General features: G+C 38.9%; 1 protein-coding gene and 2 pseudogenes across 7 annotated transcripts; 2 read left to right on the plus strand and 1 right to left on the minus strand.

The window, feature by feature from the left end:
• Window positions 1-8,586: 8,586 nt before the first annotated feature.
• LOC149159517 (uncharacterized) lies at window positions 8,587-358,965 on the minus strand. Of its 7 annotated transcripts, none has more exons than XM_089436495.1 (20): window positions 358,263-358,962; window positions 328,534-328,605; window positions 327,069-327,112; window positions 290,184-290,295; window positions 289,902-289,973; window positions 287,390-287,452; window positions 242,165-242,245; window positions 232,304-232,396; window positions 232,015-232,134; window positions 186,249-186,338; window positions 179,178-179,399; window positions 178,868-178,915; window positions 171,263-171,508; window positions 148,088-148,194; window positions 94,419-94,663; window positions 63,974-64,042; window positions 63,785-63,849; window positions 48,244-48,413; window positions 21,560-21,638; window positions 8,587-8,865 (listed from the first exon to the last, which is right to left on the minus strand). In XM_089436495.1, exons 1-20 carry the CDS (start codon window positions 358,602-358,604, stop codon window positions 8,587-8,589), a joined length of 2,619 nt encoding a protein of 872 aa, XP_089292621.1. In that variant the 5' UTR covers window positions 358,605-358,962. The 7 variants fall into 7 exon arrangements, with proteins under 7 accessions (XP_089292621.1, XP_089292623.1, XP_089292622.1 ...); XM_089436497.1 differs by having other exon boundaries at window positions 242,165-242,242; window positions 358,263-358,961; XM_089436496.1 differs by having other exon boundaries at window positions 186,249-186,335; window positions 358,263-358,960.
• On the plus strand, window positions 84,358-88,634 carry LOC149159518 (putative trehalose-phosphate phosphatase C pseudogene; annotated as a pseudogene).
• Window positions 358,966-363,928: 4,963 nt separating the features above from the next.
• On the plus strand, window positions 363,929-421,509 carry LOC149159519 (peptidyl serine alpha-galactosyltransferase pseudogene; annotated as a pseudogene).
• Window positions 421,510-576,716: the final 155,207 nt, after the last annotated feature.

A 576,716-nucleotide genomic window follows, 5' to 3' on the forward strand; every position in this document is an offset into this window, starting at 1 on the left:
TTGTGGTTATATATGTGCTAGTATTTTCCTTGTATTTATTTTCCGCATAGTTTTATTTGTGAAGGCCGCAGTGTATGTATTTCGATATTTTCTGCAAAAAACTGCAAATAATTTGTTTAAGTAATTTAACAAACAAGAGAAATATTATTAGTTGATGCAGTAGGATTCGGGATCACCGAACTTTCACACAAGGTCGATGGGGTTGGAGAGGGATAGGAAGACATGATACACAGAGGGAGGAAATGCAAATTAGCTGGTTGCATAAAGCAGGGCGTAGTTCTAGCCAAAGAGAGTCAGTAACGTGGTTTTCAATAGTGACAATTTTGAGAGAAATTCTCAGGAGGTTTTCAGTATTCTAGTGACAGGAAAGGAGGCTAGCATTTCCAGCAAAGGAGGTCAAAACCACTAGTGCGAGTAGCTAGTTTCCCCAATACATGTAGCAAGAGCAGTATTTCACTTCTAGTTGTCGGAAGAATTGACGGAGGAGGTGAAAGTAGCTTCAGGAGGTAGAGGGCAGCAAATTGACTTTTAGGGAGAGGTTCTAGGAGGCTGTGCAAATTAATTTGAGCAGGTAGTGTGTATTCCACGAAGGCAGTACGAGTGCCAAAGAGGAGTGCGAGTAGCTTGGAGGAGGCCAAATCAACTACTAGAGGGGAAAGTAATTTCCCATATATTTTTCCAGTGAGATAAAATTGTATGTTGGAGCTTTGCCAATGAATGGGCAAGCAACTATAATTCTCTATTTTGCTGAAGAATAATATAAAGCCTTATCTGCTGCACTAGTTTTTCCTTAGGGGTTTTTCTAGGGACGATTGTCCAGAAACAACGATGTCAACGTTATTGTTTGTGTGCATTATTTTTTCAGTTTCACTATTGTATATTTTGCAATGTATTATTTATTTGTGAACAATTGCAGTGTGAGTTATTCAATATTTATCATTAATAATTAACATAAGACAAATAAATTGCATATGCTAGGAGAATAATTTCTAGTTGTTGTAGTTTGTGGAAATTTCATAGCTAGATGGGTGAGAACATTGACGGGAGCAATAGGTGGAGAACTTTGGCATAATGTAATTTGTTGACCATCATAGGGATGTTGGTTGGCTAGTTGTCAAATGAGAAAATTTTCTCCCATGATTTACCTACCTTTGCAGGGTAACAGTGACTTGGGCTACGCTCGCTTCATTATCCCATCTTTTAAGATCAAGGGGCACAAGGGTTGGAGCTCTCAGAGACAAAGGTTTGGTTCCATTGGTCTCTGCACCTGCGTACAACTCCATTTCTATCTCACTGTCTCATTCTTTGACTCCATATGCCCCAAAAAATATATTGGCAAGCTAAGGCATTGATCATTTACCCTTCATCACCCATTTTTCTTGTAAAATCATCTAAACCATTTGTTTTCTTATAAAATCATCTAAACCATTTGTTATGATTTTACTCTCCTGGTGATTCTTGAGTCATGTATGTTTGGGGATTTTCCCTTTGAACTTAAACCTTAAAATTTCCCTAAAGCCCTTGCAATCCTATCCATCCTAAACCCTAATTGCTTTATCCATTGGTTGGTGGAAGTACAAGTAGAAGCCTTAGGGAGCTCTTCACTTGGCTTGTCTTGCACTGATTGATCCCTAAGTGCTAAATTTGGCAACTATGGCCAAACTTCACCTTGGACAGCTCATATGAGGTAGCTCATATTTGTATTGGATTCCTCTCTCTGAGAGGTGTAGGATTGATCGAAAGATCATTCCATTCTGACATGTACAAATGGAATTATGAATTTATTTTGATTATGGACAAATTGTAAAGGTCGGCCAGCTATCTAATTTGCACCCTCAAGCTCACAACGTTGCATATAAATACAAGGAGCCTCCTCCTCATTTTGGCATCTCATCTCACACTCATTCTTCTCTCTCCTTCATTGATTGGGTACGAATTTCAGAGGCAGCTCTCCACACGTGCGAAGAAGGACTGTACTTTTCTGTTCTAGCCGTTGACCAGCATTGACCGAAATTGCAGGAGGTTGTTTTGACTTGCGTTGACCAGCGTTGACCTGTTTTGACTACGGTTTTGTGTGAGGGATCTCTGTTTGGGTAGGCTGCATTTCTGGGCACAGAAATTGAGGCTGTTTGACCAGCATTGACTGCAGAAGGGTTTGCTGCAGCATTGACTTTTGTTGACTAGATTTGACTGGACTTTTTCAGACTGTTTTTGGGCTGATTTGACTAGTTGTTGCTGGTTGAGTTGACTGAGTTAGACCGAGCTGTTTTGGAGGTCAAAATCTTCCCTGTTGACCAGAGTTGACTTTCCTGTTAGGGCTTTCTGTTACTGCTGTTTGACTGGTCAGATTTCACTTTGATTGGGCAAGTGAAAATTGTATATTGTACTCTCTATCTCTGCTGAACCTTTGAAGAATTATAAGAAGAACTGATCAAGGGTTTCCCCACATTGGGGTTTGTCCCTGGCTGGTGCCATATCTTGTGTCCTCTTGTCTTGGCTTGTCTTCTACTATTATTGTTTATGTTCTATCTGCATTTTACTATCATGTTGATGTTATTGCTAGACTGGATATTGATATTGGGCTAATATGAAAATTGAAGTAAAATTGCTCTTAAGCATAGAACAGACCATTGTTATCCAAAATTAACACTAAGATATGCCAAGTAGAACTTCCCTTGAGTTGGAGCGGAGCTAGCCAAAAGCAAGAAGAGGATTGGTGAGGTGACAGTGGCCCCCTTTGAGGTGTAGTGTGTCTCCAACTTGAGCTTTTGGACGTTATCTCAAGAAGTGCAAGATTTTGCTATAACAGTTCCATGCCACTTTTTTAGCAAGCCCAATGTCTTATTCATTATGGTTAAAACCCATGAATACCAATGTATTCATGTATCTGTTGTGTAGTTGTCAGCTTCCATTTCACATCAGTTATAAGACACCTTTCACGGCTTTCCTACAATATTAAAACACTTGGGGCTCAGCGCATCTACCATGGTGCTTTGGGTTTGACAAAAGCTTTAAAATATTACATTTCCTCCATAGCCTTCACTGTAGCAAACACACAAAATATGATTCCCATTTATTTTTTCTCCAATTATGAAAGAAATGTGCACGCATCACTGAAGAGTTTGAATTGATTATTTCTTTAAGATATTAACTTCATGTCCACAGTCCAATATTCAATGCATACATAGACAGGGAAAATTTTAAGAACCCCCACTAAATTTATATGTATAATAAATGGGCGAATCTCCATGGTATATAGGAAAAATGGAAGGTGATTTTATCAATAATATAATATGTATATATAATTTTTTGGCGAATATTTTACTCAATTATAAAATCTTGTAAGATCTTGGCGAGTCTTTCACTAAATAATAAAACTTTGTAAAGTCCTAGTGAATCTTAGCATTGTGAACTCTTAGAGAATTTTTTGAAAAAGTATAAAACCATATATGACAAGAGCCACATGGTGGAAATATCGCTGTTTTTTTTTCACATTTCCACGACATGGAACATGTTTATAAAATTATAAAAAAGCCAATCAAGTCCCTTATAATATGCAGGTAAGTTTATAACAGAGTCTGATACCTCTACTATGCTTGTCTTCATTCAAGTGTCATAGCTGCTATACTTAACACTGTGAATCACAACTCTCTCATAATTCAACTCTATAGTGTAATTAAAACCTTTGGAAATTGAATCTGAAAACTCTATAAAAAGGATTAGTGAAATAGAAGCTTTTGTGAATGAGCCCACTAACTATCACTGCTAAACAATCAATCTAGACTATGAAGTCTTCCATCTTGATCACAATCGTGCTCACGATCAAGGGAGTGCGACCACCTGGCCTGACATAATGGCCATCATAGCTTCCAATAATCAACAACCACCTTGCAAGGACATCCTAGCTCATGTCTCATGAATTTTATTCATCAATCTTAACTGATATAAATCTTATAAAGATAATATTAGAATCCTCTCCAGATTCACTGTTAATACAAGGGTAAAGGAAATTTTCTAGCTCAAGGCACTAGCCAATACCAACTTTGGTATTTGTAACCCCTTTGTGGGGATGCACCTACCCTGCCCCGTTGGGTTTCTGCCTTGTAACATAGTTCAAGGATCACAAGACTTTCCAATCTTCCTACTCCATTAGACACACTTTATATGCTATACATAGTGAATGGAAAAGAAGCATTATAGAACACACAATTTCACAGAAGGAAGAAAAATCTTAACCAGTTCAATATCAAAATCTTAACCACTGATTAATAAAGAATAACAAGTAGTGTAATGAATTGTTCCGAGTTATTTATTTACAAGCTGTAAAGAATGTAGTGGAATGGAAAATATTACTTAGGCAACCCTTCAATATTTTCTACTAATATGTCTGTGCATGTACATATGAAATTAAGAGCATTGTTGAATACAAAGTTTCCTTTTCTCTTGCCTCCATTTTGACAAATCAGTGTGAAATCAGTGTCACTTTGAATCTCCTTTCCTATGTGGATGTTTTGACAAATCAATGTGAAATCAAAGTCACTTTGAATTTCCTTTCCTGTGAGGGATCACATCCATAGTTGATTAGTAAAAGATAATCTACTATATATTATGTTCAAGAAACTGACTGCAATCTACAGTGGAAACGAGACCTCAATTCTTATTCTGAATTTGAATATCTCAGGACAACATAAGAGATAAAAATGCATATGGCCTTAGTAGCTAGAAAACAATCACTCCATCATTACAAGACCACCTAGATTTCAGCACTTAATCTAAATAATGGCACTAGTTGCAGTGCTTATTTGCATTAACACCATGGAAAAGCAACAACAATGTTTCAAAGCACACTTACTGGAAAAGTTGTAACGTTCCGAGAATATTTAATGATAGCATCTGAACCTCGTAGCTATGGTGGGGAAACTAGGGAACCCAAATCTTGGAAGATATCTCATACCAAATCTGAGAAAAAATAAAAAAGGGAAAAAATCAAAATCTATAAATCAAGCAATGAATTGTTTACAAATCAAATACAATTCCTTTAACTAACAGTTAAATTGTGGTGATATATTTAAATATTTAGTAAGAGGGGAACTTCAAACCATGGAATATTACCTTTGTCATTACTGTCATCCCTCAGTGACTGAGATTACAAATCAATACTTATGGAAAGATTGTAAGAAATTCTGTGAAATAGTAAAGCATAACCTCTATTTTCAAGCAACAAAATCAAGACATTGTTACATCAAGAGCCATAATTGATACATAATCAATGAATCAAGTCCTTGTATGGCACAGGCTTGTTTCACAACCTCTATTTTCTCAATAACAAAATCAAGACATTGTATGTGGTTATTGCCAAAAGGAAACTGTGTTCTAATTTGGAAGAGGATCTTATCAAAAGACATGGATTTATTCAAAGCTACAAAGCCTAATGGGTTATTGAAAAATAAGTTGGAATATGGGATCATGATACTTAAATTGAAAAAATATCCTTTCCTTTTAGAAACATTATAGTTATACAAAGTTTTTTGAAAGCATTAGAATTTGAAATTGGACCTTTCTCTCAAGACAAATTTTCATTAACAGAATGTACTTTCCTACTTGAAACGTTGTAGATATCCAAGAAAAACTTGAAAAGCATAAGAGAACTTAGCATAATGTACTTTCATTCCTTCCTTAACATTCTTAAAGAGTTGAGGTTCCCCAAATCATCAGGTAAATTTCGAAGGAAATGACAGTTAGTAATAGTCCAATTCACAACTGAAGATGTGTCACAAATACGAGGGGCATCTCCTCCAAATCACAAAAGTGCTCCAGGTTGAAATCTAGCATTATTGCAAGCTTAATTCTCGACTGGGTGTTATTGAACCCAGACATTTTTCCAATCTTCACTAAAAGCTTAAAGATAGCTTCTCTAAGTTCTACATGACTTTACTATGCTGTTGAAGTGGGGGCACATGCAGCCTCTCCAAGTGAATAGTCTTAAACTAAGTGAAGATAAGGTCGATAGATCATTCAGTGTGGATCTCTTTAACCCATAATTGAATACTATGTCTCTCTTGAACCCATAATTGAATACTATTACGACTTTCAAATTTTTCATCGAACTCAAAAATGTTGGAAGAAAGTATTTGCTTCCAGAAAAGAGTAAAACTAAAGCCTCTTCTTGAGGACAATTGATGTCACACCACTAATACTTCTCCATGGAATCTGTATAGGTAAACCACAAATGCAAATTCCATTAGAATATTGTGTTTATTGAATACACAAATGAAATCATTCCATTTCTTTAAAATATCTTTTGAAATCAAAATTACCGAAATTACATATCGATAACCTAGTGGGTGTAGGATAAAATTCACCTGTGTCATTCACAGAAAGCATGAGAAAAAACCTAATACTATATATAAAACCAAGAAAAATTCAAATTCGTCACTTCTAGGGACCTCGTAACCACCCGGCCAATACAAAAGTATGTTCTTGTTTGCAGTTAGAAAAATTACCCAAATTACAATCTGTTTACTCCAGCCTATGTTGGAAAGTTATAGAAGGATGACTAGTGCAATCAATCCATTCCTTTTAGCCCTGGATTTGTTTCAGTTTAAAACAAAAGTATACAAATATACTTGTCCAATGTCTATGCTTTAACCATTCACCTTAAGATGTTCTTACAATATAATTTCCTAAGTCTATTTAATATCTTCATTATCATAAAAACCAACCTATATCCATCTTAACTCCACATCTACCACTCTTAGGGGGATGAAATCTATTTATCCCTCTGAGCACTTGGTAGACCCAGAATTAAGATGGATCTAAGATGATAGAATTTCCCCTTTAAATAGTCTATGCTCACATGAATACCATGGTATTACCATGGGTCAATACCATGGGTTATCATAAACCTGGAGCTTAAAAATTACTATTAGTAATTTATAAAAATTAATAAAATTAATAGTTGATTTTTATTTTATTTTTTATTTTAACCAAGCTAAAATGTTTAACATACATTAAATTACAACATCCATTTTTACTCTTGATCCACCAAGCCCTGAGAGGGATCAAATATTTTTTCACTCTATGCTAGTTTGCATATCATGATATTTGATACCTCTCGGGGGTTAGTAGATCCAGAGTAAAGATGGATCTATGCTGGTTTAATTCCCCCATTTAAATAGGCTACATTCCAGGTGAATACCATGGGTCAATACCATGTGCCATTTTTATTTTTATTAATACTAATATTAGGGTTAATAATGTTTTTTTGCATGGTATTAATAATAATCTAGCCCATGGTATTTGTCCCATAGTATTTTGCCCATAGGTTTCACCTAAATATAACGCATTTTTTGAGTGTTCGTAAATATAAGGTGACTTATGGAGTAAATATAAAAAAATGTTTTATTTGTTTACCATACCTCTCGTTTATTTATATTTTTATTAATTTACCATACCTCTTTTACAAATATGGTATTTGGCCCATAGGATTCACTTAAATAAAACCTCTTTTTTGAGCCTTCATAAATAGAACGAGGGTTATGGACTAAATATAAAAAGAGGTTTTATTTATTTACCATACGTCTAGTTTATTTATATTTTTATTTATTTACCATACCTTTTGAGTAAGTATAAAAAGACATTTTATTTATTTACCATACCTCCACTTTACTTATATTTTTATTTGTTTACACCCTTGCATGTATATAAGGTGACTTATGGAGTAAATATAAAAAATGTTTTATTTATTACCATACCTCTCATTTATTTATATTTTTATTAATTTACCATACCTCTTTTATAAATATGGTATTTGGCCCATAGGATTCACCTCAATAAAACCTATTCTTGAAAATTAGGGCGAATGGAAGGTTGTAACTCCTAATTTCAAGGGCTAAATTTACCTTTTTTTACCCTCTCCCTTAAAATAAGGTGGGCTATTTGAGGTGATTTGTAAAAATGTACTATGATACAAAATATTCGCCCACTAAAAATTTAAAACCCCTTAATTTCGCCAAAGGGCGAACATTCGCTCCTAAAATTTTCCATGTACATAGAATGATTAAAAGCAGCATTCTATGTAGAATGATTAATATGCATTAGACTGTTCAATGTACATAGACATATCAGTCTTTAATCACAGTTCCAAAGCATAGCTTCGACCGACATCACAAATGCACAAGAAAATCATGTAATGACTCATTTCAATATAGACATTAAATCCCCAGATTTATCCTCATATTTTCTTTCATTAATGCGTAGATACATTTGTCATTCAACACAAATACTTCATAGCTCAGTTCATTTGAGCCTTTCTGCTAAGGATGATGCTCAAGGAAGCCAGAGGATCAATTCCCACCAAGTCCCACAGGATTACCAACTAATGTGGTTTGCAGTTAAAGCTTACTGTTATCCATGTAGAAAGGCAGGGAAGAGGGGGGTAGGGGGTACTCCACAAGGTGCTGGCTAGGCACTAGCTTCCTTAATTCGAATGATTTATATGTGCGTGAGTGAGGAAAACTTCGTTATTTTGGTAAATAAAATATAACAGACTAAAAGAAATTAAAAAAGACAATTGAGGATTCGGATTTAAGAAATGCAAAATATAGAGTACCTTGAAATTTCCTCAAGTGACAGAATGTCACCACCTTCCTTGACAGTAATGCTAGGATTGAAAGAATGCATTTCACCTTTAGTACCCATAACCCCAACAGTTACTTCAACCCATCTATTCACTCCATTCCATAAAAGTCCGGACTGTGTAGACCCACCATGTTTAGATACGACAAGAATATCGTCGGTCTCAATAAAAGTCTCGAAAATGAACTTTTCTGCAGGTGGATCCGGCATCATAATCATACCATGCACCTGGAAGGATTCAGCTTATTCAGTTTTACAGAAATCATCTAGGGTCTAATATGTAATCAACATGAATCAAGTCAAAGAAAGTTCATTTTATTACTTTATCCCAAAGTAAGTTTTTAGTAAAAACAAGTTACAAACATAATATTGTTTTCAGTTATTATAGCCAGCAACTAATTTTGTTATTTCTGAAAGGTTCTTTACTCAGAGTCACATACATAATTATTTAATAAACATTGTCAGCCCAAAATTTGATGTTATTATCTGACTTTTCCTTTTAGTCTATTTTTTCAATTTAATGTCTTTGGTATTATTGCCTATGTAAATAAATCACCATAACCTACATGGTTATAATTTTCACAAAGTACTAAGTTGTTTGAAAAGATCTGTCATGATGATGTATTAGAAAATCATGATCATTAGTGGGCCCTAATTAGGAGGTCATGATTAATTGAATTTGTTTAGTTGTCACCAACCATCTTTGTACAAAAGATTTTCATGGGTATACCAAGTGTCCTCTTTCTCAAATAAGGGTATCACCATGCATGTTAGGCATTGTGCCTCCATTCCAGTGATTACCGATGTAAATATGTAAATTATTCTTCTCTATCAGTTTCCAGCCCATTCTTCACACTCTTTAAAATGTTATTTATGTACTTCCCTGTCCATTTAACCTATATGCACAAACATAATTTCTCTACTCTCACACCTTTATCCCAAACTATATTAGAGGGGAACATTTTGTTGATTTGGGGTAGCATTGGATGTGCTCTAGCCACGAAAATTGGTGGAAAGGCTAAAGCACATGAGATCTCCAATACCCAGAAAGGGTTTGGGTAGATTCTAAACAGTTTGGGAGATATTAAAATAATTAATATTTTTAATAGAATCCCTAATTCTAAACTTAGGGAAAATAAAATATTAATGTGTATTAATATAAAACTGTGTTAGAATGGTCCAAAAGTCATGGATCAAGCCAAATCTAATCTTAGCTGTTGATTATGGACTTAATCTCGATCGTTGATTTGTCAACAAGAAAAATATAAGAGGAGGCTTGAGGGTCACTTGGAGAATACACTGAGGGAGACCAGTCAGTTCAATTTCTAGAGCGGGGTTAGCTGAGAAATTGAACCAGTGGTCTGGAGAGCAGTCAGGAGGCAGCAAGTACGGAACAGAGAGACGAGAGATTAACACAGAGGCAGAAAAGGCAGACACAGGGCCAAAGGGAGCCACGCAGAGGCAACAGAGACTGCGCAGAGCCAGCAGGGCCTGCGTCATCCAAGCAGAGGCTGCAAGAGTGATGCAGAAGGCCAGAGAGGTTGCACAGAGTCTCAATAAGCTGGCGCAGAGGGTTTCAGGTCACGCAGAGGTCAGTAGGGCTGACACTGGGTTCAAAAGAAGTGCTGGAAAATTTGTCTATTTGTGGGTAAACCAGTTTGGCACCCTGTTGTACTAGAAAATTGCTGAATAATAAAATCCTCCCTTGCTACACCGGTTCTCCCACATTGGGTTTTTCCGGGGACATTAGTCCAAAATAACTGTGTCAATGTGTTGATTCTTGTGCATATGTTTGTTTTTGTATTATGGTGTGATATCTGCAGCAATAGTTATTTTAATGTTTATTGAAGTAATTTCATGAATAACTTATGGTGAAATAAGTAGGAAAAGTAAATCAGTTGCTGCAGCGATAGAATTTTCACATGGTATTAGAGCAAGTAATCAGAGACAAAAAAGGAAAATCAGTTATGGGTCGAGACCACGATGTAGAGGCATCCATCTCAGGGGACTCACACAGATTTTTCAGAAGATTGCACAAGAGAAAGAGATTTCGATTGCTCTATGTTGGCTTCCAGGTTGAAGAAGAAGTGGCATGCATGACTAGCGCTGCATCATCAGAAGTATGCTATATAGACAATGGAGCCTCGTGGCATATGACGGGAATCAGGGAGTGTTTCTCAGAATATCGAGAAGAGAAGATGAACTTTTAGATCACCACGGGGAACAAGGCAAAGTGTACTCTAATAGGGAAGGGTACCATAGTTTTTTAGACAGAATTAGGAGGGCAGTTCTGTGCCACAAATGTGCTGCATGTACCAGGATGGGGATGAACTTAGTTTCTGTGCCACAACTACAATGCAAGGGCTATGACGTCTACTTCATCAAGGAAAAGTTATACGTCAAACACTCGAGCTGGAAAAAGAAAGTGCAGATCAGGATCAAAAGTAATCGGTTGTATAGATTACAACTAGAATCACCAATGGCACTAATAGGCAGTCATGGGGACAAGGACTTGAACAAATTATGGCACAGAAGGATGGGTCACTTGCACCATGGAGCTCTGAGAATTCTCAGGACCATTGTAACAGGAGTTCCGGATCTGAGTACGGAACGAGATGATGTATGCAGGCGATGCGCTCTAAGAAAGTATGCCAAGGCAGCGTTTTCTAGGAGCAAAGGCAGGGCCAAGAGTGTACTAGGATTGATACACTCAGATATCTGCGGACCTATGTTCGTCAAAGCTCTCAGTGGTGCCGAGTATTTCCTTACCTTCATTGATGACCACTCGAGGAAAACTTGGATTTATTTTCTGAAAAACAAGGATGAGGTTTTCTGTCGATTCAAGGAGTTCAAGGCTCTGGTGGAGAATCTGACTGGGAGAAAATAAAAGTTTTGCACTCAGATAATGGTGGAGAGTATGTCGATAAGGACTTCACTGATTATTGCACTAAGGAGGGCATCAGAAGAGAGTGGACAACTCCCTACAATCCAGAGCAGAATGGGGTGGCAGAAAGGAAAAATAGGACTATTGTAGAAGCAGCTAGGGCCATGCTGTATGATCAGGATATGCCAGAATTCCTGTGGGCGGAAGCATGCAACACAGCTGTCTATGTTCAGAATAGGACTCCTCATCAGGCATTGGGCAAGATTATTCCAGAGAAAGTCTTCATTGGGAAGACGCCTGAAGTCAGTCATTTCAGGATATTTGGGAGTTTAGCACATTGCCACATACCCGAAGAAAAGAGGAAGAAGCTGGATCAGACTGTAGAAAAGGGATATCTGGTGGGATATAGCGAGAACGCTAAGGCAGACAAAATCTATCTTTCAGGGAGTAGGAAGGTAGTAGTATGACGAGATGTAAAGTTCATGGAGGACAAAGCTTTCAGAAGATCTCGCTAAATGCCTTCCGAGGAGCAGCCGAAAGAGGATTCGTTGGTCATGCCTCTTCAACCAACAGTAGTGAAGAATTCTTCCTTAGGACAGGAAGATTCTTAAGATGAGGAGGAGGAGCGAACAGAAGCACCTGCTGGCAGAGGAAGAACTAGCAAGCAACTTCGTCAGAGTCTGCGAGATGCAGAGGACTTCATCGGTGTGCCAAGAAACAATAAGAGGGAGCAAAAACAGCCAGATAAATATCAGGCATTAGTAGCTCAGGATGGAGAGCCTGCCAGTTTCAAGGAGGCATCTCAACATCAGGTTTGGCTAGATGTGATGGTAGAGGAATACAACTCCATAATGGTAAATGATGTCTGGGAGGTGGTGCCAAGACCTCAAGACACATCAGTGGTAGGTTCAAGATGGATCTACAAGATCAAATACGCTACAGACGGTAGCGTTGAGAAATACAAGGCCAGGTTTGTGGCTAAGGGGTATGCTCAAAAGGAAGGGATTGACTATGAGGAAACTTTCGCCCTGGTAGCCAAGTATACATCTGTTAGGACCATGATATCTCTTGCATCTCAGATGGGATGGGAGATCCATCAGATGGATTTCAAGACGACATTTCTTAGCGGGGTAATAGAAGAAGAGGTATACATTGAACAACCATAGGGCTTTGAAACTCATGAGAAGAAGTCTCATGTATGCAGATTGAAGAAAGCCTTGTATGGGTTGAAGCAGGCACCGAGAGCATGGTATGGTCGAATAGATGGCTACTTGCAGAAGATGGGTTTGTCAAGAGTGACGCGGATCTGAATCTCTACTATCTGGTCGTAGAGAATGAGCCACTTATCTTAGTATTATATGTGGATGATCTCTTTCTGACAGGATCATCCAGACTCATTGAGGACTGCAAGAAGAATCTAGCCACAGAGTTCGATATGAAGGATCTGGGACAAATGCACTACTTCCTAGGGTTGGAAGTTTGGCAGCAGAAAGGAGAAATCTTCCTTGGGCAAGGGAGGTATGCTACAGAAATCCTGAAAAGATTCGGGATGGGAGACTGTAGACTTATGGCTATGCCAATGATCACCAACTGGAAGAAGATTGATGCATCAAAAGACAAGGATGTCGATCCCACCCTATACCGGCAGCTCATAGGGTCCCTGATGTATCTGGTCAATACCAGGCCAGATATTTGCTACGCTGTCAACACCCTCAGTCAGTTCATGGTGGAACCAAAGAGGGCACACTGGGCAGTAGCCAAACATGTTCTTAGGTATTTACAAGGAACAATTGATTATGGGCTCTTATACACCAAGGGGAAGGATATCAGGTTGGGTGGATTTACTGATGCAGGTTGGGCAGGAAGTTCAGTGGATTGGAAAAGTACCTCTGGGTACTGTTTCAACATTGGATCAGGAATGACCTCCTGGTGCAGTAGGAAACATAAGTCTATGGCTCTGAGCTCATATGAGGCAGAATATATGGCAGCAAGCACAACTTCGTGTGAGGCAATATTGCTTAGAAAACTATTGGTGAACCTATTCAAAAGAAATATGGAGGCGACTAGGATCATGTGCGATAATCAGAGTTGCATCAAACTCTCTGAGAATCCAGTGTTTCATGATAGGTCGAAGCATATTGATATCCGGTGTCACTTTGTCAGAGACTATGTCCAATGAGGAGCTGTACAGTTGAGCTACACTCCTACAGGAGAATAGGTGGCAGATATCCTCACCAAGGCCCTTGGAAAGTCAAAATTTGACTACTTCAGGAAAAGATGGGGATGGTAAAGAACCGCTTTCAGAAGTAGAAATGAGTGTGTTAGTAGTACGAATAAAGAGGGAGTTGTAGTGCAGATGCAGTGTTGGGAGAAAGGACCAGCAACACTGCAGATGCTGAGGGAGTTGTCGTATGGATGCAACAGTGGCAGTAGCAGTGGCAGAGCCTGTTAATTTGGGGTAGCATAGGATGTGCTCTAGCCACGAAATTTGGTGGAGAAGTTGGGGCACATGAGATCTCCAATACCCAGAAAGTGTTTGGGCAGATTCTAAACAGATCAGGAGATTTTAAAATAATTAATATTTTTAATGGAGTTCCTAAGTCTAAACTTACGGAAAATAAAATATTAATGTGTATTAATATGAATCTGTGTTAGAGTGGTCCAAAAGACATGGATCAAGCCAGATCTAATCTTAGCTGTTGATTAGGGACTTAATCTCGGCCGTTGGGATGTCAACAGGAAAAGTATAAGAGGAGACTTGAGGGTCACTTGGAGAACGCACACCAAATGATCAGTTATTCTATTCTCTAGAGCGGGGTTTGCTAAGAGAGATAGAATCAGTGATCGGGAGAGAAGATGAGGGGCATTGAGTACATAGAAACAGAGAAGGCAGAGATTGTGTCGGGAGAACAACGCAGCAACCAAGGAGGGTGACGCAGAGCCAGCAAGGGCTCACGCAAGACCACGTAGAGGCAGCCAAGTAATACGCAGAGCACCGGAGGGGCCAATGTAGCTGACGCAGAGGCTCCCAGAGCTGACGTAGGGCCTCCTGGGGTTGGCACAGGCCAAGGAAGGCTGACGCAGGGCTAGCGCTGGGCTAGGAGAGGCTGATGCAGTCCAGATTGGGCAGACACTGGGTTGCAGAGCAGTTTTATGTTGAGGAACCGCCGAAAGGATTTTTTGGGGTTTCAGCCAGGAGATTTCTCTCAAACTGTGAGGTATAGCTGCTAAGGAAATTCTCTGTTGGGTAGGCCAGTTTCGACACCCAGATTGTACTCTGATATTGCTTAATAAGAAAACCCTCAGATAGCTGCACCGGTTTTCCTGCATTGGGTTTTTCCGGGGACATTGGTCCAAAAATAATGGTTTCATGTGGTGTGTTTGTTCTTGTTTCTTTTAGTTGCTGATCTGTAATGTGTTGAGCATGCACTGGTGTTTATTTTCAGTATTTACTTTGTAAATAACTTGTTAAAGGAAAAATAACAGGTAGGTAGGAATAAATCAGAAAAAGTGCATGAAGGGTTTCTAAACTAAGTAAATTTAGAAACTTCAACATGGTATTAGAGGGTGATTGCAGATCACAGGAGGACTAAAAGACATCAGCCGAGTGGAGCAATAACAACAGAAAACAACTGTTCCGAGGTGACAAAAGTTGTTTCTAGTAGCACAGAAGCCAAGGAAGTGTGACACAAAGCCAGCCAGAGCCACGCAAAAGAAGTCGGGAACTGCGCAGAGCCTCAGAGAGGCCAGCATTGCTGACGCAGAGAGCCAGAGGGCTGATGCAGGGCATCCCAGGGCTGACGCAAACCCATCCGGGGTGATACAGAGCCAGCGTGAGGCAGAGAGGGGTTGACGCAGTTCACAAAGAGGCAGTTATTGGGGTCTAGAAGGTTGCAGGAATATTACAGAGTGGAGCTAGTGAGGTACTATAGTCAGAACAGTACCTGACAAAGCAAGGTTAGAGGAGTAGTTACCGAGGGTTTCTAGCCGAGGAATTCGGATCAGCAGTGCGGTTGCACAAGACGATTAGAGTAGGGGGCATCTCGAAAAGCGGCATAAATATTTCCAGGAGGGAAAACAGGACTCAGAGGGAGTCCAAAAGAGAACTTCCAGAGAGAAGTAGAGACTCAGAGGAGTCGAACAAAGAACTTCCAAGAGGGAAGAGAGGAGCGTCATGGCACTATATGGGGTAAGAGACTAGGATAAACTGGACGGAGCATCGAACTTCGCAGTCTGAAAGGCCAGAATCTTATCAGTGGTTGACAGGAATCGTGTCAAGAACTTCGCCTTAAAGGTAGTAACTATCCCAGTTGACCCCAATGATATTGACAGGTACGAAGAGGCGATGGCGAGGGCCAAGTGCATTATCCTTGACGGGGTCAAGGATCATGTGGTACCACATATAGCCGAGAAGGAAACGACAGTTGAGATGTGGGAGTCTCTCAAGAACCTGTACCAGCATACTTCTGTGCAGAGAAGAATGCTGCTCGAGAACCAGATGAGATCGTATCAGATGAAGAAGGGTCAATCGATTGACACCTTCCTCGGAGGACTGAATGAGATTCGAGACCAGTTGATTGCCATAGGAGCGACATCGGATCAGCAGCTTATGGTGAGGATAGCTCTGAATGCTGTCTTAGAAGAGTGGGAAGTGTTTGCCTAGAGCATCCTGGGCAGAGGGACTCTCCTACCTTGGGACGAGATGTGGGAAACTCTTCGCCAGGAAGACATTCGACGACATTCGAAGACAAGTAGTAGCAGCAAAGGGATCAAGGTCAAGCAGGAGGAGGAGGATGTGGCCCTAGCATCTGAGGGAAAGCAGGAGAAGCGGAAGAAGGAAGAGCTATAGTCAGGCGGACTACAGGTGATGAGGGGCAGGATCCTTGAGGTACCCAACCTCTTGGATTAGACCTTGCTACGAGATCCCTGACGAGGAGTAGCAGGACTGGTTGGGTGGGTAGAGGGGGATGCAAATGGAGCTACAGAGGGAGCTACAGTGCAGGAGTCCCAAGACAACGCAGAGCTAGTAGGCTGCAGCAGTGCGAGAGGCACAGGAGTGTTGCACTAGCGTAGGAAGGCACAGAGAGGTATGCAATGATGCGATATGCAGGGAGTCGTTGCAGCAGCACATAGGTCAGAGAGAGGGAGCACTTGTCAGCGACGGAGGGAGCTTCAGCATCAGTGGGTGTTTCTAGCCCAACAGGGAGGTCAGTTGGGAGATCAGTTACTTACTTCTCAGTAACTGAGTTGCAGTGCAGTAGTTGGCAGAACGACGCAACATGATGAGAGGAGATGCAGTGCTGGGAGAAAGGACCAACAACAACACGGATGTAGAGGGAGCTATCGTATAGATGCAGTAGTGGCAGAACCATGGGCAGTAGTGTAGAGGATGTTGGCCAGTTAGGCCTAGCATCAACACAGGTATCGATGCTAGATGATCAGAGTAATATTCAGTGAGGAGTATTGCTAGAGCACAGTCCTCGCTAAGAGGGAGTGTTAATTTGGGGTAGCATCGAATGTGCTCTAGCCACGAAATTTGGTGGAGAGGTTGGGGCACATGAGATCTCCAATACCCAGAGAGTATTTGGGCTGATTCTAAACAGATCAGGAGATATTAAAATAATTAATATTTTTAATGAAGTCCCTAAGTCTAAACTTAGGGAAAATAAAATATTAATGTGTATTAATATGAATCTGTGTTAGAGTGGTCCAAAAGACATGGATCCAGCCAGACCTAATCTTAGCCATTGATTAGGGACTTAATCTCAGCCGTTGAGATGTCAACAGGAAAAGTATAAGAGGAGGCTTGAGGGTCACATGGAGAACACACACCAGATGATTAGTCATTCTATTCTCTAGAGCAGGGTTTGCTAAGAGAGATAGAATCAATGATCGGGAGAGCAGCTGAGAGGCATTGAGTACATAGAAACAAAGAAGGCAGAGATTGTGTCCAGAGAGCAGCGCAACAGCCAAGGAGGGTGATGCAGAGCCAGCAAGGGCTCACGCAGGGCCATGCAGAGGTAGCAAAGTGTTGCGTAGAGCACTAGAGGGGCCAGTGTAGCTGACCTAGAAGCTCCCAGAGTTGACGCAGGGTCTCTTGGGGCTGGCGCAGGCCAGGGAAGGCTGACGCAAGGCCAACGTTGGGCTAGGAGAGGTTGACACATTCCAGATTGGGCAGACACTGGGGTTGCAGAGCAGTTTTGTGCTGAGGAACTGCTGGAAGGATATTTCGGGGTTTCAGCCAGGATATTTCTCTCAAACTGTGAGGTATAGCTACTAAGGAAATTCTCTGTTGTGTAGGCCAGTTTCGACACCAAGATTGTACTATGATATTGCTTAATAAGAAAACCCTCAGATAGCTGCACCGATTTTCCCGCATTGGGTTTTTCGGGGACATTGGTCCAAAAATAATGGTGTCATGTGGTGTGTTTGTTCTTGTTTCTTTTAGTTGCTGATCTGTAATGTGTTGAGCATTCACTGGTGTTTATTTTCAGTATTTACTTTGTAAATAACTTGTTAAAGGAAAAATAACAAGTAGGTAGGAATAAATCAAAAAAAGTGCATGAAGGGTTTCTAAACTAAGTAAATTTAGAAACTTCAACAGAGCCATAGAAAGCAGTACAGGATACAACAGTGTAAAGGGTGTTGGGCAGGAAGGCTTAGCATCAGCACAAGAACCGATGCCAAATGATCAGGGTGATGCTCAGTGAGGAGTATTACCAGAGCACAGTCCTCGCTAAGAGGGAGTGTTGATTTGGGGTAGCATGGGATGTGCTCTAGCCACGAAATTTGGTGGAGAGGCTAAGGCACATAAGATCTCCAATACCCAAAAAGGGTTTGGGCAGATTCTAAATAGTTTGGGAGATATTAATGTGAATTAATATGAAACTGTGTTAGAATGGTCCAAAAGTCATGGATCAAGCCAGATCTAATCTTAGTCGTTGAATAGGGACTTAATCTCGACTGTTGATTTGTCAACAAGAAAGGTATAAGAGGAGGCTTGAGGGTCACTTGGAGAACACACTGAGGGAGACCAGTCAGTTCAATTTTTGGAGCGGGGTTAGCTAAGAAATTGAGCCAGTGGTCTGGTGAGCAGTCAGGAGATAGCAAGTATGGAACAGAGAGACGAGATCAGTGCAGAGGTAGAAAAGGCAAACGCAGGGCCAGAGGGAGCCACGCTGAGGTAGTAGAGACTGCGCAGAGCCAGCAAGGCCTGTGTCATCCACGTAGAAGGCCAGAGAGGCTGTGTAGAGTCTCAATAGGCTGACACAGAGGGTTTCAGGCCTCGCAGAGGTTAGCAGGCTGACACTGGGTTCAAAAGAAGTGCTGGAGAATTTGTCTATGTGGGTAAGCCAGTTTGGCACCTTGTTGTACTAGAAAATTGCTGAATAATAAAATCCTCCCTTGCTACACCGGTTTTCCCACATTGGGTTTTTCCGGGGACATTAGTTCAAAAATATTTGTGTCAATGTGTTGATTCTTGTGCATATGTTTGTTTCTGTATTACAATGTGATACTGCAACAATATTTATTTTAATGTTTATTGAAGTTATTTCATGAATAACTTATGGTGGAATAAGTAGGAAAACTAAATCAGTTACTACAGTGATAGAATTTTCACATTAACTAGACCTTCAACAGATCCCTGAGGACCTCAGCCCTCTTAGTGCATCCTGCAGTCAATACCAAACACACTGCAACCCTCAGACTAGGGCTTAGACCTCTTTTCCACCTCAAAAAGACCTTTGTCCAATGCTCTTGTTGTAGCTATGTCCCTTGTAGCCTCCCCAACCTTCTCAAAACTCAGCCTCTCTCTAGCAGTCTAGTCTAAGTCCTTTTCACCTCTCACAAAAGTGAAGTCCTTCTCACTTATGACTTCAGCCTTTCCTTTGGCTTGTATTTATATTTCCCTAGGTGACTTAGAAGACTTCTTGATACTTCAAGAGACCCACAACACCACTCAGCAATTAATTAGAATATAAAATTCATATCCTTGGGTTCCAAGCCACTCCTTTGGGTCAAAACCCCAAACCTTGGGTGTCTTGCCCACAAGCTCTCTTTTTGTGGATTTTCTCCACTTGGAAATACCTTCTAAGCTACCCAAATTTCAACATTGTTATTTTGAAGTTTAAGAGTTTGACTTTCATCTGCTAAGGTTTATTACATTGGGACATTTATGTAAATAATTAATAAAGGCGTCATGTAAAGATATAACTTTACATGAAAGGTCCCCATAAAGCCCATAAATGCCGAGCCCATTTGACATTGTAATTCTCATTCAAAGATTCATCTCCTTTTTTATTCTATTCTAACTTGGAACTTTTCAATTATACCTCGTGTTTATACACTTCAAATGCATATAGATGGATTATTTAGAATAACTGCATGCAATACCCACAGGGTAATCACAAGGGTAGATCTACAATCTTGATTATTACAATTTCTTAATATAATATTTTATGTTGAAAAAATGGCATAGACAACATTTCATTGGGTCAGATGAGCAGGTTGTAGATATTTTGACCAATACCTTCCTCGCTAAGAGGAAGGGTTGAAGTTTAGTAGCAGATATATGATTCTGCATAGACAGGGTGTTAAGCATACAGGCATCATCCCAAGTCTCAGTTAGAAAACTTGCTTAATTAACCTCAATTAATTCAGTAAGTTGTTTTTTATAATTTTCCTAAGTCTAACTTAAGGAAAGCACATTAATTGAAGCCAATTAATTAATGTTGGATATTGAACTAGGAATGTCTAAAGAAATATAAGTCAATTAAATTAGTGACCTAGATTTAATCTCAACCACTGATCTTAAGTGAGGTGAGATCTAATCTCAATCATCAATCACTTTGGTGATCAGGGTTAGGGATTTAGCTAAATAAAGAATTATAAAAGACAACCTAAGGAAAGAAGCCATAGCTTTGAGAAAAGAATTTTTCAGTTAGTATGAGACACAGTGATTGTGAAAACACATCCTGAGGAGAAGAGGAAAAGAAACAGGAGTAGAGGAAAATAAGAGCCCATCATCTAAAGATAGATCTCAGTGGAGACTGAGTGAATTTTCCTGCACAAAATCACAGAGGTAGCAAAAGCGGCTATGGCACAGCTTGAGGCTAGCCCAGGGTGAGTTCAGGAGGTCGGGAACTACAACCAGGGCTTGTGTGAGGATTGTATAGGCCACGTGGGTGGAAGCTACTACGAGTTGACCATTGTACAAGCCATACGGTTGAGTCCATCTTCTGTCCAGAATTCATACAATGGCGTGCAGGAGTGATTTTCTACAGTTTGGCATTGGGGAGTTTTTTTTGGGGCAAGTTCAGCAAAGTTTATTTGCTGTAAATTCCAGCTTTGCTCTGTGGGACATTTTCCCAATTAGGGGGCCCTCACTATTATAAAGTCAAGTTCAGTTAGAAGGAAAATTTCTGTGTGAGAATTATTTCCTGTGTTTGCTTCCATTGAAATTTTCTGAGCTAAAATTCCACTGTATCAATAGATTTGGATTTAGAGTTTTCTAGGTTAATAATTTACTAGAAATATTACATCAGATCAGGAATTAGAAGTTTAACATTCTTGAAAACATATGTTCAAATATTCAATAGCTATACAGTATATTATTGAGCCGAATGTTTATCTTTGATTTTTCTCAATTCAAATCTAAGTTATCCCTAAAACAATGAAATCTTCCCATTAATTCTATAGCTCTTAAACATACAATAGCTCTCTCTCCTTTGTCTACCTAGTTGCGTAGCATGATCACTGCCATCACCCACCTCATTTCTCTGAAAATAGTGCACCTAATCTTGCATTTCTTTGAACGCACTACCTTGTAGTACAAGGATTAAGGTTTGCATGTACAATAATTAGCTTTTGGTGTGAGATTGAATTGAAAAAGGTTAATACTTCAAAGTAAAAATTCCTCTATGAAGAGGCTTCTTAATACATCATATACTTCATATAATATAAGTGCTTCCTATAACATGCTGGCCTTGTTTAAATATATGTTCATATAAGTATTTTGTTTTGGTAGGAGAAAGAAACCTTAGACAGAGTATTGGGAAGGATATGTGGATGATTTTCTTGCAAGACCAGCACATATTTCTCCAAGTCTTCCTTGCAACTGCATTTATTTCACATAATATAAAAACAAATTTGTCAAGTCCATAATTGAAATTGATAGCTTATAAAAAGATGAAATAATAGCTAACTACGGATATGCAATAAAGGTACAAGGAAATATGAGATAGAAATTTTTGCTTGCTACAAGTAAACAATGTACATATTTCTGTTGAAAATATTCTAAACACTCAATACAAATGTAGTTGAGCTCCAATCCTTTTGAGTTACCAATCTTGTTAAATACATAGAAATGTGCGTAAGGCAGTTAATGTGCATGTTTTAACAACACACATCTCTAACACATCAAAAGATAGTCTCATTATGGAAAACAGGGAAATTTTTTTTATTAAAAGGAAAGAAATATATAAACTTATTAACAATATAGTCTGAATATTTAAAGCACCCATGCCTATCGAAATGTAGTTGATCCACATCTCTCTGACAACTAGAATGTTCAATTAATGCTGGAAATTTCAAGCATTATCGAAGTCACCCTCTATTAATAAGGAGTCAACCTAAATTGAGTTACACACAAAAAGCTATCTATCTTTCCCTCTTTAGATATGGTGACCATTTCCCATCACCAACATATCTTTCCCTCTCATAATAACTTAATTTCTGCATACTGCAATGAATTCATCCTTGAATGAAGTGCAGATATTGTCATAAATTTTGTTATTTTAGCACATATCCTCACACACAAGTTTTTCTCATTTTTCAAATATGCTATTAGTTTAGGACAGTAACTCAGCTCTAAAGATTAAAAACAAAATGCATCCTTCTTGTAATCACCATTTGAAAATCTCGACCACCTTGGTATACAGAGACAGTCATACTATAGACAATGGGCAAAGTTTAAATTTATGGTCTGCATATAGATATTGTTGCCACTCAATCTAGCAGGGGCCCTAGGAGGGGTACCTAAGAGACAACTACTAAACCAAATGACAACAATGGGACAAAGACTCATTGTTACCTCAATTAGTGTCCCCTGCTTTTTACGGACTTTCATCGATTCCCAAGGCCCATTCAAAGGACAGGATCAAATAAGGGCTCAATGCTTCAAGAGAAGCTTATGGCTCTCTGAGAAAGACATATGAGGAAGACCAAGACATAAGGTTAGGGATATTCAAATAACAATGAGTATGCCTAGGATCAAGGCTTCCAAGATGAGGGAAGCCCTCTCTAGGGCCTTTGTAAGATAATCCTTCTTCAAATAGGGTTTTCGCTCCACTAAAGTGATCTAGAAAGAAGCCCAAATGAGACCTAGGGTTTTTGAGTAATCGTGGGAGTAAGAACTCCAATATGATCACTAGGTCAAGAAAAGGCAGCGAAAGGGTTAAGAAATATTAGCTTCCTTTGATTTTTATCTGCAAATGACCCTCAAAGAGACCACCAACCTTAGACGTTGAAGGTAGCTTCCAAAGATGTAGCTAGGGCATGAGTTTTTAACAAACCGACCATAGGAATTGCCTTAAATTTGGAGGATCACTAGAGGACACATCAACGCAATAGCCTAGCCAAACGGTTTTGCAAGATCACCAGCCCAAAGCAGTTCGCACGCAACCCTAGCTAGACATCTAAGGTAGGGGCCAAAATTTTGGAAAAAGAAGAAAAAGATATGTAAAGAAGGGTAACACCAAATTTACTTGGACTAGTGCCTTACCCTTGGGCTATGGAGTCTATGTCATTCGATATCCGACAAAACTGTCTTAAAGGAGGTCAAATGTGAAAATTTGGATGCCCAAATTTCTATTGCAACAACTGATTATGTTTCTTCTATTTGTTAATTATTGAACAAAATTATTTACTGTTTCCTATAGTAGACATCGAAACTAATACACTGCAGCCTTCACCATTTCAATAAAAGGCGGAAACAAGAAATTGAACAAGAAAGAAATACACAACACATCTACACAGTTATTTTTGGACAAATGTCTCCGAAAAAACACAGTGTGGGAAAACCGGTGCAGCAATTGACCATTTTATTATTATGCAGTAGTAATTCCGAATACAATCTCTTGGATGCCCTGTTGGCTATCCAATACAGAGAATATCATTGACAGAGAGATAAGTGATATTGCCTCACACTATCACTGGAAATCCTGGCTGATCCAGCAATGGACTGCCCCTGGCTGCCTCTGCACAGTCACTGCATCAACCGAGTGTCATAGCCCCTTGGGACAATGTCACCCCTTTAGGAGATCGATTAACTACCCAAGAACTTCGATCTCCATCTCCTAGTCTCACACCCCGGCTTTCGGCTTGTGATATCGATTCCCCTAACAAATTTCTGTACTTCCTCAAGGCTCAGCACTGCCTCTGCGTTAGCCTATGCTTCCTCTGCGTGGCCCTTCATCAGCCTCTTCTAGCTTAGAGATGCGTTTGTGTCAGCCTACGCTGCCTCTACGTGGCCCTGCATCAACCTCTTCTGGCTCTGCGCTACCTCTCCCAGATCTCTCTCTGCCTCCTCTGTTGAGTCTTCCCGGATCAAGAGAAATCTCCAACCGGAACTATCCCCGCCCCTCACTACAAAAGATCACTTTGAAATTCTTTCCAGCAGCTGCTCTGCTTCAGAAAATCGATCTTCTGATCTTCACTTGATGTGTTCTCTAAGTGCCCATCGACGTCTTCTTATAGAAGTTTCAGCTACAGTTAGATTAATACCTGTTGACCACTACCGATCAACTGCCCATAGCAGTACACCCCCCTTTTTTCTTTGCAAAAAGGGTAGCACTTGATCGACATGTCCGTGCCATTCTACAGTCATCGACAGCTTGATCAATTTATGTTGTAAACCCAATCTGCATGTATAAATTGTAAATAATCTTAGCAGATATGAGTCATGTCTGTAAATTGCCTAGGTGGACCTAATTTTCTAAGTGATAATCTACGTTCCGGAAGGTTTTTCGTCTCACCGATCCATGATCGGCAGAGTTTTCCTTCAGCCTAACCCCAAAGCTGGGATGGATTTTGTCATTAGAATCTTAGGAGAATCCTAGTGTGTTAATCTGCTAGATTATAGTTGTGTCGCAGAACTGGGTGATTTATGAGGGTCTATGTCAAATGGGCTTTCCCCTTGGGATGTAAAGTTGTAAAAGTCATGATGTAAAGCAGTGTTGATAATATCGGTATCGGGAAAATATCGGCGAGGGTCTGGAAAATATCTTATCGGAAATATCGGTGAAAATATCGGCAAAATATCGGCAAATATCGGCAAGCATAAAAAATGCATAATATATTCATTTTTTTTCAGATTTCTAAACATATAAAGCAATAACAACATGAACTAAACACATTGGCACATAAATATGAAGAAAACACTGATATATTTGATGTCAAATAGAAATGATACATCAAACTTCAAAGGCGATACCAAATCCTGCTGATCCCTGATAGTGATAAATTGATAATTGTCCAATCAAGGACTCAAACAAAAATTAAAATAACATCACACATCCTGCTGATCCCTGATAGTGATAATTGTCCAATCAAGGACTCAAACAAAACAACATCACATATATAAAACTTTAAAAGTATTTCATCATCATGAGTTATAAACTTATATGTAGCAAAAGTTGCAAAACAAATAAAACTAGCAGCTATCTATCTGAGACCATTGGCCTCTCCCTAGCAGCTTTCTTTCTGTCTTGTTCAGCAATTGCTTCACGAGCTTTTTGTATAACCTCTGCACTAGAAACCATACAAGGCATGACATCTGCATCATATGCAGAGAGTTTAGCCAGATGGTATTTCAATCGTGTAATCCCTCCTGACATCTTGGTCCCACACAAGTTGCATGATATATATGCCTGATTTGCCCCACCAACAGCCTCCCCATACTCCCAAAATGGGTCCAAAGCTTTTGGCATATTCGACATTTGTAGTGAACTAATTCAAACCTAGGGCACAAAAAAAACAAAAAATTGGCATTAAATGAGTATAACTATACAGTGCCCAGCAAACACTCATTTGTAAAGAACGTGATTCTTAGAAAATTAGTTGATTAACTCCTAGATAGTACATAATACATATGAAAAATCTCACTTGCTTCCGCTTGTCTAGGTCCCTAGGATTTGTAAATACTAATTTTCGATGGATCCAATGGAGTACAGGATCTCAGATACCTCTGAAATCTCGGTGGTGATTACAGTAAGTAATTACAAGCTAGTAACAGTCGATTAAGATCTGTTCTAGTGAGCTGGTCATTGTAATATCCAAGGTGGTTTAGAATTTAGATATTGGTTGCCTAATATAAAATGAAACCTTAAGTGAAAATCTACATGAAAATATGGAAGCAGTCTTGTTGCTTGTGTCAAAGTGACATAACCCAGCTCAGAAAAGGAAGGCATAGAATAACTCAATCTCATAATTAATACCAGTGTTGATAATATCGGTATCGGGAAAATATCGGCGAGGGTCCGGAAAATATCTTATCGGAAATATCGGCGAAAATATCGGCAAAATATCGGCAAATATCGGCAAGCATAAAAAATGCATAATATATTCATTTTTTTTTCAGATTTCTAAACATATAAAGCAATAACAACATGAACTAAACACATTGGCACATAAATATGAAGAAAACACTGATATATTTGATGTCAAATAGAAATGATACATCAAACTTCAAAGGCGATACCAAATCCTGCTGATCCCTGATAGTGATAAATTGATAATTGTCCAATCAAGGACTCAAACAAAAATTAAAATAACATCACACATCCTGCTGATCCCTGATAGTGATAATTGTCCAATCAAGGACTCAAACAAAACAACATCACATATATAAAACTTTAAAAGTATTTCATCATCATGAGTTATAAACTTATATGTAGCAAAAGTTGCAAAACAAATAAAACTAGCAGCTATCTATCTAAGACCATTGGCCTCTCCCTAGCAGCTTTCTTTCTGTCTTGTTCAGCAATTGCTTCACGAGCTTTTTGTATAACCTCTGCACTAGAAACCATACAAGGCATGACATCTGCATCATATGCAGAGAGTTTAGCCAGATGGTATTTCAATCGTGTAATCCCTCCTGACATCTTGGTCCCACACAAGTTGCATGATATATATGCCTGATTTGCCCCACCAACAGCCTCCCCATACTCCCAAAATGGGTCCAAAGCTTTTGGCATATTTGACATTTGTAGTGAACTAATTCAAACCTAGGGCACAAAAAAAACAAAAAATTGGCATTAAATGAGTATAACTATACAGTGCCCAGCAAACACTCATTTGTAAAGAACGTGATTCTTAGAAAATTAGTTGATTAACTCCTAGATAGTACATAATACATATGAAAAATCTCACTTGCTTCCGCTTGTCTAGGTCCCTAGGATTTGTAAATACTAATTTTCGATGGATCCAATGGAGTACAGGATCTCAGATACCTCTGAAATCTCGGTGGTGATTACAGTAAGTAATTACAAGCTAGTAACAGTCGATTAAGATCTGTTCTAGTGAGCTGGTCATTGTAATATCCAAGGTGGTTTAGAATTTAGATATTGGTTGCCTAATATAAAATGAAACCTTAAGTGAAAATCTACATGAAAATATGGAAGCAGTCTTGTTGCTTGTGTCAAAGTGACATAACCCAGCTCAGAAAAGGAAGGCATAGAATAACTCAATCTCATAATTAATACAATGTAACCTTCTCACTGTCTCAGTGGTAAGTTGGTAACAGTCTCGAGTCTCGACATAGCTGTGACAATGAAGCTCTTGGTACAAGGAGAACACAGTCACAGTCTCGGTGAAAATCTCAGTGTAGGAAGAAAACATAGTTCTAGTCTCGGTGATGAAGATGATTTCAGGGATCCCACAGTAGCACACACAGTCACGTTCTTGGCATAATTATGAGGATCTTTGTGATACACTCTCGACATGCTCTATAGACAGTCACAATCTAAGCATCATTGTGGTGAGAAGGATCTCGGTGATCCTATAGTAGCTCACTCTGTCTCGGCATACTTATAGTCTTAGAGTATTAGAGATATATGAACAAGAATAAATTATTGGTCTTTGTAACTCAAAAGATAAAGAAAACTCCACGCTATTTGTATGTTCTGGTTATGCTTCTCAATAGATATATCATATTACCAATATAATGTGTTGCAGGCTGCAGCGTTGCGTTGACGGTTGTATTATTGAACAGTGAAGACGTCGGGACTCGGACGATTGCACCGGGTAAACCCTCCTTCGCAGCACCGACCGCCACCGGTTCCGTCTCTCTCCAGCTCGCACGAAAACATTAACAAAGTGACGGGAAAAGCAAAACACTATAACCATTTTATAACCCGATTAAACCTAACCCGCGATATTTACAGTCGTAGCGCGATATTTATGAAAATATCGCCGAAATTTCGGAAATCTCGCGAGAATTTAAAAACATGAAAATATCGCGCTATTTTCCAGCCGAAATTTCGTTTTCACCAAAATCGCGCGATATTTACGAATATCGCCGAAATATCGGCGATATTATCAACACTGATGTAAAGTGTCTTGAGGGTTAAGAAATGTTTTAATCCCCTCATAAGTCCTAATCCTAGGTCCTAGGTAATTTTCCCAAAAGCTAAGTTCAAGGATCCATTTAAAAATAAATTAAAAAATAATAAATAAATAAAAATATAAAAATATAAAATATAAAAAATTAAAAAAAAAAAAATTAAAAAATATATATGATAAAGTAAAAAACCTAAAAATAATAAAATAATAATATTTTGAGTAAATAAATGCAGAATTTCAATTTTTTAATACACTAAAAATTCGATAGATGAGATCAAGAGATATCTTGATCCTCATCGACGGTCGAGATCATTTTGACATGGATCACTTGAACTAGCTGTTGGGATCTTTTCCTTTAAATAGGGTGCTAGGGGTCATTTGAGATCATTCGATCTTGGAGTCTTGTGCTGAAGAAGCTCTCTTGTAAACTTTTTTGGTGCTAATAAAGAAAGACTTTGGGGTTAAAATCTTGCTGGTGTTACTCTCTGGAAGTGCTGTGAGCTATTTTATTTTCTGCATACTTTGATTTTCAACCATTAGTAACAGCTTATTATAGAGTATTGTTGAGCACAGTTATCTTGTTCACTTGCTAGGGTTTGAATGATATTAGGCTTTCTGAAGTAATGGCAGGTATCTCCATTGCTTTTTGAGATCTGGTATTATTTTTTCTCTCTTTGTTGATGGTTGAAGTGAGCTGTGCAAGAAACCCTTACTAAAGAAGATCAGCGGGCGTTTTGGGAAGTTCTAGGCTAAACCAGCCAACTCCCGCAAGCATTTCTTTGCAGAGCCCAGCTAGTTTTTATCCTGGGTTAATCATTTAGTTTATTTTTCTGATTTGCATGAGAGATTTCCTAAGTATTTTCACTGTAAATCTGAAGTTCTGAAATACTATTGATGATAACTGACAGATCTGGCTGTTCTAGAGCTATAAATTTTGAAATTTATAGGGTTTTATTTTTAATCTTTGCATATATCTTTCCGGATTTTGGTTTTCCACCTGCAGGTCTGAGATAAAATTCTGGAGGAAAATTGAGTTTTGCAGGGTTTACTATTCTGCTCTCCAGAGGTTTCAGATATCATTTGTTTTTCAAGGCTGGGGTTCCATTATTTACAAGAAGAGAATTTTATTGTGCTCCCATCAAAATTTAACTCAGCCTAGTCTCAGCAACATAGCTCCGTCAAACCCCATCTGCTCTTCATCGATCAACCTGCAACTCATCCAAACGCTGCATAGCTCTCATTGGAACTGCGTTTTTTTTTTATTTATAAGGCTCTTCACACTGCTTAAATCTCCCACTTTTTGCAATCCTCCTCTCCACGCCATCGTCCAGCTCCATTTTTCAACGCAGTTTCATCCCCGCGTGCAACCCTGCAGTCTTATTAACCAGGCGAAATCCGATTTCTTGTCTCAGCACGTGAGTCTGCCTATGTTTTTGGTCTCAGCGTGAGATTACCTGCGTGAGGCCTCTCCCTCCACGCATCTGATCTTCGCTGCCGCCACCAAAGCTATCGTGGGCCTGCAAGCAGCTCTCGTTTCTGCTCCAGTTGCATCCGCAGGTCCATCGATCTCTCAGCCTACAACCCCTCACGCTGTGGGCAATCCTTCTAATCCGAAATCTTCTCACTGCATCGTTCCTTTTCTTCCGCCGACCTGCGCAAACTTGTTAAAACTCTCCTCCGCCGTCAGGGTTTGGACGTTCCACACGAGCCAGGTGCTTCACGTGTTTGGCGTGAGGTAATCTCTGTGGGATGTGCGTTAAATTGTTCCGCGCGGGCATCAGGTAAGTTTTTCTCAGCATCCAATACGATTTAAAAGTCTTTGTAAACGCTGGTAAGGATATCGATTTTCCTTTACGATTTCGGTTTAGGCTTTTTGAAATGCTATACATTAAACTAATCTCGTTTTAGTTTTGATTTGAATTGAAATATAAAAAAATAATAAAAAATCATAAAGAGTTTCAAAAAAGTTTCAGGACTTTGGCTTTAGATTAGATTTAGGTTTTATTTAAATTTTAGATTTAATTTAATAAAAATAAAAATAAAAATTTCATAAAAAAATAAAAAGGTTCCTTTTTATTTAGATTAGATTTTTTTTTAAAAATTTCAAGTTTTGTTTTAAAATTATAAGAAGGCAAAAAAAGGGGTTTCTTTTGTTTAGTTTTTTTGATTTTAAATTTTGTATTATTTGAAAAATATAAAAGTATTTTTGAAGATTTTTTGCCAGCTTAAATCTTGGCCCAGGAATCTGTTACTGAGGCTAAATTTGGGATATGGGGTAAATGTTTTTCATGTGGTTAAATATGCATGAATGATCATTTAAGGATTAGCTATATGAATGTAATCTCTGGTTGTTTAAGGCATTTATCTTTTGAAATTTTTTTAATCGCTGGAATATCGTTATTGAGCTTTAATCGCTAAATCATTATAAGGGCATTGTGGTTTTACTAGATATCTTGCATTGTCCAAGTTATTTGATGATAAATGATTGTTGTACATGGTTTACATTTCGACAACATCTAGTAAGTAATCGTTTGAGCATCAAACTCATAAGGCACTGGTCTGTTAACTCAATAAAATCTATTTAATGCTTGCTCCTTCGTGTCTCCCAACCCGACTGGTCCACAGTTGGTTTTCATCATTTCATAGGGTCTACCCACTTAGCCGCGGGAGACGGGCTTAAACGGAGGGACCGGGGATCAGGGTCACAGCCCCCGGTCTGAGCGTTGTCGTGACAACCTGTGCGACAACATTTTTTTGGCGCCGTTGCCGGGGACAGAGTTTTTCTGTCCTTGGTTCTTTCATCTCGAGCTTTTTTGTGTTTCACTTCTTGTTCAGGTGGCGACTCCACTTCATATATTATCTTCAAGAGTGTATACTAGAAGACATCCAAGCAGTCTGTGCAATCCTACTCCTGATCCTCAAAAGGTCCTCAGGGTACGATTACACAAACTCTCTTCTCGTACACTTCTTGTAAACCTTGGACAAGAAGCCCTCTCTGATATTCATTTGCTTTTTAAAGGTCAAGTTAGGCACAACATCATGGATATGTATGCCCCTTGTGACTTTTCTAACATTCCAGGATATCCCAATGATATTCCATCTATTGGGATCGATAAATTGCCTAACTTTCAAGGAGATAATGCGATTAGTGCTAACTCTCATTTGCGAGATTTTAGCATATGGATGGCTAAGTACGCAAGATCTGTTGATTTCGATCATGAGGACATCAGAATGACTCTTTTCATCTTAACTCTAGGAGGCGATGCCTATGATTGGTTTGCAGAAAAACCTCAGAATTCATTTAACTCCTTACAGTCGATCATTAATGCATTTAAAGAAAAATATGGAGATAAGAGAGAAGGAAGACACCTCGTAAAAGCTATTAGCCTAATAAAAAAGAGAGAGGATGAAACTGTTGAAGAATTTAACAAAAGGTTTAATGGTATTGTTAGAGAATTACCTCAAGACTATAAACCTACAGATAAAACTCTCCAAGAATTTTACATTTATGCCTTTAGTCCTGAGCCATCTTATGAATTAAGGCGTATTAAACTTAATGATTATAGAGATTGCCAAGCCTTAGCTATAGAGCTTGAAAAGGACAAGGCCGCATCTGGGAAGTCTGAGATCCCAGGTTTCGATAGGGCTGCTACGAAACTAAAGGAACCTAAAGGAAAAGCAGTTCAAGAACCTGAAAGTGAGCTTGTTCTCAAATTGCTTCAAAAAATTGAAACTATGGAAATTAATCATAATAAGGAGATAACCACTTTGCAGAATAGGTTGATCCAAATGGAAAGATCGCAAACGCAGAATTTTCAACCTCGAAATAATAATAATAGAAATAACAATTGGCAAAGGAAGGGTCAATCTAGTGAGCAGAGACCTCCTAATCCGCTAAATAATTTGGTTGATAATGCTCCTCCTTACTGTCGGGTTTGTGATGCTCTTCATGAAGAGGCCACTTGTCCCATCGTTAGAAGAATTTTAGATAATGGAATGTTTGGAACGGGTGATCAAATAAATGTAGTAGGCAGCAAGTTTCCTTTGTCTATGGATGATTGGATAGAGGTCAAGGAAAGGAGTCGTGATGTTGTGAATCCTTCATCAGCTTTTAGTATAAATAACCTTGAAAATGAAGATGATATTTTGGCTAGGTTATATGGTGAAAAACCCTCTCCCGAGCAAATCTTGGAAATTGCTAGAGATAAGGGTTTGACCTATCAGAGAAGGGATAAAGATCAAAGCAGGAATCAAATTCCCCCTCGAACTTTTAACCCTGGTGTAAACTCTGGAATAGATGTCGATTTGGGAAGTTGGTTTAACAATGCAAAAATCTGGGTTCCTGTCTCCGAGATTGCTAAAATCCCTTCCCAAAGAGACAAGTTACTAAAAGCGATTCAAGGTCCTCAAGTCAATACTTCTCAACAGAAGACTCGGGAAGTTGACTATCATGATGCTCCCATATATCTGCAAAGCTTAGATGCTGATAACAAAGATCACCAGCCTTTCTTTATCACCTTATTATTTAATGGGTATAAATTGAATAATTGCATGTTGGATTCTGGTGCATCAGCTTGTGTTATGACTAAAAGGGTCATGGAACAGCTTAACTTAAGAGTTTCTAGACCCTACTATAACATATGCGCCATGGATTCTAAGAAAATCGAAGTACATGGTTTAATCAAAGATTTGCAAGTTCATCTTTCAGTTTACCTAGAAATCATGGTTTTCATGGATATTGTTGTTGTGGATGTGCCTGATGCCTGGGGTATGCTGTTATCTAGAAAGTGGGCCTCTGATCTAGGAGGAAGTATTCAAATGAATTGGTCATATGCTATGATTCCTTCTCCTAGGGGTGATGGTTTTGTAAGACTAAATAGAGAGCCCGAAAGAAAATTTCATGTTGAAGATCCTAAGAGACCTCACAACGAAATAATCAAAGAGCAATCTGACATTGGGAACTATGCTATCATGTCTAATTTTATAATTCCTCCCGATGATAAGATTAAGGATCTCAAGGGTAAAGTTTGGTATATGTACTTCGATGGTGCAGCGTCTAGGCATGGTAAAGGTGCTGGAATAGTGCTTAAATCTCCCCTTGGTCACATTTTCAAGTTTGCCTATCGATTAGAATTTGAAGCAAACAACAATGTCGCTAAATATGAGGCTATATTGTTGGGGCTTGAGTTGGCCAAGTCTTTGAAGGTTAAATTGCTTAGCATTAAGGGGGATTCTGATTTAGTTATCATGCAGCTTAAAAATAAATTCACATGCAAAAATCAAAGATTAAGAAATTATCGAAATGCTGTGTGGGATACTATGGAGCATTTTGATGCTCTTGACCTCGAAGCAATTTCAAGAGAGCAAAATAGTTTGGCAGATGAACTTGCCGTAGCTGCTACTACTTTCTAGTTATCTGATGAGTTAATTAAAGATAAGATCAAAATGGAAGTAATATTCAGACCATCTGTTCCAGATAACTCAGAGCATTGGCAGGTCTTCAATGATGAAAAGCAAGTCATTCGTTTTCTTAATAGTTTGGATGAGTTTGAGGATTTCCGGATAGTTTCTGAGGAGGATGGATCTTTAAATCATGAGCATATCATAAATCCTACTCCTAGGAATGTGGTTGCCTTAGAGCAACATTTTGATCGGCATGATGCCACGAAGCTGAGAGAAGAAAATAAGATGGACCCAGGCGAATATCTCGAGATAAACATTGGTACTTCTGAAAACCCAAAGATCGTTAAAATTGGTAGAGGTACTAGTGTGGAGGAAAGAAAAAGGTTAATTGATTTACTTCGCGAATATCGAGATATTTTAGCTTTTTCTTATGATGAATTAAAGGGCTATAGGGAAGATGTCATGGAACATACTATCCCCTTAAAAGATGAAAATGCTAAACCCTTTCGTCAGAAACTTAGGCAAATTAATCCTAAATTAGCCCCCTTGGTTCAGAAAGAACTTGTGAAAATGCTTGCAGCAGGGATTATCGCTCAAACAAGGCATTTGACATGGTGTTCGAATCTGGTGATTGTTAGGAAAAAGAATGGTACGATAAGGCTGTGTGTCGATTTTCGAAACCTCAATCTAGCATGCAAGAAAGATAATTACCCTTTGCCAAACATGGAGACTTTGTTGCAAAGAGTAACCGGTTCTGGAATGATGTCGCTGCTAGATGGTTTTTCTGGGTACAATCAGGTATGGGTTAAGAAGGAAGATCGTCATAAAACCACATTCACCACACCATGGGGTACCTTTGAATACATCAGAATGCCTTTTGGATTAACAAACGTTGGGGCTACATTTCAAAGGGCTATGGATTATGCCTTCAAAGGGTTAATCGGGAAATTTATTGAAATTTACCAAGATGATCTTACTGTTTTCTCTAAAGATGGGATCAGTCATGTAAATCATCTTAGGTAGGTTTTCGATAGATGTAGAGAATACGGGATTTCTTTGAATCCGGCTAAGTCTGTTTTTGGAGTAACGGAAGGGAAATTACTCGGCCATATCATTTCTAAGGAAGGAATCAAGATTGATCCTGAAAGAATTGAAGCAATCCAAAAGATTCCTCTCCCTCATAATCTTAAGTCCCTTCAGTCTTTCCTCGGAAAGATAAATTTTATTAGAAGGTTTATTCCAAATTATGCAGAAATAGCTAAGCCTATTCAAAATCTTCTAAAGAAAGATGCAAAATTTGTTTGGCAAGAAGACGGCAAAAAGGCTTTCCAAGAAATCAAATGTGCTATTGCAAGAGCTCCTGTCTTAGTTAGTCCCGATTATTCCAAGGACTTCATGATTTTTTCTTTCGCTTCCGAAGATACCATTGCTGGTGTCCTGCTTCAAAAGAATAAAGATGGTCACGAGCAGCCTATTGCTTTCATGAGTAAAGCACTTCAAAATTCCGAATTGAAGTACAATACCATGGAAAAGCAGGCTTATGCCCTGGTCAAGTCTCTTAAGCACTTTAAAACTTATGTGGGTTATTCTAAAATCATCGCTTTCGTCCCACATTCTGCTGTTAAGGATATATTAACTCAAACCGATTTCTTAGGGACTCGCGCTAGGTGGGTTACTAAAATACAAGAGTATGATTTAGAAATCAGACCCACCAAGCTGGTCAAAGGCCAAGGTTTAGCTCAGATGTTAACTGAAGGTAACGAAAAGACTCTTGGTTTGTTCTGTCTTAGCGATCTATTTTCGCCGGAATTGTAAAGATTAGCAGAGCATGAGTGGTACAAGGACATAGTTTATTACTTGATGAATCTTGCATGTCCTAACCATTTAGTTGCTCATAAGAGAAGGGCTCTTAGACTAAAAGCCACTAAGTATTGCCTTATGAAGGATGGCCTTGGGTGGAGAAATCCTGAGGGCATAGTGTTTAGGTGTGTTGATGATGTTGAGTCCAAGAAATTAATCTCTAAGTTTCATTCAGGATTTTGTGGTGGTCATTATGCTGCTAGAACTACCGCCCACAAAATCCTGAGAGCTAGCTATTATTGGCCGTCAATTTTTTCTGATGTGCACAAGTTTGTTAGAACCTGTCAAGCCTGTCAACTATTCACTGGGAAACAGAAGCTTGCTGCCCTGCCTCTACAACCTGTCATTGTAGAGGCACCTTTTCAGCATTGGGGTCTGGACTTCATAGGGAAGTTCCATGAAAATTCTAGCAATGGCTACTCATGGATTTTGACTGCCATGGATTATTTCACTAAATGGGTTGAAGCCATTCCTGCTAAGAATGCCACTGAAAAGGTTATTATGGATTTCATTGAAAATTATATCATTACTAGATTTGGTGTCCCCGCTAAGATCACTACTGACAATGCCAAAGCTTTTAGTTCTTTAGAGTTTTCATCTTTTTGTTTCAAGTATGGCATTGTCTTATCTCATTCGTCAAATTACTATCCTCAGGGTAATGGTCTCGCTGAATCAAGTAACAAGAATCTCATAACCATTATCAAGAACATAGTAGGAGATAATAAGAGATCATGGGACAGCAAGATCAAGTATGCTTTATGGGCAGATAGAATCACTAAGAAGAAAGCTACTGGTAAATCTCCCTTTGAATTAGTTTATGGCTTGGATGTAACTTTACCTGTGCACCTCAAATTGCCAGCTTATCAGCTCCTCCAGAATTTTTCTACTAATAAAGATGTTGTTCAGAATAGAATAGATCAGATTGTGGAGTTAGATGAAGCTCGTAGGACAGCTTTTGATGCCATATGTAAAAATCAATCTAACATTAAGAAAAGCTTTGATAAATTTTCTCGATCTAGATCTTTGCAGGTGGGAGATATGGTATTGCTTTGGGACCGCAAGAATGAGAAACCAGGAAAACATAAGAAGTTTGACAGTTTATGGGTGGGACCTTACATCATTCGAGATATAGCTGGACCAAACTCATTCCACTTGAGCAGACTGGATGGCGAACCACTTGATCTACCAGCGAATGGCCAAATGCTCAAGCTGTTCTTCAAAGATGATATCTGATGCCATAGGGCATCATTTGTATTGTATTTCTATCCCTACTCCTTGTCATTTCAGCATTTCATTTCTGTTTTAGATTAGATTTACTTTTCATAGTTAAAGAGCTTCTATCTTTTATGTGCTTAAATGTTATATGATGATTTTTGAATGGACGCTACTTATTTCTGTTGTGTGTTGCGTGGATGCAGATTCTGGATTCTCACATTCCTACAGTGCAGCAACGTGTCCCCAAGTAGAGCCAGATGTTGACCACTACCGGTCAACTGCCCATAGCAGTACACCCCCCTTTTTTCTTTGCAAAAAGGGTAGCGCTTGATCGACATGTCCGTGCCATTCTACAGTCATCGACAGCTTGATCAATTTATGTTGTAAACCCAGTCTGCATGTATAAATTGTAAATAATCTTAGCAGATATGAGTCATGTCTGTAAATTGTCTAGGTGGACCTAATTTTCTAAGTGATAATCTACGTTCCGGAAGGTTTTTCGTCTCACCGATCCATGATTGGCAGAGTTTTCCTTCAGCCTAACCCCAAAGCCGGGATGGATTTTGTCATTAGAATCTTAGGAGAATCCTAGTGTGTTAATCTGCTAGATTATAGTTGTGTCGCAGAACTGGGTGATTTATGAGGGTCTATGTCAAATGGGTTTTCCCCCTTGGGATGTAAAGTTGTAAAAGTCATGATGTAAAGTGTCTTGAGGGTTAAGAAATGTTTTAATCCCCTCATAAGTCCTAAGTCCTAGGTCCTAGGTAATTTTCCCAAAAGCTAAGTTCAAGGGTCCATTTAAAAATAAATTAAAAAATATAAAATATAAAAAATTAAAAATTTAAAAATAATAAAAAAAATTAAAAAATATATATGATAAAGTAAAAAACCTAAAAATAATAAAATAATAATATTTTGAGTAAATAAATGCAGAATTTCAATTTTTTAATACATTAAAAATTCGACAGATGAGATCAAGAGATATCTTGATCCTCATCGACGGTCGAGATCATTTTGACATGGATCACTTGAACTAGCTGTTGGGATCTTTTCCTTTAAATAGGGTGCTAGGGGTCATTTGAGATCATTCGATCTTGGAGTCTTGTGCTGAAGAAGCTCTCTTGTAAACTTTTCTGGTGCTAATAAAGAAAGACTTTGGGGTTAAAATCTTGCTGGTGTTACTCTCTGGAAGTGCTGTGAGCTATTTTATTTTCTGCATACTTTGATTTTCAACCATTAGTAACAACTTATTATAGAGTATTGTTGAGCACAGGTATCTTGTTCACTTGCTAGGGTTTGAATGGTATTAGGCTTTCTGAAGTAATGGCAGGTATCTCCATTGCTTTTTGAGATCTGGTATTATTTTTTCTCTCTTTATTGATGGTTGAAGTGAGTTGTGCAGGAAACCCTTATTGAAGAAGATCAGCGGGCGTTTGGGGAAGTTCTCGGCTGAACCAGCCAGCTCCCGCAAGCATTTTCTTGCAGAGCCCAGCTAGTTTTGATCCTGGGTTAATCATTTAGTTTGTTTTTTGATTTGCATGAGAGATTTCCTAAGTATTTTCACAGTAAATTTGAAGTTCTAAAATGTTATTGATGATAACTGACAAATCTGGCTGTTGAAGAGCTATAAATTTTGAAATTTGTAGGGTTTCATTTTAAATCTTTGCATATACTTTCCGGATTTTGGTTTTCCACTTGCAGGTCTGAGATAAAATTCTGGAGGAAAATTGAGTTTTGCAGGGTTTACTATTCTGTTGTCCAAGGGTTTCAGATATCAGTTGTTTTTCAAATCTGGGGTTCCATTATTTACAGGAAGAGAATTTTTATGTGCTCCCATCAAATTTCAACTCAGCCTGGTCTCAGCAACACAGCTCCATCAAACCCCATCTGCTCTTCATCGATCAACCTGCAACTCATCCAAACGCTGCATAGCTCTCATTGGAACTGCGTTTTTTTTTCATTTATAAGGCTCTTCACACTGCTTAAATCTCCCACTTTTTGCAATCCTCCTCTCCACGCCATCGTCCAGCTCCATTTTTCAACGCAGTTTCATCCCCGCGTGCAACCCTGTAGTCTTATTAACCAGGCGAAATCCGATTTCTTGTCTCAGCACGTGAGTCTGCCTACGTTTCTAGTCTCAGCGTGAGATTACCTGCATGAGGCCTTTCCTTCCACGCATCTGATCTTCGCTGCCGCCACCAAAGCTATCGTGGGCCTGCAAGCAGCTCTCGTTTCTGCTCCAGTTGCATCCGCAGGTCCGTCGATCTCTCAGCCTGCAGCCCCTCACGTTGTGGGCAATCCTTCTAATCCGAAATCTTCTCACTGCATCGTTCCTTTTCTTCCGCCGACCTGCGCAAACCTGTTAAAACTCTCCTCCGCCGTCAGGGTTTGGACGTTCCACACGGACAAGGTGCTTCACGTGTTTGGCGTGAGGTAATCTCTGTGGGATGTGCGTTAAATTGTTCCGTGCGGGCATCAGGTAAGTTTTTCTCAGCATCCAATACGATTTAAAAGTCTTTGTAAACGCTGGTAAGGATATCGATTTTCCTTTACGATTTCGGTTTAGGCTTTTTGAAATGCTATACATTAAACTAATCTCGTTTTAGTTTTGATTTGAATTGAAATATAAAAAAATATAAAAAATTCATAAAGAGTTTCAAAAAAGTTTTAGGACTTTGGCTTTAGATTAGATTTAGGTTTTATTTAAATTTTAGATTTAATTTAGTAAAAATAAAAATAAAAATTTCATAAAAAAATAAAAAGGTTCCTTTTTATTTAGATTAGATTTTTTTTTTTTAAATTTCAAGTTTTGTTTTAAAATTATAAAAAGGCAAAAAAAGGGGTTTCTTTTGTTTAGTTTTTTTTATTTTAAATTTTGTATTATTTGAAAAATATAAAAGTATTTTTGAAGATTTTTTGGCAGCTTAAATCTTGGCCCAGGAATCTGTTACTGAGGCTAAATTTGGGATATGGGGTAAATGTTTTTCATGTGGTTAAATATGCTTGAATGATCATTTAAGGATTAGCTATATGAATGTAATCTCTAGTTGTTTAAGGCATTTATCTTTTGAAATTTTTTTAATCGCTGGAATATCGTTATTGAGCTTTAATCGCTAAATCATTATAAGGGCATTGTGGTTTTACTGGATATCTTCAATTGTCCAAGTTATTTGATGATAAATGATTGCTGTACATGGTTTATATTTCGACAACATCTAGTAAGTAATCGTTTGAGCATCAAACTCATAAGGCACTGGTCTGTTAACTCAATAAAATCTATTTAGTGCTTGCTCCTTCGTGTCTCCCAACCCGACTGGTCCACAGTTGGTTTTCATCATTTCATAGGGTCTACCCCCCTTAGCCGCGGGAGACAGACTTAAACGGAGGGACCGGGGATCAAGGTGACAGCCCCCGGTCTGAGCGTTGTCGTGACAACTTGTGCGACAACAATACCCTTTAATTATTTTAACTTCCTAAGTTTAGACTTAGGGACCCATTAAAAATAATTAATTATTTTACTAAAACTGTCTTCGGGTGGAATTTCCCAAAATGATTTTTGGCTATTAGAGAATGCATGTGTCTAGGCCTCCCTGCAAATTTTGAGATTTCAACACTCCCTCTTAGTGAGGAATGTGCTCTAGCAATGCCACCTGTTGAAGCATCACTCTGTTCTGTAACATCTTTTGCACTACTGATGTCTGACATTCTGTGCACCAACTATTGCGCAAATGTTGCATCTGTACTGTTGCTGACCCTACCACTATCAACATTGCATCTACATTGCGACCTTCTCCAACTGCTGATGCTACTGCATTAGCAATGATAAACCATCCCAAATTACTGAATTGGTGTTTAGTATAATGCATCTCGTTGCTGGAGTTCTGACTGTTGCTAGTCTCTATGCTGACCCTCTAAAGCCTCTGCGTTGCTGTTGACCTCTGCTCTGTGCCAACTACACTACTGCCAACTCTACTCTGCGCTGCTCAGTCTCTGGCACTCATAGCCACTGCAACTGCCTCTCCTAGCACTCCCTTACATCGATTGACACTAGTCCATCATGCTACTTCTGATCTGGGCTCCCGTAACAAGGAATTGATCCGAGGGGTGGACTCCTCAACGATCCTTCCCATTTATAGTCCTTTCGAACTACAACTCTAAATCAGCCCACCTCCCTCCTCGTCTCCCAACAACAGGCTATGCGGGGTAGTCCCTATGGAAGTTGATAATACAAGATTTGTTGGCAACCAACAAGTATGGGAGACACGATTGAATGGCCTAGCCACTCGATTGGTTTTCGCAAGTTAATAGATTAGATTGGATTATTTTAGTGAGACCAATGCCTACTTGATTTATATCAATTAAGTACCAAACGACCAAATGAACAATCGTTGCTTAAGAGATGTTTAGCTATCATATAAGAAGTGCAAATCCTACAATCTAGGTGAGGAAAATGGAAAAAGAAAAGCTTCCGACAAGTTGCATATGAATAAGTAGCATCAGGATGATTGAAGACCTCAAAGGTTTGTGTTTACTTTTATATGTATATTTGAAAGTTTATTGTTGATTAGGGTTTGTGTTTGAACAGGTAAATCTCTCCATGAAGAAGGATGAACACTTGGGAAGCATGCTTGGACAAATGGATATATCTAGTTTATTAGGGAGAGATGAAGCATCTAATGGTGGATGCTTGGGAGGACATCTAGTCAGCCTATGTGTGTTTGATGTCTAGATCTCGAAGAGGGAGGGTGGCGTTGGTCTTGGAGCTCTGACCTTGGATACACACCTAGATCCCTGGGTTGATGGTTAGTTAGTAAGCCTAATGGTACCTAGACTGGCTAAAAGCTTTAGTCCATCTTAGTCCCACCTGGATAGATAACCCTAGTCAGGTATCTAGTCTGAGGCACTGAGTGTGCCAAAACTCTTCATAGTTCATTTTGGAGATCTTCCATGTACCTCTATAAATATAGATAATTATGAATACCTCCCTAGTTAAGAGGGAGTGTTGAAGAATGTAATTAGTGTCGGCCTTCATAATTATATTTAAAATGTATTTGTCAAAAGAAAGAAAAAGAAATTTTATTATTAAATAAATTAACTTATTAAAGCATGGGTTTCATGCTTGGGTCAATTGTTTTTAGGTCAAAGTCTCCATTGAAGACTTCTAGGGTTTATGTCAAGTGTCCTTGTCCATGTCATAATGTAAAGAACCCTTCTTGGGATTTATTTGTCAAGAAAGAAAATTTATTTTATTGTGAAATAGGTCAATTAGGCCTCCTCCACCAAGTCGGCCTCAAACTGGACAAGTCGGCCTAAACTAGGCAGCAAAATCACTATATAAAGGCAGCAACTCAACCTCATTTGTCACTCACTCACAACAAGTTCGATCTACAGTTTCTGGGCTAAGGAAAAGTGTGAATTTCAAGAGAAGAAGAGGAAAAAGGATAGTGAAGAAGAAGGAGGTCTCTCACAAGCATAAGAAGTCGAAATTCTCTCTCTTTCTCTCACACGTGTGAAGTTGTGAAGCTGTTGGAAGGGCCAAAATTCTACAGTTGCTGGGAAGGCTGCAATTCTGAAATTGTTGGTGAAGCTAGGGCCAAAATTTCTAGGTTGATGTTGGGCTATTACAGTTGTAGCTGTTAAACAAGAAGAGACTATTGAAGGTTGTAGTATCTCATTGGAAGGTTGACTCGGTGGAGGAGGAATGTTTGTTGATCTAGGGTCTTGGTTTATCTCATTTGAATTATTAAAGGAAGAGTTCTTGACTGGGTTTTTCCCTAGTTGTGTGCCTACATCTAGCGTCCTTGATCTTTGTGTTTTGGTTTTGGTAATTGCTTGATGAACTAAGATCAGTGTTTTCAGAAATGGCCGGCTCGGAACCGACTCGGCCGAGTTGGTCTGAGCAAGAGCCTCCCCGAGCAACCCGACCTATGAAACAGTTCGACTGGTTGGGTTAATACCGAGCCGGCCAGGTTGTCTAACAACTCGGTCGGCTTGGCCGAGTCCGAGCCTACTTGGCCGGGTTGGAAACTACAACCCATTAACATCAAGTGTTTCAGAGAGGCCAACATTTCTAATGGAAGAAAACAATTGTTGTAATGTATAAATGAACAATCGTCATACCATTCTTAAGTTTTAGCACAGACTGCATCTCTGTAATCTAAGGTCATATCTTGAGATCGCATGTCAAATCCTTGTACCACCCACGGATTATGTATGTTCTCAAATGAGATTATGTATGTTCTGATCAATAGAGGAATTATCTTCCTAAATATGGTCTTATTTCTGAGATTTATGAATTTATATGACTTATGTCAATGATTGTAGTAAAGACAGCAAGTCCTTCAGGTGGTCGTCTTTGCTTTTTGCATTTCATTACTTCTCCAAGTCCCAACTTAATGTGCTATTAGTTCATAATTCAATCTTCAACCAGAGTTTGACTCTTGTTCTCTTGAGTGAATATATGACCAGAATCCTCTGCATATGGAGCTTCAGTATGTTCCTTGATAGACTCATTACCTCATGCCAATAGATGTTATAGCTACCTCCATGTTTGGAAACATGAATGAAAATCTTTAAAATTATGTTTTTTTTATAAAAAATTAAATATTTAATGTATTTTTTACAACAACCGAGTCATTGAAATCAAGCCAATCGAGTCGATACCGAGTCAGAGTCGACCCTCGGCCGAGTCGAAGTCGGAGTCGGAGTTTTAAAACATTGACTAAGACAAAAGAAGAACATAAGAAAGATAATAATAGTTCAAAGAAATCCCAAGTAATTATCAATAAGGGAAAATATTTCTGCCTTTCTGATTTTCTAACAGAAATAACTTGTTCTTGTGAGCTTCTTATTCAAGGTTTGGGACTAATTTCATGGTGAAAGCAATCTGACCTAATTTATTTAAGTTTGAAGTAATAGCATTGCGAAGAATCACTAGGGAACTAAATGTATGAGTCTTGCATCTTGAGGATAGCTAGTTAGTTCATTAACTTGTCTCTTGCATTCTTGCATTTTCATTGCTAAGATAGTACCATTGCTTCTTTGCATTTTGCATCATTGCATGAACATCTCATTAGTAGTTGAATGCATTTGTTAGTCTTCTCTTGCATTGCATATCATTGTTAGCAATGTCATCTCTCCTTATGCTTATTGGTTTTGGTTAGATTTGCGCTTAAAAGGAAATTGCAATTGGTTCATAATCTAAGAGGTAAGAAGGTATTTTGCTCCAAATTGTTCTTGTTCCTAATTGCTAATAACATGAGAGAACTGAAATGAGATCTTATTAACACATTAGTAAGCTCTAATAAGCATCTTGGATGATTGATATTGCTATATTGTTTCATTAGAAATAAGTGTTCTTTCAAAGTTATTGTTCTTGTCATCTTGTGTTGAATATCATTGTAAGCATCTTGATTTCAAGTGATTTAATCCCGTTGAAGCATTTAACAGATAACAATCTCATTGAAGCAATCACTCATATCTTGCACCTTCATTCTAGGTTAGAATTGCATCTCTAAAATATACCTCTAAGCATAAGCTTGGTTGTAAGAAAGACTGTTGGGTCCCTATAATACTAGTGATTACCCCATTACTATTGTAGTTATACCCCTTATTTATATTGTTGTGCCCCTATTACCCCCATATTGTTATTTCTGTGCCCCATAGAATCCCTCTATTGTTATTTTTGTGGCTTTATATTATTACTGTTAGGTCGGCTGGATTACATGGTGACTCCTTAGACTCCTATATATAGAAAGGAGGTTTTGTCATTTGTATCATCCAAGAATTGTTCATTTATGTAATGTAAAGGAGGTTGCCCCCTCGAAGAGGCTGAATTCTAAGTCGTGGATCTCTCTTTTCTATCTTTTTGTGAGCTGGTTTCATAACAAAGACAAGACCACCTTCCCCACGTAATTTGAATAGTTTAGACCCTCATTTGCAATTAACATAGGTGACCTTGCAATTTTCTTGTGGTCAATCCCTTGTAGGAACAGAGGTACTTTAGTGGTTAGAACCCTACGGGAGGTATCATTAATGACACCTTGGTCTCCTTCCTTTAGGATTCTCTCTACAACTTGCGTTTAAAACTAGCTTCAAAAGAATTGAGAGGAAGGATTCACCTAGACAAGGCATCTAATTAAATTTAATCAAGCTCTTACATCACAAATTAGATCTAGGTCTTGCACTTCATTTAGGATAGAATTTGCATCCTGTTGCAACTATTCATCCGGTAACTTGGAGTATTAATCTATATTGTGCAAGTAATTAATTTAAAGGCACTAGTCTATTGTTTATAATCTTGAAGAATCTAATCTAATGGTGCTTAGTAATCTTACTTGCTACTTAATTTTCACTCAAGTTGCTAGGACATTGAGTCGTGTCTCCTACACTTGTTGGTTCCCAACAAGTTTCTCATCATCTCATCCATAGGAGCTATCCCCCTTAGCCTAAATTCAGGAGATAGATTAACAGAGTGGGTAGGAATCAGAGCGATAGCCCCTGCCTTGAGAATTGTCGCAATTTTGTGTACAATTTCAGCTAGAACATGGGGTTTTTGCTCTAACTTGGAGCCTATATCTTGTGTCTCTTGTTCTGTTATCTTCGTATTTTGTATTTTGCTATTTGCTTGATGAAAAGGAAAATACACATGTAATAATAATAGGCCAACAGTAACTTCACAAGTAATTATCAAGTAAGAGAAATCGTCACTTTTACCTGCCTTTTGATTTCTCAACATGGTATCAAAGCTAAAGATTAATGGAAGCCAGTTTGAATATCACATTCTATTGGCATTCTTAAAGAAGACTCTTCATCATTGTAGTAGTCATCATGTCTAAGATCTGAGGTTTGCAACTTCCAATTAAAAGGTTTACAAGTATAGCTCATATCATTGGCAAGTTATGTTTTTGTGGAATGAGTGCGACACGCATCATCTACAACGACTCGTGTTTGCAACGATTTTGTCACAAGTCCAAGGAAGCAATTGTGCAAATTTTCAAAATTCAAAATCATCAGCCAACACTTTGATGTATCATTGTATACCCAATTTCTACAAATTGTAATGTAAATGATTCTAGTACGACCACTAAATTATGTAACAACCTAGGTAAGCCTATGATTTTGGCGATGAATTTCATCCTAGAAGGTTTTTTAATCTCACTGCATTATCTATGTTTCTAAACACAGACATCAGCAAAGTTTTTCCTCTAGCTTAAACCCCAAAGCTAAGGTGGAATATATTAACAAGGTCTTAGGTGAGTCCTAGTGTTATAATGAGTATGTGTAAAAGTGGTTTAGGAATAATTTAAGCTATTTGGCTAAATTATTTTATTACAAATCACTTGGTCTACTAGATCATATTGTGTCGCAAAATTGTGTATTCCCCCTTTGAGGATTGAATTTGTAATAGCTAATGTAAAAAAATATTTTAATGCATGGTCCCTCGCAATCAGACACCATGGCTAAAGTATTTGAGGGTGGAAAAAATAATTGATCCCCTTTTGTGTCAATTAATTAATTTTTCTGGCAAAAATAAAATTAAATTCTATGCTAAAAAATTAAACAATTTAGAGTCAAAAAACTAATTTTAGAGAAATTAGTTTCTCCAAGTGGAAAATGTCCAAAAAATTCGTAGTTCGAAACAAAGTTAACTTTTGGAGGTCACCACAAAGGAAAAAATGGATTTTTTGAGAAAAATTAGAACCTTGGACCTTGGTGGTTAAGTCAAACTAAAAGTTTTTGAGGAAATTAATCCAAAAATTTATTTTTTGGATTAATAAAAAATGGATTTTATGAGAAATTCAAAATTTCTTCAAAAATAATTATTTTCAATGGCGGAAATTAAAAAATGATCAAATATTTATCAATGGTCAAGATTATTTTGATGGGGATCAAGCCAACTAGCCGTTATTTTCCATTTGGAAGATTTATCTATAAATTAGAAGCCATTTTGCTTCTCAAGTCATGTTGAGAACTTTGGTTCTAGACTGATGTAAAATCATAACGCTGATGTTGAGCCATTGTTCTGCTGGGAACGTTTGAATATCATAATAAAAGACTTTGCTAGTTATGTGTTAATCCTATATTGTGCTTCAATGCTATATAAATTGTTATTTCATTTGTCAATGATGGGAACATTCAATTGGTAAATTTGGGATTTATCTTAGGTGATCCAATTCATTCTATGATCTAACAATTTTTCTTGAGAAATATTATATAGATCTGCAGGTACACTACCAGTTGGGCTCCAAGTTCATAGACTATGGACATGGGCTGACCTTGTTTGGGCTCTGGGAAATTCATCTGCTTTTCTTACTTCGCTAAAGGTTGTGGTTAATACTCTATCTTTCGAAATACATTGAGCCATTTTCAATATTCAAAAAAATATTTTCTCAAAAATGTTTCATTTACAAGCATTGTATATTTTGTAATTATTTTGCTTTCTTTTTTTAAATATTTTTCTAACCCTTATTTTGCAGCAATTGGGGTTTTAATTTTAAATTTGTATATATTGGGGATTTTTCGAGAAAGTTTTATTTTCATTTGTGCTTCCTAGACTCTTTTATTATATAAAATACATTTCTTTGCTTTGATACATTAGCCCTCCAAGGGACTTTACATCATGACCTTGACTTTGACTCTTATACAAAACCCTAGAGCACTCAATGGGTGCTTTGACCCAGGACAAGAGACCAATGGGCAAGAAACCCATTTTAAAATATTTTTTCTTTTAGAAAATATATTTTCTTTTTCTTTCTTTTGACAAGTACAATAAATTGCATCAAGTCATGGTCCAAACACAATAATGAAAACCGAAACTAATTACAACTTTCAACATCCTTTAGCATCTACTCCCCTTGGCTTCATCTAGGAGAGAGCCTAGATTGAGGAGTTGGGATTTGGGTGACAGCCCCAACTCTTAGCTTGCCCCAAGGCCACAACAAGTGGAGTTAGAGACCAACAGGTGCCAACAAGGGCCATAGGGCTCATGCTATGTTGCCCCCCAAGTAGGAATTGTCAAGCTCATTCTTTTAGGGCCAGTCAGATGGAAGGTAAATCCCACAATAAGGACACAAAAATACATCCAAAAACTAGTCTTGCAATTCCCAAAGTTATTAAGCTTAGGTAAGCCATGTCCTTTTGTTCCCCTTCTACTGTATCATATATCTGATTAGCTATATTTTAACAAGCATCAAGCCTTTTTCATTTTAATATTTTATACTTTATGATTAACACTGTTAATGTCCAATCCATCTGAAACTAAAAGTTCCTTTGTATCAGCTACTGATATAAAACTACTTACCCATTGATACTAAGAGTATACATCTGTAACATGAAAATAGTATATATCTAAAGAAGATACAAAACCTATACACCGAGATTATGGTGGTTTAGTAACAATGATTCAAACCAAATTGATGTCTCTGGAGACATATCATGAAAATTTTGTGCTATATTATACATTGACATTACAACTTGGCAATTAACATAATCACCTATCAATAACTGAGTTTTGAACAAAATAGAAAACATATACATGAGACAAGGAATGCATACTTGAAAGTTGAAACAAATACTCTTCTTAAAAAATAAATATGCTGAAAATTATGTCAATATTTTAATACCATAATCTTGCAACACCAGTTGAGCAACCATCTCCTGTAGGCTTAATACATAGCGTTGGAGCATCGAGCATGCTTGTTAGACTATGCCAGAGATCTGACGTTGAACTTGCCAATAATTCTTCTCTGCTTCGTACCACCTTGCTTATAGTCAACACCCCTAAATTTGACAACTATGGAAAGCAAAGAGTCATACAAGTTAGATCTATGTTTTGTTCTACTGTTTGTAAATGCTTTTCCGTAAAAATAAGACACTTCAAAACGGCAAAAAAAATTATTATGCATTTAATTAGCACACTGACAAATTCTATTAACGATTTTCTTAAGCTCTATTACATCATAAATGTTGTTGGTAAATATAGTTTGAATGATTGAAAATTACACGTAATCTTTATTTTGAACCGTACAGGTTTACACAAGCATCACTGCAAGAAGCTTGAGAGTGAACAACCATGAAAAGATTTTAAAAGGTGGAACTAGAAGGTATGCTATATTCTGACAAAGTTCAAGAGGGCATGCTGAATGAAGCCTAAATATAAAGTATCAAAATAGGATCATAGCCAAACAGGCAAGGCACAACAAAATTTCTTCAACGCATGTTTAGGTAGTGCGCAAAGTATAAACCCTTTGAAACTTCAACTGCTTTTTCAAAGGCCAGAAAAGTGTTTAATCTTATGCTAGAGGACTTACAATGTATTAAGCCATACTGAAAAGGCTAGTTACAGAATGACTGTGTTCTTTGATTTACAAGCAGCAATACACATGTCAGTATATGGATGTCAAAAAAGTGAAGTTTGCTTTGCCGTAACTACTAGGTGTTGCCACTTCAAGGTAGCTACCTTAGACACACACTCTATCAAGTGCGATATTGCTGCATATACGAGGTTCCTGTTCCAGCTTCTGATATCCAGGACTGGTTTCTCCTACGTTTCATCACATGCTTCTAGGTGACTACTAGGCACGAAGGTAGGTAGCGTAATCATCTCACCCCCATACTTAATACTTTCCACAATTCCCTCACATCTCCATTTCATCCATATACATTTCCATTTCCCAAATTATGGATAGCTTGTCGAATGTCACCATAAAAAGTCTCAATGCAACAACAAAAAAATCATGAAAATCTCCATCAAATGAAACCAAAATTATATGCTGAGTGGTAAAGAGAAAATAAAAATAAAAAATAAAAACGTGCACTACTTCAATAAAAGGCCAACCCCTAAAATCCTAATGTTAAAAGCGTATCAAAAGAAGAAATGACTAAAAAATTAATGAAAAATAACAGAACAGGGAAGAAAATGGTGCTGAAGTAGCGAAAAGTTGAATAATAGGAACCAATGTTGCAGTTATCGTTATCGAGATATTATCAGCAAGGGAAAAAATCGGGAAAAAATCGTAAAAAACGGGAAATAATCGGGAAAAAATTGGGAAAAAATCGTAAAATACAAAAATATTCATTTTTTTTTCAATTTTTTTAATATCTAAAGAATCTACAACATAAAATAAAGACATTGACACATAAATATGATAAAAGAACTAATATATAAGATGTGTAATATCATTTCTAGTGCTACATCACACATAACAATGAATCATGTCCTGAATAGTAAGTCTTGACTCCTGAGTCCCAACTCAGCCTCAAAATATCAACAAAAAATATAATAATGTATCTCATATCATGAGTCATAATGTCATATGCCCTGAAATGAACCAAATAACTAAAGTCTAATACTACTGATTTCCTCTACCCCTCTTGCAAGAAAATGCAATAGCTTTCCCTTTCCTTCTAGATGTAGATGTCAATGGAGTTGGCAGTGGACTCTATTGTGCTCTAGAAGCTGAAGAACTAGGAGCTATGGGAGGTAGACCACGTCCTCTACTAGTGGCAGGGATAGCCTGGGTAGGTGGTGTCACCTCCTCCTCTTGTTGCTCCTCCTCCTCCTCCTCCTCCTCCTCCCCCTCTACGCCTTCCACTACCTCCTGCTCTAACCAATCATTGGTAGACTCCATGAGAGGCCTCTCGGCCTCAACCCTCCATGCAATAGTGGTGTCAATCCCATCCAATGAGATGGCCTCCATATCAAGTATCCTCTCAAGTTGCCTCACCCACAATTGAAGATTGTAGTAGACGTAGACCATGTCATTAAGTCGCTGGGACTCCAACCTGTACAAAGATATGAAATAATAATTATAAAAAAAATATTGCTTAATGAATTCAAAAAATTAATTGGAGATTTGCAATATTTTAAGTTTTAAGTTTAACCTATTGCGCTTCTTGTTGTGTATTTTTCAAATACACTCCAGTTGTGCTCGCATCCTGAGGAGCTACATGTTTGACTGAGGATTCAAATGGCAAGCTTTTGCAGATGGGGTACCCTGGCACCATACATTCTCCACCATGCATCTACAACAAAATTACAAATAAAATTTTAAATAAACATAAGAAAAAAATGAAATTTGAAAGTTGAAGCGAAGTATGAAGTTATGAACTTGAAGAGACAATAAAATTTGAAACAAACTAAAAAAAAAAATGGCATTTTAATCGTCCTATCAATCACAACCATCTCAAAGCCAAATGTGCCACCTACCATCCTATATGTCTCCATTTCTTTGGAGATTTCTATACATTCTACTGGAGATCGCACCATCCTCTGAACACAGGTTAAGAATCAATCCACGATCTCAGCATCAAATACGAACCCACATGGTTAAGAAAATGCTGGATTCAGGTAGATCCCTGTAGCATGAATGAGACGATGGAGTGTGTTGTTCCATCGTTCATCAATCACTTCCCATAGGAGGAGTTGTTTCTGAAACTCCTCATCTTCCTTATCATCATAGTATGCCCGAATGGATTCTTTGGCCCTGTCCATGGCCTCATACAAATAGCCCATTGCGGGCTTCTCACCATCAACTAATCGAAGAACCTTTACCAAAGGTTCAATAACGGTGCACACCTCTTGCAGTCTCGCCCATAAGTCTTCCTGGTATGAAACTAATCTGCATATGGCCTCTCCCTCTGGTTTGCAGCTCATTGTAAAAGCACGCCACTCCTCTGAAAGAAACATTCTCTTCACATCCCACATAGAATTCAAGAGGGATTGAAGAGATATGATACTGGTGGCAAACCGTGTAATGGCGGGGGTGAAATAGGTCCCTTCTTTGAACACAGTGGATGCTGCACACATAATGCTACATGCGAGTCAGAACGCACCAACTCCTTGTTGTTGGTGAATTTTCTCATCAAGCTAAGCACAGATGTATGATTATATATAAATTTTGTAATGCTTTTTGATAAGTCAACAATATCTTTGATAAAGGAAATTTTCCTATGTCCTCCAACATCAAATCAATAAAATGTGCAGCGCAAGGTGTCCAAAATAAAGTAGGATGCCTCTCCATAAGCATCTTGCCAGCAGCAACATAATTTGCAGCATTGTCCGTTATGACTTGGACAACATGTTCTGCACCCACCTCCAAAATAAACACATCCAACGAATCACATAAAGTTTTTGCATCTTTGATATGTGAAGATGCATCAACAGATTTCATAAACATTGTCCCCTTGGGACAACTAACCAAGAAGTTTATAAGAGTTCTCCACTTTTGGTCGGTCCAACCATCTGACATCACAGTGCATCCTGTTTGTGCCCATGATGCCCTAAACTCCTCCAATCTTTTGGTGTAGTCAACCTTTTCATTTTAAAGAATCCGGCCTCTAAAGTCATCATAAGAAGGGATTTTGTACCCTGGGCCAACAGTTGCAATAGCATCAACAACAGGCTAGAAAAATGGATTATTCCTTGCAACGCTGAAAGGAATATCACTCCAAAGGAGAAATTTGGCCAACAACTTGTCAGCTTGTTCTTTCTCAGTTTTTTTAAGCATTGAAGTGATAGATGATTGTGAACTAGGTGTGGTTCTAGGAACAGAAAATGATGAGACAGCTACCGGGTTGGTTGTAGATATTGATACTGAAGTAGAACCAATGCCACTTCCTTGTTCACCTGAGCCTAACACCCTCTTTGATAGTTGTTTCTTCATTTCTACTTGGGCCTCTCTCTCGTGTTCTAATTCTTCCAATGATCTCATGGCTCTTCAAATGATTTCCAAATTTGTATTTGTGCAAGGCCCTACATCAAATCCAGGGATTTGTGCAAGGTGATACTTCAATCTATAAACCCCCCCGACATATGATGCCCACACAACTTGCAACTCAAGTTTATTCTATTAAACCCTCCATCAGGTTCACCAAATTCCCACAAAGAGTCCAATTTTCTTGGCATGTTTGTAACTTGGTTGAACTCTTGACTCTTGAGTTTTAAATTTGTAAGATGAAGTTTGAACTTTGAACTTTGAAGTTGAATGGTGAACCTATGGCAAAATAAGGATTGCAAGTTACAAAAATTAAAAAAAATTACATACATGAGTAACATGACAAAACACATTGAATTTTTGACAATTTAACAAACAAAAACGCCATCAAATTAACTCAAAAATATTTGATAAACAATGGGTTATCCAAACCCAACCAAAAAAAAAAAAAAACCTCATAAATTTGGTGACAATACCGGTTTCCCAGAGAAAACTGATCCTCTCTTCCTCAGCTCTCAATCCACCAGGGTTTTTGAGTCGCTTTTCTCCTCCAATCAGCTCCCGATCGACCAAGGTTTTTCTCCTAGGTCACTCCCAATCCACGTCGTTGTCGTTGTCTGTCCAAATGAATAAAAAAAATCGTTTTTTGGTGTTATAAACCCGCTGTCTGCCGGCCCAGCAATAACAACCCTATCGAATCACGATTTTTTCGTTTTTATCACGATCTTTTGAAATTATCACAATTTTTTCGTTTTTATCGCGATCTTTCGAAATTATCGCGATCTTTTCCAAAAAAAATCAAGAAAAAAAAAATGTTTAAAAATCGTGCGATAATATCATTAAATTATAAAAATCGCGATAATTCGATAATATCGCGATTTTCGCATCACTGATAGGAACTCCCTCACCAAGGTTTGCAATGAATTATATCAAGATTCCTAGTCACAAAAAGACTAATGGGACTAGAAATAAACTTACTACCTCACTTTATGACTTTGAGAGTTATTTTATAAGTTTTCCCTGTGAAAATTACTCAAACCCGGGAATCCCTATTGCAGCAACTGATGGTATTTCTTCTACATGTTAGATTTACATGAACAAGTTATTTGCAGTTTCCTACCACAAACATCAAAATACATACACTGCAGCCTACACCATTTAAATAATATGCCGAAACAAGACACTGAACAATAGAGAAAATACAACACAAGTGACAATTTTTTTGGGACAAATGTCCCTGGAAAAACCTAATGCGGGAAAACTGAAGAAGCAGATCTGATGGTTTTTATTATTAAGCAGAATTTACTTCTAAATACAACCTCTAGATGCCTTGTAGGCAATCCAATACAGAGAATATCACTCGACAGAAGAAATTAGTGAGATTACCTCACTCTACACTGCAAGTCCTGGCTGATCCAGCAGCAGAACCAACAAGTCCCTGGCTACTTCTGTGCTGCCCCTCCGTGGGTCTGAGTCAGCCTCTAAGGCACTGCATCCTCTCTGATGGGAATCGATTGGCTATCTGAAGTTGATTCCAGCCCTCCCGGCTCAGAACGTCTAGCTCTCCAACAAATTTTGACCTCTGCGTAGGAGGCTTTGCGTGGACCCTGTGTGAGCCCTTCATGGCTCTGTGTCACCCTCTCTGCCAACTGCGTTGCCTCCTCTATGTGCTTCTCTGCCAACTGCATTGCCTCCTCTGTGTGCCTCTCTGCCAAGTATTCTTGGCTCCAGAGAAGATCCTCCAGCCAAAACTCTCTATGCCCCTCTCTGTGTAATCACTACAAAATCACTACGCTACCTCTAGCTTCAGTAATTCAATCTGACTAATCAACTCTCTGCGTGTGTTCCAAATGACCCTCAAGCCTCCATAAATAACCTTCTCGTTGACATTCAAAGGCCCAGATTAGAAGCTAGTCAATGGCTAAGATCATTTCTGCTTGATCCTCGTCTTCTTCTAGAAGTTACACCCACAGCTAGATTAATACCCATTAATTATTTTAATTTCCTAAGTTTAGACTTAGGGACCATTAAAAATAATCACTTATTTTAATAACACTGTCTCCGGGTGGAATTTCCCAAAACGCTTTCTGGGTTCTTTGGAATACATGTGCCCAAGCCTCCCTGCAAAATTTGAGACTTAGAGCACATCTGATACTACCAGAAATCAACACTCCCTCTTAGCGAGGAATGTGCTCTAGCAACGCCTCCCACTGAAGCATCACCTTGACTTCATAACATCGTCCTCTGCGTTGGTGATGTCTGACATATTGTCCACCAACTACTGCAATGCTGCCATATTGTACTATTGATAAAACTGCCACTGTCAACACTGCATGCGTACTACAGCTCCCTCAGAATTTTTTCATCCATGCTGCTACTGCCACTGCCAACTTCTCCTGCACTGCAAATTGTTGCTACTACTGCAACAGCAATGGAAAAACATCCCAAATTACTGAACAGGTGTTCAGCATAGATGCATCTCAATGCTGAAGATCTCACTGGTTCTAGGCTCATGATATCCCTCTAAGGCCACTGCGATGCTGCTGCTACTGCACTGCTATTACTTTGCACTACGCTGCTCAGACTTGGCGTTCTAGCCACTACATCTGTCACTCCAACACTCCACTACACTAATTGACATTGATCCATCTTGCTGCTTTTGATTTGGGCTCCCGTAGCAAGGAATTGATCTGAGAGATGGGCTTCTCAAGGATCTAGCCCGTCTGTAGCTCTTTCGAACTACAACTCTAAATCAGCCCACTTCCCTCCTGGAGATATCTCGGCTGTCATGGCAAATTCCTCCTGCTCAATCTTCGTGGGTGCAGCCTTCGGATCGTGCTTCTCATCTTTGTCCTTCTTCCTAAGAGGACAATGTGTTGCGTAGTGACTCATTTCACTACACCTGAAGCATTTGATCTTCGAGACATCCTTCTTCTGCCTCCGCTGCTCCTATTGACCCTTGGATGCAAGGGCTGCATTTTCTTCCTCCCCCTTGGGCTTCAACCCACTATTGTTGCTTCCGTCAAGTTTACACTTGACCAAGTCTCTCCTCAACTCCTCTTGCTTAAGGGCTACCCACATCTCATCCCAATTTGGAAAAGTCACCCTGCCTAGGATACTCTGCACAAAGACTTGCCAATCCTCAGAAACAAAATTGAGGGCTAGTCTTACCAAATCGAACCCTTGAAGTGTAGACCCCACAGTTGCTAACTCGTCTCGGGTCTCCTGAAACTTCGTGAGGAATGGAGCTATGCGCTCCCCCTTCTCCATCTGCACAGATCTTAGTTTATGCTCTAAGTACATCTTCCGCTGCTCGGAAGATCCCTGATACAGCGTTGCCAAGGCATCCCACATCTCCTTAGCAGTGCCTCTGCTAGTGACATGACAAACCATGTGACCCTTTACTCCATCAAGGATCATCCTCTTGGCCTTCGCCATTTCTGCTTGTTACTTCTTCAGCGGATCTGCACTTGCAGGCACAACCACCACGCAATTGACATAGGTGTTGAGAGAATGATGATCTAGAAGGAATGACATCCTTGCCTACCAAATGACATAGTTGGATGCCCCATCCAATTTGTCCTAATCTCTCAACCCACTGGTTTCCATCTCTTCCATGAAAATGTTGAACTGCTACTCTTTATTTCTTACTGCAGTTGCTCAGGCAATAAGAAAACAGACTTCTTGGGGAGAAGTCTACTTGACGAAAAATTCCCTCACTGTGCTCCTCCTCTCTCTTCTGATGTCTTTCAGCCTAGCAATCTACCTATCGAAAAATTGTGTCCCACTAGCTCTTCCTCACATTAAGGCTCAGCATTGCTCCCTCTGCCATGACAAGATTTCGATCTGGAAGCCCTTCCTCTCTGTCGACTCACTCAGAGAGAGACTTCCTTGAAAAGTTAGCCCTCCTGGCTTGGACGGCGCAATCCCTCTGGGATTCGAACTGCTGCCTCCTACAGCTATTTCGATCTCCTTTTCTGCTCAGCACTGGATTCTCTAGCACTGTTCTTCTTGCTCACCTACGCTCCCTGCACTCCTCTGATACCATATGAAAATTCCTCAAACCCGGGAAACCCTATTGCAACAACTGATGATATTTCTTTTACTTGTTAGATTTACATGAACAAGTTATTTGCAATTTCCTACACTGCATCCCACACCATTTAAATCAGTGTTGCACGAAGCGCCCCCCCCCGGTTCCAAGCCCCGAAGCGCGTCCTGTACGGAAGCGCCTAGGAAGCTTGGCCGGAAGCGCCGCTTCGGCATTTTTAGCCGCTTCTTGGAAATTTGGAAGCACTGTACGGAAGCGCTGAAGCGCGCTTCGTACAGTGCTTCGGGTGTCAGAAGCATGGCGCTTCGGAGGAGGAAGCATACGCTTCCCGTACGCTTCCGGAAAAGCTTCCGGAAAAGCGTTTAGAAAATCGTTTTTTTTTCAATTTTTTTTTAATTTTAGGTAAGTTTGCTTGTTGGGGGTGGGTCCACCTTGGGTTAGGGTGACGAATGAAGGCAAAAAAAAATATAAATATAGCAGATGCTCCCTCATGGTAATGTTAAATTCTTAAAGTAAAAGTGACATTCTCCTTTATTTTTCATTTTCATCCTTTTACTTAAATTTTTAACATTACCATGAAATGACTCAAGATGTTTGAGAGTGGTTCCAGCCTCATTGGACTTCATATGGAGAAAATAGAATTTCATATCCTATTCAAAATTCAGCAGACTTAACAGTTTTCAGAAATTCAAGATCAATGGGATTGTGGTATTTCATTAGATTATATCAAGTATGAAGGTATGCGATTAGCATTTAATCAAGAGCACCAAGCCCTATATGTACCCTAGTGTTGGTGGTGTTAATTGTTGAACTCCTTTGTCACGCGGCACGCCCTTAGCAAAAAATTACCTTTCAATCAAGTCAAAATCATCGATCAAACATGTTAAGCTTTTTCTACCACATTTTAAGTCTTGAATTAGGTAGTTCGATCAAAATTGGGCAATGTTGACTAATATCCCTAGACAATCAAGGTAGAGGCAAAGGCTAGACAAGAGGAGAAGAATCTAGATTCTAGATCATTAATGTACAATGGATGTTATATCTATCTTGATTTATGCAAAAATATGCATGTTTTCATGTCTTCTACAATTAATTTGGTATTTAGGATGTTTGTTTTGAGTATAAATGCAAAAAAATATAAATATATATATATATATATATATAGAAGACGCTTCCGCGGACGCTTCGCTTCTTAGATTTTTGGAAAATGACGCTTCGGTGTCCCCGCTTCAAAAAAATGCTTCCACTTCGTGCAACATTGATTTAAATAATATCCAGAAACAAGAAACTGAACAATAGAGAAAATACAACACAAGTGACATAGTTGTTGTTGGACAAATGTCCCCGTAAAAACCCAATGCAGGAAAATCGGTGCAACAAATCTAAGGATTTTTATTATTAAGCAGAAGTTATATCTGAATACAACCTTTGAATACCTTGCAGGCAATCCAGTATAGAGAATATCACTTAGCAGAATAAATTAGTGAGATTACCTCACTCTACACTGCAAGTCCCAGCTAATCCAACAACTGAACCAACGAGTCCCCGGCTACTTCTACGTTGCCCCTGCGTTGGCCTGCATCAGCCTCTAAGGCACTTCATCACCTCTGATGGGAATCGATTTTCTATCTGGAGTTGATTCCAGCGCTCCCAACTCAGAACGTTCAGCTCTCCACCAAATTCTGACCTCTGCGTAGGAGGCTCTACGTGGGCCTTGCGTGAGCCCTTCCTGCCTTTGCGTCACCCTCTCTGCCAACTGCATTGCCTTCTCTGTGTGTCTCTCTGACTCTCCGCTAAGTATTCTTGGCTTCGGAGAAGATCCTCCAGCCAAAACACTCTCTGCCCCTCTCTGCGTGATCACTACGAAATCACTGCGGTGCCTCTGGCTTCAGTGATTCGATTTGACTGATCAACTCTGTGTGTGTTCCAAATGACCCTCAATCAAATCGCGATTTTTTCGAAAAAAATAAAAAAAAAAAGGGACAAACAAAACTTTGTAAAAATCGGGAGATAATATCGGTTGGGTCAAAAAATCGCGATTTTCGCAACACTGCTTTAAACGTGACCCCCCAAAAATTTGGAAACAAGGAAACATGATGTGTGTATATATATATATATATTGAAACTTGGAAAACTCAAAAATTTATTCAAGCAAATAATATAGCTTTATAATGGTCGGAATATGCTCTAAATAGTTATCTAACAATGATATAAGCTTATAAAATAAATATGGAAATTATACAAGGGTTTATGTCATTGATACTCACTTGGCAGTGTTCCTTCTGCATCAAAAATTGTTGGATCTAGTGTATCGTTTGCTGTAAATTAATGCAGATCTATAAAACATTTCATATACCTTGTGAACTATGTGGATCCAGTATATCTTTCCCTTGGACAAAGTAAAGAATTTTAGCTCTAAACACCAATAATTAACTAGCTATCTTGAGAAACAAAAAATATACATATATATAGTAAAAAGAGCTAATAAGTATTTTTTTTTTTTTTTTATAAAAAGTAAAAGAAAAAATATTTTAAGCTTTTAGAAATAAGTTGGTTGATGTAAATGAGACGTACCTTGTGTTGGAGATTGCAGTAGGGCAGCTATTAATTCAAATTTTCCTTAACCTCAATAATTGCTTGTGAACTTTTAGTTATCTTCTTCTCTTTCTTTGTTAGATCTTTTCATCAAACAATTATCAAGAGCAAAATAATAAAGAAAATGGACACAAGATATATGCTCCAAGCCACAGCAAAACCCCTCCAATGGGAAACCCAGAAAAATCTCTTCTCTACTTATAGAATCTGCTTCAAATGAGAAAACCAAGACCCAAATCCTAGACCAAGTCCTTCTCCAAGCACCAAGTAGGCCCTCCAGAAAGCCCTTCCAATTAGGTCAGAGATCAACCAAGTCAACAAGGGTCAATCCTACTTCAACTAGCTTCTAGCTTCAACTTCGGCCCTTAGCTTCAACCTACAATTTCAACCTGCAATCTTTGGTCCTGTAGTAGCTATAGAAACCCTAGATCACTTCGCACGTGTGAGCAAAAAAGTCCAAATTTTAGTCTGTTTACTTCACTAGGGTTTCCTCCTCTGCTTCTAGTCTTCTTATGCTTCAAATCTTGACTTTCTTGCACAAACTTTCGGACCTGCAACTAGATCTGAAATCTCGGCCTTTGTAGCAACAACATAAACCCAAACATTCGCACATGTGAGAGAATAAGGCCCAAAATAGATCTTCTTGATTTCTTCTTGCTTCTTTGACCCTTGCTCTAGCTTCTTCCTTGTCCCTTGCCTCAAATTGAACTTCCTTCTTGAGATGATCGAATTATGCTAAATGAGGTCGAACCTGCTTGTATTTATAGCCTTTCCATGAGGTCGAATAGCCTCTTCTAGGCTGACCTGTCACTTCCAGGCTTGACTTGTGCTTGGAGGCTCTAGGAACTTTCCAAACTCAAATCAATATCTTTTACATGTTACAACTTGCCCAATAGGGTCTTATACAATTGACAAGGACTCTATTGACTCAAGAAAAATATTATTTTGACATGACAAACCCTAGAAGCATGAAGAACATGCTTGACCTAGATGACCATCAAAATGGAGCATGAAACCCATGCTTAAAATAATATTTTTCTTTCTTCTTTTTCTTGTAACATAAGATATACATAATGATTTGAGTACATTGACAATTATGAAGACCAAAACTAGTTACATTTTCCAACACCTTTGCCCAATACTACATTTTCAATTGTTGTTTCGTGAATCACAACTTCCTCTAAGTCAATCTTGCAATCTAGACAAGAAATGATCTTGGAATCAAGAAGACAACTCGCCCCCACTTTGTCTAAGACAGCTCCACAGTTTTCCAAGCTAATCTAGAAGCAATTCCAAGTAAAATGGCTCTGAAGTTTGGGTCGACAATGGGATTTCTTGAGATCTTCACCTTGTTGAAAATATCTTGGATAAGGATTTTTCCAACCACTTGGATCTAATAACACCAACCTCCAACAAAGAGTATAACAAAGACTAATGCCCTAGTTATCCCCTCCACATGAATATGTAGCCCATCAATTGATCAACCCTCCAATTGCTATGTAACTTGAATCTACCTATGTTTATATTATTAAGTACAATTTCCACAAATGCTAAGAAGATGAGGAATAAACAAAATTGAGCCACACAATACACAATGTTTGTAAATGGAAAAGTTTTATTATGGCAATAAATGATCTCATGATTCAACAACCACCAAAATGAGGGGTGGAGCTAGCCTTATAAAATTTCTTTTGGTAATGGCTAGTTGGACCTGACTCCCAAAAATAATATTTTACTTCTCATCCACAACTCAAAGACTAGTAAATCATGAGAAAATATTTTTTATTACATAGTTTGTCCACAATGAAGAATTTGACTTAGCTTTATTTGACAAATAAGAGGAAACATTCCCTTTAATTAGATCTTGGAGAAGCATGAAATGATGAATAGTAGCTAAAAGATGATCAACAACTTGCTCAAGATTACCCAATAGCTAGGTGAGTCGGCTCGATTTGCTTTACTTAGCTCGTTTTGATCCATAGGGGTCTCGACTTTGTCCAAGGAAGCTTGATTTGTTGGAAGGGGAATGACTTCACTTAGCAATAGCTACATTTTTGTCCACAAGATGTCCAGCATTCCCTTTGATCCTATAAACAACTCAATGTTTCTCTTGTTGACCTCAAACAACTTGTAATAGGGGGGTGAATTTCTTCATAGAAGTTTATCTCTGATGCCCTTGGACATTTTAACTTCATGCCTTTTCTATCCTTGCGATCTTTGACAATCTTCAATATTCCACTAGCTCCCAACGTCTAGTTTGACCCTTCCAACGTCCATCTTGAATTCCATGTGGCAACAAAGGAGGACATCACCTCACATGGAATGTATAACCCCAATGCCATAGAGAATTTGAGGATTATGCCACTTCGACTTTGTCCAGTCAATGTTTTAGATAACTTTGACATAAAGATTGTCTCTTCATGCCAAATTTGAACCCTGTTTTGCCACCTGGAAGCCCCACGTGCCAATTTTCTAGGTGATGCCTTCACCTTTTGGAAATATTTCTATGTTGCTTGTCATCAACATTTTATTCTGAGGAATCTCTGACCATGTTGACTTTTTAACCTTAGGACCAGATGCTTCGAGAAACATGCAATGACTTGGGAATGTGAACAACTAAGAATTGTGAGACTATCATGTTGAGAATTGTCTAAGAAATATTGCACCACGAACAAGGACACATATATACTTTGTAAAACATGCAAATGTGGTAAGAAATAGGTGTGCACAACATGGGCTACACTGGACCCCTTCATCTGTGATCAACCCTACATAATTAAAGACACCCATAAACCATGAGTCCCAATGTTATCAGTTGTTAGTCCTCCAATCCTATCCAGGACGAAAGGAGATAAGAGCAAGAACCAAAGGGAACAAGCATGGCCGACCACAATAGACCTAGGACACCTTAATCCAAAGCCTCACATGGCCTACAAGGCTTTAACTTGTATCCTTGGGCTTACAATAGTGTTATGAAAAAGGAATAAAAGACCATGTGTACCCCTATTAAAATGAGGAGTAACAGGAACCATAAGGAAAAAAAATCATGGCAACAAATAATCATTGAAACAACAAACGAAGAAGGAAAGAGAAACCCTAGAACATCTTCCTTCCAAGTGGTATACTTACCATCCAAATGGATCAATCTTGAAGGAATGTAGAAGACTTGAGCATTTCACCATTAATCTTGATGCAACAAATCAAAACCAAGACAGAGGAGGTTTAAGAATTGACAACAATCATCCATGAAGACAGAACACTTTACACAACATACACTTCAAGAAAGATATGTCAATTAAGCTACAATGATTGAGAGCTCCAAAAAAACCAACCATGAGTACAAATGAAGAAGTGCATCTCTTTACATAGAGTGATGCTATACTTCCTTCACAATAAAATACCATTATCTCAAGTGATTCCTTATATCTAGCCCTAAGAAAAGTAAAATAAAACTCTTTACGCTAAAACAACAATAAAATTGGGTCATCAAGCCACATATACAATGATTAAGGTGACATGAAACCCAAAGAGATGGGCATCCCCAAGAAACAAGGAATGAAATATCTCCATTGTTCAAAGTTGGGCTCCAAAGGCCCTCCCAAAGTGCACAAATGATCCATAAATGCCTCAGTCAAATCGATGACTCCTAGGCTTCCTTAGATGTGGATGTACAAGCCTCCTCGGTGTAAATGCCCTCAAATTCATGATATAAAACCCTCCAAAGGGAGTGGCTGCTCCAAAATAGCTTTATAAGTTGTCTGTGAAATCTTCAAGCGAGAATTTTACTCTCAAATGCATGGTATAAGCCCCAAACCATGGTGAAATGGTTCTTCAACCAAGAATCCAGCCAACGTCTAACCTTCAAAGGTGGGATGAGTTCATGGAAAGAGTGAGATAACCCCAAGAAGTGGACAGTTCTATAAATTAGTGTCATGAATCCTCAAAAGATGTCTACAAGGTGTGATCATGTCCAACCTCAAGCAAAGAACCTTCATAAAGCATGGAAAGAGCCCCTCCAAGTCAAATAAACTCTTAACATCACCTAATGGATATCATAAAGTCCATATGTGTAGGCCGGCCCTCACATCAAGCAATAAATTACTCACAAAGTGATGAAATGAGAGGGCATTATGCAATCTTCGATGTGACACCTCAAGAGGAGACCCATGCAAGCAAAACTAGCCCAAATATGCCTTGAAGGATGTTAACAGTGCCTCGGTAACCATGAGTTTCCTTGACAAGTGTGAACTACCTTCGGGACAGTGAAAATGCCAAAACGTTCCAATGAACTAGAACTATACATCATGAAATACTGCCAACAAATCCTCCATCAATGTCCATGAGAACAAGTAATTATCTTAACTGTAAAAGCTCAAAAATACAAGGTCTATTGAAGAAATTCACTAGGACTATCCCCTACCAAAATGAGGGGTAACAATACCAAAAACATTGGTTTTGATAGGAAAATTTAATACTTGCAATTTTACTAGTTTTTTTATATGTAAATACTTTCCTTTGAATTCAATGAGCTAATATGTAAACCTATACTATCTATTACCTTATCACCTATATTACAACACGGCTTTGTAAGGATGTGTTTAAACGATATATATGTATGCATGGTACTCGGTTGGTTTTACTGTTACATACATAGTATACATTAGGATTTTTGGTTTCAATGATATATTTTTTAAAATTATGTTTTATCCACATAGAAAAGCCATCGGTATCAACAGAATGGATCATCTTCACTTTCCTAGGATAAATTTTTCTATGATAATGCACATCATAAAACATTCTTACATGGTTAAGTGCAAGGGATGTAGCAACTTTATCCATACAAATCCTTGAAGCGGATACACCTGGACCTACATAAAATAGAAAAACACACATACAAGAAATCATTTTTGTGTTAATATCTGCAAGAAAACTACAAAACTACAAACAAAGAATATTTTGAAACAAGAAGACATGACTATCATAGATTATCACCAGTGTATGGCACTTCGGATGTTTCTAGCATCGATTGGAGTGTCCCGTCTTCACCAATACCACCATGCACTTGCAATCCAAAAAAAAGAAATTAAAAAACAGTTTTAGTTCAAATCAATCATGAAATTTTACAATTAGAATATCTAATGGACATGAATCTTTATAGTTAAATTATGGCACTGTCTGCTGTATGTCTTGCAATACTTATGGGGATCATCAAACAATGAATTGGAACGCTGCAAAAAGTTTTATGTACCCCTGCTGACATGAGGTGTAACCAGACCTTAGTATCATGTTAAAAGCAATCCAATTTGTGCATAAGCACAGTTTCCAAGCATATCTTGGCTTATCTAATAAAACCGAATCTGTTTTATGTAATTACACATGTTAAATTCTAGATTTTTAAGTAGAGATAAACCAACCACAGAAAGCAAATAAATACTTTAAACCAAGATGCCTAAGACTAGACTATTAATTAGAAACTTAAGATATTCAAGAAAGCAACATCCCAATAAGCTTGAAACAAGTCTACAATAATGAATATCAATGTTTAACAGAAAAGACTTGAATTAAAAGGTGAATCCGACTTATGCTTTAATGAGCGTATCTTGGATTTCCTGCATGTACCAAATATTTCCTTAAGTTATGATAAGCAAATGAAAATAAATCAAAGAAAATTCACAGCCAGAAATTAGAGACAAAACCTTGAAAATTAACCGCTAACTTGCAAATGATTTTAGAGTCTAAGTAGATATTCGATAATAAAATCAAACCAGCCTTGAATAGTCTGCTTTTTTATGAAATTTTATGTAATTTCCAAATTCACATATAGATTATAAACAGTCCAAAGAATAAAGCTAGGAATTACTAAAGCTAGGGATAATTTTGCAAGTGGGGTTTCAAGATGATGACCTTAAAATCAAACCCTAATTGAAATAAGTCCAGCAAATGAACATGTGCATAAACCACTAGACTTGAAAAGAAATCTAAACTAAAAAAAAAATCAATATTTTTCTTTAGTTTCCAATAAACAAAAAATGGGGGTAAAAGATTTTGGGTTTGTTACCCACCAGCGTTGCGGGGGAGCACCCCCCCCCCCCTTCTCGATCCTGCTCCCAATCCGCGCTCTGGGAGGGAGTGACTTGGGAGCGGGTCGGGAGCGCACTCCTGAAATCACTCCCGAAAGCACGCTCCCTTAAAAAAATTTCCGCTCCCTAGTTTTTTTCAAATCGATATAGGGAGCGTCGCTCCAGGAGTAATCGCTCCCGGCGGCGGTGAGCGGCACCAGGAAAAAAGTGCGGATAAAAAAAATCAGCAGAATTAAAAAAACAAAAACAAAAACCGATTCCTGTGGAAATAAAGTGAGGGAGGGAAGGAGGGAAGGTTAAATAGACCCTCCCTCATTCATTTCATTTCATCATTGTAATGAGAGTGAGAGTGAGTGTGAGAAAGAGGGTGAGAGTGAGAGTGAAAGAGAGTGAGAGTGAGAGCAAGAGAGTGAGGAGCAAGGAGAGAGCAAAAGAGAGCAAAAAGCAAGAGAGTGAGAGAGCAAGAGAAAGCAAGGAACAAGGGGAGATTGGACGCCAAAGAGGTAGGCTCTACAATATTGAATAGAGTGTCTAGCAATTTTTTTTTAATGTTCATTTCTAAATAAATAAATACATTTTTTTTCTCTATTTCCCATTCCCATTCCATTCTTTTAAATTTTGCAAATTCAAAACTTCAAATTGTTATATTTCTTGGCATTTCCTTCTTCTTGGTTCCTTTTTTGGTTATTATGGGGTTGGAGAGTAGAAAAAGGAGGGTTGAAAATGAAGAAGGGGATGAAGAAGGGGGTCATAGTGGATTTGATGAAAACCCCGATGGGGAGGAGCTGGAGGAGAGTGAACATGAGTCAGCTCAAAAAACTAAACAAGACCAAACTCCATTGTGGAAATATGTTAATAGTCCTGAAGCAGGGAAAGGGGGTGGAACCACTAAATTTCATTGCCCCCATTGCAACAATAATTACACAGGTTCAAACACCCGTGCTAGAAAGCACCTCTACGGCAAAAGGCCATGGGATGGAGATAAACAAATTGGAATCAAAACCTGTTTAGGTGTGTCAACAGCAGATAGAGCCAAATACTTAAGGGAAGAGGAGGAAGCCCAATACAAATCTAAAAAATCAAAGGGTTTCTTTGAACCAACCTCACAATCACATGCACAAAGAACTCCTTCAGCATCCTCCCAAGGCAGTGGATATGGAGGCACAAGGTCACCAGGTTTAAGGCGTAGAAGCATATCAGATTTCCTTGATGAAGGGTGTAGGAATGATGTGGATTCAAAAGTTTACAGGTTTCTCTATGCATGTAGGATACCATTCAATGTTCTTCGCTCACCTTATTGGCACAAAATGGTATCTGCCATAAATGATGCCCCTAAAGGATACAAGAGCCCTGGGTATGACAAGGCAAGAACTGTTGGACTTGATCATGAGAAAGCAAAAATATCACATTCTTTGAATAGAATGACAAGTTCTTGGACTGACCATGGGGTGTTCATTGTATCTCATGGATGGACAAATGTAAAAGGCAAGCCATTGATAAATGTTCTTGTTGTGTCTATTAATGGTGCCATCTTTCTTTCTGCATATGATTACTCAGACAAGTTCAAGACCGACATCAACATTGCAGACCATTACTTGAAACAATTGAGCGTATTGGGCCATACAATGTCATCCAAGTCATCACTAATAATGCTCCTAATTGTAAGGCAGCGGGAGCAATTATTGAGGATAAATACCCCAACATATTTTGGTTTGGGGGTTTGGTTCAGACAATGAACCTTTTGATGCATGATATTGTTAAGAACAAAAACGAGCAACACAAATGGATTGGTGATTTGTATAAGAGAGGCAAACCAATGATAAAATTTATTACAAATCATAGCAATTCCCATGGCCTTTTCCGCAGTCACTCAAGATTGGAGTTGTTGAAGATTGTGAGGAATAGATTTGGTAGCTATTACCTCACCTTCAGGCGCCTTTTGAAGGTAACAAAGTCATTGGCTAGCATGGTATCAAGTCCACACTAGCAGGTATTAAAGGAAAGAGCTACAAATGCAGCTAACAGGCAAGGTTTTGAACAGGTGAAGGAGGCCGCTCTTGATGGTATGTTTTGGGCATGTGTGAGGCAAGTATTGGATTTCACCAAGCCTATTTATCAGATGATTTGGTTTGCAAATACAGATAAACCAGTAATTGGCGAGGTGTATGAGTAGATGGATACCATGTTGGGGCAAATAAAAGATATTGTTCATAACAATGATCCCAACTTGTATAAATTGATTCACGATTGTGTGTGTATACGGTGGGATAAACTTAATGTTCCACTACATTGCTTGGCATATATCCTTATGCCAAAATACTACTCTACATCTTGGTTGGGCCAACCTGCACCAGGGGGTGGGGTTAGGGTCAAACCCCATATAGATGAAGAGGTATCTACAGGATATTTGCAAGCATTAGAAAAGTTGATACCTAACAGGGAGGAATGTGCTAGTGTGCGTCTTGAATTAGGCAGATACTTCAGTTGCACTGGTTTGTTTGGTACCTTTCATGCAATGGAAGATAGAGACAGATTTGATGCTCTCACATGGTGGGAATCATATGGCCGCCATGGACTTCTACCAAAATTGGCAAAAAAAGTTCTTTCACAGGTTGTAATACTTCTTCTGCAGAGAGGTGTTGGAGCACCTACAGCTTCATACATAATGTGAAAAGAAACAGACTCAATGAAAACCGAGCAGAAAGCTTGGTTTATGTGCACTACAACTTGAGGTTGTTGAGTCATCACTGTGATCGGGCTTATGAGGATCCAACATATAAAATTGGGGACAACCACCTAGAGGATGATAATTTGGAGGATGGCACTAGACATGTTGAAGAACTGGAAGCGAAACTTATGAGAGAGGAAGATGAAGCAACAACCATGCCACCTCCACCATCCAGTAGCAGTGCTCGAGTTCCGAGTTTTGCTCCTTTGTTGTCGCCGCCTCCATCTACACCCTCACGTGGAGGGCATGTGCCTTCTGGTTCTGGTCGTCGGTCTGTGTGGGAGAAGACTCCTAGAAGACCACCACGACCTGCTCATACATTAGACACTTCTCGTGGCAAGGGCCACATGAAGTAGTAGATAACTGATTTACAGTTTACTTGTCTTTTCTAGTTTCTATTACTTTTCATAACTGTTGAGTCTTGACTCTTTCATATCATAATGATATTTTTTGTAAACAATATATGACTGTGAAAATTTAAGTTTGAAGTTTGAAGTTGGCAATTATAACTCATTGGTAATGATTCTGAATTATCAATATGATGCTTCATGAAAGTTGTTTCATTTCATTTCATAATTCATTTTATAACATTTCATTTCATGTTAGATATTATTTCTTGTAATGGTTAAAGTTTAAACTTAGCTTACAAGTACAACTTTGGTGATCAATGATGATAAATGTTATATATTGAATTTTCAATTTTGAAAGCTTGAAGTTGAAACTTTAAGATTGATGAATCATGATTCACGAGACTCAATATGTTGTAAATTACTAACTTATGGATGTGGTTGATGAAGATTATAACTTCTAGATGATTGATGTTATATGGTTCAATGATCAATCTATGTTTTTTATATCTAATTCATCATTCTACATGTTTTTGTTGACATATATGTATCAAAATATAAAAAATATATATATTATATAAAAATCGCTCTGGGATTCGCTCCCAAACCGGGAGCTTTTGAAAATGTCACTCCCACACCCCTTTTCGGTCCTGCTCCCTGCTTTCGCTCCCGCTCCCAAGTAACACTATTACCCACCAAAAGTGGTTGACCCCATAGGAGAATTTTTTCTCCTAGTTATCTCTTCAGGCGGGAGCCAACAGCGCCTAGTAGCCACGGATGTAGTCAATATATTGTGCCATTTACTCTCCGCTCCTGACATCAGTCATATGTCCTCTCGTCCATCTATCAAGAGCATATGTCAGAAGGTGAGCAATCCAACCCAATGTTGCATGAATCAGGGACGTTGTTTGGAAGCGGGGATGTGGAAGCGTCATTTCCCAAAAATCTAGGAAGTGAAGCGTCTACTATATATATATATCATTTATATTAAAAAACAACATCCAAAATATGAAATTAGTTGTAGAAGATAAGGAAGCATACATATTTGTACATAAATCAAGATAGATATGGCATCCATTGTACATTAATAATTATTCGAGCATCAACCATTTAGATGCATCAACCATCTAGAATCTAGATTCTTCTCCTCTTATCCAGCCTTTGCCTCTACATCAATTGTCTAGGGATATTCGTCAACATTGCCCAATTTTGATCAAACTACCTAATCCAAGCCTTAAAATATGGTAGAAAAGCTTAACATGCTTGATCGATGATTATGACTAAAGGCATGACAAAGGAGTTCAACAATTAACACCACCAACACTAGGGTACACATAGGGCTTGGTCCTCTTGATTAAATGCTAATCACATACTCTCATACATGATATAATCTAATGAAATGCCACAATCCCATTATTCCTGAATTCTTGAAAACTGTGAAGTCTGTGCAATTTTGAATAGGATATGAAATTTTATTTTCTCCATACGAACTCCGATGAGGTTGGAACCACTCTCAAACATCCTGAGTCATTTCATGGTAATGTTAAAAATTTAAGTAAAAGGATGTTTCATTTTCATCCTTTTACTTTAAGAATTTAACATTACCATGAGGAAGGATCTAAGGAGCATCAAGAGAGCACCTTGGGAGTGTTCGAGAAGCCCCAAACCAACTTACATCAAACAAAAATAAAAATAAAAAATATTTAGAACCCTGTGGAACCACCCATCTCCCTTCGGATCTGCTTGGGATCCGTAAGGATCCGTTCCCAATCCACTGCAGATCCGGGGAGGATCCGTCATCGGATACACGGTTCAGAAATCTGGAATCACGGATTGGGCTGGCACGGTTCTGAATTTCCAGGAACCGTCTTCACCGACCCGATCCACAGTTCCGAAATTCTGAACCACGGATCTGACGGGAGATCCCCCACAGATTCGTACAGGACGCGATTCCTAGTTTGGATCCTTTGGGGGGTGGGGGTTGTTTTGTGCAACACTGATTCAACCCAAAAGGTATGTTTTTTCATTGTGCAATTGAGTCCTTATGCTTGTATTTCTTGGGCATCTTAGGCATGGATTATTCGGTGACTTGGAAGAAGGGCTTGACCATGGTTTTGCTCCCTCACCTTAAATGGGGGGTTAATCCTCAATCCTAATCTTGTGGGATCTCCCCTATTGACTTGTTTTAGGAAGGGCACTACTTGGGAAGCCCCATTTTTGGTAGTGTGGCCCCGTTTTCCCGTTCCACATTTTTCACCCCCCTTTGCACATTACAAGCCCTATTTCATCATTTTCCTTCTCTCGGTCCACATGACCACTGGGTCCACAAGGCACTGGTAGTCCCCCTTCCCTTTCCACATATATGGCTTAGGCCTAGAAACGTTACCTCGGAGGTCAATGAAGCTAAAAGAAAGTTAAAAGCATATCATGGCCACAACCAAGAAACAAAGGAAAAGAATATTATAAAATGCAAAAGATGGTTGTGACATTTAATATAGCATGTGGGAAAAAGCCAAACATGACCTTTACCCCCTTATCATTATGGCCACCACCCAGGTTCCTAGGGCCCATCAATGCCCCCACATCATTAAAGGAACACATGCACATCCCAACCCCTATTGGGCAATGAACTGCCCCACCTTAAGGGGGTAATAACTGCTTTACATCATACAAAGCATGCTATCATTTCCTGGAGCCCCAAGCAGTAATACAAAGAAAAAAATCAAGAAAAGGAAAAAGGAAAATAAAGAGGAGTGGAAAAACAAAGGTTGGGGTAAATCATGTATCCATGATGCTCCCTCCTACATCTGTATACCCAATATGTGGACATCCCTCATTATTAACATCCTTGTACCCATGGCATTTGGCCTTGAGACCCCTATGACCCCATCCATTTCATCATCATTCTTATGCCACCCATCAATTGAAGGATGTACCAAGGACCTGTCTTTCCTCTTAGGGGCTAGGAACACCTCATAGGGTCATCTATTAACCACTCCTACCTAGGGAGGTAACATTATTACGAGATCAGAGCCCCAAATATGATTAATGTGATTCTTCTTGTGTTGAAGAATCTAGGGCAAGTAGGATTAATGTGATTCTTCTAAGCTTGATAACTATTTGTGAGGTGTTTTTAACTTCTTAGCATAGTCTTCACTTGTTATTATTAGAGTGTGTCTTCATTAGTTCATCAAATAGCTACCAAAACAAAGAGACAAGAACACACGGTGTTGGCTTTCTGCCAAGGCAAAAATCTCTCCCTCTTAGAGAGAAAAACCCGCACAAAATTCTTCTTATAGAGTTTCCAATTGACGAATACCAAGACCATGACCCTTGACCTTCTAGGCCACTCCAAGACCAAGACACCAATCCTCTTCTTCATCAATGCTAAGATCATCATTACTATTGCTCCATCACTAAGGTCTTCATCAACAAGATCTTGATATTGAAATTTGTATAGGAGAGATGCATGTAGATTCACTGATAACATGATAGTCTCATCATGATTGTTCCTTCACTGAGATCATGACCTTTGTGACTATATCTTCATCAAGAACGAGATAGTGATTGCACCTTAATGTATGCAGAGACAGTGTCTTATTATGAGATCCTTCCATCATGCCGAGACAGGGCAAGTAGGATTAATGTGATTCTTCTTAGCTTGATAACTATTTGTGAGGTGTTTTTAACTTTTCTTCTTAGCATAGTCTTCTTAGCATAGTCTCTTTGTTTTGGTAGCTATTTGATGAACTAATGAAGACACACTCTAATAATAACAAGTGAAGTGAGGTGTTTTTAACTTCTTAGCATAGTCTTCACTTGTTATTATTAGAGTGTGTCTTCATTAGTTCATCAAATAGCTACCAAAACAAAGAGACAAGAACACACGGTGTTGGCTTTCTGCCAAGGCAAAAATCTCTCCCTCTTGGAGAGAAAAACCTGCACAAAATTCTTCTTATAGAGTTTCCAATTGACGAATACCAAGACCATGACCCTTGACCTTCTAGGCCACTCCAAGACCAAGACACCAATCCTCTTCTTCATCAATGCTAAGATCATCATTACTATTGCTCCATCACTAAGGTCTTCATCAACAAGATCTTGATATTGAAATTTGTATAGGAGAGATGCATGTAGATTCACTGATAACATGACAGTCTCATCATGATTGTTCCTTCACTGAGATCATGACCTTTGTGACTATATCTTCATCAAGAACGAGATAGTGATTGCACCTTAATGTATGCAGAGACAGTGTCTTATTATGAGATCCTTCCATCATGCCGAGACAGGGCAAGTAGAATTAATGTGATTCTTCTTAGCTTGATAACTATTTGTGAGGTGTTTTTAACTTTTCTTCTTAGCATAGTCTTCACTTGTTATTATTAGAGTGTGTCTTCATTAGTTCATCAAATAGCTACCAAAACAAAGAGACAAGAACACACGATGTTGTCTTTATGCCAGGGCCAAAACCTCTCCCTCTTGGAGAAGAAAACCCGCACAAAATTCTTCTTATAGAGTTTCCAATTGACGAATACCAAGACCGTGACCCTTGACCTTCTAGCCCACTCCAAGACCAAGACACCAATCCTCTTCTTCATCAATGTTGAGATCATCATTACTATTGCTCCATCACTAAGGTCTTCATCAACGAGATCTTCATACTGAAATTTGTATAGGAGAGATGCATGTAGATTCACTGATAACATGACAGTCTCATCATGATTGTTCCTTCACTGAGATCATGACCTTTGTGACTATATCTTCATCAAGAACGAGATAGTGAGTGCACCTTAATGTATGCAGAGATAGTGTCTTATTATGAGATCCTTCCATCATGCCAAGACAGTGTGTGGTATAGTAGGATTCCTAAGATCACCCTTATCACTACGGTTATGACAACACTGAGGTTTGTACCGAGAATGAGACTGTGTTTTCTTGACACTTAGTCATTCTTATGCCGAGAGTATCTCACTGAATTATCCATCCAAAATCACAGTGATACTTCTCTATCCAAGGTCCTGAACTGTTGTCTTAATCTGAGATTACTACACCTCATGTACCCATCTGAGATTGCAGAGAAGTCTGAGTTTTTTCCGAGATTCCTGTGGTGACTTTAGCCGCATATTTATAGTAGTTAGCCTTCCATATTTAGTCGACGTGTCAATGTGAACCGATGTGTCTCTTTTTTGAGCCGACATGACATTTATGTATACTTTGAGGCCGACATGACTGTCTTCTACATTGTTTTACTTGCAGACTTCTTTGTTCTTGTCTTGGAGGGTTGTTCTAGACTTGTATATATTTTACATAGCTTCATGAAGAGCTCCTTATTCATGACATTGACTCTTTGACCTTAAATATAAATCCTAAGGCTCTCAATGGGAGCCATCTATAAACCTCTTGCTCATGAAACCCATGCAGCAAGGAATAATAAATTCATTTTACAAAAATCATAATTACAATGTCATGAAGACCGAACCTAGTTACACTTTCTTCAACAATTTGGAAGGGAAAACCCCATATGAAGTCTCAAATTTTCCTTGATTAACAAGTTTGGTCCACTTAGATGCACTAATGAATTATTGTATTTGACGGTGAGGATGCAGAACTGGACATTATATGTGATTGGCAGGTGGTTTCATCATGGGCTAGGCAACTTAATTGGGACCCAAGTCCACCAGCGGATCATATTGACATCCACGGGTGAAGTTTTGAGAGCCACGGAACTCCCATCATGTGCAGAGCATCATTTCACATCATGGGCACCTTCAACACCTCCAGAAGCCTACTCATTGCCCCACATTATTCATGAGATGATGCACTTACACCAGTGTGCCCCCAAGTCGGCTTAGCATTTACCAGATCGTGTGGCAGTTGATCTAAGGCCCAAACGAGGTTTGTCTCACCTCTGGAGACATGGAAGGGCAAGCACCATCGTTAGAGCCCTCAACAATGGAGCATTTCAAGCTATTCTTCCACCAAGAGACCCATGAGAGCCAGTTTTTGTGCCCCAAACACAAAATTGGGGCCCACATGATGACTTGCATGGAGAGTTAGGGGTCATCCCCTAGTTCGACATTTATGTAGCTCTCTCGCACATTTTGGCACAAAGACGACTCAACATTGCCTTCCAACGACCCTACATTAGCATGATGTCATCATTCTGGCTTCAATTGGAGGCTAATTCATATTTTTGTAACCCTACTTGGTTGACTTGTGACCAAGGGATGTACCTAGCCCATTTTTATAACGTTGAGGGGCTTGTAGGCATAATTCAACTTAGTAGAACACATATAAATAGAAGATCATTTCATTTGGACTGGATCATCATCATCACTTAGGAGACTCGGCCTCTTAGGCTAATTCGCACTTGTTCTTGTATTGGCTATTAGAGAATCTGGGATACATTTCGATATTTGGAGCTGATTTTTTATCTTCTTTTGGAGCTATCTCTTGGACTATATTGCATGTCATCTTGTAAGTGCATTTTGATGAAATTTTGCTTTTGAAATATGTATAATGTATGGAATCGTTGCTACTAGATTAATGCTACATTGTGCCCAAATTTTGGTGAAGATAAATTTTGAAAGCTATTCGCTTGACAATTGGATATATTATTCATGTCATGACATGTGATGAATGTTCCAAGTCCTGAAATATTGATTTTCTCCATAAAACTCCATAATTCTTGAGTGAGAAATTGTTGAGGGTTGGTACTTAGGGCATCAATTCTTGACCTCCTCAAAGACAATTTTGGCCAATCTAAAGCATCTATGAGTCCATATGCCTAATGGACAAGGCACTAGTCCAAGCCTTTGGTGATCAAACTCAATTTCTCGCTATAAATTTCCTTTCCTAAATTTCAGTCCCTTAAAGTAGGACGGCTAGGCTAGGGCAAAGATCGAATTGCATTAGAGTGTCATTTGGTGGATTTCAAGGGCCTAGACACCAAGACTATGGTCTTATCCCCTTGACCTCAAAGTTGGTGGGCATCCAAATGGTTTTCATCCATAAAACCTCTTACCCTACGTGTGCCCTAAGAGGGAAACCCTAGCTTGTTATTGTATCAACTTCGAGACTTCTTTGAGGGTTGTATGAGCCTAGTACTTGCTGAAGTAAATCATAAGAATCTCTTTCTCCTCCTTACCTTGATGTTGGGAATGCCTCTATCCACGATTACCTATAAAACCCTAGGTCTTGCACAAGTCATTTTTAGGTCTCTTAGAGGGAGCGAAGTACCTTTAGAAGCATCATTTCATCACCTTAAGCTTCCCTTGAGAGGTCCCACCACATCACCTAGCACCATAAACCCTAGAATATATATTAAAGTTGATTATCATCTTATCGAGACTCCTCCCAACAATGAAATTCTGTAAAGGGGACATTGGTTGTGGTCACAGTTGCCCATTGTCCCATTGTTAGCGCTTAGTCTAGCTTTTTGTCTTGTAGGGTTTCTATTAATTTTTGGTATGTTCTATGCTTAAGAGCAATTTACTTCAATTTTCTTGTTAGCCCAATATCAATGTCTAGTTTAGCAATCACATTAGCATGTTAGTAAAATGCAGATAGAACATAAACATAAATAGTAGAAGACAAGACAAGAGGACACAAGATGTGGCACCAACCAAGGACAAACCCCAATGTGGGGAAACCATTGATCAATTCTTATTGTATTCTTCAATAGTTCAGCAGAGAGAGAGATAGAACAAATATACAAAACTGATATTTTATGACAACCACAGTAAAGCATTGACCAGAGAAGTCAATGCTGGTCAAACAGGACAAAATCTTTCTTTAAATGGCTTGGTCAAGCCCAGTCAACTTCAGCCTCCAACAGCTAGCTCAATCAGGCCAAAAACCACACTGTTGGTTTTGCTCCTAGGAAAATCCTTCAACTCCTCGGAAGGTCCTTCACATGGCAACAATAGGCTGCTACAATCACAATCCAATCTAGTCAACACTTTGATCCAACACTCCTCCACAAAATGTTGTTGTCCTCCACTGTTTTCTTACTCTTGCAATTCTGGTTAGGGCACAATATGCAACCCTTAACCCTCCATGTTGTCAACAAACTAAGCCCTTCTAGAGTTGTGGTCCACCTAGGAGAGTCTCCCCTTATGCCACGCTACCTCCTGCAAGCATTGTTCACCTCAACATTGCCTTGGAACAACCTTAGCTATTTGCTATGGCTTGCAGCCTAGCAAATCAGCTAGCTGTAACTGCGTATCCTCCAACAGGCCCAAACAGCCACTCTAGACATCAATATCTTGCCCTCTCCTAAACTTGGCCCTAGAAATAACTAACTTCGGACCTGCTTTGACCACAAAATAGTGCCTCAACCCAATCTTGACTGCTGTCCAGCACTCGGCCTCCAAACAGACTTGTCCACGCTTTCCAGAAGCTGACCTTCTTCCACGTTGTCCCTTGACCTCTCCTTGTTGCAGCTAGGGCTTGCTCTTTACTGCGGATCAGTTCTCTCTTTTTTGCAGATTAGGCCTACCCCTCGCTGTGGATTAGGGCTCCTTTGTGACCTTTCTTTCCACCACGTCCTCCTTGTGAGAGGACAAACCCAAACGAGTGGAGAGAGAGATCATGAGTGTTGTGATCCTCAAATGACATGAGGACTCCTCTATTTAAATGCAACGTTGAGGTTGAGTTGGGGGTAATTTGCTTGTTGGCCGACTTTGACAAATTGTCAATAATATAAATAAATTCATATCTCCATAAATACATGTCGGAATCAGATGATCTTTAGATCAATCCTACACCTCTCGAGAGAGGAATCCAAGAAAAATATCAGTTGTCATAAATAAGGTGACCCATATGGAGTTTGGCCCTAGTTGCCAATTTTAACACCCCCTCTCAACTAGGGAGAACTCCATCTACTAATCCATCCGTCAATCAGTACTATCTTTGCCATCAACGCGCTGCTCTGCTTTGCTGAACTATGAAGAAGAAGAAGTGATCAAGAATGTATCATACCATTTTCTACTAACCCAAAGTCAGTCCCAGATGAAAGAGAGTGTTTCGTACCACTCTTACTGACCCGAAGTCAGTTCCAGATAAAAGAGAGTGTCTCATACCACTCTTACTAACCCGAAGTCAATTCCAATTGATCCCAGATCAATATCGATCATCCTAGCATAGGGAGTATGGTACTACACGATGCATCCATCGGTAGTACTATGGTCCCTATCCTCATTTCCCTACTCATTGGCCAAGTGAGAGGTACTTCCCATGAGTCCCAGACTGCATGGGTAGGATGTCTCAGCAGGAGAAGGATGAACCACTCATCCTGCCTACATGTCGCCTGGGGTATTTCAGGCGAAGGCTGAACCACTCACCTTGTACACAACAAATCACTAAGGGAAGGTTGGATCACTCACCCTATGATTGTGTCTCAGCAAGAGAAGGATGAACCACTCATCCTGCCTACATAGCAAACCACTAGGGGAAGGTTGAACCAATCACCTTATGGTTGCTCATCGCTCCAAGAACTACCCCATTCGCCCTGGAGCTCCCAGAGCCCAATATTCATATCATACAGGACCCTCAAGAGAGGGCCTCTCCACGACTCCTAGTCGTTCCTGGAATGTCAAGAATTTGACCTTTCCTAGGGGCTTCGTCAGAATATCGACGACCTGCTCATCAGTTCCAATGTGATGGAGCCTTATTGCTCCTCGTTGTACCATATCCCGGATAAAGTGGTACCTGATGTCTATATGCTTTGAGCGATCATGAAATACAGGATTCTCTGATAATCAGATCCCACTTTGGTTGTTGCAAAGGATCATGGTGGTATCCAACACATGTCCAAACAGCTCACTGAACAACTTCCTCCACCAGACAGCTTCACGAGTGGCCATACTCGCCGCTATGTATTCAAACTTAGCGGTGCTCAAAGCAACCGAATTCTACTTCCTACTCATCTAGGATATCAAAGCAGAAACCAAATAGAAACAGCACCCAGAAGTGCTCTTGCAATCCACCACACTGCCTGCCCAATCAGCATCAGAATAACCAAGCAGCCTCACATCTCCGACAGTGTATCTCATTCCATGAGTGATTGTGCCCTGAAGATATCTCAGAAGATTCTTGGCACCAATCCAATGTGTGTGATAAGGCTCAACCATATATTAGCTCAACGTGTTAACTACAAAACATATATCCAGACGAGAGTTTACCAAGAACATCAATGCTCCTGTGAGTTGACGATACTCAAAAGCATTTCCCAATTCAGGTCTGGCAACACTACCACATAACTTCTTAAAATTAAGCTCCATTGGGGTAGTCACAGGCTTGCAGTCCACCATCCCAAATCTTTCCAATATCTTCACAACATAATTTCCTTGAGATAGGAAAATTTCTCCTGCCTTTTGCCAGACCTCCAACCCTAGGAAGTAATGCATCAGTACTAGGTCCTTCATCTCAAATTTGGAAGCCAACTCCCTCTTACATTTGTGAATGAGAGGGTATGCACCTGTCAAAAAGAGTTCATCCACATAAAGCACCAATATGAGAGGTCTATCATCTTCAACCTTAAAGTAAAGGCTCGGATCAGCTTCACTTCTAGTGAATTCAAGCTTCATCAGATAGCTATCGATCCTCTCATACCAAGCCCAGGGTGCTTGCTTCAACCCATAGAGAGCTTTCTTCAAGCTGCATACATGAGCTTCCCAGTCATGAACCTCAAACCCCTCGGGTTGTTCCACATAGACTTTGAAGTGACGAAACTAGGTGTATACTTCATCCTTCCAAGAGCTTATAGGCATCATACCAGATATGTCGGAGTAGACCAACTGCAGTATATTTGTGGTCTTGCTAGTACTTGAGGGGAATGGTCCCCTTGTAAGTTTTCCTTCGGCACATACACCTTCATGCTCTACTTTGAACTCAGACATCCCTGTTACCATCTGTCTCACATCAGGTTACAATGAAGATGCGCAAACCTTCGGTGCCATAGTTCAGATTGTAGAGATGTGTCACAAGACATGGCCCCCAATGGACTTCTTGCAACTTGATACAAAGTGCCAACCCTGAACCCAAGCGTAAAACCATCTTTAAAATTCTTTTTTCCAAATGTGTACCTTTCCATCGATGAATGCCACCTTTGTCTTCCATTGCCAAAATGGGCACCAAGTTCTTCTTGAGATTAGGTACATAAAGAACTTCTTGTAAATGAAATGTGTTACCCTGAGTCAATTGAAGAGTAACATTCCTTACACCCTTTACAGGATAGGTGGCATCGTCTCCAAGAATAATCTCCAAGTTTGTTTCCTTCTCTATCATGTTAGAGAGAGCTTTATTGTATCCGTGAAGTGCCTTGAAGCACCACTATCAATAAGCCAATTCCCCAAAGTGTCCGGAGGAGAGGTAGTTGAGAGGGCCGATATAAGATAGTAATCCCTTTGCTTATTGTTAACAACATTTGCTTCTTCATACCTGGAGTTCCTTGCCTTCTTGGAGGGTGGATCATTTCCTTGATGTCCCGCATTCCTTTTTCCTTCGCCATTGTACCCGTCATTCCTTTGATCGTTGTTGTTGAAGTTGCCCCTAGAATGATTTTGATCATCATCATGAGATGTGTCCCTTCTATTTGGACACTCCCTTGCATAGTGGCCAAACTTATTGCAAGCAAAGCACCTGCCTTTCCCTCCTCCCTTAGATCCAAGCTTTCCATGGAAATGACCTTTAGACCCTGCATTGTTTCTACTTTTGGCATGAGCGGAGAATGCAGTAGGTTTTCCTTTAGTAAAAGGAATTTCTTTGCTCCATCATTCTTGTTTCTTCTAATGTCAGATCAAGAGACATCTTCCATCCATGATAGTCAGACTTTTCACAGAGCTTGTCTTAAGTCGGGAAGTGGGATGAGGAACCCATTGAGCCTTTTGCCCTTGTTCAACTTTCTTCGATGATTGCTCTTTCACTCATGCTTGGGCTTTGTCTTCACCTCAGCTCTAATACCATGTTAATTTTTTGTATGTTCTATGCTTACAAGAAATTTACTTCAATTTTCTTGTTGTCCCAATATCAATTTCCAGTTTAGCAATCACATTAGCATGATAGTAAAATGCAGATAGAACATAAAAATAAACAATAGAAGACAAGACAAGACAAGAGGACACAAGATGTGGCACCAGCTAGGGACAAACCCCAATGTGGGGAAACCCTTGATCAATTATTCTTATGTTCTTCAATAGTTCAGCAGAGAGAGAGATAAAACAAATATACAAAATTGATATTTTATGACATCAGCAGTAAAGCATTGACCAGAGAAGTCAATGCTGGTCAAACAAGACAAAATCTTTCTCTAAATGGCTTGGTCAAGCCCAGTCAACTTCAGCCTCCAACAGCTAGCTCAACCAGCCCAAAAACTACACTATTGGTTTTGCTCCTAGGAGAATCATTCAAGTCCTCGGAAGATCCTTCACATGGCAACAACAGGCTGCTACAATCACGTTCCAATCCAGTCAACACTTTCACCCAACACTCCTCCAGAGAATGTTGTTGTCCTCCACTGTTTGCTTGCTCCTGCAATTCTGGTTAGGGCACAATATGCAGTCCTTAACCCTCCATGATATTAGCAAACTAAGCCCTTCTAGAGCCGCGGCCCACCTAGGAGAGTCTCCCCTTATGCCACGTTGCCTCCTGCAAACATTGTCCACCTCAATGCTACCTTGGAACAACCTTAGCTACTTGCTATGGCTTACAGCCTGGCAAAGCAGCTAGCTGTAATTGCAGTATCCTCCAACAGGCCCAAACAATCACCCCAAACAACAATATCTTGCCCTCTCCTAAACTCGACCTACTTCCCAGCAAACTCGGCCCTAGAAATAACTAACTTCGAACATGTTTTGACCACAAAATAGTCCCTCAACCCAATCTTGACTCCTGTCCAGCACTACGCCTCCAAACAACCTGTCCATGCTTTCCTGAAGCAGACCTTCTTCCACGTTGTCCATTGACCTCTCCTTGTTGCGGCTAGGGCTTGCTCTTTGCTGTGGATCAAGCCTCTCTTTGTTGTGGATTAGGCCTCCTGCTTGCTGCAGATTAGGGCTCCTTTGTGACCTTCCTTTCCACCACGTCCTCCTTGTGAGAGGACAAACCCAAACGAGTGGAGAGAGATATCATGAGTGATGTGCTCCTCAAATGACTTGAGGTCTCCTCTATTTAAATGCAGCGTTGAGGTTGAGCTCGGGGTAATTTGCTTGTTGGCCAACCTTGACAAATTGTCAATAATATATATAAATTCATATCTCCATAAACACATGTCAGAATCGGATGATCCTTGGATCAATCCTACACCTCTCGGAGAGAGGAATCCAAGAAAAATATCAATTATCATAAATAAGGTGACCCATATGGAGTTTGGCCCTAGTTGCAAATTTTAACAATTTCCCTCTCCAAGGCATACTAGATTTTCTGGCAACAAGGATTTTATATACTGTGGAAGTTAATGCGAGAAGACAAGTGCCTAATCCAATGACTTATCGAGTCATGAAAAATACTTCTTCTAATAGCTTATTTTCTTTAATGGATTAAAGAGAAGGATACTAATGTCAGGCACTTAATAGCCCCCTCTCTGATCTAGACGAAAATAAGACCAAGACTCTACAAAGAAGGGGTACTGAAAACATCACCTTCAACTAAAAATATCATCTACAACTAAGTAATTGAAACCAATACCCTTGCTATGGTTTCTACATGATAGACAAAACAAGGAATTAGCAGGCAACAACTAAACTAGCAAAGGAAGATAGCGGAGAAATTACTTCACTACAATATTCCTTCCAAATGGTAGAGTTTACTCTTCAAATTGATTAATTTTCTAGCTTTTGTAGGCAACTTGAAATGCACATTCCATTAATTTTTCTTACAACTAGATTGTTCTTTGCTTTAGATAATTGCATTTCATGGTTTACGTATTCAATTCACCCAACAATATCATAACATCATTACCAGCATATGCAATTATATAGAAAGAACAATACATCCCTAAGAAAAATTAACATGGTATCAGAGTTGGGCTCAGTGTTGTGGGGGAGCGCCCCCCCCCATCCCGCTCCCAATTCGTGCCCGAGCGGGAGCAACTCGGGAGTGGGTCGGGAGTGCGCTCCCTAAAAAAAAATTATGCTCCCTGCCTATTGCCAAATCGATTTAGGGAGCGTCTCTCCCGTCGCTCAGGGAGTGATTTTTATAGCCCGAGATCGATCGGGCAACAATCGCTCCCAACCGCTCCTGGGCTATAAAAATCGCTCCCGACAGCGATGAGCGACGCCCAAAAAAAATCGCACGCAAAAAAAAACAAAAAAACAAAATAAATTTCAAATGTATTTTCTTGATGAGATTGCTCTTGGATGTCACAACGATGTCTCACAAGGTCTTTATTTATATGTTGCATGTGGGGATCGAACAACCCTTCAAAGGGCACCTCTAACACAAGGTTGACTTGCCTTCATGTCCCTCCTTGCCCATCATAACACATAAAAATTAATATCTTCACTTGTAAACCTCGGAATTCAATGATTCTCATTGTGTTGGATTCATCTCAACGTCCTCTATCATCTCCATACATCACATGCCGAAATCTCGTCATGGTTTTGGCCCAACAACTTTGGGTGCAAAACCCCAGGCATGGGTTTCAAGCCCACAAGGCCACTTGTGGAGCTCCTTCCTCCAAACCCTCAATCCTCAAGGCTTTGAGTACCTCCCAAGCTACAAAAATCAACACTCCCTCTTAACGACGGAAGTACTTCCAAGACTAGGCAATAACCATCATCATCTGGAAACACTAGCCTATCTGGCGTCCATCACCGCACCAAACTTTGTAGAATGAACCCTGCAATCTTGGTAGTGCCTCTACCTCATCACATTTGAACCTGAAGATCCCAAACCTCCATAAAATTGCTCCATTTGAGGCTAGACTCCCTCTCAACCTACACGATCTCCATTGACTCAGTCCTGTAAGCACTCATCCTCCTCGATCAAATACCCCATGTGAAAATCCCTCCTATCTCAGATATGCAACATCACAATCCGATGAAGACTCTAGCCTACCAACCTGTAGTCCATCACATGAAGTCATCTCAATCAACCTGATCTCATCCAAGCTAAAGAAGTCCTCAAGTTGTCCCAACCATCCATGATAATACATATGAAGTCTGTTACGAATATAAATTACATGAAATCAAATAAAAATAAATAATGTAAATAATAAATAATCAAAATAATGATTATGTTAAATAGTCATTAGTTAAAGTGAAAAGGCATGTCTAAAATAAATGCCCAGTGACAAAAAAACACTTGCTTAGGTATATATGCAGGTCCTCATGAGTCATTGTAACATTCAACATCACTTGTACAGTTTATACATAATAAATTATTATTACAAATACTCTTGTGTATTTTAACATTAAATTCAACAAGCTATAAGTTTTGTTGCTTTAGTGGTATCAGAGCCATGCAAGACTTTGAACATTATCCACCGCACAATATAACCATGTGAGTCTTTGAACGTTGTTCGCCACACAATATGCCATTACGTTTACGTCCTGAATTCATTGAGCAGTTTAGTAAAATTCAAGAAAAACTTCAACAATGAGAAAAATCATATGCAATAGTTAAAGCATGTCTAAAGGAAATCGATAATAAGGAAGATGATTGCGACAGTGAAGAAACGAAACAAGGTGAAGCAGGAGAAGAAGAATTTGATCATGAACATGAAGATGTGATAGATAATAATGAATTTGAAAATGATATCGATCAAGATGAGGGTCCAGATGTGATGTGGATGAGGACTATCTTGAGACACAAGAAGATGAACAATATCATAACAATGAGGAAGATAACATATTTGAAAAAGAAAAAGTGGATTATGGGAAAGAGGAGGAAGAAAACCATGATCAAAATGATGTTGAACATGTTGAATTGGGATCTTCTCAAGGTGACATGAATGACAATCAAAATGGGCATATGAAAATTGAATATGAGATCGCTAGCAAAGGAAGCATCAAAGAAAATAATAAAGACATATAGAACAATGTGGGTATCTCAGAAGTCCGGGACAATGTAACCTCAACATTCATCTCTACCGGTAATGAAGTGTTCGAGAGCACCAGTGATAAGGAAACATGCACAAGCTCCATCATTCTGAAGGTCAAGGTCCAGTTCCATGTACATAAAGAGTTCGATGAAGTTTCTGTTGTCAAAGAGCAGAGTATGGACATAGACTTGTGTCTGGCTCAGTGGAGGAATGAGATGAACCTTGACAAGGTTGGAAGTCCATTATGGAAGTCCCCATTAGTAGTAAATGACGAAGAAGAGCTTAAATGGACATTTTTCGATGAACAATCGCAGGTCCAATTTCATGGATTTTATGCACAGACCACTAGGTCCCAAGTTGAGGTAGTGCATAAAGTATTTGATATGAGGGGTCCTCAAGTGAGGGTGCTGACAAATCTAGAAAACTTGGATGTTGAGAAGATGATGGGTGCAGCAAAAGGAAAGCATATTGTAGTCTTTCTAGATTATGATGGGACACGTTCTCCTATTGTAGAGGATCCTGAGCAGGCACATATGTCTGATACGATGTGTTCCACAGTACAGGTGTAGTATACCTAGGGGGGATAGTATGGGGTACAGAGGGAGGTACCCAAGGGAATAATGTAATAATGGGATGGCTAGATGCACGTTTATGTTACCAGTGGACTACTCTTTTAATTAGATCTTATTATTTGTGTTCTTCTTATGTTTCGGGGACGAAACATGTTTAAGGGGGGTGGAATGTAGCACACCTAGGGGGGATAGTATGGGGTACAGAGGGAGGTACTGAAGGGAATAATGTAATAATGGAATGGGCCATAGTAATAAATAAAGTGGTTAACTCGTATCATGTAAAGGATTACAAGTAGTTAGCAATAATGTAATAATCCCATTGTATTAGATAGATGGTATTGAGGGAACCATGGCAATGACCCATGGTATTGTATGTATGAGGCCTATATAGAGGCTAGAGACTCCCCATTGAGGGATGTCAAGTAATATTGTATGAACGAGCATATGGCTTGTGGAGTGTTCTCCTTCTTTAAGGAGTGAATGTATGGTGTTGCCCTACCCTAAGGGTTTGATCAATAAAGAAGCATTTCTATATTCAGATCTTATTATTTTATATTTGTATTCTCCTATATTTTTAGGTCAGATCTATTACAAGTGGTATCAAAGCACTTTCTTGGTCAAAGCAGCGATTTTTTTTAATTTTTTGCAGGAATTTTTGGGCAGTGACTTTGCAGATCAGATCTGTACGTCCCAATGCAAAATTTATAGAATCTAATTGCAGATTTGGGTTCTTTGCAAAAAAGTACCCAATTTGAAAAAAAAAAAAAAAATCGGCCGAATCGGAGTCCAGATGAGGGAGATCGCTGACTTAAAAATCAGCTGTGTTGCAGACATTTTTCGGGCGGCGAGTTTGCAGATCAGATCTGTGCATTCTGGGGAAACATTTGCAGAATCTAATTGCAGATCTGGGTTCTTTGCGAAAAAATACCCAAATTGAAAAAAAAATGGCTGAATCGGAGTTCGGATGAAGGAGATATTTCTGATTTAAAAATCAGCTGTGTTGTAGACATTTTTCGGGGCAACAAGTTTGCAGATCAGATCTGTACATTCCGGGGCAACCTTTGAAGAATCTAATTGCAAATTTGGGTTATTTGCCAAAAATACCAAATCTCAAACAAAAAAAATCAGTCGAATCGGAGTCTGAATGAGAGAGATCTTGCTGATTTAAAATCAACACTTTTTTTCAGAAATATTTGTGATGGCAGGACAGTAGCAGCGCGAATCTGAAATTCCAGTGCCTAGATCGGGATTTCTATCACATGCGAAGAAGCAGAATGGTTGTTCCACTTCAGAAAACAGGTCATAATAAGGATTCTGAGCAATATCGACTGAATTGTGGCCATTTCAAATTTTCGTCAAGTAAGCAATTTGTTTTCAAAACCCTCTTCATGGCTTATAATAGTAAGTTTTTTACAGGAAAAAATGATTGGTCTTCTATTGAAAATTTTATAGCATATCATAAGTTTGACTTCCCAAGGTGTTGTAAGGACAAAATAGGGTATTATTTGAAAAATGAGGCTACTATATGGTGGAAATCACTTGATAGTGAGATTCTAAAGTTATGTCCTGTTGACGAAATTGAAGAACTACTTTTGGACAAATGGTCTCATACTAAAAAGGAGGAAACCACAAACCCAGCAAAGATTTTATTTTTTCAAGAAAGAAGGAAACCAAGAAACCTAAAGGGTTATTTTCGGTTGGTATCTCCTTATTACAGGTTCATGGATTGATTTAGAAGGAGAAAATCATTGTGTCTATAAATCCTAGCTGCAAGCATAATTTTATCAATGTTAATTTGGAAAAAAAATTGCAAGTTCCAACAAAACACATTGAAAACATACAGGTTGATATTGAGAATGTTCAAGTTTATAAAGATTTGAAGCTTTCTATGGATAAGTATGTGTTGTATTGTGATTTTTATACTTCAGATATGGATAACATGGATATTGTTTTGGGATATCCTTGGATGGAATCTGTGGGTACTGTCAATATTAATGTGTAGAAGAAATTCATGAAGCTCTGGTATAAAAAGAAGAAAATTACATTGCAGGATATTTCCATTAAGACCCAAGCAGATACTATGGAGGCAGAAGCACAAAGCTCTAATGACACTGACACATCAGATGATGAGCCTTTGATGGTCGACAATCAAACACAAACATCAAACCAGGTACCAGAAAAACAAGTAGTGTCCAAGGAGGCTGAAGTAGAAAATGTTACAAGTACTAATACATCAGATGAGGACTCAGTGGTTGAAGTAATATTGGAAGATAAGAAACAACAGCAAGCACCACAACAGGTACCAGATACCAATCAGGCTCCATTAGGTGGTGAATTAAAGAAAGATACACCGTTGGTTAAAACTTCAGCATATCACCACCCATCACCGCGCAAGAAAATAACCAACAAGATGGCAACGAATTACCCACAAGGACAACAACCCTTGCATGACAGATAGAGAGGGGCGGCGATCCACCTACTACACATCAACACAGAAGAGCCGCCAGGGTCAACTTCTATCTCAAGCGAGCGAGGCACTAGCTAGATTGAGGGTTCACCTTTCTCTAAGATGGCTAGATGCACGTGCATGGTACCAGTGGACTACTCTTTTGAGTAGATCTTATTATTTGTGTTCTTTTTATGTTTCGGGGACGAAACATGTTTAAGGGGGTGGAATGTAGTATACCTAGGGGGGATAGTATGGGGTACAGAGGGAGGTACACAAGGGAATAATGTAATAATGGGATGGGCCATAGTAATAAATAAAGTGGTTAACCCGTATCATGTAAGCGACCACAACTAGTTAGCAATAATGTAATAAGCCCATTGTATTAGTTAGATGGTATTGAGGGAACCATGGTAATGACCCATGGTATTGTATGTATAAGGCCTATATAGAGGATAGAGACTCCCCATTGAGGGATGTCAAAGAATATTGTATGAACGAGCATATGACTTGTGGAGTGTTCTCCTTCCTTAAGGAGTGAATGTACGGTGTTGCCCTACCTTAAGGGTTTGATCAATAAAGAAGCATTTCTATATTCAGATCTTATTATTTCTTGGGTATATTTGTATTCTCCTATATTTTTAGGTCAAATCTATAACAACAGGAAGTTGTAAAATATTTTCCGACCGCAATAATTAGTGGACGGTAGAGAGATAAGGTATATGATTTTGTGCGACTAGTAGAAATATATTATGCTGGAAGCCATAGGATGGATATTGTAGCACCTGCTAGAGCTTTTAATGCCTCAAAGAATGGTTCTAAAAAAACTAGAGATAAAAAGGGTAATGAAGTTGTTCTCTTCCAGCCTGCCAAGGAGTTCTTGCCCATGATAGATGAGGTATCTAGGTTATTGAAAAAGAAACTAAAGAGAATACATGGTGCATTGGTGGAAAATAACAAATGTTGTGCTCCAGTGCATTTCCGCTGTGTAGAGGAGAAGAACTTGAGTTTACTCGCAGAAAAAGTAAAAAGTGTGCTCAAGGACTATCCTCTTTTACATCTAACCCTTGGGAAAAAGGTTTTAGAGATTCATCCATCAATTGAATGGCACAAGGGAAACGCCCTTGAGTTTTTACTAGATTCATTAGGCTTATCAGATTTAAATAAATTTATGTCTTTGTATATTAGAGATGACCGGACAGACGAAGAGGAGGGTTCTGGCGACTTTAATACTACAAAGAAAATGAAAATGTCGGAGGATGACACAGGGCATGTCACAACAATTGTAGTAAAAAAATTCGGTGATGAAACGGGCAAGTGTAAGGGATTCCATAGAAAAATCAACTCAACAATGGCTCAACACGAGATCAATGAGAAACACAACGAAGAATCCATTCTAATTCCCAAGAAAGAAGAAAATGAAATCCTAGAATAGAATGGCACCAATGGAGATCAAATCGCAATGTAGTCTACGCAGTTTTGGAGATCATCACAAGCAGTTTTGTTGAGAAGAAGGCAAGCATTACAGACGATAAGAAATTGCAGGGCATATCCCGGCCGTTGGCAAACACCAAGTTCCTACACTCAAATGCAACGTCCCACAAATGGGCATTCAGAGCGATAGTGGAGCTGATAGACAATGCAATAGACGAGATCCCAAACGGCACCACGCACATGGTCGTGGATAGAATAATGAACCCGCGAGAAAACGCCCCTGCGTTGCTCATCCAAGACAACAGAGGTGAAATGGACCCCAACGGTCTACTTCGCGACGTCAGCCTAGGCTTCTCCTCCAAAGACGCAGCCAAGTCGATAGAGCACTACAACAACGATTTCAAGACATCGACAATGAGGTTGGCCATGGACGCCATTGTTGCCATCATGCTCACGTCCCGACCACTGCTCCACTCAACCAGTGGTCAACCAACTGGCGTTACCCTGTATTGTGTCACCGAGCCACCTTGCCACTCGCGAATTGTCCGTCCGCACAACCTGTTGACGCTGCCCACAGCCCTGTTGACTTGTGGATAGTTGACAAGCCCACTCGATCCAGCCATAGAAACCTGATTCAGCCTCACCGTCAACAGGAGTTAACAAGCGGTAAAAGGACCAAGCCTGCTTAGTGTGTTGAAAAAAAACTATATGAAATATGGTCATAATTACATAATCGTGGTTATAAACCTTGCTCAATACACAATTATAAAATCATATTAACATAATTTAATTAATTAAATTATTTAATAAAAATAATATCTATATATATATATATATATATATTAATTAAATTATTTAAAAAAGGGGGGGGAAATAAAACAAAAAAATGGATATCACTAAAAACTATGCATGCCGAGATGACAAACACGAAGAAAATTGTTCGCGATTAGGTTGAAGAAAATTCTCAACAATAAGCTTTAAGGACAAAGCTTTTGAAGGAAAGGGCAATGTTATGAATATAAATTACATGAAATCAAATAAAAATAAATAATGTAAATATTAAATAATCAAAATAATGATTATGTTAAATAGTCATTAGTTAAAGTGAAAAGGCATGTCTAAAAGACATGCCTAGTCACAAAAAGACACCTGCTTAGGTATATATACGTGTCCTCATTGTAACATTCAACATCACTTGTATATTTTATATATATAATAAATTATTATTACAAATACTAGTGTATTTTTACATTAAAGTCAACATGTTATACATTTTGTTGCTTTAAAGTTCATGATCTGCGAACTGCCACACAACATACTGAAGTGCATCAGGTTCACCACTAATCCACCAAAACTCCCAGCCCATCTCGCCATGTAATTTGTCAAGACCACATCTCCATGTCTTCAACTAAACCCTCTACTCCATGATCTAGACACCCACAACTCTCTCTGAGTTGCTTCGTTGTGCACACTCCGATTCAATGTTCCTCAAAGTAGCCATGCTCTGATACCATGTTGAATTTCCACGACCCTGGTGTCTAGGATAGAATCTTAAAATCTCTGACGCTACCAAACCAAGAATCTCAACAAAGCTACTTTGCATAGCGGGATATAAATAGCAGTAAATCACACATGCACAAATATAAACAAGTTTTTACAAAGTATTGCACAAATATGTACAACAACCCAATCTTCCAACTGAATAATAAAACTTTCTAGGGCTCCCGTACAAGGGATAATGGCCCTCAAATATCCACAAGTACAAGATTACAAAACTGGGGCTTGTTGTCAATCCATTGACAACCAACCTACCCTCAACAAGATACTCTGGCCATCCAGTTGTTGCATGCTCTCTCAACTCCTCTCGGTTGTACCCTATACATGCCGAATCCTTCAGCTCCCAATCTACAGCACTACCACTATCAACGATCCAAGTCCATCTAGCCACTGAATCTCGGTTATCCAATCTTCTCACTAGTTGTGCCTTGGTCCATCAAGGGCACAACACATCGAGACTCATGTCGAGTTGTTCACAACTCCATTTTTGAACAACTCTCAATATGCCCATTATTGCTCCTCAGCTACTCAGGGACATTAACCCACTATAGTCTTCTTGCATTGCTCCAATGAAGACCAACATAGCGCAAAGAGGGTTGCTACCTATCACTGCAAGATGTCCGTCTCCCACAATGAACATGGGCTAGGAGGACTGCCTATCATCTGTTGTAGAAGTCCTTCTCCACACGCAAGTCTAGGGCTACTCAACGGCTCCTCTGACTGATCAAACCTTGAGCTCAACTACTACCACTCTAGCAACCATCTAAGTCCATGAAAATGGTGCACATCGGGCTCCAACTTGGGCATTATAACATTGTCCTCCACCAGACCATAAATGCCCAATCCACGTTCCCACTTGGTACACTCTCGCACTGCCCTCCGACAGACCACAAGTGACCAACCCTGTTGTAGCATCTACTCCTAGTTAGGGCATCCAAACATCTAGGAAACCCCTCCTCTTGGCTGCCAACAGACTTCTCAACATGTCCTCTCCTAGCACACCCATCCACCTACAAATCTCATCAAGAGAACGCAACCTCCAACATATTGTTGGTCTGCTATTGTCCTTGATATCTGTGCTACCTGAGCTCTAGTTAGGGCTGACGTCACACTGCTACAACACCTAAGAAATGCTCCAATCATTGTGTTTTCCCTTTCAACTGACTATCCTTCATTGTTGTTCCTTGTTAGGCCTATTCCACACACTATTTTGCCTTGGAATATTTTTCAAGGCACCCTACAGCTTGCGGTCAAGCTATAGCAAGAAGCCTGCTCATTATTCAAGGGTTAACACCCTCTGTTTAGGTTGCGGTGGCTACTTAGAGGTTGTAGCTAGGTGAGTGGACCCTTACTCAGCCTCTCGCCCCTTCAACAAGTTCCCATATATGTTGTTGTAGCTACATCCCACCTGCAGCCCAAACAGAAGTCCAATACACAATATAACAAGCACAGAAGTAGCCCTTACCTCTCCTCAAGCCTGCAGCTTAGTCCTGCAAGAAGTTCGCACCCTAAAACAGAGAGAAACTCCTCCCAAACTCGTCCTTCTTGCTCCACGCTAGCCTCAGATCTTCGTTGTAAATTTCAGAAGTATTTTCTTGGTGATATTTCTCTTGGATGCCACAATGAGGTCTCACAAGTCTCTATTTATATGTTGCATGTGGGGATCGAATAGCCCTTCAAAGGGCACCTCTAACACAAGGCTGACTTTCCTTCATGTCCCTCCTTGCCCACCATAACACATAGAAATTAATATCTTCACTTGTAGACCTTGGAATTTGATGATTTTCATTGTGCTGGATTCATCTCAACGTCCTCTATCATCGCATCCATCACATGCCGAAATCTCGTCATGGTTTTGGCCCAACAACTTTCGGTGCAAAACCCCATGCTTGGGTTTCAACCAGTGTTGCACACATCGCGATCGGGATTTAATCGGCGCCGGGAAAAAAGCGGAAAAAATCGTTAAAATCGGGAAAAAATCGGAAAAAAGCGGGAAAAAATCGTTTGGCACAAATTGAAAAAAAATTGAAAAAAAATGAATATTTTTGTGCCAAACGATTTTTTCCCGCTTTTTTCCGATTTTTTCCCGATTTTTCCGATTTTTTCCCGATTTTTCCGATTTTTTCCCGATTTTTTCAAAAAATCGCGATTTTTTCGATAAAAATCGCTATAAAAAAAAGGGGCGATTTTTTCGATAAAAATCGCGCTTTGAATCGGCAAAATTAAAAAATCGTGATTTTACGATTTTATCGCGATTTTATCGCGATGTGTGCAACACTGGTTTCAACCCCAGAAGGCCATTTGTGGAGCTCCTTCCTCCAAACCCTCGATCCTCAAGGCTTGGAGTACCTCCCAAGTTACCAAAATCAGCTTGATGGGAGTATAAACCTGGCTACAATTTTGGATTAATGTAGCCTGAAGATATCTTCAGCAATGATCTATAATACTCCGACACATATGTCTTCTTTGGCACCTCCAATATAAACACTTGAGCAATTTGCAAACGCTGGCAGGAACACTAGCTCTGATACCACTGTAATATCTCGTTTAATGAATTTTGATAAATTCGGGGAATTTTGCTTACAAATTTACTCCACAAATTTTTCCAATGAAATTAATAGCACAACAAATAAAATTTGTAGAGAAACCCCGAAATGCCACAATTACAAATAACACAAGAAATGGAGATTAACGCAACTTTATTTATTTACAGAAGCAATTAAATACAAAGCTCTCGATAAGAATAGTTGCAGTGATGGCCACAGTGGATCTACAACAATAACAAATCACGCCTCTGAAATAGCACTGGAAATTGGTAAGTTACACCTGTGAATTCTGGATGAATCTGCCAAGGGGAGAAATGGGTCCTCGCCCACTCTTACTGAATCACCCGAGGATTTACGTCCTAGGGCTACTAGAGTAGAGAACTAGGCTCTCAAACCTTACACACAAAGGCAATGCACAAATCCAAGATATCACAAATGGTTAGCTCCCCCTCCTTTTAAAGATTGGATGGAAATCTCTCCAACCTCTACGAGTATTTAATTGTATTATTTTATTCCTTTTGTAGAAGCCTCTCCCTTTTTCTTAATTTTAAGTCACTTTTTATTTTCTAAGTCACTTTTCCCCTTTTTAATTAATTAAGTGACTAACTAAAGTCACTTTTAATCCGGAAAAATGGCAAATTCGCCTTCACAATTTCTCCAATCACCGAGGGTGACATTCCACCATCCGATTTTGTAGATCTCCATATTCCAATTCCAACGAGCTATTACACTAAGGTATTTCTCCAAATACTCGACTCCCAACAACACCTTTAGAACATACAATTAAAATATACTGAAGATAAATCCATTTTACGGGATTCGTCATAATGCAATGAAACCACGAATGAACTGTGCAGATCTTCTCCCGATGGTGATATACAGTAGGCGAGCTCTAATTGACCCCATAAAACTCCTCCAAAATCCTTTGGGTCCTCGGACGATGCAATATTGCTCATGTAAACTAGTTATCACCAACTCCGGAAGTCCATTGTGACTGCATCATAAGGGAAACTAAAAATGGGGACATTACATCATGGATCCCTGATATTACATCATGGATCCTTGGGCTCTAACATCACCCCAAATATGCACAACATTGGCTCAGATGTTAGAACAAACCTAAGAAAGAAAATGAGGTAATCCTGACATGAAACTAAGGGGTAACAAAGCTCATAACCCTCTTTCGTGAGGGCATAGTCTATTTTTATTGTTATTTCTAACTATGACCATTTACGTGTTTATAATTAGAATGATGTTTTCATTTCCAAATTGATGTATTTTTTCTTCATGTCATTCTGAATTTCTCTACTTCAGGACATCATTTGACATTGTTGAGCATAGCATAAATAGAGCATGTCATTGTCGATTCAGAGCATAATATACATAATTTTATCATTTAATGTCCTCTATATTCTTTTGTAAAATGGCACAATACGATGTTGAATCCTAAATGCAACAAGTAAAAGAATTCATTGAAGCCCCTGCTCGAGCTCATCCATAAATCAGATTATATAAAAAATATATATAATAACCCCTTTTTCAAACATTGCATGTATAAAAATTTTGAAAACAAATACCTTTCAGTTTTTTTGGACATCCATCAAGAAAAATATATATCATCAAATATATCAGTTTATTATTTCTTGTTTGATTCCATGTCTGTCAAGGTTTGAATACAATACCTGCAATGAAAACCGTTGCCCCAACCTCTTTAGCTCTTATTATCCACTTTTCCAAAGTAATTATTTCAGGGGTTTCAAAAGAAATATCAAATCCACTAAACCAATTGCTTGAACTAATATGCTCATGAAGATCCGAAATAACTTGATCCCTCATGCTAGATGTCATTTTAGCCCTCCCAGGTTCTATATCTTCTCTGCATGCTCCAACGACCTCTTCTACCGTATGTCGTAAGACCACAGAATAGCTGTTGTGTTAAAGGAAGATCAGAACAATACCATGATTTGACATATCTTCCCATTATTTTGTAGATTGACCACTGAGAAGTAAACCAAACAAACACATAAAAAAATAAAGTTCAAATGATTTCAGCTGATTTTAACAAACTGTAAACGATTCACTGTTTCCTCTCAATTTTTTAAACATTTACAAGGAAATCAAAGTTTCCAATTACACTGCTGAAGAAATGGAAGTACATTGATATATTCATATTAAAAAGATAAAGCACTCAATGAAATAATTTCCCATCAGAACAAAGATCTGCCTTGCAGAGGTACATGCTCAGCCTAAAGTAGGATGAACAAACAACTCATTTCATCCTTTTCGTTGGAGTGTTTCAGAAGATAACTGACAATAAAGGATAATGGGTGTCCCATAAATTGTTTCTTGTTGACAAAAGAAATGTTCACAGCTTAGCTGTCGCTTAAAAATTCTATCACAAGAAATTTTCAGATACTGCAAAAATAATTATTGAAAAATAAACCATTTCCTGCAACATGGACTTCAACTCTCTCTTCAGCAATAGGCACCATAACATGTACATTGTTTTCAAAATGTTTCATATACCACTTCATGGAACCAATAAATACAAGGAACAGAGAATTACATCACAAACAAATGGGATCATTTTCGAACATGTAAAATAATTGAAAAGAATATACATTCATTGCAAGAAATATTTTAAAGTTGAAAACATACAAAGGAAATGCAGAGAAAAAAAGGGACTAACCAGTCGTACTATCCAACAGATGAATTCATAAATGCCTACATATTTCAGGAGTCTATGACTCAAGCATTTTAGAAAGCACACATAAGTAAAAAGGATATACAAGTATCATATTCATCCTATGTTCAAACGAAGATTTTTCTCAGTTAAATTAAAATTTAATATTCAATCATATCTTAAAGCAGAGACATGGAATCACACTTTTGCAGCAACAATATAATCACAACACCCAATTGCAGGTGTCACCCCAACCTGCAAACCTCATTCGCAAGTATATACCAACCTGCAATGTCAATATAAACCCTTTTTCAAGTCTCTATCTAAGGAACTTCTGTTGCAACTATTCACAAGTACCAAATGCAAGTCCTTGCCCTATACATAGCACTCCATCATGAGAGTTTAGCTATCCATAAAGCCTATTTGCAAGTGACATAACCAAGTTGACCACATGCAAAGTAGCCACGCCTGAATTGACAAGGCTTTTGACCTAGAGTCAAATCTTCACTTCGGAAATGACCTTTGTCTCAGAGCTAACTCAACAAAATTACACACACATATTCACAATTCAATTAGTGTGTGTGTATATATATATATAATTTGACAAAGCACTAGGAAACATCTCCTTGGTACCATTTCTCAACACTCCTTCTTACCAAGGAAGGTGTTTCTCACCACTCCCATATTGTCCCTAAAGTAGACATACTTGCCCCCTGGCAAGGACTTCGTCGAAATGTCTGCAACCTGCTCATCAATAGTTATGTATTCTAGCTTCACCGGTTCTCTCTGAACATGAACCCAATGAAGTGGTATTTGATGTCGGTATGCTTTGACCTGTCATGAAATTATGGATTCTCCGTGAGTTTAATACAACTATGATTATCATACTAGATCATTGTTGGTCTTAGTTGCTAACCAAACAAGCCATACATCTTGCAAAGCCAAATGGCCTAAATAGTTGCCATATACTCTGCCTCTGCAGAACTCAGTGCCACTGATCATTGTTTCCTGTTGAACCACAACACTATCATCAAACCAAACATGAAACAACATCCTGATGTATTCTTCATGTCACTGACACTGCCTGCCCAATCCGAGTCTAAGTATCCAATCAACCTAAATCCATCCCCCTAGACATAGTCCAATCTATAATCTACTATGCCCTATAGGTACGGCAACAAATGTTTAGAAGCCACCTAGTGCACCCTCCTGGGCTCCACCTAACTCACTCAATGTATTGATTGCGAAACAAATATCTGGTACGGTATTGACCAAATACATCAACGAACCAATCAACTGACGATATAAAGTTGGATCTACCAACTCAGAATCAAAAACATGCAACTTCTCCCAGTTGGTAATCATAGGTGTGGCCATGGGCCTGCAATCCTCCATATGAAATCTCCTCAATATGTCCACTACATACTTGCCCTGTCCCAAGAATATATGCCCATCGTCCTACTAAATCTCCAACCGCAAAAAATAGTGCATCAATCTTATAACGATCATCTTGAACTCTGAAGCAAGGTCTATCTTGCAGTGTCCAATGAGTCTCTCCTCTCCTCTAATAAACAAATCTTCTACATACAGTATGAGAATGAGTGGATCCTCGCCAACCACAATGTAATATAGGTTTGGATCCACATCACTATTCTTGAAAACCATTTGCTGCAAGTAAGAACCAATCCACGAATACCATGCTCTTGGTGCCTACTTTAGCACATATAAGACCACCTTCAGCCTGCATACAAGAGAATCTACCCCATGCACCTTAAAGCTCTGTGAAAGCTCAATATATACCGAGTCTTGTATCATCCCATTCAGAAAATCAATCTTCACATCCATCTGGTGAATCTTCCAACCCATCTCTACTACAATGGAGATCATTGCTCTAATCAAAGTGTAACAAGCCACTGGTGCAAAGGTCTCCTCATAGTCATAGTCAACTCCCTCTATCTATGAGAACCCCCATGCCAAAAATCAAGCTTTGAACTCCTCAATGTTGTCATCCACCGCATAATGATCTTATAGAGCCACCTAGAAGCCACCACTGACTTCCCCTCAGGTCTCGTCACTATCTCCCTCACATCATTCTTCATGATGAAAGCATGCTCTTCCACCATGGCATCCCTACAGACCTACTAGCCTATATCCTCCTCGTAGCTAGATTGCTTGGTCTCCACAATGCTACTTGTTGAGAAACCAAGCATAGGGTAGATAAGGCTTGATTCCTCTTACTTGATAATTACTTGTGAATGTTTAATGTCTTCTTATTACTTCTACATGTTCTTCGTCAAGCAATTATACAAAATTTAGTCTTTCAAGAAAAGAAAAGAAACAAGAGACACAAAAATTAGGCTCCAATCCAAGGCAAAATCCCACAAGGGGAAAACCCACAATCCTTCTCTTATAAAATTAGATAAAATTGAGATTTCCAAGACCAAGACCCAAAACTGCTACCAAAATGTCGAGTCCAACCCTCCTCCCAGTCTCCTCCAAAGCTGAACAACTCTTAGTCAAAGTCAATTATGGTCAAACTGTCTCAAATCTGGTCAAGTTTTTGAAATTACAGACCTACAATTAGGGACCAAAATTTGACCTGTGGCAACCTCAAAAATTCAGCCTTTGTCATAGAAATTGCAGTCACACATGCAAGCTACTTCAAGGTCGAAATTTCGATCAACTTTGAAAATTTTTCTTTGTATTGAACTTCATCTTTCTCTCCTTTGACTTGGTTCCCTTATATTCTTCTCTTGCTTCAGATGTTCTCTTGTTGGTCAAATAAATGATCTCCAAGAGGGTCAAACTAGCCTCTTATATATAGTTGTCCAAGAGGCCGAAAAGGTGACTCTTGGAGGCCCAGGCCGACTTGCCCCAACGAGAACTGACTTGACATTTTGAAGACTCTTTGATTCAACATAAAAACCAAATTTCTTTTCTCACAAAAGTCCAAATGGGAGTCGACTCAAATACGTCTTCCTTTTTACTCTTTTTAATCTATAATCATTGTTACCCAACACCTGTGGATAGTGCACATAGGAGAAAAAAATTCTCCTATGTGGTCCTCAGCTAGCAACCAGTAGCCTCTTGCAGCCACTAGATAGCTTGATGTGCCATTATCTCTACCACCTGAGCCAACCATGTGGTCCTTAGCCCACTTGTTATAATTTTATGTTTCAAGGTGGGCCTCCCAACCCCGAAGATATGGCTTTTCATTGGTATAATTGAGTAATTCTCACTTGTCATGGGCACTTTTGGGCATGGATTGATGGGGGGATTCTAAAGAAAGAGTGGGTTGGGTTTGTACTCTTGTGTCCACAGGTGAGGCAGAGAACTCAACATTTAACAGAATATATATATATATATATATATACTTCAATGGATGATTTACAATATGGGAGGCCCTGGCTTAAATACAACCATGGGTGCCTCTTGTTGAATGGGCATGGTCTTTTATCATGCCCTTTGCCTAACTAGTTATTAGTTATAGATTGATTTTTACATAACATTGCCTCCCTCTTGAAAAGATGTGTTTTCCTCAAAGCATACGTAACGATGGGTGTTGTTGACGAAATGCTTCTGTCTCCCAAGAAGCTTCTTCTTCTGGTAAGTCCTTCCACTTGATCAAGTATTCTTTGATTACTCGTGATCGCAACTTCTTTTCCTTGATGGAGAGGATACCTTTTGGCTCTAAAATAACCCACCCTTCATCATCTAAAATCGAAAGTGTTGTTTGCACTAATTGATGTTCACCAAGTGCTTTTTTAAGGCAGGAGACATGGAAAATGTTGTGAACATGACTTTTATCAGGAAGGCTTAAACTGTATGCTACTTGGCTTATCTTTTTGTTGATCTAGTAAGGTCCATAAAATTTTGGTGCCAATTTGTTTTTCCCCTTTTGTTTTAGGGACAATTGTTTGTAAGGTTGGAGTTTAACAAATACCCAATCTCCAACTTCAAGTTCTCTCTCGATTCTATTTCGGTCAGCTTGCTGCTTCATACGATTCCTTGCATTATTTAGATTTTCTTTTAGTGTTTGGACGACTTTTTGGGTTTCTTCTAACTGGTTTTTAACAATTGGAAGCTTTGTCTCGATGATAGCAAAGTCCTTCCATTTCGGAGATTCGTAACCGTACAGAGCTTGAAAAAGAGTCATTTTTGTTGACATGTGGTAAGTAGAATTGTACCACCATTCAGCAAGATGTGACCATTGAACCCACTTATTTTGTTTGTTCGTGGCCTAACAACATAAGTAGGCTTCTAAACATTTATTGACAACCTCTGTTTGGCCATCTCAGTGTTGCGAGGGAGTGCCCCCCCCCTCAAACCCGCTCCCAATCCGCGCTTCAGGCGGGAGCGGTTCGAGAGCGAGTTGGGAGCGCGCTCCCGGAAAAAAATTTGCGCTCCCTGCCAAAACAGGGAGTGACTTCGGGAGCGTCGCTCCCGGAGCGACACAGGTTGCCGCCAGGAGCGAAACGGGCAGGAAAAAAAATCCGCGTCAAAAAAAATGTTTTGAGAAATTTTTTTGTTATAAAAAGGCTTGGAGGGCATTTATTTGTCATTGTGACTTGAGAGAGTTGGAGGAGAGCCAAGGAGCTTGTGCCAAGGAGCGAGGAGGAGCGAGGAGCGAGCGCCGAGGAGCAAGGAGCAAGCCTGCAAGGAGTCTTGGATTTGAGGTAGGTTAGTAACTTAGTAATTTAGTAGGTTAGTAACTTAGTAACTTATTTCTAGAATGATGAATCTAAATAAATAAAATTAATAAATAGTAAATACATTTTTAATTTTCTCATTCCCATTCCCATTAAATTTTGCAGATTCAAAACTACAAATTTCAAACATCATGGACCTGGTTATATTTCTTGGCATTTTCTTCTTCTTGGTTCCTTTTCTGGTTATTATGGTGCTGGAGAGTAGGAAAAGGAGGGGTCAAAATGAAGAGGGGGATGAAGAAGGGGGACAAAGTGGATTTGATGAAAACCCCGGTGAGGAGGAGCTGGAGGAGGGTGAACATGATTCAACAACTGAAAAAACTAAACAAGACCAAACCCCATTGTGGAAATATGTTAACAGGCCTGAAGCAGGGAAAGGTGGTGAAACCACTAAATTTCATTGCCCCCATTGCAACAATAATTACATAGGTTCATACACTCATGCCAGAAAATACCTCTGCAGGAAAAGGCCATGGGATGGAGATAAACAAATAGGAATCAAAACTTGTGGAGTTGTGTCAGTAGCAGATAGAGCCAAATACTTTGAAGAGGAGGAAGCCCAATACAAATCTAAAAAATCAAGGGGTTTCTTTGAACCAAGTTCACAATCACAAGCACAAGGAACTCCTTCAGCATCCTCCCAAGGCAGTGGATATGGAGGCATAGGGTCACCAGCTTTAAGGAATAGAACCATATCAGATTTCCTTGATGAGGGGTGTAGGAATGATGTGGATTCAAAAGTTTACAGGTTTCTCTATGCATGTGGGATACCATTCAATGTTCTTCGCTCACCTTATTGGCACGAAATGGTTTCTGCCATAAATGATGCCCCTAAAGGATACAAGAGCCCTAGGTATGACAAGGCAAGAACCGTTGCACTTGATCATGAAAAAGCAAAAATATCACATTCTTTGAATAGAATGACAAGTTCTTGGATTGACCATGGGGTGTCCATTGTATCTGATTGATGGACAAATGTAAAAGGCAAGTCATTGATAAGTGTTCTTGTTGTGTCTGTTAGTGGTGCCATCTTTCTAAATGCATATGATTACTTAGAGAAGTTCAAGACCGGCATCAACGTTGCAGAAGCATTACTTGAAACAATTGAGCGTATTGGGCCATACAATGTCATCCAAGTCATCACTGATAATGCTCCTAATTGTAAGTCAGCGGAAGCAATTATTGAGGATAAATACCCCAACATATTTTGGTCTGGGTGTTTGGTTCACACATTGAACCTTTTGATGCATGATGTTGCTAAGATAAAAAATGAACAATACAAATGGATTGGTGATTTGTACAAGAAAGGCAAACAAATGATAAAATTTATTACAAATCATAGCAATACCCATGGCCTTTTCCGCAGTCACTCAAGATTGGAGTTGTTGAAGATTGCGAGGACTAGATTTGGTAGCTATTACGTCACCTTCAGGCGCCTTTTGAAGGTAAGAGAGTCATTGGCTAGCATGCTATCAAGTCCACACTGACAGGTATTAAAGGAAAGGGCTACAAATGCAGCTGACAGGCGAGGTTTTGAACTGGTGGAGGAGGCCGCACTTGATGGTATGTTTTGGGCAAGTGTGAGGAAGTATTGGATTTCACCAAGCCCATTTATCACATGATTCAGTTTGCAGATACAAATAAACCAGTGATTGGCGAGGTGTATGAGCAGATGGATACCATGTTGGGGCAAATAAAAGATATTGTTTATAACAATGATCCCGACTTGTACAAACTGATTCACAATTGTGTGTGTGTATGGTGGAATAAACTTAATCTTCCACTACATTGCTTGGTGTATATCCTTACGCCAAAATACTACTCTACATCTTGGTTGGGCCAACCTGCACCAGGGGGTGGGGTTAGGACCAAACCCCATTTAGATGAAGAGGTAACTAGAGGATATTTGGATGCATTAGAAAAGTTGATACCTGACAGGGAGGAATGCGCAGTTGTGCGCCTTGAAATAGGCAGATACTTCAGTGGCACTGGTTTGTTTGGTACCTTCCATGCAATGGAAGACAGAGACAGATTTGATTCTCTCACATGGTGGGAATCATATGGTGGCCAAGGACTTTTGCGAAAATTGGCAAAAAAAGTTCTATCACAACTTGTAAATACTTCTTCTGCAGAGAGGTGTTGGAGCACCTATAGCTTCATACATAATGTGAAAAGAAACAGACTCAATGAAAACCAGGCAGAAAGCTTGGTTTAGGTGCACTACAACTTGAGGTTGTTGAGTCATTATTGTGATCGGGCTTTTGAGGATCCAACATATAAAATTTGGGACAACCACCCAGAGGATGACAATTTGGAGGACGGCACTATACATCTTGAAGAACTGCAAGAGGAACTTATAAGGGATGAAGATGAAGCAGCTGCAGCAGCCATGCCACCTCCACCATCCAGTAGCAGTGCTCGAGTTCCGAGTCTTGTTCCTTTGTTGTCACCACTTCCATCTACACCCTCACGTGGAGGGCATGTGCCTTCTAGTTCGGGTCGTCTGTCTGTGCGGGAGACTCCTAGAAGACCACCACGACCTACTCATACAGTAGACTCTCATGGCAAGGGCCGCATGTAGTAGTGGATAATAGATTTATAGTTTACTTGTCTTTTCTAGTTTCTATTAGTTTTCATAATTGTTGAGTCTTGAGTCCTTGACTCTTGACTCTTGACTCTTTCATATCATAATGATATTTTTTGTAAACAATATATGACTGTCACAATGAAAGTTTGAAGTTTGAAGTTGGCAATTATAACTCATTGGTAATGATTGTGAATTATGAATATGATGCTTCGTGAAAGACTAAAGTTGTTTCATTTCATTTCATAATTCATTTTATAACATTTCATTTCATGTTAACAGTTAGAACTTAGAAATATCTAAGATATTATTTCTTGTAATGGTTAAACTTAGATTACAAGTACAACTTTGGTGATCAATGATGATAAATGTTATATATTGAATTTTCAATTTTGAAAGCTTGAAGTTGAAACTTTAAGATTGAATTTGATGAATCATGATTCACGAGACTCAATATGTTGCAGTTGTAATATGTATGTTACTAACTTGTGGACGTGGTTGATGAAGATTATAACTTCTAGATGATTGATGTGATATGGTTCAATGATCAATCTATGTATTTTTATATTTTTTATATCTAATTCATCATTCTACATGTTTTTGTTGACATATATGTATCAAAATATAAAAAATATATATATTTTTAAACAATTGCTCCGGGATTCGCTCTCAAACCAGGAGCTTCTAAAAATGTCGCTCCCGCTCCCACTCCCAAGTAACACTGGCCATCTGTTTGAGGATGATAAGCTAAACTCATGTTGAGGTAGGTTCCTATATGTTTGAAGAATTCCTTCCAAAAATTACCCTTAAATTTGGCATCTCTATCGCTCACAATGACCTTGGGAAATCCATGTAATTTGTAAACATCTTTGCAAAATATCTTAGCAATTTGTTTTTGTTGAGTCTAATTTTCTCATTGCAATAAAGTGAGCATACTTGGTGAGTTTGTCGACTACTACAAGAATTTTATCCTTACCATCAAACACAGGTAAACCTTCAATAAAGTCCATTGATATTTCCTCCCATTTCTGATTCGGAATGTTTAAGGGATGAAGTAGTCTGAGTGTCATAATATTTTCATTTTTATTTCTCTGGCATTTATCACATTCGGCTACATATTTTTGAATATCATTTCCCATTCCCTTCCAAAAGAATGATTAGCATGCGTTATAGAAGGTTCAAAGTATCCTACATGTCTGGCTCACAATGAATCATGCGACTCTTTGAGAACCCTGGCTTTAAATTTGGAATCTGCATTCAGATAAATTCTTCCCTTGTACCATAGAATATCATTCTTCCATTCAAATTTTGAATTTTGAGGAAGATTTTTTATTATAGCACTTGTTTTTGGATCTTTTGCATATTTACTTCGAATCGCATTATGCCATTCGGGAACAACCACTAACACTGCAAGTAATGATGGTTATTCGTCTTTCCTCAATAAGGCATTAGTTACTACATTATCTTTCCCTCTCTTGTGTAATCTATCCATGTCAAAGGTAGCGACTTTTTCTATCCATTTTTTTATTCTGTAGATAGCACTTTCTATTGGAGGAGATACTGAAGACAATTATTATCTGTTCGTATCAAGAACTTACTTCCCAAGAGATATTGTCTCCATTTGGCTAATGCATGCATAATAGCAAGCATTTCCTTGTTGTATATAGACTTGAGACGTTCTTGCTTATTGAGCTTTCTGCTTTCAAGCACGATCGGGTGACCATCCTACATTAGTATTGCTCCTATGCCAAAACTCAAAGCATCACATTCAATTACAAATGGTTTTGAGAAGTCTAGAGTTGCCAATACATGAGCATTAGACATAACTTCCTTCAAGTCTTCAAAACACTTTTTTGCTTCATCATTCCATCAAAATGAGTTCATCTTTAGAGGGTTCGATAAGGGTGTGGTTATATGGGCGTAGTTTTTAATAAATCTTCGATAATACTTGGAACACCCTAAGAATCCTCTTAGCTTGGAGATATTAACTGGTTTGGGCCATTCCCTTGTAGCCTTGATCTAGTTAGGATCTACTTTAACTCCTTCCTTGGATATTATATGTCCGAGAGATTCTACTTGTTCCTTCCCAAAAGTGCATTTGGACTTCTTGGCATAGAACTGATGCTCTCCAAACACAGTAAGAACTTTCTCCAAATGTTGTAGGTGTTCCTTCCAAGTTTTACTGTAAATTAAAATGTCATCAAAGAACACTAACACAAACTTCCTTAGATATGGACGAAATAGCTCTTTAGACTTTCATAGTAGCTTGGAATGTTGTTGGTGCATTGGTTAAACCGAAAGGCATTACTTTAAACTCGTAATGACCTTCATGTGTTCGGAACGTAGTTTTTGCTATATCTTCCAATCTTATTCTGATTTGGTAATATCCTGACCTTAGGTCCAATTTTGAGAAGTATTTATAGCCATGTAGTTCATCCAACATTTCATCGATAAAAGGAATTGGAAACTTGTTTTTAATTGCTATTTTCTTTAGTCCTCGATAATCCATGCATAATCTAAACGATCCATCTTTCTTTCGAACTAATACAACTAGAGCAGCATACGGACTTTTACTTTTTGAGATGATGCCAAACTTTAAAAGATCTTGGACTAATCTCTCAATCTCAGTTTTTTGATGATTTGGATATCGATATGGTTTGATGTTTATGGGATTTGATCCTTCTTTGACTTCTATTGTATGCTCGATTTCTCTTTTTGGCGGCATCTTCATCGGAAGGTCTTGGAATACTTTTCCGTGCTTTTGAATCAGCTCCTAGACTTCCAGTGATCCTTCATTGACCATATTTGAAGTTAACATTTCTAATTGATGACACTGTACTACATAAGCTGGTGCTCCCTTCCAAATCATTGCCATCATCTGGGATGATGATACAATTTGGTTCTCAGGTGGCTGGAACCCATATAATTTGTATTTCTGCCCTTCCCATTTAATTTTATAAATTGCTTTTGATGATTGGCAGAGCAAGTACCGAGGGTCTATAGCCATTGGATACCTAAAACCACATCCACTCCTCCTAATGGCACCGTGTAGAACGGAGATTCTAAATTAAAGTCTTAAATCTGCAATTTGACTTTATGGCATTTCCCTACCTTTTCAATTTTCTTACCGTTGGCTACCATAACCTTCATGTTCGGCATGGGAAATGAGAAAATGTTGAGTCTCTCCGTCATGGTTGAGTCCAAAAAATTGTGGGTGCTACCGATATTGATCAGAACCATTACATTGTTCTTCTTGATATGTCCTTCTAATTTTAATGTCTAGGGCCGTGATATACCTGTCATAGCGGATAATGATATTTGCGGAATGCTCTCGACATCTAGTTCTAGAGAGAATTACGAGGAGTTTTTTATTTCTTCTACGTCTAATTCATCATTGTCTGAATCATTAGTTGCTTCGTGTTTATACAGGTTCTTGGTCTCTATTCCTTTAGCACACCTATGTTTAGGGTCCCATTTTTCGCCACAATGTTTGCACTTGCCTTCTTTCATTCTTTGCATTTCCACATTAGTTTTTTCTCCTTCATGAAGATGTGGTGGAACATATTTTGTGTTATTCGTGTTCGAGGCTTGGGAAAATCTTCTTCTTCAATATACTCTTTCAACCTTTGACCACTACAATTTTTTGTGCTTCTTTTCAGCAGCTTTTGCCTTTTGTCTGGCTACCTCTATAGACGTGATGTCATGAAGCTCAAGTTCAGCCTGAATATAGGGTTTAAGTCCCGTGATGTATGACTAAATCAGACAAGTTTTTGATAACCCAAGTTGTGTGACCAAAGTTTCCCATTCTTGAGTGTATTAGTCCACATCTCCTTTTTGCTGCAATCTAGTGAGTGTTGAGAAGAACTCTTCTTCCTTGACACCTTGCAACCTGTTAAAGAACGCATTTTTGAATTTCCTCCAGCTGAGAGAAAGTGTCGTCTTTTTCCACCACATATACCAACTATATGCTTCGCCTTCCATTTTCGTGGAAGTATGCATGATCTTTCCATCATCATTATCAATACCATAAATCTTGAAATATTCTTCTGCTTTATTGAACCAAGCAACATAGCATTTCTCGTTACAGCCAAATTTGGATAGCTCAAGTTTTGCTCTTCATTGATATGTTGCTATCGACGAAGTGAAGAAAGGGTATTTATTGGAAAACGACATATTGGTGTATGGATTCTAGAGCTGCCTATTTTGAAAATTCGTGTTACTATTTTCTTGATTAGGTGTGGAAAATGTCTTTGGAGACTCAAGCTTCTCATGTGAGTTTGACGAGTATAACGAATCTGGAGAATTGAGATGTTGAGTAGCCTCATTATTCTAGGGTATTTGATCGGGTGTAATCTTCATATTGTTACAAATACAGGTCAACATCACCATCACTTGATCCACCTTACATGAAAGATCTGCCCGATCCTTTTTAAATTCATTCTTGTTCTCCTCGAGCTGACTCTCTATTCTCGTTGTTATGTCCTGCAGTGCCTTGATTTTGTCGCCATGTTCGGTCACCATAGCCTCAAGTTCTATCATTTTTTTATTGAAATCGGCCATCAACATTGATACAACCATTGATCTGGCATGCGGCGGAGTATACTTATCCAGTGTAACTCACTCTTTTTTTTTTCTTTTTTTCTTTTTTAGGTTAACCTATATTTTTTTTAAATAATTCTTTTTTAAATAATATATATATATATATATATATATATATATATTGTGAAGACACAACCGTGGTCAACAGAAGCGAGGGAGACAATGATGAGCGTACACGGTTTTAGATGAAGACAGTAGATGTTAACGACTACAGCAGCGGAAGGGTCAATGGAAGTCGAGGGCGGGGAAGACGACGACAGGAGTCAAGGCGGTGTTTTCAGCGTGTGGGCAGTGGAAGGGACGTCAACAGTCAAAACAAGGTTACTTGGGAGTGGGAGCAGGAGCGACATTTTTAGAAGCTCCCAGGTTGGGAGCGATTTTTTATATAATATATATTTTTTATATTTTGATGCATATATGTCAACAAAAGCATGTAGAATGATGAATTAGATATAAAAAACATAGATTGAACCATATAACAACAATCATCTAGAAGTTATAATCTTCATCAACCACATCCACAAGTTAGTAACATACAACATATTGAGTCTCATGATTCATCAATCTTAAAGTTTCAAGCTTTCAAAATTCAATATATAACATTGATCATAATTGATCACCAAAGTTGTACTTGTAAGTTAAGTGTAACCATTACAACAAAGAATATCTAACATGAAATGAAACAACTTTCAACTTTCACGAAGCATCATATTCATAATTCATTACCAATGAGTTATAATTGCCAACTTGAAACTTAAATTGTCATAATCATATATTGTTTACAAAAAATGTCATAATAAATATGAAAGATTTGATAGTTATTAAAACTACTAGAAACTAGAATATTCAATAGACAAGTCAATCCATTATCTACAGCTTCCTCTTGCCACCACGAGAAATGTCTAATTTCTGAGCAAGTCGTGATGGTCTTCTAGGAGTCTCCTCCTGCACATTCCCACAACCAGAACAAGAAGCCACGTGCCCTCCACATGAGGATGTCGATGGAGGAGGCAGCGACAGCAAAGGAACAATACTTGGAACTCGAGCACTGGCACTGCTACTGGATGGTGGGGGTGGCATGGTTGTTGTTCTTTCATCTTCATCTCTCATAAGCTCTTCTTCCAATTCTTCAAGATGTATAGTGCCATCCTCCAAATTATCGTCCTCTGGGTGGTTGTCCCAAATTTTATATGTTGGATCCTCATAAGCCTGATCACAGTAATGACTCAACAACCTGGCACATAAACCAAGCTTTCTGCTCAGTTTTCATTGAGTCTGTTTCTTCTCACATTATGTATGAAGCTATAGGTGATCCAACACCTCTCTGCTGAAGAAGTATTTACAACCTGCGAGAGAACTTTTTTGGCCAATTTTGGTAAAAGTCCCTTGCCGCAATATGCTTCCCAGCATGTGAGAGCATCAAATATGTCTCTATCTTCCATTGCATGCAAAGAACCAAACAAATCAATGCAACTAAAGTATCTGCCTAATTCAAGACGCACATTAGCACACTTCACCCGTCAGGTACCAACATGTCTAATGCTTCCAAATATCCTGCACATACCTCTTCATCTGTATGGGGTTTGACCCTAATCGCACCCCCAGGTGCAAGTTGGCCCAACCAAGATGGAGAGTAGTATTTTGGCATAAGGATATACGCCAAAGCATGTAGTGGAACATAAAGTTTATTCCACTGTGTACACACATAATCATGAATCAATGTATACAATTTGGGATCATCTTTCTGAAGAATATCTTTTATTTGCCCCACCATGGTATCCATCTGCTCATACACCTCCCCAATCGTTGGTTTATCTGTATCTGCAAAACGAATCATGTGATAAATGGGCTTGGTTAATTCCAATACTTGCCTCACACATTCCCAAAACAGACCATCAAGAGCGGTCTCCTCCACCTGTTCAAAACCTTGCTTGTCAGTTGCAATTAGAGCCATCTCCTTTAATACCTGTCAGTGTGGACTTGATACCATGCTAGCCAATGACTCTCTTACCTTCAAAAGGCGCCTGAAGGTGAGGTAATAGCTAGCAAATTTCGTCTTCACAATCTTCAACAACTCCGATCTTGAGTGACTGCGGAAAAGCCCATGGGTATTGCTATGATTTGCAATACATTTAATCATTTGTTTGCCTCTCTTGTACAAATCACCAATCCATTTGTATTGTTGGTTTTTGTTCTTAATAATATCATGCAGCAAAAGGTTCATTGTGTGAACCAAACACCCAGACCAAAATATGTTGGGGTATTTATCCCAATAATCGCTCCTGCTGCCTTACAATTAACAGCGTTATCAGTGATGACTTGGATGACATTGTATGGCCCAATACGTTCAATTGTTTCAAGTAATGGTTCTGCAATGTTGATGGTGGTCTTGAACTTATCTGAATAATCATATGCTGAAAGAAAGATGACACCACTAATAGACACAGCTAGAACACTTATCAATGGCTTGCCTTTTACATTTGTCCATCCATCAGATACAATGGACACCCCATGCTCAGTCCAAGAATTTGTAATTCTACCCAAAGTTTGTGCTATTTTTGCTTTTTCATGATCAAGTCCAACGGTGCTAGCCTTGTCATACCTAAGGCTCTTGTATCCTTTAGGGGCATCATTTATGGCAGAAACCATTTCATGCCAATAAGGTGATTGAAGAACATTGAATGGTATCCCACATGCATAGAGAAACCGCTAAACTTTTGAATCCATGTCATTCCTACACCCTTCATCAAGGAAATCTGATATGGTTCTACCCCTTAAAGAGACGTTTGGTGACCATGTGCCTCCATATCCGCTGCCATGGGAGGAGGATGTTGAAGGAGTTCTTCATGCATGTTAATGTGATTGTGAGCTATGTTCAAAGAAACCCTTTGATATGTTAGATTTGTATTGGGCTTCCTCCTCTTCCCTTATGTATTTGGCTCTATCTATTGTTGACACACTTGCACAAGTTTTGTTTCCTATTTGTTTATCTCCATCCCATGGCCTTTTCCCACAGAGGTGCCTTCTGGCACAGGTGCATGAACCTGTGTAAGTATTGTTGCAATGGGAACAGTGAAATTTAGTGGTTCCACCCCCTTTCCCTGTTTCAGGCCTAGAAACATATTTCCACAATTGGGTTTGGCCTTGTTTAGTTTTTTGGGTTCAATCATGTTCACTCTCTTCCTCCTCACCAAAGTACTCCTCTCTAAGGTTTTCATCAAATCCACTATAACCCACTTCTTCATCCTCTTCTTCATGTTCAACCCTCCTTTTTCTACTCTCCAAAACCTTAATAACCAAAAAAGGAACCAAGAAGAAGAAAATGCCAAGCCATATAACCATGATACTGGATGATTCCCTTGATCCCCTTGCAAGCTCCTCAAACTCCTCCAAGCTCCTCTCTCCAAGCTTCAAACTCTCTCTTGCTCCAAACTCTCTTGCTCTCTCAATGGATGAAGTGAATAATGGGAGGGGAGAGGGCCTGCTTATTCCCCCCCCCTCCTTCCCTCTCTCTTCTCCCCTTTTCCCTCCCTTTCCCCCTCTCTCTATGTCGTTGTCACCCTCACTCTCAGTCACGCGAGCTTCCTTTCCGCCGAACAAGAGTGATTTTTTCAATGGGGGAGCACTCGGGAGCGATCGCTCCCGAAGCGGCGAGAGCAACGCTCCCTAATTCGCTCTCGAAAAAACTAGGGAGCGATCTTTTCTTGTCAAGAGCATGCTCCCGACCCGCTCCCAAGTCACTCTCGCCCGGAGCACGATTTGGGAGCGGGATCGTGAGGGGGGGTGCTCCCCCGCAACACTAGGTCAGAAAAACCAAAATGAACATGGAGGATGGTAGTGGTTTGTTTGCACAACTGTGGAACACGAGCGCAGCCAAGGGGAAATGGAACGCGGAAGACGAGCGCAGCCACAACTGTCACAGTTGATTTGACGACAGTCGGAACGCGGAGGAGCGAACTGAGACAGTGTGCGACGAAGGAGTGAAGAACAACGGATTTGAATAGGAACGAAGACATGGATGCGAAAGAAGGGGACGGTTAACTAGGAACCAAGGATTGGAACCCGCTCTGATACCAAATGAGGCAAACAACTCAGCATTTAACAGAATATATATATATATATATATATATATATATATATATATATATATATATATATATATATATATATGCATTTTATTAATAAACTTCAATGGATGATTTATAATACAGGAGGCCCTTGCTTAAATACAGCCATGGGTGCCTCTTGGTGAATGGGCATGATCTTTGATCATGACCTTTGCCTAATTAATTATTACTTATAGATTGATTTTTACATAACAACAACACGATTTCGTGGTTAGCCTTGTATCTTAGTCACGTGGAAGCTCCATTACTGGATATTAGATTTAGGGTTGGCACTACTTGGGAAATCTCGATTTTGGCTGCGTGGTCCCGCTTCCCGACACCATATACATCACTGCCCTCCACTCATTTTAGCCCCATTCATCTCTTTTCCCGTCTGGGTCCATATACAGTTAGCCTGCCCTCCCCTTGTCCATACCTTGGGTCGAGCCTGGAACGATACCCCAGAGGTTGATGCAGTTAAAAACAAAAGAAAAAGCATAATTTGACCACTCTCAACAGCAAATGTACCACAAAATGCAAAAGATCGTCGAGACATACAAATTTAGCACGTGGGCAAAGGCCAACCCCTTATCCATGGCCATTACCCTAGTTCCTATGGGCCCTTGATGAGCCCCCTCCATTATTAAGGAACACATGATTGTCCCAACTCCTAGTGGGCAATGAACTGTCGCACCTTAAGGGGGTATCCACTGTTATATATTACACAACATTCTCTCATCCCCTGGAGCCCCGAGCAGTTATGATGAAAAATCAATCAAAGCCAAAATACATATGAAGAAGGGTGAAAAAACAAAGGTCGAGGTAACTCATGTACTAAGATTTGCTCCCTCCTACACTCATATACCCAAGTGTGGGCTTCCCTTATTATAGTTGCCCTTGTACCATGATACTAGATGATTCCCCTGATCCCCACTCCGCTCCATTAATATATCATTTGCCACCTACCATTTGAGGGATGTACCATGGACATGTCACGCCCTTTAGAGGTTGAAACTGCCTAATAGGGTCCTTAATTAACCCCCTATTGAGCTTGGAGACACTTGTACATGCTAAAGCCCACTATGGAAGGGCATGCCACCATGAAGTGCCCCATTGATCCCATGACTTGTACACTCTTTTACTTGATTATTCTAATGATTCAGATATTGGAGCGAAAGGGGACGCATTTGATCTTATGCAGGATTGCAAGTGGGTCTCCATTTGGGGCTTGGTCTCCCTATATGGGGTCCTAGTCCTCTAGAGGACCACATTGGCAGTTGTCGGGTGAGCGTTGAGAGCCATGGCCCGCCACCATAGCAAAGAGTACTTCGTGGATCCCCAACACCACTGGTTGATTGCCCGTGTTCCACCTTTTGGATGAGGATGATGCACCTAGTTCACCATGCCCAGTCGGCTCCACACATGCATCATACACTTGGCAAATGTTCCAGGGTCCAAAGGATGTCTCCCATTGCAGAGAGAGTGCTTATGTCATCATCCTAGCCCTTACAAATGGTCTATAGGCATTTTCACTCCACTTGGAAACCCATGAGAATGTCCTTGTGCCCCCACACCCACTTGGGAGCACCACAAGTTCTTACTTGGGAAATAAGGGGCCAACCCCTTGTCCACTATGTTTGGAGTCCAGTTCGACATCATGGCACCCCTTGGACTTCATTAGGCCTCCTCAAAGGCTCAAGGACTCGCTATATTGATCATTATGCCCTCTTGAGAGCCTTATTCTTATGTTATTGAGCTATTTTGGTGGGCTTGTCACCAAAAGTATTGTTATTATGCACATTATTTTATTTTAGGGGCATTATTAGTCCAAATTAGGCCATTTGAATCCCTTAGAGGATTGTATAAATAGATGAGAGGTGATTCATTCTCTCATCATCACTTGGATTGGATTAGTATCTCTTGAGAGATTTTTGCAGTTTTTGTTGGGTGATCATTTTGGAGCTTTCTTGATGCACTATGATGTTTGGATTTTCGCTAGTCTTTGGAGCTTCTTTCTAATGCAAAGTTGATGAATGCATGTTATTGTTATTATTATTCATGTATGGGTTGAAGTAAACGGGAAATTCTTCTAGGAACATTGAATAAGTGATTTAATGGATGTGTCGTACTTGAAGAGAGTGGGTGAACGTTCCTAGAGGCACCTAATAGGTTTTAAGCCTTGAAACATCATCTGTTTGGCAAATTTGAAGGATAAATCCCTATTGACCTAGTTGTTACTCTTGGAGACACTAGCAAAGACCAATTAGGGCTCCTTAGCTCACAAAAAATCTCGATATATGTGTATCATGACTCCATTAATCCCAAGCAATAAAGCACTAATCCTCGTATCCCTTTAATGGTCAAATTTTCCTCTCTTTTCTTCACTTTTCCAAATTCTAGGCGTAACCCTAGAGGATCACCTAGGGCATCAAGCAAAATTTTTTGTAGCCATCCAAACACCTTGAAAATTGGTCCACAATTGCATTGGGATCTTCCCAAGGGGTCCCCCAAATTTGAGCATAACCCAATTGTTGAATCCCAAGATATCGCAAGCCCTAGCTCGAGGACCATTTCTCTCCCTAGGTTGATTTGGATTAGTGTCCTCATTTGGATCATTGCAATCAAATTTCAAAAGAAGATTAGCCCCTTGATCCTATTCTCACCCCTAACTAGGTCAAGCCCCTCGATTGATCAACTCTCAAGGCATCTTTAAATTCACCTTGGCAACTCTTATATGATTGATATGTGTAACCTAATAGGATGTCCTACATTAATGAGATATACCCTGCTTTGGATATCCATACCATCCTGGGGTATCTAAATAGCCTTAACCAAAGAAAGAGATTTAGGGTACCCAAGTATGATGGTAATCCATCCTCGGCCCTTGATCATGTCAAGAAGTTTGCGCAATATATCTAAGAAAGTTGGTGTGTTACATCAAGATTCTCTTATTCGTATATTCATACATTCCCTTCAAGGACATGATTCATGGTTGCGTTATGGTTGTGAACCTAGAAGAATCCCATCTCTTGAAGTACTCATCAATAAATTTCTATACCATAAGGATCATAAATTCCCAGATGTTAAGGATCCTCCTCAAAGTGAGAAGTAGCCCAGCAAAGAGTGCCATGAGCAAAAGGGTCACAGTGCCATTGATTATCATGAACTCATTTCGTTCGAACCATTAAACTCTGATGAATTCCTTGGTACCCCCAACCAATTACCTGACAAATATCATGAGTGGTTGCCCAAGTTTGATGGAAGTGGTACTATTAGTGCAAGGGGGCATGTGGAGGATTTTCTATGGAAACTTTATTTTAAGATTCATAATGAAGACAAAGAAGATATAATCTTGATGCTCTTTGCAATAACATTTAAAGGAAAGGTTAGAGATGGGTATACTAACCTCCCTCCAGGAAGCATCATCGACTTTGAACAATTCAAATATGTCTTCAAGAAGGAATGGGCTAATGATCAAGATACGCAAAGTGGCTCTAATAATGATCAAGATGAGGAAGAGGAGCCCTTTCTAGATCAACCAGATGAGATCGATAATGAAGGTATTGATGATGATCTTGAAAAGGAACATGATGAGAATGTTGATAAGGAAGATCCCTCGGGGAACAAAGTTGCAGATAGCCTTATATTTTTCAAGGACGACACTAGTAGCAAAGCCCTAATTGAAATTCTTGAAGAAGGTTCCCCCATTGGCCCCTCAAGCATTAACATTGATGATTACTTGCATAATAGAAAGGGGAAGTGGGAGATCGCTACCCATCATTTTGATAAGGACCCAATCTATGATATCGATGATGACATCAATAGCGGCCTCGTCTTTCCCTACCTTCCTTATGATCTTGGGGATAGATTCAAGTCATTTGTGGACCCTTTCCTCACCCCTTTCTACATGATCACTAATGATGATGAGCCTTTCCCCCTCCTGAGTATGATCATAAGGAAAAACAACTCTTTGGTCATGATCCTTCATGCCAGCCGCCTCCTTTTCCTTCCCATCATGACTTTAAGGCAACCATGAAGCATGACATTACTAAGAAGGATCTTGATAGGGAGTTCAAGAGCTCGATTATCAAATCATCCATTATTTGTTTACAAGAAAGGATCTAATTCTGCAAATCAGTGTCCTTCCCTTCATCTATTACTCCTTTCTATGATGTATGGATCTCATATTTTCCCGCCTCCCACCCTTATGATCTTCCATATGATTGTCCCTATCTTTGCTTTTCGATTCATTGCATGAGTAATCATAAGCGCAAGTGTCTTTATATTGATCTAATGATATGTTGGTAGCATTGGCTCTATGATTACACTTAGCATTTGCATAATTTTATATGCATGTTAGAATAGGATGCATTGCATATTGAATTTTGCATACTTAACATCATAATGTTATGTTTCCATGCTAGAGTAGATGCATTTAGATTAAACTTGCATTTAGAATAGATTTATTTTCTATATGGTTTTATTATTTGATGAAAACATGGGTGATAAAAGTGCGCCCAGGATAGATGCTTTCAACAATTGTCTATGATGTGTAGGATAAGGTTCTATGGTCGTAGAGGATTGTTGAAGTTCTCATGACCTCCCCATTCGAGTACATGCTTTATGCACTCCACAGAGAGCTCATGTCCCAATTGGAGCCAAATCTTACCTGCCACTAGTGGGTGACCCTATAGAAAAAAATGTCTCCTAGATTTGTCTTCCGCTGGCAACAAGCAGCCCCGACAGCCACCAGTGTAGCTGATATTGTGCCAATTGATCTCCACTCCCTGAGCCAGTCATATGTCCTATTGCCCATCTATCGAGAGTGTCTGTTTGAAGGTGGGGCATCCAATCCTAAAGATATATCATTCATTGTGCAATCAAGTGCTTATGCTTGTTTTTGTTGACACCTAATCTTCATGATTGGGGAATTTGTGTAAATAAATAAATTAGGAATGTGAACAGTCATCGGGAGATGAACTGAACAATCACTCCTATTGTATATAACAATAACCTACCTATGGAATAATAGACGAATCAGTTTTACTGCCTTTGGAGAGTTACTGCCTGGCCTGACATGGTATCAGAGCCAGCTTCTGTTCTTTGTAACTCCCTCCTGCATAGTCTGCTCATATTCTGCCCATGTTCTGCAGGCTGACATGTCTGTCATATCCCTGCGAAATCTCAGTCATTGTTTAATAATTTCGTTGTGTGTGAGTTCCATTTTGCTATGCGTTATACGCATGGATTCGTTGTGAGTCTCAACCCAAGCCTGCGCCTGCCTGTTCTTCTGAATACATTAATCGCTCTCTGGCTGTCCTGACATGGTCTGACTGTTCAGTTCTCTGACTGTCATAAACGTTTCAAAAGGGCGTTATTGCACCTGCGCCTCCATTGCATGAATTGCTTCATGCTACGCCTCCATTGATTATACTCTGCGGAATCTCACATCTCACCTGCGCCTCCATTGATTATTCTGTGTGGATCTTGCAGGTTTGAGTCTTGGCCACTGTTTGAGCTCTTTTTGTATCTTCGTTACCCGTATGCCTTGGTCTTCTTCGTTGATCGAACTCGACATTTTTTTTTCTCTCTCTGGATTTAGTCGTAGCAATAAATTTGTGCAACTTGCGAGAACTGGAGCTCGATTTTCTGAGTCGAATGGTTAATGGTGTCTCCGTCTGCGGAATGGTGTCTCGATTTTTTGAGTCGAATGGTTAATGGTGTCTCCGTCTGCGGAATGCATACACAGTAAAGTTATATTAAATGACTTCGCATTAACATTATTGTTCATCGTTGAAACTCTGTTCAGACGTATTAACATATGTTTGTGGGTCTGTAAATTTTTTTAACAGTCTTCAACGGTTGAATCTGGAATAGTGTTTTTATAAATGATTCATACCACATAAGGATTTTGGTTGATTATACAATCACATCATGCGAACCTGATGCGTTTTGTACCTGTGCCATCAGCACGAGAGTCGTTGCAGAATATATTTGAAACTCTGGATTGAATTTTTTAAAAGAAATGTGATGAATGAACCAGCGCCTATAGAATATTTGAGAATATTTGCTCGTTTGTCTATGAACCAGCGCTCTGCGGTTTTATTTTTGTGAACGAGGTCTCAGTTCCCCAGAGAAGAGTCCACAACAGTCGCACAGTCACAGGGAGTCCAACAAAGTGTTGAAGAAGATCAATGCGTAGTTTTTTAAAATCATTTAAATCATTTGAATGGTAATGTTACCCTGCTGCGTTGTATAGTTAAAGCGTTGAAGTGATATGTAATATATAAATATATTACATTTTAAAACATTTGATACATAATATTTCAATGTAATGTTGGATGCTTTTATCAAACATTGGAGGGATTTGAAGAAAATATAGTGCATAAAGTTGTAGCGTAAGGAAGAGATTTGAAATCTTTTGAGAATGCCTTTTTGAGTGCAATTTCACTGTATATCAGCAGAAGTTTTTTTTTATCAGCAGAAGTATTTTTTACAGAATGCATTCAATCATCTCTATGGTAGGAATAGTTCTCACTGGCAAGGAGAACTATCCTGAATGGTCCCGGATGATAAAACACACCCTCATCTTCAATGAGTTGTGGAAAGGAGTGTGTGTCGGAGAAGCAGACAATGACCCAGTGCAGCCTACATCAAACAAAGAGCTCGTCATTTGGGAAAACAAGAACAGCAAAGCCTATGCATTAATCGCAGCATCTGTAAATGAAGAGGTGAGTCGCCATATTTCATCATATTCAACTGCCTTTGAAGCTTTACAAAAGCTTAAAGAACTCTATGACTCACATTCTGCACTTGAAGTTGTTCAGCTCATGATTAAACACTTCACTCTTGAACTGAAAAATAATGATCCTCTTGCTCTTGCATCTGAAGTAAAGTCTATAATGCATGATATCAAATCGACTAAGGTTGAACTCGATATCCCTCTTATTGCTTTTCTCAAGGCACTCTATCCTACCTACTCCAATTATCTTGAGTCTTTACAAGCAAATGGAAATCTTAAAGATATAACCTTTGACTCTCTTGTGAAAAAGTTTGTTGAAAGAGAGAAAGCCTTTGGAAAGAAGACAGCCCCTGAATCTTTTGAAGAGACTGTGTGCCTTGCTCATAAAGAAAAGCATCCTGCTCAAGATTCTACAAGAGGAAGAGGTGGACGAAGAGGAAGAGGAAGATACTTCAGAGGCAGGGGGGCAGACATTCTCAAGGAGAAAAGGCAGACTTACACTGCATTCGCTGCAAAAGAAATGGATCACATGATGCTTCTACATGCAAGCTACCATGGGACAAAATTGAGCAGAAAAGAAACCAACAGAAAGGTAAAACTGATGATACAAACAAAGGTAAAGCACCTGAATCCGCTCACTATATTGAGGCACAATGTAACAATGGAGTAAATGAAGATTTCTTTAATGCTTCACTTGCTTCTTCGAAAAATGATTGGTTGCTTGATTCAGGAGCAACCTGTCATATGACTCATAGAAAAGATTTTTTTGAAGATTTCACTGATAATGTTGATGGAGCAGTATACTTTGCAGATCAGTCAAAAATCAAGCCATCAGGACTTGGCACAATCAGGCTTAAACTGCCTGGTCTTCCAGACTTTCTTCTGGATCATGTTCTATATCTCCCACAGCTCAAAAGAAACTTGTTGTCCTTGGTTCACATCCACCAGCAAGGTCACTCCATTCATATGTTTGATGGCAAGCTTGAGGTAAGAAAAGCATCTGACCACTCACTTGTCATGAGGGGAATAGAAGAAGAAAGGCTTCTCAAACTGCAAGGAACCTCTGCTCATGCACAACATTTCTCATATATTTCTCATCATGAAGAAGGTACACTTCCATCAAGTTTATTATGGCATGCTAGATTTGGACATTTAAACTATGACAGTCTCCACTTATTGAGGAAAAATGGTGTTGCTGGTTTACCTACAATTCCTAGGAAACATAAGCAATGTGATGCTTGCATTCTAGGAAAGCATAGCAAACAGTCTTTTCATGATTCACATTCAACAGCACATAGGAAGCTTGAACTCATTCATTCAGATTTATGTGGTCCAATGCCTGTTCCTTCTGCAAATGGAAATAAATATATCATGACATTTATTGATGATTACACCAGAATGTGTTGGGTTTATTTATTGAAGAACAAATCTGATGCCTTTCAAACATTCAAGAATTTTCATAAATGGATTGAAAATGATGCACAATCTCATATTGGGTCTATTCGCACTGATAATGGAAAAGAATATACATCAAATGAATTTGAAAACTATCTTCGCCAACATGGGATCAAACATCAAACAACTGTGCCTTATAATCCCCAACAGAATGGTGTAGCTGAAAGAATGAATAGAACAATCTTGAATATGGTACGATCCATGCTTTTCTTCAAAAATGTAAAGATAATGTTTTGGGCTGATGTTGTTCTATGTGTTGCATATATAAAGAATAGATGTCCATCTAATGCTATAAGAAACAAGACTCCTTATGAATTGTGGTATGGACATGTTCCTTCGGTAAACATCTCAGGATCTTTGGTTCCACCTGTTATGCTTTGATACCAAAGGTACATAGAAACAAACTTGGTGCTAGAAGTCGTAAGTGTATCTTCCTGGGGTATTCAAACACCTCCAAAGCATACCGCCTCTATGATGAAGTAAATAAAAAGTTTGTTGTATCTAGAGATGTAATTTTTCTTGAATCATCCAAATCTGACAATGTTGTTGAGCGGCAACTTGATCGCTTGGATAGATTCGCAAAAACGAAATCATTTCAAGAATTTAATAATCAGATTCCACATCTTGAAGGGGGGATTCCTATACTAGATCAACATGTGGAATCTTCTTCTGAAGAACACTCTCCCCCGAATGAAACTCCAACAACGGAGGATGCTTTAAGTGATGTAATTGATAGAATTGGGAGACTCAATCTTGATTCAGTCCCAACTCAATCAACAGAGCAGCCTGGACCATCTCAGAAAGGTCCCCCAAAGTGGCTGACAAAGACACTTGAAAGTGTTCATCCTGATGAAATTGGAAAAACAGGAACCAGAAATTCAAACCGACAAAATGGAGGTGATGTAGATGACTCTAATTCACCTGTTGATATGGATGTTACTTATGAGTGTGAATTGAACTTGTCTACAGATTTTGAACCAACTTCCTTCAAAGAAGCTGCTTCTCATGATGAATGGAAAGAAGCAATGCAAAAGGAGTATGATGCCCTCATAAAGAATGGCACTTGGAAGCTGGTTGATCCTCCATTTGGAACCAAACCAATTGGCTGCAAGTGGGTCTACAAAAACAAGTACAAAGTTGATGGCTCACTTGACAAGCACAAAGCTAGGCTTGTGGCAAAAGGTTTTGCACAGAAGGAAGGGGTCGATTATGAGGAAACTTTTGCCCCCACAGCAAAATGGGCCACCATCCGGACACTCTTTGCACTAGCAGCTCAGAACGGTTGGAAAGTCCATCAAATGGATGTAAAAACTGCCTTCTTGAATGGAGATCTAAAAGAGAATGTTTTTATGTCCCAGCCTGAAGGATTTGTTGTGAAAGGACATGAACATAAAGTATGCAAACTTGTGAAGTCCTTGTATGGCCTCAAACAAGCACCGCGAGCCTGGTATGAAAAACTAACTGAGCATCTTCTGAAACTCAACTTCAATCATTTTGATCTTGATGATGCAACTTTATTTGTCAAGAAAGTTGGCAAAACAACTGTATATCTTGTGGTATATGTAGATGATCTTTTAATGATAGGGAACAATGAAAGCTACATTGCATCCATAAAGAAGGAATTGGGGAAAAGCTTTGAAATGACTGATTTGGGCTATGTTCATTACTATCTTGGCATTGAAGTAACTCAACATCCAAAATCCATATTTCTTTCTCAAAAGAAATACATTGGAGATTTGTTAAACAGATTTCGCATGACAGAGTGCAATCCTCTTTCTACTCCAATGGAACAAAACTTAAAGCTCACATCTATTGAAGGAAATGAATTTGAGGATGCAACAAAGTATAGACAACTTGTAGGAAGTCTCATCTACCTCACTACTACCAGACCAGACATTTCATTTGTTGTTTGAATCCTCTCCAGGTTTATGCAAAAGCCTTGTGAGGGACATTGGTCTGCTGCAAAAAGAGTTCTAAGGTACTTGAAGGGAACTCAAGACCTTGGAATCAAGTATACACAGGTGGACGACTTCAGCTTGATTGGATACTCTGATTCAGACTTCGATGGAGACAAAGCAACTGGGGTATCTACTTCAGGATATGCTATGAGTCTTGGATCAGGAGCTGTCTCTTGGAGATCACGCAAACAATCAGTTCCAGCAGATTCCACAACAGAAGCAGAATACGTGGCAGCAGTTGAAGCAACGAAAGAAATTGTGTGGCTCAGGAAAATTCTTGAAGATTTGCAGGTAAAACAAGTACAATCAACTCCACTCATGATTGAAAACACCTCTGCAATAAAGTTGGCCAAGAACCCAAAGTTCCATGATCGAACAAAGCATATCAATACTAAATATCATCTGATTCGACATCATGTTGAGGCCAAAACAATCCATCTCCGTCATTGTTCCACAAATGAGCAAATTGCAGACATCTTCACCAAAGCACTTGGAAAGGAAAAGCTTGAATGATTCAGAATGATGCTTGGACTCACCAACATCCCTTCAGATTAAGGGGGGGAATGTTGACACCTAATCTTCATGATTGGGGAATTTGTGTAAATAAATAAATTAGGAATGTGAATAGTCATCGGGGGATGAACTGAACAATCACTCCTATTGTATATAACAATAACCTATCTATGGAATAATAGACGAATTGGTTTTACTACCTTTGGAGAGTTACTGCCTGGCCTGACAGTTTTTTCTTGGGCACACTTGGCTATGGATTATTGGGTGACTTGGAAGGAGGAAGGGTTTTGACTGTAGTCTTGTTCCCTCACCTTAAATGGGGGGTTAATCCTCAACGCTAGTCTCGTGGGATCTCCCTTATTGCCTTATAGCTTTAGGATGGGCACTACTTGGGAAACCCTGATTTTGGTAGTGTGGTCCCATTTCCTTGCTTCATATTTTTCACTCCCCTTCGCACATTCCATGCCCTAATTCATCATTTTCCCTCTCTGGGTCCACATGACCACTACATCCACAAGGCTCTGGTACTCCTCCTCCCCTTGTCCACATGTCTAGGTCGAACTTGGAATGTTGCCCCAAGGGTTGATGCAACTAAAAAAAAGATAAAAGCATATCATGGTCACATACAAAAGAAAATGAAATCACAAAATGCAAAATATGGTCAAGACATTCTATTAGCACGTGCGCAAAAGCCAAACATGAACTTTACCCCTTATAATTATGGCCATCACCCTAGTTCCTAGGACCCCTTGAGTGCCCCCTGCATTATTAAGTAACCCATGCATGTCCCAACCCCCAGTGAACGATGAACTGCCCCATCTTAAGGGGGTAATCACTGCTTATATCATACAAAACTTGCTCTCAACCCTTGGAGACCCGAGTAGTATAATAAAAGAAAATTCAAGAAAAGACAAAGGCAAATGAAGAAAGGTGGAAAAATAAAGATCGAGGTAACCCATGTACCATGATTTCTCCCCCCTACATCTATACACCCATATATCTGGACATCCCTCATCATTACCACCCTTGACACCATGGCATTTGGCCCTAAGACCCCTGTGTCCCTAGTCCATCCCAGCGTTAACCACATGACCCCTATCACTTGAAGGATGTACCTTCGACATGTTTTTCCTTTTAGAACCTAGGAACACCTAATAGAGTTGTTTATTAGCCACTCCTACCTAGGGAGGTAACACCATTGCATGTTCTAAGCCCCAAATATGGAAGGGAAATGCATTATGAAGTGTAATTTGTGCCCTTGATAAACATGCTTGGTTCATTTAGATGCACTAATGAATTATTGTACCTGATGGTGAGGAGACGGATTGGATCTTATGCATAATTGGAAGGTGGTTTCATCATGGGTTGGGCAACTTATATGGTGCCCAAGCCCACCAAAGGATCATGTTGACACTTGTAGCGGAAGTATTAAGAGATATTGACCACTACGTGTCAACTACCCATAGCAGTACACCCCCTTTTCTCGAAGAAGGGATAGCACCTAATCAACGTGTCTGTGCCATTCGACTATCATCATTAGCCCGATCATGTTATGCTGTAAGCCCAGTCTCCATGTGTAAATTGCAAATAATCTTAGCAGATCTGTATCATGTATGTAATTGCCTAAGTAAACCTAATTTTCTAGTGACGCTCTACATTCCGGAAGGTTTTTTGTCTCACCGATCAATGATCGGCATAGTTTTCCTTCAGCCTAACCCCAAAGCCGGAATGGAATTTGTCATTAGAATCATAGGGGAGTCCTAGTGTGCTAAATCAAGTCTATGTAAAAGTGATTTGGAAATAATCCTAACTATTTGGCTAGGATATTACAAATCACTTGATCTGCTAGATTATATTTGTGTCGCAAAACTAGGTGGTCTATGAGGGTCTATGTCAAATGGGTTTTCCCCCCTTGAGATGCAAAAATGTAAAAATCATGATGTAAAGTGTCTTGAGGGTTAGAAAATGTTTTATTCCCTCATAAGTCCTAGGTCCTAGGTGTTCTTTCCAAAGGCTAAGTTCGAGGGTGCCTTTAAATAAATAAATATATATATATATATATATATATATATATATATAATAAAAATAATAAAAAAAAATAAAATAAAATGAAATAAAATAATAATAAGTCAAAATTTTGAGGAAATAAATCCAAAATTTTAATTTTTTAATATATTAAAATGCATTTAAAATTTCTAAGGATGAGATTAGAAGAGATTTTGATCCTCATCGATGATCGAAATCACTTTGACATGAATCACTCAAACTAGCCGTTGGGAAATTTTTCTTTAAATAGGGTGTCAGGGGTCATTTGAGATCATTCGATCTGGGAGTCTTGTGCTAAAGAAAGCTCTCTTGTAGTCATTTTTCATGTGCGATAAAGAAATACTTTGGGGTTAAAATCTTGCTGGTGTTACTCTTCCGGAAATGTTGTAAGATGTTTTATTTTTGTGCATGATTTTAATTTCAGCCATTGATGATAGCTTTATGAAGAGTGCTTTTAAACACAAGTATCTTGTTTAGTCGCTAAGGTTTGAATTCTAGTTAAATTTATGAATATGATGGCAGGCATCTCCATTAGATCTGGATTTTAGTATCGTTTTCTCCCTCTTTGTTGATAGTTGAATTAAGCTCTGCAGGATATCCTTGATTTTGAGTTTACGGGGCGTTCGGGGAAGTTCTCAGCTGAACCAACCAACTCCTGGATTGCATTTTCTGAAGAGCCCAGCTGGTTTTGATCCCAGGCTTATCATTAGAATTTCTACTGCGGATGCATGAAGGGTTTTCTGAAGCACCACATATCGAACTTAAAATTTTAAAAATATTTCTGTGGCATACTGACAAATCTGGCTATTTAGAGCTTTCAAACTGTGAATACTGTAATTATTTAGCTGGTTTTAGGGTTTTTAGTTTTGTTTCTTGCATATTTTGTTTCTGGGTGTTTGTTTTTGTCATTACAAGTTGCAAATCTGTAGAGGAGAATTTTGTTTGAAGCCAGATCTAGGCCTTGGTGGGTAAGATCTGGCCTCAGAGTCAGCTCTTGCAGGGGTATCTGTTTCAAGATCTGGAAAATTTTGTGAGTTTATTTTATTTGACAATCTTAAGCAGCTGATTCAAAATTTTAAATTAAGATTTCTGGAAAAGAGCTCTGGTGAATTTTAAAGGGTTCTCCAGTCATCTATTTTTTGATTAGTTTCTCCAGATCCGTTGCCTGGTGGGGTTTCATGTTGCATAAAAATTTCGAAATTTTTGAGGGTCCGTAGCTTTTTCCTATTGCATGGGTGTTGTCTCACCCATTACGCTCACTCCAAACCCTCTCCACGCAGTCATTTCTCTGTCCTTGTATCGAATCCACAGCTCCCTTACACCCCCAGCTGCCAAACTCTCCAGCGTTTCATCAATCCAGCGCATTGCCATTCTCGCAAGCCTCTACCATTCTTCTTCGAACTTCGTTGTTGTTTCCCTCACACAGCATTATCCCTATGTGTTCCCTCATCTCCAAGCAGCTCCACGCATTGTTGTACCTGCGTATCCTTCAACGCTGCCATCCAAAACCTGCAGGAAAGCCTTCCAAACCCTCACGCGGTCTAACCCTCGCTCCAAATCCGCACCCTCACACCCTTCCTTACGCAGCCTAGAGCATCCCAGTCTGTTGATTTCTCTCCCTCGCAGCATCACCATACCTCGGCTTTCATTCCACGCTCCTCCTTTCTCCTCACGCAGCCCTCACGCTGCCCCCCCCCCATCTGCGTGCTACCAGGTCCATCCAAATCTCTCCACGCAGTCAATACTCAATCCCTCTCTGCGTATTCATTCCAACTCCCACGCAACTCTGCCCACACATTCTTCCAAAACTCACGCAGCTTACTCCATTTATCTCTACGCTACCCCTCTGCCTTTCATTTCACCTCACGCTGCGACGATTCTCTGCAGCCTCCAACGCTGATCTCGTTGGCTATCCCCTTGCCTGCGTCCTCCATTCGTCGAGCCCCTCCTCATTCCACACAACTCTCTCCTCTTGTTGTCTATCTGCTCCACATCCTCACGCTGATCTGCAGTCATTCCTCTGTCCTAACAGCCATATCCACGCAGCTGATTCCACCTGCGTATTTTTTTTTTCTTTCCGCCATCACCTGCAAAGACAAATGTGATAATTCGATTTTCATTGATACGATTCGATTTTGATATTTAGTTTAGCTTAGGATTGCATCTAGTTATATTCGTTGGATGTATATTATCGTATTCAGGACTTAGGGTTAGTATATTTAGATTTAAGTTTTAGAAATTAAATTTTTGTTTTAGTTTAGATATATTTGATTTTAGTTTGGTTTGATTTATTTTTCTTTTTATTTAAAAAAATAAATAAAAAATAAAAAATCCTAAAAACTTTAGGTTTTATTTCATTTTAGTTTTATTTTATTTAGAACTATAAAAAATAAAAATAAAAAAATCATAAAAGGTTTTAGGGTTTTGGTTTTGATTTTAATCAAATAATAAAAATAAAAATTTATAAAAAATAAAATATTTAAAAGATTTTAAAAAATTTTGAAAGAAAGGTTTTTTGTGGTATAGCTAAAAGTGCTTAAAGATTTTATTTGAAGATTAGCTATTTGAAAGTGGGGATTCATTTTATGAACTGGTTACCATTTTGTGGTCGTCCAAAGTATTTTATCTTTCAATTGTTGGAGCTTTGCTAAGTCATTGAAATTGATCGTTATTGCTTTAATGTTTTAATGCTCATCGTATGTTAGACATTTGAGTAAATATTTTCAAGCAATTGTTGAAAGATTTGTTTATATTTATATTTCCTAAGCATCAAATCAATTATTTGATTTCCACTTCATCTAGCAAAGGCACTGGTCTTAAGTATTTAAAATCTAATCAAATTATCTCTAAGCTTTAATCAAGCGCTCAATTGCCTCATTGTGTCTCCCAACCCAGCTGGTTCCCAGTGGGTCTTCCTTTATCCCATAGGGATACCCCCCTTACTGCGGGGAGACGACTTAAACGGAGAGATCGGGGATCAGGATGACAGCCCCCGGTCTGAGCATTGTTACGGTGCCTAGACACTATGTGCGACAACATTTTTTGGCGCCGCTGCTGGGGATACTTTATTCTCAGTGTTTCAACGACCATTCATCATTCATCTTTCATCCTTTTCATTTCTCACATTTTCATTTGAATCGGCAATGACAACATTTTTTGGCGTCGTTGCCGGAGATAGAATTTTTCTGTCCTTGGTTTCCTCGACATTCATCTTTTCAATCATCTCATCTTTTCTGCCATTCATTAACCTGCCAAACGGCCAACATTTTTTAGCGTCATTTGATCTTTTCATCACCCTATCTTTCGTCATATCGTTTAATCGTACCTTTAGCACCTGGACTTCTCAGTTCGTTTCTTGTTTGGGTGGCGACTCCATTTCTTTTCATTTATTCTCAGACAAGGAGCCCTTCCCTTATATCTGGTTGTTTGTTGCTTTTTGGATCCTAGAGTTAGATTCATGTTCAATTGGCGACTCCACTTCTTTCATCTTTTGATTTTTTGAGCAGAGATCTCTCTCTATCATCCATTTGGTTCCTCATTGTTCATCATGGATTATTCGTTTACCCCGTGTCATTTTACTGATGTTCTCCATGATATTCCAGGAGTGGCCATTTCTAAATTGTCTTTGTTCTCAGGTGGTGATTCAGTCGCTGTTAGAAAGCATTTATGCAAATTTTCTCGTATAGTGTTCATATATTGTAGACTTACGAGAAATTCTTCGGCATAATTCCCCCTCCTTCTCATGGTAATAATAAATTTATTAACCTCTCTAGTTTCGTTTTCCCCCCTACGGTTTTTAAAGTCTTGGGGAAAGGTTTAAATTTCGCCTTAGCCCCTAAGAAGATTCCTGTTGACGATATCATCTGTGATGTTGAGTTTGGGATCAAAAGTTTACCTGATAAGATTAAGGACACTATCAAGCAAGATTGTGCGGTGGTCTTAAGAAAGGCTAAGCCCCCTCGGAAGAACCTCAGCAATGAGGAATTCATTGCCCTTAAATCCTTAAATCAGAACAATGATATTGTAGTTCTGAGGGCTGACACAGGAGGGGCTACAGTCATCCTTAACAAAGATGATTACCGCCAGAAGATGTTGGATCATCTTTACAATAGTGGCAGTTATAGAAAACTGTCCAAGAACCCTCTTAAGAAGATTTCCAAATCGGTGGCTCTTGCCATCAAATCTAGTAGCTCTACGAGTTCTCTTTACCATAAGCTCATTGAAAGCAGTCCAATTACCCCTAGGATTTATGGGCTACCTAAGATTCATAAAGAAGGGACCCCCCTGAGGCCTATTGTCAACACCATTGGTGGCCCGACCTACCTTCTAGCCAAGTTCCTTGCCCTTAAGCTCAAACCCCTGGTTGGCCGTACAGAGTCCTTCGTAAAAGACTCTGCTTCCTTCGTTAAAGAGCTTAAGGACATAAAGCTTGACCCAGAAGACATTCTCGTGAGCTTTGATGTGGTCTCCCTTTATACTTGTATCCCTATAAAGGAAGCCATGGCAGTGATCTATCGCCTAACAGATCCTGATACCGCACATCTTGTTGAGATCTGTCTCACTTCCACTTTCTTTTGTTTTGAGGGTGAGTTCTATGAACAAACCTGTGGTGTTGCCATGGGCTCACCCCTATCCCCTATTGTTGCGAATCTTTTTATGGAAGATTTCGAAGCCAGAGCTTTAGCCTCAGCTCGTCTCCTTCCCAAGCTGTGGAAAAGGTATGTAGATGACACTAATGTCATCTGGTCCCATGGCTCGAAGGAGTTAGATCTCTTCTTCAACCACCTCAACTGTCAGTCCTCTGCCATTAAGTTCACTATGGAAAAAGAGGTCAATGGTTGCCTCCCTTTCTTGGATATCCTTATATCGAATAATAATGATGGTTCTCTCTCACACTCAGTATTCCGGAAAAAACGCATACTGAGCAGTATCTTCATGCTGATTCCCATCATTTCCCTGCTCAAAAGTTGGGTGTTCTTAACACACTTGCTACTCAAGCCCTGAGGATTTCTGATAGGGAGAGCTTCGATAAAGAGAAATTCCATCTCCTTCATGTCTTTATGGAGAATGGCTATAGTAGGCGCCTAGGTCAGAAGGCATTCTTAAAAGCCTCTAAAAGCTCGTTAATCAAAAAAGAACCTAAAGAGCGCTGGCTAGGGGTCCATCTTCCCTATGTCCAAGGAACCACTGACAAGATTGCTCGGATTCTTAAGAAGTATGATATTCCCTCAACCTTCAGGCCCCTCAACACTATTCGCAAATCCCTCAGATCAGTGAAAGATCCCATTGATCCTAAAGATATGAAGGGTGTCTACTTGATCCCCTGTTCTTGTGGGACCCCCTATATTGGGGAAACAGGGCGCTCCATCCATCAAAGGATTAGCGAACATGCAACGACCTAAGACATGGAAGAACCAAGTCTTCAGCGTTAGCAGAGCATGCGGAAAAGACCAAGCATCAAGTGTGTATTGAGGAGGCCAAGGTTATTGCCAGGGTTGCTCAGTTCCATCACCGTAAATTCAGAGAAGCTATTGAAATTGAAAGAAGGCCGAGCAATCTCAATAGAGATGACGGCTGGAAGATCAGTAGCTGCTGGATCCCGGCCCTTTCTTCCTAGTCTTGCCCTTTCTTGCTTTCGTTGGTTCCCCTTTATTTCGCTGTTTTTCCTAGGCGCCTTGTTTTTTTCTTCCTCCTAGGGTTTCTCATTTTGACTCTGTTTTATTTAATTTTCATTTTTATTATTATTTATTTATTTATTTTTGTTATTATTATTATTATTATTTTTTTCCGTTCGCTTGTTTTATTTATTTTAATTAATTTATTCATTTATTTTAAAATTTATTCTATTTTATTTTTCGCTCGTTTAATTTATTTACTTTAATTAATTTATTTAATTTCCATTCTTATTATTATTATTATTACGTTTTTTTTTTTTAATAGTTATATTGATTTATTGAGTCATTTATCGATTTAGTGTTTTTTTTTTTTCTATCTATTTATTTATTTGTTTTTTTTTTTTTGAATTTTTTGAATTTTTTGAATTTTTTGAATTTATTTATTTATTTAAGATGAAATAAAATCTTTTTACCTTTTATAACTTTCGTAATTAAACTTTATTCATTATTATTTTTATGTATATTTCAATTTTATTATTCCAATAAGTTTCTAACTAACCTTTGTATATATTTCTCTTATATATATATATATACATATTATTTATACTTTAAGTCCCAAATTATAATTTTTTTAATAACTTTCTAACTAACCTTTAACAATTTTTAAATTATTTTATATTTTTATTTATTCACATAATTTAACTAATTTCCATTAAATCTTGACTCTGGTCCTAAAGTCAAAATTAGCCGTTGGAGTCTCTGCTCAGAGTATTTAACATGCTACGCTGGATCTGTTTCTTCAACTTGTCCTGACGATGAACCACACTTGTTGGTTCGAAACGCGTCGACAAATGATTTATCTTGTGATTTACGCCGAAGAAATTCTCGTAAACTTGATATGGATCACAGAAGCCTCAATTCAACATATTGTAGACTTCCTCAGTATAATCATGAAGATGTCAAAATGCGTCTATTTGTCTTTTCTTTAGAGGGTGATGCTTGGAATTGGTTTAATAATTGCACTGAACATTCTTTCACTTCTTTACAAGAAATCGTTCATGCTTTTAAAGATAGATATGGTTATCAAGATAGCTCGCCTTGTGCCCCTAAAATTGTGCAATAGAATGAAAGTAATTTTATGAAGGGTCCTGTCGATGAAAGATTTCAAGAGAATTCTTCATGTCAGAATGTGCCATCCACCTGTACTGTTGTAGATCATAGTGGAAAAGCAAGGACAAATTATCAAATCAGTGTCGACAATGAAAGGGAAAATCAGAAGCAAATTATAGAAGAACTAATGCAGCGAGTTAAAAATATGGAGATTAATCAAGAAAAGTTTGTAACTGATTATGCCAATGATATGAGAACTTTATACACCCACTTGGAAAAGCGAGAGAAGGAAATGGAAACAATGAAAGCTAATCATGATAGGGAAATTAATTCTATGCAAAACAAGTTATTAACTATGGATGAAGAAATGACTATCATGACATTCGATTATAATAATCAGTTGCCTACCATGCAAGCAAATCATAAGAAAGAGATAAACTCTATGCAACATTGCTTGATGACCATAAAGGAAAAGAACGATAAAGTAATAAAAGATATGGAAGAAGACCATGCCAGGGAAATCAGTGCTATGAAGCTTGAACACTCTAACCAGATGGATGCCATTATAATACAGGTACAAAAATTTCAACAACGGTCAGAGGATGAAAGAAACCAGGAAACGTCGACAGATCAGAAGCCTCCTTATCTGCTACAACAAGCTCCATCTTATTATGAAGAGGTCATTGGTTCGATTGAAAGGTGGTTAATTGAAGGAGATCCAGATAAAATTAAAAACGATAAAGATCAGATGCAAGATGAAGAAAGACATGCCACGCATATCTTACATACTTCATCTGAGAGCTTTGAAGAAGAAAGTTCCACGCCATCAGTGATACAACCTGCCACAAGGAAAAAACGCAAAAGAAAGAGAACGAGAAGGCGATTTGATACATTAGATGGCCGCGAGCAGCTGGATTTTCGGATAGGAAAAAGTCTTACCGTATGCAGAATTGGACATGGCACATCCGAGAAGCAGCCGACAGATTTGCCTAAAAGCAGGCAAATACTCAGTATAGACTATATTGAATGCATCTAATGCCATGGGGCATCATCTGTATTTCTAACCCTACTCCTTGTCTTTTCAGCATTTCATTTATGTTTTAGGATTAGATCTACCTTTTCATGTTACTAGATAGTTAATAAATGAAGAGCTTATATCTTTCCTATGCTTAATGTTATATAATGATTTTTGGATGGACGCTACTTATGTTTTGTTGTGTGTTGTGTGGACGTAGATTCTGGATTCTCACATTCCTACAGTGCAGCAACGTGTCCCCAAGTAGAGCCAGATGTTGACCACTATGTGTCAACTACCCATAGCAGTACACCCCCTTTTTTCGAAGAAGGGATAGCACCTGATCAACGTGTCTGTGCCATTCGACTATCATCATTAGCCCGATCATGTTATGTTGTAAGCCCAGTCTGCATGTGTAAATTGTAAATAATCTTAGCAGATTTCTATCATGTATGTATTGCGTAGGTAAACCTAATTTTCTAGTGATGATCTACATTCCGAAAGGTTTTTTGTCTCACCGATCCATGATCAGCAGAGTTTTCCTTCAGCCTAACCCCAAAGCCGGAATGGATTTTGTCATTAGAATCTTAGGGGAGTCCTGGTGCGCTAAATCGAGTCTATGTAAAAGTGATTTAGGAATAATCCTAACTATTTGGTTAAGTTATTACAAATCGCTTGATCTGCTAGATTATATTTGTGTCGCAAAACTAGGTGGTCTATGAGGGTCTATGTCAAATGGGTTTTCCGCCCTTGAGATGTAAAAATGTAAAAATCATGATGTAAAGTGTCTTGAGGGTTAGAAAATGTTTTATTCCCGCATAAGTCCTAGGTCCTAGGTGTTTTTTCCAAAGGCTAAGTTCGAGGGTCCCTTTAAATAAGTAAATAAATAAATAAGAAAAAATATATATATATAATAAAAAATAATAAAAAACAAAAAATAAAATAAAATGAAATAAAATAATAATAAGTCAAAATTTTGAGGAAATAAATGCAAAATTTTAATTTTTTTAAATATTAAAATGCATTTAAAATTTCGACGGATGAGATTAAAAGAGATTTTGATCCTCATCGACGGTCGAGATCACTTTGACATGGATCACTCGAACTAGCCGTTGGGAAATTTTTCTTTAAATAGGGTGTCAGGGGTCATTTGAGATCATTCGATCTGGGAGTCTTGTGCTAAAGAAAGCTCTCTTGTAGTCATTTTTCATGTGCAATAAAGAAAGACTTTGGGGTTGAAATCTTGTTGGTGTTACTCTTCCGGAAATGCTGTAAGATGTTTTATTTCTGTGCATGATTTTAATTTCAGCCATTGATGATAGCTTTATGAAGAGTGATTTTAAACACAGGTATCTTGTTTAGTCGCTAGGGTTTGAATGGTAGTTAAATTTCTGAATATGATGGTAGCTAACTCCATTAGATCTGGATTTCAGTATCGTTTTCTCCCTCTTTGTTAATGGTTGAATTAAGCTGTGCAGGATATCCTTGATTTTGAGTTTACCAGGCGTTCGGAGAAGTTCTCGGCTGAACCAGCCAACTCCCAGATTGCATTTTCTAAAGAGCCCGGCTGGTTTTGATCCCGGGCTTATCATTAGAATTTCTGTTGTGGATGCATGAAGGGTTTTCAGAAGCACCTCATATCGAACTTAAAATTTTGAAAATATTTCTATGGCATACTGACAAATCTGGCTATTTAGAGCTTTCAAACTGTGAATACTGTAATTATTTCGCTGGTTTAAGGGTTTTTAGTTTTGTTTCTTGCATATTTTGTTTCTGGGTGTTTGTTTTTGTCATTACAGGTTGCAGATCTGAAGAGGAGATGTTGACACCTAATCCTCATGATTGGGTGAATTTATGTAAATAGTTAAATTAGGAATATGAACAGTCATCAGGAGATGAACTGAGCAGTCACACCTTTTGTATATAACAATAGCATACCTAATGAAATATATCGAATCAGTTTTACTGCCTATTGGAGTTACTGCCTGGCCTGACATGGTATCAGAGCCAGTTCTCAAAATAAGTTGTAACTCCCTTCATTTTTGCTACTGTGGGCTGTACGCTGGTCTGAGCACTGTCCACTGAGTGTTGTTCTCTGTCGTTCTAACCTAAGCATTGTTCTGATTGACCCCTGTCCTCTGCGTTGTGTTTCATTGCCTTAACGCATGTGTCCATATTCCTTTCCACTGCACCAATGCGCGCTATCCATAACGCTCTCTATAACGCATTTGTCTCTCATAAGCCGCAGCGTGTCTCTGACCGCATCGGAAACTGAATAGTCGAGGTTCGAATCTCCATCAATGCTGCTTTGACATCAATGTTGGTTGAAACGCTGTGTTATGGTATTGGTATTGATGCGTTTAACTGTATTGCGTTTACTGCATTATTGTATGCGCTGAATTGAAATGAAAACACTGTTGGATTGACTGTGTATTCGTGTTGAGAATTTTCTCCTTTCCCAGTTGTTTCTACATTGGTTCTTTGCGGGTTTCTTACAGTTGTTGGTCGTGTGGGAGTTAACAGTCATGAATCATCCATTGTAGAGTTGTTTGAGAGACACACTCTCTATAACAGATATATAAATATCATCACTGCCTAGCATATACTAACAATGTAAATGGGCATCGCCTTGTTAGATATTTTGGAGACAGATGTAACATGGATTAGATGGTCATGGCATTTCTAGCCGCTCCTCGTAATTCGAGGGATATTTAAAAGGCGTATTCGTGTTGCGCTCAATGGTCTCAGCGAAATGGTGTGTGCGCCCTGGTCGCAGCGGAATAAGTTTTGAAGCTGCTATTAAAACTCGTTACTCAAAATACGATTATTCATTTCAAACTGCTAAAACGTCGATTGCAACATAACGACTTGGCACTACGACAGCGGGTGGATGTCCAATTAATGGTGTCCACGGACATGGTAGACATTTCATAAGGAGACAACGAGTGGATGTTCAATTAACGGTGCCCGGTGTATTTTCATGTCTGTCTCTATTAGTATTTTCGGTGCGCAGCAGAATTGGTATTTTCGGTGCACTGGAGGACTAAGTCTCTTTGGATTGAATAATATGTTGCCATACTTCTTTCTTTTAAAGTCTGGTCAATATATTGAATGACAGAGGTGTGAAATTGTTATATGATGAATGGTTTCAAATAAATTTTCAAATGCTGTTGTTTCATGTAAAAACATTGGTGCGGTGAGCGTGGAATGAAAATTTATTAAGTTTTTTTATGGCGATATGTTATATGGTTGAGAAGTGGAAGGTATAACATATATATGTTTTCTATCAGCAGAAGTAATTTCTTTTCTTACAGAATGCATTCAATCATCTCCATAGTAGGAATAGTTCTCATTGGCAAGGAGAACTATCCTGAATGGTCCCGAATGATAAAACACACCCTCATCTTCAATGAGTTGTGGAAAGGAGTGTGTGTCGGAGAAGGAGACAATGACCCAGTACAGCCTACCTCAGACAAAGAGCTCATCATTTGGGAAAACAAGAACAGCAAAGCTTATGCATTAATCGCAGCATCTGTAAATGAAGAGGCGAGTCGCCATATTTCGTCATATTCAACTGCCTTTGAAGCCCTACAAAAACTGAAAGAACTCTATCACTCACATTCTGCACTTGAAGTTGTCCAACTCATGATTAAACTCTTCACTCTTGAACTGCAAAATAATGATCCTCTTGCTCTTGCATCTGAAGTAAAGTCTATAATGCATGATATCAAATCTACTAAGGTTGAGCTGGATATCCCTCTTATTGCTTTTCTCAAGGCACTTTATCCTACTTACTCCAATTATCTTGAGTCTTTGCAAGCAAATGGAAATCTCAAAGATATAACCTTTGACTCTCTTATGAAAAATTTTGTTGAAAGAGAGAAAGCTTTTGGAAAGAAGACAACCCCTGAGTCTTCTGAAGAGACTGTGTGCCTTGCTCATAAAGAAAAGCATCCTGCTCAAGATTCTATAAGAGGAAGAGGTGGACGAAGAGGAAGAGGAAGATATTTCAGAGGAAGGGGGGGCAGACATTCTCAAGGAGAAAAGGCAGATCTGCATTGCATTCGCTGCAAAAGAAATGGATCACATGATGCCTCTACATGCAAGCTACCATGGGACAAAATTGAGCAGAAAAGAAACCAACAGAAAGGTAAAATTGATGATACAGACAAAAGTAAAGCACCTGAATCCGCTCACTAAGTTGAGGCACAATGTAACATTGGAGTAAATGAAGATTTGTTTAATGCTTCACTTACTTCCTGGAAAAATGATTGGTTGCTTGATTGAGGAGCAACCTGTCACATGACTCATAGAAAAGATTTTTTTGAAGATTTCACTGACAATGTTGATGGAGCAGTATACTTTGCAGATCAATCAAAAATCAAGCCATCAGGGCTTGGCACAATCAGGCTTAAACTGCCTGGTCTTCCAGACTTTCTTTTGGATCATGTTCTATATCTCCCATAGCTCAATAGAAACTTGTTGTCCTTGGTCCACATCCGCCAGCAAGGTCACTCCATTCATATGTTTGATGGCAAGCTTGAGGTAAGAAAAGCATCTAACCACTCACTTGTCATGAGGGGAATAGAAGAAGAAAGGCTTCTTAAGCTGCAAGGAACATCTGCTCATGCACAACATTTCTCATACAATTCTCATCATGAAGAAGGTACACTTTCATCAAGTTTATTATGGCATGCTAGATTTGGACATTTAAACTATGACAGTCTCCGCTTATTGAAGAAAACTGGTGTTGCTGGTTTGCCTACAATTCCTAGAAAACTTAAGCAATGTGATGCTTGCATTCTAGGAAAGCATAGCAAACAGTCTTTTCATGATTCACATTCAACAACACATAGGAAGCTTGAACTTATTCATTCAAATTTATGTGGTGCAATGCCTGTTCCTTCTGCAAATGGAAATAAATATATCATGACATTTGTTGATGACTACACCAGAATGTGTTGGGTTTATTTATTGAAGAACAAATCTGATGCTTTTCAAACATTCAAGAATTTTCATAAATGGACTGAAAATGATGCACAATCTCATTTTGGGTCTATTCGCATTGATAATGGAAAAGAATATACATCAAATGAATTTGAAAACTATCTTCACCAACATGGGATCAAACATCAAACAACTGTGCCTTATAATCCCCAACAAAATGGTGTAGCTGAAAGAATGAATAGAACAATCTTGAATATGGTACGATCCATGCTTTTCTTCAAAAATGTAAAGATAATGTTTTGGGCTGATGCTGTTCTATGTGCTGCATATATAAAGAATAGATGCCCATCTAATGCTATAAGAAACAAGACTCCTTATGAATTGTGGTATGGACATGTTCCTTCGGTAAAACATCTCAGGGTCTTTGGTTCCACCTGTTATGCTTTGATATCAAAGGTACATAGAAACAAACCTGGTGCTAAAAGTCGTAAGTGTATCTTCCTGGGGTATTCAAACACCTCCAAAGCATACCGCCTCTATGATGAAGTAAATAAAAAGTTTGTTATATCTAGAGATGTAATTTTTCTTGAATCATCAAAAATTTGACAATGTTGTTGAACGGCAACTTGATCGCTTGGATAGATTCGCAAAAACAAAATCATTTCAAGAATTTGATAATCAGATTCCACATCTTGAAGGGGGGATTCCTATTCTAGATCAACATGTGGAATCTTCTTCTGAAGAACACTCTCCCCCGAATGAAACTCCAACAACGGATGATGCTTTAAGTGATGTAATTGATAGAATTGGGAGACTCAATCTTGATTTAGTCCCAACTCAATCAATAGAACAGCCTGGACCATCTCAAAAAGGTCCCCCAAAGTGGCTGACAAAGACACTTGAAAGTGTTCATCCTGATGAAATTGGAAAAACAGGAACCAGAAATTCAAACCGGCAAAATGGAGGTGATGTAGATGACTCTAATTCACCTGTTGATATGTATGTTTCTTATGATTGTGAATTGGACTTGTCTACAGATTTTGAACCAACTTCCTTTAAAGAAGCTGCTTCTCATGATGAATGGAAAGAAGCGATGCAAAAGGAGTATGATGTCCTCATAAAGAACGGCACTTGGAAGCTGGTTGATCCTCCATTTGGAACCAAACCAATTGGCTGCAAGTGGGTCTACAAGAACAAGTACAAAGCTGATGGCTCACTTGACAAGCACAAAGCTAGGCTTGTGGCAACAGGTTTTGCACAGAAAGAAGGGGTCAATTATGAGGGGACTTTTGCCCCCACAGCAAAATGGGCCACCATCTGGACACTCTTTGCACTAGCAGCTCAGAACGGTTGGAAAGTCCATCAAATGGATGTAAAAACTGCTTTCTTGAATGGAGATCTAAAAGAGAATGTTTTTATGTCCCAGCCTGAAGGATTTGCTGTGAAAGGACATGAACATAAAGTATGCAAACTTGTGAAGTCCTTGTATGGCCTCAAACAAGCACCGCGAGCCTGGTATGAAAAACTAACTGAGCATCTTCTGAAACTCAACTTCAATCATTTTGATCTTGATAATGCAACTTTATTTGTCAAGAAAGTTGGCAAAACAGTTGTATATCTTGTGGTATATGTAGATGATCTTTTAATGACAGAGAGCAATGAAAGCTATATTGCATCCCTAAAGAAGGAATTGGGGAAAAGTTTTGAAATGACTGATTTGGGCTATGTTCATTACTATCTTGGCATTAAAGTAACCCAACATCCAAAGTCCATATTTCTTTCTCAAAAGAAATACAATGGAGATTTGTTAAACAGATTTGGCATGACAGAGTGCAATCCTCTTACTACTCCAATGGAACAAAACTTAAAGCACATCTATTGAAGGAAAGGAATTTGAGGATGCAACAAAATATAGACAGCTTGTAGGAAGTCTCAACTACCTTACTACTACCAGACCAGACATTTCATTTGTTGTTGGAATCCTCTCCAGGTTTATGCAAAAGCCTTGTGAGGGACATTGGTCTGCTGCAAAAACAGTTCTAAAGTACTTGAAGGGAACTCAAGACTTTGGAATCAAGTACACACAGGTGGATGACTTCAGTTTGATCGGATACTCTGATTCAGACTTCGATGGAGACAAAGAAACTGGGGTATCTACTTCAGGATATGCTATGAGTCTTGGATCAAGAGCTGTCTCCTCACGCAGCCCTCACGCTGCCCCCTCCATCTGCGTGTTGCCAAGTCCATCCAAATCTCTCCACGCAATCAATACTCAATCCCTCTCTGCGTATTCGTTCCAACTCCCACGCAACTCTGCCCACACATTCTTCCAAAACTCACGCAGCTTACTCCATTTATCTCTACGCTGCACGCTGCCTTTCATTTCACCTCACGCTGCCACGATTCTTTGCAGCCTCCAACGCTGCTCTCGTTGGCTATCCCTTTGCCTGCGTCCTCCATTCGTCGAGCCCCTCCTCATTCCACGCACCTCTCTCCTCTTGTTGTCCGTCTGCTCCACATCCTCATGCTGACCTGCAGTCATTCCTATGTCCTGACAGCCATATCCACGCAGCCGATTCCACCTGCGTATTTTTTTTTCTCTCTGCCGTTACCTGCAAAGACAAATGCGATAATTCGATTTTCATTGATACGATTCAATTTTGTTATTTAGTTTAGCTTAGGATTGCATCTAGTTATATTCATTGGATGTATATTATCGTAGTGAAGACTTAGGGTTAGTATATTTAGATTTAAGTTTTAGAAATTAAATTTTTGTTTTAGTTTAGATATATTTGATTTTAGTTTGGTTTGATTTATTTTTCTTTTTATTTAAAAATAAATAAAAAATAAAAAATCCTAAAAACTTTAGGTTTTATTTCATTTTAGTTTTATTTTATTTAGAACTACAAAAAATAAAAATAAAAAAAAATCATAAAAGGTTTTAGGGTTTTGGTTTTGATTTTAATCAAATAATAAAAATGAAAATTTATAAAAAGCAAAATATTTAAAAGATTTAAAAAAATTTTGAAAGAAAGGTTTTCCATGGTATAGCTAAAAGTGCTTAAAGATTTTATTTGAAGATTAGCTATTTGAAAGTGGTGATTCATTGTATGAACTGGTTAGCATTTTGTGGTCATCCAAAGTATTCTATCTTTTAATTGTTGGAGCTTTGTTAAGTCATTGAAATTGATCGTTATTGCTTGAATGTTTTAATGCTCATCGTATGTTAGACATTTCAGTAAATATTTTCAAGCAATTGTTGAAAAAGTTGTTTATATTTATATTTCCTAAGCATCAAATCAATTATTCGATTTCCACTTCATCTAGCAAAGGCACTAGTCTTAAGTATTTAAAATCTAATCAAATTATCTCTAAGCTTTAATCAAGTGCTCAATTGCCTTGCTGTGTCTCCCAACCCAGCTGGTTCCCAGTGGGTCTTCCTTTATCGCATAGGGTCTACCCCCCTTAGCCCAGGGAGACGGCTTAAACGGAGAGATTGGGGATCCAGGTGACAGCCCCCGGGCTGAGCGTTGTCGCGGTGCCTAGACACTCTGTGCGATAACAAGAGCCATGGGACTCTGGCATGTGATAAAGCATTATTTAATCTCACAGGCAACCTCTACACCTTCAGCAGCTTGTTCACTGCCCTACATTATTTGCGAGATGATGCACTTGGACCAACATTGCCCCTAGTCGGCTTGAAGTGTACACATCGTTTGGAAGTTGATCCAAAGCCCAAAGGAGGTTTGTCTCACTCTTGAGACATGGGAGGGCCTGCACCATCTTCAGTGCCCTCATTTGGAGCAGTCTACAGGCTTATAATTCATCAAGAGACATATGAGACCAGTAATTGTGCCCTAAAGCCACTTGGGAGCACCACATGACGATTTACATGGATATTAAGGGGTCGTCCCTTTATGCATCATTTATGAATCATTCTCTATTATCATGGCACATAGAGGACTCAACTCGGCCTTCCAATGGCCTTATTTCACCATGATGTCATCATTTTTGGTTTATTATTGGATGGTTTACTCATAATTGTGGAGCTACTTGGTGGGCTTTGTTGAAGAATCTAGGGTATGTAGATATTAACTTGATTCTTCATTACATGATAACAATTTGTGAAGCATTTATACAATGTATCTTAGCTTAGTATTCTATTCATTATTACAATGTGCGTTTACTTCATCAAACTGCTACCAAAAGCTCTCCCACTTGGAGAGGAAATCCCATGCGTAAATTCTTCTCATAGAAATTTCAATGACGAATACCAAGACTATGACCCATGACTCAATCTGCCTCTACAAGACCAATCCATCAATCCTCTTCATGTCACTGCTGAGATCATTCTCTTCGCTGCACCACAGAGGTCATCACCATTGTGATCTTCATCATTGTTGTAGCACTGTGCCCTTCATCACTACTGCAACACCATGCCCTTCATCACATTATTAGTGTTGCACCTTATCTGAGATCATCCTCATTGCTTCTTCATTGAAACCATAGTTGCTATGCCTGCATAGAAGTCACCATTGTTGCACCATAGAGTTCTTCACAACAATATCACTGAGATCTATTGTATCTCTTCTGTCTCTTGTTGAACTAAGATCATTGTTGTACCTTGACACCATGAGATCACAGAAATACAAGATCATGATCCATATATATTATGATTACAGTTCTGCCAAGATCTAGACTATGATTTTTGTCACTGCTCCTTGTAACACATCAAGACTGCATTACGTTAGATCTAAATATTGTAATAATTATGACGAGACCATATGACTGATATAGTCTCTCTCTCTCTCTCTCTCTCTCTCTCTCTATATATATATATATATATATATATAAACTGATATTCTCTCTCTCTCTCGATATATATATGTGTGTGTGTGTGTGTGTGTGTCGAGACTTATTTATTGACAACGTATGGAGTAAGTGCTATAACAAAGGCATTGATGTACATGATCTAGGGCTGCCAGGAAGCTGAGTGTTCCTCACTGTAATGCCGAGACATGTGAAGATTACAGTGATGCTATTCCATCCGTAGACCTGATCTGTTGCCTTACTGTAATGCGAGGTCATCCGAGAGCTAGTCTTCCTATAGTGCGAGGTCATCCAAGAGCCAGTCTTCCTATAGTGTGAGGTCATCCTCCTTCCATCCAAAAACCAATCTTCTTGCTTCCATTTGAGGGCTAGTCTTCCTGCACCTTAAACCCATCCGAGGTGCAGTTAGACTCTCCTTGCCCTAATGCGGATCTGCTCCATGATCACAGAAGGGATTGCACGTTCTGTCCTTCATTTTTCGGATCCTCTGCACCCACGACATTTCAAAGAAAAATGTGAATTTCTTGTGTATCTTTTGTGCCGACCCTTCTTCAGTATTTATAGTGGCTTGCATCATTTATTTAATCCGGCGTGAACTATGAACCGACATGTCATTTTAACCAAGCCGACATGCCTTTTATTTATTCAATAATTCCCTTTTAATTTATTTTGGAGCCGACATGAGGATTTCTTCGTTGTATAGCTTGCAGACTTCAGTGTGCTTGTTCTTGGGGGATTGTTCTTGGTCTTGGAGGGTTGATACACATTGTTGAAGACTAGTATACATTTACATAAGCTCTTAACGAGATTTTACATATGCCATGACTCTTTGACAATTCTAAAGACATCAAGAAGAAGTCTTTGTCCTAATTACACTTCTTGTTCATGAAACCCATGAAGCAAGATATACAAAAATAATTTAATCACTTTATTACATCAATTTCAAAGATCATGTCGTTATGAAGACTGAACCTAGTTACATTTTCTTCAACAGGCTTGTCATCAAGGCCTCGTTATTTTGCACATTAAAATAATGTTAGGGGCGAATTAGGCTAATTCGAATTAGATTGGACACATATAAATAAAGATGACTCTCATTGTGAGAGATCATCATCATCATCATCATCACTTGGAACTTCTCTCTTGTATGAATTTCGTACTTTTCTCTTGCATGTTACTTGGAGATGATGCATTTCAATATCTTTGGAGGCCAAACTTTCAATGTCTCCTGGAGATACCTTTTTTCTATGGTTGGAAATTGGAATATCTCGTCATCTTGTAAGTGTTATTTCCTTGAAGAGTTTTCTTGGAATAATGTTTAATGTGTGGAATTATTGCAACTAGCTAAATCACTTGTGCCCTAATTTATTAAATATCATTATGAAAGATTGTTTGGTTGTAAATTACACATACTACTCATTGTATGACAATAGATGAATGTTCCTAGTGGATGGGATTTTGTTCTTCTTCCATGACAATCCATAGATATTGAGTAGGTAATTGTTGAAGGGTGGGTGCTAGATCATTATTTGACCTCCTTGAAGACGAGTTTGGCAAATTTTGGATCATCATTGACTCCATAGCCCAAGGATTAGGTACTGGTCCAGGAAAAATTGGTGATCAACCTTCCTTTCCCTCTCTTTTTCTTCACTTCAAAAATTTCAGCTCCTTTTCCTAGACGGCCTAGCTAAGACACCCCATGAAATTCTTTGGAGGAGATATTTTTCAAATCTTCTTAGATAGAAACCTGTGTTGATGTCTCCACTAGAGGATTTCAAAGTTTGGTGGAATTCTCAAGGTCAAATCTCTAGAAATCTTATGCCCTAGGTGTGCCCTTGGAAGGAAGCCTACTTGGTTCTTCCTTGGATAAGGTCGTCTCCTTCAGGGTCATATGAACATAGTATTCGAAGGAATAAATCTTACTAAACCCTTTATTTTGCTTTACCTTGACCTAGAGAGTAATTTGGGAGAATTTCTTCCCACGTTTTTCCTAAAAACCCTAGGTCAAGTGTAAGCCCAAATTAGGTCTCTCAAAGATAGTGAAAGCCTATTTAAGGTGTCTAATCATCTTACAAAGCTTCTTGAGTGGTCTTATATCATCTTGGAAGTCTTTACCTTAGGTATACTCATTATCATTAAAGATCTCAAACCCTAAGTCTAGATTTTCCCTCCTAGGTCTTTCTCCGAGAGCCTTTAATTTCTTGAAAAACATTGAGCCTTTAATTGAGTCTCTCCTTGAACAAGCCTTTGAAATCACTTCATATCCTAGTATTGACATCATCATTACAAGTGATTTCCCTCATACGAGACTCCTCCCATTGGTGAAAGTCTGTAAAGAGCATGGGACACTAACTAAGGTGACAGTGGGTCTTTGTCCCAGTGTTGTCACTCGGCCTAATAGTTGTCCTATAGGTTTCCTTCCTAAAGCCCTGCTAGATTGTGTGGCAATCGTGTTGGTGCTAAGTCAAACTCTCAGGAAGATGCCTCAATATTTGTGCCTCCTATCCTTGGAATCTGTGTTGAACCCTTTTGTTGTACTGTTGTGCTCTCCTTTCTATGTTGTGAATTGCTTTTTCAACCTCCTTTTCTCCTTCTCCTTCTCTTCTTCAAGCTCACACAAGAAGAATGAATCCTCTAAAGGTGCCTTTTCCCCTTTTTTTTTGTCATAATGAAGAGAAATACATAACCATAAGATCAAGGTTTGAGATTAGATCAAGCCTCTTTTGATCAATGGTGGAGATTTAATCTCACATTGACCCCCTCAAGTCCCCCTTTTCATTAATTGACCCTCCTAGTAACTTTAATAACATAAAAGTGTAACACTAATCGGGGTGTGATGGGATGCAAGACCCCCCCCCTAAGGATCATCGCCATGCGTAAAGGGACAGGGAGTTGGGCAGGTGGGCAGCCCAACCAACGTCCCCACATGTGTAGGGAAATAAAGATTTGGAGAGACTGGTAACAAGTGGCAATCGCATTGGGAAGACAAATGGAAAAGGAGGGAATACAAGCGGGAAAGGTGGCGAGGGTCGTCATTGTATGCATGCATGGTTTGTGGTGGAGCTCGCCTGCGGGAGTAGAGACTGGCACCATCAGCAGGACGATGCCAGCAGAGCTTCGGCCAGACAGGGTCACTGGTCTATCTAAATTACTTCTCCCTCTGACTTCGGCACTTCTGCTTCGTGCCAAGGCAAGAACTCAGGAGGTTCCGTGGTCAAAAAAAATTATGGTTGAACACAGCATGGTGAAGGTAGACGTGGGGCCGGGGAAAATAGGGTATCGTCGCAACTGTAAACAGAACAACAACAAAGGGAAAACGTCGTTGGCCTTGACCAGCAAGACCCAGCGGAAGAGAGGCAGGAAAACCAAGGAGGAGAACATGCAAAACCTCATGCATGCTTACAATGGGGGAACCCCAGCACAAGTGAAGTCCCTAATTTTGTCATGGGAGGCGGAATTGAACGCCAAGGCTGCGGCAGAGTCGCCTCCAACAAAGGATTGGGAACCCCTGCTTCTGGACCCTGGACACACCCGAGGTAGGCAGACTCTCTTCAAACAGTTAGTCCAACTCCACTGGGTCATGAAGAATTTATTGGCAAAAGCAATGACAACTACCAGGAATTTGGAGGAGCCACCGCAAACCCAGCAAGAGGGGCCTAGCCTAAAAGATATTCAGCGGGAGATCTAGGCAGTACAGGTGCAGCAGTACCACCAAAATGTCTGCCTTGGCTGCATGGAAAAACAGCTACAAAGCCTGCAGCAGAACGAAATGCCAAGGTTGAGTGCAAAGGACCCAGCTCCCATAGAATCGTTAGATGACTAATTGTCAAGAAGTTATGAACCTCCTAAAAGTTTTTTGATGTTTTTGTTACAATGATTTGGTCGGATAGCATTTACATTGTCAGTAGTAAGTTTAAACATATAGTAGACATAGTAGCTTATATAGCCTGGATGGACATGCTCAAACTGTTTATGTTTTGGATGGCATATGATGTTGATTGGTGGCCAACAGACCTAGTTTCCTTTGGGCAGGTTGAGGCCACTGGACATATATTTTGTAACCTGCATTACATATGATTAAAAGAAAAGAAAGGTACTGCCAAGCTTACACAAAAAAATAACATAAAAGTGTAAATTGTACTTTATCACACAAAGTAACTTCTCTCATAAAATCACTTTGATAATAAAAAATACAATGTACTTTTATAATCTCATAATGTAACCAATAAAAAGTCACATGACTTTAATAAACTTTAAAGTCACTTTTTCTTCAAGGGGTTCACTTTACCACTTTTCCTAGGCTAGGCACAAAGCACTAGGAAACAACTTCTTGGTACCATTTCTCAACAAGATATTCCACCAGACAGTTTGTCATAATAGATTTGATAAAATTATACTTAAAATCTGAAATCTATATTATGAGGGTTATTTTCTAATACTTTTGGATTTATTAAGTTATTATTTTCTTGCATGAAATATGTAAAATGCGGAAAATTGAGAACAAACAAAAATACAAAACAGTCATAACCATAATAACACAAGATATTATATAGAAAACCCTTACAAGAGAAAACCCTACTAGAAGGTGAAGTTGTTCTACTATCTCGTTCTCTGAATGGAAATGGATGCAAATACAAAGGAGTGACACTTGGGGTCGATGGGCTACTACAGTGCAAAAACCCTCTCAGTTTGCTCTCTCTCTATCCACTCCCAGCCTAAGTCACATGGTTTGGGTTCGGAAACTATTAAGTTCGATTCAGGTTCCAATTTTCTAATAAGGTTCAGATGGGGTTCGGCTTTAAGTTCGTCTATATACATTTCGAGAATATATATATATATATATATATATATATATATATATATATAATTTAGATAAAATATAAGATAAAAGAATGTAAAACAGTAGCAAATGAATATCAAATGAGCATAAAAAAAAATAGAACATATTTATCAATTTCAAAATTTAAACGAATATATATGTTCAAAATATCAAACATTTGTAATTTCTAAAGTAAAATCTAAATTTTATCAAGAAAGTAAATTTACAAAATCTAAAACATGATCTAAAACAACAAGAACAAAGAAAGGAATGATGTACAATGACACCAATGAATTGGAAAAAAATGAAAAAGGCAGGTAGTAGTTGTTTGAGCACAAACAATTACAAATTCTCAGGCACAGTGCACTGTTCATTGTTGTCTTCCGCCTACATTTCAAACTCGTGCGCACTCTAAATTCGTCCAGACTCCAACCACGACTCACCAGGGAAATAAATAGACTCCATTCTCAACTCTCCAAATCGTGGATGCGAATACGACATCAACCTCGAGCTTTAGAAAAAGGAATTTCATGTTATAACATCTAATGGGTCTACACTATACCTAATTTAAACTTGGTTAAACATCATCCTTTTTCCTTAAATTTTTGTTTTGGTTCAGGTTCAAGCTCAATTTGGTTCGATTAGGTTCGGGTTCAAGTTCGTCCTGTGATTCAGTTTAATTCGGGTTTGGGTTTGAATATGAGGTTCGACTTTGAGGTTCACAGAACCTCAACGAATTTCAATTTTTTTCAGGTTCATCGAATTCTGAACCTGAAGGTTTAGGTTCTGCGAACCCTGTGACTTAGCTCCCAGCTACTATGCTCATCTATGGAACAAAATGCACTCGAATAGAATGGGACCCCTTTTCCTCCTTGTGTCTATGTTATAACTTATAACACAACCCAATAGCCTACTTGTCAAGTTTGACCCTTTCAACTCTTGAATAGAGTTACAATATGGTTTTTTCTAGAGTTGCCTTCATCATGATTAACGTGGTTATCCCATTTTCCATGAAAATGGGGGCTGATGTGGCGTCCCCTACAAACATGGTGGTCAAAACAAGCAGGTTGCTTCCGAGTGGCATAACTATTTCATACGGACCCTGAGTGAGGCAATTATTGCATCATTGGAAAGTTATATGTGTGTAGAAAAGCGCTCAGGGGCATGGCACTTAAGAGGTAAAGTTTTACCCCCAAAAAAAACACTATTTAATGCCTTAAAACTGCTTTTGGAAGGTTTCATATCCCAACTAGCAAAACTAGGACCACCAGTAAAAATGGCCCTGTGAATTAATTCCTCCAACTTTTCCACTCTAAAAGCATCAAGATGGATGGAAAATAATATAATGATCCAAGCCAGATCAAATAACTTACACAATAAAATATTTAAAATATTGTAAGGTCTATTGCGACGAATTATTCTAGTAGAATATTCACAACAGTATCAACAATCCACAACGTGTCAATCTTTAAACATGTTTTGAACAAACAAAGCTGAAAATAAAAAACACAGAAAAATAAAAAAAAAAAATCCAAATATTTCAAATTAAAGAACTAAATGCATTAAAATGAGTGCATAAGATATATTATAAGGATTGAAAAAAAACTATGCAAAACTTACGGGAGTGCCCAAATCATTTTAGATTCAACATTTTGTTCTCTTTGCTCATGATGATGAAGAGATGAATTGGTAGTTGTTGGGGAAAGCAAGAATGGACTCACATCAAGCTGCAATCAAGATGGATGGTAAAATATTAGCCATTCTCAAAATTTGAATGCAAACTACAAATTTTACCAGTTCACTACATAGTCAATTTCGATTGCTCAAATTTTATTCTGCACACCAACATCATAAAATATGCACACGCATAAAAGTATTATCATATCATTATCCAATTTTTTCAAGTTTTATTTTAAATTTACCCACATCATAAAATACACACTGACATCACATATTTGCATGATACCCATATCATAATATCTAAATTTTTTCTAATGCAATAAAATCTCTCTAATGACACTAAGTGTTTCAGTCTCTGCACTTTACACACATTGTTCTTCAAAATACATATCCACGCAAAGTTTGATTACCTCAAATTAATTCAAAGTGTGAAAGTTCGTATGACTTGGCCTATGCTATTCTTGCCATGGATGCATTGGATAAACTACAACTATCGCCAATGAATCTCATTCAACTTCCTTTTTTGTTAAAATGCTTCTTATATCCACATAAATATATTCAAATTGAGAAAAACAGAAAATGGAAGGGTATATACAATGGAATTTACATCCTCTTCCTTGAATCTATAAGAATAGAAACAAAATCCAAATAGGCACCATGCTCTAATAATCTAGCATCCTTGATCAGAAAAAACTTTTTCCCAAAAGATGCATACGTACCTCATGTTTTCACATATGACAAAAGGCAAAAAAGAAGGCTAAACTCTCTCTCAAAAACATATTTCCACTGTCATTTCCAAAGAACAAATAACGCAGAAATTCTCAAATAGTGTTAAGTAACTGCATGCTAATGTAGGCTTCCCTAAAGGATAGATCCGTGCTTTAACTATACATGATCCAAACAAGACTTATAAAAAGGACAATCCCATGGTAAATAATCTCACAGACAACCAACACCTCAACTGTTTAGAGAATTTGGTAAGGTTCAAAATATTAAGATTCTCAAGAAATAGAGACAATTGAACAGAACCAACACAAACACAGATTCTGCAATAAAGAGAAAAGCAAATCACACTAGGTCAATGCAATACTTGAATACAAATCAGCTGAGACTAATAACCCTAGAGAGAGTGTTCCGCTTAAAAGGTGCCCTTAGGCAAAACACATTGTTAAGAATGAATGAATGATCACAAGATGATAAATTACAAAAGAGAGTTGTGTACTTATACACAACTTAAGGGTAGAACATTTTCCCCAGCAAAGCCTGTGTACGAGGTTGAGCTTAGCCAAAAGTAGAAACACAATAATGAAAACAATAAAGGTCATCCTTGGACAAAAGTGAAGCTTCTGCCATTTTCAACATATTTCCCCTTAAATTGAACAAGAGGGCACAGTGAAAAACAATAAGCACAAATGAGAGAGGGAATATAGATACCAAACTACATAACTAAGGAACTAATGTTGAAAATGTATCTAGGTTCGGTCTTCATAATTATCATTGTATTTTGTATCATTATGTATTTTATGTAAAAAGAAAAAGGAGAAAAAGATTCTTTTAATATTATTAGTTAAGCATGTTCTTCATGCTTCTAGGATTCGTTGAGTCAAAGAGTGAAAGTCCTATTTGGAACTGTTGTGCACTTATGCAGGGTTTCCATGTCAAGGACGCGAGCTAGGTTATCAACCAAAACAATAAGAAGAAGAAGATAACTTATAGGTTAAAACCTTAATTCTCGAAATGGAAAAATTCGTGGGTCTCAAAGGAATTAAATTTTGGGCATCCCCCACCAAAGAAATATTGGAAATTTCAAGAAAAATTCGACCCTTGGACCTTGGTGGTTAAGTCAAAGTCAATTTTTTGAGGAAATTAGCTCAAAATAGTTAATTTTGAGCTAATAAAAATTGGATTTAATGAGAAGTTCAAAAATTTCTCAAAATAAATATTTTCAATGGCTAAGATTAAAAGATCATCAAGAATTTATCAACGACCAAGATTATTTTGACGAGAATCAAGCCAACTAGTTGTTATTTTTCCACTTGGAGGATTTATCTATAAATTAGAGAGTCATTTGAGTCTAAAACCATTTGATTTTTGGCTAAGAAATTTCTACAGAAAAGCTGATGTAACGCTAATGTCCCACTGAAAACATTTTTTGAATCATAATAAAGACTTTGGGATGCAGTTCATGGTGTTCGGTGTTCATTGATTTGTGGTATGTGTTAAGTAAGGGGTTTTCCTATATTGTGCTTAATTAATTTTAAAAGTTTGTTTTTCATTAGTTGGGAATAAAAACATTCTACTAATAGATTTTAGGTCTATTTTAGGTGATCTAATTCGCCATATCACTAACAAACTTGTTTCAGAAAATATATAGTGTTTGCAGGTTCCCGAGTCCTTGGGCTCCAAGTTCGCAAATTATGGGCATGAACTGACCTTGTTTGGACTTCTTGTCGCACAGATTGTCACGACAATGCTCAGATCGGGGGCTATCACTCTGATCCCCGATCTCTCCGTTTAAGCCTGTCTCCCGCGGCTAAGGGGGGTAGACCCTGTAGGAAAATGGATGACCAACTGTGAACCAGTTGGGTTGGGAAACACGAAAGGAAACCAGTACTAAATAGATTTTATTAATTTAATGGACCAGTGCCTTATGAAGCTAATGTTTAAATGATTATTCACTAAATGTTGCAGAGATGTAAACCATGTAGAGCAATCATTTATCATCAAATAACTCGAATGATGCAAGATATCCAGTAAATTCACGATGATCTAGCAATTTAAAACTTCGAAAGATAAAGCTCGATACACAACCACGTAATTTTAAACGCTAACCAGATATTACATTCATGATCATTCAAGCATGCCAAATCACATAAAAGATGATAAACATTAATCCCACATCAAAATTTTAGCCTCAGCAGGAAAAAATAAAGCGTGATAAATTCCCAAGGAAAGAAAAAAAAATTCCCAATATATTTTTATATTTTTCAGATAAAACAAAACTTTTTAAATCAAAAAATCTAAATATTAAAATCTAAACTAAATTAAATCTAAACTATAAGAAAAGAAATTCTTTATGCCTTTTAAAGTTTTATAATTTTTTTATGAATTTTTTTTTATTTTTAAAACAAAACTTAAAATTAAAATCTAAACTAAAACTAAAGTAATCAAAACTTGAAATAATTAAAATCTAATCTAAAACACCTAAAAAAAATAAATAAATAAATCAAATCAAATCAAATCAAAAATAAAAACTAAGGATTAAAACTTCTTTTTCTTTCTTTTTTTCTTTTTTTTCTTTTTTTTTTCGATTTATTAATTTTTTGTAATTTTTATACTTTTTGATTTATGAAATTAAAAATAAAACAAAACTAAATTCAAATAAATCTAAAGTCTAAAATCAAAAAACTTGAGTTAAATGAAACTAAAGGTAAATGAACAAAAATTTAATTCTAAAACTAACCACGCTAACCAAAAAAATTTAAAAATCGATTTTTTTTTTAAACCTACAACACAAAAAAAAACAAATTAAATTAAAATCTAAAAAAAAAAAAATGAAATAAACTAAAGTATTAAATCAAAATCTAAAAAATGTGAACTAAACTAACGCTTGAAATTCTGAACGCTCCCTTCATCAAAAAAAAATACACAATTAAAAGCAGAGAAAAAAGGACGTTCTAACTAAACTAACCAAAATGCAAACGTATGAATATACCAGAACCACGCTCTTACTGTGCGATCGACGGCGGACAGAGTGAATGAAGCACGCAGGCTTTGAAGGAAGTATCCAGCACCAACGAAAAACTTTAAATCTTTAGCTGGCCCATATATGCATTTTGTTTTACAGGTTATTTGACGGCGGACAGAGTGAATGAAGCAACAGCGTGGAAGAAAAAACACTCACGCAGGCTTGCAGGGTCGAATCATGACTGCGTGAGGTGCGTGGAACCCAGAAAATCAACATAGGAAGGAGCGATTTGCTGGTGGCCCGTCAATCCAAAGTTGCGTTAACCATGAATCGAATTTAAAATTTCGCTGAGTTTTTCGGTGTATACAGGACGAATAGACTGCGGATGGTAGTGATAAGACGCAAGGGGCTGTGAGGGATGTACGTGGAGCTTTTATGAATGAAAACGCAGGTCTGATGGCAGCTATGCAGCGTTTGGGGGCCGGTATGACTGCGTTTGGAAAGGAAACGTTGCGCAGGTTTTGAATTGGGTACGTGGAAAGCTGGACGTATGGAGAGAGAGGCAATCTGCAAGTGAATGCTGATGGAGGGAGCTGTATAAGATATAATGCGAAGTGGACAGATTGCTGAGTGGGCAACAACGTAGAGATGAATTGATGGCTGGAGATGAAATCGCTGCAGATTCCTTTTAGATAAAATTTGAAAGCCCTGAACAGCAAACAACACTGATAAACCCTCGGATGCTTCAGAAACCCTGCAACCTGAAACGAAAAATTACCAAAAATAATATGCGCATAAACAAAATGAAAACTCTAGATCGGCATTTACAACTTTTGACTCTTAAACAGCCAGATTTATCAATAAACAACAATAATATGATCAAAATTCCAGATTTATTATGAAATACTTCAGAAATCTCTCATGCAAATTAGAAAATAAACTTAAATGATAAAACCCAGGATCAAAACTGGCTGGGCTCTGCAGGAAAATGCTTGTGGGAGTTGGCTGGTTCAACCGAGAACTTCCCTAAACGCCCACTGATCTTCTTCAATAAGGGTTTCCTGCACAGCTCACTTCAACCACCAAAAAAGAGAGAAAAAATAGTACTAGATCTCAGATACAATGGAGATACCTGCAATTATTTCAGAAACCCTAATACCATTCAAACCCTAGCAAGTGAACAAGATACCTGTGCTCAGCAATACTCTACAATAAGCTGTTACTAATGGCTGAAAATGAAAATATGCAGAAAATAAAATAGCTCACAGCACTTCCAGAGAGTAACACCAGCAAGATTTCAACCCCAAAGTCTTTCTTTATTAGCACCAGAAAAAGTTTACAAGAGAGCTTCTTCAGCACAAGACTCACAGATCCAATCTCATCTCAAATGACCCCTAGCACCCTATTTAAAGGAAAAATTCCCAACAACTAGTTCGAGTGATCCACGTCAAAATGATCTCGATCGTCGATGAGGATCAAGATATGTCTTAATCTCATCCGTCGAATTTTTTAATGCATTAAAAATTGAAATTCTGCATTTATTTACTCAAAAATTTGACTTATTATTATTTTATTATTTTTAGGTTTTTTACTTTATTTTATTATTTTTTATTTTTATCTAAATTTTTATTTATTTTTTATTTTTTATTTTATTTTATAAATTTTATTATTTTTTATTTTTTTAAATTTTTATTTTTCAGTTATTTTTTAATTTTTAAATTTTTTAAATTTTAAATTTATTTTTTACATGGATCCTCGAACTTAGCCTTTGGAAAAATCACCTAGGACCTAGGACTTAGGACTTATGAGGGGATTAAAACATTTTCTAACCCTCAAGACACTTTACATCATGACTGCTACAACTTTACATCTCAAGGGGAAGAACCCATTTGACATAGACCCTCATAAACCACCCAGTTCTACGACACAACTATAATCTAGCAGATTAACACACTAGGATTCTCCTAAGATTCTAATGACAAAATCCATTCCCGCTTTGGGGTTAGGCTGAAGGAAAACTCTGCCGATCATGGATCGGTGAGACGAAAAACCTTCCGGAACATAGTTTATCACTAGAAAATTAGATCCACCTAGGCAATTTACATACATGACTCATATCTGCTAAGATCATTTACAATTCACATATGCAAACTGGGTTTACAACATAGATTGATCAAGCTGTCGATGACTGTCGAATGGCACGGACATGTCGATCAAGCGCTACCCTTCTTTGCAAAGAAAAGGAGGTGTACTGCTATGGGTAGTTGACACGTAGTGGTCAACATCTGGCTCTACTTGGGGACACGTTGCTGCACTGTAGGAATGTGAGAATCTAGAATCTGCATCCACGCAACACACAATAGAAATAAGTAGTGTCCATCCAAAAGTCATCATATAACATTTAAGCACATGAAAGATATAAGCTCTTCATTTATTAACTATCTCGAAAAGTAAATCTAATCCTAAAACTGAAATGAAATGCTGAAATGACAAGGAATAGGGTTAGAAATACAATACAAAGGATGCCCCATGGCATCAGATGTGTTCAATGTAGTGTATACTGGGCATTTGCCTGCTTTCAGGGAAATCTATCGGCTGTTTGTCGGATGTGCCATGTCCAATTCTGCATATGGTAGGACTTTTTCCTATCCGAAAATCAAGCTGCTCTCGGCCGTCTGATGCATCAAATCTTCTTCTCGTTCTCTTTCTTTGGCGCTTTTTCTTCCTGGCAGGTCGTATCACTGATGGCATCGAACTTTCAGCTTCAAAACTTTCAGATGAAGTATGCGTGACATGTATTTCTTCATTCTGCATCTGCCCTGCCAAGGATGATGGACCAATCTCACAGGTGCCATGAGTTATAACTTGATATTCAATGACTGGTGGATTAACTGTGTGAGTATCAATCTGATTATTAATTTCCCTTTCATCCAGGCAATTTTCAATGGAACAAAGAACCTCATAACAAGATGGAGCTTGTTGTAACAGATAAGGAGGCTTCTGATCTATTGACAGTCCTTGGTTTCTTTCATCTTCCGATCGCTGTTGAAATTTCTGAAACTACATTTTAATGGCATCCATCTGACTAGAGTGTTCAACCTTTATAGCACTAATTTCCCTGGCATGGTTTTCTTCCATATCTTTTATTACTTTATCGTTCTTTTCCTTTATGGTCATTAAGCAATACTGCATAGAGTTTATCTCTTCCTTATGATTTGCTTGCATGTTTATTATATTTTCCTCTAAGCCTGATAACTTGCTTTGCATAAAACTAATTTCTGTGTCATGATTAGTTTTCATGGCCTCAATTTCCTTAGCATGTTGATTTTGCATAATTTCCATCTCCTTATTACATTTTTCCAGGTGGGTGCATAAAGTTCTCACATCATTAGCGTAATTAGTTTGATTGACCTCCATATTTTTTACCAGCCGCATTAGTTCTTGTATAATTTGCTTCTGATCTTCCTTTTCATTGTCAACACTGTTTTTACAATTTGTCCCTGCTTTTCCACTATCATAGATTTGATCTGCAATGGTACAGGTGGATGGCACATTCTGATATGAAGAATTGTCTTGGAATCTTTCATCAACAGCTGGACCTTTTACAAGATTACTTTCATTCTGTTGCACAATTTTAGGGGCACAAGGCAAGCTATCTGGATCACCATATCGATCTTTAAAAGCATCGACAATGTCTTGTAAAGAAGTGAAAGAATCTTCAGGACAATTATTAAACCAGTTCAAAACATCACCCTTTAAAGAATGGACAAATAGACGCACCTTGACATCTTCATGATTATATTGAGGAAGTCTACAATATATGATCATTACACAAGTAAACCTGTTTAAATGCTATCTAACAATCACTGAATCACCACCTGAGAACAAAAATAATTTAGAAATGGCCTCTTTCGGAAAATCATGGAGATTATCAATAAAATGACATGGTTTAAATGAATTATCCATGATGAATAACTAGGGACCAAATGGATGATAGAACGAGATCTTTGCTCAAGAAAATCAATAGATGAAAGAAGTGGAGTCGCCACTTGAACGATGAATCTAATTCTAGGATCCAAAAAGCAACAAACAAGCTGATATGATAGAGGCTTCTTGTCTGGGAAAAATAAGAAAATGGAGTCGCCACCCAAACAAGAAACGAACTGAAGAGAAGTTGCTGATATGACGAAAGATAAGGTGATGAAAAGATCCAAATGATGCCAAAAAATGTTGACTCTGCCAGCTCAAATGAGATATGCGAAAGATAAAAGAATGATAAATGTCGTTGAAACACCAGGGCCAGAAAAACTCTATCCCCGGTAGCGGTGCCAAAAAATGTTGTCGCACAGATTGTCACGACAACCCTCAGATCGGGGGTTGTCACCCTGATCCCCAATCTCTCCGTTTAAGCCTGTCTCCCGCAGCTAAGGGGGGTAGACCCTGTAGGAAAATGGATGACCAACTGTGAACCAGTTGGGTTGGGAGACACGAAAGGAAATCAGTACTAAATAGATTGTATTAATTTAATGGACCAGTGCCTTATGAAGCTAATGTTTAAATGATTATTCACTAAATGTTGCAGAGATGTAAACCATGTAGAGCAATCATTTATCATCAAATAACTCGAACGATGCAAGATATCCAGTAAATTCACGATGATCTAGCAATTTAAAACTTCGAAAGATAAAGCTTGATACACAACCACGTAATTTTAAACGCTAACCAAATATTACATTCATGATCATTCAAACATGCTAAATCACATAAAAGATGATAAACATTAATCCCACATCAAAATTTTAGCCTCAGCAGGAAAAAATGAAGCGTGATAAATTCCCAAGGCAAGAAAAAAAATTTCCCAAAATATTTTTATATTTTTCAGATAAAACAAGACTTTTTAAATCAAAAAAATCTAAATATTAAAATCTAAACTAAATTAAATCTAAACTATAAGAAAAAAAATTCTTTATGCCTTTTAAAGTTTTATAATTTTTTTATGAATTTTCTTTTATTTTTATATTTTTAAAACAAAACTTAAAATTAAAATCTAAACTAAAACTAAAGTAATCAAAACTTGAAATAATTAAAATCTAATCTAAGACACCTAAAAATAAATAAATAAATCAAATCAAATCAAAAATAAAAACTAAGGATTAAAACTTTTTATGTTTTTTTTTTATTTATTAATTTTTTGTAATTTTTATACTTTTTGATTTATGAAATTAAAAATAAAACAAAACTAAATTTAAATAAATCTAAAGTCTAAAATCAAAAAACTTGAGTTAAATGAAACTAAAGGTAAATGAACAAAAATTTAATTCTAAAACTAACCACGCTAACCAAAAAAATTTAAAAAACGATTTTCTTTTATTTTTTTATTTTTTTTAAAACCTACAACACAAAAAAAAAAAAATTAAAATCTAAATAAAAATAAAATGAACTAAACTAAAGTATTAAATCAAAATCTAAAAAGTGTGAACTAAAGTAACGCTTGAAATTCTGAACGCTCCCTTCATAAAAAAAAAATACACAATTAAAAGTAGAGAAAAAAGGACGTTCTAACTAAACTAACCAAAATGCAAACGTATGAATATACCAGAACCACGCTCTTACTGTGCGATCGGCGGTGGACAGAGTGAATGAAGCACGCAGGCTTTGAAGGAAGTATCCAACACCAACGAAAAACTTTAAATCTTTACCTGGCCCATACATGCATTTCGTTTTACAGGTTATTTGACGGCGGACAGAGTGAATGAAGCAGCAGCGTGGAAGAAAAAACGCTCACGCAGGCTTGTAGGGTCGAATCAAGACTGCGTGAGGTGCGTGGAACCCAGAAAATCGACGCAGGAGGGAGCGATTTGCTGGTGGCCCGTCAATCCAAAGCTGCGTTAACCATGAATCGAATTTAAAATTTCACTGAGTTTTTCGGTGTATACAGGACGGATAGACTGTGGATGGCAATGATAAGACGCAAGGGGCTGTGAGGGATGCACGTGGAGCTTTTATGAATGAAAACGCAGGTCTGATGGCGATTATGCAGCGTTTGGGGGCCAGTGTGACTGCGTTTGGAAAGGAAACGCTGCGCAGGTTTTGAATTGGCTAAGTGGAAAGCTGGACGTATGGAGAGAGAGGCAATCTGCAGGTGAATGTTGATGGAGGGAGCTGTATGAGATATAATGCGAAGTGGACAGATTTCTGAGTGGGTAGCAACGTAGAGATGGATTGATGGCTGGAGATGAAATCGCTGCAGGTTCCTTTTCAGATAAAATTTGAAAACCCTGAACAGCAGACAACACTGATAAACCCTCGGATGCTTCAGAAACCCTGCAACCTGAAATGAAAAATTACCAAAAATAATATGCGCATAAACAAAATGAAAACCCTAGATCAGCATTTACAACTTTTGACTCTTAAATAGCCAGATTTATCAATAAACAGCAGTAATATGATCAAAATTCCAGATTTATTATGAAATACTTCAGAAATATCTCATGCAAATTAAAAAATAAACTTAAATGATAAAACCCAAGATCAAAACTCGCTGGGCTCTGCAGGAAAATGCTTGTGGGAGTTGGCTGGTTCAACCGAGAACTTCCCCAAACGCCCATTGATCTTCTTCAATAAGGGTTTCCTGCACAGCTCACTTCAACCATCAATAAAGAGAAAAAAAACAGTACTAGATCTCAGATACAATGGAGATACCTGCCATTATTTCAGAAACCCTAATACCATTCAAACCCTAGCAAGTGAACAAGATACCTGTGCTCAGCAATACTCTACAATAAGCTGTTACTAATGGCTGAAAATGAAAATATGCAGAAAATAAAATAGCTCACAGCGCTTCCAGAGAGTAACACCAGCAAGATTTCAACCCCAAAGTCTTTCTTTATTAGCACCAGAACAAGTTTACAAGAGAGCTTCTTCAGCACAAGACTCACAGATCAAATCTGATCTCAAATGACCCCTAGCACCCTATTTAAAGGAAAAATTCCCAACAGCTAGTTCGAGTGATCCACGTCAAAATGATCTCGACCATCGATGAGGATCAAGACATCTCTTAATCTCATCCGTCGAATTTTTTAATGCATTAAAAATTGCAAAAATATTATTATTTTATTATTTTTAGGTTTTTTACTTTATTTTATTATTTTTTATTTTTATCTAAATTTTTTTTTATTTATTTTTTTTATTTTATAAATTATATTATTTTTTATTTTTTTAAATTTTTATTTTTCAGTTATTTTTTTAATTTTTAAATTTTTTAAATTTTTAATTTATTTTTTACATGGATCCTCGAACTTAGCCTTTGGAAACATCACCTAGGACCTAGGACTTAGGACTTATGAGGGGATTAAAACATCTTCTAACCCTCAAGACACTTTACATCATGACTGCTACAACTTTACATCTCAAGGGGAAGAACCCATTTGACATAGACCCTCATAAACCACCTAGTTCTGCAACACAACTATAATCTAGCAGATTAACACACTAGGATTCTCCTATGATTCTAATGACAAAATCCATTCCCGCTTTGGGGTTAGGCTGAAGGAAAACTCTGCCGATCATGGATCGGTGAGACGAAAAACCTTCCAGAACGTAGGTTATCACTAGAAAATTAGGTCCACCTAGGCAATTTACATACATGACTCATATCTGCTAAGATCATTTACAATGCACACATGCAGACTAGGTTTACAACATAGATTGATCAAGCTGTCGATGATTGTCGAATGGCACGGACATGTCGATCAAGCGCTACCCTTCTTTGCAAAGAAAAGGGGGTGTACTGCTATGGGTAGTTGACACGTAGTGGTCAACAGGACTTCAGATATTTTTTGTGGTTTCTTTAACTTCGCTAAGATTGTAGCGTGCATCTAATCTCAAAAGTTTTATTAGCTATTTATCAAAGAAAAACTCCAAAAAAAAATTATTTCCCAAAATTTATTTCAAAAACCCTTGTACATTTGTAAATTTTGTAAATAGATTTGTAAAATATATTTTGTAAATTATCTCTAATTGGGGTTTTGAGGTTTTCAGATTTTTGTATATATTGGGGTTTTGGATATTTGTGAGTCTACTTTTGCACGTGAAATCAAGTGGAGAAAGTTGGAATAGAGCTAAATCTAGGCCCTTGAGGGTAAGCTCTAGTCTCCAAATTTTCTGCAAGGCCAGCCATTGGAGAAATCGAGCAAAATTGCAGACTTGAAGCAAATTAAAAAAAAAAAATTGCTTCTGGGGCTTGAAGTTCCAGCCCTCTCGGCCCTGAATCCAGCCCCTCCAAGGCCAGTGTCAGCCTAAAAGAACTTTGCGTCATCATTTTAGGCCTCTCAGAGGCCAGCGTCAACCTTTTAAGGCCTCAGCATCCTCTTTTTGGCCTTGCGCTGAAGGTTTAAGGCCATTTTTGGCCTAGTCGTGGCCACAAGAGGCCTCGGCCTCCCTCCTAGACCTTGGACAGTTGCCCTTTGGGCTAGCCGTGGAATTTTCAAGCCCTCCTTTGACCTCTTCCTCCTTCGTCCTACTCTGTGTCTCCTTCTTGCACTTTGCTCTCCCTTTTTTAGCCTTTTTGACCACTCATTCAGCCCTAAACCCTAGTTGCTAACCCTTAGAGGGCCTTCTCCCTCCAGCATCAAGCTTTCTTGGCCTTTTTTCACCTCCTTTGCCTCTTCCTTGGCCTCCAAAGCTTTCCCTTTCCCAACGCTAGCTCTACCGGTCCTAGCGTTGCCCTCTTTTGGCCCTAACTTGACCCTTATTCATTTCTGGTAGATAAATTAAAAAAAAGGGACTAAAGCTTGGTGGGTTTTGCAAAAATTTGGCTCAAAACCTTGTGTTTTCAAATGGAAACTTCATTGCAAAATTTTGGCAGAGTGATCTACAAGGCCTTGGAACTAGGGTTTGCTCTCTAACGCTTCTTTTCCTCATTGTTTTCTTACAGCTGTAATATATTTTTCATAACAGTGAATTAAAAGTGCTAAAAACACATATAATCGGTCAAAATACTTTAAAAATTACATAGTAAAATTTTCCTAAATTTTTTGCCACTTGGGCACTGCATAGCTAGCCTAGATCAATTTCTTAGCTTGTTGACATATCTTTGCATAACTGAATAATCACATCTGATATTTTCCGAATATTACATCTAAAAGGGCTCAAAATTCAAAAAAAATCAGTTTGGCAAGCACGTTTCAGCATTTTACAAAGTTTGGGCATATTTTGACACTTGTTTTCTCACTTTTTACATATTTCCTTACCGTTGTAGCAAGTCATTTCAGATCTGATATATGCTGAACATAACATCTTAAGAGGGCTGAGAATTCATAGTCTCATATTGGCTAACTTGTTCTAACACTTAGCAATTGTTGGGCACAATTTGGCATACACCCTCACATTGATAGCTCATTGATTTCACTCTTGTTTCTCTGCTGTTATAAGTACATTTCAGATCTTGATATAACAAATAATAACTCATCATAAGTGAGCTAAAATTCACTAATTTACAATGGAAACTCATTGGATTACCCCTTGGTCATGTTATGATTCATATGTTTGGCAATTTCCTCGTTTTGAGGTGAGATATTTACTGCAGCCCCATACTGCATCATAAGTAGCTCTTCATCATTTACTTGGTTCATAGTGGTTTATGTTGTTAAGCTCTAACAATTGTTTGTCTTGTGATAGATTTTAAGAATTTGTTAACTTGGCACTTAAATCACTCACATATCTAAGTTCTAATAATTGAAATTTAATTGGCATTATAGCATTGGCATAAGATCATTGGTAATCTTGTTATAGAATCATCATTGAAATATCTTGAATGAACTGTAATTGGCATCTTGTATTGATAACCATTGGCTAATTGATAACTGGGTAGGCGTTTTAAGTTCCTTTCATGTTTGTCATTGGTTTAATATCTTGTGGATTGATCTATTGTTGGCACAAAGTAAATTGGCACTTTCTTGGTTGTGAGATTGCACATAACTCGTCCGTAAGTACTCTTGTCGTTAAGAATTCATCATAAATTGAAGTACTTAAAACATTAAGCTAATCTCAAAACTAACAATTTCACTCATTATCATTGCATAAGTATTCTAGGATTAGCTTGCATTAAAAACTTACTTCCAAGCATAAGCTTGGTTGATAGACTCCTAGGACAACCCTTTATCATCTAGCTTGAGAGATTCAGCCCTTCGTAGTGGTTAACACAGTGACCTTGTAGTCATCAGAGCCACAGTCTTTGCAGCGCCTCAGGCACTGGGTGGTTGGAACACAGGGGGAGGTATTGTTAATCAAGCCTTTGCTTGCTTCCCATTGGCTTCCATCCCACAACCTACTCTGAAGGCTTTTCTCAAAACGGTTATGAAAAAGTTTCAATTTATGTTGATTTGGGGTAGCATCAGATGTGCTCTAGCCACGAAAATTTGTGGAGAGACTAAAGCACATGAGATCTCCAATACCCAGAAATGGTTTGGGTAGATTCTAAATAGTTTGGGAGATATTAAAATAATTAATATTTTTAATGGAGTCCCTAACTCTAAACTTAGGGAAAATAAAATATTAATGTGAATTAATATAAAACTCTGTTAGAAGGGTCCAAAAGTCATGGATCAAGCCAGAGTTAATCTTAGCCGTTGATTAGGGACTTAATCTCGGTTGTTGAATTGTCAATGAGAAAAGTATAAGAGGAGGCTTGAAGGTCACTTGGAGAATACACCGAGTTGTTCAAGAATTCGATTTTTTGGGGCAAGGCTTGCTGAGTAAATCGAAGGAGTGATCAGAGTTGCAGCTGAGGGGCAGTGAATACAGAAGCGGAGAGGCAGAGAGGGTACCGGGAGCAACAGCGCAGAAGCCGGGAGAGAGGGATGCAAAGCCAGCTAGAGGCCACGCAGAGCCAGCTAGAGCCCACGCAGAGCCAGCCAAGAGCTGCGCAATGCCAGAGAGAGCCATCGTGGGTGACGCAAAGGCTCTAGAGGCTAACACAGGGCGAGTTGGGGTGGCGCTGGGCCAGAGAAGCTGACATAGTCGCTAGAGGCAGACCCTGGAGATTTTGTGGGGCAGATTGGAGCTGAGAGTTGTTGGATTGTTAATCTGGGGTTTTAGCTAGAATATCTATCTTCGACTGAGAGGTACTACTGTCAAGATCATTCTCTGTTGGGTGAGCCGATTTGGCACCCAGATTGTATTATGAAATTGCTTAATAATAAAACCCTCAAATAGCTGCATCGGTTTCCCCGCATTGGGTTTTTCCGGAGACATTAGTCCAAAAACAATGGTGTCACTTGTGTGCTTGTTTTTCCTTCAGTTGATGATCTGTATGTGTTGAGACTATACTTGTATTTATTTTCAGTATTTACATGGTAAATAACTTGCTAATTAACAGAACATGTAGGAAGAGATAAATCAGAAAGTACAGGAAGGATTTCTAACAATTAGACTTAGAAACTTCAACAATTTAGACTAGGCATATAATCTAAAACTAACGAAGACCCTTGCATCACACTTAGATTTTAGGACTTGCACTTCATATAGGTTAGTTATTCATCTAAGCAGCAGTTGTCCATCTGGTTACTTGGTCATAATTTATAATAAGCAAGAATTTTGACTCCATAAGGCACTGGTCTCAATTCCAAATCTAATTAGATCTTTAAGTCTTGCTAAATTTTTACCAAGTAGCTAGGCCACTCAACTGTGTCTCTCGGGCAAGTTGGTTCCCAACTTGCTTTCCATCATCTCATTTCCATAGGGACTACCCCCCATAGCCTGTTGTTGGGAGACAGCTAGAACAAAGTGGGCGGGGATCAGAGTGACAACCCCTACCCCAAGTCATTGGCGTGGTGCCTGTATAATCTGAGCGACAACATGTCACTCTTTTGTGACAGAAGACGAAGGTTCGAATGAACATACACTAGTTCCTCAACCTTCTTGGAGCCCAATCTATTTCGCTTCATTGAATGGATGAAGCCATATGTACTCCAGTTCCTTCCTCTTGAAGAGGAACTAGCAACCTGTGACAAGATCCTGATGGCCAATTTTTGGATATGTGGAAGTTCCCCACCATAGTAGTTCCACCAATCAATTGGACTTAATCTGGTCTTGTCCCACATACAATCAATATCAGCACCCAAACCCTCTGATCCCACAAAATGAGCAAACTTTGAACGAATCCAAATCCCAATTTCAGGATCTACAAAAATCTTTCTAAAATCTTTTTTAAATCCTTGTGAGAATTTTGGGTCTTTGTTTGGTGCAGTTCTTTCTGGATCACTTAGCAACTTTGCAGAATAATATTTTGGATTCACTGCATAGGCCAAAAGGTGCAATGGGGTGGTCATCTTGTTCCACCTTTTGGTCAATATATCTTTTACTTCTCTGTAAAAGACTTCATCTGGGTCCTTCTCCTTAGCATTTTTAACCACCCATATCTTCTCTATCATGGAATCAATGTCCTCATTAGGCATATTTGTGTCAAACATGCGGAGCAAATCCACAATTGGCTTAGTAAATGCCAAGAGGTATTCCACCCTATCCCACCATTCATCATCAACAACCAAGCTTTTCACTATTTGTGCTTTTTCAGATTGGGATTGCCTCCATTGATGTCTAAGAGAACTACATACCATTGATTGTAATGCTTCTTTCACCTGCATAAGCCTTGTTAAGACTATGATGTGAGAAGCAAAACGAGTCTCGGCAACCTGTAAGTGCTAATGTTTCAATAAATTAAAAATCATAATTGATTGAATACCTATTATGATTAACGAATCATGACATTTGAGAATCCAATTTACATATTTGAATTTAGAGTCATAGAAATTAGAATTTCTTAAATAAACTTTAAAGTTTAGGTACCTTAAGGAGCTCCAACTTCGCAAATTCCTTGTAGATGCCTTGGGACATGTGGTGGTTTGTGATGAAGGCTTGAATTTCTTTTGCCTCTTCAAAAATGACTTGAATCCACTCAATTTGCTTCCCCATCTTGGTCAACATGAGATTCAATGAATGTGCAACATAATGGGTCCAGAAGATGTGTACATAATGGGTCCAGAAGATGTGTACAGGATGGCATGATGATCGACGATGGATCGGCAAGTGGAATTCTTCCTAGTTGAGAGGGAGTGTTAAAAATGCAACTAGGGCCAAATTCCACCTTGTTGATTTGGGGTAGCATCGGATGTGCTCTAGGCCTCAAATTTTGCTGGGAGGCTTGGGCACATCTATTCCAAAGAACCCAAAAAGCATTTTGGGAAATTCCACCCAGAAACAATTTTATTAGAATAATTAATATTTTTTAATGGGCCCCTAAGTCTAAACTTAGGAAATTAAAAATATTAATGAAGAAGACAAGCATCAAGCTAAAATGATCTTAGCCATTGATTAGCTTTTAATTTGGGTCGTTGAATGTCAATGAGAAGTTTATTTAAGGAAGCTTGAGGGTCATTTGGAAGACACACCAAGAGGTCAAGGGATCGAATTTCTAAAGTGAAAAGTTCTCAGGAGGAAATTATGATCGAGTAGACTTTTTGCAGTTGAGGGGCAGAGATAGCATCTGGAGAGAGAAAGATTTTCTCAGTCGAAGAATCATCAGCAGAGAGAGGCGGAGAGTGATCCAGCAGCTCTCACGTAGAGGCTGATGCAGGGCCACGCAGAGGCAGTGCAGAGGGTGAGAGAGTGTTTGAAATTTTGCAGCAGAGTCAATTTCAGAAGCCTGGATCCGGGGTGTGAGACCGAGAGGCTGAGAGCAGTGACACTGGGCAACAAATCGATCAACTGGATGGGTGACACTGTGTCTAGAAAGGTTGACGTAGGGATCGCATGAGGATTGTGCAGAGGCAATGTAGGGTCTGCCAAAGGCACCTCATCCAGTGACCGGATCAACTAAGGTTTTTCTCAGTGATTGTGTGAGGTAATCTCACAAATCTTTCTGCCAGTATTTCTCTCTCTGTAACTGAATAACCCTTGAGGTATTCAGAGATGTATTCAAAATTTGCTACTACTTAATAATAATAAACCCTCAGATTTGTTGCACCGGTTTTCCCGCATTTGGTTTTTCCAGGGACAATTGTCCAAAAATAACGATGTCATTGTGTTGTATTTTCTTTCTTGCTCAGTCTCTTGTTTCTGCATATAAATTAATTAAGTATGCTGATACAATTTCTTTAGGGTCTCCCACATCTCATTTGACGTATTATTCTCGGCAATATGTGGTACTACATGGTCCTTGACCCCATCAAGGATGATGCTCTTGGCCCTCGCCATTGCATCCTCGTACCTATTGTGATTAGTCGGGTCAACTGCGACCGCTATCATCCTCAAGGCGAAGTGCTTAACACGATTCCTGTCTAGAACGGATAAGATTCTGGCCTTCCAGACTACGAAGTTTGAGGCTCTGTCCAATCTGTCCCGGTCTCTTACCCCGTTCACTACCATCTCGCTTCTCCTCTACTTCCCTTCTGGAAGTTCTCGGTGTGACTCCCTCTGAGCCTCAATTTCCCTCCTGGAAACCCCTCTGCAAATGTTGAGATGCCCCCACACCAATCCTTAGTGCAGTTGCACCACTGATCCGGATTTCTTGGCTAGAAATCCTCGGTAGCAACTCTCTCCTCCTTGGTCTTGCCCTGTAAGGTATTGTTCTAATTAAATTACACCACTAGCTTCACTCTGCAACTTACCCACAGCCTCCTAAGCCCCAACAAACTGAAGGTTAGAGCTTCTAGGCTCTTCGCAATCCATGGACCAGCAAAATATGCACCTCCTAGCCATGGGCGTCAATCCTTCCTGACTGAGAAAGATGATCGGGCACTGCGTCGGTCAGGTCTGCTCCCTTCTGCCACTGCACTGATCCTCCTCCCGGCTCAAACTCGATGATGCAGGCACTGCGTCACCCCTTCCTTGCTACTCTCTCGCTAGGAACAACTTTCGTCACTAGGGACAGTTGCTTTTTCTGCTGCTTCTCTGCTCAATTGATGCCCTCAATTACCCAATGATCTACAATCACACTATGATACCATGTTGGAATTTCTATGTCTAACTGTTAGAAACTCTTCATGTACTTTTCTGATTTATCTCTGCCTACTTCTTCTGATTAATTAACAAGTTATTTACCATGTAAATACTGAAAATAAATACAAGTACATGCTCAACACATTACAAATCATCAACTGAAGGAAACAAAAACAAGCACACAAGTGACACCGCTATTTTTGGACCAATGTCCCCGGAAAAAACCAATGCAAGAAAATCGGTGCAGCTATCTGAAGGTTTTATTATTATGCAGTTTCTAAATACAATCTGGATGCCAAAACAAGCTCACACAATAAAGAATAATCTCGGCAGTAGCACCTCTCTACTCGGAAGCAGATATTCCAGTTGAAACATCGGAAAAACACTCTGACAGCTCCCAGCTCCAATCTGTCGCACGAAAACCCCAGCGTTAGCCTCTAGGGACTGCGTCAGCCCTTTCTGGCCCAACGTCACCCTGGCTTGCCCTACGTCAACCTCTGGAGGCCCTGTGTCAGGCCTTAGAGCCTCTGCATCACCCATGTTGGCTCTCTGAGGCATTACGCAGCTCTTGGCTGCCTCTACATGAACCTCTGGCTAGATATGCGTCCCTCTCTCCCGGCTTCTGCGCTGATCCTCCTAGTACTATCTCTGCCTCTCTACTTCTGTATTCACTACCCCTCAGCGACAACCTTTGATCACTCTTTCAACTTCCTCAGGAAACCCTGCCCCAGAAAATCGAAAACTTGATCAACTCGGTGTATTCTCCAAGTGACCCTCAAACCTCCTCTTATACTTTTCTTGTTGATAAATCAATAGCCGAGATTGAGATTAAGTCCCTAATCAAAGACTAAGATTAATTCTGGCTTGATACATGACTTTTGGACCATTCTAACAGAGTTTTATATTAATACACACTAATATTTTATTTTCCCTAAGTTTAGACTTAGGGACTCCATTAAAAATATTAATTATTTTAATATCTCCCAAATTGTTTAGAATCTGCCCAAACCATTTCTGGGTATTGGAGATCTCATGTGTTGTAGCCTCTCCACCAATTTTTGAGGCTAGAGCACATCCGATGCTACCCCAAATCAATAGTTTGCAGTGCAGTGGCAATTCGCAATGGCAGTGCTAGCAGCAGCACAGATGCAGCACTTGAGAGGAAATTGTAGTATGGATGCAGTGTAGACAGTGGCGTTGTCAGCAGCAGCATAGTAGTTGGTGGACAGCATGTCAGACATCAGTAGTGCAGAGGACGATAATTTAGAGTCAGAGCAGTATGCAGCAGCGTATATTGCTAGAGTGCATTCCTCGCTACGAGTGTTTATTTCGGGTAGCATCGGATGTGCTCTAGGCTTCAAATTTTGCAGGGAGGCTTGGGCACATGTATTCCAAAGAACCCAAAAAGCGTTTTGGGAAAGTCCACCCAGAAACAATTTTATTAAAATACTTAATATTCCTTAATGGGTCCCTAAGTCTAAACTTACAAAATTAAAAATATTAATGGGTATTAATCTAATTGTTGTGTAACTTCTAGAAGAAGATGAGGATCAAGCTAAAATGATCTTAGCCATTGATTAGCTTTTAATTGCGGTAGTTGAATGTCAACAAGAAGATTATTTAAGGAAGCTTGAGGTTCATTTGGAAGACACACCGAGAGATCAAGAGATCGAATTTCTAAAGTGAGAAGTTCTCAGGAGGAAATTATGATCGAGTAGATTTCTTGCAGTTGAGGGGTAGAGATAGCGTCCGGAAAGAGATTTTCTCGGTCGAAGAATCATCAGTAGAGAGAGGCAGAGAGTGATCCAGTAGCTCTCACGCAGACGCTGATGCAGGGGGTGAGAGAGAATCTGAAATTTTGTAGCAGAGTCAGTTTCAGAAGTCAGGAGTTGGGGTGTGAGACCAGGAGGCTGAGAGCAGTGACTCTGGGCAGCAAATTGATCAGTTGGCTGGGTGACGCAATGTCTAGAGGTGTTGACGCAGGGACTACGTGAGGACTACGCAGAGGCAGCGTAGGGCTTTGCTAGAGGCACCTCATCCAGTGACCGGATCGGCCGGGATTTCTCTCAGTGATTGTGTGAGGTAATCTCACAAATCTTTCTGCCAATATTTCTCTCTCTGTAACTAAATAACCCTTGAGGTATTTAGAGATGTATTCAGAATTTGCTACTGCTTAATAATACTAAACCCTCAGATCTGTTGCACTGATTTCCCTGCATCGGGTTTTTCCCGGGACATTTGTCCAAAAATAACGGTGTCATTGTGTTGTATTTTCTTTATTGCTCAGTCTCTTATTTCCGCATATAAAGTAATTAAGTGAAGGTCTCAGTGTATGTATTTCAATATTTGCCGTAGGAAACTACAAATAACTTGTTCATGTAAATCTAACAAGTAGGAGAAATATCATTAGTTGTCGCAGTAGGAATTTTGGTTTAGGAATTTCACACTCTTTGGGACAACTCTTTTGGTGAAGATGATGATTGCATTAGATTCCTCTTTACGAGAGGACCAAGATTGATATAAAGATCATCTCATTTAGACAAGCAGAAGTATGATTTTGAGTTTATGCCCACTCATGTACAATTTGTTCAGGTCGGCCACATCGTCATGTAGGTTCATGAAGCCCAATAGGCATGACTCTTCATCCTCATCGACTTGTATAAATACAAGTGTCCCTCCACCTCATTTGACATCATCACTCACACATCCTCTCTCCTTCTCTCATTGATTCGTACTACATTAGGCATTATTCTCTCTCACACGCGTGGATCAAGAAGGACGAATTTCAGACGCTGAATTATAGGGCCGAAATTACAGAGTTGACTGCAGTTTGACCAGCATTGACCAGAACCTTCTGGGCATCATTTGACTTCAATCCTTTGGGGATATTTCTGTCTCAACAGGCCGCATCTTTTGGCACAGAAACCGAGGTTTTCTGAGCACTTTGACCACAGACCAAATTGCGGGTTGACCCCATAAAATTACAGCAGTTTTCTCTCTCCTTTGACCAAGTTTGACTGGACTGCTTTGGGCTGACTTTGACCTTCTGATCAAGGTGAGTTTGACTGAGGAAGACTGAGTTGCTTCGAAGTCATTCTATTGCTGCTCTGACCAGCGTTGATTTTCTAGTTAGAGCTGTTGACTGCTGCAGAAAATCACAGATTTTGACAGGGTTGTTTTGACTTGAATTTGGCAAGTCAATTTTGACTACTGTACTCTCTCTCTGCTGAACATTTTGATATAATAATAATAAGAATTGATCAAAGGATTTTCTCCAGATTGGCGTTTTTTCCTAGCATCCGCCAAATCTGGTGTGTCCTCTTGTTTTGGCTTCTCTTTTGCATTTTGTTTCATGTTCTATCTGCTTTTACTGTCAATGTGATTATTGTGATTGCTATTGGAAATTGGAAATTGTTATTGCGCGGCTAAGGAACATTGAAGTAAATTGCGCTAAGCATAGAACATATCATTGTTAACTAAAATTAACAGAAACCCTCATTCAAAAAAAAATCTGGTCTTAGACATTTCTAGAAGTCTCATTGATTCATAATTAACCTATGAATACTCATGAAAATGAAAAATATGGGTCCCAACACTTAAATCAAAGAAAAATCATACAAATTTCATTTGAAAACGCATTGTACATACATTGAAACGCATTTCAGTATGTATGAAATGTGATTCATACAAACTGAAATGTGTTTCAAGTATGTTTCAGTCACATTTCAGCATTTCAATACAGAAATGTGGTTGATACAGGATCCTGGGGGGCAAGTTTCCTGCAACATAGCTCAACAGCCATGATGACCCCACTATTCCGCGGGATGAAACATACCACACTCTTTGCAAGGATTGAATCACGGTGGGGTGAATATCAGCCAACACCCTCTCTTGACCAAACAGTCAAGCCCCTGGTGGTGTCTGGTACTAAAAGATACTTATCTTATTTCAAAGAAAGCCATGATTTGTTTTCTTCAGTTTCTTTCTTTTCTGGCATGGAAAACTTAATTTCTGTTTTGTAAATAGCCTGGTTTCAAGGACAGTTTTGAGACATGACAATTACAATAAGCATTCCAGTTGACAAATTGCAATATGTTTTAGGTATTTCACTGTCTTATGAATGTATGATGCTATATTATGTGGTTTATTTCTCAATTTAATAGAAATGATCGTCAGGAAGCTAGAAATTACAACATGACATTGCTGACATAGTAATAGTCAAACATTGCATCTATAGATCTAGCCATTCCTTAATCACAGCAGCTGTCATAGAGAAAAAAGAATACAATTATTAGTTACCCTAGTCACTATCACAATAATGAACTTTAGTAACAAAACAAAAACTTCAATCATGAATTTAAAGGTACAAAACATACATTTTCAGAAGAAATGACTCTTACTATTTGTAGAAACTATACTCAAATACTCACATCGCTGCATGCTCGCAGGTTAAGCCAAACATTTGTTCCACTCATAAGAGACACCTGTCGTTCAGATGTCTCACCACCAAATAGAATAAAAACTTTTCGATGTGGCTCACGGCTATTTTCATGCAGTCTGCTAAGCCTGAATCTCTCAGAGGAACATGCCCGCTCAGCATATGAATAGAGTTTTGGAAAACGTGTACATGCCCGTCGTATTATTGTACGAAGGATGCATGAATGTGATAAACCAACCTGATCATCAAATAAAAATGTTTACAATAAACTTCATAATTACATGATCCACACTATATTACAAAAGAGACATGCAAAATGAATAGAAAAGTGAGCAGGGAATGGAGAAGGTTAAAACAAAAAGAAACTCTTATTATAGGTAAGGCATCACTTTGCACTGTTCAGTAGTACCCAGATATAAAAGACATCAGCTTTAGGATTTCCAGGACTACATTCACAATATTCAACTGAGAAACACACTCATGACCTTTGACATTGTCCACACATTATAAGAAAATAGCACCTTCTTTAATACTTACATAAGATAACTCTAAACAAAAGATATGCCAACTTCCACACCATCCTCCATAACTAGCCCACCCATTAGTTTTGGAATTTTCAACACTTCATTCACAATATTCAACCAAAAAATACATTGATGGCCTTTAACCTCATTAACAGATTATAAGATAACAACTTGCCAAATCTTTATAGCATACAACAACTCTTAACAAGGAATATACCAACTTCCACTACAATCCCCCCATAACCAACATACCATCACAAATTTTAATAAGTACTTTATATACAGCTTTAACCAATCAAGAAACCACAGTTATTTCAGATAATTATTACCCAATTCGTGTCTTCCTGTTCCAACCCAACCCCTTCACTTCAAACCTTCTTTTGCACAGAAAAAGTTGGACCTTTAGCTTCAAGGAGGCTAAATGCTTCCAAAGGAATTCCTTATACTCCTTTGCACATGAAAGATTTTGCACATAAGCGCCACTCATGCTTCTAAAGGTTCTTGCCACTTATTGACAGTGATCATTGACGTTACTCAATGAAAGATATCAGGGTAGAGATATCATCCGCCAGACACATTTATGCATCAAAAATATAAGCATATATGTCCAATGTGCTCTATGTATGTTTTTTCTAATACGGATTCTCTAACAGTTGTATATTCTTAAGCACCATATTTTTTGTACTGTTTTTTTTTTCTTTGTTCACGGACCCCGGAGATCGGTGATCGCTACAGCCAAGGAATATTTGTACCAGGCAAATCCACTAAAAGGGATCACTTCTTGCCTGCTCAACCACAGAGCTATTGGAAATAATGAGAGGGGGGCGTGAATCAGTATTCCTTTTCAATTTTTACTTTTACCAGTTAGATCACTTATATGTAGAACACAAAATGAACAATAAGAATAAATGCTTTTATTAATTTTTTCAATAAATCAAGTACAATATATGTAGGGCTCCAATCCTAGATGAAGACACTGATCTTCAATCTCCCAGGCTCCAACCTGTATTTGCCAAGCACCGACTTGGACTTCCAAGGCTCCAGCCTTGTCAATTTTGAGGCACCAACCTCAAGGGCTTCAACCCTATATCTAGATCAGGCTCCGGCCTGGTTTCTTGAGGACTCTGATCCTCTAGGGCTCCAACCCTATCTTCCAAGGCACCAACCTTGTCTTTTTGAGGCTCCAACCTCTTGGGCTCCAATCCTTAGCTTTACTTCATCAAGATATATTTGGTTATACTTCACGGCTCCCAATGTCTTCTTCAATGAGCCCTATCAATCTTCAACTATCCCTTCACTTAGTCTCCACATCACGTCATCAATGACAACCTTGTCTTCACATGAAGGTATCTCCACAACTCTTCATGTTACCCACACAAAATTCTCCAAGGTTACCTCATGATGGCTTCAATGATACATCACGGTCTCCAAGGGTGTCTCAAGATCAACTTCCACAAGTGTCTTCAGATGTCTTCAATAATGCCTCAAAGGTGTCTTCAATAAATTGCTCAAGTTCTGCACCAGGTCTTCCAAATTGATGGCCGGAGTGCAGGCGTTAAGGACAAGCGCTCAATACCTGTTACAATCTCCTCTAACTCTAGCGGAACCCCTTCTTCTTTCTCAGGCGGAGTATCAATCATCTATTTAAGAACAAATTGTTTTATTAAACTCTCGCTTCACAACCGCAATAACTAGTCCTCTTCATTAATCACACAGAACTGCGTTTATCGCACAGATCTCATGCCAAATGGCAACCGGGGCACAATAATCATAACAGAGGGCTTTAACACTATCAGCGCTGTTAAAATGGCCAAAATGAGATATATGCATAAAATACACTATCAGCGCTCTTATTTCATAGAATATGGAATAACACTATCGGTGATCGCTTCCCCGGCAATCTCAATAGACCGGTCTTCAACCTTTTAACTCCTCCAATGCGATAATACTTTTAACCCCGCCGATCCAACGGTTGCGGTTAATCGCAATCCGATGGTTGAAATTAATTCACACATCGGCCCATCGCAATATCGCAAGCCGCCATTCCACGAGCCAGGCTCCCTCCGCTTCAAACCTCCGATCCGATATTTCCTACAGACCCGATATAGTATAAGCCACCAATTATGAAATTTCAGATCCCGGTATTATCGCAATATCGGAGTTCGACAATTCCATAAGCTGGTTCCACTCCACTGAAGCAATGCAATGTGATATTGTTCGCGGACCCGATAGCATATAGGTTCCCGTCTATATTATTTCAAGTCCGGATTTCGAATCAGGTTGTGTATTTGCGCCTTTTCTCAGTGTAAACTGAAATTTGGCTTGCGGACTAAATCAATGCATACATTGGAAACAGGGGGAACGCCGATATGAATTAAAACATTTAAATCTCTGTTGTGGACTTTAACAAAGTGTTTGTTGAGAAACCAGGGCCAATTTTGCTGTTTAACAAAGACTTAAGAGAACAAATGCGAACACATGAGATCTGAAAAAGCTCTGAGTTTAACAAACAAACTCGTATTCAAAGATGCATAAAAAGGGCTTCGGAGGTCATAGTACCTCCGGGATCGACCAATACACAAAGATATTCTTCTCTTTCCTTAATCAATACAATACAAATCAAATCGGTCAAAATCCATTTTACATCATTCGAAACTTGCATTAATACAACTCCACTCTAACTATTAGATCCTCAAACAATGGATCAAAATTCTAATCTTGAACAATTTCTAATCTAGTCGACATTCTCCCTAAATATCTCAACTTAAAACAAAACTACTCTAATTAATTACAAAATCACTCAATCCTACATTCTAGCTCAAAATCCTATCTAGAAAGCTGGTAATTTGACAACTAAAGGATCCCACTCCTTTGCTTGTAACATTTTTTGGTATTTTTGGAATAAGTTGAAGCATTTTTCCTCCAAGCCTCATGCTCCTGCATCGGACTCCTTAGGACAAAATTCTTCATGGGCTCCTGTCCATGAGCTCTTCTACAGAACTACCCAACTTTTGTAGCATGGCATCTGTCATCCAAGTAGCTTCAACAATTCGTTGATCCCTCCATTTGACCAAATACTGAAAGTACTCCTGTCCTCTTGTCTTCTTCAATAGTTTCTTGTCCAAAATCCTCTTTGGCTACAATTCTTTTGCTATAGGTAACTGTTTCACCCAATCAACCTCTTGTTCCTCTTGATCCTCTGTTGTGTCTTCTGCATGTTCTTTTTCATACCTATATAAGTTAGCTACATTAAAAATTGGAGATATTCCAATATCAGGGGGTAATTCAATTTCATAAGCATTTGCAGAAAACTTTCTCAAAATTCGGCATGGCCCAATTTTTTTAAACTTCAGTTTAATATACTCCCATTTTGGAAATCTTTCCTTCCTCAAGTGTGCCAAAACCAATTCCCCAACTTCAAAATTAACTTCCCTTTCTCTTTCAAATTTGCTTTGCCCTTGTATTTGATGTTGTTTTCCTATAGTTGTTGCTTTACCTGTTCATGTATTGCTTGAATTTCTGTAGCAAAATCTTCTCCTTTGGCACTTCTCTTCTCAGCTTGTCCCAAATTACTCAATTCAGTCACTCCTCTTGGGTGCATTCCATAAATTATATGGAATGGACTCTGTCCTGTACTCCTGTTAAGAGAATCATTATATGCATATTCTGCCTGTGCTAATACTTGATCCCACTGTCTTGGATGCTCACCTGCAAGACTTCTCAAAAGATTACCCAAACTTCTATTTACAACTTCAATCTGTCCATCAGTCTGAGGATGATAAGCAGAACTGAAAGTCAATTTAGTTCCAAGCTTCTTCCATAATGTCCTCCAGGATTGTCCAACAAATCTGGTGTCCCTATCTGAAACAATGCTCTTTGGTAACCCATGTAATCTTATAATCTCCTTAAAAAACAAATTGGCAACATGAGTAGCATCACTGTTTTTATAACATGGAACAAAATGTGCCATTTTTGAAAATCTGTCAATTACTACATAAATTGAATCATTTCCTCTCTGTGTTTTTGGTAAACCCAAAACAAAGTCCATACTTACCATATCCCAATGCCTATTTGGAATAGGTAATGGAACATACAAACCTGTGTTTTGGTTCCTTCCTTTTGCATACTAACAGACTTTGCAATTTTTCACATACTTTTCCACTTCAGCTCTCATCTTCGACCAATAATAAAACCGGTTCAACTGTTCATAAGTTTTGTCTGCACCAAAATGTCCTCCAAGTCCTCCACTATGTTTCTCCTTGATCAAATTTTCCCTCATGTAACAACTTGGTATGCACAGTTGATTTCTTTTGAACAACAGTCCCTCTTGCAGGAAATAATCTAGCCACTTGCTTCTGTCTAACAAAACAAGATTCTTACATGCTTCAAATGCCTCTTTAAAATCTGAATCTTTCTCATATAACTCTTTAAGAAAATCAAAACCCAACACTTGAAATTGACTTTCTTGAGTTAACATGCTTTTCCTACTTAAGGCATCTGCTACTTTGTTTGACTGACCAGTTATATGTTTTAATACAAAATTAAAACTTTGCAGATATTCTACCCATTTTGCATGCTTCTGGTTAAGCTTTGGTTGTTGCATAATGTACTGCAAGGCATGGTTATCTGAATACAATATGAACTCCTTGGACATCAAGTAATGTCTCCACTTCTTCAAGGATTGTACCACTGCATAAAATTCCTTGTCATAAGAAGAATATTTCTTCTTTGTCTCATTCAACTTTTCACTAAAATAAGCAACAGGTTTATCCTCCTGACTTAAAACAGCTCCAATGGCTTCTCCACTGGCATCACACTTCACTTGAAAGGGTTTATTAAAATCAAGCAAAATTAAAATCGGTTTCTCAGTAATCTTTCTCTTCAACAACTGGAAGTTCTTTTCTGCTTCAGCAGTCCATCTAAATGGTTGTCTTTCTTTCTTTATTGTGTCAATAATTGAAGCATTAATCTTACTAAAATTCCTTATGAATTTCCTGTAAAAACTAGCAAGACCGTGAAAGCTCCTTACCTCAAAGACACTTTTTGGCGAAGGCCACTCCATAATAGCCTTGATCTTCTCAGGATCCATCTTCAATCCATCAGCAGAAACAACAAAGCCCAAATACACCAACTCCTCCTTCATGAATGAACATTTCTTTAAGTTTAACAGTAATTTTTCTTGTTGTAACCTTTGTAAGACATAATGCAGATGTCTCACATGTTCCTCCTTAGATATGCTATAAACTAATATATCATCCAGATATACTATTACAAACTTACCAATAAATTCCCTCAAAACTTCATTCATAAGTCTCATAAATGTACTAGGTGCATTTGACAATCCAAAAGGCATTACCATCCACTCAAATAATCCTTCATTGGTTTTGAAAGCAGTTTTTCACTCATCACCCTCTCTAAATCTGATTTGATGATAACCACTCTTTAAATCTAACTTTGTGAAATATTTAGCTCCACTCAAACAATCTATCAAATCCTCAATTCTAGGTAAAGGAAATCTGTAACTGATTGTTATCTTATTGATTGCTCTCGAATCAGTGCACATTCTCCAACATCCATCTTTCTTTGGGCTCAACACTGTTGGCACTGCACAAGGACTCAAACTCTCTCTAACCAGTCCCTTGTCTAACAATTCTTGTACCTGTTTCCTGACCTCTTCATTCTCTGTGGGAGTCATCCTATAAGTTGCTTTATTAGGTAGATTTGCTTCTGGAATCAAATCTATGTGATGGCTGATTTTTCTAATGGGTGGTAACTCATCAGGTAAATCATCAACAATAATATCACAGTATTTATCCAGCATCTCTTGAATTTCAATTGGTAAATCAGAAACTTTTGTGGAAGTAATTATTACCTTGGGTTTGCAGACCAACGCATAACTTACCTCATCTTCCTCCATCTGCTGCAAGTACTCCTTTCCACTCAGCAAAAGGGTCTTTGGATCAGATTTCTTTGATGTATCCTCTTCTTCTAGGGGCAGCAATGTATGATTGACACCATCTTTACTGAACTTGTATGTGTTCTTCTTTCCATCATGCATAACTCCTCTGTCATATTGCCAAGGCCTACCCAACAATATGTGACACACATCCATAGGCATCACATTACACAGAATTTTATCACTGTATTTGCCCAACTGCAGCTCCACTTCACATTGCTCACTCACTACCAACTGATGTCCCTTTTGAAGCCATGACACCTTATATGTTGATCATCCATAAAACTTCTTAATTTTCTTCCTCTCTTCCCCATTCCTAGACGTCTAGGGTTAGCCGCTACATATTTTAGGGCTAATTTTTCCATAGAAGTGAAATTTTGTCGGATGTTTGTGGCTTACAATTTAAGAATTGCATTTATAAATCATATAAAGGCAAAATATAGAATAGTGCATGGTTAAACTTCCTTATTTAGGCCTGATGTAATCCCTCATTTGCTGTTTATGCATATTGTTCAGCCATAAAAATAAATATCCTAGCCCTAATCTTGGTGTCTAGTAGAAGGCCTTTGTCCCTTTGTTGTTGATTACCATTAGAGGGCATTTTTTTTGGCTGCAATGTGACATTGCTTACCCTATAATTGAATAAAAATCAAACTCTAACTTATAGCAGCCTTTTCTTTGGTCTAGGCATAGAAATTTTGAACCTTGGTATAGAGCATCTAGGACTCTCTAGGCATTGCCAGTACCGTATCCAATATTTTAGACTTCTTATACATCACCTTGATCCATAGGGAAGTCTCCATAGGGAATATCCTTTAGGTGATTTAGGGAAGTCTCCCTCGGGGTTGACCGTTGAATACCACTAAATAGCAGAAAAAAGTTGTTGAGGTGACAGTGGCAACCTTTTCTCTTGTTGCCATATAGTCTGACCCTGCCTAGTGAAGCTTTGCATCAGGCCTGCTAGATTTTGAAGCAACAACTAGAATTTAGAGGTTACAAACCATATAAAATACAAGAAATGGATCCATATTATAATGGAAAAATGCACATCTATAAAATAGTTAGCATGCGAAAGAAGTAGCTTCCATATATGTAGATAGATGATACAGTGAGGCACCTGTGCAGCTTGCTGAAAAAGAAAACTTGTCTGCTCCATCCCACTAATCTGGTACAACAACCAAAAACCATGCTGAGTTAATGGTTGAATGGTTAAATGTGCCAGGTCAAAAAGCACCCAAGGATGGCAAAAAAATAAATAGCTTTTGCTATGTATGGAACTAAAATGTAAATTATTCCAAAATTGGCATCTCTAACTTCAGATATCCTGAGTTGAGTATACAATTAAATCCTTTAAACACATGACACAAAAGGCCATTCACATGGAAGTCAATATTACATCCACAGTAACTCCAGTCTAAACCACTTACCAGATTTATATCACTGAAAATAATAGTGCCTGACTTGAGCTTCCCAAATAACTTTGTATCTTCATTTTGAGAATCTGCAGAGCTAGAGTCTGAAGATGGCAAGAACCAACCATCAATCCGTGCAAAATCACGTAGTCCCAAGCAATGAAAGAGCATAACAGCCCCTTTACGAATATGATCTATAACATCAACTGAGAAGCGGGGTGGAGTGTGATAAGCAACCTGCCATATGCAAGCAAATCATTCAGGTAATTTAAAATCGTATTTACAAGAGATAGGGTTTGGGGTAGGAAACAGATAAACCCTTTGAATCCAGATGTAGTGTGAATAGAAGAAAAAGATATTCATGCCCTGAGAAGAAAGGTAAATTCTTATGAATTTTCAGATTTTAAAAATAATTTCTGAAAAGAAACAAAGAGCACCTTAGCAATGCCCTAATCCTGTGAGAGGAGGAAATCAGGAGATATGCAGAACACGAAAGGCAAGTGACAAGAGAGGAAGTCCAGCAGAGGCAAACTGGAAGCGATAAAAGAGGTAACAGTTAGAATCTGCCCATGGTTAATTACGTTGCAGGCAAAATTATTATATTTTCTATATGAGGAAAATGTTTACTTATTTATTAGCAGTGTAGGCATTGCAGTTACATGACAAAAATGTTAGTATTGGTCACAAATTATTTAGGATGAAATAACCAGTTTGCAAGCCAGATGGTATTCATAGCACTACACGGTACACCACAAAATATTGTCCAAAGCTTGCTCTAGAAGACAAGTTTCCCAGGAAAAGAATAGATGTCCAGCATTTGATGGGGAAATAATTGAAGATTTAATTTTGTAAAAAGAAATGTAATGTCTATAGAAAGTTTACCTCTGATAACAACAAACAAAAATTTTATACCAATGAAAAAAACGGGTTTATTGTTGAGGCAAGTCTCTAGGCAGGTAATGCCCAATACCAACAGTTTTCTAGGTGACTTATACCTCTCTGAGCATCAATAATGGGTCCTAGAGGAGATGCGGTCATTGTTGAATTGAAAATGTGGCATGTATCTACATGACTCTTTAAAAGAACCAGTGGACACCACAGTCAATTACCTAGGTGACCCATTGGACAGGAATTGACCTATAAACAGTCTTCACATCAATAGTTCTATAAAATTATTGAGACAGTATGCTTAAAATTTTGTAGTGAGCAAGATACAATCTGGGTAAACATAAAAAGGTGTTATTTCATGTTAAGGGGGATTTCTAGATTGCTAATGTTGCCTCTTCACGGGTAACAATCCCAAAGCCATCCAATGAACCCGTGTGGCATGTTCCAGCTTGCATGAGGTCTCTTTTTCATGCCAATTAGATGTAGATTCTCCTTATTCTCCCTCAGTTACATGACTACAGAGCTTCCATCACTCTCAGATGCCCCAGACATCCTGTATCAACTCTGTCCAGCCTCATGCTTCAGCTGACAGATGCATGGTCCTGATCTCATGGTATAGATTTGATACTTTAACGTGATGTTATAATGTCTAAGCTGATTGTGAACATGGTAAATACTAAAGCATAATCTAATAGCTCTTCATAGCACCTATGATTTTATTTTTTGCCTCGTAGTATCATGGGGGACACAATTGCCTTACATAAGTGTCATCAATACTTGGGTTAAGTCATACTAGTGACCTAGTGAAGTTAGCATACCACATATCCTAAACATACCTAACACTTTCCTTTATTCCCTTTCACTTTCATCTCATTCATAAGAAAAACATATCCCCATTCATGTTTGACTTATCATATCTCATTCAACAAAGCCTGTCAGGCAAAATTAAGAATAATGTAAGCCCAACTCAAAGTAAAGCTAAAAAAGCCTAGAGGTAAAGAGCACAAAAGATAACAAAAAAAAAATTATTAAAAAAAAATGAAGCTAGAGCTATGCCACCTCATTAAAAAGGCCTAAGAATACATATCTGTTGAAATTCTATAGCATGTGCAGTAGAATACAATTTTCTGCTAAGATAATTACTTCCTAATGATTTTCAAAAAGTGCATGTCATGCCACTGATATCATTGAATAATTACACACAAAATCTCAACTGTAAATGCAGTGGAAACCTTAAAGATCATAGAAAGAGCCATGCACAATAAACACAAAAAAAATTCACCTAGGAAACCCAACCTTGGCAGAAAACCCAGCAATCTTTTCTTGAGGAGAAATTGTCTTTCAGCAAGGTTTACAAATCAGAAAATTTGTCTAAAAATCTGTGCCAATATTTCAAATCAAACTTGGTGAAACAGCCGGAAGTCAACACTAGTCAAAAATCAGTCAAAAGACAAATCTGTGGTCAAATTTTGGCCTGGTCAAATTCAGCCCTGCGGTCAACAATTAATAGTCCTATGGTCAAATCTGCACATGCAGCCTGCAAGCAACCTACAGTCAGGTCACACGTGCGGCTATAGTCAAACTCAAGGTTGCACGAAACGGGGAAACGGGTACGAGTTTCCGAAACGGGAAGCGATACGAAACGTGACCTCCCCAAATTTTGGAAATGGGGAAACGCGATATATATATATATATATATATATATATATATATATATATATATATATATTAGGACATTTAACATTTAAGAAATATGTGCAATCATAAAGCATATATGATACATTCTAATCTAAGTCACCTGACACGGGGATTTGGGACACGTAAGATTCGAGATTCGTGGTGTCGGATTCGGACACGTTAGGAAACGTTATATATTATTTTATTAAATATATATATATATATATATTTAAAAAATATACATATATATTAAAAATTAGACATTATCATATTTCTTACACAAAGTTTAATTAATGATACAAATTTATTGATTTCAAACATAGATCTTCATCTATAGCTATTAGCATGCATAGTACATACAAAATTCAAATAAATGTCAGTGGTACTAGTCACATAAATGATATATCTATTAAAAATTTAAATCATGATTCATAATTCATAACTGAAAGACAACTTACAACTACAAGATAGTAAGATAAACACACAGACAACTGTAGTTTTCTAATTAAGTCATCAAATCAAAATGTGTTACATAGGTAGTGTTGGTGCAATGCCAATGGCAAATAGAAATAGAAAATATAAAACAACTACAGGTATACAAGCTTCAAGGCATCAATCAGCATCACTGTCCCCATCATCATGGTCCCCACTGCTCTCCTCTACATCCTCCTACTCCGTTGTATCCATAGTCGCCTCTGCATCTACTGGTATGGAGGTTGACCCCTCTAAGTCATCAAATCTAACAGGCTCTAGCACTGGATCATTGAGATCCATGTTGGCCAATGCCAACTCAACAGTGGTGTCTAGACCCATATCATCAGGAACAGTGTTACTTGGGAGCGGGAGCGAAAACGAGAGCGGGAGCGACATATTCAGAAGCTCTTGGTTTGGTGCTCTTGATTAAATATGAGTTCCATACCCTGATACATGACAAAATTCAATGGAAACATTGCAATCCCCCAATCCTAAAATCCTAAAAAATTGATAAGTCTGCTGGATTTTGAATGAAATCTAAAATTCTACTTTCTCCATATGAAGTCCAATAAGGTCGGAACCACTCTCAAACATCCTGAGTCATTTCATGGTAATGTTAAAAATTTAAGTAAAAGGATGAAAATGAAGATTAAGGAGAATGTCACTTTTACTTTAAGAATTTAACATTACCATGAATAGCATATCAATACTAGGGCCTAGACTTGATCATGAAGCTGCCAAAATGCTTTACTCCTTGCTCCAATAGCACAAATCACTTGCCAAATGACAAATTTAATGAGCAAACACGCCCTTTTCATTCCCGCGCTGAGCTTAGCGAGTCCTGGAAACCGGACACGTGTCCTAAAATCGCAACACGCTTTTGAAAATCGTGACACACCCTCGGACACGACATGTCCGAAACGGACACGACGTGTCTTGTGATTTGGACACGAATCTGGACCGAATCGTGTCGAATTCGCCGGATTCGGGATTCGCAGGGGGTTTAGGATGAATCCGGTGACTTAGATTCTAATTTATTACATTATGATAAAATTGTCAATTGTCAATGCATAAACTATAAGTATCTAAATTTACATCACATTTACTCATGAATAATCACATAATGAAAATAGAAAGATCCAAAATCAGCCACGAGAAATTTCTAATTTTTTGTCTCGTGCTTGATTGGGAGTCTCCTCCTACATAGTCGAATGACCTTAGTGCTCTTGATTAAGTACAAGTTTCATACCCTAGTACCCTACATTCTCTTGATTATTGGGAGTCTCCCCTGCATAGAGGGCTTTGTTCTCTCGATTAAATACAAGTTCCATACCCTAGTACATGATAAAATCCAATGGAAACATTGCAATCCCCCCAATCCTGAAATCCTGAAAAACAGATAAGTCTGCTGGATTTTGAGTGAGATCTAAAATTCTACTTTCTCCATATGAAATCCAATGAGGGCGAAACCACTCTCAAACATCTTGAGTCATTTCATGGTAATGTTAAGAATTTAACATTACCATGAACTGCATATCAACACTAGGGCAAAAGTTCACTTTTATAACTTTAGACAGGCCTCTGGAAGCAACTAGAAGTCACAAGACTAACGTAAGAATAGATTAGAAAACAAATAAATTAAAAAAAACACAAGTAAATGCTCAAACGTGGGTCATACGGCCCTGAAACGCGTTTCAGGCCGTACTGGCCACGTTTCAGTTTCGTGAAATGTGGTAGTACGGCCTGAAACGCGTTTCAGCGTTTCGTACTCGTTTCCGTACGGAAACGCCCTCCTACCCCACGTTTCCTGCAACATAGGTCAAACTTCACACATGCGAGCTAGTCAAACTCGATTGTACAGCTGGTCAAACTCGGTTGGTGAAGAGTCAATTTTGTCTCACACAGGGGACCTCCAAGAGAGAAAAAATGATGAAGATGAACCAAGACAACAGATTTCTCCTTTAGCTGAATTTCTCCTCCACTAGAAAAGATTCAATGAGCATGCTATGCTGATAATTTGTCTTTCACATGTTGTCTATTTATATAGAGCTCTAACGTTGAGTGGAGACCCATCAAGGTGGCTTCTCACCACAAGAAACCCCTTCACTAATAGAGCATGCTATGTTGATAATTTGTCTTTCACATGTTGTCTATTTATATAGAGCTCTAATGTTGAGTGGAGACCCATCAAGGTGGCTTCTCACCACAAGAAAGTTAGAAACCCCTTCACAAATAGAGCCTACATCACAACTCAGCATTAGACAAGAATTGTTTACACCACTATTGGGTGAAAAACCCCAATCAAAACACAATTCAAACCAGCTCAATATAAAACAGATCACTCCATCCCAGAGCACAATGCGAGCATCATGAACCATTCACCCCGAGCCAAATCAACATGGCCCCATTGGTGAATGTATCATTCTCCCCTAGTCAGATCAGCATGACCCCATGGGAGATGTCTACACATGGGCCATTAACTAATGGACGTGAAATATAGTTAATGGGAGATGTTTGGTCTGATGTTAATGCTCTGAAATTTAATAATTAACTAATTGAAGTGAAATATTGATTCACCCCCCTCTCAATATTTCCAACAACAGCCTGCAGCCTGCGGTCCTACTTTGTTGTAGATGTCTATGGAGGTAACTTTGCTACCTGGACTATTTTTCTCACCACAGAAAATATACCACAGAGAGCTGCTCCATGGCTTGGAACCAATCCGAGTTGTTTCAAGAGAATATGTTGAATAGGATAGACAGAAAAAGGGTGACTAGCTAGGCTAGGATCACCTCCACCAAAACTAAATAGGGGATTAGCTAGAGTGGGATCACCACCGCTGAAACTAACCAAGAAGAAGGGGTGTTAAGACTTTCAGAGCCTCGGGCTCAAAGAAAATAGAGACAATTCAATCCAATTCAATGATGACAAAATGATTCCAACTCTCTTTCATTTATAGATTTCCTCGTGGGGTTTTCTCCTCCCTAATCTAATAAGAGGGGTTCATGTGCAACCCTCCAATTTGGGCTTTTTGCCCCAGCCACCCCAAACTTTACCCAATGTTGCCCCAAAACATTTAATAATGGGTTTGCCCCCTTATCAAGACTATAGCCTACGGGGTTGGACAGACTATTCCATCCTCCCTTGGTGATTGATCCATAGGGAACATTACAGTGATTGTGTGTCTCATCTTTGAATTCATTTTCTATTGTTGTTCTGCTATTCTCAGTTATTAACCTATTTCTGATGTCATTCTCTATTTTCAACAATATTCATAATGGTTCATTTGGTAGCATAATGCATCCATACAATCTAAATCACCAGGTTCATGTTCATGCTCAAATTTGGGGATAATGAAATTTGAAAAAATATTGTTAGTGCAAAAACAGGTAAATTTTGCCATTAAGTTTGGCAAAGGAAATTACACAAAAAGTAAAAATATTTGTTCGCTTCAAATTTGACCCAAAAATATGTCACATTAAATGTCAGGACTGAATGCATGCACGCATATATGCTTTGTTTTATTTTTTAAGTTTAACAGAGAAGGGAATCTTAACATCTACTTTTGGAACTTGTAAAAAAGTCTTTATAGCCAATTAAATTCACCCTTCTCATTACTTTCTGAGAATTCAATGAAATTCGAGTTTTATTGAAAAAACCACCATGCATGGTATATAAGTTTACAATTGATAAAATGAAACTCTTTCATTTATCAAAGTATGGGCTCCAGTACAGCATCCTTATTGTAGAACTTGCACATTTCAAGGGCTATCAAAACAACTTTCAAGTGAGCACCTCATGTGGTTGTTTTGATAGCCCTTGAAATGTGCAAGTTCTACCATAAGGATGCTGTACTGGAGCCCAAACTTTCCTAAATGAAAAAGTGTCATTTTATATATATATATATATATATATATATATTCCAAGACCATAAGGATAGTATACACTCTGCGTAATGACCCTTTCTATTCAATATTCAACAGAAAAAGTGTACATAAGTGGGAGAAAATTTGAGAAAGAAAATTGCAATAGAGAGTCTACACATGCCTGTTGAGTTGGAAGATATTTGCGACGGTAGTTGAATATCTCTTCACTTTCAGTGGTATCGGAACTACCATGAAATTGTAGTTCCACCTGCTATGCCAATAATTAATGCATCAGTTACATCATCACAGTGCCTCAACTTTATATGTCAAAACACATTGCACCCTGAATCATGACTGGCAGTTCCTCATGAAGAAAGCACACTTCCAAGTAACAAGAACAAGACCTTTATAAACTTCATGGTCCCCGCATACAAAGAGATTATCAGAAAGAACACAAGTAAATTCATACAAATCACTGAGAAAGATGTTTGTCCCTCAATATTTTAACTTCCCACTAATGCTCTCAGATGTAAATATTTTGAAGACCAGCACTTTTTCACTTCTGGCATTAACTGAGATGGCACATAAATGTTATGTAGGTAAAATCTGTGTTATCCTAGGTCCTTGAACAGTCATCTTCAGCTGCCATCCTCTATATGCAAAGAAAATCATTGCTTAGTCAAAGTCATCCATCATAAAATAAAGATAACAAAAATTGCATAGCCGCATCCAGAGTCTAATAAATGGCCAATGCACATTCAATTGCATCTGTCATACATCCGCTGTTACAAGTGCAAATCTATAACTTCTTGTACAACAGTTCATTTCGATGGAAATGCCCTACTATGCATCTATAATGTTTGTCTCTAGCACCAATGAAATAATACACCTCAGGTGGCCTAAACATAACAGTGGATGGCATATTACACTCTAGAGTTTCTATCCATTTCCTAGAGCTAGCAGTGCCAGTTTATTTATGGTATATTATATTATTGGTCCATAAACATTTCCAATTGTTGAAAAGTGCAACTAGATTCGGTCTTCATAAATTCATAATCACATGTGTAATTGTGATTTTATGTAATTGATGTAAAGAAGAAAAATAAAATTATTATTGTAATGCTTGTCTCATTGGTTGCATGAGCAAGGAATTTCATTTTTAGTGATGGCTCCCATTGTGAGCCTTTAAGATTTGTCATCTAGTCATAAAAGTCAATTTGAGTCTATGTCATGTATGAAAGACCCTTCTTGGGCATGTTACACATTTGTATAAGTCATTAAAAGAGTCAAAAATCCTTCCAAGACAAGCAGAAGTCAGCTTCAATATGGAATTAATAATCTCCACCTGAGGAGTTGTTGTAGGTCCCTAATTAAGAGGGAGCCTGGAAACAAGCTTCTTACTTGGAAGAAACTTGGAAGCAAAATTCTTAAGCCAAGAGGGAGCTTAGGTACATTCCTTCCATAGGAATGAGTACATTCCTTTATTGGAATAGATATGTCTTCCCTAATTAAGAGGGAGAGATAGACACATCATTCTTGTCTTCACTTAGGAAGACAGAATAGAGGATTGCGTAAACATCTAGCATCCGATGCTCTTTGAGGATATGTTAGGGCATCCAAGATAAGAATAGTCGTAGTGGATCAATATTCTTTGAGGACTATGAATCCAAGATAAGAATAGTCCTAGTGGAACACACCCTGAGAACCCGGGCGGGGTATGTTCCGAGAGAGACAAGGATGAGGGTGTCTAGACTCTATACATCATTGGTATCGCCAGCATTGCGCTCAGATATCGTGGAGAGATGGTGTTGTTAGTCAAGGCCTTGCTATGTGACAATGATGTTTGATATGATGCTATACATATGGGTTACCAATCCGACCCTTCTTATGAAAAATTCTTCATATTGAGAATGACCAAGTACCATTATGAATACCTTCCTAGTTAAGAGGGAGTGTTGAAAAGTGTAACTAGGTTCGGCCTTCATAATGACGTGTAATTGTGATTTTATGCAATTGATGTAAAGAAGAAAAATAAAATTATTATTGTAATGCTTGTCTCATGGGTTTCATGAGCAAGGAATTTTATTTTTAGTGATGGCTCCCATTGTGAGCCTTAAGGATTTATCATCTAGTCATAAAAGTCAATTTGAGTCTATGTCATGTATGAAGGACCCTTCTTGGGCATGTCACACATTTGTATAAGTCATTAAAAGAGTCAAAAGACCCTCCAAAACAAGCACAAGCATCTCCTACCAAGTCGGCTTCAATATGGAATTAATAATCTCCTCCAATTGACACGTCGACTCATCCTCCATCAAGTTGGCTAATTTGAGGGGGAACCCACTACAAATAGGCAGCTCAGCCTCAGTTCAGAAAACAGAAATTCGGTCAAGGTAAAAATCTGAAGGAGTGTGAAGGTCACATAGAAGAAGCCTAATCATCAAGGAAGATTGAAGGAAGGAAAGCACAGTCATTGAGAGTGTTTTGGGATTGTTTTAGGTTGATCTCCCTTCACACGTGCAAAGTGAAGGGACCGTTCTCTAGTGCAGAAAAGGCCGAAGTTATTTCAGGGCTATTCGAAGTGTAATTCAAGGAGGGAGCAAGGGTATGCTACAAGTTGAGTTACCAAAGAAGAGACCTACTAATGCAAAGGAAAAAAAGACATAAGAGGTCTTATGTATGAGTTAGGGTACTTGATTTAAGGTTTCTGATCAAGGAGGCTGAAATAGGTCTGAAGCAGAAGGAAATCGAAGTCGAAGAGAAGCCGAGAAGGAGGAAGGAGTAGAAGGTTGATTATCGTTGACTAAGGATCTCTTCAGGGAAGCTTTGTGTCTTGGCCTTGGAGTGGCATATAAGTCAAGGGTCTTGGTCTTGGTATTCGTCAATTGAAGTCTCTATAAGAAGAAGAATTTGTTCGGTTTTTCCTCCCAAGAAGGAGAGGTTTTGGCCCTGGCTAATAGCTTATATTTTGTGTCTCTTGTCTCTTTATGGTTTATGCATTAGTAGTTGTTTGATGAAAAAGAACACTAATAATCTAAGTAAAGGAAAATCCTAATCTAAGAAAGTAACAAGCATTCACAAGCAGTTACTAATAGAAGAGAAATCACTTAATCACTATGCCCTAGATTTTTCAACACCACAGCCTAGCTCTCACCACATGAAACACAAGTGCAAAAGAAAAAAGGGAATAGTTATAGGGGTTAATGTGCAACCATGCCTAGTAAAAAATTGTATATTTAGTCAACATACCATGCAACATTTACAACAGCTATATGTCCATCCAAATAGTCCCACTAGAAACCTTCCTTAAAGGGCAGTAATGTGTCTACATCACCTATCCCTCAAGCAATTGAGTTATAGATGACTCCACCTTCAACCAATTATCCACAAGCACATGATGACCACTCCCAGTGCCTTGGAGCCTGATTGCATAAGACGTAATAATAAGTAGGGCTTATGCACAAAAGGCACAGTTGCTCTCATACCCTAGGTGAAATTACTATTGATCTACATATGGCAAGCCATAAGGACCAGCTTATGTAAGAGACACAAGTGTAGATTATGCCATATGCACAAGAAAAAATATTTCAAAGTGAAATATTTCAAAAAAGATGGAGCATAAAAAGCCCACTAATATTTTACTCAATTATATAAGAAGAATAAAACACACACAAGATGAATAAATAATTGATAATTTTTACAATGATGGCCATGCATGAATATCCCTAGCTAGGTACATTACTACCTTTTTATTAAAGGTCATGTCGCTTTATTAACATATTAATTTAACATATTCCTTTTATTATTTTTTATTATTGTACTGATATCTTTGTTATTTATATTTATAATTATTATTTAGCTTAGTCATTATGTATGTACCATTGCCTTCCACTTTTAAAATGCCTTCTCTTCAAAGCAATCCTAGAACTTTTCTTCTTCCATTGCAAAGAGTCATCTTGATTTTGGATTTGTTCTCAAATATTTGTGAGGCTTGTTTGTAGCAGAAGTGTGAGATTTGTGAGTTCTTCTAGCAGATTATTTTGGCATCCTGGACCATATAACTTGTAGCTCTTTCATTGCCATTTGAACTCCAGATATTGTTTTTGAAGGTTTGTGGCATAGGTTCTCAATTGAATCAACCACTTTGCTCTTAAAACCATGTACATTCCACTAAGTGGTAGAGAAATATCCAATTTGTAGTTCCAAGTTTTGTATCTGTATAGGAATCTAAAGGCACCGTCTGGCACCATTCTAATACTTCGACTTGGTGACCATCTATAATTGTAACCATGAGATGCTTGTTGAATTTGTTCACAAGATATATAGTAGAATACAATTTTTTACCAAATAATTACTTCCTAATGATTTTCACACAGTATTCTATGCCACTAATATCATTGATCAATTACACTTCAGAAAATATTAACAGTAAATGCAGCGGAAAAAATAAAGATCATAGAAAGACAGCGATGCACAATAGAGAATATTTTTACCCTAGGAAACCCAACCTTGGGAGAAAACCCAACAACTTAACTTTAGGAGAAATTACTCTTCAACATGTTTTACAAATCAACAATTTGTCTAGAAATATGTGCCAATATCCAAGTCAAAATACCAATCAAACCTAGTCAAAACTCCAGCAAGTGAATGTTGTTCAAACTAGCCAAAAGTCAAATCTTCAGTCAAACTTTGGCCTAGTCAAACTCGGCCCTGCAGTCAATGACCTATGGTCAACTCAGACTTGCAGTCAACACCTGCGATGAACTTTGCCCTGTTTTGCGGTCAAACTTGACTTGTTTTGTGGTCAACACCTAGTCAAATAGCTCGGTCAAACAGCTAATGAACTTGGTCGACTTCCCATGGTCAGACTTAGTCAATGTCTCACATGTGCGGCCTCAAGGCATTTGGTCAAATTCATCCTCTTCTCACATATGCAGCCTCCAACAAGGATAGAAAGATTAGATGAAGAGTGAAGACTTGCACTTGCTTGGTTGAGAAAATGAGAGGTCACATCATCTATTTATACTAGTCGAATGGGGTGAAATAACCCAAGGGACACGTCCCTTCAAATTTTAATTCTTCATAATTCTTCTAGGTTGACTTAGGGATGCAAGAATACCTCCTGATGCTACACGAAAAATCAACACTCCCTCTTAGCAAGGGAGGTATTCTCCTTGGCTGCAACAAATTTCTCCTTAGCTGAAATGTATCCTCCACAAGAAAAGTTCATGAGCTTGCTATGTTGATGTAGTGTCTTTTCACATACACACCTATAGATCACTCCATCCTGGAGTAGGAAATGTGACTCCTCACATGCACGTCTATAGATCACTCCATCCTCGAGTAGGTAATGTGAGTATCCTCATCCATTTATCTCTGGCCAAACCAGCATGGCTCCTCAAGTAAATGTATCAATCTCCTTTGGTCAAATCAGCGTGACCCCACCAAAGTCCTTCATGGTTTCTCAGGAGAGGATTTTCCCTTTGACCATTCATCCTTGTCCAAATCAGCATAGCCCAACCAAAGTCTTTTATGGCTTCTCAAGTGAATTACATCAAACTCCTCTAGTCAATTTAGCATGACCCAGCCAAAGTCCTTCATGGCTTCTCAAGAGAAGATCTGTCCAATCCTGCAGTTTCCCTGGGCCATTCACCCCTAGTCAAATCAGCATGATCCGGCCAAATCAACATGGTTACTCAGGTGAATGTATCCATCTCCTCTAGTCAAATCAACATGACCTAGCCAAATCAACATGGCTTCTCAGGAAATGGTTTGCCCAATCCTGCAAATACATCAACACTTCCTCTCAACAAGGGAGGCATTCTACATCACGCCAAGCTTGTCTCTGAAGTATACAAACTTTGCTCTAAACAAAGACTAGGTGAGATGTCAACAATTTGTGGATATGTATCCGAGCTTAACTTCTCTTCTCAGCACCATGTCTCGGATGAAGAGATATTTGATCTCAATGTGGCTTGATCTGATCAAATAACCTTGTGAGTAGCTTATGAAGCCACACTACGTCCTGACTTGCGACACTGGATTGATATACACCACCTCTGTTGTACTGAGTGCAATAGAAGTATGCTTCCTGCTAAACCAGGATATCATAGTCGATCCCAAGCTAAAGCAACACCCTGAGGTACTATTTCTACCCTTTACACTTCTAGTACAATCTAAATCAATATATCCCTACGACCTCACTTCACCGCATGAGACATATCTCAAATTATATCCAATTGTACCATGCAAGTACCTTAACACATGCTTTGTTGCAACCTAATGTATCTGCCTCAACTCAACAATACTCTGGCTCGGGGTGTTCACGGCAAAGCAAATATTTGGCCTAGTGTTAACCAGGTACATCAAGGACCCAATCAACTGCATGTACATTGTGGGATTCACCAAATCTAAATCTGAAGCAAAGTCACTTAGCTTCTTCAAATAGGTCACCATAGGTGTAGCCATGGACTTCCAATCCATCATATCAAACCTCCTCAAAATCTAAACCATGTACTTCCCATGTCCTAAGAAGATCTCATCAGGTCTCTGCCACACCTCCAACCCCAAGAAATAATGTATTAAGCCAAGATCCTTCATTTCAAACTTCTGAGGCCAACTCCCACTAACACTGAAGGTGATCCTTTTGTGGTAATCAAGGTTATTCCATTTGTCACGTAAGCAAGTCCTTCTACCAATGTTGCTTCCTTTGTAGTTGAAGCATACTCTATTGTCTAACAAGGTCCCCTCATAAAAGGCATACAGCTCCTAGAGACCTTCAGTCTTTGAGCATCTTGTCTGACAATCTCAAACCATGACATCCTCTTGCAAGGTTGCTTCTTCCATTTTGCCTGATTGTCTGCTTCCTCAGAACTAGAAGCTTTTCCAATCATCTCGCATGGTCCTATATGTCCTAAGAATCTGTACAATCCTCACTCTCAAACATAAATCTCTTCTTGTTGACTCTATGCTTGAGCCCTTAGGCCATACAAGAACCTAACCATCTAGTGACTAGAGCAGAATTATCCTCATAGCCCACTTGCTTGTACACTACCATCTGATGCGTGAATCATTGTGTGAGCAGCCTCCATAATGGATCTGTTCTTCCTTTCCCCGTTCAGGAGACCATGGAAAAGAAAGAAAAAAATCATAACCAAGCAAAATACAAGGACAAGAGCTGACTAAAAAAAAATAAAAGTACTAATAATAATCAAGGGAGAAAAAATATTAAGTACTTATCTCTTGATTAAGGAAGAAATCATTGAGGATTGTCAAGAATTGTCAACTTCCTCTCAGACAAATCTGTAAGAGAGTCTCGGAAACCTATCATATGCCTTGTCCACAGACCAAACATCACTACCATTGGTAATAGTTTCTAAAGGGAAAAATCCCTTTGACTTCTTCTAAGGTGGATGCTCATCATCAACATCATCAACATTGGTTGTTGATGCATGTTGCTTTCCCTTTGTTTTTTCTCGGGACATTGGGAGGCATAATGTCCAAAATTATGACAAATGAAGCACTTGACCTTTGACATATTTGTCTTCTTCTGATCCTGAACAGGAGCGAGGCTTCTAGTTGTATTCTTCTTATCAAACTTTCCAAAGTTCTTTTTTCCTTTTCCTTTCCTTGTGTGAGTTGCAAAAGCTTGCATTTCTTCATCCTGTGTATTCTGCAAGTTATCCCTGGACAAAAATACGGTCTCCCCTTGGACATAATCAATCCATAGCTTATCAAACTTGGACAATTTTTCTTGTGCACAAATTCCATGAATGAATGGCTCCCATGAGGAGGGAAATCTACTGAGAGTCGTTGTAACAAGTTCTACATCATCAATGATGTCTCCAACAGCTATAAGCTCATCTCTGATCTAGGCAATCCTTATAAGATAAGGGACTACGGGATTTAATCTAGTCATCATGACATTACGAAGACAAATTCTCAAGGCTAACTTCATGTTAGTGTTGTTGCTTTCAAACAATTCTACCAGAGCATCATATACTTCCTTAGCAGTCTTCAATGAAGCAATATGAGGAATCAAGTGGTCCTTTATGGAATCTACCAAGATTTTCTTCGCCTTGGCTTTATTCTTCTTATACTTGTCTTTCTCCTCAACTCCCTCTCGCTCTAGAATAACTTTCTCCACATGATTTTGAAGCCCATTCTCTTGCATGATAAAGAGTATCCTTGTCTTCCAAAATCTGAAGTTGATGGCACCATCTAATGTGTCTTCAACTCTGAGAGTTCGTGCCATTTTGACAAAAGATTCAAAATCAATCAAGTTGTTGAATACTATCACTTAGGTTGACTTCAATGGCCGCTCTTTTGACAAAGATTTGATACCATGTTGAATTTTTCTACAAGATATACAGTGAAATACAATTTTCTGCCAAATCATTGAGCAATTACACTTCAAAAAATATCAACAATAAATGCAACAAACTAGATCAAATACATTAGCATGAAATTAGAAATTGCATGAAACTAAACTAAATTGTAGAAGGACATTAGCATGGAAATGAAATTTGTGAAAAATCGAAAACCCGATTCCTATTGCAACAACTGGAAATAATTCTCCTAATTGTTAAATTAATTCTTAACAACTTATTTATTGTTTGCTACAGCAAATACTAAATCAATCACATTGCAACCTACACAAATAAACTGCGGAAGAAATAAACATTGGAAGAAATACTAGCACACACATAAATTTACACAGTTATTTTTGGACCAATGTCCCCGGAAAAACCCAACTCGGGAAAACCGGTGCAACAGCTGAGGGTTTTATTATTATGCAGCAGTGAAATAATCTGAGTACAACTGGATGCCGAAACTAGCAATCCTACAGAGAAATACTGGCAAGAAAATCTAGTGAGGAGAAATTCCTCACTCCACAAGCAAATCCCGACACTGACCTCAGCTCAAATTGAGTCGTCCAAACTGTCTTTGCGCAGTCACTACGTCACCCTAGCGCAGTTGTCGCTGCTCTCAGCTTGGAACAGCCTCTCAAGTCGTTGACCAGATGTTGTCCGGGAAAACGTCTCTCCTGGCCTCTGGAACCTCTGCCCAGCTTCTGGCACTGAAATTCTGCTTCTCCCCAGCAATTCGACTTTGCCTCTAGAGGCTACTACGTTGCTCTGTGTCAGCCTCACTATGGCTTCTCTGCCTCTTTGCAAATGCACTCACTAGATCAAGAAATCTTCCTCCGGCTTCACTGTCCGTGCCCCTCTCTCACTGCTTCAATTTCTCTAGCTCTCTCTCCGACAACTAAACACTGCTATTCAGGAAATAGATCTGCTCATTGAATCAAACTGCACAAGAGTGTTCTCCAAGCCCCATCAACTTTCTTCTTATAACCCTCTATTGAGACTTCAACAGCTAAGATTAGATCTTAATCGATGGCTAGGATTAACTTGAAGTCGATCCGTGTGAGTTTCTAGAACATTCACACCATAACTTAATTAGTTCTGATTAATTAGTCATGTTCCCTAAGTTTAGAGTTAAAAATATTTAAAAACTGACTAATAATCTAATTAAGTCATTTCTAGGTGGAATTTCCAAAAACGATTTCTGGGTTTTGGAGATCTCACCTCTCGACAAAATTTCAAGGCTAGAACACATTTGCTACTACAAAAACTAACAAAATTAAATTTGTTTGAGGAAATTAACATGCAAAATGAAAAACTAGTAAAAAGGTAATATCTAAGCGAAATGGAAATCGAAATAACCACTTAATTCAATATCAAAAATGTATTAGTAAATGGAGAAACTTTGCATGCAATTAGATCATTAGCATTAGAGAAGAACTAGATGGAAATGAAACTAATCTACTTGCATGAAAAGGAAAGGAAAGAAGTGGAAGTGACAAACACACACAAGATCTCCTTCTATCAAAGAGAGAAGGATGGGATGCCAAGGGGAAATCCCCAGGCTCCCATAGATAAACAAATTCTTTATTACTAGTTAGTGATGTGGATGGACCTCTTATAGAGATGGGGGATTAGCTTGGGAAGAGCTTACAATATTCTTGATGATCAAGGATACTCTTTCCCAAAAAGTTACAATATGAAAGATGAAGAAACCTACTTGAGAAATGTTACAAAGAAAAGGGTTGAAAAGCCTTGAGTAAATAACGAAATACAAGATTTACAATTCGTCAAGCATGTGAGGATCTAGAAGAAGAAATGATGAAAAGCGAGGAGAGAATATTCATCTTCAATGTTCACAGATGAAAGGCTCCAAGGCATGAGCTTTGATTCTCCTTCTCAAACTTGAATTTGCCTCCAAGCCTTCTTCCAATTGAAATCACCTCCAATCCCTATGCACCATCAATAGGACAAGTTAGCATGCAAGAGAGATAAAAAGCTGAAATATACAAGAGGAAATTGAATGCATGAGATGGAAAGAAGTTATAGATCCAACACTAAAGCAAATACACTTATATTACAACAATCTCCTCACTAAAATCAACTCGCATGAGTTGATCTAATGAGAGAAAGATGGGCCTAAGCCCAATGATCTAGCCTTATACGCTTGATATAAAATGAAGCACAATTTTAAGTAACCAATAGAAATTGAATTTCGAATTTGATGGAAGGAAGAATGTAAGGCTTATATAAACCCCCTTATCAATTGTCAAATGATGTACTTGGAAAATGCCTAGCTTGAGTGACTTGTGAGCTTCTTAAGGTCTTTGAGGATGGATGATCCAACCGAAGACGCCCCCAACCTCCAAAGCGACTTGGTAACTTGCCCTTGAACACAAGAAATACTTGCAAAACCAATTGTTAGTGCAAAAGGAGACTTGGCATATAGAGGCAAAGTTGAATTTGTTGTTCAACCAGGAACAACAAATTACAACAAATGCTCAAAATATACCAAGCTCAAGGGAGATTGCAAATAGTGTTGATTTGGGGTAGCATCGGATGTGCTCTAGCCATGAAAATTGGTGGAGAGGCTAAAGCACATGAGATCTCAAAGACCCGAAAATGGTTTGGGCAGATTCTAACCAGTTTGGGAGATATTAAAATAATTAATATTTTTAATGGAGTTCCTAAGTCTAAACTTAGGAAAAATGAAATATTAATGGGTATTAATATAAAACTGGGTTAGAAGGTTCCAAAAGTCATGGATCAAGCCAAATCTAATCTTAGCCGTTGATCAGAGATTTAATCTCGACCGTTGAAGGACCAATAGGAAAAGTATAAGAAGAGGCTTGAGGGTCGGTTGGAGAACACACTGAGGGAGACCATTCAATTCAATTTCTGGACCGGGGTTAGCTAAGAAATTCGAACAAGTGGTCTGGAGAGCAGCAAGAGGCAGCGAGTACGGAACAAAGAGTCGGGAACAGCACCAGAAGACCAACGCAAAGGTTGGAGAGGCAAACGCAGAGGCAGCAAACTGCTCAGTCACTGAAGGGCCTGCGTGGGTGATGCAGAGAGGCCCAATGCTGACGTAGAGAGGCAGAAGCTGAAGCAGAGGGTCTGGGAGCTGCGTAGAGGCCAGCAAGCCTGATGTTGAGACTGGGAGAAGTGCTAGAGATTTTTTCTCTGTTGGGTAAGCCAGTTTGGCACCCAGTTGTACTAAAGAATTGCTGAATAATAAAATCCTCCTCTGCTGCACCGGTTTTCCCACATTGGGTTTTTCCAGGGACAATTGTCCAAAATATCTGTGTTGATGTGTTGATTCTTGTGCATGTGTTTGTTTCTGTATTATGGTGTGATATCTGCAACAGAGTTTATTTTAATGTTTATTGAAGGGTTTTCGTAAATAACTTATTGAGGAATGAGTAGGTAAAATAAATCAGTTGTTGCAGTGATATAATTTTCACATGGTATCAGAGCGAGTAATCAAAGACAGGAAAGGAAAATCAATTATGGGTCGAGACCATGATGCTGAGGCATCTACGTCAGGAGACTCGCACATATTTTCAGAAAATTGCACAAGAGAATAATTTCGATTTCTCTATGTTGGCTTCTAGGCTGGAAGAAGAAGTGGCTTGTGTGACTAGCTCTGCATCATCAGAGGTATGGTATATAGACAGTGGAGCCTCTTGGCATATGACGGGAATTTGGGAATGTTTCTCAGATTATCAGGAGGAGTGGATGAAATTTTAGATCACCACGGGGAACAAAGCAAAGTGTACTCCAGTAGAGAGGGATACCATAGTTTTTCAAACAGAAACGGGAGAGCGGTTGCATGCTACCAATGTGTTGCATGTAGCAGGATTGGGGATGAACTTACTTTCTGTGTCGCAACTTCAAGGCAAAGCCTATGACGTTTTCTTCATCAAGGAGAAAGTATACGTCAAACACCCGAGCTAGAAAAGAAGGTGCAGATAGGGATCAAAAGGAACAGGTTGTACAGACTACAACTAGAATCACCAATGGTACTAATAGGCAGTCATGGAGACAAGGATTTAAACGAACTATGGCACAAAAGAATGGGACATTTGCACCATGGGGCTCTGAGAATTCTCAGGAACACTGTAACAGGAGTTCTGGATCTTAGTACGAAACGAGATGATGTGTGCAGAGGATGTGCTCTGGGAAAGTACGCTAAAGCAGCATTTCCTAGAAGTAAAAACAAGGCCAAGAGTGTACTAGGATTGATACACTCAGATATCTGCAGACCTATGTCCACTAAAGCTCTTAGTGGTGCCGAATATTTCCTCAACTTCATTGATGACCACACAAGGAAAACTTGGATTTATTTTCTAAATCTCATTGGGAAGAAAATAAAAGTTTTGTGCTCAAATAATGGTGGAGAGTATGTCGATAAGGACTTCATTGATTTTTGCACTAAGGAAGGCATCAGAAGAGGGTGGACAACTCCTCACAATCCGAGGCAAAATGGAGTAGCAGAAAGGAAGAACAGGACTATTGTAGAAGCAACTAGGGTCATGATGTATGATCAGGATATACCAAAATTCCTGTGGGCAGAAGCATGCAACACGGAAGTCTATGTTCAAAATCGAACTCCTCGTCAAGCATTGGACAAGATTACTCCAGAGAAAGTCTTCACAACGAAGATGCCTAAAGTCAATGATTTCAGGATATTTGGGAGCTTAGCATATTGCCGCATACCCAAGGAAAAGAGGAAGAAGCAGGACCAAACTACAAAGAAAGGATATCTAGTGGGATATAAGGAGAACGCTAAGGCATACAGAATCTATCTTCCAGGGAGCAGGAAGGTAGTAGTTCGACGAGATGTGAAGTTCATGGAGGACAGAGCTTTCAGAAAATATCGAGAAATGCCTTCTAAGGAGCAGTCAAAAGAGGAGTCATTGGTCAAACCTCTTCAACCAATGGAAGTAAAGAATTCTTCCTCAGATCAGGAAGAATCACGGGAGGAGGAGGAGCTAACAAAAGCACCTACTAGCAGAGGAAGAACGAACAGGGAACTTCGTCAGATTCTACGAGATGCAGAGGATTTCATCAGTGCACCAAGGAACAATAAGAGGGAGCGAAAAAAGCCAGATAGATATCAGGCATTAGCAGCTCAGGATGGGGAGCCTGCAAGTTTTCAGGAGGTGGCTCAACATCAGGTTTGGTTGGATGTGATGGTAGAGGAGTACAACTCCATAATGGTGAACGATGTCTGGGAGGTAGTGTCAAGGCCTCAAGACAGATCGGTGGTAGGTTCGAGATGGATCTATGAAGCATAAAAACTATGGCTGAAGCTAGAAAACTGATAGCTTGTAGACTTGAATGTAAAAATACACAAGAGGTATTTGTAAATAATAATTTATTAATATATATAATGTATAAGATGATCCATTGTTACAATGAGGACCCGCATTTATATACCTAAGCAGGTGTCCTTTCGTGAATGGGCATGTCTTTTAGACATGCCTTTTCACTTAACTTAATGACTATTTAACCTAATTAATATTTGATTATTTAATATTTACATTTATTTTATTTATTTACTTGTTATGAATTATATTCATAACATAGCCCCTTCCTTCAAAAGCTTTGTCCTCAAAGCTATATTGCTGGCAATTGTCTTTGTTGTTATCGTCTCGGCATATGGAAGGTGGAAGGTCTCTATCACTGGTGGCTCACTAGAAACTCTATTTTGAGTTCAAGGTTTTTTTTTTTTTTAATAATAATAATTTTTGTTTTAATAATATTTTTTTTTAATAAAAAAATTTGTAGTTATATATATATATATATATATATAGATATTAAAAAACAATAATTCGTTCTACTATATCGCCGCAACCGTCATTTCTTATCGATACGGGGTCACATCTCTTGACAACTCCGTTCGTAATGATAACCGGCCACGACGACTGTTTGACGGCTTTGATTGTTGACAAACGGGGCGTATCCAGTCAGTGTAAGACGGTTCGCATTGTTTGACGGCCTTGATTGTTGACAGACGAGGCGTATCCACGCGGTGTAAGATGATTCGCACGGAGTATACGCCTGACAGAATTTTGTTGGCAAACAATGCAAATGTTATTATTATTGATATTTCCCTTTGGAATTTTTATTCGAGGTAGCCGCAACAGCTCAACTGCGTCACAATGTAAGAACCAAAATGATGGATAACGTTCGCTCAGTTCCCTTATTGCCCGCTCTAACTCCACTAGCATATAACCGGGCAGTCGACTACCAATCAAACCTCCCCATCGTAGGATAACTTGAAGTAATCTCCACTCTAATCCCTGACTTTCAGCTGATAAGGGTTCAGGTTCAGGATGCCTCCTTCGTTCCTCATGTTCTGGTTGTTCTGGTCCTTGTCCTTCCAAAGAAAGTAGGCGTTTCTTTGTTACAATATTTATAATAGTCATACCAACTGAATCTGTCGATTCATCAGTCATGGGTATTTCCTTGGATAGGGTTTTTATTGGCACTCTATAGGGCTTCTTGGATTTCGTCATTTCAGAGTTCATAGAGAGTCCTTGTTTCGTTGCTATAGTGGTTGCAACCATCCCATCTTTAGTGAGTGATTCCTTGGATGAGGCCTTAATTGCTGACCCTTTGTTGAGCTTCTTGGAATCCTTTTCATTTTCTACAGAAAGCTTTGACTCGTTTGATACAAGATTCATAGGAATCCGCTTAGATAAACTTTCTACATCCTTAGTGGGAATTTCCATCAATGGGGCCTCAACGTGCCCTTTTCTGGACTTCATGCCTTCTTTTTTGTTACTTTCATCATAAGACATCTTCACCAGAACTTCATTATTAACTTCCATTTTCATATCATTTTCAGCTTCCTCATTCTCACTATCAATGTCCATATCATTTATATTCAGAGGTTCGTTGTCTTCTTCTACAAGAAAACACCCAATATCTAAAAGTAATTCCTTTTCTCCATTGCCCATAGATTGGTAACCTACTTTTAGTGTATTTATTACAACGTCTGTCTCTTGCAATGGCGGCCCTTGAGAGAACTTCTCCAACAACCTCTCCCAATAAGTTTTGTCGAGATTGCCAACAATCTTTTTCCCCAAAACTTTTAAGCATAAAGGAAAAACCCCAGAAATTCTCAAGAACTCTTTCACCCAATCTTCATATCCTTTAAATGGTTTTGATTGAAGGAAAGCATGACGGCAGAAGATTTCTTGGGCATGTTTTTTCTGCAATGGTTTTGCATCATACAACGAAGCAAAAGAATCTTTGTATATATATGTATCCCGACATGTTATTACGATCTTACTACCATATTCCAGCACATGCACATCCAATAAACTCTTGGTTTTTTCCACACAATCCACATCATCACAAACAATCAAAAATTTTAGCCCTTTTAAACTATTTCGTATAATTCGCTTGTGCTGGCCAATTGGAGGGAGCACATCCATACTCAGTAGATCACGAAAGAGTTGCCGCTGCAAAGATTGTAAACTGGCATCTTCTCTAACGTTAAACAAATAACAAGATCGGGTAACCTGAGGAACCTGAGTTGTTTGCCCACACCTAGTCTCGCCACTAACAACAACATCATTCTTTCTCATCAATTCAAGTAATTGTGTCTTCGATTCTTCCATAGGAAGTGCTGCCCTATCTTCCAGCATCATCTTGAACTTTTTCATTTTCATTTTTTCCTTGAATTCTTGCTTCAAAGAGTAGCTTTCAGCCTTTTTGTCTGACCCAGATCTTTTCCCTCTTAATGTGTTTGATACCAAGGTGAAGGGCCAAGGCTCCTGCTGCCTAGCAGACCCAACTCCATTCATACCAGTAGTAGTATGCATGACAGCGCGCTGAATAGCTGCAATTTGTGGGGTATTAAATGTCCTATGAAGATGTTCTGTAAAATTTGATGTAAAACATTCAGGAATTGTTGGAGGCTGCTCCTCATACTTAGAAAAGTGCTTCGGGCTAGGATCTAAAATTGCTTTTTGCATCTATGTATTAAGACACCAAAAAGCATGCAAAGCCACATATCCATCTTCACTATCATAATCCATATTTGACATAACCTCTTCTTCAAAATTTTCCCTATTCATATCAGTTTCTTCATCAAAAGTATTTTCTTCTTCCACGTCTTCCTCTTCATCATCATCAATGTATTCTTCCTCATTGTTCTGATATTGTTCATCTTTTGGTTCCTCAAGATAGTCCTCATCTTGATCTATATAAGCTTCATTGGAATCATTGTCTAGATCTACATTAGCTTCATCTTCAACATTATAACTATTTAATGTTTCACCTTGTTTAGTTCCTTCACTGTCGCTATCGTCTTCCTCTACATAACTTTTCTTTAGACATGTTGAAACTTCAGCACATGACTTTTCTAATCGCTGAAATGTTTTTTGAATACTAAATTGCTCGACGTAATCAGGATGTGAACGTAATGGTACATTGTGCGGCGAACAACGTTCAAAGACTCGCATGATTATATCATGTGCCATGGCTCTGATACCACTAAAGCATAAAAACTATGGCTGAAGTAAGAAAACTGATAGCTTGTAGACTTGAATGTAAAATACACAAGAGGTATTTGTAAATAATAATTTATTAATATATATAATGTATAAGATGATCCAATGTTACAATGAGGACCCGCATTTATATACCTAAGCAGGTGTCCTTTCGTTGAATGGGCATTTCTTTTAGACATGCCTTTTCACTTAACTTAATGACTATTTAACCTAATTAATATTTGATCATTTCATGTTTACATTTATTTTATTTATTTACTTGTTATGAATTATATTCATAACAATCTACAAGATTAAATACGCTGCATACGGCAGTGTGGAAGAATACAAAGCCAAGTTTGTGGCTAAGGGGTATGCTCAAAAGAAAGGAATTGAATATGAAGAGACCTTCACCCTAGTAGCTAGGTCTACATCTATTAGAACCGTGATATCTCTTGCAGCACAGATGGGATGGGAGATCCATCAAACGGATGTCAAAACGGCATTTTTGAATGGGGTGATAGAAGAAGAGGTATACATTGAATAGCCAGAAGACTTTGAGACAGATGAGAAGAAGTCTCATGTATGTAGATTGAAGAAAGCCTTGTATGGGCTAAAACAGGCACCTAGAGCATGGTATGGTCAAATTGATGGCTACTTGCAGAAGATGGGATTTGTCAAGAGTGACGCAGATCCAAATCTCTATTATCTGGTTGTAGAGAATGAGCCTCTAATCCTAGTATTATATGTGGATGATCTCTTCCTAACATAATCATCCAGACTCATTGGGGACTGCAAGAAGAATCTAGCCACAGAATTTGACATGAAGGATTTGGGGCAGATGCATTATTTCCTGGGGTTGGAAGTTTGGCAGCAAAAGGGGGAGATCTTCCTTGGACAAGGGAGATATGCTACAGAAATTTTCAATAGATTCAATATGGAGGATTGTAGACCCATGGCTACTCCAATGATCACCAACTAAAAGAAAAGTGATGCATCAAAAGACAAGGATGTTGATCTCACCTTATACAGGCAGCTCATAGGGTCCCTGATGTATTTGGTCAATACCAAGCCAGACATTTGTTACGCTGTCAACACCCTCAGTCAGTTCATGGTGGAGCCAAAGAGGGTGCACTGGGCAGCAGCCAAACATGTTCTCAGATATATACAAGGAACAGTCAATTATGGACTCTTGTACACCAGGAGTAAGGATATCAGATTGAGTGGATTCACTAATGCAGATTGGGTTGGAAGTTCAGTAGATCAGAAAAGTACCTCTGGGTATTGTTTCAACATTGGATCAGGAATGACCTCCTGGTGCAGTAGGAAACAGAAGTCCGTAGCTCTGAGCTCAGCTGAGGCAGAATATATGGCTACAAGCACAACTTTGTGCAAGGCCATATGGCTTAGAAAACTGCTTGTGAACCTATTCAAAAGAAAGATGGAGGCGACCAAAATCATGTGTGATAATCAGAGTTGCAACAAGCTCTCTGAGAATCCAGTGTTTCACGATCGGTCAAAGCATATTGATATCTGGTGTCACTTTGTCAAAGACTGTGTCCAACGAGGAGCTGTATAGTTGAGCTACACTCCTACAGGAGAACAGGTGGCAGACATCCTCACCAAGGCCCTCGGTAAACAAAGTTTTATTATTTTAGGGAAAAGATGGGGATGATAAAGAATCCATTTCAGAAGAAGAAATGGGGGTGATGTTGCAGTGCAGTAGCATTCAGCAGTAGCACGATGCAGCATGACGAGAAGAGATTCTAGTGCAGATGCAGTGTTGGGAAAAAGAACCAACAGCAACACGAATGCAGAGGGAGTTGTAGTGTAGATGCAGTGTTGGGAGAAAGGACCAGCAGCAGCACGTATGCAGAGGGAGTTGTCATACGGATGCAACAGTGGTAGAGGCAGAGCCATGGGCAGCAGTACAGGATGCAGCAGGACAGAGGATGTTGGGCGAGGAGGCCTAGCATCAGCACAGGTACCGGTGCCATATAATCAGAGTGATGCTCAATATGGAGTATTACTAGAGCACAATCCTCGCTAAGAGGGAGTGTTAATTTGGGTTAGCATCGAATGTGCTCTAGCCATGAAAGTTGGTGGAGAGGCTAAAGCACATGAGATCTCCAAGACTCAGAAATGGGTTGGGCAGATTCTAACAAGTTTGGGAGATATTAAAATAATTAATATTTTTAATGGAGTTCCTAATTCTAAACTTAGGAAAAATAAAATATTAATGGGTATTAATATAAAACTGGTTTAGATAAATTCTCAACACGACAACAATCACACAATAGCGGTTTTTCGATAACCATGGCTGCCGCTCTCATTCCGTCTGTCGTCGGCGCTGCAAGAGATGGCCAGGCGCTGTCTTCTATCAATGGCTACAGGAACTCCAAACGCGATGCTTCTCTCTCAGACATTGACGCGCTCTCTATCTTTGATTTTCTGGAAAATGCGCTGTCTCCTCCGTCGGCCTGCAAGTGGGAGGAGCTGCCATGGCTGAAGGCCCAGAGTCCTTACAGCCTCGCCGCTGTCACGGCCATCAAGCCGGAGCTCTCTTTGTGGCTCTCGGGGCTCCATTCCCATGGCAAGAATCGGAGCTCCAGGATGAACCCTATGGCGATTAGCCATGAAATGCACAAAAATGGAAGAGATCTCGCAGGGATTGCTTCAAATGTGTTCTGGAGGAAGAAAGCCTGCGTCGATTGGTGGTCTAGGGTGAACGAGAAGACCAGAGCTGAAGCATTCCTACGAGTTTTTATCCCAAACAGGGGCCTGTTCTCTATTTCAGCTCAAACGGAATGCGCTGGAAAGGTCTTCAGGCAGCCTTCGAAAGCCTCTTTTCAGATTCAGATCAAAACCATATCTGGCAAAACCCTGTTGCAATGGGTAAGAGCGACGGATCTAGTGCAAGACCTCAAGCAGGCTCTGGAAATCAAGTTGGGGATTCCCTCTGCAGCATATCGACTTCTCCACGCAGGTAAACAGCTTGAGGATCTCAACCCCCTGTCTTTTTACAGCATCCAGAGAAATTCCTCCATAGAACTCATCCTGCGTCTAAGAGGAGGCGCAGCAGGACAGTCATCCTCAGCTAAGGCTTTTTCTTACAAGGATGCTGTCCATGCTAAGACTCCAAAGAAAACAGATCCACCTGCTCAAGCTCCCAGGCCTTTCCTGGTGGATAAACTGAAGGAAACCCCCTCCATAGAAATAATGCATCCATCGCTGGATGAGCAAACCCAGCATTTTCTGGATAATGGCATTATATGCAGGTTTAATGGGCTATGGCCCCGCACAGCAGACCTCTACCAATGGATCCATTCTGAATGGACCAACAACTGCAAGGTTCTGCTATGCTCAAAAGGATTTTTTATTGTAGTGTTTGCCTTTGAGACGGATTATCAAAAAGCCTTAACTGGTGGCCCATGGTTCTGGGGTGCTGCTGGCTTATTCCTCACTCCTTGGTTCCCAGAGTTCGATCCATCCACAGCAGTCATCACCAAACTTCCCATCTGGGTCAGACTTCCAAACCTCCCAGCAAATCTTTGGCATTTTGCGGTTCTTCAAGGGATTGGCAACACTCTAGGCAGCCTTTTAGACACTGACGTATATAGAGGGGAAAAGGGATTATACACTTATGCCAGGATCTGTGTAGAAATAGACATCAGCAAAGGTCTCCCGGACCAGATCAATCTCAAAATAGGAGATTTCCACTGGACTCAGACTTTGGACTACGAGAACACAGCCTTCCGATGTCGCTACTGCCATCTTACAGGCCACCTTCAGAGTTCTTGTCCCACGATGCCAGCCCAAAAGAAGAAAGCCAGCACTAAGCAGAAATCCAAAAGCTGGAAGCCTCATGATCCTCCTCCCATGGATGACTTTGATTTCAGCTCTGACGAAGAGGAAGAGAACAAGGAAGGTGAGGCAGCTGCGTCGGAACCAGATCCGTCCTTGGCAGGGCCAACGGTTGCGTCTGTCACACCAGCCTCTCAGAAAAGGAACCATGACACCTCATCCTCGGACTCGGACAAGGAGACCTCTCCGTCGGCGCATCTCAGCTTGCAAATCACGCCAGCACAACAAAACCCCCCTGAGTGGGTCAAAGTTGGCAAAAAGAAAGGGAAAAAAAGCAGAATAGTGGATTCCGCACATGATGGGTAGATTCCTCTGTTCTGTTCCTGCTCCTCTGTTCCTTCTGTTTCTTCTTGTTCAGCATTGTTCTCTACTCTTTTTCTCTTAGGAGCCGAGGTGGACAACCAATCCTTTCCGACTGCCTTTGTTCTTGTTTCTCCTGGTTGTAATCCCGCATTGTACCATAAGTTTTCTTAATAGATTTAGTTTTTTTACCGAGAAAAAAAAATATAAAACTGGTTTAGAAGGTTCCAAAAGTCATGGATCAAGCCAAATCTAATATTAGCCGTTGATCAGAGATTTAATCTCGGTCGTTGAAGGACCAACAAGAAAAGTATAAGAAGAGGCTTGAGGGTCAGTGGGAGAACACACTGAGGGAGACCAGTCAGTTCGATTTTTGGAGCAGGGTTCGCTGAGAAATTCGAACAAGTGGTCTGGAGAGCAGCAAGAGGCAACGGGTACGGATCAGAGAGTCGAGAACAACACCAGAAGACCAGTGCAGAGGTTGGAGAGGCATACGCAGAGCCTCTCAAGCAAACGCAGAGGCAGTAGACTGCTCAGTCACTGGAGGGCCTACGTGGGTGACGCAGAGAGGCCCAGTGCTAATGCAGAGAGGCAGAAGCTGATGCAGAGGGTATGGGAGTTGCGCAAAGGCCAGCAAGCTTGACGCTAAGACTAGGAGAAGTGTTAAAGAATTTTTCTCTGTTGGGTAAGCCAGTTTGGCACCCAATTGTACTGAAGAATTGTTGAATAATAAAATCCTCCTTTGCTGCACCGGTTTTCCCACATTGGGTTTTTCTGGGGACAATTGTCCAAAATATTTGTGTTGATGTGTTGATTCTTGTGCATGTGTTTGTTTCTGTATTATGGTGTGATATTTGCAGCAGAGTTTATTTTAATGTTTACTGAAGGGTTTTCGTAAATAACTTATTGAGAAATAAGTAGGTAAAATAAATCAGTTGTTGCAATGATCGAATTTTCACAAATAGTTGGAATCCTCCTTCACTACACAATAATACCCTTAGGCAATACACAAGAATCAATTAGTTATGCAAAATAACTCAATGAAACTAATCATAGCATGGAGAACAAAATCAGTGATACATTTTACCTCATCCACAAAGCATAGCATCACAAAGCAAGCATGTATCCCCCAAAGACTTTCCTTTATTGATCAATAGAATTTGAGTATAGTAACAACAAGCATGTATCCCCCAAAGACTTTCCTTTATTGATCAATAGAATTTGAGTATAGTAACAACAAGCATCTAGCTTCCAAACATGGGCAAATGGGAGCCCAAATGGTTGATTTATACAACAAATGGAGAGAATCCCAATGATAAAGATCAACGACAAGTGGAGAAAGTGGTGAAGATCCCAAGAAGAATTTGAATTACAAGAATATGAGGACCAAGCCAAGTCTAAGCTCGAGAAAATCGAGTTGCTGGTAGGTGTTCTCCAAGTGGGCAGCGTATCACCAAGTAAAAATGTGAGCTCCCTTCTAGATGCCATGTGTGGATTTGAGTGGGTAAGAGGGAGAACAACTCCCACTAGATCCTCAACTAAACAACCAAAGCATGACACCTTGCCAAGTATGCCAATGAGCTGTCCCTCAAATGTTGTGTGTAAGCTGCCAGATAGGTGTGTGTAGGTCCCTAATATGTTGTGTATAGGCTAAGGTAGATTGCTTGTGGCAAGTGTGGAGTCATATAGGTGTGAGTGGAGACCAATCTCCATCTTTTCCTCAACCAAATCCTCTTCAAACTGAAGTCAATCATGTGTTGATCTCACAAGGAAATTCGAGCTGCCATGTACGAAAACCGATCCTTCAATCTAGGAGTAACTCGACCTCCCTTGAGTGCAATAACTACCTTGATGATGTGTTTGCCAAATCACCATTTAACTTGTCTTTTGACTAATCTTTGACTTGAGTTTATTTTCCATGTCATTTCCACTTCATTTGTCATGTGGAAATATTTATTATTTCTCCACTTATTTAATTTTCTGGCAATTTATTTCCAATTCTCCTACAGGAATTTACAAGGTAAGTTCCTCAGACAGAACACCAAAGGACACCACTCACAAACAGATCACAAATCAATACACCAATATTCTTGACGTGGTTAAAACCCTCAAAGAAAGAAACAGTCCACGGCCTGAGCCAATGCAGCCACTTCAGGCAATTTATTAATAAAAGAATGAAAATTTACATAAGCTTCTCTCATGAACGGTTCCCCTACAAATGACCCTCCATGCTCTTTAAATAGAGATCATGGACCAATCAAGTGTTAAGCCACGGATCAAGTGTCGCTAATACCGAGAAGAGAATGAACCATCAGATCACTTATGTCTAGAACATATCGTGACCGTCGAATTGTAAGTTACAAAATTGCATAGTAAAGAAACACACTTTACCTAACTCTACACTAGACCAAGTTATACTAAACTATTTCCTATGTGTCAGAATATCTTGACATCCCCCCTTAAGAACAACTTGGGATAGGATTGAAGGATGTACAAATATGACACAATAGGAGAAGGAAGGAGGCATTAGATCCTATCCCCCCTTAGTGACAACTTCCTGAACTCCAACCATAAATCGAAGTTTAGTAAACTTCGCCTCTGTGAGAGCCTTTGTAAAAATGTCTGCAACTTGATCATCTATTGAACAATATTGCATTTCAAGAACATGGTCATGAATGAGCTTTCCGATGAAGTGCATGTGCAGTTCAATGTGTTTGCTGCGCTGATGTTGGACTGGATCTTTGCATAGTTGAATGGCACTTTGATTATCACACCAAAGTGTAGTCGGATGTAGCGGCTAAAAGCCAAACTCTGACAGGATCTGACGAAGCCATCGGGCTTCCTTACTAGCTTCTACGACACCACGATACTCTGCTTCTGCTAAAGAAAGAGAAATGGCACTTTGTTTCTTGCAAGCCCATGTAATAGGTCTTGAACCAAGAGTGAACAAATAACCTGCAGTAGACTTCCGATCATCAGAGTCACCAGCCCAATCGGAATCAGTGAAACCAACCAATAGAGGAGACGCTTCTGCACTATAATGAATCCCAAACTGAATTGTACCTCGAACATAACAAAGTATTCTTTTAGCTACTTTCCAATGACTTTCATGTGGGTTTTGCATAAACCAAGCAATAAGGCCAACAACAAAGGAAAGGTCAGGACGAGTATGGGTCAGATACAAAAGTTTTCCTACAAGTTGACGGTATAAGGTAGCATCAACTTCAGGGCAAGTACAAGTGACTGAAAGTTTGGCTCCAGGCTGAAAGGGAGAAGGGGTTGGCTTACATTCTTCCATGTGCAAATGGCGTAGAAGATCACAAGCATACTTGGACTAGGAAAGGGAAATACCTTCCTTGGATTGCAAGACTTGAAGACCAAGAAAATAATGCAAGTGTCCTAAGTCTATCATTTCAAACTTCTTTTTAAGGCTAGACTTCACATGGTTTATAAGGTTGGGATCACTACCAGTAAGGATAAGATCATCAACATAAAAAACAAGAATGATAAGAGACTTGCCCACTTTCTTGGTGTAGACAGTATTGTCAGAATGACACCTAGAATAGTCAGTTTCTAAAAGAAAGCTATCCATTTTGGCATACCAAGCCCGAGGGGCTTCCTTAAGACCATAAAGGGATTTCTTAAGCTAACATACAAGGCTGGAGTTTGTTTGCATAAAGCCAGTAGATTGTTCCATATAGATTTTTTCATGCAAGCCCCCATGCAAGAAGGCAAATTTAACATCCATCTGATGGACTTCCCATTTGAAAGAGGCAGCGAGGGAAAGAACAAGGCGGATAGAGTTCATTTTGGCAACAAGGGAGAAGGTTTCAGTATAGTCAATGCCTTCAACTTGTGAAAAACCCTTAGCAACAATACAAGCTTTATGTTTATCAACTTTTCCATCTGGTCCATACTTGGTTCTGTAAACCCATTTGCATCTAACAAATTTTCGTCCCTTTGGAAGAGGAAAAAGATCCCATGTATCATTTGCCAATAATGACGATATTCTTCATTCATAGTTGCGTCCCAATCTGGATGGCTTGAAGCTTTTGCAAAGGTGTCAGGATCATAATTCGCTAAAGCTTGAGCCAATAAAGAAGAGGTTCTATCGAACTGAGAACGTGTACGTCGCTAATCTGTAGAATCATCGGCAAGAGCACCTGCTGCATCCCGAGTAGCAAGAACCCATTTTGGAAGCAGAAGAGCTGAAGGAGGATCCTGAGAAGGTGGGGGAGGATTGTCATCCTCATTGTCATCATTTGAAGAAAAAATATTTTCAGAAGTAGAAGGGATAGAGAGAGGTGGCACATCTGTCGAACTAGGCTCGTAGGCCGATATATTTTCAGCAAACTTTACATCTCTTCTAATGATAACATTTTTGGACTTAAGTGGAATAAGTCTATATCCTTTGACATCTTCAGAATATCCAACAGAAATAGATTTTTCACTCTTAGGTTCTAAAGCTTTATGTTTCTCATCTGGAATATGGAACCATGCTTCACTTCTAAAAACACGAAAGTGACTTACATCTGGTTTAATTGAGCTCCATGCTTCTTCTGGAGTGATATTCTTTAAAACCTTAGTAGGAGTGCGATTTACTATGTAATTTGCACAATTAATTGCTTCTGCCCAAAAATTAAGACTAAGTCCTTTAGATTGAAGCATACAATTAACCATTTCCTTTAAGGTGTGATTCTTCCTTTCAGCTACACCATTTTGTTGTGGAGTATATGGAACAGTATGTTGCATTTGAATTCCATTCTCAGTGCAAAAGTTGATAAATTTGTTGTTAACATATTCTCCGCCATTATCAGATCTTAGCTTAAGAATTTGATGTCCAGATTTTTTTCAACAATGGCCTCAAAGGCCAAGAACATGTTAAATACTTCACTCTTGAGTTTTAAGAAGTATACCCAAGTGCGTCTGGAGAAATCATCAATGAAAGTTAAGAAATACTTGTAGCCAGAGAATGAAACAACTGGAAGTGAACCACATAAATCACTATACACAAGCTGTAAAGGGGTTGAGGCGTGCCAAGAGGCACGTTTTTCAAAACTATCCCGATGATGTTTTCCGAGTACACATCCGAAACAAACACCATCTCTGCAACATACCATTGGAAGACCTGTCACCATATTTTCTTTACATAGATTCTGAAGGGAGCGATAGTTTAAGTGCCCAAATCACTCATGCCAAGGTTTGCTCACTTCATCATTATGAGCAACAAATACCGAGGGAAGATTTGATGACTGAAAGTTGTTAAACTTATACAACCTTGTAGAATCATCAGCAATGCCAGTAGCTAAAATCTGTCTAGGATCTCTTAGGTCCTTAATTACAACATCGTGAGGTGAAAATTCAACGATTTTACCTTCACCTGAATGAGTTATCTGATATACAGATAGAATGTTGCAGGATAAGGTTGGAACACATAATACATCATTAGATTGACCATTGTCTAGATGAACAGTTCCAGTCTCTACAACACTAAGAGATCTATCATCACCAACATATATATTTTTGGTGTTACAATCATTTAAAGAAGAAAACATGGCTTTGTTTTTGGCCATGTGATAAGAAGCTCCAGAATCAATGAGCCACTCATGAAAATGAGAAGAAGAAGATACATTTAGTGCATAACCAGACCGAGATGCTTGACAACCACATGCAGAAAGTGTTATTCTTGAAGATGAAGTTGAAGTTGAATAGTGCTCCAAATGGATGTTATGCTTCTTCATTGTTGCCTCCAAGGCTTCCATCTTCTTAAAGCATTTGGATTCTAAGTGGCCATCTCGATTACAAAAGTGGCAATGTCTATCAGTCTTCTTCCCTTCGTTTTTATTTGCCTTATCATTTTGTTGAAATGATTTTTCATTTTGAGACTGAAATTGCTTAGGACACTTGTTTGGTTTAGGGCCATTCTTTTTAGGATACTGCTTCTTAGGATTCTTTGAATTTGGTTGCTGTTGGGTGGCTAAGGCTTTCTTAGAAGAGTTTCCAAGATTAAGAAGACCAAGATATAAGAGTTTTTCTTGTTCTCTTATTAAGGAATCACAAAAGGCATCAAAAGAGGGGGACTTGTAGTCTTGTCCTTGAGAAATAAATGCTTCTCTAGTAGAATGGAAGGTGGAAACAAACACAGAGTACGCTGGTCCCAACTTAATAAGAATGGAATAGATAAGGCTACCATCTTCTTTGTTAACCTTAACACCTTCCAAGAGAAGTCTAAGGGTCTTGAACTTGGAAAAAAAATCTTCAATGGAAGAAAAAATTCGGGGTCCAACGTAAGCAACTCATTTTCAAGTTGATGGGCTCTAATACTAATTTTAATTCCAAAAACATTAGTGAGTTGTTTCATAGCTTCATTAGGGGTATCAAGTTCTGCGATATGGAATCTAAGGTCTGGAGAAACAGACATCCCTATCAACCCACGTGCATGATCTTGCCTATTTTCCCATTTGGCTGCCTTATCTTCATCTTGAGATTTGGTTTCTTGGCCTAAGGCTATTCTGTAAAGACCTTTACTTCTAAGTAAATCCACAATGTAGGACCACCATTGGAAGTAGTGGGTGTTGTCAAGAATAACTTGGCATGGACTTTCCATTTTAACAGAAACTGAAGCTATAGATGCTGAAACTAAGTGTTCCAATGGAAAGATCTCGAAAAATTACGCTGATTAAAAAAAAACGGCTATGAAAATGGATTCTGGATAAAGAAATTATGGCTTTTTGAAGAAAAGTTGTTGAAGATGCCGACGAAGTGTGTGAATGTGTGGAAAAAAAAAAATACCACCCCGCCTTCCAAACTTAATCTAATTAGCTCACTTTAAAAAAAAAAGATTTTATGTGACTCACTTTTATGAATAAGTGAAAGTCACTTTTACAATGGTACTTTATGAGCTACCCACTAAATGGCAACTTAAATAAAAGATAAAGAAACTTTAGAATTACAAGTGACTCACTTTTTATAATGGGTGAGAACACTTTTACGTAAAGTAAGTTTAAAACATAAGTTACATGTTCTTTTTCTTTACTAACTCAACAAAAAGAAAGACTTGAACTCAACACCTCTATTCTCATAAAGTAACTTTGGACCAAGTGAGTTGTTGAAGTTTCTAAGATTACTTAGTTAGAAACCCTCCATGCACTTTATCTGATTTATTCCTACCTGCTTGTTATTTTCCTTAACAAGTTATTTATAATGTAAATACTGAAAATAAACACTAGTGCATGCTCAACATATTATAGATCAGCAACTAAAAGAAACAGAAACAAACACACCACATGACACCATTAATTTTGGACTAATGTCCCCGGAAAAACCCAATGTGGGAAAACTGGTGCAGCTATCTGAGGGTTTTCTTATTAAGAAATATTAGAGTACAATTTGGGTGCTGAAACTAGCCTACCCAATAGAGAATTTCCTTGCCAGTAATACCTCTCAGTTTCTGACAAATCTCCTGGCTGAAACCCCGAATAATCCTTCCAGCAGCTACTTAGCACCAATCTGCCCCATAAACCCCAGCGTCAACCTCTCTCTAGACTGTGTAAGCCCCTCTCTGCCTCACACTGGCCATGTGTCACCCCGAATGGGTCTGCGCCAGCCTCTCTCTGGACTGCGTAAGCCCCTCTCTGTCTCACGCTGGCCCTACGTTAGCCCTCTGGCCTTCTGCGTCAGCAACGCTCGCCTCTCTAAGGCTCTACGCAGCTCCTGGCTACCTTTGCGTGGCCCTGCATGAGCCCTGGCTAGCTCTACGTCACTCTCCTTGGCTACTGCGCTGCCCTCCCAGCACTATCTCTGCCTCTCTGTCTCTCTGTACTCAAATGCCCCTCGGCTGCATCTCCCTATCACTAATTCTATCTCTCTTAGCAAACCCCGCTCTAGAGAACAGAATGACTGATCACTCTAGTGTATTCTCCAAGTGACCCTCAAGCCTCTTCTTATATTTTTCCTGTTGACATATCAACGGTCGAGATTAAGTCCCTAATCAACGGCTAAGATTAGATCTGGTGTGATCCATGTCTTTTGGACCATTCTAACACAGTTTCATATTAATACACATTAATATTTTGTTTTCCCTAAGTTTAGACTTAGGGACTCCATTAAAAATATTAATATTTTAATATCTCCCTAACTGTTTAAAATTTGCCCAAACCCTTTCTGGGTATTAGAGATCTTATATGCCCCAACCTCTCCACCAAATTTCATGGCTAGAGCACATTCGATGCTACCCCAAATCAACACTCCCTCTTAGCGAGGACTGTGCTCTAGCAATACTCCTCACTGAGTATTACTCTAATCATCCGACATCGGTACCTATGCTGATGCTAAGCCTTCCTGCCCTACATCCTCTGCACTACTGCATCCTGTACTGCTGCCCATGGTTCTGCCACTGCCACTGTTGCATCTGTATGACAACTCCCTCTACATCTGTGTTGTTGTTGGTCCTTTCTCCTAGCAATGCATCTGCACTGCCCCTCCTCTCATCATGCAACATCGTGCTGCCCATTGTTGCACCGCAACTCAGTTACTGAGAGGTAAGTAACTGATCTCCCAATCTGACCTCCCTGTGGGGCTAGAGACAACCACTAATGTTGAAGCTCCCTTTGTCGCTAACAAGTGCTCCCTCTCTGACCTCTACGTTGCTGCAACAACTCCCTACATCTCGCACCGCTGCACACCTCTCTGTGCCATCCTCCACTGGTGCAACACTCCTGTGCCTCTTGCACTATTGCAGCTTGCTAGCCTCGCACTGTCTCGGGACTCCTGCACTATAGCTCTCTCTGCCACTTCATCAGCATCCGTCTCTACCCAACTCAGCCAGTCCTGCTACTCCTCTTCGAGGGTCCCGTAGCAAGGTCTAATCCAAGAGGTTGGGTACCTCGAAGATCCTGCCCCTCATCGCCTGTAGTCTGCCTGACTACAGCTCGATGTCTCCCCACTTCTTCTCAAGTGGTGCATGTGCATTCGTGGCACAGTGATCGTCTGTCAAAACTTCCTTCTCTGCCCGTGTTGGTGCTGCCTTAGTCTCAGAAGACTCTCCCTTACTCTTCTTCCTTGGACACTAGGTAGTATAATGACCCAGCTCCCCATAGTGGAAGCACTTGATCTTTGAGAGATCCTTCTTCTTCCACTTTTCCTGCTTTCGCTCAGATGCTAGGGCCACATCTTCCTCCTCCTGCTTGACTTAGATCCCATTGCTGCTGCTACCCGTCTTTGACTGTCGTCTGATCTCTTCCTGGCGAAGAGCTACCCACATCTCGTCTCAAGGTGGAAGTGTCCCTCTACCCAGTATACTCTCGACAAATACCTCCCAGTCTTCTGAGACAACATTCAGGGTTGTCCTCACCATCAACTCCTAATCCGGTGTCACCTTTATAGTAGTTAACTGATCTCGAATCTCATCCAGTCCTCCGAGGAAGGTGTCAATCGGTTCTCCCTTCTTCATCTGATACGACCTCAACTGGCTCTCAAGCAGCATTCTCCTCTGCACAGAAGTATGCTGGTACAACTTCTTGAAAGCCTCCCACATCTCAAATGTCGTTTCCTTCTCAGCTATGTGTGGTATTACATGATCCTTGACTCTGTCAAGGATGATGCTCTTGGCCCTCGCCAATGCCTCCTCGTACTTGTCATTATCATTGGGGTCGACTGGGATAGCTATTACCTTCAAAGCGAAGTTCTTGACACAATTCCTGTCAAGTACGAAAAAGATTTTGGCCTTCCAGACTACAAAGTTTGACACTCTGTCCAGTCTATCCTAGTCTCTTACTCCGTGTAGTGCCATGATGTTCCTCTACTTCCCTCCTGGAAGTTCTCTGTTTGACTCCTCTGAGTCTCTAATTCCCGTCTGGAACTTCTCTTTTGGACTCCCTCTGAGTCCTGATTTCCCTCCTGGAAATCCTTCTGCTGCTGTCGAGATGCCCCCTACTCTGATCATCTTGTGCAACCACACCATTGATCTGGGTTCCTCGGCTACAAACCCTCGGTAGCAACTCCTCTGGCCTTTCTCTGTCAGGTATTGTTCTGACTATAGTACCTCACCAGCTCCACTATGCAATATTCCCGCAGCCTTCTAAACCCCAGCAACCTGAAGGTGAGAACTCCTAGGTTCTACGCAATCCTGGCACCAGCAACCCGACCTCCTCAGGCAACAATGTCAGCCCTCCAGCTATTGCGTGAGGCTTCTTTTGCCTTCCTTAGCCTTTGCATGTTTGTTGGCTTGTTGGTGCCTAACCCATGTTCGGATTTAGTTAGCCAAACAAATCCCGGTACTACTAGCCCTTTCGACAACAGTCCGCGGAGCGCGGACTGAGGTCTCACACGAAATAGTATGGGAGGGTGTTGGAACCAGGTTTCCGCACCCTTGAGATATCTGAGAGGTTCAACTGGTCTCACTAGGTGTCCCTATCTGCAGGTCACCTCGCGCACTTCTCTGTTCCTTACGCCCTGATATATTGCCTTCGCGCAGCCCTAACCAAGGACTGTGGAGCTTCCGTGCTGCTAGAGCCACACTCGGGGCTATTACCTGCGACCTTACTTATCTTCTTATACCGGTTAATTACCGTCGTGTATTTTACGTTATAATTAATTATACAAAACATTCAAATAAGCTCGCGCAACATATAAACAGTATATTTGCAAATTATACCCAAACATATATTGAAACAGGAAAAGATGCACAGAAATATGGCAATCTTTCTCTTTAATAATTCTTCCAACAGTTACAGGCTCGTCCTGCCCTGCGCACTCAGCTGCAGGGGTCCGTGCACTCAGCTACGGACTACTAGGCCTCTGCGCACTCAGCTGCAAGGGTCCGCGCACTCAGCTACGGATTACTAGGCCTCTGCGCACTCAGTTGCAGAGCCTTCTCCTACTCTACAACCCAAAAACACACTCTACACTTAGACTCAATCCCTTCTCCGATCCATCATTCATTCTTAATTAAAACTTAGAGCCTCACTCTATTTATACAATCCCATGGTCCACGAACCATGGGTAGATCTCTACAGCCGACATTACAATACAAAAACTAGGGCGAACAACCTTGTGACTCTATTATAATTTCGCGCCCCGCGCCCGCAATTCACGAAGCTTTTATAAAAAGATTCGGTCAAAACTTGGTCTTTAAGCCCCAAAACCTGCGTTGGGGGGATTCCATGCCCAACAGGCCCCCAACACAAACATCGTGACTCGCCCTCGAGTCACTCTGTCGGCGCAGAGATCTTTGCGCGGAGTCCCTCCAACTCTGCTCGAATGGCTGCAAGGTCGGCAGCGCACTGAGCTGCTCCCCGCTACATGCGTTGTTCTGAGACCATGGTGTCGGAAGTGCTCCTCTGCATCTGTGTGTGTATCCCCTGCATGTGTTTATAGTCCCGCGCCTTCTTGCAGATCCTTCGAGCACGAAGACTGTGCTTCTGGCGGCTAGTCAGATAGCCGAGCCACCCGTGTAGGGCTTTAATCGGCTGCCATTCACTTTGCCTGGGAAAGGTTCGGCATTTAGTTTGACTAGTTGTACCGCACCTCCGTCTGTGACCTCCTTAACAACATATGGTCCCAGAGAATGCATTCTAAACTTTCCCAGGAATTTATCAAACTTACTGTCATACAGCAGTACTAAATCATTTACCTTGAAGGTGCGCAACTTAATATGGCGGTTGTGCCAAGCCTTCTCGCGCTGCTTTTGCACTTGCTGATGGAAGCCAGCTAGGAACCGTTCCTCCTCAAGTTCTTCCAACTACGCGAGCTGTTCTTCCAGGCTTCGTGGTCCGTCATACCTGTCAGCGCTGCTATGCGCAGACTAGGTACAATATACTCCATTGGCATGACAGCTTCCACACCATAAACCAACCGGAAAGATGTCTGTCCCGTCAGTTTCTTACATGTTGTCCTGTAAGCCCATAGTACTGCAGGTAAGCGTAAGTCCCAATCACTTCACTGTGCGTTGCATACTTTAGTCAGCACAATCTCCAGTATTTTGTTAAATGCTTCTACTGTCCCATTGGTTTTTAGGTGATACGGTGTGCTTTTCTGATGATACACTTGAAACTCTTCTGTTATCGTGCTGATGGTTTCGTTCAGGAAATGTGTATCGCGATCGCTCATCAAGATTTTCAGACATCCAAATCGAGTCAACACGTGTTCAAACAAAAACTTTGCAGCCGTGGCAGCCGTGCAGTCTTTGACCGACTGCGCTTCTGCCCAACGAGTCAGGTACTCTGTTGTGGTGATAATGTATCTCGCGCCCGTCTTTCCCTGAGGTTTGATAGGTCCTACAAAGTCGATTGCCCACTTTTCGAAGGGCTTCAGCGTCATCTGTGGATTCAAAGGCATCTCGTCGTGCCATGATGGTTTACCTGTCCTTTGACATATATCACAGACCTCACAGTGTGCTTTTGAATCCTGATGAAGGGTTGGCCACCATAATCCTGCGCGGACGCTCGTCCTGCATAGTGTCCTCCTGCAGCACCCCCATGCGCTTCTGCGAGGATCTAACTTCGTTCAAATTCAGGTACGTACCTTCGCAGTATCTCATCATTGCCCATTTTGTATAGGTGCCCCGCGATGACAGAAAAATCAGTCGCGCGCACCACCAGTTCCTTCTTCTGCTAGACAGAGTATTCCTTCGGCGCAGTTCCTGTTGTCAGAAAGTGGATTATATCCTCAAAGTGTCCATCTGCTACATGCACATCGAAGAGCTGTGCGTAAGGTAATCCTTCCTCCAGTCTAGTAAGTTTTGTTCCCGTCTCAGTATGCAATAAGTGATTCGGTCCCGCGTTCAAGCGTCCAAGCTTTACCACAACACCAAAATCATATTCTTGGAACAATAGGAGCCACCTGCATATGCGCCCCCCCCCCCCCCCCAACACAAGCTTGTTGACCAAGTATTTTAGCACGGAATGGTCGGTATACATCTTGAAATGTCGTCCTAGCAAATAGTGGTGATATTTTTGGAGCGCGTACACCATAGCCAACCCCTCGCGTTCGGTTGTGGAATAGTTCTTTTCTACTTTAGACAACCTGTGACTTGCGAACATGATAGGGTGATCCAAGTCCTCTCCACCTTCTTGTGTTAGCACTGCTCCCAGCGCTATACATGACGCGTCAACATGGACATGAAATTCCACATCCCATTTTGGGAAGACCAGGATTGGGGCGGAGGCCAATTTCTCTTTTAGTACATCGAGGCTTTTCATGCAATCATCACTCTAGCAAAATGTGACATCCTTTTTCAACAGCTTCTCCATTGGCGTGGTGATCTAGACATAGCTTTTGATGAACTTCCTATAGTACCTCGTATGTCCCAAGGTCGTGCGCAACTGTTTAACACTTCGTGGTGCTTCCAAATTCAGAATTATTGCCATCTTCGCGGGGTCTACCATTAGTCCCTGTTTGCAGACCACATGTCCCAGCAAGTTCCCAAAGGGAATGAGGAACGTACACTTTTTGAGGTTTAGCGCGATTTGGTGTTGTCAGCAAGTATCCAGCATCAAGCATAAGTTCACTACATGGTGCTTAACCAATCCAAATATAGTTCAATCATCCAGATAGACCACCAGGAATTTGTGGATATATTCTTTGAATGCTACAACAACTATGCGCGAAAAAATGGTCGGCATGTTCTTTAACCCAAATGGCATAACGGTGTATTGAAAATAGCGCCACTCGGTCGCGAAGGTGGTCTTGCTCCTGTCTTCTGGCGCGATTTTGATCTGGTGGTACCCTGAGAATCCATCAGTAAAAGAATATGCTTCATGCCCGCCAACATTTTCCAATACTTCATCTATGAATGGAGTTGGGAATGGGTTGTGTACACAAGCGTCATTCAGTTTCCTAAGGTCCACGCATATTCTTATCTCGCCCTTCTGCTTCTTCTCTTGTACTACCATAGGGCTTACCCAGTCGGATTCTTCCACTCACTCAATGATTCCAGCTGTGAGCATTTTGTCTAGTTCTACGCGGAATTTTTCCTTGTACCTCGGATTCAAGCGGTAAGGCTCTACTTAACCGGCTTCGCGTCGGGTTTTAGGGTGACCTTCATCATCCCTAAATCGCTAACGATCCCCTTTAAGTGTGTGATCTTGGTCAGGAATAAGTCTTGGTAATCGCGGAGTAGTTCAGCGACCTTACCATGGCGTCATCCCAGTAGTCGTTGATTGTTGCATACTTCAGTTCGGCCTCCATACCAATGTTTACCTGCTTTGTCTTTACCGGCGCGATTATGTCAAGGTCCTCAATCAATGGCCCTTGAACCTCGTGATGGCCCTCAGTTTCGGGAATGTTAACTTTTCGCAGGTCATCGTCGTCGTCTTCAATACTTACATTGTAACACTCCAGTGCGCAGCTTAGCTGAGTTGCCCAACCCGGTTGAAGTACTTTCATGGGTTCTTGGGGTATTTGAAAGATAGCTGCTTTTACTGCTTGTAGCGCATCATCAACAGTATCCCACCAACGATCCTCAAATGTGAAGGTTAACAGGAATCCTTCGCGCAAGATATCCCATTCACTTGTTCCATGGTGGAGCTTTTTCTCTATATACTAGTTCATGGGTAATAATAATAATAATAATAATATCCATTTTTAAGGTCACAGCCAAGGCAGACACCAAATTGGTGTATGAGACCCCCTTGTTTGTGGGACAAGGGACCCACCTCCACGCAGCGATTTCACTGCTAAGTCTACGAAGGCATACATACTCTACCCCCCTCTGGTTTTGAACCTGTGACCTCTTAGGAGGAAACACATGCTCTTAACCATTAGGCCCACTCAAGCTGTATGACAGAACAGGTGCACCCACTCAAGTTGAGGCTCTTCCCCATAGACTTTTGTCCATTTGGCCAGGTGCGCGCACGGATCATCCCGTTCGTCATGCTTGTCTTTGAACTGCATCTTCGGCTTCCCAAACCGCATGTGCATCATTCTTCTGCAGTCGTGCCAATCCTCAAAACTCTTTTGGTGTGTACCCCATCATCTCGCGGGCGTAGCACGCAATACCCATTTCAGAGTGTCAAAACGTTGTTGTTCTGGCACTTCTATTTCAAATTTGTTCAGGAAATCATCCACCTCGCTTAACCCGTCATACGTAGGCAAATCTCTTACCTATGTCGCTACGCAGCGCAACGATCTCGTCATCATATTACAGTGGAGCGTGGTTACCCGTGTAACCGGTTCTGCCATTGTTCTATCGCCTCATCAAAATCTGATGTGCAGGAACTTTCGCGCTCCCAAGAGATTCGGCCATCTGCGGTTGGATTTATCCAATCTTGCTCCCGCATGGTTATCTTGTAGATGCAGTCCAGATCGTCGTCGCTGTCGTAGTCACGCACTGGCTCCGTGTAGCGCGATCCTTCTATAGGGTCTAAGGGTACCACCACGCGTAGTGACTTTTTCTCAAAGATCATCTTGCGCTTCTTCAGATTTATCACTCCATTCATTTCAATGGCCCAATCTATTCCCAATAGCGCGGGGTAGGGATTGTTGTCATCAATAATCTCTATTACTTCAAAATCTGCTAACGCGCTTGCTCCTTCAACATCTACTGTGATTCCCTGCAATCTCCCCATAGCTAGGATCTTTTGTTGATTCGCCATTCGCAGCTGGATAGGAGACCATTGCAATGCAAGCCTGTGCTCCCATGTCAGTTTTGGCAGGACATTCGCGTCCGATCCTAGATCCAGAATCACTTGGTCCATCTCATATTCCCCAATCTGCGCCGTCAATCTCATCTCTCTTCCTATTCGCGTCATGTGTTTCCCGAACTTCCAGATACGCGCAGTCCCAGCACATCTAGTTATGAGTTCTTGCTGTCGCGCAACAGCATCATGCATGTCTCCAAGAACACAGTGAGAATTGACGGGTCCATTTCTAGCTCTAGTCTGTCTTTATTTCCTAAAGTGGAGGACTCAGCAAAGCTCTTCTTAGCTTCCATGAAAGTCTCCTTAGCGCGCTCCAAATCAAATTCTGGTTCCTTCGTTAGAGCTTTGCAAACCTAGGTACTTTCTTCAGGTTGCTTGCCTTTGTCATCCTCTGTCATAATTCCACTCCGAAGCACGATATTTACGTCAGGGTCTTCCTCGCGCGGCTCAGACTTCATCATTTGAAGGTTTTGGGTCGGGGGAGGTTGGAGTGCTCCCTTGTCGTGCAACCTCGCTATCAGTGTGGGACAGTCCTCCGTCTCATGATCAAACAACATACAATACAAGCATGATGGTCGCATTGGATTTGTACAATCGCGGGCATAATGCCCTGGCCCTCCGCAATTGTAACAAATCAGTTGTCCACAACCTCTTCCTGGTCCCCCTCCACCTCGGCCTTGTCTGCGCCCCTGAAATTCGGTGCGCGCCATTCCCGCATTTTGATCGAGGGGCTGTGTTTCGGCCTGAATTCTGTAGGTAGGAGTTCAATCTATCGTTAGCTCATAACTCCTACAGGTGAGCTCATCATGTCCTACGGATCTACAGAAATACGGAACAATTGCTGTGAATTCTGCGTATACTTCTGTAATAGATGGCAATTATCTGTAGCATGCTTTCCTCCTATCTGACAAATTGTGTACCATAGTGCAAGCGCCGCACTTGGTCCTACTTGTGCCTCCGGTCTTAGTGCCATTGGCCCCGCAAGGTAATTTGCAAACACCGGGCAATGGTCTTTGTCGTGCCGCTGACCCTTGCATTTTATACACCATACCTTGTCGCACACCTCTAGGCGGGTTGTCCTGTCTTGTTTCAAACTTTGCATCTCCAAGCACAAGTTTTTCAACTGCATGTGAATCTAGGTCTCGTGCAATCTCATTGCGACCTCCAAGGCCTTGGCCTGAGTGGTTAGTCTTTGTTGCGACAGTGCGTTACGTAGATGTGGCGTTAACGATGCTACAAACCATTCGCAATGTTGCCCATCTGTTAATGTCATGTTTGTTTCGCGAATTGTGCACTTCAGTCTTTGATCTAACTCCCATGGGGTTTCACCTGGTAGCATTGTGATTTCCTTGAACCCAATGATCGACTTTGCCTCTGACTTCGGCCTGCTAAATTCTTTGTTTAGCGCCACTTGGATATCGGCGATCCCCGCATTCAGATTGTCATTGGAATGCTTAATGTACCAAGTCAGCGCGCAATCCTGCAGAGTGCTGACCAATGTTACCTTCTTTATATTGTCATCCGTGACTCCCTGTCCTTCCCATACAGCTTTTATCATAAACCGAAATTGGTTCGGATCTTCATTCCCTACTCCCTTGAACACTGGTAGTTTTATCGTGCTTGCCATATTGTTTCGCGGTGGCAACAGAGGCGATATGGGCGAAGATGGGGGTGAAGATGGTAAAGTTGGTGGTGGTGTGGGTGGAGTTGGTATGTGTGGAATCCTCTGTCTTATCAACTAGATCACACTTCGTGGGGAGACTCTTGCGAGACCCTCCTCGTCCCCTTGCGGAGGTCAAATCAAGGGGCTAGTTTCTAGTTCTACACTTCCTTCATTTATGTATGTTCAACCACTTCGCATAGCCTCGAACATCAATGTATTCGCATTATCTGTTTTTCACACAATAGCATCTTAATCCAAGTGTTCAGAGATTTAATGTACTTACCTCGCAGTCCCTTGAGGAAGAGTCACTCAGCCTCGCTATAACTGACTGAAGTATTTACCACGAATTTGGTGATGAATCCTCCTATGATTCGATCGAGCCAGTGATCGACAGCATGCGCGATCTTATCTTCCAATGATTCAAGTCTTCGCACCAATTCTGGAGTCCATACAATCGGTTTGTCAAGTTTACACCTTTCTTGGCTATCTGCTAGCTTCGTGATCCACTCCTACAACTCAGTGGGGAAGGATGCAAAGAAAATTTCGTGGATCTCTATATATAAGTAGCAGTCTAACCACTTTTCTTTTGATAGCCGTAGATTCCTGTTTTCCTGCACCGCAAACTCGTGAATCTTCCTGTCCAACCAATCTTCAATTCCTTTCTTTGTCGGATTCCAGTGATATGACATCAGACATCTCTTATGCAGATCCCAGTCCCGGCAACGGAACCATTTGTTGGCTTGTTGGGACCTGACCCAGGTTCGGAATTAGTTAGCCAAACAAATCCCAGTACCACTGGCCCTTTCGGTAATAGTCCGCGGAGCGCGGACTAAGGTCTCACCTGAAGTAGTATGGGAGGGTGCTGAAACCAGGTTTCCGCACCCTTGAGATGTCTGCAAGGTTCGACTGGTCTCACTGGGTGTCCTTGTGTGCAGGTCACCTCGCGCACTTCTCTGTTCCTTACGCCCTGATATATTGCCTTCGTGCAGCCCTAACCAGGGACTATGGAGCTTCCGCGCTGCTAGAACCACACTCAGGGCTATTACCTGCGACCTTACTTATCTTCTTATACCAGTGGATTATCGTCGCGTATTTTACGTTATAATTAATTATACAAAACATTCAAATAAGCTCGCACAGCATATAAACAGTATATTTGCAAATTATACCCAAACATATATTGAAACAAGAAAAAATGCACAGAAATATGGTAATCTTTCTCTTTATTAATTCTTCCAACAGTTACAGACTCATCCTGCCCTGCGCACTCAACTACAGGGGTCTGCACACTCAGCGGTGGGCTACTAGGCCTCTGTGCACTCTGCTGCAGAGCCTTCTCCTACTCTACAACCCAAAGACACACTCTAAACTTAGACTCAATCCCCTCTTCGATCCATCATTCATTCTTAATTAAAACTTAGAGCCTCGCTCTATTTATACAATCCCATGGTCCGCGGACCATGGGTAGATCTCTACAACCGATATTACAATACAAAAACTAGGGCAAACAACCCTATGACTCTATTATAATTTCGCGCCCCGCGCCCGTAATTCGCGGAGCTTTTACAAAAAGATTCGGTCAAAACCTGGGTTTTAAGCCCCAAAACTGCCTTGGGGGATTCCATGCCCAATAGCTGCCTCTTCCTGGCTCACCCTTGATGATGCAGGCACTGCGTCACCCTTCCTTGTTGCTGCTCTGCTAGAAACAGCTTCTGTCACCTCGGGACAGTTGTTTTCTGTTGCTATTGCTCCGCTCAGCTGATGTCTTTTAGTCCTCCTGTGATCTATAATCACGCTCTGATACCATGTTGAAGTTTTTAAGTTTACTTAGTTAGAAACCCTCCATGCACTTTATCTGATTTATTCCTACCTACTTGTTATTTTCCTTAACAAGTTATTTACAATGTAAATACTGAAAATTAACACTAGTGCATGCTCAACACATTACAGATCAACAACTAAAAGAAACAGAAACAAACACACCATATGACACTATTATTTTTGGACTAATGTCCCCAGAAAATCCCAATGTGGGAAAACCGGTGCAGCTATCTGAGGGTTTTCTTATTAAGCAATATCAGAGTACAATCTGGGTGCCGAAACTGGCCTACTCAACAAAGAATTTCCTTAGCAGTAATACCTCAGTTTCTGACAAATCTTCTGGTTGAAACCCCGAATAATCCTTCCAGTAGCTACTTAGCACCAATCTGCACCAGAAACCCCAACGTCAGCCTCTCTCTAGACTGTGTAAGCCCCTCTCTGCCTCACGTTGGCCCTGCGTCACCCCGAACGGGTCTGCGTCCGCCCTGGGAGGCCATGTGTTAACCCTCTGGCCCTCTGCGTCAGCAATGCTGGCCTCTCTGAGGCTTTACGCAGCTCCCGGTTGCCTCTGTGTGGCCCTCCATGAGCCCTGGCTGGCTCTGCATCACTCTCCTTGGCTACGGCGCTGCCCTCCCGACACTATCTCTGCCTCTCTATCCCTCTGTACTCAAATGCCCCTCAGCTACATCTCCCGATCACTAGTTCTATCTCTCTTAGCAAAGCCCTCTCTAGAGAATAGAATGACTGATCACTCTGGTGTATTCTCCAAGTGACCCTCAAGCCTCTTCTTATATTTTTCCTGTTAACATATCAACGGTCGAGATTAAGTCCCTAATCAACGGCTAAGATTAGATCTGGCTTGATCCATGTCATTTGGACCATTCTAACACAGTTTCATATTAATACACATTAATATTTTATTTTCCCTAAGTTTAGACTTAGGGGCTCCATTAAAAATATTATTATTTTAATATATCCCTAACTGTTTAGAATCTGCCCAAACCCTTTCTGGGTATTGGAGATCTCATGTGCCCCAACCTCTCCACCAAATTGCGTGGCTAGAGCACCATTCGATGCTACCCCAAATCAACATGAGCTAGTCTAAAATGTTAGTAATTTTTGGAAAAGAAGAAGGGGTTTTTTTTATTTTAGTCACTGAAGCTTTGGGGTGTGTGCTTACTTGAAAAAGCTATTTTTTGCCTACAAAACAAAAACCACAAAACCCAACACGGACATACAAAAAAAAAACAAACCTTACGGCTGGAAGTTAGCTTTAGCTAGAAACTAAATATTTTCCTCAATGTTTCTGATTTTCCGAGATCACACTAAGGCGCGGCAGAAAAGAGCATACGCATAAGAAAATTCCTTCCTTTCAATTTCTAATTTGCCCAAATCACACAAAGTGGGCAAAGAGCATACACAAAAATGAAAGGTATAGATCCGATAATAAAAAAAAAGAGCTAAATAAATCGAAATAAACAGAGAGATGAATAGCTAGAGCTACAAATACAGACTATATACCTCCAGATCTTAAAAATGACGTAGCTAGGGCTACCGAAAACCTTTTCGCGTGAAACGAAAGGGGTTCTTCACTGGAACAAATGCTCCTAACACAATAGAGCAGTCCTCTCGGCTCGAAAGCAATCAGAAACAATAGATCTAGGAAACGACAGTTAGATGCAATTGTACCGGCCTCAGATTTGGATCACCAACGGATGCGACCCTCAAACAGCTTTGATACCATGTAGGAATTTACAAGGTAAGTTCCTCAAACAGAACACCAAAGGACATTGCTCACAAACAGATCACAGATCAATACACCAGTATCCTTGATGTGGTTAAAAACCTCAAAGAGAGAAACAGTCCATGGCCTGAGCCAACGCAGCCACTTCAGGCAATTTATTAATAAATGAATGAAAAATTACATAATGACCCTCCATGCTCTTCAAATAGAGATCATGGACCAATCGGGTGTTAAGCCACGGATCAAGTGTCGGTAATACCAAGGAGAGAATGAACTGTCGGATCACTTCATGTCTAGAACATATCGTGACCGTCGGATTGTAAGTTACAAAAGTACATAGTAATGAAACACACTTTACCTAATTCTACATTAGACCAAGTTATACTTAACTATTTCCTATGTGTCGGAATATCCTAACATCTCCCACTGGACTTGGGAAAAGTGGGTTTTGAGGGGGGAAAAGTGGGTTTTGAGGGGCTAAAAGTGATTTTTTACCCCTCAAAGTGTATCCTAGAAGAATGTTGAGGTGGAGAGGATGATTTTTGAGTACTCATACACCCTCAACATCTTTTTCCATCACTTTATTATATCTTACCATTGTTTTAAAAAACGGTCGTTTCGGTATCGAAACGGCCGAGTTGATCCGAGCCGATACCCTCAGCCATGACTCGGCCTTTGAAACGGTACGTTTGGCCGAGTCAGCCATGACTTGGCCGAGTCATTCAATGACTCGGCCGAGTCATGGCTGACTCGGCCAACTCGGCCGTTTCCGTTATGACTCGGCCGAGTCACAAAAAGTCGGCCCAGAACACGTTAAACAGCGATTTAATATTTTTTTAATGGATTTTTAAGGTGATTTCTGATTGGTTTGGACTCCAAGGTGTTATATGAATTTGCTAAATGTCATTTGGGGTCCATTTCCCCCTCCCAAACCCTATTTAACACACTCAAATGCTCTCTACTATTGATATGCTATTCAAATTTCATGGTAATGTTAAATTCTTAAAGTAAAAGTGACATTCTCCTTAATCTTCATTTTCATCCTTTTACTTAAATTTTTAACATTACCATGAAATGACTCAGGATGTTTGAGAGTGGTTTCGGCCTCATTGGATTTCATATGGAGAAAGTAGAATTCTAGATTTCATTCAAAATCCAGCAGACTTATCAGTTTTTCAGGATTTCAGGATTGGAGGATTGCAATGTTTCCATTGAATTTTGTCATGTATTAGGGTATGGAACTCGTATTTAATCAAGAACACCAATCCCTCTATGTACCTTGATGTTAGTGACATTGGTTGTCGAATTCCTCTAGGATTCGCTCCCAAACCAGGAGCTTCTAAAAATGTCGCTCCCGCTCCCATTTTCGCCCCTGCTCCCAAGTAACACAAAGAAGAGAAACCGTTTGGATCAAAAACAGTTAAATGATCTAGTTTATGTCCAATACAACCTCCGGCTCAGACGAAACCATTTGCTGAACAAAAGACCTGATTCAGATCCCATTGTGTTGGAAGACATTGATCCAACATCAGATTGGGTAGTGGAGAGTCGTCCAGCAGAGTTTGATCTTGATGAGGATCTTGATTTAGATTTAGATATCGAGACATCAATTGAACTTGAACATGTTGTTCAGTTGAATGCAGATCCCAATCCACCAGCCTCAGTCTCACAACCAGCAAGGACTCCAGTTGTAGGTGCTTCCTCTGCTCAGCCACGACAGAAGCGCAGCCGCATATCTACTCTATCTTAGCTTGCATCTGCTGCAGTTGCACAGCCTGCTAGTGGTACCACTTCTACAGCTGCAGTTGGAGATGATGATGATGAGGAGGAGCCATGGACCCCCTGTCTGACTCTGATGATGATCCAGAGATTGATCGACATGATCTTGGCTCCTCTGGCAGTAGCTACTAGCCAGTAGCTGTAGTACTAGTACTGGAGTCTGGTCACAGTTTACTTTTGTTGTAGAGGCCATTTCTAGCCTCCTTGGTTATGTGTTTTTTGTTTTGAGTCTTTGATCATGTATGACAGTTGACTATGTATTGCCATTGGGTACCATTTTGATATAATGGATTGGTTCATGAGCCTACTTTGATCATATGTTGTCTTCCATCTATATTATAATGTTGTTTGTTTGGAAACATGAATGAAAATCTCTAAAATTATGTTTAAAATCTTTAAAATTATGTTTTTTTTATAAAAAAAATAAATATTTAATGTATTTTTTACAACGACCGAGTCAAAAATCGAGCCGGTTGAGTCATGTTTCGGAGTCGGAGTCGGAGTCGATCCTCGGCCGAGTCGGAGTCGGAGTCGGAGTCTTAAAACATTGTATTTTACATAAAAAAATAATTAAAAAATCTCGTCCTGTGGAATATTTTTAATTATTAAAAGATCCTCCCTAAACTTAGCCATATTCCGCGAAATGTCAGAGATGACCTAGCATAGTAATATACATCAACCATAGACACTAAGATGGACTAGGGACTCAATCTTCAAGCCGTCACCCCAGCAGTGAGTGAAAAAACTCAATTAATTATTCGCCACTAACAAACAGGAATAATTAGCTAAGCAAAGAAAACACTTTAGGATGTACTCACTTGTTGATAAAGTCCCAAGTTTTCTAGGCTTGTTACATAGCTTTATTCATCATGCTAGTGACATTTTTACAATTCCCCACAGGATTGTGGAATTGGAGGACAGAAGAAGAAAGAGGAGAGAGAAAGGGGCTGGAATGCCCTGCTGACTTCTGAACTTCTGAAAAAAAATTGATGGCCACTCTGAATCATGGGTTATGGAGTCTCTATATCTGCTAAGTACAACTCAGAAGTCAACAGGTATTGCAATTTGTTGGTTCATGGTGGAACTGTCTTAAAATATTTAAGCAACCAACAGAAGTTCCCTCTGATTTTCCCAAGCTTTTATGGCTTTTGGTTACTTCCATTAGTAGTTGGGGCCTGATAGTGATAGTTATGCTGTTTCTTCTCCCTAGTTCTCAATGTGCTCTGAAATTTGAGGTTCTTTGTTAGTAACCAGCAAGCAACAGGTTCAACTGTGGTTCATCATCTGGGTCATGAGGGAACTTGCAGGAACAGTTGCTCCAGTTGCAATCAGATATCACCAAATTGCAATTAAAATACAACCACTTGGTTTCTAGTATTACTTTATCTATGGAGATGCTCATTGACCATAGAACTCTCATTCAGATAATTGAGGACAAACTTGCAAGTCTGCATCAACAGCTCGAGGAGGTGCAATTGTCCCTTCGACAGAGACAGTTAGGTTCTACTTATCATGCAACTCTGTCAGTCAATAGGTGATTGTCCTTCCAGATCTGAATGATCCAGTACCAGGGCAAGATAGGAATAGAAATCAAGAAGGTCCTGACTCTCATGCTGTTTGACTAGTATGTTTACAAAATATGTAAAGTTTAAGGTGCTTTCTGGCAGGTCCTGACTCTCATGCTGTTTGACTAGTATGTTTACAAAATATGTAAAGTTTAAGGTGTTTTCTGGTGAGTTTATGCTACTAGGTATAATAGGGCTGTAGTCCTTGAAGTCTCGTTCTTTTTGTGCAGTTTGGCAGTTGGAAAACTTTATTGTAAAATCCTGCCAATTACTTTTGAGCCTAATTTTGACGTAAGGCTGCACGCTAAATGCAGATTTTATCCTTAATACAATTTATCATTCTGGTCAAAAAATTTAAACATAAATAAATAAATAAATAACCTCTAATAATATGGCTATATTAATGTTTGTGTAAATTCACATTGTAGTTGAAAATGATCGTTGCTAGATAGGATACATAGCACAAATGATCAATAAACCACAAGGAAAATACCCTAAATTGTGAGAAAAATATCCAATAATTTAATTTAATAGACTTTCAAAATGAAAAATAAAAGCGACAAATCGTTGATTTTTGTTTCTTACTAAAGCTCAACTCATCATTGAAACAGTGCATACAAATTACGACTTTACTTTCAAGTTGGTAACATGATTCACAAATAACGAGAGGCATAATTAGATTTTATTATGAGAAGTTTACCTCAGTTGGAAGCAAAGTAACTGGAGAACTGTTAGATCCAGACCCAACATCAAGAACGATAGCCGTAAATTCCTTCCCCCCTCTTACAAAAGTTTCAATTATGATTCTATCATCTACACCCTGCATTTCAAAAAGTCAACTAATCAAGGGAAAAAAATAAATAAGATATAAAGACATACATTCCTCTCCTACAAAAAGATGATCAATTGTTAGTTGGCAACCAGACAATTAGGACATCAAGTAGTTGCTTATACTCTTCATCAGCTTGATATCTAATTAAAAAACAAACCTCTGTGATTAAATTATTTGCCTTTATTAAAGCATCATTCACGCCAAAGGCAACATCAACACCAATACTTGATCCAGCACAAGCTGGTTTTACCTGCAACAAAATTGGGAACATGAAAAATGTGTATTTGTTTAAAAAAAAAAATGACATCTTTGATTAAGAGGACTGAAATTAAAAAGCTTTAAAATGGAACCTTTTGAGAAACTTTAAAAGCTATGAAATTCATTACTACAAATAAATTCAAATGCAGCAGGAAGTAGCCAATAGAAGTTAGTTTTTGTTCTTATGAAATAACCAATTCAATTTTTTGGCTTGCATGTAACTAAGAAAATCATTTTTCTGCAAATTAAAACTTTGTTTTCAAAGAATACCCAAATATTATCCTTCATTTCTAGCTCATAAGCTGTGTATTTCTCATGCATAATGTCTCTAGATAATAATAGTTTCTCATCCTTAGGTTGAGTAACAAGAATAACAATGATGGAGGTTGCCACAAAGATAGTGTCCCTTCTAGTTTTCTTCTATAAATACATATGAGGAGAATGAAGTAGTGTTAATGACAGTTTGTTCTATCTTAAAGTTCATATGTTCAGTCCCACTGGCTTCAGCAGTTGGAGAGAGAATAAAGTACCAATGCAAGCAACAAGTCAGCTCTCTTTGATTGTTAGCAATTCTTCGAACTCACTTGTCCTTCTAAGAGAGAAAAAAATATCCAGCAGAGAGTATTTCCTTTATGTGGCCAGTCTAAGGGTGGTATCTACTTCCCCATGGAAGACTATTTGTGTTAGTTTTTCTGAGAGAGTGTACTAACAATTACACAAAAAAGAGAGATGCGAGTAATAAAATATTTCATTCATATTGACTTGTATATGCAATGTCTTTAATAAAAATTCCATTCATGTGTAAGGTAGTTAGACTCTATCACACTCCACAAACCACTAACAATACATGTTGGTCTTATGTTATGTTACTAACATTTAATATGATATAATCAACCAATTAGTTCATTAATTGAACCATTGCAAAGAATGGGAACAAGAGACCATATTGTCCAACCACATAGATTATTATTAATAATGTGAATGATTCAAGCACGATGATAGAAATTCAAGAAGATTATTCTTACATACTAACCTAAGAGACATGTCCACCGCTGGGGATGCAACCCCAAATAACAATTTGGTTGATATTCATGAACTATGGAAAAAAAACCAAATGGAACTGTTGACCACTCCATGTCAACTACCATATAGCAGTACACCCCTTTTTTTCACGAAAGGGATTTCATCATGTTCCAGTGTTCAAATCATCCAGGATTCATCATCAGTAAACAGTTTGTCAAAATTGTAAATCCATTCTGCAAGTTTATAATGTAAATGATCTTAGTAAAACCATAATATATGTAACAACCTAGGTAAGACTATTATTTTGATGACGATGTTCATCCTAGGAGGTTTTTCGTCTCACTGATTCATTTGTGTTTCTAAACTCAAATGATCGACAGAGTTTTTCCCTCCAGCCTCACCCCAAAGCTAGGGTGGATTTTGTCGTCAAGATCCTAGGTGAGTCTTAGTGTTTTTTATCGAGTTTTCTGTAAATTAATTTGGGAATAATTTTAGGGAATTGGCTAAATTATTTTATTACAAATCACTTTGTTTACTAGATCATATTGAACCGCAAAGTTGGGTAAAATAATTGAGGGTCTATAACGAACGGGTTTTCTCCCTTCATGGGTTAAAATGTAATTATCTTATGTAAATAATATTTTAGCCATGGTGCTAAAATATTAAAGGGTTGGAAAAAATTATTAATCCCTTCGTATGTCAAATAATTAAATGTTTTAGCAAAAATAAATTAAAAAATCTTAGGCCAGAAATTTGATTAATTAGAGTTAAAATTAAATCTTAAGAAAAAATATTTCTCCAAAATAAAAAAAATTCGTGGGTACTAGAGAAATTAATTTTTGGAGGTCCCTCAACAAAGGAATATTGAAAATTTCAAGAAATTTTGGACCCATGAGCCTTGGTGGTTAAAGTCAGAGTCAATTTTTTAGGAAATTAGCTCAAAATAATTAATTTTGAGCTAATTAAAAGGGAATTAAAAGAGAAATTCGAAAATTCCTCAAAAAATAAATATTTCGACGATGAAGATTAAAAGATAATTAAATCAGTGTTGATAATATTGCCGAAATATCGGCGATATTCGTAAATATCGCGATATTTTTGGCGAGCTGAAATATCGCCGATAAAATATCGCGATATTTTCGGCTCCCAGAAATATCACGATATTTCAGAAATATCGGCGATATTCGGCAAAATATCATGCGACGATCCAAAATATCGCCAGGATATAGTAAAAAAAATCCGTGTGGGTTATAAAATTCCGACTTTGGTTTTTTTTCAATCATTTTCATTTCTGATTGTTGGAGAAGGAAGGGGAGAGTTGTGTGCTTGCTGCCAATGAGGGTTTGAGCGTTGCATAGCTATTATTAGAAATTAGAATTATAAATTAGAAATTAGAATTTTCAATTTAAAATTTCCTTACTTATAATTCTATTTTTTTTTAATTCAATTATGTAACTTTTATTTGAAAGTTTAATTATGTTTTAAGTTTTTGAATTTTTTATTTCATTATTTTGTTGTAGATATTTGGTGGCGAAGCTATGGTGCAAGGGCACCAAATTTGCAGAAATTGGCCATACGAAACTTGAGTCAAACATGTAGCTCTTCAGGGTGTGAGCGCAATTGGAGTGTATTTGAGAAAATACACACAAAAAAGCACAACAGGTATAACATTGAGCTCCAGCCTTCAGTTGAGCAATTACACTTATTGTAATTTTTAATTTTTAATTTATGACATTCAAGTGTCAAGAGTCAAGAATCAAGACTCATTAGTTTTTTTGACACTCTTACAGGTTGGAGTTCGCATGCCTCAATGACTTAGTATATGCGCATTACAACATCCGACTTCGAGTGAGGCAAATAGAATCACCAATGGATCCAGATGCCATTTCCTTAGACAATATTGATGTATTGTCTCAGTGGAGGGTGGAGTCTGAGGAGCCCATCTTGGAGGAGTCACCTTCATGGTTAGAGCCAATGGCAGATGATCCATTAGAACAGGGGCAGCAAGAGGAGGAGGAGGAGGAGGAGCAGCAGCACTCAGAGGAGGAGCAGGAGGAGGAAGAGGACATTGTGGAAGCATCAGCATCAACAACATCTGCTATAGATATAGGAGAGCATAGCCCCATACCTAGCACTCATTATTTGACATTAGGTGCAGAGGCAGGGTCAGGGCCTTCTACTACTAGGGGCAGGCCTGGCAAACAGCCCATCATGTTTTCCCGTAAAAGGGGGAGAGGGCAGTGATTTCAGATAGATAGCTGCTAGTTTTATTTGTTATGCTACATATAACTCATGATGATGAGATACTTTTATATATGTGATGTTATTTTGTATTGGTTCTCCACATTTAAGTCCTTGAATGGACAATTATCAGGGATCAGCGGGATTTGGTATCGCCTTTGATGTATCATTTCTATTTGACATCATATATATCAATGCTTTCTTCATATTTATGTGCCAATGTGTTTATTTCATGTTGTTATTGCTTTATATGTTTAAAAATCTGAAGAAAAAAATGAATATATTATGCATTTTTTATGCTTGCCGATATTTTCGCCGATATTGCCGATAAGATATTTTTTGGACCCTCGCCGATATTTTTCCGATACCGATATTTTCAACAGTGAATTAAATCTTTATCAACCGTCGAGATTACTTTGACAGAAATCAAGCCAACTAACCATTTGGAGAATTTATCTATAAATTAGAATTCATTTGTCTCAATTTATCTATAAATTAGAATTCATTTGTCTCACAAATGATCCAATCATTGAATTGTGTACTAGCTCTCGAAGCTCTCTTGTAATCTTTTCTGGATTAATAATAACACAAAGTCTTTGCGGTTTTCATTGATGGTGGTGTTTCTCTCCTATTTCTTATGGTAATACTGTTCTTAATGCTCTACCGAAGTATATTTTAGAAGTTGTTGACTTTTAGCCTTTGGGAATAATCTATTACACAAGTAACTTGCTTAGGTTATTAGATCTAAGACAGCATTTTAATTCAAATAAATTAGCAGGTATCTCTAATATTTTAGGATTATAGTGTTGTTTTATATCTCTATCGATCTGCCCACATGATTTGAGTGTGTAGAGATACTTTATATTCGAAAACTTGGGCGTGAGGGGAAGTCCTTGGTTGGACCAGCCAACTGTCAAGGCATAAGATCTGAAGAGCCTTCCTTATTGAAATCTCATGATTTATCTAACGAAATTTCTCTTGCAAGATTTCTTAGCTAATGTCTCATTTAAAATTATTTATCTTTCATATACTGAGTTTAATTGATAGATTTATCTAGGAAGAGCTTGATTCTACAAATCTAGGAGCGGAGTCGGACTCATACTCCTTAAATCTAGTAGATTTGTATTTTATTTGTATAGATCTGAAGTCTTTGTAAATAATTTTTAATTTCTAACATCTGGGTTTTGAGTTTTAGTTTTAGTTTTGTATACATTGGGTCTTGGGTATTTCATTTTTTACTTGTATAGGTGTAGATTTGAGATTTTCCTGGGAGATTTTTGGAATTTGAGACAGATCTAGGCCCTAGAGAGCAAGATCTAGTTTCAAATATTTGTTTGCAGGGCCGAACGCTGCTCCTTCCAGCCCTCTTTCTCAAGCCGTGGTTTTTTGTCCTCCATATACAACCCTCTATCTCCCCCTGCCGCAGCTCCCTTCCAGATCTGTGGCATCCCTCCATCTCCCTTCTAGATCTGCGGCATCCTTCCATCTCCCTGCCGCTGATCCCTTAACCCTCAGATCTGCCTGCCGGAGTCCTCATCTCCTTTCGCTGCCTTAACGCAGCTCCCTTAACCCTAAAGTTGCCTCATCCTTCTCCTCCCTTCTTTTCTGCAGTTTTTTCCTTTCCTTAACCTCTCAGCTCCTCCTCCTTACTGTGGGCTTATCCCTCCTCCCTTGCTTCCCTCTGCCTCATGGCAGGCCTTCCTTTTTCCTCTGTAGTATGCCGCAGGCCCTAAAGGGGTTTCTCACCCTATCCGCTGCCCTTCCAAGGCTTTGATTCCTCATCATTTCACTTTAGCCTTCATTGTTATCCTTCTAACCCTCATTTCAGGCCTATCCTAAGCTGACAGAGATTTCTGGGCACTTTTGCAAAGGTTGTGAAGGCATCAATTCATTTGCAGGCATATAAAACAGGCACTCAAGTCATCAACAAGGCCACAGGCCTATTGGTTTGCCTCTTACCCATTGGTCTATCTACTGAAGCACACACAGACATACAGTCCATCTAATTCTCGTCCATCTAATTCTCATAAGCATTAATAAATTGTCAGCCAATAAACTAAGGAGCACTTGTTTATGATCATTAAGATTTGGAAAATTTCTCTTATTCATTCTGACATCATAAACAATTTAAGAAGCTGTCATACTATCTCTGCATTCTGATTGGAAACTCACAGTGGAAAAATTCATTATAGCAGTAGCCAAAGAGTAATCAAGCAAACATCATAATATATTTTTTTTGTCACTGTTTGGCATTTGTCATAATTTTAAGGACTGATATGAAGGCAGCAGTGATAAGAGCTTGTTATAAACTTGTCACTGATAAGTAGCTACATCTATTTGCATTTTATTGGCATCCCTTGCATCTAACAGCTGTCTAATATAAGTGCTCTAAAAGGTAAATGGTGGATTTGGTTGGTGAGTAGCATTAACTCATGCTCTAAAGGATTTCTATCTTGCTTAAACATAGCATTGTTGCATCTGATTATAGATCTGATTTCGTGACTGGAATTACACATTGTCTAAACAATCAAATCTGAAACAACCGCACACAGTGCCTAAGTTCAAGATAATTAATCAGAATAAGGCCCTAAAAGCAGTAAGGGTTGGTATACAATAATCACAAGAAAGTTAATAAGTATTTTAACTATTATTCCTTCCATCTTTGGTAAATGTTCAAGTGTGACTATGTCATGATTATGGACTGATATACATTAACAGTGATCTAATTGGCATAAAAAAAATACTCATTGTCAAATACATTGATGAGCAAATCAGACAGTTTGGGCATTAGATTGCTAAAGGATTTGACAATTGATGAAGCATCTTGTTGCTAAGATGACACTAACACTTGATTGTTCCTTGTAAATTTACACTTATAAGCTCTCTCCCTAAAAGGATCTAAATCTCTTTGAATGCTTGGCTAGTAAGTGAATCTAAAAATTCATTGGATATTGGTATCTATTGTTTCATCATTAGCAAAAGAGCCTTAGCATTATTATCATTCTTATTCCATTGCTATATCTCCTGTTGAATGGTAGCTTCACATTGGCACTTCGAGATCTTAAGGTCCTTAAGTTTCTTATTTCAGTTGAAGCATCTGTTAATGTTAAATGATCATTAGCATTTCCTGATTTATCTAAAGAACATAGCTTTATTGTCTAAATGGTCATTGGCTAAATGTTCTAAATAAATAAATGCTATAATCATTGCTTTGGGTTCATTGGTTATTGCCATCTTGAGCATATTGATATATCATTTATCTTGTTGGGCATGTTTTGACATCGTATTGGCACTTATCCTTATGGTTGAGATTATATTTTGAATGTCATTATTAAGTACTTGTTTCCTTAACTCGAGATCTAATCTTACTAAGTACTTAAACTTAAGCAATCTCACTTCAGAAATCATCCTTTAATTTCACCTTGCATTTGCATCCTAAGTTAGTCTTGCATATTAAATTTACCTCCAAGCATAAGCTTGGTTGATAAAGAGATAGGAACACCTTTGCATCTTCTCTTGAGAAGTTTACCCTTTTTAGTATCTAAAACGGTGACCTTGCAATCGTCAAAGCCACAGTGTCGGAGGCACCGGTTATTTTAGATTTTAAGGAAAGGGATCGTTAATCACACCCTCATGTGCTTCACTTTGACTTCTCTCTACCATTTACTCTAAAGTTTAGGCTCAATATAGATAAAGATCAAAGGCTTATACTTAAACTAAGCATTTAAGTAAAATCAACCAAGATTCCCACATTTCACATAAGTCCTAGGAATTGCATTGCATATAGGATAGTTATTCACCAAAGCAGCAGTTGTCCATCCAGTACTTGATCTTAAATTTGTAAAGCAAGAGTATTGACTCCATAAGGCACTGGTTTCAAATCTTATGTATCTAGTTGAATCCTTAATATCTTGCTAAATCTAAACAAGTACTTGGCCACTCAACTGCGTCTCCCGGATTAGTTGGTTTCCAACTAGTCCTTCATCTCATTTCCATAGGGTCTACCCCCCATAGTTTGTTGTTGGGAGACAACTTAAACGGAGAGATTGGGGATCAAAGTGACAACCCCTGACTTGAGTTATTATCGCAGTGCCTATATATTTTGAGCGACAAAATGAACCAACACAAAACTAGCATTTTGCGAAAAAGAGAAACATAAAGCAACACTAAGGCAGTCGAACTCTTAAGGAGGAAAAATTAAGAGGCATGCAAACCTAGAGAGATAAATAAACCATGCACAAAAGAGAGAGCTACACTTGATAGGTGCTCTTAGATATAGGCAGGCAATTCTTTTAGCCATGGAATCATTTAAGGCTATAGACCTTGAAGCATTTTCTAGACACATTAACAGTACCAAAGATACTTTGGTAGTTTTTTTCTTTATTTCAGCCATGTCCAGAGTTAGAGAACGGTGGAAGAATAGAGCCAGTTTACAAAGCATCCATTCCTAATAATGTGGTGAATTGTAGGTGTTTGATGGTGTTGCACACATAGTCAAATTCATGCAATGTTCCCAAGACTATTGCAGAAAATAATATAGATGTATTGGAAGAGTCTCCTACCAACAAAATTCCAGTAGGGCTAGTGCCTTTGGAAGCACAATCTCATAGAGATGATGCATTTATAGGACAAACAGAAGTGATCCAGCCTAAAGAGTATGTAGAGATCAACGTGGGTTCAAAGGAGGAACCAAAACCATTAAGGTTAGAACAGGTACCACCATCGAAGAAACAAACAGGATCAAGGAATTAGTTACAGAATACAGGGATGTCTTTGTGTGGTCATATGATGATTTAAAGGCCTATAAAGAAAATGTCATCCAACAGACAATGCCCTTGGTCAAAGATCCTCATCCTTACAAGTAAAAGTGAAGGCAAATCCATCTGAAGTTAGTCCCACTGGTCAAACAAAAGTTGTATAAGTTGCTCAACACATGTATCATAGCTCCAACGAGGCACACAACATGGTTAGCTATCACAGTGGTGGTTAGAAAGAAAACATGACAAATATGAGGGTCCTGATGATACAATTGCAAAAACCATCTCCTTATAATAAGGAGAGTAACCAACATGCAAAAGGATGCCTTTGGTAAAAGAAATTTTCCAGTGGCATTATTTGTATCATAACATTTCACCCTACTATTCATCCCTATAATAGTTGATCCTATTAATCAAGGACAAAAACCCTTATGTTTGGACGAAGATGTCCCACAAGAAAAGATGGTGCAAGCATAACGCCCATGGATGGTTTGTTTTTAGCTTCCCTTTTGGAACTTGCAATTACTTCCACATTGTGATCAGCTTAAGACATGACATTTTGGCTTGATAAGATGCCCTTTGCATCCATTACCATTTACATTTTCAAAAGCTCAGATCTTTGCAACATGGTTAATTTCGTACATACATTAACCCCTTTGCCACCTACGCCCAAAAGGTGTTGCCTAACCTAACTACATAATACCACTATGAAGTGTTTTTCACCATTGCATAACTAATTATAGCAACCACATTGCCTATTTCACTACTCCACTAGTCATAAATGCATAAGCACTCTTGGTTTGGAAATCACACATATAACACCATTAATATTTACATTACATCTCACAAGCATGCTACTTATTAGACACACTTTCTTGTTGGATCCAGTACTAGCTCCCACTACAAAAAGTAAATATTAACAAAAGAAGAATTGGAGTTTCACCTCTCACACAACAAGGTATATATCTTTAGGAATCCCTTATGTTGATAAAATTGTCTTCAAAGGAATAAATATTGAATCTTGATTGAAAGATATGCAAGGTATATATATATATATATATATATATTGGGAATCCACCAATAAGAAATGCATAATAGAGTATAAGATGCCCTTTGCGTCCACTACCATTTACATTTTCAAAAGCTCAGATCTTTGCAACATGGTTAATTTCGTACATACATTAAACCCTTTGCCACCTATGCCCAAAAGGTGTTTCCTAACCCAACTACATAATACCACTATGAGGTGTTTTCCACTATTGCATAACGAAAGATAGCAACCACATTGCCTATTTCATTATTCCACTAGTCATAAATGCATAAGCACTCTTGGTTGTCACTATGATGGAAATCACACGTATAACACCATTAATATTTACATTACATCTCAAAAGAACGCTACTTAATAGACACACTTTCTTGTTGGATCAAGTGCTAGCTACCACTCCAAAAAGTAAATATTAACAAAACAAGAATTGGAGTTTCACCTCTCACACAACAAGGTATACATTTTTACGAATCTGTTATGTTGATAAAATTGTCTTCAAAAGTAAGTAAATATATATATATATATATATATATATATATATATATATTGGGAAACCACCAATAAGAAATGCATAATAGATTATAAGCTTAAGAAGAATGAAAACATTGAGTTGAGAATCATACATCTAACACCAGTACTAAAGTTGGATGCATGTTCACTAAAAATTCACAAACAATTATGTTCCACTTACCACAACTTTTCCAGAGTTGATATCTAAACCATTGTATGCAAACCACTTTGATAATTTGTTCTTCTCTGTAACACTGCCCTGCTACTACAAAAAACTGATATTAGCTCAAGGTCACATTGATTCTTAGAAGACCAAATTAAAAACTACCATAAAATTTTCTTGAGGCATAACATATTTTACGTTCTATTGTATTGTGATTTGTAACTTAGTTTATTCTTCATGATCATAATAATTATAGATTTTAATAAGCACATCAACTCTGAAACTACATGAATAATCAAGATCTTGTTAGCCCAGGTTTACTACTATGAATATTTTGTCTAATATTGGCCTATAATGTGGTCCACAAAAATCATCATGTGTTCAAAGAAATGTCATATTATGAGCTATACATGAACGGGTCCTAGTTAAGTAATGGCACGATCATTGAAAGGCTTCACTAGCAACTCCTAAGTAATTCAGCAAGCAGTTGACTTCCAACCAGAATGTATGAACAACCTCAACATGTATAAGAGGTCACCTCTTTCAAATTGCATCATCATCACTGGAGGCATCAATGTGTGTTATACTTCACAATTACATTTTGATGATCATGTCCACAAACACGTAGAACAATATAGAGCTATGTTGCAGGAAACGTTAGGCAGGGGATCATTTCCTCAAAGAAACGATACGGAAATGCTGAAACGTGTGTGCTACGGCCTTGAAACATGTTTCAGGCAGTATTGGCATGTTTCTTGAGGCTGAAACGTAGCCAAGTACAGCATGAAACGTGTTTCAAGGTCATATGGTCGCGTTTTTGCCAAAAAAAGCCTTTTCTGTTTTTTTTTCTTTTTTCGTTTCTAATATTTTATTAGGCGATTAAAATATTGCGTGGATGTTTCTAGATGTCTCTCGCAAGTTATAAAAAAACTCTCGCCTCATTTTGGGGTAATTAGCAACATAGATTGACAACGAAATTACAATATTTTACAAGGCAATTTTTCATCTAATTTTCATTTCAGGGGTGTTGCCCCCAAAACCCTGCCAAGGGGGGGCTAGGTGGTTGTCGCCATCCCCCCTCTAGACCCCCCCAGCAGCACTAGTAGGGGGGCAAGCCCCCCACACCCCCCATTTAAGAAATGTTGTGTGCAATCATAAAGTATACATGATACATTATTACATTATGATTAAATTGTTTTGTTTCAGTCGTGTTTGGATCTCAATCCTTGACGGGGGGGTGTGGGGGGCTTGCCCCCCCACTAGTGTTGTCGGGGGGGTCCAGAGGGGGGGCTACACCCCCTCCCCCCCCCCCCCCCGTTAGGGATTGAGATCCAAACACGACTGAAACAAAACAATTTAATCATAATGTAATAATGTATCATGTATACTTTATGATTGCACATAACATTTCTTAAATGTCCTAATATATATATATATATATATATATATATATTGCGTTTCCCCATGTCCAAAATTTGCAGGTGTCACGTTTCATACCCGTACCTGTTTCCCCGTATTATGCAACTTAGGTATAGAGTTTAACAAGATCATAATCCCAATCTCCATGTTCTTACAATTATTGTTATTTTGCTCTCTTTTTATTATTTAAATCATTTTGTACACTCATATTTTCTGCTTACTTTGTTCTATTACCATTAAACTAACCATGTTACATAAGGAAATAAGCGTTCAACATTTTGGCATTGTCGTTGGGGGTGAATTTTTACAAGGGGAACTTGACTCTGATTGTTAATAGATACAAGCACTGAAATAGAGTATGTGGAAGACATGCAAAAACATATATCTAGTAATTCGATGGTTCTTAGAATTGAAGTGGGTAGCAATTTGAAAAGACAAGGCATCCCATTACCTCAACCAAGATTGTGAGCTTATGATGTCAAGGTGACTAGAACACATCAAATTTTTTTGGAGAACTAAAGAATCATTCAAGCATATTGTGACAATGGTTTGATTCTTCTTTTTCTAATTTGCTAATTATGTTTTTGCATTTGATGATGTGAATAATGCCAGTAAGGAAGTCTCATTAAGGTAGCGAAATAGGAAAGTCGACAAGGACAATGACGGTTTGCAAAGCTTGCAACATATTGTCAAGCACAGGCCCTTTAATGATGAAGAACTAGATGGCTTAGCATCGAAATTGTCCAAATCGCATCTCATCCTACCGACAAAGCAAATTCATGAGGAGGAATATTGCACCTGGTCACCAACTTGACCCATGTCAACCAAACAAAACATAAAAAGCACCAAAAAGCCCAACAAAAGTGCAACAGGGTTTCTAAACCCGAATCCTACATTATATAAAGACCCTTAACCCCTCTAACTACCTCACACTCCTTTTGTTGAACATCTGTGAGCATTTGAAGATTTCAAATGTTGTGGCAAAAAGAGTTGTTTAGAACAAGACTAGAGTCGATTTGGAGTTACTTGTGGGATAATCTTTGTGGAGAATGAATCTATGGCAATGGTCTACATATTATATACAAGCTTGGCGAATTTGAGACTAGATTCTTGTGCCCATTTGAAGGTGCAAAACAAAAAGTTCAAACCCTCATTGTATTTCCCTATAAATTTGATGAATTTATAGCAAATAAGTAAAGATAGTTTTTTATTTGCAAAATTATTTTCAATGTTACAAACATTATATGGCCCCTAATAAAGAGATCATGCATTTCCCATATGTTTCCAACTCTTCATTCTTCTCTCTATGTGGAAGTGCATGTCAGCCTGAACAAGTTGGTTCAAATCACATTCTTGTTATCATGGAGATATCCCCCTCCTTTATCCATAATCACCATGGTATTTTATTTGATTCCATCCTCCAAGAGCAGTGGACAGATCACCGCCTTCATGTCATCAACAATCTGCTTGTCCCACCTTGAAGCCAGAACCTTGTCTATCTAGTGTACATATATTCCCAATTTAGTTAATAGACTGACTCCTTTATTCCCCTTCCTACATGTATGCCTGAATTGTAAATTGAGAAAAGACTCCTTGCATTGGAGAAATTCTCTCCATAGGATGTTGAACCAACAGTTAATTGCCTATAATCTTTGCTCAATAGTTCTATGAATGCTTAGTAAAGTAAACCGATGATAACCTGCAAGTCACCTTCAACTATCTAGTTATTTATTCTCATTCTCACATTTTCGTGGATCCCTTGCCTACTCACCACCATCTCAACCATATCATTGGTAAACTTTCAATGTTTAGAAAACACATGCAATGTGTTACTCTCGTGAGCTCTTATAAATCCTCCACGTTATGCACTTCAACTCTCATTAGCTTGATAATTCCTCTGATTCATGTCCTTCCTGCATTTCATCTCGAGCCCATGTCAAAGTTTAGCTTTAACGTAAGAGACTTAGGAGGATTCCAGCTTACATCACTAACATTGGATCTTTTGTGGGATTTTGGCTCCAACTTCAATTGTTGGATGGTTTACTGAAGTCAATAAGTTTCTTCCTATCTTCAAGTAGGACTTCCAAATCTTCATTATTGCATTAGACGAAATTTCAGCGTAAAAGTGGCCTCCTAAGGAAAAATAATAAAATAAGAGTTATGAATTTTGGAGGGAAAATATTAAAAAAAAAAACACTATTTTTTAATTGTATTTTTGGCTTATCTCCTTATAGGTTTACTCAAATTTCAAGTGTAGAAACTCGTTGGATGTATCTTCCAATTTAATGTATCTTCAATTTTTATCAATGTGGGCCTTCTCAGAAGTATGCATAATGGGTACTCGTTGGATGTGGAATATAATTCCGCGTCCAACAAGTGTCTACACTTGAAATTTGAGTAAACCTATAAAGAGATACGCCAAAAATACAATTTAAAACAATAGTTTTTTTGTATTTTCTCTCCAAAATATTTACATCTATCTCTTTTTAAATTTAAAGGGTTTTGATTGGCTTACATATTTTGTACATGAAAATTTCATGGGCACTTTTAGACTGAAATTTCCTATAATGCAAGAGTTGGCTTCTATGAACCTTGTAATGTTTTTGTGATCATCTGAAAGAGTTCATATAGTGTCAAGATTTTGTCTTGAAATAATCTTTTGCTTCTCTCCTAGTTATTCCAGATCACAAACTCTGGGATGATATCCCATAGAGTACTCAGAATGGTTAAATTGAAATCCCCTCTAGAATCTAAACCATTTCCTTATTATTTTACAAATTTCCCTTTTCTATCTTCCACTTCTTAGCATTTTAACAACTACCAAGTTCTATTAAACTCTAGCTCCCTCACATTCAACAAATAGGTGATTAGCCTCCCCTTTCGCTTCTTGGTAAATCAGGCACATTGAGCAACTTATATACCCATGTTTACAAAGGATCTCCTAAGTGAGAATGGATTTCCAGATTTGATTTTCAATTATATATGTTTTTTATGCGTTGTCATTTATAGCCATATATGTCTTGCCGGTTTCGCATAAGCAACAGAACAGTTGTTAGGTCATTTGACACCTAAGGGAAGAATATAAGTGGCTGATTTTACTCCAGTAAAAGAGTATTTTCAGATCTAGTTATTGGCTGACAAGTTGCCCTGAAAGCACCGAAGCTTATCACTTTAGTTTGGTAATTTTCTCATTGAATTGCAGAAAGTTTGGACTATTTGAAAGTCAAACATTGTACTCTTTCTACTGCTGTTTTGTACCTTGTTTCACAGCAACTCTTAAGGCTAATATGCAAGAAATCTTCTAAGTTGAAGTTGAAATTTATGTTTTGCATTGAATTCTGAATTCTGGAAAAATTTCACATAGGGCATTCCATTCATTTTCAATTAGAGAGTGATGGACCAGTGATCTGAACCAGACACTTTGAGAATAAGGAGTACACTAGTACACTATTCTTCTTAGCAAACATGGAATCAATAAGAAAGCCCCTATCCAAACCCTATACTATTAAAGAAATACCTATCGTTATATTATTCTAGGCAACCAATCATTCCTTAGGTAGAATGTCCACCAAATTGAGAACCTCTGAAATCACTATTAATTGATACCCTACCTCATCAATCATCCTAGTCCTAACTTTCTTTTTCTAATTAATTGGTTATTGTGTTAAAGTCACCCCCAATCCATCCCTCACAATTAGACATTGATCCTTTTGTTCTTATTAACTCCCAGTTTTCCAACTTTTGCGCCAAACCATTTGGCACATATAGAGTAGTGATTTTACCTTTGATCTGATCTATGAATGAGAAAAAAAACCCCTAATAGCACTTCTGGATATCCTAGGTTCTGCTATGAAATTTTGGATGTAGCCCTTTCCTGCATGAATGAAGCTGAGTATATAGTTGATTGATCAGCCTATTATTGTTTGCTGGATTGTTTGATCAGGTATTGGAATCGACCATGATGTGTTGTGACAATCAAAGTTGTGTAAAGCTTTTTGAGAATCCAGTTTTTCATGACAGATCGAAGCACATCGAGATCAAGTATCATTATATCTTGGATGTTGTCCAAAGAAGAGCTATAAGACTCTTATATATTTCTTCTATTGAGCAGGTTGTTGATGTTCTGAGTCCTGACAAAGCCACTATCGCGAATGAAGTTTGCTTGCTTCGGTGACAAGCTTGGAGTGTGTTAGCTCTTGAATTTGGCCTCAGGCTGAAGAAGACAAAATCCAAGGCAACATCAAACCACTTAGCCTCGTAGCTAGCCCTACGGGGACAGGAGAGGGCTCTCTCCGGGTCTATCTCGACTGAGATGACCAATAAAGAACACTGATTTTAGGCTAGTAAACTGATAGGAAAAGTTTGATTTTAAATTTTTAGGGTTTTGTTGGAAAACTGAGCACAGCAATTTTGGGTGCGGGGATGAGACACAGTTTTTGCAGAGGTCTTTTTGGGGCAAGGTAGGAGATTGTCTTGATGCCTTTGAATTAAGTGAATGGATAGAAATGACAGGTGAGGAGCTAAAGAGAGCAAGAAACCTTCGAGAGTTCTCCTTAGACAGATGAAAACATAGATATTAAGCAAACTTAAAGGCAGAGCATATAAATTATGAATTCTACCTTAACACTTCATTTACTTAATGTGCAGAAAAGAGGAGTAGGAAAATGATACACATAACAAACTTACAAGTACATGAGAGAAGCACACCATCAACACAAAACACCACAGAAATCCCAAATAGTGTTGCAAAACCCTGGTCTTTCCTTTGCCAAAATTGCAGAGATACAAAGAGTAAAACAGTCTAAGCTTATCCCTCAAGAGTCAAACCTCTCCAACCATGAAAATGATTTAGAAAATACATAATATAGAGCATGCCAACCCATTCCCTAGCCTCTAGGGGTCGAGCTCATCATCCTAGGAGCTGTTTCATCCAATTCTAAACTGAGCACTACAATCTAGGCAATCAAAACAACTTGCCTCTATAAGCTCGGAAACCAATTCATTCATTAATTTTTTGCCATTTTATGAATGAATCTTCTAGAATAGGTAAAAAAGTGTCATGTCAACATGAAATTACATCAATTACATCAAGGAGGATGAAAAATCCCACCAAAAAGTCAAAACTAGTCAATTCTGCGTTTTTCTGAGCTGAAAGTGAAAAATTGAGAAAATGTCCTGATGCGTAGCGCGCCATTTCTCAACGCGTAGCGCGCCTTTCAGCCCACTTTTGGGGCACTTCCCGGCATCCAAATGAGGCACAAGTGGGCTTGTTGGAAAGGCCTGGATGTCTACTCTCCAGCCCAAGTGGAATTTCTCAATTTGGTGGCCATTTGCCCCTCCAAAAATCAAATCTCCCAAGACTGCTTCCTGTGTGTCCAAAAAGTGGCAGAAGGTCATTTTTTGCTTGTTTTTTGACCTTTTGGGGGCTCAAATCTCCATGAAATGTCTTGGCAGTGGCTGAGCAAGTGTAATTTGTCATGACAAATCCAAAAATGCTGAGTTTTTGTGAAATGGACCTCCCCAACTTAAGGGTAGCGCGCGGCGCGCTACGCGTTGAGCCAAAACCCTGACGCGTAGCGCGCCTGAGCCCTACGCATAGCACGACTTTCGGATGCTTTTTGGAGGCCTTCCCGGTGTCCAAATTGGGCGCAAGATAGCTCGTTGGAAAGGTCTTTGAGTCTACTTTCCAACCCATCTGGAATTTTTCAATTTGGAGTTCATTTGCCCTGTCAAAAATCAAATATCCCAAGACTGGTCAAAATGTGCCAAATGAGGCTGCCTCAAGGCAGAGTGCTATTACAGTCAACTTTTGAATGCCCTTCTCAACTCCAAATTGAGCTCATGATAGCTCATTGGAAAGCTCTTTGTGTCTAGTTATCATTTGACTCATCAAGAAAGTCATTTGGCCAACCAAGCTAGGAGAAAACTTGATTTTCCCAAGGTCATTTCAGAGATGCATTCGATTCTCCTGAGGCAATGATATTTTTGACATTTCTCTAAAACCATGACACCTGTGTAAAAAGTGAAGGAGGTTTTTCTTCCTTGGCATGTTGTGGACAAAAACCTCTCTCAGTTTTCCAAAATGCATCTTTGATTGCTCCGAAACATCTTTTGAGTGAAACTTATCCCGATGTGTGGAACAAGGGATTTTGTCGAAATGAAGCGAAATGAAGGGGATAAGAGGCTTCTAAATTCTTTGGGAAATATTGGGGAGTAGGGAGGGATGTTAGGAAGCAGGGGAAAGTGGAATCTCAGAGATCGAGCGAGGGGAAGGGGTCAAAAAGGGCAAAACACAGGTCCAACCTAGAAAATTGCCAAGTTGTGGCAAGAAACTAGGGTTTGTGCAAAAATGAGGAATTTGGGGGATCTCAATGATGGGAAGCATTTGATAAGGTACTTTAAGGATAGGGGAAGGTGTATGAACATCAGGATACAAGTTTTGCCAATGATTTGACCCTCCAAGAGAATTTACCTCCAAAACCCTAGGAGAGGAAAATGAACCTTGCCTAGGTGCAACTGAATCATGAACAAGGTGTAAAATGACTCATTAGACACTGACATGATAATGACAACCCTATGAATGATGATAGACTCAGCAGAATGATGACATGGACCGACATTCGGACAACTTTAGAAGGAGTGAAAGCAAACCCTAGACCTAATGCCTAGTGACCAAATTTTGCTTGAAGACTCACTGAAATGACAAAATTTGACCTTGACACTCTGAGACCACTTTGTAAGAGCATATTTGATCACTGGAGGAAGGCTGGAAAGACTGACACTAACATTGGCTCCAATGGGGATGGTAGCTCCTTGGAGGTGCCAAGAACAACAGATCTCTGGAAGAGCTAGACAGTGCCTTTATCCATTGGGCAATGGAGTCAAAAACTCAAACTAAAATGCATGACTGAAAACTGATGACTCGGATGAGACAAATTGACTCTCACTCAACTAAAAACTGACTCAATACTTAAACACAACCGACAAACTGGAAATGATGCTCAAAGTGGAGCTTATTGATCAAAACCTACTCTAACAGTTTCATTCATCACCTGATCAAGTGAAATGAAACAACCAATGCAACCAAGTAAGTATTCCGTTTGCTGTTCGAATTCTCCACAAGTGCTCACTTATGAACAACAAGAGAGAACTACTCAAAGGAAACTCCCATGACATCTTGGAAACAGATCCGTAGAATGATATGAATTCTCTCTCCACCTCCAAAAACACTGCATAAGGATCTTGAAATTCAAGCACACTGGAACCTAGCTCATCTAATGGATTACTTCTCTTTTCCTCATACCATGAATGCAAACTTTGATCTGAGCCTTGTGAAGAGACTTCTGCTGAAAATGAGAAAGAAATCGGTTGTCGGATCAAATTTGTATCAATACACGTTTCAAGCTCACATATAGTCAATGGAGAAAGACTTTGGCTGCAAACCTCATCCAAAACATCAGCTATTGGATCATGAAAAACTTGAAAACACTGTTGCAACGTATCGATTGAAAATGTATGACATCCTTCTAGTTGTTCATCTTTTTTTTGAGAGATTTTACGAAGATTCTGCCTTATAAACTGAAATGCTTCGAAACAAAAGGGTATAGAATCTTCCTGCATCATCAAATCATGTATTTCGTCTTCCACAGCTTCATCTGTAATCTGCCCTTCAATTTCATTTTGTGGCTGCAAATCTGATGCTACACGCTGCTCAAGAATTTTGTTATCTGTCTCATCCTCAACATTAACACTGAGAGATTGCTGATTTGTTATAGGCTGTTCATTTGAAAATTTACTATGCAATCTACCCTTCAAAAACTGAAATGATTCAAAACAGAATGGTACGGAGTCACCTTGAATCATTAAATCATGTGTGTCCACTTCCAAGTCTTCAGCTGCAACTTGACAATCAATGGCTTCTGGGGGTTGCAAATCTGAATATGAGAAGTCTTGAACAAAATTTTCATTGCTCTCAAGATGTTCAAATCAAGACTTGTTGACATTTGATTTCTGATTGCATGGTAGTTATCTCTGATGAACTGAAACGAATCAAAACAAAAAGACAAAGATCCTTCACTTACTTCAAACTTTGCTGCACTTTCCTCGTCAATGTCATAGCTGCTATGCATCATTTGATCATTGTACTCGAGCTGCTGTAAGTGAACTTCCTCCTCCCACAAACTAGCTGCTGGTTCGTCTGCAATAGTAACTTCTGTTTGGAGAACATAATCATCATCATACTGATCAAAATGAGGCAAATCATCACTATAAAACACATCATCAATCATACATGTCATATCAATAGATCTCTCTTCTCCAAGATGATCTATAAGACAATCATTATCAGATCTATGACAACTGGGATAAGAAAGAAGATGTTTTGGATCAGCAACTTGTTCCTTTTCAATCAACGAGCCTTGAACATCATAATCATTCCTTGTGGTGATCTTGTCCATCATCTTTTCCACTGCACTTACCAAAATGTCAAGCTTCACCTCTAGAGATGTTGATTCGGCCGGATCTATGTTTTTCATCTCTTCTTCTTTCAACCTTGCCCTTCGGATCAGCAGATGAGCCTCTACATTTACTGCACTGTTTTGCATCTCGTGAAGTGTTGCAATATTCCTTTCTCTCAGCTGAAACTCCATTTCCGGATCAAAGGCACCCGGATAGTGCAAGAGAGCAGATCTAGGAGAAGGCCTTATATCAACTGGCATTGAATAATAAACTTGGTTAAATCTGGCCGAAAACTGTTGTACTGTCTCCCCTGGTAGTCTTTTCAGCTGGTTATACTCTTCTACAATCAAGAAAAGGTTCTGCCCGATCATCCACCTGTCGAGAAAAACTTTGACGAACTGCTGGAAATCTGAGATGCTCGTATCAGGCAGGGCTTTGAACCAACTCTTCACTTTAGCTTGCAAAGAAAGAGCAAAAAGCCTTATACTGACATCTTCTTCATCAACTTCAAAAAGATCTAGAAAAGATTCAAAATTCTGCACATGTTGCTCAGCGTTGACATTCTTACTTTCACCATCGAACCTCGGCAAGTATAGATCATAGTTTTTGGGGAAAGCATGGAGAACAGAAGGTAAAACAAGAGGTTTATACCGATCTGGAATTTTACAAGGTGTAGGGGTATGTACAGCAGGTATAGAATCAGTCTTGGTCTCTTGAGGTTCATCAATTTGAAGATGGTCATCACAAAATTTAGAAGAAAGGTCTTGATCAAGCTCAAAGGTATGCAAATCTTTGGTATTTATAATCCTCAAAGGGAAAGAATCAACTACAGGCCGAGGATCTCTTCTCAAATACAATATACTTTGCAAAGCCTTCTTGAAATTCTTGGGAAAAGAGAAGAAATAATTTATGACAAAGAACAAAATGTCTTGGATGAAATTCCAACTTGAGTACCTGATCTGTCCATGTTGTCCTTTCATGTTTTTGCTGGTCGAGATCATCCTCCAGTGGAGTCTTTGGATCTGATCTCGAAAATGATTTAGAGTCGCCAGATGAATGATTTCAGCCTTTCAAGTGTCTGATCGTTGTCCACCATCAACAATCAGATCTGAACTTGATACATGTACTGGGGTAATTAACAAGTTAGATGTCACGTTTACAAGCTAGACCGGAGATTGACTGAAGCAGCGTTTATCTACTTCCGCTAATGCAAAGCAAAAGCGTTTCGAAGGCTATCTGGCATAACTTCAGGCTCCGTCTGTAGCTATAAAACAAATGACATCAACCAGCAAACCATTTGTTCTTCCCCAGTATGGTCGCCAATATGTTAGCGCTTGAATTTGGCCTCAGGCTGAAGAAGACAAAATCCAAGGCAACATCAAACCACTTAGCCTCGTAGCTAGCCCTACGGGGACAGGAGAGGGCTCTCTTCGGGTCTATCTCGGCTGAGATGACCAATAAAGAACACTGATTTTAGGCTAGTAAACTGATAGGAAAAGTTTGATTTTAAATTTTTAGGGTTTTGTTGGAAAACTGAGCACAGCAATTTTGGGTGCGGGGATGAGACACAATTTTTGCAGAGGTCTTTTTGGGGCAAGGTAGGAGATTGTCTTGATGCCTTTGAATTAAGTGAATGGATAGAAATGACCGATGAGGAGCTAAAGAGAGAAAGAAACCTTCGAGAGTTCTCCTTAGACATATGAAAACATAGATATTAAGCAAACTTAAGGGCAGAGCATATAAATTATGAATTCTACCTTAACACTTCATTTACTTAATGTGCAGAAAAGAGTAGGAAAATGATACACATAACAAACTTACAAGTACATGAGAGAAGCACACCATCAACACAAAACACCACAGAAATCCCAAATAGTGCTGCAAAACCCTGGTCTTTCCTTTGCCAAAATTGCAGAGATACAAAGAGTAAAACAGTCTAAGCTTATCCCTCAAGAGTCCAACCATGAAAATGATTTAGAAAATACATAATATAGAGCATGCCAACCCATTCCCTAGCCTCTAGGGGTCGAGCTCATCATCCTAAGAGCTGTTTCAACCAATTCTAAACTGAGCACTACAATCTAGGCAATCAAAACAACTTGCCTCTATAAGCTAGGAAACCAATTCATTCATTAATTTTTTGCCATTTTATGAATGAATCTTCTAGAATAGGTAAAAAAGTGTCATGTCAACATGAAATTACATCAATTACATCAAGGAGGATGAAAAATCCCACCAAAAAGTCAAAACTAGTCAATGTTGCGTTTTTCTGAGCTGAAAGTGAAAAATTGAGAAAATGTCCTCATGCGTAGCGCGCCATTTCTCAACGCGTAGCGCGCCTTTCAGCCCACTTTTGGGGCACTTCCCGGCATCCAAATGAGGCACAAGTGGGCTTGTTGGAAAGGCCTGGATGTCTACTCTCCAACCCAGGTGGAATTTCTCAATTTGGTGGCCATTTGCCCCTCCAAAAATCAAATCTCCCAAGACTGCTTCCTGTGTGTCCAAAAAGTGGCAGAAGGTTATTTTTTGCTTGTTTTTTGACCTTTTGGGGGCTCAAATCTCCATGAAATGTCTTGGCAGTGGCTGAGCAAGTGTAATTTGTCATGACAAATCCAAAAATGCTGAGTTTTTGTGAAATGGACCTCCCCAACTTAAGGGTAGCGCGCGGCGCACTACGCGTTGAGCCAAAACCCTGACGCGTAGCGCGCCTGAGCCCTACGCGTAGCGCAACTTTCGGATGTTTTTTGGAGGCCTTCCCGGTGTCCAAATTGGGCGCAGGATAGCTCGTTGGAAAGGTCTTTGAGTCTACTTTCCAACCCATCTGGAATTTTTCAATTTGGAGTTCATTTGCCCTATCAAAAATCAAATATCCCAAGACTGGTCAAAATGTGCCAAATGAGGCTGCCTCAAGGCAGAGTGCTGTTAAAGTCAACTTTTGAATGCCCTTCTCAACTCCAAATTGAGCTCATGATAGCTCATTGGAAAGCTCTTTGTGTCTAGTTATCATTTGACTCATCAAGAAAGTCATTTGGCCAACCAAGCTAGGAGAAAACTTGATTTTCCCAAGGTCATTTCAGAGATGCATTCGATTCTCCTGAGGCAATGATATTTTTGACATTTCTCTAAAACCATGACACCTGTGTAAAAAGTGAAGGAGGTTTTTCTTCCTTGGCATGTTGTGGACAAAAACCTCTCTCAGTTTTCCAAAATGCATCTTTGATTGCTCCGAAACATCTTTTGAGTGAAACTTATCCCGATGTGTGGAACAAGGGATTTCGTCGAAATGAAGCGAAATGAAGGGGATAAGAGGCTTCTAAATTCTTGGGGAAATTTTGGGGAGTAGGGAGGGATGTTAGGAAGCAGGGGAAAGTGGAATCTCAGAGATCAAGCGAGGGGAAGGGGTCAAAAAGGGCAAAACACAGGCCCAACCTAGAAAATTGCCAAGTTGTGGCAAGAAACTAGGATTTGTGCAAAAATGAGGAATTTGGGGGATCTCAATGATGGGAAGCATTTGATAAGGTACTTTAAGGATAGGGGAAGGTGTATGAACATCAGGATACAAGTTTTGCCAAAGATTTGACCCTCCAAGAGAATTTACCTCCAAAACCCTAGGAGAGGAAAATGAACCTTGCCTAGGTGCAACTGAATCATGAACAAGGTGTAAAATGACTCATTAGACACTGACATGATAATGACAACCCTATGAATGATGATAGACTCAGCAGAATGATGACATGGACCGACATTCGGACAACTTTAGAAGGAGTGAAAGCAAACCCTAGACCTAATGCCTAGTGACCAAATTTTGCTTGAAGACTCACTGAAATGACAAAATTTGACCTTGACACTCTGGGACCACTTTGTAAGAGCATATTTGATCACTAGAGGAAGGCTGGAAAGACTGACACTAACAGAGTGGCTGAGAATTCCTCTTGGAGGGAGACAATATAGCATCATGAGAATAACAATCTTCCTTGAGCTTGGCTGAGAAACCATGATTTATGGTAGGGAAGATTGTCCGGGTTACTCCCTTGGGTTATTGAGTTTGACTGAAAAACCATTATGGTTGGGGAGGTTGGTTCTAAGGCTTGGAATGCTCCCTTGGGTCATTGTGCTTGACTGAGACAACATATGGTCGAGGATATTAACTCTTTTGACAATGAGATCAGGATTCCTCCCTTGGGTCTTGGGCTGAGAGAGTATATAGCCAGGGAGTTTGATATCAACATAGGGATTCCTCCCTTGGGTCATGGAACAAGAGACATTGTTTATGGTTGGGGAGATGGACCTTGTGTACTCTCTAAGGCCATTGGGTTTGACCAGGAAACCATTGGTATGGCTAGAGAGTTTGATCCTAATTACCCCTTTGAGTCATTGTGTTTGACTGAAAGACCAATGGAATGGTCGGAGAGATTGACTTTGATTACTCTCTTGGGTCATTGTGCTTGACTAAGAAACCATTTCATATTGTTGGAGAGTTTGGCCTCATGAACATATTGATTGATCCTATGGTCAGTTGGGCTCTGACCTTGTTGCCATTGGTTTTGGCTTGTGGGATGAACTTGATGCTATCAATCTTTCCTTACGAAGAAATGTGTTTCATCATTTGTACATATGATGGAGTCATTGGAAAAATACCTCCCTGGCTAATAAGAGGGAGTGTTGAGAAATTGTCGTTGTGGTCAATATTTTCATTATCAAACACAAAGGATAAATTTATTGGGTTCTATCTATCCAAATCGGCCCCGCCTCATGAAGGGGTTTGACCCTTGGTCAAAAGTTAAAACCCCTCCAATTGATCAAGTATATATTGAGAATTCAACCCACTTCATTTGGCATTCATTCAAGCAACAATTCGGACCTATTCCTCATGACATCTGCTCACACGTGCGAAGAAGAAGACCATCTTGACCAGCGAGTTGGCCTTTATGTTCTCAGCATTGACCAGCATTGACCTAGCTCTATTCTCTGTTGTTTGACCAAATCTTTAATTGTCTTGGAGGCCGAATATTCTCAAGATCTTTGTCTTTGCATTGCCCGAGTTTTTGAAGTTGTTTCTGGGGCGTTGACAAAAGTTTGACCGTGGGTCAAACTCTGTGATTAGACTAAAGTTGACTTTGGAACTGTAGAACCGAATTTCAGCACTCTAACCAGCTACTGCAAGCCAAAATTTGGCCCCTTGACCAAACTTTGGCCAGTGAATTGTTCATTGACTTTTCTTTCTCTTTTGAATCAGTTTGACTTAGAACTAATTATGGTCAAGCTATGACATGTTGACTGATACTATCAAATGTACAATTTGATTGAATAGAACAATTCCTCATGAGGAAAGATTACCGGGTTTTCCCCCTTGTGGGGTTTTGTCCCAATAAATTTTGGTGTCTCTTTTATCATTGTTTCATTGTGATCTCTACTGCTCTAAAGAATTTAATGGTTGAAATTTTCTTAAGTGTAACTACTTAATGATTTTAAGTTGAATCACATCATTGGAAGTAGTTATATGGAAGAAAATTGTTCTAGTCTTTCTTGCAACTAGAAAATTAACAACTGCCACCATGATTGTGTTACCCTTGGTTATCAAATGTAGAGAGACTAAAGTGAGATCAAGCATAAAATGCCTAGGAAATGAGGACAAAATCAACGTTGCAATGACAAACTTGTAGAACAATATACAAGAACACAACAACAAAATAATAACAATTGTATGCCTCAAGAAGAATTACTTAGCTGATACTATCTCAAGATACACAAACAAGAGAATGCTAAAGGCTAACTACAAATTAGTTCACAGTTAATTCCTAGCACTGCATGGAATAAGATAGCAGGGATTCGAAAGAAAACATATCAGACACGTTAACGCTCAATCTAGCAGGGGTCCTAGGAGGGGTTCCAAAGGGGCAACTACTAGACCAAGTGGCAACAATGGAGCAATAGCCCACTATCACCTTAGCTAAAGCTCCCTGCTCTTTATGGACTTTCACCGATGGGAGGAGTCCCGGTACAAGGGAAATCACTAAGAATGATAGATCAATGATAGAGAGGTAGTGATTTCAAGAGCCTAATCAAAGGAGAGACTCAAATGATAGGGATTACTTGCTCAAGAAGAAAGATACATGGCTCTCCAAGAAAGGCTAAAGGAAACCTAGACCTAGGGACTAGGGATATATCTTGATAAGGGTATCCTAGACCTAAAAATCCTAAGAGAATAGGGCACTTTGAAGGATACTTGTAAAGTTAGAGTGACAAGGTTGTGGGACCACAAAGAAACCCTAATGGACCCAAACAAGGTCAAGTGCTTCAGATGAAACTTCAAACAAAAGATCTTGACCAAGTTCAGGTGGAGGAAAGGATCAAAGAGAATAGATTTGACTCGAGTTTTTGAATACAATGATCCTTAATGAAGCCACTAACCAATGAGACCTAGAGCCAAGAACGGAGTTGGAGCTAGGGCTTGGAATAATTCCAAATCTAGCCACGGGATTGATCTCAAAATTTGTGAGAACCTAGAGGACACCCCAGCGCAGTTATGCTCCAACTCGCTTGCAAAATGGATGGCTACAATTGGTTTCGTGTGATGCCCTAGGAGACACTAGGGTTAGGGCTTAGAAAAGAGAGAGAAGGTGAAAAACAAATTTTCATTGAGGTGATCACCAAGGATTAGACCAATGCCTAGTCTATTGGGAGAATGGAGTCAAGAATGAGATTGATTTAGGGTTTCACTCTATCAAGGAGCCTAATTGCAACTTCGCATGCCTTAGTGAAGGAGTTACCCAGCTTTAACAAGGATTTATACATTGACTTGTCAAATAAGGGAGTTTTAGGGTTAGGTTTTCAAAACAACCCCCAGGAACATTCGCTTTTTCTTGCCCAATGCATAACGCATGCAATATAACAAGACTACCAAAGTGATTCAAGATTTTCACATAATTTAGAGCACAAGCAGCATCATGATGCAGTTTTCCATACATTAAACATATAATGAAAATTTTGCATATAAGAAAAACTTACATGGCGGAAAAAGTATATCCATCTATCACATTTGCAAGAGAAAAGCTCCAAAATAGAATAGCATTAACACAAACATCAAAATGCATTAAAAAATATCCAATTCATCCTCCAATAGTTATAGCGAAATTCCAGAAGAAACAATGATCCAAATCCAAGTGATGATCAGAAGAGAATGAACCTCTCAACAATTTATATCGTCCTCTAAGGGTTCGATTTGCCTAATTAAGGCTAATGATGCCCCAACTAATAAAATAATGTACAAAATAACAATACTTGGTGACAAGCCCACCAAGATAGCTCCATAACATGAAAATAAGCCTCTCAAGTGGCTTAAAATGATAGATGCAATAGGCCGAAGGGCCATTGAAAGGCCTAGTGGAGTCCAATATGTGCCAAAATGAGTGAAGGGCTCCAACTATAGTGATGAAGGAGGTGGCCCCTTGATCTCCAAGCGAATGACTTATGGTGCTCCCAAGTGGTTGTGGGGGCCACAAAACATCCTCATGGGTCTCCAAGTTGATCGAACAAGTATGTATCCCATCTGTAATCGCTGGAAGAATGATGCAAGCCCTCCCTTTGCTTCCCATGGTGAGACACAACCTCATCTAGGCCCTGGATCAACTACCAAGTGTGTGGTGCAAAGGTGTAGCCGACTGGGCAAAGTGGATCAGGTGCATCATCATCGTCAAATAAGTGGAACATGGGCGAGCAATGGATGGTACGGATGGATCCCATGATGTGGTAATCTGCTCTCTACTATAGTGGAGACCCATGGCTCTCAACGCTCACCTTACAAATGCCAATATGACCCCCCCGTGTAGGGAGACCAAACCCAAATGAAGACCCACCTGTAATCTTGTATAAGATCCAATGCGTCTCCTCACCTTCCAGTACAACAAATCATTAGCGCAATTGAGTAAATGAGATTACAAACCATGGAACCAAGTGGATACTTCATAGTGGCATGTCCTTCCATAATGGGCTTTAGAGTGTACAAGTGTCTCCAAGTTCAAGAAGAAGGTTAACCAAGGACCCTATTAGGTAGTTTCGACCTCTAATGAAGTGACAAGTCCATGGTACATCTATCATATGGCAGGTGTCATGTGATATAATGATGGAACGACGTGGGGCATCAAGGGAAGGCTCCAAGCCACATGCCACGTTACAAGGGTAGCTCTAATGAGGGATTTCCAAACTTGGGTGTGTAAATGCAGGAGGGAGCAATCGTGGTACATGAGTTACCCCAGCCTTTGTTTTTCCACCATTCTTCATATGTCTTTTGTGTTTTATTGATTTTTCTTTTTAAACTGCTCAAGGCTCCAGGGGATGATAGCATTATGTGAATGATATAGCAGTGAATACCCCTTTACGGTTGGGAAATTCATCACCCACCGGGGTTTGGGACAATCATGGGTTTCGTAATAATGTAGGGGGCCAATATAGAGGCCCTAGGAACAAGGGTGATGGCCATAATGATAAGGGGGTAGAGCTCATGTTAGCTTTTGCCCACGTGCTAATTTGTATGTCCCGACCATCTTTTGAATTTTATGGTACTTTTCTTGTTGAGAGTGGCCAAATTATGCTTTTAACTTTCTTTCTAGCTGCATCAACCTCTAGGGCATCATCCCAGGCCTGACCCAAAGTATGGACAAGGGGATGGGGAGGATAACTCCATGTGAACCCAATGGACAAATGTGGACTTGGATGGGGAAATATGTGAAAAAGGGTTATAATGAGCGGAGGGGAGTGATATATGTAGTGTCGGGAAGCGGGACCACGCAACAAAAATCAGGATTTCCCATGTAGTGCCACCCCTAAAGCTAGTAGCCAATAAAGGAGATCCCACGAGACTAGGATACAAGGTCAACCCAAGGTTACTTGGGAGCAAGAACGAAAACGGGGAGCAGGAGCGGGAGCGACATTTTCAAAAGCTTCCAGTTTGGGAGCGATTCCGGGAGCGTTTTTTATATAATATATATTTTTTTTATATTTTTTATATTTTGATGCATATATGTCAACAAAAGCATGTAGAATGATGAATTAGATATAAACCAGAAAATAAAAATAAAAAATAAAATAAAATAAAACATAGATTGAACCATATAACAACAATCATCTAGAAGTTATAATCTTCATCAACCATGTCCACAAGTTAGTAACATAGTAACATACAACATATTGAGTCTCATGATTCATCAATCTTAAAGTTTCAAGCTTTCAAAATTCAATATATATCATTTATCATCATTGATCACCAAAGTTGTACTTGTAAGCTAAGTGTAACCATTACAACAAATAATATCTAACATGAAATGAAATGTTATAAAATGAAATGAAACAACTTTCAACTTTCATGAAGCATCATATTCATAATTCATTACTAATGAGTTATTATTGCCAACTTCGAACTTCAAACTTAAATTGTCATATATTGTTTACAAAAAATATCATAATATATATGAAAGAGTCAATAGTTATAAAAACTACTAGAAACTAGAAAAGACAGGTAAATCTATTATCTATTGTGTCACCACGAGAAATGTCTAATTTTTTAGTCTTGTTGGAAAATCAGGATCTTTGTCATTAATATCACCCTCTAAGCATTAATATCCAGAGGTATCTTTGTCATTACCTCTGGATTTGTATAGGGATCTTTGTCATTAATATCACCCTCTAAGCATTAATGTAAGATAAAAAAAGCATAGCATGTCAAGTCAAGATTTTGTTTGAGTGATGCGTATATTTTTAGGAGGGTCATGATAGAGGAGTTTGACAACCAATGTCACTAACATCAAGGTACATAGGGGGATTGGTGCTCTTGATTAAATACGAGTTCTATTCCCTAATACATGACAAAATCCAATGGAAACATTGCAATCCCCCCAATCCTGAAATCCTAAAAAACTGATAGGTCTACTAGATTTTGAATGAAATCCAAAATTCTACTTTCTCCATATAAAATCCAAAGAGGTTGGAACCACTCTCAAACATCCTGAGTCATTTCATGGTAATGTTAAAATTTTAAGTAATACTAGGGCCATAGGCTTGATCATTAGGCTTCCCCACTCAAAACTCATTTGTTTCTTTGAAAAAAAATTGCATTTGGAATATTATTGCAAAAAACAAATTGCAAAAAAAGATTAAATGCTCCCGAAAAACTAGGGATCGTTTTTTCATGCCTCCGCTCTCAATTCGCGCTCTCGAAATCGCTCCTGCCCGGAGCGCGAATTGGGAGCGGGAACGTGACGGGGGGCGCTACCCTGCAACACTGGGTCAACCACCAAGTTCGACAGAGGAAACAAGAGTACTAACCAAGACCATCATTTCCGTCAAATCCCCCCACTAATCCATGCCCAAAAGTGTCTATGATAAGTAAACAAAAGTACCCAGCTACATAATGAAAACCATACCTTTGAGCTTGGAAGGCCCACCTTCAAAGATAGATCATGACAGATGGGCAAGGGTGCACAATGGCTGGCTCAAGTGGCGGAGATGGTGGCACATCCACCTATCTAGTGGTTGCAAGGGGCTGCTAGCTATCAGTTGAGGACCATCTAGGAAAAAAAATTCTCCTAAGGGTGTCACCCGCAGGTGGTCGGTAACAAGACATACGCCACAAATTAGTTCATAAACATATACCCAATATATAAGCACACGCACACATGCATGGAATCGCAGTTATCCATTACAACCAGCAAAGAAATGCATGGGAATCAATGCAAAGATGGAAAAGCTTTTGATTAAAATAATGATAAATTCAAGTACATGCACTACAAGCTCCTCAAAATCCAATAGTCAGAAGTTGTGAAGTTGCATCAAGGTCGAACTTGTGAATCTACTAGGTCAAAGTTGTAGAAATTGTTGTTGGGGGTCGAAGTTGCAAAAAGTGTTGGAAGGTCGAAGTTTGTTGTTGGAAGCTGGCAAATCAAGAAGGAAGGTTGACTTGGTCTTGGAGGAGCCTTGGTCAAGGATCATAGGTCTTTGAATTCGTCAATTGAAGTTCTATAAGAAGATAAGAATTCTTGCGGGCTTTCCTCTCGAAAGGAGAGGTTTTCGCCCTGGCTGATACCCTATATCTTGTGTCTTCTTGTCTCATTGTTATTTATGGTTTGGTAGTTGTTTGATGATAAGAACACAATAATAATCAAGTTGAAGGAGAAGCTAATCAAGATAAGTAAAAAGATATCACAAACAGTTATCAAAGAAAGAGAAATCGCCTAATCCAACTACCTCTAGATTTCTCAACATGGTATCAGAGCTATGGTGACAAGACAAGGAAAGGCAGCTAAAAGAAGGACACTCAAGGGCCGAAGCACTAGAAGGACTATCAATAGGTGTTAAATTTGGCAACTAGGGCCAAACTTCACATTGGATAGCTCATATGAGGCAGCTCATATTTTTCTTGGATTCCTCTCTCCGAAAGGTGTAGTATTGATCAAAAGATCATCCCATTCTGACATGCACAAGTGAAATTATGAATTTATTTTGATTATGGACAAATTGTCAAGGTCGGCCAGCAAACTCATGTAGGCTCAGAAGCCCAATAGTCATGTCTATTCATCCTCAACATTTGCCTATAAATACATGATGCCACCTCCTCATTTGGACACACTTCACTCACTTACATCTTCTCTCTCCTTCATTGATTGGGTACAAAAATCAGAAGCTGCTCTCCACACGTGTGAAGGAAAGGAAGGGTTTTTTGTTCCAGCATTGACCAGATTTGACCGAAAATTGCAAAAGTTGTTTTGACTTGCATTGACCAAGCATTGAACTATTTTGGTGCGGTTTTGGGTGGAGGATTTTTGTTCTAGCAAGCCACAGTTCTGGGCACAAGAACCGAGGCAGTTTGAGCTCCTATTTGACCAGTGTTGACTGTACTAGGGCTGGCTGCAGCATTGACTTTTGTTGACCAGTTTTGACTGGACCTTTTACACTGTTTTGGGCTTATTAGACTTACTGTTGAAGGCCAAAGTTGACTGGGTTCGACCGAGCTAAGTTGAGGAAGAAATATGCCCTGTTGACCAGCATTGACTTTCTGGTTAAGGCTTTATGTTTATGTTGTTTGACCAATCAAATTTTCACTGTAATTGGACAAGTGAATATTATACATTGTAGTCTTTCTCTGTTGAGCTTTTGAAGAATCGTAAGAAAAATTGATCAAGGGTTTCCCCACATTGGTGTTTGTCCCTCGCTGGTGCTACATCTTATGTCCTCTTGTCTTGGCTAGTCTTCTACTGTTATTGTTTATGTTCTATCTGCATTTTACTATCATTTTGATGTGATTGCTAAACTGGATATTGATATTGGGCTAATAAAGAAATTGAAGTAAAATTGCTCTAAGCATAGCACATACCATTGTTATCCTAAAATTAACATGGTATCAAAGTTGAGGCAAAGACAAAGCCCAAGCAAGGGAGTTGAAGAGCAATCACTAAGAGGAGCAATCATTGATCAAAGACAAGAATCAATGGCCTCCACATCCTACTTCAAGTTTGATGACAAGCTGCATGATAAGTCTGATTATCATGCATGGAAGATGTCTCTTGATGGATTATGTCCAAGAAAAGATTTCAAAACCTCCAAATGCACCGGTTGCAGCTAAAACCAAATACAAGAAGGCTGAAATCAATGTTGCACGAACCGGGGGCGAAGCGGAAGCGTTTTTTGAAAGCGGGGACGCAGAAGCGTCATTTTCCAAAAATCTAGGAAGCGAAGCGTCCACAGAAGCGTCTGCTATATATATATATATATATATATATATATATTGCATTTATACTCAAAACAAACATCCCAAATAGCAAATTAATTGTAGAAGACATGAAAACATGCATATTTTTGCATAAATCAAGATAGATATAACATCCATTGTACATTAATGATTAATTATTCGAGCATCAACCATTTAGATGCATCAACCATCTAGAATCTAGATTCTTCTCCTCTCGTCTACACTTTGCCTCTACCTCGATTGTCTAGGGATATTGGTCAACATTGCCCAATTTTGATCAAACTACCTAATTCAAGACTTAAAATATGGTAGAAAAAGCTTAACATGCTTGATCGATGATTTTGACTTGATTGAAAGGTAATTTTTTGCTAAGGGCGTGCCGTGTGACAAAGGAGTTCAACAATTAACACCACCAACACTAGGGTACATATAGGGCTTGATGCTCTTGATTAAATGCTAATCGCATACCTTCATACTTGTTATAATCTAATGAAATGCCACAATCCCATTGATCCTGAATTCCTGAAAACTGTTAAGTCTGCTAAATTTTGAATAGGATATGAAATTCTATTTTCTCCATATGAAGTCCAATGAGGCTGGAACCACTCTCAAACATCCTGAGTCATTTCATGGTAATGCTAAAATTTAAGTAAAAGGATGAAAATGAAAAATAAAGGAGAATGTCACTTTTACTTTAAGAATTTAACATTACCATGAGGGAGCATCTGCTATATTTATATTTTTTTTTGCCTTCATTCACCACCCTAACCCAAGGTGGACCCACCCCCAACAAGCAAACTCACCTAAAATTAAAAAAAAAAAAAAAAAAAAAAAATTGAAAAAAAAAAAAACAATTTTCTAAACACTTTTCCGGAAGCGTACGGAAAGCGTATGCTTCCTCCTCAGAAGCGCCACGCTTCCGACGCTCGAAGCGTCGTACGAAGCGCACTTCGGCGCTTCCGTACCACGCTTCCGAATTTCCAGAAGCGGCAAAAAATTCGGAAGCGCACTTCCGGCCAAGCTTCCTAGGCGCTTCCGTATGGGACGCGCTTCGGGGCTTGGAACCGTGGGGGGGGGGGCGCTTCGTGCAACATTGGGTGAAATGAAAGCCAAGAAGATCATCAGGGATTCTATTCATAATCATTTAGTTGCTTACATTTCCAATTTGAACACATCAAAGGAGATATATGACAAGTTGGTTGGCATGTTCAAATCTAGCAATGCAAATCAAAATTTTCCTTGAGAAAAAGCTGAAGGATATAAAGAAAGGAAGAAATGAAGATATTCAATCCTACTTCATGAGGATTACAGAGATCAAAAATGATCTTCTTTCGATTGGAGAAGCTATTGCTGATAGGGAGCTTACCCTCATTGCCCTTGGAGGACTCCCTCGTGAATGGCACGTGTTCAACACTACTATTCTTAACAACGACAGGATTCCAGGTTTTGAAGAATTGCTAACTAGATGTTCTCAAGAAGAAACAAGGATGATGGAACTAGATATGCCTTCAAATAGGAATGATCCTACTGCATTCTCCGCTCATGCTAAAAAGAAGAACAATGCAGGTTCAAAGAAGCAATGTCAAGGAAGGTCGGGTTTCAAAAATGGAAGGAAGGGAAGATGCTTCATTTGCAACAAGTTTGGTCACTGTGCTAGAGAGTGTCCTAATATAAGGGATACACCTCATGATGATGACAACCACAACAACAACAATTTCAGGGGCAACAACAATCAAAGGAATGGCAGATTCAGCAACCAAGGAAAAAGGAATGCTCCCGCTTCTCATCCAGGGAATGGTCGCCCTGCCAAGAGATCAAGAAACACAAGGTATGATGAATCTCAAGTTGTTGATAACAAGCAAAAAGAATTATATCTTATATTTTCCCTTTCTACTGCATCTCCTCCGAACACTTTGGGAAATTAGTAGATTGATAGTGGTGCCTCAAGGCACTTCACCAGATATAAGGGAGCTCTTTCAAATCTGATTGAAAGGGATACAAATTTAGAAATTATCCTTGGAGACAATGCCACCTATCCTATGAAGGGAGTTGGCAATGTTACTCTTCAATTGAATCAGGGTAATACCATTCATCTAAAAGAAGTACTATATGTACCCAATCTAAAGAACCTGGCATCAATCTCGGGGATGGAGGACAAAGGATTCAAGGTGGCATTCATCAATGGAAAGGTACGTGTGTGGAACAAAAATTTCAAAGATGCATTTACAATTATGGCACCAGAGGTTCGCTCATCTACATTATAAGGCTCTACTCGATGCAAGGAAGATGGTGATAGGTATGCCCGAATTTAAAGTAGAACATGAAGGTGTTTGTTAGGGGTGTGTCGAAGGAAAGCATACAAGGGGACCATTCCCCTCAAGTAATAGCAAGACCACTGACATATTGCTACTGATTCATTTTGATCTATCTAGTGCAATGCCCGTGAACTCATTAGGAGGATACTTATATTATGCAATCTTTATAGATGACTTCTCTCGCGAGACTTGGATATATTTCTTAAAGAAGAAAGACGAAGTATTCTCATGGTTTCGTTCTTTCAAAGCTTTGGTCAAAAATCAAACCGAGAAGAAGATCAAAATATTGAGGACCGATAATGGTACCAAATACAAACCAAATGAGTTCAAAGATTATTGTAGAGAACCTAGCATTAAGAGGGAGACTACTATCACATATACTCTTGAGCAAAATGGTGCTGCTGAAAGAAAAAACCGTTCTATCGTAGAAGCCACTCGTGCCATGCTTCATGATCAAAGCCTTCCGAAGTTCTTATGGTCGAAGCTACAAACACCGCCGTATATGTTCAAAATAGATGTCCTCATCAAGCGTTGGACTCCAAAACTCCCAAAGAAGTTTTCATGGTAAGAAACCTGATGTTTCTCATTTTAGAATTTTTGGTAACCCCGTATATTTCCATGTGCTGAAAGAAAAGAGAAGCAAATTGGATGCTTTTGGGAAGAAAGGAACATTTGTGGCCTACAGTGAAACTTCTAAGGCATATAGAATCTATGTGCCTGGTCAAAGAGAAGTGGAGATAAGTCATGATGTCACTTTCAATGAGGATGTTGCCCTTGGGAAAATTAGTAACCTTCCTCTTCTAAGGAAAGACAAAGAAGCAGATTTTGGAAAGCAGGGAGAACCACAAGATGAGCAAATGCCTGATGTTGAAGGACAAATGGATCCCATTGATCCACCCCCTCGTGAGCCGTCTTCCTCGAAAAGGAGACCCTCATGGCTTACAGAGACTCTCGAAGATGTCGTGAGACATGTTACACCTAGGGGGACATTTCGTGAAAGCAAGAAGTTGAATAGGTACCAAGGGTACTTAATTGCTATGAGCACCATTGCTCAATCTAGACCTTGCACATTCGAAGAAGCTGCCAAACACCAAGTTTGGAAGGATGCAATGAACGAAGAGTATGAGTCGATTATGAAGAATGATGTCTGGGATGTGGTCCCTAGACCCAAGGACAAATCCTTTGTCACCTCAAAATGGCTCTTCAAGATCAAGCATGGCGCTGATGGAAGTGCTAAAAAGTTCAAGACCAAATTCGTTGCTCGAGGTTTCTCTCAAAAGGAAGGTGTAGATTATGATGAGATATTTGCACTGGTTGCCCGCTACACCACCATCCATTCGATTATAGCCCATTGTTGCCTTGCAAGGATGGAATCTACATCAGATGGATGTCAAGACTTCCTTCTTGCATGGTCACGTGAGGAGGAAGTCTATGTAGAACAACCTGAGGGGTTCGAAGTTCAAGATCATCAAACATATGTATGCAGGTTGAAGAAATCCCTCTATGGGTTGAAGCAAGCACCCCGGCCTAGGTATGAGAGGATCGATAGCTATCTAATGAAGCTGGGATTTACAAGAAGTGAAGCTGATCTGAACCTTTACTTTAAGGTTGACAATGATAGACCTCTCATCTTGGTACTCTATGTGGATGATCTCTTTCTGACAGGTGCAGACCCTCAAGTTCATCAATGTAAGAGGGAGATGGCTTCCGAATTCGAGATGAAGGACTTAGGACTGATGCATTACTTCCTAGGGTTGGAGGTCTGGCAAAATCCAGGCGAGATTTTCCTTTCTCAAGGAAAATATATTGTGAAGATACTTGAAAGATTTGGGATGGTGGACTACAAGTCCGTGAATACTCCGATGGAATTTGACTTCAAGATGTTATGCGAAAGTGCTACTGGGTCCGACTTGGGAAATCCTTCCGAGTATCGTCAACTCATGGGGGGCCTGATGTTCTTAGTGAACTCTTGTCTGGACATATGTTTTGCAGTGAATACATTGAGCCAGTTTATGGTCAAGCTTCATCACATACATTGGATTGCTGCCAAGAATCTCTTGAGATATCTTCGGGGCACAATCACTTATGGACTGAGATACACTGTCAGGAATGTGAGGCGCCATGGTTACTCTGATGCAGACTGGGATGGCAGTGTGGTGGATCGTAAAAGCACAGCTGGATGTTGCTTCTCTCTCGGTTCTGCTTCAATATCATGGATGAGCAAGAAGCAGAAGTCGACTGCCTTGAGCACCACTGAGGTTGAATACATTGCTGCTAGTTTGGCCTCCTGTGAAGTTGTTTGGTTAAGGAAGCTCTTTAGTGAGCTGTTTGGACATGTGCTAGATACTCTTGAAGTTTCTAATTTTACTTAGTAAGTTAGTTTAGAAACCCTTCATGTACTTTTTTTTATTTATTCCTACCTACTTGTTATTTTTCCTTTAACAAGTTATTTACAAAGTAAATATTGAAAATAAACACCAATGCATGCTCAACATATTACAAATCAACAACTAAAAGAAACAAGAACAAACACACCACATAACACCATTATTTTTGGACCAATGTCCCCGGAAAAACCCAATGCGAGAAAACCGGCATAGCTATCTGAGGGTTTTCTTATTAAGCACTATCAAAGTACAATCTGGGTGCCGTAACTGGCCTACCCAATAGAGAATTTCCTTAGCAGCTATACCTCACAGTTTGAGAGAAATCTCCTAGCTGAAACCCCAGAAAACCCTTCTGGCAGCTCCTCAACACAAAACTGCTCCTGCAACACTAGTGTCTGCCCAATCTGGATTGCATTAGCCCCTCTGTCTCACGTTGGCCCTGCGTCAGCCCTAGGAGGCCCTGCATCAGCTTTCTGGGCCTCTGCATCAAACACGCTAGCCTCTCTGGTGCTCTGCGCAACACTTGGCTACCTTTGCGTGGCCCTGCGTGAGCCCTTGCTGGCTCTGCGTCACTCGCTTTGGCTGCTACGCTGCTCTCCCGGCACAATCTCTGCCTTCTCTATTTCTCTGTACTCAATGCCCCTCAACTGCTCTCCCGATCACTAATTCTATCTCTCTTAGCAAACCCTGCTCTAAAGAATAGAATGACTGATCATCTGGTGTACTTCTCCAAGTAACCCTCAAGCCTCCTCTTATACTCTTCCTGTTGACATATCAATGGCCGAGATTAAGTCCCTAATCAACGGCTAAGATTAGATCTGGCTTGATCCATGTATTTTGGACCACTCTAACACAAATTCATATTAATACACATTAATATTTTATTTTCCCTAAGTTTAGACTTAGGGACTCCATTAAAAATATTAATTATTTTAATATCTCCTGATCTGTTTAGAATCTACCCAAACCCTTTTTGAGTATTGGAGATCTCATGTGCCCCAACCTCTCCACCAAATTTTGTGGCTAGACCACATCCGATGCTACCCCAAATCAACACTTCCTCTTAGCAAGGACTGTGCTCTAGCAATACTCCTCACTGAGTATTACTCTGATCATCCGGCATTGGTACCTATGCTGATGCTAGGCCTTCCTGCCCAACATCCTCTGCACTGTTGCCTCCTATACTGCTGCCCATGGTTCTGCCACTGCCACTGTTGCATCTGTACGACAACTCCCTCTACATCTGTGTTGTTGCTAGTCCTTTCTCCCAGCACTGCATCCGCACTGCTCCTCCTCTCATCATGTTGCATCGTGTTGCCCACTGTTGCACTGCAACTCAGTTACTGAGAAGTAAGTAACTGATCCTCCAACTGACCTTGCTGTTGGGCTAGAAACACCCACTGATGCTGAAGCTCCCTCTGCCGCTAACAAGTGCTCCCTCTCTGACCTCTACGTTGCTGCAACAACTCCCTGCATCTCACACCGTTGCACACCTCTTTGTGTCATCCTGCACTGGTGCAACACTCCTGTGCCTCTCGTACTGCTGCAGCCTGCTAGCTCTGCGTTTTCTCGGGACTCCTGCACTGTAGCTCTCTCTGACGCTCCATCCGCATTTGTCTCTACACACTCAGCCAGTCCTGCTACTCCTCGTCGGGGCTCCCATAACAAGGTCTAATCCAAGAGGTTGGGTACCTCAAGGATCTTGCCCCTCATCGCCTATAGTCCGCCTGACTACAGCTCGATGTCTCCCCACTTCTTCTCAAGAGGTGCGTGTGCACTCATGGCACAGTCATCATCTGTCAAAACTTCCTTCTCTGCCCGTGCTGGTGCTGCCTTAGTTTCGGAAGACTCTCCCTTACTCTTCTTCCTTGGGCACTGGGTTGCATAATGACCCATCTCCCCAAAGTGGAAGCACTTGATCTTGGAGAGATCTTTCTTCTTCCGCTTTTCCTGCTTTCCCTTAGATGTTAGGGACACATCCTCCTCCTCCTTCTTTACCTTGATCCCTTTGCTGTTGCTACCTGTCTTCGACTGTTGTCTGATCTCTTCCTGGCGAAGAGTTGCCCACATCTCGTCCCGAGGTAGGAGAGTCCCTTTGCCTAGGATGCTCTGGACAAACACTTCCCACTCTTCTGAAACAGCATTCAAGATTGTCCTCACCATAAGCTCCTGATCCGATGTCACTCCTATAGCAGTCAACTGGTCTCGGATCTCATTCAATCCTCCGAGGAAAGAGTCAATAGATTGACCCTTCTTCATCTGATACAACCTCATCCGGTTCTCGAACAACATTCTTCTCTGCATAGAAGTATGCTGGTACAGGTTCTTGAGAGCCTCCCACATCTCAACTGTCGTTTCCTTCTCGGCTATATGTGGTACCACATGATCCTTGACCTCGTCAAGGATAATGCACTTGGCCCGGGCCAACGCCTCCTCATACTGGTCATTATCATTGGGGTCGACTGGGATAGCTATAACCTTCAAGGCAAAGTTCTTGACATGATTCCTGTCAAGCACTGATAAGATTCTAGCCGTCCAGACTGCAAAGTTCGATGCTCCGTCCAGTCTATCCTGGTCTCTTACCCCGTGTAGTGCCATGACACTCCTCTACTTCCCTCCTGGAAGTTCTTTGTTCGACTCCTCTAAGTCTCTATTTCCCGTCTGGAAGTTCTCTTCTAGACTCCCTCGGAGTCCTGATTTCCCTCATGGAAATCCTCCTGCCGCTTCTTGAGATGCCCCCTACTCTGATCGTCTTGTGCAACTGCACTGTTGATCTGGGTTCCTCGGCTAGAAACCCTCGGTAACAACTCCTCTAGCCTTGCTCTGTCAAGTATTGTTCTGACTACAGTACCTCACCAGCTCCACTATGTAATATTCATGTAGCCTTCTAGACCCCAGCACTGCCTCTCTATGAACTGTGTCAGCCCCTCTCTGCCTCACGTTGGATCTGCGTCACCCTAGATGGGTCTGTGTCAGCCCTGGGATGCCCTGCGTCAGCCCTCTGGCCCTTTGCATCAGCAACGCTAGCTTCTCTGAGGCTCTGCGCAGTTCCCGGCTTCTTCTGTGTGGTTCTGGTTGGCTCTACGTCACACTTCCTTGGCTTCTACGCTGCTAAAAACAGCTTCTGTCATCTCAGGACAGTTGTTTTCTGCTGCTATTGCTCCGCTCGGTTGATGTCTTTTAGTCCTCCTGTGAGCTGCAATCACGCTCTGATACCATGTTGAGGTTTCTAATTTTACTTAGTTTAGAAACCCTTCATGTACTTTTTCTGATTTATTCCTACCTACTTGTTATTTTTCCTTTAACAAATTATTTACAAAGTAAATACTGAAAATAAACACCAGTGCATGCTCAACATATTACAGATCAACAACTAAAAGAAACAAGAACAAACACACCACATGACACCATTATTTTTGGACCAATGTCCCCGAAAAAACCCAATGCGGGAAACCGGTGCAGTTATCTGAGGGTTTTCTTATTAAGCAATATCAGAGTACAATCTGGGTGTCGTAACTGGCCTACCCAACAGAGAATTTCCTTAACAGCTATACCTCATAGTTTGAGAGAAATCCCCTGGCTGAAACCCCGAAAAACCCTTCAGGCAGCTCCTCAACACAAAACTGCTGCTGCAACCCCAACGTCTGCCCAATCTGGACTACGTTAGCCCCTCTCTGTCTCACGTTGGCCCTGCGTCAGCCTTTCTTGGCCTACGTCAGCCCCAGGAGGCCCTGCATCAGCTTTCTGGGCCTCTGCATCAGACACGCTAGCCTCTCTAGTGCTTTGCGCAACACTCAACTACCTCTGCGTGGCCCTGCGTGAGCCCTTGCTGGCTCTGTGTCACTCTCCTTAGCTGTTGCGCTGCTCTCTTAGCACAATCTCTACCTTCTCTGTTTCTTTGTACTCAATGCCCCTCAGCTGCTCTCTCGATCACTGATTCTATCTCTCTTAGCAAACCCCGCTCTAGAGAATGGAATTACTGATCATCTGGTGTACTTCTCCAAGTGACCCTCAAGCCTCCTCTTATACTTTTCCTGTTGACATATCAACGGCCGAGATTAAGTCACTAATCAACGGCTAAGATTAGATCTGGCTTGATCCATGTCTTTTGGACCACTCTAACACAGATTCATATTAATACACATTAATATTTTATTTTCCTTAAGTTTAGACTTAGGGCCTCCATTAAAAATATTAACTATTTTAATATCCCCTGATCTGTTTAGAATCTGCCCAAACCCTTTCTGGGTATTGGAGATCTCATGTGCCCCAACCTCTCCACCAAATTTCATGGCTAAAGCACATACGATGCTACCCCAAATCAACAGATACCACTGTGATCCTCTGCAACAACCAGAGTGGGATTTGTCCTTCGGAGAATCCCATGTTCCATGACCACTCCAAGCATATTGATATCAGGTACCACTTCATCCAGGATATGGTACAACGGAGAGCAATAAGGCTCCAACATATTGGGACTGATGATCAGGTCGCCGATATTCTTACGAAGCCCCTGGGGAAGGTCAAATTCTTAACCTTTCATGAACAACTTGGAGTCATGGAGAGACCCTCTTATGAGGGTCCCATATGAGATGGATGTTGAGCTTTGGGAGCTCTGGGGGGTTTGTGGTACTTCTTAGAGCGATGAGCGACCATAGGGTGAGTGGTTCACCTTGTCTTATTGGTGCGTGATGTACAAGGTGAGTGGTTCACCTTCCCTGTGATAAACCATGGTGGCATATGCATAGGATGAGTGGTTCACCTTCTCTTGTCGGCACATCCTACCCATGCAGTCCAGGACTCATGGGAAGTACCTCTCATCTGCCCAACGAGCAGGGAAATGAGTATAGGGACCATAGTACTACCGATGGATGCATCGTGTATTACCATACTCCCTATGCTAGGATGTTGATATTGATCTGGGATCAATGGAAACAGACTTTGGGTCAGTTAAGAGTGGTATAACATGCTCTCTATTATTGTTGACTGACTTTGGGTCAGTGGAGAATGGTACGATACATTCTCGATCATTTCTTCTTTCTTCATGGTTCAGCAAATCAGAGCAAAGACAGTGATGATACAGATTGTCAGACAGTTTTGCAGGTGAAGTTCTCCCTAGTGTTGAAATTTCCAAGTATTACTCGTTAGACATTTTATCTATATTCTCTGGTTTATTTCTCCTACTTGTTAATTACGAACAAGTTATTTAAACATATAAATATCGAAATAAACACAATACAGTCGCAACCATCTACAGATCAACAGTTGAAAGAATTAGCAAACACACAAGTGACACCGTTATTTTTGGACAACTCGTCCAAAGAAAAACCAACTTGGGAAAACCGGCACAACAATTCAGAGGGTTATTTTATTATGCAGTCTATCTGAGTACAACTGGGTGCCAAACCGGCTCACCTGCCAAAGAAAATAATCCGACAATAATACCTCCTATTCAGAAGCAAATATTCAGAAAATCTGCCCCACGAAACCCTCTCTAGCACAACTGAAGCACTGCATCAGCCCTCCTGGCCTCTGCGTCAACTTGAAAACCCCCTACGTCAGCGCTTGAGGCTCTACGCAACGTCTCTAGCACTCTGTGTCAGTCCAAAAGCCTCTGCATGGATGAAGCAGGCCCTCCTGGCCTCTGCGTTGTCTCTACTAGCCTCTGTGTGGCTCCCTCTGGCTTCTGCATCTGCCTCTATACCTATGTGCTGGTCTTCTGACACTATCTTTGCCTCTCTGCTTCGTCTCACTACCCCTTGCTACAACTGATCACAGATTCGATTTCTCTTAGCAAACCCCGCTCTAGAAAATCGAATGACTTATCACTCTGGTGTGTTCTCCAACTGACCCTCAAGACTCCTCTTATACTTTTCTTGTTGGTCCTTCAATGGCCGAGATTACATCTCTAATCAATGGATAAGATTAGATTTGGCTTGATCCATGTCATTTAAAACCTTCTAACCCTGTTTTATATTAATACCCATTAATATTTTATTTTTCCTAAGTTTAAACTTAGGAACTCCATTAAAAATATTAATTATTTTAATATCTCCTAAACCGAGTAGAATCTGCCCAAACCATTTATGGGTCTTGGAGATCTCATGTGCATTAGCCTCTCCACCAATTTTCATGGCTAGAGCACATCTGATGTTACCCCAAATCAACACCTAGTTGAGAGGGAGTGTTAAATTTGGCAACTAGGGCCAAACTTCACATTCGACAGCGCATATGAGGCAACTCATATTTTTCTTGGATTCCTCTCTCCGATAGGTGTATGATTGATCTAAATTTCATCCCATCCTAACATGTACAAGTTAAATTATGAATTTATTTTGATTAAGGACAAATTGTCAAAGTCGGCCAGCAAACTCATGTAGGCTCAGAAGCCCAATGGTCACGTCTATTCATCCTCAACGTTTTCCTATAAATACATGATGCCTCCTCCTCATATGGACATTCACTCACTCACATCTTTTCTCTCCTTCATTGATTGCGTACAAAAATCAGAGGTTGCTCTCCACATGTGTGAAGGAAAGGAAGGGTTTTATGTTCCAACGTTGACCAGATTTGACCGAAAATTGCAAAAGTTGTTTTGACTTGCGTTGACCTATTTTGGTGTGGTTTTAGGTGGAGAATTTATGTTCTAGCAGGCCGCGGTTCTAGGCACAAGAACCGGGGAAATCTAACTCCTGTTTGACCAACATTGACTATACTAGGGCTAGCTACAGCATTGACTTTTGTTAGTTTTCACTAGACTTTTTCGCACTGTTTTGGGCTGATTAGACTACTTGTTGGAGGTCAAAGTTGACTGGGTTTGACCGAGCTAAATTGAGGAAGAAATCTGCCCAGTTGACCAGCATTTGACTTTCTGGTTAGGGCTTTATGTTTCTGTTGTTTGACTAATTAGATTTTCACTGTAATTGGACAAGTGAATATTATACATTGTACTCTCTCTTTGCTGAACTTTTGAAGAATTATAAGAAGAATTGATCAAGGTTTCCCCACATTGGGGTTTGTCCCTAGTTGGTGCCACATCTTGTGTCCTCTTGTCTTGGCTAGTCTTCTACTATTATTGTTTATGTTCTATCTGCGTTTTACTATCATGTTGATGTGATTGCTAAACTAGATATTGATATTGGGCTAATAAAGAAATTGAAGTAAAATTGCTCTAAGCATAGAACATATCATTGTTATCCTAAAATTAAAAAAAGGAGTATCAAGAAAGATCAAAAAATTGACATTTGTACCATCAAGAAGACATTCACAAGGACCAAGTACAAGCAAAGAAGACCTCAAAACCCTAGATTATCAAAAGAAGGGTTTCTCACTTGAAGCATTGTTGGGAAGCTCGCACATCATCATCAAAAAAGATCTCAAGGACCCTACCAAGAAGGACTACACTTTGAAGCATCTCGAAGTCTCTACATTCAAGGGAAGCAAGAAGAGGCATTGTCATCATCATCAAGGAATCAAGGTGATCTCCCTCTCTTTGAAGGATCACTTTTGTAGGAAGACGTCTTTTATTATCAACATCATCATCAAAATCAAGAAGGCATCAAGTTGAAGATATTGTCATCAAGGATATCAAATTTTCTTGCATGGAAGAAGAGGACAAATTTGATCCTCATAGGAAATGAAGTCGTTGAGCATGTTAAGGGATCAATTACTAAGCCTCCAAAGGAAGAAGCTCAAGCTCTAGCAAAAGTATATGAAAGGGGAAGTAAGGGCTCAAAGGATTCTCATTGAATCCATCAAAGATCCCCTCATACCTTATGTATCAAAGCTGGAGACATCAAAAGAAGAATATGACAAGTTAATAGAATTGTTCTTCGTAAGTACTGCAAGAGAAGTGGTATCTTTGAGGAACGAGCTGTACAAAATGAAGATCTCAAAGGAAGATGGAATAGCCCCATATTTTAGGAAGGTATCAAAAATAAGAGACCAACTACAAGAGTTGGGAGAAATAATGTCTGATAAGTAAATGACCACCATAGTGCTCAATGCACTTCCAAAGGAATGGGGCAACTTCACATCTAGCATCTTTGGAAAGAAGGAAGCCACCCCCTTCAGTGAACTTTGGTCATTGTGTAAAATTGAAGAAAACAGGTTGAAAGCAAAGAGCAATGTGGGACCAAGTGAACAAGTTCAAGCATTTGTTGCCATGTCTAAGAGAAAACGAAAGTTTGGGAAATCTAGTTCTCATAAAAAGAAGAAGAATATGTCAAAAGCCCAATGATATGGTTGTCAAAAATATGGGCACTACAAAAGAAATTGTCTGAGTTCAAGAGGACAACAAGAGGAAAGAAAGAAATGAAGCTCATATCACCAAAGAAGTGGAAGAACCTGATGACAAAAAATCCAAAGGGATAGACCTTCACTATTAGGGTTTCTCCAATGCATAGCAAGGAGAAATAGGAGGTGAAAAGATCTCCACATGGCAGTCAAGATGTGAAGTATTATGACGAGATGCATCTTAGTAGAATATGACATCATACTAGAAGCATACCGTTAAAGTAAGAACTCGTGACATCATTAGAGAATCTTGAAAGAATAGCTGAAGTAGAAGTCTATAGAGATGTAGCCCTTATCATATAAAGAAAATAGCTCTTGGTAACCTCATTGAAATCATATATAGCACATATGATTGAAACAAAGTCATCTAGCATGATACAAGGAATTCATCATACATCATCATCATGAGAAAAGAGCATTTGCCAAATGAGGATAGTTAAGATCCTTCATTGGAATCTTCACTAGAAGGTTCACCTCTACTTGGAAGAAGCAAGTGTCTCACTAATCATTCCACCTTGTGCGGGATACATTGTTTAGAAGGATGATGATGGTATGGAGACAAAGGAATGCAGCATGTCGAGATGGTTGAAGTACTCTCAATAAAGAAAACGAAGTTGTTGAAGGAAGCCTAGATAACCAAAAGAAGGAAAGAGGTATGTATATATTTGATAGATTAAGTCATGTCATCATATAGTTTCAGATAGCATGCGTAAATGCTCTACCTCGTGAGCATGATCAAGGATCTCTTCTTTTTGAAAGATGCATGAAGGCATAGTTCACATATTGATAAGATGAAATCAACATAATATGTCCTCATATGGAATAGGAGGTAGTTGACAAAGATGAAAGAATTATGTATGGAAAGTTCCTGGGAAGCAATATGTGAAGGAAGAAAAAAGAGATCGTGAAAGATGCAACTACGGTCACATGAAGTCAACATCCAACAACTATAAGAATTGAGGATGACATCTCCATAGAGAAGAAGACTATGATAAGGCCTATAAAGAAAGGAGACCCTTGGTATATGAAGTCTTGGAGATGTGTTTATGAATGTGCAGGATGTTGCACGCAAGCAACATCTCATGATGAAAGGTCATCATAAAAGGTAATTGTGATTTGATGTTCATTTTTTATTTTGAACAACATCTAGATGGGTCGATACAGGGCTACCAAAAGAGGGTTGAAGATGTCACCTACAACTAACACTCATGTCGTTGGATGAAAGATCCTAAAGGAATCATGACTTAGAAGAGGTAGCAGTATGAAGAAAAGCCAGATGTGGACTAAAAGATCACTTTCCGATGAAGAGAAGAATGACATGATTGATGTAGCTCGTGAAGGAAAGTGAAGGATGGTCGATGCCCTACGATTGATGAAGGTTCCATTGTGAAAAGGATGAACTTCATGACATCAAAAGAAGGAGCCCCATAAGCAACTGATAGTCCCATGTTATCCACCTAGAGCAGAAAGTTGTTGGAAGCAAGTCCCTAGTTAAGAGGGAGCTTGGACAAGTCCCTAGATAATAGGGAGCTTGGGTACATTCCTTCATATGAATGTGTATATCATCCCTACTTAAGGCGGAGAGATAGGCACATCATTCTTGCCTTCACTTTGGAAGAAAGAATGGAGGATTGGGTAAGCATCTAGCATCCGATACTCTTTGAGAATGAGATAGGGCATCCAAGATAAGATTACTTGTAGAGGACCGATATTCTTTGAGGACTGGGAATCCAAGATAAGAATAGTCCTGGAAGGACATACTCTGTGAACACCCAAGTGGGGTATTTGCATTGAGAGACAATGATGATGGTGTCTATAAGTCATTGGTCTCACCAGCGTTATGCTCTGATCTCATGGAGAGATAGAGTTTTTAGTCAAGGCCTTGCTATGTGACAATGCTAGATGATATGATGCTAAACAAATGGGTTACCAATATGACTCTTCTTATGAGAATTTTTCAGATTGAGAATGTCCAAGTACCTTGTATGGATTATAAATACCTCCCTAGTAAGAAGGAGTGTTGAAATATGTAACTAGGTTCGGTCTTCATAATGACATATGTAGTCATGATTTTATATATTTAATGAAAAGAGAAAAATAAATTTATTGTTATTCTTGAGGCATGGGTTTCATGCTCAAGGGAGATTTATGTTTAGGTCAAGCACCCATTGAGTGTTTCTAGGGCTTTTCATTGAGTCTACAAGTCAATTGAGTCATTGTCATGTATGAAAGACCCTTTTGGGCACGTTACATATTGTAAAGAAAATTTATTTGAGTCAAAAGAAACTCAAAAGGCCCTCCAAGACCTCGTCATGGCACAAAGATCAAGTCAGCCTACATGAAGGGACAAGTCAGCCAAACCCTCGAAAGCCTATATATAAGAAGGAACTCGACCTCAATTGGTTATACACTCAAGCAAGTTCGATCTCCTAAGATAGAAGCTGGAAAAAGGATGAAAAAGAAGAAGAAAAGCAAGATCGAAGTTTTGGGCTCTCTCTCTCTCTCTCTTGTATTAGGGTTTCTACTTCTTGATTTTACGTAGCATCAAATGTTCTCTAGCTCCAAAATTTTGTGGAGGGGCTAGAAAACATGAGATCTCCAAGACCCATAAATCGATTGGAGAAATTCCACCCAGATGAGGAGTTATTAAAATAATTAATATTTTTAATGGGTTCCTAAGTCTAACTTAGGAAAATAAAAATATTAATGGGTATTAATAAAGATATGGGTGAGAAGCTTCTAAGAGACGAGGATCAAGTCTGTTTTAATCTTAGCCTTTAATTAGAGACTTAATCTTGGTCGTTGGTTCATCAACAGGAAAAGTATAAGATAAGACTTGAGAGTCATTTGGAGACACACCAGGCAAATACTCAGTAACACAAGGAAAATTGATTCTCAAGGAGAAAGAGTTCGATTTCAAAGGGAAAGTTGCAGGGTGAAGGAAGAGGAGGGTTTTAGCATCAGTCAGATACTTAGGAGGAGGTGACGCAGTGCCTCAAAAAGACAGCACAGAGGGAGAGCTCTGAGAGACAGCGCAAGCAGGGACAAGATCTCACGCAGTTCTCACGTAGATGACGCAAGAATGATGTAGTCCTCACGCAAATGATGCAGGGGTGACGCAGTGAAGGATAAAGGGTCTCTGTGGTGTCAGAATTTCTCCTAGCTAAGGAGGAAAATTATCTCAAGTGTTTTCTTGAAGGTTTTTCTATGTACTGCAGAATTATTCCTTGTAAAGAGATTGTTGCTGAAGAATAATAAATAAACCCTCATCTGCTGCACCGGTTTTCCCGCATTGGGTTTTTCCGAGGACAATTGTCCAAAAATAATTGTGTTGATGTGATTGATTCTTGTGCTTGTATATCACTGTTATTTTTCTCTATGTTATTATGTGATAAATGCAGTAGAATTTATTTTAATGTTTGCTGAAGGGTTTTGTAAACAAATTATTGTGAGAAATAAGTAGGAGAAATAAATCAATTACTGCAGTAGAATTTCGTGTCAGAAATTCTAACATGGTATCAAAGCAGAGATTAGACAACAGGGGTAAAGAATCTGCTATGAGTCAGGAGCATGATGTCGAGGCATCAACTCAGAAGGACCCACACAGATCTCCAAAGGGAGAAGAGAGCATGAGGAACATGGATCATGATTATTCTATGTTAGCTTCCAGGCTGGAAGAAGAAGTTGCTTGCTTAGCGAGTTCTGCCTCCTTTGAGGTTTGGTATATAGAGAGTGGAGCTTCCTGGCACATGACAGAAATACAAGAATGTTTTTCGAATTATCACGAAGAAAGGATGAACTTCCAGATCACCATGGGAAATAAGTCAAAATGTACCCCCGTAGGAAGAGGTATTGTAGTATTTCAAACAGAAGCAGGAGATCGGCTTCGAGCAACCAATGTGCTGCATGTGTCAGGATTGGGGACGAACTTACTCTTTGTATCTCAGCTTCAAAACAAGGGCTATGATTTTTCTTCATTAAATAGAAAGTATATGTCAAACACTCAAGTTGGAAAAAGAAGGCCCAAATTGGAGTCAGAAGTAACAAGCTATATAGATTACAGCTAGAATCTCCAATGGCACTGATAGGCAGCAGTGGGGAAAAAGATTTGAATGAACTATGGCACAGGAGGATGGGACACTTACACCATGGGGCTCTAAGAATTCTCAGGAGAATAGTATTAGGAGTTCCAGAGTTGAGTATCGAACGAGATGATGTATGCAGAGGATGCGCACTAGGCAAGTACGCCAAAGTTGCATTTTCCAGAAGCAACAATAGGGCTAAGAGCGTTATGGGATTGATATACTCAGATATTTGTGGACCCATGTCCACAAGGGCTCTTAGTGTTGTCGAGTACTTCGTCACCTTCATTGATGACCATTTCAGAAAGACTTGGATCTACTTTCTAAAAACCAAGGATGAGGTTTTTAGTCGATTCAAAGAGTTCAAGGCTCTAGTTGAGAATCTGACAGGAAAGAAGATAAAGATATTGCGCTCAAACAATGGTGGAGAATACATCGACAAGGACTTCACTGATTTTTGCGCAAGTTGAGGCATCATAAGGGAGTGGACAACCCCCTATAATCCAAAGAAGAATGGAGTAGCAGAAAGGAAGAACAAGACTATTGTTGAAGCAGCCAGGGCGATGTTGTATGATCAAGATATGCCCAAGTTTCTATGGGCAAAAGCATGCAACACGGCAATGTATGTCCAGAACAAGACTCCTCACAGGGCATTAGGTAAGATTACTCTGAAGAGTGTCTTCACCGATAAGAAGCCTGAGGTGAGTCATTTCAAGATATTTGGGAGTTTGGCATACTTCCATGTACCCGAAGAAAAGAGGAAGAAATTGGATCAGACTGCGGAGAAAGGATATCTTGTGGGATATAGCGAGAATGCTAAGGCATATAGAGTCTATCTTCTGGGGAATAGGAAGATCGTTATTCGACGAGATGTAAAGTTCATGGAGGACAAAGCTTTCAGGAAATCCCAAGAAATGCCTTCCGAAGAGCAATCAAAGGATGATCCGTTGGTCCAGCCACTTCGTCTAGTAGAAACTAGCACCAATATTTCTCCTAAAGGAAAAACTCCAAAGGTATCACAATAGGTGGAGTCTTAGGAAGAGGAGGAGCAGATAGATATACCCACTACCAGTGGTAGAACGAGCCGAGAACTTCGACAAATACTACGAGATGTAGAGAATTTCGTCGGTGCGCCCAAGAAGGAGAAAAAGGAGCATCGACAGCCAGACAGATACCAAGCCTTAGTGGCTTAGGTTGGGGAACCCTCTAGTTTTCAAGAGGCCGTCCAACATCAAGTATGGGTAGATGCTATGGTGGAGGAATACAGTTCCATAATGGTCAATGATGTATGGGAAGTGGTACCTAAGCCTCATGTCAGGTCAGTTGTAGGTTCGAGATGGCTCTACAAAGTCAAATACGATAAAGATGGCAGTGTGGAAAAATACAAAGCCAGGTTTGTGGCTAGGTATGCTTAGAAGGAAGGGATAGACTACGAAACCTTCACCCAAGTAGCCAGATATACTTCTATTAGATTTGTGATATCCCTTGCAGCACAGATGGGGTAAGAGATTCATCAGATGGATGTCAAGACGACATTCTTGAACGGGGTGATAGAAGAAGTATACATTGAACAACCAAAGGTTTTGAGACACATGAGAAGAAATCTCATGTATGTAGGTTGAAGAAAGCCTTGTCTGGGCTTAAACAGGCACCTAGAGCATGGTACGGTCAAATTGATGGCTACTTGCAGAAGATGGGATTTGTCAAGAGTGACGCAAATCCTAATCTCTACTATCTTGTTGTAGAGAATGAGCCTCTAATCTTGGTGTTATATGTGGATGATCTTTTTCTGACAGGCTCATCCAGGCTCATCAAAGATTGCAAAGAGAACCTAGCCACAGAATTTGACATGAAGGATTTGGGACGGATGCATTATTTTCTAGGGTTGGAAGTTTGGTAGCAAAAGGGTGAAATTTTCCTTGGACAAAGGAGATACGCTACGGAGATTTTGAAAAGGTTCAGAATGCAGGACTATAGACCTATGGCTACTCCAATGATCACCAACTGGAAGAAGATTGATGCATCCGAAGATAAAGAAGTCGATCCCACATTGTACAGGTAGCTCATAAGGTCCCTGTTGTATTGGTCAATACTAGGCCAGACATTTGTTACGCTGTCAGCACCCTCAGTTAGTTCATGGTGGAACCAAAGAGGGTGCACTGGGCAGTAGCCAAGCATGTTCTCAGATGTATATGAGGAATAGTCGAGCATGAACTAATGTACACCCAAGGTAATGACATCAGGCTGAGTGGGTTCACTGACGCAGATTGGGTTGGAAGTTCAGTAGATTAGAAAAGTACCACTGGGTACTGTTTCAACATTGGATCAGGAATGACCTCCTGGTGTAGTAGGAAACAGAAATCTGTGGCTCTGAGCTCAGCTAAAGATGAATATATGGCAGTTAGCACAGCTTCGTGCGAAGCCATATGGTTTAGGAAATTGCTTGAAAATCTATTCAGGAGAAAGATGGAAGCGACCAGTATTTTGTGTGATAATCAGAGTTGCATCAAGCTCTCTAAGAATCTAGTCTTTCATGATCGGTCGAAGCACATGATAGCAGGTGTCACTTTGTTAGAGACTGTGTCCAATGAGGGGCAGTACAGTTGAGGTACTCTCCAACAGGGGAACAGGTGGCAGACATCCTCACCAAGGCTCTAGGAAGAACAAAGTTTGTTTATTTCAGGAAGAAGATGGGGATGGTGAAGAATCTATTTCAGTAGCAGAAGCGGATAGTAGGAGTCACAGTGCAGCAATTAGCAGTGGCAGTGCTATTGACAGCATGATGCAACACATTCAGCGGGAGCTGCAATACAGATGTAGCAGTGACAGTGGCAGTGTCATGGGCAGCAGTACAGGTTGCAGCAACGCAATAGGTGAGGGGCAGTAGGCCGAGCATCAACAGCGCAGAGGACCGATGTCGTAGATCAATGTGATGCTTCTATTGAGAAGTATTGCTAGAGCACATTCCTCGCTAAGAAGTAGTGTTGATTTTGGGTAGCATCGGATGTGCTCTAGCTCCGAAATTTTGTGGAGGGGCTAGAACACATGAGATCTCCAAGACCCAGAAATCGTTTGGAGAAATTCCACCCAGATGAGGAGTTATTAAAATAATTAATATTTTTAATGGGTTCCTAAGTCTAAACTTAGGAAAATAAAAATATTAATGGGTATTAATAAAGATATGAGTGAGAAGCTTCTAAGAGACGAGGATCAAGTTTGTTTTAATCTTAGCCGTTGATTAGAGACTTAATCTTGGTCGTTGATTCATCAACAGGAAAAGTATAAGAGAAGACTTGAGAGTCATTTGGAGACACACCGGGCAAATACTCAGTAACCCGAGGGAAATCGATTCTCAAGGAGAAGGAGTTCGATTTCAGAGGGAGAGTTGCAGGGTGGAGGAAAATGAGGGTTTCAACATCAGTCGGAGACTAAGGAGGAGGTGTTGCAGTTCCTCAGAGAGACAGCGCAGAGGGAAAGCTTTGAGAGAGTGCAGGCAAGGACGAGATCTCACGCAGTCCTCACACAGTTGACGCAGGGATGATGCGTCCTCACGCAGATGATGCAGGGGTGACGCAGTGAAGGATAAGGGTCTCTGTGGTGTTAGAATTTCTCCTAGCTTAGGAGGAAAATTATCTCAGGTGTTTTCTTGAAGGTTTCTCTATGTACTACAGAATTATTCCTTGTAAAGAGATTGTCGCTGAAGAATAAAAAATAAACGCTCATCTGCTGCACCGGTTTCCCGCATTGGGCTTTTCCGAGGACAATTGTGCAAAAATAATTGTGTTGATGTGATTGATTATTGTGCTTGTATATCACTGTTATTTTTCTCTGCTATTATTTGATAACTGCAGTAGAATTTATTTTAATGTTTGCTGAAGGGTTTTGTAAACAACTTATTGTGAGAAATAAGTAGGAGAAATAAATCAGTTACTACAGTAGAATTCGTGTCAAAAATTATAACACTATTGTTACTAGGCTAGACGAAATTCTGAAGTTGTTGCAAGGTTGAAGCTGTGAAGTTGCCTCTAAGTTCGAAGTTATGAAGCTGCAAGGTCGAAGTTGTGAAGTTGCTTCTAGGTCAAAGTTGTGAAGCCGCATCAAGGTCAAAGTTGTGAATCTACTAGGTCGAAGTTGCAAAAATTGTTGTTGGGTGTCAAAGTTGCAGAAAGTGTTGGAAGGTTGAAGTTTGTTGCTAGAAGTTGTGCAAATCAAGAAGGAATGTTGACTTAGTCTTGTAGGAGTCTTGGTCAAGGGTCATAGGTCTTGGAATTCGTCAATTGAAGTTCTATAAGAAGAGAAAAATTCTTGCGGGCTTTCCTCTCAAAAGGAGAGGTTTTGGCCCTGGCTAATAGCCTATATCTTGTGTCCTCTTGTCTCATTGTTCTTTACTGTTTGGTAATTGTTTGATGATAAGAACACAATAATAATCAATTTGAAGAAGAAGCTAATCAAAATAAGTAAAAAGATATCACAAACAGTTATCAAAGAAAGAAATTACCTAATCTAGTTGCCCCTAGATTTCTCAACACATTCACATTCATAATTGTCGGTGCATTCAGTTTGGGAAACTCGTATCATATTATGCGGATGATTGACTCATAACAAGACAATATTTTAGTTCCTAGAATCGAAAATCCAAAAGGTTAAGGGCTTAAACCATTATTTTCCCCGACCATGTAGGTATATAGTCTTCGATTTGGCGTTGAATAGCATCAATTAAAGGCATTATAAACATGTTTCAAATCTCAAATATTGTTCTAAACTAATTTGTTTATTGAATGAATATTATTAATATTTTTAATATTATTATATTAAAAGTTAATTTAAAAGTTTAAAAAATATAAGAATTTTAAATTATAAAATTAAAAAAATATTTTTTATTTTTATATTTTTTAATTTTTTATTATATAATATTGTCGCTCCCAATCAGTCGTTTCCTGTAAATTTTGGGGAAACTTTAAGCCATTCCGGACACCCATACCCAAGTTCCCAACATTCCCCTATTCTGAAAACTCGTGCAACATAGATATTAACACATTGATTTGCATATATTGAGTGATTTTTCTGTGCAACCTGTCCTGAAAAAAAAAAATTCTGTGCAACCTGCAAGATGCAATACATTAGAGAAGATTATCTTGTGACATTTATAAAAACCACTGCTTATGAAGGAAACTAAAAGGAGGAAGAGGAGAGCATTAAAGTGAAATTAAATCCCATCATAGGGACACCCCACTTTAGTAAGATAGCTTGCAATTATGGGCATCATGTAGATAACAACCACAAGGCATGACACTGAAACCATCATCAACGTAAGTATAAGGAGGAGGATGCCAACCCATCCACCTGGGGATTTGCACCACAAAGCCTAATTCCAGATTGGCACCACAAGTCAAAGTAATAATATCCAAAATTAACAAGTACACCCTAAAATTCAAAAATAGAGCTTTACCAAGAACTAGTTACTAAACAAAAGTAATAAAGCACGTCACAATCAGAAAATTACAATTCATTAATTATAGGGTATGAAGGTTTAAACTTTATATTTATACCTGTACAAGAAAACTTGGAAGAGTTACATATTTGTGATACTTGAGCAACATTGATGCTTTGTACTGTCACATGACAAATATATATATACATACATATTTTAGCAAATTCATTTATAAGGAACATAAAAAAAAAAAAAACTAATGAAAAAAATGACAAAGGAATTTATACGCACATAATACAGATATAAATAAAAAGAACAAGCAACTAACAGCAAAAGAGTATCAAATTGTAATAATATAACACTCTTGTTTGTTCTACAACTTCTCCTTTTATTGCATGAATCACTGTCTCTGTAGAAAAAATTGAAATTGAAATAGAAATTTTTACTAATGTCTACAAAAAGCCAAAATAGGTTTACAACCAGCAATTATGGCCAAACCAAAACAAATGGGTACAAAAAAAAAAATCTCTAAATTAAGATGAAATGAAATGAAAAACGAGTACATAAGGCAGGACACAAAATTACAAACTTCATAAGCATAGGTATACAAGTAGGTTATTGCAAGAAGATAGACACTATAAAATGAAGGAGAGCCAGTAAAGAAACATAACCTGGACAATTATGCAACTGCCACAGTCAGAGAGGGGGCTATCCCTACCCTTCATCTGAAACAATAGCACAAATGTCAACAGCAAGTGTCTTCTGGTTAATGTCCTCTAGATTTTCCTTAGACATGGTAACTATTAGAATTGTACCTGTAGGCTGTTGCTCAGCTAGATGCAGCAGAGAAGACAGTAGAGGTGGCACCTTCAACCTTTCCTTAAAGAAGTGATGAACAGGTTGAACAAGGGCACAGGTGACAGTGATATAGACTGCACTTTGGTAGAGGGCACATGCATGGCCCACATTAAATTAATTCCAGTTTAGATATCATTCCAGATTTAGGAGTACCAGTATTAGACAGTTTTTCTATTTAGAGTTTACTTTTGTCAGTCTTGCATACATGATCAATTTAGTTGGAGGGCATGTTGCAACACAGATTAGTGGTCTTGCAAAGGTTTAGCAAGACGGTATAATGGCACCACACAGGACAAGTGTCCATTGTCACCTCAGCACAAGTCCCCACTCTTTAAACCAACTCTTAAATTGCCATGGGAGGCTTCCCTACACAAACTAAACACTCCCGGAGCAGGAGCTGAAGTGGGAGTGACATATTCAAAAAGCTCCCGGATCGGGAGCGAATTTTTATATATTTTGATGCATATATGTCAACAAAAGCATGTAGAATGATGAATTAGATATCAAAAAAAAAACATGGATTAAACCATATAACACCAATCATCTAGAAGTTATAATCTTCATCAACCACATCCACAAGTTACAAGTTCTCATTTATATAGCATGTAAGGGTGCACATAACCAAAATAGCATTGAGCACAAACCATCTCTGAACCGAAAATACATCAACAAATAGGCTCTGGTAGCATCCAAAAAAATCATGCTACAACAAATAGCTATAGATCATCAAAATCATTGCCTATCTTGGGATCTTTGTTTTAAATTAAAGACCAAAATGATACAAGTTTATGCACTAATTCTTGTTGCCTTACTAATATAATTATTCTGACATATGACTGATGAGAGGAATGTTAGCATGTGAGTCCCTAGACAATCACAGAGTCCTACATCGCCTCTTTGTAAGTTGCCATTCTTATCCTTCATGAGGTGTTATCCTTATCTATTGAAAAGTTCTCAATCTATTGGTTCTCTTAAGTTCACAAGGTGGTTACATCTATGTACTATATATTGAAAATGTAGAGATGGTTAAAGCCTTTCATTCCAATCTTCTTGTATCATGTCATTGTATTGTGTTTGCTTGCCCTATTGTTTAATAGGATAAATGTTTGTGCTTATAGCGGATTTAGCTGATCAGGTGACATCTACATCGTCTCTTTTCCATTCAGATATGGACAGTCTAGAGTCTGATGCTATGGCAAACATGCAACTTTTTTCGCATATGTAGGGTGGGCAGGTTTACATCAGACCTAAGCCGAACATGCTACTTTGATGTCCTCACATGTTAATGCCTGTAATATAAAACACATTTTGAAAAAGGAAAAACTATTTTCCAATGAAATTCCATATTAAACATTCTTCTAGAGGGCAATCGTCTAGATGCCTCACCTCTCACAAAAGTGAACTCTTCTGGTCAAAAAGTAAGACTGAAAGCTTCCAAATAATGGACAGCATCAAAGAGCATACAGAAGAAACATGTGTTCGTCCATCTATAATGCACACTCTGGCATCAAGCATGGGCAAGCCCACACTAAGCATGAGATGCACTGATTTTCAGCCATATGTTTTATTTGCAAGCAGCTAGCATGCACTTCTATTTCTGTCACTCTGAACAGATATTAAGCCATGTATTTTATTTTTAATCAGGTAAGGCAGACTTATCTATGTGTCAAGGGTGTGACTCCTATACCTAAAACCAAATACAGTCGTAGTGTTTTCTTAACACAAGTTTTAAGTTTTAACATCAAATAATCACTTGAATGGAGTTCAATCACCTTGTCAAAAGCAAGACGTGCTTCTCTTGATCCTGTGCCAACAAATGGAATGCCTGCTTTTTCCATGAGTTCCTGATAAATGTGAAGCAACAAATCAGCGTTCTTTTAAAATGATAACTTAACCACCTCAGAAATTCATATATTTCCTCTACAAGCAACAAAACCAAAGCCCATTCAACTCTAAAAATAGTTTCATGACAAAACAAATGAAAACCAAACCAGTGAAATTGCTGCTAGTTTTATATGCAGAGCACGTAGTTTACTTTAACAATTTAAAGTTACCTGGATGCTGCCATCTTCACCGAACTTGCCATGAATCAATGGAAAGACAATATCTGTGGAGACAGCAAGGTGTTCCATGAACTCAGAGAGTGACTTAAAACCCTGAGCTAGACTGCATAATACAAAAGGAATCAATCAAGATAAATGAGAAGTAAAGAAAGCATGGGGGAAATCATTGAAGTACTTTCTGATTACTTTATTTAAAATATGCTTAAAAATTGAGAAGCCTTGAATTGAACCATGGAGTAACTGCACTAGAAAATGTACCAACTAATAACATATTGTTCACACATGTAATGGAATGAGAGTTTTATTAAGCATTTACATCCTCAATAGCGATGTGAAATTTTCATTTTGAAGCTGAAATATTGCAAAGATTTGGAGAATGAGGAAATAATATGTTGAATTTTCATATATGATCCCAATTTCCAGAATATATTATTGAGAATTGACCTCATTAGGAATAGATGATGGTGGTAGTGGGAAATATTGCAAAAGTTTGGAGCCTGAGGTAATATTATATTGATTTTTCATTTCTGATCCCAATTTCCAAAATATATTATTGAAAATTGATCTACAATAGAAACGGATAATGGTGGAGTTAGCACTTGAAATGGAGTTCTCCCAAATTCCATATTGAGCATTCAGTCAGATCAGATGGTTCGTGGGTACATTATGGGATGGACTGGTTGGTCAGCCCATCATTCGGCATGGACAGAATGTAAGTGGTATGCAGACTTGGCACATGGTCACAAGAATTTTGTTGCTAAAGGGTTGAGGATTGGATGGGTTTTGGGCAGGTGGTTCACAAACAGGTACATCCAGATGACATATCACTCTTCTATCAGATGGCCAGGTTTCCTCAGCACATTTAGTGCTATTTATGCAGGTTGATTCAGATCTATTTTAGCAGATGACCCTATGCAAGAGTGACATGCAGATGTTGGGTTATGCATGAGAGATGTGTTGATTTTTTGTAGCATTGGGAGGTATTCCCCATGCCAAAATGGCCTTCTAAGTCGTCCTAAGAAAATATTAAATATGAAAAAATAAAATTATTATTTCTGGCCTTCATCTAGGCCCCAAAGGACAAGTCGGACCCATCTTGTGAATAGGTGTGACCCTTAGTCAAAACCCATCGAGTTTGACCACTATAAATATCAACTCGATCTCCTCATTTGGAACAATGCATAACACACAACATCTCTCTATTTCTGATCCACACGTGCAAAGTCAACAGAAGAAGAAGACAGAAGTTTGACCAATATCTGAAACTGCCATTGGCCAGCATCAAAATCTATTCTGCTCTGTTTGACCAAGGAGGCTGCTGTTTGACTGAATCTTGGACTGGTTTTGACTGACTACAACATAGAAAATTAATGATCTGCACCCTTACCCCAGTTTACAAGTTTGCATGTGTTTTGTCATGTTGATATAAATTTCAGACTGCATTAATTGTAAACATTCAAAGAGTACTTCTACTAAATACTACAAAATTTAGACAAGCATTCAAGCATGTGAGACTGGTTTTTGGTCAAGGTGACCCCGGAAAAACCCCATAGCCTCTTGGGGAAAACCTGTCTTCAACGGAGGATTTTATTGCTTGAGAAAATTACAAAACAAGTACAAAAAATCACTGTACTTATCTCCCTTTTTCTCCTGTAGTATTTATTGCAAATTCTGGAAATTTGTGCCCACTGAACAATTCAAATTTTCAGCAAATTTGGTGCCCAGAATTTCTGCATTCTTCTACAGCTCAGCTCCTTGGAATTTGTGCCCAAACTCAGCCTTGAAATATGTGCTAAACCCAGCCTTGATTTCTGTGCCTGAAGGTGACTTTTCTGCCTCAAAAACTGTGCCAGACAGCAGCCAAAACCCTCCTCAAATTTCGCGTTGTCCTCAGCCTGCTGTCCTGAAATTCGTGCCTCGAATTTCAGGCCTGACAGCAGCCAAATCTTCCTCGAATTTTGTGCCCAGAAATCCTCAAAATTTGAGCTGCTGTTTCCTCGAAATTTGTGCAGCATGCTCCTCGAAATTCATGCCTCTCGTATGAAAATTTGGAGACCCAAATCCCTACTGCAGCAAACTGATATTACTTCTCCTACTTGTTAATTCATGCAAGTTATTTACTGTGTTATACTGTAAATATCAAAGTAAATACAACTGCAGCCTTCACTAATTAAATTATATGCGGAAACAAGAATTGAGCAAGAAGAAATAACCACACACACAATTGACACCGTTGTCATTGGACAAATGTCCCTAGGAAAACCCAATGCGGAAAAACCGGTGCAGCAGCTGAGGGTTTGTATTATTATGCAGTAGTTTCTAAATACAATCTTTGGATGCCTTACCGGTTATTCGATACAGAGAATCTGACTGGCAAAGAAATTAGTGAGAAATACCTCACACTATCACTGGCGAACTGACACTGATCCAGGCCCTGGATGGCTAGCCCCACGCTGGCTTTGCGTCAGCCTACGTAAATCTGCGTCAACCTCTCTGGGGTTTGTGTCACCTCTTCCACGGATCTTCTATTGTCTGGAACTTCGTTCCTCTGGCCCTCCGGTCTCACACCTCGGCTTCTGGCTCTGGAACTCAACTTCCCAGTTGAATCTCAGACTCCCTCTAAAGCTTTGTGTTGCCTCTTCTGGATCTCTCTCTACCTTCTCTACAATGTATCCCCGGATCAGGAAACTCTCCAACCGAAAAACTATCCCTACCCCTCACTGCAAGAAATCCCCTCGATGACTTCTCCGTCAACTACAGCGCGGCCCTCTTGAGAAATTGTTCTCTTGATCTCACTCGATGTGTCTTCCAAATGCCCATTGAAGTCCTTCTTATAATCTTCTTGTTGAGTAATCAACAACCTAGATTAAATTCTAATCAATGGCTCAAATCATTTTGACTCGATCTGCGTCTTATTCTAGAAGATTCACACCCAGTTTTATTTAATTATTTTAATTTCCTAAGTTTATACTTAGGCATCCATTAAAAATAATTAATTATTTTAATAAAACTGTCTCCAGGTGGAATTTCCCAAAACAATTACTGGGTATTCTGGAATACATGTGTCCTAGCCTCCCTGCAAATTTTGAGGCTTAGACTACATCCAATGCTACCAAAAATCAACACTCCCTCTTAGCGAGGAATGTGCTCTAGTAATGCACCCTGCTGAAGCATCACCTTGACTCTGTAACATCTCCCTCTGCATTGTCGATGTCTGACATCACTGCCCAGCAACTACTGTGCAAATGTTGCATTTGCGCTGTTGTTGACTCTAAATGTTGTTGTCAACTGTGTTTGCACTGCAACTTTGTTGTTGTTGCAACAGAAAAGCATCCAGAACACTGAACCAAAGGTGTTCAGCGTGATGCATCTGTTGCTGGAGTTCTAAATACTACTAGTCTCTACGCTGACCCTCTGAAGTCTTTGCGTTGCAGCTGACTTTGCACTGTGTGAAAATTCGTAAGCTTGAATCCCTACTGCAGCAAACTAATGTTACTTCTCCTACTTGATTAAATCATACAAGTTATTTACTGTCTTCTACGGTAAATTTCAAAGTAAATACATCTGCAGGTTTCACTTAATTTATATATATGCAGAAACAAAATACTGAGCAAGAAAGAAAAATAGAACACATAGGACACAGTTATTTTTGGACAAATAGTCCCCATAAAAACCCAATGCGGGAAAACTGGTTCAGCAGCTCTGAGGGTTTTATTATTATGCAGTAGAAAAATCTGAATCCATCACTGAATAGCTCACAGGGTTATTCAATTACAGAGAGAAATACTGGCAAAAGCTTTGTGAGCCTACCTCACACAATCACTGAGAAAAGTCTCGGTTGTTCCGACTACTAGATGAAATGCCCCTGGCAAGCACTGTGCTGCCTCTACGTTGTCCCAGAGTCACTGCTCTCAGCCTCTCGGTCTCACACCCCAGCTTTCAGCTGCTGAAACTGACCCTTTGCTCTGATTTTCGACTTTCTCTCTTTGCCTCTGTGTGGCCCTTTTGGCCCTGCGTCAAGGCCTCTAGATCACTTACTGCCTCTCTCTGCTGATGTATCTCTAGCTGAGAATCTCTCTCTTCGAACGTTGTTATCCCTTCCCTTCAACTGCACAAGATTCCTTCAATCGATTTTTCCTCCTGAGAACTTCTCACTTCAGAAAATCCATTTCTCTCTATCTCTCTGTGTGTTTTCCAAATGACCCTCAAGCCCCTTCTTATATCTTCCTGTTGGACAACCAACGGCCTAGATTAAAACATAATCAAAGGCTCAGATCGTTTTGACTTGATCCATGGCTTTTTCTAGAAGTTTCACCCCTGATTAGATTAATACCCATTAATATTTTAATTTTCCTAAGTTTAGACTTAGGAACCCCATTAAAAATATTAATTATTTTAATAAAATCACTTCTGGGTGGAATTTCCCAAAACGCTTTCTGGGTTCTTTGGAATACCTGTGCCCAAGCCTCCCTGCAAAATTTGAGGCTTAGATCACATCCGATGCTACCCCAAATCAACACTCCCTCTTAGCGAGGAATGTGCTCTAGCAATACACTACCTCTCTGCATACTACTCTAACTCTGAAGCATCGCCCCTACATTGTTGATGCCTGACATGATGTCCATCAACTACTACGTTGTTGCTACCACTGTAGTGCTGCCTTTGACACTGCCAAAGCTACATTTGTAATGCAGCTCCCTCTCAAACTTTGCATCTGCTATGCTGCTAGCACTGCCACTGCTAACACTACAATTGTACTGCAACTCAATTGCTGAGAGAAGCAACTGAAAACACCCAAAACTAGATAAGTATCCAGTGGATACTCCTTGGTGCTAAAATCCTGACTGTTGCTAGCTAAGTCACTAGGTTCGTGTTCGAGTTCGAGTTCGGCGACCATGAAATTCGAATAAAGTTCGGCAACTAAAATTTTGTTGATAAAGTTCGACATATAGAAATTCGAAAAAAAAATGTATATATATATATATATAAAATCAATTTAAAGTCAAATTCGAATAAATTTTTGGCTTAGCAAGAGAACAGAGGCTAAATTTTCAAAAAATGAAACGCAATTTATTACTCTTTCAACAGTGAAAACTTGAAAATCTATTCCTATTATCTATTAGATTATGTATTGAAAAAAATATTTCAAACTATTAAATTTTTAATCCTTCATAGTTTTAAAATATATACACCACACTTATAACTTAAATGATAAATTTAAACATTTATTTATGAAAAAAACTTAAATGATAAATTTAAACATTTATTTATGAAAAAATGTATTAATAGATTTAAATGAAAAATGTCAAAAACGTGTTCAAACTAAAACGAATATCTATGGATGTCGTCACTCTACCAACTTCGTCTTCATCTGATCTGACAGTTTTCATTATTTAATGAGAGTTTCTTTCCTAACCTCTTATGTCATATTAACCTTAGACACGAGGACATCAGAATTGTTATGCGGAAGCACAGAGTTATTTAGGATTTTATGTTAAAAGCCTAGCTAGCAACAGCTATATAAAGAATCAAAACAGCGTGGTAGGGTAAGGATGAATCTGCAGACTCATCATCAACTAAAATATGAAAAATTGCACGCAAGCGTTTACTTGGATAACGGCCAACAGATTTATGGAGAATAGACAATTACGTAACTACAATGAAATATTTTTATTTTTACATCAAAATAGAAACATAGATGCAACTGTGTTGAAATCATTCGGATTCAGACCGACTATGCTTAAAATCATTCTGATTCTCAAAGCAATACGACAAGACTCTACATGTTTGAAAACACGACCAAATATAAAAAAAGAGCATGGTTAGAGAAGGAGAAGCCTGTTGACTGGTAGGTCTTAATTTGCACAGAAACCCTAATTTATTTCACCTTTTATTACTTATCGTACACGACTGCAATTAGTTATCGTGTTACAAGATTTTAACTATGTGCTACGGGCAGACTGTTTGTGAAACCCGCAAGGCTGCAATTAGTTGTATAGCTACAAGTTTTTAACTATGTGCCACCTGCAGAGTACTATATAAGGCATTCCATTTACAATTGTGTACATGCAACTGAAGAAACATAGATCTGCATACTGTCAAGAAAGAAATTATTAGTGTTAGAGTTGGCCATAAAATCTGAAAATGGATCCTCAAGGAGCTCCTGGGGGACCAGGAGGCAGGAGTGGTCCCGGTCCTCGTTTAAGTTTTAACCCGGCGAACAATGAAACCCGCGGGCTGCAGGCAATTTGCTAAAATGCGCGAAAAAAACGAACTTTTTCGAACCCGAAACGAATTTCATCGAACCCTAAACGAATTTGTTCGGCAATAAATTCGAATTTGTGATGAAATTCGAGTTCGCCATTAAATTCGGCGAACTCGAACGAATAAATTCGTTTTCGATTAAAATTCGCCGAATTTCAAACTTGTTCGTTGAAATTCGCCGAATCTGGTGACTAAGGTTGCTAGTCCTACTCTGCCTCTGAAGCAATTGCACTGTTGAAGCTCTGCATTGTGCCTCATCGCACTGTTGCCTCTCTGCTCTGCGCTGCTTAGTCTCTGGCTCTCCTAGCCACTGCATCTATCGAATAAACACTCCATGCCACCAACTGAAACTCCACCATCCTGCTACTCTTGATCATGGGTTCCCGTAGCATTGTGATGATCTAAGAGGTGGGCTCCTCAAGGATCCTGTCCATTTGTAGTCCTCCCGACTACAGCTCTATATCATCCCACCTCCCTCCTGGAGGTATCTCGGTTGTCATGGCGAACTCCTCGTCAATCTTCGCGGCTGCAACCTTGGGATCATGCTTCTCATCCTTGTCCTTTTTCTTCAAAGGACACTGGGATGCATAGTGGCCCATCTCGCCACATCTGAAGCACTTCACCTTGGAGACATCCTTCTTTTGTCTCTGTTGCCCCGGCTGTCCCTTCGATGCAAGGGTTGCGTTATCCTCTTCCTCCACTTTGGGCTTCGACCCACTGTTGTTGCTGCTCCCGTCAAGTTTTACCTTGAGCAGGTCTCTCCTCAGCTCTTCTTGTTTCAGAGCTGCCCACATCTCATCCCAATTTGGCAATGCTGCCCTGCCCAGGATACTCTAGACAAAGATCTGCCAATCATCTGAGACGGAGTTTAGAGCCAATCTCACTAACTTCGAGTCTTGAGGAGTATGTCCCGCAACTGACAGCTCATCACAGGTCTCCTTCAGTTTCGTAAGGAATGGATCCACTCGCTCCCCCTTCTACATCTAAGTAGATCTCAACTTCTGCTCTAAGTACATCTTCTGTTGCTCGGAAGTTCCCTGATACGATGTGGCCAAGGCATCCCACATTTCCTTAGCGGTCCCTTTTCTTGCAATGTGGCACATCACGTGATCCTTGACCCCATCTAGGATCATCCTCTTCGCCTTAGCCATCTCAACCTTGTACTTTTTCAGCGGATCTGCATCCGTAGGTTCAGCCACCACATTATCAACGTACATCTTGAGGGCATGCTTATCTAGCAGGAAGGTCATCCTAGCCTTCAGATGGCATATAGTTGGAAGCCTCGTCCAACCTGTCATGATCCCTCAAGCCACTGGTTGCCATCTCCTTCGAAAATTGTCGAACTTCTTCCTCTTTTTCCCTACTGCGTAGTTCCTAGGCTGACTTATGCACTCCCTGATGGAGCTGGTAAGTCGTTGCTCCTCTGCTACTCAGCAACTGAGAAATGTTGATTTCCTTGGCAAGAAATCACTGAGGAAGTATTCCCTCATTATGCTCTGCTACTTCTTTCTTCTGACGTCTTTTCAGCTCGGCAAAGTTGTCTACTGAAAAATCTGCATCCACCGACTGCTCCTCACATTGATGCTCAGCGTTGCTCCCTCTGCCACTGCAAAAATACGAACTGGAAGCTCTTTTCTCTCCGTCAACTCACTCAGAGAGAGAACTACCTCGAATTTTCGATCCTCCGGCTAGAACTGCGAAACCCTCTGGGATTTCGACTCGCTGCCTCCAACAGCTTTTCGATTTCCCCTTCTGCTCAGTGTTGGGGTTCCTTGTTCTGCTCCTCTTGTTTCTCCTGCACTAGCTCCGATACCATGTGAAAAATCCTAAGTTGGAATCCCTACTGCAGCAAACTGATGTTACTTCTCCAACTAGATTAAATCATACAAGTTATTTACTGTCTTCTACGGTAAATTTCAAAGTAAATACATTTGTAGCCTTCACTTAATTTATATATATGCAGAAACAAAATACTGAGCAAGAAAGAAAAATAAAACACGTAGGACAATTATTTTTGGACAAATAGTCCCCGAAAAAACCCAATGCGGGAAAATCGGTGCAGTGGCTCTGAGGGTTTTGTTATTATGCAGTAGCAAAATCTGAATACATGACTACATATCTCACAAGGGTTATTCAGTCACCCAGCTGGGAATTCGATCAGAAGCCCAGAGTCACTGCTCTCAGCCTCCTGGTCTCACACCCCAGCTTCCGGCTGCTGAAACTGACCCTCTACTATAATTTTTGACTCTCTCTGCCTCTACGTCACTTTTGCATGGCCCTTCTGGCCTAGCGTCAGCCTCTGTGTCAAGGCCCTAGATCACTTACTACCTCTCTCTGCTGATGTATCTCCGGCTAAGCATCTCTCTCTCCAGAAGCTGCTATCCCTGCCCCTCAACTGCAAGAGATTCCTTCAATCGATTTTTCCTCCTGAGAACTTCACTTCAGAAAATCCATTTCTCTCTATCTCTCTGTGTGCTTTCCAAATGACCCTCAAGCCCTTCTTATATCTTCCTGTTGAACAACCAATGGCCTAGATTAAAACATAATCAAAGGCTCAGATCATTTTGACTTGATCCATGGCCTTTTCTACAAGTTTCACCCCTGATTAGATTAATACCCATTAATATTTTAATTTTCCTAAGTTTAGACTTAGGAACCCCATTAAAATATTAATTCTTTTAATAAAATCACTTCTGGGTGGAATTTCCCAAAACACTTTTTGGGTTTTTTGGAATACATGTGCCAAAACCTCCTTGTAAAATTTGAGGCTTAGAGCACATCCGATGCTACCCCAAATAACAAACTGATGTCAACTCTGCTCTGCGTTGCTCAGTCTCTGGCGCTCCTAGCCACTACAACTGTCACTCTGGCATTCCTTTGCACCAACTAACATTGGTCCATCCTGCTACTTCTAAAATGGGCTCCCGTAGCAAGGTATTGATCCATGAAGTGGACTCCTCAATGGACCCTACCCATCTGCAATTCTTTCGAACTACAGTACTAGATCACCCCACCTCTCCCCTTGAGGTATCTTGGTAATCATGGCAAACTCCTCCTCCTCAATCCTTGCGGATCATGTTTCTCGTCATTGTCCTTCTTGAGAGGACACTGCGTAGCGTAGTGACCAAATTCACCACACCGGAAACATTTGATCTTAAAAACATCCTTCTTCCTCCACTACCCCTTTGTTGCAAGGGTTGCATTCTCTGTTGAATTTTGGTAGCATCAGATGTGCTCTAAGCCTCAAAATTTGCAGGGAGGCTTGGACACATGTATTCCACAATACCGAGAAATCGTTTTGAGAAATTCCACTCAGAAACAATTTTATTAAAATAATTAATTATTTTTAATGGAGGCCTAAGTCTAAACTTAGGAAATTAAAATAATTAAAGTGTATTAATCGAACTGTGGGTGAAACTTCTAGAAGAAGATGAGGATCAAGTCAAAATGATCTGAGCCATTGATTAGGATCTAATCTGGGTGGTTGGTTCTCAACAGAAGGATTATAAGAGGAGGCTTGATGGGCATTTGGAAAACACATTGAGTAGATATCAGAAGATCAAATTTCTAAAGCATGGCAATTGTCGGAAGAGGAATCCAAAGTGATCCTTTGCAGTGAGGGGCAGAGTTAGTATCTAGTGGGGAGTTTTCCTGGGCCGAAGAGTACAAGGCAAAGAGGGGAGAACGACATCCAGAGAGGGAAAAACGACATCCAGAGAGGGAAAAACGACGTCCAGAGAGGCTAGCGTTGGGCCACGCAAATCTGACGCAGTGGTAGCGTAGAGCCTGAAGGGAAATCGAATTCCTACTTAGGAAATTGAGTTTCAGAAGCCGAGAGTCGGGCTATGAGACTGTGAGGCTGAGAGGTGAAGTTTCCGGCCAGCAGAGGGTCAGAAGGAAGAGCAGCGTAGTCCCCAGCAGAGGTGACAAGAAGACTGCATGGGGTTGACGCAGTTCTACGCAGAGGCTGACGCAGAAGGGATGCAGAGGCTCTCTTCTAGCAGATCAAAGTCGGATCTTCCAATGACAGTGTGAGATCATCTCACTATTTCGTTTTGTCCAATTTCTCTCTGTATCGGATAGCCAGTTGGGCATCCAACAAATTGTACTCAAAATTACTATTGCTTAATAATAAAACCCTCAGTTGTTGTACTGGTTTTCCACCATTGGGTTTTTCTGGGGACATTTGCCCAAAAAAAACTGTGTAGATGTGTGTGATGTTTATTTCTCTCATGTGTAATATTTAGCTTCCGCAGTTTTATTTTGGTGTAGACTACAGTGTATGTATCTCAGTATTTTCCGTAGAAAATTGCAAATAACTTGTTCAATTAATTTAACAAGTAGGTGAAATATAATCAGTCTGCTGCAGTAGGAATCAGGTAACCGATTTTTCACATGGTATCAGAGCACAGATCGTGCGAAGAAGAGCTCAGTTGCAGGAAGGAAGAGGGAGTTCGAAATTACTACAGAGGCAGCAATTTGAAATCCCAGAGGCAATGCAATTATTGGGCCAAGGAGGTCAAAGTTTAGAGGAGAAGTCGATTTCTCTGAGTGAGTCGATAGAGAAATTCGATCTCCAAATCGAAGCTTCCCAGAGGCAGAAGTGAGCAGCGTATTTTTCCTTGCAAGGCAGATCTTCAGCTAAGACACAGATATTTTACAACAGTTACTGGCGGAGTAGAGTCACTGGAAGAGAAGAGCACATATTGAAGGACTTTCTTCCTCAAAGAATTCCTAGCCAGGGAATTTGATTTCTCTATTGTTGAGCAGCAGTGGAGAGGAGTTGATCTGCTAACTCCAGCAAGGAGTGCGTAGGCTAGCTTAGTGCTCCGCAGAGGAGAGAGGAGGCAATTCGACATTTTTGCAGAGATGGCCACGGATGGGCAAGATCCATGGAAGAGCATTACATTAGATCCAGTTGTCGCAGATTTCTCACATGGATCAGTATCCTTGCTACTGGAGCCCAACAGAATCAGTAGCATGAGATGCAGCTAGTCATTCAAATGACAGTTGCATAGCTAGTTGCAGTCAGTTTCCGGAAGACAGTTGCAGAACTAGTTGCAGTGACACAGGCAGTGTGAATTGCCCAGTTGCAGTATGCAGGTGCAGTTCCAGCCAAGAGATTCCCAGCGCAGAGCTTCGCAGTCCAGTTTCCAATGCAGGAGGACTGTGTGAGTTGCTAAGAGGGAGTAGAGAGATTTCCCATAGGGAGATCGAGACTCAGAGGGAGTCTAGTTTCAAAGGGAGCAGCCCTATGGAAGCTAGTACTTCTAGATCTGGGGAGATCAGACTCATTATTGCAGTAGTTGCAACAACAGTGCAGAAGCATCAGCAGAGCAGTAGCAATCGCAGTATGAGTATATCATATTTCGCCATGTTGACAGCCATACCTCCAGGAGTGAGGTGGGGTGATTTGGTTTTGTAGCCCCAAAGAGCTACCGTTGGGCAGGACCCTTGAGGAATCCACCTCTTGGATCAATACCTTGCTACAAGAGCCCATATCAGAAGTAGCAGGATGGACCAGTGTCAGTTGGTGCAAAGGAGTGTCAAAGTGACAATTGTAGTGGCTAGGAACACCAGAGACTGAGCAGCGCAGAGTAGATTTGGAAGCAGTGCAGTTGGCACAGAGCAAAGTCAGTAGCAACACAAAGGCTTTAGAGGGTCAGCGCAGAAACTAGTAGCAATCAGAACTCCAGCCACAGATGCATCGTGCTGAAGACCTATTTAGTAATTTTGGATGCTTTTCCTTTGCTAATGCAGTAATAGCAACAGTTGCCAGAAGAGGAATCCGAAGTGATCTTTTACAGTGAGGGGCAAAGTTAATATCCATTGGGGAGTTTTCCTAGTCTAGAGAGTACAGGGCAGAGAGGGCAGAATGACGTCCAAAGAGGCTGACGCTGGGCCAGGCAGAGTTGACGTTGTGGCAGCGCAGACCCTGAAGGGAGATCAAATTCCTACTAAGGAAATCGAGTTTCAAAAGCCGAGAGCCGAGGTGTGAGACCAAGAGGTTGGGAACCGAAGTTTCCAACTAGCAGAGGGTCAAAAGGAAGAGCAACGCAGTCCCCAACAAAGGTGATGCAGAGACTGTGTGGGGTTGGCACAGTTCTGCGCAGAGGCTGACGCAGTAGGGACACAGAGGCTCTCTTCCAACAGATCAGAGCCAGATCTTCCAGTGACAGGGTGAGATCATCTCACTATTTTGTTTTGTCCAATTTCTCTCTATATCGGATAGCCAGTTGGGCATCCAACAAATTGTACTCAGAATTACTACTACTTAATAATAAAACCCTCAGTTGTCGCACTGGTTTTCTCGCATTGGGTTTCTCCAAGGACATTTGTCCAAAAATAACTGTGTAGATGTGTGCGATGTTCATTTCTCTCCTATGTAGTATTTAGCTTCCGCAATTTTATTTTGGTGTAGGCTGCAGTGTACATATTTCAGTATTTGTCGTAGAAAACTGCAAGTAACTTGTTCAATTAATTTAGCAAGCAGGTGAAATATTATCAGTCTGCTGCAATAAGGAATCGGGTAACTGATTTTTCACATTCTCCTCCTCCTTGGGTTTCGTCCCACTGTTGTTGTTGCCATCAAATTTGCACTTAACTAAGTCCCGCCTCATCTCTTCCTATTGAAGAGCGACCCACATCCCTTCCCAATCCAGCAATTTCTCTCTGCCTAGGATACTATGGACAAATACTTCCCATTCTTTTGAGACTGAATTCAGAGCCAACCTCACCATCTCTGCAGGTTGAGGCACTGATCCTACAGCTGCCAACTAATCTCAGACTTCCTGAAGCTTCGATAGGAACCGATCAATGCGTTACCCCTTCTACATCCTCGCGGATCTCATTTTCTCCTACAAGTACATCTTCCACTCCTTGAAAGATCCTTGATACAACATAGACAAGGCATCCCACATCTCTTTGGTCGTCCCTTTGCCAGCAATGTGACATACAATGTGATCCCTCACTCCGTCGAGGATCAACCGCTTGGCCTTCGCCATCTCAGCCTTGTACTTCTTGAGCGGATCTGCATCGACAGGTTCAGCTACCACACTATCGACATAGGCTTTGAAATCATGCTCATCTAGAAGGCAGGAAATTCTAGCCTTCCAAATCACATAGTTGGAGGCTCCCTCCAACCGATCTTGATCTCTCAACCCGTTAACTGCCATCTCTGCCAACAAATGTCGAACTGCTCCCTCTCTCCTCTGCGCAACTGCTAAGCTGACATACGCACCCCCTGTTGGAGTTTGTAGATCTTCTCCTCACTACTGTTGCTCAGCAACTGAGAAATAGAATTCCTTGGATCAGAATTCACTAAGGAAGAAATTCCCTCAAAAAGTGTCTTCTTCCTTTTTTGGTCGCTTTTCAAACCCAACAAACACTGCAAAAAATTGCATCCCACCTGAAGACTGCTCTGCACTAAATCTGTTGTTGTGTTGCTCCCTTTGCCACTGACAAATCACGAACTCAAAATCTTACCTCTCTGTCAACTCACTCAGAGAGAGATTTTCCTCGAGAATCTTTCCCTCCTGCCCTGGACTACGCAATCCCTCAAGGGATTCGATCCGCTGCCTATGCAACACTTCGATCTACCTCCTTCTCTTCAACGTTAGGCTCTTCTAGTCTACTCTCTTGCTTCACCTGCGCTCTGATACCATGTGAAAATTCGAAGACCTAAATCCCTACTACAGCACACTGATATTACTTCTCCTACTTGTTAATTCATGCAAGTTATTTACTGTGTTATACTGTAAATATCTAAGTAAATATGACTGCAGCCTTCACTAATTAAATTATATGCAGAAACAAGAACTGAGCGAGAAGAAATAACCACACACACAATTGACATCGTTGTTTTGGAGAAATGTCTCCGAAAAAACCCAATGCGGGGAAACTGGTGCAGCAACTGAGGGTTTGTATTATTATGCAATAGTTTCTAAATACAATCTTTGGATGCCTTACTGGCTTTCCGATACAAAGAATCTGACTGGCAGAGAAATTAGTGAAAAAAACCTCACACTATCACTGGCAAACCGACACTGATCTAGGCCCTGGATGGTTGGCCCCATGTTGGCTCTGCGCAGCGTCTCTGGGGTCTATGTCACCTCTTCCACGAACCTTTTGTTGTCTCGAACTTCATTCCTCTGGCCCTCCGATCTCACACCCCGGCTTCTGGCTCTAGAACTCGACTTCGCCGCTGAATCTCAAACTCCCTCTAAAGTTCTGCGCTGCTTCTGTGTGGCACTGCGTTGTCTCTTTTGGATCTCTCTCTGCCTTCTCTACAGTGTATCCTCGGATCAGGAAACTCTCCAACCGGAAAACTATCCCTACCCCTCACAACAAGAATCTCCTCGATGACTTCTCCGGCAATTGTTGCGCTGCTGCTCTCTTGAGAAATCGATCTCTTGATCTCACTCGATGTGTCTTCCAAATGCCCATTGAAGTGCCTCCTTATAATCTTCTTGTTGAGTAATCAACGACCCAAATTAAATTCCAATCAATGGCTTAGATAATTTTGACTCTATCTTCGTCTTCTTCTAGAAGATTCACACCCAGTTTTATTAATACCTTTTAATTATTTTAATTTCTTAAGTTTAGACTTAGGCATCCATTAAAAATAATTAATTATTTTAATAAAACTAACTCCATGTGGAATTTCCCAAAACGATTTCTGGGTATTTTGGAATACATGTGTCCTAGCCTCCCGGCAAATTTTGAGGCTTAGAGCACATCCGATGCTACCAGAAATCAACATCTCGGCCTTGAATTGCATTCCCGTTGTAGCTGCCAAACCTCCTCGATTTTCATGTTGCAATGGTTGCCTCCTCCTTGGAATTCGAGCCCTCCTCTAGCTGCAAGCTCTCTCCTCTTTCATGAAGTTTTCCTCTTCTGTTCTCCTCATGCTCTATCAAGTGTGAAGTGAAGAATGAGCCTCTCTTTTCTCCTTTTGTTTCTTAGAAAAGATTGAATCCCTAAACCTAGGATCCAATGGATGAGATTTAATCTCCAAATCTCAAGATAATTCTCCCAATTGACACCCCTCACATATTGGCCCCATTACTTAAAAGCCTCCTACTACAAAATCTCAAGATAACTCTCCCAATTGACACCCCTCACATATTGGCCCCATTACTTAAAAGCCTCCATGTACTTTTCAAGTTATGTACCTTTTTTTCTATTTTTCTCATAAAATGATTTTTCACCTCACTTTAATATTAGAAAAGTATACCATGTACTTTACACATAAAATCACTTATAAAATACAAGTGACTTTAATATTAGAAAAAGTACATGGTACAACACTTTTAAGTACTTTTTCCACCCATGGCATTAATATAACTCATAAATGTCACCAAGACAAAAGTCATTAATGTGTCTACTAGGCTAAAAGGGATAAATGCCTAGTAACACCTCTCCTTGGTACTATTTCCAACATACAAGGCTGCATTGACCACCGAAATTCAGACCTGTTTTGACAGCAGTTCTGGGCACTTTGACTACAGTTGACCGCAGGCCACTTTGACCAGCTGACCTCAGACCAAATTTCAGCTCCTTTGACCAGAATTGACATTCATGCAGTTTGAAGGATTTTAATCAGCATTTTGACCAGGTTTGACTGGTATTTGTGCTTGGAAATTGGCACAAATTTCTAGACAATTTTTACTGTAAACTTCGCTGAAGATTGAATTCTCCTTGGAAGAAAAGTTGGCTGGGTTTTTCCAAAGGTTGGGTTTTCACATAGTAAATTTGTTGTCTCTTGGTATTTGGCTGTCTCTTTATGATCATATTGTTATCATTGCATTACTCTTGAAATTTTCTATGTATAATTGCTTAATGATATAAGTGACATAAGATAACTTGAGAATAAATCATTGGAAGTAATTATCAGAATAAAAGATCAGCTTCTATTATAAGAAAATTCAACATGGTATCAGAGCCTAGGTGAAAGAGCAGTCATTAAAGTATCTTGAAGAAGCCAAGGACAAGAAGAAAGAAGTCTATTCTGACAGCGGAAGGAAGGCTGAACTTTTGATGAATAATTAGACCAGATTACAGAGACATTAAAGGCTTGTTTAGGCCTACTCTTTAAGGGCAGGTTAAGGACATCTTGTGATGCATGTTAAAGGGTATATGAAGGACTGATTAAAGGATAGTTTCATGGCATCTCCATGGGCAGAACTCAGGAGCGAGAGGGAGCTGGGGAGAAGGTCTCCCTCACCTACTTTCACATAAGAAGAATAATGAGGATCCAACATGATGGTATGAGAATTTTATCAATACAAGAGCTCTCAAATCTGCAGACAATAACTCTATGGATCAATTTGATGGAATGGCCTCCTTCTTGAGCTGTATAGCATACATGTTACAAGACGGTTTTTGTAAGTCAAGAGTGGCATTAGCAAAGTACATAAGAGTAGACCCAATTACCAAGCCAAGAATCTCAGGAAGTGTAAACAGAAAAAGGCAAACTGTGGAGTGTAAGGACTGAACTGCTAAGGTGTTGACTGAGACCTAGATTTGAAGGACTGGTAGAGCTAAGACAAGGTATTCTAACCAGCACCTAGAGCTACAAGGAAAAATTCCATTGGAATCTACAATAATGATTTTGGACACATGGATGACATCAATACAATTACTAAGATTGGGATAAATGGATGTGAAAGAAGACACCTCCAATGACTTGCTGCTGAAGGATATTTTTGTTCGTAATTATGAATCATTTTTTTAAGATGGCATATCTCTTGAACATGAATGCAAACTACTGCTCAAGAGTGACAATGTAAAGGTATTAGACATAAATATGAGTATATGAGAAGATTCAAGAGGTTGAAACAAGAATATGACTTGGATTTCCAAGCATGAATATGTTGACAAGTCAGAGGGAGCTAGGCTCCTTCCGTACTGAAAACTAAAGTATTAACTTTTCCTTGAGATTGTTATGGTTGTGTGGCACAAGAATTGGAAGTATGAGGGTTTGTAAACCCTAGAAGACTTGGAAACTACAACTTGTATTAGAGGCTTAAATCTTAGGGTTTGTGAGATGAAACCCTAGTGCAATATCTAGAATGTTGATACAAGTGAAGCTGGTGTGATGCATCTCTTTGATAGCATAAGGATGACTTGGTATTGATGATCCAAAAGCAACATACATTAGCAGCTGATGTCAAGGATGAAGATAACCAACCACCTCAAAAGAAGTCAAAGGATTCTTTCAATCAAGAGATAAGTATTTTTTGTTCTATTCAAGTTTCTTGTTCTTTTAAATTTTTATGCATAGCTTTGGTACTTTCTTTATAATTATATTATAAACCTTTCCTATAAAGGAAGACCTTTGAGAAGACTACCATTACAATGACTTATGGCAAGAAAGTACAAAGCTATATAGTAGGAAGAAGGATTTTCCTACGAAAAGGGAGAAAAACAATAACTATATTGTTGCTCCGCTCACAAATAGATTGATAAACACCCAAGATCAATAACATTGGAGGCAAAGGACAGCCTATTGTAAACCCTAGGGTTTGACGAGTAAAACTCTAGTACAAGACTTAAAATATTGAATGTCTGTTGAAGATCTAGGGGATGAAGAAACTCTAGCCCTTACAAGTCATGCAAGAAAGAAAGTTAATTGATGTTAAGAAAAAAGACGAGATTATAAGTGGAATTCAGTATGGAAGCAAGGATCAAAGAGAGTCGGCAACTCTAAATTATAAGATAAGTGATTTATGTTCTTCTCTGATTAATTTTATTTTATTCATTTAAAAGCCTTGTGTATTTGTAATTAATGATAATTGTTTCTTCTATGATATCCTAAATAAGATTGCAGGAGTGTTGTTGATATGATCTCTCGAGTAAAAGGGAGTACCAGCGATACAAAATACTTGCCTACATGATAGAGGGAGCAAAAGTGACAGAAGAAATTGCTTATGAAAAAGAGATAATGGAAGGATTGTTATCGTGACAGAGGGAGCAACCAAGATCACCACATGGAAGACCTACTTCAACTTCAGAAGTAGTTAACCTCAAAAATTAAGATGAAGGATTTTTTAAAGTACATTGTCTAGCTTTTTAATGAACTACAAGTCCATGTCTATATTCATGGACCAAATATTTGAAAATGAACACCTCAAGTTAATATATGGTACATTGGTACCTATGATGTATATTGGATATATCTCAGGAGATGAAGTGAGTCTTTGCAAGGACATCACCAGTCATAAAGCAATGACCAGATCACTTCATCCGAGACATGATAAAGAGAGGAGCAATAGAGCTCTAGTATATATTCACTAATGAGTAGATTGTGGACAAAAATGAGCTTAGTATGATGTTAGATGTCTCCCTCATTGAAAGGAATAATGAGGTAGCCAAAAGGATTTTCCTGGGTCATAAAGGATTTTGACCAAGTAGAGATGTATACATTCACCTTTGAAGCCAAAAGGACTTGGCTAGGTCGACCAAAAGTGAATGTTCCAAGGAAACTATAAGATTGGACAGATCTTCTCCTTAGAAGCCAAAAGGACTTGGCTATGTCAACCAAAGGAGATAGATGAAATTCACCTTTAAATACCATAAGGACTTGGGTTGGTCACAAAGGACTTTGACCAGAAAGGTAAATAGTCCAAAGGAAAATCTTCTTGAAATCAGTAAAATTTATGCCTAGGCTAAGGTCATGACCAAAGAAGTTTGATATATTTTCCTGAGGAGCCATAAAGGAACTTGGCCCACCCGGGATATTTATGTTCTTCAAACATTCAAGATAAGGTTATGTAGAAGATATGCATCAATATGACAAGCTCATAAAACTTTTCTTAAGGATTGGTGGCGGAACCTTACGAGACGTGGTTCTGTCCAGATCCTTGGGGGGGGTGGATAGTTCCTGCAACACTGGTCAAAACCCATCCAGTTTGACCACTATAAATATCAACTTGACCTCATTTGGAACAATTCATGAATCATAACACAACATCTCTCTATTTCTAATCCACATGTGCAAAGTCAACAAAAGAAGAACACTGAAGTTTGACCAAGATGTGAAATTGCCATTGACCAGTGTTGACCGAATATATTCTGCTCTGTTTGAACGAGGAGGTTGTTGTTTGACCGAATCTTGGATTGGTTTTGACTGACAACAATGTTGCATTGACCACCAAAATTCAGACTTGTTTTGACCATAGTTCTAAGAACTTTGACCATAGTTGACCATAGGCTACTTTGACCAGCTGACCTCGGGCCGAATTTCGGCCCCTTTGACCAGAGTTGACTTTCATACAATCGAAGGATTTTGATCAGCATTTTGACCAAGTTTGACTAGTATTTGTGCTTGGAAATTGGCACAGATTTCTAGACAATTTTTATTGTAAAGTTTGTTGAAGATTGAATTCTCCTTAGAAGAAAAGTTGGTTGGGTTTTTCCCAAGGTTGGGTTTTTCCAAAGTAATTTTGTTGTCCCTTGGTATTTGACTGTCGGTTTATGATCCTACTGTTATTATTGCATTACTGTTGAGATTTTCTATGTATAATTGCTTAATGATATAAGTGACATAAGATAACTTGAGTATAAATTAGAATATCATTTTCTAGTATAAGAAAACTCAACAAGATGATGGCAGTGATATGGGCACTCTTGGATTCTTGATCTGGCTCTTTTTAGAAAGCTTTTATTTTTGAACACTTGAACTTTTTCAGCCACTGCTGAAATTTTTGGGCACCTAGGATCAAATTTTCCAAAGAGTACTTGCCAATTTTCAAGATCTCAATCTTGGAAAATTTCAATTTTTAGAAATTTTATCTTTATTGAAATCTAATTGTAGGTTTGGATACCCATTTGGAACTTGGGAGAAGAGTTTGTGGTTCTAATTTTCATGAAATTCCAATATTTCTAGGGCCTTGGTCAAAGTTCGTCAAATTCAGCTCTAAAAACACTGTGTTTTCAGAAATAATATAAATATATATATAATCGCATTTTTGGTTACCCAATATTGAGTACAACATGGGGGTGAAATTTGGTGCAAACCAAGACCATGAATTTTTGGTCAAAATTAGGATTTTACATTTTTGTGATGTGATCATATTTTTAGAGACTCAATGTGTGAACATCAAGGTCAAATTTCACGTCATTCCAAGAAGTTTGGGTTTTGGTTGTTGAAGAATGTAACTGGTGTCGGTCTTCATAATTATATTTGAGTCATAATGTAATGTATTTGTCAAAAGAAAGAAAAAGAAATTTTAATGTAAAAGAAATTGACTTATTAAAGCATGGGTTTCATGCTTGGTTCAATGATTAACAAGTCAAAGCCTCTATTGTAGGCTTCTAGGATTTATGTCAAGAGTCCTTGTCCATGTCATCATGTAATAGACCCTTCTTGGACTTTGTTTATCAAAAAAGAAATTTATTTTGATGTAAATTGAGTTATTTAGGCCTCCTCCACCAAGTCAGCCTATTTGGGAGCCAGAAACAACAATAAATAGGCAGCTACTCAACCTCATTTGGATACTCACTCACTCAAGTTTGATCTGCAAATTCGAAGAAGAAAAAAAGGTGCGAAAAAGGCAAGAAGAGAAGAAGAAAACCTAAAAAGGAGGAGGAGAAACCCTAGTGAAGGAAGAAGACCATTTTTTCTTGTCTCTATCTCACACGTGTGAAGAGGGCCAAAATTCTGACGCTGGGAGCCGAAATTCTAAAGTTGGGAGGCCGAAATTTTGAAGCTAGGTTGAAGAAGTTTGAAAAAAGTTGACTTCTAGTCTTTGGTTCATCATCTTGGAAGGCCAACTTGGTGGAGGAGGAAGGTTTTTTGGTCTGGTCTAAGGTCTTGGATTGTCTCGAGTTTGATTTGAATCTACTAGTGGAAGACTTTCACTGGGTTTTCCCCTATATAGTTCTTTTAGCCTTGGCTGAGTGCCTATACCTTGTGTCCTTGATCTTCATGTTTTTATTTGATGATTGCTTGATGAGAAGAAGATAAAAGAAGAATATAAAGAAAGTAAATAAGAACATAAGTATATCACAAGTAATTGTCAAGACAAGAAAATCTTTTTGCCTTTTTGGTTTTCTAACATTGGCAAATTTTATGTTGTCCAAATTATTTTGATGCATTCTAGAAGGTTCTTGATGGTTGATCAATTTTCATGACTTGGTTGGAGATGAGTTATCATGCACTTTTTATTTTCAATTCTTTCATGAAATTCATGAAGTAATGAGTCCTATTATTAAATTATTTTATCATAGAGTGATAAAGGACAGCTTCAAATTACTTGAGGGGGGTACTTTTGTGCTATTTGAGAGATCCCACCTTGGATATTATTGGCTTAGGATGTTTTTTCAATGGTGGACCTTGTTTATTTATGGAATTAGGTGTACAATATATGCATGTCCTATTTTGGGCATGTGGATGTCATCAGTGGTGTCCAAAGATGATCATGTCCCATTATTCTTCTCCGCTTGCATTATTTTTGGAGAGAATCATGTCCCATTTTTGTCAAAAGTTGTATTTAGAGAAAATCAGAAATTCTTGAGGCCTGAATGAAATCATTCATTGGTTGGAGATGGAGCCATGTGCTTGGACTATTTCTGGAGTTCTATTTTAGAAGCTTATTCTATTCTTATAGTGCCCTACTTTATCCTATTATCTTACATTATCTTATTAGCCTACCTACTGAGTGACTGACTTTTTGTGCTTGATTCCAATAAGTTCTACTAGTAGACTTACGATGTATGCATATGCTAGCTACATACCCACACCTTGCATGAATACACTAGTATTATAAAGCTTAAAATGTTAGATGATTAAATAAATGGTTAAGCTTGATTAATGGCTAATTTTGATTAATATTTAATTAACCTTAAAATCTTGGCTTATAATTATTAAGTTATATTGGTATATACTTATTAATATTAAATTTATTAGATTCTTGTGAATTTGTAATTTTACTGATATGACTTAATATTAATATTTTATTATTATTTATTATTAATTATTATTCATTTCCCAAAGCTTGACAAGTGGTCTCCTCAAATTTATTTCAGAATTTCATATTAATATATTTCATTTCCCAAAGTTTGAAAAGTTGCCTCCTCAAATTTATTTCAGAATTAAATATTAATATTTCATTTCCCTGAGTTTGACAAATTGCCTCCTATTTTTTTTCTGAATAAGATATAAGGGGAAAAGTCAAGGTTATTAAATTAAAAGGATGTATTCATGGACTTAATGGTAGATGGTTGAGGTGGATGAGTGGGGAAGACATAAAGGGAAGAAGGATGAAAGGAGACGGGGAATCTTGGGTCTTTATTTTTGGCATTGGAGGAAAGTATTGGAAGGGAAAAAGAAGAAAGGAGAACTGAGGAGATTGGTTTTGTTTGTCAAATCGACATTGGTTGTGATTAGAGAGCATTGGACCTATTTTTGGACACACTACGATAGTTGTTGTTGGACTTGGTCTTGGAGGGCTAGGGAACTTGTGGAGGTACCCTTGGCTACGAAGTTGGATAGACATTCCTAGTTGTCAAGGTGGCAAATTTAGTTGGGAAACCCCAACACAAGCACCCCAACCGAGCCACTAGATTAGGTATTCTTGCGTTTTTTGTTTTATTTATGTAAATTGCTACAAATCAAATTCATTACATGTTTAATATGTTGTAAATTAAATTTTATTTATATGTTATTGTCAAATAATTAGTGTTATCAACATGTTATTTTCCTTCTTGTGAAATTAGTTTTGATTAAATTATTTTTGGTTAGAGGACCCTGGTTGGGTCTTCAAGATTCTCGATATTTGTACTAGGGTTTGAGCCCTCTATTATTGATCAAACTCTATTTTTGATTCTCTCGTTTTCTATAAATCATTGTACAATGGAAGGAATGATCATAACTTTCCTCTTTTCCTTCTTGCATCATTTTTCTCCTAGACAGTGTGTGATTGAGAGTAAACAATAGACTGTTGGTGTTGGTTGAATGACTCAAAAATTATTATTGTGGTTGTTTTTAACCTCCTGCGAAGTGAAGTTAAAAAATCTTAGCTTCCTCAAGATCTATGATGGTGATTAATGTGTTCCTACATGTCAAAGAACTTGTTCTTCCCACTATTAGAATATATACATGTTGCTCTAAAAGTTCCTCCCAAGTGTACTTATAGTAGCAACAATGACAACATACATGTAGCAATCTGAGACAATAGGTGAAGGGCACAGCAGTGTTCAAGGAACCAAGAGAAAAAGGCATGAATGCAAGGACCAACCATAGATATAAGTGTTATTTATGTCTTCAATTCAATTTAGTTCAATTCTAAATTTGATCTTCAGTCCAGTTCCAAATTAGACCTTCAATACAATCCTAAAATTAGAGTGCATGGTAGATGGGATTTCCAATTTTAGACTATCACGTATTATTCTAGGAGTGAGGCACTTTATTATAGGCAACTTGTACATGTAGCTTAAGCGCACTTCCTTAAAATAGAATAAGATTTGATTCGCTGAAATACTGTGCACGGTAGGAGTGTTCCTCTATTGTCATGCATTCAGTTCACCAACAAGTGTGTGCACTATTTTCTTTCTTCCCTAAAGAAAAAATAAAGTTGATTCTTTGAATGTTGCAATTTCTTATTAGTCGTTATTACTTTTTCAATTAGCATATGTTTCTAGATCTAGTGAACAAAAGTAGTGTTGAAAGTTCCCTAAGTTTTCCAACTTTCTAGAGTTAGAAAATTTGCAAGTATGTTTAACATGCATGGAAATTTTAACATGGTATTTATGAAACCTTCTAGGAATATGTCTGTGGATATTAGGGCTTCAACTAAGATAGGGAATTGTTGAAAAGTTTCATCGATGGGATGTCTAAGATCCAACCTTGAGAAAAGCACTAAGAAGTTGTGATAGGTTGTTTTAGGTTGTTGACCCATTTGGTTTAGAGGTGTTCCTAGACCTATAGCGATGATTAGTTAAGGTCCACAAGAGTGTCAAATGTTGAAAGGAACTTGTAATTTTGTAACCTGGAAGTGTAGGCCACAAAATCTCTTAGAGGAGTTTGACCTTTGGGGTTTCATGGAGACGAAAGTTGCGGAGCCCACTAATCTCACCCAATCGAAAAAATATCAAAAAAAATGTCCAAGGCAAAGCCAGTCATCCTCAACAACTAAGTGAAGGATCATTTGATCCCTCACATTGTCAAAAAGGCAACCAGTAAAGATATGTTTGATGCTCTAGTCACTTTGTTTCAGAGTGAGAATAGGGTCAAAGCCATATAGATGAGCAATACAGACTCTATAACCAAACGTTTGACTTGCAAAAGTTGGACAAAAGGTCAAGAGCGAGGAGTTAGTATACATAGCATTAAGAGGGTTTTCATCTTCTTAGTAACCTATAGTCCAAGGTATTTGTGCTTGAGATAAGCTTCCCACCTTTGAGAAGCCATGGGATGATTTCCAAGAGGAGACAAGATTGAAGACAGTTGTAGGTATAGAGGAGGAAAAACAGAATATAACCCTGATCAACAAGATGACGGAGGGAAAAATAAGAAAAGGGAACTCAAGAATGGTCAGAAAGAAAAGAAAGAGGAATCAAGGTCCTCAAATCTATTGATTTTTGGGTAGCATCAGATGTGCTCTAGCTTTGAAATTTTGTGGAGGGGCTAGAAATTTTGTGGAGGGGCTAGAACACATGAGATCTCCAAGACCCAGACATTATTTAGAGAAATTCCACCTGGAGTGCATGTTATTCAAATAATTAATTATTTTTAATTGTGCCTAAGTTAAAACTTAGGAAATTAAAATAATTAAAGTGAATTAATGTAAATATGGGTGAGAAGCTTCTAAGAGAAGAGGATCGAGTCTAATTTAATCTTAGTCGTTGATTAGAGATTAGATCACGGCTGTTGATATCTCAACAGGAAAAGTATAAATGAAGACTTGAGAGTCATTTGGAGATACACCGAGCCAATGCTTAGTAACCCGAGGGAAGTCGATTCTCAAGAAGTAAGAGTTCGATTTCAAAGGGAGAGTTGCAAGGTGAAGGAAGAGAAGGGTATCAACATCAGTCGGAGACCGAGGAGGAGGGGGCACAGTGCATCAGAGGGACATCACAGAGGGACAGCTCAGAGAGGCAGTGCAGCAAAGGACGTAGTCCTCACGCAGAAGATGACACAGAGGTGACGCAGTGGAGAATGGAGGGTCTCTTGAGTGTCATAATTTCTCGAGTGGTTGGAGGAAACTTATCTCAAGTGTTTTCATAAAGGTTTCTCTATGTTCTGCAAATCATTCTCTGTAAAGAGATTGTTGCTGAAGAATAATAAATAAACCCTCATCTGCTGCACCAGTTTCCCGGCATTGGGTTTTTCCGAGGAATATTGTCCAAAAACAACTGTGTTAATGTGATTAATTCTTGTGCTTGTATTTGATTGTTCTTTTCTCTATGCTATTATGTGACAACTGTAGTAGAGTTTACTTTGATGTTTACTGAAGGGTTTTGTAAATAACTTATTGTGGAAAATAAGTAGGACAAATAAATCAATTGCTGCAGTAGAATTTCATGTTAGAAATTTTCACAAAATCAAAGCAAAGACTTTAGACACATCAAGTGTTTCAAGTGTTATAAGTTTGGCCACTATGCTTCTCAAGTTCTCAATATCCTACAAAGAAGAGGGTGAAGAGAAAACCATAAAGTCAGCAACATCGACACTTAGTCCAATTGATGTAGAGTATATGGCAGTAAGTTGTACTAGTTATTGGCCATCTAGTTTCACAAGTTGATTGATCAAATGTTGAAGCCTATTATGATTCACTGTAATAATCATAGTTGTATCAAGCTCTAAGAAACCAATCTTTCATGATTGCTCCAAGCACATTGATGTACGGTACCATTTCATCAAGGATATAATTCAGAAAGGTGCAATGGTCCTACAATATGTTATGTAATGTCCTCTTCAAATTGAAGATTAATGAGGGACGAAATAGTCTATCCAACCCCGTAGGCTATAGTCTTGTTAAAGGGGTAAAACCCGTTTTTTTCCTATGTTGGGGCGACATTGGGCAAAAATTGGGTCAGTTGGGGCTAAATTAGGGGTTGCACGCACACCCCCTCACAATGTTGAACCCATGGAAAATCTATAAATAGAAGAGGGTTGAGACCAAATGAGGCATCATCAATCATGGATCAAATCATATGATTTCTTGAGCTGGAGCTCTAAGGGTTTTAAGACCCCTCCCTTCCATTCAATTTCAGTGGTGCAAGATTCCACCCTAGTTGATAAATCTTTCGCTTCTTTTATCTATATATCTAGTTCTGGCACAAGTTTCTCTTCATATAGGAGCAACGAAGTCTTTCTTAAGTTTTGTAAAGAGTCTTCAAGCAGGTCGAACGTCTCTCTAAAATTTAAACATTGGAATCTTTGTGAAGCAAGTCACAGTTGCTAAGATAGGCAAATTCTGAATTCTAATACTGGGCAACATATTTCCTCTCTTTGTCTGGATTGGGCTCTCGTTAGTCTACCCATGGATTTGTTTGGAATCAAGACATAGTCGAATTATGGACAAAGTCGAGCTTTGAAGAACCCTACAAACTCATCCTGTAGCAGATCGCATGTTCGAAGCAATTGCATATTTGAAACGTATTCTAACATGAGCATACATTAGTGACAAATCACAGGACCAAAAGTGAACATCCGAGTTTCCTAAGGCAAGAGCGAGGAAGGTTTGAGCGTCATTCCACATAGTTGAACCCCTAAAACCAAGCAAAGATTTTGTCAGGTGTCAGGTGTAAACTGTAACAGATTTGAGATAGAGGAACGAGCAGATCTAAGGTCAACTCGAGCATCTATGTAGGTAGGGTTGAATTAATTATCAGTCTGCAGAAAGGCTCGAACCACTAATTAGGGCATTTTTATTATTTAATTTGTACGTATTGTTTGGTTCACATTTGGAATTCCACTAGTTGTTGAATTGTTATTGGAATTAAGCTTGTTTCGGATTATGTAATATTGTCGAGTCATTGATAGATAGGCATCGTTGTTCATCATTTGAATTTGAAATCTTTTTTGGATTAATTTATGGTTTACAGTATTGAGTTGATAATTATTGTATTATACGAGCTGTGTATTGTTGGAACGATATTGACTATACTTTTACTGTGAGCCATTTGTTTAATTGTTCAGTGAAAAAAAGGGAAATTTGTTGCAAAACCCTAGTTGTATGAGGAAAAACCCTAGGCAAACAAGAAACCCTAGAAAGGAAAATTGCCCTAGAACTTTACAGTGGTATCAGAGCATACATCTTGCCAGCCTTAGAATACATGAGCATTGTATGTTTCCTAATGACACAAGCAACGTCACAGTGAGAAAAAAAACGAAATACCCACCGTTCCACCATGGGGGATAGAATAGGTCAAGGAGAACAAGTGGCTCCATAGGATCCTAGCACCATGCTAACAACAAAACTCCAGAGACAATAACAAATGAGCAACGCTTTAGTTCGAGGAAAACAATTGATGCAGACATTATCTCAAGGGCAACAACAACTTACTCAGTTGTTCACTCATCTCATAGGAAACCAAAGCATTGTTGGCAACAACAAAACCACCACTGAAGGTAGTGAGACTCATAACCTTGGTCCCCCTATACACACTAACACCAAGGTAACCAACGGAAGGAGTCACAGACCATTACTTCCTCAATTCACAAATAATCAAGCCGCCGCAAACCAATAAGTTGTTGAACCAAATAGATTGTTGGACGAATACTTTCAGGGGTATGCAGCAATAAAAGAAAATACGCAAGCAGCCATGACTTTCAATGAGTATAGTACCTTCAAATACAAGAATAGACCCAAAGGAAAGCCTAATTCTGAGCTCACACGCAAGGTAAGTAAACTTTCCCTCCCCTCATTTGATGGATCATCTAAATGTTCAGCAAGAGCATGGGTGCAAAAATTGGACACCTACTTCAGGCTCAACCCTATGTCGGAGGCAGACGCTATCCAATTTGCCACACTACATCTTGAGGGAGAAGCGCATGAATGGTGGTACCATGGTCTAGTTATGTTGGGGCATACAAACATCACTTCTTATGAAGACTTTACACAAGACGGATAAATAGATTTGATCGAAAGAACCCAGACATACACTTCAGAGAATTGGCATAACTCAAACAAATTGGATCACACAAAGAGTTTACTACAGAATTCAAATGAATCGCAGTCGTGGTGACAGACATATCTAAAGAACAATTAGTCATGCTTTTCACGAAGGCATTAGCCGAACCCCTACAAGCTTGGGTCAACGCATTAAATCCCGCAACCCTTTACAATGCCATCAAGAAGATTTGAGATATGGGAAATGCAATAGCCAAATCTAAGGCCCACCCAAGCCCTTCATTCCCCAAAAAGATAAGGGGAAGAAGTCCTTTCAACATGATTGGCCATGGAAAGACAAGTTGGATGAGGAAACCTGAAGCGAACTAAGGCAAATGAAGTTATGCTTCAATTGCAAGGAAGCATGGGAACCAGGACATCACTACTTAGGCAAGGGGAAGATTGACTACATCAAAGTGATCTCTGACGATGAGGAGGAAGAAGAAGAAACCATTTCAAATGTTAAAGAACCCGCCCCAAATGACGAGCCTAGCAGTCAAAAGGAAGAACCACCACAGGAGGAAGCTAAAAGGAAGGAAAAGCCCAACCAAGAAGACCCAACCACATGTCAAGATTGCTATTCTTTCAGGAACCTCTAGATATTACACCTTCAAGATCAGGGGAGTCATCAAAGGACAACGCATCATAGCATTGATTGATAGGGGAGCTACAAACAACTTCATTGATGCAGCATTGGTGGCAAAACAAGGACTTCCCACAGAAGAGTTTGAAGGCCTTGTGTGATATTTGTGGATGTGTACAACTTGGATTGCACATGAGTAATCCCAATTTTGAACGTTACACTCGGTAATTATACTTTCACTAGTGATTTCTATGTAATAGATCGTGCAGACATCAACATGGTATTGGGGATTTATTGGTTATATTTGTTGTGAAAGCACACTATGGAATACCAAGCTATGGAGATGGAATTTAAAGCCCTTAATGACAATAAAGTAGTATTGAGAGGCATGACGAATGGAAGCCCACAGGCCGTTTCAGCCAGAAGAATGGAGGCCATATTTAGTCATGGAGATGTGCATATGGAGCAAAATGCAAGATTACAAGCCAAAAGACTCCTAGCCATAGCGAACCACAGTACATAGCAAACATTCATCGAGTACTAGACAACCATCATCAAGTATTTAATGATATTCCCTTGAGAATGCCACCAAAAAGAGGATTTGAACATACTGTTGAATTGGAAGCAGCCAAACCTGTAATCACCACACCATACCTTCACCCAAAGAAATTCAAGGACAAGATAGAAAAGACCATTTGGGAATTATTACCAATGGGCCACATCAGAATCAATTCTAGTTCGTTCGCCTCATCAGTGGTTTTGGTGAAGGAGGATGGCACGTGGAGAATGTGTATTGATTATCGAGCACTCAACAAAAAGACGATCAAGAACAAGTATCCTATCCCCAGGATCGATGAGTTATTGGATGTGTTACATGGAGCAGTTTATTTTTCAAGATTGACCTACGCTCAGGTTATCATCAAATCCAGGTGCGAGAACAAGACGTGCCAAAAACAGCATTCCGATGCCACTATGGGCACCTCGAGTTTTTGGTCATGCCATTTAGGCTAACCAACGCTCCTGCCACTTTATAACCTTACATGAATAACATTTTCAACACGCAGTTGAGGAAGTTTTTACTATTGTTCTTTGACAACCTTCTCATATACATTCTGAGGACATGACAGTCAGGACATTCTCAAGGTAACCAAGGAAAACATGCAGGCTACTCAAAATCGGCAAAAGATGTATGCAGACCAACATTGAACGAAATGCAGTTTTGAGGTAGGAGACCTCGTTTTCTTGAGATTACAGCCCTATAGACAATCTATGCTCAAGAAAAATGGGGCAGAAAAGTTGAAACCAAGATTTTATGGACCTTACAAAGTTCTCCGAAGGATTGGCAAAGTGGCGTATGAATTAGAATTACCAAGCAACAATAGAATCCATAATGTCTTCCATGTGTCATGTCTTAAAAAAGGTTGTGGGACAACAGGTCACCACCTCTATCAAAATGCCACCATTAAACGAAGAGGGACAGCTAGAATTGATGCAAGAGACAATGATGGCCATACGAGAAAAGAAGTTAAAAGGGCAAGTAATTCCAGAATATCTTATTAGATGGAAGGATTTACCAGATGAGAACGCCACACGGGAAGGAGAACAAATTTTAGAGCGCCCAAATCTGCGATTACTTGAGGGCAAGCAATTTCAAGAAGGGCACATTGTAATGTCCTCTTCAAATTGAAGATTAATGAGGGATGAAATAGCCTATCCAACCTCGTAGGCTATAGTCTTGTTAAAGGGGTAGAAACCCAATTTTTCCTATGTTGGTGCAACATTGGACAAAAATTGGGCCGATTGGGGCTAAATTAGGGGTTGCACACACACACCCACATTGTTGAAGCCCATGGAAATGTTGAAAAGTGTAACTAGGTTCGGTCTTCATAATGACATGTAATTATGATTTTATGTAATGAGATGTAAAGAAGAAAAATAAAATTATTGTATTGACTTGCTTCATGGGTTTCATGAGCAAGAGATTTTATTTTTGAGTCAAAACTCCCATTGAGAGTCTTTAGGATTTATTTGTCAACTAGTCATGAAATGTTAGTCATTGTCATGTAATGCGGTTATGTTACACTTTGTAAAAGGTCAAACTTGTCTATGAAAAGTATCCTCCAAGACCTTGTCACTTATCCTTCTCAAGTCGGCCTATAACGATGGAAGACACTGCTAGAAGAAGTTGGCCTAACCACAAGTGATCATGTCGGCCTAAAGGACATGAGGAAAGGTGTATATATAAGCCACACTTGACCTCACTTGGATTAAGCAACTCGACATACATTCGGTAAAGAAGTGCGAAGAAGAAGGGCTACAAAGAGAAGTGCGAAGAAGTGATAAGGAGAGTTTCTTCTGGGCAAGCGAAGGAAGTTTCTTCTGGGCAAACGAAGGAGGATTCTTCTGCGCATAGCGAAAAAAGGTTTCTTTTGGGATCAACGAAGAGAGGTTTCTTTTGGGGCAGCAAAGAAGAGATTCTTCTGGGGCAGCAAAGTGGAGGTTCCTTCTGGGGCAACAAAGGAAGGATTATTTTGGATACTTGTTCTGGGTAACCAAGATAAAGATCTAGAGACCGAGATTCTTTAGAGGCAGCCAATGAAATCATAGAGACCGAGTTTCTCTAGGAGAAGTCGAGAAAAAGCAATGTGAAGGATAGAGACTGAATTTCTCTAGAAGAAGCCGAGGAGAGCAGTTTGAGATCAAGAAGAAAGTCGAGGAAGGGAAGAGGCAGAGCATCAAGGTTAGTGACGAGGTTCTTGGGAGGATACTAGAGTCAAGGGTCTGTGTCATGGTCTTAGTACTCGTCAATTGAAGATCCAGAAGAAGAATTTTGATCGGGTTTTCCTCTCAAGAGGTGAGAGGTTTTGGCCCTAGTTGACAAGCCTACATACTGTGTCACTTGTCTTTTATTGTGCATATTGCTAATTGTCTTGATGAAAAGAACACAATAATAACATAACGATGAAAAGACTATAAGCTGAGAAGTGAAAGTATATCACAAGCAACTATCAAGTAGAGAAATCTTTTAACTATTCATGCCCTAGATTTCTCAACAGGAAAATCTATAAATAGTAAAGGGTTGAGACCAAATGAGGCATCATCAATCATGGAGCAAATCATATGATTTCTTGAGCTGGAGCTCTAAGGGTTTTAAGACCCTTTCCTTCCAATCAATTTTGATTGTGCAAGATTCCACCCTAGTTGATAAATCTTTTGCTTCTTTTATCTATCTATCTAGTTCTGGCATAGGTTTCTCTTCATATATGAGCAGCGAAGTCTTTCTTAAGTTTTGTAAGGAGTCTTGAAGCAAGTCGAGCGTCTCTCTGAAATTTAAAAACTGGGATCTCTATGAAACGAGCCGCGGTTCCTAAGATAGGCAAATTTCTGAATTATAATACTGGGCAATGTATTTCCTCTCTCTGTCTAGGTCGAGCTCTTGTTAGTCTACCCGCGGATCTGTTTGGAGTCAAGTCATAGTCGGATTATGGACAGAGTCAAGCTTTGAAGAACCCTATGAACTCGTCCTATAGCAGATCGAATGTTCGGAGCAATTGCATATCTAAAACATATTCTAATATGAGCATCTGTTGGTGACAAATTGCGGGACCAGACGTGAACGTTTGAGTTTCTTGAAGCAAGGGCGAGGAGGGTTTCTGAGCATTGTTCCATTGAATCGAACCCCTAAAACCAAGCGAAGATCTTGTACAAATGTCGGGTGTAGACTGTAGCAAATCTTAGATAGAGACGCAAGCAAATAGGGGAGAGATTATTTCAAAACCATGAATCACATCATTGGAGGAGCCTAAGTAGACAAAGAGCAAACCACCACAATTTTACTTTTCAATTGAAACGTCAGATTAAAGCTCCACAATGTGGCATCAAGAGGAGTTAGTTGGGTTGGGCCAAGGCTTAGACCAACTTAGTAAAGGCGAGTATCTAATCAATGCTTTACCATTCCAAATTATAACCCATTTTCCCTTATCTCTTGCTTCAAAATCTTGGCTCTATCAATGATGCATGGTATCAAGACATTCAAAGATGATCAAAGAGACATGCCCAAGGAGCTTTCTCAAATCGGTCTTGTTACCCACCATACCACATGAGAATTACACAAGGCTTCTTGACCACATCTCTTGGAGTTTTACAAGTTCGTATCATGATCCTAGCCTTCCAAAGCTCGAGATGTTGGTAAAGACAGATTGTGGCAATTGGTGAGAAGTGGTTTAGGTGGTGGTTTGTCATGACTTGGTTCTCTCTTCTTCACAACAAATCTTGGTTGATGGAGCTTTGGGGTAGGAATTTATCGTTGATGGTTATGAGGTGCTCTTTGGTATTATGGTGGTTAACCTATCTTAACACTCATATCATCTAAACATTATTTTATTTTACCAAGTTTTGGGGACTCAATATTCCATGACCCTTGATGTGCTTCACCCATGAGATGGCATGAGGGTGGCATCATACTAGTCAACACATTATAATATAGAGGCCTTTTAATAAAGTATGTGGAGGGGGCCTTACAAAGGTGGAGTCACTCACCGAGAGGCACTTCAATCAAAAGCTATGTGCATATTCACCATGTGCTCTAAAGGGAATATATTTTGAGGAGAGATTAACATATTATTTTAATAGAGTGACCTTTTATGTAAAATTCCTAAAGGTATATGAAAGGGGGGGGGCATTGTATGTGAGGTGGTCGTGGGTCAAATTATCCACATATTTAACAATCATATGGACCTGCCTTCACTTGCGTCCTTGTTTCAATGTTTAATGGTGTTCAAAGTTTAAAGGTATTGAGAAAGGGGTTGCTTTGCTTATGAATTATGGACCCCCCTTCTCTTAATTAACGATACTTCTCTCACTTGGTTTGAGCCAGCGAATTGAATCTTAAATACCACGGTGGAGGTGGGCACATTTGCTGAAATGAATCCATGGTGATAGTAACACAGTGTTCCCTCCTAACTTTTCTTTTAACCATGCGATGAAATGGACTATTACACAATGTTCACATGGAGCCACATCCAACCACAGCCCACGAATTGGATTGTCAAGGGTTTATGTACCTGCCTTCACTTGCGTCCTTGGTTCACTGTTTAATGGTGTTCAAAGTTTAAAGGTATTGAGAAAGGGGTTGCTTCGCTTATGAATTATGGACCGCCCTTCTCTTAATTAACAATACTTCTCTCACTTGGTTTGAGCCAGCAAATTGAATCTTAAATACCATGGTGGAGGTGGGCACATTTGCTGAAATGAATCCATGGTGATAGTAAGTTTTAGTAACACAGTGTTCCCTCCTAAGTTTTCTTTTAACCATGCAATGAAATGGACTATTACACAATGTTCACATGGAGCCACATCCAACCACAGCCCATGAATTGGATTGTCAAGGGTTTACGTTATAGAGATTATGGCACATACTAATCAAAATAACCAATAAAAAATTAAGGAGCAACTTGCATGCCATGATGCAAGTAATGGGCCACCCCCTTCATCCACTCCCCTGTTGCTGCATATGCCCACGGACTTCTGAAGTGGCTAATGCGATAGCCTTCTAATTCATTGAGCCACCAAACACAGAATCGTGTGAAGGAGCCACTTGTATTTGTTAAGAGGTGATGGGGCTGCCATCAAAATGCAAGATGAGTTGCCTTTGTTAATTCGCTTATACAAAGCAATGATTATTATATCTCTTCCGGCAGCACTGCTGTGTCAAATCCATCATTGGACATGGACCATTGTAAACAAAACTATTTGGTGATTTTATTGTTGACAGTTGCTAGATAACCTATTTCATTCCATAAGTTAAAGATCTACTTTCTATTATATGGCTTATAAATTTGTATGTTTGTTTGTAATTGCTAGAATCTAGATTTCTAGATGGTTGAAAGTTTGAAACTTGATACTCGAATGATTAATCATCAATGTACAATGAATGTCATTTCTACCTTCATTAATGTACAAATATGTATGTTTTCATATATTCTGCAATTAACTTGCCATTATGCATGTTTTATGCATATTTTCATAGTTATTCATATTCATCTTACACAATGTTACTTGGGAGCGGGAGCGAAAACAGGAGCGGGAGCGACATTTTCAGAAGCTCCCGGTTTGGGAGCGAATCCCGGAGCGTTTTTTATATAATATATATATTTTTTATATTTTGATACATATATGTCAACAAAAACATGTAGAATAATGAATTAGATATAAAAAACATAGATTGAACCATACAACAACAATCATCTAGAAGTTATAATTTTCATCAACCACGTCCACAAGTTAGTAACATAGTAACATACAACATATTGAGTCTCATGATTCATCAATCTTAAAGTTTCAAGCTTTCAAAATTCAATATATAACATTTATCATCATTGATCACCAAAGTTGTACTTGTAAGCTAAGTGTAACCATTACAACAAATAATATCTAACATGAAATGAAATGTTATAAAATGAAATGAAATGAACCAACTTTCAACTTTCATGAAGCATCATATTCATAATTCATTACTAAGGAGTTATAATTGCCAACTTCAAACTTAAATTGTCATATATTGTTTAAAAAAATATCATAATAAATATGAAAGAGTCAATAGTTATAAAAGCTACTAGAAACTAGAAAAGAGAAGTAAATCTATTATCTATTTCTTATGCTTGGGCCTCTTGCCACCACGAGAAATGTCTAATTTTTTAGTCTTGTTGGAAAATCAGGATCTTTGTCATTAATATCACCCTCTAAGCATTAATATCCAGAGGTATCTTTGTCGTTACCTCTGTATCTGTAGGGATCTTTGTCATTAATATCACCCTCTAAGCATTAACATAAGATAGAACAAGCATAGCATGTCAAGTCAAGATTTTGTTTGAGTGATACGTACATTTTTAGGAGGGTCATGATAGAGGAGTTTGACAAACAATGTCACTAACATCAAGGTACATAGAGGGATTGGTGTTCTTGATTAAATACGAGTTCCATACCCTAATACATGACAAAAGTCAATGGAAACATTGCAATCCCACAATCCTGAAATCCTGAAAAACTGATAAGTCTGCTGGATTTTGAATGAAATCTAAAATTCTACTTTCTCCATATGAAATCCAATGAGGCCGAAACCACTCTCAAACATCCTGAGTCATTTCATGGTAATGTTAAAAATTTAAGTAAAAGGATGAAAATGAATATTAAGGAGAATGTGAAAATGAATATTAAGGAGAATGTCATTTATTTAACATTACCATGAATAGCATATCAATACTAGGGCCTAGACTTGATCATTAAGCTGCCCCACTCAAAAATTATTTGTTTCTTTCAAAAAAAATTGCATTTCAAACATTACTACAAAAAAAAATTGCAAAAAAGGCAAAACGCTCCCGAAATCGCTCCCGAAAAGGCAAGGAGCAAAAAAAATTTTAGGGAGCGCGCTCCCGACCTGCTCCCGAGTCGCTCCCGCCCAGAGCACAGATTGGGAGCGGGATCGAGAGGGGGGGGGGCTCCCCTGCAACATAGATATTACATTATGCATGTTTTTTGATATAAATGCAATAATATATATATATATATATATATATATATCAGACACCCTGGGGAGCTCCTGAGGTTTTTTGGAAAATGATGCTCCTAATGCACCCGCTCCATACACAAAATATCGGGATATCAAAAATAAGCTCAAAACTTCTGTAATGCCAAACCAAGGATGGGATTTTGAGCTAAAGACCTGAGAAGACAGGCACAGTAAATTTTCAAAATAAATGTACTTGCTTCTACCTTTCTCTCTTCCTCACTTATTTCTCTCTATTTTTGACCTTATCCTGTCATTAACACCCATGTCTCATTTATGATATTGGAAAGAGAGAAACAAACAACGATTACCATACAAAGATAGATCATTTTAGCTGTTTTACTGACCTGTCAAGTTTGAAATCAAAATCTGCCGGGGTGTTTGAATACATCTATTCAAAAAGAAAGGTAGATATTAGTAAGATGTTAAGACAAACAAAACTCTTGTACCACAAACTTCTAAAAAGTGTATGCTTATATTTTCTTTCATACAGAGGAACAACCACTTCTTATTAAGCTGCAACATTGCTCTATTCCGTACACATCTCAGAATCTGATACCTTGGTGAGTATTTTTTGGATTTATTTTATCTGGAAAAAAAACAGCAGTACAGGCAACAATTTACTACATCTAGAATCGACCATTAAGTTTTGGTACCCTCTTGCATCACTTCACACCCTAATTTAGGAACTTACAGGCTTATAACAGAACATCAACAACAAGGAATAACTGCAAATAGACCGTCTTGCAAACATCAAACCTCTCTTTTGAAATTTGGTTGATACCTAAAAATGGAAAGCTAGACACATCAATTCAGAAGTATTTGACCCAGTCCGTGCCTATAATTCCTCCTGCTGACATATTAGTGCATAGAACAAATCTTTTGAAGCAGAAAGAAGCCATATAGCTAATGTGGAGTGGACTTAACCCATCAACAGAGCTAATTTAAGTCTAAATTATATTTGTTACCATTGTAGGATTCTTCACCTCATGAAATTCAAACATAAGCAATGATTTTCTGTTAAACTTTCAATTTAGTAGGATAGAAAGAAATAAAGGAGATCTAGAATTCTATTTGTAAAAACTCGTTCAGATTTCAAACCAAGAAACACATTAACCGAAATCTTATTGAAAGCTTGGGATGAGCCTTTCTAGTACAAACTCATCAAAATCAGCACCTTATCCAATATGTGGCAAAAAGCATAGCCATTTAATGAATCGTTCTAATTGCCTTGTTTGCAAATTCTCAAATGATCAGTCACAATCAATCAATGTTGCTGAAATCAGCATTGGGATAAAATTGGCAAGGGTCATAAACATGAAAAAATCAAGAAAATCAGGAAAATATTGGTAAAATTGGCAAACATCGGCAAAATTTAAAAAATACAAAAAGTTCAAAAAAGTGACTTGAGGCGATTTTTTGGATTGACTAGTGATTTTTTTCGTAATTTTTGCAATTTTATCGTGATTTTTATGATTGCTCCAGGTTTTTTCGGACTTAAAAATCAGCAATTTTTTCAGCCAAATAAAATCGATGCCAGGAAAAATTTGTCATGTGGCGATGTTATCACGAATTTTCACAATGTTTGCAACACCGCAATCAATTGAATAACGAGAAAAAAGTAAAGATATGATGTCATACTATAGCTACAATCTGCCATTCTATATTAATATTGAATCCCATAAGTGCTGCAGTAACTCCAATATCTAAAGGTAGAAGGGACTGATTCTATATTCATATTCTATCCAATTAGTCCTCCAATCCGATATCTAAAGGTAGAAGAAGGGACCCTTAACTTCTGAGAGAACAAACCTGTGCAGAAGATATCGCATAAGCATTGAGTTGGCAATCTATATAATAGCAGCTCACAGACAAATCTTCAGCCTAATCCAAAACAAGAAAACTGATTACATACCCAATCGAGCACTTTAGAAAATAGATAATATAAGATTATTTTATTAATGTCTACAAATGACCAAAAAAGGTAGGCCAATGGGATTCAAAACTACAAACCAGTAGTGAGAAACTGTGGGAAAGCCAAAGCAACTTCTAAAAGCTAAAAGCTAAAAATGTGAGAAGCATAAAATTCACAACAACCATTTTTACATGTGACAATGTATCTGCCACTGTAAAACATAACTCTAGTAACAGATTCACTCCTTGCTGCAAAGTTCAGCTATAGCATTTTAAAAACAAGTACTACATTATGTCAAAATATATATCGGAGAACAACAAGAAGTTAGTGCAAACCAAAACAACTACCCATGATCCTTTTTTGTGTGTATAAAACGCTTCCTTTAACAGCAAAAAACAAAAAAGTCATGTCAGATAAGCCCTAAAATTGTCATCTATGGCCAAGAACATAAAGTCCATCAAAATCACCACCCAGCATACATCAAGGCTTAATATAGTCTGCTTGGCACAGACCATAGAAACCATAAATATTGACCATAATGGCACACAAAGCAAAACACGTGAATCACAATATTCATAAATTAAGCAGCAGTCTGGCTGTGCATGACTTCCGGCAGAGAGCATCCTTATCATTGGGAGTTGGTGCCATCTATCATTGGTCAGCTTGGGTTCAGGAATCCAACTCCCTTTCCATCATTAGTTTGGTCTGCACCCTCGAGTAGTTTCACAATGTCAGCAATGGTCAAGAACAACATTGGAAACCTGTCATTCCAAGCCCTCAGTGGAGGATTTCCAGGCTAGATGTTGGGGCACTTCAACCTCTCTTGAAACAACAAATCCCACTATATGTCTCCATCAGCCCTCAAAGAGCTGAGATTGCTTGGATCAAATGGAAGGTGCAAGAGATGTGACTAAAGGCTCTGTACTCATAATGCTGGGAGCCCTTCACCAATGTTCCAAACTTCAAACCACTGCTATAAGTGTAAATGTGACACATTGAGGACCACTTTTTGCACTTGCACGGTACACATATAGGTTAATATAAATAAGTGAAATGCTAAACCATAAAAATTTCTTAGCATGCAAAGCTTGGTTAAACCAAAGCAGTGAAACCAGAACCTCAGATCGACACTGGTTTGCCCTAAAATTAGGAACCAGACCAAAGCTGGCCAATGGTATAAGAACCACTAGAATAAAAAATAGATAAAATATTCAAATTCAATATAATATATGTGAAAAAATAAATAAATAAATACACACACCATTGGAACCAAATATGCAAAATCTTCTCATTTAGATTGCATGTAAGGATGCAGAATCCAGATAGCAGATTACATCCAGATATAAGTTTTCAGATAGTTAAAATCAATGTTTTGAGAGAAAATGCATAAATATTTAGGCTCTATCGGACCTCTAGAGTCCAAAAATCATCGAACAACTACATGTGATTCTATGTCATGAATCATTACTCATGACTTGTCAAAATCATCCAGATTGTTAGCAATACCGTTTGCCAAATCCTCTAGAGTCTAGAATATCCTCATGGTTTGTTGCATGGGTACCACCCTCAGTCACTTGACTCAATGGCCCTGAAGGTTCAAGACCAACACCAATGTCAGTCACCTCCTAGCAATATTTAATATGCTTGGAAGTGTGCTTTCCATTTTCAAAGGTAGACTGGTCATAGCCCACTGAATCTCACAGGTGGCTACTTTGGTCCCTAAATTGGCAACTGGGCCAATTCTAACCTGGTTCAGGTGAAAACTAGTCCAAAACCAGTTTAGTCCCTACACTGGTGATTGAGCCAATTCTCACCTGAACTAGATGGTTCAGGTCAAAACTAGTCTAAAACCAGTTTAGTAAACTAGTCTGAGCCAATTCAGGGAAAAAATGTTTAGAATCAGCTGATTCAATTTTGTTATCATTCAGCCAGTCCTTCACAAGTTAGACACAGGTGATGCAGAGATCAGTTTGAACCATCCAGAAGATTCTAGAAGTTTCTTGAGCAGTGGTTGTCTTATCGTTGAAGTGAGTAATATGCATGTGTGTGGGTAGGGTTTAACTTCATTGTCAAGCTAACTTCTACAACATGCATACAGATTAGAGGTAGCATTGCGGGTTGCTTAACCAGTAAGCAAAAATCCTTAAAATTCTTGTGATGAGAATCAAGCACAGGTATGTACACCCATGGGACAAAATAGTCAGTAAATATAGCTTTCTCCTCAAGCAAGCTTGGTTCAGGTATCAAGCAAGCATTTGCATTCTTCATAAAGAATATCTTATGATCACGAAATTCAGTGGTATGAATTGTTGAGAAATCTAGGGGCAGCAAGATAGGTGATTTCTCTTCTTGATAACTGCTTGTGATATGTTTTTACTTCACTTAGTTAGCTTCTTCTTTCACTTGATTATATTTAGTGTTTTCTATCATCAAACAGCTACCAAAGCATAAAGAACAATGAGACAATAGGACACAGTATGTAGGCTATCAGCTAGAGTCAAAACCTCTCCAACTGAGAGGAAAACCCACAATAATTCTTCTTCTTATAGAATGTTAAATTGACCAATTCCAAGACCTAGACCCTTGACCAAGACCCTCCAAGACCAAACCAAACCTTGCTTCTAGCAACTTTTGCAAATTTTCACTTCCAACAGCTTCTTCTGCAATTTCGACCTCCCTAGCAAATTCTTCTGCAACTTTGACCTGCCCAACAGATTCTTCTACAACTTCGACCTACCCAGCAGATTCTTCTGCAAATTCGACCTGCCCAAAAAAATCTTCTGCAACTTTGACCTGCCTAGAACAATCTTCTACAGAAACCTTAGATCTTGATCCTTTCTCCATCACTTGGGTAGATTCTCTCTTCTAGAGAATTCAGCTTCCAAAATAGCCCCTTTTGATGACCTAACTTCACTTCTACAACTCGGCTTTTCTACAGCAACAAGAACCCTAATTCCTTCACATGGGAGGAGAGAATAGCCCAGAAAAAATCCCAAAAACTCGACTTTCTCTTTCTCCTTCGTCCTCTTCTTCGCACTCCTTTTCTTTCTTGTGATCGAACTTGAGTATGTGAAGTGTGTGATCATCAAGTGAAGTCGATGTCTCCTCTATATAGGCTTCTCATTGTGTCGAATTGCTCCTTTAGGCCGACTTGTCCATGTGTGTAGGCCGATTTGATCTTTGCATTGTGACTTGGTCTTGGAGGGTTTTTTTTACTTGACTTTGACTTATACATGACAATGACTCATAAGCCCTAGAAGCTCTCAATGGGAGCTTGACCTATAAAAATAAATTTCCTTAAGCATGAAACCCATGCCTCAAGAGCAACAATAACAAATTTATTTTTCTTATTACATCAAAATATCAAATACATAACATTGTGATTACATATGTCATTATGAAGACCAAACCTAGTTACATATTTCAACACTCCCTCTTAACTAGGGAGGTATTCATAATCTATACAAGGTACTTGGACATTCTCAATTTGAAGAATTCCCATAGGAAGAGTCAGATTGGTAACCCATCTGTATAGCATCATATCAACCAGCATTGTCACATAACAAGGCCTTGACTAACAACTCTATCTCTCCACAAGATCAGAGCACAATGCTAGCAAGACCAATGATTTATAGACACCATCATCATTGTCTCTCAAGGTACATACCCCACCCAGATGTTCACAAGGTCCTTGTAGGACTATTCTTATCTTGGATTCCCAGTCCTCAAAGAATAATGGTCCTCTACGACTACTCGTATCTTGGATGCCCTACCACATCCTCAAAGAGTATCGGATGTTGGATGCTTACCCAATCCTCCATTCTTTCTTCCCAAGTGAAGACAAGAATGATGTGCCTATCTCTCCCTCTCAACTAGGGAGGATATACCCATTCCTATTAAGGAATGTACCTATTCCTATAAAAGGAATGTACCCAAGCTCCCTCTCAACCAGGGACTTGTCCAAGCTCCCACTTAGCTAGGGACTTGCTTTCCAAGTTTCTTCTTTACCAGAAACTTGCTTCCAGGCTCCCTCTTAACTAGGGACCTATTTCCAGCAGCAGTTATCTCTTCTTTGGTGGAGATCATGGGACCTTCAGCTGCTTGTAGAGCTCCTTCATTTGATGTCATGAATTTCATCTTCTTCGTCTTGTAGGGCATCGGCCATCCATCACTTTCCTTCATGAACCATGTCAGTCATGTCATCCTTCCTTTCATCGGAAAGTGATCTGTTAGTCCATATCTGGCTTTCCTTCATACAACTACCTTTTCCACATCATGTATCCTTCAAGATCTTCCATCCTTCCACATGAGTACTTATTTGTAGATGACATCCACAATTCTCTTTCGGTAGTTTTGTATTAGCCCATCCAGATATTGTTCAAAAATCAAAATGAAACATCATATCAGAAATTACCTTTTGTGATGGCCCTTCATCATGACATATGCTTGTTGCAACATCAACATCCTGCATATATATTGACACCTCTCCACGATATTCAAATGCCAAGGGTCTTCTTTCTTTCCAGACTTTTCTAATGTCTTCGTAACTTTCCCATGGAGATATCATGGCCAATTCCTCTAATCATCGGATGTTGATTGCCTTTCCTAGGTGACCATAGTTGCATCTTTCACGATCTCTTCTTTTCTTTATTCACATGCTTCCCAAGAACTTTCAATCATAGTTCCTTCATCTTTGTCAACCACCTCATATTTCATATGAGGACATATTATGTTGATTTCATCTAGTCAATATGTGAACCATGCCTTTATGCATTTCTAGAAGAGAACCTTTTTCTTTGATCATACTCATGAGATGGAGTATCCATGCTATTTGCAACTATATTACGACATGACCTAATTTATTAAACATATGCATACATACCTCTTTTCTTCTTTTGATCATCTAGACAAACTTCAACAACTTCTTTCCCTTGATCGAAAGTACTTCAATCATCTTGACATGCTGCATTCCTTTGTCATCATATCATCATTCTTCCAAATAATGAATCCCATCCAAGTTGGAATTCTCAACGAGCCACTTGCTTCTTCCAAGAGATGAATCTTCTAATGAAGATTCTACGGAGGATCTTGATTATCCTTCATCCTACAAATGATCCTTTCCAATGATGTATGACGATTTCTATACTAGATGACTTTCTTCTATAAGTACTACTTATGCTTCTAATGAGGTTACCAAGAGCTACTTCCTTCTAATGATGACTGCCACAGTCTTCTATTTCAATTATCTTTCAAGCTTCTTTTGATGTCATGAGCTCTTGATGCCATCTCCTAGAATGATGCATCCTATCATGCTTCTAATGCTTTCTACTATGAAAGCTATATTTTACAAAACTTGAAAAGGACCAGGTGGAGAAGATTATCTCAATCATAGTAGAGACCTTTTACTTCTTCCTTCTTTGATTTCTTCTTTTCAACTTCTTCCACTTCTTCAGTGATATGGGCTTCTTCCCTTCCTCTTTTGTTGTTGTCCTTCTTGAGCTTGGGACAATCTCTCTTGTGCCCATATTCTTGATAGTCGTAGCACTGAATCTTCGCTATTATTCTTCTTATTCTGAGGGTCAAATTTTCCAAACTTTCCTTTCTCTTCGCCATGTAAGCAAATGCTTGTGTGTGCTCATTTGATCCTACATCACTTTTTGCCTTTAGCCTGATTTCTTCAATTTTGTATAGTGACCATAGTTCATTGAAGCCTCTTTCTTTTCATAGATGCTTCATGTAAAGTTGCCCCATTCCTCTAGTAGTGCATTGAGTACTATAGTTGTCATTTCTTTATTAGACATTATTTCTCCTAACTCTTGTAGTTGGTCTCTAACCTCTGACACCCTCATAAAGTATGAGGCTATTCCTTCTTCTTTTGATATCTTCATCTTATAGAGTTCTTGTCTTAACAAGATTACTTCTCCTACAGTGCTTACGAAGAATAATTCTACAAGTTTTTCATATATTTCTTTTGATGTTTCTAATTTTGATACATATGGTATGAGGGAATATTTAATGCATTCTATGAGAATCCTTTCAGCCCTTACTTCCCCTTTCATGTACTTTGCAAGAGCTTGAGCTTCTTCCTCTTGAGGTTTAGTGATTGAGCCCTTAACATGATTCACGACTTCATTTTCTACAAGGATCAAATATGTCCTCTTCTTCCATGCAAGAAAGTTTGATGCCTCAACCAACTTGTCGCTCTCCTTGCAAAAAGACATTTTGATAGATTCAGATGTGGACATAAAGATACTTGTGAACATACTCCTTGATGACAATATCTTCAACTCATTTCCTTCTTGATTTTGATGATGATATTGATAGTGGAAGATGACTTTCTGATGGAGATGTCTTCCTTCAAAAAGGTGATCCTCTAAAGAGAGGGAGATTACCTTGGTTTCTTGATGATGACAACGCCTTGTCTTGCTTCCCTTGGATGTGTAATGCTTCAAAGTCCTTTTAGTGGAGGTAGGGTTTTTAAGATCTTTCCTTTCTTGAGCGAGGTTCCCAAGAGTGTTTTTAAGTGTAGAATCTTCCTAGGGTTTTTGAGGTCACCTTTAGTGGCATCTTTCAAGATGATGATGTTATCCTTGTCCGTTTGAGATGAATGGTCCTCTTTTATGAATGATGCTCTTGATGATCTTCTAGTGCTTTGGTACTTGCGTGTCCTTCTTTGAGCTACCCTTCCTTGATGTGTCACCTTAGCTCTGATACCATGTTGAGAAATCTAGGGGCAGCAAGATAGGTGATTTCTCTTCTTGATAACTACTTGTGATATGTTTTTATTTCACTTAGTTAGCTTCTTCTTTCACTTGATTATATTTAGTGCTCTATCATCAAATAGCTACCAAAGCATAAAGAACAATGAGACAATAGGACACAGTATGTAGGCTATCATCCAGGGCCAAAACCTCTCCAACTGAGAGGAAAACCCACAAGAATTCCTCTTTTTATAGAATCTTCAATTGACCAATTCCAAGACCTAGACCCTTGACCAAGACCCTCCAAGACCAAATCAAACCTTGCTTCTAGCAACTTCTTCAAATTCTGACTTCCAGCAAGTTCTTCTGCAACTTCGACCTCCCCAACATATTCTTCCGCAACTTTGACCTACCCAGCAGATTCTTCTGCAACTTCGACCTACCCAGCAGATTCTTCTACAACTTTGACCTACCCAGAACAATCTTCTGCAGAAACCCTAGATCTTGATCCTTTCTCATTCGCTTGGGTAGATTCTCTCTCCTAGAGAATTGGCTTCCAAAATAGCTCCTTTTGATGACCTAGATTCACTTTTGCAACTCGGTTTTCTACAGCAGCAAGAACCCTAATTCCTTCGCACTTGTGGAGAGAATTAGCCCAAAAACAATCCCAAAAACTCGACTTTCTCTTCCTCCTTTGTCCTCTTCTTCTTCGCACTCCTTTTCTTTCTTGTGATCGAACTTTAGTATGTGAAGTATGTGTCCATCAAGTGAAGTCGATGTCTCCTTTATATAGGCTTCTCATTGGGTCGAATTGCTCCTTTAGGCCGACTTGTCCATGTGTGTAGGCCGACTTGATCTTTGCATTATGACTTGGTCTTGGAGGGTTCTTTGACTTGAATTTGACTTAAATAAATTCTTTTTACAATATGTAACATGCCCAAATGGGTCTTTCATACATGACAATGACTCATAAGCCCTAGAAGCCCTCAATGGGAGCTTGACCTATAAAAATAAATTTCCTTGAGCATGAAACCCATGCCTCAAGAACAACAATAACAAATTTACATATGTCATTATGAAGAGCGAACCTAGTTACATATTTCAACATGGATAGCACTCACCAGGGGACTTAGTGGCACTTCAAAAAGTTATAGTTCCATAGAGTTTCTTGAAGATTACCTTGTAGATCCACAACAACTTTTGACACTGTTTTCAGAAAGATATATCAGCATGCACACTTATACCTAACACCCTTTTCTTGGAGACCAACATTGCAGATTTAGGATTAGAGTATCCATCTGTAAATCTGTATTTATCTGGAGTGCTTTTGTGAAGCATCAAGAGGTGAACCAATCAGGTTATACTAACCTTGCAAATCAGCACTGCAATCAACATAGATTTTACCTAATGTAGGTTCTGTTTTTGAGGGTTTAGAAGTGATAAGCTTTTGAAGAATAATCAACCTAATGCAAATCTGTGGACTGCATCCTCATTAGTTCTTAGTTGCTACAATATCCTTAAGGGCAGATTTGTTCTATGTCAGCAGTATGCAAAGCCAATATGATCAAATCAGTAGCATTTTTTTCTTGGAGATGATGTCAGTAACTTAACACGGATTAAACCAAACCTTCATCGGTGATCTCCTTGAAAGTCCAGTGATTGTTTGTTAGAAGATCCATAAAAGCCAATAATATCAAATCGATAGTGCTTTTTCTTCAAGATGATAACAGTACCTTAAGGCAGATTCAATTGAACCTTCATCAATGCTCTCCTTGAAAGTTCAGTCATTGTTTATTACAAGATCCATATCATCATTACACGAAGTTTAATCAGCAGAAGAAAATGCTTTCTCAAAGGCTGGTTCAGCTTTTTTAATTCAGATCGGACTAAGTCATCAAGTAAGCATAAGAAGAGATGCAATTCAGTAATGCCACACCTAAATAATGATAAAAAGTGAATGAATGAATTAATAATAATCCCACTTCAAGGGGGCAACCTTCTTTACATCCTTTGTTTACAAATAACTCTTGATTACCCCTAAAACTATATCTTCTTGGTATATATACAAGACAAAGGCTAAAATTACAATTAATGAGCTGACCAATAAAGGCAACAATTATATATCAATAACAATGTGTAATATAGCGATGTAATGGCAAAAGACCTAGTGCTTAACACGGCCCCACCCGTACAAACAAGCATTGCCCTCAACACTGATTAGCTGAGGAGGCTTCTACATGAAGAACTCATTCTTCCTAATTGCATCTCAGTAGGTACTTCCAATTGATGAGGAACCCCATAAATGATCTTGGCATGTTCTTCCACTTCGCAGGCTCCTCCAATTTTGTTGCTCCTACAAGGATAGTCTTGTTTCTCCCTGTGATAATTGTCCTTGTTCAAGAACTTATCCTCAAATGGTACCATGATTTATACCTACATATCCTCCTTTGGTTTTTGTTACAGCAAAATCTCACACTTCTTGAGAAAATATCCAAAAGCTCAAGTGTGAGACCGCTGCACCTTAGAGGGGGCTACTGTCACCTCACCAAGCCTCTTCTCGCTTTTGGCCAGCTCTCCTCTGGCTCAGAGGGGATTTTCTTCAAATGGTACCAGAATTTATAATTGTCCTTGTTCAAGAATTTATCCTCAAATGGTATCAGAATTTATACCTACATATGTTGACTTTTCAAGAGCTTCTAATCTGGTAATTACTTCTTATGATTTCTTCAATTAATCTATCTCGTGTTCACATTCATCATTAAGCAATTACACAAAAAATTTCAACAGTAAAACAATAAATGATAATAGGATCATAAAGAGACAGCCAAACACAAGCAACACAAAATTTTACCCTGGGAAAACCCTCTTCTAGGGAAAAACCCAACAACCTTTTCCTTAGAGAAATTATTCAATTCAACAAGAGATGCATCTGATTTTTTCAGTCAAAATTAAAGTCAAACTGACAAGCAACAAAGCCCAGGTCAAACATGGTCAAACTTCTTGCAAATAGCCTTAATCATCTATGGTCAATCTGCCCGAGAACAGGGTGAATTTCAGCCTCCTGCTGCTGCCCAGAGATTCAACCTGCTGCCCAGAACTTCAGCCTTCCGCCCAGAGATTTGGCCTTCTGCCTCAGAGATTCAGCCATCTGCCCCAGAGATTCAGCCTTCTGCCTCAGAGAAATAGGTCTACCTCAAAGATTCGGCCTTCTGCCTCAGAAATTAGGTCTGTCCTCCACAAGTGTGAAGTCAAACTGAGTTAAAACAGAGATAAGATAGCTTGATCTGGTCAACTTCATCCTCCTTAGTCTTTCTCTTCTTCACAGAGATGAACAGAAGAACATACGTTGAATGATCCGAATTGTGTCTTGAGGAGAACAAGTGGCCTATATATAGGCATCTCAAGAACCCAAATAGACATGTCTCATCACTGAGCCGACTTAATCATTTGGAGGGCCGACTTGATCTTTTTGGTGCCAAAAATTCATTTTCCCTCTTTTTGAAGCCGACTTGAAATTTAATTTGTATTTACCATTTATCAGATATTTGGAGGGCTAAAATAAGATTATGAAGACCGACCATAGCTACAAAATTCAACACTCATTCTTAGCTAGGGAGGTATTCATAATGATTTTTTTAGATGTTCTCTTGTTGAAAATCTCTCTAAGAAAAAAAAGTTGAAACAACTCAGCATCAATCTTTAGCATCAGCATCGAAATCATTAGCATTAATTAGTCACCATAATTCTTGTCAGCACCTTTGACCCATGGTATACAGACTAGTCCTGGTTCACCATAATCCTGGTCAACACCTCTGACCCATGTTGAAACCCTAGGCACACAGTCAACCCATCTGGGAAGTAATCTGGGCTAGATGCTAAAGGAACCCACTCGACCCTACTGGGGAGTAATTTTGGGCCTGATTCTAAAGGTGCACACTCAACCCTACTAAAGAGTAATTCTGGGCTTGATGCTAGAAGCACCTACTAAACCTGTCTAGGGAATAATTCTAGGCCTCAATCCTCTCCAGACCATTCTCTCAAATGATTGAACTTGTATGGACTACCACTTCAATATTTTACTAACAACTGAAATTTGGGCCTAAAACATGTTGGTCCATCTTCTACCCAATTGTAGGAGTGTCACTTAATTGGATCTCGAAATCATTAGATATGATTGTTTTAATGAAACCATCTGCTTAAGCCTAGTTTCAAGTCTAGAAGAAAAACCATAAATTGTACAACCTGTAACTCTGAGAGTATGAAAAAGCGTGTTTTGAATGTTTACCCCACGTACTTTGTTGTCTTCTATCAACATTGAAATTTTCATGCAATGTTACTCCAGTGATCCCTGAAAAAAAGCTACAGTGAAAATTGTAAAGTGACTTGTTTGAAGGAGCCAAACCAAGGATCATCCACTCTAATACCAAATAGCCAAATAAGCATCAATAAGATGCAATTCAGTAATGGCATGCCTAAATTATAATAAAAATTGAATGAATAGGAATGCCACTTTGAGGGAGCAACCTCCTTTACACCTTATGTTAAAAAATACTCTTGTTGATCCCTAAACCTAGATCTCCTTGGTATATATAGGAGACAAGGGGTACAATTACAAACAATGAGCCAACCAATAATGTCAACCATAATATCACCGATCGAGGTGCGTAGGGCAATGGGAGCCAAAAGGTATAAGGAAAGGACAGATGGAAGGAGGGCAAGACAACCGGCGAAGGGAGACGGAAAACAAAAGACGGCTAGGGCAATCGAAAATTGTAAGGAGATGACGGAGGACAATAAATGGATGGGAAGTGGGCGCCTCGACCGAGGTCCTCACAAGAAGGAAGGGGATGCGGATATGGAAAAGCAGCAAGTGGAGGGTACCTCGATAATGAGAATAGGTAGGCGGGTGAGCAGTTTAGAAAGAAAGTGGCAAGGTAGCTGGGTGAATGCATGCAACGAGTTGAGGGAGAACGAGCGGACGAAGCAACTGGTGAATGTCGAGAGAAGGGGCGCGACGACCAGCAATCGGAATTCGTCTGCAACACCTAGTATGTAATTACAGCTCCCCCCTGTGTTGATAGGGTAACAATGTCATGCAAATGGAGAAGAATTTGGAAAATAAGGAGAGAAGTAATGAATGTAATAGGAAAATGTTGGTTCTGTGCTAAGAAAAGAGTGTCTGGTCTTTCAGTCGAGAAAAGGAATGAAAAATCTTGAGTGTTCAAGTATAATTGTCTGTTAATATTGTATGGGTTCGACTTGATAGCATTCCTGGAAGGGTGGGAGGGAAAAAACAAACCCCGTAAGGGGCCTGGCTGGTCCTAGGTTAGAAAAAGACTTTCTGGTCTCGTAGATGCTGAAAGTTGTGGTAAATTTTGTGTTTTCATCAGTAATTGCCTATTGGAAATGTTTTGGTATAAAGGGATGGTACTCCTGGATGGGTGGGCGAAAGGGGGGAATGGGTCCTGTGAGAGGCCTGGGGGGAAAACCAAACCTGGGGAAATAACAAGAATGCTTGCAAGTAGGAACCACTGTAGAATTGAGCAGCGGAAAGGCCTTGAGGCCTTTGCGAGCTCGCGGGGGAGCTGTTGCCCCCCTGGACTTGGGAGGGGAGAAAGCTAGGAACCGAAATTGGCAAAAAATCCAAGGGAGGATAGCAAGGAGTCGGGTGGGACACTCTCATCATGGGGATAGGAATATAGACCAGTGGGTTAGGAAAGGGCTAACTCCAGACCAAAAGGGTAGTGCAAGGTCGGACAAAGAGCAACCAGGGAAGACACTGGGTAGTGATGGCATTCTAGGGAAGCCGCAACACTGAAAAGCGAAAAGGGGGTCCGTCCCGGTGGCGGAATGGCTAAAAAGCTCAACTCCCTTAAAGGCGGTAAGAATACCTCTAGCCCGCTAGACCATGAGCGAGGAGGAGGACACCTCAGGGGGGCATAGAGCCAAGGAGCGAGGCTTTAACGGAGTGGCTGCAAACTAGGGGCGATGGGGCGAACGAGAGGAAAATTGGGAGTGATAAGGGCAAAACATAGACCAAAAAGCAATGGAAGAACACTATGGATAAAATTATTATTGATTTTAATGATTTATTGCTGGTTGACATTACAGGTAGTATTAATTCTAATGTTCAACAATCCTCGAACGGAAACAGATAAGGCTGCAAAAGTGCAGGGATTGTAGGAAACAGAAGCAGAAAAAGATGGTAAAAGAAGGCAAGCAACAGGGACGAAAAGTGAGCAGAAGAGCAAGAAAAAAGACAGAACAGAAAATGAAAGGCCCAGAGGCATCAGCGAGCAAACCACAGAGAAAAAGGGGAAGAAGAACCAGACAGGAGAGCATGCAGAATTTAATCAATGCCTACTATGTAGGAACCCCGACAGAAGTAAAAGCAGTAATAGCAGCATGGGAAGGGGAGTTAAATGCCAATGTAGAAAATGAAGAAATCCCAATAACAAATTGGGAGCCAATAATTCAGGATCCAGGCCATACTCGAGGTCGCCAAACACTGTTTAGGTAGACCATCCAGCAATATTGGGTAATGAAAAACCTTCTGGCCAAGGCAATGATAACTTACAAGGACAGAGAAGAGCCAGAAGTGGACAAGCAAGAAGAACCAAGCTTAAAAGATCTCCAGAAGGAAATCCAATCAATTCAAGTGCAGCAATATCATCAAAACCTCTACTTAAAGAGAATGGAAAAGCAGATCCAGACATTGTTGCAGAGTGAAGCACCTGGGTCAAGTGCGAAAGACCCAGCTCCAGTAGAATCATCAGATGATTGAAGCAGAGATCCAGATAGCTAAATTTTGCTATTATGTCGAATAGCATTTACTTTTCATGCATGAAGTATATAGTAGATATAGCAGCAAATGTAGCCTGGATGATAAGAATTAAATTGTTTAAATTTTGGACAGCTTTTGATGCGGATCGGCAGCCAACAGACCTGGTTTCCTGCAGGCAAGTTGAGGCCACCAGAAGTATTTTGATAGACATATTTTACTACCTATTTATGGAAAATTAATAGAAAAAGGAAGTAGTACCAAACTTACACAAAAATATAATGTCAACCATAATATAACAATACCAATGTATTGGGCCAAGACCTAGGAGATTAGCAAAACACCAAGAACAAGTGTTAGGCTGATTGATATACCTAACCAATTATTTAATCATTCTATGCCCCACTGAGAGAAGGAAAAATTACTTCAAAAACTTGGATAGGTTAACCGTAAGATAAATCATCTTCTAAGGTTGAAAAATAATTTAGCTCGTGGCAAATAAATTTGCATATTGAACCAAGGAGATCTAGAATTGCATTAGGTGGCCAAGAAATTCTAACAAACATGAAATAATGGAGTTGTGCATTTTATTCAAATGAGAAGTCCTCAAACTAGGTCGAGCAAATGACAAGAGTATTTTGGCAAACCCATGGGTCACAAGAAACAATGGCAATAGCAGGGCTTTCATTCAAAAATGAAAACATAAAAAAACCTTGCATCAACCTATGGGTATTTGGTTATGCTAAACATATGCCTCTTATCAAAACTCATGCTCCTAGCAGAATTAGTGAGTCCATAACAACAATTGTGAAGAACTTAAACTTGCATACATAGTCACAACACTATAGCAAGCAAGTATTTAAGAAATCAAACAATATCAGGAATGAATTTACAAAATGTGCCCACAATGGCACAATTAAATTGAGCATTGACTTAACTTTGCAATAGTTTTATATAACAATGATATGAACAACATGAAGCTTTACAGAATAACTATCTATCTATCAAGCAACTATGATTGAACTCAACTAAACCTTTTGAAACACCTTAGAATTCGAAATTAGGGTACAAATATTATAGTAAAGGCAATATAAAGCATACCACGTTCAATTTGTTTGTATCTAGAAATACATTAGAGTACAAGTGCAGAAAAGATTTAAGGGGCACAAACAATTTGCTATGATTGTTGGCCTTCCTTCATAACCATACATTGAATTGTCCATCCCTCCAACATGTCCACGCCCAACTACACCACAAGTGTTTTCAACCAAAAGTGCCCCGTCGTAGCAAGATAGATCTAGACAAAACTAAATTTTGAGTTGAGCAAGTGTCATTGGGCCACAACATTGAAAATATGCAACAAGATATATTTGCATCCCTAACACAGTGCCAAATTGTTACTTTGATGCATGCCAAAGCTAACCACTTTAAATACATGCTTATACTTAGATAATCTTCTAGGTCAAACTTCTCTTATGGGCAACTCCTCTAGTCAAGGCTTTAGTCAATCTCTAATGCCAGATGGATCAAAACTACTTGCTTCAAAGTTGTTAGTTATTGGTCCTTGAACATTGTACTTCAAATTGGGGAAACTTCACTTGAATCTACTCCAAGTTGTAATTGCTCACTGACCTGGGGTGATTATCCTTTTATCTCAATTTGATCAAGTTCAAAGTTCCTTGTTCGGTTGCCTATTCTTTTCACTATAGAACTATGTCTCCTTTCAATAACACATCAACTTGAACAACTAGCACTTCAAAAAAAAAAATCTTACTTCTTCAATGTAATACTTATATTTGGTTCATGAACCATTTTTAATATCAAGTTAAGGCTTTGTTACCTCCCAAACACTCAAGGATATTCAAAGCCACAAAACCAAATGCAATCTCAAAGGAGCTTAGGAAGATTGTCCATTGTCACCATTGCAACTCTTCCTGTCACGTTAAACCATCAACACAAAAGTGGAAAACCCTAAAAAAGATGTGTATCATGTTCCTTAGGATTTAAGCGATCGTGCATTATCAAGACCAATCCCTATCCAATTTGGGAGATGGAGTTAGGACCAACAATCAAGAAGGCTCAAACAATATAGAAGGAAGCGTAGTTAAATTGTTATAAACATGCTCTAACTAACCATATAGACCTCCTTCAATATGTAGAAATTAGAAGGCCCTTCCAGAGATGTTCCTCACAACAAGTACAAAATCAGTCAAGTAATAAAACGCAACCATGAATAATCAAAGGACAACCACATATGAAACCATAAATGAAGTTAAAAAAAGTAGGAAGTCTTCCTTATAGAATCAACAACCAACAATACATCATTCTTCAAGTGTGATTTCACCAAAAGATTAAGAGGGCTTCAACATGCCACACATAACCTCCAACCCTAACTAGGGCGGTCCTTGAAATAGAGTGAACAGCCCTACCCAAGATATTACAACAACAAATATCCCTCGATGAACACAATGATTATAGTAAGACAAAGGGACAGTTTCATCTCAACCTTGACATTCTCTTATTGCAGAAAAAACTACCATTTTACAAAGATTATTCTTGTACTAGTATACTCTAGCCATCAACTCAACCCAAAAAAGAGTGAAATAAAGATGAAGAACCTCACATTGAAATACCACTTAACTTCTTCCTCCCAAAAGACCTTCAACTAAGATTAGAGGGGATCTCTCACACTTCCAACCAAGCCTCTAGTAAATGAATCTTTCTTTTATACATACCTTTATCCATCCCAAGTTATGGCTTAAACGACCTAGGGTTTAAAAAAGTGACACAAATATTTTTAATCCATGGGAAGCCTCCTTCTACCTAGGGTGCACCTCCCTAGGGCTTTCTTATGCACTTTAGAGCCTTCTTTAACCAATCACTTAGAGAGACATCTACCCCTAGTGCGCCTCCTCATGAGTAATAAGAAAATCCCAATATGATCTTCCTTTAGCTTATGGATCCAAGTTTGACTTGGGACCTTATTTACTTTGCATGGGCGTAATTGTCACATCTAATCATAATGATTCCTTTGAGAATCCATTTGTTCTTCATTTAAGGGCTTGGACTATGTCAACCATGCCACATGGCAGTTCCTTGTGCAATGGACTTTCCTCCAAATATTTAGAGCATGCCTCGAACCAAGTGTCTTTGCCCCAAATGTCTCAATGGAAAAACACACTTCCAAATATGTGGAATGAACCTCGGATAATGTATAATGCCCCATAAAGTCACTTTGTCATGCTTTTAAAGCCCTTTTGAGACCAAACATCCTTTTGCAATGGATAGATTCACGATCAAGCCACCGCATGGCTCCCTTAAGGTGGAATGTTCAACATGTGATCTACTTTGACCAAAATAGTGCTCCAAGCTAGGCCATTCCTCCATTAGGTCTTTCCTTCATCACATGTCACACCCCAACCATCCTCCAAGCTAAAGCATTTGCTATCCTTCACACTCTTGACTTACCATGTGTAGGGTGTTCCTATTCGAGGTTGTATTTGACAACTCAATTCACCACAATTCATGTTCCAGACATCTCTTAAAGCAAGGTGTTCCTATTATGGGGCTTTCGTTCCTCAATTGTGTGCCAAGCGTGCCATAATGGAATCTCCTAGTGCCATGTGCTTCCATCAACCTATAGTCATTCATGAACTCCAAGAAGAGTCCTCTATGCTAGATGAGGGGAAAAGAAAATGAAAATGTGACATGAACCATGCATATTCATGAGGTAACAGACTCTACTGCAGTAGAATTTGCCTATCGATTTTCCTTAGTAGAAGATAGAATTTTTACAAAAAATTATGTTTACATTCTTTATGGAAGCAAGAGAGAAGTTGAATGGGGAGGAAATAGTCTCCATCACAATATGTACATTCTGATTTAGTGGTTAAATGTCATTGGTCTCATAGCAATTGTCGAGGCTGGAATTTATCACTCTTTTTGGAAGCAGGTGCACAGTTGAACAAGTAGTTGATCTATATGACAATATGATCCGCAAAATCCTAAGTAAGTGGAAGACCATTTGCAGAATCGCAGACTCCAAGAGAACCCTTAGCCATAAGGACCTTTACATGTTCGTCATTAAACACATAAAGCATAGCCAAGAGAGTGAATAACAGTTCTTTATTCCAAAGTCGTCTAGATATTTTGTGACCACCCTCTAAGACTTATAATATGTACTCTTGGATTGAATCAAGGAGGTTAGCAATGTTGAAGTTTCTAAGTTTACTTAGTTAGAAACCCTCCATGCACTTTATCATATTTATTCCTACCTACTCGTTATTTTCCTTAACAAGTTATTTACAATGTAAATACTGAAAATAAACACAAGTGCATGTTCAACATATTACAGATCAGCAACTAAAATAAACAGAAACAAACACACCATATGACACCATTATTTTTGGACTAATGTCCCCGAAAAAACCCAATGTGGGAAAATCGATGCAGCTATCTGAGCGTTTTCTTATTAAGCACAAACCTGCCCCAAAAACCCCAGCGTCAACCTCTCTCTGGACTGCGTCAACCCCTCTCTGCCTCACGTTGGCTCTACGTCACCCCAAATGGGTCTGCATCAACCCTGGGAGGCCCTGCGTCAGCCCTCTGGGCCTCTACGTCAACAACGCTGGCCTCTTTGAGGCTCTGCGCAACTCCCGGCTGCCTCTGCGTGGCCCTGCGTGAGCCCTGGCTAGCTCTGCGTCACTCTCCTTGGCTACTGCGCTGCTCTCCCAGCACTATCTCTGCATCTCTGTTTCTTTGTACTCAAATGCCCCTCAGCTGCATCTCCCAATCACTAATTCTATCTCTCTTAGCAAACCCAGCTCTAGAGAATAGAATGACTAATCACTCTGGTGTCTTCTCCAAGTGACCCTCAAGCCTCCTCTTATACTTTTTTTGTTGACATATGAACAGTCGAGATTAAGTCCCTAATCAACGACTAAGATTAGATCTGGCTTGATCCATGTCTTTTGGACCATTCTAACACAGTTTCATATTAATACACATTAATATTTTATTTTCCCTAAGTTTAGACTTAGAGACTCCATTAAAAATATTAATTATTTTAATATCTCCTAAACTGTTTAGAATCTGCCCAAACCCTCTTTGAGTATTGGGGATCTCATGTGCCCCAACCTCTCCACCAAATTCCGTGGCTAGAGTACATCCGATTCTACTCCAAATCAACACTCCCTCTTAACGAGGACTGTGCTCTAGCAATACTCCTCACTGAGTATTACTCTGATCATCCGGCATCGATACCTGTGCTGATGCTAGGTCTTCCTGCCCAACATCCTCTGCACTGCAACATCCTATACTGCTGCCCATGGTTTTGCCATTGCCACTGCTGCATCGATACGCAACTCCCTCTGCATCCGTGCTACTGTTGGTCCTTTTTCCCAGCACTGCATCCGCACTACACCTCCTCTCATCATGTTGCATCGTGCTGCCCACTGTTGCACTACAACTCAGTTATTGAGAAGTAAGTAACTGATCTCCCAATCTGACCTCCCTGTTGGGCTAGAGACAACCATTGATGCTAAAGCTCCCTCTGCCGCTGACAAGTGCTCCCCTCTGACCTCTACGCTGCTGCAACAACTCCCTGCATCTCGCACCGTTGTACACCTCTCTGTGCTATCCTGCACTAGTGCAACACTCCTGTGACTCTTGCACTGCTGCATCCTGCTAGCCTCGCGCTATCTCGGGACTCCTGCACTGTAGCTCTCTCTATCGCTTCATCTGCATCCATCTCTACCCACATCAGCCAGTCCTGCTACTCCTCTTCGAGGCTCCCGTAGCAAGGTCTAATCCAAGAGGTTGGGTACCTTGAGGACCTGCCCCTCATCGCCTATAGTTCGCGTGACTACAACTCGATGTCTCCCCACTTCTTCTCAAAGTGGTGTTGTGCACTCATGGCACAGTCATCGTCTGTCAAAACTTTCTTCTCTGCCCGTGCTGGCGCTGCCTTAGTCTTGGAAGACTCTCCCTTACTCTTCTTCCTTAGACACTGGATCACATAATGACCCAGCTCCCCAGAGTGGCAACACTTGATCTTGGAGAGATCTTTCTTCTTCCGCTTTTCCTGCTTTCCCTTAGATGCTAGGGCCGCATCTTCCTCCTCCTGCTTGACTTTGATCCCCTTGTTGTGCTACCCGTCTTTGACTGCCCTCTGATCTCTTCCTGGCAAAGAGCTACCCACATCTCGTCCCAAGGTGGAAGTGTCCCTCTGCCCAATATACTCTGGACAAATACTTCCCAATCTTATGAGACAGCATTCAGGGCTGTCCTCACCATCAACTCCTGATCCAGTGTCGCCTCTATAACAGTCAACTGATCTCAGATCTCATTCAGTCATCCTAGGAAGGTGTCAATCGATGCTCCCTTCTTCATCTGATACGACCTCAACTGATTCTCAAGCAGCATTCTTCTCTGCACAGAAGTATGCTGGTACAACTTCTTGAGAGCCTCCCACATCTTAAATGTCGTTTCCTTCTCGCCTATGTGTGGTACAACATGATCCTTGACCCCGTCAAGGATAATGCTCTTGGCCCTCGCCATCGCTTCCTCGTACTTGTCATTATCATTGGGGTCGACTGGGATAACTATTACCTTTAAGGCGAAGTACTTGACACGATTCCTATCAAGTACGGATAAGATTTTGGCCTTCCAGACTGCGAAGTTCGATGCTCCATCTAGTCTATCTTGGTCTCTTACTCCGTGTAGTGCCATGATGCTCCTCTACTTCCCTCTTGGAAGTTCTTTGTTTGACTCCTCTGAGTCTCTACTTCCCCTATGGAAGTTATCTCCTGGACTCCCTCAAAGTCCTGATTTCCCTCTTGGAAATCCTTTTGCCGTTGTCGAGATGCCCCTACTCTGATCGTCTTGTGCAACCGCACCACTAATCCCGATTCCTCGGCTAGAAACCCTCGGTAGCAACTCCTCTAGCCTTGCTCTGTCAGGTACTGTTCTGACTGCAGTACCTCACCAGCGCCACTCTACAATATTCTCGCAGCCTTCTAAACCCCAACAACCTGAAGGTGAGAGAGCTCCTAGGCTCTACGCAATCCCGTCACCAGCAACCCAGTCTCCTCAGCCAACTGCGTCAGCCCTCCCAGCTACTGTGTGGCTCTGCATGAGGCTTCTTTTGCCTTCCTTAGCCTCTATGCTACCTCTTCCTGGCTCACCCTTGATGACGCAGGCACTGAGTCACGCTTCTTCGTTGTTGCTCTGCTAGAAACAACTTTTGTCACCTCGGGACAACTGTTTTCTGCTGCTATTGCTCCACTCGACTTGTGTCCTTTAGTCCTCCTGTGATCTGCAATCATGCTCTAATACCATGTTGAAGTTTCTAAGTTTACTTAGTTAGAAACCCTCCATGCACTTTATCTGATTTATTCTTACCTACTTGTTATTTTCCTTAACAAGTTATTTACAATGTAAATAATGAAAATAAACACTAGTGCATGCTCAACATATTACAGATCAGCAACTAAAAGAAACAGAAACAAACACACCATATGACACCATTATTTTTGGACTAATGTCCCCGGAAAAACCCAATGTGGGAAAACCGGTGCTGAAACTAACCTACCCAATAGAGAATTTCCTTGGCAGTAATACCTCTTAGTTTCTGACAAATCTCCTAGCTGAAACCCCGGATAATCTTTCCGGCAACTACTCAGCACAAATCTGCCCTAGAAACCCCAGCGTCATCCTCTCTTTGGACTATGTCAGCCCCTTTCTGCCTCACGCTAGCTTTGCGTCACCCCAGATGGGTCTGCGTCAACCCTGGGAAGCCCTGCGTCAGCCCTCTGGCCCTCTGCGTCAACAACGTTGGCCTCTTTGAGGCTCTGCACAACTCCCGGTTGCCTCTACATGAGCCCTGGATGGCTCTTCGTCACTCTCCTTGGCTACTATGCTGCTCTCCTGACACTATCTCTGCATCTTTGTTTCTCTATACTCAAATGCCCCTTAGCTACATCTCCCGATCACTAATTCTATCTCTCTTAGAAAACCCAACTCTAGAGAATAGAATGACTGATCACTCTGGTGTTTTCTCCAAGTGACCCTCAAACCTCCTCTTATACTTTTCTTGTTGACATATCAACGGCCGAGATTAAGTCCCTAATCAACCGCCAAGATTAGATCTAGCTTGATCCATGTCTTTTGGGCCATTCTAACACAGTTTCATACTAATACACATTAATATTTTATTTTCCCTAAGTTTAGACTTAGGGACTTCATTAAAAATATTAATTATTTTAATATCTCCTGAACTATTTAGAATCTGCCCAAACCCTTTCTGAGTATTGGGGATCTCATGTGCCTGTTGAAATTTGGTACCGGAGGACAGGTGGTTCCCTTAGGCTTTGATCTTTGGCCTAGGGAAAAGTGTTCAAAAGAATTTAATTTTTCTCCTAAAGTGACTTTATAATTTTATAAAGTTAAATCTAATTTAAAAGTGACTTTAAGTGATAAAGTTACTAAGTCTAATTTTAAAGTAACTTTTATAAAGTAAATGAAAAATTAGAAAGGAAAAGTGACTTTGGAAATAAATGACTAAGTGGGTCTTTATTAAAGTGGGGTGAATTAAAAAATAGAAAGTGAGATTTAAATGAGCATTTAATCTCAGCCATTGATCTAAATCTATTTCAGCCATTGGATTTACAGATCACCCAAAAGTCACTTGGAGTTATATTAAAGGAGGAAAAGGTCATTCATTCTTTCATGAGCAGATTGGGAGAAGGAGAGCAAGAGAGCAAGAGAGATTTCTGAGCAGGGAGGAGAAGGAGACAGCAGCTTGGCACACATTCCAAGGCAGCAGTTGAGCAGATTTGTACAGCTGATTCAGCACATAGTGAAAGGCAGATTTTTGCACAAAAATCGAGGAGCAGTTTGCTGATTTTTCTGCACACAAAACGGAGGCCGTACAGCATTTATTGCTGTCCTGTTTGCTGTAATTTCCAGATTGCTGTGAGGCACGGGAAAGGACATAAGTTGTAAATTTGCTTGCTGATTTTTTGCTGAATAATTCTCACTGTAAAAAGGCAATTTTCAGAAATAAAGAAGAGCTCTCAAACTGGTTTTCCCCAAGAGTTGTAGGGGGTTTTTCCAGGGTCAAGTTGACCAAAAATATCAGTGTTTTAATGTGTTTTAATGGCTGTTTTTAATTGCTGATTTTTAATTCTGCAATTTCCAGCATTCTGAAAAATTTCCAGAATTTGTGTTTTCAGCAATATTTATTTTTTTCAGTCTGTTAAATGTATGGTTATGGGAATGGGCATTTAACTACATGGGAGAAATAAGGAGAAACTGAAAACCGAGGTGGGAAAACAGAAATTTCTACATGGTATCGGAGCTTGAGTGCTGAAGGGCAGTTTGGGACAGCAAAAGGAAAAATTACAGTTGCTGATTTTTCACTCAGAAAATTCCAGCAAGCTGATTTTTTCATAAACAGCAGTTTTATCTTTACTACAGCAGTGCTATTTTTCAGTTTTAGGACAGCAGGATGTCATTGGGATTGAGGGTGGAGGATAGGTTGGATGGGCATATAAATTACAGCGTTTGGAAGGAGAGAATGCAGAGTATCTTTGAGGAGGCAGAAGTCTGGGATATCATGGTGCATACCGCACAGAACCCTGTTGTTGTGCCCACTGATGTTACTCAGTTGGCTGAGTATAAAAAGAAGAACAATAAGGGTAAGAGGCTGATTCTAGACGGAATCAAAGACCATTGCATTCCTCATGTGAGAGGAAAGAGCAATGCCCATGAGATGTGGACAGCATTGTCCAATCTCTACCAGAGTACCAATGAGAACCGGAAGATGGTCCTGAAGGAGAAGCTGAAGAACATTAAGATGGGGAATGATAGTGCAGCTGGATATCTCACAAAGATTACCAATGTGAGAGATGAGTTGGCAGCGATTGGAGAGGCCATTCCATCCACTGAGTTGGTGCGTATTGCAGTGAATGGCCTCCCCCGTTCATGGTTGAACTTTGCTGATGGGGTTTGTGCACGTGAGACCCTTCCCACATGGGAGAGGTTTTGGGATGATTGTATTCAGACAGAGATCAGGAAAGGACAGCTTGGGGCAGCCAAGCCAGTTGAGCAGGATGAGGACGTAGCACTGGTGGCAGGAGGCAAGAAAGGCAAAGGGAAGAAGCAGGCTTCCACAAGCGGTGGTGGAGGCAAAGGCAAAGGTAAAGGTAAACAGGGGAACACACAGAAGGACTATTCCAAGGTGAAGTGTTGGAATTGTCAGAAGATGGGACACTATGCAGTTGTGTGTCCGGAGAAGAAGAAGAAGAAGGGGAAGAACCAGGACGTGGCAGCTTCAGCAGAGATTGAGGACTTTGCTGGTCGTTTTGACCGAGAGTTTGCGTTCACTACGTGTGAGTCCTCTAGTGCAGGATCACCTGCCACACAGGTTCACAGGGAGCATGCTTTTCCCTCGATTAGCGGAGCATCTACAGGTATCTGGTATGTGGACAGTGGGGCTTCACGTCATATGACAGGAGTCCGTGAGTACTTCTCAGAGCTTTCAGAGAGTGGCACTGATATTGAGGTAGTACTCGGTGATGACAGAGTTGTTAGAGCAGTCGGGGTGGGGACAGTGACATTTCAGAGGGAGTCCAAACCTCCCTTGAAGGTGTCAGAGGTTCTTTATGTGCCAGGGATGAGGAAGAACCTCATATCCGTCTCAGCTTTGGAGGACAGAGGATATGAGGTACTGTTCAGGGGAGGACAGGTGTTGATGTATCCCAGGGGCACTCCAGCTGATTCAGCTAGAGTGATAGGTGTACGCCATGCAAAGGTGTACAAGTTTGCATTCCAGCCCCTTTTGGCATTGAGCAGTAGTACCGACAGCAGAGCTAGCAGTTCTGAGCTGTGTGAGATTTGGCACCGCAGGATGGGACATATGTATCATGGAGCCTTGAGGACATTGCGAGAGATCACTATAGGTGTGCCAGATTTCAGTACTGATCACTTTGATACTTGCAGAGGTTGTGCGATGGGCAAGTTTGCCAAATCCCCTTTTCCCAGCAGTGACAGCAGAGCGACTGGGATACTTGATTTGATTCATTCCGATGTGAGCGGTCGGATGTCTCATGTTTCCTTGAGTGGATATGAGTACTATGTCTTATTCATTGATGATCACTCCAGGAGGACCTGGATTTATTTTTTGAAGACCAAGAGTGAGGTCTTCAAGCGGTTTCAGGAGTTCAGAGCTCTTGTGGAGACTCAGACAGGTCGAAAGGTCAAGTCCCTGAGGTCGGACAATGGAGGAGAGTACACCCTTGGAGAGTTTGTTGATTATTGTGCGGAGGCAGGCATTAGGAGGGAGTTCACTGTTCCTTACAACCCCCAGCAAAACGGGGTTGCGGAGAGGAAGAACAGATCCATCATAGGGGCTGCCAAAGCCATGATACATGATCAGGGGTTGCCATTGTTCTTGTGGGCAGAGGCCTGCAACACAGCTGTTTACTTGCAGAACAGGAGTCCGCATCGTGCCTTGGGGCACATGACTCCGGAGGAGGCTTTCTCTGGGAAGAAGCCTGATATTGGTCATCTTCATATCTTTGGATGCATTACATACTCCTATATACCCAAGGAGAAGAGGGCCAAACTAGAGCCCACCGCAGAGAAGGGTATCTTTGTGGGCTACAGTGAGACCTCAAAGGCCTTTCGGATTTACATTCCTGCACAGAGGAGAGTTGTTGTCAGACGGGATGTGAAGTTCGAGGAGGACAGGGCCTTTAGGAGGTCACGGGAGTTAGAGTATCTGGATCAGCCAGACCCTCAGCAGCAGTTGAGTCAGTCGCAGGGATCCAGTGGGCAGGGATCAGGAGGATCCAGAGGTACATCTATGAGGATGTCAGGTCCGTCAGTGAGCAGTGGCTCGCCGAGCCAGAGGGGTGGTGCTCCGGGCAGCATGCAGAGCAGTTCACTAGGGAGTCCATTGATGGACAGTTCACACGGTACCTCAGCTTCTACAGGTTCAGGTGCAGGCAGGAGGACAACAGACAGACAGTCAGGAGTTCAGGCTACTGATGATGATGAGGAGGAGGAGTTTCATTCTCCGGTGGGAGAAGTGCGCTCAGGGAAGAGGAAGCCCAAGTGGCTTCAGGACACCTTGAGAGATGCCACATCTGTTGCTGAGCCGAAGAGGCCGGTCAGAGAGAGTAGACCACCTGAGAGGTTTTGTAGCTATATGGCGATGGTTACCAGCATCCTTGACTCTGAGCCTTCTAGCTATGAGGAGGTAGCTAGCCAGCAAGTCTGGAGAGAGGCCATGCAGGAGGAGTATTCTTCTATCATGAAGAATGATGTTTGGGAGGTGGTGCCGAGGCCTGAGGGCAAATCTGTGGTTACTTCCAGATGGCTTTACAAGGTAAAGCATGCTGCAGATGGCAGCATTGAGAAATTCAAAGCGAGGTTTGTGGCTAGAGGGTTCTCCCAGGTAGAGGGAGTTGATTATGAGGAGACCTTCGCTCCCGTGGCTCGATATACTTCGATCCGCTCCATTATATCGATAGCAGCAGAGATGGGTTGGAAGATCCACCAGATGGATGTGAAGACCGCATTTCTCAATGGCTTCATACAGAAGGAGGTGTACATTGAGCAGCCACAGGGCTTTGAGGTGCATGGGAAGGAGTCCCATGTGTGCAGATTGAAGAAGGCCCTTTATGGCCTGAAGCAAGCTCCCAGAGCTTGGTACTCCAGGATAGATACATACTTGCAGGGGATGGGTTTCACAAAGAGTGAGGCAGATCCGAACCTTTACTTTATTGTGATTGGTGAGGAGCCTCTCATTCTGGTGTTGTATGTGGATGACTTGATCATTACAGGTGCAGAGAGACTCATAGAGCACTGCAAGAGAGATCTTGCGGCGGAGTTTGAGATGAAGGACATCGGCTTGATGCATTACTTTTTGGGTTTGGAGGTGTGGCAGGAGGAGGGGCATTTCTTCCTGGGGCAGGGGAAGTATATTGTGGACATCCTTAGCAAATTCCACATGGAGGATTGTAGACCCATGTCGACACCGATGATCACCAACTGGAAGAAGCTTCATGCTTCGGATTCCGAGTTGGTGGATCCCACATTGTACAGGCAGCTGATTGGTTCCTTGATGTATTTGGTCAACACTAGACCAGATATCTGTTTTGCAGTCAACACGATGAGTCAGTTTATGTGTGAGCCTAGGAAGGTTCACTGGGTGGCTGCAAAACACATTTTGCGGTACTTGCAGGGGACAGTGGATTATGGTCTGGACTACAGACAGGGAGATGGAGTGAGATTGGCAGGATACACTGATTCTGATTGGGCAGGTTGTGCTTCTGATAGGAAGAGCACTTCAGGGTGCTGTTTTGGGTTGGGTTCAGCAGTAGTGTCATGGTTCAGCCGGAAGCAGCAGTCAGTAGCACTGAGTTCAGCGGAAGCAGAGTATATGGCAGCCAGTCTAGCTAGTTGTGAGGCTATCTGGCTTCGCAAGATGTTGTTTGGCTTATTTGGTCAGCCGTTGAGACCTTCAGTGATTTACTGTGATAATCAGAGTTGCATTAAACTCACGGAGAATCCAGTATTTCATGACAGGTCAAAGCATATCGGGATCAGATATCATTTCATCAAAGACTATGTTCAGAAGGGAGTTGTGAAACTTGAGTATATTTCCACTGATGAGCAGGTTGCAGATATTCTTACCAAAGCCTTACCACGGGGCAAGCATGTCTACTTCAGAGACAAGATGGGTGTGGTGAGGAACACCTTCCTCGGTAAGAGGGAGTGTTGAAATTTGGTACCGGAGGACAGGTGGTTCCCTTAGGCTTTGATCTTTGGCCTAGGGAAAAGTGTCCAAAAGAATTTAATTTTTCTCCTAAAGTGACTTTATAATTTTATAAAGTTAAATGTAATTTAAAAGTGACTTTAAGTGATAAAGTTACTAAGTCTAATTTTAAAGTAACTTTTATAAAGTAAATGAAAAATTAGAAAGGAAAAGTGACTTTGGAAATAAATGACTAAGTGGGTCTTTATTAAAGTGGGGTGAATTAAAAAATAGAAAGTGAGATTTAAATGAGCATTTAATCTCAGCCATTGATCTAAATCTATTTCAGCCATTGGATTTACAGATCACCCAAAAGTCACTTGGATCACCCAAAAGTCACTTGGAGTTATATTAAAGGAGGAAAAGGTCATTCATTCTTTCATGAGCAGATTGAGAGAAGGAGAGAAAGAGAGCAAGAGAGATTTCTGAACAGGGAGGAGAAGGAGACAGCAGCTTGGCACACATTCCAAGGCAGCAGTTGAGCAGATTTGTACAGCTGATTCAGCACATAGTGAAAGGCAGATTTTTGCACAAAAATCGAGCAGTTTGCTGATTTTTCTGCACACAAAACGGAGGCCGTACAGCATTTATTGCTGTCCTGTTCGCTGTAATTTCCAGATTGCTGTGAGGCACGGGAAAGGACATAAGTTGTAAATTTGCTTGCTGATTTTTTGCTGAATAATTCTCACTGTAAAAAGACAATTTTCAGAAATAAAGAAGAGCTCTCAAACTGGTTTTCTCCAAGAGTTGTAGGGGGTTTTTTCAGGGTCAAGTTGACCAAAAATATCAGTGTTTTAATGGTTGTTTTTTATTGCTGATTTTTAATTCTACAATTTCCAGCATTCTGAAAAATTTCCAGAATTTGTGTTTTCAGCAATATTTATTTTTTTCAGTCTGTTAAATGTATGGTTATGGGAATGGGCATTTAACTACATGGGAGAAATAAGGAGAAACTGAAAACCAAGGTGGGAAAACAGAAATTTCTACAGTGCCCCAACCTCTCCACCAAATTTCGTGGCTAGAGCACATCCGATGCTACTCCAAATCAACAAGCAAGCTAACGAGTTGTTGTCGTTGCTTAGTTAGAGTGTTAGTACACTAGTTGTAGCGAGTCTGTTGGCTCTGCATGTATTGGCTGTAGCCTTATATCATGCATTGATTCGGATGTATGCATGACCTTATGAATCTAATGGCGATAGCTATTGATTATGCATATATCTTTATGTTTGTTTCTTGCATTGATGATGTATTTGTTCTAGTTATGCATTTGGATGAATACATTGCTTATGTGTTTCATTATTTAGAATCTAAGCTTAACAAAACCGGCAGAAAATGAGATCTTTAAGGAACTAGGCATCAGTGATTTTCCCTCTTCTCTACATTATCATTAATGGCAACATCCAACATGCCTCAGGTGAGACCTCCTTCTTTTGGAAGGTTGATAATGTTGGCATAGTTGAGAGAGAAGGAGATTCTCCAGATGCCAAATATGGTATACCACATTCTTGTTTCAGAGACACACACCATGATCCACCGGGGAGGGGAAGGTGGAGCAGAGAAACATACTGACCTCACCTATAATGTACAGGAAGTCACAATATCAAATAGGTCAATGGACCTAGAATGTACAGCCAGTCGCAATAGCAATATGAATGACAAAGGCAACATCATATTGGAAAATGAAATGAAAATAAAGAGAAAAGTCCAAAGGGGTAAACTGATAGGTGCATCACTGTTAGCCCCTAGAGGCAAGAGAGGTCACTGGGTACGTGAAGGTGCGAGATTTTTATAGCCCCGGCCCCCACCAATGTTTGATTCTTCAAGAAAGTGACTAGTGACTTCTGACAAGGGGGCTGTTGAACTGTCCGTTGGCCCTTGAATTCAGCGGCTGGGTGATTGTACAGCTGAAACAGAGTCCTGTCTTTTTATAGGTGCCGGATTCTCGTCATTGAAGTTGAATAATAGAGTGCACATACTATGGAAAGAAAAATGCAACTGCTACTCTGCACCATTGAGGCAAAGTCCGACGGAACCGAGCCTAGCGGCCTGCTATTTCCTTATTTTCCCATCAATAAGCTGAAATTCTCTACTAATATGCCATGCGCCAAAACAGTAGTCAAGAATTCGACCCACGGAATCGCATTCGCCTCAAAGCAAACGTCAGGATCGCCAGGTCATCAGCTCACAAAACCTTTATCGATGTGCACCATGCCACACATTAAAGTAATTCTCTAGTCTGTAGTCTCTGTAATTCTCAAACCACTGGATTGCACATCCAAAGACCTTAAAAATGAAAAAACAATGGTATTAAACCTGACGGACCTGGATATGATCGAGGACTGATCTTGCCGAGTTCAACGAAATGCCCCGTTCCCCGGACGGACCTCCGCATATTAACGCCACTCTTAGTACTTCTTCGCGCTTCCGGTTGTCTGTTTCTTGACCAGTGCTTTGAAATTTAACCGCGGCGCGAGTATTTCGAGCAGAGAAGATCCTTTTATCGCCGCCTTTAATAATGAGATTCAAGCGACATTTGACTGTGAAAGAGCTTAAATTTGCCCCGAAGGAGCTCAATTTGATCGCTGTGCTGCATTTCCCGGCGCCAGCAACTTCAGCTGGCCTTGAAAAACCGGTGAGCATCGCAGACTGAGAAGCCACCGCCATTGTGAATCGATTTCAGCCAACTAGGTAGCCAATTTCGGTATCTTGAGCCCAAACCCGTGCTGGTTCACAATAAGCACGTGAACTTGGAAGAAGCGCAGAAAGAACCCATTTAGTTTTGATAACTCTCCATTTATTGTTTGAGGGCTTTGCATTTTGAGTTCTCACTCTCGCTAAAATTGATGGAGATAGTGGAAGTGATAACAATTTTGTAACAAACTTCACGTTAAGAGATTTGTTCATTGGATTGATAATCGGATTGAGTAACTCCGCCATGTAGATGTGTCTGCTATTTCTGGCGGAAATACCTTGCTGAAGTTCGAAATTTGATAGGTTCAGCGGACATGAAGTGACCAACTGAGTTATTTTTCTGGCGGAAATACCTTGTTGGAGTTCGAAATTTGATAGGTTCAGCGGACATAAGTGGACCAACTCGGTTTTTTAAATATAAATAAATAGATTTTATTATAAAAAAACAACAACAACAACTTAATCCAATAAAATTATTATAATTATTATTAATATAATATACTTATTAATATTATTATTCATAAGTTTTTGTAGTCCATATTTTGGATATTTGAAACATTTTTAGAAAAAATCGCATTGGAATATTTAGAATGACGTGTTTCAAACCAACGGTACGATTCATCATTTTGTCCTGATGATGAACCACACAAGTTGGTTCGAAACACGTTGTCCTAAATATTCCAATGTTAATTTTTTCCGAAAAATGTTTCAAATATTATTATTTATATTAATAAAGATATAACATGGCCCATGGTAAACACTAGGGAGAAGGAGGCGATCAAGGTTTTGTTTTTGAAGCTAGGGTTTTGAGTTGAATGGCCAGGTGGAGTCGAAGGTTATCAAAGGCTATCAGAATGGCAGGTATATGTGTAAGCTTGTAGCTTAGTCACCCCTTCTTCCCCTCGACCCTCCCAAGCTCTCAAATTCCCTGTTTTGTCTCAGCGCAGTTAGGGTTGCCCAGTTTCTCGTTGCGGTAGGGTTTGAGGTGTTTAGGCAAAATGGGAAGTTGCGCATGAAGGAGGTTTTTTATGCGGTAACTATGGTAAAAATGGAAGGTCATGTCGTGTTGGAACCAAATCCATTGGACATTATGGCGGTTTGGGGCCTTGAGCCCAATCAACATAATATGGCTAAGGTAAAGCCTCCAGTTAGCTCTCCACCTATATCTATGTTTGTCTCAGAGATTGTTTAGGAATCAGGAGGGTCCTCCGTCAAGCATGAAGGTGGAAAGGTGGTTTTCGCGCGTCGAAGTTGTGGAAAGTTGTGAAGCCCCAGGAAGAAGATGTTATTCATTTGGCAATGGAAGCAGTATGGTCCTAGGCCCCGGTCAAGGAAGATTTGAGTCATTCTCACCCTTTGCACTCTTGTCAAGAAATTCAATGTCGTAGAAGATCGTTTATACTAGAGCCCACGAAGACCTAGTAAAGAGTAGCAACATTTGGACTTTCAACAATTCACACAAGAACTTGATTGCAAGGGTTTCAGCCTCAGAATTTTGTGAGCCAACTGCGCTTGAATGTGCTTTGCAAAAAGAGGGTTCTCAGCTAGGTCTACAATCTAAAACCCTAGGGAGGGAGAGGAAGTCTTTTACGGTGGATGGGCTCGGAGGTAATGGCGAGGCTCAAATCTATATGGAGAGAACAAAGTATAGCAGGGTGGAGCCTCTGATACTTGGTAGTAGCAGTTGATTTGACGAAGGGAAGAGCGACAACACCCTTCTTCCTTTTCCACAAGGTCTTCTCCATGATTTGATTTTCGAAGGAGGAAATAATCAAATTTTGCGAGTTGTGGGGTCTCTCTCACATGGTTCTTCTTCACAGGAGCAGGGTTCACAAGATGGAGGTGGGCACACAAAGGATGTAGTGGACCTAGTGGGACTTCACAAGCAGACATTTTTCGGATGAAAGAACCCCTTGATGCGGACCCTCAATTCTATGATCGGAGCCATTGTTTGAAGGATCAGACCCTGAAACTAAAGGGAGGTGCCTCGAAGGGTTGGTTCTAAGCGAAAGAAAGGTAGATGCATCAAGCCAAATACCGAAGACCGCAATTTGATCTTTGGAGTAAACATTCATTTTGACACAATAATGACAACATCTAATCACATTATAGTCGAAATAGCCAAAGGAAGATACTTTAAAGCAGAAGAAATCAGTGATCAGATTAAGAAAGCATGGTTGGACTCTTCAACAAAAGAGGTTGAAGTGACAATTCAGGTTTGTGGGTGGTTAATGCTGAGGTTAAAAAATCCAAAAGTTGTATCATGGGTTTTAGGCCAGAATTAGTGCATAGATTCATCACTTGTTTTGCTCAAGAGATGGGATCCATTGTTTGACGCAAGTCTCGAGAAATTGGAAGGGGTTCCAGTTTGGGTGTGACTTCCGTCTATTCCTTCTCAAATGTGGACTGAGGATGTGTTTAGGGCCATCGGAAACAAAGTGGGCGAGTATTTGGAAATACATATGTCTTTTAGAGAGGCAAGGACCAGGAAGGTGGTTCGGATTCTGGTCAAATTACACCCTCGGGATGGGCTCTTCGAAGAATTAAAACTCTCATTCCATGGCCACAGTGATACCCAATAGCTTGATTATGAGGCACTGACTTTTCAATGTCATCGTTGCCATAGGCAAGGTCACCTAGTTGGAGACTGTCCATTGGGGTTCAAAGGAAAAAGAAGGCATATTTTTTCTGTAGATGGAGGTAGATGATCAATGGGGATCAAGGGAAGAACACTCCATGTCGAGGGCTTCTACTAGACAAGGACCGCCGAAAACAAAACAATTGGATTCAGCAATGGATGTTGTCTGAATGGAAGATGCGAGGGGCGAGTAGCATAATCAACCGTCAAGCTTGAAGCAATCCTCAAGATGGAACAACCTCCTCCTCTTGTGGGTACCTGTTTTTCCTCTTCCTACTGCATGTATCTGAAATGTTTTTTATTAAATTGTCAAATATGTGTTATAAAATTATATATTATAGAGCAATGGAACACATAAAATATTGCAGAAATATAAACACATAAAACAAGAGAGACACAGATATACATGGTTCACCCAGTTTGGGCTACATCCACCCTGAACAGCCAGTCCTTCCTTTCTATTATCCAGCAAAATGAAGAGACACAACCTACAATAGATCCACTATAATATCCTTTGTTTTCTCTCACAGTCTCACCTCTCTGTTTCTCGCTCTGAGAATATGCACATATTTTTCAGCCTCAATACAATACCCTCATATAAAGAGAGGGGTTGCCTTCTAGGGCAAAAAACCCTAAACTAAACATAAGTTCTATCGTCAGATCATCTGCCTAATGAACGGCCCAGATTGACTAGAAATTACTATACTTTTACAAGGCAATTTTACATCTGTTTTAGCTTTGAGGGCGCTACCCCCAAAACCCCCGCCAGGGGACTGCTGGCCCCTGGACCCCCCAGCCAGGGGGGATGGCTCCCCTCGAACCCCCGCGGGAGGGGACAAGTCCCCCCCGCACAACCCCCCGCGTGAAGGGGTGTACAATCTTCCTGGGGTATACATCCGGCTGAAATAAAGACCTCTAAATAATCATGCTCCACACCCAACAATATGGGGCTTGGTCCTTCCAGGGTGGTTTCATCTGTTAACCTCTCTATGAATCGACGTTTTGACACTCTGGACAACATTATAACCACTATCTCCCTTGTGAATCCTTCTTTTGAACCCTCGTTTGATCTTGGCCTACTTCCTTCGGTAAACCCTCCATAGAACCTTTGGTCTAGAATCTCTAAGGGCCTAGCCCAGGACCAAGGAGGGGGTCTTCGGGAGTTATTGCCTAAGGTTGCCCCTATAAAATCCAGAGGCAGAAGTCTAACCTTTCTAAGGCACAGATGAAGGCTTGTCTAGACATTGTCAATGGAAAACAACAATCTCTTGATGGGGCACTTAGAGCAGCGCAATTCCCTAAAATAGTTTTCAAATGATTGCCATCTCTTTTAACTGTTGGGCGTTAGCTAGTTCCCGAGTAAAAAAAAAAAAAAAAACAAACAAACAAACAAACCTTCCACCACCCCTGACATCATCATGGTTCAGGAAACTCTAGGTCTTAGGGTTTTAATTTATGAATATCTTAATAAGTTATTCCCTTATTGGTTTTTCCTATTGTCATATGCTAGAGGGCGCTCAGGCGACCTTGCTACAGGTTTTAATTTGAGGAAGTTCATAGTCACAAACACTTTGGGGCCGGAGATGACTTTGGGAGCAATTTTTTTTTCCACAAAAACTTAGTATGGAGCTTATTGTAGTCAATATCTATGGCCCCTATTGTGATCAAACCTCTTTTTGGAACAACTAGCTAGAAAAATCTTTCATGAAATCCAATAATCTGGTGATTGCAAAGACTTAAATTTATCCCTAAGGTCCTCAAGCTCAGGAAGACGCGATGGCAGATTTTTTGGATTTTTTCTCTAGAAGACTGATAGACTATTGTCTTATTTATGTAAACCTAATCAAGTATAAGCCTTCCTGGTGGAACACGCGTACTGGGAATGCTATGGTGGTTAAGAGGTTGGATATATTTCTATTGGCAGAAGGCTTGGTTGGTAGAATCCCTATGTTCCGCTAGCGGATTGGGTCTCATGGTGACTTTGATCACCACTCGGTATTTTCAGAATTAAAAGGTGGAAGCATAAAACCTGGTAGCTCCTTTAAGTTCGATCCTTCATGGCTGGGAGAAGAAAGTTATATTCAACTTATTAAAGATACTTGAATCCCCTGTAATCAAGACTCAGTGCTCTCAATTACCCAGTAATTTATGGAAAATCTTAAAAGGGAAAAACAAACTACAATTCAATGGGTTGTCCAGAAGAAGGCCAGAGACGAAGTAGACCTTAAATCAATTGAAGAAGCGTTGGAGAGTATGGACTCACCTAAAGGAGGTGAATATGAATCTGGGGAAGCTAAAGGCAGGATCATGCAGCTGGAAGCATAAAAAAGAAAGATCTTGTTGGATAAGGAAGAACAATGGAGACTTAAACGTAGGGTAGTATGGTTACAAAGCGGTGATGAAAATTTCATTTTCTTCCATACTTATGCAAGAGGCCGGAAAAATATAAAAATTATCTAGGAAATGAAAAGAGTAGATAGAAGTGGGATCGTTGAGAATCACTCCTGGAGGCTGCTCTGCAATCTGAGCTAGGGTTGAAGTTAGGGTTGTAACGTTGGGCACCATGGCGTGACGTGCAGGGGGGAGTGCCGCTCCCTCCTATAGTCAAATAGTGGCAGACAGAAGCAAGGACGCTGGAACACATCGTTTCAAGAAACCTATGGAGACAGCAACAAAGGCTATTAACACAGACAAACTGGGAAAAAACAGACCTCATGAACAGGAAGGGGATCAACAGGAAGCTAGTAGAGAGAAGAGGACAGGGGGCAACAATCAGAAAACTGCTTCCATGAGCACAACTGGGGTTTGCAAACCCAAGTCGACCATAATTCCTCGGGTCATTTTAAGCGACCCAGCGCTACAAGCGCACAGAGATCACATGACAGAATATGTGGTTATATGCAAATTCATGGGGATATGGCCGACGGAGAAGGCGTTGCACGTATGGATAAGGAGCCACTGGAAACCCAAGGGGGAAATAAACCTTCACCTGGGATCCAAGGGCTTCTTCACAGTGGTTTTCACAAGCCTAGAGGACAAAGACAAAGTGTTTGAAGGAGGACCTTATTTCTACGCTGCTACAGGCCTCTACATGCGACCATGGATGATGAACTTTGTCCCAGAGCGCGAAACATTCACTTCGGTACCCCTATGGATTAGACTCTACTCCCTTCCTCTGGATTATTGGTTGTCGGAGTCTTTGAAGACAATAGGCAACAAACTGGGGCATTTTATAAAGATCTTAGATGCGACTTTGAAAGGAAGATATACCTCCTTCGCCCATATATGTGTGGAAATGGACTTATCTGGGGCACTTCTAGACACTATCATTTTAGAAGTGTATGACGAAGAATGGGTGCAAGCAGTGGACTATGAACATGTCCCTTTGAGGTGTTGTAAATGCAATTAACATGGGAATCTATACAGAGACTGCCCAACAAACAAAATGGCAAGAAACTTCAAAATCACAATAGATAAAAATCTTGAGGGTTTCACCGAGGTCGGGGGCAAAGGGAAAGGTGGGAAGCGGCAACAAAAGAAGATTGATGAGGACAGACAACCAAGCCAAAATGGTCTCAAGATCTCAGAAGAAGAAGTTGGAAACAAAGGAATAAACCAAGAATCAGAATTCACTCCTACTGAGAAGGAAAGGGATGCAAGCATGGAAAATATGACAGAGAACAGCCAGCAAAAGGAGGATCTTCCAAGAAATATGGAGATAAGTAGGGACCATGAGATGACCCCAAGTGAGGCTGGAACAGAGGACCATGAACTGCAAGAGATTCTAGAAAGGGAGAACTTAGATCTAGAGAAGTTTCTGGAACAAGGTATCACCGAAGGAGTGGACTCCTTGCCAAAAGAGGATTTTGATAGGGTTCAACAGCTCTTCCTCTGGAGATCACAATCGAAGGGCTCTGGAGTCAAAATAAATCATGAAAGCCAGGAGCATAAGGGGGTCAAAACGATGGTGGACTCGCAAATACAATCTCCCAAGAACCCAGGTAGGAAGAGAGGAAGAAAAAGACAGAATGAGCTACTGAACGATTGTGGGAAACTCATGATTAACTCAGGTAAGATGAGAGATCTCACTAGTTATTCCTTTACAAATCTTTCTTAATGAAGCTTACAGCCTGGAACATTAGAGGTATAGGAAGTAGAAGGAAACAAAGAAATCTTAGCAGTAGAATAAAAGAAGAAAAACCTAATATGGTTTTTATTCAGGAAACAAAATGCTCGATGGACAAGATCAGAGAAATACATAACAAATGGTTAATCAAGTATGAGTATTTAGAGGTCAAAGAAAAAAACTCGGGCGGGGGGGGGATTCTTACGCTCTGGGATCCCCATAAATTTGGAATCCTGGATGCTGAAGCGTCCGAGAACTATGTTTCAATGGTGTGTCAACCTTTAAGGGATCAGGAGAGTTAGATGATCACAAATGTTTACGGGCCTCAAAAGAAAGAAGACAAGCTCAAGCTTCTCACAACCCTTGAGGATGTAGGTTTTAACCCCGTACAGAAATTACCTGCATATGAATTCTAAAACACATAAAATAAACAATGTGAGAGCATAACACATAAAACACATATACACAGAGATTTCCCTTGGATCCCAAAACCGTGACTACCAGCTTGATTTTTCATTATTTTCCTTTCAATGTTATAATACATATTTATACATGTCGAAGCATCCAATACCATGGACCGAAAACCATCACGTCCAAAAAACATGCGAAAATCATGCACAAAACCATAGGTGGGTCCGCCCAACCTAACATAGGGTCCAAAACCAAAATTTTCCGGGGCATAAAGTGGGGTTACGAGTACACCTCAAACCCCTTGTGACCCCCCCCCCCGCTACACAATCAGCGCAACAAAGGGGGGCTCCGCCCCCCCTCTAACCCCCCGGTTAACTACATGGGCTAATCGTGGAAAGAATATAACACAACCCAACATTCTCCCACTTGTTGTTTTCTTTCCACAGGGGGCCACAAGAGAGCTTAGTCATTTTTCCAGCCCTGAAATGCCCATTGTCTCTCTACACCAAGAGAAATTCTCAGAGCTCACAGATTTTGTCAATGCATCTGCAGTATTCTTCAATGTGTCCGCCTTTACCAGCAACACCTTTTTGTCTTCTATCATATCCCTCACAAAGTGATACTGAACATCAATGTGCTTTGTCTTTGAATGATATGCGGGGTTCTTTGCCAAGAAAATTGCACTTTGGCTGTCACAGTCTATCCTTATAGCTCCCTATGCTAACCTCATACTTGAACATAATCTCTGCAACCAAACTACTTCCTTGATTGCATGAGTGGCTGCCATGTATTCTGCCTCTGTAGTTGATAATGCCACTATAGATTGTTTCTTACTCATCCAACTGATTGCACCTCCAAATAGGTTAAACACATACCCACTTGTAGATCTTCTCTAATCCAGATCTCCAGCCCAGTTTGCATCAACAAAGCCACGAATATCCAACATTCTGTCCAATCCTGATCTTCCTTGATAGCACAAACCATAATCACTAGTGTCACGCAAATACCTGAAAACCCGCTTCACTGCTATCCAGTGCTCCTTCCTTGGTTTTGACATAAACCTGCTTAATACTCCCACTGCATGTGCAATGTCTGGTCTAGTACAGACCATTGCATGCATCAAGCTACCGATTGCACTTGCATATGGAACACGGGACATGTCATCTTCCTCTTCTTGTGCCTTGGGACATTGTTTATCATATAACCTTACACCTACAAGAATAGGAACCTTCACTGGTTTACTATCTTGCATATTAAACCTCTGCAGTATTGTCTCGACATACTTCCTCTAGTTTAACCAAAGCTTCCTCTTTGCCCGATCTCTTTTAATTTCCATGCCCAAAATATAGTTTGCAGCACCAAGATCTTTCATGTCGAATTTGGAGGACAATTGGGTCTTCAAATCCTGGATAATTTCTTTGTCATTTCCAACCAACAACATATCATCCACATACAAGACCAGATAAATAACACGGTCACCAATTACTTTAAAATACACACAGTGATCTACTTTGCTTCTGGTGAAGCCAAGTCCCCGTATAAATGTATCAAATTTCTGATACCACATCCTTGGTGACTGTTTTAACCCATATAGAGACTTCTTTAACTTGCATACCAGTTCTTTCTTACCCTTCACTGGAAAGCCTTCAGGCTGCTTCATGTATATTTCGTCTTCCAGATCCCCGTGAAGAAATGATGTCTTCACATCCATCTGTTCTACCTCAAAATCCAAAGCAGCAGCAACAGATAAAAGTAATCTAATAGAAGTTACCTTGGCAACAAGAGAAAAAATATCACCAAAATCAATTCCCGGCACTTGGGAATAACCTTTTGCTACCAACCGAGCTTTGTGTTTCTCCACCTTTCCTTCTGCATTTGTCTTCTTTTTGAATACCCATTTGCTGCCAATGGGTTTCCTTCCAGCCGGCAACTCCACCAGATCCCAAGCCTCATTTTTGTGCAAAGATGCCATTTCATCAACCATGGCCTCTTTCCAGAGTTTGCCATCCTCTTAATCTACTGCTTCCTTCACAGTTATGGGATCATCATCAGTAATAGATAAAGCAAAATTTGAACAAAAAGTAGATGGACTATACCTTTCTGGCTGCCTTCTTTCTCGAACTGATCTTCTCACACCCTGAGTTTGTGGCTCTTCATCTTCTGGTTCCTCCTCTGTTGTAGAGTCTGATTCTTCCTCCTTAAGCTCAAACTCTATCTTCTCAGGTTCCTTTGGTTGGACTTCATGTTTAATATCATCTTTTACCTCTCTGAACACCACATCTTGGCTGTACACAACCTTTCGTGTGACTAGGTTCCAAAGCTTATAACCCTTTAAACCATCCTTATACCCAATAAAGATGCACTTTTCAGATTTACTCCTTTGGAACATGTACATATGCATCACATCAAAATACCCTCAGATGTGAAAGAGAGTGTTTCTTACCAGTCCATACCTCTTGTGGAGTCTTATCCTCTAACGCTGATGAAGGTGACATGTTGACCAGGTAACATGCAGTATCCACTGCCTCTGCCGAGAATTCCTGTCCTAACCCAGCACCACTGAGCATGCTTCTTGCCCTTTCCATCAACGTCTTATTCATTCTTTCTACAACTCCATTTTGCTGAGGTGTATATGGAGTAGTCTTCTGTCATGCTATACCATACTTCTTACAGAATTCTTCAAATTCCTTGCTGCAAAACTCTCCACCATTATCTGTCCTCAACACCTTTATCTTCTTCTCTGTCTGATTTTCCATGAGAGCCTTAAATTCTTTAAACCTGTCAAAGGCTTCAGATTTCTTCTTAAGGAAATATATCCATGTATTCCTTGAGAAGTCATCTATAAATGATACATAGTACATAGACTTACCCAGTGATGGAACCTTCACAGGTCCAAACACATCACTGTGCACAAGTTCTAATATCTGTTTCGCCCTCTTACTACCAAAGGGGAAACTCACCCGATTCTGCTTCCCATATACACAATTTTCACAGAAATCAAAATCCAGAGAGCTATTACTCATACCTTCTACCATACCTTTACCATGAAGTATTCGAAGGCCCTTCTCTCCAATATGTCCAAGCCTTTGATGCCACAACATGGTCTTCTCTCCAGAGATCACTAGATTTTCTGCTCCACTTTTAGGAACCACAGAATTGTTGCACCCATCAATAACAATGCTACCTTGCAGCTTGTATAGAGTTCCAATTCGAACTCCCCGCATCAATACCAGTGCTCCCCGAACCATTTTGTAGGTATCCTTCTCGAACACTATTTTTACCCCTGCATCATCTAGCTTGCTTACAGAAATCAAATTTTTGGCCAATGCAGGAATATGCAGAACACTTGGAAGTGTTCTAACCCTTCCACCTTGCAACTTCAACTTTACTTTTCCGCGACCAACGATTCTAGCCTTCCTATCATCCCCTAAGAAGACATCACCACCATCGTATTTCTCATACTCGTAGAACCACTCTATATGGGGAGTGAAGTGAAAGGATGCACCTGAGTCAATCAACTATGCCTCATGATATACATGTGTACTTGAAGAAGCCAAGTACACATCCCCACCTTCATCTGAGGTGGTTTCGCCTTTGCAGAAGGAGCATCATCATATCCCTTTCCTTTATCAAGAGCTTTAGATTTACAATCCCTTTTGTAGTGCCCTTCCTTTCTGCATTTCCAGCACACCACCTTTACAGGTTTTCCTGGAGATTTAGATCTCCCTCTAGATTTAGATCTCCCACTCGATGACATATTTTTGTTTTTGTTCTGGGACCGTCCTCATGCAGACAAGACATCACCATTCTGGCTCTCCATATTTTTCCGTCTCATCTCCTCTGTTAGCAAGGCTGAGACTATTTCATCAAATTGCAAGGCAGTTGCATTGCTACTTATTGCAATAACCAGACTATCCCATGAATCTGGTAGAGAACACAACAAACTGATGCACTTATTTTCATCTGAAATTTTAATATCAACAGATGCTAACTGACTTACCACAGTATTAAATGCATTCAGATGCTCTGTCACCGAGTCTCCATCTTTTATCCTCAGGTTATACAGCTTTTTCCGCAGGAACAGTTTATTCACCAGAGACTTAGATTGGTACAAAGTCCCTAACTTGTCCCACAAATCCTTTGCCGTAGCTTCCCCTGATACATTCAACAATACTGAATCTGAGACACACAATCGTATTGTGCTCTTTACCTTCCGATCCAACTTCTTCCATTCTTCATCGGACACTCCTGTTGGTTTAGTACCTGGATCTATTGTAATCCACTGATTTTTATCCACCAATAGATCCTCCATCTTGAGTTTTCCCAACTCAAAACTCTGACCATTAAATTTCTCGATCTCTATCTTTCCACTGCTCGCCATCTTCTTTCACCACCAGAATCGATCTTGCAGATCTCCCATTGAACAGGGTCTACCACCGGCTCGAGCGAAACCCCTCAGCAACAAAGGCGTCCCCTTGAAGCTAAAATTGTTATGATACCAAATGTAGGTTTTAACCCCGTACATAAATTATCTGCATACAAATTCTAAAACAATTAAAATAATCAATGCGAGAGCATAACACATAAAACACATATACACAGAGATTTCCCCTGGATCCCAAAACTGGGACTACCAGCTTGATTTTTCATTATTTTCCTTTCAATGTTATAATACATATTTATACATGCCGAAGCATCCAATACCATGGACCGAAAACCATCGCGTCCAACAAACATGTGCGAAAATCATGCACAAAACCATAGGTGGGTCCGCCCAACCTCACATAGGGTCCAAAACTAAAATTTTCCGGGGCACTGCCCCGGACCCCATAAAGGGGGGTTACGGGTACACCTCAAACCCCCTGTGACCCCCCCCCCGTTAACTACGTGGGCTAGTCGTGGAAAGAATATAACACAACCCAACAGAGGAGCTAAGAGCGAGACACCCTGATGTGCCCTGGATTGTTGTAGGAGATTTCAATATGATCAGATCTCTTACAGAGAAAAAGGGGGTATTAGACAACTAAGTAGAGACTCCATTACCTTCCAAGACTTCATAATGAACATGGGGTTACTGGACACTGAAGCTTTAAATGGAACCTTTACCTGGAACAATAAGGGAGGAGGGGCTTCTCAAGTCGCCTCTAAGCTAGATAGATTTCTCATCTCAGAGGACCTCTTTCTGTCAGGCCCTGCCATGTCAGCTTCTATCCTTCCCTTTGGAGGCTCGGACCATTGGCCTGTACAGCTTGAGGCCACTTTTATGGGCACACCTAGAAACAAACCTTTCAGGTTTGAAAATGCATGGCTCTCTCACCCTGAATTCACCAACAATATTGACACATGGTGGAGGGAGGATCTGAACATTCAAGGCACTAAAATGTTCTTGCTCCAGCAGAAACTTAAACACATCAAATCCAAGCTTAAAGATTGGAACAAAAAGGAGTTTGGTAATATTTTCAAAGCCAAAAAAGAAGTTGAGCAAAAACTCCAGGAGATCAATCAGATCATCATCACAGATGGTTTCACTGAGGAGCGGAAAAATCTAGCTGATTCTCTGCAGAAAGAATGGGAAGATAGATGCATGCAAGAGGAGATTTTCTAGAGACAGAAATCGAGGGTGCAGTGGATTAGAGAGGGAGAAAGAAACACAAAGTTATTTCATAAATCTACCATAGATCACAGGGCACACAACAGAATCACAAAACTCAAGGATTCTCAAGGGATAGAGCTCATCTCTCACAAAGAAATGGAATCTGTCCTTGTTCAACACTTCCTCAACATAGCAGAGGAGCCTCTAGTCGATAGATCTAGGTTCATCAGTAATTTCACAAAGTACATCCCTTAGCTGGTCACCAAAGAAGACAACCACAATCTTAACATGCCAGTGTCGGAAGAGGAGGTCAGTGATGTGATCAATGAAATGCAAAATGGCAAAGCTCCAGGCCTGGATGGTTTCAATGTGGACTTCTTCAAAGCCTGCTGGAGAATAGTCAAACAGGATATCCTTGAGGTGGTGGAAGACTCAAGAAGATCCAAATCAGTTCTGAAGGCTCTTAATGCCTCCTTCATAGCTTTAATCCCAAAACAGGAAAAAGCCATGACTCCGGATGGTTTCAGACCCATAGCTTTATGTAATGTGGTGTACAAAATTATTTCCAAAGTTATCACCAACAGACTCAAGCCCCTTCTTCCAACTCTCATCTTAGAGGAGCAAACTGGCTATGTGGAGGGAAGACAGATTCTCAATAACATCATCCAAGCTCACGAGGTGGTACACTCTCTCAAAAGCAATAAACAAGCTGGTATGATCATTCATTTGGACCTAGCGAAAGCTTACGATAAGCTAAGTTGGTCTTATATAAAGGCAGTACTAAGAGCTTATGGCTTCGACCACAACTGGATAAGATGGGTTATGGAACTAATATCCACAGCCAGTTTTTCCATCTTGCTTAATGGCACTCCTTCAAGAACCTTCATGCCTTCTAGAGGTCTCAGACAAGGGGATCTGCTCTCTCCCTTCCTCTTTGTTCTTATGATGGAAGGCATAGGCAGAGCGATCAAAACAACAAATGTTGAAAGAAGAATCCAGGGTCTCAAACTTACCCTAGATGGAGCGGCAAATACTCACCAAAAATTTGTGGATGACACGATGCTGTAGGGTATACCCATAGTCAGGGAAGCCAGAGTGATCAAACAAATCTTAAACGACTTTGCTATGGCGGCTGGCACAGAGGTAAGCCTCAACAAATCAAAAGTTTTCTTCTTTAACACTGACATTGCTATTCAGAGGAACATCACCAGAATTCTTAGGTTTCAAAGGGACCAGTTACCCTCCAAGTACCTGGGAATACCTCTTACAGACAAACCTCTAAGCAAGGGAGTGTGGGAGCCGATAATGAATAAGCTTCGGGACAAGATCAGGAAATGGACATGCAGGTCTTTAAATTTGGCGGGACACCTTGTGCTCACATAGGCTGTCTTGCAGGCTATTCCCTTTTTCATGCTCTTAGCTCTTCCGGCTCCTAAGGGAGTTATGCAATGGATCAGGAGCATTCAAAGGGATTTTCTATGGGGCAGAGGGGAAGAGAAAAATAAATGGGCTTTAGTAGCTTGGGACAAGATCTGTAAACCCAAGTCCCATGGTGGTTTGGGGCTCCATGACCCTGAAACCCTTAGCAGAGTTTCAGGAGCAAAACTTTGGTGGAGGTGGCTCAAGGAATCGGCAACTCCTTGGGCCAAGCTCTGGAAACAAAAATATGCAAAAAATTGGCAAAAGAGGGACCACATCCGAATGCTAGGTTGCATTAAGGGCCCCCACATTTGGAATCTTGCTTGGGAGAATAGAGGTATTGTCCAGCAGCATAGTTTCTGGGAGATCCGAGCTGGGAACCTGGCACAATTTTGGGAGGATAACTGGCAACAGGAACCCAATTTGTTTAAGGACGAATTAGCCGCTCTCAAAAATGATACTGACAACAAAGGTTTACTTATGGTAAGTGACTTCTGGGATCAGGTAAGGAACAATGGTAAATGGAGAATTTGGAAGGATTTAGGCCACAGTGAAGATAGCCCTTTGAAGGCCCAGGCAGATTCTCTTTCTTGGGATTTGGAGCAAAGGAAGACTTTGGTGTCCTCCTTTTCTGACCACCTAAGATGGGGAAGGAACACCGAAGGAAACTTTAACCTCAAAGAATCTAAAAGAATAGCCACAAGGTTTAACAACCAAAAACCTGATTAGGTATGGAAGAACCTTTGGCAGAACCCTCACTAGATGAAAATAAAGTTGTTCATTTGGCTTGCTCAACAAAAGAAAATTCTCACTTGGGATACTCTAATGAAAAGGGGTTTTGTCGGTCCATCCAAATGCCCTCTATGTGGCTCACAAGAGGAGACAATGAATCACCTACTCAACCTCTGCCCTTTCACCTCCACCGTGTGGGATTGGGTGGCTTCAGTCTTCAGGCATATTGATCGGGACAGAGTCAGCATCACCAACACTTTGAAGAATTGGAGGAAAAACTTCTCAGGCAATGAAATCGTCAATAAAGCTTGGACTCTGATTCCAGGCTTTGTCATCTGGGATGTTTGGAAATAATGCAATGGCAGGATTTTCAAGAGCAAGACAAGCACGCCCCAGTGCATAATTGCAGAAATTCTATGAAAACTCAAAGAAACAGTCAGAGGTTTGTTGTGAAAACTTCCGAAGAATCCTCCTCTACCCTAGGAAACTCATATACTACTGCAGTTGGGTCTCCAGTCAATAGTCCCATAGGGCATAAACAAGGGTGTGAGCTAAAAAAATGCAAGTATGGATATTTGGAAGCCTCCTCCACAAGGCTTCTTAAAAGTCAATATAGACGGAGCGTCCAAAGGCAACCCAGGGTTAGCTGGTTTTGGGGGTGTAACAAGAGATGAGCAGGGACGCATAAAGGAGATCTTTCATAGTCACTTGGGGAAAGCCACTAATAACATGGCAGAACTCATGGCCTTAGAGCAATGCCTGGAAACCTGGTGAATTTAAATTCACACAATGTCATCATTGAAGCAGATTTGGAATTGATTATCAAAGCGGCCAAGAAAATGTGCAATGGAACGACACCGGAAAAAGTGTCGAAACATTGGAGGCTATCACAGGTCTTTCACCGTATTCACACCCACCTGCAAACCTTAAGAACCGTCAACTTTGTCCATGTGAAAAAAATATGTTGGTTGATCGTTTGGCAAATGAAGGAGTGATTAGTAAGGGAAGTGGTACTCGACACGTTTGGGAGTCAATACCCCCAGCAAATTGTGTGATGATTGTCTCTGTCAGGCTGCCAAATATATGGAACACTTCCAGACCTTCAGCAGAGAGAAGGAGGAAGACTAGCAAAAGGCGAGAAGAGAGGAGGTCCTTAGGCTGCAGTCTCTCCCAATCATTAAAAGTCAAGGAAAAGAAGATCGAAGTAGTGAAGTGGCTATATAGTTCCTAGTGGAACAGAGGTCATGGGTTGTTCTGGATGAGATGCTTAAGGAGGGTTTCAAAAAGGAATAGCAGATCTCAGTCTAAACATGGGAGGATCAGGAACAAAGGAAATGATATGGAACGATCGATGGAACGATAGGATGGACCGATGGTGCTCAGGAGAATTGCGGGAGTAAAACGCTGCTTAACTCGTTTGTCAGTTGAATGGCCACAATCTGCAGTTTCTTTTGGCCTCAGTCAATTCGACGGATTTCGGGCCGGAAAGAGATCGAATGTTAACCACTTGGATGGACCCGAAATCATATAGGTTTAGGAGCTCTAAGCCTTTTTGGGTCTGGATTTGTGTTATTCATCGTGCTAGTGTTCAGGCCGAAATCATGGTGGACCGTTGGATTAAATAGACTTTGATCGACGATGCCGATTCTCTGCGCAACTCTTTTGATCGTAGGATTTGTGGACCGTCAGATGGGAAGTTCGTTTCAATGGTGGGGATTGTGCGTTCAGGTTCAAGCTTGGGGAGTAGACTGGAGAAGATTGATTGGAGCGATTTTGGTTTTTTTTTTAAGTCTGTTGGTCTTCGCAGTTTGTATGAGAAACCAGTGAATATAAAGGAACTTATTCCTTAGTCTTGTGCTGTAGAATTGATGTAACCCCGCGAGATATGGTAGCCTCGTGAGATATTGTTTGTTCTTGGGTTTTGTATACCGTGTTAATGGTAAACCAACAACTGGATTGTCTTGTGATGGTAAACCAGCAAGGGGCTTGTCTTTGCACTGGTAAAGACGTGTATCATGTGTATTACACTTTTACAGTTAATAGAAGGTTCCACTCTTACTTCACCAAAAAGAAAAGAGTAGATAGAAGTAAATTTAATACTTTCGAGGAGCTTGTGGTCATGGGAAAGGATTTTTCAAAAATCTATATAAGACGTCGGAGGAGGTTATAATAGAAAAGGTGATTTGGGTGGCTCAATTTTTCCTGAGGTTTGTGGAGGATGAAGACAACCAAAACTTGATGGTTCCAATTGCAAAAAGCGAACTGGAAGTTGTTATTAAAGCCACACAAAAGGACAAAAGCCCAGGCCTCGATGGTTGGACTATGGAATTCTATCAGGGTTTCTTTGAATTAAATAGAGATGACCTTCTTCGAGTAGTCGAAGACTCCCGTCAAAGTGGAAACATTCACGACCTATTCAATACAACCTTTATGGCTTTGATTTTAAAGGTGGATGATCCTCAATCATTTAAAGAATATAAGTCGATCTCATTGTGCAATTGCATATATAAGATTATAGCCAAAATTATTGCAATTCAACTTCGGCCTATCCCATAATGTTTCTAGAGAACAATTTGGTTTTCTTGGTGGGTGCTAAATTCATGAAGCTATTGGGGTAGCACAAGAAGGTATGCATAGCATCAAAACCAATAATATGAAGGGTATCATTGCCAAAATTGATTTATCTAAAGCCTATGATAGAATTAGCTGCATATATTTGCGATTTTTTCTTAGTCATTTGGGTTTTGAAGTCCCCTTTATCAATTGGCTTGTGGTTTGTATTGCAAATGTATCCTTTGCAATGTTGATAAAATGGGTCTGCTTCGACTTTTTTTCACTCTCAAAGAGCTCTGAGGATGGTTTCCCAATGTCACCTCTCCTCTTCTTGTTAGCAACTGAAGGATTGAATAGGGTGCTTTTGGCAGCCAGGCAGAGGGGGGATCTTAAGGGAATTGAAGTAGCATCTAATTTGTTGATCACTTATCTTCTGTTTGTAGATGATATTATGCTTTTTAGTTATGGTTCTAGGTAGGACATGGAGAGTTTATACAATGCTATTTCTCTCTTTAGAAGTGTGACAGGAACCATTCTTAATGCCCATAAATCATCTCTAGATTATGAAGGGTTGTCTCAAAGGGAAATTAGCAGAGCACAAACTTCCATGCCTTCTGAGGTAAAACCGATCAGGGAAGGTTGTGGTCGAAGTTACTTGCTAGAAGTTGGTTCTGTTAGAAGGGTTGACTTGGTACTTGAAGGAGGACTTGGTCTAGGGTTTGGATCTTTGTTGTCTCATTTGAAGCAGATTCTATAAGAATACAAGATTTCTCTAGGATTTCCCCTTGGAGGGGTTTTGCCCTGGCTTAGAGCCAAACTTATGTGTCCATTGTCTTTATTATTTTGCACTTGATATTTGTTTGATGAAGAAGATCTAATAAATAAACACATGAAGAATAATAAAGGTCACAAACAAGTATTAAGGTTAAGGAAAATTAGAAATAATGTTGTCACATTGTATTTTCCAACATTCTCACCATTATCAACAATTTATTCATGAATTATCAATGCTTTTTGAAGCAACGCTTAGAGGAAATTTTTTATCTTAGAAGGGTCTGCGTGACTGCTATATGAAGACACATAGTATTGTAGTAGTATGTAAAAACCCTACAGGACCATAGCTAGAGCACCAGATCGAAAAGATAATCATCATGGAAGCATTGGAGGAATACAACTCTAATCTTGAGCTTCCACAAGATCCCTATTCACCCACAAGTAGCAAAATTTGATCCACAATGGTATCTGCCTCCTAATGAACCTGCATTATCAAGCATCAATCAACAAGGAACACTTCAATTTTTTTTTCCAACAAACAAATGCATGGAGCAGGGGAAACAAGAAGATGACATCTCAGAAGACATACAAGCAACCTCACCCCTATTCAAAAATTCCATGCAAGCATCAAACGGTCTACCATCAGCTACACCACTCACATCAAGAGTATCTCAGTCACAACATTTTGGCCATCTGAACTAGAGATGTGAAGCAACAACAACAATAACAAAAATACCTATAATACCTCCATAAACAAGGCTATAAGATCATCAAAGGCAACCTCCACATCTACAACAACATCCTGCACATAGAAAAAAACTCATGGTAAGGCACAGGTATGTAGCTCTTTAACCTCACCCTTCGAACATATTCTAGCTTGAGAAAATATTGAAAGTGTGAGAAGGAAAGGTCTTTTTATGGTCAAACTTAATAACAGGAAGTCCTTGCCTTATCCAGCAAGTCACTTAACTTTTCTCCAAAGGAAACCCACACGTGTGGGAGATAAATGAGACAAAAACGAAAGAAGACTTAAGAAATTGGGATGTTATTATGGAGTAAAAAATGTAGGTGGGGGCCAGCTGAGTTAACTCAAAACACTCCAAGTTTATTTTGTATGAAATATCATTGAAGATAAAAAAATATAGTGGGGCAAACTCACTTAACTCAAAATTTTGCATGCAATGTTGTTAAAAAAAAAAAAAATAGAGACAGAGAAAGAAGAATATTTAAAAAATATGGTAGACCCACCACCTCTTGGCATGCAAACTAGTTGCTAAAGGATCCTACAGGCTCTGCTACAGGGTACAGATAGGTTATTATAGGAACGTTACAGGTTGCTACATGAGATATACAAAGTGCTACATGAAGACAAATTTTTGCCCAGAACAGTCACCAAAGCCTCGAATGACTTGAAAAATAAGGGAACCTTCAAGGGAAATGTAAGTAAAAAATTATTTCCACTTACATTTAACAAAAGTGTTCAAAATATATTAGTTATAAAAGGGAAATCTTCTACATTATACAATTTGAACTCAAACAATGCAACGATTGGGTAGTCTGGTTATTCTTTTTAGTGTGACAAGTGGTGAAAAGTTGCATGATATAATTGGGTAACCTTCCCATCCTTTGCTCTCTTTGAAAAGGTTATGCATCTTTCCTCTGCTACAAGATTCCCTGTTGTCATAGGAAACCCTACTACACTGATGAAAGGATTATGTGCAAATGGTCTCTAGTCTCTTTAAGTTGGATTCCAAGGCTTAGGGGACGTTGTAAAGTGATGAAAAGTAAAAAAATAGGCTTAAGAGGCAATGTTGGCCGAGATCTAATCAATTCTATGAAGTGCTACAAGACTAGTACAGGATGCGTTGCATTGCTACAAGATTGCATCAGTGAATGATCTAAGGGTTCTAAAAGTGGCCTGAAGGTGGGAGAAGGTCGTAGAAGTGTGTAATGACACTTTCCAAACTTCACAAAAACTAAGGAAGTAACAAAAGAAAAGGCAGAAGTATAGGCAGAAAAAAATAGAGACAAGAATAGATGAAATAGAGTTGGTTGAGCTTCATGATTGCCAGCAACACAGACAAAGTCTCAAGAGCCTTAGAAAGACGTTGATACACCAAGAAGACTAGCTAAGAAGAGAAAGGAGGAAGTAGAAAACCCTATGATACACAAGGAAATGGAAATAAAGGCTTTCATCTAGCAAGGGCAACTATATGTCAAACAAACCATCAGGGAAATTAATGAAGAAAATAAGAGGAAAGAAGATGAGTAGGTTGCTTAGAGGATGAGATACAATTTCACTAAGGGGTATGATGGGCCTCCAAATTAGATGCAAACTAAGGCTCATCTAACCTTTCCTAGGCACATATAGGTTATATTAAATCTCTCCTTTTGCACTTAATAATGTTTTTTAGCTTTAAAAAGTTCTTAGGAAGGTTTAGAGATAGTTGCATATTATGTGCCTAATTTTTGTAAAATATTGGGTAGATTTTGAAGATTTGGAAGATGATATAATTTAGGGACTTGCTCCCTACCACATGATGCCATAATATGGGTCGATAAATGAATAAAATATCATGAAATCAGTGACATATTCTGGAGCTACATTGTTTGAGAGAATATAGGGATGTGTTACTTGCTACAGGAGAAGTCAAAACTCAGTATTTAATGAATATTCCTATTGTTGGGAACCATATCCACTTTTTGAGGGATTTTTGAGGGCAAATCTATCTCCTTTCAGGGAGGATGCTTCCCCGTCAATTTATATAAGTTCCAATTTGAATTAGACTCTAGGGGCATGTATTTATTAGTCTTCTTGTGAAGAAAACTTGTTATTTAGCAGTTCTACTTTCATTTCTAGCAGGGATGTACTTGGATTGACTTCAACAATAAAGTTAGGTGTCATTTTCAGCTTCTAAGACTCAGTTTCCTTCATGGGACTTGGATTATCCTTGGGCTTGGCCATCCTAAGATCCTAAAAGCCTTGTTATACAATTTATTTATCTTCTTTCAATGTCTTGTTCATTTGCATTTCTTATTCTTTCATTTCCTATTTCTGCACTTAATATTCATGCTTCATTTGTTGCAGGTTAGATTGGGAAATGATCGAAGCAAGTTTTTTCAGGTCATTTGTACATTTACAAGTATTATCCATCTTTAGAACAACACTATAAAGTCATATTCGTTATTGAGCTACTTGGATTAGTTTACTAGTTTACAATTTTGGAATTTCTAGAAGTATCTTGTAACAAAACAATACTAAATTTCTGTTGAATTTTACCACGTGTTAATGAGCTTATTTCGAGTTGATTCCACTTGGATTGAAGCCTAAAACATCCAACTTAATATAAAAATTTACCCCATAGCATTTTCACTTGATTAGCTTAGGCATTTGGGTACTTTTTTCCCCGGAGGCATTTGGGTACTTAGATAAGCTTACTAGCTCATTTTTCTGAAATTTTTGGTTTTTAGTAGTAATTTTTTGTTGAATTTTTCACATGCTCATGAATTTCTTTCGATTTTATTCCATTTGGATTGAAGGCCAAAAAAAATGAAATTTATATATATTTATTTTGACTTGTGTATTATTTTTGTTTTATTTTATTTATTTTTCCATTAATTATTTTTAATTTAATTTATTTTATTTCCATTAGTTATTTTATTTATCAAATGATCTTGTCTCGATTAGGGTCTTCACTCATTTTTATAAATTTTGACTCCCCTCCTTTAAAGTTTGACTTTGATTATTTATTTATTTATTTTAAAAACTAGCTGTTTAATATCGCTGTTACTTATTAATATTTGTTTTTAACAAATTAATAAACTAATATCTCAATTTAAATATTATTTTTCAAAAACTACCCTTTTAATATAGCTTTACATATTAATATTTTAAGAAATTAATAAACTAATATCATTATTTAAATATTATTTTTCAAGAACTAGTAATATTTGGTTTTTAATAAATGAATTTATATATTTTTTTCAAAAACTAGTCGTTTAATATAGTCGTTACCTATTAATATTTTTAATAAATTAATGAAATAATATCATTATTTAAATATTTTTTCAAAAACTAGCCGTTTAATATAGCCGTTACATATTAATATTTTAATAACTTAATAAACTAATATCATTATTTAAATATTATTTTTCAAGAACTAGTAATATTTGGTTTTAATAAATTAATTTAAATATTATTTTTCAAAATTAGTCATTTAATATAGTCGTTACCTATTAATATTTTTAATAAATTAATGAAATAATATCATTACTTAAATATTTTTCAAAAACTAGCCATTTAATATAGTCGTTACTTAATAATATTTGTTCGAATATAGCCGTTAATTGAAATTATGTCTCTACATTGCTCTCTATTTAAGCCTTTGCCATGGTCTGCCTCTTCATCTGGTCTTGATGATGAACCACACTTGTTGGTTCGAAACGCGTCGGCCAAAAATTCTCTCATGTGATTTCTACGAAAAGACTCTGTTTAATTCATTATGCATCACAAAAGCTTGAATACAGAAAAAAGAATTACCCCGCGGTGTTTTCATTTGATTAGCTTGGGCATTTGGCAGGTTACTCAAGAAACATGCATCTTGTAGCAACTTGTAGTAGTTTGTTTTCGAGCTCTTATTCACTCCAAATTCATGGTAGAAGTAGATTTATAACCTATGAATGCCATGAAGCCACTTTGGTTGACCTGACTCTTGGTTAGGTTGCCATTTAACTTTTACATTACTTGCTTTTTGAATGTTGATTTCTACAATTAGTCTAGATTTCCTTTCCGTAATTTACTTTACTCAAAGTGTGATTTTCTTCCTGCAAGAGTAATCTAGGATTTCTTCCCGCAAGAGTAATCTAGGACTTTCCTTTTGAGAAAAATAGAATAGATGTCCTTTAATTCCATTTCATTTTGGGCAAGATAGAATATATTTGCTTGGTTGTCATTGTGCTTTACCTTTTTGCAAATAGAAAATACTTCCTTTCTTTCATTTACTTTGCAACAAAAGTAGAATAGGTTTGCTTATTACTATTTACCTTTTGCAACTTAGGATTAGTAGGTTACCTAAATCTTTTCTCATTTGAAGTTGTTTCATTATCTTCTTTCACCTTCATCAAAGGGAGTCACACTAGGAAGAGGAAGGTGTTTATTTCACATAAAGTGTTGACCCCTCTTAAGTTTGCATGAACCCCAGGTTGATAATTAAAGTTGGTAGCCTTGAGAGTTGCAACATTGGGGCTCATCACTTTTTGGTGTCATTGCCAGGGAGGGTGTCAAAGCAAGTAATCTCTTGTTCCTGGAATGGTTCTGTCTTTCTTTTTTGAATTCATATTTTTTGCAAAAATAAAAAGTTTCATTAGATATCTTTCATTGCATTGCATTAACATTCTCAATCAATTTTTTTTTATAAAATAAAAAAAAGTATTTCTTTAATACAAAAAACTCCCCACTTGGTCATGTGGTGCAATAAGAACCATATCACCATCCACTTTTGCAAATAGAAGAAGAAGATGTGACAAAGAAGTTAGAAGGATTCATGGAACAACTCTACTTTGTCAACCCATATCAACAAGTGCCTTATCGTCCCCAACCTTTTCAACCATATCAAGGGTTTATGCCATTCCTTCTTTTGAATCATATCAACACCAACCTCCTTAATGGATTGATCCATCTTTTTCTCAATATTCATGGTCTTATCCTCCCCCACCTGCCATTCCTCCTTTTCAGCTATATCAACATCGACCTCCTCAATGGGGTGATCCATATTTCCCTCAATATCCTCCATACCATCTACCTCCACCACAACCACAACCATTTCAAAGACCAACTCTCTCTCAACTATCTTCATAGCCATTTCCTAAGCCTACTTACAATGTTGAGGTATAAAAATTCCAAACAACTCCTCTTGATATTCATCTTAGATTTGAAAGAGTGTTGGAAAAGATAGATTCTCTTGCTATCATTGAATAAAAACAACCAAAAGAATCATAGACCACATTTGATGGAGAGCAACCATTAGAGCATCAGATTGAAGAATTTCTAATATGCTTATCATTAGATCCTTTATGTGTTCAATAGACTAATCGGTAAATAGTAGACATTTTGAATGGCATGGAAGAGGGATACATACATGATGATCTAGATGAGCAAGTGAACCAAGGGCATCACAAATATATTAAACTTTGGTTCCAAAAAATCATTAAGCTAGAGCACCACTCTCTTCTTCAACAATTCTTGACATCATCAAAGTCAAAGCAATTGATCTCTCATATTCTAGTATATATCAGAGCATATCTTTCGAACCTACATATGAGTTTATTTGCCATCCTGGTACATTCATCGCTCTATTAGAAGTATTCCTATACTTAAAAGATTTTTTCTTTTATTTTTTTGAGTAGGATAGGAAAAAGGAATAAAAAAGGAAAAAGAGAAAAGAAGGGGAAAAAATAAAAATCTCAGGTGAAAACCTTCTTTGAGGTGCCTGAGATTGGATCATTGATTGAAAACATCTATGAGGTGATAAATGGGTTTGAAAGAAGAGAGAAGAAAAAATAAGGAAATAAGATCCTAGGTGAAAACCTCCTCTGAGGCACCTAGGTAGAATTGTTGGTTGAAAACCTCATTGAGGCAGCTAGTAGGCCTAGGAAAAAAAAGAAAAAAAGAAAATGAAATACGATTCTTTTCTCCAGGTATCTCTCTCTGATGGATGCAGGTGCTTTCCAACCTGTGCAAGAAACAACAAAAAGTTAGCACCATAAGAAGTTGATGAGAAATCTAGTCAAAGAAAGTCAAACTTGAGCTTTCACCTTCTTTGTCGAGATGATCCAACAAGACCAAGGCCATGTCAATCCACCACCCTCATCCATTTCCAACATTCACCCATCCTTCCTAAGCCTTTCCCATTCATTTTCCTCATTGTCCTATAGTTGCTATAGGAAAGTTCTGCGTTACTACAGGATATTCCAGAATTGCAAGAAAAACACATGAAAAAAATTGTGTTGACCATATCTCGAAAATCGTGCATCCATTTGTTGAGTTGTTTCATTGGGAAATGGATAACGATTATGGTAACATGCTTAAAAAAATTCAACAAATTCCAATACATATTTCTTGCAAAATTGGTTGCCATCACCTACAACAATGACAACCTTTGATCAAATTCTAGTTGGAATAGCCAAAGGAAGACACCTTAAAGCAAAAGAAATCGATGATTGGATTAAGAAAGTTTGGTTGGACTCTTCAGCGAAAGACGTTGAAGTGACAATTCAGGTTTGTGGGTGGTTCATGCTGAGGTTAAAAACTCTAGAAGTTGTATCATGGGTTCTAGGCCGGAATTAGTGCATAGATTCATCACATGTTTTGCTCAAGAGATGGAATCCATTGTTTAACATGAGTCTCAAGAAATTGGAAGAGGTTCTAGTTTGGGTGCGACTTTTGGCTCTTCCTTCTCAAATGTGGATTGAGTATGTGTTTAGGGACATCAGAAACAAAATGGGTGAGTATTTGGAAGTACATATGTCCTTTAGAGAGGCAAGGACCAAGAAGGTGGTCCAGATTCTGGTCAAATTAGACCCTCGGGATGGGCTTTTCGAAGAATTAAAAATCTCATTCTCTGGCCACTAAATTTTTGATGTGGTCGTTAGATATTTTCCATTGGGGTTCAAAGGAAAAATAAGGCAGAGCTCTGTGCTAGTGGAGGCAGATGATCAATGGGGCTAAAGGGAAGAACACTTCATGTTGAGGGCGTCTACTAGACAAGGATAATTGAAAACAGAGAAAGTGGATTAAAAAATGGATGTTGTCTAGATGGTGGATGCAAGGGGCGAGCAACAGAATCAACCATTCAAGCCCGAAGAAAGCCTCAGGATGGAATAACCTCCTCTTCCTATGGGTACTTGTTTTCCCTTTTCCTCCTGTCATGTATCTGAAATGTTTTTTATAATATCGTTGAATATGGGGCTTGGTCCTTCCAGGGCGGTTTCATTTGTTAGTCTCTCCATGAATCAACAATTTGACACTTTGGACAATATTATAACCACTATATCCCCTGTAAATCCTTCTTCTGAAACCTTGTCTGATCTTGGCCCACTTCCTTCAGTAAAGCCTCCTTAGAACCTTTTGTGTAGAAGCTTTGTGGGCCTGGCCCAGGACCAGGCAAGTGGTCTTGAGGAGTTATTGCCTAAGGTTGCCCCTGTAAAATCTAGAGGCAGGAAGTCTAATCTTTCTACGGCACATATGAAGGCTCGTATAGACATTGTTGATGACAAATATCAATCTTTTCATGGGGAACTTAGAGCAACGCAATCCCCTAAAATGGTTTCCAAATGATTGCCTTCTCTTTTAACTCTCAGGGGTTAGCTAGTTCCAAAAAAAATAAAAATAAAAAACTAGCTCTGACATCATCTTGGTTCTGGAAACTCTATGTCCTAGGGTTTTAATCTATGAATCTCTTAATAAGTTATTCCTAGGTAGGTTTTTGCTATTTTCAGATGCTAGAGGGCGCTCAAGGGGCCTTGTTACAGATTTTAATTTAAGGAAGTTCAGAGTCACAAGCACTTTGGGAGAAAAAGTTTTTTCCACAAAACTTGTTATGGAGCTTATTGTAGTCAAAATCTATGACCCCTGTCATGATCAAGCCTCTTTTTGGAACAACTCGTTGGAAAAATATTTCATGAAATCCAATAATCTAGTGATATTTAGGACTTGAATTTATCCATGGGGGCCTCAGAGATCTTGGGACCTCGAGCTCAAGAAGACCCGATGGCAAATTTTTTCTCTAGAAAACTGATAGATATCATCTTATTAATGTAAACCTAATTAAGTATAAGCCTTCCTGGCGGAACAGGCGTACTGGGAATGCTATGGTGGTTAAGAGATTGGATAGATTCCTATTGGCGGAAGGCTTGGTTGGAAAAATCCCTATGTTCCGTCCGTGGATTGGGTCTCGTGGTGACTCTGATCATCACCCGATGTTTTTAGAATTAAAAGGTGGAAGCATAAAACCTGGCAACTCCTTTTATTTCAATCCTTCATGGATGAAAGAATAAAGTAATATTCAACTTATTAAAGATACTTGGATCCTATTTTATGTGGACTCAGTGCTCTCAGTTGCCCAACAATTTATGGAAAATCTTAAAAGGGAAAAACAAATTACAATTCTATGGGATATCCAGAAGAAGGCTAGGGATGAAGCATACTTAAATGAATTGAAGAAGGGTTGGAGAGTATGGAGTCACCTAAAGGAGGTGAATATGAATCTGAGGAGGCTAAAGGAAGGATGATGCAGCTAGAAGCATCAAAAATAAATATCTTATCAGATAAGGAAGAACAATGGAGACTTAAGAGTAGGGTAGTATGGTTACAAAGTGATGATGAAATTCCAAGTTCTTCCATAACTATGCAAGAGGCCGAAAAAATATAAATACTATCTAGGAAATGCAAAGAGCAAACATAAGTAAAGCTAATACTTTCGAGGAGCTTGCAGTCATAGGAAATGATTTTTTTCAAAAATCTATATAAGGCGCTGGAGGAGGTTACAATAGCAAAATTGATTTGGGTGGCTCAATTTTCCCGAGGTTTGCGGGGGATGAAGACAACCAGAACTTGATGACCAACAAGGATTCAAGAATAGTGTCTGACCATTGGGAAGTTAGGAGTCATGAAAGATCATGATATGAGCAACTCACTCTTCAAGAAGACCTAAAGGTTAGGCTTTCACTACCCCTATATGTAACAACCCAAAAATTAAAATATACAACTAATTATATCAATTATGCGATTTATAATCAATAGACAATCATTTTATGAACTAATTAGCATAGAATTTCGAAAACATGAGCAGAGACAACTTACTTGTAGCGATGATATTCCTTACTTGTGATTTCGGAGTTGAATGCTACTTGAATCCCGCTAACCGTAACAAAGTTTTGGGTACGACTCTCCACCCAACCTTAGGCTCAACTGCACATAATCTTTCTACAGCTAGCCACCCTTGAGCCCTCAATCAAAGTACTATTGCCATATTCCAAGCATGAATGTGGGATCTCATGGATAAACCAATCCAAAAACAACCAAGGGAATCCAGAGGTTAAACCACCTCCACCCTTACCAAACCGTGATCTCACGAAAACCGGCACCGAGATGACAAAACCAAACTGAGCTTGGAATGCCTCTAGATTTTATCACCATCCTCGAGGAATTTTTCGTCTCCTTGTCTCTCAAGATTTACCGCAATCCACACCGGGTCCCTAGGCCCTAAATCGAGACTCCACCCTTAGGCTTTACCGTGTATCCAGGGATTCCTAGGCCTTTGGGAATTTTCCTGAGACCACCTCCACCCTGGATTCTGAAAACGTCTAGCAATTTTAAAGCTCAAAATCAAGAAAACAATCCCATCACACCATGGATATCCGGAAAAGGCAAGGCTAAGCTAAAATAACCTGACAAAACCATGCCACCGACAACAAGAGAACCATATAACATGCATGCCAAAACCAACTAGGAAATAACTCATGCAATATGTTACCTACAAGTATTCCTATTAAAGCTGCTTGATCCTGTTCTTCCTTGCTTGACCTTTGCTTTCCTCTGCTTGCTTTTTCCTTCCTTGCTCCAAGAAAACTCTATGTTCAAGAGTGAGAGAGAGAGAGAGAGAGTAATGAGAGAGTTCCAAAACTGAACCAACAAAAGGTACCCACTGATCCTCATAAGCCTTTTTATCAATTAGGCCTCCATTTTCTTCATTTTCCATTATTTTCCTTCAGTTTCCTCCTCACATTTAACCTGTGACCTTTCACCTCCCTTTTCTCCTAATTTCTATTATTTTCATAAATAAATGTGCCAAAAATGCCCTTTTGCATTTTTAATGCCTTGGCCATTTCCTTTGCCAATTTCCTTAGCCATAAACACATCTAGTGATGCCCATTAGGATATCTTTTCCCAACATTCAGCCTGGAATAAGTGTCCCTTAACCATGGTCTTATTTTTCCTTTATTAACTTTTATTACATGAACTTTTAAACAAGGGCTATTACAGACCCCTCCCCCTTGGGGAACACCGTCCTCGATATAGAACCACACCAAGACCTTAGCAAAACCGATGAAAAGAAAACATACTTTCCATGGAGCTCTATAACTTAGCTCGTTGCCAATGAATGACTTGCTCAAAAGCAAAATATCAGGATAACATGACAAGATAACAAGCATACTACATATTGGAGCTTTATAACTTAGCTCATGGTAGTATTTACATGCATATACATATATACATAGACCAAAACAACAACAAAACATATACCAACATCATACCAAAACTTCTTTGCCTCCACCAACAAACAAAGAAGGATACATGGCCCACATATGATCTGTCATCTCCCATGTAGCTTCTTCGGGCCCAAAGTGCTTCCACTGCACTTTAAATTGCTTTATGGCTCTGTTCCTGAGCATGAGCTGCTTCCACTACAATATTCACTGAGGCTCTGACTGGAATTCTCCTTCTTGCTCCACCTGCAATACAAACCAATCAATAACATGATCAACATCCTTTATATACCTCTTAAGCAATGAAACATGGAAAACATCATGGAATTTCACTGTTGGAGGTAATGCAAGTCAATAGGCCACTAGTCCAATCCTCTCAAGGATCTAAAAAGGCCCACAATATCATGTTTTCAAGTTGGCACATGATCCAATCCTCAAAGAGCTCTTCTTGGGCTTGATGCACAAATACACATGCTCCCTAACCTGAAACTTCTTGAATGCCCCGTGCTGGTCCACATAACTCTTATGTCTATCATGTGTTACCTTTATATTCTTCTTTATAACCTGCATTTCCTGTTCCATGTCTACGAACATATCCGGTCCAATAAGTACCCCATTCACTGGATCACTCCAGTTGATGGGAGTATTACAACTCTGCCCGGACAATGCTTCGAAAGGGCTCATCCTCAATGACTCCTGATAACCATTGTTGTATGCAAACTCAACAAATGGAAGATACTCCTCCCATCTTCTCTGTAGGTGCATCACGTACATCCTTAGCATATCCTCCAAGGTCATGTTGACCCTCTCTGTCTGTCCATATGTCTGCAGATGATAGGCTATATTGAAGGCCAAATCTGTACCCAAACCTACAAATAGTTCCTTCCAAAACTTGGAAGTGAACTTTGCATCCCTGTCTGATAGAATCTTCTTCAGAACACCATGTAATCTCACGATCTCCCTAATGAAAACCTATGCCACCTCACTAGCTGAATATGTAGTCTTCACTGGAATGAATTGTGCAACCTTTGTCAACTTGTCCACAACAACCATGATGGAATCATGTTGTCTCACTGTCCTCGAAACACCTGCAATGAAATCCATGGAAATGACCTCACATTTCCATTCCAGAATCGGAATAGGTTATAGTAGACAACTTGGATGCTTACATTCCGCCTTTACCTGTTGACAATCCAGACATCTAGCCATGAACTCTGCCACTTCCTTCTTCAAATTCGGCCAATAGCAGAAATTATTCACCATCGTCAATGACTTTTGATATCCCAGGTGACCTGAGTATGGCTTGACGTGAAACTCCCTCAAGATAAGCTTCATGAGCCCACTACAATTCAACACATAGATCCTATCCCTAAATCTAACCAAACCATTTGTCATGAGACGATAGTCTGCATCCTGATCGCCTGTACCTGTAACCGTACCTATACTTGTACTCTGCTGTAACTTGTGCATAATCTCCATATACCTGTCATCTTGCTGCCCTGTCGGCAAAATCCTATCCTGTAACTCTGTCCCATAGGAGATCATAGTTTTTATATTATTCACCTGTACCTTCCTGTTAAAAGCATCTGCAACATGATTCTCCTTTCGTTTAATGTATCTGATCTCGAAGTCAAACTCACTAAGGGTATCTAATCATCTAGCTTGCTTGCCATTTAGATTCGGCTCGTAAAACAAGTATCTCAACCCACTGTGATCACTCATCAATACAAATCTCCTGCTAAGAAGATAATGACTCATGATCTCCTGCCAAATCAAGATCATGAGTCACGTAGTTCTGCTCGCGCTCATTCAAATTCCTGGATTCATGGCACACCACCTGCCCCTCCTGCATAACGACTCCAACAAGTCCTCTTTTATATGCATATGTACACACTACAAAGTCTTTATCTAGATCTGCAATCTTAAGGACTGAAGCATTGGTTAACAACTGCTTCAACTGCTCAAAACTAGCTTCACATTCTTCTGTCCAGTCGAACTTCTTACCTTTCCTTTACAAGGATGTCATAGGATATGCAATGCGTGAGAAGTTCCTAATGAATCTCCTATAGTAACTTGCCAATCCCATGAATGATCTCACCTCATCCACATTCTTAGGAGATACCCACTCCATGATGGCCCTTAACTTTTCTGGATCTATTGATATGCCTTCCTCGGAACAACATTTTCCAAGTAATGCACCTCTGTCTGAAATAAGTTGCACTTGCTAAGCTTGGCATACAAGTAATGCTCTCTTAACAATCTCAGCACTACTGCTAAATGCTCGACATGCTCTTCTTCATTCTTGGAGTATATCAAGATGGTATCAATGAATACAATAAAAAAACTTGTCCAAATAAGGATGCAACACACTATTCATCAAACACATAAATGTAGTTGGAGTATTAGTCAAATCGAATGGAACTACAACAAACTCATAATGCCCATACCTGGTCCTGAAGGCATTCTTGTAGATTTCCTCTTCCTTGATGCGTACCTGGTGGTATGTTGATCCCAATTCGATCTTAGAGAATACTGTTGCTCCCTTCAACTGATCAAACAAATCATCAATCTTCGACAATGAGTACCTATTATTGATCATTACCTTGTTCAACTGCTTGTAATAAATGCACAATCTAAGAGTACCATCTTTCTTCTTTACGAACAATATTGGTGCACCCCAAGGTGATACACTTGGCCTAATGTATCCCTTATCAAGCATCTCCTTTAACTGCAATTTCAACTCTACTAGCTCTAGGGTACTCATCCTATAAGGTGCCTTCGATGTTGGTGTTTCCCTTGGCACCAACTCAATAGAGAAATCTACTTCCTTGTGAGGAGGTAACTCTAGAATCTCTGTTGGAAACACATCCTGATATTGTTGCAATACATGGTACCTCTTGAAGATTTTTGCATCCTTAACATCTTTACCCTTGTTGCTAGATATATGCACTGCACACATCACACAACCTTTTATGCAATTACGTTTAGCCTGCATAGTTCTAACCATCCTCGTTGATGTAGGCTTCTTCTTTCCCTGCAAAATTCTCTTTTCCCCATTATCATCCAAACACTCAATGGCCTTGTCGACGCAATCCACTTTGGCCCTGTGAAGGTACAACCAATCCATACCCAAAAGCATGCTATACGATCCCAATGGCAGCACATTCAAATGTGTTGTTGTAGGCATACCATTTAACTCAAATGCAGAAGCTCTTACCCAATGGTGAACTCTCTTTTTCGTACCTGTAGCCAATTGTACCAACCAAGATTTTTCATGCACTTTTTTTTATCAAATCACACTTATCCACTAGGTTAGGATTAATATAACTATAATTAGATCTAGGATCAATCAAAATAGAAATGAATTGATCACAAAGCTTACTGTCCATCTCAATGATAGATGCCTGATGATCCTCTTGCTTGTTGTCCACAACTACATAAATCCGAGGAATGCTATGACCAACATCCCCAACTGTATGCGCCTCCTGAGCACTATAGATCCAGGGTCTACCACCCTGATACTGTGGACAATCCCTCTTACGATGATCCTTACCACATATCCAACACTGCAACAGTGCTCTACCATCGCCTCTAGTCTACTGCTCTCCATGTCCCTTCTCAATTGCATTGAAAATTCTTGTAAGGGGTTACATTTTCTTTCTCACTTGCATCTTGAGGTCTTCCTCACTTTGGTGGCCCTTTTACTTTAACTTTTTCATTTTCTTTCAAGTCACGCTTATGCTCAACTTTGTGCTTTGACTGCTCATAACAATGTTTCAGCTTTCAGATGGCCTCCTCCGACGATCTAGGCTAATCGAACTCAATCTGGTCTTTGTATGCTATTGGCAGTCCACTTATGAATCTCTGAACCTTGGCCTTCACCTCCGTGAGGTAAGGCAGATATCTCAACAAGTCTAAGAACTTGCTAGTATACTCATCATCTATCCTGGAACCCATCTACAACTCATAAAACTCCTTAGCTCGGTCATCCTAGTACCTTTCCGACAAGTACTTCTTCTTGAAAATCCTCTCAAACTCGTTCCAAGTCAAGTCATCTTCATGAATACCTTTAACATTCTTCACATCCTTCCACCAAATATCTGCTTTCCCTTTAAGACTGAAAATGGTTATCTTTGCTTTCATGTTCTCTGAATAATCATGCAATCTGAATAACTTTCTCATACCAATCAACCATGCCTATGCATCCTATGATTTCTTCATCTCTCCATCAAATGTAGGTGGCTTTGTTTTCTTAAACTCATATGGAAAACACCCCTTGTCACTCCTCCTGTAAGGATGATAACGACAACGATCATAATGCCTATCAGAACCATAATTAGAGTAGTACCTGTGTCTATCACCCCTCCTGTCTGGAGCATCCAAGGACTCGACATTTCTAATTGGGTCCTCTCCATCTAACCTATACTTACCATGAAATGTTGCCATATGCCTCATTAGTTGTGTCCTCCTTCTCATGGCTGATCCGAAGGGGTCCTTGTCTCTGCAATTCAGACCAACTCTGAAGTATCACTTCATTTACCTATGCTTGTTTCTCCTATGCTTGTATGATTCTGCCATTGTCTGCCTTGCAACTCCTTATTTCTTCCTTTAAGCTTCTCAGTGTCTTTGCCAAATCAGAAGAGTTCCCAACACCACGTTGCTCATATGATCCATAGGGAGAGTCTCGGGAACTATAGTCTACCATCTTGCTAGTCATATTTGATATTCTTCCTACAAGGTATATCATTTTAGCTAAACCAAATCGCAATAGACCAACGTACTTTACTTGAAAGAAAGATCACACTTGCTTGAAAGAAATATGAAACTAGGATTATCACAGTTGCTCAAAATAAAGATCACACTTGTAGAAGTAAAATTACTTTGAAATCAAACCCAAATTATTTCAATAGAAAAGGAAATTAATCTAAAATGTCACACTTAATAAAAATCCTCTTCACTCAAATGTAACTTAAACTCAGATATAACTCAAACTATACTACAAATCTTAAATCAATCCACACTCTGCTATACTACTTATCATGTGCACAAGATATCTCGGCTTCACTCATTCATCCTACAAAAAAATGATTAAACAAAACATGCTCTGTTATAAACTTTGTGATCACTGTCAAAAGCATTCACTAGAAATTGAACTCGACAGTTAAATGAATGAATTAAACACGATATAAAATGTAGAATTGAAATGTTAATTGAAAACAATAAAACCTTACAACTCTAGGGGGCCCTCCTACGAGATGTAGGCAACAACACGACCCTTCAAAGGACTATATACGCATCGAAGCAATGCAAAACAAGGGTATCAAACAAAACATAGTTTTTATAATTATGAACAGAGTTTTTCAAAAAATATGCAAGATTGTGTTTGTCATGCCGAGAGGTAGATTTATAACCTTTATCAAATAATTATTTATAGATTTATGAGCCTATCCTACTTACAGAGACTAAAAATATCATAAAAAGATAATATATCATGATTTTCTATCAAAGAAGCAAATCATGAGGCTAAATATATGCTTCCATTAATTTCCTCGCTCGCCTGGTTCGTCTTTGGCTCCTTCTTCACTGGTTGAATTTGGCGTTGACTAGGCCTACGTGGTGTTCTTTGTTGAAAATAGCAACAAGAAATGCTAAAAATAGCATTGTTGTAGATAGCATTTCAGGTACCAGTGTGGAAAATAGCAACAAGGAATGTTAAAAATAAAAATGCTAAAAATAACATTGCTATAGATAGCATTTCAGGATATATTCAATTTTAATTAGTCCCTGAATTAAAATTGAGAATTAAATTCGAATTTAGTCTCACTAGCTGTTTGAAAAATAATTAATTAATTCATCTTGAGTTAATTAGTTGGAGAAAATCAAACATGAAGTCTATGTGAAGACATGCAACAATTATCCCTTTGATTGAGGAAGTTATCCATTAATTAAGGAGATAAGGATGAGTTGTATTTGAGTTGTAATTATTTAGCTTAGTTAACTGAGTTAAGTCCAGTTAAATTAGTTCCAAACAGTTGGAGGAACTAATTGTGAGTTCAGTCAGTTAATGCATGCATGCATGCAACTAATGTTCTCCAAATAACTGAATATTCTCTCATAAATAACTCATGCATGTCGGTTTAGAGAAATACCCAGTTGAGATTAAAGGAAGGGACAATGTACTATCAATTGGAGGAATTTTCCTATATACGAAACTCATCCATGCAGAAGGAATCATCTCCTTCAGGATTGCGCAGTTATTTTAGAGGTTAGTGTTGTGTGTCAGGTGAGAATCACACAGGTTGCAGCTAGAGGACCCAGGAGAAACTGCGCAAGGAAATAGGAGGCTTGGAGGACTGAAAGAAGGAATATGTGTTGTCTATTCTATCTATGAGCAACAATGAGGGATCGTACTGAGAGCTGGATAGCTTGTGAGCTAAAGCTTTATATAATCCTGAGATATTTCCACTTGTATGATAATACAGAGATCGAGATTTTTAGCTGAGGCTTTCCCCGGAGTATTCTTCTGTGTTCATGTGTGATTGATTTCTCATTCTCTGTTATATGTGTTCTATTTGATCTTGCTCAAAATCGATTAAGCTTCCGCAAGTTTGTTTGTAGAAGTAGATCAAGTATTTTGCTTTAGTATATTGCATTATCAGGTGATCTACAGTGGGAAATTATACATTCTTATCATCGATACATACCATGAAGATAGGAAAATATCGTTGTGCCAACTATTAGCTACCTTCCCATATGTCTCATTTCTCGACTGGACTTTCAGAACCTATCGAACCTTCGACTTTGCTACAGAATCAATCATTAGTTGCATAATGGTGCAATTCAGTAGCTCATGCAAATATTAAGTTAAATAATAAAGAACAATGAAACTTATGAAATAAAATATGTTTAAGTATTTGTTATTGCCATGAACCTTGTAGACTGATGCTCAATTAGAGTTATTAGAGTAAAAAAGAAGGAGGATGGAGTGTAAGAAGGTGGTCAAAAAGAGACAATTTTGGGCTTCAACATTCCCCCACACAGAAGACATTGCATGTCCTCATGCACAAAATTTCAAAATTTGTAATCTTTCTCTGTCACTGAGCATCTTCAAAGGCCTGAGCAAGAACATCTAAGTTAGTCCTTCCTGCTTTACTCACACTTACTGCTGCCATCCTTGGTTTCTTGATCAAGATTCTATTATGCAAACTTGTGACCTTTTTCTTAATAAATTGAATTTTAGTTTTTAATTTCTTATTTTTCTCATACCATAAGCCAAGATGTAACAAGATGTTATCATTTTGAGTTCTCTGGATTTCATTTTGTGCCTTTATTGTTTCATGTTCTTGCTTCAAATGTCTATTTAGTACCTCCAATTCATAGATTTCTTGCTTGAGAGTGTTTACAATTTGGGGTTCTTCTGGAGGATCAAAATGAATTATTTTTTTCTCAGTTTGAAGATGATTCAATAGTTTTTCCTATAGATCTTTGTTCCAGAGATTCTATGTAATTGTATGTTTCTTGTTGGACAGGATTAATTTATGGAGTTCTCCTAGTTGGACTTGCAACTGGTGATGGAAGTTTTGGTTCCTCTTCTTCTTCTAAATTGACAAATTTTGGAGATTGTTGAGACTGTGCATGTATTGGTTTATTAAGCCTTGCACTTCTTCTTACAATTGATGGTGGTTTTTCAGTAGTACGAGGACACTTTTTAACTTCTTCTTGTTATGTTTCTCCTTTTGATGTACTTTCCCTTTTATTGCTGGCTATCTTTCTTCTAACATTTTTATGCTTAAGAGTTTCCAACACATTTATAAGAGGGATTTCATCATCAGAATACTGATCTTGCTATGTTTCTTGTGCAGGTGAGTTTTCTTTAGGGTTTGAGGGAAACTTTCTTCTACTCTTTCTGGTCTTATCACTAGGTTCTTCTTGTTCAGCTTCTTTGAAATGATTTCTAATCAGAAAATCCTCCCAGTTATCCCCTTTGCTTTTCAGATGGGCTTCAATTAAAATTTTCACTAACCCATGATGGTACAAGGCTTTATCTATGGATTGTATTTTCCTCTGAATATTTCCAACCATTTTTCTCAAACTATTAAGCAGAAAGTAAAGTAGGTTGATTTCATTACCATCAAGAAAATTCATCATCAGGCGAGCATGGTAAAAGAACATGTTTCCAAACTTATGTTCACAAGTTATGAATTTTTGAATAATCAACAACATATTTCTCCATTTATTTTTTAAGGCTGTGACTGGAATTCCCTTCTTAAATACAAAGATATCCATACCTAGATTTTTAAGGAAGACTTCCCATTCTTTCTCCTTGATCTTTCAGTTTTTGAACTAGCTTTCCCCGATTCTCGACAATCCGATAGCTTCTGCTACAAATGACTGTCAAAACCAATCTAATGTCTCCAATATCTACTTCTATACCATCATATGCCCTAGCGAATGATTTTGTCACTTCTTTCTCATGCCCATCAATTTTTTCCACAAACTCTAACCACTGCACTTGTTGCAACTGTTGTTTCACCTGTGGGTATCCTTCAAGGAATTTAGCCCCATTTGGCTCTAAGCGTACAATGACTCCCATGTTGAAGAAGTCTTAGCCCTTAATTACTCTCTTTGACAAGGTTATGGAAGGAATTTGGTTATGGAGGATGGAATTTCGGTAATAGGTGAGGCGTTTTCAACAATGGAACAGGTCCCAGTAAAATGATGCAAGAAACTGTGATGGTATGTGAAGGAAATGGAATGTTATACGAAAGGAAGAGAGTGAATTTAAATGATAACAAGGTTTCATATCGAAGTTTTATCCTTTTGACAAGATATTTCCGTTAGAATCGAAGTCATATCGTAATGAAAGTAATTCTTACATAAAAATGGCGGTAGCAATGGTCATACGTTTGTTTAATTTCATAATTCAATGTTTTTTTCCCTTTATTATTTAATTAATATTTACATACCTATTGTTTTGCCTTACTGATTTTGGATTTGTCCTTTTGCAGGTTGTACTCAAGTTTCTTTCGCTGTAATCTTCATCCAATTTGTTTTTGCCATGATCTTCATTTGCTTTGGTTTCAATTTGTTAAGTCAACTGCGGAATTCCTTGAGAACTACAGATTATTGACAATTTTGTAGCTGTCTTATTTTTCAAAAGATGAATAAAAAGAAATGGGACAAGAATAGGGAATTAAAAAGAAAATCTATGCTGCCAAAGATTCTTGGTTTTCAACTTAGATTTTCTGTATTAACATGCCAACAATGTTGGTTTTCATGTTTATACAGAAATTTTATTTTCATTTTTTTGTTTTTGAAAAAGAACGTAGAAGGCTAAGTTAGAGAGGAAGAAGAATCTTCCTTGACCAATTTCAAATCAAGATTATCTTGCATATTTTTTATGAACTCTTCGTTTGTTAATGGTTTATGATATATTCATAATCTATGACCATTTACAAGGAAAGTTATTTTTTCTTCATCAATGGTTTTGATTCTCACCACCCCATTATCAAAAACATTTTGAATCTCATAAGGACCAAGCCAATGAGTTTGAAATTTTCCTTGAAAATATTTAAACTTTGAATAAAAAAGAAATGCCCAATCACCAAGATGGAATTTTCTTTCTTTGATAAACTTATCATGCCACCTAGATCTTTGTTTTTGGACTATATTGGTTCTATGAATAGCATATTGTATCTCATCAAGTTCTTTCAGTTGCTCCATTCTTTGTCTTTGGACTTCTGATAGATCAAGACCCAATTTGGCTATTGTTTTAAAAGTCTTTATTTGGAACTCAATAGGAAACATGACTCACTTGCCATAAACAAGTTCATAAGGAGTGTGTTCTATTATGTTTCTCCATGTGGTATGATATGCACATAAAGCTTCTAGAAGCTTTTCTGCCCAATCCATTATATGCAGATGCACAGTCTTGGTAAGAATTGCTTCAATTACTTTATTGGTAGATTCGACTTGTACATTGGCTTGTGGATGATATGGAGTAGACTTACGATTTTGATTTTGTACTCCTCCATTATTTGATTTTGTACTCCTCCATTATCTTCTGTACCAACTTGGATGTAAATTGAGTACCTTGATCTGTCACAATTTCCCTTGGGACACCGAAACGAGTGAAAATATCCTAAAAAGGAAATGAAACTACAACATTTTCAGTAGTAAAGGAAATGCTTTAGCTTCTACCCCTTTTGTGACATAATATGTACAAACAAGAATGCACCTTTTTTGTCTTGACGGTGGATTTATTGGACCAACAAAATCCAAAGCCCATTTCTCAAAAGGATCAATAACTACCTGAGGTTGTAGAGGAATTTCATCCGAAGGAACAAGTTTCCTCATTCTTTGACATCTGTCACATCTCTTAACATATTCCTTGGCATCCTTAAAAAGAGAAAGCCAATAATATCCTAAGAGAAGGAATTTATAGGCAATTCTTTTATCAGCGAAATGTCCTCCACATGGTTCATCATGACAAGCTTTTAATATCTCGGGTACTTCATCCTCTCTAACATGTCTTCGAATGATTAAGTCATGTCCTGTCTTGTACAATTCTTCATTTATCCATCAATAAGATGCACTAGTTTGAGTAACCTTCCTTTTCTCTCGAGGAGACAAGTATGATGGTAATTTCCATGTAGCCAAATAATTAGCAATATTTGCAAACCAAGGAGATTTAATAGATACTGCAAAAATATATTCATCAAGAAAATTATCTTTTACATGAACATCATTATTATCATTTTGGATTCTAGATAGAAAATCAACAACTATGTTTTGCTTCATAGGTCTATCCAAAATAATAATACTGAATTCTTGTAATAATGTAATTTTTCCGTTAGTAATTGATTTATTCATTAAATATCTAATTTAATAATGATATGTGTGAATGAAGGTTTCATAACCAGTGATATAATGTATGAATTTATTGATGGCATGCACAACAACTAAAAAATCCTTTTCTGTTACAGTGTAATTTAACTCTGCAGGGGTCAAATTTTTGCTTGTGTAGTAAATGGCATAAGGAGTTAAATATTTCTGTCATAATACAACTCCTAAAGTTGTACCTAAGGCATCAATGGAAATTTGAAAAGGTAGTTTCTAGTTTGGTCCTCTTAAAATGGGTGCTTCGGAAATCTTTTCTTTCAATGTTTCAAAAGTTTTTTGGCAATTAGAATTCTCGATGAATTCAGAATCTTTTGTAAGCAATTTGAAAAGTGGAGAGGCTATTTTGTAAAGTTTTCTATAAATCTTCTATAATAACCAATAAAACCAAGAAAACTTCTAACATCTCTTTGACAAGTTGGAACTGATAATTTAGAAATGACTTCTACCTTAGATGCATCCACTTTAATTCTATTTCCTAAAATATGGTGGCCTAAAACAATTCCGTCAGTGAACATCATAAAACATTTTTCATGACTTAATGAGAGATTTGCTTCTTTACACCTAATGAGAGATTTTTCCAATTTTTTAAGAGCTTCTTCAAAAGAGTTTTCATATACAGTAAAATCATCCATGTAAACTACCACACAATCATGAATTAGATCAGAAAAAATGCCTAAAACTTCCCTTTGGAATCATGCAGGTGCATTACATAACCCAAAGGGAAGTACTCGATAAGCATAAGTTTCCCATGGACAGGTAAAGGTTGTTTTATCTTGATATTTTGGAGCTACTTGGATCTGGTATATCCATTAAAACCTTCCAAGAATGAAAAATACTTTTTCCCTACCAATGCATCAAGGACTTGATCTATAACAGGAAGTGAAAAATTATCTTTTAAAGTAGCTTTATTAAATTCCTTATAATCAATGCTTTTTCCATTCTTTTTCAGAACAATTACCAATGGTGAGACCCACTGGCTGTCTGATATTGGATAAATGAAATTCACATTTAGCAATTTTTGTAATTCCTCTTTAACAATTTCCCTTAGATTTAGATTCATCCTCCTTTGGGGTTGTTGGTTTGGTCTGGCATTTTCTTCAATATAGATATGATGCATACAAGTGTTAGGATCAATTCCTTTCATATCAATGTATTCCCATGCATAAGCAAAGGAATGTTCTTGTAACATCTTCACTAATTCTTTCTTTTGAGATTCTTTGAGGTTATCATTAATATTAAAAGTTTTCCCTATAATTTTTTTCTATTAAAGAATTGCCAAATTTCTCCATAGAATGTAAATCCATTTGACGAGATGATAGATATTCAATATTACATTGTTCTTGAAAACTTTGATTTTGTTCACAATATGAGGAAGATTCATTATTTTCCATTATATTGAAAATATGATATTCTTCATATATTTGTGAAGTAGTAAAAATTGGTCGTATATCAAAGTTTTCATTATCATCATCTATCCATGCTTCACTTTCTACTTTTATCATTGTTTTTGTAGGAGGATATAATGTGAATTTCTTTGTCGAACTTCCATCAGAGATAAACATATCACCAGATCTACAACTTATAAAAGCATCAACTGTAGCTAACCATGGTCTACCTAGAATCAATGGGTGTCCTCCTAGATTATTCCTGGGTATCAAAATCTTGAAGTCAACAAGATATTCCCAAGAATCTAAGGATACAAATACATCTTCTAACACACCATCAAGTTTGATAATATATCTATCTACTAATTGCAATAGTGTAGGTGTATATTGAAGATTAAAAAGTTTCAATTGATTCATAGTTTGTTTACTGATGATTTTTGTGGCTGCTTCTAAATCAATCATTGTATTTGGAATCTCAACACCATTAATGTGTTTTTTCACAATGGGACTTCTTGGATCTAGATATTTTTGAATGGTTGTCTTTCCCATCATGATATCTACAATTTTCCCAACTAACTAGATTCTTTTAACTTCTTTCCTTTCTCTTCCTGGTTTTTTAATACTTAACTTCCTGATTGTCTTTGCAAATATTGGTATTTATTTGATAGCTTGTAAACAAGGAATTTTTATACAAACATTCTTCAGTTCATCTATCATGTCATAATCAAGCAACACAATCTGTTTTTCTACCCCTTTGTCAATTTTCAATCTTTTAGGAAAAGGTGGATTTTGAACAAAAATTGAAGGTTGTTCTATAATGGGAGTTGAGTTTATTGTAGTATCAATAGAATGTACAGGGTGGTTTGTTTTTGAGGATTTTCCTCTTGATGAACAGATGTCTTTTTCTCAAAGAGATTGTCATTTTCAGACTCCTAGATAACAACAGATGGTGACTTCTTTTCCAATACTCTACCAGATCTAAGTTGAACATTATTTAGATCTAATGGAGTTATCATGTAAGTTTGGAAATTCTGCCCTTCCATGTTGTAAACATGTTGTGAGTTTTTATTATTTGGATTTGGAAGTCGCTGAGCAAGCAGTTGATTTGGCTTTATGGAAATGGTAGTGAAAGTTGTGGGTTTGGATTTTGAGGTTTAGAGGGTTGAACAGGTTGAGGAAAATATTGTGGTGGAAAAACAGGGTAAGGTTGATGAAATTGAGGATACTTGCCATAAGGATTTTTCCATCCTTGTGCCCAAGGTTGAGGCCAAGTTTTCCAAGGCATGGGTGCAATCAAATTACTTTGTGATGGTTGTGCATACGTTTGAGTGTTGAAACATTGAATCATATTCGATTGTGGATTTTGCCATGGTATCTTTGCAATAAAACAAAGAGGTTCTACTTGATTTGGCATTACTTCCTCTTGATAGACAACTTTAAGACTTGATATTGAAGGACATTCCTTTGTGTCATGATTTTCTGCACATATAAGACAAGTTTCTACACATTTTAATTCAATAGGGCATTCTCTCAAGACATGCTTCTTTCTACATTTTGGACAAAAGATAGATAATGCAACATTTTCAGCCTTTTGCTTGTTTTGTACTTTAAGGGTATCTATTTTTTCACTAAGACTCCCCAAAATATTTGTTTTAAAGTTGTCAAGCAAATTGCCTATTTCAACCCTACTTATTGTCCCAACTGTAGATTTATTAATCCTAGACATAACAAGATCTCTTGGATTTTTCCCAGTTCTTGCCTTTCCTCTTGAAATGTGTATGCATAACTCACAAATATCTCCAAATGATAACTGAGAAATATCTCATTTACCCATCAAATTGAGAAGATCTATCCACTCATCTCTGATAGATTTCAGCAAGACAACTTTCAAAGTTTCTTCATCTAGATTATGCATTTTAGCCCTTTTTACATTATAAGCAAATCTTTCAACGAAATCTTCAAGATTTTCATATTATTTTTGCATCATTTTAAAGACTTCATCTTTAAGGTTATGGGGCATACAATAATCCTTGTATTTTTCTAAGAATGCAATTTTCATTTGTTCCCATGTTCTTATAGAATGTACTCCTAAGCCCATAAACCATTTTAATGTTGCATCCTTAAGAGTGTTCGGAAAAAATTTCAAATTTTGAGTATCAAGCAAGTAGTCATAGGACCTACACAAGAATTCAAACTCAAAAAGAAATGTTTCCGGATCCTCATTTCTGAATCCATGGAAATTAGGGAGGATAGAGGATGAGATATTTTTCATTGCGGTTGTGGTATCTTTATCAAAGATGGTAAATCCAAAAGGTTCTGGATCTCCTCTACCACCTCCTCTTCCTCTTCCTCCACCTCCTCTATTTTCTCCTCTTCCACCTCCAATCCTAGGTTGTTCACCATTCACATTATGTACTTCTCCTTCCCCTTCTCCTACCATTGTAGATTCTTCAGAGATAATGTAAGGTTTCAAAATCGGGCTTTCTAGTTCCTCCTCTAGCTCCTCTGGTTCTTCTATCAATGGAATGTTAAAATGTGTTTTTTCTTCTTTCTCTTCACTAGGGATTTCAAGTTCTTTTCATAGAAGTTGTTCTCCAGTTGAAGATAGAAAAAGTATTCCCTCTGTTGGGGATGTAGGATCTTCTTCTTCTATTACGGCTTCAGTAGAGGACGTTGGTGAATCTTTAGGTTGGATTTCAGATCTAAGTACCTCATGAAGTCTATGTCTGCCTGCAATTGATGGAATATGAGTTTGGGTGGATACTGTGGCACTACAAGGTCGTGGTGGGGTGAGTGATGATGTTGGAATCAAACTCCTACCTCTACTTACAAATCTACATCTAGAATCTCTTTCCTTATGCATATAATTTTTATTTTTATTTTTTTTAATGAAAAGAAAAAGACTCCTATATACACTTCCCCAACAACGACGCCAAAATGTTTGGTAATTTAATTCATGTTAAATTACTACATAAATTATTGACCAGGGCTAGTATACTGATGAAGTGTATGTGTATTGTATGTACTAGAAATCTTGATTATTCAAGAAATTCCTAGATTAAAATGAAATATCAAGATGCACATGTTTTCATTACTCTTACATGAAAGTAAATATGTCACTATTTAACAAAAATGAAATCAAAATTATTGCACTTGCTTAAATGAAATATCACACTTTACTTGAAAGAAAGATCACACTTGCTTTAAAGAAATATGAAACTAGGATTATCACACTTGCTCAAAAGAAAGATTACACTTGAAGAAGTAAAATTACTCTGAAATCAAACCAAAATTATTTCAATAGAAAAGGAAATTAATCTAAAATGTCACGCTTAATAAAAATCGTCTTCACTCAAATGTAACTTAAAATAAGATGTAACTCAAACTAACTACAAATCTTAAATTAATCCATACTCTGTTGTACTACTTATCATGTGCACAGGATATCTCGGCTTCACTCATTCATCCTACGACAAAATGATTAAACAAAACATGCTCTGTTATAGACTTCGTGATCACTGTCAAAAGCATTAACTAGCAATCGAAGTTAGACGAATGAATTAAACACAATATAAAATGTAAAATTGAAATGTTAATTGAAAACAATAAAACCTTATAACCTAGGGGCCCCTCCTGTGAGGTGTAGGCAACAACACGACTCTTCAAAGGAATATATACACATCGAAGCAACACACAACAAGAGTATAAAACAAAACAGAGTTTTTATAATTATGAACAAAGTTTTTCAAAGAATATGCAAAACTATGTTTGTCATGCCGAGAGGTAGATTTATTACCTCCACCAAATAACTAGTTAGATATTTATGAGCCTATCCTACTCAACAGAGACTAAAAATATCATAAAAAGATAATATCTCGTGATTTCCTCATGATTTTCTATCAGAGAAGCAAATCATGAGGCCAAATATCTGCTTCCATTAATTTCCTTACTCGCTTGGTTCGCCTTTGGCTCCTTCACTGGTTGACTTTGGCGTTGACTGGGCCTATGTGGTGTTGTTATCACCAATATAGACCATGAATATAGGAAAATATCGTTGTGCCATCTATTAGCTACCTGCCCATATGTCTCGTTCCTTGGTTGGAGTTTCGGAACCTATCAAACCTTCGAATTTGCTACAGAATCAGTCATTAGCTGCAGAATTGGTGCAATTTAGCAACTCATGCAAATATTAAGTTAAATAATAAAGAACAATGAAACTTATGAAACAAAATATGTTTAAGTTCCTGCTATTGCCATGAACCTTGTAGACCAATGCTCAATTAGAGTAAAAAAGAAGGAGGATGGAGTGTAAGAAGGTGGTAAAAAAGAGACAATTTTGAGCTTCAACAAAGACACAACATACAAACCTTCCACATTAGCAACGTGACTCCCAGGAACCATCCCAACCACTCAGGTAACCATCTCCTGGGTCCCATTGAGTTTTTATACCAATAAACTCTCGAACACTCCCTTGATATGGACAATCATATGTCTAGGAGGGTCTAGATGCTCCCACAACATGGGTGTGCATCCGTCCAGGAACTTTGCTGCCCAATGTTGTGCCTGCATCTCTAGGATTCAAGCCACTTTCAGGCCCAGAGCCCAGGTCACTACCTAGAACTCAATGACACTTTTAGATTTCATAAATTACATGCCCACACACATTACAAATCAAAACTGACTCCAGGACTAGGCCTCACCATCCCCAACCGAGACTGACATTCAGTTAAACAATTGGCATCAATCCAATCTATAGGAAAAGAATACAAGACATAGCATAAATGACTAATAACTCATATGGAACTCGATAATAAGGATCATCACCCTCTTCCCTTGACTGTTTTGACATCAATTAGGTCTTGCATCCATTAACCTTTCAGTTACAATTAAGTACATGAAATAACCATGACAATAACCATTCTTATAACCATGCTTATAACCAGCATTAAACTATGAAAATAACGGTGAGATAACAACCATTAAATCCACATATTAACAAGTACAAAAGAAATAGAACTTAGCTTCTATTAAACATAGGCAAAGTCGACCAAGTTCGGGACTTCCATGTACCACCCAACTGTATGTTGATTTTGGGTAGCATTGGATGTGCTCTAGCCATGAAATTTGGTGGAGAGGCTAAGGCACATGAGATCTCCAAGACCCAGAAATAGTTTGGAGAAATTCCACCCGGATGAAGAGATGTTAAAATAGTTAATATTTTTAATGGGTCCCTAAGTCTAAACTTAGGAAAATAAAAATATTAATGTGTATTAATATAAAATGGGTGAGAAAGTTCTATGTGACGAGGATCAAGCCAGATCTAATCTTAGTTATTAATTAGGGGCTTAACCTCGGCTGTTGATTCGTCAACAGGAAAAGTATAAGAGGAGGCTTGAGGGTTAGTTGGAGACACACCAAGAGAGATCAAGAATTCGATTTTACGGGGCCGGGCTTGCTGAGGAAATCGAGTTAGAGATCAGTTGCAGTGAGGGGTAGTTCAACAAGGGCTTTCGATCCAAGGCTGAAGAATACATAGCAGAGAGACAGTTAAGTGCTGGGAGCATCAGCGCAGACCCAAGAAGGGTTGATGCAGAGGCCTGAGGAGCCAGCACAGAGGACGCAGAGGGTCATAGAGGCTGACACAAAGGACACAAAAGACCTCAGAGGTAGTGCTAGGAGAATATGTGGGGCAGAATGGGAGATTTTGTGGGGCAGAACGGGATATGATCAGCAGATCCTGAGCCGGGAGAGGGTGACACAATTCTAGAGCAGTGCTTGGAGCAGCTTTCGTCGTCCAACACAAGAAATAGTTAGAGTCACTGTGGGGTTGATCATCCGGTTACTGATTTGCCGAAATATCTGTCTCCGGAGAGAGGTACTATTGCCAAGGATATTCTCTGAAGGGTGAGCCATTTCTAGCACCCTAGCTGTATTCATGAATCTGCTTAATAATACAAACCCTCTATATGCTGCATCGGTTTTCCTGAATTGGGTTTTTTCTGGGGACGATTGCCAAAAAATAACGGTGTCCCTTGTGTTATTGTCTCAGTTTATTTCAGTGCATGATCTTTATATTTGTGAAGGCTATAATAGTGTTTACTTCGATGTTTATGCAATTAAATAACTTGCTAATGTAAAGAACAAGTAGGAGATTGTAAACCAGTAATTGTAGTATGGGTTTCTGATGTGTTAGATTTGAGAATTTTCACATGGCACCATAGCGATTGCAGATCATAGGAGACTGAAGGCTCCAGCCGGGAAATCTAAGAGTTTGCAGCAGAGAAGCAGCTGTCCCGAGAGACAACACTGTTCTAGAGGCAGAGACGCAGAAGGAAGGGTGATGCAGTGCAGAGAAGGTGATGCAGAGGCTCACGCAGTGCCTAGGTCAGCATTCTGACCTAGGAGAGGAAGACACAGTAGCTGGGAGGAGCCCACGTAGTAGCTGTATCAACAGTCCAGGCCAGCGTAGAGGTAGATGGGGGGAAGATCGGGCCTACGCAATGCCAAGTCATCTTTCTCAGCTAGGAAGGATTGACGCAGTGGCCAGGAGGAGATGATCTAGTTCTCACTATGATTGCGCAGAGCCATAAGGGCTCAGATTCTTCGAGTTACCGGGGTTAAGGGAGCTGTGCAGATTTTGATTTGATGAGCTGGTGGGACGTTGGTTCTGTCAGTGCAGAACATAGTCTAAGGATATTAAACCAAGGTAGAGGGAAGCACTACCTCGACAGATTTCTAGCCAAGAAATCTAGATTCGGGTTGCAGCGCCAAAGGAGGATTGGAGAGGAGTGATTTCACAGTTGGCCAAAGGATTTCCAAGCGGGAAATCAAGGCTCAAAGGGAGTCTAGAGAAGAGGAGCAAAGATGGCAGTGAACGAATTGAAGGATCATAACAGATTGGACGGGGCTTCCAATCTTGTCATCTGGAAGGCCAAGATCATGGCAATCCTCGATAAACATCACATCAAGGACTATGCCTTGAGAACCGTAGCTATCCTAGTTGACCCTGATGCAAATTAGAAGTATGAGGAGGCCCAGGCGAAGGAAAAATGCATGATCCTAGACGGGTCAAGGATCATGTAATACCACACATTGTTGAGAAGAACACAACAAGGGAGATGTGGCAGACCTTGACCACCCTATACCAGGGATCTTCTGTGCAGGAGAAGATGTTGTTGGAAAATCAACTGAGGTCATATCAGATGCACAAAGGAGAGGAGATAGATCCCTTCCTTCTCAGGTTGCAAGGGATTCACAACCAGCTTGCTTCCGTGGGGTCTACACGGATCCTGAGTTCATGGTCAGGACTGACCTGAATGCAGTCTTTGAGGAGTGGGAGACATTTGTCCAAAGCATCTTGGGAAGAGCAACTCTCCCTAGTTGGGAGGATATCTGGGCAACTCTTTGACAGGAAGAGATTAGAAGAATGACCAAGGTGGGGAGTAGCAGGAAAGGGGTTAGAATCAAGAAGGAGGAGGAGGAGGATGCAACTCTAGCATCTACGGGAAAACAAGGGGTTCAGAAGAGGAAGAAGAAAGACATCTCCAAGGCCAAGTGCTTCAACTGTGGGGAGCTGGGAAATTATGCATCTCAGTTCCCTAGGAAGAAAGGCAAGGGAGAAGCTTCTGACTTAAAGGATTCTCCAGCAAAGGTGGAGAAGGATGTCGAGACTGATGATGATTGTGCCATGAGTGCTCATGCACCTCTAGAGAAGAGGTGGGGAGACATTGAGCTGTAGTTAGGAGGACTACAGGACGGGGCAATATCCTTGAGGTGCCCAAACTCTTGGATCACATACAACTATGGGAGCCCTTAACGATAGTAGCATGATGACAGGTGTTGGGTGGAGCAAGGTATGATGGAGCGACAAGGCAGTGCTAGAGTGCATAAGTGTGTAGCAGCGCAGTGGAGTTGCAGAAGTGCGAGAGACACATAGGGGTTTGCAGCAATGCAGTGGCAGCAGAGGGATCATAGGATAGAAAAAAGGTAGCTTCAGCATCATGAGGCTTCCAGACTGACCAGGATGTCAATGATTGGGTGAAGTCAGTTACTTACTTCTCGGTAACTGAGGTGTAGTGCAGCAGTTAACAGTGGCAGTGCTATGGGCTGCATGATTGAGCATGTTGAGAGGGAGCTACAGTACAGATGTAGTAGTGGCAGTGTCATGGGCAGCAGTACAGGAAGCAATAGTGCAGTGGATATGGGGCAGTAGGCCAAGCATCAACACAGAGGACCAATGCGGAGGATCAATGTGATGCTTCTATGGTGAAGAATTTCTAGAGTACATTCCTCGCTAAGAGGGAGTGTTGATTTTAGGTAGCATTGGATGTGCTCTAGCCATGAAATTTGGTAGAGAGGCTAAGGCACATGAGATTTCCAAGACCCAGAAATCGTTTGGAGAAATTCCACCCCGATGAAGAGATATTATAATAATTAATATTTTTAATGGGTCCCTAAGTCTAAACTTAGGAAAATAAAAATATTAATGTGTATTAATATAAAATGGGTGATAAAGTTCTAAGTGATGGGGATCAAGCCAGATCTAATCTTAGTTGTTGATTAGGGACATAATCTCGCCCGTTGATTCGTCAACAGGAAAAGTATAAGAGGAGGCTTGAGGGTCAGTTGGAGACACACCAACAGAGATGAAGAATTCGATTTTACGGGGCTGGGCTTGCTGAGGAAATCGAGTTAGAGATCAGTTGCAGTGAGGGGCAGTTCAACAAGGGATTTCGATCCAAGGCTGAAGAATACATAGCAGAGAGGTAGTGAAGTGCTGAGAGGGTCAGCGCAGGGCAAAGAAGGGTTGACGTAAAGGCCTGAGGAACCAGCGCAGAGGACATAGAAGGCTGTAGAGGACACAGAAGGCCTCAGAGGTAGTGTTGGGAGATTCTGTGGGGCATACTAGGAACTGATCAGCAGATTCTGATCCGGGAGAGGGTGACACAGTTCTAGAGAGGGTGACATAGTTCTAGAGCAGTGCTTGGAGCAACTTTCGCTGTCTAGCACAAGGAATAGTCAGAGTCACTGTGGAGTTGATCATCCGATTGCTGATTTGCCAGAATATTTGTCTCTGGAGAGAGGTACTACTGACAAGGATATTCTCTTAAGGATGAGCCATTTCTGGCACCCTAGTTGTATTCATGAATCTGCTTAATAATACAAACCCTCTATATGCTGCACCGGTTTTCCCGAATTGGGTTTTTCCGGGGATGATTGTACAAAAATAACGGTGTCCCTTGTGTTATTGTCTCAGTTTATTTCAGTGCATGATCTATATATTTGTGAAGGCTGCAATAGTGTTTACTTCGATGTTTATGTAATTAAATAACTTTTTAATTTAAAGAAAAAGTAGGATTTGTAAACCAGTAATTGCAGTAGGGTTTTTTGATCTGTTAGATTAAGGAATTTTCACACCGTAGACATGGCTGAACCAAATATTTCTTTCAGCCAGTCACCCCCATACCATATTCCAAGAATTAATGTCGGATCTCATGGATAAACCAATCCAAAAATAACCAAGAGAATCTAGAGGTTAAACCACCTCCACCCTCACTAAACCGTGATTTCACCAAAACCAGCACCGAGATCACAAAACCAAACTGAGCTTGGAATGCCTCTAGACTCCATCGCCATCCTTGAGGAATTTTCTATCTCCTCGTCTCTCAGGCTTTACTGCAATCCACATCGAATCACTAGGCCCTAAACCGAGACTCCAGTTTCTCAGGCTTTACAACAATCCACAACGGATCAGTAGGCCCTAAACCGAGACTCCACCCTTAGGCTTTACCTTGTATCCCGCCAAAACCGGTCAAGGGATTCATAGGCCTTTGGGAATTTTCCTGAGACCACCTCCGCCCCAAATTCCGAAACTGTCTGACAATTCCAAAGCTCAAAACCAAGAAAACAATCCCATCACACCATGGCTGTTTAGAAAAGGCAAGGCTAGGCTGAAATCCACTGTCATAACCCGACAAAACCATGCCACTGACAACAAAAGAACCATATATCAACACACAAAGCCATGCATGACAAAACTAGCTAGGAAATCACTCATGCAATATGTTAGCTCCAAGTATTCTCGTTGAAGCTACTTGATCCTACTCTTCCTTGCTTGACCTTTTATTTCCTTTCTTTCCTTTCCTTGCTTTTTCCTTGCTTTCTCCAAAGCTAGAGTGCTCCAAGAAAACTCCAAGTGTTCAAGAGAGAGAGAGAGAGAGAGAGAGTAATGAGAGAAATTTAAAACTGAACTGACAAAAGGTACCCACTGATCCTCAGAAGCCTTTTTATCAATTAGGCCTCCATTTTCTTCATTTTCCATTATTTTCCTTCATTTTCCTCCTCACATGCAACATGTGACCCTTCACCTCCCTTTTCTCCTAATTTCCATTATATTCATAAATAAATGTGTCAAAAATGCCTTTATCAATTTCCTTAGCCATAAACACATCCAATGATGCCCACTAGGATATCTTTGCCCAACATTCAACTTGGAATAAGTGTCCCTTAACTGTGGTCTTATTTTGCCTTTATTAACTTTTATTTCATGAACTTTTAACCAAGGGCTGTTACAACCCCCACCAGACTTTGACATCCCAATCCAATATCAGGCACTTGGCCTACAATATAAGGAACTTGGCCTACAATATCAGGAACTTGGCCTCTTCAAGATGGTCCCATAGCCCCTCAAGAGCTATCCATCAAGAGCTATACAAGACAAAGGAACCATTGTCATATGTAGTGTTCATTGAGTTTGTCCCCAACCCATATGGTCTTACATATTCTCCCTCACAAGTTTGGGCTCCCACGAGATCATCAAATAAACCGACCCTCTCCACCCATTTACGGATTTCTTGTCAATCACCACATCTCAACATACGTCCAAGGCATTAGCTATTACATCATAGTATCATAGAAAATAATCCACATGCCAAGTCTTACATGTCATCATGAGAACATAACATCATTGTTATCACAAAATTCTGCATGTCATAAATCTACATACAATTACCACATGCTTTACATCATAATATCCTCCTAAGTTATAACATCAAAGACATATCATCACATAATAAATGCACCACATGTCAGTATGCCTCAACATAATATCATGATCCCTATGCATATCATATCCATCATGAACATACGACATCATTATCATAAAAAATAAATAAATAAGCACTAAATATGCATAATTAACCTCTCATCAAAACTATATCCATTTACCACATACCATCACCTCATGAAACATCATTAATATGAGAATCATCTCAATACTTATCAAATATAGAACAATAGCACACTATAAGCATTCTTATCATGGTTTATCATAAAATCAATTTCATTTTCTTGTATAAGCATTAAATACCGACTATGAACTAAGATTATTTGTCATCCATATAGGATTAGGTTAACTTATCAACACTGTTTGTGTTGTGTTCTCAACAAGATGCCAATTTCTCTCAATAATCATTTCCTTTTCTTTCAATAAGAAAGTTCAAAATTTACCAGATAGGCATAGCCACACTATCAGTATGTTATAGTTTTGATACAATCTCTTTACTTGCAAGTTTCACCATCTGGAGTCGTAATCTCTAGTTAAGTTATTACTGGTCCTACCAACATTCCTTAAATCATTCACTCATTTAATCCAAATACATAGCTCATCAATTGCATACCAACTTTTTAACATTAGTTGTTTTTCATTAGTCTTTAAGCTTCAACTTATCACAAAATATATCTCCTTTACCAATGGTAGACAATTTTTATATTTAATATTTATCTTTCCTTTTTGGCTTGTCAACACTACCATTGCTTTAAAATGTGAAGCATTGAACCACTATTACACTATTGATACAACTTGAGTGGGCCTCATGGTCAAGAGCATGCGTTTCCTCCTAAGAGGTCACATGTTCAAAACCAGAATGGGGTAGAGTATTTATGCCTTCATAGAATTAGCAGTCAAATTGTTGCGCAGAGGTGGGTCCCTTGTCCCACAAACAAGGGGGTCTCATACACCAATTTGGTGTCTAGCTTGGCCATGACATTAAAATTGGATAATAATAATAATAATCCACCAAAACATTTTATATGCTTTGTGTGCTTGATAACTTCTTCCATTTTCCATGGTATAAACTTGATAAATTTCTTCTACAAAAGCCTCGTTATATCATCAATCTAGCCATGAAACAATGAATGAAATTTAGTCAAATACACCTTCTATTAGTTTATTTTCACTTCTTCTGTCAATTTGTGTGTAGTCCTTCTCATCCCATTATAGAATTTCTAATGGTATTTCTTCCTACACTTCAAGCTCAACGTTTTCTCATTAGTCTACATAGTTTATATCCTTTTCTAACAGTTAAACCAACATCATCCTTGAATTATTTTCCTATTTAATCACTTGTCATTTCCCAACAATTACAAGTATTCACAACTTCCAATCATGACACTAATAAATTCTATAGGTTATCACTATGATCCATAAGAGAACTTTATTCTTGATAGAATCACCCCTTCACTTCCCGATGCCAAATATTCATAGATATATATTTTTTTCTCGTTTTAATTTCCTAATATTCCATTCCTACTAGCTTCAAAGATGGAAATATTATCAAATTGGCCTTGATTTATCACCTTGAGTCATCATGGTTTCTTTTCCTCATCTCCTAAATGCATGAAATTGTTACACTTGGAAATGTTGTTACTATTCCTCCAATCTCATAACTTATCTTCCTCCAATTGATCAATTTTATTATGGATTAACTTCTTTAATCTAATGTTATCATACCCTTTAAGGCCATTGAAAATGACCTTATTTAGTATTCAACTTCATTAGTTGATTGTCCATGTTTCTTTCCTTTCTTAAGATTGTTGTCTATTTATATATCTTTTTCCACCATCTTATTCTAATAATAGGTTTGTTGTTCTCCCAAGGCTATTTTATTTCTATCTTATATTTATACTCATTACTTCATGAAATTGCACCACTATTTCCTCACCTCTTCTCCAAACAACTATTGTCTCTTTAATTCCCATATTGACTAAATTAGATTTGCATGTATAACACTTCATATCTAATGGCCTCTTTTCAATGTTTGTGCCAAGCTTTTAGTTTTACATTGTCAATCACATAAGATGCATATTGATTTCTCCGTGGACTCTCCAGTACATCTCTAATAAAATAATTTCATTATCACCTTTATGAAAATCCTCATGCTATAGGGAGCATATAAAAGGGTGCCATCCTCCCATTTTAGACTAATTATAAGTTGTTTCTTCTCCTTAACATATGGGATTTCTTAATGCCATGAATTACTTGCTATAACTTCTTTACCTAACCACAAGGTTTCCTTAAAGATACAATTTATGAAATATATAAAAAAACCGATATCAAAAGAATTGATTACCCATTTTGATCAATGAATGGAAAAGGAGATGTAACCATAACTATCAACATACACAAAACCAAGTCAAGGATTCACATTAATTTCAAAGGTCACCTAATAGCTAGCATAATTCTATGTTTAAAACATGACTTCAAGAAAAAAAAAACATTCCAATAAAAAAAAAACTAAACATGACCAATATTTCAAAATAATTACACTATAATTTATTTTTTTTAAACTACAATTAAATCACCAAGAGAAAAGACCAAAGGAGTACAAAGACAATGAAGTTACCATATTTACCCATTATTATTTCATTTTTCATCTTTTTCCATGTTCATTTTTCATCCCTTTCCATGTTAATATCTAAATTCTCTTTTAAGATATTAAAATTTTGCTTATATAAATTTATTAATAACTTCCATTACTTTAATAAAAAACACTTAAAAAATAAAAATAAAACATACAACTACAATCATAAATTACATTTCAGTGATTTCATTTTTCCTAATCCATAATTATCTTAGATTTTTGACAATATCCATGCAAACTCTATCTCTATATATAAAGTCTATTTGGATTCTACAATATTGATTATTTGTAACCATATTAGATATTTTAATTTCAATACTATTTCTATATAGAGTATCTATTTAGACTCTACAATATTGATTATTTATAATCATATTGGATATTTTAATTTCAATACTGAAGTGAAATTTGACACAAATACAATAATAACTAATATCTAACTCATTATTTAGATAAATAAATATATACAAAATATAATTAATCTGAGAACATATAATTACTAAAAAAAAATTAAATAAAAATAAAAAATTCACCTATATTTTTAATTCCCACTAAAATTTATGTATGTGCCATGCATACCCATTTATGAAAAAATCCAATATTTCCAAAGATAAAACCGCCATTGGAGAAATTCAACATACCTGGAATTAAAATATAGGTAAATATAATATTATAAATAAAGCATTAGTTAGAAAAATGAAATTTACCATTCTGTAAAAAGTAAATGTTAGATACCCTTTATAAAAAACTGTATAGATATATTATATTATATGGGAATAGGTTTTTCTTGGTAGGAGTGTTGTAAGAAAAATAAATTCGAACACAATTTCAAATTTTCATGTTCCCTTCTCATTTTCCTTTTCCACTCTCTAAGAAGATACATGGATGGAAGCATGTAATACACTAAAGAAGGGGCATGGAAGCATATGTAGGATCGATAATAGTGAGGGGTATTCTTTTTTTTTTTTTTCACACCGGGCGTATTTCAGGTTTTGAAAGCAGTAATATTTTGAATTTATTGGATATTAAAACCTATTTCTAACTCAATTAATAAAAATGAGACTTCCACTAGATCTTTGTATAATAATTATGGCGGATATTAAATTTGAAATTAACAAAGCTAAATTTAAGGGCAACATTGAGCAAAAATTTAAATGACAACATTCTCGAAACGCCCCTTCCATTGCAGTGCCTCAGTTATTTATTTGGAAACGAAATCTGCAGCTCATGAGCCAACTGTAATGCCACATGACCATCAAGGGGGAAATAATGTTATGCCAAATGAGGACCATGTACCTAACATGCAGTACTGAAGATTGTACCCAACATGCAATACTGAAGACAATTGATTACAAAAGAAAGCTTAGATCTCTAAAATTCTGTCATAAATTCTGGTCTGTAAATCATGAGTATCACTACATTTTGAATTAAATTAATGTCAAAACTGAATGCATAGATAAAATAATGCTTCCTTATGTTTTATTTTTACGGATAAAATGCAAACAATCCTTTAGGAACATTCATTCATTCACCATCTAATGAGTAATACATGCAAAAATTCTCAATAGCCACAATTTCAACAATCTTCGACAACTAAGGCACATTAATAACCATGAGACATTATTCCATGCATTAGACATTAACGAAATTCATCGATTCATCAATAAAGAGCACATACAAGATATTGAAGAGTATATCCATCCATAACAATGCCAAATAGAAGCACCAATAATGAGACAAGATTATACAAACATTAAATTTCATCCATAATCTTCCAAAACCATCCATAAATTGCGAGTCTGAATTCTCTAACTAGGTCGAAATCCTAAGTGACGATGGTCTACTATGAGACAAGGTTTCACCTATTTATACAAGTGTTATGAGTTCAAATTTCAAAAGACAAAGCCCCTTTATATCTCTAATGTGCTAAATAACCCACCCATGGTTACAAGCTAACCATGATAGCATTAAATTTAAATTATATTTCCCTCCCAAGCTCATGCATGCGTTGAGGCTTAGAGGGGAAAAGTTGAGGCCTCTTGTGCTTGAAACGTGGGAGAGGGTCTCAATAATTATGATGAAGAGGGTGATACCCTCCTAACGCTGCAAAACATCTCCAAAACCCTATTTGGGCTTTGTGGGTTCCAAATGGATCTCCAAGTGGCTCAATAATCAAGTCGATGCTCTATCAATGAGGGCGAGAAGATGATACATGCCTTCCTATGTCTTCCTAGGAAAGACATAACCTCCTCCGGGCCTTAGATCAACTGCCAAGTGTCTAGTGCAATGTGTAGCTGACTGGGGTCAACGTGGTCCAAGTGCATCATCATCTCGAATAACCGGAGCATGAAAAAGCAAATGGTGGTTCTAAAGAAGCCCATGGTGTGGCAATCAATGCTCTGCATGAATGGAGGCCCGTGGCTCTCAACACTCACCCTACAAATGCCATTGTGATCATCTGGAGGGCTTGAATCCCATATAGGGAGGCCAAGTATAAGATGAAAAACCCACTTGTAATCCTGTATAAGATCCAATGCATCTCTTTACCCTCAAATACAATTATTCATTAGTGCAATTAAGTAAATAAGTTTGTTAATCAAGGGCATAAATGAGAATTTTATAGTGGGTTTCCTTTCCAAATTTGGGGCTTTAAACACGTATTAGTGTTACTGATCCAAATGGATATTTGTAGCCACCCAACTATTCCACCTGGACCCCCAACACTGTTTCTTTCAGTTTCCTTAATTGTAGCACAATTTATTATTTTTAGCAATTTTTCGGGCTAAACTTTCGAAGCCATTTTGAGGCCCTAAATGACATTTTTTTGAAAAACACACCAAGCCCATGGCCCATGAGTATGGGATTGCTTGGAAAATTTGTTTTCTTTGGATAGATATTTATAATGAGGTATCATGCACGCTAAACAAAGATCATATGGATGAATTACAACCCTTAGAAGTCAACATTCCAACTAATCCCAACGAGGCCTACAAACTTTTGGCGCTTCATCTCCTAGGGTTAGATTTTTTGATGTTTAGGGTTTCTCATTATTTCTCAATAATAAAAATGATTTTGAGCCTCTCTGTAACATAGTTCATAAGGCATATAGTCGGCACATCTCTTCTTAGAGATAAGCTACCATTGCCCGAGCTAGTTTATTTCCATTATGCATGTAAATAGTTTGAGTATTTTTTATTAATGAATCGAAGTTTAGTTTTTGTTATAGCTCTATGTTTTTATTTAAGTTTGTATTTCATTTCGTTCCTATAAAAATATGGATTAGTGATATTAGAGCGGTCTTCTCTTTTTCTGTTTTTCTATGCATGTCCCCAACGAGGTCGGGGTATAAGGAGTTGGGACTTGAACTGGTTGAGCCCTTGCAAGACTGTCCCTACCGACACTGACGACCTTACATGGCAGAAGAAAATAAAGACGAGGGAGTAGGAGATCCTATCAAACTGTTGCTTGAAGAAGACCTTGACCAACAAAGGAATGAGATGATGGAAAATTTTTCCCATATGCTTCGACGAATGCGAACACGAAACACATCTTCATCTAGGAGTCACTTCGGAGGCACTGCCCCCTTCAAGGTACAAGTTAACTTTAATATCCCTATATTCGAAGGTCAGATAGATGCAAATGTTGTAGATAAATGGTTAAGTATGCTGGAAGGTTATTTTTTAGTCCACAGTTTCTCTGGGAAAATATTAATTTTGCACTGCTTAAGGTCGCCCCCGATGTCAAGGGCAGTTGGGAAACTTTTCGTGATAAAAGCGTCGAGGAACCCTCTCTGTTTACAACCACACCTTCTTGGAACTCTTTCCATGACTGTTAAGGAAGAATATTACCATATTGGGAGCTATGAAGACAAGTACAAACAATGGACCACACTATGGCAGCAAAGTGACCAAGATGTGCATGAGATCACAAATATTTTTTCATACTCTACACACACAGTTGGGTATCAAAGATTCTAAGCAGTTTTTGGTGCTGAAATACCATGGTTGTTTGCACAAATACATTTAGGAAGAAATGGAGTTCATGGACATCTCCTAGCTTAGTGTAACGTATTGATATGCTGTCAAGATTGAACAAAAATTAAAACAAAAGAAGTGAGACTTTGGATATGCAAATATAAAGTAGAGCAAGAGCAACCCCAAACCGCATAAAAAATGATAAAGCTGAGGTGGAACAACCTAGGACAACCCATCAAAGCCACAAGAAAAGAATGACGCCATGAAGATGAAGGACACTTGAAAGTAGTGTGTGTTCCACAAGAGCCCCACCCACAACACAAATAAATATTGCGCCAAGAAGTCATTGGTGGCCGAGCTGAAAGCTTAAGATTCCGATGCATGTTTTGATTCTGAGCCAGAACTTGACAATGGGAAGCATATTATTAACACAAAACCTAGTTCCACTGTTGCCACCACCAAGGTCCAAAATACTAAGCCCGAAGATCCAGAGGAGGGGGAGTGTCTCTTCCACTCACATATGTGGGTGAAAGGTTTCGTGTTGCAGTTCATTGTCAACTGTGGGAGCCAAAAGAACCTCATCTCAACCGAGGTTGTTAAGCAATTAGGCATGCTGACCACACCACACCCACAACCATATACCATCAGGTGGCTCCACCAAGGGCGAGATCTCTGTGTCAACCAACAGTGTTTCCTTCCCTATAGCATAAATCCCTTCACAGATGAGGTACTATGTTATTAGGGTCCTATATTATAGGAATCATAGTCATTTGTATCTTACTATTCATTTGAAGTCAATTTTTAAACATCGGTCTTGGTTTCATGAGTGTTAAGTCAAAAGGGTCTATTGCTAAACTCCAAAGTGTAATGTCATTGTGGAAGAGTCCTAAAGGTCATGTCATGAAAGATCTGTTCATTATGAGTTAGTTATGTTGATATCGTGTCAGTTATGAGAATCAATTTTGAGGGTCAGTTATGGTCAGTTATGTCATGTCATGGTCATCATTGCAAAAACACCCTTATTCATTTCTTCACATCACCAAGTGGGTTATCATGATTCCAAAGAAGGCATTAACCAAATATGTGTTTGGTTCACTCTTTCAAAGAAATCTAATCACAGTTGCTACGAAATCAACCTGTTTACTGTGAAAGTGCCCTACCTTCACCATACTGCATAATCCACCTTTGAAGATCATCATACCCTATTTTAAGAAGATTGTAGAGCCTATACATTCAATGATGGAGACCCCGTAAGGAAATAAAAAGTTTAAGGGAGGAGATATAGTCAGATATGAGCCCTAAGATTTGAATCTAGTGAATGTTGATCCTGCTATTAGAGTAGCTTTTGAATAGATTGGGCTCTTTTGTGAGAAGATTCAAGGCCAGGGCCACCACTTTCAACTTACCATTTAAAGCTTGCACAAGTCAGTTTTTGGTGAAGTTTGCAAAAACGTAGCAAGGACATGCTGCACATTTTACATAGTCCTTTGTGTCGATGAGATGGTGCAATTTTGAGGTTTTGATTGTCCTGTGGGGTGTTATAAGGATGTCACAACACTTATATGTTGCCTCCAACACTTTATTTCCGAAAAACTCATTATATGTTCCAAAATTTGAAGTTGTTGTGCAAGTGGTAGTTTCGCTGCAAAAGTCTGTTGCGAATTTGATAAAAAGGGAGATAGTGGTTCAGAGGCATAGTTTCAGTTTCAAAGTTTTTTTTATGAGTTCATAATATTCTCAGGGATATTTCAAGCCAACCCACATGATTCAGAATGTCAGAAAGAGGTTGGAGATATGCAGAGCTTGGAGCGCTGCGCGTTCACGCAATTACCGCATTTTCATCATATCTCTTAAACCATGTGTTAGACTCCGTCTCATGTCAGAGATTGATTCTTCTTCAAAACAGGGTTTTGAAGAAGAAATCATTTAAATGTTGCTTTTTAGATTATGTAATTTGTTCTTCAGCTCTTCAACTGGCAGCGACTTCAAGCTCCTACCTCTGCAAAAGCACAAAGAAAACAAAGCATCATCAGCAATCAAAGTCTGGCAATTTAATAATCAAATCAACAATGCCTTCCGCTCCTTCATCCATTACTCGTACACGACAAGCTTTGAATCTTTCCAAGATCAGTCTACTTCAAACAAAGATGACGAATCTAAAGTAAATCAAAATCCAGTTTTTCATGTAGCAGAGGCTGCCTTGAATGAGCAACCAAAAATCTCCAAGTGTGTTGGATGAAGTTAGAAAGGGGTCGCGTGGGAAAACAAAGTCTTCTGGAAAATTGATGCTGGAAAATTAATGTTGCAGGTCCAGATCTTGATCAAATATTCATAGCCTCATATACCCTTGTATCCTGCAATAAATAAACCAGTAGGTGTAATAAATAAATAATCATAGCCAAGATGTAAAGAATGTTGACTGGGTTGTAATTTTGGATGCGGACATGATCATTCGAAGACCAATAATTCCTTGGGAACTTGGTGTAGAAAAAGGCAAGCCTGTGGCTGCATACTATGGATATCTTATTGGATGTGATAATATTCTGGCTCAGCTGCACACAAAGCATCCAGAATACTGTGACAAAGTTGGTGGGCTTCTAGTATTTCATATTGATGATTAAAGAGCTTTGGCACCATTATGGCTTTCAAAGACTGAAGAAGTACGGGGGAATCGTGCTCACTGGGGAACCAACATAACAGGGGACATTTTTGGTCAGGGATGGATCAGTGAGATGTATGGTTACTCTTTCGGTGCTGCAGATGTTGGACTCCGCCATAAAATAAGTGATGATTTGATGATTTATCCAGGATCTGTTCCACGAGAAGGGACTGAACCTATTCTTTTACATTATGGTCTGTCATTTACTGTTGGAAATTGGTCCTTTGATAAGGCAGAACATCAGGATGATGACATTGTCTATGACTGCAACCGTCTTTTCCCTCCACCACCTTATCCCAAAAAGGTGCAAATTATGGAACCTGATTTGAACAAGAGGCGAGGCTTATTTCTTAGCATTGAATGCATTAATACCTCAAAGCCATTTCGATCAAGTATTTGGAATTTTTGAAGATGACATTTTCTTCCTCAACGATACTCATCAAGAATGGGCGCATGCAAAATGCAACCAAGCAATTGCCAACTCCAGGACTGGGAAGGACATATTATCCCAAAATTCATACACTTTTCTCCACAGAGTGCTCTGCATATTTTGATTGGCAGACTGTAGGATTTGTTCATAGTTTCCATCTGAGTGAGCAGCCAGGTCAGCTTACGCGCTTACTTAGTTGTACAGATGAGGAACTAAAGACATACACAGGACATGATCTGGCACCTACACATTATGTTCCTTCAATGAGTCATCATCCTTTGACAGGTGATTGGTTCCGTAGTTTTCTTCATTCCTAGTTTTATTCCAGGTCTCCGCAACGTTCCTATTTCTATGAATTTTAAAGTTACAGGAGTATTTGTAGCCGGCAATGGAAAATTTGTACTATTCTTCTTCTGACCAGTAATGCCTAGCAAATAACTCTTTGGCATCTACGATTATTCCGTAATTTCAAGGTTCTTCATCTCGAATGTTTGAATAAGTCTCTCATCAAGGATATTATTCTGAAATCAGTAAAAGTAAACCATAACGGCATGTGGTATCTGAGCGTGCATTTGCAGCGTAACTGTAACCAATTCAATCCAAATATCAGACCGAACTATCACCGGCTTGCGCACAATGAACAAGTGTCTTGTGAAGGACAAGAGGAGCGAATAAATTATTGCTTCAGGAGTGGAGAACTACAGGTTTCAGGATGTGGCAGTGAGGGATCTGCAGGATGCGGTAGTGGAAGTTACAATTTGGTGTATAGTGGACATATATTGATGTCATTTACTTACTTTTCAAGATGTGGCATTAATGAATTTGCAGGATGTGGTCGTGGTAGGTTCACAAGAATTGCAGCACAATGGACACACTGATGTCAATTTACTTTGGCATCGAAAGTATGGTCATTTGAGCTTTCAACTTCTTTTATCTTTTTAGCAGGTTGGAAATGGCAGTCGGTATGCTTTTTATTCAAGAGAAGAAAGAGTTTGTGCAACATGTTTGCAAGGTGAGCAATATAAGGAGGTTCTTGACATATGAGTAATTTGGAGAGCAAGCACGGTGTTGGAGCTGTATATGTAGACGGTTTTGTGGGATTGCGGGCGATTGTTGGGATGCAACCATGTAAACCGCTCTCAGTTTAGTTGTCACCATAAGCTGAATCGGCGGAATATTAGCTTAAAGGTTGTTGTATTAAAATGGCAAATGCAACGTGGCAAATCGAACTTAAGTCAAGATTATTTATCATAGCCAAAAATGCGATTTGGTTTAAGATTCCAATCCTGATCCTATGGAGATCTGCGCTCCAGCATTCATCTTTTAATTAGCCAATGATCAGAGGATTTTTAGGGACACGGTTCTGTTTTAGGATAGAATGTAACGCTCCTTTCTATTATTGTAAATTGCAGTTCAAACAGCGCTCTGATTATGGGGTCGATCTGTTGTTTTTGTTTTAGAATAGTTTATAAAAATAATCATTTGTAATAAAAAAAGGGTTAGAGAGAGTTAGAGGAAAAAAATTCTGAGCGCTGGAGGAGAACTGAGCTCCATTGTACAGTCTTTGACAGAGGGATTTTTAATGAAATTTCAAAGCTCTGACTTCTGAGATCCCTGTGGCATGATGATTTAGCATAAGTTTTTCTCTTGTTTCATATGTAATCTGTTATGTTTCATTTCACTACATGATCATTTCTAACTGAACAAATGAAGTGTTTAGGTAAGAATTCATGCCTGCCATGCTCTGCCTATAAGTTTGTTCATGTTTGATGTTTTCCTCTGTTTGACAAGGATTCATCTCCTATGCCCTTGTCAGCTCCTCACCAGTCTTGTCATCCCATTTAAATCTAGATTTGATGCTAAATTTCGTGCCTACCTTGCCTCAGTCGATAATCTGTGTTGTTCATTATATTTCTCTGTTCAAGCTGTGATTTTGCCCATGCAGCCCAGAAAAACCCCGTTATTTAATTAAAAAACCCCAAAATCAATCTTTCTAATCAGTTTACTAGCCTAATATCAGTGTTACCTAGTTGGTCATCTCATCCCATTGCAGATCTACCGAGATTGACCGGAGAGAGCCTTCTCCTGCCCCGTAGGGCTAGCTACGGGGCTGAATGGTTTGATGTTGCCTTGAGGTTTACCTTTCTCAGCCTGAGGTGAAATCTCAAGCGCTAACACCATGTACCCATTTTACCTTAAATTTTTACAGGAAATATATGGAGGTGAGATGAATAAACCCATTTAATTTAAGGTCTAAATGCTTCACAATTTATGAGAAACAAGTTATTTTCACCTACAACCATATTTGGATTTTATCGAGATCCGTGAGTCAGATTTAGCTCAATTTTTTTGTGGAGGAGAATTATGATGATATTAACTTGTTGACAAAAAATCAGTTCAATATGATTCACCGTTTAGGATATATTAAAAAAATATCATTCATATGGGAAGTGCTGCACAAGTTTGCTACGAATCTGATAACAAAATGGAGATGGTGGTTTGAAGCTAGGTTTTCAGTTTTTGGGCTCTTTCATAGGTCCATAACCTTCACAAGGACATTCCAAGATGACCCATCAGTTTCATATTTTTAGATATAGGCCGAAAATATGTAGAACTTGAAATGTTGCGAAAGTTGCTGCAAAACTGGAAGATTTGCAACAGATGCTGCGTTTTTGACACAATCTTCAATTCGACTTGTAAATTCGGGATTTTTTGGTTCCAGAAGTTGTTTAATCATGTTTTTAGATGTCATTACTCCTTAGGATGGCATGGTTAGTGATTTTTTAGGAATGTTTCTAGTTTTAATGATGTATTAAGCTGAAAACTGCATTAGGTAATTAGTCCCTATTTTTCTGCAAAGTAGGTGAACAGTTCGATGTATCTAGATGAAGAATGGTTTTCCTTTTGAAAAATTCGACCTTGTTTGGTGCGAGTGGAATATTTTGATGCATATAATATGTAACAAACTAAGAAAAAACTTTTGTTGGTAAGTGTGAAGAAGAAGGGCTTGCTATTTTGTATCAATTTCTCAAGTGAATAGAAGAAGGAAAAAGGAGTTTGACAGGGATTCTTATGTCAAACCTTTGCTGGTATTTTGTCCTATGTGTTATCAGTTGTATCTTATGGTTCCATGGTTTAAACATATGTCCTCATGTTTTAGCTTAAGAGTAAATATTGCAGAATTCACTGTTGTGCTCTGTTTTATATAAGTTGAACATTTTATGTGTCTGTTTCCTATTAATGGCAATTTGAATTCATCTGTGACTTGATGCTCTAGTTGGCATCCTCATGATTCTGCACTCACCTTCCCTACAACGAAATCAAGTTATATTATTAGAAAAACTGCCTATCCTTCCCCTGCCTAAATCACCTTCACTATCCCTATTCACTTGAAATCATTAGCTGAAACTGGTTCTATGCTAAGTGGGTCTTTCTTCTCTTACCTGCCATCAAAACAGTAAATAAAATCCTTTCTTCTGATCCTCATAACCAACCTAAGATAAAAAATCATACAGTCATCAGGTTGGCTGAGAAAAAATTTAGTGAGAGAGCCCTCTCCAAGGCCAGTAGGGCTGGATCTTATCTTAAAAGTGGTATGTGGTTACCTTTGTAATCCTTTCTCAGCCTAAAGGAAATTACAGAGTGCTAACATATGTGACGTTTCTCCTCTTGAAGTATATGATGTGTTTTTAGGCCAACCATACTTGTGGAAGTGTCATGCTATGTATGAGTCCAAGCCTTAAATTATTATTATTACTTTGGGTAGTATGCTATACAAGATATTGGAGGTGGCCCCACCCATCACCATCTCTTTGATCTCTGCTAAGCAATCCAGTAAGTTCTTCTCCCAGACTGAGAAATTTGTTTTATTTCTGATTCACTCTCAAAGTAGGGGGGAGATTGTGGTCACATCCATGACCCCTAGGAAGGGTTCGTCCATGTGACAAAAGTAGGTGGATAAGGTCATGGAAGAATATAGGGACATCTTCTCCTTACCCACATGGGTACCGTTGCACTGTCAGCTCAAGCATTCGATCGATCTAACTCCCAGAGCACCTTTACCCAATGGGCTGATATACTGCTGCTTTATTATGGAAAATGAAGAAATCAAGCAGTAGATCTAGGAGCTACTACAAAAAGGGCACATCCAACCGTGTTCCTCACCTTGTGGGAGCCCAATTATACTTGTACAAAAGAAGGATGGGACCTGGAGACTTTGCATTGATTATCGGGCACTAAATAAAATCACTTTCAGGAACAAGTATCCAATCCCATGTATTAATGACCTTCTTGACTAGCTTAAGGGGGGGAAATACTTCAACAAGATCGATTTGAAGTTTGGTTATCACTAGGTTCCAATAGAACCCACAAATGTATGGAAGACTGCCTTCAAATCCAAGGAGGGCCTTTTTGAGTGGTTGTTCATCGGGTTGAAAAATGCCCCTGTAGATTTTATGAGGCCAATGGATGACATCTTATGACCCTTCACCAACTCGTTCGTTCTTGTATATCTGAATGACATCCTCATCTTCAACAAGAGTTGTGGAGAGCACTTGCAACACATTCGACAAGTCCTTCAAAGGCCGCAACAATAAAAAATATGTGCCAAATTGGAGAAGACACCTTTAACATGAGCTAGGTCTAATATTTGGGTTACATCATTGATGATCAAGGCGTGCATGTGGATACAACTAAGATCCAAGTCATTTGGGATTGGCCAACCCCAACCACTCTGACAGAGCTTCACATCTTTTTGGGCATTGCCAATTTTTATCGGAGGGTGTTTGAATTCTCTCATATCACTTAACCTTTGAGTCAAGTTACCAAGGGCGAAGTGAAAGCAAAGTTTTCTAGGTCCGAGTCCTAACATAATGTGTTCGTTAAGCTAAAGCACCGCCTTTGCTCTACGCTAGTACTCACATTGCTAGACCTGTAACAACCATTTCAAACTAAGACAGACACCTCTAACTATGTTATTGATGCAGTTCTCACCCAACAATGCCTAGTGGCCTATCATAGTGAGACACTTTCCGATACAATTCAGAAATACCCCACCTACGATAAAGAGATGTATTCCATTGTGCAATCTTTCCAGCAATGGAAACCTTACATTCAGGGGAAGGATATGGTCATCCACATAGATCACTGACCTCTTTAGTTTATATAAACACAAGGGACTTTGCAGAATGATTGCCGTTAGAAGTGGTCCACATAACTACAAAAATTCCATTTGAACATTAAATACAAGAAGAAAAACACCAATCATGTTACAAATTGAATCAATAGGCCCCCGGTTGTAGCACTGACCACTGTTATCAACCCTTGTGGCCATGAGACCTCTGGATGGCCACAACTATATAAAGATGATCAAAAGCTTTCCACCACATACCAGATGCTAGTGGATGGCAAGCAATTACCAAATTTCCACCTCCAGGATGCATTATTATGCTACTTGGGCCACCTTTGTGTTACTTCAAATGAGCATTCCAAACTGATTTGGGAGGTGCACTACAGTCAAGTCACGGGACACTTTGGTGTGGGGAAAATTGTGGCAGTATTGTAGAAGTATTTTTTTGCCCAAAACTTCGACAAGATGTTAGAAAATATATCAAATCTTGCATTGCTTGTGCCATCGCCAAGCCAATGATCAAGAAGCAAGGCTTGTACATTCCTTTGCCTACTCCCAACTAGCCCTGGGAATCCATCTCAATGTACTATTCCACCAAGCATAATAATGACTATGTATTTGTAGTTGTGGATAGATTTTCTAAGATGGCTATATTGACATCTCGCAAGAAGAGTATCACAACAAATGACATTGCCAAACTCTTCTTCGAACAAGTGTGGGTACATTTTGGGATCCCGTAAACCATTATATCAAATTGGGATAATAAGTTCCTAAGAACATTCTGGTCGAGGCTCTGGTCATTATTGGACTTCAAGCTCACTAAGTCGCTTGCATTCCATCCCTAGAGTAATGGCTAGACAGAGGTCATCACTAGGATGATAGTGAACATACAATGCATGTACAACTCCAAGCATCAACGGACTTGGGATGAGAGCATTCATTATGTGCAACACAACTATAACAACTCTCTCCATAGCTCGATTGGCCGCAGTCCCTTTTAAGTGTGTCTGGGACTTCAACCATTATGTCTAATTGATGTTGCCATGCCTCATGTGACTACATAGGTATAATCTACACATGTACAATATGAGGATGATAAAGCAACAAAGTTTATTGAACGAATCCAACACATCCATCAACAGGTTCAAGGAATCTTGGATAAATCCAACGATAAGTATAAACAACAACACGATCAACATTGGGCGCCACATAAGTTTAAGGTGGGAGACAAAGTTTGATTGCATTTGCAAAAAGAACACCTTGTCGAAGCCCATCAGAATCTTCAACCACTCCGATATGAACCTTACACCATCACCAAGACTGTGGGATATAACGCTTTCGAGCTCAGCATTCGCCCATTCCTTGGCCTACATCCAATGTTCAATGTGGACTGCCTTCGACCATACTTTCCACCATTGTTGGACACATTAGATATTGTTGAGAAACTGACACCAACAGAGCTCAACCCAGATTGCATAGAACATGCCATGAATTATTAGATTATGGACACACAGATTAAGAACACTCACCAATAGAGCATACAACTGTATTGGGTTGTCAAAGTTGGCCAACTCTTGTACCAAGGCAAGTGGCTCACCAAGGACCAAGTTTAACATAAGTTTACCCATCTCATGGAGGCACTCAATGCAATGGGGACCATTGCTTCCTAAGGGGGGGGGGACCGATCCAAGTGGATATTGGTGGCCACCCACCTATTCCACATGGATCCCCAACATTGTTTCTTTCAGTTTCCTTAATTGTAGCCCAATTTATTATTTTCGACAGTTTTTCGGGTCCTAAAATTTTGGAGTTGTTTTGAGGCCCTAAATGACATTATTTTGAAAACTCGCCAAGCCGAACAACAATCAATAAGGGCTTTCCCAAAAAAATTATTGTCCTTGGATAGATCTTTCTAATGAGGTATCGCGCATGCTAAACGAAGATCATATGGCTGAATTACGACCCTAAGAAGTTGGCATCCCAACTAATCCCAACGAGGCCTACAAAATTTTGGCACTTCATTTCCTGGGGTTAGGTTGATTCGATGTTTAGGGTTTCCCATTATTTCTCAATAATAAAAAGTTCTTCGAGCTTCATTGTAACATAATTCAGAAGGCATGTATTCGACACATCTCTTCGTAGAGATAAGCTACCATTGCCCAAGCTAGTTTATTTCTATTCCACATGTAAACAATTTGAGTATTTGTTATTAATGAATTGAAGTTCAATTTTCACTATAGCTCCATGCTTCTATTTAAGTCTGTATTTATTTTTGTTCATGCATAAATCTAGATCAATTACCTTCCTAGGTAGGAATGGTTAATGAAGGACCCTATTAGGTGGTTTCAACTTTTAAGGGAATTACATGTCCATGGTACATCCTTCAAATGACAAGTGTCATGTGAAATAATGATGGAACAAAGAGGGGACAAATGGAAGGCTCCAAACCACATGCTATAGTACAAGGGAAACTTTGATGAGGAAAGCGCACACCTTGGGTATATGAATGTAGGAGCGAGTAATCATGGTACATTAGTTACCCCGACCTTTGTTTTCCCACCCTTCTTCATTTTCCTTTTGCCTTTTATTGATTTTTCTTCATTTTATTGCTCAAGGCTTAAGGGGATGAGAGCATGATGTGTAAGATATAAAAGTGATTACCCCCTTAAGGTAGGGTAGTTCATCGCCCAATAGGGGTTGGGACACTCATGGGTTCCTTAATGATGTAGAGGGCACTCATTGGGGCCCTAGGAACCAGGGTGATGGCCATAATGATAGGGGGAAAGCTCATGTTTGGATTTTTCCCATGTGCTAAATTTTATTGTCCCATCCATCTTTTGCATTTTGTGGTACATTTCATGTTGTATGTGGCCATATTATGCTTTTATCTTCTTTTTTTTAACTGCATCAACCTTCGGGGCATCATTCTAGGCTCGACCCATGGTGTAGACAAGGGGAAGGGGATGCTAACACCTTATGGACCCAATGGACAAATGTGGACCCAGATAGGGGAAATGTGAAAATAGCTTGTAATGAGCGGAGGGGACTGAGATATATGGTATCGGGAAGCAGGACCACACAACCAAAATCAAGGTTTCCCATGGAGTGCCACTCTTAAAGCTAGTAGCCAATAAAGGAGATCCCATGGGACTAGGATTCAAGATTAACCCCACCAGTTGAGGTAAGGGAACAAGAGTACAATCAAACCCCTTCCTTTTTCTAAGTCTCCCAGTAATCCATGTCCAAGTGTGCCCAAGAAAAATAAGCATAAACACCCAATTACATAATGAAAAATCATACCTTTGGGATTGGACAACCCACCTTCAAACATACGATCATGACAAATGAGCGAGGGCACACAACCACTTACTTAGGTTGTAGAGAAGAGTAGCACATCAAAGTTATCAGGCGGCTGGCGAGGGGATGTTGGTTGCCAACTGAAGACAAATCTAGGAGAAAATTTCTCCTATGGAGTCACCCATTCGTGGTGGGTAACATGCCCGATTTTCCTTTTTTTCCTTTTTAGATTGGCAAGTTAAATGCTTATATGCATGTACAAATGTAACTTTTTATTTCTTGATAAAAAGTAGTGATTTTTCTGCGGAAAAAAGAAAAAGAAAACTATAACATTAATATTTTTATTTAAATTATTAATATTAATATTCTACTTGCTAATGTTATAATTTGTTATTATGAATTAATATCACAATGGTGTGAATATTAGTTAAGTCTTATACTATTCAATTCTCAAATTTCTTTTATTTTGATTTATTTATTTATCTATTAATAAATATATTAATATTGATATTATGAATATTTTGATTTTAATAATAATAATAATAACAATGTTATAATATTTTTTTAATATTAATTATGTTATTAAAAATAATATTATATGATTGGATTATTTTCTAGTTTTAAAGATTTTTATGGCAGAGTGAAAAATTGGATTTGCACAATGTGTTATAGATAAGAGTTAGACATTTAGAATCCAAAAGGGAATCCATTATCATTAAGGAAATTAAGTGAAAGTCATATCTATGAGAGAAGTAGTTAATTACAAATACCTAAGGTAAAAATACCTATTATGCGAAGACTAAAAATAATAATAACAATAAATGTTAAATGCAATGTAATATTAATCATTAAATTACATATTAACAAAGTGTTAATAATATTAATATTAAACATATTAATATTTTACTTATTAGTGTTATTAAGGTATTAATAATATTTAACGCCTTAGTTAACCATGGATGACTATGGCGTTAAATATTTTTAACATCTTAATAAACATTACTGTATTGTTAATGTTCAACCTTCTTCAAGCATGGTTAATCATCATCAACCATCAAGAACCCTCGACAACCATGGTCAACCATTATTGTAATATTAGTATTGACATTCATGTAACATCAACCCTAGTCAACCATGGTCAAGCTTAATCAACTCTCTTTAACCTTGATTAATGTTGTCAACCATGGTCAACCTCATCAACCTTCTTCAGCCATGGTCAACCCTCGACAACCATTTTTAACCATAATCACTCAACATGAGCCATAGTCAATCATGGTCTACAAATCCACCCCATGCACGTCACCCATCAACTAGCACAACCATATTAGCAAATGTGGTTGACATACATCAATCAACAACATTTTCCACCTTTATATGCCCTCGATGTACAAAAATGTCATTGATCAGTGTATATCAATCACATTTATTAATGTGGTTGTGCTAGTTCGTCAATTGACATTCTATATTAAAATCGGGCTTCCACATTTTATTTTATTTTTGAAAAAAAAAATGGATGATCATGATTTCCATTTCATTGAATATTCTTAGTCGTTTTGCAAGATCAAGGGTTGAGATTTCTCTCAAACCCTAAACTTGTGTGTTTCCCTTCTTCTTTTAATTTCATAAACAAAAGTTCTCCCTTCTATGAAGAAGTGTATGCATATTCACCAACCACCTATCACTCATTCTTCATTGTATGATTCTTGTCCCGTTTAACCATATTTTGGCCCCTTGCCAATTGTCCAAATCCTTCATCTACCCTACAACTATGAACTATCGTTATTTAACTTCTCCCTTTTCATATTAGATTCAATTTCCTCAATTGAATCTCTTGGTGTATTGTTGGATTGTTGCGTTGAGCTAGAGAGTGAAAGTTCGGGATAATGGGTGGCACTGTTGGATACAACGGAGCTAATTGAGGTGCGAACTCATCCATTTAAAATAACATTGTGTAATCATCCATTTAAATAATAGCATCAATAACTTTATGTAATGTATAGGTATATCTTATAGCTATGTGTTTCACGACCTTGAGCCCTTATGCTTTTATTATTTTCCGGTTTTGTGTTTCACTAGCCTTGTGCACTTATGATTTTATTATTTTACCGCTTTGTGTTTCACTTCCCTTGCACACTTACGCTTTTATTATTTTATGACTCTATGTTTCACAACCTAACACCCTTATGCTTTTATTATTTTCGACTCTGTGTTTCATGGCTTACGCCCTTATGGGTTAAAGGGCTATCCTAACAGGGTTCACTTACCCCTTTCTCCACAAACTTACATTGCTATTGTGATTCCAACATTGTTTTACTTCTCATGGTTATATTTCCTTTTTACATTGAGGACACATTATTGCAATTTCAACATTATTTTACTTCTCCTGGTTATATTTCCTTTTACATTGGCGATTTAAATAACATTATTACGATTCCAATATTGGTTTTTATCACCCTCTATTTAAGCCTGTGTCTTGATTTGCATCTTCATCTGGTCTTGATGATGAACCACACTAGCTGGTTCGAAACGCGTTGGCAAAATTTTCTCCTATGTGATTTCTACCGAAAAGACTCTTCTTAATGATTCCAACATTGTTTTACTTCTTTTTGGCTATATTTCCTTTTATGTTGGACATTTTAAATAACATTATTGTGATTCCAACATAGTTATCATAGTTATACTTATCGCTTTTACATTGTGGATTTTATACAGCTTAGTTTAGCTATGCTATGTTTAAATCACTCCATTATCCCCCTTAATTTACCATTTGCCAAAAGGTATTACATGAAAAGAAAGAGTTACATAAAAGTGGATAACAATTTTTTTTTATACATTTCGTCTCCAAAACCTAATTTTTCATTTTCCAAAGAATTAAAATTAAAAAAAAAAATATTTGTATTAAAGAGGGAAGGGCAAAATATTTATATTTCTCGTCCTCAAAACATATTTTGGAGATCAATTTGTATTTAAAAGGGTGATGATACACTATGGAGCATCAACCAACTCACAAAATCATCATGGCATATTTACTCATTTTTTTAAGAAAATATTATTGAAACTAATCTTGACAAAAAATTATGTACTATGTAGCTGGTATTATTGTAATCGTAGGTCTTTTTTCTTTAACATTCATGGTAACCATAGGTTCTTTTTCTTTGACACTACTAGTTTCTTTGTAATCATAGATTCTTTTTCTTTGAGACTACACTATTGTTAATTTACATTTACCTTCAAATTTTTCCTCTAGGAATGAATACAAATATCACAAAACTCTCTAATTAAAAGTCTTGATTTCAAATCTCTTTAGGACAAAGCACTTTATCTGTGAAGTCATTATTAGTGTGAAAGTTTTGCTTTAGTCTAAAATATTCTTCAAAACAACAAATCATCATAATGCAATGTTTCAATTAGTGATGATTGTACAAATTTGGTGATAGAATTGCAACTACTCAAGAAATTTAATCTAAATCAAAAGACACAATTCTACTCTATTGATTTGCATAATTTAATTCACAATTTAGAACAACATTCACAAATATGCAATAAGAAAGACCACACATGCACAATATTTTTCTAGGGGAACCCAACTGGGAAAACCCCTCAAGCCTCTTTGCATTAATAAAATGAAGCTTTGATTGATACTTAATTTCTGCCTTTGCTTGAGCCCCTATTTCCTTACGAAAATCTTGAGGAATTAGCCCCTATTTTTTAGGAATTTTCCTCCAATTGATTACACAATTTCCAAGGATTGATCATCTGACTGCATGCAATAGATATACACTCAAACTAGTTTACAACTACTTATTACACTGCCTTGGAATTTCCACCATAATTGAGGAACTCAAATTTATTTTATGCATTAGCTATTTTGAGTTGATCAATCAATTAACTAGATGATCATTGAGTTAGACTGTTGTCCTATTGCACAATTGACCTTCCACTAGTTTTATCAACAATTGGAACTAGCTTAACTAAATACAACTGGAAATAACTGAACTGGATTACTAAAATTTAGCAAGCACACATGCTTAACTGAACTCTAAGCGCTCTAACTCGAATTTACTGAGCTAACTGAGTGACACGGGCTTTTTCACCTCAGTTAATTGCCTCTAAGTTGTCTGTTGATGTGGAAATTCAAATTTTCTCAATTTGACCAAGGCAAAGTCAAATTGAGCCTTTCTTGCTACACTTCTCAACACTCCCTCTTAGCAATAAAGAGATTTTCGACCACCCCTATCCTACACATGTGGAATTCAAACTTCCCTCTTGACAAGGCCTTTGTCTAGGTGTCAACATCTTGTTCCTCTGACGAAATGTACGGTAGCAACATTATCTATCTTTGCACACAGTCTCGTAAATGATGATACCAGATATCTATATGCTTGGATTGAACATGAAATATCAGATTCTCAGAGAGTGTAATGCAACTCTGATTATCACAGTATATCACAATTGGATCCATTCCCTAACTAAGCAGTCCCACAAGTATTTTCTCATCCAGATTGCCTCACATGTTTCTTGACTTGTAGCCATTTATTATGCCTTTTCCGAGCTGAGCGCCATAGATCTATGCTTCCTATTGTACTGGGAAACCACTATGGACCCAACACTGGAAATTCCACCCGATGTACTCTTTTGGTCGGATGGACTCCCTGCCTAATCTGCATCTGTGAAGCCGCACAACTTCACTCACTTTGTTCTTTTGTACCATAATCCATACTGGGTAGTGCTTATGAGGTACTGTAAAACACGCTTAGCTACCTTGCAATACAATTTCACCGGCCTAACCATAACTTGGCTCAGCTGCTTGACTGCATAACACATATCTGGTCGTGTGTTCACAAGATACATCAGTGGACACGCTAACTTCCCGCAAATGGTAGCACCAACCTCTTCAGTTGTAGTGGCACATATATGGTCATGTGTTCACAAGATACATCAGTGAACCCACTAGCTTCCAGTAAATGGTAGCATCAACCTCTTCAGCCGAAGTGGCATTCTTGTTCCTCCAGTTGGTCGCCATAAGTGTCTCCATGGGCTTACAACTATCCATGCGAAATATCTGTAGTATCTCATTGGCATACTTTCCTTGAGACACAATCAATTACCCATTGCCTTGCCATACTTCCAGCCCAAGGAAGTAGTGCATGCGACCCATGTCTTTCATCTCAAATTCCCTTGCAAAGTCCTCCTTGCAAGAGTTGATCAACTGCTCATAACCTATTAATATTAAATCATTAACATATAAAACAATGATAAGCAATTTACCTTCTACCAAAATATGATAGAGGTTCGCATCTACTTCACTTTTGGTGAAGCCCAAACCAGTGAGATAATCGTCGATCCTGGTGTACCAATCTTGGGGTGACTATTTGAGACCGTACAACGCTCACCTAAGTTTGCACACATGAGAATCCTGATCAAATGTATCAATATCTTCTGGCTGCTCAATGTACACTTCCTCCTCAATAACACCATTGAGAAATGTTGTTTTTACATCCATCTGGTGGATCTTCCACCCCATCTGTGCAACCAGTGCAAGAATTGATTTAATGGATGAATACCTTGTTGTAGGAGCAAAGGTTTCCTCATAGTCAATTCCATCAAATTGAGAGAATCCTTTTGCCACAAATATGGCCTTATACTTATTTATGATTCCGTCTACTGCATGCTTAACTTTGAAGATCCATCTCGAACCTACAACTAATTTATCTGTTGGTCTTGGGACCACTTCCCAAATACTGTTCTTCATGATGGATTCATATTCTTCCACCATTGCTTCATCCCAAACAGGTTGCTCTACTACTTCTTCAAAAGAGGATGACTAAGTCGCTACAAGATCAGTCATTAGAGCCATGTAGCCAGTGTACCTCTCAGGTGACCTCCTTTGCCTATGCAAATTTTAAGGAGCTCCCACATTCTCCCTCGCATCCTGCACCAATGTATCAACTTCCCTAATTATTTTTCTACCTTATCTAGATGGTTCTACTTGAGTGGATGTCTCCACTTTGCCTCCTCTTTGATCCTCCATTTGTGGTTGCTCCATAACTTCCTAGGAATCCTCCCGAGGCTCCTCCTTTAGAGCTAAAATATCTTCTTCTGGTGGGATCTGAAGCTCCTTCTCAAGAGAGAACCACATCATTTTCTCCTCATCAAGCTTTACATCCCTTCGCATAACTGTCATTTTGAGGGAAGGTATATACACACGGTAATTGTGTGGAGTTTCGGTGTAGCCCACAAAAATTCCCAACTCTACTATTGGCTAAAGCTTCTTCCTTGAATATTTGGAGACATGGTAGTAAACAAAGGCTCCAAAAATTTTGAAGTGAGACACATCTGAATTTCTCCTCAAGAAAGCCTCCTCCGATGTAATTGTACCAAGAATTTGATGAGGACTCTGGTTCTGCAAGTAGATTGTTGTGTTACATGTCTCTGCCCATAATTGCAGTGGTAGGCCTTGGTTATGTAGCATAGCTTTAGTAGCTCCAACAATTCTCCAATTCTTTCTCTCAGCTACCCCATTCCACTGTGGGTTGTGGGGTGCTGTCAACTCTCTTCGAATGTGTTAGGTCCCTATACTACTAGTGTAACTCCTTATCGTTATTAGTGCAACACCCTTATTATCTTGTTGTGCCGGTGTAGTCCCCATATTGTTATTATTCTGCCCCATAGAAGCCCACTATTGTTATTGTTGTGCCCTTACATTATTATTATTATGTCGGCTCTGATTATATTATGACCCCTTAGACTCCTATATATAGAAAGGAGGCCTTGTCATTTGTATCATCCAAGAATTGTTCATTTGTGTAATGTAAAGGAGGCTGCCCCCTCAAACAGGTTGATTTTGAAGTTGTTGATCTATCTTTTCTATCTTTTAGTGAGCTAGTTTCATAACATTTGGTATCAGAGCCTACATAACAATAATATTGTAGGGTCACAACAATAACAATAGTGGGTTTCTATGGGGTATAATAATAACAACATGGGGACAATATGGGCACAATAATACAATAAGGGGGTTTCACTAATAACAATAAGGGGTTACACTATTAGTATAGGGACTTTGAAGTCGTTGACCTATATTTTCTATCTTTTTGTGAGCCGGTTTCGTAACAGAATGCCTTCTTTCACACAAAAATCCTTGAAGTCATTCAAAAAATACTCACCTCCATTGTCGCTCTTGAGAGCCTTCACCTTCTTGTTGGTCTCTTTCTCAACTAGTGCCTTGAATTCTACAAACTTTGAGAATGTCTCATCCTTCTTCTGCATGAAGAAGATCCAACACTTCCTTGAGAAATCATCAATAAAAATAACAAAATATTTATGTCTGGCAATGGAGGCTGTCGAGAAAGGTCCACAAGCATCAAAGTGGACTCTTTCCAAGACCGCATGTTCTTTTCTGTCTCAATCATGGAATGTTTATTTTACATACTTCCCCAGGGTACAAACCTTGTAGACATCTTGTTGCTCAAGTTTAGGGAAGCCAGTGGTTGTTTGCTACATAATTTTCAGGGCACCATTGTGAAAATGGCCCAATCTCATGTGCCAGAGCTCACCGACATCACGACTCTACACTTTCTCTGCCTTACTGCTTAATGCAACACAATATTCCACATCAAGTTTATACAACTTATTCACATGAACCCCGATCTTCCTCACCTATTTAGTGGCTATGTGTCTCATGAATTGTTTCGCTTTGCTGAAGATCACATCATAACCACGGTCTTCCAAAACTGCAACAGAGATGAGGTTCTTCTTTAGGCCTGGAAAAAACATGACATCTTTAAGGAAAAGAGGGGATCCCGACTCCCTCTCAAAGGTTACTATACTAATCCTGATAACATTGTACCTTTCGTCATCCCCAATCTCAATATTCATCTGGAAATATTTCTCCTCCAGGTCACTGAAAAACTCTCTACACCCTATCATGTGGAACGAGGCACCTGAGTCCAAGTACTACACAGTCCCCATCACAATATTGGCCATGCATGTGATAAGGGTGAAGTCAAGCTCAAACTGTGAAGCCAAAGCTTTACCTAATGCTCCTCCTGAGTTCTTCTTGCCAAATTTTTTATGTGGAAACTTTGTAGCATAATGCCCGAATTCATGAGAATTAAAGAATTTTATTTTGGACAAGTCTTTCTTCTTGCCCCCTTGGCTGGATTCTAGTTTGGTTTGAGATTTCTTCCCTTTTCTCTTCTTTCCCTTTCCAACCAATTAAATTTTTTCTTCATCCTCTCCCTTGGATGAGGTTCCATCTCTGGTATTCCACCTGATCTCTTCTTCTACCAAATCGGGCCACAAGCATTCCCAATCAGTAGTTTCTCCCTCTTGTTCAATGAGTCCTGATAGCTGTGCCAACTTTTGGAAATGCCTAGAAGAGCTACACTCATAAGGTCATCTTATGGAACATTCACACCAACCCCTCCAAGCTCATCCTGAACTTGTGTAAATCTGGTGAAATACTGCGGAACAATGTCAATCTTCCTCATCTTGATATTTCAAAGTTTGTCTTGGAGGGCCAATTTTCTATGGTCACTACTATTCTAAAATAGATATATCAGTGGCTTCCATATTGTGAAAGGAGTTTCTTTCCCATGGATATTTGAGACAATATGGTATCCACTCCCTCCAGGATTATTCTTCTTCCCTTTGCTACATCTTTCTTCCATTGGGTTAGGTTTTGGGCAATAGTTGATCTTGGTTTTGGAATGACTGTCTTGACATATTCCAACAATCTGTTGTCATTAAGCACTGCCTCCATGTAATCCTTCCATGCAATGAAATTTGATATGCCTTCCAAGGCATACTTAAATCTCAACTTTTTGAAGGTCATTCTCCCAACTTTGAAGAGATCCCGCTACACTGAAGTTGCAAAATCAAACCTCCTGAGGAACAACTTCGAAATTGTTGTCCTAATGTGAATCATTCTCTGATACCATGTAGAAATTTGGGGATAGAATTGCAACTGCTCAAGAAATTTAATCTAAATCAAGAGACACAATTATACTCTACTGATTTGCATAATTTAACTCACAATTTAGAACAAAATTCACAAACATGCAATAGGAAAAACCACACATGCACAATATTTTTCTAGGTAAACCATGTTGGGAAAAACCTCTCAAGCCTCTTTGCATTAATCAGATGAATAGAGAATATATTACAATTGGTTGCCAACACTGAGCACAACATGCAAGTGAATAACCTATCTCTCTGCCTAATGAGAAGCTCTGACCCAGACTTAGTCAATTTATGCCTCTGCTTGAGCCCCTATTTCCTTGTGCAAATCCTGAGGAATTAGCCCCTATTTTTTAGGATTTTTTCTCCAATTCATTGCACAATTCCCAAGGATTGATCATTTGACTGCATGCAACACTTTTACACTCAAACTACTTTACAACTACTTGCTACATTGCCTTGGAATCTCCACCACAATTGAGGAACTCAAATTTCTTGCATGCACTAGCTATTTTGAGCTGATTGATCAGTTAACTGGATGATCACTGAGTTAGACTGTTGTCCCACTGCACAACTGACCTTCCACTAGTTCTATCAACAGTTGGAACTAGTTTAACTGAATACAACTGGAAATAACTAAACTAGATTACTAAAATTTAGCAATCACACATGCTTAACTGAACTCCAAGCCCTCTAACTCGAATTTATTGAGCTAACTGAGTGACAAGAGCCATGTAACCTCAGTTAACTACCTCCAAGTTTTCTACTGATGTGGAAATTCATTTTTTCTCAATTTGACAAAGGAAAAGTCAAATTGAGCCTTTCTTTCTACATTTCTCAAATTTACATTTACCTTCAAGTTTCCTCATAGGAATGAATACAAATATCATAAATCTCTCCAATTAAAAGTCTTGATTTCAAATCTCTTTATGACAAAGCACTTGATTTGTAAAGTGATTATTACTGTGAAAGTTTTTCTTCAGTCAAAAATATTCTTTAAAACAACAAATCATCATAATACAATGATTCAATTAGTGATGACGTCATGCACTTTATCACCAGAACCTAACATAGGATTTTTATTTTAAAGCATTCAATAACTTGTTCAAGTTAATTTCCTCTTTGTCTATGAAATCATGTATGTATCTGTACAATTTAAGACATATTAAAAAATACAACTATTTATGCATTAATACACATATTAACCCATCCATTAGTGTAGTAGTTGTAATCTGTTGGAAATACTGAGAGGGAGGGGTGAATAGGAATTTATTTGATTAACGAGTTTTTAATCATCAACAAATCACAACATTAATCATTTGAGATTGAACTCATAATCATAGAAGTTTTATAATTGGAAGAAAATTACTTTAAACTTTTCTTGATATAGATAGAGTATTATCAAGTACATCAACTTCAACTAAAACTTTCATAAGCACCAACCTACGAGAGACATCAATCCCTCAATTGAGCACCAACTCAGTGAATTTGTGGGCAGCAACCTATGCGATACACCAATCCTTCAACTGAGTACCAACTCGGTGAATTCGTGGGCACAAACCCACAAGAGACACCAATCCCCTACATGAGCACCAACTTAGCAAAATTTAAGGCACCAAGCTATCTCCAAGTTATAATTTGGATTTGTCGTTAATTGCTCCTTCCATAGATAATTGTTACTTCACTATGCAAACAACAAATTTCCACTCTCCACTCTGATTATAGCCACTTGAACTGCACTTGAATTTTCTTCTTCAGATAGCCTCACCTCTTCCTGAGCTATACCTTAGGTTATAGGCTTTCCATTGACGCTAGAATTCTTACCTTTGTCACTACCATTGTCACTCTATTTGTTGCAACTTGGTCTTTGCAATTTGGAATACTCTTGTTATAGGTCTTTTGTACAATCAAGATCCTTCGCCTGTCAAACAAATTCATTGTCAATCTATCATCTTTATTAGATCTCAGTTTTGTATTTAAAACAATCCAAAATGAGCCTTCAAGATAGAACTAAGACAAGGTTGAGTTCTGCTCCAAGACTGCTATAAAGCCTGCTCTAATTTTGATCCATAAAGAATATGATAGCCAACTCTAAACCATGGGCAAGACTAAGGTTTCCACAACTTTAAAAATGAGGTCCCAAAAGGTTGAGATTGTGGCTATAATAGGGATGAATTAGGGATGCAACAAGGCCGAATCTAAGGCTGTAATAGAGCCAAATTTGAGGCCGCCACATCGCTTAATATGAGGTTGTAATAGGGCCAAATATGAGACTTCCTTTGATTAGGGCTCTGCTTCCTTTGTCAATCATCTTAAAGGTATTATGCTAGACCCTGGGGATTTTCTTGTTAGCTTTTATGTTTTTTCCCTTTACACAAAAATCCCCATTAATGAGGCCATTAATGTCATTAATCAGATTACTGATGATGACATTGCCAATTTGGTTGGGCTTTGCCTTACATCTATCTTTTTCAACTTCTAGGGTGAATTTTATGAGCAAATATGTTGTGTTGCCATGGGTTCTCTGCTCTCCACTATGGTTGATAAATTATTCATGGAGGATGAGACGAAATCTTTGGCCTCTACTCAATTTCAACCCAAGCTCTGGAAAAGGTTTGTTGATGATACTCGTGTTGTCTGATCCCATGGTCATGAAAAATGTGATTTGTTGCTTTCTCACCTTAATTCTCAATCTGACTCCATAAAATTCACAATGGAGGTTGAAGTTTATGACAATCTTCCTTTCCTTGATTTTCTCCACTCCAGATTCCATGATGGCTCCTTGTCACACTACGTGTTTCACAAGAAATCTCACACTAAACAATATCTTCATGCCAATTCTCACCATTTCCCAACGCAAAAATTTGGAGTTCTTAAGACCTTTGCTACCCTTGCGCTAAGGATCTTAGATGAAAACCACATGGAGGATGAGAAATCCTACCTTCTGGAAGTTTTTGAAAAAAATTGGCATAGTAGACATCAAGGTATTCTAGCTTTTAAAAAGCTAGTAAAGGCTCTTTGATTAAGAAATCTCGGGATGAACATTCTTCAAATGTTCTTCTTCCATTCATCCTTGGAACCACTGGTAAGATTGATCGTGCTCTTAAAAAGCATAATGTATCTACTACCTTCAAGCCCCTTAATACTATTAGGATCTACCTTAGATCTATGAAGGACTTGTTGTAGTGGCTACAACCACCCTCCAAAATTTTGCCTATGCTTCGATTTTGGAGCCTTCCTTCTAAACCACAACAACACATCTTGCACTGATCCAGATACTTGTGCTTTGACTGAGCCTTATTATTTTAATATTGTCTTATGTTTGCTCACTTAGTTCATTTTCTAACCCACAAGCCGATCTCCTAACTTGGTCCCTTAACAGTTTTGGGCTTAACCCAGTGAACTGCGCAATTCTTGAGGGCAACTGACCTTGATGTTTGGAATTAAACAGTCCTAGCTGCCAGTGAGCATTGAGCTCTAGAAATGTGCATTCATGGAGGGGCAACCCAACACCAAGCCCATAAACTAAGTAGACCCCACTGTGCTTAGAAACTGCGCAGTGCATGAGCTATAGAGTTGCACAATCCTTCCCGAAACTGTGCAACATTTCTACGCAATGCATGATAGTTTTAGTTTTTGTTTTAGTTTAGTTTAGTTTAGTTTTTAGTTTTTTAGTTTTAGTTTTTTTAGTTTTTTGTTTTTGTTTTTGTTTTTGTTTGTTTGTTTGTTTGTATTTTTTTTGTTTGTTTGTTTTTGTTTTTGTTTTTGTTTTTTGTTTTTGTTTTTGTTTTTTCGAAAAAGTATAAAGAAAAATAAAAAAGCATCCCTAAAAAATAGGGATCTATTTTTATTGACCTGAAGGAGGCACTTGCATTATTTTTAGAAACTGCCACGAAGTGTTTCTTTTTCCTTGATTTTAGGCATGCACGTAATAAACCCTAATTTGACCAAATCTATTTAATCAGCGCTACTAGAGCTCATTTTCACACTCGATATTTGAGCTTTAGCATTCCCGAGGAGATAAAGGATCCTTTGGTGTGATCATCGTCGCTTTTCTGGGTGAGTTTTACTTTTCTCTTCTTTTGCCGCTTTTTCTGTTGCTTTTTGTTGTTTAGCTTGTGAGAGTGTTGTTTCTCTTGTTTCTTTGAAATACTGTTGGCATTTTAACTTGTTCTAGCTTGTAGAAGTGTTGTTTCAAGCTTTAGATTGCCTTTTCCAAGTGTCGCATGAGTCTTCTTATTTTTCACCAATGGTCGCTGTTGTGGCAACTCTCCTCACATGCTTCATTTTCCTTCAGTTTAATCAATTTATGCACTTGTTTCACATGCATGCATCAACACTTAGTCAGATCTGCACTCAACATCACACTATCTTTCAGATCTACTTGTTTTTCACACTCCTCTTGCGCAGGTTTGGGTCCACTAGCCTGAATCTCGCTGTGCAGAGCTAGCTCTGCGCAATTTGGAGACTCAAGCCTCTGGTTTGGCTTCCAGAATTGTGCAGAGCCTAGCCTAGGCTGGCTGCAACTGCGCACTACACAGCTCGAGGAGCCAGTCTCCCATCTTGGTCATTGGGACTGCGTAATGCGCAGTATCTCCTAGGCCTTTGCCCACACTGAATTACGCATTGTGCAGTTCTAGTCATCAAGCTCCCACATTGATTGCTGGGACTGTGAAATGCACAGTTCCCACAATCATCTATTCCCCTATATCAACCAAAACTACGCAATCCTTCCCATCATGAGTCCAACTTGTTGCTTGATCTTGTCTTGAAGTTGTTTTGCTTTTATATGACATTTTCTTGCCATGAGTGTCTTCTCTGCCCCATAGGTACAAAAATTGTTGAGCATCTCTCTAGCAATTATTGTTAACATGGCATCCAAGAGAGTTGCGCCAAAGGAAATGGTTGAGAGAAGTACTAGGGAAGCAGTTGAGCAAACATCAGTTGATCTATCAATATATGTAGATACTCAGTTGTTCATTGAGAAGGGAACAACACTGACATGGAAGAAAATCAAAGACACTTTTGCAGAGGAATTCAAGGTAGACTTAGAGGACCGACAAGTTTATCTTAGCATCCAATGGTCAGGGTTATACAAGGTTGCATGCAGGTACCCCGCCTTCCCATGTGCGAATATCATCAGCTAGATTGTCTCACATACGGATGAGAAGACTATGACATTGAGTAGTGCCAACAAGAGAGAGCTTGTTACCTTCAGGGCAGAGAAATTTCAATAGATGTATCACGTACCCGAGCCAGTGAAGCACATGGAATCACTCTTCTATGCCACCCATAACAATGTGAACAAGAGAGATATTGTCAAGCGCCGGGTGAAAGAGCCGTTTAAAAGACACCTACCCATGTTTAAAAGACGAAGTCCCTTAGGAAGGATTACCAATTCTTGATCATCTTTTCTTGCAGAATATATGGTCAAGAGAAAACATAAACCTTTACTAAAGGGTGGTTGGTCTTATTGGACCAGTTGGTGAATGATGGGAGGCCATTCAATTGGTCGGATCTGTTGGCTCATCAATTGAAGTCCCATGTGCCTAAGGCTCAGAATCCACCTAAGAATGAGAAAGAAAGGTTTTACCTGTCCACATACTTACTGGATGCAATTTGTGCCTAGTAGCAGTTCCCTGGAATGAGCTGGACATGGACACCAAAAGAGACTGTCGTCAACATCTATTGCAAGTTGATTTCTGATTGCAGCTATTGAGGAGTGATGGCAAGGCTAACTGACCATTTTATCATCCCGTTGTACAAGCTTATCTTTTAGCACGATCCACCTTGCATGTCTTGAGAAGCAATGGAGGTGATAATAAACATTGCAGATTGGTATGCCTCACCAGGTGGCACATTCATTAGAATTTTTGGCGGAGAGAAGCCTCCGCATGTACCAAGGTATGCCACTGACAAACTAATCATGCAAGAAGTTTCATACCACTTCGCTATAGGGTTGTTAGCAGGACTACATTAGAAGAAGAAAGCACCATGGCCAACTCTTCCTTTGTGTATTAAATTATACGAGATTAAGAGCTTGAAAGATGCAGGTGTCGAGGCTATGGACATAGTGAAATCCCCACGGTATTTGGAAGGACCATTGTGCGAAATTTTACTTTCCATGGATCCACGGGACATTTCATTGGCCAGAGGCAGACCCTTGGAGGTATTGTTACAATGCCTCCAAACTCCATGAGCCATTCAATATAGAAATAACTTGGAAGGCTTCTCTACAGAAAATAGTAGCTCTGGAAGCAACAAAAGGCAACAATCCAATACAAGACAAGGGAAAGAGGAAGGTTGCTGAGAACCTAGATGGAGAGAAAAGTTTCAAGATGAAGGCATACGCTATCCTGGAGAAGGATGCTTAGGAAACAAAAGCAAAGAGGGAGCAACAAATGAAGAGAGCAGAGGGAAGGAAGAGAGAAAATCATAGGTTGTAGGAAGTATAAATGAAGTTGCAGGAGAGAGAAGAACCTGAAGTAAGAACAAGATTTGAGGAGGAGAGAAGGAGAAGAGAAGCACAAGAAGGAAGAAGAAAAAAGGCAAGGCACAATGATAGATCAAACAACACCGATACAGGTTGATGAGCCAGAGAAACCAACAATTGAGGAAGAGGGTGAACAAATGCAGGATCGAGAACTTGCTCAGAAGATTGAGTAGTTGATTGAAGTGAAAGACATGGAGTCGGAACAAGAGCCACATAATGAAGACACTGACGTGATGACGAGAGAACCACATGTCATCACTCAGTCTCCACCACCTCCAATGTCAGAGCCATCCTCCAGCAAGCAAGGAGATGTTGTTCTCCTTGATGATGATCCAGTCATGGATGTGTACAATCTATTATTTGATGAGTTGTAGAAGAATATTGTACATGCACGGAGGAAGCACTTTTCGAATGATCGCGCATCGCCTGCATTCTTCAAGGAAAGGGTGATAGTGTTGGAAACCAGGAAGCATCCAACTGCCATTTCCCAAGCCAACTTGGCCTATGTAGGAGCAACAATCTCAAATGTTAAGTACCTGACGGCCGAGAATGAACAAGTGGAAAAGAAATTACAGGCTTCCAGTAAAGAGACAAAACAACTACGAGCATCAGCGCAAAATGTAGTTTCTGCATTGGGGGAGATGAGGACAATGAAGCTTGCTGAAGTATCAACATTTGGTGATACCACGCGGAACCTCTATGATGGATTTGTCACTGTGGATAAAGAAGTTGTCAGTGTGCATGGCCTACAACATCGGAGAAAAGAGTTTGTTCAAACTCTCAATAACATACATGCTGCCATCACTCATGTACAAGAGTGGGCAATGTGGTACAAAGGGGTCCCGCTTGACTTAGCGAAGAAGATGAAGCCACAGGTAGAGCTGGAGAAAGCGAAGGTCCGAATATTGATCCAGAACTACAAGCAGCTCGACCCATCTATTATCACTCAGGTTGTTCCCTGCCTCCTGGAGGGAATACGGTCGAGGTAACCACTAACCAATCTTTCAGCTACAGGTCCTAGCCTACCTGCAACCAGAGAGGGCTCTCTATTTGTAATTTTAGTTTTGTTTTTGGAGTATTTTAGGCTAGTTATTATGCACAAGTTTTCGTTTTAAGTTTGTTGGATGGAGATTTCAGGCAGAGCTGGGGTGCAAGTCTAAGACAGTCTGTTCCATTGGGCTATGGAGTCTATGATGGTGTACAGCTGAGAGTGTTTCCTGGGTAAAGGTAATACTACAGAGCGAGATAGGCAGTTCTGGAACAATTTTCAAATCTGGAAATTGGTGGAATGAAGTCAGGGAATGAAAGGCAATCAAGAATCTTTCATTATGCTGGCAGAGGGAAAGTGTATGAATGTTATTCAGGAGCAGTTAAGAATCCCTAAACAATATTCAAAATGAAAGGAATTAGTGCAAACATGAGCAGTTAAGAATTCATATTTATGACTAATCCTGAAGAAAACATAATTAATAGCAGAGATTGAGCACAAGGTGCTTTTAAACAAATCCTAGGCTATTCTTCTTCTCTGTTACTAAGATTATGGAACATACATGACATTTTACAAATACAGAAAACATAAAACAGAGTTTAGAATAACTTATTGTTCCATAGAGTGACACAGGAATTCTGTAGCAGGTCCCAGTACATCATTTCCACATTCAGACAGTGCAGAGACCATGAACTTCAATAGCCATTTTTATTAGAGAGCCCCAAAAATTACAACGCAGTTTAGAGAGAAAATCACCAACCCCAAATACATATTATGGGGAGGTGTTTATACAAAAGGGAGATATAAAATATCATGAAGATAAGTCTTTGAACTCATAACTTTCTTTACCAACTATTAAGAAGTAGTAAGTGAGGGAATAAATGCTGTAGTAAATATGAATGTGCTAGTTGTCCAATTTGTCAGAGGTATTTTGACTTTCTGGGCTGAATGAGTCGGCTGGTTGCTGCGCATTCATTCTGCATTTGCTGCCTTGATGTTACTATGCTGCTTGTCGCTGTCTTGGCCTTTATCATTAGTGCTCGGTTTCCTTTGCATTTAACGAGCTGTAGTGACCATTCCATTTCTGCTTTGCGCTGCTTTTTCTTCCCTTTGCTAGGTGGACCGTGCTATCTGTATGTGCTGACCTGTAGCTGATGAAAAAAGAATTAATAAACAAAATCACCTGAGCAATGTCTCCATCATTCCTTTCCACCAATCCTCTGTAGGCAGCTGATGTCTTTGTATCTTTATCAGTGTTTCATCAGCTTCAGTGTATCTATAAAAGTTTGGCTGGACTTCAAAGAGATGGTTTATCTCATGTTTAATATAAAATAAATTTTCCAGCTTTTCATAAAGACTCTGTCCGGATGGAGGCCCTGTTTCTTCTGAGGTGCTTGAGGACGCTGTGATTTGATTGGAGGCATAGTTGTTTACTCTGTTGGCATAATGCTCATGTGACAACAATCTTCCAGCGCTGGTTACTAAACTGGGTAGCCCTCTGCTCTGTAATGCTGCAAACTTTATTCTGAATTCATTCACCTCTGCTTGCATTTCTTGGCATTTTCTTTCCAGAGTTTGCACAAAATTCCTTAGGGTCAACACCCTTTTTACTAGTAAAATGGTATCAGTCCTGTTCCTGATTCCTATTGCTGCCAACTGCTCTTTGGTGTGAGTGTTCAGGAATTGGATCATTCTATTAGCTTGCTCAGGAATATTTCCCAAAGATGCTCTAGCCTTTTGATTTTCAAACTAAGCCAAGCTTATCAAATCCATTTGATCATGAATAGTTTCAATGGATTTCCATTGGTCGGTAATGGATTGGCCAATTTTGGCCGACAAAATTCTCTTGACTTCAGCCAGAGTTCTATCAAGAGTAAGCTCCTTTATTCTTTTTTCCAAGGTTTTCACTTCCCTTGTCTTCTCAGCTACATCCATTTTTGACTTGTCATATCTTTCCTCAATTTTGGCCAGCTTTTCTTTGGCCTCTTTCAATTCTGCCATTTGTACTTCCAGGGCTTTTATTTCTTTCATCATCCCCTCCATACTCAGGCTGGCCTCTTGCTCTGCTGCTGCTGTAGTTGTTGCTGAAACCGGTGCTGAGCTTGAGGTACCTGCTTCTGATGTTGGACCAGTGGGAGGGACTGTTGTGGTGGCCGTAGGAGGAGCAACTGTAAGAATCTGAGTTGTTTGAATTGGCTGAGAGGCCAACTCTCCCTGTCTGCCTTGCAATGATGCCTCCAAGGCACTCTGTGTTTCTATCAATCTTTTGTGCAAGCTCATAAGCAAAGTTACCACATCCTGCTCCTCTTTTTGTTGTGCTACCTCTGTGGTTTGAGGATGTAGTGTAGCTGGCAGCCTGAGTTGTCTTTTGAGGGCTGCTATGTCTTCCTCTTTCTTTTTGATCAAGGCCTGAATGCCCTTCGGATCCTGGGGATCATGTCCCAACTCTATAATAATCTCCTCCAAGGACTTGATTCTATTGTCCTTGGCCTGTGATGAAGCTTTCTCCAATTCTAGTTGGGCAGCAGTATTATGCAATGAATTTTGTAATCTATGGGCCAACAATGTTTTGTCGGCCAAGGTAGAATATACCATTTCGCCGGTCTGCTTGTGCAATTCAATCTGGTCCATCGGATGGATATCCCTGGAGAGAACTTCCAGATTGGTTCTAATATAGTCAGCAGCTGATTGTGGTTGCTGCGTTGTAGGTCTGAAATGACTGAGGGTCATTTTCCCTTCTTGAATGTCATAGGCTGCCATTAGCCTTTGCTGATTAGTGGGAGCCATTCTTAGCAGTTGGTTGTAAAGCTGGAACCTGACTGGCTCATTTCTAGCTTTAATATCAGTGAATGCTTTTTTGATATCAGAGCCCTGTCTGCTCTGTTTCCTGGTAGATGTAACCTCCACCCCTTGTTGTCTCTCTTGCTCTGGCTGGAAGGAGCTGGCCGATGTCTCCATGCTTGGGGGAACTTGTTGTTCAGTTGGCCCCTCTGGCATTTCTTCTTCTGAATAAGGATTCAATCTTTGCCTCTTTTCTCCTTGCTGATTTGTAGATGCCCCGGTGGGAGTCTCTTCTTGTTTATCCCTTTTCTTGGCCCTTTCCTCATTAAGAGGAGTCTGTAACACTGGGATTTCAGTTGCCTTTGCTTGAGTAGAAGGGTCTTGCCCTTGACTTTGTTCACCTGTAGAAACCGGCCGGTCTGCCATTGTCTCTTGCTGCTCAGAATGATGCACTTGCTGTTCCGAATGCTGCACCTCTTTTCCTTTAGCTGTCCCTGCTGGTGGAGCACTTACTTGAGCAGGTTGCTGGGAAGCCGTAGCGGATGAGGTGCCTTCTCCAAGGTGCTGAGGAGATGTGAAAAATACCTGTCCAAAAGATTCCAAGTCAACTGATTTTTCAAGATTCTTGATTGCTTTTTCTGTTATCTCTTCTTTAGTAAGCTCTTCCACTAGTGTGCCCTCTACCCATTCTTGTTGGTTGGCATATTGTTCAATTTCAGGGATTCTGTGGTGGGGATACCCTGTGAGCTTGTTCTTGACCCTTCTAAAGCTTATGAAGTGTTCAGTGTCATATGGTGACCAATAGAAACTCAGTTTGAGCTTAAGTTTCTCTCTCAGAATCTCATCGGCATCCTTCCATGCTTCTTCCCTTTTATTAAAGATAAAGGGGCCCAATTGATGTCTTATTTTAAGCTGTGCCTTATTCCTAGCACCATAGAAATGCTTTAAGTCTACACTGTTGAACTGCCGGTAGTACTCCAAGGCAAAGAGTCTCATGGGGACATATTTTTGTAGTTTGCATGGGGCTAACTCACAGCCATAGATCCTTATCACAGTGTGATTTTGGTAGTAGTACCAGTCACCAATGCATTTCAGCAGTGAGCCTAGGAGGAGGATCTGCTGATAAAAGGCAAGTGGCTGGGTAGACAAAGAGGTTAATGAACTCACAGTATGTGTAGGGGGAGAGATTAACATGATGGTACACTGAGGACCAAAATATGACAGACCTTCGCTCCCCCCTAGCATCCAATTTCTTAAGGAAGACCGGGAAACTTTCAGACTGATAGTATAGCAGCAAATGATAGATATATGAGGTGTATTTGAATACCCTTTCCCTTTCTAAGTTCATGAACTGCTCATGAATATTGTTGGCTATGAAGGTGGCATAGTCATACTTGACAATAGGGGGCTATCCTGGAGTAAATATGGACATTAAAGCAAAGGCAGTCTCGTCCACAATTTCACTGGTTTTGAATCCTAGGATGTAAGAGATCATGTATATGAGCAATTTTCCCTCCTTAGTAAACCAAGCATGGTGATAGGGGATTGTGAATCTGGAGTAACTGTCTGGTGGCATAAACAGCTTGGCAACTCGGTCAACTTCTACAGAGGACAACTTTGAGGCTTGATCCAGTAATTGTTTCATGGAAAGGGAGACCAGAGGCTGAGTTGGCTTGAATTGCAGCATCTCATTTATGGATTGAGGGGTAATATAAAAGAGGATATTTCTAGCAGGGTCCATCACTACCCTTTGAGAAGGCTCATAGTTAGCACAACACTGATGGATGAGGTCAGGGAAGACATTCACTGAGGGTAGGTAGTACATAGGCATATTGGATTCCCATATTCCTAATAGGTCAGCTTTGTTTTTGAATTTATTCCTTATTTCACAGAAATCCTGAAGGTGGGGCTTGTCTCCCTCCATATCAGCAATTTGATAGTCTCTGTCTGCCAAAGGTATCCACTCTAACTCTCTATGGGGTGCATTTAATGGTGCAATATTTAAGGCTACTGGGGCCTCCATGATTTTACTGGGATTATAATTGGATTCGGTGTATACTTCAACAGGAAACAGAGTCCTGATAATGGATTTCTTGGTAGGAAATTTACAGTGTTGAGTTCTATGCAAAGATGTCCCTGCTGAGCAGAGCTTCAAGGGAAATAAAGAGTATGCAGGGCTCTACAACAAGTAACCCTGAAAGGAATGGAGATAGCAGGGATTTTGCAGATTTTCTTTAGTGGTTTTGTAGGCGAACTGGAGCCGGATTTCGAGCTTCAATGGCAATTTTGCAGAGGGCTATAGGGTAAACAGGTTTTCTTTGGAAACAATGGTGAGTGGTGAGTTGAAACAGGGAAGTTTAGAGGTTCCAATATATTTCCAACACATTTAATTCTTTCGGAGGTGTTTTAAGAGAGAAACTTGACAAAACAGGGTTTCTGGGTGACAATTGAATAAATACCTGTTTATTCGTGATTTTTTGGTGGAAAGGAGCTGCAGGTAGAGCCGAGGAGGTCAGGTTGGCAGGTTGAACACGCGTGGGCGGTCGACTGGGACGTAAATGGTGGATTGAACGTAAAAACTCATGCATGAACTTTTACAATTGGTCGCGCAAAAACAAATAAAAACATCACTTTCATTGGTTTTTAACGAAAACTTGTGTTTTTTCGGGGCTTTGGCACTTTTTTGTGTTGACATCAGCATGACGTCACATGGTACTGTAGCAAGGTACGGCGGGTAACGTGGCGCCTGACGTGGATTGGTGACGGGGCAGCCACGACGGACTATACAGTAGCGGGGGTGCTGACGTGGGCGGCGGGGAGGACAGGCGGTAAGCGGTTTGCTATCAGACCGCCTTTGGTACGGGGGCGGTATGTGTCAGCGCGGGCCCGATGCAATCAAAACGGGCCACGCGTCCCCGCGTACAGTGGCAAAACCGCCTTCTATCGGGAGCTAACCCTCGTACAGCGGGGTCGCTCCGATATCGGCGAGGGCCGTCCGATCTGCCGGGCGCAAATCAACGGCTGACGGGATGGATAAATGCTGGCGCGATACGATGAGGGGACCCACCCGTATTTAATATTATAACCTGTCACGGGGGGGTTAAAAACTTTGGATTAATGGGTTCATATGGTTATGCGGGTTGACGTGGTTATTAATTCAACCAAAGATTAAATTAATCCCGAGCAAAGGTTTGTATGCACAGCGTGGTTAGAACGTTGGTAACGTGGGGTAAAGTGGGAGGGTTAAAGCGGTTATGTATTTAACCTGAGGTTAAACAAATCCCGAGGGTTTATACGCGGAGGGTTTATACTTTCATCACTAATTATTGTTGTTTGATCCCACTAATCTAGATGACGCATGTGTGAAAGAAACTCATGTTTAAAATAGGGGAAAGTATGGACAAGAAGATCACACAAAGAAGCCTTCATCCAAGTTCAAAAAAATAAGTTCAAAGGAAAAGGAAAGGGAATGACAATGACAACAAAGAAAGAGGAAGGAAAGCCCTCTTGCACTCATTGTAAGAAATATGGGCATGATGAGGGGCACTAATGGAAACTACATCTTGAGCTAGATAAGAAGTATTGTGGCAAAGGGAAGCAAAAAAATATTGATACAACACAACAAGACCTAGGTTCTGATTCAAGTGATGAGGAGAAGGTCACAATTGTTGGGGTATAAGGTAAAAATTCCTTTCATGCTAGTTCAAGTTCTAAAAATGCATCTCATGATGATGAAAGAAAAATAAGTGAATTATTCCATATAAGAGTTATATCTAAGCACACAAAAATAAATATTCTATTTGATTCTGGTTGTCAAGTTAATTTGATATCAGAAACAATTGTTAAGAAGTTGGGTTTGGAAACAAGGCCTCATCCCAAACCCTGCCCTCTTGGTTGGGTGTGCAACAATGGAAAACTCAATGTCACCAAGCAGTGTAGGATCAAATTTTCTATATCTTCAAAGTTGATAGATGAGGTTGATTTGGATATTGTCCCACTTGACATTTGTGGCATAATTTTGGGAAGCCCATACTTATATGATAGAAAGGAAATATTCTTCAGACATGAGAATAAATACCATATCACCAAAAATGGAGTGTAATATATTGTCAAATATCAACATATGAAATTTAACTGAAATCTTGCTAGTGCAGGCCAAATGAAGAGACTCATCAACTCTAACAAGATATATGTGCTCATGGTTGTGAAAGAAAAATATTATGAGACATCTAAGGCTTTCCAAGGGTGTTATCCTTCTCATAGGAAATAAATGTTTGATATTGTTTCTAACCATAATGAGATATTCAGGAACCAGGTGGATTTACTTCCAAGAGGGAAATTCAACATGAGATTTATCTTCAATGAGATGCTCCTCTTCTAATTGTCGGCATGTAGAGGATGTCAGTTGTGGAAATGGCAGAGATCAAGAAGCAGGTGCAACACTTGTTGGACCATGGAGTCAACAGGCCTAGGTTGTCCCCATGTTGTTCACCAATTGTAATGGTGCCAAATAAAGATGGAACATGGAGGATGTGCACGGATTATTGAGCCCTAAACAAGATCACAGTGAAGAACTAATGCCCTCTTCCTCGCATAGATGATTTACTTGATCAATTAAAGAGTGAAATTTATTTCACTAAGTTGGTTTTATACAGTGGATACTATTAGATTAGGATTACATAAAATGATAGTGGAAGAATGCTTTCAAAACCAAGTAAGGTCTATTTGAGTGGTTGGTGATGCCATTTGGGCTTTGCAATGCCACGACAATATTCATACATGTAATGAATGATGTATTTCGACCATTCCTAGATGACTTTGTGATTGTATACTAAGATGATATTCTTGTATATAGAAGAACTTTGGAAGACCATGTAAGGCATGTTATGCAAGTGTTAGATACTATACAAAGGGAGAAATTGTATGTAAATTTGTCCAAATGTGAATTTGGAAAAAAATATTTAGTGTACTTGGGTCATATTGTTGGAGGAGTACAACTGAAGTTTGATCCTTCCAAATTTAATGTAATTATAAAATGGCTTAAGCCCACAAGTGCAACATAAATGAGAAGCTTCTTGGGAGCAATACAATATTGGAGAATATTCATAGCTAACTCAATGCTCATTCATAACATCTCATTTTCATTCCTTGACCAGTGTGAAGCAAGCCTTTTAGTAGGGGAGAAAGCAACAAAAGGATTTAAACATCTTGAAAGATAAGATCAATATAGTGTGAGTATTAGCCTTGCCAAACCTTCAAGTGGATATGCCATGGGTGTAGTATTGATGCAACATTGTAAGCCTATTTGTTACCACTATGAAACTTTTTCTTACGCTGTTGCTAATTATCCCATATAAGACAAAGAGTTGTATACCTTAGTTCAAAGTGTCAAGAAATGGAACCACTACTTAATCGACAAGGAGACAATCATACATACAAACCATCAACCCTTATAGTACCTCTAGTCACAAACCAAGCTACAACAAGCTCATCATTTCATATGGATGGGTTATCTTCAACATTTCCATTTGGTAATCACGTACAAGAAGGGTACAAGCAACAAAGTGATAGATATGCTTTCTAGGCCCCTTGTTTATGCATTTATTATTTTGGAGAATGCTTCTTTATCTCATGATAGCTATGTTGAACAATACACTATTGATGAGGATTTAAAAGATGCTTATGAGAGGATAACCCATGCTTCACAGGTGTAGAACTATTATTTGCCGGTCAAGTTACTCTACCATCTTGGAAAGTTATGTATTCCTACAAGTGAAAGAGTCCATGTAATTTGAGAAGCTAAAACTTATCTTGTATCTGGGTATTTTAGGGTAGGAAAAAATTTGGATCATCTACAAAGGTTTTTTTGTTGGCCAAGGATGAAAGAAATTGTAACCAAATATGTAAAGGGGTGTGTGATGTGCTCTACTTGTAAGTCCACTAATATAAAATTGAGGTTGTACACACCACTTCCTATTCCTTCTCATCCTTGGGAGAGTATATCCATGGATTTTGTTGGGGGGTTACCTATGTCAAAAAGGGGTCATGAGTACTTGTATGTAGTAGTGGACAGGTTTAGCAAGATGTGTATCTTGATGCCATGTAAAACTTAGATTACTGCTAAGCAAACAACTCACCTTTTCTTTCAGCATGTATGGGTCCATTTTGGATTGCCTATATCCATTATCTCAGATCAAGATTCTCGATTCCTTAGGTATTTTTGCAAAATTTTGTGGAGAATTATGGACACCAATATGAAGAGGAGTATTGGTTTATATCTATAGACTGATGGAAAAACAAAGGTCGTCAACAAAACAATGGGTCATTTGCTTCGAGGGTAATTCGACAAGCATCCCAAGTTTTGAGATGAACAAATACATTATGTCCTACATGCATACAACCGAGCCTTGCACTCTTCCACCCAAAGTTCACCATTTGAGACATGATTTGGGTACCTGCCAAAGTCACCACTAGATTTGACCTTTGGTAAAGATATGGATTCTGATGAAATTAGTGATTTAGACAGATCTCTCAAGTTCATTCATAAAATCTAGGTGATACATCATATATTGTAGGAACATTTGGAAAAGGGTCAGGTAGAGTATAAAATTGACTTGAAAAGCACAAAGTTGATCATTAGTTCCAGGTTGGAGATCGAGTATGGCTTCACATCAACAAGGATAGGTTGAAAGGAGAAGGCAAAAATCTCAAGCCGATCAGATTTGGCCCATTCAACATCTTGGAGAAGATTGGCACAAATGATTTCTTGATCTACCAACTTATATGCAAATGTATTCTGTGGTTGATGTAGAGAATTTAAAAATTTATTAGCCTCCCATGATCATGGATCTAAAGGAGAGCGATCAAGTTCCATTAGTAGATGAATTTTCTCCAGAGTATTTGGATAAGTTGGTTGAAGATGTCATCCTTGACAAATGGACAATGACTTCATGACAAGGAGATGTGGAATGCCTTCAATTGGGTGGCAAAGGAATACATCCAAGCAAGACATGGTGGATCAAAAAGGATGAAGTGAGGGAGAAATTACATCACCTATTAATGATTGATAAGTCTTTTGGAGGCCCCAAAGCTTCTCAATGGAGAGGATTAATTTATGAGGATCCAAAAAGGCTCAAAATTTAAAGTCCTTAAACATCAGGAAAAATGGAACCAAGTCATAGAGATCGTTGAGAGCTTTCTAACGATGAAAATGGCACCTAAAAAGGCCTTCATATGAGGAATAGATGGTCTTCTAAAGTTTGAAGAAACAATAAGAAAGGGGAACTAAAAATTCCATGTGGCACCACTAGAAGAAGCCACATGGCACCATCCATGAGGTGACACATGGCCTTGGTGAGACATGGCACCCTCTGCACCCATCCACATGGCATTTCATTGGCACAACTAGCAGGGACGTGGCACTCCAAACACCCCCCCATGTGGTAGTGTGTTGGCATCATAGACATTCAAGTTGGAAATTACATAGCCCAATTCAGGGCCACCACATGGAATCACCCAATTGGATATGGTATTATTATCATATATGGAGACACATGTGACCATTCATGAATGCCGAAAATGTGAAAACCATTATATATTAAAATATATGTCATCGTTTTGAATGGAAAATTGGTATATTATAAAAAACATATACATACACACACACATATATTAACCCACTTCATAAGGGGGAGGCCTATGGGTTTTACCCTGGGACCTCTCTTGTAACCAATTCCTTATTATATACATGCCAACTGGTACTACCTCTCTCGTAACCAATTCCTTATTATATACATGCCAAATGGTACGACCTCTCTCGTAACCAATTCCTTATTATATACATGCCAACTGGTACGCCCAATAGATTCGTTGGGATATTTGTCGAAAAAAATATATTTAAACCATTATCATTTGACCAGTCAGGGAGAGGGACCCATGCTCAGTCACAAGAACAATTTTCAAGGATCCTGCAATCATTGCAGAGAATATTTCATTTGCATGTTACAATCTATGAGGCAGGGGATCCCAGAGGGGTTTTAACGTGATGGTGATAGAACCATTGGGTGTTTATAGTCATTTTCATGATTTTTTGAGATGAGTCCATTTGTACAGATAAAATTTGGATCCAAGTAGCAGATTTTTGGGTCATCTCAAAATTTGATGTATTTCCATGTATCATACCAATTTTTTTTTTGAGATAATATAAAAGGATTCTCCATTAGAAGTAGGGCCTAGAGACATAGAACCTCTTTGGATGAACTCTATTTTCAATTTTTTCTGCAATTGTCCTCATTTTCATTTCTTCATGTGTTTGCATCTTCGTGTATGTTACAATTATAATTATTTCATGCTTATTATGTAATTCATTTAAAGTCATTGAAGTAAAAGATCCTAGATCACTCGACCTATTCGATTTTTGCTAGAAATTCTGGGGTGGATACCTAGATTGACACATCATTTGAGACCTCTAGCTCATAGTCAACTAATTTCTCATCCCCCATGGTTCCTAATTAAGCTAGGTTAACTGTTGACTCATCTCAATCCACCCAAGAAGCCTCCTCAAAAATTCCAATTGATAAATTCTACACCACCAAACAACTATTAGCCCCTCTAAAAACTTGCTGCCCAAAACAAAGAGCCAAAAAATATATGCATGACTCATCCCCACCCTGTACAGTGTTAGGGGTGGGGGTGAATCCCATTATTGACTCATTCCATCACTATAGAAGCTCTTGTAACAACATAAAATCCATAGCGCAACCCCATCAAAACCCTAGTCGTAGCTCTGCTCAGTTCCAAAAAAAAGTGTTTAATAATCAAATTATTATAGCTATTATTATTGTTATTGTATCTAGAGGCATCAACATCTGCGCTAGTCTCGTACTCATGTGACATAGGTTTGATTCCAACCGTTATTACTCTAACCTCTAGGTACCTACGTATGCCCCTTCCATAGTCATAGGTGAATTAGTGGGATTTGAAACTCAAACCTCCTCACACATAACACTTTATTTTGACGACCATTGCCAATTGAGTTGCCCTGGGGGCTATTATTATTATTATTATTATTATTAGTATTGAAGTTAGAAAAATGAGGGTTACATAAAACAAAAAATTTCTATTACTGGCCTGCTCGAAGGGAAACTAGACCAGTAACATAAGTTTAGACTCTTGAGGTTTCTAAGACCTCATTTAACTAGAGAATCTTGTAAATACAAACTTATAAAAATAGGTTGGCTGCGCCATACCTTGACATAAATTGACATGGGACAACGAAAAAAATACTAGTGCTACAAACAAAAAACTAGTGAATCATAACAACTATTGGGCAAAATCTCTATGCATCTGCACTGGCTAGTCACTACCCTCATCCGAGGAGGAGACATTGGATGATCTCTTGGCTAGAAAGGTCAACTTGTAGTCAATACTATCAATTTTTTTCTCAGGATTTTTCAACCTAATATAATTCTCCAGTTTATTTCTCCTATACCTCCCTTTAGCACCTGTAATATTCAAATGATGTTTAACCTTGTGCCAGATTCATACCATGATGGATGAAGTGGCAGGAGTGCATGTAATGTTCCAAGTAAAGTGGGAGAAAAAACCCCCTTTCGTGTGAGCTGGCATCATGCCAAGGTGAGTGGGGGATGATCGCTAATGGGTTTTGGAATGTCCTCACTCCAATCCAGGTCAAGGGGATAAGCTGTTATGCCGAGACTGAAATTGGCTAGCTTTCCAGCTAGTTTATTACCTTCTTTGTAGACATGAGAGAGGATGTGATCTATGATTTTTTCTAGGAGCTTTGTGGTATTACCTATTCGAGATTCCAACCTCCAATTATTAAATATTTTGGAAGGATTCGATCTACATTGGAGTTTACGAAAGATATTGATAATGGTATTGGAATCTACTTCAATAATGAGCTTGTGAAATTCTTTGTAGATAACAATTTAGAGACGTTCCTCTAGTGCCCATATTTAAACAACATTATTAGGCTTGAGGTATATGGAACTGATCCAGGTGGATGTTGGTGGCCACCCACCTATCCCATTTGGACCCCCACAACTGTCTCTTTCAGTTTTTCAGTTTCCTTAATTATAGCACAATTTACTATTTTTAGCAGTTTTTCGGGTCCTAAACTTCCGGAGCCGTTTTGAGGCCCTAAACGACGTTTTTTGGGAAATCCACCGCCAGTGATTTTTCTGATAAAAATCGTTTTTTTCGTCGTAGTCCTCGGAGAGATCTTTCCAACGGGCTATCATGTGTGTGAAACAGAGATAATACGACCAATTCGCGACCCCGGGAAGTTGGCTGTCCAACTCACCCCAAAACGGGGCCCACAATTTGGCGTTTCATCTTCTAGGGTTAGGTTTTGGAATGTGAAGGGTTTTCCATTGTTTCTCAATAATAAATAGGCCTTCGAGCCTCATTGTAAACGGAGTTCGGAACAGTTCAAAGGCATGTAGCTGACACATCTCTTCTCAGAGATAAGCTACCATCGCCCTAGCTGGGTTATTTCTATTTCTATTTGTAAGCATATTCCAGTATTTCCCATTAATGAAATGAAGTATTACAAAAGATTTTTTGGCGAAAATCACATGAAATATCATTTGCCGACGCGTTTCGAACCAACCAGTGTGGTTCATCGTCATGACAAGTTGAAGAAACATATCCAGCTTAGCATGTTAAATAGACCGAGCAGAGCCTCCAACGGCTAGTTTGACCAACCGCTAATATTGACTAATGGACCGGGATCTCTTCTTCGATCATCTCAATAATCAATCTTCTGCCATTAAGTTCACTAAAGAGCAGGAAGTTGATGGTTGCCTTCCATTCCTCGATATTCTTATTTCTAAGAATAGTGATGGTTCCCTCGCCCACCAAGTTTTTCGGAAGAAAACCCATACTGAGCAGTATCTTCATGCCAGTTCCCACCATTTCCCGGCTCAAAAGATGGGTGTTCTCAATACCCTTGCTACTAGAGCCCTAAGAATCTCAGATAAGCAGAGCTTTGAGAAGGAGAAATCCCATCTCCTTGATGTCTTTGTCAAGAATGGTTATAGTAGATACATGGGTCTGAAGGCTTTCCTTAAAGCTTCCAAGAATTCTCTGTCTAAAAGGGAACCAAAGGAGCGGGTTCCAGGTGTCCATATTCCGTATGTTCAGGGGACTACTGATAAGATTGGAAGGATTCTCAGGAGGCATAATGTCCCTATGACCTTTAGGCCCTTGAACACCATTCGTGCATCCCTTAGATCAGTGAAGGATCCTATCGACCCTAAAGATATGAAAGGTGTGTATTTGATCCCTTGTTCCTGTGGGACCCCCTATATTGGGGAGACTGGTCGCTCCATTAATCAAAGGATTAGTGAGCATTCAGCGGACCTTAAACATAGGCGAACTAAGTCTTCCGCTTTAGCTGAGCATGCTGAGAAAACCAATCATCATGTCTGTATTGAGGAGGCTAGTGTTATTGCTAAGGTTTCGCACTTCCATCATCGGAAATTTAGGGAAGCGCTTGAGATTGAAAAGAGGCCTAACAATCTCAATAGAGAAGATGGCTGGAAAATCAGTAGGTGTTGGGTCCCGACACTCCTTTCTTAGTCATTTTTCCGCCTCCTTCATCCTTCCTTTTTTTTTTTTTTTCATTTATTTATTTATTATTTATTTTTATTGCTATCTATTTTATTTTATTTATTATTATTAGTATTATTTTTTTTTATTATTTTTATTTTTATTTGTATTTGTATTTTATTTATTTATTTTATTATTATTTATTTATTATTTTATTTATTTATTTATTATTATTATTATTTTTATTTATTTAGTTATTTTTATTTATTTATTTATTTTTATTTTTATTTTTAGTTAGTTTATCTGTATTTATTTATTATTTATTTTTATTTGTATTGTTATTTATTTTATTTATTATTATTATTTTTATTTTTATTTTATTTTTATTTTTATTTGTATTTTTATTTATTTTTGTTTATTTATTTATTGTTATTTATTTTATTATTATTATTATTTATTTATTATTATTTTTATTTTATTTTTATTTATTTATTATTATTATTACTATTTTTATTTTTATTATTTTTATTTTATATTTTTATTTGTATTTTTATTTATTTTATTTATTTATTTATTCAATGTTATTTATTTTATTATTATTTATTTATTTATTATTTTATTTATTAATTTATTATATTTTTATTTTATTTTTATTATTTAGTTATTTTTATTCACTTTTAACTCGTATTCACATTTATTTTATTCATAGAAGTGGTCCTTTGCAACTAATTTCCTTTTAAATAATAATTAACCTATAAATTTTAACTATTTATTAATAAACTATTATCACTAATTTAAATTATTTATTGGTCTCCTATATAACTTATCTCCTTTTTATTATTAAAAATGTTTTGATCCCGGTCCATTAGTCAATATTAGCGGTTGGTCAAACTAGCCGTTGGAGGCTCTGCTCGGTCTATTTAACATGCTAAGCTGGATCTGTTTCTTCAACTTGTCCTGACGATGAACCACACTGGTTGGTTCGAAACGCGTCGGCAAATGATATTTCATGTGATTTTCGCCGAAAAATCTTTTGTAAACTTGATATGGATCACAGAAGCCTCAACTCTAGAAATGAAGTATTATTTCCGCTGCATATCTGTCTTTATGGTTATCTTTATATTTTATTGCGTTCCTGTTTAAATCTGGATCAGTGGTATCAGAGCGGTCTGCTTTTTCTCTGTTTTTCTTTGCATGTCCCCAATGAGGTCGGGATATAAGGAGTTAGGGCTTGAATTGGTCGAACCTTTGCAAGACCAGCCTCGCAAATCTCGACGACCTCCCATGGCGGATGAGAAGAAAGACGAGGGGGTAGGAGATCCTATCAGAATCTTGCTCGAAGAAGCCCTCGAGCAACAAAGGAATGCGATGATGGACAACTTTGTACAGATCCTTCAGCGGCTACCCAGAGGCGATGCATCGGCTTCCAACAGCTACTCTGGAAACGCCACACCATTTAAGGTACAAGTTAATTTTGAAATCCCCATCTTCGAGGGTCAAATAGACGCAAATGCCGTAGATAAATGGTTAAATCTGCTAGATGGGTATTTTTCTGTTCATGAATTTTCAAGTCGGGAAAAGATTGTTTTCGCTCTTCTCAAAGCAGCCCCCCACGTCAAGGACTGGTGGGAAACATACTGCGAGCAGAAGGATGAAAGTATGGGCTCACTGTTTTCAGCTGCCCCCACTTGGAATGACTTCTGGTATGCCATCAAGGAGCAGTACTACCCTGTCAAAAGCTATGAGGACAAATACATCAAATGGACCACACTGCGGCAGGGACGAGACCAAGATGTGCCAGAGTTCACAAATATTTTTCATACCCTTTGCACACAGTTGGGTATCAAAGATTCTGAGCTGCATCTGGTACTCAAATACCACGGCTGCCTACACAGATACATCCAGGAAGAGATGGAGTTCTTGAACATCTCCTCACTCGGCACAGCATACCGATACGCTGTCAAAATCGAGCAAAAGTTCAAACAGAAGAAGCGAGACTTTAGATCTGCAAATCCGAAGCCCAAAGGACAAAGCCAAGGCGGGGTGACCCAAGACAACCCCTCGAAGCTGCAAGAAAAGAACAACACCACGAAGCCGAAGAAGGACACAGGAAAGTGGTGTGAGTTCCACAAGAGTCCCACTCATAACACAAGTGAGTGTCGGACCAAGCAGTCGCTAGTGGCCGAGTTGAAGGCTTCCGAATCAGATGCATGTTCTGACTCTGAGCCAGAACCTGACAAGGGGGATGGCAAAGGGAAGCAAATCATTGATGCGGATCCTAGTGCCACTGTTGCCACTGCCAAGATCCAGAAGAATGAGCCCGAAGAGCCAGAGGAGGGGGAACGTCTTTTCCACTCACAGATGTGGGTGAAGGGTTCGCCATTGCAATTCATTGTCGACAGTGGCAGCCAAAAGAACCTCGTTTCAACAGAGGTCATGAAGCGGTTGGGCCTACCAACTACACCACACCCACATCCATACAGTATCGGGTGGCTTCACGAAGGACGAGATCTCAAAGTTCGCCAGCAGTGCCGCCTTCCCTACAACATCAAGCCCTTCACAGATGAGGTATTGTGTGATGTTACACCTTTGGATGTTTGTGATGTACTATTAGGCCAACCATACTTGTGGAGGCGACATGCTGTGTATGAGTCAAGGCCTCGCGTTGTCATTATTTCTTTGGATAATTCATTATACAGGATACCGGAGGTAGCCCCACCTATCGCCACCTCTTTGATCACTGCCAAGTAAAACAACAAGCTCATCTCCCAGACCAGGAAATTCATTTTTTGTCTGGTTCGCTCCCAAAGTAAGGGGATGATGGCTGCTACATCCATGACCCCTGCGAAGGGTTCCTCCACGCAGCAGCAGCAACAAAGGGATACAGTCATGAAAGAACACAGGAACAACTTCTCCTCACCCACAGGGGTACCACACAAGTTTCAAGTGGGCGACAAAGTTTGGTTGCCTCTGTAGAGAGAACGCCTTACCAAAACCCATCAGAAACTCAGACCACTTCGACATGGTCCTTACACCAGTAACAAGGCTACGAGCAACAATGATTTGAAGCAAAACATTCCTCCATTTCTTCGCTTGCACCGAGTGTTCAATGTGGACCGTCGCCGACCATGCTCCCCACCATTTTTGGACAAATCAGAGATTGCAGAACAGCTCACCAGAGACCCATCTCAGCAGAAGCTTCCTCATCTCAGGGAGGAACTCAACGCAATGGGGACCATTGCTTCCTAAGGGGGGAGGAATGATCCAGGTGGATGTTGGTGGCCACCCACCTATCCCATTTGGACCTCCACAACTGTCTCGTTCAGTTTTTCAATTTCCTTAATTATAGCACAATTTACTATTTTTAGGAGTTTTTCGGGTCCTAAACTTCCGGAGCCATTTTGAGGCCCTAAATGACGTTTTTTGGGAAATCCACCGCCAGCGATTTTTTTGATAAAAATCGTCTTTTTCGTCGTAGTCCTCGGAGATATCTTTCCAACGGGCTATCATGCGTGTCAAACGGAGATAATATGACCAATTCGCGACCCCGGGAAGTTGGCTGTCCAACTCACCCCAAAACGGGGCCCACAATTTGGCGTTTCATCTTTTAGGGTTAGGTTTTGGAATGTGAAGGGTTTTCCATTGTTTCTCAATAATAAATAGGCCTTCGAGCCTCATTGTAAACGGAGTTTGGAACAGTTCAGAGGCATGTAGCCGACACATCTCTTCTCAGAGATAAGCTACCATCGCCCTAGCTAGGTTATTTCTATTTCTATTTGTAAGCATATTTCAGTATTTCCCATTAATGAAATGAAGTATTATTTCCGCTGCATATCTGTCTTTATGGTTATCTCTATTGCGTTCCTATTTAAATCTGGATCAGGAACCTGCATAAACATGTAGAATTTTCCCATTATCATTATGAAAGACTACACCATAACTGGCATGACCTGGATTTTCTTTCAAGCCCCCATTGAAGTTAAGTTTGATGAAGTCCTTTGGAGGTGGGGATAAGAAGTAAGGGCTCGAAGGGAAGAAATTAGGGATAAAGGGAGTTTTCCATAAGGAATAGGGGGAGAGACCCATTTGGTTAGAATGACTTTTTTAGGTTGATTGCATTCCAAAAATTTGGAGAACCAAAGAAGAGAAGAAATTGTTTCCCTTACTTTATTTAGGATAAATTGCTAAATAAAGTTTGTGTAGGCCCTGCTATTCTTAAATGTTCATCTTTCACACTCCTTCCAAATCCCCCATAGGATAAATCAAGGGATGAGATTCCATACTTTGTTGACAATGGGATTAGTAAAAGGGGAGTCACGCCATAATTATAGAGTGGAGAGGACATTATTTTTTATTTTGTCGATCTGTCTAAAGAGCATCGAAAGGTGGTCCCAGATAGAAGCAAAGAAGCTATAAATACTGAGAAGATAATTGACATTTTATGAATTGGACAAACAAAGAAGATAGATCAAGGTGCCTTAATCCAAAAATTTGAATTTTGTCCCATGTCAAAGTTTTGTTCCATAATAGAAGCCACAAAAAAGAGTGATTTTGGGTTTGTGTCTAAGATTTCATATTTTATGCCATTTGGCTTGATCATCCTCATTATTGTTTACTGTGAGAATATTTCAATGTTTAGAGAGGGAAAATTGCCTAAAGGATGATAATCCCAATGAATAATAACATTTCCCTCTTGAACCATAATTATTCTGTTTTCTATTTCTTGCTTGATAATTGTGCTTTTGTTTTGGGAGGGAGGCTGAATTCATTCCTCACATGAATTCTAGTTGCACCATTGGGAAGTGCAGAAGGATGAGTCTCAGTAATGTGCAACTAATATTTGTCCCCTAGAGATGAGGGAGTCTCTGGTTGGGTGGAATTTTTCATTGTAAGCTAATTTTGGCCACTAATGCCATGAATCATCCCAAAACAGTGCACTATTCTCATTTCTTATTTCCAAAAAACTATGGTCATGGACAAGATGTTTGTTGCTCCAAGCAACATTCCATATATGGGAACTCCTAATGTTGCCTTCATTATGATGAGATGATATTCCTGGGTATCGGGGAATTAATTACATTTCCACATTTTGCTCCATAAAGCCTCCAAGATTTTCATCCATCTCAACAAGGTTTTAGAACTTAAGGCTTTCTTGAGTATATCTGGATCATGGAGACCAAGGCTTCCTTCTTTTCTCGGATGACATATTTTGTCCCATGCAACTAGAGCCCATTACCAGTCTCTTTTGGCACCCCGTAAGAGGAAGTTGCGCTAAATATTTATGATATTTTTTAGCATGTATTTGAGGGCTTCCATTGCTAAGAGAACATAGCTGAGGAGGGATTGAAGGAAAAATTTGAGCAAGTTTGGCTTCAAATTTAAGAAGGATATTTTTCCACATATTTTGTTTGAGAGGATTTATAGTTATAGGGGATCCCAAGTATTTGGATGGAAGAGAGTTCCTTTGAAAACTAAGAAAACAAGATATGTGAATTTGCACAGATAATAGGGTATTAAAAAATAAGATTTGAGAATCTACAAGTTAATGGAGGTCCCCGAAATGATCATAAAATTATTGAAGTATTTTTTAAGGGTAGTGGTTTATTTGATACCGAGGATGCCCAAGAGAAGAGTATCATCCACAAATTATTTTCGTGACGAAGAGAGATCATGGGAACCACAAGGAAGACCTTTTAGCTGGCCAAGCTATAGGGATGAGTTGAGGAGAAAGATGTAAGGGGAAATGGGGTCTCCCTACCTAATACCCATTTAGGGGAACAAATTGGGAGAGGAATACCCATTAACCAAGATGGAGAAGAAAGATTTGGAAATGAGGGAAATAATACAATGATCCGTCTTTCTGCAAACCCAATTGCAGTGAGTATGTGAAAAATAATTTGCCATCTCAACTTTTCAAATTCTTTTGACATATCAAGTTTGATGAGCATACCTGGAGACTTATTGGAATTAAGCGAGTGAATGTGTTCATGGGATAGTATTATGCTATCCATAATTTGTCTTCCTTCCACATAACCAGTTTGCTCAGGAGAGACAAGTGAGGGGAAATGGGATTTTAGTTGATTTGTGATAACTTTGGAGATTATTTATACATAACATTACATAGGGAAATAGGCCTAAATTTGAAGGAGAATCAACGCAATGTTTTTTAGGAATAAGAGATATAAAGGTAGCATCAAGGGTTGTTAAGATAGAGGAGGAGCGTCGAGAGTCTTCTACTACTTTCCAAACATCATACTAGAGAAATTTCTAGCAAGACTAGTAGAAATAGATGATAAAGACATAAGAACCTGAGGAATTTCATTTAGGAATTTCCATAATAGCTACTTCCACTTCCTGCATGGTGATTTCCTTCAAAAGGAGATCATTTTGTTCCCTTGTTACAAGTTTGGGAATGTGCTTTGTTATTTTCCTGATAGTAGGCCTTCTGTCCATAACTGTTTTCATGAATGTGGTTTGGAAATAATTCATGAGTTCTTGGGCTATTGCATCATGGATTTCCAATTTTTAGTGATTGGGTTTTTTTATTCTTGATATTTTATTACTTTTCTTATGGTTGATCATGGACATGTGGAAGAATTTAATGTTTTTCTCCCTCCTTAAGCCATTATACTCAGGATTTTTGTCTCTAGAGGATTTCCTCTTGCTTTAATCTTTCCTCCAACTGGAGGTGAGTGACTGCTTCTTGATGTTCTAATTCCTCAAATATGCCATTTGATATTATTTCTTGTTGGATGGTGGCCATCTCTTGTTCTAGATTTAGTTTTTCTTTGTGGATGTTACCAAAATATTCAATATTCTATTTCTTGATTTTCATTTTGAAAACTTTTAACCGCTACTAAAGCGATACATAAGGGTCCCATGAAAATGATTTGATTCTTTCCACCATTTTTCTACATTAGAGATAAAATCAGGATTTCATAACCAAAAAGCTTTGAATTTGAAGAGTATATTCTCGAGATTATCAGTCTAGTCCATAGAGAGTTCTATGGGTTAATGATCTGAACCTTGGCAAGGGGGAATATAATCCTCCAAATTGGTTCTTGAAATATAGAGAGACTTTTCTATGAGGAATATATCAAGTCTTGAAGCTATTTTAGGTGTGGATCCTAAGTTATTATTCCAGAAATATAAGTCGTTGTGTGTGCTCAGATCTCTAAGTTTGGAGTTATTGATAAATTCCACAAAGAGGAGGATTTTTTTCATGGATTCTATGAATCTTGCCTTTATTTTCGTTAAGATTTTTTATCAAGTTAAAATACCCACCTATAATCCAAAATTTTTCTCCTATAAGCTTTGAGGTTCTTAAGAGGTTTTGAAGGAATACTTTTTTTTTCAATAGGAATACTAGGGCCATAAACATTGGTTATGAAACTCAAACTCACTGAGCAAATGGGCTAAATGTTAGCAGTTAAGTTTCTGGGTAGAGAAAAGGAACACTTAAGAGTGAATAAGGAAGGTTTCCATGTGATATCAATACCTCTTAATGCTCCTTTTGCATCTTGGGCTAGATAATCATAGTTTCTCTAGACATTATTTAAAATCTTGTTTAGAGACTTAGACAAGCATTTCATTTCCTGAATTATCATGATGTTAGGGTGTTCTTGGATTTTTTTTAGGTGTCTTTGCTTAGATTCCCATTAAGACACATAGAATTCCATGAGAAAACTTTCATTGATGATGTTTAGAGGAGGTTTGAAAGATGACATCCATTGGTGACACTTTGGCAGTATTCACCAAGGAATCCCATAGGTCGTGTAGTAATTGACTATTGCTTTTCTGCCCTTTTCCCCTTTGTTCTTTCAGAATAATAATTAATATGTGGAACTATATATTTTGATTCCATGAGAGGAAAAGGAAGAGCCGGGGTTAGGGGTATTACATGGTTCGTGATCTTGATTGAGAATTAGATCTTGATTTTGGATGTATGCTTTGGTGATGATTTGAACTTGCTCCTTGGGAATGGTTGTCGGGCCTTTGTTTTTCTATTTCTCTACAAGAGATTACAAATAAATGTTTTGGAAGTCCATTGGCTCAAAATATCCTGCATAAAAAAAACTTGGGTGTTATCCTCCATTTCTAGATCCTCTTGGTAATATTTTTCAATCGACTATGCATGCACATATTTTATTGACTAGGTTGGTTACTGACTAGTTTTATTAATCTTTTTCATTTTGGGCTTTTATCCTTTGGAACCTATCTTGTTTTCTTCCAGATACTAGAGGACCATGTACTGGTCATGACCTGTTGCATTTTCAAAGGTGGATTCTCTATTTTCTATATTCATGGAATTTTTGGCATCTAAAGTGGATTTTTCTCATAATATATTAGTTTTTCGCATATTTCATCTTCACTGCTCAACTAAATTCTTTCTAGGAGGGGCTTGGATATGTCTAGATATGCACAAAGGAAAGCATTGAAAGTTCATCGACCTTGTTTTGTAGTATCTGAGATCATAATGAAATTCCCTCTAACATTACCAATGTCTTTTAAGATTCAAAGGTTCCAGATCTTCCAAGGGAGAACATAAATATGGATCCAAACTAGGGCTATGGAAAAATATTCTCTGTTTGGGGTTGAATATCTGAACCCATGGCTTCATGAATAAGCTGGGCGAATTCTTCAAATATGGTCCTTAATAAAATATGTGACCTCTATCCTCTATATTGTTGAATATGACTGTGAAGAAACACTTGGGAACCAAATTGAGGCCAAGAACCTCTTTGAGCAACCATTTATTCTGGATCCAATTGAGTAGGGTTTTTTCAGAGGGCCAAAGGCCTACAAATTTGCATATTACCGCATGCTCTTTCATATATTCAATTTTTGTCCCTATTTTTTTGATGGGATTTCTAGGAGGGGAGATTTGATTGTTTGAGGAAGGTAAGAACCATTAGATTTTGGATTGTTCATTGCTGGAGTAGCATTGATAGTGGATACAACTTCATTACGGGTCATATTAGATGGGTTCGCTTTTAGCTATGGTTTGTGAGCCAAGGAATTTCCTTGAATTTAAACAAGGTAGACTAATTTAATTTGGAAACTATTGCATTTATATGAGAGGGGAATCCTCCACCCCCCCATGGGGGTGCCATTGGAGGATAAGGCATCGACTACTGAGGACAAAATCCCTAGAAGTACAGGTTGCAAAGCCCAAAGAGAAAAACCTTAAGAACGACGGGACAAAATAAATCACACTAATATTAAATTTTATCGATAAGCTTCAATACTATTTTATTTATAGGGTTTAGTATTGTTGAATAATATTGATATTAATGTTGACAACATGGTGTTGGCATTGATTTAGACAAGGTGCCATTTGTGTTGGCATTGATTTCAATGGAATTTTGGAGGTTGTGATGATTATTAGAGGTTTAATTGATGTATTATTGAGGTATGAAGGTGTTGCAAAGATTATATAGGTGTCTAAGGTTGATGGCTTAAATATTGCTTGAAGATCTAGGCAATGAAGATTTATTTTTTCAAGTATTAAGGTAATGGCATGGTCTCCCCTCCTTCACAGAGCGACATTGGCTCAGTGTTACGCTCTTCCCTTGTTATGCCTGTGCACATTGCTACATGGTGACCATCCAGAGACAATGACACTTTTTTGTAGTGACCAAAAAGAAACCATGGGCCTTAACCTTCATAATTTCCCAAGGTAGCGATGTAATGATCCATTTGATTGACGTGGTCTAGTAATTGAATGGACCTTGAAGCGTTATTGATCTCCAAAACATGTAAACAAATTAATAATTATGGTGACCATTGTAGTGGTTTGATTTGGTCTACTAAGTATTGTTGATCTAGTCAATGGTTCAATGATTTGAAGACATAGATCATTGGAGTATGGTATGGATCTGGTCATGGATTCCTTTTGAATGGTTTGATCACTTGAGGAGCTGCGAAACATACTTAAACAAACCATATGGTGGACAAAGCCAAGGTTAGATGGTATGCATTGTGCACATGGAATGTTAATGAATGCATATTCCCCTACCTAAGTGATTGTTAGTGTCTGAGATCTTTTGACAAAGTGCGAAGTGTGTGTGATGTGCACATTGCCTAAAGAGACAGAGTGGTGGTGGCATAGATGTTGAAGAGATTGATTGTGTGCTTATGGTGGTGTAGAGCGCATGTGGAAAGAGGAAGAGAGTGATTTAGAGAAGCATACTGGACATTTTGATGGTTGGTGTGCACATGGAAAGAGCCAAATGTTTATACCTGTAGCTATGTTTAACAGAGAAATAATGTACATACCATGATGAATTTATTGGAATGGTAGTTAGTATGTAGAGTGATGGAAACTCAGGTGTCTAGTTGAGTGTAGATAGTGTGTAGAAGAGACAAAGACAATATTGTAGAGCATTGGTGGATGTTATAGGAAGAGTATATGGTAGAGGTTATTATTTGTAATGCACATTTGATCAGATGCATAGTTTACTATGGTTGCTGGTGCTAGTTGTCTAGTGTTGCTAACTCTGATATGCTATTGTAGGGATTAATTGTGTTGTTGAGCCTTATGTTGTGTGATATCCATAGATCCCATATGTATATGTGTATCTGTATGCTGTTGTGTGTATGAATTCATTGTATATGTATGAGAGTGTGAGGCTAGAGTCCTGTTGTGTGGCTGGGACAATGAGAGAAGTATCTTGTTGCTGATGTATTGAGGGAGTATGCTATTTCATGAGTCTTATGACAATATGCAACTATTTTAGTATGTTTTCTACTATGTAGTGAGTTGATTATAGAGGGATGATTAGTTGTGAGAGACTAATTGTATTACAGAGTCTGAGTCAAAGTTTCTATTCAAATGGTACTCATAGTGTTGTTTGTGGGTCCAATATGAAAATAGGATGAAATGTGGCCTACAAGTGTTTGTGTTGATGTAGGTGGATCTAGTGTGAAAATTGTGAAATGTGGTCCATGGGATCTTGAAGGTTTAGGCCTTAAGTGAGGCAAGTAGTGACTTGTAGATTTAGGGTGTAGTGGCATCCTTCAAGTAGTGGTCTGAGAACTTGGGAGTGGTGGATGAATGACTCGGGTGTTGGGGCATCCATCAGGTGGTGGATTGCATAGTCATGGGAGTAGTGGCTTCCAATAGGTGGTGCCCTGTAAATTTTAGGAACTGGTGGGTTTTGTAAGGTAGTGGCCAGGAGTGAGAGTTTTTCATATGATTAGAAATTTGTGACTTGCACAATAGTGGTAACCAATGATTATTTAAAAGGAATATTCAGATTAATAATAAGAAGAAGTAGAGCGAAGAAATGTTGATGGTGGTTTTTCTCTTGGAAGGGTTTCCACTTTACATATTATGTTCTCATGTGATGATGGTTTATGTGTTAGTGCTTTGATGTATTACTGCTCAGGGTTTACTTTTTCATGTTTATGATTATGCATTTGTTATTTTATATATGTTGCTGGTTAACTAATGCAAGTTTTAGTTAATGGTTAAAGAAGGGAAAAAAGCGGTTAAATGATACATGAAGTACAATACTGATTCACCCCCCCCCCCAGTATTGTCAAGCTTCTAACAATTGGTATCAGAGAAAGTTCTTTTGGGGGTAGCTTGACAGCTGGGAAGTAGATCCGGGTGAAAATTTTGATTTTTTTTTTATGGGGATGAATATGTGCTTATTGTTGTAATGTACTAGGTATGGAAAGAAAAGGTCAAATATCAGTTATTGGATTATGGATTTTACATTTGGAAATTAATGTGTAAAGGTTGAGGCCTAGATCCTATGCCAGCTAAAGTGATGCAACATAATTCCCAAGCGAGATATGTGATATATGAGATAATGAAGATCTAAAATCTGCTAAGGAGATTTGGGAAAATTTATAGGTGTTATATGGCAACAACTATAAAAGAAAAAGAAGAATGCTTCACAAAAGATATAATATCAGCCTGAGAAGACCAATCCCCTTAGTTTGAATGGTGCAACCGATAAATCAGAAAATGGAGGTGTAAGAGAATCAAATCTCATGCAACAAAATAGATCTAAAAGTATAACTTCTGATGAGTTACTTTTGAATTATACATTAGATGTATCTGATGTTAGCTTTGTTGAGTCAAATAATGAAGTTGATAAATGTGATAGATTGATGCTTCTTCAAGTTGAATATGACTCAACTATGATTGTAATAGAGAAAATTACTATTTAAGTAGGTAGGTTAACAACTGCATGCAAAGATCAAGAGAAATTATTGTAGTTCTGTGATGACAAGGAGGTAAAGATCAAAGAAGAAGTCATCAATTTGAAGACTCAGTTAGAGGATGCCAAAAGAGTTGAGGATGTAATGGCCAATTAGTAAAAGGAGAAAGAGGGCCAAATTGAAAAGCTTAAGGCTAAAGTGGTCTCCATGAGAAAAGAGCTAGAATAGAAAGATATTCAACTAAAGCAAGAGAAGAGCACCATATCCTTGGAAAACATGCTTAAGAGCTAAAGATTTCCCTTGAATAAATCTAGTCTTGGATTTCAAAAGGGAGAGTCTATCTCATGTGCACATGAAAGAAGAATGCAGATCCTAAGAAGTATGTAGGAGAAAATGACACCAACAAGATCACCAAACAAGGAATAAAGCATCAACAAATTCAAAAACCAAGAAGAAGAGCACCAATGACTAGAAGGTATTCTACTCATATATTTGATATTAGCATATCTAAAAGGAGCTAAAACCCCTTTGCTCCTTTCATGGACGAGACATAATGTTATATCTGTCACAATTTTGAACACATGCCAACCAAATACAAAATTTACAAATCTAATCAATAGTTCAAACAATAAAATAGGTCATCAACCATTAGGTATACTAGTTCTAATGGTTTTTGTTTCTCATGTAACCTGTTTTGCCACAAGGTGATTGATTGCAGATCTAGTCCATGGAGTAGAGGCACATTTTATGGAAGACATAAATATGATGTGAGCAACATAAGACTTGATCCTCTAGCCTCATATCTTGGTCATGTGAGATGCTATGCATGTCATAATTTTTGTCACATGGCTAGAGATTGTATGCTATTTAGTTTTTCAAGGCAGATTGATCCAGGTGGATATTGGTGGCCACCCACCTATTCCACTTGGACCCCCAACACTATTTCTTTTAGTTTCCTTAATTGTAGCACACTTTACTATTTTTGGTAATTTTTCGGGTCCTCAACATCTGAAGCTGTTTTGAGGCCCTAAACGACATTTTTTGGAAAATCGGAAGTTGAAATTTGTATTCCTTGAATAAATATTTCTAACGAGGTATCATACACATTGTTAGCACTTGAGATTTCACCCTAGGCTGAGGAAGGTAAACCTTCAAGGCAACATCAAACCATTTCACCTCGTAGCTAGCCCTACGGGGTATGAGAAGGCTCTCTCCGGTCAATCTCAATAAAATATTCAATGGACAGAGATGACCAATTCAGTGACACTGATATTAGGCTAGTAAACTGATAAGGAGGGTTGATTTAAATTTTTTGGGGTTTTTGGTGGCAATTGGAGGGAGTGCAATTCAGGGTGTGGGGATTGAGCTCAGTTTTTGCAGGTGGGTCTTTGGGGCAAGGAAGGAGTTTGTGCTGATGCCTTAAGCTGAGATGGATGATCAAGGAAGAAAGAGAGGGAGCTAAAGAGGGCAAACAATGACTTTGAATCCTCTTTAGACAGTGGAAAACATAAATATTAAACAAAATTGAAAGCTGAGCATGGCATGCATGAATTCAAACTTTATCACTTCTTTTGTTTAATTAGCAGCAATAGAATAAGAGATGGAACACATAAACACACTTACAATGACAAGTAGGAAACACACCATCAACATAATAATCCACAAGAATCCACAATGATGTCTGCAAAACCCTGGCCTTCCTTTTCCTCAAATTGCAGAGATACAAGTAAAATATACAATAGGAGCTTCTCCCTCAAGAGTCCAACCATGAAAATGAGCAAGAGAAGGCATAATATAGATGATCTAATTGCTTTCCCCACCTCTAGGGGTCGAGCTCAGCTTCCTAGGAGCAGTTTGAACTAATTCTAAACTGAGCCCTAGATAATAGGCAGTCAAAACAACTTGCCTCTAAAACTTAGGTAATCTATCCATGCATTAAATATTCACTATTTACATCAAAGAAACTTCTAGAAGTGTCAAAGGAGAGTAAATGTATCCAAGTGCTATGAAAATTACACAAAAATCCATCATTTACATGCCTCAAAAATCAACCAAAGTAAAAACAGTGTTTTGCTGGCCGAACTGGTCAAAACAGTGAAATTTCCCTGAGTGGTCGCGCCCCTCACTTGGAGTGGTCGCGCACATTGGCAGCTGTGTTTGAGGGCCTTCCTGGTGTCCAAATCAGGTGAAATATAGCTTGTTGGAAAGGTCTATGAGTCTACTTTCCAACCCCACCGGAATTTATGAATTTGGAGTTGATTTGACCCCTCAAAAATCATTTCTCCCAAGGCAGCTTTCTGCAATTCAAAAAAGGGGCAGAAAGTCAAAATTTGCATGTATTTTGAGCTTTTGGAAGTCCAAATCTCCATAAAATTTGAAGTCCATCCATAGGAAAGTGTATTTTTGCATGAAAATTCCAAAAATGTAGAGTTTTCCCCGTTCTGAGCTGTCCCCACGAGTGGTCGCGCGCGGGGTGAGACCACTCCAATGGCCAAAACCTGTAAAATTGCACAAAAAATTCACAAATGACAAAATTTTCTCCAAATTTCTTGAAATTTGGGCTGGGAGTCCCCAATCAAGTACCATGTTCAGTCAAAGAGGCTTTGGCCAAAATTTGGAGTCGATCGGGCGTTTTCCTTCGTTTTTGTGCTTTGGCCAACCGTCCTTGGAGCACCTTCGTTCTCGCCGGTATTTTTGACATTTCTCTCAAACCATGACACCTGTGTAAAAAGTGAAAGAGGTTTTTCTTCCTTGGCATGTTTTGGACAAAAACCTCTCTCAGTTTTCCAAAATTCATCTTTCATTGCCCTGAAACATCATTTGAGTGCAACTTGTCCCGATGTGTGAAACAAGGGATTTTGTCGAAATGGAGCGAAATGAAGGGGATAGAGGGCTTCTAAATTCTTGGGGAAATTTTTGGGAGTGGGGAGGGATGTTAGGAAGCAGGGGAAAGTGGAATCTCAGAGATTGAGTGAGGGGAAGGGGTCGAAAAGGGAAAAATACAGGCCAAACCTAGAAAATTGCCAGGTTGTAGCTAGAAACTAGGGTTTGTGCAAAAATGAGGAATTTGGCGGATCTAAGGGATGGGAAGTGTTTGATAAGGTACTTTAAGGATAGGGAAAGGTGTATGAACATCAGGAAACAAGTTTTGTCGGTGATTTGACCATCCAAGAGAAATTGCCTTCAAAACCCTAGGAGAGGGAAATGACCTTGCCTAGGCACAACTGAAGCATGAATAAGGTGTAAAATGACTCATTCGACACTGACATGATAATGAAAACCCTCTGAATGATGATAGACTCAGCTGAATGATGACATGGATTGACATTTGGGCAAACCCTAGACCTAATGCCTAGTGACCAAATTTTGCTTGAAGACTCACTGAAATGACAAAATTTGACCTTGACACTTCAAAATCACTTTGTAAGAGCATATTTGATCACTGGAGGAAGGCTGAAAAGACTGATACTAACACACATCAAACAAAGATCGTATGCCAAAGTTACAACCTCAGGAAGTTGGTGTACCAACTAACCCCAATGGGGCCCACACACTTTTGGTGCTTCATCTCCTAGGGTTAGGATTTTGGATGTTTGGGGTTTTCCCTTGTTTCTTAATAATAAAAAGGCCTATAAGGCTCATTGTAGTATAGTTTAGAGGCATGTAGCCACCACATCTCTTCTCAAAGATAAGCTACCATTATCCAAGCTAGTTTATTTCCATTCCAAATGTAAACAATTTTCAGTATTTTGTTTTCAATGAATTGAAGTTAAATTTTCACTATAGCTCTGTGTTTTTGTTTAAATCTATATTTCACTTCATTCCTACATAAATTTGGATCAATGGTATCAGATATGTCTGCTCTTTCTCTATTTTTCTATGCATGTCCCCAACAAGGTCGGAGTAGAAGGAGTTATGGCTTGAAATGGTTGAACCTTTGCAAGTTCAACCTCACTAATCTTGATGGCCTCCCATGAAGGAAGAAAATAAAGAAGAGGGAGTAGGAGATCCTTTCAAAATATTGCTTGAAGAATCCCTCAAGCTACAAAGGAACAAGATGATGGACAACTTTGCCTAGATCCTTCGGTGGATGTGCACAAGGGACACATCTTCATTCAATAACCACCCTGGAGATGCCACTCCCTTTAAGGTACAAGTCAAGTTTGACATTCCCATATTTTAAGTCTAGATAGATGCAAATGTTGTAGATAAATGGTTAAATCTATTGGAAGGATATTTTTCGGTTCATGATTTTTCCAAAAGGGAAAATATTTATTTTGCACTCCTCAAAGCCACCCCCACATCATGGATTGGTGGGAAACCTATTGTGAGTAGAGGGACAAAGGGAACCCTCACTATTTTCAGCCACACCCACTTGGAATTATTTCCGAGATGCAATCAAGGAAAAGTATTACCCTGTTGAGAGATATGAAGATAAGTACATAAAGTGGCCCACACTACAATAGGGAAGGGACCAAGATGTGCTGGAGCTCACAAATACTTTTCATACCCTTTTCACGAAGTTGGGTATCAAGGATTTTGAGTGGAATTTGGTAGTCAAGTACCATGATTGTCTACACAAATACATCTAGGACGAGATGGAATTCTTGAACATCTCCTCACTTAGCACCACCTATCGATATGTTGTCAAGATCAAGTAGAAGTTTAAACAAAAGATGAGAGACTTTGTATTTACAAAATCTGAAGCAAGGGAAGGGTGCCCCCAAACCGTAGAATAAAGGACAAAGCCAAGGTAGGGTGACCTAGGACAACCTGACGAAGACGTAAGAAAAGAACAATACCACAGAGATAAAGAAGGACACATGAAAGTGGTGTGAGTTCCATAAGAGCCCCACTCAAAACACAAGTGAGTGTCGATCCAAGTAGCCACTGGTGGTCGAGATGTAGGCTTAAGAGTCAGATGCATGTTCTGAATCTAAGTCGTAACTCGACAAGGGGAATGACAAAGGGAAGCATATTATTGATGCAGAGCCTAGCGCCATTGTTGCAACCAACAAGATCCAGAAGATTGAGCCCGAAAATCTAAAGGAAAGGGAGCGTCTCTTCCACTCATAGATGTGGGTGAAGGGGTCTTTTCTACAGTTCATTGTTGAAAATGGGAGCCAAAAGAACCTCATCTTAGCAGAGGTTATTAAGTGATTGGGCCTACCTACCACACCACTTCCACATCCATACACCATCGGGTGGCTCCACCAAGGATGAGATCTTCGTGTCAGCTAACAGTGCCATCTTCCCTACAAAATCAAACCCTTCATGGATGAGGTACTGTGTGATGTTGATCTTACTAAATTTTGTGATGTATTATTAGGCTAACTATACTTGTGGAAGCGTCATGCTCTATATGAGTCGAGGCCTCACACTATTATTATTACTTTGGGTAGTAAATTATAGAGAATATTAGAGGTAGCCCTGCCTGACGCCATCCCTTTGATCTCTGCCAAGCTATGCAATAAGATAATCTCGCAGACCAAGAAATTTGTTTTCCTTTTAATTTGTTGTCAAAGTAAGGGGAAGATAATGGCCACATCTGTGGTCCTTGCGAAGGGTTCCACTCTGTGGAAAAAGAAGGTGGATAAGGTCATGGAAGAATACAGGGACATCTTCTCCTCCCCCACAGGGGTACCTTCGCACTATCAGGTTAAGCATTCGATTGATTTGACTCCCAGAGCACCTATACACAATGGGATGATATACCGCCACTCTATTTTGGAAAATGAAGAAATCAAGCGGAAAATCCAGGAGTTGCTACAAAAAGGGCACATCCGACGAGGTTCCTCACATTGTAGAAGCCTAATTGTACTTGTACAAAAGAGGGATGGGACCTGGAGACTCTGAATTGATTATCAGGCACTAAATAAAATAACTATCAGGAACAAGTATCCAATTCCACGAATTGATGACCTTCTTGACCAACTCAAAGGGGCCAAGTATTTTAGCAAGATCAATTTAAAGTTTGGCTATCACCAGGTTCCAATAGAACCTACAAATGCATGGAAGACCACCTTAAAATCCAAGAAGGGGCTTTTTGAGTGGTTGGTCATGCCTTTTGGGTGGAAAAATAGCCTTGCAATTCTTATGAGGCTGATGGATGGCATCCTGTAGTCCTTTACCAACTCGTACATGCTTGTATATTTGGACGTAATCCTTATCTTCAACAAGAGTTGGGAAGAGAACTTGCAACACATTTTGCAGGTCCTTCAAACCACATGGCAGCACGACCTATGTGCCAACCTTGAGAAATGCACCTTTGGCATGAGCCAGGTCCAATATCTAGGTTACATCATTGATGAGCATGGCATGCATGTGGATCCAACTAAGATCCAATTCATTTGGGATTTTCCTTTCCCAACCACTCTAACAGAGATTCACAAATTTTTGGGCCTTGCTAATTTTTATCAGAGGTTCATGTTGGGATTCCCTTATATCACTTGGCCTTTCAGTCGAGTTACCAAGGGAGGAGCGAAATTTATTTATTCATTTATTTTTTATTTATTTTATTTTATTTATTTATATTTATTTTATTTTATTATATATATATATTTTTAATTAATTAATTAATTTTTTTTGTTAAATTTAGAAAATAGGGCCAAATTCCACTTTGGCGAGATCATTTTATGGATATGATGATTTCATTAAATTCCTCTTTTTGAGAGGACCAAAATCGACCCAAAGATCATCAAATTTGGACAAGGGAAAGTGTACTTATGAAGAAAATCCCACATATGCACATTTGGACAGGTCGACCCTAATGGTAAATTGGTCACCCTTCGAAGCCTATAAATACAAGTGACCTCAAGCTCATTTGGATATCACCAAGAATCTTCTCCTTATCTTCTTCATTGATTGGTTCACACAGATCTGAGGCTGGGTCGACAAAAGAAGTTCGTAAAGGTATGAAACTACAGGGTTCAAAGCTCGTAAATGTTTTTGGGGTTTTGGGTTATAGTCGCTGGCTCGTCAAAGGATAAATTCGACTGCAGTCACTGGATTGCAAGATCAAGGGAGTGACTAGAAGTTTTCAGTTGCTCGCACAACTCCTCCTCCCCGTGACTGGAAAGTTTGACCGAAATTTGATTGTTGACCGCAGTTGACCGCATATAAGAAAAGTTGTCTATGATATATATTGATGCTGGAAACATATTTCTGAATATTATTGTATTATTTTGCTAGATGATATTGTATTGGGCTCATTGTTCTCTTTACTGAACATTTTATGACAATCTAATAGAAGAATAATTTCAAAGGGTTTCCCCCCTTGTGTAGTTTTTCCCCGGTCTTTGACCAAACCTAGTGTCTCTTGTTGATGTGTTGATTGTCTCCTTTGTCATTACATTTATTGTTCTATCTTCAATTACTATTGATGATTGGAAAGATTAATTGGTATTGAAAAGATTTCTAATTGAAGTATTGAATTGGGCTAAAGTAATTGATACAACATAGAACAATCTGAAAATTAACATGGTATCAGAGCTAAGGTGAAGGACAAACCCAAAAGGAGACAAGCATTGAAGCAATCATCTTTGGAAAGTTAAAGGAGCCAATATATTCAAGTCAAGATGTCTTCCTTATTCAAGGAAAATGAGAAGTTGGGCGACTCATCTAATTTTGCTGCATGGAAAGTCAAGTTGGAGATAATAGCCTATAAGAATGATGTTTTGGATTAAATTCAAGGAAAAGTACCTGAGCCTCCAGAGAATGCTTCCGTTGCTGTCAAGAAAAATCACAAGAAAGGTGAGTTAAAAGCAAAACAAATTATAGTTGACGGTTTACAAGATAATTTACTTTCATATGTTGGAAATTTTAGGAAGTCTAAGAACATGTTTGATAAGATAGATGTCATGTATGAATTCAACAATTTAAATGAAATCATCTCCTTGAAAGATCAACTCAAAGACAAAAAGATGAACAAACTAGAGTTTGTATAATCCTGCATTATGATGATATCTCATCTTACAGATCAATTACAAAGAGTTGGGGACTCCGTGTCTGAGAGGGAATTGGTGATTATGAATCTAAGAGTTCTCCCTCCTATTTGGGAAACCTTCATTACTACTATAAGAAACAAAAATACCCTCCTGTCATTTGATGAAATTGTTGGAAAGCTCACTCAAGAAGAATCAAGGATGATATTAAGAGGAAGGATTCAAAAGAATGATGAGGGAGATCCCGCTACATTTTTCACTCAAAACAAGAAGAACAAAAGAAAAAGTGGTCCATAAAATTCAAGAAAGCCTCCATCTCGAGATGCAAAGAGAAGAAATAATAAATTATCATCTCACATTAAATGCTATAATTGTCACAATAAGGGTCATTATGCTTGAGATTTCCCCGAAAAGAATAATAGTCCATGCTACAACACTAGAAGTAAAAAAGACTGGTTTGATGATCGAAGAAGAAGAGATGAACGAAGGAATGATCATAATGGAAGAGATGGAATAAGAGGAAGAGATGCTCCTATTGACCATGAAGAAGATCATCATCCCAAAAAGAAGTCAAGATTCTCTAGGTATGAAAGTAATGTGGAAAATCAATATGAATGTATTCTTATTTCTACCCTTAATAGCTCATCTCCTTTGGATTCATGGGATAGTTGGTTGGTTGATAGTGGGGCCACTCATCACTTCTCTAGATATAAGGAAGTTCTCTCTAATTTTGTAGAGAGGGGGTCAAATTTTAAAATTATTCTTGGAGGAAACTCCACTTATCTTGTCAAAGGCTTTGGGTCCATCAAATTTCATTCGAATTTTGGGGAATCTATTTTACTCCATGATGTGATGTATGTGCCAGAATTGAAGAAGAATTTGGTATCAATATCTGCTTTTGAAGACAAAGGGATGAGGGTTTCCTTCATCAAGGGAAATGTTCTTACTTGGCCTTTGGATCACCTATGATAGATGCATTCACTTTGGGATCAAGATATGAAGGACTCTACAGGGTTACTGGAAGACCTCTTCTAGCATTGGTCCATGATACAAATCATCTAAGTGAACTATGGCACTGAAGATTAGCCCACTTACATTATGATGCTCTTCTGAAATTGAAGAAATTTGTCTTTGGTATTCCCAATGTTCAAGGCCAACATGATGGAGTATTTCCAGGTTGTGCTAGCGGGAAGAAGACAAGGGAACCATTCCACTCTAGTAATAACAAAACAAATGACATCCTCCATCTCATTCATTCTGACTTATGTGGTCCGATTCCCTTACATTCTATTGGTGGCCATCTCTAATACATCACCTTCATTACTAATTTATCAAGTAAGACACATATATATCATTTGAAGCACAAGGATGAAGCCTTCAAAATGTTCAAGGTTTTCAAATATTTGGTCGAAAATCAAATAGGAAAGATAATCAAGATATTCAGGTCTAACAATTGTGGAGATTACACTTCAAAAGAGTTCATTGATTTTTGTAATAAGGAAGGTATCAAGAAGGAGACGATTGTTCCCTATACTCCTGAACAAAATGGAGTGGCTAAAAGAAAGAACAAGTCCATTAAAGAAGTTGCACGTGTTATGTTCCATGATCAAAATTTGTTGAAGTTCCTTTGGGGAGAAGCAACAAATGCTGCAATATATGTTCAAAATAGGGTGCCTCATCAAGAATTATACAATAAGACCCCCGAAGAAGTATTCACAAGTGTCAAGACCGATCTTGGTCATCTTCGTATCTTTGGCTTCACCATATACTTTCATGTGCTGAAGGACAAAATAAACAAGTTGAAGGTCACAAGAAGAAAATGTACATTTGTTGGATATTGTGAAAATTCTAAAGCTTCTAAAATATATATTCCTGATCAAAGGAAGGTTTAAATTAGCAAGGATGTAACATTTGATGAATATGATACCCTTGGAAAAGAAAGGGACCTTCCTCTGCCTCCTCCTCCCGAGAAGAAGAATGATGATATGGATATTTTAGATGGTCCTTCCGTGCTTGAATCCGAGACAAATTTTGTTGATGATCACATGGAGCCCATGGATCCCTTAAAGCCTCCTTCATGTGATCCTCCCACCAGAAATAGGCCACTATGGCTTTGTGATACTTTACAATATTAGGAGAGACGTGTTCACATTTGAAGATCATTGAGAGAAAGAAAGAAGCATTGCATGTAGCAGGGATACATTGCAACCATTTGCACTATGATTCAAGATGAACCTCCCACCTTTGAAGAAGCCATAAAAGAACAAGTTTGGAAAGATGATATGGGCAAAGAATAGGAATCAATAATGAAGAATGATGTATGGGATATCGTACAGAGACCGAAGGGAAAATTTGTGGTGACTTAAAAATGGCTATTCAAGATCAAACATGGAGTTGATGGTAGCATTGAGAAATATAAAGAAAGGTTCATGGCTCGAGGATTCTCCAAAAAAGAGGGAGAAGATTATAATGAAATATTCACACCTCTGGCTCGATATACAAGCATTCGTTCAATAATTTCCCTTTCCACAAGTCAAGGGTGGACCCTTCATCAGATGGATGTGAAGATTGCATTCCTCCATGGAATGTTACAAGAAGAAGTGTACATTGAACAACCACAAGGATTTCGAGTAAAGTATCGAAAGGCACATGTTTGCATGTTGAAGAAAGCATTGTATGGTTTGAGGCAAGCCCCTAGAGCATGGTAGACCGACATAGAGAGTTATTTGGTGAAGCTGGGATTCCCAAAAAGCAATGCTGATCCTAACCTCTCATTTAAGTTAGTCCAAGGTATGCCTTTGATTTTGGTTTTATATATTGACAATATATTCTTGATAGGTAGTGAGCCCCTGATGATTGAGTGTAAGAGGGAGATAGCCTCCGAATTCAAGATGAAGGACCTTGGACTCATGCACTACTTTCTAGGCCTTGAGGTGTGACAAAGAATCGGTTTGGCGAATCCATCTAAGTATAGATAATTGATTGGGGCTTTGATGTTCCTAGTGAATACCCATCTAGACATATGCTACACAGTGAATACGTTGAGTCAATTTATGATCGTGCCTCTCCATGCACATTGGATCACTACCAAACACATTTTGATATATTTGCATGGGATGATCACCCTTGGTTTGAGATATTCTACCGGAGATGTTCAACTTCATGGATACACTGATGTTGTCTGGGCAAGAAAGGTTATTGACATGAAGAGTATGTCTAGATGTTATTTTAGCCTTGGATTTGCCATGATATCTTGGATGAGCATGAAGCCAAAATCCATAACATTGAGTACTACTGAGGCAGAGTACATTGACGCTAACATGGCTAGCTATGAAGCAATTTGGTCGAGGAAGCTCTTTAGAGAGCTATTTGAGAAGGCCTTAAACACTACAGTAATATATTGCAACAACATAAGTGGGATCCGTTGGGCAGAAAATTCCGTATTTCATGACAATTCCAAGCACTTAGAGTTTCAATATCACTTCATTTGAGACATGGTGTAGAGAGGAGCCATTAAAATCCCTCATATATCAACATATGAGTAGATTGTAGATATACTCACCAAGGATTTACCAAAAGGCAAGTTCTTGGTGTTCAGAGAGCAACTTGGATTGATGGATGTGACCCCTCCTCATAAGGGGCATCACTAATTGAGAACTAGGAGCTGACTCTTCCCCTTTCCAAATCACCACATTCTCATTATTATATGTACTAAAAAAATATCGATCAATGGCACGAATGATAAATCCATGATTTATCGCCAAAAAATGGACTTTCAATGATTTTGATTTATAAACTTTGGGTTCTATTAGGGTGATACTACACCAATAAATGGAACTCTCCCATGGAACGCTGAGTATGAGAGAGCGCTCTATTAAGGGATAAAGGACTCCACATAATTAGAGGTGGCCTGAAAGTGAGAAAATATACGCCTTGTCTATGCCTTGTCCAAGTGTCTATTTAAGGATGCTTGTAAGCCTCCCCATTTCATGAGTGCCCTCACCTCCATAAATAAGTTGATCTTATGACCCTTAACCATAGGAGTTGATCCGACCCTCAACACTTACTATTCATTTTTTCTAGCGTGAGATATAGATAGACCAAATACAACCCTGTTCGAGAGCTACTCGTTAAGTGAGGAGGATTTTACACACAATCCCTATGGCCGCCGTATATAAATTAGTGACATTTTCTTGAACGAACAACAACTAAGGGTAGTAGACTTACTTACCAAATATGAAATAGACCATTATAAGCTCAGCTCGGGCCCCTATGCAGTGCCGGGGTTTAATAGGCTATTTCAAGATACAACTTACCCCTCTATAGTTCTATTGCAAGATTGAGTAGAGAGGCGAAAAATAGGTGAGGCGAGCCTAGTTCATCTGGCTCGGGCAACTAGGCTAGAGTACTATTTTGACATATTTTTCCAAAGAAACATACCTTACATTCTCTTCATGCCCTAATTAATGAAGTATTAGAACCCATGTAAGAACATTCTCTCTTACTTATTCCTCATGGGAGCCGCCTCAAAATTCTAGTCTAGATATCCAAACATGCCTTGATTACCTTTCTTAATGAGTGAGTGAAACCTTCTTAATGAAGGAGTATGAATGAGGAGTAGGTGAGTTTCCTCCTACTACCTCCTTCTATTCTATGCCTAGATGTATGAGAGTGAGTTTGAATGGCTCCCCTTCGGGGCTTAATGGCACGCCTTTATCCTTCCTCTACTCGCTATATAAGTTCAACCTCTCTAGAATGGGTATATCAATTAAGCCTCTATAGACAAGATATAAGTTTGATTGAATGAATGCGATAGTAGGCATATTTCCTCCCTCTGACTTCTATGTGAGGTATTTCCTCCCTCTACCCTTTATCCTTAATGATTAGCCTAGATGTATGGGCATATGAGTTAATCCATCTTATATTCTTATTAGCCAAGGCTTCTCATATCAATTCAAACTTCCTATTACTAGTCTAACCTTTCTATTACAATCTAAATGAGTGGGTGGGTTTCCTTCCCCTACCTTTATTAGATGAGTTTGAGTTAGATAGTAAGAAAATGAATGACATTTTATTATATGTATGGGTAAATGAGTTAAGATTTCAATTCCTTTGTCTAATCCTTCTTAGAGGAGTGATTGGGTCTCCTTACTCTAACTTCTCTTCTATGCCTAGATGTACTTGTATATCAATTATTCCTTTCTATGACTGTATTTAATCCTTCTTATCTTCCTGTCTAAGATTTATTAAGCCTATCTTAGAGCTACCCCTTCCTAACTTTCTTAGCTTCTTTTTCTAGCTAGCTTATGAGAAAATGAAATAAACTTAATAAGATGATTGGAAATATTAGTCAAAGATTTCCATGCTAATAGTAAGTCTTTATTTCCGCTACTGACTTTCTGCTAAGATTACTGAATGATTATTTTAGTTTTATACAACCTTTCTTACCTTCCTCAAAGATTTTTAGGTTAGTGTGAGCGATCCAGATCTTGGGGGGAGGCACCCAAGATCTCAAAAATTGAAATGCCAGAAGAAAAGAGGAGAACACATAATAGCAAAAGCACATTTTTGTTTATTTAATAAAATAGATAATAACTGTAAAGGGTACATTGTGGTGGACAATCTATCCTTTTACAAAATGTGACTTGTTACTTATAGCCTTATTTGGTTACAATACCATAGGTAAATTCCATGGTTGGGTAAATACCATGAGTCGATGTCACATACAATACCATGGGTGAATGAATACCATGAGTGGATCCCACTTACAATATGGGTGGATGAATACCATGGGTAAATTCCATGGGTGGATGAATACCATGGGTGGATGACTACCATGGGTAGATGCCATTTTCCATTTGGATTAGTGAGGATGATTTAAACCTTTCTACGACTGGCTGAATGGTAAGAAGACGAGTGAAACCTTTCCTTACTATGTGAGGGAGCACGAGTCCCTTTCTTAAAACCATAGATCGTATGTGAGGGAGTAAAACTATTACCTTCCCTAGTTGTATGTGTATGAGTAAGGCTTACTTCCCTTATTTCCCACCTTTATTAATATTGAATTTCTCCTTCCCCTATTAGGGTTTGATTGGTCAAGTTTCACTGCTTGGTTTTGATCCTATTCCTCTTGAACGATTCTTCTCTGTTTCCCCTTTTCCACTATGTTTCTGAAGGGGTTGATGCTTGGCCAACTATGTAACCTACACGAGCAAAGTGGTTCAACCTTAAGGTCTAAGGTATCGCTCTTTGAACAAAATTTCTCTATTCCCATAGGTTGGTGGATATGGATAGCATGAGCAGTGGGCCAATCCTATTCCATCGCTTCAGATGGAACAACCATAAGTCAGGTTCCATAACCATGAGAACCAAGAACGAATGAATGCACCATCCGTCTCGATTCACTTGCATCTCCTAAAAAAACCTTCTATAACGAAGAAAAGGCCGGGGTTTTATTCTTAATATTTGAAGTTCCAAATCAAATATCCCATTCATTTTAAGAAAGTTAGATGAATAGGTCTCATCAATTGGATTAATAGGGAAAATTGTGCTTAATAATTATAATGATATATTCCTCAAGCTGCATAACTACCCACTAAATCAATATTTATTTATGATAATACCAGTCATAGAAATATTATGAAATCTAGGTTCTCTTGGCATTCCAAGATTCAAAGTAATAACTGCAGATATTTGACTGAAATGGGATTGGATAGAGGATGTTGGTGATAGGGAGTAACCTAAATCCATTCCCATAGTCCTCGTCCTTTAATAGAATTGAACCATGTCAGTTTACCTTAACCCTGCCCACCACATTTCATCGAGAATTTAGAACTGTCTCCTACTCGGGGCTAATCAATGAGAAAGAGGTTAGGTATAGAAGGCAAAAATAAAATAAGTATTTTAGTAAATTCTTCTTTTACAATATTTAGACACTCTATTGACTATAGGGAGATCAAAGAAAGTAAGTCCTCGCCAGGCCATATCAAATACTCTAGCCTTACTTACTTACTTACTTACTTATCTCTAGAAATACATTATGCTTCCTATTTTATTTCCTCAATACTTATCTCTACAAATGCATACATCAGTCATGCTATTTCTCTCTCTTTAGTCATGCTATTTCTCTATAGGGTGGGATTCAGTAAAAAATATGGTAGAAGATACTGTGAAATATCTTTGACTCACCCTACCGAAAGGAAATGGAATCGCTATAGAAAATATGGCCAAGGATATAAGTTTTTATGCCACTAACGATTCTATCCCATAGGGTGAGTTAGCGAGGTTATACCACTCATACCATAATGGGAGTGTTTCTATCTTTCCATCAATCTCTCTCAGTAGGAATTGGGAATGAATTCTTGAGCTCAACTGCAATCAATCTGTCAGGCTACCTGAAAACATATGCTAGGGGATTTCTCTAAGTGATAGGATAATATATTATATATATATATATTTGTATAACACTCTCCACCAAACCAATTTGATCAGAGGAGGATCAAAATTCCTCTTGGGACCTTATATTTCCAAGAATGCGCCTTCGCTCGCTCCACTCAGATCAACCACATACATATATTCCATCTCTCTTTTCACTTCATCTAGTATGATGATAGGTGTTGTTACAACCAACATACACATAGGAAACCCTTCAATCCTCAAACCGCCACACTATGCCAATTCTAAAGCCAAGTGTGGAGGGATAGGAATTTAAAGCAACGCTAGGTTATGTCTAGTGCATACATGGGTAGAAGAACTCTACATGTTAGGAAATATACCCATCTTGCGGGGTCCTAGCTATGATCAATAATCCCATCCGCCTACCCATTGGTCTCTACCTACTATGTATATTCCAATCTAGAAAAGTGCGTGCTTCTTCGATTGATCATACAACGCCGAGTGGCCCATTCATTCATTATGATATGATTGAGAAAAATAATTTTGCACTTGAATCTTCCTACCATATAAAAATAATAAGGGAGCGAGAAGCGATTGAAAGCAAGCAGGCATTGCCCCTTCATTTATTTTTATTAAGAAATGATTCAAGGGCATTCATTCCATTCATATCTGGATAGAAAGGAAAATAAGGGAAGTGAGAGAAAATATATTCGTTCATTTCCCATCCCATGTAGGCGATTGATTGAAAAAAAATCCAAGCCTAACTAGGGGTAGGGTCAACATTGGGCAGGTGACAGGTGGGTGACGGGAACGCTAAACTTGAGTGAACATCAACAAGTGACAACACTTCTTCTTCCTTATTCTATGACTACCCTGACAATGAGAAGAAGTGCTAAATGAAGTTGGGGAGTTGTGGAGGAAGTTTTTCATTCAATCTAGCCTCTGTATAGCAGGAAAAATGACCTTATGTAATTCCCTAATGAAAGAGTGAATGTTCTGGAAGGAAATGCTACATACCTTATGACTTAGATTACTCCACTTGAAAACTTCCACATGACTCCAAGTCATAATCATTCAAATATTACAGTTGGAATATTTTCATTTCAGTGATAAAATGACCTAATCAAGAAGGATGGGTTCTAAACCCACCTCTTACATCCTTCTCTCGAGGGAGCCTTGTTCCTAATTCCTTTACTAATGTAAATGTAAAATTACTAAATTAGGCAATTGTGATCATAATAACCTCATAAAGAGTTAAAAGACTTACCTAATAAGGCAAGGAGTTAGTCGTTCTAATACTGATTGCCTTAATTGGTCATTAGAAGGACTGACTGATTGAGATATTATATATGTTTCCATAAAAAAACTAATCAAACCCAAATCAACCTAATAATCAAGCTTTTCCTAACCTATTTCCTCAACCACAATCGAGAGAATCAGGTTCACACACTGTAAGGGAAGGCTTGTAGATTTTTTCCCCTTCTCCTCCCTTTTTAGGGGCTGCCACACAAGGAAATGAAAAGTTTAAGGTAGATTGATGTTTAATGGCATTCATTGCAGGCTCAAGTGACTATATTTACTTCCTCTAAAGCCTTCATTTATCTCGACGGTGAGGGATTGAGATAGAGGGCTCCCGGGGTTGGGGGATCTCTGGACAATAGGGTCATAGATGTTGCTCCCCTATTTGTTATCCATAAGGTTGGAGATGTTTCTACCTTATATTGGTATTTTAAAAGTATACCCCAATTGGAATCATACCCACAAGCTAGACTTGTTGGGATTACTTCTCCCCGTTTGACCTACAGGAGTGTACTTGGGGTCACAACCCAAGCTGGTTATAATGCAGGTGTTCTACCACATGACTCTTGAGGGTCATTATTTGGAATATCAGTGCGAAATAGGATGGGTTGATATGTTCTCCCCTATATCACCTATTTCTCTATATGGGGTTGTAAATGTTTATCCCCCCCATGAGATTTTGGTTTGAGATGTGCTCCCTGATGTGGTTTTAGGTTGAGATGTGCTCCTTGATATTATTTTTGAATTGAGATGTGCTCTTCGATGATGTAGAGGGTGGTATATTTATCTCCCCAATGATTCTTCTTCTTTATATTCGAGAATGTTTCAGTAGATAGACTTGATCAGAGATGGGACATGATATGATGACATGATATACGTGCCATGATGCAGGTGGAATTCTCCCTAGTTGAGAGGGAGTCTTAAAATTGGCAACTAGGTCAAAATTCCACTTTGGAAAGCTAATTTGATGGAGATGATGATTTCGTTGAATTCCTATTTTTGAGAGGACCAAAATTGACCTAAATATCATCAAATTTGGACAAGGGAAAGTGTACTTATGAAGAAAATCCCACATATGCACATTTGGATAGGTTGACCCTAATGGTAAATTGGTCACCCTTGGAAGCCTAGAAATACAAGTTACCTCAAGCTCATTTGGATATCACCAAGAATCTTCTTCTTCTCTTCTTCATTGGTTGGTTCACACAAGTATGAGGTTGGGTCAACAAAAGAAGCCTAGAAATACAAGTTACCTCAAGCTCATTTGGATGTCACCAAGAATATTCTTCTTCTCTTCTTCATTGGTTGGTTCACACAAGTCTAAGGCTGGGTCAACAAAAGAAGTTCACAAAGGTCTAAAATTATAGGGTTCAAAGCTCGCATCTGTTTTTAGGGTTTTAGGTTACAGTCACTGGCTTGCCAAAGGATAAATTCGACTACATTCACTGGCTTGCAGGCTCAAGGGAGAAACTGGAAGCCTTCAGTTGCTTGCACAACTCCTCCCTATGACTGGAAATATTGATCGTTGACTGAAGTTGACAGCAATTAACCACAAACAAGAAAAGTTGTCTCTGATATATATTGATACTGGAAACATATTTCTAAATGTTATTGGATTATTTTGTTGGATGATATTGTATTAGGTTCATTGTACTATCTGTTGAACATTTTAAGACAATCTAGTAGAAGAATAATTTCAAAGGCTTCCCCCTTTTGGGGCTTTCCCTTGGTATTTGATTAAACCTGGTTTCTCTTGCTGATGTCTTGATTGTCTCCTTTCTCACTGCATTTATTGTTCTATCTTCATTTATTGTTGTATTGAATTTGTAAGATACAACCAATCAACATGAGTCCCCATAACATTTGTTGAGCTGAAGCACCACCTTTTATTTGCACCAATACTCACATTTCCAAACCTACAACAACCATTTGAAATTGAGACCAATGCCTCTAACTATGCTAATCGTTTAGTTCTCACCTAGCAAGGGCATACAATGGCTTATCACAATGAGACACTTTATGACACAATTTGGAAATACCCCATCTAGGATAAGGGGATGTATTCCATTGTGCAGGCTTGATGACAACAAAAACATTACATCCGGGGGAAGGAGACCATCATCCACACAGATCACTGACCCCTACAATTTATACATACCTAAGAGAAGTTGCAAAATTATCACCATGAGAAGTGGTCCACATATATGTAAAAATTCCATTTGAATATCAAATATAAGAAGGGAAGTACCAGTCATGTCGTAGATTGCCTCATTCAACCACCGACTATAGCACTGATCAATGTTCTCAATTATTGTGGCCATGAGACCTCTGGATGGATGCAACTATATAAAAATGATCTAGATTTCGCTGCCACATACCAGATGTTAGTGGATGGCAAGAAAGTTACAGACGTCCACCTCCAGGATGCATTATTATGCTAATTGAGACACCTTTCTGTTCCTTCAAGCGAGCGAGCCAAGTTTATTTTAGAGGCGCACTATAGTTGGGTTGCAAGAAACTTTGGTGTGGAGAAAATGGTGGCCATACTTTATAAGTATTTTTATTGGCCAAATATTTGACAAGATGTTAGAAAATACATCAAATCCTTCACTACCTGTGCCATCGCCAAGCCAACTATTAAGAAGCAATGTCTGTATACTCCTCTGCCTACTCTTAGACAACCTTGGGAATCCATTTCCATGGAATATATGTCTAACCTTCCTTCTACCAAGCATGGCAACGACTATGTATTTGTGGTCATCGACAAATTTTCTAAGATGGCCATATTGGCTTCCTACAAGAAGATTATCACAACATAGGCCATTGCTAGACTCTTCTTTTACGAGTGTGGGTACATTTTTGGATCTCACAGACCATTATATCAGATTGGGATAGGAGGTTCCTAAGTGCATTTTGGTTGAACCTTTGGTCATTGTTGGACACCAAGCTCACCAAATCAACTGCATTCCACCCCTAGAATAATGGCCAGACAGAGGTCATCGACACAATGAATGTGCACATACTACACATGTACAAATATAAGCATATGAACAAGGGATGAGAGTATTCCCTATGTGTAAAACAAATATAAAAGAGATCTCTATAACTCAACTGACCACAACCCCTTTGAAGTAGACCTGGGATTTCAACCATTATGTCGATGTTGCACTACCTTTTGCAACTACACAGGAAGAATCTGCCCATGTTCAGTCTGAGGCTGATAAAGCCACTAGGTTTATTGAGTACATTCATCACATTTGCTAATAGGTTCATGACATCCTGGGGAAATCTAATTCCAAATACAAACAATGACATGATCAACATTAGGTGCCCCATAAGTTTCAGGTGGGCGATAAAGTTTTCTTATATCTATAGAAAGAGTGCCTTGCTGGAGCACATCGTAAGCTTCAACTAATATGATATGGGCCTTATACCATCACCAAGGCTATAAGAGACAACATTTTCAAGCTCAACCCCCCCATTCCATTGCTTTCAACCCATATTCAATGTGGACCACCTTGGACCATATTTTCCACCATTGATTGACACATCATACATTGCTGAGTAGTCGACACCAACATAGATCAAACTGGATTATATTGAACAAGCCAAAAATTATTATATCCTGGACACATAGATCAATAACAATTGAAAATAGAGGATCCAACTATATCGATTTGTCAAATTTGGCCAACTCTTGCACCAGGGCAAGTAGCTCACTAGGGACCAAGTTCAATAGAAATTTCCCCATATCATTGAGGCACTCAACACAATGGGTACCATTGCTTTCTAAGGGGGGAGGAATGATATAGGTGGATATTGGTGGCCACCCACCTGTTCCACTTGGACCCCCAACACTGTTTCTGTTAGTTTCCTTAATTGTAGCATAATTTACTATTTTGGGCAGTTTTTTCGGGTCCTAGACTTTCAGAGCCATTTTGAGGTCCTAATTTTTTTTTTTGGAAAATGATCAAACATAAAGTTGTGGTAGAATTTTTTAGTTGAAAGTTATAGTCCTCTGATAGATATTTCTAACGAGATATCGTACGCGTCAAATGAAGATCGTATGTGAAAGTTACGACATTGGGAAGTTGGAGTACTAACTAACCCCAACGAGGCCCACAAACTTTTGGTGTTTCATCTCCCAGGGTTAGGTTTTTTGATGTTTTGGGTTTTACTTTGTTTATTAATAATAAAGAAGCCTATAAGCCTCATTTTAACACAATTCAGAGGCATGTAGCCGCCACATCTCTTCTTAGAGATAAACTAGCATCGCCCGAGCTAGTTTATTTCCATTCTGCATGTAAACAATTTTCAGTATTTTGTTATCAATGAATTGGAGTTAAATTTTCACTGTAGCTTTGTGATTTTGTTTAAATATGAATTTCATTTTGTTCTTGCATAAATCTGGATCATAGATCCATCAAAATGTGTATCAAATCTAGAGTATCATCAACATAAAATCAAAGAAGAGTGTAGTCATCAAGAATTAACCTACCACAATATGGAAGAAGAAGGATACGTAGGTGAAGTGTGGGATCGCCCTATGCACTTTGGATGATCATAGATGATGGTATATAGATAGTGGTTGTTCCCATCATATGTCTGGGGACAAGATCATTTTTCTTTCCTTGAGGAAGACCAAATATGGCCATGCCATTCTTGGAGACAATACACCTGCTACGGTGTTGTGAAAAGGAAAGACTACTCTTGGTGATGAGAAGACTAATGAAATTGATGTATTACTGGTAGAAGGATTGAAGAATAACTTCCTCAATGTGAGTTAGATAGTTGGTCAAGGAAAGGAAGTAATATTCAACTCCAAAGGGTGCTACATTAGGAAAGAGAAGTGAAAGAGAATAGTTACAAGAGGAATCAAGACCCTATATAATGTGTACATGTTGAAGGGAAGAGTGAGAAGAAGAAAGAGATTGAGGAAAATCTATTCCTCTTCACATTTCAAGTAGGAGAAGTTAATTCCCACTATAGTAAAATACTTTCAGATGTATTCACAAAAGACTATAGAAGTTCGTGTGAGGCTTGCATAACTTAAAGGGGAGTGCATCGAATCATGATGAGTTGTGGAGATTAGCAACAGTAGCAACATGGTGTATTTGAGAGTCTACAATGCACAATCAATATTCAATATCAACAAACGGTGAGAAGGTATAATAACCTCAGGGGGTGCTATTCCTGCAACTAGGGTTTCAAGGCTGTATCGTTATTTTATTTTGTTTTCGTTCATTATTTTGTAGCAGATGCTCATATTGTATTCACGAGCGAAAATGCATGTGAACAACCTTGTTGTACTTGTAATCATATCATTTTTTAGTTGCTAGCATAGTCCTTATTTTGGAGAGAGCACTTGTCTCTAGCATGCATAGGAGTCTTGGTTCAACAATGTATGGAAGAGTGAGCCAATTGTGTCTTGACATGCATAGCAGTGGATCGATTGTTGCTGTGATAATGACCCTCCAATTTTTTTTTCCTATTCAATTTTGGAGCCTACATGAGCTGTTGTTTCAAGTTATCTTGTGTTGTCTTCTTAGTTTTTCATGTTTTTCTAAGTGTTGACCATCCTTGCAGTGTCACTTTTCCTCCTAGGTCAAAGAAGTGTTGCCTTATTATCTTTGAAAGTGCTTGTGTCATGTTTCTAAAAGATAGGAAAATCACTAGCTTTCTTTGAATTAGTGTTAGATTTTCTTCACTTGACATGCATATCACACAAAAGAAAGAAAGCACATTATTTTCTCCTAGATAAAGCGCACATGCCAAATATATTAGTCACAAAAGTAATGTTGGAAGAAACTATGCCCTCCCAATCATGAGCACACTTCTAATTCTCAATGGAGTGCACTTCGTTCACTTAGTTGAGCGCACTCCTTATCCACAAGGAGAGCACACTCCTTGTTATCAATGAATACACCCTTCTAGTCTTAAAATATAGTGCACTTCTTGTCAATAGAGACTGCGCCCTCTTGTTCCTCATACATGCACCCTTCTTTCTCTGCATGGTGAGTGCACTCCTAGAAAATAGGGGCCCTCTCCACTTCAAGTAACTAACTCATTCATCAATCAACAAGTGGTGATCATGCATGAACTTCTTTGTATGTGAATTATTTTATAAGTTGCCCAATTCATCATTCATTCTCATTATCATTGTTCACTCTAGGATGAGTGCATTTTTTTCACCACAAGGAGTTCTCCTTAAATCTTGATCACAAGTGTATGGATTCTTTGTAAGTTTTGCACAATGTCATTTTTTATTGCTTTTGTAATTTTTTGATCTAGGAGGATATTGGTGGCCACCCACCTATTCCACTTGGACCCCCACAATTGTTTCTTTCATTTTTTCAGTTTCCTTAATTGTAGCATAGTTTACTATTTTTGGATTTTTTTTTTTAGGTTGTGAACTTTCAGAGTCATTTTGAGGCCCTAAACAACGCTTTTTTTTGGCAATATTCTATCTTGGTGATTTCATTGAAATCGTGTTTTCAGTTGCAGTCCGCAGAGAGATATTTCCAACGAGGTATCATGTGCATCAAACAAAGATAATGTGACCAAGTTATGACCCCGGGAAGTTGGCTGCCCAACTAAACCCAATGGGGCCCATAAACTCTTTGATCAGGAGCTCAGGACCAAGTGTTGTAAAATGGTCAAAAATGAAAGTGCTTAAAACTGATTTGAACCTAAACGAATAGATAGAGCTCGTCTTCTTGATTTCGACACCACAAACGGTTCGAAAAAAGGTCGCCGTATGAGAAAGTTATGCTAAAAACAAAATCGCCCAATAACCCTTAATTTTTGAATATTTTTCAAAAAAAAATATTAAAAAAAGGATATTCCGCAGAATATTCTTTTGAATATTCCATCTGGGCAGCCAATCACAGGTTGCCACGTGGCAGGCCCAGAGGGCGCCACGTGGCCCAAGGTGACATCAGCATTATGTTGGGCATTGTTAAAATTTTGGGCGGAGAGTGGAATTGAACACAAGACCTCCCGCGGAACAGGCCGAAGTCTTACCACTGAGCTACAAAGGTGGGACACGTTATGTTGGCCTGAGAAAATTGATTTGAACGTTAAATTTTGTTTTGGCGGGCAACGAAGGGGGCCAGCCCCTAAGGGCCAACCCCCTTATCATGTGTCCTCACGCCCGGGACCATGGGTTCCTCCCTTAACCGCCGGCACGAACTCCAACGCAAACCACCAGTTGAGATTCCCAGTCACATGCGTGCTGAATGCGGAGTTAACTAACAGTCAAGTTGGCGGAATATTGGCGGAGCGCCAAATTTGGGCGGTCCCGCCATAATTGGCGGACCTATCTGGACCTCCACTACAGTTAGCTGGAGTGATTTTAGGCCAAATTGGAGGAAATCTTCAATGAGCCATAAATTTGGCTAGGAAAGTCCTTTTTGGACGATTTTTTTTTTTTGATTTTGGGTATCTTCGACCTTCTAAAGCCATTGGCACAGGTTTCACAGCCATTTGAGGTCGTTTGCAGGTGTTTTTGCTTCGTGGAAGTTCCAAGAGCCACCAGGGCCAAATTAGTTTGGGAGCTGCATTGGGAATTGTGCAGCCAGTGAATGTGGAACGAAGGTCATTCCTGAAGGTTTTCAGCATTTTGAATCCATTTCTACAGCTTTTTTTTCTTTTTTAGGTATTCTTCTCACTTTTTAGCTTCAGGGAAGCTTTCAGGGCCACCAGGGCCATTTCAGTGCTTGAGCTGTTTGGGGGCTATGTTCATCCATTTTTGGTGATTCAAAAGCCTATGTCTACTATTTTCGACCTTCTCAGTCTAATGGCAGAGGTTTCAAAACCAATTGAGGTCATCTTCACCTCGAAATTCTCCATGCAAGTTTAAAGGGCCACTAGGGCCAATTCAGGAAAGTACTGTAGAAGGTACAATTTCACTGTTTAGTGTTTGGGAAAGAGCATGTTTAGCTAATTCCTATCTTCTGATTCTGTATTTACAATCAGATCTGTCTTTTGAGACACTCATATTATTGTATTAGCCTTTGTAGCATTTTTAATACAAGAGGACCAGCCTAGTTTGAGAGGCTTGGTCCAACAGAGGTAGCCCAGGAGGGGTGAACTGCTTCATCATTTTGATGTCTTTATTTGCTGAAGATGATATGCTAAACAAAACTGATATAAAGTATTAAACAAAAAATATACATAACTTGCATACACACATAATCACCTATTCAGCTGCAGAAAGTTATTTGTCTTATTCCGCAAGACATCAAACTTCAAGTATGTGTATGTCAAAGACTTCTAAGTGTTTACTTCATTATTTCTTTAGGCAGAGCCTGTAGAGGGCCAGGTAGCCTCTGGAACTCATCCTCTCTTTAGAGGTGACATGTCCGGTGAATGCCCCTACAGTATATCTCTGTATAAGAAATAAGAAGTTTTCACATTTTTAGAGGTCACTTGGAGTGTATAACTCACATTTGAAATTATGGGAAATGTATACCTTGCACCCTTAAACAAGTACATTCCATTTCAGATCAGATGGTATTAGAGCACTAGGTTTGCTTGACTGACATCACTAGCTTGATTGTGTAGCTTGAAAGGTGCCTTAAGCAATGTTGAAGATTGACTGCTTTATTATTCTGCAAACTACTTGTTGTTTGAGTTGTTGAAGCTCTTTTGTTCATTTTTATAATGACAACTTCCATAAGTGAGTTCTCAAAATCATCCTCCTTCACAAGATTTTTTGATGAAGGCTTGAAGCAAGAATTTTTCATCATGATGAATATGGTGAGAGAAATGTATGAGGATGAAAGAAAGAGCTCTAGACTTCAAGAGCAGTTGAATTCCATGAGGGAAGAGAAGCAGTTGCTTTCTGACCAATTGCAGGAAATGGAAGGCCAACTTCATATTGCAAACATGAATCTGGAAAGGATGCATGAGTTGGATACACAAATCCTTGTTACCAAAGAAGCCTTAGCCAAGTATCAGCTTGAAGAAGAGGTAAACAATTCTAGTTTGTCTTCAAATTCTTATAAGAATGTTTATGTTGGTCCTTTTGAGAAACATACCAGAGGCATAGGGTCCAAGTTGATGTCCAAAATGGGATATGAAGGAAAAGGATTGGGCAAACATGCATAGGGTATAGTTGAGCCAATAATGGTTGAGGTAAGGCCTAAGTATTTGGGTCTTGGCTATGGACAATCTTATGGAGAAAGTTCCAAAGCAGCCATGAAGGCAATTGAAACAGTTCCTAGAAGGAGTTTCATTTCAAGTTCTCTATCTCAAGGTTGTAAAGGTTGTATCCTTGATGAGTGTAATAGTTTGAAACATACCTTGCAAGAAGAAGGTGTGCATAAGCATGCACTTGAACAAGAGAATTGTGAAATCTCTAAAACCATTGATGGGACTGATAGTGTTCCAAAGGGAGCTTCTTCTTCGTTTGATTCACCTCCTCATGAAGGTATTGAAGGTGAAAGAGAAAGGTATAAATCTGATTTCAATCATATTTCCTTTGATCATGTAAAGCATGGAAAATTTCCACATAAGCATTGGAAAAGAATTGCATGTTCTTTTTGTGGTTTTGTTAACCATAGTGTTTCTAGATGTTGGAAAAGAATGGCAACATACAGGAAACTTTTGAAGGAAAGGAGGCAAGAAGCCAAAGTTCCATTGAACAATGCAAATCATGCTGTCAAGAAGATGAACATGTGTTGCACTTATTTCCATAAGCATGGACATACTGCTAAAAGGTGTTGGACTCTGAATCCAACAATGCTTCCACGAAAGTTGAAGAAATTGGAGAAAGAGTATGGCAAGAATGGGAAGGAAGTTTCCATCATTGATATGTGTAAGGATGATACACATGTTGATATCGATGTGCAGTTAAAGGAAGCGCCTTTGAAATGGATTGGTAAGAAATGGTTAGAATTCTTATCCAATTAAAGTTGCATGTCTTTTGATTGAATGCATTTCTTTGTTAAGGGAATGCAAGTTGTAGGATGGAAAGGCTGAGTATGAGACTCACTCTATCACAGCGAAAGTTATATTCATTTCAGCTTTGAAAGTACATGTACATGTGATCGAGGATATTGTACTTATGATTGTACTTAAGAGAAAGTTGAAGGATAAACTGCATGCATGAGAATGATATGCATGAGCACAGGGATCATGATGATTTCCTTGTATTTTAAACATGTATGTGTGATTAACTTGAAGGGTTGATTAATTTGTTTTTAACCATGCATGTAATGTAATATTGACTTGGAAAAAGTTAATTTGATCTCCAAGATTGTAAAGAGGAGAAATGATGAAGTGTTTCATCTTTGTAAAAGCCTTCTCATTTGGGAGGCAGCTCTTCTTCTGGAGCGGAGGTGCCATGGATGGGCATCATGACAGCTGGCAAGCCCACATGTTCAGGGGAATATTTCAGCTCATATATCAGCAAGTTTCATTGCTGGTTCCTGCAATTTCAGATTTGTCTGGCGAAAGAACTTGGTCGGGATTCGACGAGTACTTGGCTTATGCAGCAAAAAGTCGCCATGACGACAGTTGGCAAGGCAGGACATTTTGGCATCAATATGCTCTTTTGGCTGAACGGAAGAGGATATTTCTATTCCTCAAGTGCTGTATAGTTCAGTTCAGAGATTCAGTAAGCTTTTGGGGACCAAAAACCTTCTCATTTGGGAGGTGTGATCAGGAGCTCAGGACCAAGTGTTGTAAAATAATCAAAAATGAAAGTGCTCAGAACTGATTTAAACCTAAAAGACCAGATAGAGCTCGTCTTCCTAATTCTGGCACCACAAACGGTTCGAAAAAAGGTCGCCGTATGAGAAAGTTATGCCAAAAACAAAATCGCCCAATAACCCTTAATTTTTGAATATTTTTCAAAAAAATATATTAAAAAAAGAATATTCTGCAGAATATTCTTTGGAATATTCCATATGGGCATGTTTCCACGTGGCAGGCCCAGAGGGTGCCACGTGGCCCAGGGTGACATTAGCATTATGTTGGGCATTGTTAAAATTTTGGGCGGAGAGTGGAATTGAACACAAGACCTCCCACGGAACAGGCCGAAGTCTTACCATTGAGCTACAAAGGTGGGACACGTTATGTTGGCCTGAGCAAATTGATTTGAACGTTAAAGTTTGTTTTGGCGGGCAACGAAGGGGGCCAGCCCCTAAGGGTCAACCCCCTTATCATGTGTCCTCACGCCCGGGACCGTGGGTTCCTCCCTTAACCGCCGACACGAACTCCAACGCAAACCACCAGCCGAGATTCCCGGTCCCATGCGCGCTGAATGCGGAGTTAACTAACAGTCAAGTTGGCAGAATATTGGTGGAGTGCCAAATTTGGGTGGTCCCGCCATAATTGGCGGACCTATCTGGACCTCCACTACAGTTAGCTAGAGTGATTTTAGGCCAAATTGGAGGAAATCTTCAATGAGCCATAACTTTGGCTACGAAAGTCCTTTTTGGATGATTTTTTTTTTTATTTTGGGTATCTTCGACCTTTTAAAGCCATTGGCATAGGTTTCACAGCCATTTGAGTTCGTTTTCAGGTGTTTTTGCTTCGTGGAAGTTCCAGGAGCCACCAAGGCCAAATTAGTTTGGGAGCTGCATTGGGAATTGTGCAGCTAGTGAATGTGGAACGAAGGTCATTCCTTAAGGTTTTCAACATTCTGAATCCATTTCTACAGCTCGTTTTTCCTGTTGAGGCATTCTTCTCACTGTTTAGCTTCAGGGAAGCTTTCAGGGCCACTAGGGCCATTTCAGTGCTTGAGCTGTTTGGGGGCTATGTTCATCCATTTTTGGTGATTCAAAAGCCTATGTCTGCTATTTTCAAGCTTCTGAGTCTAATGGCAGAGGTTTCAGAACCAATTGAGGTCATCTTCACCTCAAAATTCTCCATGCAAGTTTAAAGGGCCACCAGGGCCAATTGGGGAAAGTACTGTAGAAGGTACAATTTCACTGTTTAGTGTTTGGGAAAGAGCATGTTTAGCTAATTCCTATCTTCTGATTCTGTATTTACAGTCAGATCTGTCTTTCAAGACACTCATGTTCTTGTATTAGCCTTTGTAGCATTTTTAATACAAGAGGACCAACCTAGTTTGAGAGGCTTGGTCCAACAGAGGTAACCCAGGAGGGGTGAACTGCTTCATCATTTTGATGTCTTTATTTGCTGAATATGATATGCTAAACAAAACTGATATAAAGTATTAAACAACAAATATACATAACTTGCATACACACATAATCACCTATTCAGCTGCAGAAAGTTATTTGTCTTATTCCGCAAGACATCAAACTTCAAGTATGTGTATGTCAAAGACTTCTAAGTGTTTACTTCATTATTTCTTTAGGTAGAGCCTGTAGAGGGCCAGGTAGCCTCTGGAACTCATCCTCTCTTTAGAGGTGACATGTCCGGTGAATGCCCCTACAATCTATCTCTGTATAAGAAATAAGAAGTTTTCACATTTTTAGAGGTCACTTGGAGTGTATAACTCACATTTGAAATTATGGGAAATGGATACCTTGCACCCTTAAACAAGTACATTCCATTTCAGATCACTCTTGGTGTTACATCTCCCCGGGTTAGGATTTTGGTTGTTTAGGGTTTTGTCTTATTGTTCGATAATAAAAAGGCCCTTGAGCCTCATTGTAACTCAGTTCAGAGGCATGTAGCCGCCACATCTCTTCTCAGAGATAAGCTACCATCGCCCGAACTAGTCTCATTTCCATTCTGTTTGTAAACATATTTCATTATTTTATATTAATGAAAGGAAGCGTTATTTCTGCTGCATCTTTGTATTTATGGTTATATCTGTAATTTGTTGCATTCCTATTTAAATTTGTATCATTTTTAGTGGCGCTTTTGTTTTCCTTAGTGGAATTTCAATCTGTTTTCACATACAATATCATTTTCATCCATACTTCCTCTTACAACTGTCATCTTGCTGTTACAAGTGGCATTTCTAGAAACTCTTCACATTCCATGACCTTTCACCCTCTAGTCATGATTGTGATTGAACTTATAAACACTTGCAGACCTTGTCTTTCATTGTTAATGTGTTCTTAACTTGTTGTTGGCCTTCACTTAGTTTTTTTGAGCCCATCTTTGTGCAGGGTACACTTCTGGAAAACAAGGAACCTCTGTCCATCGAAACTATGCCCAACAGAAGAAGCCTCCTTTCAGAGCACACTTTTGAGAGACATATACCCTATGTGTTTGAAAACTGTGCCCAACGAGCAAGAAAATCCTCTTAAGAGAACATGGCACGTTGTTAAGAAATAGTCGAGCATCCTTGTCCACTATTACTGTGCCCTGTTCCCTCAATGGCTCTTCCTGGTGCACTGAGCACTCTCAAGCAACAATGCGTCCCCTCCTTCTCCCTTGTGACTGTGCCCTATGCCCAAGCAGTCTCTCTATCTCTCTCTCTCTCTCTCTCTCTCTTCATGAGCGCATAATACATTCTCAAGCCTCAGTCAGGCCTTATTTGTCCATTGTTGTCTTGACATGCACAGTCTTCCTTGTCTTGGTGCAATGCATACTTCTTGTAGCTAGTTTAGTTATTTCATCTCACCTGTGATAGGCTTGTGCTCCCAGTTTACCCATTCCTTCCTTAATCACTGTCTTTTGAATAGTTTTCATGTGATAGTTAGGGGATTCCTTAAAACTAATTATTGCTCACCATGAGTAATTTCCAATTTCAGGTGCTACAGATACAACATACATCACTCTCTCATCATCTGCCGAGACAAGTCTCCTACCACTTGTCAAGCTACATCAAAATAAATCTTAGAAGCTAGTACTAAGGAGGCAAAGGAAATTACTAAGCCAATTATTATTATTCTTTTAGACACACAATTCTTCATTAATAAATCCTTCAAGGTCTCATGGAAGGACATCAAAGATGCTTTCATGCAAAAGCAATTCCCAGAAGACTTGGAAGACATGGAAGTTTACATAAACATCAAGAGGTCCAAGATACACAAAGTTGCATGCAGATTCCTAGTGATTCCTTGTGAAGAAGCTATCGAATTGATCCTGTTACACATGCATAGCAAGAATCAGGTCCTTAGCAGCGAAAGTGGGAATGAGATTTCCACTTACCATCCACATGACATACATTCATATTACAATATGGGAAGACCATGGGAGTACACGATAACACAATTTTATACAATTTGGGAAAATCTTAATACCAAGGAAGTTATAAAATCCTAGTGCCAAGACCCTATAAAATTCCACTAGAGACCAACTACAGTTTACCAGACTAAATATTTGAGGAAGGTCTTCCAGTATCTCATAATGATAAACTACAAACTATATGGACAAAGGAATGCATAGTACTTTGAGGAGACTTGTATTTTTTTGCTCAACTTGATTGTTTCAAGAGGTAAAATTTTCAATTGGGTAGATATCCTCTACCATGAACTATAGCTTCACATATAGTAGGCCAAAACAACATTACAACCCAAACAAGCACCATAATTTTACATGTACACTTGATTACTGAATGATATTTTGTGCCTGTTATGAGTTCATCAGGATGAAATGGAACCAGACCCAAAAGAAGAAGTTTCCTGTCTACTTTCATTGTAGATGATTATTAGAATTTATTTTTCAAGGAGTTTATGAAAAATTGCTGAGCACTTTTTAGTGGTGTTGTACATGATGATATTTGAGACATAACCTCCTTGCACGACACATCAGGGGAAGGAGGAACTTTATGATATTGCAGATTGGTTTGATTCACCATAGGGAACATACATCAAATGTTTCGGGTGTCAGAAAACCCCTCACCTTATGCCTAGGTATGTGACCAATAAGGTAGTCTTGCATGAGGTGGCCTATCAATTGAACAATAGACTGTCTACACAACTCTAGAGGAGGAATAAGGATCCTTGGCCTACTTTTCCTATACAGATTGGACTTTATGAGCTAAAGAGTCTTAAGGCGACTGATGCTGAAATTGAAGAACTAAGGCATCTTCACTTTGAAATAATGATTTTTCATAGATATGATCCTAGGAAAATTTGTAGACAACACCGGTGACAAGATACAATACAACTTACCATATGGACCTATGATCATACTAGAAGATGAGAAAACCAAGAATTGGTATAATGCACTAAGAAAGAATCAACCAAGAGATGAGGCATGGCCCTCCCAAAATTCACAGGTACCATATGTACATATGGAGGAGATTCAACAAGAAAAAATTTCCTAAGTGGACACTGTAACACCCAAAAAGAGGTTAAAGCATGATCTAGTGGCAAAAAGTAGTAGAAAGTTCAAAGTCGATCCAATGTGCAAAGGTGCAATTGAGGCAGAGCATAAAAATAAGAAGAAGGAGGAGGAGAAGAGGAGCTAGAAGGAGAAAAGAAACTAGAAGAAGAGTGCAAGAGAAAGGAGGAGCTCTTACAGAAAGAAGAAGAAGAAAAGAGGAAACAAGATGACCTGCTAAACTAGAAAGAAGAGGAGGAAAGGAGAAGAAAAAAAGAAGAGGAACAACAAAAGTAGCTTCCGAAAGAACAAATGAAGAACCTAAATGAGGAAGAAGCCACACTGATAATGGAGGAAGAACAAATGGCCTATGAATTAGAAGCAGAGTTAGAAGAGGAGTATGCCATTGAACCAATTTCAAATGAACCAGAGCCTCCTTTAACTGGTGGCCATCTCCCTTTTAGTGAAATGGGAATTGTTCCTCCACCCGATGACAGGGTTACAAAGACATCCAGTTCTACCTTCGACAACTAAATAAGAGGATTGAGTAAGAAAGGCGAAGGTGATAACATCTAATACTAGGAGAAATCCCCAAGAATTCATGGCAAAGAATGTGGCTTTTGCGACAAAAATGCAAGATAATATAGAGTATATTATGAGTGAGAATGCAAGATAATACTATTATACTATGTGCAATTGGGCCAACGAAAGTTCACATGAAGTTATCTTGGCCGTGGAATAATATAAAGTCCAACTCCAAATCTATATTATTAGATGATTTGGAGGTGAAGATGTGATATGTTGCAGAGCTTCCAATTAGAGTTAAAGTTATCACGACAAAATTCATAGCATGGCACTTCTACGTCACAAATGAACTCCATGCTAAAGCTATTGATTTGTATTTTTCTCCTTCACGAGGAATGTTTTGTCTTATTAGATTTTTGTCCCATATAGCCACCATTTTGATGTAATTTTATCTTTTGTGAATAAATGTAATGTAAAGGAATTCCAACAGCCACACGTGGAATATGAAGAGACATATGTAGAATATGAAAAGTCACATAGAAGCCCATAAGTTGTGTAAGTCAAAGAGTCATGAGGAAAATCAAGAGTCATTGCAATTTGTTATAAATAAGCTCTCATAAGTCAAGCAAAGGGCTTGGATTTTTAGATATTTAGCCTTGGCTCCTTTAGTTGTGCATAAGGGAGAATATCATTCTTTTGGAGAAGCAAGTTGTAGCTTCATGTTCCACTATTGGAGTTAGTGTTTCATCAATGTAACAATGTACTTGGATCTTTCATTAATTATCAGAAGCTCTTGGATCCAACACTCTTTCATGCATGTATCGTAAATATTGTAAGACTATTCTTTAGATGTTTGTGGTATATGTTGTGTTACACATACTAAAGATAATGAAATATTTCATTATGAATATTGTTGAATGGGTGTTGTTATGTGTTTATATAATCATCATTATCTTGTAAACTAATTTCCAAGTCAATCAACAAATCTTCTCAATTACTCTCGTGTGTCTCTCTTAGGATGGTACTAATACTTTTCTATTAGCGGCCTGTTGTCACACAAAGTGTCTAGGCACAATGACAACACTCAAAGTAAGGATTAGAGTGACAACCCTTACTCTGAACGTTGTCGCGGTGCTTACACACTTTGTGTCTCACAAAGTGTCTAGGCACCGTGACAACACTCAGAGTAAGGGATGCCACTCTAATCCTTACTCATTGCGTTGTTGCAGTTCCTAGACACTTTGTGCGACAACACAACCTATTTCTTATTCCTTGTGTGGAATCTTATTTTACACCTTACACTTGGTGTCACACAAAAGTTATGTGCATGATATCTGTGTATGTTTTGTAACTAAGGCATTCCTTTAAAATCATTTGCAATAGTGGACGAATCTTGTATCTAGATGGGGCTGCTACACCAAAAAATGTGAGGTCTAGTTAGATGTTCATATTGGGGAGACCCCCTATATGTTGGTGACATCAAACATCGTCAATAGGATCATATGTATCAACCATGTATGCACAATTGTGTGTGTAATATAGTCCTGTATCTTGGTTGCTTTATCAGTTGGAAAGATGGTGTGTGATCATTGTCATCATTGAGTTATTGGTTGAGTGGTCATTGTGTCAAGCATGCATTGTATAGGTGAATCATGTATGGGAATTTTGAAGTCATTGGTGTAATCCATACATGTACAAATATATCATTGACATGATGTCCTTGGTTGATCCGTGAATGAGAGTCATGAGTATTTATGCATTGAATAGGAGAGTCATACTTCAACTATGTGTGGGCTTGGATATCATTGATATAGAAATGTAATATGCTTATGAAGCCATGTATTTTCATTTGGTCATATTTAGTTGAAGTCTTGGTCAATTGAGTTGTCTCTTGCATGTGACAAAGAGACATGTATGGAAACAAAAGATTCATGAGAACAACAACGTGGAGAAGATAATTACACCCCCATTACATGTTAAAGGGGAGTATTTTAGAGAGAGAAGACATGGTGTTGGCTTAGTTGGCATGAGACAATATTTTTCTTGATTCCCAATGCCCATCTTGTAGGGATGTTGGAGCTGATCTGATTTTTTCAAAAATCATTTGGTATTAGCCCTAATTATTGGTATTATTATGGTGTATTGAGCGTGTTAGCATGGTTCTTCAATGTGATTTAGATCACCATTTTCCATTGATTTCAAAGGGGGAGTGTGACAAAACCACTTGAGCAAGAGTGAATATCGACCAACTAAAGAAGATAACGGTGACAAAGATCAATTTGGGTGTGTAGTTGAAGGTTTCCATCAATGCCAAAGGGGGAGAATGTTGGCATTGATGTCAACAAGGTGCTAGTTATGTTGGCATTGATTTCAATGGGCTTATGGAGCTTGTGATGATGATTTTAGATTTATTCCTAATGTATGCAGGTATTGCACACATTGTACAGGTGTTTGAGGTGGATGGATTGAAGCTTGATTGAAGATCTGGCAAAGAATATTTATTTTTCCAAGAATTAAGGCAGTGACATAGTCTCCCCTCCTTCATAGAGCAGAACTGGCTTAGTGTTGCTCTCTTCCCTTGGTATGCCTACGACATCGCTACATGGTGGCCATCTAGAGATAGTGACATTTTCTTGTAGTGACTAAAAATAAACCAGGGGCCTTAACCTTCGTAATTGCCTACATTATCAATTCAATGGTCCATTTTATTGATGTGGTCTAAGCATTGTATCGACCTTCAAGCGTTATTTTTCTCCAAAGCATGTGAACAAATTAATAATTATGGTGGCCATTGTAATGGTTTGATTTGATACAATAAGTATCATTGACCAAGTCAATTGTTCGATGATGTGAATGCATTGATCGTTGGAGTATGGCATGGAATCATTTTGAATGGCTTGATTTCTTGAGGAGATAGGAAACATAGTTAAATAAGCCATATCATGGACAAAGCCAAGGTTAGATGGTACACATTGTGCCCATGGAAGGTCAGTGAGTGCATATTCCCCTACCTGAGCAATTGTCAGTGTCTAATATCTTTTGGCAAAGTGCAAAATGTGCATTTCCTAGAGAGACAGAGTGATGGTGTCATAGATGTTGAAGAGATCAATTTTGTGCTTATGTTGTTGTAGAGTGCGCATGGGAAGAAGAAGAGAGAAATTTAGTGAAGTAGACCACAACCAATTCAATGGTGGGTGCGCACATGGAAAGAGCCAGATGTTAATACCTGTAGCTGTGTGTTTGATAGAGAAATAATGCACAAACCATGGTGAATTTACTAGAATGATCGACATTATGTAGAGCGATGTCAACTTAGGTTTCTAGTTGAGTATAGATAGTGTGTTCAAGAGACAAATATCATATTGCAGAGTGTTGGTGAATGTTAGAGGCAAAATAGATTATAAAGGTTATTAGCTGTTTTGCGCATGTGATCAGATGCAAATCTTAATATGGTTGCTGGTGCTAGTTGTCTAGTGTTGCTATCTGTGATGTGCTATTGAAATGATTAGCTGTGTGGCTGAGACTTATGTTGTGAGATACATAGATCCCATATTTATATGGGTCTTTGTATGTTGATGTGTGTATGAGGTCACTATATATGTATTAGAGTGTGAGGCTAGAGTCTTGTTGTGTGGCTGTGAGAGAAGTACCTTGATGCTGATGTATTGAGTGAGTATTCTATTGCATGAGTCTTATGAGAGTATGTAGTTATTTTAGTATGTATGATGCTATGTAGTGAGTTGATTATAGAGGGATGATTTTTTGTGAGAGACTGATTGTATTGCAGAGAGTTTGAATTGGTGTTTGTATTCAGATGGTGAGCATAGTGTTGTTTGAGGGTCCAATATGAAAATGGGATGAAATGTGGCCTTCATATTAATGCTGGAAGCATGGTGTTGGAATTGATGTTAATAGGGTGCCAATTGTGTAGACATTGATGTCAATGGGCTTCTGGAGGTTGTGATGATGATTGAAGGTTTAATTGATGTATTCCTGAGGCATGTAGGTGTTTAGGAGATTGTACAAGTGTCTAAGGTTGATGGATTAAAGATTTCTTGAATATATGGGAAAAAAAGATTTATTTTCTCAAGCATTCAGGTAGTGGCATGGTCTCCCCTCCTTCACAGAGCAGCGTTGGCTCAATGTTGCACTCAATGTTATATACCTAGGGGGGATAATATGGGGTACCAAGGGAGGTACCTAAGGTAATAATGTAATAATGGGATGGGCCATAGTAATAAATAAGGTGGTTAACCCATGTCATGTAAGGGACCACAAGTAGTTAATAATAATGTAAAGGGCTCATGGTATTAGTTGATGGTATGAGGAAACCATGGTAATGATGCATGGTATTGTATGTATGACGCCTATATAGAGGCTAGAGACTCCACATGGAGAGATATGAAGATGAAGTGAAGTATTATTGTATGAACAAGCATATGGCTTGTGGAGTGCTCTCCTTCCTTAAGGAGTGAATGTATGGTGTTGCCCTACCTTAAGGGTTTGATCAATAAAGTGAATCATTTCTATCTATTTCTATCTTATTGTTTCTGGGTTTATTTATATTCTCATATAATTTTGGGTTAGATCTACAACAATTGGTATCAGAGCTACAACAATTGGTATCGGAGCACTTTCTTGGGCAAACAGTGGAGATTTTTTTATTTTTTTTATTTTTATTTTTTTATTTTTTTATTTTTGCAGGGTTTCGGGGGGCGGCGACTTTGCAGGTCAGATCTGTATGTTTTGGTGCAAGATCTTCAAAATCTAATTATAGATCTATATTCTTTGTGAAAAAATAGCCGATTTCAAAAAAAAATCGGTTGAATCGGAGTTCGGATGAAGGAGATATCGCTGATTTAAAAATCAGTGGGGTTGTAGACAATTTTCAGGGCAGCGAGTTTGCGGCGCAGATCTAGACGTCTTGGTACAAGATCTGCAAAATCTAATTGCAGATCTGGATTCTTTGGGAAAAAATACCCAATTTCAAAAAAAAAATCAGTCGAATCGGAGTCCGGATGAGGGAGATATCGCTGATTTAAAATCAGCTCTTTTTTGCAGAATTTTTGGGTGACGGCGGGAAAGTAGCAGCGCAGATCTGTAATTCCAGTGTCTGAATCAGGATTTCTATCACATGGGCAGATGCAGAATGGTTGCTCCATTTCCAAAAACAGGTTATAATAGAGATTCTGAGCAATATTGACGAAACTGTGACAATTACAAATTTTCTCCAAGTAAGTGAATTTTTTCTTTATGGCGGCCCTAGGTCAGAATTTCAGGGACTTGTATAAATTTGATGGCTCTCATCCAGCCAAATGGCTAGCACAAATGGAGAAATATTTTAGATTGAATTACATCATGGATGATGAGACTCAGTTGGGTGTGGGAATAATGTACTTGGACAATGAAAGACAACAATGGTGGCAATGGCATCAACGTTGCTATCAAAGGCCCTTGACTTGGGACACATTCACAAAAGATCTTATGGACCACTTTGACCGTAAAGCTAATCTTGTGGATAAGATCACACAGACAGACACACAGCCTAGCAAAGATTTTATAGAAAAGAAGGAAACCAAGGAACCTAAAGGGTTATTTTCTTCTGGTATCTCCTTATTGCAGGTTCATGGATTGATTCAGAAGGAGAAAGTCATTGTGTCTATAAATCCGAGTTGCAAACAAAATCTCATAAATGTCAACTTGGCAAAAAAATTGCAAATTCCAGCAAAACACGTGGAAAACACACAAGTGGATGGTGAGGATGTTCAAGTGTACAAGGATTTGAAGATTTCTATGGATAAGTATGTGTTGCATGGTGATTTTTATACTTCCGAGATGGATAATAGGGATGTTGTTTTAGGATATCCTTGGATGGAATCCGTGGGTACTATCAATATTAATGTGCAGAAGAAATTCCTGAAGCTATGGTATAAAAAGAAGAAAATTACATTACAGGATATTTCCATCCATAAACAGGTAGAGCACATGGAGGCTGAAGCAGAAGATGTTCAAGGGACTGACATATCAGATGATGAGCCTTTGATGATCGACAATCAAACACAAACAGAGGCTGCAGAAGAAAAGGTTACAGGTGATGATACATCAGAGGAGGGCTCAGTGGTTGAAGTCATATTGAAAAAGAAGACACCACAACAGGCACCACAGCAGGGTGAAGTCAAGCAAAAGCCATCGTGGGTTAAAACTTCAACATATCATCACCCACATCACCCCGCAAGACAACCATCAAGATGGAAACCAAGTAGTCACATGACGGATAGAAAGGAGAGACGATCCACCTACTACACATCAACACAAGAGAGCTGCCACGGTCAACTTCCATCTCAAGCGAGCGAGGCACCAGCGAGATCGAGGGTTCACCTTTCTCTTGGATGGCTAGATGCACGTGCATGGTATCAGTGGACTACTCTTTTGAGTAGATCTTATTATTTGTGTTCTTCCCATGTTTCGGGGACGAAACATGCTTAGGGGGGTGGAATGTTATATACCTAGGGGGGATAATATGGGGTACCAAGGGAGGTACCCAAGGTAATAATGTAATAATGGGATGGGCCATATTAATAAATAAGGTGGTTAACCCATGTCATGTAAGGGACCACAAGTAGTTAATAATAATGTAAAGGGCTCATGGTATTAGTTGATGGTATGAGGAAACCATGGTAATGATGCATGGTATTGTATGTATGAGGCCTATATAGAGGCTAGAGACTCCACATGGAGAGATATGAAGATGAAGTGAAGTATTATTTTATGAACAGGCATATGGCTTGTGGAGTGCTCTCCTTCCTTAAGGAGTGAATGTATGGTGTTGCCCTACCTTAAGGGTTTGATCAATAAAGTGAATCATTTCTATCTATTTCTATCTTATTGTTTCTGGGTTTATTTATATTCTCATATAATTTTGGGTTAGATCTACAACAATTGGTATCAGAGCTACAACAATTGGTATCAGAGCTACAACAGTCAGTGAGTGCATATTCCCCTACCTGAGCAATTGTTAGTGTCTAATATCTTTTGGCAAAGTGCAAAGTGTGCATTTCTTAGAGAGACAGAGTGATGGTGTCATAGATGTTGAAGAGATCAATTTTGTGCTTATGTTGTTGTAGAGTGCGCATGGGAAGAAGAAGAGAGAAATTTAGTGAAGTAGACCACAACCAATTCAATGGTGGGTGCGCACATGGAAAGAGCCAGATGTTAATACCTGTAGCTGTGTGTTTGATAGAGAAATAGTGCACAAACCATGGTGAATTTACTAGAATGATCGACATTATGTAGAGCGATGTCAACTTAGGTGTCTAGTTGAGTATAGATAGTGTGTTCAAGAGACAAAGATCATATTGCAGAGTGTTGGTGAATGTTAGAGGCAAAATATATTATAAAGGTTATTAGCTGTTTTGCGCATGTGATCAGATGCAAATCTTAATATGGTTGCTGGTGCTAGTTGTCTAGTGTTGCTATCTGTGATGTGCTATTGAAATGATTAGTTGTGTGGCTGAGACTTATGTTGTGAGATACATAGATCCCATATTTATATGGGTCTTTGTATGTTGATGTGTGTATGAGGTCACTATATATGTATTAGAGTGTGAGGCTAGAGTCTTGTTGTGTGGCTAAGATAGTGAGAGAAGTACCTTGATGCTGATGTATTGAGTGAGTATTCTATTGCATGAGTCTTATGAGAGTATGTAGTTATTTTAGTATGTATGATGCTATGTAGTGAGTTGATTATAGAGGGATGATTTTTTGTGAGAGACTGATTGTATTGCAGAGAGTTTGAATTGGTGTTTGTATTCAGATGGTGAGCATAGTGTTGTTTGAGGGTCCAATATGAAAATGGGATGAAATGTGGCCTTCATATTAATGCTGGAAGCATGGTGTTGGAATTGATGTTAATAGGGTGCCAATTGTGTAGACATTGATGTCAATGGGCTTCTGGAGGTTGTGATGATGATTGAAGGTTTAATTGATGTATTCCTGAGGCATGTAGGTGTTTAGGAGATTGTACAAGTGTCTAAGGTTGATGGATTAAAGCTTTCTTGAATATATGGGAAAAAAAGATTTCTTTTCTCAAGCATTCAGGTAGTGGCATGGTCTCCCCTCCTTCACAGAGCAGCGTTGGCTCAATGTTGCACTCTTCCCTTGTTATACCTATCCACATTGATACATGGTGGCCATCCATAAATAATGAAACTTTCTTGTATTGACCAAAAAGAAACCATGGGCCTTAACATTCGTAATTTCCCAAGGTAGAAATGCAACAATCCATTTGATTGACATGGTCTAAGAATTGAATCAACCTTGAGGCATTATTGATCTCCAAAGCATGTAAACACATTAATAATCATGGTGATCGTTGTGATGGTTTGATTTGGTCCACTAAGTATTATTGATCTAGTCAATGGTTGAATGATTTGAACAAATTGATCACTGGAGTATGGCATGGATTTGGTCACATATTCATTTTAAATGGTTTGATAGCTTGAGGATTTGAGAAACATAGTTAAATAAACCATACAATGGACAAAGCCAATGTTAGATGATATTCATTGTGCACATGGAAGGTCAGTGAGTGCATATTCCCTTGTCTAAGTGATTGTTAGTATCTAAGATCTTTTGGCAGAATACGAAGTGTGTGTGAATTGCGCATTGTCCAAAGAGATAGAGTGGTAGTGTCATAGGTGTTGAAGAGATAGATTGTGTGCTTATGGTGCTGTAGAGTGCATATGGAAAGAGGTAATGATGGGTTTAGTGAAGTAGACTAGAGGCCGTTTGATGGTGGGTGTGCACATGAATAAAGCCAAATGTTTATACTTGTGGTTGTGTGTTTGAAAGATAAATAATGCACAAACTGTGGTGAATTTACTAGAATGACAGATAATATGCATAGCAATGGTAGCCTGGTGTCTAGTTGAGTGTAGTTAGTGTATTGAAGAGACAAATTTCAGATTGTAGAGTGTTGGTGGATGTTAGAGGCAGAGTATATGATAGAGGTTATTAGATTCTATGTGTATGTGATCAAATGCATAACTTACTATGGTTGTTAGTGCTATTTGTCTAGTGTTGCTAATTGTGATGTGCTATTGCAGGGATTAGTTGTGTGGTTGAGGCTTATGTTATGAGATTCATAGATCCCATATGTATATGTGTCTCTATATGCTATTGTGTGTATGAATTCACTGTATATGTATCTGAGTGTGAGGCTAGAGTCCTATTGTGTGGCTGAGATAATGAAAGAAGTATCTTGCTGCTAATGTACTGAGTGAGTATGTTATTGCATGAATCTTACGAGAGTATGCAACTGTTGTAGTATGTTTTCTACTACGTAGTGATTTGATTATAAAGGGTTGATTAGCTGTGAGAGACTAATTGTATTGCAGAGAGTTTGAGTCAATGTTTTTATTTAGATCATTAACATAGTGTTATTTGTGGGTCCAGTATGAAAATTGGATGAAACGTGACCTACAAGTGTTTGTGTTGATATAGGAGGATCCAATATGAAAATTGTGAAATGTGGCCTACAAGTGTTTGTGTTGATGCATGAATATCCAATGTGAAAATTGTGAAACGTGGTCCACAAAAGCTTGAAGGTTGGGGCCTTCAGTGAGGCAAGTAGTGGCTTGCAGATTAAGGGTGTAGTGACATCCTTCAGGTAGTGGTCTAAAAAAATAGGAGTGGTGGTTGGAAAGACTTGGGTGTTGGGGCATCTTGCAAGTGGTGGCCTGCATAGTCGTGGGAGTAGTGGATTCTAATAGGTGGTGCCCTACAAAGTTCAAGAATTGCTGGGTTCTATCAGGTAGTGGCCTAGATTAAGAGTTGCTTGCATGATTAGCAAGTTGTGGCTTGCACACTAGTGGTGGCTAGTGATTATGTAAAAGGAAGATTCATATTAATAATAAGAAGAAGGAGAGTAGAGAAAAGTAGATGGTGGTTTTTCTCTTGGAAGGGTTTCCACCTTACATATTGTGTTCATGTGATGATGGTTTATGTGCTAGTGCTTTGATGTATTACTTCTCATGGTTTACTTATTCATGTTTATGATTAGCATGTGTTATTTTATATATTTTACTGATTAAGTGATGCAATATTCAATTAACCATTAAAGAAGGGGAAAAACAACTAAATTGATCCATCAAGTACAATATTGATTCACCCCCTCTTAGTATTGTCAAGCTTCTAACAATTAATATTAATAATATTTAAAAAAGTTTAATTATAAGGTTTATTAATAACATTAATATTGAGGTCTATTAATAAATTTTAATAATGTTTTATATTTAATAAGTTTTCATAATTTGTCCACGGGCTCTTGGATAGTCTGTGATTAGGTGCGTTGTTAAGGCACACCTAGATATTGAGTCATCGATTCAATTCCCCACCCTATTCGGGTGTTATTCTTAGACATGACCATGACGTAGCGTCACTAATGTCAAACTTACCAAAAAAAGAGTTTTCATAATACAAGTTTATATTTAATAAGATTTAAAGTTTATTTAATATTTAAGTTTAAATAGGATTAATAAAAATAAAAATAAAAATATTATTATTAATATTCATAGTAATACGGTTTATTAATTATATTAATATTAATGTTTCTGAAGAACGTTTATTAATAATATTAATATTAAGGTTTCTGAAGAACGTTTATTAATAATATTAATATTAAGGTTTTTGAATCAGGCTTCATATTTTTGTTTAATAAGATTTAAGGTTATTTAATATTTAATTAGCATTACAAATTTGATGAATAAAATTTTGCATAACTTGTGTTGAGAAAAAATGTGATGTCACATTATAACGAACAAAACTCAACGTTGCAATATGACAAAAAAAAATCATGTTGTAATAAGACAAACAAAATTCTACGTCGCAATGTGACAGAAAAAACCAACATCACAATATGGCAAACTTAAATTAAAATGACAATATCACAAGTAAAAAAATGACGTCACACTATGAAAAAAAATAACAATGTTACAATGTGATGACATAGTCAAACATAGTCAACCTTTGTAAGCAACCTAACTAGTCAATGTTTAAATAATCAACCATGGTCAAGCATAGTCAACCATACGTTTTCCATAGTCAACGATCATAAACCTTGTTCACCCATAGTCATCCTTAATTAACTTTAGTTGACCATATTTCAACTTAGCCAACCATGTTTTAAAAATGTTTAGAAATATTAATATTTATATTAATATGGTTTAAAATACATTTACTAATATTTTTAGGGTTCAATAAGCTTTTATCTATAAGGTTTTAAATTGTTTAATAATTTTGATATTAATATTTTGTTTTTTGTAAGATCAGAGGATTTAAATTATATTAGTGCGAGAAAAAACTTGATTACAACATAGATGGATTGGTTTGGCTTACTATTGAGGAGGCCAGACCAATAACACAGAAGCAAAATTTTCATATTTCCTGCATTGTTTCTGACCCGAGGGTCTGAGAATTTAAACAAAAAACATGGCTTTACATAGACAAAATTACATAAACCGAGAGATCAAATACATTTTGAAACAAGCAGAATAACAAAGATTGAATAGAGAGAGATATCGTTTTGCCTGAAGTTGTGCTTGAGTTGTCATTAGGATGGTGGCGATGGATATATCATGTAGGCTGCTAGGTGTGGGCATCTTGCCTCCCTCTTGTATGATTATTGCAAATGATGGTATGTTAGGTAGATTATTGTTGTGCACCCACCTTGGGGGAAATATTGATATTAATATTAATAAGGTTTATTAATCACATTAATATTAAATTTATTAATATATTTTAATAAGTTTTTTATTTAGAAGATTTAAAATTGCTTAATAATATTGATATTAATATGAATAATAAGATTTAAAAAGGTTTAATAGTAATGTTTATTTATAACATTAATATTAAAGTTATTTAATAAATTTCAATAAGGTTTTATATTTAATAAGATTTCATAAGAAAGTTTATATTTAATAAGATTTAAAGTTTATTTAATATTTAAGTTTAAATAGGATTAATAAAATAATAATCCCCTTCTCAATAATGGGAGTTACGAAAAACTCAATAAGGACCCCCTTAAAAAAGTTGCTAAGGATGTTGTCTGTGCCATAAAGGCTAATCCAATGCTCAACCTCCTTAGCAAAAATCTTATTGAGAGTAACCCTCTTTACCCTATAATCTATGGTATTCCCAAAATCCATAAGGAAGGGGCCCCTCTAAGACCTATCGTCAATATGATAGGTGGTCCCACTTATTTCCTTGTCAAATTTCTTGCCCAGAAGCTCAAGACTTTGGTTGGTCACATTGATTCCTTTGTTAAGGACTCTACTTCTTTTGTTAATGAGTTTAAAGGTTTGAAGCTTGCCCTTGGTGATTTGTTGGTGAGCTTCGATATGGTGTCCCTTTATACAAAAATCCCCATCCAAGAAGCCATTAGTGTCATAATTAGGATCACTGATGAAGACATTGCCAAATTAGTGGGCCTTTGCCTTACCTCTACCTTTTTCAGTTTCCAAGGGGAATTCTATGAGTGAACTTGTGGTGTTGCTATGGGATCCCCACTATCCCCTGTCATTGCTAACTTATTCATGGAGGATTTCAAGACCAAAGATTTGACCTCTGCTCCTTTTAAACCCAAATGTTGGAAAAGATTTGTCGATGACACTTGTGTCGTATGGTCCCACGGGCGCGAGAAGTTAGACCTCTTCCTTCATCATCTTAACTCTCAATCTGACTCCATCAAATTCACAATGGAGGTTGAGGTTGATGGGTGCCTTCCCTTCCTCGATGTTCTTCTGTGCAGGTTGGATGATTGCTCCTTGTCGCACCGTGCTTTTTGTAAAAAAAAACTCACCCGGAGCAATATCTTTATGTGAGATCCCACCACTTTCCGACCTAGAAGATTAGATTTCTTAACACTCTAGCCACCCTTGCCTTAATAATTTCGGATGTTAGTCACCTGGAGGAGGAGAAATCTCATATTTTGAAAGTTTTTAGAAAGAACAGTTATAGCAATTTTCAAGGTCTTAAGGCTTTGCAAAGAGCCAGTAAGGCTACTAGGGTTAAAAAAGGTATGGATGATTCGGTTCATATGGTTAAACTTCCTTTTATCCAGGGAACCACAGACAAGATTGCCCACATCCTTAAAAAGCATAAAGTCCTGGCTAACTTTAACCTTTTTAATACCATCAGAAGCTCCCTTAGATCTGTTAAGGACCCAGTTAACCCTAAAGACATGAAAGGGGTTTATTCAATCCCTTGTTCTTGTGGGACTCCCTACATTGGGGAAATAGGTCACTCCATTAATCTTCGTATTCAAGGATATGCTATTGACATCAGACATAGGCGTTCCCGTTCCTCAACTATTGCTGAGCATGCAGAGAAAACTATGCATCATGTCTGCATTGAGAATTCCTAGGTCATCACTAGGATTGATCACTTTCATCATAGGAAGTTACGTGAGGCCATTGAAATTGAAAAGCATCTGAGGAATCTCAATAGGGATGATGGTTGGAAATTAAGTAGGAGTTGGGTTCTTGCCCTTTCTTCTTGACTTCTATGTTTTTTAATCTGTTTTACTCCTTATTGTGTTTGTTTTTATTTTCATTTTATTTTTCATATATATATATATATATTTTATTGATTGATTATTATTAGCATTATTATTATTATTTTTTAATATTTAAATTATTTTACTTATTTTATTTATTCATTTTTTTACTATTTTGTTTTTGTTTTTGTTTTGTTTTTTTTGTTTTTGTTTTTTTGTTTTTTGTTTTTGTTTTTTGTTTTTTGTTTTTTATTTTTATTTTTTGTTTTTTGTTTTTGTTTGTTTGTTTGTTTGTTTGTTTTTTTTTTTTTTTTTACGGTTATCTATGTTTAATATTAATAATTATTTTATTATTTTTATATTAGTATTTAATATCTTTCCCAACTAATTTACTTCTTTAATATTATTTTGACCTAACTAATCTCTAACGTTCTTCTTATAACTAAAATTATTTAATTTACTCAACTAAATTTCTAACGGTTACTTCTGGCACATGGGGCATCTCTGCTATTTATACCTAATTTTAGATTTGGTTTTTCATCCTTGTCCTGAGGATGAACCATAATAGATGGTTCGAAACGTCGACTCCAAAACAACGATGTGATTATTCCGAAATTTATTTGATAATAATATTATTATTAATATTCATAGTAATAAGGTTTATTAATGATATTAATGCCAGTCTAGATCCATCTTAACTCCACATATATCAAGCATTGTGTTATCACCTATAGGTGGCTCGAAATACACCACGTAGGATTAATTTTACCATAGTAAAATTACTTTCACCATAGTAAATAATTTAGTAAACCATTTATATTAAATTATTTCAGTTTAAAGAAAAAACCCGATGATAATTGAATAAACCATTATTTATTTAATTTTCTCTAAAAATAATTATTAAATAATTATTTGATAATTATTTCTTAACACATTTGACTAAATCACTTTGAAATAATTAAATAAATCACTACTTATTTATTATTTCTTATTCTTATTTTTGGAATAATTGTTAAATCATTATTTAATAATTATTTCAAATTCACCCTTTTCTTAATCTTTGCAAAGTGATTAATAAATCATTTTATTTGTTAGTTACTTCAACCATTTTCTAAATAAAGATATTTGACCATTTTGAATATCTTTTCCCTCTCCAAAAAATATAATAAAGTATTCCATTTTGAATATCTTTTCCCTCTCCAAAAAATATAATAAAATATTCCTAATGATTTGTTCAATACAATTTTATTATTTTCCAATTTCTAATCTAGCCCAATACTTTCCTATAAATAAGAGGGTCTTCCATTCATTCTTCACCATGATCACTATCATCACCACCATCATCATCTCATGCCATTTGAGCTCCTGCTTGAGTTCTATTTTGTTTTGGGTTTTCTGCATATTAAGAGAGAGAAACAAATTGCTAGAGCATAAGGACATCATAGGACCCATCCCATGGAAGGAGATTTATAGACCCATGTTGTAAATCTTCTTCCTTATGTGTTATTAATAAAAAAATTATTCATTTAAAGTCTTATTCTATTGGGTTATTGCATCAGTTATTTCTTGTTGTTCTATGTTTTGGATTGCATATGATCTTTTTGTTACAGGGTTTTCTTCTTTTGTCATTGCATATCTGAAGTGTAAACAACCACATCTTGTTGTTAGGGTCACTTGTCACCAGTGACTTAAGTGAAGTATTTTTGGTATACTTGCTAAGAATCTTCATACTAACAAATGATGACTCCATTGGGTTTTTAGCTACATATTCGTTAACAAATGACGACTCCACTAGGTTTTTAGCTACATAGTTGTCAATAAATGATTACTCCATTGGTGCAGTAATTTAGACCCTTGGTGAATGTCATTTCATTGTTCTTCAACATTTTCCCGACTATTTTTAGTCTCTAAATTTCTATTTTTAGATTTCCTTTATTTTTTTGGGTTTTTTTTTGGATTCTATTGGTTTTGTTGGCATTATGATACAAGTATGATACAGGCGTTGTCGTTGATGGCAACTCACTCAGATGACAGATCATAGTATAGCTAGTAAATAGCAAAGAATTAATGATCAGAGAGGTATACGCAGGTGTTATGTGACAAAGAAGCGTATACATGCAGGTTCACCATATACCAAGTCGCGTATACGTACACACGCACATTTATAGAAGGAAAGGCACATACATGTTGGGAATCTAAGTTTTTGTCCGTGGTATTTGGTCCATGGTATTTGGTCCATGGTATGCGGTTGATAAAGGTTGATGGCCCAAGATCATGAAGACTAAAATGTATTATCATTATATGGTATGATCATGAATAGATCTGAATACTAACGCATATTTTATCCTTTATATCTTATGTTCTGGGTATATCTGAAGTTAAAAATTGCAGTGAAGGTATAAGTAATTATTTTCAGATCTATACGCGGGTTCTCTCTGGTGAAAGGGCGTATACACGCTGGTTCGACACAGTCAAGTAGCGTATACATTATGAGATTTGATGTTTGAGGTTGCTGTTGGTTCTAGTGATTGTTGCAGAGTTATGGGCTCTGCTCTGTGTTCTGGTGATTGTGTTTTGATAACAGGGTTTCAGTGATTCAGTTGTTGGGTGATTCAGAGTTAATGATTGTATTGCAGTAGTGATTGTTTTGTATTTATGGATCTAGTATGAAAATTTATGAAACATGGTCCTTGGAAGAAAAGAGAAGGTTGTAGCCTTCTGTAGGTCAGCACCTACGTACTAGTATATCAGCTAGTACAAGAGCTAAGGGGGGTTGTAGCTCCCTACCAGGAAAAGCTGGAGAATGAGAGAAGGTTGTAGACTTTTGTAGGTAGAAGCCTGCGTACTGGTATAAGGTTGCACCAGTACAAAATTTGTAAAAGAAGTTTCTTATTAAAGAAAGATTGAGAAGATTGCAGCAGGTGGTTTTCACCCACATTGGGTTTCCACCTTATATCATGGTGTTCATGTGTGCTTCTTATGTGTGATGATCTGTTCTATTTTACTGCACTTGTTTACTGTTTATATGGTTAATAATGTTCTGATGCACTCATTAAAGATCAACTAACTGAATCATAAGTTTACTGGATATACGCTAGTTGCATTAAACACAGTTGCGTATACACGCGGGTTTCCTTAACTGAAGTAGCGTATATGAATTTGATAATGGAAATGAAAAGATTATTGATTTAATAATACTGATTCACCCCCCCTCTCAGTATTATTTCCAACAGGTTTGCTACATCTTTCTAAAGGTTCCAGGTACCAGTTGAGTAGTAGATGAAAACCGAGACTCCCAGGAGAAAACACACTTTTTGGTCCCATATCTACGTTTTGGAACACACTTTTTGGCTAGTTTTCTGCACTCCAATGCTCTTTCCAAGTCAGAAACTGCATTTTTCACTTTTTCAGAATATTTTTAGATTTTCCGACTGTGTTGTGTATGTACTAAAAGATTTGTTGTTATTTCCAGAGCTACCCTTAGGCCTAGATTGTCTTAGTGATTTCTCATTGAGGGAGAGAAAACCCCCCTAGGGTTTAGAGTACACCTCCATCATTTAGGAAGAGATTTGCTGAGTTGAGGAGCCTAGGGTACAACACTTCCAGCCACTAATTTCTAGGGTTTTGTCCACTATTTTTCAACCCTCTTGGATAGGTTTCTTCATCACTTTACTCCCTTTAGAGTTTGGTGTTGCCTTTCCCCTTTAGCATCTCCTTGATTGTCCTAGGTTTTTGGAGCTTCTTTCATATCCTTTGCCACATTTTTCACCTCTGATTTTTGTTGTTTGTTTGCACGATTTACAACATATTTTCACCTCTAGATCATAGTCCCTTTGATATTATATCCTTTTTCCATTTATGTGCCTTTGAGTAGCTTATTTTCCTCCACTTTTTAAGCTGCTTGATAGCCTTCTTGGGTTGGGGTTTGTGTGCTTGGATTTGCTGTTCATTTTACTATCCATTTTCAACATTATTTACAGTTTTTCATCACTTTATTTTCAACAACACATGGAATCATAAAACATGCTCAATTAACTCATCCACTTGACACATCATTTTCACACACTCACACTCTAAGCGAACATGAGCTTGGTTAAAACTACCAAGACAAGACTTGAAACACTACACTTTATAATTTAATACACATAGATTAAGACCACTTGGGCACCAGGGCCAAACAGTCTGTATAGTTAGGTGTAGGATTAGTGGGATAGGATTCCAATAAAACTGATTGGTCACTTACATTGAGACATAGAAATTGACATATTAGGGAGCTTAAAATCCTTCACCATCCCATGGTCCAAAGCCAGAGTGCACAAAAAACTTGATTCAGAGGGGGTTAGGCTAGGTCATCGTGTGAGCGGTTCTCCTAGGGGCTACCACACCCATGGAAGGGAATCCCTTGCGGTGATTAATGACAAAGAAGCTCATGAATCGACCACTCCCATGGGACAAAGGTAACCGTAGTGACCAATCATAGGAAAAAACCCTATAAGAAAATATGTGGGCAACAATTGGTTCTCTACCCCACCTTTCTCTTGACATATCTACTTGCAAATATCATATTCCATCAAGTAAGAAGTATTTTGGAAGGCCATCTGAAACAGTAGAGTTATGAATTGTTTGAGGATTTAGATCACCTATCAGTTAGAGGTCATTTTTCTTTGATATAACACATTTGCTTAAATTAGAGTAACATCTTAATCTAGTTAATTTACACTTGGTACCATTGCATTAGGTGTTTGCTTGTTGTTTGTTTCTCTTTTTCTCCTATTATCCCCTTTTAGTCTATTGAGTCATATTTGTCTTGACATCATTGTGACCCCTAGGCGTTTTTCATGGAGACTTCGTGGCCTTCACCCCCAGTTTCCTTTAGGACATCTTACTCCTCCTCATCGAATTAGAGTTCATCCTCCTAGTCCTCCATTGAGTCCTCATTCTGAATCTAGTTCTGTTGATTCTTCTATTTCTTCCTTTGATTCCACATCTTCCAAACCCCGTACCACCACCATGTCAGGCACCAACATGGGTGCGGGAAACCAAGGTAACCCCATAAGCGGAACCTCTATCAGTATGGTCACTGCTACTCCATTGCTTCCCTTTATGGCTGGTTTGAGCCTCCTTGATTTCAACCAACTCATCAACAACCCTCTTCTCCATGACCTTAGTTGGCCTGCTATGCCTACCAAGCTTCCTTCCGACATCCCCAAGTTTGAAGGTAATCCTAGAGAAGATCCCACAAATCATGTTCACTCATTTCATATGTGGTGTTCATCCAATTCCATCACTGAAGACTCCATTCGTCTTCGTTTGTTCCAACGTGCCCTTACTGGAGCTGCTGCCAAATGGTATGTGGACCAACCACATGCCTCCCATTGCACCTTCGTGACTCTAGATTTTTTTTTTCAAACTTCCAGTTACCCCTTCGATATGATATTGGTATTGAACTCTTGACCTCTTTCCATCAAAGTTATGACACCCACCTATCTGACAATGTTCAAGAATGGCGTAGAAGGAGGAGCATATGTAAAGCTCCTAAATTTAAAGACCGTGTCTATATGGATTGGTTCCTTAAATTGATTTTGGCCCCCATTGGTAAAGATTTCACCTCTCACTTTCCCTGAGTCTGAGGAAGACGTGCTCCAAGTAGCTTTGAAATATGACCTGATCTATGCACAATTAGAATATGTTTATACTATCATTCCCAATCTGCCTCGGCCTGGTGCCACTAATGCACCAAGGGAGTCTCATGCCACTTATGGTATTATTGGATCTATCTCATACCCTAAATCTCCACCATATCCTCAACCTCACATGAGTTATGTTCAACCCCAAGGGGGGACCAGTTCCACTTACACCTATCCCCCTCCTACTCCACATGGAAATCGTTACCAAGGTTCAATCACGTCATACACATATCCCCATTCACATCAGTTGATATGAGGGACAACTATCACTACACTTGGTTATCCCAATGTTGTCGCCAATTATTTATATCCTTATGTACCTCCTAGTGCTCCAACCCCTTCAGCACCAATACCCCAACCTCCCATGCCTCCTCCACCTTTGCCAAAACAACAAACACCTCCTCAAGGTAAAGTGTATGCTCAGCAAAGTGAAACCAACCCCCCCAACCCCAAGTGAAAGAATAAGGGGAAGGGTAAATAGAACCAGCCATCTCAAGGTAACGAAGGGAACCAGGGTCCACCACCTAAAGCCCCTTAGGGTGACCAACCTAATCCTGCGACCCAGTAATAGGGTGGACAACCTAAGAAAAACAAGGATCTTTGTAAGAATAAAAATTGTGCTTGTTGGCTTATATGGCCATTATACTCATGAGTGTCCCCTTTACCTTAGATGCACCAAGCATGGGAAGCTCAAGCAGTTGCTTCTAGAGGACCTCATTCGATTGCTCCACCTCCTCCCCCTCCTACTTCATCATAACCGACTGTGCTTACCAATCCTTTTCCCCATTAGGGATATATAGTTTCCCAGCCCACACAAGGTAATGCAACTTCTCCACCTTCACAATATGGACCAAACAATTACCAGATTCTCATGATCAATTCCTATGAAGTCAACACCCAATAAGTCAACCTCCAGACTTGGTCGCGCCAATATGGAAATCCCTCTACAAAATCAACATTTGATTCCCAACCCCAAGTATCCACCAAGCCTCTTTCGTCACCAAATGGTACCTTACAGATCCCTCTAGCTAAATTCGAGGTTCCCCCTAAGATCCCCAAAGGTCAATTAGGTCTAAATGCTGATTCCACTAAATCCACACATAACTATAACATAGTAGATGACTTGGCGCAGTCCCCTGTTGCCATGTCAACGCTGGAAGTCCTCCAAGTGTGCCCATCCCAATGAAAGGATCTACTCTCTACTTTAGGCGTTGTGGATCCTTCTTACGATTTTCTGATTGCCTTTGACATTGAAAAAGTGGAACATCCCCCCTTTCTTCCTCAGTTGCCTTTCAAATTCCAATCTCCATAAACAATGCCATCGTCTAACGATGTATCATAGACGAAGGAATTTCCACATGTGTGTTGACCGCTAGTGTTTGGAATCAATTTGGTTCTCATGACCTACCCCCATCCACTATCACTCTTCGTGCTCGAGATGGTGATCCCTCATAGCCCCTTAGTTTGTATTGCAATTGTCCTATCACTATTGTTGGAAATAACTTATTAATTGATATCAAAGTCATTGATGCCCCATTAGATTATAATGTCTTGTTGGGTTGTAGTTACACCTATGCCATGTCAGCTATCACATCCACTATATTTCACAAGATGTGCTTTCCCCACAATGGAAATATTGTCACTATCGATCAATTGACTTACTATGACCCTCAGTCTTAGACATCTCCTCAGACCACTATCTCATTGATGACTGACAATAAGACTATAACTTCCATTACCAATGTGTCTCCTCGAGTTTATAAAGATTCTACGATTCTTCAGGCTTATTATGGCCCATTGCCTACTCCTTCTCAACCCAAATCGTCTAGTGTTTGCATGCTTCAAGAATGTTGGGCTAGCCAAAAGTGTTTTGGTATGCCTTCACAACAGCTAGCTCCTCCGCAACCTCCTACTCCTAACTCAACCCAAGCTTCAGGTAGAATTCATCCTGGCTCATTTCATTCTACTGATATCTCTCCCATCCCTTTTTAGCCTAGAACCATTCCCCAAGTATTAACCATCTCAGAGTGGTTCCCCCAGGTCATTAACCTTCTGGTCAGATACCTTTCTTATTCCCACCTCCTAGAATCTATTCTACCCCTTTCATGGCTAAGTTGAGTTTACCTAACATTACATTGGGGATCCCAGTCTGGTACATTAATCCTCCCACAAACACTCCTCCTAATCAACTCAAACCTTAGACAGCTTTGACCCTGGTCCAAAACGTTTTTCCTACCCCTTCCTTTGCTTCAATTCTGTTACCCAACACCTGTGGGTAGTGTGTATGGGGAGAATATTTTTCTCCTAGATGGTCCTCAGCCTACAGCCAACAACCCCTTGTAGCCACTAGATAGCTTGATGTGCCATTTTCTCCGCCACTTGAGTTGGTCATGTGATCCCTCAACCACTTGTAGTGAATGTATGTTTGAAGGTGGGCCTTTAAACCCCAAAGATATGGCTTTTCATTGGTGTAGTTGAGTAATTTTCCTTGTCATGGGCACTTTGGGACATATATTGATGGGGGGATTCGACGGAAAGAGTGGGTTAGGCTTATATTCTTGTCTCCATTGCTCGATTTTGTGGTTACCCTTGTATCCTAGTCCTGTGAGGTCTCCTTTACTAACCATTTGGCTTTTGGGTTAGCACCACACTGGAAATCTTGATTTTGGTTGCATGGTCCTGCTTCACGATACCACCTAGATCACTCAATTTCCACTCAATTTAACCCCATTCATATATTTTCCCATCCGGGTCCACACATGTCCATTGGGTCGACATAGGGTTAGGCCCCCCCCCCTTATCCACACCTTGGGTCAGGCCTGGTGTTGTGGGGAAAAATGCCTATTTAGGACGATCCTATCCACCTAAGGTGTGATAGCGCCTTAGCAACAAACGAATGCAGCTATCATGATTTCTTCCTTTATGAAATATGAAAGAGAGGAGATCGGCAGACTTACCGTTATCTTCCGGTTGTCCCTCGAACTAGATCCTCTTCCCTTTGTGTGTCCATAGCTACTTGCCTCCTCGCTTGATCAAGAGAACAGCTACTTGAATCCCACGAGATCACAAGAGAACAGCTACCTGTGACAAGAGCAACAAGAGAAGAACACAATACAAAGGCAAATATACATATTCATAAATGATTCAGGATTAGAAGTAAATCAAATATACTAATGCAATTACACAAAATACACCAGCATATAGGAAAGAATCAAGATAACTTTATTGAAAGTAACAGTGATCAGGAAGAGATACAACCCATAGGGTTCCAACCCAGCATCTCCTTCCCAGCAGAATGGACTTCCTTCTTCAGCTCCTTTCAAAGCATAACACACCCAATATTTCTAGCCACAAACCAACAGCAATTCTTTGCAAATACTAAATTCCAGCCTCCCTAGACCTCATGAGAGAGATCTATATATAGGAGTTTTGGAGAAAGGATGAGTCAGCTTGATGCTGGTATGAAGCTGACTAGTGTCCTCTCCCACTTCAGTTCTTGAGTCCACTTGGGGGTTCTTGCTTCCACTTGGAGATTTGGAACCTCTTACTCATCACCAGTCGAATTCCCTGATCCAAGTGTCATTTTGGAAGCTTCCTGGGCATTGACACCTCGAGGAATGACTGTGCCACATGTCCAAACTCGCCCAGCGCAGGTAGCCTTCTTTGCAGTTGACATTCAACGCAGGTAGACAGTGGAGCAGTTGACATTCAGCGCAGATGCTCAGTGGAGCAGTTGACATGATCCAGAATTGCCTTGTTTTTGAGTGTTTTCAGGTGGAGAACTTTTGTTAAGTGCTGTGGTTTGCTGGCCTTGTTCCTCTAGGGGTAGGAACAACATGTTTAGGGACTTTTGGATCCCTTGATTATTGACATTTCATGCTCAGTGATGCAAGGCACAAAAATGTCTATAACACCTGGAATGATACCCCAGAGGTTGATGCAACTAAAAGGAAAATAAAAAGCATAATTTGGCCACTCTCAACAGGATATGTACCACAAAATGCAAAAGATGGTTGGGATAGACAAATTTAGCATGTGGGAAAAAGTAAAACATGAGCTCTATCCCTAATCCATGGCCATCACCTTGGTTCTTATGGGCCCTAGATGAGCCCCCTCTATCATTAAATAACCCATGCTTGTCCCAACCTCTGGTGGGAAATGAACCGGCCCACTAAAAGGCCCGAGCGGTTATAAAGAAAAATCAATAAAATGCAAAGGGAATATGAAGAAGGGTGGAAAAACAAAGGTCAAGGTAACTCATGTACCATAGTTTTCTCCCTCCTACACTCATGTACCCAGGTGTGGGATTCATTTATTATAGCTACCCATGCACCTTTACATGTGGTTTGGATGATTCCCTTGATCCCCACTCCATTCCATTATTATATCACTTGCCACCTAGCTCTTAAAGGATGTACTATGGACATGCCACCCTTTAGAGGTTGAAACCACCTAATAGGGTCCTGGGTTTACCCCTTATTGAGCTTGTAGACACTTATACATGCCAAAGCCCACTATGGAAGGGCATGCCACCATGAAATGCCCCGCTGGTTCCATGACTTGTAAGCTCTTTTACTTTATTATTCCAATGATTTGTTGTATTGGAGGGCAAGGGAACACATTGGATCTTATGCAGGATTGCAGGTGGATTTCCATTTAGGGATTGGTATCCCTATATGGGGGTCGTAGCCCTCTTAAGGGCCAAATTGGCACTTTTAGGGTGAGTGTTGAGAGTTATGGGCCTCCACCATAGTCAATATTACTTCATGGATCCCCAACAACATTCATTTATTTCTCGTATTCCACCATTTGGACAAGGATGATGCACTTGGTTCACCATACCCAACCGACTCCACAAATGCACCTTACACTTGGCAGATGTTCCAGGTTCCATAGGATTGTTCCTCGTTGCAGAGGTAGGGATTATGTCCTCATTTCATCCCTTATAGATGGTCTACAGGCACTTCCGATCCATTTGGAGACCCATGAGGATGACCTTGTGCCCCCAAACCCACTTGGGAGCACCACAGGTTTTTTCTTGGAAAACAAGGGGCCAACAGCTTGTCCACTATGTTGGGAGTCCATTTCTACATTATCACACCCTTTTGGACTTCATTAGACCTCCTCAAAGGCCCAAAAACTCACTTAGTCTATCATTCGACCCTCTTGAGAGGCTTACTCTTCTATTATTGGGCTATTTTGTGGGCTTGTCACCAAATGCTATTTGTTATTATGAACATTATTTTATTCTAGGGGCTAAGTTAGGCCTAATTAGCTAAATAAAATTAATTAGGAAGTGTATAATTAGATGACGAGTTGATTCCTTCTCTTGTCACCACTTGGATTGATCATATTCTCTTGTGAGATTTTCGCTATTCTCTTTGGAGGACGAAATTGGATGGATGGATGAATTTTGATGTTTGGATATCTTCATTTTTGTCTTGGAGCTTCTATATTGGCATATGATGATGATTGGATATACTTGTTCTCACATGTAAGTGCTCTTTTAATTCTATTTTTTCATTCTTTTGTATGTCACGTCAATGCTATTGGAATTTTCGTTATACTAGGCCGCAATTTTGCTGCTTTTCTCTGGTGAAAGGGTATAAATTTGTCTTTTATTAGTGTTGCATCATGTTATGGGCCATGTTTGAATAAGTGCATGTTCCTAGGGATATTTCATTGAAATTTATATTGATAAGTCATCACATATTGCACATTGAAGTATACATACCTTGATGTAGTTTTCCTCATGCCCTAACTGACATGCGAAATTGTTCAAGAGGCATCCTTGACTGAATGAAACCATCCTAAGCATTGGAATTATCTTGAATCCATTTTTACCAAATGATTAGGAGCTAGTCCTCCACAAATGATCACCTAAAAACATACTTTTCTCACCTTTCTTTCTTTCTCTCTAGGTTTATCCTACATAGGTCACCTAGGGCATCAATTATCTCAAAATATAGCCATCTAAACACTTCTATTTTTGGTCCACAACTATGATGGATTTTTCTCTAGAGGCCCTCCAAATTTGAAGCAAATTCGATGGTGGGATCTCGAGATATTGCAAGCGCTATCTCGGGGACTGTTTCTTGCCCTAGGTTTCCCTTGGTTAGTGACCTCATCTGGATCATTAAATTCCATTCTAAAAATATTAGTCTATTGATCCTCTTCTCTTCCATAATAAGGTCAAGCCCCTACTTGAGTGACCAATTCCTCATACTTGACCTAATTTTGGGTCCACTTGGTCCTGTGTGGTCCCACAACTTTTTGAAAATAATTTCACAAATACCACTTGGAATCCAAGTTTCCACAAGAATTTCGAGCTCTAGGAATCTTCTTTAGAAGTCATATACTCAAAACCTAGCCCTTGGAATTCTCCTAAGCCCTTCCTAGAGAGCCTTTCATCTTGCTTTCCAAGCAAGCAAGCCATATATTTGAGCCTCTCTTGTGAATAGGATTCTAGGATCACCTTTTATCCTATGATTGATCCATTCATCTTCGTGATCCTTATTATACTGGTTCTCCTCCCATTGGTGAAACTCCGTAAAGAGCAGGGAGTATTAGCTGAGGTGACAATGGGTTATTGCTCCATTTTTTCCCTTGACCTAGTAGTTTCCCTATAAGACCCCCTCCTAGGACCTCTACTAGTTTGAGTGATAACAAGCTCCACAAAAACCTCAACAGGAATCCAATATTGTTGCGAAAGCATCTGGTGAGGGGGGAAAAGCCTAGAAAAAGGGAACCAAAGAAAAGGTACCCCAAACAACTCCAGCTCCTCCCTAAGCCTCCAAAGCCTACTCCTCCATGCACTTTGTGTGATGTTGTTGGGCATGCCACCAATGATTGTCCTGAGCTCCCTCATATCAAGAATGTCGTGACTGATACCTTTCCTAACTCTAACGTTCCTGAGGTCCATGTCACCTTACCGAGTTAGCTGAGAAGAATAGATATTTACACACAAATCATCCTTGTGATTTGTGTGATAATTATGGCCATTATTCCCATCACTATCTCAGTCTTGAATATTTTCACGATACACTTCAAGTGCTTAACAAGTTAGATGCCGCTCATAGTGATTTCACTTCTCCTCTACTCGTGGGTTCTGGTCCCACTGTTATGCTAGAACAGGAGGTTTCCCAACCCAAAATTGTGATTCCCCCTCCTGATGTCGAGATGACGGATAGTTCTGCGCCTATTGTCTACCTGCTGTCATCTAAGGGTTTGATGTATTGGGACTCTCTTGGAGTTTCCTATTGTGATTTTGTCGAACCTTCTTTAGAGAATACTTTGGTCTCAACATCGGTATATGTTACATCTACTAGTCATCCTTCTCCCCTTGTTAACGATGCACATGTGAACCTTGTCTCTCATGAATATGCCTCAGGTAGCTCCTCTTCATCACGTGGTCTCTCTTCCACCTGTCCTTCCATTTTTCATTCCGATGAAGACAGCATGGAGGCCATGACCACCCCTGATTATCCTTTGAATGATATGCACCATCGTGCGTACTTCCTTTCGCAACAAACCCATGATCAATATGTTATGGAGTTTAAAGAATTCATCAATGATGAGGTCAATTGGTTCAATAACCCCTTACTTCAAACTCATTAATTTGATCCACGTCCATCTTGTGGCCATTACATTGACACCCAATGTTTGGGTAAGGGGGAATCCACTTTTGAGAGTCCAGGAGAAGCAATTCTCCCCAACCCTCCTAGTGCATATGGTAGTGTCCACTCCAGTACAACTCTTATTCCCATTTAGAAGAACCTCTAGAGTCTAATATCACTTTAGGGATGATCCACTTAATCTTTCCTCCATTTTAAATAAAAAATCTAGTCCCTTAGACATTGTGTTTGTTAAACCACCGTGTCATTTTGGTGAGAATCAGTTCATTATATTCGAAGCCACTCTTTGGTATGGTGACACCATGTATGTGAACCCATAAATTTAGTCCATTTAATTCATATATGCAGTGCTAATTGAAATTGGTAATCCACCATTTACTTTCTCCTACTGCACCCATCATACATTCTTCCCACAAGAATACATCGATAAGATAAACAAATGGCAAACCACATCATCAGAATGAGTTTGGAGTCGACTACTATAAATACATCCGACATGCCCATAGCAGGCTACATACAAAAATAAGGGTGCACATGCCCCTCCATCTCCTCATTATCCCTTGAAGGATCTCGTGCCATTCAGGTCGACTGCTTGAATCCATTATTTGAGCACTTGGAACACAATGGTCCTCCACAAACTCCTCTAGTTGGGGGCATCATTCCCACCCTTTGCATACCTGATTAGTCCCCTCCATCACATATGATGAAGGGTAGTATTCTTTTCTTAGGGGCATGATGGCCCCCTTAGCCACTTTCTCACTTGATCCTTATCAGACTTGGCCTAGACCCCAATGCTCTATGATTGGTCAATTATTCTTTCATTCCTTAGATAGTTTGTCCTACCAGCCTCTTCGACGAGCCATATTAACATCACATAGCTTAGATGCTTGATATCATATCTTCAAATACTCTATTTTATGCGATACCACATTTGCCATCTAGTCCCCATGTTTGACTTGGTGGGCAGGGATGATTCTAGTCCTCTTTTAGTAGTTTATTCCCTCATTTTTCCTTATTACCATAATTCTTCACTAGGAACCATCCTTCCAAGAAGCATCAAGGCCGTTTTTAGACAAGTAAGGCCACCCACCTAAAAGTCACAAATCCAAATTCTAATGGCCAGTTTGTTTGCTACAATATTAGCAAGATTTAGGGCCTTATTCTCCTCTCTAAATTCTTCAATAGATCACTATGCAAATGAATTGGATTTGGGGGCAAGAATCCCTTTTATAGGAAAAACCCTAGTTTTTCTGTCGCACATTGTGACCAAACCGTAGCTCGGTTTGATGAACTGTCAACCCTGTTGGAAAAATCTCACCAAGTTCTATAATAAGTCTCTCTTTGTTTTTGGTAATTTGACACTTCACCAGGAAGCCGCTTTTTCCACGAGGTCTCACTTTGCTTCCTATCCAAATTGAATTCCTTCATATGATCCGCCTATACTATGGTACCACTTTACCTTTTCACTGGTCGACCCATGTGTTTATTTTCATCATGAATAACCCTTTTTACTCATGTTTTTATGGTCCCCTATGGGCCTTCCCCCATGTGTAAGCATCATCAAGTCATCCTTGTTTAGAGCATCAAAGATGAGTCACACTTGCATCTGTGGAGTCCATTTCGAGTCCCCTTGAGTCCAGTTGCAATATTCCATACATATTTGTGTCACATTCATTCCATTGTGCTCATATTTGGCCTCCAACTATATTGCTTCATCTTTGAAAAGCCTCCGTCTGAGTAATCGACCATCCCCTCTAGAATCAAGTCAGTCACTACTAGGTCAACCATGCATATAATGCTCTGACAAGGAAATTTGTCAGTTCGCTTCTCATTTTGTATCCTTCCATCATCATCCCTAGTGTCAATCCCTTAGGCACATTGCTATGACCCTCACACCTTTGTTGAGGAATCCTCATTGCCTCACCTCTAGCAGACCCTCTTCTTTCGACTTCAGCACATTTATTTCAGGAGAGTGGTCTAGAGGGTGGTATACCTTGGATCCAAATTTCATCATTGTTTGGTGTCTCAGATCAAGGAAAGGGAATCATCATTTCCCTTTAAATTGGTTGTTTCTCGCGTGCTCAACTCCAACTCATTATCACACGATCAAGAATCGTGCACTTGATGTTCCGATGATCCAGTAGATTGTACCAGTATTTCCCAGGTATGTATGAGATGTTCTAGTGTTATGAAACCAGCTCAAGAAAAGATAGAAAAGAAAGATCAACGCCTTAGAATTCAGCCTCTTCGAGGGGGCAACCTCCTTTACATTACATAGATGAACAATTCTTGGATGCTACAAATGAAAATACCTCCTTTCTATATATAGGAGTCTAAGTGGTCCCAATACAATCAGAGCCTACATAACAATAATATTGTAGGGCACAACAATAACAATAGTGGGCTTCTATGTGGCACAATAGTAACAATATGGGCACTACATGGGTACATCAATATAAATAAGGGGTATAACTACAATAGTAATGGGGTAATCACTAGTATTATAGGGACCCAACATGCCCCTCTCCTTCAAAAAAGTGTTGTCCTCAACGCTTGAGTAGTTCAAGATACTTCTGCATAAAATTCTCGTCCTCCCATGTGGAATCTTCAGCGGATAAGTTCTTCCACTTGATAAGGTACTCTGAAATTGATCGATTTCGTAGCTGTCGAGTTCTTGTTTCTATGACTGCTTCCGGTTCCAATATAATTTTTCCTTCCTCGTCAAGTTTTGGCAATATTGTTTGAACTGGGAGCTTGTCGCCTATAACCTTCTTTAAGCATGAAACATGGAAAACTGGGTGCAATCGAGAAGCTGCAGGAAGCTCCAATTTGTATGCCATAGTACCAATCTTTTGCAACACCTTGTACGGACCATAATACTTTGGTGATAATTTATTATCCTTCTTAGCTTGCTTGAGGGACATTTGCTTATATGGTTGTAGCCGTAGGAATACCCAATCACCTACATCAAAACTTCTTTCACTGCGATGTTGATCTGCCTGTTGTTTCATTCTATTCTGTGCCAACACAAGGTTATCCTTTAAGAGTTGGAGGACTTGTTGTTGATGTTCGATGTGATGTTCCACTGCCTGAACCTTAGAATTTTCTCTTAAATATGATGTGATGGATGGTGGTTGATACCCATAAAGTGCCATAAATGGGGTCATTTTTGTTGCTGTATGAAAGGAAGTGTTATACCACCATTCAGCCAGAGGCAACCATTTGACCCATTGTGTCTGTTTATCAGATACAAAGCAACGAAGATATCCTTCCAAACATTTGTTTACTATCTCAGTTTGCCCATCAGATTGAGGATGATAAGATGAGCTATGAGCTAACTGAGTACCAAGACAAGAAAATAATTCTGTCCAAAAATTTCCAGTGAAAATGGGATCTCTGTCACTTACAATAATCTTTGGGTTTCCATGTAGCTTTTGAACTGTTTCCATAAATGCAGTAGAAACTGTACTGGCTTTAAATGGATGTGATAATGCACAAAAGTGTGCATACTTGGTAAGTCTGTCAACTACCACCATGATGACACTCTTTCCCTCAGACTTGGGTAAACCTGTGATAAAATCCATTGAAACCTCCTCCCAACGTTGGCTTGGAATGGATAAAGGTTGTAATAGACCCGGTGTCTTAATTGTTTCAACTTTATTTTGCTGGCAAACCAAACATTCCGCCACAAACTTTTGAATATCTGATTTAAGGCCATCCCAAAAAAATTCCTTCTTAACCCTGTGGTAAGTTTTTAAAAATCCTGAGTGCCCTCCTAAGGGAGAAGTGTGCAATTCCATAAGAATCTTTTGTTTTAGCTGGGAATTCTTACAGAGGTATAAGCGATCTTTGTACCATAACGAATCATTTTTCCAGCTAAATGTATCAGAAGTACTGGAATCTTGTTGTAGCTTTTGAATAAGTGCCCACACTTCTTCGTCATTCTTCCATTCCTCCCTTGCTTCGTTTATCCAATCTGGTTGGATAATAGAAATGGCACACAACAATGCTTCCACATCCTCATCCTTTCTTGAGAGTGCATCTGCCACCACATTTTGCTTCCCTTTTTTGTAGATGATTTCAAAGTCATAACCCAACATCTTTGTGACCCACTTTTGTTGCTCTTCAGAGGATAATCTTTGTTCTAAAAAGTATTTAAGGCTATCATGATCCGTTTTTACCTTGAAGTGTCTTCCCATTAGGTAGGGTCGCCATTTCTTAAGTGCATGGAGTATTGCCAACATTTCCTTCTCATAAATAGCTTTGCTTAAAAACTTTCCCTTGATTGGACGACTTTCAAAAGCAATGGGTCTTTCATCTTGCATTAGAACAGCACCAATTCCATTTCCTGAAGCATCACATTCCACAATAAAGGTTTTTGTGAAGTCCGGTGTAGCTAAGACCGGTGCTTGGCACATTGCCTCTTTAAGATGTTCAAAGGCCTTTGTTGCTTCCGAAGTCCATGAAAATGAATCTTTCTTCAATAATGTTGTTAGAGGTGCTGCTATTCTCCCATAATTCTTAACAAACTTGCGATAATACCCTGTCAACCCAAGAAATCCTCGCAGATGCTTTATGGATGTGGGGATTTTCCATTCCTTAATGGCTTTAATTTTGCTAGGGTCTACCTTAACTCCTTCATGAGATACAATATGACCCAAATATTCCACCTCCTGGACTCCAAAGAAACATTTGGATCTTTTTGCATATAATTGTTTCTCCTCCAATAGTTGTAGCACCCTGTCAACATGTTCAACATGATCCTTCCAAGACTTGCTGTAGATTAGTATATCATCAAAAAATACTAACACAAATTTTCTAAGGAATGGTTTGAAAATTGAATTCATCAAACCTTGAAATGTTGAAGGTGCATTGGTAAGGCCAAAAGGCATGACCAAAAATTCATAATGACCCTCATGAGTTCTAAATGCTGTTTTCGGAATGTCTTCAATCTTCATTCTGATTTGATGATATCCCGAACGAAGATCCAACTTGGTGAAGTAAATTGATCCATGCAATTCATCCAGTAATTCATCAATAACAGGAATGGGGAACTTATCTTTAATAGTGAGCTTGTTGAGCTCCCTATAATCTGGACACATGCGCCATGATCCATCCTTCTTGTGCACCAATACTACTGGAGCTGAGAAAGAACTTTGACTCGGTTGAATTATACCAGCCTCTAGCATTTCTGCAACCATACGTTCAATTTCACTTTTTTGGACATATGGATATCTGTACGGCCTGATGTTTGGAGGAACACTTCCTGGAATCAGATGAATAGCATGATCATGATCACGCATAGGTGGGAGACCTTTGGGAGTCTCAAATACCTTGGAATGATTGTCCAGGACTTTTTGGAGATCTGGAGAAATAGATGATTCCAATGTGGAAACATCTAGCGAACATAATTGTGCAATTACACCTCTTTGCTCCTTTTTTAGAAGCTTTGTCATTCCATTAGAGCTGATTATCTTTCCTGGTTTCCCTGCAATACCCCTTAATTCAACTTCCTTTCCTTCCACAGAAAATTTCATGAAAAGTTCTTGAAAATTAAAAGCTATTGTACCCAAGGATTGTAGCCATTGGACTCCTAGTACAACATCAGCACCTCCCATTGGAATGGAAAGCATTGGGCTAGTCAATACATATTCTCCCATGGATAGCTTGATATTATGGCACTTTCCAGAACAATTTATTGTTCCTCCATTTGCAATCATCACTTGACACTCTGGTGCTGGATATAGGAAGCAATTCAATTCTTTTGCTACCCTACAATGAATAAAATTGTGGGTGCTTCCTGAATCAATCAACACTATTACCTTTTTCTTCTTGATTTGTCCTTCTATCTTGATGGTTTGAGGAGTGGTAATTCCCGCCAATGCATTACAAGATATGGTCGGATTTATTTGTTCTTCATCTAGGCTTTGTTCCTGGAATATATCCTCTTCTTTTGACCTTTCTTGCTCCTTTTCTTCTTCCTCTTCACAATCTATGTAGAATAATTTCTTCTCAGCACACTTATGACCTTTTGTGTATTTGCTATCACAATTGTAACAAAGCCCTTTTGCTCTTTTTTCTTCCAATTGTTGTGGTGTCAACCTTGTAGGTTGTGGAAGACTATGGGCAACAACACTTCCGTCTTTATAGTTGTGAATGGTATGCTTCCTAGTTGCCATAATTTTGCTTTCCATTTTTCTTGCTAACCTGAATGCCTTCTCTAATGAATCAGGTTCCCAAAGGCGCACATCATGTTGGATATTATCCTTTAAAGACCCTATGAACACATCAATCCTATGCTCCTCTGGAATATCTTTTACCCTTATGTTCAATTTTTGGAACTCCTCAATGTGCTCCATTATTGAACCCTTTTGTTTGAGACTTATCAATTGGCTAAAAAAAGTGTTGCTTTTTGTATCCTCATAATGTGCTATCAATTCTTCCGTAAAAATTGCCCAAGTGATAAATTGTTTACGAGAACAAAGCCATTGATACCATACAAACTGATTTGGTTCCAAATATAAAGTTGCCATACGTACCTTTTGTGTGTTTTGCACATTATTGAGATCGAAGAATTGCTCCATCTGTAATATCCATGTGGCGGGATCCTTGCCATCAAACTTCCTCATATCGATTTTTGGAACATGGTGAGTCTTCGATCCAACATTAGAGTCTATGGAATCATGATTAACATTTCTTTTGTTCTCATCATGAGTTTCCTTTACTACCTTTTCACCATTAGTGACCCTTTCTTGTAGCAACTTCTTCAATTCTTCCATGTTTGTATTCAAATCTATCTTCAAATTTGCCATCGAATCCTCCATCTTAGCTTCCATGCCCTTTATCTTAGATTCCACGCCATTTATCTTAGATTCCACGCCACTTATCTTAGCTTCTGTTAGCTTTTGTGAGCGTGACATTTGTTGCACTTGTTCTTGTAATTTTGATATATCATGTAGCATTTCTTCCTCTTCTTCATGAGTCATGCTAGAGCTTTCAGGTTCCTTACTAGGTGTTTGCATTTTCTTTCCTCGGGGCATCAGTTACCGATAATAATGCTTTACTATGCCCTTTGAATTCCGTTAAACCAAGCTTACACAAAAATTAAAAAAAAAACTACACACCTTTTTTCACTTTATAGAAGCCTGATATTGAATCTGATGTATCTCTGTAATTTTGGATCATCCAATTCTGAAATTGCTACCTGTAGTAGCCTTCTGCGTCCTCTTTCCAATGCCACAAGTCTGAGCCAAATTGGATTCTCCAAGGAAGAGTTATGTGAAATCTCCCACAGTGACTTGCTTTTAGACTGGTTCAGTAGAGCGAACTTGTACGACGTGCCACGAGTCACTGTTTCGACCTTTGGATCTGAAAAACACCCACAAGAAACTACAGTCCGTCCTCTTTCTGTACCTTCTTACGAAATTTCAATCCGATCCCAGAAAGAAAGTTATGACGATTTTCCCCAGGTCACCTGTTTTGAATGTAATTCAGGAGTCTCAAAAAGACCAACTTCCTCAGATCATATCTCCGAAAATATCGCGCGAAAAGCTCTGAAATTTGGACCCAAGGTTCAGCGCGATTTTTCTCAAATGGGTTTTTTTTTGCGACTTCTGAAACGTCACAGAAAAAAAGTTATAGCGAAAATGCCACGATGACCTGTTTGGAGCAGCGAAACCCTAGAATCCAAAGCTCTGATACCAAATGTTATGAAACCAGCTCAAGAAAAGATAGAAAAGAAAGATCAACGCCTTAGAATTCAGCCTCTTCGAGGGGGCAACCTCCTTTACATTACATAAATGAACAATTCTTGGATGATACAAATGAAAATACCTCCTTTCTATATATAGGAGTCTAAGTGGTCCCAATACAATCAGAGCCTACATAACAATAATATTGTAGGGCACAACAATAACAATAGTGGGCTTCTATGTGGCACAATAGTAACAATATGGGCACTACATGGGTACATCAATATAAATAAGGGGTATAACTACAATAGTAATGGGGTAATCACTAGTATTATAGGGACCCAACATCTAGACCTCATGAGGGGGTGGCCCTTCAGGTAGCCCCCCACATGCCCAGATGACAACAAATTACTATCCAGCCTCAGACGCAGTTCTGTAGATTTGACTAGTTCAGTTCCCGCTGCTTGCAGCGCCCACAACATGGATGTCTCATTCAAATGATCCATTTATATCTTCAGAGTCCGTTCCTGTTCAAAAAGGCTTCTTTGGTTGTGATTCCCCCTCACTATGTCAACTTAAGCGACATGCTATCTCATGTAATTAGATGTAATTGTATTTAGTCTTAGCCTCTATTTTCCAAGCACATTATTTATATGAGACTCATTGTATTATTTTACTACATTATGGACCAATGATGCCATAATATCATGTATCATGTACTTTGTAGCTCAGTTCCCACATTACTGGGCTCACCATTATTATTTGTGCTAAGTTATCTTGGCAGGTATGGGTCTGCCTCCCCCGCCTCATTTGAGATAATGTACTCCAAAATAAAAGGAGACTTATGCAAGCTTAGCAGGTCTCTCCCCTCCATTGCTCCATCCTTCCTTGCATTTCTTCAACTCCCTCTCTCTCTCTCTCTCCCCTTTGGTGTCTCGTGGAAGTGTATCCTATAGTGTATTTCGGTCATAAGATTTGCTCCTGACCCTCGTACTTTGGGGGGCAATTTGTTATCACCTAAAAAATGATCATCTAACCATTTCTAGCTAGGTGGATCAAAATACAACATGTAGGATTAATTTTACCATAGTAAAATCACTTTCACCATAGGAAATAATTTAGTAAACCATGTTTATTAAATTATTTCTGTTTAAAAAAAAACCACATGAGAATAATTGAATAAATCATTATTTATTTAATTTTATCTAAAAATAATTATTGAATAATTATTTGATAGTTATTAAATAATTATTTTATAATTATTAAATAATTATTTGATAATTATTTCTTAACACATTTGAGTAAACCACCTTGCAATAATTAAACAAATCACTAATTATTTATTATTCCTTAATTCTTATTTTTGGAATAATTCTTAAATCATTATTTAATAATTATTTCAAATTCACATTTTTCTTAATCTTTGCAAAGTGATTAATAAATAAATTTCTTTGTTAATTACTTCAACCATTTTCTAAATAAAGACATTTGACCATTTTGAATATCTTTTCCCTCTCCAAAAAATATAATAAAGTATTCCTAATGGTTAGATCTTGATTTGTTCAATAATATTTTATTATTTTCCAATTTCTAGTCTAGACCAATACTTTGCTACAAAGAAGAGGGTCTTCCATTCATTCTGCACAATGATCACTATCATCGTCACCATTATCATCTCATGCTATTTGAGCTCCGACTTGAGTTCTATTTTGTTTTGGGTTTTCTGCATATTGAGAGAGAAACAAATCGCTGAAGTACAAGGACATCAAATGACCCATCCCATGGAGAGGGATTTACAGACCCATGTTGTAAATATTCTTCACAAGGTGTTATTAATAAAAATATTATTCATTTAAAGTATTCTTCTATTGCATTACTGCATCAATTATTTCTTGTTGTTCTATGTTTTCGATTGCATATGATCTTTTTGTTGCAGGGTTTTCTTCTTCTTCTTTTTTTCAGTGTAGATCTGAAGCGTAAACAACCACATCTTATTGTTAGGGTCACTTGTCACTAGTGACTTAAGTGAAGTGTTTTTGGTACACAAGAATACCATTGGTAAATTCACCTGGAGCACAAAAAATACTAATAATAAATTGACTATATGCCTTTAATTTTTATTTTATTTTTTATTTATGTGTGTTTCACGGAGATCGAAGATCAGTGGTCATTACGTCAAAATAAACTATTTGGGCAGATCCACTTGAAGGGATCACTTCTCGCTGACTCATTAGTAGACCCTAACCCCAAGAGCGTTGAGGATAATTGACCCCATGACCTCCATTGGAAAGATGCTTTAACGATGGGAACTTGACCAATTGAGCTAATCCTTGGGGATTAAACACTTTCTCACTGTCTATTCTATGCTCCTTGGGCTCTCTATGCCTTGAATTTTACCTGAAATACTGTAACAAAATTTATAAGCATTAGTTTGTTATAATTTTTTATTTTATTTTTATTTGACCGAGTCAAAATGTTTACATAACATAACATAATAGGACATTACAACATCTCTTCCATACTGGGCTTGAGAGCGCCTCTTGGTGCAATTAAGGTTTATGAAGAAGGTTTATTAATAATATTAATATTAAGGCTTTTGAATTATGATTAATATTTATATTTAATAATATTTAAGGTTTATTTAGTATTTAATTGGCATTACAATGTGATGAATAAAAATTCACATTGTTTATGTTGAGAAAAAAATTCATGTCGTGTTATGACAAATAAAACTCAAAGTTTCAATATGACAAAAAAAAATCAACATTGCAATATAACAAAGAAAATTCTACATCACAATGTGACAAAGAAAAAAGAAACATCAAAATATGACAAACTGAAATCAACATCACAATGTCACGAATAAAAGAATGATGTCACGCTATGAAAAACAAATAATAGTGTTACAACGTGATGACATAGTTAAACATAGTCAACCTAAATAGTCAATGTTTGAATAATCAACCATGGTCAAGCTCAATCAACCATATGTTTACCATAGTCAACAATAATCAACCTTGTTCACACATAGTCATCCTTAATCAACTTTAATTGACCATATTCAACTATAGTCAACCATGGTTGAACAAAGTCAACAACCTTACTTAGTGATAGTCAAGGTTTAAAATTGTTTCGTAATAATAATAACAATATTAAGGTTGACTATATTATTAATAATATCAATATTACTCTTAAGGTAAACTATAGTAATAATAATATGGTTTATTAATAATATTAATATTAAGATTTATGAATAAGGTTTAATATTTACATTTAATGAGGTTTAAGGTTCATAAAGTTATAGTAATCTGACGAAACATAATCAACATATAATTTAAAAGCACCTCGCCGATGGAAGGTCACAGGATCAATTCTCCTCGACACTCTTGGGGTTAGACTCTGCTTATCAATCAACGACTGAGTGATCCCTTTAGGTATATTTTCCTGAATAATTACCATGGATGTAGCGGCCACCAATCTTCGGTCTCTCTGAACCACATTGAAAAAATAATAATAAACAAATACTAAACCATATTCAACCATTATCAACCTCAGTCAATTGTGAGCAAGCATGGTCATCTTTGATTAACCATAATTACCATAGTCAACCATTGTTAACCATAATCAATGTGTTCAATCATAGTTAGCTATGCTCACCATGGTTTACTATGGTTAACCATGGTTGAACATAGTCAATTAGGTTAGCTATCGATAATTATGGTTAGCATGGTCAACCATCATCGACCATAATTATATTTATTCGCCATGGTTGACTATAGTCAACCATGGTAAACCATCAACTTTAGTTATTCATGATACAAAATAGTCAACGATGATCAACCATGACCAACCATGGTCATTGGTGGGCTCCAGTATTGCAGCAATAATGCTGCAACTCCTAGGGCTCCCTTATTTACTTTTATCAACCCGATAGTTCGTAACAAACTTGGAAGCGACGGTGCTATATGAAAAAATACTAGCTCTTGCCGCAACTGTCACTGGATCAGCTGGCACAAGTCTGCTAGGAACTTAAGCCAACTTCTATGAGCTCTCAGAAGAAGCTTTTAACTGTGATGGACACAAGCTGACTCAACCAGAGGCTAATCTACTTGCAGAAAGAAGCGGAAAGCTGAAAGGAAATGCAAACCCTAGCAAACCCTAGTTTTACCGACTAACCCTACTGGTGCAAGTGGAAGGATGAAAGCTACAGAAATGGATGCCATTGACTTCTAGAAAGGTAAAATTCATGTGACTAAGCTACTTCTGAAGAGAAATATGAAGAAAACACCTTTTTGCATTTTTGAGTAATTTGTCAGAATTATTTTGCATGTGCTCTAACTGTTTTTGACTGTGCAGAGGTTGACTGGCGAAAGGAAATGGAGTAGGTGCTTGCAGGAGGTTGGGAAGTTTAGAAGAGGGCCTAAGGGGTCCCTAGCACCCTTCCAGAGAGTCTCACAGTGTTTGGATCTCAAGAAACCGCTTTTGTGAGCTTCTACAGGAAGTCTCCAGGGGTTCTACACGATGTTCTGTGGCTTCTACAGGATGTTTCTACAGGATGTTCCGAAAGGGGATTTTGGAGGGTTGATGGTGGAAGAAAGGTGTAGAAGTGGGTACGGAGGTTGGATGATGATGTGGAGGGGTCCAAGACCTGGCGAACGTAGCGGGTGAGTAATAAGGATGGCTCAATTTGATCAAGGAGGGGTAGAGCAATGTTGCACAAAAATATGGAAATTAGGTCAGTGAGGGAACGTAGCAAATGTGAGGCAAGAATCAGAGTTGGAGGACGGAGCAGGTGGTATTGGTGGAGTAGGGGTAGGCAAAGAGGTATCATAGGTGCTCTGCAAGTTATTTTCCAAACTATTCAAACAAAGACTCGGAAAACCAAACACCTAGCTACTTTAACCTAATCTGTCCTAAATATCAGCAAGGAAAATGAACAGAAGTTTATTTGAAACAAAATCATGTGAAATTGCTATGAAAACTAAGCAATCATGAACCTGAGCATGTAACCACAACTGGTATCAACTTCTGCAAATGAGAATCTGACATTAACAATTGCATGATGAAGCAAAGATAGTGTTTTTGGTGGCGGCAAGGACACCTTGGTCTCAGCTCATGGTCCCACAGAGGGAGAGGTGAGATCAGGGGTGCTTGATGGCCTTTTTCTGAAGATCTTCTTTATTATCAACCTATCAAATCAATCTGAACATGAAAAGCCTTTTTAATCATCAACAATGACCTAGGTAACCAAGCAAAACTGTAATCTACTTAACATAAATTATTTGATAAAGACATTCAAAACATATAACAGTACACGAGGAAGCCTTGGCACTTGGGTTGGACCCAACCCCAAGAGCTGCAGGCTCCTTAGAAAAAGCTCAGAACTGATGCCAAATGAAACTTCTTTCCATTATTCAAAAATAACCATGTCACAAAAAAGTTGTACAACAAAAGCTACAAAATGAGCTGAGAAACTAGCAGCACTATAGTGCAGAATACAACTGTTCAAAAAAGTAACCTACGAAGGCTAGAAACCTTCCTATTTATGCATTACGAGGGTCTCCAACAACCCTCCTTAACTCGAGGGGCTCGGTTGCTCGAACTGCCAGTGATCAGTCACTTTACACAAAACTGCTCGGCTGCCCTTGGGAATCCTTTTCGGTGGCCTGCTGAACTCCGAGTTGAGGGTGGAGAATTCGAGGAAGGGGCCATTTAGTGTAGGAGACACCCTTCCTACGAATCCTCACCCTTGTTCCTTCATGCTTGGCTGTCATCTGGCTCATAAATGCTTGGCCTTGGTCCAAAATTTGTCCAAAAATTTGCAATAACCACGTGTTAGCCTTCTTGGTCAAGTGACTATTCTCATTCATTCAACTAACATAAATATACTAAAAAAACATGCATAAACTATGAAAAATGGTGGATTGATGAAGAACAATAGGCAAAATGAGCCCAATAAGTTACCCATTTTTGGGGCTCATCAGTCATCTCTAGTCAACCATAGTCAACATTGGAAAACCATGGTCAACCATTGTAAGAAAGGTCAAATATGCTCAACCAAGGTCACTATGGTCGAAAATGGTCAACCATGGTCATCCATTGTTAAGTGGACAACCATAACATATGTTAGAACACAATGGTCAACTATGGTTAAATTGGTCAAACAATGTTCACCCATAGTCAACATTGTCAATAATGGTTAACATAACCAACCATAGTCAACCATGGTCAACCATTATCAAACATGAACATCCACGCTCAACCACAATCAATTATATTCTATTATAGCCAACTAAAATTAGTTGTAGACAACTGTTATAACCCTATTTTCCACTCCATTATAGTGAGAGAAACCCAATATCAACTTACCACAGTTTTTTGGCTAAAATGCATCCCTTTTCACCTTTTATTTTACTTATGTGAGATTTATCCCATGATAAAAGGATGGAATTACATGATTGAGTTATTTCTCATAATTAATTTTCCAAATATTATAACTATGAGATAATAATTATTTCATAATTGGAATAATTGAGAAAAAGCTCATAATTGTGAAAAATGTTTCTAGAGTTTTCCATTCCCAAGGAGTTCAACTTGACCCACTTATGTATGAGTTGGCTAGGGGTCAATTATCGCAAAAGTTTCCTAACTTCTCAAGCCCCTAGGTGTCTAGATACATTCTCCCAAAGGATAAAATTAACCTATATAATCTCACTAAGAGGAAAGGGGGAAAGAGGGGGAGTATCCAAACCATAGTGCGAGAGCTCTGTTGTATTGGGAGAGGATACCATCCTACAAGCTGTAGGAGAGGATCTTATTTTTTGAAGGTATATTTATGTAATTTCACTTATATGATTAACAAAAACACATGCTCCTTCCTTGTATATATTTGTATTCAACATGCTTTATAGTTGTTTCTATGATATTTTGATCTAACGATCTTCCGAGGAAGGTCACTTGTTGTCTCTGTTTGTTTGTGGTTGTGTGTAGGGATTGAGATTAGGTTTGGATGAGGTAGTTCGCTCAAGTGGAGTGCGAGACTTTGCATAAGAACCAAAATCCTTTGCCAACCTGCGAGGAGGCCAGGTGCACACATATTTCCTTGTAGTATATAGAACCGGCTCCTTGATGCATGTTTGATCATTTGGGTTGGGACATTATTATATCTCTATTGGTCTTTACTTTTGCTATTTGGTGATCTTAATCGGGCATGATATCATGGAGAAATAGCTCCTTGCATAATTTAGATTCAACACAAGTGGTGCTTTCAATGAGAGCCTACTTTCTTAGTGTCCGCTTTGCCTCGGATTTTGATCAATTTCTCTCTTGTTCGGTTTGTTGAGTTTTATCCTAGTTTGCTGACCCTTTTCTGCTATTTTAAGGGATTATTATCTGTATATTTTTCTTTTTTCTCGGCTTGTGCGTGGGATTTCAGGGAATTTTTATTTTTTCTCCCTAGCCTCTCCCACAGGGAGTGATCCATGCATTCGGGAGATCCCAGACACACCGTTGCAGTTATCGTGTGAGTGTACGACCACTCTTTTCCTTGTGTTGTGCATGTGTCTGGGCTTTTAGCACTGAAAAAACAAAATTTTATTTCTGAAGTTTCTGCTCCTATCTTTGCTCTGTCTGGGCCTCCTGCTTCCTTGTTGGATCTGGTCTAGATCTATCTTTATTTGCTTGATTTTCTTAGATTTGTTATTATTCATTGAGATGAGATTTTGTCTTCGATTGAGCATTGATATTCTTGTCTTTCACTGATTTATTGGAGATCAGTTTGATCTATGGTTTGCTATTTTTGACCAGCTGTTGTGTGTGTCTGATTTGATCCATTTTGATCAATTTATATAAGGTCTTCCATTACCCTTTATCTTTCAAGGTGCTCTTGAAGTTTTGTTGGTTGCTTTGGGTTGAGGCTTGATTTTTGCATTTAGATTTCATTTTCAGATCTGATTGGCTATCTTTAGTACCTTTGTAGACCTGATCTACACTTCACTCTTAGAGTTGTGTGGATTTTTCTCACTTTCGTCACTTCTTGTTGGGTGATATCTTTCCTATTTTGGTCCTTTTTATCACAATTGGTGGTGTTGTGATTGGTTGTGCAACTGTCATCTAGAAAATTCCTTTTGAGTGTGTTTTAATTACTTTGTACCACCCTCATTTTTTCTTGTTTAGGCATTCCTACCTCTAGGGTTTGGTTTTGACCTTTGTAGAACATTGGCCTTAGTTGAGCCATTGTGCTACAACCCTAGCTTGTTGACATTGCCTTCCTTCTTTCAATTTTGGATTCCAGTTTGATTGCTTTGAGTGTGTTTGTTTGATTGGGCTTTGTTTTCCTAGCTGTGACGCTTTTGGAGTGCTTTGCGTTCTTGCTTGGGAAATTTGCTTTGGTATTTTCTCGGTTACTTTTATTTTCCTTTTGGTTTGTTTTTGGGTCATTAATTCACAAAATTTGGGATATTTTGCATTTAAGAAGATTTAGTGAGAGGTGCATCATAATAGGGATTGGTGTGTTATGAAAACTCTTACCTTGTTGTAGTTAGCATTCATCGAAGAGAAAATGAAAATTGCATATAACTGCATTAAGGTGACTAACAAAGAGTCATTCACGCCATCTCATTTTCACGCTGCATCCCACTTATGTAAATAACAACCACTTAAAATCAATTGGATAATAAAATTAACTAGACTCATCTTTTATTTTTACTGGTAATACACCAACACTAGCTTAGGATAGGGTCTTGGAGATAGGAGTGAGTTAACTTCTCCAAGATTACAAAATCAACTTAGTAGTTTGTGGTAGGGAGTTAATTCATTTGCAGTAGTGCAGCCTGGGAATCCCTCCTCACAAAAGGGTCAAGCACGAGGTCACACTTGGGTTAGGTGGGGTGACATGACCCATTTCGTTTAGTTTCGGGTGGCGCGATATAATGAATTTTTCACGCATACAAAGGATGTGATTAGCATTTTCTATAACACTTGGGGACCACTTGGGAGGTAAATCTCAAGGGGGTTTCGATCTTGGCTCCTTTTTTGGGTTCAAGTCATGTGGATTTGTCCTGCGTCTCTCCCCACAAGTCGTGTTATTGTCAGTGGTTACCATAGTGTCCTATCTTCTTAGGGATCATACATAGGTGCAGGGTCGGGGTAATCTTCTCTGTACCTAGGATAGATATTATTCATACTCTTTCAATCCTCTCGGAGGGTGCCGCACAGATAATAAGGGCACTTTCACCGAGTTCACAGCTAAAAGTCCTGGGAAGCAGGTCACTAGTATAACTGTTCCAATACCAGCTTCTTTGTATTTTGTCTTGCGTGTGATATCTTCGAGGATGTTTCTAGTGTATTTTGTTTGGTCTGAGTCAGTAGTTTTGGCCTTAAGGTGTTTTCACTAACATAATTGTGTTTAATTTATAATTTATAACTGTGGCCGAATTTGTTCGTCGACAATCATGTCGTCTTCATGGTTTACCTCATGAATGAGGTGGAATTATTACTCCTGCATGGAAAGTGCCTATTGGTGCTCAAGATTCAGACCAACACATATTATTGGAGTCTATACGTACTCCTTCTAGTAGTGATATGATTTATGCTAAGACTTTGGTGGACGATTCTGACGCTCCTGCTAACCCACCATTGACTGATCCATTAGGACCCGCGTTCTTGTGGCCGAACCCTAATGGTTCTATGCCATACTACACCTACATACCTTTTTTCATCCATGCCTATCACTTCGTCTTGGGGCATTCCATTAGTATCATCTATAGCTCTTGCAAATTTATCTAATGTTTCCATGTCTACACCATCTCCTATGTCGACCATAGTGCCTCAACCTAGTCAGCAGGTAGGATCAGGAATCTTTTCAACTAAATTTGCTCAACCAACGATTCCTGTTCCTCACTAAGGCATGGTTACTTATGGAAATATGTGGGGGGGATCATCAGTTGTCCCTAGTCAGCCTAGGGGAAACATTGCTTCTAGTATGTCGCAAGCTTGGTACAATTCACTCTTTGGAGGGGTGCCACCTACCGATGCTTTTCATGGAGGGGCAAGTTTACCTGGGGGCAAACTCACTGCCAGTGTTGTCTCTCACATAGGTTATCCTCCTTATGTCGGTCCTACTGCACAAAGTGGTCCTTATTTTACTACTAGGTATAACTCCATAAGCAACCATGCTCTTGGGGGTCCTTTGCTCTCTAGAGGTACATACTCCCAGGGGCAACATCCATTTACCAGTCATTCTGGCCCACAACTGTCTTATGCCAGAGGAGACCCTTTCTTTAACCAACAAGTGAATCATTCTACTCCTTACAGGGGGGGACCACAAGGTTGTTCAGGGGATTCTCCTACCTTTGATCCATTTAGTCAACTCCATAATCCATTCCTATATTCTCTTGATTTACCGAACTTGGAAAAATTGACCAATGACCCCATCCATCATGATCCCTGGTGGCCACCCATGCCCGCTAAACTGCCATCAGATATTCCCAAGTTTGAAGGGAAGCCCGGGGAGAATCCATCCACTCACATTACCACTTATCACTTATGGTGCTCATCTAATTATTTGGTGGATGATCCTATTAAACTTCACTTATTCCAACGTACGTTAACTGGGGATGCCAAAAAATTGTATATCGAGTTAGATATTGCATCCTACGGTGACTTTGCCTCCCTCGCTCAAACCTTCTTGACACACTTCCAGTTGCCTACTCGGTATGATATTGACTTTGACCTCTTGTCCAACTTCAAACAAAATGATGCCACATTAATTTATGATCACATTCATGAGTGGCATCATCACAAGAGGTTAGTAAGAACCAAGTTACCAGATGAAATATTACGTAAATGGTTCATTCGTTCTCTTTGACCTTAGATTTCCATGAATGTGTCTATGTTTCAAGATGTTACCAAGGAAAAAGCCATTTTAGCTGCCCAACAGTTGGATCTTATCTATTCACAATCGGAGATTCTCTACGAAGTGTTGCCTAATGCCCCTAGGCCTTCTATTGACCCTCCCAAACCTGTTCCTCGGCCACATGCCGATGGCATGATTGGGTTTGTTTCCGATTCCACGAGCCAACTTGTTTCCCAACTTGGGAAATTGATTTTAACATCTCAATCCCCAACAAGTGTGTCTGGCTCTGCTAAAGCACCCTATCCTGAGCAGTCCACCGATGTTCTAATGGTTAAGTCCACTCAACCGAAGAACAACCAACAATCTGGTGGTAATAATAATAATAAGAGAACTAAAAAAAAACCAAAATTCTCAAGAATCCCAAACCAACCCTCATAATTAGGGAGGGGGGCACCAGTTAAAGTCCTCATAAAGTCAAGTTCCCTTGTAAATTTTTTCAAGGCGACCACCTCACTCATGTGTTCCCTCGAATGGATGAAGTCCATAGGCTCCTTTAACCACCATATTTTCAACAACCTGCTGCTTTGACTCATCTATTACCTGCACAACCTCAACAAAAGATGGTTGCTCAACCGCCTCTACCTTCGCAAGTGGGCAATGAGGGGTCATTTTCTCATCCCACCCATAGTTCATTCTACTTTATGTGCAAGGAAGATGTGAATGTGACTACGTGAGCCAAATCCTATGATGTTCCTGAGTCAAGTTCTTCTAGGACTCACCAACTCCACCTACCTCCACTGGACCTACCACTTTGGATAAGCCTTTGGAACCTTTCTATCACCCCCCCAAGTGTGTTCTTAGTAAGACGACACACAATCCTTCATCCAAGGCTTCTCAACATTACAATATTGTTGAATATCTTTCCCAAGCTCCTTGTGCCATGTCTACCTTGGAGGTCTTGCAAAGCTGTCTTCAACAGTGCAAGGCCTTGTTGTCTACCATCGATGGAGTTGATCTGTCTGACTCTAGTCTCATCGCCTTTAATGTTGACCCACATTATCCTCACCTTTCCCATCATATTTATTTTCAAATCATGGTGCAGATTTTCCACAAGAATATTGATCGCACTTTGGTGGATGAAGGCTCTTCCATGTGTGTTGTCAACATCCCGCTGGAAGGATCTTGGCTTTCTGGTGCTCGCCACGTCTAACACCACTCTCTAAGCCTTTGACGGTCACAAATTTGTAACTAAAGGGGTTCTTCCAAAATTTTCCATTGAGTTAGGAGGGAAAACTATATATGTTTACATTGAAGTTGTTGATGCCTCATTAGATTACAACTTACTCCTTGGCTGTAGTTGGTTTTATACGATGACCACAGTCGTCTTGTCTATCTTCCATTTACTTTTCTTTCCTCATGAAGGCATGATTTTCACTATCGATCAACTTGACTATTGCATGACATCAACCCATATTTCCACCATGGGGAATCCTATACCACTTGTGGGAGATCACCTTGGTCAATTTCAAAGCGTTGGAGTTGGAATTTTTAAAAGTTCCACTCTTATGGGAGTTTTTCTTCAACTCCTTTCACCCAAAACTCCTTCTACTCCTACAACAACTCCTATGCATATGATCTCTTCTGGAACCTGTGGACCCCATAGACCTACTAATCGTTGGGTGGTTCCTCCTGCTACTATCGAAGTCGATAAATCTAGTGAGCACCCTTCGCCACTTGTTATGGAAGATATTTCCTCTTCGGAAATCCCATCAGTACCTCCCGATGCTGGTCAAAAAATCCATCACAATATGGAATATGACCAGGTTCCTTTCCTCACATGGGCCACCACTCTACTTATTCCATATGACTCTCTCATAAATAAACCCCTTCGGATAGTCAACTTGAGAATCATGGATCCCCTCATTGACAATATTAGGTAGGTTATTCCTCTTCATGCCTCTAATCTCCCCGATGTGGAACATGTAGAGCTCGACAACTTAAATATTGAATTGATCAGGGGGCATCTCCTCGGCCTTCCTTGGAAGTGCCACCCATGGACTAAGTCAATTCTTGGGCTCCAACTACCGAACTTGCCAATGAATTTCCCTCACTACCTGTTGATGAGTGTCTTGTACCTCCTTTATGTCTTGATCATCCCTTATGTCCTCATGTTGATTTCGAGAGTGCAACTATGTTAGACTTTCCTTGGCATGGCCAAACGTTATGGATTGGGTAGTTTTATTTCCTTTGGAATGGCTCCATGCCGATAGCCATATGGTACCTTTCACCTCCATCAGTTCACATATAGAAATCCTTAGCGAGTGCCTGTCTATGGGCACATATTAGCATGACGTATTGGATTGTGTTGCACTTGTACATATTGTACATAAGGGTGTGATGATTTATATCTTTTTTTTTGGTGTGTGATGCGAGTATTTGTCATGCCTTATTTATGCCAAAAATCCAAAAAATTATAAAATTAAAAAAAAAAAACATGATCTTGATTTTACCTCCTCCATGTTTATTTCTTTCATTATGTGATTTAACCATGGGTCTAGTCTTTTTGGATGATTTTTACAGGATAGGGTGGCATTTCTATTGCGACATCCATTGGACCTAAGGTATGTTTCCTCTTACTGGCATATAGGGGTAGGTAATATATCACCATCACCAATGCATTATTGACTGTCAGTGACATATTAATGTCTTAGGTTCGACCTCTTCAATTTGCGACTTTAGCCACTTTATTCTATGCATGTCATTGCTTGGCAGTAGAGATTATCTTCTCATGGATACCCTAGTTATCATCTTTTTGTCGTCTTAGTGTCCATGCAGTCATTTTCATTATCTTCTTGGAATCCCTCCTTCTGACCCGCCATGACCTAGTACCTAAGCCTCATGTCCTCTTCTTCATCATATTTATGGCTATACCCCAGGATGATTCCACCATTATTATCCCTTGTGATTGCCACATTTTATCAACCTACTTCCACATGATGAGCCTTGGTTTCTCTCTTCCATTGTCATCATCTGTTTGTCCTACCATTCTCTTTCAGTTGGTGTTTACCCTTTCTTTGGGGAATCACTGCGATGAGTGGTCCTATTAGCCAACCTCTTGTCCTCATTTTATCATGAGTATTTCCACCATGACTGGAACCAGTTCTTATTCATTATATCACTCGTTCCTCCAAGAGGAGTTTTCTTTAAGATATTTTGGAACTCCTTAATTTAGAAAATATTGTCGAGTGAACCTGTCTCCTTCATGCTCGTAAATTTACTTGAAGGGTCGTCTACCTAGTATACGTTTAACCCTTTTTCAGACTGGGATAGACTAATTACGAAAAAGGAATACCCTAGTCTACTTTGGTTAGGAGGTTCCCCCTTGTATGCTTGTAAATCTTTTACAGGCTTTGGGGACAACTTTATGAAAAAGGAACTTATAAAAAGAGAAGGGAGGGAATATTTATTTCCATTAGTCATCAAATTGAAAAATCCTTTTTGTTGCCCTTGAACATGACACTTGTCTGTTTCATTATGTCACAATTGGTTTTTAACTTGCCTAAGAGACGCACCATACATACGAGTTTGTCTACTCCTTCGGCTGGTTACTCTTCTAGTCATATAGAGCATGCCTCAATGCCTCTTGCATCATTGCATGATATCACATGGTGCTCATTAGACATGCTGCCAAGTCACTTTTGTGTCATGCCACTAGTATGTGTTCAAGGGAAGTCTCATCCTGTGTCGACCATCTACAGTATCCTAGTGACCTTTTTGTGTCGTCCATCCCTATGTTAGTTGTACTTCATCATCTCATGACTTCATACTTATATCACATCATCCTGGTCTCTTCCATGTTGATTGATTAAGGCCCTCCTTCGATGAATCTTCTCATGCCGACTTAAACTCATTATCAAGGAGTTTGATCTAGGAATCAATAATACCTTGGAGCTTGTAGAATTTAGTGGCAGGCTTCCTCACGATTGACAGTGGGTTTACATCATTGGCTCCTAATTAGTCGAGTTCACTTATGTTTGACATCAACTCATCTATTCACACTTAGTGGATTGTACTAAGCACCTCGGGGTCCATTTTCCTCATTGGTGGATTCCCTCGCGTTTGTTACTGGTTTACCTCATTGGTTGGTAATCAAGCGGTTTCTACCATGTTCGACCTCCGCTCATCTATTCACATGTTGTATATTCGTACCATCAGGGTTATGTCAAAGACCCTAGGTTAGGGACATTTCACTCTTACATGGCATCCTTCCCAGGCTGCATTGGAGTTATGTATCATTTATTTACCTTGAGGGCTACTTGAGACACTTTTCTGTTGGTTATGTGTCCATAGTCCTACTTGATGTATACAATGACATAGATCCACATTGTATTTGCTAGTGGCTATGCTCTATTTATCGAGTCACATGGATCCACTATGTATGTATTCGTGGCCATTCTCTAACATGTCATGTCATGGATCCATAGTGTATTTTATGGTGGCCATGTTCATCACATTCTTCTAATCAAGCATGGGTATGCCCGCCTCGAGGATTTTATCAGCGGAATTGAGACTTTAGCACTTGAGTTCCTCTGATTAAGATTCATAGTCTTGGCTCCTTCCTCCCATTTTGAGCTTTGAGTATTATTTTAATGTATTTCGGCCATCAGTTTCTCTTCTAACCTCATGCATTAGGGGGCATATGTTACAACCCTATTTGCCACTCCATTATAGTGAGAAAAACCTAATATAAACTTACCTCAAATTTTTGGCTAAAATGCATCCCTTTTCACCTTTTATTTTACTTATGTGAGATTTATCCCATGATAAAAGGGTGGAATTATATTATTGAGTTATTTCTCATAATTAATTTTCCAAAATATTATATTTATGAGATAATAATTATTTCATAATTAGGATAATTGAGAAAAAGCTCATAATTGTGAAAAATGTTTCTAGAGTTTTCCATTCCTAAGGAGATCAACTTGACCCACTTATGTATGAGTTGGCTAGGGGTCCGTTATTGTAGAAGTTTCCTAACTTCTCAAGCCTCTAGGTGTCTAGATACGTTCTCCCAAAGGATAAAATTAGCCTATATAATCTCACCAAGAGGAAAGGCGGAAAGAGGGGGAGTATCCAAACCATAGTGCGAGAGCTCTGCTGTATTGGGAGAGGATACCATACTACAATCTAGAGGAGAGGATCTTATCTATTTAAGGTATATTATATTATGTACTTTCACTTATATGATTAATAGAAACATATGTTCCTTCCTTGTATCTATTTGTATTCAACATGCTTTATAGTTGTTTCTATGATATTTTGATCTAACGATCTTCTGAGGAAGGTCACTTGTTGTCTCCGTTTGTTTGTGGTTGTGTGTAGGGATTGAGATCAAGTGTGGATGAGGTATATTGCTTGAGTGGAGCACGAGAATCTGCATCAGACCCAAAATCCTTCCCCAACCTGCGAGGAGGCCAGGTGCACACATATTTCCTTGTAGTATATAGAATCGACTGCTTGATGCATGTTTGATCATTTGGGTTGGGACACTATTATATCTCTATTGGTATTTAATTTTGCTGTTTGGTGATCTCACTGGGGCATGAGATCATGGAGAAATAACTCCTTGAATAATTAAATGCAACAACCACCATGGTCATACATAGTCAACTCTATATTAACCACAATAAAACCTCCTTAACCATAAATTAAACATGTTTTTCCATACTCAACCATGGTCTAGTAATCCTTCCCATGCATGCCGGTCATCAACTAGCATAACCATATTAGTAAAGTTGGTAAACCTAGTTCAGATGGTGACAATGTTTATTATTTGTGAAATTGCGAAGTCATTTGGTGTTCATCATATTGAAACATTATTTGTTCTTTTTTACTTAAATTTCAAATGTTGTTTGCTGTTTGTCACATTTCAATGTTGTGACATTGCAACGTGGTTTGTTAATTGTCACATTATAACGTTGTCTGTTGTTCATCACATTGTGATGTCATTTCTTGTTCATCAAATTAAAACATTATTTTTTGTTATGCTATGTTAATGTGTATGTACACCAACATCCCGCTTAAGAATAACCTGGGTGAGTATGATGCAATATGGATGAGTCCTGACAACAAGGCCATTTTAGGTACCCGTGTAAAATGCGTGAAAGAGGAAAGAGGGAGAACCCCATGGGAATAAAACCCCCTTCAAAATAGAATGCAAAACTAAAATAAAATAAATTTCTATACAATTGTGTTCTTCACCCCAAGATGATCCCATAAAAAGTGAAACTTTTACTCAGTGAAAGTCATGGTCAATATGTCGATATTATTCTCAGAATTGGGACAATACTACATATTAATGATCACATCATAAATCAATCCTATGATGTTTTTCATGTGGATCTCGATATGTTTGGTCCCCTAATGCCATAATGGATCTCTGTAAAACTTCAATGTACTCTGATTGTAGCACCATATGAAAATCGAACAATGGAAAATGATACCAAGATTAGAAAGGAAATGCTATAACGAAATGGCTTTATTGACAACATTGACTACTCATCTATATTCGACCTCCATTGATGATAAAGTAATGGTAAACTATTTCTTGCTTGACCAAAAAATTGGGGTAGATCCTAAACTAAGTACATAGTAAGAGGTGGAATCCTTCTCTATAAATGTATGTGGAGGAACAAGCTTCCATTTTGGAAGTAGAGGTATCAACTCCCATGTTTGGATCAAGGACTAATTCTCCTTATCCATGGTTGCATACCAATATGGATTCCGGCAACTTCAACATGCGTTTAACGATTAGACACATGTACCATATATGCACGCATGGGTATGCTTATATCTAGGGATGCATGCATGTGCATGCATGGCTTTAGGTATGGCTTCATGGATGCATGCATGGTGTTATATATGCCTCCTTGGATGCATGGCTCTGCAACTTAGAGTACATGTAGGGTATCATCAAATTGAGACCTAATTAGATTTGCATCACCAACATAATCAATAGTAGAGGAATCAAAGTCCTCTTCTATGTTTTCAAAAGCAGTGTCACCATCTATAACAAAGTATTCATCACCATTAGAGGAATATATTTCCTCATGTTCAACATCTTCTTTATTGGATAAGATAAAATTCTCATCTGCAACAACTTCATCAACAATATAAGAAGCTGACCTTCATGTGCAATACTGTCTCAAGAATATTTTTCTACTTTATTGAAGAAGTCTTCATGAGTTTCATGAATTTTATGATAGATTGAGCTCTCTGTCTCCAAATGGTGTTGATCTATATCATCTTCATCACCATATAATCCTTTAAATGTAGTCTAGATTTCATTTAGCAATTTAACATATATGATATGATAAAGAATATGATGAGACACAAATAGACCCAATCTTCCATAAGTCATGTCAAATCTTTTAAGCCAATTGAGCTTCTCATCCTCTGACATTGGTTCTATCTCAATTCCCATGACTATCTAGTACAAACCTTTGCTTCTAAGATTAAGAAAAATCTTCAGATTAAATTCATAGTAATTGTATGGAGTGAGAATGATGGAAGTTGGAATTCCATTCTTTCACCAATTCAATTCTTCGACAATTTTAAACACTTTCAATTTGTGGAAAAGTCTAGCACTTTCAATCTCCTAGTAGTTTCCAATGCTTTGATCATCAAACTTGCAAAAAATTGTTCATGTACCTTCTTGAGGCCCCTCGTTGCTCTCATACCATGTTAAATTATTAGAGCCTATATAGGTAAGAACCTTGCTAGAGAATAATTGCATAAAGTTGCAAGAGTTGAGAAAAATGGGAAGAGAGACTGAATGCTATATATTCCATATGGATGAAAGAATCAATACATAAAACAACTGAGTTAACCTTAACTGCATGCAAACACTAAAACTACTTAAAGCTAACCGTGCTTTATACTATATTAATGTACACGTAGTAACTACATAAAAACATTAAAACTAAATAAAGCTAAATATACTTTATACACTGGTTAAATATTTTAACATTTTACTTGTTAAACATTTTACTTGTTAAATATTTTAACATTTTCTTATAATAAAAATGATGAATTAAAAAAAAGTTAAATATAAATTGATGTAAAAACTTTTAAAAAGATACGATTTCAAAAAAATTAATAAAAATAACTATAAAGAACCAATTCGACATTAGTGAAGATCACTTTTAATTTTTAAGAAACACATTAAATAAAGAAAGTGGCATGTAACAAGGAATATATAGCCACCTTCATCACTTTAATGTAATGTGAGGAGCTATAAGGCGGATGTAGATATTTTTTTGAAAACATTATTTGTATTTTATGAAAAGGTATATTATGAATATACAAAAATTTATAATATATATGTTTTTTTTTTTTAATATTATTATGTGTTATACGAGTGGAACATGGTTTATGGTGTGACGAATTTTTGGCCAAGCTAAAACACATTTTTTAGGTAAGTAATATAATAAATTAAAAATAAATTGTTTTATTAAATATTTTAGATTGGAAAGAATTAAATTGTTTGAGGGGCAAATCTATTTTTTTAGAGTAAAATTTTATGGAAGGTTTATCTTTTATAAGAATTGATTCTTCTCAATGATTGATATATCTAGAGTTATGATGGATTTAGGTTGATCTAATTCTATATATTTATGTTATTTTTAACATTTATTTATTCAAATAAATTATTTCTATTTAATAATTTTTCTTATAATTATACTTTTACCTTGTTTCTTTAAAGTTTATCTCTCCCATAAAATTATTTTTGTAGGCAGTCCCATATCTATATATATATATATATATATATATATATATATATATATAGAGAGAGAGAGAGAGAGAGAGAGAGAGAGAGAGAGAGAGAGAGAGATACCAATAATCTGTTTAGGTGCAACTATCAACTTAATGGGTTATGAGAGTATTAGTATTCCTCAAGAGTATGTGGATATGTTGGTAAAAGAGTTTGCATATGATCCCATTTAACTACTACATACAAAAGAATTGACTCAAGTTCTTCACAATTGTAAGAAGCTAGAGATGATTTCGGATACCAAACGTGGAGTGATTAACCCATTCACCCACAATCCATTCGAATTAAGCAATGTTATTTACTAGGCTGAGCTAAGGCAAGAAACACACAAATGCATTGTCAACAACAAAAGTCTACCCCTATGTCTGGAGGTCATTCATGACTATACTAAAGTCTTGAGGAACAAAGATATGAATATATTGTCGAAATAATTGATTTCAGATTATCAATGTTTAAATAATCTTGTTAATGCTAACAAGGAAAATGGAGGCATGTAGGTCATCAAGAAGTAAATAAAGAGTTCTCTCTTTCTCCCACAGTGTGACCTGAAGACTTTTTGTGGGAAATTGTTGACACACTCTACTATTTTGCAACAAAATGCGATCATTTGATAATGTAGGGAACAATTTTAAGAATTTATCATCTGATATTTTACAACTTGATCATCGATTATATTATTAGAAGTAACATGGAACTATTATGATTTTCTACAGTTCACATCACTATCTAATCCATAATATTCAAAACCAGTCGGTTTGAACCAGAAACCGGTCAAACCGGTGGGTTCAATGGCTAAACCCACCGGATTGGTAGAAAAACCTAGTTAGTCGCCCTCCCTCACCAGTTTTTGGGTCAAATCTAGCATAAACCAACCGATTTATGATGCAACCAACCAATTTTCCCATAAACAGGTCGGTTTTGCCATAAACCAGTTGGTTCACTGCCAGGATAGCCGCAAACACACTGGACATATGTTTTTAGGCTTATGAGGTGGTTTTGAGGGAAATTAAGGGCTTTTTCCCTCCGAAAAAAGCCCCGCTTCAAGCCAATACAAGGAGATCTTCCCTCTCATTTGCCTCACACATCTCATTTGAATTTTTTGTGAGCTTCATTGGAAGGTTGGATGTAACATCTACCCCACATTTACCCACTTGAACATACTTACCAGGGTAAACATGGGCTGAGAGTTACTATGAATGACCCAACTTCCAAGATGCAGTTAAGGAAATGGGGTCTAACCTTCCAAAACTTGATTTTCATTTCTCATACATTTTGTAAAGCACTTTGCAAGTAAACCATTCTTCAAATATTTTTATATAAAAATAATTGAGTAGCATTTATCTTGTATACCTGTTTGTCAAAATTTTTGTATGAGATTAAATAAGATACATTTCATTTATTCCACTTGTAACATGCTAACTGAAAACATGCCACATAATCATCCCACTTTTCCATTTCCTTGCATGCAAATGTTCAAATTCCTTGCATCCAAATAGGCATAGATCAACTACAAAAATATTAACAATAACAAAAAAACCACAGACTCATTGGGGAATTTCAACAAACAATTTGTATGAAGTGAACCCTTGAACCATTTAAGCATTTCATCAAACACTTTGCATGCAAACTAATATAGCGAATGATATAGTGCTTATCTCCTAAATCATACAAGTACATGATATGAGAACTGACCCGTATGATCAATGATATTTTCCCTCACTATGGTTCAAGTTTCAACTTTTGGAACCTCATATATGAAAATTTATAACAAAAATACCCACAAAATCATATTTGGTGCACAATTCTAGGAGCATTCAGGAAGCTCGACTTCCACTAGTTATATCTCCTAGAATATAGTGAGCCAACATATGAAAATTTAACCAAAATATAAATGGCATTTTACCTCGTTGTGGATAAATTTTCAGCACCTTAGACCTCCAAGAAGAAGAGTTATAAAAAAAAGTTCCAACATGACCTATTTGAGGCGTGATTTTAGAAGCATTTAGAAGGCTCAACTTCCTATGCTCATATCTCCTAAAATATTGTGACCCAATATCTAAATTTTTTACCACATTATCTGTAGGATTTCTCGTCAATGTGGTAAATTGTTCAGCTTCTTGAACCTAACAGAAAATAATTTATGGTAGAAATTCCAACATGACTCGTTTAAAGATGAGTTTTGGGAAGGTAATCTTTATCAAATCATAATTCGTAAAATACTGTGAACATGGTACTTGTAAGTCATAGATGCATAGTTTGTTCATGATTTTCATTAGTTTGATCATAAATTCAACAAGAAATCTTGCTTCTCTCTCTCATACTAGTTGCAATAAAATGCCGATTAGCTCATGCATCCATATAAAATATCCTTGAACCTGTCAAAACCATGAACAAGATAAATAATAATATAACTTCATGCAACATGCACTTAAAAAATAATGGAACAATTAAAAACTAGTCACATAATGCACATATTAAACCATAACTTATTTTCATTTATCTCATTAAATAATAACACATAATAACATATGCATAGTGCCAACCAAATTAGGGTCTTCCATGTAAAAACTCGACCATTGATTGAGCCGAACCAAATCTTTCTTCTGGCCCAATCATAGCCATGCCATATTCTAAGCCTGAATTTTGGATCACACGTGATAAAAAAAACACAATCAAATAGGAAATCCATAGGAAACCACCTCCACCCTGAGGTCATTGTGATTTCACCTAATACTAGGTCTAGAAATCACTAAAATCAATACAAACTAGGATGCCTCAAAATTTCTTCACCATAATCAGAGGAATTTTCCTGTCTCCAACCACTTGTCAAGAGTTCCAATAGAAAACCATCTCCAACATCAACCAATGGGAATTTTCCTGATACCAACTTAATCAAGATCTAAAATCAATCATTATCCAAATCTCAACCAAAATAGGGGACCCTACAACTGTTAATAGATCCCTCTACCTAAAGTTGAGGTTCACCCTAAGATCCCCAAAGGTCCATTAGGTCTAAATGCTGATTCTGCTAAATCCACCCATAACTATAACATAGTAGATGACTTGGCGCAGTACCCTGCTGCCATGTCAACACTCGAAGTCCTCCAAACGTGCCCATCCCAATGAAAGGATCTACTCTCTACTTTAGGCATTGTGGATCCTTCTTACGATTGTCTGATTGCCTTTGACATTGAAAAATTGGAACATCCCCCCTTTCTTCCTCAGTTGCCTTTCAAATACCAATCTCCATAAAGAATGCCATAGTCCAACAATGTATCATAGACGAAGGAATTTCCACATGTGTGTTGACTGCTAGTGTTTGGAATCAACTTGGTTCCCATGACCTGCCCCCATCCACTATCACTCTTCGTGCTCGGGATGGTGATCCCTCATAGCCCCTCAGTTTGTATTGCAATTGTCCTATCACTATTGCTGCAAAGAATTTATTAATTGATATAAAAGTCTTTGATGCCCCATTAGATTATAATATCTTGTTGGGTCGTAGTTACACCTATGCCATGTCCGCTATCACATCCACTATATTTCACAAGATGTGCTTTCCCCACAATGGAAATATTGTCACTATCGATCAATTGACTTACTATGACCCTCAGTCTCAGACATCTCCTCAGACCACTATCTCATCGATGACTGACAATAAGACTATCACTTCCCTTACCAATGTGTCTCCTCATGTTTATAAAGATTCTACGATTCTTGGGGCTTATTATGGCCCATCGCCTACTCCTTCTCAGCCCAAATCATCTAGTGTTTGCATGCTTCAGGAATGATGGTTTGCCCAAAAGTGTTTTGGTACGCCTGCACAACAGCTAGCTCCTCCGCAACCTCCTACTCCTAATTCAACCCAAGCTTCAGGTAGAATTCATCCTCGCTCATTTCGTTCTACTGATATCTCTCCCATCCCTTTTAAGCCCAGAACCATTCCCCCAAGTATTAACCATCTCAGAGTGGTTCCCCCAGGTCATTGCCCTTATGGTCAGATACCTTTCTTATTCCCGCCTCCTGGAATCTATTCTACCCGTTTCATGGATAATTTGAGTTTACCTAACATTACATTGGGGATCCTAGTCTGGTACATTAATCCTCCCACAAACACTCCTCCTAATCAACTCAAACCTTAGATAGCTTTGACATCGGTCCAACCCGTTTTTCCTACCCCTTCCTTTACTTCAATTCTGTTACCCAACACCTGTGGGTAGTGTGTATGGGAGAATTTTTTTCTCCTAGATGGTCCTTAGCCTGTAGCCAACAACCCCTTGTAGCCACTAGATAGCTTGATGTTGCATTTTCTCCGCCACCTGAGTCGGTCATGTGATCCCTCAACCACTTGTAGTGAATGTATGTTTGAAGGTGGGCCTTTCAACCCCACAGATATGGCTTTTCATTGGTTTAGTTGAGTAATTTTCATTACTTGTCATGGATACTTTGGGACATATTGGTGGGTGGATTCGACAGAAAGAGTGGGTTAGGCTTATATTCTTGTCTCCATTGCCCGATTTTGTGGTTACCCTTGTATCCTAGTCCCGTGAGGTCTCCTTTACTGACCATTTGGCTTTTGGGTTGGCACCACACTGGAAATATTGATTTTGGTTGCATGGCCCTGCTTCTCGATACCACCAAGATCACTCACTTTCCACTCAATTTAACCCCAGTCATATATTTTCCCATCCAGGTCCACACATGTCCATTGGGTCCACATATGGTTAGCCTCCCCCTCCCCTTGTCCACACCTTGGGTCGGGCCTGGAATGATATCTCGGAGGTTGATGCAACTAAAAGGAAAATAAAAAGCATAATTTGGCCACTCTCAATAGGATATGTACCACAAAATGTAAAAGATGGCTAGGATAGACAAATTTAGCATGTGGGAAAAAGTAAAACATGAGCTCTATCCCTAATCCATGGCCATCACCTTGGTTCTTATGGGCCCTAGATGAGCCCCCTCTATCATTAAAGAACCCATGCTTGTCCCAACCGCTGGTGGGAAATTAACCGCCCCACCAAAAGGCCCGAGCAGTTATAAAGAAAAATCAATAAAATGCAAAGGGAATATGAAGAAGGGTGGAAAAAAAAGGTCAGGGTAGCTCATGTACCACGGTTTTCTCCCTCCTACACTCATGTACCTAGGTGTGGGATTCCCTTATTATAGCTACCCATGCACCTTTACATGTGGTCTGATGATTCCCTTGATCCCCACTCCATTCCATTTTTATATCACTTTCCACCTAGCTCTTAAAGGATGTACCATAGACATGCCACCCTTTAGAGGTTGAAGCCACTTAATAGGGTCCTGGGTTTACCCCTTATTGAGCTTGGAGACACTTATACATGCCAAATCCCACTATGGAAGGGCATGCCACCATGAATTGCCCCGCTGGTTCCATGACTTGTAAGCTCTTTTACTTTATTATTCCAATGATATGTTGTATTGGAGGGCAAGGGGACACATTGGATCTTATGCAGGATTGCAGGTGGATTTCCATTTAGGGCTTGGTCTCCCTATACGGGGATCCTAGCCATCTTGACAACCAAATTGGCACTTGTAGGGTGAGTGTTGAGAGTTATGGGCCTCCATCATAGTCAATATTACTTCATGGACCCCAACAATGTTCATTTATTTCTCGTATTCCACCATTTGGACAAGGATGATGCACTTGGTTCACCATGCCCAACCGACTCCACAAATGCACCTTACACTTGGCAGATGTTCCAGGTTCCATAGAATTGTTCCTCATTGTAGAGGTAGGGCTTATGTCCTCATTCATCCCTTAGAGATGGTCTACAGGCACTTCCGATCCATTTGGAGACCCATGAGGATGACCTTGTGCCCCCAAACTCACTTGGGAGCACCACAGGTTTTTGCTTGGAAAACAAGGGGCCAACCCCTTGTCCACTATGTTTGGAGTCCATTTCTACATTATCACACCCTTTTGGACTTCATTAGACCTCCTCAAAGGCCCAAAAACTCACTCAGTCTATCATTCGACCCTCTTGAGAGGCTTACTCATCTATTATTGAGTTATTTTGTGGGCTTTTCACCAAAAGTTGTTTGTTGTTATGAACATTATTTTATTCTAGGGGCTAAGTTAGGCCTAATTAGCTAAATAAAATTCATTAAGAAGTGTATAAATTGATGATGAGTTGATTCATTCTCTCATCATCACTTGGATTGATCATATTCTCTTGTGAGATTTTTGCTATTCTCTTTGGAGGACGAAATTAGATGGATGGATGAATTTTGATGTCTGGATATCTTCATTTTTGTCTTGAAGCTTCTATATTGGCATATGATGATGATTGGATATACTTTTTCTCGCATGTAAGTGCTCTTTTAATTCTATTTTGGTATTCTTTTCTATGTCACATAAATGCTGCTGGAATTTTCGTTATACTAGGCTGAAATTTTGCTGCTTTTCTCTGGTGAAAGGGTATAAATTTGTTTTTTATTAGCGTTGCATCATGTTATGGGCCATGTTTTAATAAGTGAATGTTCATAGGGATATTTCATTGGAATTTATATTGATAAGTCATCACATATTGCACATTGAAGTATAAATACCTTGATGCAGTTTTCCTCATGCCCTAATTGACATGCAAAATTGTTTAAGCGACATCCTTGACTAAATGAAACCATCCTAAGCATTGGAATCATCTTGAATCCATTTTTACCAAATGATTAGGAACTAGTCCTCCACAGATGATCACCTAAAAACATACTTTTCTCACCTTTCTTTCTTTCTATCTAGGTTTATCCTACATAGGTCACCTAGGGCATCAATTATCTCAAAATATAGCCATCTAAACACTTCTATTTTTGGTCCACAACTGCGATGGATTTTTCTCTAGAGGCCCTCCAAATTTGAAGCAAATTCAACGGTGGGATCTTGAGATATTGCAAGCCCTATCTCGGGGATTGTATCTCGCCCTAGGTTTCCCTTGGTTAGTGACCTCATATAGATCATTGTATTCCATTCTAAGAAGATTTGTATATTGATCCTATTCTCTTCCATAATTAGGTCAAGCCCCTCCTTGAGTGTCCAATTCCTCATACTTGACCTAATTTTGGGTCCACTTGGTCTCGTGTGGTCCCACAAATTTTTGAAAATAATTTCACAAAGACCACTTGGAATCCAAGTTTCCACAAGAATTTCGGGGTCTAGTAATCTTCTTTAAAAGTCATATACTCAAAACCTAGCCCTTGAATTCTCCTAAGCCCTTCCTAGAGAGTCTTTCATCTTGCTTTCCAAGCAAGCAAGCCATATATTTAAGCCTCTCTTGTGAATAGGATTCTAGGATCACTTTTTATCCTATGATTGATCCATTCATCTTCGTGTTCCTTATTATACTGGTTCTCCTCCCATCGGTGGAATTCCATAAAGAGCAAGGAGTATTAGTAGAGGTTACAATGGGCTATCGCTCCATTTTTACCCTTGACCTAGTAGTTTCCTTATAAGACCCCCTCCTAGGAACCCTGCTAGTTTGAGTGGTAACAAGTTCCACAAAAACCTCAACAGGAATCCAATCTTGTTGCGAAAGCATTTGGTGAGGGGGGAAAAGCATAGAAAAATGGAACCAAAGAAAAGGTACCCCAAACAACTCCAGCTCCTCCTAAGCCTCCAAAGCCTACTCCTCCATGCACTTTGTGTGATGTTGTTGGGCATGCCACCAATAATTGTCCCGAGCTCCCTCATATCAAGAATGTGGTGTCTGATACCTTTCCTGACTCTAACATTCCTGAGGTCCATGTCACCTTACCGAGTCAACTGAGAAGAATAGATATTTACACACAAATCACCCTTGTGATTTGTGTGATAATTATGGCCATTATTCCCATCCCTATATCAGTCTTGAATATTTTCACGATACACTTCAAGTGCTTAACAAGTTAGATGCCGCTCATAATGATTCCACTTCTCCTCTACCTGTAGGTTCTGGTCCCACTGTTATGCTAGAACATGAGGTTTCACAACCCAAAATTGTGATTCCCCCTCCTGATGTCTAGATGACAGATAGTTCTGCCCCTATTGTCTACCTACTGTCATCCAAGGGTTCGATGTATTGGGACTCTCTTGGAGTTTCCTATTGTGATTTTGTTGAACCTTCTTTAGAGAATACTTTGGTCTCAACATCGGTATATGTTACATCTACTAGTCATCCATCTCCCCTTGTTAACGATGCACATGTGAACCTTGTCTCTCATGAAGATGCCTCAGGTAGCTCCTCTTCATCATGTGGTCTCTCTTCCTCCTGTCCTCCCATCTTTCATTCTGATGAAGACATCATGGAAGCCATGACCACCCCTGATTATCCTTGGGATGATATGCACCATCGTGCGTACTTCCTTCTGCAACAAACCCATGATCAATATGTTGTGGAGTCCAAAGAATTCATCCATGATGAGGTCAATTGGTTCAATAACCCCTTACTTCAAACCCAATAATTTGATCCACATCCACCTTGTGGCCATTACATTGACACCCAATGTTTGGGTAAGGGGGAATCCACTTTTGAGAGTCCAGGAGAAGCAATTCTCCCCAACCCTCCTAGTGCATATGGTAGTGTCCACTCCAGTACAATTATTATTCCCCATTTAGAAGAACCTCTAGAGTCTCATATCACTTTAGATCACTTTAGGGATGATCCACTTAATCTTTCCTCCATTTTAAATAAAAAATCCAGTCCCTTAGACATTGTGTTTGTTAAACCACCGTGTCATTTTGGTGAGCATCAGTTCATTATATTCGAAGCCACTCTTTGGTATGGTGACACCATTTATGTGAACCCATAAATTTAGTCCATTTAATTCATATATGCAGTGCTAATTGAGATTGGTAATCCACCATTTCCTTTCTCCTACTTCACCCATCAAACATTCTTCCCACAAGAATACATCCATAAAATAAACAAATGGAAAACCACATCATCAGAATGAGTTTGGATTCGACTACTATAAATACATCCGACATGCCCATAACATGCTACATACAAAAATAAGGGTGCACATGCCCCTCCATCTCCTCATTATCCCTTGAAGGATCTCGTGCCATTCGGGTCGACTGGTTGAATCCATTATTTGAGCACTTGGAACACTATGGTCCTCCACAAACTCCTCTAGATGGGGGCATCATTCGCATCCTTTGCATACCTGATCAGTCCCCTCCATCACATATGATGAAGGGTAAGTATTATTTTCTTAGGGGCATGATGGCCCCCTTAGCCTCTTTCTCACTTGACCATTATCAGACTCGACCTAGACCCCAACGCTCTAGGATTGGTCAATTATTCTTTCATTCCTTGGATAGTTTGTCCTATTGGCCTCTCCTACGAGCCATATTAACATCACATAGCATAGATGCTTGATACCATATCTTCAAATATTCTATTTTATGTGATAGCACATTTACCATCTTGTCCCCATGTTTGACTTGGTGGGCAGGGATGATTCTAGTCCTCTTCTAGTAGTTCATTCCCTCATTTTTCCTTTATTACAATAATTTTTCACTAGGAACCATCCTTCCAAGAAGCAATAAGGCCATCTTTAGACAAGTAAAACCACCTAGCTAAAAGTCACAGATCCAAATTTTGATGGCCGGTTTATTTGCTACAATATTACCAAGATTTAGGGCCTTCTCCTCCTCTCTAAATTCTTCAATAGCTCACTATGCAAATGAATTGGATTTGGGGGCAAGAATCCCTTTTATAGGAAAAACCCTAGTTTTTCTGTCGCCCATTGTGACCAAACCATAGCTCAGTTTGACAAACTTTCAACCCTGTTGGAAAAATCTCACCAAGTTCTATAATTCATCTCTCTTTGTTTTTGGTAATTTGACACTTCACTAGGAAGCCATGTTTTCCACGAGGTCTCACTTTGCTGCCTATCCAAATTGAATTCCTTCATATGAGTCACCTATACTATGGTACCACTTTACCTTTCAACTGGTCGACCAATGTGTTGATTTTCATCATGAGTAACCATTTTTACTCATGTTTTTATTGTCCCCTTTGGGCCTTCCCCCATGTGGAAGCATCATAAAGTCATCCTTGTTCAGAGCATCAAAGATGAGTCACACTTGCATCTCTAGAGTCAATTTCGAGTCCCCTTGAGTCTAGTTGCAATATTCCATACATATTTGTGTCACATTCATTCCATTGTGCTCATATGTGGCCTCCAACTATATTGCTCCATCTTTCAAAAGCGTCCGTCTGAGTAATTGACCATCCCCTCTAGAATCAAGTCAGTCACTACTAGTTCAACCATGCATATAATGCTCTGACAAGGAAATTTGTCTGTCCGCTTCTCATTTTGTATCCTTCCATCATCATCCCTGGTGTCAATCCCTCAGTCACATTGCTATGATCCTCACACCTTTGTTGAGGAATCCTCATTGCCTCACCTCTAGCAGACCCTCTTCTTTCGACTTCAAAACATTTATTTTAGGAGAGTGGTCTAGGGGTGGTATACCTTGGTTCCAAATTTCATCATTGTTTAGTGCCTCAGATCAAGCAAAGGGAATCATCATTTCCCTTTAACTTGGTTGTTTCTCTTGTGCACAACTCCAACTCATTATCGCACGATCGAGAATCGTGCACTTGATGTTCTGGTGATCCAGTAGATTGTACCAATATTTCCCAGGTGTGTGTGAGATGTTCCAGACCTCATGAGGGGGTGGCCCTTCAGGTAGCCCCCCACATGCCCAGATGACAACAAATTACTATCCAACCTTAGACGTAGTTCTGTAGATTTGACTAGCTCGGTTCTCGCCACTTGCAGCGCCCACAACATGGATGTCTCATTCAAATGATCCATTTAGATATTCAGAGCCCGTTCCTGTTCAACAAGGCTTCTTTGGTTGTAATTCCCCCTCACTATGTCATCTTGAGGGGCATGCTCTCTCATGTAATTAGATGTAATTGTATTTAGTCTTGGCCTTTGTTTTCCAAGCACATTATATATATGAGACTCATTGTATTATTTTACTACATTATGGACCAATGATGCCATCATATCATGTATCATGTACTTTGTAGCTCAGTTCCCACATTGCTGGGTTCACCATTATTATTTGTACTAAGTTATCTTGGCGGGTATAGGTCTGCCTCCCCCACCTCATTTGAGATAATGTACTCCAAAATAAAAGGAGACTTATGTAAGCTTAGTAGGTCTCTCCCCTCCATTCCTCCATCCTTCCTTGCATTGCTTCAACTCTTTCTCTCTCTCTCTCTCTCTCTCTCTCTCCCCTTTGGTGTCTCGTGGAAGTGTATCCTACAACGTATTTCGGTCATAAGATTTTTTCCCGATCCTCGTACTTTGGGGGGCAATCTGTTATCACCTAAAAAATGATCACCTAGCCATTTCTAACTAGGTGGATCAAAATACTCCATGTAGGACTAATTTTACCATAGTAAAATCACTTTCACCATAGGAAATAATTTAGTAAACCATTTTTATTAAATTATTTCTATTTAAAAAAAAACCACATGAGAATAATTGAATAAATCATTATTTATTTAATTTTCTCTAAAAATAATTATTGAATAACTATTTGATAGTTATTAAATAATTATTTTATAATTATTAAATAATTATTTGATAATTATTTCTTAACACATTTGAGTAAACCACCTTGGAATAATTAAATAAATCACTAATTATTTATTATTCCTTATTCTTATTTTTGGAATAATTGTTAAATCATTATTTCAAATGTAGTCTTTTCTTGATTTTTGCAAAGTGATTAATAAATAATTTTCTTTGTTAATTACTTCAACCATTTTCTAAATAAAGACATTTGACCATTTTGAATGTCTTTTCCCTCTCCAAAAAATATAATAAAGTATTCCTAACGGTTAGATCTTGATTTGTTCAATAATATTTTATTATTTTCCAATTTCTAATCTAGCCCAATACTTTGCTACAAAGAAGAGGGTCTTCCATTCATTCTACACAATGATCACTATCATCGTCACCATTATCATCTCATGCTATTTGAGCTCCCACTTGAGTTCTATTTTGTTTTGGATTTTCTGCATATTGAGAGAGAGAAATAGATAGCTGAAGTGCAAGGACATCAAATGAGCCATCCCATGGAGAGGGATTTATAGACCCATGTTTTAAATCTTCTTCACAAGGTGTTATTAATAAAAATATTATTCATTTAACTTCTTCTTCTATTGCGTTACTGCATCAATTATTTCTTGTTGTTCTATGTTTTCGATTGCATATGATCTTTTTGTTGCAGGGTTTTCTTCTTCTTCTTTTTTTCAGTGTAGATCTGAAGCGTAAACAACCACATCTTATTGTTAGGGTCACTTGTCACTAGTGACTTAAGTGAAGTATTTTTGGTACACAAGAATACCATTGGTAAATTCACCTGGAGCACAAAAAATACTAATAATAAATTGACTATATGCCTTGAATTTTTATTTTATTTTTTATTTATGTGTGTTTCACGGAGATCGAAGATCAGTGGTCATTACGTCAAAATAAACTATTTGGGCAGATCCACTTGAAGGGATCACTTCTCGCTGACTCATTAGTAGACCCTAACCCCAAGAGCGTCGAGGATAATTGATCCCATGACCTCCATTGGAAAGATGCTTTAACGATGGGAACTTGATCAATTGAGCTAATCCTTGGGGATTAAACACTTTCTCACTGTCTACTTTATGCTCCAAGGATAATTTTAGGGGCGAATGTTCGCCCTTTGGCGAAATTAAGGGGTTTTAAATTTTTAGTGGGCGAATATTTTGTATCATAGTACATTTTTACAAATCACCTCAAATAGCCCACCTTGTTTTAAGGGAGAGGGTAAAAAAGGTAAATTTAGCCCTTGAAATTAGGACTTACAACCTTCCATTCGCCCATTTTCAAGAATAGGTTTTATTTAAGTGAATCCATTCGCCCATTTTCAAGAACAGGCTTTATTTAAGTGAATCCTATGGGCCAAATACCATATTTATAAAAGAGGTATGGTAAATTAATAAAAATATAAATAAATGAGAGGTATGGTAAATAAATAAAACATTTTTTATATTTACTCCATAAGTCGCCTTATATACATGTAAGGATGTAAACAAATAAAAGTATAAGTAAAGTGGAGGTATGGTAAATAAATAAAACGTTTTTTATATTTACTCCATAAGTCACCTTATATACATGTAAGGGTGTAAACAAATAAAAATATAAGTAAAGTGGAGGTATGGTAAATAAATAAAACGTCTTTTTATACTTACTCAAAAGGTATGGTAAATAAATAAAAATATAAATAAACTAGACGTATCGTAAATAAATAAAACGTCTTTGTTAGGTAAACTTGACTCGGGATAGAGTCAAAAGTTGACGAGGGTAAACAGTGATGGTTTTGGGGCACATGGTATTGTGCACCCATGGTATTATGCCCATGGTATTATATGTAATGGAGCCTATAAAAGGCTGGAAGGACTTCATTGTAATAAAAAGGCTTGGAGGTGAGCGGTGAAGGCTCACTGGCTGGATTGGCCTGGGTTTTGGCCAAGGATAATGAAATTTCATTATGATTGGGTTTTTCCCCGGATTTGGGGTTTTCCCGGATAAACATGTGTGTTTATGGTTATTGCTGGTTAATTTTATATTTATTCCTCTCAGTATTTATTTATGTTATGTAGTAAATTTCTTAACAATTGGTATCGGAGCCAGATATTGGCTTCAAAGGGATTCTTTGATGCCAGGGGTTTATAGTGCTTGATGATATCAATGCAGCGTTTTTCCAAATTTGGGTCTGGAAAATAATGGTGGAACAATCGTACGTGGAAGAACCTCGAGGAGAATGTGCGGAAGATAGTGCCGTAACCGCCAGGGATCGTAGTGCATTTGTGATATTTACCGGTTTGGAACATTCTGACGAATTGTTCAGGGTTCATGCAGCTTCAAAAATTATTCGTTTTCTGCTACGTGAGGCCACTGGTGCTGGAATCTACAAGGTTCTCATCAGGCTCGCAGTTGGAGCGGTTTGATAGAAGTTTTTGAGCAAATCAAATTGAGAGAGGATGGATCAGAATCGCAGCAGCAAGGAAAAAAAAAATTAATGAAGTCAAAATTATTGCATGTAAATGGGCATACTACTGTAAGACCTGGTAAGGCATGTGTACCCCTTGGTGATCACCAGTAATGTCTGGGTTAGACCTAGGTGATAGGGGGGATGTGAGTTAACAATACCCCAGGTAAAAACTTTGAGGGGGGTAAGAGCTAGAGTGAGCGGGATTGGCTCACTTAGCAGGTTTGGCTGGAGTTAGTCAAGGAACCCCAAGTCAAGTTTAAGGGGGGAATTGTTAGGTAAACTTGACTCGAGATAGAGTCAAAAGTTGACGAGGGTAAACATTGATGGTTTTGGGGCACATGGTATTGTGCACCCATGGTATTATGCCCGTGGTATTATATGTAATGGAGCCTATAAAAGGCTGGAAGGACTTCATTGTAATAAAAAGGCCTGGAGGTGAGCAGTGAAGGCTCACTGGCCGGATTGGTCTGGGTTTTGGCCAAGGATAATGAAATTTCATTCTGATTAGGTTTTTCCCCGGATTTGGGGTTTTCCCGGATAAACATGTGTGTTTATGGTTATTGCTGGTTAATTTTATATTTATTCCTCTCTGTATTTATTTATGTTATGCAGTAAATTTCTTAACACTCTTTTTATATTTAGTCCATAACCCTCGTTCTATTTATGAAGGCTCAAGAAAGAGGTTTTATTTAAGTGAATTCTATGGGCCAAATATCATATTTGTAAAAGAGGTATGGTAAATTAATAAAAATATAAATAAACAAGAGGTATGGTAAAATATATATATTTTTTTTTTATATTTACTCCATAAGTCACCTTATATTTACGAACACTCAAAAAATGGGTTATATTTAGGTGAAACCTATGGCCAAAATACTATGGGACAAATACCATGGACTAGATTGTTATTAATACCATGCAAAAAACCATTATTAACCCTAATATTAGAATTAATAAAAACAAAAATGGCACATGGTATTGACCCATGGTATTCACCAAAATGGCACATGGTATTGACCCATGGTATTCACCTGGAATGTAGCCTATTTAAATGGGGGAATTAAACCAGCATGTAGCCTATGCTAAGGTTCACTAGGACTTTACAAAAATTTATTATTTAGTGAAAGACTCGCCAAGATCTTACAAGATTTTATAATTGAGTAAAATATTCGCCATGCCTGGTGAGAGATTCGCCAAAAAATTATATATACATATTATATTATTGATAAAATCGCCTTCCATTTTTCCTATATACCATGGAGATTCGCCCATTTATTATATTTATAAATTTAGAGGGGGTTCTTAAAATTTTCCCTACTATGCTCCCTGGGCTCTCTATGCCTTGAATTTACCTGAAATACCGTAACAAAATTTATAAGAATTAGTTTGTTATAAATTTTTAATTTTAATAATTTTATTTTTATTTGACCGAGTCAAAATGTTTACATAACATAACATAATAGTACATTACAACATCTCTTCCATACTGCGCCCGAGAGCGCCTCTTGGTGCAATTAAGGTTTCTGAGGAAGGTTTATTAATAATATTAATATTAAGGCTTTTGAATTATGTTTAATATTTATATTTAATAATATTTAAGGTTTATTTAGTATTTAATTGGTATTACGATGTGATGAATAAAAATTGACATAGTTTATGTTGAGAAAAAAATTCATGTCATATTATGACAAATAAAACTCAATGTTTCAATATGACAAAAAAAAATCAACATTGCAAAATAACAAAGAAAATTCTACATCACAATGTGACAAAGAAGAAAGCAACATCACAATATGACAAATTGAAATCAAGATCACAATGTCACGAATAAAAGAATGATGTCACGCTATGAAAAACAAATAATAGTGTTACAACGTGATGACATAGTTAAACATAGTCAACCTAAATAGTCAATGTTTGAATAATCAACCATGGTCAAGCTCAATCAACCATATGTTTACCATAGTCAACAATGATCAACCTTGCTCACCCATAGTCGTCCTTAATCAACTTTAATTGACCATATTCAACTATAGTCAACCATGGTTGAACAAAGTCAACAACCTTACTTAGTGATAGTCAAGGTTTAAAATTGTTTCATAATAATAATAACAATATTAAGGTTGACTATATTATTAATAATATCAATATTACTATTAAGGTAAACTATAGTAATAATAATATGGTTTATTAATAATATTAATATTAAGGTTTATGAATAAGGTTTAATATTTACATTTAATAAGGTTTAAGGTTCATAAAGTTATCGTAATCCGATGAAACATAATCAACATATAATTTAAAAGCACCTCGCCGATGGAAGGTCACAGGATCAATTCTCCTCGACACTCTTGGGGTTAGACTCTACTTATCAGTCAACGACTAAGTGATCCCTTTAGGTAGATTTTCCCGAATAATTACCATGGATGTAGCGGCCACCAATCTCCGGTCTCTCTGAACCACATTGAAAAAAACATAATAAACAAATGCTGAACCATATTCAACCATTATCAACCTCTGTCGATCATGAGCAAGCATGGTCATCTTTGATTAACCATAATTACCATAGTCAACCATTGTCAACCATAATCAATGTGTTCAATCATAGTTAGCTATGCTCACCATGGTTTACTATGGTTAACCATGGTTGAACATAGTCAATTAGGGTAGCTAGTAGATAACTATGGTTAGCATGGTCAACCATCATCGACCATAATTATATTTATTCAAACCATCAACTTTAGTTATTCATGATACAAAATAGTCAACGATGATCAACCATGACCAACCATGGTCATCTCTAGTCAACCATAGTCAACATTGGAAAACCATGGTCAACCATTGTTAGAAAGGTCAAATATGCTCAACCAAGGTCACTATGGCCAAAAATGGTCAACCATGGCCATCCATTGTTAATTGGGCAACCATAATCTATGATAGAACACAATGGTCAACTATGGTTAGATTGGTCAAACAATGTCCACCCATAGTCAACATTGTCAATAATGGTTAACATAACCAACCATAGTCAACCATGGTCAACCATTATCAAACATGAACATACACGCTCAACCACAATCAATTATATTCTATTATAGCCAACTACAATTAGTTGTAGACAACTGTTATAACCCCATTTTCCACTCCATTATAGTGAGAGAAACCCAATATCAACTTACCACAGTTTTTTGGCTAAAATGCATCCCTTTTCACCTTTTATTTTACTTATGTGAGATTTATCCCATGATAAAAGGATGGAATTACATGATTGAATTATTTCTCATAATTAATTTTCCAAAATATTATAACTATGAGATAATAGTTATTTCATAATTGGGATGATGGAGAAAAAGCTCATAATTGTGAAAAATGTTTCTAGAGTTTTCCATTCCCAAGGAGTTCAACTTGACCCACTTATGTATGAGTTGGCTAGGGGTCCATTATTCTAGAAGTTTCCTAA

The sequence above is a fragment of the Pinus tabuliformis genome, chromosome 5_2, assembly GCF_031772625.1.
Source record: "Pinus tabuliformis cultivar Carrire ecotype Pingquan chromosome 5_2, CPIR1, whole genome shotgun sequence".
NCBI classification, from domain to species: domain Eukaryota; kingdom Viridiplantae; phylum Streptophyta; class Pinopsida; order Pinales; family Pinaceae; genus Pinus; species Pinus tabuliformis.

Coding starts and splice junctions, on each gene's coding strand:
- LOC149159517 (XM_089436495.1), bottom strand. CDS start 358,604: ATGGCGGTGGCTTCTCAGTCTGCGATGCTCACCGGTTTTTCAAGGCCA. Junction 290,296..327,068: donor TTTGATTTCAAACTTGACAG/GTCAGTAAAACA, acceptor TGTATTATGCAG/TCTAGCTCAGGGTTTTAAGT. Junction 21,639..48,243: donor ACTGGTGTTGCAAGATTATG/GTATTAAAATAT, acceptor AAATAAATGCAG/TTGCAAGGAAGACTTGGAGA.